At 44.2% G+C, this 456,378-nt stretch overlaps 24 protein-coding genes and 4 long non-coding RNA genes across 66 annotated transcripts; 14 read left to right on the top strand and 14 right to left on the bottom strand.

Annotated features, from left to right (window-relative positions):
* The first annotated feature begins 13,460 nt into the window (after positions 1–13,460).
* On the top strand, positions 13,461–66,262 carry mcu (mitochondrial calcium uniporter). The gene is made up of 9 exons (XM_049007886.1): positions 13,461–13,899; positions 40,869–40,973; positions 55,533–55,602; positions 58,391–58,561; positions 58,764–58,868; positions 59,033–59,193; positions 59,341–59,544; positions 59,665–59,781; positions 62,909–66,262. The coding sequence occupies exons 1-9, from the start codon at positions 13,783–13,785 to the stop codon at positions 62,987–62,989; spliced, it is 1,131 nt and encodes a 376-aa protein (XP_048863843.1). The 5' UTR covers positions 13,461–13,782; the 3' UTR covers positions 62,990–66,262.
* Positions 66,263–68,096: 1,834 nt separating this feature from the next.
* oit3 (oncoprotein induced transcript 3) lies at positions 68,097–76,811 on the top strand. The gene is given in 11 exon segments (XM_049007780.1): positions 68,097–68,118; positions 69,673–69,791; positions 69,793–70,048; positions 70,934–71,044; positions 71,914–72,036; positions 72,120–72,242; positions 73,108–73,121; positions 73,123–73,269; positions 73,389–73,801; positions 74,601–74,700; positions 76,081–76,811. Coding segments are annotated over 11 exon segments (1,593 nt in total). The 3' UTR covers positions 76,246–76,811.
* A 456-nt stretch (positions 76,812–77,267) lies between these two features.
* Positions 77,268–81,298, bottom strand: pla2g12b (phospholipase A2, group XIIB). Of its 2 annotated transcripts, none has more exons than XM_049009594.1 (4): positions 80,514–81,298; positions 78,851–78,927; positions 78,359–78,524; positions 77,268–78,220 (listed from the first exon to the last, which is right to left on the bottom strand). In XM_049009594.1, the coding sequence occupies exons 1-4, from the start codon at positions 80,761–80,763 to the stop codon at positions 78,102–78,104; spliced, it is 612 nt and encodes a 203-aa protein (XP_048865551.1). In that variant the 5' UTR covers positions 80,764–81,298; the 3' UTR covers positions 77,268–78,101. The 2 variants fall into 2 exon arrangements, with proteins under 2 accessions (XP_048865551.1, XP_048865550.1); XM_049009593.1 differs by having other exon boundaries at positions 78,839–78,927; positions 80,514–81,295.
* A 1,078-nt stretch (positions 81,299–82,376) lies between these two features.
* On the bottom strand, positions 82,377–91,512 carry LOC125738024 (uncharacterized protein C6orf118-like). The gene is made up of 10 exons (XM_049006477.1): positions 91,461–91,512; positions 89,011–89,439; positions 87,126–87,248; positions 86,780–86,839; positions 86,395–86,519; positions 86,023–86,072; positions 85,334–85,515; positions 84,738–84,791; positions 84,502–84,563; positions 82,377–84,403 (listed from the first exon to the last, which is right to left on the bottom strand). Exons 2-10 carry the CDS (start codon positions 89,431–89,433, stop codon positions 84,331–84,333), a joined length of 1,152 nt encoding a protein of 383 aa, XP_048862434.1. The 5' UTR covers positions 89,434–89,439; positions 91,461–91,512; the 3' UTR covers positions 82,377–84,330.
* A 9,459-nt stretch (positions 91,513–100,971) lies between these two features.
* On the bottom strand, positions 100,972–185,405 carry pde10a (phosphodiesterase 10A). 5 transcript variants are annotated; one of them, XM_049007757.1, is made up of 22 exons: positions 184,113–185,405; positions 137,076–137,207; positions 126,683–126,711; positions 123,721–123,844; positions 122,214–122,263; positions 121,420–121,560; positions 120,446–120,601; positions 119,440–119,490; positions 118,588–118,646; positions 118,158–118,209; positions 115,398–115,540; positions 113,501–113,593; positions 112,449–112,635; positions 110,601–110,743; positions 109,820–109,903; positions 108,722–108,872; positions 107,908–108,063; positions 106,818–106,990; positions 105,781–105,892; positions 105,040–105,120; positions 104,035–104,123; positions 100,972–102,750 (listed from the first exon to the last, which is right to left on the bottom strand). In XM_049007757.1, exons 1-22 carry the CDS (start codon positions 184,294–184,296, stop codon positions 102,618–102,620), a joined length of 2,523 nt encoding a protein of 840 aa, XP_048863714.1. In that variant the 5' UTR covers positions 184,297–185,405; the 3' UTR covers positions 100,972–102,617. The 5 variants fall into 5 exon arrangements, with proteins under 5 accessions (XP_048863714.1, XP_048863715.1, XP_048863718.1 ...); XM_049007758.1 differs by having other exon boundaries at positions 123,721–123,841; positions 184,113–185,404; XM_049007761.1 differs by having other exon boundaries at positions 185,118–185,404.
* On the top strand, positions 157,167–161,985 carry LOC125738603 (uncharacterized). The gene is made up of 2 exons (XR_007396869.1): positions 157,167–157,322; positions 158,583–161,985. It is a non-coding gene; the product is annotated as an uncharacterized LOC125738603 (long non-coding RNA).
* Positions 185,406–191,039: 5,634 nt separating the features above from the next.
* LOC125738497 (T-box transcription factor T-like) lies at positions 191,040–219,527 on the bottom strand. Of its 12 annotated transcripts, none has more exons than XM_049007482.1 (15): positions 218,384–218,739; positions 217,998–218,112; positions 213,588–213,719; positions 212,623–212,778; positions 209,831–209,926; positions 209,480–209,618; positions 209,051–209,163; positions 203,684–203,785; positions 201,525–201,590; positions 201,209–201,315; positions 200,498–200,561; positions 200,058–200,221; positions 199,873–199,975; positions 198,676–198,744; positions 194,331–194,460 (listed from the first exon to the last, which is right to left on the bottom strand). In XM_049007482.1, exons 2-14 carry the CDS (start codon positions 218,085–218,087, stop codon positions 198,703–198,705), a joined length of 1,374 nt encoding a protein of 457 aa, XP_048863439.1. In that variant the 5' UTR covers positions 218,088–218,112; positions 218,384–218,739; the 3' UTR covers positions 194,331–194,460; positions 198,676–198,702. The 12 variants fall into 12 exon arrangements, with proteins under 12 accessions (XP_048863440.1, XP_048863441.1, XP_048863442.1 ...); XM_049007481.1 differs by lacking the exon at positions 194,331–194,460 and adding an exon at positions 198,020–198,129; XM_049007479.1 differs by lacking the exon at positions 198,676–198,744 and having other exon boundaries at positions 194,243–194,460; positions 218,384–218,741.
* On the top strand, positions 207,279–208,123 carry LOC125738500 (uncharacterized). The gene is made up of 3 exons (XR_007396846.1): positions 207,279–207,385; positions 207,570–207,675; positions 207,814–208,123. It is a non-coding gene; the product is annotated as an uncharacterized LOC125738500 (long non-coding RNA).
* Positions 219,528–220,298: 771 nt separating the features above from the next.
* prr18 (proline rich 18) lies at positions 220,299–221,936 on the bottom strand. The gene has a single exon (XM_049007487.1). It carries the CDS (start codon positions 221,751–221,753, stop codon positions 220,959–220,961), a length of 795 nt encoding a protein of 264 aa, XP_048863444.1. The 5' UTR covers positions 221,754–221,936; the 3' UTR covers positions 220,299–220,958.
* A 2,449-nt stretch (positions 221,937–224,385) lies between these two features.
* sft2d1 (SFT2 domain containing 1) lies at positions 224,386–238,908 on the bottom strand. Its single transcript, XM_049007488.1, has 8 exons — positions 238,710–238,908; positions 237,295–237,381; positions 235,770–235,846; positions 232,748–232,829; positions 231,045–231,080; positions 230,896–230,954; positions 227,534–227,563; positions 224,386–224,947 (listed from the first exon to the last, which is right to left on the bottom strand). The coding sequence occupies exons 1-8, from the start codon at positions 238,773–238,775 to the stop codon at positions 224,908–224,910; spliced, it is 477 nt and encodes a 158-aa protein (XP_048863445.1). The 5' UTR covers positions 238,776–238,908; the 3' UTR covers positions 224,386–224,907.
* On the top strand, positions 238,181–256,353 carry lhcgr (luteinizing hormone/choriogonadotropin receptor). 2 transcript variants are annotated; one of them, XM_049007472.1, is made up of 11 exons: positions 238,181–238,364; positions 245,141–245,212; positions 250,738–250,812; positions 251,402–251,476; positions 252,021–252,095; positions 252,351–252,428; positions 252,520–252,588; positions 252,700–252,774; positions 253,067–253,252; positions 253,335–253,400; positions 254,293–256,353. In XM_049007472.1, exons 1-11 carry the CDS (start codon positions 238,336–238,338, stop codon positions 255,491–255,493), a joined length of 2,001 nt encoding a protein of 666 aa, XP_048863429.1. In that variant the 5' UTR covers positions 238,181–238,335; the 3' UTR covers positions 255,494–256,353. The 2 variants fall into 2 exon arrangements, with proteins under 2 accessions (XP_048863429.1, XP_048863428.1); XM_049007471.1 differs by lacking the exon at positions 238,181–238,364 and adding an exon at positions 240,575–240,763.
* A 1,512-nt stretch (positions 256,354–257,865) lies between these two features.
* mertka (c-mer proto-oncogene tyrosine kinase a) lies at positions 257,866–278,440 on the top strand. The gene is made up of 19 exons (XM_049007212.1): positions 257,866–258,188; positions 260,612–260,921; positions 261,188–261,288; positions 262,202–262,366; positions 266,449–266,535; positions 266,652–266,767; positions 267,059–267,242; positions 267,809–267,954; positions 271,112–271,247; positions 272,340–272,490; positions 273,587–273,675; positions 273,968–274,063; positions 274,202–274,282; positions 274,456–274,548; positions 274,686–274,804; positions 274,947–275,056; positions 275,871–276,030; positions 276,309–276,445; positions 276,805–278,440. Exons 1-19 carry the CDS (start codon positions 258,113–258,115, stop codon positions 277,235–277,237), a joined length of 2,790 nt encoding a protein of 929 aa, XP_048863169.1. The 5' UTR covers positions 257,866–258,112; the 3' UTR covers positions 277,238–278,440.
* Positions 278,441–282,767: 4,327 nt separating this feature from the next.
* Positions 282,768–295,978, top strand: tmem87b (transmembrane protein 87B). Of its 2 annotated transcripts, none has more exons than XM_049007215.1 (21): positions 282,768–282,967; positions 283,093–283,252; positions 285,431–285,491; positions 285,742–285,833; positions 286,172–286,306; positions 286,615–286,668; positions 287,481–287,522; positions 287,606–287,699; positions 288,136–288,197; positions 288,991–289,174; positions 289,370–289,469; positions 289,773–289,866; positions 290,659–290,734; positions 291,315–291,419; positions 292,883–292,941; positions 293,195–293,298; positions 293,491–293,564; positions 293,651–293,718; positions 294,007–294,059; positions 294,199–294,229; positions 294,321–295,978. In XM_049007215.1, the coding sequence occupies exons 2-21, from the start codon at positions 283,100–283,102 to the stop codon at positions 294,360–294,362; spliced, it is 1,683 nt and encodes a 560-aa protein (XP_048863172.1). In that variant the 5' UTR covers positions 282,768–282,967; positions 283,093–283,099; the 3' UTR covers positions 294,363–295,978. The 2 variants fall into 2 exon arrangements, with proteins under 2 accessions (XP_048863172.1, XP_048863170.1); XM_049007213.1 differs by lacking the exon at positions 290,659–290,734 and adding an exon at positions 290,359–290,434 and having other exon boundaries at positions 282,771–282,967.
* Positions 295,979–301,000: 5,022 nt separating this feature from the next.
* On the bottom strand, positions 301,001–316,083 carry LOC125739350 (fibulin-7). 3 transcript variants are annotated; one of them, XM_049009374.1, is made up of 8 exons: positions 315,574–316,083; positions 313,025–313,187; positions 309,476–309,652; positions 305,988–306,113; positions 305,393–305,530; positions 304,485–304,622; positions 303,819–303,957; positions 301,001–302,346 (listed from the first exon to the last, which is right to left on the bottom strand). In XM_049009374.1, exons 1-8 carry the CDS (start codon positions 315,649–315,651, stop codon positions 301,971–301,973), a joined length of 1,335 nt encoding a protein of 444 aa, XP_048865331.1. In that variant the 5' UTR covers positions 315,652–316,083; the 3' UTR covers positions 301,001–301,970. The 3 variants fall into 3 exon arrangements, with proteins under 3 accessions (XP_048865331.1, XP_048865332.1, XP_048865334.1); XM_049009375.1 differs by lacking the exon at positions 315,574–316,083 and adding an exon at positions 314,650–314,831; XM_049009377.1 differs by lacking the exon at positions 309,476–309,652 and having other exon boundaries at positions 315,574–316,082.
* A 2,169-nt stretch (positions 316,084–318,252) lies between these two features.
* LOC125739077 (zinc finger CCCH domain-containing protein 6) lies at positions 318,253–329,967 on the top strand. 4 transcript variants are annotated; one of them, XM_049008813.1, is made up of 12 exons: positions 318,253–318,426; positions 322,312–322,513; positions 322,928–323,041; positions 323,412–323,649; positions 324,177–324,316; positions 324,496–324,615; positions 325,124–325,240; positions 325,789–325,896; positions 326,082–326,308; positions 326,644–326,936; positions 327,583–327,786; positions 328,351–329,967. In XM_049008813.1, the coding sequence occupies exons 1-12, from the start codon at positions 318,341–318,343 to the stop codon at positions 329,799–329,801; spliced, it is 3,300 nt and encodes a 1,099-aa protein (XP_048864770.1). In that variant the 5' UTR covers positions 318,253–318,340; the 3' UTR covers positions 329,802–329,967. The 4 variants fall into 4 exon arrangements, with proteins under 4 accessions (XP_048864770.1, XP_048864771.1, XP_048864769.1 ...); XM_049008814.1 differs by having other exon boundaries at positions 318,288–318,717; positions 327,586–327,786; XM_049008812.1 differs by having other exon boundaries at positions 318,288–318,717.
* Positions 329,968–330,690: 723 nt separating this feature from the next.
* On the bottom strand, positions 330,691–340,106 carry LOC125739076 (uncharacterized). 5 transcript variants are annotated; one of them, XM_049008806.1, is made up of 8 exons: positions 339,985–340,106; positions 339,346–339,550; positions 338,135–338,318; positions 333,669–336,920; positions 333,124–333,303; positions 332,673–332,845; positions 331,514–331,631; positions 330,691–331,056 (listed from the first exon to the last, which is right to left on the bottom strand). In XM_049008806.1, exons 2-8 carry the CDS (start codon positions 339,546–339,548, stop codon positions 330,859–330,861), a joined length of 4,308 nt encoding a protein of 1,435 aa, XP_048864763.1. In that variant the 5' UTR covers positions 339,549–339,550; positions 339,985–340,106; the 3' UTR covers positions 330,691–330,858. The 5 variants fall into 5 exon arrangements, with proteins under 5 accessions (XP_048864763.1, XP_048864764.1, XP_048864767.1 ...); XM_049008807.1 differs by having other exon boundaries at positions 333,119–333,235; XM_049008810.1 differs by lacking the exon at positions 333,669–336,920.
* On the top strand, positions 336,820–339,449 carry LOC125739078 (uncharacterized). The gene is made up of 3 exons (XR_007397044.1): positions 336,820–336,928; positions 338,315–338,373; positions 339,339–339,449. It is a non-coding gene; the product is annotated as an uncharacterized LOC125739078 (long non-coding RNA).
* A 585-nt stretch (positions 340,107–340,691) lies between the features above and the next one.
* ttl (tubulin tyrosine ligase) lies at positions 340,692–349,333 on the top strand. Of its 2 annotated transcripts, none has more exons than XM_049008738.1 (8): positions 340,692–341,406; positions 342,031–342,109; positions 342,728–342,960; positions 343,077–343,212; positions 344,486–344,755; positions 345,311–345,454; positions 345,599–345,778; positions 349,038–349,333. In XM_049008738.1, the coding sequence occupies exons 1-8, from the start codon at positions 341,238–341,240 to the stop codon at positions 349,090–349,092; spliced, it is 1,266 nt and encodes a 421-aa protein (XP_048864695.1). In that variant the 5' UTR covers positions 340,692–341,237; the 3' UTR covers positions 349,093–349,333. The 2 variants fall into 2 exon arrangements, with proteins under 2 accessions (XP_048864695.1, XP_048864697.1); XM_049008740.1 differs by having other exon boundaries at positions 347,452–349,333.
* An 869-nt stretch (positions 349,334–350,202) lies between these two features.
* polr1b (RNA polymerase I subunit B) lies at positions 350,203–361,131 on the top strand. Its single transcript, XM_049006932.1, has 15 exons — positions 350,203–350,429; positions 350,697–350,864; positions 350,998–351,144; positions 351,389–351,521; positions 351,810–351,946; positions 352,168–352,391; positions 353,032–353,203; positions 353,839–354,010; positions 354,525–354,806; positions 355,862–355,995; positions 356,090–356,260; positions 356,748–356,904; positions 357,604–357,800; positions 358,671–358,921; positions 359,855–361,131. The coding sequence occupies exons 1-15, from the start codon at positions 350,253–350,255 to the stop codon at positions 360,735–360,737; spliced, it is 3,405 nt and encodes a 1,134-aa protein (XP_048862889.1). The 5' UTR covers positions 350,203–350,252; the 3' UTR covers positions 360,738–361,131.
* A 54-nt stretch (positions 361,132–361,185) lies between these two features.
* On the bottom strand, positions 361,186–363,655 carry LOC125738211 (N-acetylneuraminic acid phosphatase). Of its 2 annotated transcripts, XM_049006943.1 has the most exons (3): positions 363,503–363,655; positions 361,721–362,188; positions 361,186–361,460 (listed from the first exon to the last, which is right to left on the bottom strand). In XM_049006943.1, the coding sequence occupies exons 1-3, from the start codon at positions 363,590–363,592 to the stop codon at positions 361,440–361,442; spliced, it is 579 nt and encodes a 192-aa protein (XP_048862900.1). In that variant the 5' UTR covers positions 363,593–363,655; the 3' UTR covers positions 361,186–361,439. The 2 variants fall into 2 exon arrangements, with proteins under 2 accessions (XP_048862900.1, XP_048862899.1); XM_049006942.1 differs by having other exon boundaries at positions 361,186–362,188.
* Positions 363,656–366,264: 2,609 nt separating this feature from the next.
* Positions 366,265–369,119, bottom strand: npm3 (nucleophosmin/nucleoplasmin, 3). Its single transcript, XM_049006944.1, has 5 exons — positions 368,953–369,119; positions 368,620–368,705; positions 368,320–368,439; positions 368,138–368,231; positions 366,265–367,756 (listed from the first exon to the last, which is right to left on the bottom strand). Exons 1-5 carry the CDS (start codon positions 369,020–369,022, stop codon positions 367,665–367,667), a joined length of 462 nt encoding a protein of 153 aa, XP_048862901.1. The 5' UTR covers positions 369,023–369,119; the 3' UTR covers positions 366,265–367,664.
* A 1,574-nt stretch (positions 369,120–370,693) lies between these two features.
* Positions 370,694–379,593, bottom strand: LOC125738209 (protein O-GlcNAcase-like). 3 transcript variants are annotated; one of them, XM_049006933.1, is made up of 17 exons: positions 379,148–379,592; positions 377,969–378,020; positions 377,765–377,862; positions 377,425–377,555; positions 377,126–377,297; positions 376,670–376,768; positions 376,273–376,557; positions 376,006–376,164; positions 375,495–375,928; positions 375,054–375,228; positions 374,233–374,286; positions 373,818–373,903; positions 373,314–373,418; positions 373,145–373,236; positions 372,262–372,454; positions 371,984–372,143; positions 370,694–371,884 (listed from the first exon to the last, which is right to left on the bottom strand). In XM_049006933.1, the coding sequence occupies exons 1-17, from the start codon at positions 379,236–379,238 to the stop codon at positions 371,748–371,750; spliced, it is 2,523 nt and encodes an 840-aa protein (XP_048862890.1). In that variant the 5' UTR covers positions 379,239–379,592; the 3' UTR covers positions 370,694–371,747. The 3 variants fall into 3 exon arrangements, with proteins under 3 accessions (XP_048862890.1, XP_048862891.1, XP_048862892.1); XM_049006934.1 differs by having other exon boundaries at positions 376,006–376,161; XM_049006935.1 differs by lacking the exons at positions 370,694–371,884; positions 371,984–372,143 and having other exon boundaries at positions 372,312–372,454; positions 373,134–373,236; positions 379,148–379,593.
* Positions 379,594–381,916: 2,323 nt separating this feature from the next.
* LOC125738210 (LIM domain-binding protein 1-like) lies at positions 381,917–394,426 on the top strand. Of its 5 annotated transcripts, none has more exons than XM_049006938.1 (12): positions 381,917–382,070; positions 382,975–383,075; positions 386,584–386,686; positions 387,069–387,113; positions 387,241–387,316; positions 387,395–387,497; positions 387,582–387,754; positions 389,500–389,622; positions 389,709–389,792; positions 390,878–391,001; positions 391,105–391,247; positions 391,852–394,426. In XM_049006938.1, the coding sequence occupies exons 2-12, from the start codon at positions 383,048–383,050 to the stop codon at positions 392,080–392,082; spliced, it is 1,233 nt and encodes a 410-aa protein (XP_048862895.1). In that variant the 5' UTR covers positions 381,917–382,070; positions 382,975–383,047; the 3' UTR covers positions 392,083–394,426. The 5 variants fall into 5 exon arrangements, with proteins under 5 accessions (XP_048862895.1, XP_048862893.1, XP_048862898.1 ...); XM_049006936.1 differs by having other exon boundaries at positions 391,105–391,253; XM_049006941.1 differs by having other exon boundaries at positions 381,918–382,070; positions 392,718–394,426.
* A 1,122-nt stretch (positions 394,427–395,548) lies between these two features.
* prom2 (prominin 2) lies at positions 395,549–405,814 on the top strand. 4 transcript variants are annotated; one of them, XM_049008821.1, is made up of 25 exons: positions 395,549–395,922; positions 396,686–396,784; positions 397,048–397,289; positions 399,231–399,292; positions 399,431–399,636; positions 399,744–399,864; positions 399,958–400,021; positions 400,118–400,207; positions 400,694–400,878; positions 401,393–401,467; positions 401,548–401,611; positions 401,683–401,839; positions 401,921–402,073; positions 402,238–402,361; positions 402,490–402,578; positions 402,697–402,781; positions 402,852–402,995; positions 403,267–403,332; positions 403,420–403,512; positions 404,286–404,339; positions 404,509–404,589; positions 404,711–404,779; positions 404,949–405,038; positions 405,151–405,263; positions 405,356–405,814. In XM_049008821.1, exons 3-25 carry the CDS (start codon positions 397,067–397,069, stop codon positions 405,399–405,401), a joined length of 2,454 nt encoding a protein of 817 aa, XP_048864778.1. In that variant the 5' UTR covers positions 395,549–395,922; positions 396,686–396,784; positions 397,048–397,066; the 3' UTR covers positions 405,402–405,814. The 4 variants fall into 4 exon arrangements, with proteins under 4 accessions (XP_048864778.1, XP_048864775.1, XP_048864776.1 ...); XM_049008818.1 differs by lacking the exon at positions 396,686–396,784; XM_049008819.1 differs by having other exon boundaries at positions 396,686–397,289.
* On the bottom strand, positions 397,283–399,436 carry LOC125739081 (uncharacterized). Its single transcript, XR_007397045.1, has 3 exons — positions 399,126–399,436; positions 398,784–398,970; positions 397,283–397,544 (listed from the first exon to the last, which is right to left on the bottom strand). It is a non-coding gene; the product is annotated as an uncharacterized LOC125739081 (long non-coding RNA).
* A 273-nt stretch (positions 405,815–406,087) lies between the features above and the next one.
* On the bottom strand, positions 406,088–410,553 carry LOC125739079 (Hermansky-Pudlak syndrome 6 protein homolog). Its single transcript, XM_049008817.1, has 2 exons — positions 407,474–410,553; positions 406,088–406,738 (listed from the first exon to the last, which is right to left on the bottom strand). Exon 1 carries the CDS (start codon positions 410,057–410,059, stop codon positions 407,537–407,539), a length of 2,523 nt encoding a protein of 840 aa, XP_048864774.1. The 5' UTR covers positions 410,060–410,553; the 3' UTR covers positions 406,088–406,738; positions 407,474–407,536.
* A 24,426-nt stretch (positions 410,554–434,979) lies between these two features.
* Positions 434,980–444,259, top strand: LOC125739517 (Kv channel-interacting protein 2). Its single transcript, XM_049009709.1, has 8 exons — positions 434,980–435,567; positions 441,724–441,848; positions 441,931–442,000; positions 442,169–442,239; positions 442,365–442,472; positions 442,556–442,660; positions 442,896–442,958; positions 443,075–444,259. Exons 1-8 carry the CDS (start codon positions 435,462–435,464, stop codon positions 443,120–443,122), a joined length of 696 nt encoding a protein of 231 aa, XP_048865666.1. The 5' UTR covers positions 434,980–435,461; the 3' UTR covers positions 443,123–444,259.
* Positions 444,260–445,047: 788 nt separating this feature from the next.
* On the bottom strand, positions 445,048–448,141 carry LOC125739425 (cytochrome c oxidase assembly protein COX15 homolog). The gene is made up of 9 exons (XM_049009535.1): positions 447,980–448,141; positions 447,560–447,714; positions 447,289–447,411; positions 446,950–447,136; positions 446,544–446,711; positions 446,370–446,451; positions 445,940–446,094; positions 445,746–445,859; positions 445,048–445,660 (listed from the first exon to the last, which is right to left on the bottom strand). Exons 1-9 carry the CDS (start codon positions 448,052–448,054, stop codon positions 445,529–445,531), a joined length of 1,191 nt encoding a protein of 396 aa, XP_048865492.1. The 5' UTR covers positions 448,055–448,141; the 3' UTR covers positions 445,048–445,528.
* Positions 448,142–456,378: the final 8,237 nt, after the last annotated feature.

The following is a 456,378-nucleotide window of genomic DNA, read 5'->3' as shown; positions in this document are numbered from 1 at the left end:
AGCTAATTAATGTTTGTATGTCCTCTTTTAAGTTTGTGTGTGGTATAATTTGTTTGTGTGCACACTCTCTCGTTCTCTTCATCTATCCCTTTTCTATAACCGCTAGTCCTATTCACAGTCAGAGGAGGCCCAGAGCCTATCCCAGTGGCTACTGTTGCAAAGCAGGGATGGGGTGCCATGCCCATCTCAGGGCACACTCACACAACTATGGGCAATTTGGTAACTCCAATTAACCTCAGCATGTTTTTGGACTGTGGGGGCAAACCAGGGTACGCAGCGGAAATATGGGAAGAACATGCAAACTCCATTCTTGGAGCCATGGTGGGAACTGAAACGTTGATGCCAGAGGTGTGAAGCCACATTGCTAACCACTGTGCCACTGTGCCACCCCCAGTTTTGTCTTCACTACAGTATCTTTCAATGATCTTTTAAATGGCCATTTTTATACGCAGTATGGGTTACATTGGCCATATCACTTACAGATGACGTTTTTTACTGCGTGAAAATGAATAATTAAGTATATAAGGGAAAACATGGGGGAAAATGTCATTGCTTTTGTTTTAACTAGCTGAATTAAAAATCCTCATACATGTTTGTGTGTTGGCACAAATAATATTTACTCACAATTGAAGACTTAATTACATGGGATTTTTTTATAATACTGATCACAAATAAAAGTTTTTCAACTCACATAATTAACTGTCTTCAGCCAGAACTTGTTAAAGAGTAAGTAGAGGAGTAGTGGTTGTGTACAGAATATCGTTAGACCCCAAGGTAGAGACTTCAGGTCCAGAAAGTAAAAATCCAGGTCAAGTTTTTGTTTCAAACAACCAGGTGAGTCCTCCATGACTGTGACTCTTTATACTCAACTGGTTGGTTGAAATGAAATCTTGGCCTGGATTTTCACCTTCTGGACTTGAAAGGGATACCTCTGCTTATGCCGAGTGATGCATACTGTTCAGGTATCATGGGTTTTATATTGCCCTTTACAAATATCTATTTTGCTTTGGCTTCCATTTCAGACATGTTCTCCAGTTGTCATTTTCTCTATTTCCACGTTATAAACCTTGTCTGCTAATTTAGCATTTTTTTTCCAGTCCAGGGGTTTGTAAGCACTCCCACATTTCTGCATCTTCAAGAGAACATTATTCTGCTTTGTGGCTAAAGGCATGAATTTGTTGAAATAATAGATTCAGCCCACAGAGATACGCTGACTTAATGTTTCTTGCATTGAGAATCGTAATTTCATCATATCTTACCACTATTTTAGTTGTAAATTTACATTCAACATAACTGCATTTTAATACAATACAAACAAACAAACAAATAGACAGTAAAGACAAATACTAAATAAAAAACTTTATACCGTACTTACATTTGATACTATTGTTGGTGAATTTAGCAGTTTTCTCTGGCAAGAATTGTATCCAACTTTGTCAGCTGTCCTTTCCAAAAGCCGTAATATTTAGTCATAATCCCTCAAACTTCTGTCACGATTCGTAAATCACTAAGGATTATTATTGATTGTAGACTTCAGATGCAGTTACAGATATGTGTCAAATGCTTTTCATGTTATTGATGAAGAATTACTGTCCAGAGTGGCATGTTTTATTGACCAGGGTTAACTAGATTTTATTTTGTAGTAATGGGATCCGATTTGTGTAGATTGTTATACAACTCATTAGCCAGTTTCAATACCTGCAATAATACATTTCTGCCAATTACATTGATTTTTATTATATAACAACATTTGATTTCATTTTGGTGTAGTGTACAATCAGTGGTTGTACCTGTTTTAATAAGATACTCTGCAATATTAAAAAAATGTTTTTGTTTGTGTTTCTAGACCTTTCCATCAATGGAAGGCGGTCAGCTTCTTCACATTAGTGTTGGCACCCCCAAAAATAATCACCCAAACCACCCCCACCAGTCAATAACTTTTACCATTGCCACCGGTATTTAATCGTATGTTAACACTACTAACCATACACAACCGAGAATATGCAAAAATCCATGCGAATGCATTTTACAAGCCTTTGATCAACATGCCTGTCTCATATGTCGTTCATAAACGTATATTTTCCCCATTTATTCATTCACATGTATATTACACTATATTAGTGGTTCTCAAAGTCAGTCCTCGGGCCCCAGTGCCCTGCTTGTTTTCCTGCTATTCCTGCCCCACACACAAGTCCCAGCTGTCTTTCAGCTTCTGATTGACTGAACACATCTGATTCAGGTAATCAGCAATGTGTAGGGCAGGGATAGCTGGAAAACAAGCAAGGCAGTGGGTCCCGGGGACCGAGTTTGAGAACCACTGCACTATATGGACAAAAGTATTGGGATACCTGGCCATTATAAACTTTTATTAGGAATTATTATAACATCCCATTCTAATTCCATAGGCATCAATATGGAGTTGCCCCCTCCTTTTCAGCTATAACAGCTGCCACTCTTCTGGGAAGGATTTCCACAAGATTTTGGAGTGTGTCTGTGGGAATTTTTGCCCATTCATCCAGAAGAACATTTGTGAGGTCAGGCACTGGTGTTGGATGTGAACAAAGATGTTATTTCCATGGGGCTGTTTTCTGAGATAATGTGGGAGGAGATACAAACTATTGGTTAATTTGACATCCAAGCTATCCCTATTGGTTTATTTGACATCCAAGCTATCCCTATTGGTTTATTTGACATCCAAGCTATCCCTGTTGGTTCATTTGACATCCATGCTATCCCTATTGTTTCATTTGAAATCCTTTTTTCATGGCTCTTCATGTACGCCCATCATTTTTGTTTGCTTAGGTAGTACTGAGAGAAAAGGCTATGGCATTATCATAGTATATGCATGATATGAGTGCAAGATATATAGGAGTGTCACAAATTATCCATGTTATACATCTGCTAATATGAAAGCTAAAACAAGGTTTCTGTTTAATGCCAACAAAAGATTATCCAAAGCTCAGATTACACATCTAGAGAAACTACATAAGGTTCCTGTAAATCCCTGACTTTAGTGACGACTTATGTTATAGAATTAACTTCACCTTGTTCCTGACATTTTGGAGGAATGCAGAGGGAATTCGCTCTGAAGTAAAGTAGCATGCCTAGGAATTCCCTGTGAAATAAGGTAGCATGCCGAGGAATTCCCTTCCCCTACCAAGAACATGAACATTATACTGTTTACCGCTCTCACATCAAATGAAGCATTTTTTCCATCTCTTGAACTGCCAAGAATGTAGCCAGCGTGTCCCGTCTCAGCCAAAAGGAATGATGCAATCGACCCTTGCTTAAACCAGGAAGTTGCTCACAGTTCGCTTTGATTATTATGTGTTTATTGCCTGAATAATTTACATTTTTAATGGCTGTTCAACTGGTGTCATCGTGGTTTTTGACACTCTCACACGAGCCACGCTAAATAACTAGGTAGGAAGGTGTAATGCTGTAGAGATCTTTCTGCCATGACACCATTACACAGAGACACCCATAGACAAACGACAATGGTGTGCATGCACTTCTAAGAAAAGAAAAGCCTCAAAGTATCTCCCTTGTTTTCTCTCCCCCTTTCTCAGCTATTTGTCAAGGATCATTCTCTGTGGTACCATGTCTTTCAGACACTTCGCCTCTGTCATTGTCATAAATCATTTCTTTAATTCATACCCCAGAAAAATCAAGAATCTTTCCCTGGCTTTTTAAAAAGATTTCTTTGCCTTGTCATGTGACCGGGACAGACATTATTTTTGAGACAGAATGTGTGACAATCAGAGATGAAAAGTTTTGCTGTAAACCAGTATTACTAAACTGCTATCTGTAGTGTTGCTATGGCAACCCATTAATGCTGTCCCGTAAGTGCCAAACTGGTCTGGCGTGATTGTGTGTGTTTGCACAAAATTTATGAAGACTGTAGTATGCCATGTCATGATTTGTTTCATGTGGAATCAAAGTCTCTTAACAAGGCAATAAACAACTCAAGTGTCCTTCAGCTCCTAAGTGTTTGTTTTCAGGTTAATAGAGTGTGTATGTGCTAAGATTGGCTTCCTTAGTTGTTTTTCTATAAACTTTTATCTTTTTCACTTCAATGCATTTTCAGCGTATTACAATCAAAAGTTTTTGTGTAGCCATTGATGAAATGATTTCTTCAGTGAAACCTCAGGTTCTTTTAGTTGAATGATGAGGCAGGTTCCTTACACTTAAGCAGTTTATTAAGACAGAATGAAGATGTTACAGAAGATGTTTCACACGGCCAGTTCAGTGTCTGTCTGTGTCTGTCTCTGCCCCCACTGAGGGAAGCAGGCCATTCATCTATGGTCTTCGTACAGACTCCTGGAGCCAGGAGATCAGACGGCCTTGGTGAGAGTAAGTTGCATGAGATAGGTAAAGTACATGATGAGTGAGTAGCAAGGACATAAATAAATATAAAAATAAGCATGAAAGCTATAAATGAATGAACTAAATGAACATAATTAAATGGCTACAAATTAACTAGGGATATCCTTCAGTAATAACCGCAGATGTCATTAATGTCAGACATACTGAACGAGGCTGATGTGGCATACTATGTTAGCTGGTGTGCATGCATAACAGGATACTCTGGCATATTTTCAAGTATACACTCCCAAGGAACAATTGGGTCTCAGATTCACCTTTAGAATGTAGGAGAACCGGAGTGTGCGAATGCAAATTCCACAAAGACAATGCCAGGATCAGATCTGAATCTGCAGCCTTGGGAACCTGAGGCGATGGCACTTCTTATGAGCTGCTACTCCGTGGCTGCAATAATTATTTTTAAGAATGTACATTTCAATCAATTTACATGTAAATTAAAAAAAAAAAATGTACTTTTCAAATAATTTACATGTAAATTAAAAAAATGTACATTTCAATTAATTTACATGTAAATTTATGCTGTCTTAAGAAGAGTGGTTCCATGGGTAGCATCGTGTCCTCATCCCTTTGGGATTTTGGGTTCAAGTTCCTGTTGCATGCATGAAGATTTTTTTGTTGTTATATTTTTTCCCCCACAACCCACTTCACCTATATAAGTAACACATTGTTTTAGGTGAAATGATATCTCTAAATTGTCAGATGTGTGCCTTGAGATGGACTGACATCCCATCAGGTTTGTATCCTGCCTCATACTTCTTTGGATGAGCTTGTTGAGCTGTCTGGTCTGTTCCGAATATTACCTCATCGTCCTCCAGTTTGGTACTTAGTAGTGACACCCATTCCACATTGGTCGTGGTCCCAAAAAGCACGATTATAGATATCCCATGCATTGTTGAGATTCTATGCTTTTTCCGTTGTAAGCCTTTTCACCACAAGTCATGGTATGTGGCTTAAGAGAAGCATCATTCTTGCTAAATCCCAGCACTGCGGCATCAAATTTACTGTGGCACCTCTCGAAAATGCTGTCGCCGTGTCAGCATTTGGGTTATCTTGGTCTCTCTTCCCTCCTAAACTCCCACCCTCTGCAAAGCATGTACAGACTGAGACAGTCACTGGAGGGAACCCCAATGCATGGACACTCCTGTACTCTGGAGCAGTGTTTACTAGATGGTGATTTAAATGCCAAAATGCAAACATTCTGTGTTCTGAGGATCCAGGAGTCCGAATCGGTCAAAAGGACTTCTCAGTAGTGCTGTCAGTATTAGCTGACACAGTGTAAATGTCTTCCTGTAATGTGCGACAAGCCAGGGAGCCAAGTGCCTGAACACCAGACTGTTCCCTCTACTAATTTTAGACCTTTAGGGCTTGATCATTTGCCCAGCTGTGTTCAACTACTTGACTGTTAATATCTCCAAAACTGTTATACCCTTTAGCTTAAGGGTCTTTAGCATGAGAGATTTCAACTGTAAATAAATATAGCTAAACGGCCAAGTTGAGGTGAAAGCAGTTATATTTATATGGACTATTTTACTTACATGTTGTTGTGCGCTGGAAAATAAACCCCTCTATCTGTTAAACATAGTGACTTGCCTAGCAACCACCAAAGCTACTGGAGTTTGAGTGAAGTATATTACGAGCAGCGATCGTTCTATTGTGACAGTCTGAAAGACATGACGACAGACAAGTTGAGCCCTCAGATACCCCCACCCCCACCATGGTTTTGTGCTGTAACTTACATAAGCCCGGCTTGCCCTTGATACACCTTAAAAGGGAACTAGCAGCCTTCAAAGCTAGATAGAGTGTGTGTAGATAACAAGGAATCAGTCCTATAAGAATTTCTGGGCTTGCTGGAGCTTCTGTGTGTGTGTATGTGTCCAGGTATATCTTACTTTGTGGGGACCAAACGTCCCCACAACGTGATGAATACCCGTTTTTTTTTTTTACCTTATAGGGACCAGTTTCCAGGTCACCATATGGGTTATGGTTTGAGCTGGGTAGGGGTTAAGGCTGTCATAGTTAGCATTAGCATTTTTCCCATAGAAATGAATGAGCGGTGTGCGATACAGTATCATGTAACTTTTTGTGTGCACATGTGTCTATACTGGTGCAAACATTACATACCCTATTGAGTGTGTGTGCCTTTATTCAGATGCTACCAGGGCAGCAACACACATGGCCTGCGTCTCGTCCATTAGGTCCCAGTGAAGTGCATAGGATGAGGTGTTTTCATATACAGGTGTCAAGCCCCCACAGAATATATAATTTATGTTCATTCTCCTCCTCTCCCTCATACCCAGGTAGAGAATCCAACTCTGACAGCTGGTAGATGGGTGTGAAAGGACATGGCCCTGAGCTGTCAGGCATCTGAATGCCACAGTTGTTGGTGGCCCAGCTGCCTGCTCTTTCCATGATATGGACCTTGGAAAGATAGCGGTGAAGCTTCCTTCTCAATATCAGTCTCCATATGCATGCGTTGTATGTAATGTCACTGTGGGTCAATGGTATTTTTCACAGGTTGTACATGTTTGTGTGTGAAGGTTTATATTACATTGTGGGGATCCACCATTGCAGTGGTTAGCACTGTTGCTTCACACCTCTGGGACCCGGGTTCGAGTCTCCGCCTGGGTCACATGTGTGCAGAGTTTGCATGTTCTCCCCATGTCGTCGTAGGGTTTCCTCCGGGTACTCCGGTTTCCCCCCACGGTCCAAAAACATGCTGAGGCTAATTGGACTTGCTAAATTGCCCGTAGGAATGCATGTGAGAGTGAATGGTGTGTGAGTGTGCCCTGCGATGGGCTGGCCCCCCATCCTGGGTTGTTCCCAGCCTCGTGCCCATTGCTTCCGGGATAGGCTCCGGACCCCCCGCGACCCAGTAGGATAAGCGGTTTGGAAAATGGATGGATGGATGGATGGATGTGATCCACCATGATCTGTGAATGAAATCAAAAAATGCCAAAAGTCTCATATTTTGTTTGGTTCCTTATGGTTGAGGTTAGGGCTGGGGACGGGTTAAGGTCATCATGCTGTGATAAGAGTTTTCCCCATAGAAATGAATGGAGACAAAGATATATTTGCAAACCTGTGTGTGTGTGTGTGTGTGTGTGTGTGCATGCGCTTGCATACAAATGCTGCATGTTATCAGTCAGGGTGGTATTCTTACTGCTCACACAGATAAGTAAACTGCTCACAGCAGAGGACAGGATATCCGTTCATTGCCATGCAGAATGTTTCCATTTCATACAGTTTTTTTTTCTTGAATTCCTCTGGTCACCTAGTAACAACATAGCAGGTTCCAGTTTATGCACATTTTTCACAAAAGAAAAAACACATTTGGCTTTTTGATCTGTACCAACTGCGGCCTCCCCTTGTGTCTCGTCGGGGGCCTGTAACTAACAGACTGTTGTGCTCCTGCTGAGAGCCACATGTGGTCTCCACATCAGCCTGGCTTTCGGCTTAACGGGGACAGACAGGAGGAGCATCAATGAGTCAGCAACAGGTGCCTGTCAAACAGAGCACAGTAACTGGAGATGGTCTATTTCGAGAAGGCATGAGGCCCGGATGACCACACACACATGTGCATCACGTGCATGTTTTAGACTGAAGGTCAATTAAGCAGGGATTTAAAAACAAGCATTTTTCACAGTGGTATAATAGACCATGCACTAGGCTTTGCTATGGGGAGTAGAGTAATGATAGTTAATTTTTCTAGCGTGTGTGCACAAGTGTGCATTTCATTAGAGTCAGTTTATTTAACTATGGATGTTTATTCTGTTCTATTCTATTCTATGTGTATGGAGCATAGGATGTGAAATGTGAGATAATTATCCTATTCAGCTGCTGAAGGTAGGGTTTCCCTGAATTTAGTCAATTAATTAAAGTCACGGTTTAGCTAGAAAGTAACACAAATTGCCTTTTTGGATGTGAACATCTGTGTGATGTCACCTTCCAGTCAGAGGCTGATATTCACTGGCAAAAATAAGGTGATAAGACTTGCTCATGGGAGAAGCAGACAGAGGAGACCTTGGAATACCCCAGTCTGCTTATTAGCATTTATATTACATCACCCACACAGTGCAGTCAGCTACACCTGGGTTAGGATGGGGGTGGGTGAGGGAGGGGGGGCCTGGAGCAGTAAACAGTGAACTATAACATACCCCTAAAATCAAAATTAATTTAAGACCTATTTTGTGCTGTACTGATGATTAATAGCAATTTTAGTAACCCCTATTGAGAGTCCTGAGGCAGGAGTGCAGTGTACAGAGACACTGGGGCTTAACTGGAACTAGAACTGAGCTACGTCTGCAAAACGAGGCGTAGAGAAAGGTGGTGCGTACATCGCTTTCCTCATACGGCAGACGTTTGGCAGGGCTTGTCTAGGTGAAGAGCATTTCTATGGCCAGAGAAAGAATTATTTCACTGTTAATGACTTTTCCTGAGATTACAGTTGTTTGGTGTTGAATGCTTCACTTGACTCACCTCTCTGGCAAGAAAGAGCATTGGGTAAAGTGTATCTGTCTGAGAATGACCCACATTTCACTGCTGAGACATTCCAGAGCCCATTCGCTCATGTGGGCTCCCCACTGAGGAGCGCATGCTGAACATTCCATTAATATGATTATCCAGTTTCATGAAAACCACACATACTGTATGAAGGGCCATTGCATCAGGATTCGGTAACGTGGTAAATATTCAGCTTTGCTCATTTGTGTATTTTTCCCTAAGGCAGCTGGATAAGTTGATGGATGGATGGATGGATTTTTTTTCTATTCATATTAAATATGATTCCGCTATCAAAGTACTATAGTTTCTCTTGTTTGGCATGGTATTCAAATCATCTCAGATTAAGGTTATTATCTCACACCTTAAGAGGGGGGTGGCTTAATTCCTGTCCTGATATGTATATAGAATTTGTGTCAGCTTCTTATGGATACTCCCCACCCGGCCACCCCCATTCTTAAAATGTGTGGTTTACTTGATTTGGTGTCCATAAAAGACACTGCCTTGTGTATGTGGCCTGTGACAGACTGGAAACTTGTCACAAATGTTTCATGGGATAAGCTATCTGAAACCCCGCACTGTATGTCTGTTTCTGGACACTGGTGTTGTGAATTATGTAATTTTCAGGTCTTCTAAAGCTGGTATGGTAAACAGTCAAACCTGATTTTAGTCATTCACAACCAATACACAGCTCTGGAAGAAATTAAGCGACCAACTGTATATTATTGTTCAAAAATAATCAGCATTTTTAATTCCTGGTTTAATCCTGGTTCTGCTGGCAGAAGGCTACATGGGAGGTTGCTTCCGGGCTCAAAAATTCTAAGACGGCAGTAGACAAGAACAAGGTGATACAGGAGACACTGGGAACAAGAAAAACCAGCCAGGTAGAGGGCGGAAGATCACTGTTAATTTATCCAACAGTGCCTTGTGAACTGGAGAATGACTCCAAGTGATCTTCAAAAAGAAAAACTAAGCGGTGTGAAGTGCACTACTAGGACAAGTTTGTAAGAGGCTCCTAGAAGCAGCACTACAGTCCCATAAAGCAAGGAAGAAGCCCTTCACTAATGAGAAACAGAGAAGAATCAGGCTGCAGTTTGAAGCATACCCGTAAACTGAGAATGGAAAAAAAATGCTGAGGTCTCTTAATTTGTTCCTAAAGACCTCGGTGGGAAGAGAACCTGTTAATCAGTGTGGTGAAAGAAAAAAATGCTTCAAGAAAAGAGAGACACACTCTCCCCAAAAGGAAAAGGCTTAGATATCAGTGAATTTCACTGTCAGCAGTGACCTTGCCAACACCTCCACTGAAAACAAGGTATAAATTGTTCAGGAAGTCGCAGAGAACTGAACAACAGTGCATATAGTGCAAACACCTGCAGTTAGGTGAAGTGATGACTCGAAATGACCCATAGTGTGACCCAAGGCTGTCTGGGACCAGCTCCAAGCTCATCACAACCCTGTACTAGATAAGTGGTTATGGGAGGTGGATATATGAAATAAGAATATAGAATCTCTACAGGACCAGTGTATCTACATCCCACTGAGACCGTGAGACATTAGTCCATGCTTCTTTGTGGCACTGATCTACAGCTATAGGAAGTAGTTTCACTCACTGCTGCTAGCCAGTAATTGCAATGGAGCTAGTTACTAAGTCTTTGGGCTTAAACACTCTTTCACTTGGGTGTATTAGGTGTTGCATAACTCCATTCACTAAAGAAAGGACATGTAACAATTTTGCATTATTCATTTTTTCAAGTGCATTTTTAGCTCTTCGGTTTTGTCTGATAACGTAAAGTGTCAAGTATATATGCAAACATAAAAAATCAGACTTGGCAAATGCCTTTTTACATGGTACTTTATATACGTTAATTACTTCAGTACACTTAATAAACAATTGAATGTAATCTAAATTTGCACACACAAAGAGGTTTAAGATTCATCCATTCATCGATCCATCCATTTTCCAAACCGCTTATCCTACTGGGTTGTGGGGGGTCCGGAGCCTATCCCGGAAGCAATGGGTACGAGGCAGGGAACAACCCAGGATGGGGGGCCAGCCCATCGCAGGGCACACTCACACACCATTCACTCACACATGCACACTTACGGGCAATTTAGCAACTCCAAATAGCCTCAGCGTGTTTCTGGACTGTGGGGGGAAACCGGAGTACCCGGAGGAAACCCCACAACGACATGGGGAGAACATGCAAACTCCACACACATGTGACCCAGGTGGAGACTTGAACCCGAATCCCAGAGGTGTGAGGAAACAGTGCCAACCACTGCACCACCATGCCGCCCCCAAGTTTAAGATTCTGTGATCATAAATAGGGTTGTGCAAAACAGCTATTATGAACTGAAAAATATTAATTTCAGACATACTGAGAAAATTCCGCTTAAATATTTGTTCAACAATGAGTTACTGAAACAGAAAAAACATGTAAATTAATGGATAATGTTTGAATTATAATCAGCAATTTTCTTATTTTGTGCACTTGGTTGACATCCAGCGTTCTTCCACAGAGACACGACATGCATATCATGCAAGACCTGAGTGAAAAGGATGAACTCTGAATAGGAAGTGGGTGCATCTGGATGTAGTTCAACTGGCACAGCCAAGAGAAGGTAAGTGTGAAAGCAGTGGACTCTGGACTTTTAGAGATAGTGGTTTTGTTACCTGGGTGCAATGACACAATTGTAAAATCAGGACTCCACCCTGTACAAATGAACTGATTAGTTTTGCCATCCTACCCAGGAAAAGTCAATCAATTTGCATCACTGTCCTGATTTACAGAAATTGAGATATTCAGCATGTGTGTAACAAAGCATGCAAAACAGAACAATATCACACGGGTGTTTTGTTTATGCAAACAATGTGTGTTTTTTATCCATGAGTATGAAGTGAAATGTACATATTATTGCTAGGCAGATTATTTTGCTGGAGATTGAATCGCATAAGTTTTAATGACTGAGACCGTAGCATGAACTTATGACAGAAATGCATGTGTCATGTTTCTATAGAGCAGAGTTGTATCTTGGGTAATTCGGCTAAACTACCAATCACTTAGCTATAACTAAATATTGAATGATATTAGAGTCTTCCGTATGCATTGACACAGCAGTGTTTCAAAAATACACTGAATGCAGAACATGAAAAAGGGTGTGTAAAAGTGCACAGAATACATCTGTGTATACAGTTTTAGTCTAAATTTTCTAAGATAACATGCCACCCAGATTATACAGACATGACAAACACTCATGTACATTTGCTCATCCCTGTACCACTTACATATCACCGATGTGCACAAGGCTGTCTCCTTGGTGACAGCAAAACTCTCATACCTTAAGGTGCCATGGGACCCCACACAATCTTATCATTAACAACAAACACCGGCCACACCGGGGACCCAGCCATTCTTGGATCAAATGCTCAAGACAATTCAAACAAGGGTTAGAAGCAACTGAGTACCACTGATCATCAAGACCAAACACTTTCAAAGTTGGTCCCTGGAGTTAAAGGTATGCAAGCTTTTGTTTGAAATCCTTATGTTCATCAATTGCTTTTCATAAATAATAATAATAAAATGCTAGACTTATATGGTGTCTTTCAAAACCCAAAGACGCTTATCATGCAGCCTATTATCTAAAGATAACCGGTATTTGTGGCCAGGGTTCACGAAAAAATTTATTGTCCTGTGGAAATATACAAATAAAGACTGTGGACAAATAATACTTTGAGTCTGACCCCATCCAAAGCACAAATTTTGATATTTGAGAAGCGCAGGTATCACCTAAGTCAAGAAAATTACTTAAATCCATCTGCTGACCCAGTTTTCATATGAAATGAAGACAAATCCTTTTAATGTTCCTGTAATACGGGAAGCCTGGGGGAAAGAGCAAGGGTGTTGAATGAACAGGAACCTGAAGCAGGTTCCTCACACACATCTGATGTATTTCACTTCTGCATTTGACTTAACAATTCAGTTCATCATTTTAAATAGATATAATTAGAAACTGCAGGGACAGCAAAAACTACCAGAAAAACAGATGCTCTACACTTTCTGACATTATTCATAACCAGAAAATACTCTGCACCTGTGCTTGTGATGACCTCTTTACGATTTGTGGCCAAGCTGCCTCCCGGAGTCACAAATAAAACACAATTTCTCAGTTTGAATATCATCTGAACCTCGTGCTGGTGGACTGCGGAGGTAAACTCAGTATTCAAAGCTGGAGGACAGCACTACTAACTGAACAAACCCACTAGGATTTTCCGTGCATTTTCACTGTCACTCTGGCGTTTCACACTCGCCGTGAGGGTGCGGTCCGTGTGGTATGCCCCAAGGCGTGTCTCCTCTTCGAGCTTCCTGTATTTTTGAAAGGGCGTCCGACGCGCATAAGAGTTTATCTTGGCGGTTCTGATTGGCGTTCTTCTGAACAGTGTTTAATGAACGACTGAATATGTCACAGCTCTCCTGATTGGACGGTAAGTATAGAGAAACGCCTAGTATGTAACTGCACGTCCAATCAGAAAACCTCTTTCTAAGCTTCCTTGAATTTCTTCTATGGCTGTGTAAAGTACTACTATATGTGTTTTACTTTCAATAAGTAGCTAAGCGTGTTGTACGAATCCAGGCTGAATACTAAAACAGTATAGAGCGTTACCAGAAGTCGTCAAGTGGTTTTTACCGGAACATTTGATGAAGACGGGCTGGTGGTACAGAACTGGCACAAGCTCACCTCTGTCCCGAAACCATTGGCCGGGCTTCGCTTGTGGACGGAACAGGAGCCCAGCCCAGCAGCCCGCCTCCTCTCCTCCCCCTCCACCTCTCCCTCCCTCCCTCTCTCTCACTCACTCGGCTCGCCCGCAGCATTCGTCTTCTCGGGCAAGGTTTCACTCCAGAGATGGCCGCGAAAGTGTGCAGAACGGTCCTCGTGTTGTCCCGTAGCGGCGGAGCGGCGGCAGCCGGCTTCCCCGCACTGGGTGTCTCTTCACATCGACAGAGCTCCCACATAGCACCGGTGAGTCTCCGAACTGGAGCGCTAAGGAGGACAGGAAGGGAAGGAGGTGGTGTGCAGAAAAGGGAGGGGACGAAGGATACGAGGGGCGTTAGGTTAGTGGGTCCTGGCGGAGTATAATATGTTTGCCAACGGGTGACTTGTCGATATACAGCCGTTTCGCTTTTACCGGAGTTTCACAGGAGACTAGAAGTTGCCGTTGTAAATCTGGGCGCCCTGTCGCTTTACACAGCACTCCAGTACTTGCATTTAAGCAGTAAAGTCACGGCGTCCGCAGTCACACGCAGGCTCGCATTGCAGCGTTGGGGAATCCGCGTAAAACACAGCACGGCCCGGCAGCCGCTGTCCCGTCTCCGTAAAGAGCGGTTCTGGGCTTTCGGTCTGAAAGCTGCCCAGCACCGCCACGCAACGTTGCAGATGGCATTCACGGCATGTGTGTCAGGGATTTTATTTTTTTAAATCACAATCTTCACCTTGAATGCAACAGTGCCCTGGCAACTTTAACGTAGGGCGGTTAAATAGAAACCATTAAGCACTTCCTGTAGTTTATGGCAAATCGGACGTTAAAGGGCGGCCGGCGGAGGTTAATCGGCTGCATCTGTCCGATTAACGCAATATCCGATGCACAATGAGTGCTGTGGCTCGAATGTTTGTCCCCTTAGATTTTTTTATTTTGGGGAAGCTTATACGACCAAGTTGGCCGTAACGCCCCCCTCCCTCCCAGCTCGCCGGGCTCCCGAGTGGCGCTCTGCCTCTGCAATGTGTGTGCGCGTGTGTGTGTGACAGTGCGGCAGTAACTCCACTGTGCACGCGTGTGTGCAAACCTCATACAAGCAGACACGCGTTTCAGCGATTAACGACCCACGTTTGTGCGGTCCAGAAGACACATAGATGTCACCTAATTCCTACATTTTCGATGCAGTAGATTCAGCAGGTCTCCCCTTTATGGTGGGTCTGTTCGAGGTTTTCCTGCACAATTTCTGTAGCCTGAAAGGAACTCTGTGTTTACACTCTGCCTCAGGCATCCAGTCATGACTCCAGTTAACACAGTTTACAATTCATAATTTGCTGCTGTGTTGTGCCATTACACCAGAGCAGTAACTCCATCTCCTGTATGGTTTGGGACCTTCTGTAACTCTTAGATCCTTTAGTAAATTCCAGATATCTTATTTTTTGGTCAGAGAGGGTGTATTAAGGAATGAAAAATCAAAATGAATGGTGTTTATAGGCAGTAAGGGTTTTTTAGTACCTTGCCTGTAATTGAATGTGGTCCATACTGCGGGATGACAGCCTGTGGGAAGCAGATTGATTCTAAGTGATGGGTGAGATGGCAGGCTGGGGCTTGGTGCGAATTTCTAATAAGGTTCCAGATGGGAACGATGGAATATAATGTTTTGGCAATGAACCCCAGCACTGCCATAACTGAAGATGACATGTGGCGAGGCTTTGGTGTACATGCAGCTTGTGGTCCGTTATGGGGCTCAACCGGTTTCAGATCCCCCCCCCAATGCCAGCTGCTGTCGGGGTGCTGTGCTCAGGTGGAACCCCTGGAGCATCACATGGCCTGATCTGTGTGGTGCTTCATAAGGGCATTTGAGACCACCAGCCATATTTTGTCTCTCTTTGCAGCCCGTTGTGTGAATGGCGTAAAAAGAGTAAGAAAGCTGTAGATTAAACCCAAAACGCCAAGCAATCTGATGGATTCAAACTCATTTTAAATAGTTTAGTTTATTCTTGCCTTCAGTTGGGCTGTTTAATTTGGGGTGCTGTCACTTGAGACAAATGTGGACCTCAAACTGTAGAAATGTTATGGTAGTGTGCAGACCGTCTTCCATGTCTTGGCCAAATTAAGGCACTTAAGACAATATGCTTAAAGCACCAGTCCTACGCAGATGGAGATGAGTGCACCAAACGCTATAGCTGTGCCGACGTTTAAAATGTCCCTTAAATCTGCCCAAAGCTCTCCAGGAGCTGGTCCTTGCAGCTGTTTATAGACTTTCGAATAGTAGGCATCCACCTTGACTGATGTCCATGTTGGCCTGTCAGGAGCTCAGCAGTTGTATTCTGTCACTTGGGCAAGTGGAGTTTTCAAAGCACATGTCTACATTACATGACAGGTATGGGAGACTAGTTTGTCATTCACTGAAAGCCCATTCATGGTGCTGTAATGCCCCAGGACCTGTTTAACTCTCTTGTGAGATGATAGGGTTTTATGCTAATACATTAATAGGCCGAAGGAGGATATGTAGAGTAAATACCAGGGTTGTGCTTCTGGAAATGGGAATCTGTGACATCTGAGTGTAATTGATGTTTTTTTTTTACTTTCTGCTCATGGCTGTAAGTAAGCGTTGACTGGTACAGTTTAGGGGATTCATGCTTATAATTATGGCAGAAAAATGATGATATAATTCCCACTGGGTTCTGTTCACTGTGCCTCATACAGTTCTGAAGGTTCTTAGGTGCTGTTTCCTTGATTTTGCTGACTTTACGGCTGCCCTTGGCCTCTCCTTTGATTAATGTGTTAGCTTTCTATGTTACTACATGACCACCAGTAAAACACATTAGAGATTAATTAACCTCATTAGTCCCTGTCTATTAAGTCTATGTGGTGGATGAAGACCAGTGGAGTAATGTTGATTATTTGTCCGTGATAATGATGTCTTTGAGGCCAGAAACCCTCACATTTAACTTTACAGTGGAGGGCTTTATTAATGATAGATCTGACCTTTATTGACTTGTTGATTGCAAAACCGTATTTAGTATTTGGTTGAACTAACCTTTGATTTTTTTATTCTAATGAATAGCTGATGGGTGTGTTTGATAGCTTGCTGTTGTCTCTCAAGTGGATCTTTTAAGTGATTTGTGAATTTTGGTCCTGTGACAACCAGTTAAAGTTACAAAACTGAGTTAAAGTTCTCAGATTTTTCTTTCATGGTAAGTTAATGTTTTTGTAGAGGATGTAGAATCTGTATAATTTCCATATTCTCTGTTTCTGTCTATATTTCCAAACTTTAAAGCCGATTTTGTGACACCCCCCCCCCCTCCCCAAACACATTTTATTCTAGTAGATTCTTGCAAGCTCTAAATTTACAATTTTATGTAAGGACTGATCTTTGCATGATTAAATTTAACCTAACCCTGGATTTTTATTGCTGCATACGTTTTAGTTTGGTATGGTATTTATTTATTATTATTAATCCATCCATCGCTTTTCCTGATGACCAACATTTAACTGGCTTACTGATAAATGGAATATTTCAGGTACTTGGCACACCCATTTTAAGGTGTATCCCAAATTAATTTCTCCAGCTTTCAATGTTGGATAATCATATGGCTGGATGTTTCTCATGAAGCACATAGATGCTTTGGTTCATTGACTCAACAGCGAAACTTCTCTGATGCCTTGAGCATCCAGACATCAGTTCTGTCCATCCAGTCATCTTTCATGATTACTTATCCTGTACCGGGTCTGTAGCCTCCAGTTTCTGCCTTCTACACAGTGTGTGGAGCATTCTGTGTTTGATGGGATATTTGGACGCCCCAGTCCCCCAGTTTAGCGTCTCTGCCTCACTAGTGCAGTAGCTATATAGTTTTAGCTGCTTGTCATTCCTGTGTTAGCAGTGCTAACTTTTACTTCGGAAGAACCAGAAGGACCAGAAAACCTAAGTCCTGAACAAGACTGGTTAACCCCTTTCCCTACTAATAGTTTTATTACCAAAAGGGTGCTTTACTATTTTGATAAAATCCGAGTCTTTTATTGTTAATCTGACCTCTTTATTTTCCTTATCTCGAATGCAAACTCAAATGCTTGTCTATTTATAACTAGCTCAATATAAACATGACAAGCCATGCAAGCAGTTTTGTTTTTCCCTTTTTGCATTCAAATGCAAAGTCTCATCAAAGCCTTGTATATTGACATTTCTAACCATGCGTTGAAACAAATAATATAGTAGCTGTTTCCATTGCGCTCTTCCAATGAATGCATTTATTTATTTATTTAATTTTTAAGAATGGAGATGTTTCTGTGTTGTGTTTGTGTGCGTGCATGTGCCTTTGCATGCGCCTAAACTAGCATGGCATCCCAACCAGGGTGTACCTCACCTTGTGCCCTGGGATTTTTGCTCTTTTGGCCCCTGCTCTGGATAATCAGTTGGGGTACGTGGATGGAAATTCGACCAGACCACCAGGTGCACATTAAAAACAACCCTTTTCATAATTTTGTTTTGCATCATTTCATTTTATTCCCTTTATGTTCTCATATTTATGTACTGAAACAAGGCAATAATTTGTCACGACAGTTCCATTTAAGCACCCCAGCAGAGGTACATGCCTCCACGATGGATGGCTCTTCCCAGGTTTGGAGCGCAGCAAGTGTTTCTGCATCAACGGTAGCCTTTCACAGTAAACATACAGGGGTAAACGACTGTCTGCTCATTGTTTTCTCCTGTTGTTTTTAATATGAGCAGTGTATTATCACGTCACACACGCAGGAGTGAATCCAGGCCTTACTAGTAGGACAGCCGTAGATGTCGCTTCTCTGTGGCCACAAGCATGGTGACGGCGGTTTCTGTCTGGTTTCCAGAACTGAATTTCAAGTTGTGAATCATTCATTGAGGTGGTTGGAGAGGCTGGATGTAAAACCCGGAATTTCACTGTGTTTTTGTGTGAGATGAAGAGAGCAGGAAGCTCTGTATCTGCAAGATCTGCTTGCTCTTTGCCGAATTGAGGGGGGGGGTTATCCTTGGTTGCCTAGTGCTCTGCTCTCAGGCTTTGTGAAAAGCAGGTGTGACTGGAGGTGACTTGGTGGGTAGCACTGTTGTCACCAGGACCGTGTGTTGAGTTCTTAATGTTTTCCCATTTGTTGCAGCGGATTTCCTCCAACAGTCCAAAGACATTTGGGCAGTCAGCTTAATTGAAATTGCCCATGAAATATGATTGTGTGTGTGTGTAGGTTATGTATAATATTAATTATGGGGACCAAATGTCCCCATAATGTGATAAAAACCTATCATTTTGATGTTGTGGGGACCATCGCATATAAAATATCAATTTTATAAAAATCTGTGACTGCAATCAAAAAAACTCAAAATTCCTTAAAGTCTTTTGATTGGTTACGTAAGGCTGTCATTGTCAGGATTAGGGTGTGTGTATGTTTGTTTATATGTGCCCTAAAGTGAACTGGCATCACATCCAGGGTGATCCCAGTTTTGTGCCCTATGCTGCCCGGGCTACGTTCCAGGCCCCCAGTGACCCCGACCAGGATGAGCGGGTGGCGGATGACTGCAGGATATCTAGCACCTACAGTATGCAGCAAGCCAACATCCTCCCAGGGAACTATCCATCAGCCCTGGCTCCCACTGAGCCTCTCAACGGCCATTCAGGAGGTCCTTTTATCTCGGCGTCTCCGTAGGCACTAACGACCATCAGAGGAGCGAGGGTGATTAAGGCAGAGGAGGGCTGGTGAACAGCAGAGAGAAAGATTTAATTTACAGGCCGTGAAACACTCTTAAAGCACCCTAGTTTGCAAATAAAATATCCCATTCTCCCTTAGTATCAGGAGAAAGGTTGATTAATTGAGCTGCAGGTATTTGAATAATGTATTCGGAATGTTTGTGTTAATGATAAACCATTTTGTTGATGTTGTTTCAGAGTTTGATGCTGATGATCTCGGAGCCAAAAGGGCTTTGAATCTGGTTGACTTAGGTGAGCAATAACATGTCACTGCTGTCACACAGTTAAGCAGCGGTATGTGACAGTGTGATCCGACCATCGAGCTGCATGTTCTGCTCCTTCCTGCCTGCCAGCTCATTGGCCACAAGAAGCGTAATGCAGATTTTACCTGACATCCTCTCCTGATAATCCTGTGAGCAGGATACTTGGGAAAGGGGGGGGGGGAGACAATTAATGCCTTATTAATGCAGAGAGGCAGCTGATCTTGAGAGCCATCGATTCTAATATATTGTTTGCTTCTCAGCTGATGTAAATATTTTAACTTCAGGAAGAGATTTGTTGATATCCATTTGTAAAGTCATTCCTCTGTCATTCGCTGTGTCTTCTTGCAGTCCTCCCATGGGTCAAGGGTTAATGTCAATGGATTTTCAAAGTGCCATGTCTGCCATTTGCTGATCTACTTCTATTCCTCGGCAGTATCCTTTTCCGCACGATCCAAACCTGTACGCTCCAGCTGGAGTGTGTGGCTCAACTCTGTTCCATGGCAGGTCTTTGTCTTTTCCCAAGACGGACCTCTGCTGTTTGGCTTTCACTGGATGATCCCACCAGAGAAGTGAGATTGATTCTTAGAACCAATGCCCTGTTGGAGAGGAAGTGATGTCAGAGGAAGCACCCCGTGCAGGCAGTGTTGGCTTTAGGCTGTTTTTTCATTATTTGGACTTAAGGTCCCATGCAGAATCCAGAATTTCCTCCAGGGATCAATAAAGTAAATTTTATCTCCAGATGTCCACTGTAGGGTCTATAGGGTATATTTAGAAAGAGAATGTGCAGGCAGTAGGCAACAATGCCGGTGATCATTGAGTGGCCATGAATGCAGCAGATATTTTATAATCTATGTGAAAAACTGGCCTTGTATAATGGTTGCTGTTGTAGTAATTATTGTGATGCTGGAATGGCTAGAAATCTCATACTTCATTGAAAACTTGCAACATGGCTGTGGAAATGCAGTAACATTGTTGTTTGGTTACTAGCCGTTTCGGTCAGTTCATATGGACTAACAGGGTTTAGAAGTCTGCTAAAAATAAATGTCAGAGACACTTTGTGGCTCGATAGAAAGATCCAGGTATGATATCTATCTGCCTGATGACCGTTCCTCACCCACCATCCAGTGCTATGCCTCCTTCATACGGGTCCCTCCGGTCACATCGCTTCTCGGATATTTCTTAGGCCCTCTGCTTTTGTGGAATCGGATGCTGTTTGGTCATTAAGGTCTCCCTGCCTACCATTGTTGCCTTCCTCCCACACACACATTATATCATGATTTAGCTTAATAAACAAATTAATATTAAAAGTAATTTGGTGGGCATTTTCCCATAAACATCAGCCTAGCAGTCCTTCCATGAAAAGCTCAGTGCCTCATCTTCCTCTCTGTCCATAGGATTTGGAATTAAAATGCGTTCGTTCTTATAAGCTTCAGCAAACTTTCAGAAAACTTTCATGGATGACGGTTGGAGGGTGACTATAATAAAACCTCAGGGATATGAAGCATCTGGGGATGAAATCTCAAAGTTCTTCATAACTCAAAATGATGTCCTCTGGCACCTTTTAAACTCGGAGAATGTGAGTCCTGGATTTGCCCTACAGCATCGTTTCCCATTGCGGTTTTCTGGGACCCACAGACAGTTCACGTTTTTTGCATAATGCGGACTCTCTGGCAGGCAGCTGGGAGGGAGCAAACGCATGGACCAGCTGTGGGTCCCTGAGGCCCGCATTGGGAAACATCGCTCTACACCATTGCTCTACTGGTAATGCGATGCACTTGCAGAGTGTACAAGTCTCCTTCAGACGCAAGAAATCATGATGTCAGTTTTCTTCCGCACTTTCAGCGCTATGGAATTTTGTAAGAGGTGCGTGTGTGTGAGAAACTATTTGCACCGTGTCTCTCTCTTAGTATAATCCTACACTCTAAAGCAGTCCTGTATTTTTCAGCTTAACTGGCACCTCCGCTCATGGTTTCCGCAGGAAAAACGTTAAAAATAAAATGATCCTCATCTATGGGTTTTATTACTGTGTGCTTATCCGTGTGTGCAGTTCTAAAAATGCTGTGATGGTAAAAATATGCAGTTATTTATTGATTTCAGCCCCACCCTCGTTTTGCTTAAATAGGTTTTTATTCTGCTGTTATGCTCGGTCACTCCCTGTATTAGCAGCAGGTACCTTGAACATTGGGCAAACCATGTACATTTTAATTGTTAACTATATTCCAGGTGAGAGCCTAAACTGAGAGGGGAAAACGGTTTTAATTGAAAATATAGATTTTTATTGGCTTAATGCATGGCCATCAGCCTGGGACGTTGGGAGAAAATAATTTAAAATGGCAGCTTTAAAAATACCCAGGATTCCTACAAGTAACTAATGGAATAATACGCTTAAACATTCCCATAAATCAGCCGGAGAATATAATTAGCCAAATGCACACTGTTGGTAATAAATAGTTATTATGCGGGGATAGTGGACTTGATGTTAATGCACCTCCTAAAAGTAGAAGTCCTGCGCATGTTTGTCACCCGTTTATCAAATTAGAGGCTCACAGCTCCCGCCCCCAGTGTCATGCGGAGCAGCAGGTGAGACGTTGAGGTTACTCAGTCTCCCTTCATTAAAACAGTCCTTAGCTTCCCCTTGTTCCCTGCGCTTGGAGGATCAGTCGCCTCGAGCCTTGGGTGTGTCACTCACTTGGCAAAATGGCTTCTGGGGGGCTTTGAAGACATGCCTTTGGAGCTGCGTGCCAGCAGAGCTGTCTGCTTTTCATTAGCTCTGCCTGCTGACACGCATGCAGGCTGTGATTTTACCTTTCACCTCTCCATAAAGGGGGGGGGCGGTGTTGCCTTCTGTTGTTTTCTTGTTGGAAAAGAATGTCCACCTCTTTTTTCTCCCTCCTTCCCACCCTGCAGCAAAAAAGGACAAATTTTTAGCAGCCACCTCTCCCTCTGCCCCCCCCCCCCCCCCCCCCCCCCATATCATTTTCCTTTGGTAGTTTCCTGGCCCCGGCACTGAGAATCGCTCTGGTTTGGGGCCGCCACTGCATCCTGACGACCTGTCAGGGCCCTTTGTGCAGTGGTAATGGGATCAGATGTTGCCTCTCATGAAGACGTTTTTTTTTTTCTGAAGCAGGCATAGAAAGCAGTGTGTGCCTTGCCTGCCTTAATTAACCGCCGCTTTGAGAGCAGGAAATCGATTGGTTTACTCACGCATAGCTGTTGTATGTCTACATGAGAGCGGCAGGGAACCATGGGCTGCCCTGAAGGGTCGCCGTATTTTAGTACGCTTTGGTTTTAATCATTCTCTTCTGTGGGTATGGGTCCTTAGGCTTATGCTGTAAAGGGCTGTTCATTTAGGTGGGGCGTTAAGCCAAGTGCTGGTTCTAATGATGCTGCTCCTTTTTTGGCTGTTTGTAAACACACCTGGAAGGACAGCTTGTGTATTTATAGTTAATGGTGCATTTATAGTTATTTTTATGTATTTATAGTGCATTTATAGTTAATCAGCAGTGACAGGCATAGTTGGCTCATGAGAGTTTTACGCAAAAATATTCTGAGGGGAGAACAAAAAATGATTGGTTCAGAGAAAACCAATCGAATTGTGGAGGAGATGGGCCCAACCACTCATGTCTTGGTTCTACCTCCTCTACCTACTTGGACCCACCTCCTCTACAATCTGTGGTTTAGAGAGATAAAAGTAATTTGTCGTTCTGCCCTCCCTTGAAGCCATAGTTGTTGCATTCACATGGTGCTGTGATGTCAACTTTGAAAATGTTAGAAATTAATTTTCAAAATAAACTTGGGTCATCTGTTTTCTGTTAGTCGCATGTATTTATTATTGTTAGAATATTAATATTGGCATTTGCGCTCTACTAATTGAGCACCACATGAATATTTGATTATGCAAAGAAGACTCAACAGTAATTAGATTCATCAACCGCATGGGCCGTGTTTCGGAGCCATCCTATCAGAGGCCGGAGGCCAGTCTACTAGTTCCGGTCCCTTGGGCTTCAGATCATGCTGTCAGTGGTGTAGGAGGCCAGAGGAGGCCGCATCTCTCATGGCAAGAGCTTGACAGGTGTCTGCTCATTTGGTATTTGCTGATGTTCAGTAGTCATGTTTTGCTCAGTGGGTTTTATCGTAGGCCAGGCATGAATCACGGATATATATGCAAAACGTGTCTGTGTTTGTGTAGTTCCTGAAAGTGGGCGTGTGTGTCTGTCTGTGCTGCCTTCACCACTGGCTTCTGCTTACTTATTTTTTTAAATCTGTGTGTGGCTGTGTTTCAAGATCCGATGAGCTAACTACAGTGGGAAATTTGTCTCTCCCAATGAGGCGAGTACAGGGCTTAGTAAGACTGCGTTCTGTCCAACTACTAAGCAGTATTTTCTTTTGGGTCTCCAGACAGCTCAGAGAGACCTGGGTAATTAGCGTGGCTGCATAGCCACATGAAGGAGGTCAGACCTTTGCGTTCTGCCCTGCCAGCTGTGAAGCATGAGAAGGACTTAAGGAGCATAGTACTCAGAAATAAATAAATGCAACAAACCCCCCCCCCCGGCGTCAGTGCTGCGGGCGTGGACAAATTGCCCATCATCTCAGGATCTGACAAGTGGGGAAACCGTCCTTTAGGAACAGTCAATGGCAGTCCTAAATCCAAAACTCTGACTTGGCATTGAACAGGTATGTTTTTTTTTTTTTTGTTTTTTTTTTTACTTTTCTTTTAAACCGGTTAACGGTCTCCTGTTTCCTGTGGCCTGTGTGTGGAAAGGTTGCAGCTTATCTGGGGAAAATCCGGAACCCCCCCCCTTATCTGCCTGCTAACAAGGACTGGGTGGGGAATGAGGAATGCCGGAAATAAAAGTCAATAATCCTTTAAAGGGCACCTCTAGGTTAAACATTAACTAGTTTTCTTGCACCATCCATTTGCAGCAGAGAACCCTTTAATGTAGGAGCACAGAACATATATGACCGGAACTAGACCAATTGTGCGTTTTCATTATGGCTTCCACTGCCAGAAGCTAGAGAAACTGTTTCCTAGGTGTATGGGGCAGCAGCTTGCTGTGGGAACGATCTGCGGGCAAACAGGCAACCATCAGCAACACAGTGCCACACTACTGGGTCATGGAGCAGATGGCGGCGGGCATCCTGACCCCAAGACAACAGAGGGGGATTTGCCAAAAAAGTCATGGGATTTCAGTAAATGAGACAAATTACCGCCTGTGTATGTGTGTGAAGAAGGAAACTCCCTTATTTCCAGGGGCATCACTTGTAGCGATGCTGTTTGATTTCATTCAGAGTCACTACATTTTAATTAAAGAAAGGGCTTTTTTTTATTTATTAAACTTGGTGTGTGAATAACACTTATTAGTGTAATATTTTTAGTGTATTTTAAAAAAAATTGCTGACATATGCAGCATCTTCTCTACAAAAAATCTTTTCTAAAAACTTTTTTGGAAATTTTGAATTTGAGAGAGAGAGTACTTTTTCATGGTATGATGTGGTATGGTTTACCACACTAATTTGTTCAGATGGCTTGGCATTGCTGTATAAGTACTGGAGAAAACTTCATAAAGGTAAATGGAACTTTCTTCCCAATTAAGTGTGATTTTTTTTATATATTTTTTTTTTACCCCCACATGCCTTTTTTGAGGCTCAAAATTACTTTTTTGTTGCATTTTTTAAAAAACACTTTCGGGCTGCTTATCTCATGAAGGGGAGATAATGAAGCAACTGTTATACACGAGTAGCACACAAGCATATGTTTTCCACTATAACTTATTCCAAATCATTAAGTTTTATTTTTTTTTTTAATCATCAAACGTAGTCAGCTGAAGTTTACAAAAAATGCAGTTGTGAGATGAATTCTGCCTTGAAAAAAAGTTTAATTTCCAGTAAGCTGTAGCTGTAATACAGTTACAGCTCGTAAGAAAACACTCTGATTTTGCAGTGTAGCAAAGGCACTAAGTCGTGCAGAGAAAATAAAAAACATTCTGAGCTCTGAAAGGTATGTGTAAATCACCTGGCATATTTAATCAAACTCAAAAATGGTGATTTGGAAATCTGTTGAATTAGAAAAAATCTCCCGGAAAATTCAGACCGGACCTTCTGCCGTACTTACTGATGCAGACGGGCCACGATGCTTCATTTACCTGCTGTCCATGAGTTGTACCGTCACTGCAAATAAGTTTACTGTTCTGTTGATGCCCCTCCCCCTGCATGCATATTTTGATATGGCAGTAAATTCACCGGAAGTGACGACCTTGGCGTGCGCCACCTGGCATGGGCACTGAATGCACTGGAAGCAAAAGGCTTGCGTTGCACTTTATGGCATTTAGTGAGGCCAACAAAATTAAAAGTTGTAGATTACGAGTCGGTCCTGCTCTTTAAAAGAGACATTCGGTTAATTGCTGCAGAGGGGAGGTACGACATCCACTTGGTCAGCAGAACTTAAGCAAAGTGGGTGGGCAACCCTTAGCGAACCTATATTTGGAAATGTGGATTGCTGGTACAAAGGAAAGTGCCCAAGAATATATACATCTTCCAACCACTTTTTTAGGATAGGGTTGTTGCGGGGGGTGGTTTGGAGCCTACCACAAGTAGAACAGGGAACGATGCTAGGTGGGATGATGGCCAATTGCACATCACGCACTAAACTGGCATGTAGTGTATGTACTGATTAATCTTATTAATTCAGGGAATTTTATGGCGTCAATCCATAATAAATCTGCCCCTCTTGTGTTTGCGTTTCTAGGGACATGATTTTCCTTTTATATCTATTATTGCCTTTTTCAAATGGTGGTGACTGGTATGGTAGTGATTTAAGTGCATTTTTAGTTGGAAGCTGCTGTGCACATTCCATGAATCTAGTCTCTAATACAGAACCCTTGAAAAAAGTATCAAATAAATCCAATAAAACATCTAGCTCTATGTAAATGAGTAAAGTGTCAGTCTCTGTGTGTAATCCTGGCTGGTAAAGGTAAGGGTTTAACCTATTTAGTGCAAATATAAGCTATGGGAATCTCTTAACAATATTAAGAGTGTTTCCTGCAGGAGAGCACAGACAAATGTGTGTATTCAATATTTTATATTGACCATGGGAAATAGTGAGTTATTATATATAAAACGTATTTCCACAGTCTAAGAATCTTAGTCCCTCTATAGGGGTATTAGATTTTATGGGAAGCAAAAGACCTGTTCCTCTTTCAAGGCATCTAATACTAGTTTCAAAGGCTTATGTGAAGATGTTTTGGGGGGGTGAAGTCTCCTTTAAGGCATCAGCTGACTGGAGACTCTCCTCCACGGTAGTAATACCTGAGACCTAATGTGTGGTCCTGTTGCACAGGCCGTTTCTGCGGACCAAGTAAAGGCAAACTTGAATTTCATGCCGCTCACCGTGCACGAATGATAGTCCGTTATGTTGCGTTAACGTTTCATCAAGGCAGTTCTTTTATTTCAACCAGCTGGAGCTGAAGTGCTTTTCACGTTTGGTGTGTGTGGGAATGTCTTTGCAAAGACATGTTTCAGTTTGGGAAGTGAAAAGGAAAGTCTTTAAGTTACTGTTCACCTAGAATACAGGGCTCTAAAGACTTCCCAAAAAGCCCATTAGACAGCTGCCGAGCTTCCAGAATGGTGCCACTAGAATTCTACCAAGGACTAAGTGAAAACAGGCAATTCTCCAATTCTTAAACTCGTGCACCAGTTATTTAGAAATTGGATTTGAAAGTGCTGCTGTTGTGTATAAATCACATCCCAAAATACATTTCTGACATGTATGGAGAATACAAGCCCAGAGTCTCCCTTAAGTCTTTAAGAACAAGTCGACCAGTAGAATCATACATAGCAGTGGCACCACCATGCAGAAGGTCTTTGATGGGCCTTAACGTCACTCTCTGTTTTGATTAGTTTCTCAGTTCAAGCACTACACTGCACTTTTACATCTTAATTTTTCTAATACATGATCTTTCTTTCGTATGCCCTAATACATGTGTAGAGCACCTTGAATTATTGTGCTTGAAAGGTTCCATGCCTTCACTCATTGGGATTCTTCTTGGGGCTGAATCACAGCCCTAGATGACAGTGGGGAAACAATGCATTCTTTGGAAAAGTTGTGGCCATTTTCCTGCGTTCCTGCTGCTTAACTCACAGCTAAAAATAGAGAAGGTCCCATGTTTGAGAAGGAAGGGTTGTGTTGGCATAGTGATTTCCATGGCAATTGAGGTTACCCATGACATAGCGATTTCCATGGTGATGGCAGGACCGAAGGTACCTGGGTGTTCCGGTAGAGGTGGGCGTCTTTTTTTTTTTAATCTTCTTATTTGCTTCCTTGATTTGCTAGTGAAAATTTGCCAGCAGCGAAAGGCAGCATCCTGGGGTTTTCAGACCGAGTGGTTTGGTCTGGCAGGGCTGGTCGGCATCCACAGATCTGGGATCAGTGCATTTGTTGGCAGCTGCTGGCCTGGTGTGAGCACTCTCATCTCTCATGGGGAGCATGGCCAGGGTGTGTGCAGCTGCTGCCGCAAAACTGTGTGAGAGGCTGGATGCATGGCTGGGAGGGTAAAGGGATTCCCCAGGCCATGACACTTTATTGCCACGCTGCGTCAACCCGTGGAAGAGCTGACCTCACCATAAGGGCGGCGTTGGCCGGGGCTGTGGCCTGTGTGGTCTTGTTAGCGACTGCAGCAAAGCTGTTGGAACTTCTGCGGCCACCCTTTCGGACGTCTGGAAAGCACGCCTGTGTTCCATTAAATAGTAGCCCTCAGCTGAAACGCGCACACACACACACACACACACACACACACACACCTCCCCCATACCCACCCACGTCTGCATAAATAACCCTATTTTATGAATAGATTAAGCGCTCTCTCTTCTCTGTAATTTCTGCTGCGGTGAGCTTTCATGTGATAGAGGTTGGGGGGGGGCCTCCACAACGACCCAACATTTCAGCTGTCATTGGGGCGTCCCCAGGATTTCCCCACAGCGCTGCCGGAGATGCCGAAATGATGCGAACTGAGGAAAGACCTGTAATTTCGATCTGAACAGTGTTTGCGCTGAAAGCAGTGCCGCTCTCTGTCCGTCTGGGAGCTGGGAGCCCAGGAAGGCGTGCGCCCATCTGGGATCGCGTTCCCCGACCTTTCCATGGCAAAGAGGAGCAAATGTGTCGGTCGGGGTTGCTGTGGTAACACATCGGTACATAGAGAGCTTTTTCATCCACAGAATCTTTTCTCTCGTGCTCCCTCTCTCTCTCTCTCTCTCTTTCTCTCTCTCTCTCACTCCTCTCATCATCCTTTCACTCTTTCTAATAGGATTGGATGAAATAGACTTTATTTGCTAAATGAAAGTGCAGCAAAGAAAGCATCATTATTCCTGTTGGATGACAAAGGCAATGCCGGCCGTCCCGCCGAGTCATCGCTTTAGGCAACTTTCACACAGCTGCAGAAATCGACATCTGTAAGATAATCACCTGCCATGTTGTTAAACATCAGTGATAAGTAATACAGCATTTGCCTAAATATGCTTATGGGGCTACTTTTGTACAGTGATGCCTGGCTGTTCCTCGGGCTGAGGCAGCACCTCACACTGGTTGAAAGACAAAATACTAATTAGTTGCGAGCTGCCGTTTCTCCATAATGGTGGTTGTCATAATGGCTAAGTCGTTCAGCTGTAGGAGATCCACATTCTCTTTGCCGGGCCTTTGATTTGCTCACATGTCGTGAATCCCGCTACCCAAGTGCCCCGCCAGTGTTGTCGGCTTTGCAGTCTTTGGATGGTTATCAGGAAGCCATGTCTGTTCTGAGATGCTCGATGCTTTACTGTACACACACTTGTGGATATGTTTGCTTATGTGCGGGAGGCTTGCGTGGGCTCTGCTTGTGATGGTGTTTATTAGGAAAGAAGACTCTGCCAGAGAGAGAGAGTGTGTGTGTGTGTGTGTGTGTGTGTGTGTGTGTGTGTGTGTGTGTGTGTGTGTGTGTGTGTGTGTGTGTCTGTGTGTGTGTGTGTGTGTGTGTGTGTCTGTCGTGTCTGTCGTGTCTGTCGTGTCTGTGTGAGAGAGAGAGGGAGAGGAAGGGAGAGAAGAGGAAGATGGCTGATGGCTGCCACGCAGCGAAATCACACATTTTGCATGATGTGTGAAACCTCAGTGATGCTGTCCTTCTCGTAAGTGACTGTGACCCCGGTCGATGGGAAGCCACGTGCACTCACTGGGGGCCCGGTCACACCGGAGTGGAGGGATCGCTCTCCGTCTGTTGCCATGTTATTTTAGTGTCGACGCAGCACCATTGGCCTGCCTCCAGGTGGCGATCTTTCGGGCCCTCTTAAGCAGTGAGACCTCTAGCTCGCTGATGGCTTTATTTATTGTATTTTTTGCTTCTCTTCCAGCTGAATAGTATCTCCATTTTCCACTTGGTTTCCCCTATAGAGCCCCCCCCCCCCCCCCCCCACCCCACCCCGCCAGCACCTCTGTGTCCAGAATTGTAGTGATGCTCCATGACTGAGCCTCCGTTTCAGGCATTTAAAAATGGAAGCTCTCGGGTGGTGGTGGTGTATTCAGGGTATGATGGCACAGGCATGTGCCACCTAAGCAAGGTAATGTAACGAGTCCTTTCAGTAAAGCCGTAGGTCTGCAGCTTGAGGACGGAGACACTCTGTGATATATAGTGTCGTCCCTCAGGCGGCAGACTCTAGGGAGGGGCGGGTGGGGGACTCGTCGCTGAGCTTTGTCCTTCCGTCTGAGTCGTGGAGCGTGCAGAACAGCTGGGCTGCATGCTGCAGCTCTTGGGGAACAAGGCCTGCAACCTGGGTGTGGAGTGTCCCGTGTCCTGGCATGCAAGTGGCCGGCGGGCCAGGTTGTACTGTGACGCTTTCACACATGGGTGCTAGTGGAGCTAACACACTTTGCGTACGTGTGTGTGTGCAGCTCTTTGTTTACACTGTATCTTTTTTTTTTTTTTTTTTTTGAGTTGCTATTTATGCACAGAAGTACACACACACCTTAATATACAGTGTAAACGCCATCCGGCCTGAGCAGAATCACTGTGAGCCTGGAACAGCGGGCTCACACTAAAATCTCAGTCCATTGATTTGTGTGTTTATAAATATAATCCACTACAGTGTGATACACTGCATGTAGCATTATACAAATTGAAATATTCTAAATATAATTAAAGCATTCATAGTTGTGCAGAGTTCATATATACCCATTCACAGAGAGTATTCTGTAATGCACACACATACCGTTCTGTTAGCACTGTGTATGAATATATGCTAGACTAAGGTCTGCAGTGTGGGTGTAGAGGGGGGAGGGCGGGGGGAGGCACAGAAGAGGAATTGATGCCCAGATATGGCATGGGAGGCTGGGCTTCAGACAGGCCATTTCTCTGTGAGGAGAGACGATTTATATTTAGTGTTATTATACACACAGACTGGCACCCATGTGCAGTGGAGGGTGAAACGGAGAGGAGACTCACAGGCCTGGATTCTCCAGGAGCAGATGGTTAATGTCACGCACCCACCACCAGATTTTACATCTTCAAGGGTCCCTGTCAAGTACTGGGCCGCCCTAAGTCTGCCCGGGTATCCGTGCCCCTCCCACGTCCCCGCCCAGGAGACCTTGTCAGTGTTGACCGGCACTGTGGCTGTGAGTCACGCCATCTCTCCACTTCCCGTACGCCCCTTTATCTGTTTAAGGTGTAATAGTACATCGCGTCAGTGTTTGTGACGCAGACACTGTGCGCATCCTGTATATGATATGATATACAGCCGCTAGCCTCCTGCCGTCTATCGTGTCATTTCATAGCTCTCTGCCAGCCTTGCCAGACATTTGTGGGCACAGGCCCGTACTCTCGATCTCAGAGCTTCAGGATAACATATTCCCTCCTCCCATTACTGTCCCCCCCCCCCCCCCCCCAAAAAAAAAAAACACACACATTCCTTTTCAGTGAATGAAAGATTAGCAGAGCAAACAAAGTCTCTAGTTTGAAGCGTGATTAAATCCTTTGCTCCGTGATCCCACGCCCTCCGCAGCCGGTTTGCTGCTTGTGTGGATAACTCTGTGATCGATGGTGTGACATCATGCCTCCGTCTCTGTCTGTCTGTGAGTGTGGATATGTGTGGAATGGACTGAATATGCATTTTATGTATTGAATGTGTCCAAGCAACCCTGATCACAAGAAGCAGTTATGAGATGGATACCGAGTGTGTGCTTCTGGGGCTATAGACGTGTGCCGAGTTCTTTATTTTTTTTTTGTGAAATTCCTCCCTTTTTTCCCTCTTCTCTCATCTCCAAAGGCTTCTGACATCACATCAGTATGCTTGCCTTCACTTCACAGCACGCTGGCCGTCTTCCCCGAACTGTGCATCTGTGTAAGATTTGGCAACCCAGTGTCAGAGCCGCATGCGCACGCATGTCTGTCAGTGGGCAGTCTGTCTCTTTGTGGGCGTGTGTGCATAAAACGCACATCTCATTCCCTCTGTTTTTACATATCCTCGCTCCTTGCACTAATACCATGCCACCATGATGCCTGTCACAGTCAGCCGGCAGTTCTGCCTGGGTAAAAAAAAAAATGGTCATCAGCTTTACTCCCCAGCATTAACGGTAGCGTTCAGCGTGCACCCTCTGAGCTCTGAAGGGGGTGCTTCCTCAGATTTCATATGCTCGTCCTCTTCCTCTGTTCAGACTGCCAGCAGCCACAATATCCCCCCCCCCAAACCTTGTGTAACAGGACCCTGACTAATGTGGTGCGAGTGCCAATTTACACCACTCTCCCTGCGCACTGCGAGACGGGGCTATTCTCCTGCTGTCCTCTGGGGCACGATTCAGGGCACGGCGTGGGGGTGTGAGGGTTCTCAGCAGGTAAAGTCAGACTGGGGGGGTGGATTCCAGTGCCGCAGAGGTCCTCCCAGACAGTAATGATCTCTTCCTCCAAACAGCCTGAAGCCCCAGCGCTTCCAAGCCTGTTAGCGAGAGTCACGTTTATCCTATTTCCATCTTGAGCTGGGCTTCCCTTGTAAAGGATTGCCCTCCTCCCCACTCCCCCCCCCCAGGGATTTTTGTAGCCAGGGAAACCAGAAAAAAAATAGTGTAGAAGTGAATAACGGCAGGGAATGGCCTTGTGCTTGCGTACTGGCTCTGGAAAACCCCAAGAAATGGGGGGGGGGGGGGGGCTGTGATGCCCAAGTCCTCTCTGAGGCTTTAGCGCACTATGCTGAATGTTAGCATTGAGCCCCAAACGTTTAGCAAGAAGTAGGTAAAGGATGAGTGAGCAGTATGTAAAACATGTTAGCATGGAACCCGGAATATTTAGCAAGTGGTAATTAGCACTTCCTGAGGCACAGGTTTAAGGTACATATGCTGGCAGGAGGCACGTTAGGGCAAGGTTTAGTGATCAGAAATGTCAGGGACATTGGTGCGTGATCAGCAGCTCTCAGGAAATCCTAGTGCCCCTTGCAACGGCAAGAGTATTGCAGTGGGGACCCTTCCAAACCTTGCATGGTCAGCTGCATCAGCCCCTCTTCACAGCAGATGGTTGTCGGCCACCGCTCCCTCTGCCACCAGCCTTCAGTGGCCATTGTTCCATAGTAATAATTTATTCAAACGTGCGAGGCTTGACAGATGCTAATGGCCGCTAATCGATTTCCATTTTCCTTATGACCTCGGTTACCGCTGCAGGTTTAGATTGGGTTAGCAGCCTGGAGGGAGCCTCTGAATTCTTGCCAGTTTCCTGCTTATCTGTGGGAGATGTACTGCAAATGTACAGACCTCAGTTCTTACCCACAATACCTCTGGCCAGGCAGAACTCGGGGAACGTGCCACTCCTGGAAGATGTATTTGGCTCTAAAGCAAGCAGGCCATTTTTGGAAACGTTGTGCGTCACTCAGTTTGGCTGGCTGTCGTGAGGGGAGAAAAGCAGTGTCCTCCCTACTTCCATTTTGGCCTGATTTGCTCAGCTGCTCTTGGTTCAGCTGAGTCATGTCATGTAAAAGCTTAGAAGAAGGATGTGTGACCATGAAGGTTGATGGGCTCGGTCCTCTCTGGGTGCCATGCTGGTGAACTTTTAGGCCAGCTACTTGACCTGGATTCCTTCAGTAGAAGTATCCATTGCTAAAACGGTGTATTGTGTAAGCCGGTCAAATGTAGTAATAACAGAGGCAAGGCTCTTGAGTCCCATGATTGATATCCAACCCGACTGGCAGTTGGGGGTCAGCATTCTTGTTGTCTACTTGCCTTATGGATATATCAGACCTAGATTGTTGTGTCTGTTTCTCTTGCGGTTTGTGGATCCTACATGTTAGAAGGCAGGTGCTTACAGCAGCCCCACGGCTGCAAGGTGCCGCTCTATATTTAGAAAGGGAGAGTCCTCATTCAGTCCTCCGAGCGCCGCGTGGACCATCCTCCTGTGCACATGTCCAGCTGATGCAGTGGCTCACTGCCTGGCTCAGACACCGGCAACAGCTAAACCATAAACAGCCTTATAGGTTCTCCTGTCCCCCTCGAAGGCACTCTTTTTGTCTCTTTCGTTAGAGAAGACCAGAAATGAGTGGTGTTTTGAATTACTCCTTAAGCAGAAGGGGCATTTTCCCACCCTATAGGTCAGTCACTGGGTGAAAGATTTTAGGAACCACTGGTCTGTTGAGTCTTTTTCAGACTTGTGTCTTCCCAACCGATCAGGATAAGCTGCAGGGGGAGGGAAGCTGAGCCGGCCTGCAGTCACAGCACGCCTGGCCAGGGGAGGGCCGTGGGAGTGAAGAGATTTTGACAGTTGTGTGTTAATCTCAAATATTGTTTCACAGCATGCTAATGCAGTCTTTATATACGTTAATGAACTCTGACGAGCATCATGTTTGTGTGCATGTGCGCGTGAATGTGGGTTATTTCATTTGGTCCCCACAACGTGACTAAAAACCTGTTATTTTGGCATTATTACCATTGTTTTGGTCCCCACAAGGGGAATCTGTACCTTCTAAAAGTCAGTGATTGTAACCAAAACACTAAAAATCCCAAAAGTCTTTGGTCACTTATGGTTAAGCTTAGGGCTGGGTGGGGTTAATGTTCTCACTGCTGGGATTATTGTTATGCCCATAGAAATGAATGGAGTCCTCACAAAGATATAGATACTTTACTTGTGTGTGTGTGTGTGTGTGTGTGTGTGTGTGTGTGTGTGTGTGTGTGTGTGTGTGTGTGTGTGTGTGTGTGTGTGTGTGTGTGTGTGTACGTCTTATTGGGTAGAGGCTAGTGCAGCCACTAGTGTGATTCCCCTTGGTTCTCATGGGGACTCTGTCTGAGTGGTGCACAGATGACTGAAGCTGGCTATTGCTTCACCTCTGCCTGTACTGGGGTTAGGTTGGCTGCTGGATGGGTAGCCTGATTGGTCAATCACATAGCAAACGGTTATTTGGGTGCTGCTGTGTCATCTCTCTTATAGATCAGTCGAAGGTGGGGGTTGGGGGATTTCAGTGAAGGAGTTCCAAGGGGGACAACATATTGAAAAAAGTAAACAAAAAATAAATGATTCGGTGGTTCTGAACTCCGTTTTCATTCCCCTCACCAGTCAACTTTTTTCCTTTGTTCCGCCACCTGCTTACCTGAGCCAGGTAATGAGGGGTTAATAACTAGCTGTTTGGGTGTTGTAACAAAATGATGGACCGACTGAGGCTGGGCCTGAGAACGGTGTTGAGAACCACTGACACAGATAAAGTGTGAAATTAACCTGCGCAGGTTACTTTGAATGAAAGCTTCTAGTAAATACCTACACAGAGGAAGATGGTCAAGATGATGGTCGTAATCATTTTAGTTTTTTCTTGCTTTGTGTCGACATAGAATGATGAGAGATCATTACCCAGTTTCAGTTCAATGGGTGGAAAAAATTCCGCACAGAGGTGAGCGCGCTCCCACCGACGGACAGAGAGCGCACGTCGGAAAATGTGTCGCGTCAACCACCTGAAAAGCAGACAAAAATATCTGCGTTTTTTAAACACTCCCAAGGTGGTGACACTCGTTCTCCTACGAGTAGCAGAAATGTTCTGATGTTTAGTTCAGTTGTTATATTGACTGCTGTCATTAAAAGAAACACATGAACACCATGAAACCTGTCCGTGTCTGTCTGCCCCCCCACCCCCAAAGCTGTAAACCTAGGGGAAACACTGGTGTAGTTTTTTTTTTTTTTTTTTATGTTCTGTACATTTTTTAAATATTATTTTTGACCTTCTCTGCTTTTCAGAACAGTATTATGACCTGTGACCTGCACACAAATGCGGCTCTCGGTCTATGTAATCAGGCAGGTGAGGGCGGCTGGCCCACTGTCAGGGTCGCCGGGGAGGAGTCTGATCGCTGCCGTGACACCGCTTTGGTAGAGGCCACCTGTGGAGGCCAGCAGACTGGGAACCAGCATGCCCAGTCAGACTGCTGCTGTGAAACATCCTGCAAGACGAAGCACACATCTTGCTTACGTTGCTACTTTCCCAACCAGTAACCGCAAAAACATGTAATGCTTAGTAATTTGACGCCCAGGTAACACTGTCCACACCTTCCCTCCACCCGTGTTGTTCCTGTCCATCTGCTCTGTGTCGTGTTTGACAGGCTCAGCTATGCATGAATGAAGAAGCAGTGCGCTGCCCCCACCTTGAACAGTTGCGGTCTGTCTTATGCCAGAAGGGTGATCCATGGGCTTTTTGTTACTCTCTTGTTGCCTGTTACTCTGGCCTCCTGGGGCTGTAGGACGGACGGGCCCGGGTACCTTGACCCAGTGCCGCTGTAAACTCAGGTCTTTCCGGATTCTTCTGTGCAGGGCTTGTTGTATGGCAGGTTTTAATTGACCAGAAGGGAGATCCCATGAACTCCCGTTGATTGGAGGGTGCCGGGGAAGCCTTTCGGTTTTGTGATTTCCAGAGGGTAGGGGCTGGGTAGAGGAGGGGCAGAGCTGAAGAGCTTTCAGTGTAATGCGTAGTATTAAATGATTATTAGCTTTATAGTTCCCGGTGAGTTCCATTTCTTCTTGAATGTAATTGGCCATTAATCGTTATGTACAGTTTTAAGAGGAAACCCCAATGATAACATGGTTTACCAGCTCTTTGCGAATGGACTATCTCCCCACGCTGATTCTCCCAGCGTGGTACTGGTGGTGAATAGATTTTTTTTTCAGATGAGTACATGCAAAAGTGACGGGTTGAAAAGAGGCAATACATTGTTTAATTTTGATAATTAACAAACCCCTTTGCAAAACCCCCAACGTTCTGCGGAGCAGGGGTTAGGAAACTCTAGGTGAGGGGTTGGCAAACCAGTTAACAAGATTTTTTGATTTTTTTTTTAAATAACTGAAACCCATTGGAGCCACAACATTTTACTGAAAACAGAAATTTGTCACGAAACAGTTTAGCAACATTTTTAATATGACAGCAACAGCAAAGTGTAAACAAACAATTATTTTCAGCACTTCATGGACTTAAGAACGAATATGGCATGTCCCTACTTTTCTGAACTATATCGTTTTAATTTTTTAAATATATGCCACAAAATTGGCAGCAACTGTGCTCAACTCTGAAGTCATCTGAACAATGAAAGACTGCAATCTTGCTTTAAAATCAAATTGTCTTTGTATTGTCCAAACATCGGAACGTTATCTGAAGATATAGACAGAAAAATCACAGTGACCTGGTAATTTTACATGTTTTATGTTTGCAGCTGTGATCAAGCAGGCATATTGCATTTTATGTAACCATAATATTTCAGCATACGATATATCGCCATATTAGTATTATTATAATTTTCTTTTTTTTTTACTCCTGGAATATGCCTCTGTCCATTCATATCTAAATTCTCAATTGTCATTTTGTATTCTTTTTTTCTTACATTTTGAGAACTGCTTTTAGCTGCCTCGTGACACAATTTAGCTTTGTTTCGATACTTTTTCTGTTTTAGGCCATTATTTAAAACATATTTACTGGTTTAAAAATTAAAGTGGTCCAGACTGGATCAATATTATTCAATCAAGTTAATCTACCAAGATGAACGTCACAAGCCACCAATAATCAATATGTGATGTTCGCCAAAGCTTATTTAGATTTTTTGAGGTGTAGGGTCTGCAATGTTCTTATGGGTATTTTCGAAACCGCATACTATACCATACTTGCTGAATTTCATTAACATAACAGTACATATTGTGCATATGCATGGTAGTCCACTTTGGAGCCGCCAGTAGACGGCCAAGGAGCCTCAGGTTGCCGACCCTTGCCCAAGGTTAACGTACCGATCTTTATCAATATTCCAAATGAGCAGCATCACAGCTAATGACACTGCTGAAGTAATGGAGATAATCGCATTGGACCCTAGATCGATCTTTCGTTTTCCACAGAAAACCGTGTGATGTCATTCTGCTAATCTGCGCCACCGATTCCCCCCGCTTGGCAGGTGGCTCACTTAGCTGGTTATCTGTAGCAGCGACATTAGGCAGAAATATATTAGTTATCGGTGTCAGTCATAATTTCCTCATCAGTGTACCACTGACAATATGATCGTTACTGAAACGGGCTGTCATATCAACTTTGTAGAACAGAATGGGCATACTCCTGGGTTTGAATAAACCACTAATAGCGCTTTTACACCATACCACATAGCTTATTTTTGGTACAGTAATTTCAGTACTTTTCCTTTGACTTCTAGATGGGTACTAGTACCAAAACCCGCCTCGCGATGCGTTGTCATTCAGCGACAAATGCTAAACATAAACTTAAATCTCAACCTCACTTTATTATTGTTTTTCTGCCCCCTCTTCCTGATTTATTGCAGGTGTATCGTCATTTATGGATACAGCTTAGGGGGGAAAAGGGAGCACTTGGTTTGATGCAATGGATCTTCCTGCTAATGCAAACACAGCATAACCAGTGTCATGTAAGAATGAGGTCTCATGGGGGTATGGATCAATATTGCAATTTAAAACGAATAATTGTACTGCCCTAGAATGAGATCTCATAGAAGTATGAATCAAGATCGCGATTTAAAACGATTAATCATGCAGCCCTGCTATCTATTACATTAAAGGTGCCTCATGTCAGATGCTGCTGTCGCAGTGAGATATGATTAGTACCTTTCTCACGTGAAATTGTGGCTCCAGGAAACAACAGTAGTAATGGATTATATTTGTTTTTTTTCCTCACTGTTATGAGCCTAGCAGGTTGGTGTTTGTGATTAGGGTCAGTTTTACTGGAGATACTTCTGGAACACAAGTGTGACATTGAATGAATGTGACCCTTGCATAGTGCTGAATGTTACTGGGGAAAAAGATCATATCGCGATATTTTGCAATTATTTTTGCGATATTTCTAAAACAAAAAGAAGGAAATTTATCCGTAATAAACTATACCCTTATACAACTTATTTGACACACTCTGCAATAGCATTAGCTTATCTTCTAGTCGAGTTCATGCAAAATGAGGGGCAGTAAAGTCTAATCAGAATTTTTTTTTTTACATATAGTCTTATCTTGAAAATGATCCTTAAAATGCTGGCAAAATTTTGTTCCCTATGACCTGGATTTTATTTTTTAGTGTAACTTATTGTCTTAATCCAGCTGCCTCAGTCCTTGCGATGTGAAAATTGCAATTGTATATTAAATAGACCTGCACAATGTGCAGTACTAATATATCAAAGATTTTGATTGATGGTTCACTGCATGGAGTCCCTGCGCATCACTCACTAGTTACAAACTCTGTGTATCCAAAAACCCTTAAATTGAAATAAATAAATCTATATATATATATGTGTGTGTGTATAATATAATCAGACAGATTTGTCATGAAAAATGACAACCATGCAAGTTTTTCTTTTGTAGTAAGCTGCAAAAATGTTGTTACACGACATGTCAAGTAAGGCAAATTAAATCAGACATTGCACATCCTGCGATTTGATTATTACATGCTCAAACCGCGATGCTGATGCTGAAATGATATATCGTGCAGCTCTTCCCTTGCAGTTTCCTTTGATCCCTTTGCACGAACAGTGACCTTGAGGGAGTCCTGGGTGCCAGTGTGTCTTTGGGTGGTCGGGATGGGGGGACTCTGGAGTGTTCCGGCCCTTAAAATGAATTGGCCCTTAATTGCCTTTCAAGTGCAGCGTGGCCGTCACCCCAGGGACTGGACATGCCCTTTCAGTTTCGGCTTCTCAACCACTTTGATGGTCTTTGGCGAAATTTCTCCTTTGCTCCTCCGTTGACTAGCCAGACCTCTTATCTGATCTCCAGTCTCCTTCCCTTTCGACACCAGCATCTGCTGTCGTCTGTGCCGGCTCCCTGAAAATCAGTGCCTGCCTCTATTTCTTGTTTCTTTTGGCCAATTCATAACTAATGTCTCTGCGATTAAATGTGTTGAAACGTAATGAGCTTTTTTTTTCCGCTGTAACTTGGTCTCCAGGCATACAGAGATTAAGCGCTGATGTCACGCGAAGAAACTGTCAAGCAGCCTGATACTGTTCTACCACCTCATTGTTAAAGTTACAGGGCCGTTAGCAGCAGGTTAGCAGGTAATGAATCGTTAACGAGTACGAAGTGGGCAAGGATCAAATGACGCATGGGGCTAGAGTTTCCCTCATACAAATAGTGTTTCAAGTACATGGCAGACCCAATGACCTGGCAGTACCCCATGTAGTGCTATCTGGGACATCAGCACTGACAGAAGACACTGCTACCTAACGAGGTGCAAATCTTACTTGTCTTTTTCCTGTTTAGTATGGATCCAATTTACATTGATGTTTGGTGTCTTTTTTTTTTTTTTTTTTAATGAAACCTAGCAGTGGTGCAGTGCATTGTGGGAAAGGCCAGAAGGAAGAGGGAAACAGCACTACGGCGGAGTGGTGACGTGTTTCATCGTGGCATTTCAGATTTCCTCGTATGTTGTGAGCTTCAAACATGCAGCAGTGTAGGAACATCTCTGTGGAGTAAACGGCTGAAGCATTTGACAGGCTTGGTCACACCTGAAATGTTTTTCCGGCTGATTTTCGACAGACGTGCAAAAAAAAAATTGTTTTTGGTTTTTAGTTTCCTTATATTTCTGCTGTCAGGAATTCTCTTTAAACTCTGAGTTCAACTCAGTGACTTTTATTTCTCTGCTCTTGTTTAATCCAAGCTCATACCCCAGATTAGGTAGGAACTCTGTAATTATGCATTCATATGACCCCCCCACCAACAGTAAGGGGAGAAACCCCAGAGTTAACTAAAATTGTGTAGAGCTTTTAACATTATATACCAGAATCCTGTCTAACTGCCTCTCTCCCTGCAGGAGGCGCTGTCTCTCCCACTGGCCCATCAGTCTCCAAGGAGAACGCATGGCCTGCGACCCAGAGCTTCCCTTTTTCCCACTTCCCCCAGTCCCATGCCAGCCCAGGTGAGCACATGGCCACACTGTGTGTATGTCTTGTCGTTTTCTCATGCATGTGAGAGGAGCCGCTGATCTGTGGTCTGTACTCTCAGCCCTGACAGGAGCCCTTAGACTCCATGCCATGTCATGGAGACATTTTCCCCCACAGAATATCGATAACGGCCCTGACCTTCTCACTCAGTGACGGCGTTCTTGCCCTTCCCGAGGTTCCCGCCTGGCGTCGGGTGTGCCCGTCTGGGTGCTTGTCCTTTGCCCGCCTCCCTGCCCTCTCTACGTCTACAGCGCCCGTTAACAGTATCGATTGGGCTCAGTTAAATCTTTGAGCTGTCCGTGTCCTCCGTCCGTCTACGATTCCTGCCGATTTGTTACGACATTTCTGAGCCACTTTTACTTGCCTATAAATAGTTGCCACTGATTTCCTATTGGCCCTTTGCTTTCATATGGCAGCTTTCTGTCCCTCCCTGCATGTGCTGACATTTTGTCTGAACATCAGAGGAACAAGGGGAACATGTACCAGGGATGTTTCCCTGAAACAGGTTATCACTTTTAATCGGTAAAACAGGTTGTATGGATGGAGGTATGCAAGGAGGTGTTTGTCTGCCTTTGGGTGTAGCAGTCTGATGGGAAATGGTGTGCGGTTTGAATATTTGCATTACTGAGATATGACTCTCTGCGTTCAGTTGGAAAGGAGTCTTCTGAAGTGCCTTCTCTCCCCCTCTCATTTACGCACGCAGACACCCGCACCTTTGGGCGTGCCCGCACATTCACGCACAGAGGAAGGAGGGGCCGTTTGCAGGAACACACAACTCTGGTTGTGTGTCTTGGTGATGCGTGACATGCCCTGCGGGCGGGGGACGTGGAATGACCCGGGCAGCAAGTGAAAACGTGGGACAAACATTTTTGTTTGAGAGGAAGGGTGGGGAACGGGCAGGGCTGGAACAAAGACGGAGCAGTTTGAAGGAGCCCCAGCGTGTGTAAAACCACTTCATTCTGAATCCCTGCTGGAGGCGTGAAAAACTCTGTATTCAAAGGCACAAGGTGCTGGTGATCCTGGATCCAGCTTTCCAGCATTCTTGGAGTCTGCCATCACTGCTAGGCTCCTGAATTGCTGTAGGGCTGCATCTTCTTTCTTTCTTTCTTTCCTTCTTTCCTTCTTTCTTTTCTTCTTTCTTTCTTTCTTTCTTTCTCTATGATGTGCTCAAGCTGAATTTACCACCATCACAGATGCGTTTAGATTCAACGTTTCGTGTCTTTCCGTTTCATCTCTCTCTCCCTCCCTCCCTCCGCTGCGGTGCTGTTGTATTGTTCTGACCGGTATCCATGACGGCCCGCAGTTACTGTGGCCTGGGTCATCGATCGGCCGGAGCTGCGGCTGGCAGACGGTCTGAGAGGGAGAGTGAGTGGCTCGCAGGGACTCTGAGGCACGTTTACAGTGAGGCAACAGGGCGGGCTGGGGAGGCCGAGGAGGAAGAGAGAAGGGGGAAAGATGGGGGAAGGGAAGAGGATGAGTGAGGGTTGGGACATAGAGGGGACAGCCAGTCTCGAATGCACTCCTCTATTGATGGATGTCATCTGTTCACTTACTGGGCAGCAGCCCCTACTAACTGTCATGAATCATAGTAACCGTACATTTTTTCCCAGCTAATTAGATGCATCATCGTTTTGCCAATTAAAGTAATTAATAGGATGGTAACAAATGGTCATGATAGATGGAGGTAGTTGTCATCTCCTCAATTACTCAGCGTGATTTGTGATTATACTACTTTTGGTTGATTACTTAGGTATAGCTCTTCACAGTGTTCATTATCGTGTTCATGGGAGTTACACTTACACAAAAATTTAGAATGAAAAATGGATAACCAATCAGATTGTAGAGGAGGCAGGTCTAAGCAACTAGAGGAGGCAGGACCACTCAATCAGATGTCATGGTTCCTCTTCCTCTACTTTCTTGAATCCACAAATTTGTGCAAGAAAAACTCCCATGAACTTGTATCATCAAACGATGAAGCGTGATGCATATGATCCTTTCCCATCAGAGTGGTCATTATTAAGCAATATGTCCAAATGCAAATGCTTTATCTTTAGCGTTACTTGTTTTGGTGTTATATAGGAGTAACATTATAGGAGTGCTTTGCAAGACTTGATATATAAAGGAAGACACGTTTAAGAAAAACAATTTTCTGTGCTGGGAGAGTAATACACGCACGCTTCTCTCCAGACTGATTGAAAAACTGACACGATGACAGTTCGTGTGTCTCTTTACGTCCATAACGGAAAACAATGGAGTGGATCTTCTGCATAACTGTGTATATTAACTGTGTATATTAACTGTGTATATAGCTCGCCAGACATGCTGCCTTAACCCTACTTAAGGTCCCTGCCTCCTTGCCGTTTTACAAAGGAATCTGCGGCGGAGGGAACTCGTGCCACTTCCCTCCACAGTGGCTGCAGCTCTGTAGCTTTGCCAGGAAGCGATGGCGGTTAGATGGTGGCTTGTAAGGTGAACCTTTTCAAAAGGTTATGGAGGTTGTGTTGGTGTTGCATGCGGCGGCTGTGTCGCCCCCTCTTAAATGTGCTGTTGTAAAATGCCTGCCAGTGTTTATATTGTAATACAGGCTGATTCCAGTTTGATGTCGCCGTATGTGGATTTAGCCTGGTTAGTGCCCCGCCACCCAGACGGGGTTTCCTCGCCCTCAGGTTCCTTTGCTGGAGATGCTGTTCTCTGCTCTTCATCCCGTGATTAGATCGACTGCCCTCCTTGGAGCTGGCGCAGCCTTCTGGTGGTTTCCAGTGGGCGTCGCCAGGCTCCGCCGAGGACAGCAGTGCCAGTACTTAGCGGAGAATAGGAGCCCTGAAGGCGCGAGGTGTCTGCCAGCCTCCTGTATGAATGTTTAATTAACACACGTGTTGGTTTTTAGCTCTCCGAGCCCTGCAGCCCAAGCCCATGCGGTGTGCGGTGTGCGTGAAAGATGCTCAGTGGCAGTGACAGGAGGAGGAGCCTCACTGATCTGCTGAAGGCTTTGAAGATATCACTGGATCTGCTGAGGTTCCGCTGCAGTGTCCTATCTGGCATTCGCAGTCACCACACAGCTGTTGTCATGATAGTATTGAAAAATGTATGGAAGATGATGATTGGTCCGTTCTGTATGTTGTGGTCTGTGCAGTAAAGGCATTTGCTCAATGATCAGATGGGGGCTGGTGGATACTGGCGATCGCCACCCTGTGTCAGTTACTCTTCCTGCAGACCCTCCATAGCAGTGCCTGCAATTCTGGCTCACTGTGTGTCGTTATTTTACTACTGGTGCCTGGCTGGCTTCCTCCATTCCCACTCCTAGCTGTCTGCACTAACAGGGAAGGACACCCACTCCCTGTCTGCTGAAGTGCCTGATTTCTCAGTTTGAGTGCTAGTGGGGCTGTGTGTGTGTGTGTGTGTGGGGGGGGGGGTTAATGTTTCAACAAACCTTTTCTGTTGTTAAAAAATAAGGTTTATTTTATGTTTCAGGATTCATCATGGCATTTATTTAATGTAGGAGACCATGTGCCTGAACTGCCCTTGTCTTTTGACTGTCTGGAAAAGACCAGGAAACGGTGCTTTTGGGACCCAGTCACTGAGGTTTCCTCCAGCCTCAGATGCCCTTCAGTAAAATCTTCCTCGTCATTAATGCTCGGGCGCGAACGGCAGGAGCCGGTGGCAGCTTTCTGCTCCCGCGAGGCTGACACGTCTGGAGGGAGAGTGCGGCACTCCTAACGCGGCTCCCCCACTGTATATCGCAAACGTCACATGCTGTTATTTTTTCGCACGCTCGTGCCGTGCTGCCCTGGGTGTTCCCTGGTTTCTCTCTGGTGTGTTCTCTCTCTTTCTCTCTCTCTCTCTCTCTCTCTCACTCACTCACTCACACACACAGACCAGCTTGGTGAGGGCTGTCCTTGGCTTGTGCAAGGTGAGGGAAAGGGGCAAGACTCCAGTACCTAACCCTTATGATGGAGAAACTTTCTTGTACACCAGCTGTACAAGAGACCTGAAGCACAGATTTGTGCTACAATACTCCACTGGGAGGACTTTCTGTATCACATCGCTTCTGAGAGTTGAGCCTGGCTTGGCGCTTTCCAGCAGTTCCTCTTATACAGATATATTTAGATTATGCTTCAAGATGTATTTATCTGATCACATAAGAAACTATTCACATTAATGAGGCATCCCCGCATCAGTATTGTGAAGTAAGCATCTTATAATGCAATCAGGGTATGCAGCTTGTGCGCCCTGGGAATATTTAAACGGGGGCCTGCTCAGCAGAGACGGTTGCCCCACCCAGATTACTCTCCCTCCATCCGTACCAATGTCTTCACCTCTCTTGGCTTTCCCACAGTCAGCTCATTTTGCCTTCGCACTGATTATGCCCCCCGGTGCTCTCAGTGCACGTTCACCTTCACGGCTGCCCTCCTTCCAATCAGCGCAGGATAATGTGATCTCGCCATCAGCGGCATCTTTCCTCAGGATAGAATGTGCCTTTTTTGACACCTTTTCTGAATGTATGATGTATGATGATGAGAGACGGAAGATGGCTTTACTCTCTGATTGGCTGCGGCAGAACAGGAGGACCTGTGTCTGGACATTGAAGCTCTCGCTGAAAAGCAGGGAGTGAAGTGTTGCATGATTTACCTCCGATCCAGCATGTTTGAAAGCTGCTGTTAGCTCTGGGTGAGGCGCAGGCAGGTTTGCTGCTGCCCAGCATCTGATCCATTGTGTTTCACATCGTGTTTCGGGTCGGTAGACAAACGTGCCTCCTGTGAGGACAGGGATGTCGATGCAGACACACCACTGGTTTTGGGAATACTCTGCTACTCGCGTGCAACAGCAGCCTTGCCCATGCAGACGGGCGTCTCCCGGGTAACGGGAGGCAACTGGAAGGTGTCTGTCAGACTGAGGTTGGCTGCAAGTGGGAACAACTCGCAGGAGGAATCCTGGATAGTGGCCAGAATGAAAGCCACATCTGGAGAATGGCATTTGGTGACCAGTTTACCTTGGCACCAAGGTGCGTATGTGTGCTATCCGCTACCCACTAAATACGATCACACTACATCCCACACCGAGACACAGATAGTCTGTCACACCTACCTATGCATGCTTACACCCCAGTATGCGCGCAGTCTCTCTCCGGGTGGCTCTTCCCGGTAGTGTGCCCTTCATGGTTATCCTGCAGGAATCAACCCTTCATCTTAGCGTGTGGAGACAATCGGAGCCTAATCACTCACAGCAGCACCTTCAATTAGTCAGGAAGTGTCCATTACCAGCTCGGTTACTCAGCCTGCGGGCTCCCCTGACAGCTTTCAGTCTGACTGCAGAGCGTGGGCGGTCTCTACTTACCGTTAGCAGCCAGAATGCTAGCAAACTGCCCCCCATGTCGTGTCCTTGGAGGTGAACCAGTTTGTGCGTAAAGTAGCTGTGATCTACGCACAGCGTCATCTGCAGTGGGAGAGAACGAGGGGTGGCTGTCAAGCCAAGTTATCTTCGAGAAGCGTGTCAATTCTGAGGCTTATTTCAGCTGTTAGATGTGTTTTCTCTGAACGAAGCAAATGCCTCGTGCCCACCTTGGTTCTGTCGGGAGAGCTGCTCGTCTGAAAGGGCTCTCTGCTCCGCACGCAAAAACACCTGCGCTGTCAGTGGAGCCGCTGATGAAATGAGCAACATATACTGCGCAAAATCAAGATCACAGTATGCCAAGATTTCACTTCGGTTGATGAGAGCAGGAAGTGTGTTTGTACTAGACTGGTCCTTGTGGTCCTTGGGCTGTGTTTATGCTCTGTATGTGTGACCGTTATCCATCATGTGTCATGTGTCTGACACGCTGGTTGGGCATGGGGGTGTTCCAGAGTCACAGGGGCTGCGGACTGATTTAGCATAGAACCTTTCTTTTTTCAGTAAAATCCCATGCTGGGGGGAGCTTCAGATAGTGTGTCAGGGTGTGGTTATAGTAAGACGACCCTTCTTTCCTGATGTAGCCACATTCAGACCAGCTCTGATGTTCTTGTGTCCTTGGAGGTGAACCTAAAGAACGGAATCTGTTCTCCACGTTCTCCTGAGATCTGCCTCTCCTATTTCCGCTTGTAGTCCAGTTTGTGAAGCTCTTCCCATCCGCAGGGTGTGGGGTCAGAGGGTTGGGTGCGAAAGTCAAGAGATCGGGGGGGGGGCTCTATAGCGGCACGGTGAACGTGGCCACCACCCGCCCGTGCCATCTGTCTATGTGCGCAATTTAGCAACCTCACGCTGTGCAGGCAGGCTGTCCTGCACGATTACGAGCTCACCGCTTTCCACGGCACCAACCTCGCCACCATAACCCTCCATGAATGCCGCTCCTGTCTGCTCACATCTGGGTGCATGTGCTTCGATAGCCGTTGCATTCCTGGAGGTTCTCAAGGCATGCATGGAGAGCTGGTTGAACCCCACGCATTGTTAACATAGGCTCCTTTAAGGGTTATCCTCAGTTTGTTGATGAGGATGTTAAAATGAATCCCCTCCCCAACAGCTTTAGAGCCTCATTAAGGAGATATCTTGGGTAAACTACTTACCAGGAACACTTGACCTCACAGTCTAAAACCTATGGAAATTGAGCTATAGTCTCATTAACAGGGGCTTAGATATGCAATGAATGAGCACTCTGGTGTTGCAGGCAGAGATGTGCAGTAGAAAGTAGTTTGTTGTACGTGGCCTGGCATTTCCGGGGGGAAAAAAGGCATCGTGTAGGGGCTGTAAATGCATGAGGTGTTCGTACTTGACACACTGCTTTTGTTTCAGGAACACATGCAGTGCAGTTTGATTTCCTCATGCACACTGCAGCGGGTGCCTCATAATGCCTTATTGTGCATTATATAAGCAGTGTGATGTTTCATGACTTTGAAGTGTCCAGACCTTGTCTGCTGTGGTTATCAGAACCATTAGAAATGGCTTTAGCCTGAGAAGTGCTTCTCATAAGCAGCTTTTATAATGTATTTTATCTGGTTTTCAGCTGTAATAAATTAACATTATCAAGTGCTGTTAAAAATTCATTTGAAATATGAGTCCATTTTTAGTCTAAGAATGGAGAAGTTTGAAACGTGCTGCCAGTATTAATCGACCCGCCTCTTGTCATTTTATAACTTTGCTAGCTTCGTAAGTTTAAGGAAAAAAGCATACCGTTTCCTAGCGATTACGGTTAGCATGAATTATTTTAACCCTAGTGCAGGTCTGACATGTTGACAGGACAAATACAAAACTGCTGTTCTGATGTTAGTTTATCCGGAAGCTCCATTTGGTTTGAAATCAGATGGGGGGTCTATAGTTACACTAGCTGAGCCGAAACATAAGTTTGTTTGTGCAACCGTCTGATTGGTTGTAATCAGTAATTGTTTCTTTAAATAGTGCATGGCATTGTGCTCCATCAGAGTACATGGGTGACGACTAATGAAGCTGAATAAAGCCGCCTGGTTTTGCTTCACATCTTTCAGCTAAATTTGTCGTCGTCTTTTGCATATTTGCCTTCTGCTCTCTCTGCTCCACTTGCTCCTCTCCTTCCTCCCCATGCACTCATCTGGTACTCATCTTCCTCCCCTCTTTTCTAACGCTCTCCCACCTCCTCATTTTTCTCCCTTTCTCACCCGTTCCCTTTCTGTTTTTCCACATCTCCGCTCCTCTGCTCTCTTCCTTCCCTTCCAGGTTGCCCCCCCCCCACCCCCCCCAGACTCTCAGGGGTCTGTCTGCAGCCCATGCACCACTCCCCCCCTCCCCCCAACGCCCCCGTTGCAGCTCTTCATTCACAGAACAGCTCTTATAGGTGTGTCAGTCATGCTGCATTGGCCTGCTGCCCCCCCCCAGCCAGTTCTGCATCCCTTTGGCTCACAGGGACTGAAGCTGTACAGTGTGGGAGGCGGCTGGAGAGCCTGCTGTCTGGGCGACAAGGTGGCTCTGCTCCCACGCTGCCTTGGTGTGCATGGCTGTTTTGGTTCATTCACACCGACCAGTGATCCGTTTGGGCGTGCTGTTCTCCCCGCCATCAGCCAGTTCCGTGTTTATTGCTTCAGAATATTCGCCCTCCAGTTCTTTTCCAACCCTCTGAGACTCTCCATCGTTCCTGCTTGGCCCCCACGCCGCAGTCCGCAAGGGCGGCATGCACCAGGACACCGATCGAGTAAGCATTAGGGCCCCCTCCTCAACTGCAGTGTCATTGTGTGTGGATGGTGACTTTTTGGGGGCGGATGTTGGAACCTAGGGAGGATCCGCTAGAGGGCGCTGTTCAAAAGCAGGTGAATGTACAGGGCGATTTTAATAAGGGCGTCATTCTGAACGTGTATCTTAAAGCATAAATATCAGCTTGCCAGGCTGTCAGATCATGTCCTGTTTTTTTGTGTGTCTGAAATGTATGCAAGCGACAGCTACGATCAGTACACACTCAGACACGCTGGCAGCTCTGGGGTGGTTTCTCCGCATCGCAGAATCAGTGCAAGGGGGAAATACAGAGAAAATGAATTAGGGAGAGACTCTCAGAGAGAGAGAGAGAGAGTGAGGGAGCGAGAGTGTGACGAATGAGACAGTGGGGCAACCCCCCTCTCTAGACTAGGGATTCCTCTGCTGCAGCGATCAGCAGTTTCTCTCTCTATTCCCCCCCAGCACAGAACTGGGTGGGATCCAGAGCCCTCATGTACCCAACTGCTCACGATGTGATATTTCCTTCACACACACACATACACACATGTACACACACCCCTTTTGAAAGCTGATAATAGTGTTAGTGGCTAAAGTGTGGAATCTCCGACTGGTTTGCATCCCTTCTCCCTGGCCCTCATTCTGCTCTCCATCCCTCCACCCGCCCATTTGGTTGACATTGAGTCCAAGGTTGCCATGCATTCTGCTGGTTCCCTGTTTAATATTTCAGGGGGCGATTCAGTGACTACCCGCAACCCTGACCAGGATAAGCACTTACATAGAATATTATTGGATGCATTAAGTGACTGTACGCTTTGGGGGCGCCGTATCTTGGATACACAGACGCACACCGCGTCGCCCTCCGTTGCATAGACGCATTATGCAGACAAACACACGAGTGTGTCCCATGTGGACGCGTGTTTGAAATTTTGGTCTCACACGAGTTCATTCATCATGCTGTTGCATGTGCAGACACAGAGGCTGTGTTGAGAGTGTAATTTATGCAAAAGCCGGTTAGCCGGCTGCGTAACTGCAGGGGGAGAGAGACGTGCACATGCGCACACGCGCCGGAACGCAGCTGTGTGGACAGAGTGGCGCTGAGCCGGCCGCTTTGGGCTCGCCAAGCCCGTACGTATAATTTCCATCAAGGCAGTAATTTTTCTCTTCCAATATGGCTGCCCCACCCGCCGCTAACTCACCGAGGATGAACGGCCAGCCGGCATCCGAAGCTTTAGCACACACCTGTTTACCGTTAACAAGCTTTGCCTCCCTTTCTGACATGCTCTGGTAAACGACGTGTGAGGTTCTTACCAGGTTTCGTGAATTTTTATATTTTATTTCTTAAAAGTGTTCCCTTCTCTCCTTCAGTCTGCCCCTGGGGGGCCCCTCACCCGCAGGGTTGTGTGTTCAAATCCCACCCCTTGCTCTGCTCTGTGTGGTTCGCATGGTCTCCACATGTAGCTTTTCTCTGGGTTCTAAGCATCTCTGAGCAAACCATGGTGTCTGACTGTGTGCACGTGTTTCTCCTGCGATGGACTGGACTCGCAACATGTTCCTGCCTGGTACCCCCATTGCAGGTACGCGCGTATAGAAAATGGCTATTCCAGCGCCCAGGGACTTTTCCGGTTCCGTGGATCATCGGTTCAGTCGGCCGCATTATGGAACGTTCTGAAAACCTGCCTGCGATATGCCCTGATGCACCACAGTTCTGCCCACCGTGTCCTGCAGGCTTAGCTCCCTCGCTCACACGTCGGGATCGCCTGACAGGCACTGTGGAAGCTGCTGTGAGGACATACAGAGGGCTGCATTAAATACTGCACAGCTATATGATTCTATGCATCCCTAGAAACTCTTCTTTTGTCTAGAAGATGATAAATGCGCTTGATTAGCCTTTCCAGTCGTAATTACAGCAATGGCGAAATGCCGTCCCAAGCAGAAATTGATCTTCGCCCGTAATCGACCCTTTGTTATCGTTAAACACCGTAACAATGATAGATAATCCTGAGCAGTTCATTGGGTGACCCCCTTGTGTTCTTGTGGGGGAGTGGAGCATTGCTCAGCATGTTTGTTCACTGGGAGGGTGGGGCACACAGACACACACATACACGCACGCAACCTGCATTTCTCTGAAATGTTCCTTGGGGGAGCCGGTTGCATGGTGGACCAGGCGCATTCTTGTAACCTGAAGGTTGCCTATTCACTGTGCTCATATTGCAGGAGACGGTAGATTAACTGTAAGTGTGTCTGTGTGTGTCCATCGTCAGCATTGCGGTCCTGATTATTCAGTCAGGCCGTACCTGGTGCTTATGGTGTTGGGCTTCTGTGTCTGAGTGTTTTATGGATGAGTTGCATAGAGTCTTGCTAGGGGTGCATTCCTTTGTGTAAGCCAGCGTTTCCCAATCTGATCCTCAGGGACCCACAGACAGTCCATGTTTTTGCTCCGTCCCAGAGCATGGTAAATGTGGACTGTCTGGCAGGGAGCCGGGAGGGAGCAAAAACGTGGACTGCTGTGGGCCCCCGAGGATCGGATCGGGAAACACTGGTGTAAGCTTTTGAAGCATGACGTCAGTCCTGTAGTGTCCAGTTCCTCCCTTTCCGTGTCGGGCACAGAGCTCACAGGCACCTTATCTACATACTAATTTACTGCCCTGTATTATCCCAACCCCTTCTTCTAGTGAAATTCATGCAGGTTTATCTGATTAAGTGTGACCCACACAAGTTCAGCACGCCGATTACTCTGCGCTACTTCATTATAGCTGTTCAGATTTATTTGTCAATGCAAGAGTGGGTTGTTCCCCAAAGGGCATGTGCAGCATCTAATGTAGAGCATTCATTTATGAAGATCTGGATAATGTAGTTTTGCTAATGTCCGCGGCCGCCTCACGATTAAATTCTCGTCCTTTATGTTGTTACGCTGCCTTTCCATTTTCAACACAAGGGCCAGTAGATGGCGAGTTTTAGCAGTTTGACCGTGGCAGAATTTTGTAGAAAGGCCAAATCAAGCAGCTTTAACAAATTCAGTTCTGGTGACCGCTGGCCTCGTTGGAAAGGGTCTGGAGGCTGCTTGGCGTTCACTGGCAGTTACGGGGAAGCCCAGTAATAGTGATCCTGTGTCCCAGTCATGGAGTCACATCACTTGGCTCTTTCCCAACAACGGCGACTGGAGGCTTTTTGCTCATCCTGATGCTGCAATTTAGAATCTAACGGCTTTTTTTGCCTTGTTTATTGAGGAAAAAAAAACATTTAGACTGATTGCAAATTGATTGCTACCTCTGAAAGGAGCATGTTGGACTATGAGGGGAAAAAATCAATCCCACAACTTAGCTGCCTGATTCACCAGTCACTGCAGGATTCAGAACCCCCCCCCCCCCCCCCCCAAACCGGCTTTTACTCCACTGGAGAATGCCCGGTTTGCAGTTGTCCATGTTCCCCCTGTGCCGTGTTTGTTTCCTGGTTTCCTCCATAAAAATGGCTCCTTGGGTGCACTGACTTCCCTGAGTCACCCATAGAGAGCGTGTGTGGGACCTCTGATGGTCTGGTATGTCACCCATAGAGAGCGTGTGTGGGACCTCTGATGGTCTGGTATGTCACCTGCAGTGTCCCCTGTCCCGGGCTTTTTCGGACAGGCTCTTATAACCTTATACGGGATGAGTAGTTGGAAGATGGATGGAGGGCTGGAATTTATTTGACATTTTAAATGCAATTCTGTAGTTTTATTTTGTTTGAGAGGTACAGGATATCGCTCAGATGCTGGATCAGTCTGCTGCTCTCATTCTTCAATCGCGTTGGTTGCTTCTTGCATTTGCACCGGTGCCAGTGACGTCCAAGTTCAGCTGACGGTGGCTTTCAAGCTGCCAGAAGTGCGGCTGAAAGTGACACCATTTATCTCTGTGGGCGTCTGCAGCCAAAACATGAAGCTTTTAGCTGAAGCCGCCGGGACGCACTGGAGCTGGGAATCGGCCAGGCAAGCGAGGGCCCTCTTCACATCGTGAAGTGTGTGCAGAAACCTCAGCAGGAAAAATGGGAAGTTTTTATTATTTTTTTTTATTTCTTATTCAACCTCCATGTTTCAGAATTATTACAGTTGTCAGGTGTATTTTTACAGTCATGGAATTGCATAATTTAATCGTCGTTCATTTAAAACCCTCCAGTACCCAAAAAGAACAAAATTATCATCAGAATTTATCTGAAAAATTCTAATAATTACTGGAGTGTAAAGATGGAAGTAAAGTTTCAATAATTCATGTGTTCATTAGGGTCAGTTAAATTTTTCGCAAAGGGAACTGAATCATAATTTAAAGTGAGTCTGCTATTTTGTGGACGTTATGGTGTGCTGGTCAAGGAGTGTCATCGCATATATGTATGGGGGGGGGGTTGTGTTGGGGAGCTTGGGCTGATGAGGGAAGTTAGGGGCTTTGAAAACACAGAGTGTGGTTTTGCAATGTATGGACACAAAATACTCAGCAGGTTGTTTTATATTCACTGAATTTGAATTAGCAGCAGATTTGTTTCTTCTCTGTGCCTGCAGAGATGTGAGAGAGAGAGTGAGCGTTGCATGATGTAATATGCAGGTAAATCCTCTAGCCAGTGTGGAACCTTCATTTCAGTGTTAAGAAAGGGTTCAGTTACTTTTACCACTGCTAAAGAAGAAAAGAGCTATACACTCTCAATGACCTTTTTTCGATGAGGCAACCATCTGAGCTTGACTGGACTGAATGAAATCGCTGATGGTGTGGGAAGCCTTATGCTGGCGAGTGATAGGCCAGTGTCTGACTGACAGTTAAGAAATGGAACCTGATTCGCCAGTCCCAGGCACTGCTAGGCTGGGGCTCATCCCTGATTGGCTAGCGGCCATATTGATTCCATTTACTTGGCTAGCAGTTTGCTTTCCTCAGGACCATTCTACCACAAAAGACGAAGGTTTTCTTTATTGCTGAAAAATGAGCCGTCAGGTTAAAAACATCTTGGTAAACTAGTTAAGCCAGTACACACAGCAGTCCTTTGGGGATAAGATTGTCCGCCCCTGAGCAAAGCATTTCTGGTAAAAGTAGAACGATAATCTGTGGACTGTTGTACTATATGAATCGGGTGCCTTGGATGGCAGAGGTTTGCTTTATAGCACCTTGGTCTGGGATCTGGTGCTCTGGGGGATCAGCTTGCTCGGGGACATGGACCAGCTGGGGGGTAAACGTGGTCCATCGGAGGCCCTTAGGCCAGCATAGGTGTTCTGGTTTGTCAGAAGGATTGGGTCTTATTGCTGTCAACTTTGGTACTTTATCTGTCAGACCTCCTTACCTTCAGCTTCTGTATTTGAGTTGATTGGCGCAGGATGTGTGAGAGATTTCACTTTGCTCAAGTGGTCTAGGTGACCTCGCTGTGTGGCAGGTGTGAGGGGGTACGATCAGCGCCGTCTGGGTCAGGGCACAGTGAGGTTTATAAAGAGGCCTGTATGAAAGGGCGGAAGGAGTAAATGCATCTGCTGGTTGTGGCGGGCAGCAAACCCAGACAACTGAGCGTCTGCCATAAATGTATCTGTGTTGACCCACATGCTTTTCATGCTATTTCTTTCGGTCACATTTAACACCTCAGCAGACTGCAGGGATACTTGAAGTCTTACAGCTTCCTGTTTGTTGACAGGAAGTACTAGACCCTTCCCCAGTGAACACACTTCCTGTTGGCGTACTGTAACACCGCACCCCCAAATAGCCGCCATCCCAGCATCCTGTGGGGCAGTTTGAGGGCGGAGCTCTCTGGCTGCTTCAAGGGCACGAGCCGAGCGAGCTAAAAACTTGACTGGTACCTCTCCTGGCTGTCCATGAGCAGCTTCCACCCCGCTGCTTATGCGGAGAGCAGTGCTGGCCAGAGGAAAGAGGAGCTGTGTAGGGGCGGTTTTTAATATTTTGTCTTTTTATGGCGGACGGGAATGGCAGAGGCTGTGCTGAGCCCTGGTGCGGCGAGCCAGTCGTTAATCCTGCTGCCGGGAAGCCTGGCATGTCGACATTCCAGACGGTTAACCTTTGGTCATTCATATTTCATTGCGTGATGTGGTTATGAGTGGGTGTCCCACAGCTGTGTGTGTGTGTGTCACATTTTTCCTTAAAAGGCCAGGCAAGCAACGCGTGTATAGGGTGTGGCCATGGGTATGTGAACAAGACAATACACGCCACCCTGCTATTGGAGTTTCTGTGATAGAGAGACTCTGTGTGTGTGTGTGTGTGTGTGTGTGTGTGTGTGTGTGTGTGTGTGTGTGTGTGTGTGTGTGTGTGTGTGTGTGTGTGTGTGTGTGTGTGTGTGTGTCTGGTTGTCAAGGAGTGTTTTTGTTTTCTTCCCTTCCAAACATTGCTGATGTAATTCTCTCTCTCTCTTTCCTTCCTTCCTTCCCACTTCAGGCTTGGAAAAGTATCCCTACATGGCAGGCCCAGAGACTGCTGTGCTCTTCTGTTGCAACGCCACCTGAAGGTGAGTCATTGTACTGCACCACCCCGAGAACATAAAGGAAAAAGTGCGTTCAGATGAACACAAACTTGATGCCCCAAATACCAATCTTTTTAAGCTTTCTTTATGTTCTGATTATTTTAGGATTTATTGTGAATTCCATGAAAGCCATATGACCTCCCATATCTTGGCAGTTCTGCTCAGCCATTGTTGCTTCGTACAGCTGATTTGCCTGTGATGTCATGCCGATAACTAACTGGTCATGTGCACACTGGTCATGCGAAGCAGCCGTCGGCTCCAAAGTAATGCCATTTTTCCAATGTCCTCCAAAGGGAGGGGAAGCCTAAACAAAGAGCTGACACTCTTGCTGTGTGGCCTGATTTTGTTAGTGTGCACTGCTTATGGTGGCTTTGTCAAGCCAGAGTGAGCTCTTACGTGGGGGGGCCTGAACTCTGTCCCACCCTCCCCTCCCCTCGCCTGCAGGAGGGAGGGAGATCTCCTCTCTGACTGGATGCTGGATTCTGTTTCAGTTTAATGGGTTGGATCGTTTCACGGGAGTTCCCCGACAGCCATTCATTCATGGGTGTTTGAAGGCAGGGCCCCCGCACTGGGGGGCCGGGAGGAGTGTATGGCCGAGAGCCTGTTCACTATGGGGGGGTACCTCTTCCTGTAGCGTGAAGTGCAATCAGAGCTCAACGGTGATTCATTAATTGGGAGCGACAGTTCACTGCTCCGAAAATAAGCATCTGTCACTCCTCGTGTTGTGCAGTGCTTTTGCGCTTAGAATGAATCGCTGAGCCTTTTTGGATGTTATCCAGCAGAAGAATCTCAGCGTGCCGCCTGTCAACACTCATGTGTCGCACAAAAACCGTTACAAGTAGCCCCTTGGTTAAGAACATCCAACTTGCGGACAAATCATACTTGCGAGCAGAGTAGCATAATGCCTGTTATATTAAGCGTTCAGGATAAATACAATATTCCATAATGATGAATGCACACGCCACTTTGGGACACTCGTGACAACATTGCACAGCTTCAGAGGTTCATTGGCTCGAGGTTCAGTGCAGCATCATACGTAGTTACTTCTATTATTACGGTATAGAAATGCACCGGATTGGTATTGATATCGACCGATACAGCAATAATCGGGCATCGGTCGACGATTGAAAATGAGCCGATATTTACTGGCGATAATCCCCTTTAAAATGGTGTCCCATATTGCTTTGCACATCTGTGTACTAAACGGTCAGAAAAATTTCTGCGATGCAGAATTATTTAAACGTTTTTAAAAAACAATTTGGAAACTCTTACTCTGCTAAAGGCAAGGACCTACTAATAAACGTTTCAGCACAACAAATTTGATCGCACACCTTAAGGCAGGACAGTGAAGAGTCTGAAAAGTTTCTGAAAAACAAAGACTGCAGTACTGCCGAATAACACTAGTCTGTCCGTAACACAAGCGAATTTGGGCAGACGGTGTGAAATCAAAAGCCATTATTACTCAGGAAAGTTATGGAGTTTATTTCACTTGATGATCAACCTTCTCTGTTATAAATGCTATAGATATATACAGTAAAATGTATACAGTTGAATACAGTGCTCTGAGACTTGCAAGCCAGAGTTATTTTATTTTTATTTAACAAACAATATTTTTTTTATTATTTTGTTGGAGTGTTCCTTTCAATTTATTAAAGCAAAATCTCCCAAACAGTCGGAATCTCAGTTTTTGAAATAATCACCTATTGGTATCAGCCAGGAATTTCCTTATTTCCTTATCGGCGCATCACTACTGTATAATAATAATAATTATTATTATTATTATGTACTTTATTATTTTTTCTGACTTGATTGCAAATTCATCTTAGACGGTGAGAGTAAAATAGATCTCGTTCATAACCTGTCTGTATTTTTTTAGACTTGGTGCTGAAATGCAGTTTGCTATTTCAGAGGCTTTTTAGTTGGGAGTTGAGCCCCTGCGATTGTGTGTGTTTGGTTTATGGACAGACTGTGTGGTTCAGGTGAATAGAGAGAGCAGGCTGAGCTCTCTGCAGCATTGAGGCTTTCGGCCCTGTGATTGGTCAGCCGGTCCTGCCGCCCAGGAGGTTGGAGAGGCTGCCACTGCGATGCTGGCAGCATACAACCCTTTAAGGTGGCCCTGCCATTGCAGCTAATTACGCCTGATAAATGATCCTGTTACAGACAACTGCTTATTTTTACTGTTTCATACTTCATACCACCCACCACTCATAGCTGTTTGGCAGATGGAGGGAAGTGAGCGTGAGCCAGAATCACTTGCCAGTGTTACTGTTCGGTCCGAGCAGTTCGTATCTAGGGAGACGTCAGCTGATCTGGCAACCCTTGACGAATGGTATTTTTATTCTGACGGGATGATGATTCTGCTGGACCAGGTGATAAGGTGTACTCGGTGTTCTGCTTTTTTTTCTGCATCGTGTCCTCTTCCAAGTGCCGAATGGGCTGCGTCGCTCTAATCACGCAGGGAAGGGATGGTGGACTCCACAGATTTTATCATTTGATGACCCAGGTTGATTTAAAGGATTGAGGTACAGCTACAGGTGGAGTGGATTAAGATGTAGGTTTGTTGGGTGTTGGGATGGTTAGGGGATGACAGAGACCTATGGGGCATGGGGTAGTCTTTGATCACGCGTACAAAGCCTGTCCTCCTCAAGGGTCCTGGTGTACAACTGTTGCAGCACCATCTGCTGGTCATATTTGTTATTGCTGTGTGACGCTCTGGTCCATTTAAATTTGTCGTTAACTTCCTTTTTCTCTGTCCCTCCTCCTCCTTTGTCAGAGGTGACTGTAATGTATCAGAACGGGCTCCCTGTGATGTCGGTCTGCCTGCCTTCACGGCGGGAACGTTGCCAGTTCACCCTGAAGCCGCTCAGCGACTCCGTGGGCGTATTCCTGCAGCAGCTGCAAGCAGAGGACCGGGGCATCGACCGCGTCGCCATCTACTCCATGGGTAACCCCGTCTGTCCGAATGCTTGCTGAAGTACATTCACTGTAGCGCAGCTGGCAAAATGCCGCCAGTTTGCCGCTCCTTATGAAAGGGCCTTTTCAGTATTTATTATGTCTATTAGCAGCTGTTCTCTGCAAATTTAGCTACTCTCTAGCATAGCTGTGAACCTCCAGCCAACCGCCTGTCCTGCCGCCCCCTTTTTTAGACGGTGTGAGAGTAGCCTCCTCCACGGGGATCGACATCCTGCTGCTGGACGACTTCAAGCTGCTCATCAACGACACCACACACGTGGTGCGGCCCCCCCGGAGAGGTGAGCTGTGCTGATGCCTTAGCGGCCTTCCAGACATTTTCTTGCACAAATTTACTAATACTTTAGAAAGACGCTGTATGTCGGAGCACTATTTACTTTGCAGTCTCAAATATCTCCCTCTGTTCTGTGTCCGTGCATGTGTGAACTTCATGCGTGTGTCTCAGAGCTCCTAGCGCACGAAGAGGCGGAGAGGTTGAACGACGTGAAGTTCTTAGTCCAGCAACTCTACACTACCCTACGCATTGAGGAACATCAGCTGACTAAAGAGCGCGAGCTGATTGGACGACTGGAAGACTTGAATTCACAACTCCGCCCCCTGGAAAAGGTGCCACTGCCTGGTTCTTTTAGACTCCTTAGAATAATTTGTATTATTATAGGGACGTAGACCTGATTTTGCAATTGGTGGAGGGCGACTTGATTTAGATTTCAGTGTCAGTCAGCGTGAATGTGAGTCGTTGTGATTGGACGACAGATAAAGGAGGAGCTGAGCCGGAAGGCGGAGCGCAGGACCACCTGGGTGCTGTGGGGGGGTATGGCGTACATGGCCACCCAGTTTGGCATCCTGGCACGCCTCACCTGGTGGGAGTATTCCTGGGACATCATGGAGCCGGTCACCTACTTCATCACTTATGGCACCGCTATGGCCATGTACGCCTACTTTGTGCTCACGCGTCAGGTGAGCGGCTGTAGCTGGCCGGCCGGCCGTCTTTACACGCGCCTCTGCATGTCCGTAGTGACCTTCCTCTGTCCTACGCTACAACATGCCAGCACCCTGACCTCTCTTCTGCTCTACCAGGAATACATCTATCCTGACGCCAGAGACCGGCAGTACCTACTCTTCTTCCACAAGGGAGTAAAGAGGACCCGCTTTGATGTTGAGAAGTACAACAAGTTAAAGGACGCCATCGCCGAGGTATTCCGAGGACAGCACCCCCACCCCCTCTCCCCATAACCGTAGCTGTAGCATGGTGGCTAACAGAGCAGAATCATCGCTCAGTCTCGGAGTTGGAGAGACCCAGGTCAGGCTATGAGTGCGAGGTTTATACATTCTGCCCGCATTCTCCCTGGGTCTCCCCCCACGGTCTAAAGTACTGCCCTTCAGATCAAGTGTGGAATATGACTCTTAAAATCTAGATTCATCCGTTTTATACCGCATGTCCTGGGGAGGGTCATAACACAATTCTGGGTAAATCACAGCCTGTTAAGATGCACTGTACCAGTAATTCTGGTTGGCTAAAACGATAAGTAAGGGGACCAATGGGTTAGTCTACAAACACATGAAATTCTGCCTTTATGATGCGTATCAGCAGAATTGGCTGCAGGGGCTGCTTTTCCGGCACGCTGTCATACAAGGAGAGCCGCTCTTAGGAAATCCTGTGATGCAGACAGAAAAGCTTCTTATTGAGGTTTTTTCCCCTGTATGCATGTATGTGTGTTTTTGGGCATTAAGTGGTAGATGTTATGAAGAGTTAATACCCTGGAAATGAAGCAGTGGTGTGTCCGTAGCTGCCCACCACCCCCCAGGCTGGGGCTTCCACAGGCAGCGATGAGAAGGCGCTGGACCCAGCTGCAGGGCTTCTCTTTCTCCTGTTTGATTGCCTCTCAGCTGTTTACTTTTTCTAACTTTTTGGACAGGAGGGACTGTTCTCACGCCTCTTTTCACATTCAGAGCTGCACACACAGCCCAGTTTTATTTTCATAAATTTTATGGACCCCTGGATATTCTCCAAATCCTAAAAAGAGACGAGAATATTTTTTCAGTCCTAGGTTGGCCTATCAGCTGTTCATGGATTTTTCCACCCTCCATATCTAAAGGTTCCCCTCTCTCTCAGTGAAATGATGTCATTTATAAGGGGGAACTTTAGCTCTGCATAAAAGTGCGGAGTTAGTCTCCCCGAGCTTTGGCCTTTGCTGTTATCTGTCAGGTTCCCGTTACTTTATTTCCTTCCATTGCTCTTCCTGGCTTTTTCCTGGGATGAATCCGTAGTGGATTTTATTTTCTTTGAAATCCATCGGCTCGATTGGACCTGTTATTCTAAGGGTACGTCTAAGGATTTGTCCAGGCAGCATTTTGTACAGCTGATCCAGGGATTAGGTACCGCTGACAGGCATCCATCTCCGTCATTTTGACACACGTGAACTTTCTGCGCTGCCCATTCTTCTCCATCACCTGAACTCTGTGTGGTCCATTCTCTGGCTACGCGGCAAATATTTCAAATGGGCAATTTGTTCTGTATTAAAGCAGTTTGCATTTCATGGTAAAAGTAAATCTGAGATTTTCTGCTTTGAGTGAGTGAGTGTGTATGCCGGCCCACGTTTGCGCCTCCTCTTAGTCTTTGCAATTAGCCCCTCTCAGCTGTGTCTGATGCTTTCATTTAGATGAATTAGGACATGGCCAGCCAATTACAGGCTGTCGGTTCATGCTGCTTATTCGCTCCTCTAGCAGCCGCCTGCTCTGCTCTCATGCTCTGCATTCTGGAAACGCAGACTGAGCACCCGAAACAGGGAATGCTGTCCTGTCAGTGGACCAAGCCTGCCACATTCATTAATACACTTACATCAGGGCTGTCAAACTGCAGTCCTGGGGGGTCGCGGCACATTTTTGAGTTTCCCCACGTTTAACACACCTGATTCAACTCCTTGCGCTAATTGCCACACAGCTCATTTGTGGTGGAACAGGGAAAGAGCTAAGCTACTGGGCTCCGGCCCCCCAGGACTGCAGCTTCACACCCCTGACTTGCATCCTTAAAGTCATTCTGTGGCACCTGAGTGGTTTTGATCCCTTGCCAGTGACCCACATTTTACCCTGTGCAACTGTGACATGTATATTGCAACCCCATTGGTTATATCCACATTTTAAAATGTAGTTTATAAACCATGTATTAATCAGTCACACTCACTTTTCAGTGTTAAATTCAACTGAATATGTGAAGAAAGTGACCATTTTTTGGAAATGTTGTCCTAATGTAAGTTATATACCAAGTTAATTGGACAAATGTTCAGATGGTTTTACATTTTGAAGGTTTTTTTTTTATGGCCATCTGACTTGAAATCCCATATACTACCTCATTTGGCTCCTTGATTATACTCACTTATAAAATGTGTAATCTGTTCTCTCTAGCTTGTTAAAGGGAAGCTGATTGTGAGCTCTTTGCCCCTGTAATGGAGACAACTCTGTACCAATTTAGGCCAGAGTAAGAGGCAGGATGTCATTTTCAGTTGTGTTGTTCAGCATTAACTTGTCAGCCCTTCATTCTCCTGTGCTGTGGTCATTGTAAGGTTTTTCACAGGGTTCAGTTTCACAGAGATCTTCCCAGATCTCACTGTCACTCTTGTCCTGCCATAGATTGATAACGCTTAGTACGTCCCTCTTGGTACAGCTTTGCTGCCTCAATTGCTCCTTCCTTTTCTTTGCTGACATCTGTGGCGGGTAAAGAGCCAGTGAATAGCCAGCGCAGTCTTTTACCATGTTGCTGAAGATGAAACGGTGTCATCGTGAGAGAAAGGAAGGAGCTGTGATTTCCAGAGTCTGAGTGGTATGGCCTGTAGTATAGTATGGCTCATAGTATAGTGGTATAGTATGGCCTGTCGTATAGTGGGATAGTATGGCCTGTAGTGTACTGAGCAGTTACTCTTCACTTACTGTTGAGAAAGGCTGTCAATAAATATGGAGTGAGTCACTCTACTACTTCTAATCTTTCTGTATTATTCTACTTTTCTTCCTCCCTTCTCTTCTTTCTGTCATTCCCCTCTTATCGTTCTGCTGCTTGACACTCTCCTCCGTCTTCTCGCACCTCTGCCTCTTTCCATCTTTCCCACATCCATCTCCCTTATCTTTTCTTTTCCATCATCCCTCTCTCATCTCCTCCTCTGTTGTCTCCTCCCTCCTATCTTGCCTGTCTTCCTTCGCCCCCCTCTCACTTCACCACTCCTTCACCTCATCCCCTCTCTCTCTCTTCTCCCCTCCCTCCTGTCTGTCTGTCCTCACTCCATCCCTCTCTTTCCCTTCTCCTCTCTCCTCCCTCGCTTTCCTCGTACAGGCGGAGTTGGACCTGAAACGCTTGCGCGACCCCCTCCAGCTACAGCTTCCCATTCAGCAGATTGTGGCCAGCAAGGATTGATGGGAAGGGATCCCTCCCTCCTCTCCCGTATCATTTTTTTTTTCTTTCCCTCTTTTATTCTTTCTCACTCTCCCACTTCCCACCTCTGACATTATTTCAGAATCTAGGGAATTTTTTTCTTTCTTTTTTTTTTGAATTCTACTTTTTAATCTTTTGACTGGAAACAGAATAAAATAAACAACACAGGAAGAGGGGAGGTACCAAAAACATAAACTGGTCATTTTCTCAAAAGAGGAACACGATACTGATTTACCAAGGAGCTGAAGAGGTGGCGTCACTGTTCACGATGTGGCAGAAGAAGACGGGAGCAGCGCAGCGGCGAGCAGGAAGCATGGATCACCATGGGATGTGATCCGTTTGGGCGTAGGAGAATGTCACAGAGGCGGGTGCCTATCACCCCTTCTTCCTCTTCAAGGAACGGATGGGTGTTTGTTGAAGAGGTGCCCCATGTTTTGGAACGCCTCCCCTGCCCCTCTCTCCCCCCTCCCCGCCCCCCCCCACAGCTGCACATGTGATCATATTGTGGATGTTAAAGGTCTACAATGGCTTCATACTTGGGGGCTGAAAGCGTGGAATGAAGTAGGTGGCTAAACTAACAACTGTCACCCTTGCCACCCTATGTGCACATACGCCCCTGGGTGGGGTTGAGGATGGATAGTGTCATGCCCCTGTCTCCACCACTGGGGCGGCGCTCATAACCGCTGCAACACTGACTTCCTGTCTCTGACTTCCTGTACGGACCCTCTCTCAAGTGCGCCCTGAGAGTACTGCCGGTAAAACATCACTGTGTGTTTGATTATTCCAAAAAAGAATTTTTGGCACTTTTTATTTTAAAAGCCATAATAACTTTGTTAAGAGAATATATATATCAGAGTAATGAAACACAACATTTTATCCTGGTCGTCTTTTGTTTCTCATTCAGACACGCACAGCGTATCAAAGGCTCACCATGCATCACCGTCAGCATGGCCTCATTCATAAGGAACCGCCCTGCAATGCAGATTTTTTCACCACACATTTTATTATATTAAAAGTTACATTTTCCTGCACTGTCTGCTTCAGTGTGGGCAGTGTTAAGCTTTTTTGTGTTCAGGGATACTGTTAAAATTTCCACCACTCCAAGTTTCATCCAATACCAACAAGTGCTGCTGTCACAGGCTGTTTTGACAATTGCTACTTTAGCTATGTTTCCCATAGTGCCTCGCTGCCACCAAATCCGAGGGCGCAGTGTGACATGCATGTGAAGATGTCACACGCACGCATCAGTGCCATTAGGAATAATAATTTGAGCTGTCAGATTACTGGCAGGGGGGAGGGGAGGAACAGGGTGTTTACTTTTTACCCTTAATTTTACGAGTAAAGGGGCAGCGACCCCTCTGGTCTCTGCCAGCCTCACCTGTAAGCTCAACCAGCGCGTTTGATTGGAATAGAGGAACTGGAGAGTGGTGGTCGGCAGTGTTTTCTGTGTGTGTGTGGCTAACCGGGATGTGATATCGAGAGCGCAGTGTTCCAGATAACAGGGGTCTCTGATGAAATGGAAACCCCCCCCCCCACTTCATCCCACTGTTGTAAAAGTAAAGTTAAATCAACATCAAATTAAAATGCATTAGATTAATCAGAAGGCTTTCGCAAACATTGAAGCCGTGACTTTTCCGATATCCAGATGAATTTCGCTAAAAGGAGATGAAGTTATGCATTCGTATGCTAAATAGATTTATGAATTTTTAGATTAAATAGGTTTGGGGGGGGGTAGGTTTATTTAAAATGCACAGAGGAATTTCTGTAGTGGCATAATGAGGAATCTGTGATGAGAATTCTGAGTGGCCTTGCCGTTGGTCTTCTAGAAGGGAAGCCGTTCAGCTAAATGCACATCTTTTAGTGCCGGAGTGGGATCTGCGCTGGCAGGTGTCTGCAATGTTGCAAGTTTGGTCCTTGTCTTCATTGTCCCAGCGACATGCTCGCTGGACACCCCCGGCAGCTAGAGGGCGCTCCATATTCATTCTGCCTGTTCATATTTCTGTGCATGTCACCAAAGCTCTGTTTGTGCTCTGAGGAAGGCTGTCAGATCAGCTTGGCACCGCTTCCGGAATATGGAAACTCCGTCCTCTCTCCCATGTCCCAGTTCATGCAGATGTGGCCTTTAAACGCACAGCAACAAACTCAGCTGGTTTGTCAGAGCCTTTCGTTTCCGTTTGGAAGGAGGTATAAACATGAAGCAGTTTGGGAAATACGAGATTGGTGACTCTGCATTTATGCATGTTGGGAGGGAGTACAGGTGCATGTTGAGGGTGTGAGAAAGTGTGTGGCCCTTTGTCTTCTTGCTCCTAATGCATTCTGAAATGAACCCCTTTTTAGCCCAAACAGCTGTCAGTTGGCCCCAGCCTGCTGGGGAGGGACGTTCACCAGTTCCAATTGGTCAGAGGGAGAACGTTCTCCTGCCTCACTGACATTTCCATCACTCAGTCACGTTTTCATTCATTTTTCCTTTTTTCTTCCTTTTTCTAAATGAGAATATATCAAAATATAGGGATTTATTCTAAAGCGGGTGTTGCATGAATGTATGTTTACATGGGGAAAAAAATTATTTAGAAAAACCTAATAGAGTTACCAAATTGATTTAGGAGCATTTCTCTGCAGAAAGATGGACTCGTGTGTGTGGGGCATCGACTGGGGCTGCTTCACAATACACCAGCACAGCGTCCCAGGCAAAGCTGGCTGCCTCTTAGCAGACTCCCTCCACTCTGCATAAGGGTTGTTGGGGTAAAGTGGGGCCAGCCTGTCCAGTTCTGTCCTCCCTTCTTCGTCCATCTGTCCGTCTGTCTGTGGGCATGGACGCCTCTGAGTCCTGGGATTCAGATGCTAAGCTCCTTCAGAGAGCATGCAGTACAAACCAAGGTGTGCACGTCCGTCCGTCCCCCCCCCCCCCCCCCCCCCCCAGTTTCTTTTACCATCCTATTATCATCCTTTTAAAGCCCCTTTTTAGTTGAGGTTTCTTGTTTTAAGCTTTGGTGTGTGCATCATTTTAAAGTCGAATCCTGTTTACGTGCACAAAGATGATAAAACGAAAAAGCGAACGAAGCAGGATGTAAGGTTTCATCGTTTGCTTTTCGTTGGGATCCCCGTTCCATTTCTTCTGTTGGCATTGGATGCTGTAATGTTTATTGAGATGAAAAACAGAATTTAAACAATGTAAAATCCTGTATCATTTATGAAATATGTATAAAAGAGAAATGTAATTCAGTTATCAATAAAATACTTATCCAGTTTTTGGAATACTTTGTTGTGTGGTATTTTGTTCTTGGCACTATCCCTTGAAATCTCACCCACCTGATGATTTGAGATGCCTAACCCAGTATCCCGGTCACACAAAGTGGGCTCTTAGAGCCTGTACCAGGTGATACAGGGCATGGGGCGGGAGTATACCCTGGGGAAGATGCCAGTGCATCACCACAGAGCCTCTCCATGCCTTGTGCTCTGGCACTCTTTAGTATGACTGACGTTTACCTTAATGGTGTTCCAGGCTCCTGTGTTTACAGGACAGAGCTCCCGGTTTGGACACTGCCGCCTTGACCTGCTTCTCCAGTCATCCTTGGCCTCCGCTGTTTCCTGTATCTGACCAACATCCTCCTGAGATAGGACCTGTCTGTCGTTCCAGAAAGCCAACTGCCACAGTCCATCTTTAGCCCTTCGTCGCTCGTGTGTTTGTCTTCAGGCAGCCTCACTCTCCTTAGCTCCCCCTTCTCTGGCTCTGGTCCCTCGCACTGTTAGTTATTGTACTACGGTCCGCTTATCGACATGGGCGGCGCTGACATCTATATTTTAATGGCTCGTAGGAGCTTGACAGACGCATGTGGTTTGGGGACGTGCTGCTGCACCCCCTGCACTGCCTTGACAGGTAATCTGTCCTGAAATGCCAGGAAAGGTTGTATCCTTTCAGTACGTTATGTGCCTATTTAAAGCAGGGAAGCTTTTGATAAGCAGCCTCGCTTCCTAGCCGAACCCATGACCTTTCTCTGTAATGCTTTGTCTTGCTAATTGTCCTTCATCCACCTTGGTGGATGATCTGCCAGTTCATTCCAGTGCCCAGGCCCCAGGTTGGTGTGGAACCCGTCCTTTCCTCTGCACCCATTGTAAGGAGATGCTGCTAAGCAGTCGAGCGAAAAGTTAGGCCCGTTCCAGATTGTTTCATTTAATGTCCTTTATTGGCTAAGGTAATTAATTTAAATTAAAGTGAAGCTAAATCGGCTGCCACTTTGTTGTGGGCCATCTAAATTGAAGCTGCAGGGCTTATTAAAATTTATTCTTTATAATAATGAACAAACTTGTTTAAGGAACGTTCATGCTTGACTTGTCCCCCACCGCAGTGTTGAGTTCTCCCTGAGGCATCCATAATAGGGCTGTCGTGCTCTGGTTGACCTCTGCCGCGGACAGGCGGTGCTCAGCTTAGATCTGCTCTCCATTAGGCGCCCATGTCCTAGGTGTGCTGCAGCTGGAGAGTGGGAAGTCAGGAAAGGGGGTATTGTGGGGTTCTGGAGCAAACGGAGGTCTTGAGATGGAGGGAGCAGCATCTTAGAGCTGAGAATTGGCCGTTTTGGTTGAGGCTTGGGGGACACTGATTGGTTTAATATACTTTTCAATCCTCTCTAGTCATCACTCTTTGCCATAGAGAGAAAGTCTGGCTGCAGTATCTGGGAATGGTGGCGGAAGTGTCCTACATGGGCTTATTCCGGGATATGTCACCACCAAACAATGGAAGGATGGTCCTGTCAATGGGTGATGGAGACGTCCGCATAAATTGGTGCAGGGTGGGGGTTGAAAGTCAAGGCGAGAAATGCCTGTAGCCAGACGCCGAACCAAATTAAACACAGTTCCTTCCCCATTCTCATTTTTCCTCACTATCCAGTTGTGCTTTCCTGTCGAGAGATAAGTCTCCCATTAAAATCCACCCCTCTTCCCTGAAGTGACCCAGAGTCTTCACAGTAAGTTAAGACATTCCAGCAGGTTCTCCCTCATCTTACACGCAAAAGCTCGCTGAAGGTCGACGCTGCCCACGGTCCGTCTCCCTCAAAACATGCTGCTTCTATTCCTCTCTCTGCCTCTATGGGACATGCCTCGGGCAGAGGCCGCAGGTGAGTGACTGCATTCCACCTCAGAATGCTGGTGAGGAAATGTGGATTACTCAGAAAGAGGGATTAGATCGTTTCAAGAATTTCCCAGTGTTCACCACAGATTAGTAAGATTTAGTAAGGAGTTACGCATTTGTTGTACGTTTTGAAAATGTATTGGCTATATTTCAGCAGCAGAATTAGCTTTTGTAACATAAGTAATTACAGATTAATGTAAGGGAAGGAACAGGTTCGCCATATAATTACTAACTTATATTAGTAATTAAAGTATACTAACATAATTGCTGAAGGTTCAGTAATTCTAGCGGAGCAGTTGAGTTTGGGAGCCGTGCGAACGCGATGACACTCGGGCTCAGCCTGTAAGCAGTCAGCAGCCCTGAGCTCACCGAAAGGGCCGCGGCACTGCAGAGCACAGCGTCACACCTGTGTCTCCGTATCAAGGCGGCGTAAAAGATGGCCGTTCGGGATTCCGTATGAACCACAGAAGGCTCCAGTCATGAACGTTGGGGCCTTGACCTGAACCTCCGGTTGTCCTTCGCCTCCAGTTCTTCCTGCGTGTCCCTGGAATCCTTCTGAGATAGGATGTCTTCAGACAAGCGCTATATAAACTTTGTGTCATGAATTTTGTTTGTTAGATAAAATGTTTCCTGAGTTTTCTGCGGCCCACAACTGTCTGCTTAAGGAAAGCATGAACACTAGAGTGCTAATCAGTCACTCTCTCTCTCTCTCTCTCTCTCTCCTCTCTCTCTCTCTCTCTCTCTCTCTCTCTCTCTCTCTCTCTCTCTCACTTGCTAAGCCAGATGGATTGATGGCTCTTTGGTTCTGCTGCCTGTCACAGACATCCTGGCATTGTCACCTCTTTTCAGCCGACGGGCTCATGTCTCTCCTGGTCATGCCACTGACAGTTTGTGATGAACTCTTCCATCCATCTTCTAACTGCTTATCTTGGATGGGGTCGTTGGGGGGGGGGGGCCGCAAGCCTGTGGCCGGCAGCACAGAGCGCACAGCTGGGGTTCACCCTGGGTGGAATGGTAGTTCATCACAGGGCTGATTAACTTTTGCTCGTTCCCATTTTCAGATTGTCCCTCATGCCTTCTAATGCGCCTCTGTGTACTAATAGTGGCCTAATTCTGCCACTTAGACTGAAGAGTGAGGAGGGGTTGGTTGTTGGGGGGCTGTAGCTTGTTGTCTGCTGTCTGATGCAGTTTGTTTAATCCTCTGGTGATACCCGGGCTGCCTTTTGCTCTCCCTCTTACTGAATGAGTCCCCATGTTCAGAAATGAGGTTTGTACGCCAACTCAGACCCTTTGGCCATAGGAGACAATTTCATCATATTTAACATCCAGCTTCACAGGATGAAAAACCAAATTTTGGAAAGTAATGAAAGAAAGAAACATTAGACTCAAGAAACCGGCATTCACTCATTCCGGTTGACCATCACAGGACTTTAATATCCATTTAAGGATGTAATCATTATTTAAGCTGGCAGGTGGATCCCGCATCCCTCTAATGAAGCACCATGAGCAGAATGACATATGACCTTCGGTTCTTTGCCAGCTGTGGACCCGTGTTCCGCTTACATCAGCCTGAATGAGCCATGGAGGAACACGGACCACCACGTGAACAGCTCCTTGGGCGTGCCCCTGTGCGACAACTACATGAACGGGGAGTGGTACCCGCTTCACGGGCATGGCGGGAGACGCCATGCCCACCTTCTGCATCGCAGAGAACCACTGTGGCACCCATGCGCCCATCTGGCTCAACGGCAGCCACCCGCTGCCCGGCAGCGGCATCGTCACACTGCCCACCTGCGCCAGCTTCAACGACAACTGCTGCCAATGGAATGCCAGCGTGGACGTCAAGGCCTGTCCCAACGGTTACTATGTGTACCGCCTGCCACGCCCCACTGTCTGTTTCCATGTCTACTGTGGCCGTGAGTCCCCACCTACCCGCCTTTCTACCCACCTCTCTGGATCCATCCATCCACCTCCTAAGCCAGTATCCCATACAGGGTCGCTTAAATGAAAAAATGGGATCTTTTGCTTTAGCTTTGGTTTTACTGTAGATTTTTTAAACTGCTGCAGTGTAGATGCATAGATGAACTAAGATATTTTGTCAGGTGATAACAGAAGCTGAAAGACAATGTTGTTGGTTATGCATCAGTTTTGATGAAATATGTAGTTTTGGTGTTTTTGCCTCTTACCTTAGTATGGCAGCATAGACAATGAATGGCAGATTTATAAAGGTGGGCCATCAAACATCAAGCACACAATTCTTCTGGGGATTCTTCCCCTGCTTCTCTATCATATAGCTCAGTGTTTCCAGTCCTCGGTGACTCCCAACTCGCAGGGAATTGGGAGAGTGCAAAAATGTGGACTGTCTGGGGGCCCCCGAGGACCGGTTTCAGAAACACTGCACTAGGCAGACCTCTTTTTCTATAAAAGCCATTTCATATTACGTTTTCCACTTTGGATGCATTGAAATAGCTAATGATTATTTACATTGTCTCAGTATATTAATATCAACCTTATTTTTTCTCTCATTGTCAGCAAAAAAAACTGATGCAATCACATCTTATTGTAATTTATGACGTTCCCTGAAATGAATGTTTTTCTATGCCCGATTCTTCCTCTGCTGCTATATTATTAGATTATAGGCTCCTCCTGCTGATAGAAACCGTTAAAAAGCAGAGCGGTACGGTTTGTGTGTATATGTCTTCCTGTTTACTGCTCCGTCTTTCTCTGTCACATGCTGTTCAGCAGTCTGGTCTCAGAGGTCCAGTAATGATCCGTCATCTGTCTGTCGGCCTTTCCGCTAGATTTCTACGATATCTGTGACGAGGTTGATTGCCAGGGTCCAAACTGTCCGTCGGCTGAGTGTCAGTGTCCCAGCGGTACCACCCTGGGGCTTGATGGTCAGACCTGCCTGGGTGAGCGAGGGCAACGGAGAGTCTGGGTAACAATGGAGGGGGGGGCAAAATAACTGAAAATTGGAAGGGATTTGAAGATTTATCCAAGTATAAGATCGAGTTAAGATCCAATTAAATGTAGTTGCTAAATTTAATTGATGTAGTAAAAGTAGAGTACATTTATTTGCATGCGTAAAGCTTATACAGAGTAATACAGCTGTGGAAAAAATTAAAAGCCCACTCTATATTTTTTAAAAATCTGCATTTTTAAACCCTGGTTAAATCTTGGTTCTACTAGCAGAACACTACAGTCTGAGGCAGGCTGCTTCCAGGCTCAATGTTTCTAAGACAGCAGGACACAAGAACAAGGTGAAGCAAGAGATACTGGCAACAACCAAAAACCTGCCAGGTGGAAGGCAGAAGAAACTTACTAATGCCAGAGATGACAGTCAACTTATCCAACAGTGACTGATAAATCAGAGGATGACCTCAAGTGAGAAAGAAAGAATGGGAAGCATTAAATGTGTGTAAAGACCCATAAAGCAAGGAAGAAGCCCTTCATGAATGAGAAGCAGGGAAGAGCCAGGCTGGAGTTTGCAAAAAAAAAAATAATAATAATAAAGAGTGTATTTTACACAGACGCACACCCATAAATTGAGAAATAGAGAAACTGAAAATTTTGCTGTGGTCTCTTATTTTTTCCAGAGCTGTATATTAGCTGGAAATGCACAAGACCATTCTTGAGATTTGGACTCACATCCTGCCTATTATGAGACTGTGCTAAATTAACTACACTGCAGGCCGCCCTGTGAGTGGAGCGTTGATTTCTTGAGAATGAATTGCATGATGGGAGACGGTCCTGATTCAGGACATTTCGCCCTCCTGGCCAGACATGAACGAGTGTGAGAGGAACAATGGCGGCTGTGCAGAGGTGTGTGTGAACACCAAGGGGTCCCACCGCTGCGAATGCGGCCCGGGGAAGGTGCTGGGGGGCGACGGCTGGAGCTGCAGAGGTGAGGTCCCCCCGCCCGGCCCCGCCACCCTTCGTCCCACGGTGGAAATGCGGGATCATTTATCCCCCTCCCCCCTCCCTCAGAGATCGAGGGCTGCCACAACAGCAATGGCGGGTGTAGCCATGGCTGCGCGGTGCTGCAGGACTCCTACGTCTGTCAGTGCCCTCGCGGCCTGACGCTTGGGGAAGACCAGCGCACCTGCCAGGGTAAGGCAGAAGGGAGAGGGGGTTTGGGGTGTGTGTGTGTGTGTGTGTGTGTGTGTGTGTGTGTGTGTGTGTGTGTGTGTGTGTGTGTGTGTGTGTGTGTGTGTGTGTGTGTGTGTGTGTGTGTGTGTGTGTGTGTGTGCGTGTGCGCCTCTGTGTTGGTTTCTATTTGTATAAAACCTGTTGGGACATGTTTCAGGTCTTCACAATATAAATTTCAGTTTTATAAAAAACAAAAAAAAAAATCTGTGAATGCACTCAAAAAAAACTAAAACAGCTAAATATTGGGTGTGTTTGTGTAGTTATTGTTAAGCTTAGGGCTGGGTACGGGGTTAGGGTTATCATAGTTAGGGTAGGGGTTATGCCCATAGAAATGAATGGAGAGTCCCCACAATGATGTGTCTTTCACTATGTGCTGTTATGGTTGTGTGTGTACATGTGTGTGTGCATTTGTATGTGTCTGTATGCCTGTATGTCTGTAGGTATGTGCTATTATGTGTGTGTCTGTGCCAGTTCGTGACTCTGTGTGTTTGTTTATACATGTGTGTTTGTATGTGTCTGTCTGTATGTCTGTAGGTATGAGTTTGTCTGTATGCCTGTATGTCTGTAGGTATGATTCTGTATGCCTGTATGTCTGTAGGTATGAGTCTGTCTGCATGCCTGTATGTCTGTAGGTATGAGTCTGTATGTCTGTGTGTAGGTATGCCTGTGTGTATGTGTCTGTCTGTATGCCTGTATGTCTGTAGGTATGAGTCTGTCTGCATGCCTGTATGTCTGTAGGTATGAGTCTGTATGTCTGTCTGTATGTATGCCTGTGTGTATGTGTCTGTGTGCCCGCACTCATACCCTCAACACTGTGCTATTTCAGTGCCAGTACAGTGCCACCCCCAGCTCCATACAGGTGTCCGTGCCCAAGAGCCTGGTGGGGGGCCTGGACCTCTTCCTGTCCAACTCGTCCTGTCGCGGCGTCTCTAACGGGACCCACGTCACCCTGAGCTTCAGCCTAAAGACCTGTGGGACTGTGGTGGAGGTCAGGACCCGGCCGGCCACAGCGCTCCCATCGTTACTATACCACCCCCCTACCCCCAACCCATAGCTATGATAATGTAACAATGATGATTGACAGTAGTGATAACACCTGTGCCACAGGTGATAAATGACAAGATCGTGGGCAGCAACCTGGTGACGGGCCTTCCGCGGTCCAGCCCTGGCAGCAGCAGCGATGTCATCGTCCGCACCAGCAAGCTGCTGCTGCCCGTCACCTGTGAGTTCCCGCGCCACTATGAAGTGTCGGACGGCTACCAAGCGAGTCTGCACAGCGCCGCCTTGGAGCTGGCCGGCCACAGCCACGGCATCTTCCCCTTCAGCCTGGAGCTCTTCAAGAGCGCCGACTTCTCCGAGCCGTACAGCTCTCCGCCGCGCCTGCACCTGCAAGATGCGCTCTTCTTTGGCGTGGAGCCGCAGGAGCGTGTCGCCGGCCTGGCTGCGCTTGTGGAGAGCTGCTTCGCCACGCCGGGCCCTACGGCCGACCAGGCGCTCAAGTACTACCTCATCAAAGACGGGTGAGTCGTGCTGGACCACGACCATACTGCAGGCCTTCTGACAGATGGGAGTTGTAGTCCAGCGTGTTCAGTTAATAAGCTTTTTAAACAGGTTTTTTTACATGTTAGAAAACAGCATCTCTAAATTTCCTGTAGTCTGCAAAATTTTGCCTAAGCCAGAACACCCAGGGATTTGCAGAAAATGTCTATAACCAAAGCATGCAAAATAACACATGTTAACCATGACTGCAACCAGTCAATTGCACTTGGTCTACGGAGGGCCCCCCCAGTCGGCAGAATATACAGTGAGGACTCGGTAGCTCACACCGTAATAAAGGTTGGAGAGTATTAATATAGCCTTCATTTTGTATGGAATGAACACAGAGAGCAGCTGAGTGTGAGGGCGTCTGTATGGCGTCGTCATGTAAAACGATTCACTCCCACCGGGCAGTTCACCGTCAATGACAGCATATACCGCATATTGTCCCGGACGTTATTAATAAATGGGGGCTGGCAGGGCAGCTTTCCCCAAGCTGACAGCAAAGATCAGTGCTATGTGGTGCATACTTACAAAGTGCTGCTAATTCACACCTCAGACACTCAAATCCAATCTGATCTGAGAAAGTCTCGTACTCAAATGTGACCTGAGGACGGAGTCATCCAGTAATGCCATGGCGAACTACGCACCTCGCATCGCTCTGGAGTCCGCTGAGTGCCAGTCACATGACAAAATGTTGGTTCGAAGGCCAGAGGGCTCAGATCAAGGTGACCCCTGTTCTCCTTTTCACTTTCTCACCTACTCTCTCTTGCTTTCTTGCAGCTGTATTTCAGATGAGTCAGTGAAGCAGTACTCATCTAAAGACCAGCTTTCCAAACACTTTCAGGTGCCAGTCTTCAAGTTCGTGGGCAAGGACAATGAGGTGAGTGAGAGAGTTTCTTTCGAACATGCATGATTTTTGTCTGCCTGTATGGCTGTTCTCTCTGTCTGTATGTCTGTCGGACTGTCTGTCCATCTGTCTGTCAGCTTGCCTGTCTGTATGTCAGACTATCTGTCTGTGTGTTTGTCTGTATGTCTATCCATTCATCTGTCTCTGTCTGCCTGTCTGCATGTTTATCTTCCTGTCTGTTTGATGATCTGTATGACAGTTAGCACGGTTCCTTTATAACCCACATTCTATGTATTTTATATTTACTGTTTGTATATACATCTTTATTATTTAATTCCTTTCTTTTAACTTACATTATCCCCCTTTATTTTTAGTGCTGTGCTCTAAGCCTTTATGTTGATGTGTTGAATGAGTGTGTTGATGTGTAGATATGACATTAAACCATTGAATCTTCCATGTATGTCTGACTGCCTATCTGTCTGTCTGTGTGTATGCATGCCTGTATAACTGCCTGCCTATCTGCCTGTCTGTGTGTATGTATGCCTGTGTATCTGCCCACCTGTCTGTGTGTATGTATGCCTGTATATCTGCCTGCCTGTCTGTGTGTATGTATGCCTGTATATCTGCCTGCCTGTCTGTGTGTATGCATGCCTGTATATCTACCTGCCTATCTGCCTGTCTGTGTGTATGCATGCCTGTATATCTGCCTGCCTGTCTGTGTGTATGTATGCCTGTATATCTACCTGCCTGTCTGCCTGTCTGTGTGTATGCATGCCTGTGTATCTGCCTGCCTGTCTGTGTGTATGTATGCCTGTGTATCTGCCTGCCTGTCTGTGTGTATGTATGCCTGTGAATCTGCCTGCCTGTCTGTGTGTATGTATGCCTGTGTATCTGCCTGCCTGTCTGTGTGTGTGTATGCCTGTATATCTGCCTGCCTGTCTGTGTGTATGTATGCTTGTATATCTGCCTGCCTGTCTGCCTGTCTGTGTGTATGCATGCCTGTATATCTGCCTGCCTGTCTGCCTGTCCGTGTGTATGTATGCCTGTATAATTGCCTGCCTGTCCGTTTGTATGTATGCCTGTATATCTACCTGCCTATCTGCCTGTCTGTGTGTATGCATGCCTGTATATCTGCCTGCCTGTCTGCCTGTCTGTGTGTATGCATGCCTGTATATCTGCCTGCCTGTCTGTGTGTGTGCATGCCTGTATATCTGCCTGCCTGTCTGTGTGTATGTATGTCTGTATATCTGCCTGCCTGTCTGCCTGTCTGTGTGTGTGCATGCCTGTATATCTGCCTGCCTGTCTGTGTGTATGTATGCCTGTATATCTGCCTGCCTGTCTGCCTGTCCGTGTGTATGTATGCCTGTATATCTGCCTGCCTATCTGCCTGTCTGTGTGCGCCTATTTTGACAGGAGGTTTTCCTGCACTGCCGAGTGCTGGTCTGCGGCCAAAGGGAAGATGGCTCCCGCTGCTCCCAAGGCTGTCGGAGACGGATGCGGCGGCAGCTCTGGACTGAGGAGCACCTGGACCAGCGCATCCTGACGGGCGGCCCGATCCGGATCCTGCCGGACCCGTGATAGAGCCTGATCTCTCTGTCCTGGCTAAGCTAAGCACTGAGATCTGTCAGAGTCTGGCTCTTACGCATGTTCAAGCTTTGACCTTTCACACCTCAATACTAAGACGTGCACAGAGAACGTCACACATACGTGCGTGTTACACAGAGATACATTTGAAGGGTTTCCCACAGTCTCCAAACAAAAAAAAACACAGAAATCAAAGAAAATTTCAGCAAGCATCTTTTGCCTTTTTAAAGACATTTATCTGGAGTGGTGTGTCCCCACAAGGTTTGTGTTTTCAGGTTTGCCATGATGTCCTCTAAGAATACGCACACGCACACAAATACACGCACTGACCCTGCAGGAGTCTCTAAAACCCCACAGTTACTCGCAGTCATTCCTCTCCTTCTGTTTTACGTTTTAAGTCTCAAGCGGTCTGTACATCGGCACATTCTACTCACAGCAGCCATTTGGAGAAAGTTTGCTTTTTTCTGAGTAGTTTTAATGTAGTTTGTAACAAAACTATATCAGTACTTCATTATTAAATAAATAATATGCATTAAAAAAGATATGTGCATAAAATTTCACAGTGGGAGAAAAAGAGCAATTTAATCTTTTGGTAAGATTTCACTAGCATTTCTGGACACGTAAATCCCTGATTTTCTGGGGGGTTTTATGAATAGCTGATCAATAAAGGAATAATGAAAAGGTCTAGTGGGTTTGGTGAAGCCTGTATAAGGTGCTGAAAAATCATTCACTCCTTTGGTTAACCAAGCAATCCGACAGATGTGATACTTTTATTTCATACAGAACATTTTGGGGGGGGGGGTGGGGGACTCTGGGTGTTTCTTAAGATGGAAAATCATTATAAAAACTGGAAAATGTCGTTTTAAAAATTCACTTTTTAAAAATTCACTGGGTAGCGGATTGCAGCCTGATCGCAATGTGCTCTGACAAGTTATGTTTTTGCAGGGGGTGCAAAAAAGGTATTTTCACCACAAGATATCATTATAATTTTGCCTGAAAAAACATCAGTGGTGCTGTTTTCAGTTTCAGACTTTTTAATATTGTCAAATGTTGAACTCCTATAACTTAACCATAATCATAATTGTACTCACACAGGGAGAGAAGCACACAATAATTAGATAAAAAATAATACTGCATTCTAAAACTGTTGAGTAGAGAAATACAGTCTTATACATTTTAATAAGCTATAGAAATATCTCTGTGTATTATACAGAATAAACTGCTATGGACGTTCTTAATATACACTAATCCACTTAAGGACTTTATATGCGACATTTAAAACTTACAATAGCAAAAAAATATCATTTGCATTATTCAGTCTGTAAATGCTGTCAAATTAAATAAACTAATTTAAGACCCCCCCCCCCCCACACACACACACACACACTCACTGACTCACTCACTCACTCTGTAATTTTACATTATACGTTTTTCTGTTTCAGCACATTCAATGTGCCCAAAATATGGCCGGTCCTTACAGTAAATCTCTTTGAATTAGGCTGGTTTTAAACGCTTCTTCTGGGAGAAGCCTAGCGAGACCATTTTGTCAGTGACCAACAGTTTAGTCTATACTGTAACCATCTGTTCCCTTGGCGATGAAGCACCTTTATTGATTGGTCCCCAAATGAACCAAAGCCATTTCTTCAGCCGTCTGATCGATGTTCTTCAAAGAAAAAAAAAATTGAGGTTTGATGTGATTCTCATTCTCTGCAGTGTCGTACACTGCCTGCGGGCCATGTTGGTCTGGGCTGTGAACTGTGTTGTCTTACAGCATGTCATTGGCACCTGTGTCGTCCATGGGTGGGTTCTTCTGAGCTTCTCCGAGCACTGAGGTCCCGTTGGGAATCGATCTACAGCTCATCCTTCTCCTCCCCTTCGCAGTAGCACGCTGCCCTCTGGCTGTTCATGTAGGGTCTGCAGCCAAGCGTCCACACCGTGTTATACAGTGTGTCAGCCAGCGTCTCGCAGGCTGCATGCAGATAAGTCACACGAGAGAACGTTGGTTAAATGCCCCAGTGTGACACGTATGCTTCATCTCCACCACATGTTCTCCAGTGCATGTACATCTACAACAATAAGGTACTGTGTCACCGGGACGACGGCTGACCTTCGACCTTGGAGACGAAGCCCAGGCTTCTTTTGAGGTCGGAGCAGATTCCATGAAGGCACCACCGGAACTTGGAGTCGCAGCGGTACTTATTGGAACCGCAGGTGTCGTAGCACAGGTCCAGCTGGTTGCAGCACTTTGTCATGGCTGGGATTCCTACATCAAGCTGGGTAATCAGGGGGAAAGGCTGGGTTACATACACCAGGAGGTCAGCACTGCCTCCATGGTTGCTGAATTAGTGGATTAGCGTTTCTGGTAGCTACAGGAGGCCAAAGGGTGTAGGTTTGATTTCAACACTAGGAAGAACCAAATCAACCCGATCCCCCCCATCCCCTTAAACACACACAGTACTCCCACAGTCCCCAAAGCTACACCCTTGAGCCGGTCTGTCGTTCGCTTGTATCACAGATGCATCGTGTTTGAAAGTGGAGATGTTCTTGTGTTAGTGTCAGGACTTGCTTGGGTTAGCTGGTTACATACACTTTCTGGTACCTGGAAACCAAGCAGTGATGAGCTGCACCCATTGGGCTCGGGGGTCTTGTAATCCAGCCGTGGTAGAGGAGCTTTACCTGAAGGACAAAACACTTCTTAGTAACTCAGCACATTAGTGGAAGATTCTGTCATCGGCTTGTCCGACACAGTAGGGCTAAGGCCAGATTCCTGGAAGGACTGATGGTAGGAACATTAGCCATTTGGGTACAGTAGCTTTACTAGAGTTACTCTAAAACAGGGAAAAGAAGGGAATGTTCAGACCAAAGTGCCATTCTTTTTCTGATAATGTTCGGAATTTTGTAGAACCAGCGTTATTGGTTGTGTATTTTTGAACATTCTGAAACATTTGAATTCTGAAACGGTATTTTCGTCCCACAATTGCTAATGACAACTATGTCAGACTGTACACTTTCTAGATGTATCCACTAGAAAAATTCGGCGTCACTACCGATCACTCGCTCCCGTCATTGACCATGCCCTCCGCTGTGTATATACATAGCAGGTCTATGGGTACCAACAGGCCGACCAATAAGGTGTCTTAGTGGGAACAGTCATAATAAATACACAGTCACAGCGTTTTGGTTTAGTTAAGCCAAGTACAGAATGTCATCAAAAGAAAACCCTATTCTAACCAACAGATACAATGTAATGTCTTCATTTGCAGTTTAAATTGGTGGTTGATTATAATAACTTTATGTACTGATTACAGTTTAATAGCTACTGCTATTGTTCTTGCAGCCGTTATTTTATTGAATTTGCAGTCAGCACCTTCTTTGCCGAAGTGCTGGTGGAACCTTAAACTCACACTGGCAGGAAACTCCTATTTTGAGGAGAGATGACAGAAAACTTATGTACACAGTTGCAGTTGCTCTGTGGATCAGAGCGTGAATTCCTGCCCTGCCTGGTCCTGTTTGTTTTTGCTCGGCCGCCCATGTGGCGTGATCCTCGGTGCAGCGTCTCCAGCTACACCCTCTGCAGCTATTGGCTCCCCTAACACCTCTGACCTCCCGCTGATGGAGCCCCGTCCATTGCAACGTTTCCTCGAGGGCGAATTCATACTGTGAGCTCAAACGTTTTATGTATGGTTAAAAGGAGAGCTCACTGTCATGTGGAACTGTGCAAATAACTCTGACGGACGCTAGAGAAATATCTCTTTCTTTAGTTCTTACACCCTTCCCAGCATTGGAACTGAAAGGAATTCAAACAACGACATTGTGTTGTGAACTGCGTTGCAATGTGCATCGTGTTAATTGGTTAACGATACACATCATTGATTATGCAAGCAAACCCTTGTTTGAGTGAAAATGTCTATTTTTTTTAATGGACCCTCTAGGTGTGTGTATTATAACTATATGAACAGAGCTTTGGCAAACACACTGCACATAACATTCTGTCCTAGTGAAATTCTACAATAATATTATTAGCTGGAATCATATACTAATTTTGACTTCACTAGTACTGATGCTCCCCGCGACCCAGTAGGATAAGCGGTTTGGAAAATGGATGGATGGATGGATAGTACTGATGCTTCCATGTATGCCTAGCCTAAAAGAGCTAGCTGCTATTGCCTCACAGTAGCATTCTGAAGACCAGCCTGATTTCCTTTCATTGCTAGTTTTTATATGTCTAAATATGTTAGTTGGCGACACCCCCGCTTTCCTACCGTATCGACAGCGGTACTGGCACACGCCATTATGACCTCCCATCAGCTCCACCATCGAATCGAAGTAGCTGTTGACAGCCTGGAAGCTCTGGCGGATGGCGTTCAGCCCCCAGCTGGAGTCGTCGGGCTCCTGCTGAGGGGTGACGGGTATCTGGTTGGACGCCTGGTGGGCATCAGCCTCCTGGCTAAGGATCACCACCGGCCCAAAGGAGAGGCAAAATAGAATGGAGACACAGGTTCTAGACGGCATGGCCCAAACGAAGGGTGAGGTGCTGGATTTGCTGGTGTCGGAGTGACACTGGCAGGAGAGGCCCAGCAGCAGGAAGACGAGGAAGCAGCCTTGTCAGCGGAGGACAGAGGTGAGGAGTCACTCAGACACATGCAGAAATGATATAGACTCCCAGCACTGTTGCTCAGACTTTGACCAGTGACTGGAGCACGCAAACAAGAGGGCTTGGTGCAGTGGAGGAGCAAAGGTCACATCCTATCTCTAGCTGACTAGGGATCACCATCAACCACTGCCTTTCAGTCCTTTTTGGCATACTTTCTCCCTATTTTCTATCCTCTATCCTTCACCACTATCTCTTGACCTCCTCTTCTGTCTTTGCTAAAATCTGAACTCCAGCCATCGTGGATTCTGCTATCTGTCTCATAAAACAGCAGTTTGGAGACCGATGCTACTCAGGTCTAGTCTCCGATCAGCTTAACTTGTCACTGCCACTGGCAAAACATCCTGTGACCTGCCCTGTTATGTGCTACGAGTCTTACAACTGGGATTAATCAGTGGTGGACCCCGCCCCCTGTGAGTGTACCCCTCACACAATCTTATCAGCTGCTGCCATTGATAATCATCCTCCCTGTAAGCTACTCATACAGTTGGACTTGCATTCCTAAGTGCCAACCCCATCCCCCCCCCCCCCCCGCAGCCAGTCACTCAGCCCCTAAACACTCTATCTGCTGTCAGCAATAACTGACCACAGTAGGGCAGCCCCCACCCACCCCCCAAAGAAAACTGAGAGAAACTTTGTTCCTTTTCATTGATAAGGATGTTTGATTTCTAGTCTTATGATGAGAATGACCTATGTTCACCTGCCCATGTAATCATCCCTCTTTCTTAATAACAGTTCGGGAAAAAACTAAATAAGACAGTATAGTTTCTCTTGTCTGTGTTATGCCAATACACTTGACAAGGTTTTATTGAACCTCAATAATCAAAAGTGTGTTCTTTAGTTACGGAAGTCGTCAATGTTCATCTAAATTCAAAGCAAATTCACAATTTGACAAATTAAGGGTCAGAATTTAAAAATGCCTTGGCTGTGATTAATATGAAAGTAATTAGTACAAATTTTACCCAGCGATTGGAGAGAAAACAGATTGGAATCCATTTTAATAACTAGAAAGGGGAGCTGTTAGAATCACTCAACTAATGGAAACGCCTCCCGCATTCGCCAACCTGCGCAATTACTAGATGGATCACCTGGAAACATGAAAGTTAATGCTAAAGTTAATTATTGTCTTTTTGCCTAAATGTTCTGAGCCTTTGTTGTCTGAAACTACTGAAACTCCACACAATTTTTCAGAATCTTTCCCCAGCAATTAGGTGGGTACTTGTATTTCTTTATTTATTTTGATAGATTTTATTGACATTGATCCCAAAGGAATCCCAGCAGAAGGAAGGACCACGACTTATGTGTGCTTTGTGGGACTGGAACCAACAAGCACTGCATTGTTAGAACAATGCTCGATCTACTGAACTACTGGAGCACTGTTGACACTCTGCTGAATTTGGCTTTAGTTTAATGTGCCCATGAAATACTAACTTGCACTCACAATCACGCAAACAAAACAAACCTTGTTCCATATCGGTTTATTTTACAATATGGGGTGATTGCACAACATACAGACTCTAATCGTCATATTTCCCAAAAGACTTAATTTCATGACTTACACAATAAAAAATTTACAAAAAATCAGCAGTATATATGAAGGAGTAGCTACAATTAACAAGATCAGTAGTTACAAAATGCCCAAGTACAAATTAGCTTGCTTGATGGCTGAACTCACGTCTCGGAATGGTTACGTGTGGTTAAGCTCTCATTTTCACACATAAACACATACAGCGCTGCTGTCTCATTGTCTGAAAATGGCACCAGGTGTGGATTTTCATCCATAAAGTGTTTTTGCAAAGCAGTAAAAAGATCCATCGAATACTTTTTGACTTATCACATTCACAAGGTCAAACGGCATCTGCTTTCACCCATCCCTTTGCTGCCACTAAGCAGCGTTGCTTCAATTTTACGGCAATTTATCTTGAAATGTAATCAGCTCCAGTTTGGCACTGTGGATGCTGAAATAACCGAGATGAGGGAAAAAAGCAACCTAGTGCAGTTTCACTTTTTAATTTTATTTTAATTGTTTTGATTGCTTGAAGGTAAAGTTCACCCAATGCCGACCCATTACGTCCTTGATTACAGCATAGCAGCATTCCGGTAATTTAAAATTGTCTGCCTCAGTCAAGTAAAGACGAAAGAAATTTGAAGAGTAGAGTAGCCCTAGTAGGTGTACACCAACCAGAAATCATCTAAGCTTTATGCTGTCACCCCTTGAGCCAACTCTGCTGAATGTGTTATCTGAATGATGCTCTGGGGAAAGATCAGAAAATATTAATTTTTTTTATATATGCAGGTCGGGTTCTTTGTTCTTCTTGAGAAAAAACATGCATGGAGATGGTCCAGAAAAGGGAGCCAAGAGGTTCAACCTGAAGGCTACATCTTATGACATGTGCTCCTGAAATGTAGACACTGTACTGTCTTCAATATGATCTGAAGGAGACTGGGATTCCCATGCAAGCTTTGTAGTGACCATTCCTCCATATTACATCTGGGACGACTTTATTTGATTGTGGTGTGGAGACTAGACCACAGCACTGGAGCTGCACAGAGACAGATCAGCAGCTCATTTCAGGCCAACTCTTTTTGTAACTATTATGATTGCTATTCGTTTGGTTTTTATTTATTATTTTATAAAGTGGGTAGTGGTCGTAAAGGGGCTTAGATAAAAGACAACTAGTCTAATATATAAGCATAAATATCCTGCTTATGCTCTCTGTGTTTGTCCAGTCTAGCATGAAATCATTAATTTTGTTTTACATTCTGTCTTACTGTAGAACACAACCACCTAGTGAACAGAAGAATTAACCAATGAAATCAGCTGAATTATTAACTATAGCCTGGTAGTCAAGGTTGGATTGGCCGTCGGCATTTTTTTCAATGGGCCAATGGGTTTTTGGGCCAGCAAAAAATAATATATGTATTGTGGGGAACCCCCATCATCACCATGGGGACTGATTTTTAATCCCAGTCCAGCCCTGCCTACAGCTCTGTCTATACCGGATAGCAGTCGCAAGAAGGATGGATATACACTATGGAATTTATATCTCCTGTGATTCTTAATATAGACTATCAAGAATACATACAGGGTATATCTATTAGGAAATTGAAATTCATGGAGCTGAAACTCCAATAATCATATAATTGTGGGGAGTAAAAGATTATCCTAATTATTATGGGATAGGGGTCATTGCCTGTGTTAGGAAGGTTATGGATTCAAATCCCATGTTCCGACAGAGTGATTAATGGCAAGACCATTAACCCCAGCTGCTGAGTAGAAATATGTATGAGTATCTTGCATGGTGTGAAAGATGGGGTGTGTGACAAGCAAAGAGCTCCTGTATATGACAGTAAAAATATTATAAATATTCATATTTTATGCCATGTTGTTTTATAATGATAAACTCATAGCACTCTTTTTCGGTAGTTCACCGGTTGACAGTTTCATTGGCTGCGTCGCCATCATGCCTCAGGGCGGTCCATATCTTGTCCCACAGCTGTCTGAAATGAGATGGGGCCTCAGTTAATCCCCATCAGTGACGTGCTCCACACCACAAATGAATTTCATGAGCAGTGATCATCACGGCTGCACCACCTACTGCTTCATGTTATCGGTGACTTTGGCCCTTTGGAAAACCACACTGATGTTGCCTTCGAAATCCTTTAATAAGGAAGGCAAACATCTTCTTAATTACTTTGTCTGCACTTTTTCAGGTTACCCGTCATCACACTATGCTGACAGTATTTATTTTGGGTGTAATCCCACTTAAAATAAGCAATGTTCTAAATATGACATCATCTTATGTATGTAACTGTACAGCTTTGCATGGCTTACCTTGTTGCTATTTCGGAGATGCTCATTTGACGCCAGAAGTCTTATTATTTCGGGCTGTAGGCAATTAATAAAGAGGGTCACTAATTTGATGAGCGCTGCCACTTTAAGAGGCCTCAGAGCTGGTAACGGACACTGACACATTTCTGCGTATCTGTTGCGCTCCTTAATGGAAAGAGAGAGGCCGAGAGCCGCACGCTTCCCAAGCACAGCCTCTCTGATGCACACATTAAATGCTAAAGGGCAGGATGCCCCTGTTTCAGTGCTGGGGGGGGCACAGTTCACTAACTGCCCCGCTAACGTTCTCAGACAAAGACCCAGTGAATGAGAAGGACAAGCAGAAAACTTCTTACACTTTAAAAAAATTAAATGGTTCTGCTGCTGCAGTGGCGCCAACGTCACACTTTCTAAGTTATAGCACTGAGCTTGCTGCCTTAATACTGCCCCCTGTGACAGTTCCCCAGATTAAAACAATAAATTCCTAGAAGTAACTGCTACCTTCCTTGATGTTTACTTCTAGTGTTCCCTGATGAGTCTGTTTGATTCCAAATAGGAACACAGTAGAACTTGCATTACAAGTGAAACATCATTCATCATACCTTTGCATCTCCCATGCTTTGCTTTGCCGTGTCAGTGGAAACTCCACTTTCTCTGCTCTCCCTCTCCAGGGTCTGGACCTCTTCTTTTGCATTACACACTTGTTGGCTCTTGAGCTGAAGTTGGTCTGCAGAGGAGCTTGAACCCTCCCCCAGCTTCTGTCCATCCACCTGCTGTGTCATATCTGTCATTGAAGAACAGGTCAGCGACGAGTGGGCAGTGGCGGCTTAATGGTTAGGGAAGCGCACTTGTAATTGGAAGATTGCAGGTTCGGATCCCTGACTTACAAGGCACCACTGAGGTACCCTGAGTAAGCTACTGCTCCTTGGGTGTTGATTTAGCCGCCCCCTGCTATGTCACGAAAGTCACATATGGGTTAAATGCGCAGGACACATTTTGTTGTTGCGCACTGTGTGCTGTGGTGTGTTAACAATGACCACTGAGCACTAAATTCTAATTCTAACAAGGTGTAGAGAAGAAGTCGTGGCCTTCTGTGAATTAAAGTTCACCCTCTGTTCTGTACATCTATTGCAGTCCCTGTTTTTGTTCTATGCAAAACATTCAGCCGGAACCATCAGTAACCAACAGACAAAGCTTTAAAGCAGGCAAGACAGATTCTGATACATAGGAAATGTCAAATACAGGACTACTGCAAAAAGCACTTATGGTTCTTCCACTGTAGTAAACTTACCTTCATCTTTGCAGGGTTGATCCAGCACCGACTGCAGCTCACACCGGACTCTGGGTCACAGATTTACAGGCCAATGACAGATCACATTACTGGGGGACACCAGAATTCACTAGTGTGCCCGGGCCAATGACAGATCACATTACTGGGGGACACCAGAATTCACTAGTGTGCCCGGGCCAATGACAGATCACATTACTGGGGGACACCAGAATTCACTAGTGTGCCCGGGCCAATGACAGATCACATTACTGGGGGACACCAGAATTCACTAGTGTGCCCGGGCCAATGACAGATCACATTACTGGGGGACACCAGAATTCATTCATTTCTGCTACTGGGATTCATGTGCACATCCATTCAGCGGTCGCTCACCTTTCGTTCTCCTCCAGAGCCTCCCAGGCCTCCTTCTCCAGCCTTGACACCTCCACCCTGGCCTCCTCCAGGTCTTGTGCTCCCATGATGCTGCCGCCACCCCCATCTTGGGAGCACTCCATCGGCTGCACGCAGGCACAGTGTCAGCAACTTTAAACCACATTCCTTTGCAACAAAAGAACCAAAAAATGAAACATTTTTCATCCATAATATATATCTTCCGGAAGGATTTTAAAGAATGTCAACATAACCATGCCTAGAAGCTTATTGCACAGACATTTGTCTGAGATTTTGTAAAATTACTCTTCATCCTTTCTCCAGTTGCAACATAGCGTGGAAACGTGGTCTTCCTTTGATCACAAATGCAAAAAAGTAGGTTTATTACCACGCCATGATAGTCTGCCTGGGATTCGAGGAGAGAGTTCAAATAAAGGTCATACTCCGTCTGTCAAAGAAACCATGAGAGGAGGTGAAACTGCAGCTTGTTCTCTTGTTCTCCATCAGCACTTTCTCTGTTGTATATAACAATGACCTTCCAATAATTGTTTCTTCCAAATGTATATTTCAGATTTCAATGTTAACAATGCATTTCAGTGTAAACTGTAAGATTCTTCCACAAACAAGAACACTGACCTTTAAGCCTCGTTATATCTAGTTAACTGTTGCATGGACTCCTACCTTTCAGCTAGACATTCTGCTGTTTCATAAAGAGTTAACATTTTCTTACACACCTTGATTTCTTTTAGAATCCCCCCCAGGACCCGAGACCCCTGGCAGAGGTTGTCGAAAACATGGCTGATTATGCAGAGGCGCCCTCTGCTGGGCACATTGTCAAAAGACAGCTTCCTTAGCTCCTGGGAAAGATACGAACATAGGCAATGATAGCAATCTAAAGCTGAGCTTTAATCATAAATTCCTAAAGGTATTGGCCTTGCGCTGCCTGGAATAGGCTCCAGGGCCCCTTAAAACCCAGAACAGGATAAGCCGTTGGAAGATGGATAGATAGTATGCTACCCTCTAGTGGATTGTAATGTAATTGCATAGACCAAAGGCACGTGTCACTGCTCTCTTGGGCTGTACATCTGCATGATTAATTAAGGAGTTAGCTGTCATTTAACACTTGATTTACACCTAAGATAGCAGATGGCTCACTGTGTGTGTAATGAGTTCAGTTAAACAGTTTAGAGTGAAAAACCAACAATACCTGCAGCCCTTAAAGACTAATTTCCCACCCCTGCAAGGAATGTTTTATCCATCTGTCTTCCAACCACTTATCCTAGTCAGGGTGACTGGTGGCATGGAGGCAGCACGAGCAGCACTATCTCAGGCAGCACAGAACACAAATCAGGGGTACAGCCTGGATGGGATGAGAAAATCTCATCACATCTTCCAATTGCAAAGATAAGGATTAGCGTCCTGTTAAAATATTTATGTGATTCTATTGTGCTGTAACCTATTTATGATATTTATTGTACAGTCGATTCACCACTCATATTAAATATGACCCTTTTACAATATGTGTGATGAATATACATATTCTATGCATCTTTAAGGCTGTCTTAATAGGATTTAAGGATTCAAGAGGTTTATTTGTCACATGCAAGGTATCCAGTCCGACTGTAACCTGCAGTGAAATGCAAGGTGGTCACCTCCACCACGAGAATAAGAAAACGTAGAAGAAATTTAAGAAATTTAGTTAAAAAAATGATGGACCAGTAAATTTATACAGGTGACAAGAGAAAAGAAAAAACAGATGTATGCAACAAATATCTCCAAAGCTGCATGGTGCATGAGCAGGGAGCCTGGGGGTAGAAGCCCCTTCTGAGCCTCTCAGTTCTCACTGGAAGACTGCAGAAGTGCTTTCCAGACCTCAGCCCGGTAAAGAGGTAGCTGTTTGGGTGAGTTGTGTCCCTGCTGGTTTTGGCTGCTCTGCTCTGCTCCTGCAGTGTCTGACGTAAATGTCCTGCAGGGAGGGCAGGTCAGCCTTCCTGATGCATTCAGCTGAATGTACCACCTTCTGCAGGGCTTTATGGTCCAGGGCAGAGCAGTTACCAAATTGGACTGTGATTCCCACAGTGAGGATGCTCTCTCTAGAAAGCTTTAAGATTGGTGGAGGACCTATTGGAGCGACAGGCAAACTAAAGCGGATCAGTGGTCATCGAGAACACAGAATAGATATAATCTTTAACCAGCCTCACAAAACACCTCCCTAATTAACTGTCACATCCTTTTGCACTGCCCTAACTGCATATTCTTATGCACTGCCCTACCTGCACATTATTATGCACTGTCCCACCTGCACATCCTTATGCACTGCCCTACCTGCACATCCTTATGCACTGTCCCACCTGCACATTATTATGCACTGTCCCACCTGCACATCCTTATGCACTGCCCTACCTGCACATTATTATGCACTGTCCCACCTGCACATCCTTATGCACTGTCCCACCTGCACATCCTTATGCACTACCCTACCTGCACATCCTTATGCACTGTCCCACTTGCACATTCTTATGCACTGCCCTACCTGCACATCCTTATGCACTGTCCCACCTGCAACCCACTGTCATGGAATTATGGGTAAGCACTCATGTCTGTGGCGTCTCTCTGCACCTGATCCAGCTTCCTCTCATGCCTTCCTGCTGCCTTGTTCCTCTCCCTCAGATCCTGTTTCCTCAGGACAAGCCGCTCGAATTCCCTCATCATCTTCAGCTGCTCTCTCCGGGTCAGGCCCGTCTGGTGGGACCACCCCAACCAGCGGCGGTCCTGGTGCTCCCCGGGTTTGACAGGTGGCTGCTCCTTCTCTGGGTGGCCCATGGACAGGGAGTCTGCCAGGTCGTCCCACTGTCTGGGCCCCACTGCACTCCTGCTTCTCCAGGCAGATTCCATGCTGAAGTTAAAAAGGGCACCTCCACCCCTCACCTTCTCCACGACAGCCTCGCCCTCTGGCACAGTGGATAATGCCTCAGAGGTACTGATCTGCACACTGTAATGTCGGCTTTTCCTGCTTCCTCCTGGCTCATGGGCTGCACACATTACTAGCTAGGAAATAAAAAGTGTTTATTGAAATGTTTTGCAACCCAGTTTATCTACTGGTCCTTAAAATTCACATGCATCTTCTAACCGCTTATCTTTACACATGGGCTGCAGGGCAAGCCCTGGGTGTTTTGTTGCCCTGGGCAAGATTCTACTGAGCGACACCCACTCCCACCAGAGCAGCAGAATAATTTTGTCAGTTCATTTATATTAAAAAACATTTCAGACCCACAGGTTTTCTGGCTGTTAAGTGACTAACTCATGTCTCTTTCACAAAAAAGTAGAGAGATATTAAAACTATTATATATAACTAATGTTATGTAACGCAAGAATAGGCATTTTGTCTGGTTTTTTTCGTTCGCTTTTTTACGTTCTCTAATCAGACAGTGTTCTTGGCGATCGCTCTGATGGGCTGTACACATTGCTGGCTATGAGTAGGGTCGCGAAGGTGCGTAACATTTCCAGAAAGTCTATCCATCCATTTTCCAAACCCGCTTATTGTACTGGTCCAGAGCCTATCCCGGAAGCAATGGGCACGAGGCAGGGAACAACCCAGGATCGGGGGCCAGCCCATCACAGGGCACACTCACACACCATTCACTCACACATGCACTCCTACGGGCAATTTAGCAAGTTTCCAGAAAGTTTCCTTAGAAATTTTAACAAGGGAATCTTGGGAATTTATAATAAAATACCAACTAGTGGTCATCTTGCAGAAGGCAGTACTGTAACTATATTCAGTTTCTAATTCTGTTTGCATGCGCATATGTTTGAGTAAAACCAAATGAGGAGAAAAGCCGAACTGTAGGAAGTTCATATTTTTGTTATTGTTTAGAATAAAAAAAATATACTGTAAAAGTGGTTATATTATATTCAGAAAACTAATCAGCTTCCCCTCAAGTAATCCATGATTCAAACAGGGTAATGTATGTGCTAAAATAATTAAGTTAGTTACCTAGCCAGCCAAGGCAGAAACGGAAATTTCAGGTCCAGAAAGTTAAAATCCAGACCAGGATTTTGTTTCAAACAACCATTTAAATACTATATGACTGTGACTCTTAATGCTTAACTAGTTGGTTGGAACAAAATCCTAATCTGGATTTTCACAAATGCACCAGTGGAAAAACTGACAGCAATTCAGGCAAACGTGAGACTCTCTGAGACTGACCCCCACCCATCCAACACCTCTGCAGTGGACCGTGACTCCGAGGGTGTGGATTATGATTGTGTGACCGCGTGTGGCCCCCCAGGGGAAATGCAACATCAACATCAAGTCTTGTGCTTCACTAATGTCACCTCATGCTTTTGCGTTCAAGAATGCAAACATCATTCAACAACAGAAATATGTTTGTCTTCAAAAAAGTGTTATATCAGCTACTGGGATTCATGTGCACGTCCATTCAGATCTAGATATCTAGATGCCTTCCAAATCTCCAAGTTTGACAACTGTACACGCACAGATAAATATAAATTCGCCAATAATTCCCATAAATTCCCAAACACTGGCATGCAAAATTTTCCTCCACTGGAGATGTTTAGAATTTGCATCCCTAAAAACTAAAAATGCCAGAAGTCTTCTGTTTTGTTTGGTTATTTCTGGTTAAGGTTGGGGCTGGGAAGGGGTTGTCATTTTTGGGATTAGGGTTTTGCCCCTTAGGAATGAACGTACGGTCCCCACAAAGATATGAATACAAACATTTGTGTGCACGCGCATGCATGTGTGTTTATTCATGGTAAAACGTTTCTAATCAAATCGCGAAGGAACGCAAACGTACAAGAATGCGTGTAAAAACTGAATGAACACCTGTTTCATTACTGAAAAGGTTTAACAATAGCTATTTTATAGGCCTACAAGCAATCACGTCACACTTGAAATGGATTCAACTAAAACGAATTACTAACAGGTTGACTGAAAACATTTGTAGAAGTGAGTTATTTCTAAAAAATGTACTTCTCGTACACGACGTGAAACAGCATTTGAAATCTGCATTTTGCCAATTAATTTAATAACGTCGTTCACTCCTCACCGAAATCCGAAAGACAGATCCAGCACCGAATCGCCCTCGGTCGTCGTCAAGAGTTACTGCGTCAACAAAGCGTTCCCCCTCCCCAATCTCTGTCGTACTGTGTTTGTTCATTATTTAAATCGACTTTTGCTAAACCAAAATCTGTCCTCTTCTTTGTCTCGGAGATTTACAAACGTTTAAATTAGCTGTATTGCTCAATAAATAACAAACCAGACAGATAAACTGATAGTGTAGAAATAATATCTTTAATTCCATAAACAAAAACCTTTAGAAAACATACTCTAAAATAAAATTCATAAGGTATACAAACCAAAAAATTCTTAAGAAACTGAGCGGTCAAAAACTGTGTATCCTCCACACCTTTAATTCCCATCACTAATTTCTTTCTTCTGTACTCCTGCCTCTTTATAGTGACGTGTGTTACGTTCCTTCACATCTATAAATAATAACATAGGCCTATAATAATAGAACTTATACGAAACATAAACGATTAAAGTTAAATAGCATTTCCATAATAACAAAATCTATATTATGCCTACAACAGCAGCATATGTTAAAAGTCTTCCTTTTCTTGTTATTCGCCGCAAAAAATCGCAGTGGTAACTACTGAAAACCACTGCCTGTAACCACTAAGTATTTTGAAACTCTGATGTACAACGAGGCGACATGTTTAATTATATGGCCCACTGGCTCATGTCGTAAGTTGTGTTTTTAATACTACCTGAGGTCGTTTACTAGATGTCTAGCTACATATTGCCAATAAATGTTTTCAAATAATAAAGACATCGCATTAAGTTCTATTTGCTCCTTCAAATGCAGGTTGTGAAATTAAAGGACAGCGCCTCTGCGTTGGCACTTTTGTATTTTGCTGGACGGAGAAGAATTAGTTGTAGGCTAATTTGTAACAATACTTTGAGAGATTGTGTTTTATGCATTTAAAATATGTCAAAAACTAAATAAAAAGTAATTCGTCACCAGGCTTACAGTCTTAAATATAGCGTACCGACGTCTTTGACAAGACGCAAGTAATCACGTGACACATCGTGTGCGTGGCTTGTCATATACCAAAGACTTCATTAAGACTTCATTCGCGGTAAATCAGACTAGATAGGCCTACTTTGTTCCTAAGCAGAACCGACTAGTGCATGATTTTTTTTTTTTTGTGCATATATCTAACAAAAAAAATCTTTAGTTGTGTTCGGCACCCTACTGTAAGACAAAGTGGGAAATTCACACTTATGATAGTGAATTTAAGACAGCTTTTGGTGTGCACGCACGCACACCGGCACTCCTGTTTGCCACGGCCACTAATTCAGTGGGAAACACTGGGTATAAATTAATGGTGTAACGATTCTGAAACTGTCACTGGAACCGCAATGTACCCCCAACCTCAATTCACTGCTGCAGGGGCAGCCTGTTGAGCTGTCATTATCTTATTCATGTTACAAAAATCATTTTTCATTTCACAATTACCACTATAACACCTGTAAGTCACAAAATTATTTTTCTATTTAAAATTTGGGAAAGCTGTATATTTTGTAAATATTACAGTACTAGGGCTGTGGTGCTTGTATTCGTCACGTTACTCTTTTACATGTATTTTTGTATTTTCAAATTACAAATTGCTGTATTTTAATTAAATGCCTTTTATCAAACCAGTATTTAGTATATTATTTTGTTACATTTCATGATCAAGCATTTGTCATTTGTAACATTTCATAGTCATTTTTGTCATTTTTCCTTGATCCTTGTAGAAAAATAGCTTTTTGTCAGCATACCTCTAGCGCTGGGGCTTTGATGCCAGACGTGATGATTCTGGTAGAACTATTTCAGGGTTTTACCACATCTCCATGCAAACAGAGGCTCCTGCATGTAGAAGGTGGGTGAGTGAAGTGCAGTGATTGGTTCTGCACGTCATCTGTCGTAAAACGAGGCGACAGCATTTCCCCTGGGGGGGCATCGCCGCGTGCGGATAAACTAGGATGAGAGGCCTGACACACACTAGTAGGTTTTGACATCCATTCCATCACACTGTTCCTTTGTCTGATTTGTAAGTATAAGAGATGTGTCTGGGTGCGCTTGTCTCAGAGGAGAGCGTTGTTGTCTGTCTGCATTAGCAGGCTTATGTCTTTTTGCGTGTCACATCACAACAGGTCACTGGCAGGGCTGAAGGCATTAGGGCAGCTGGAAAAGCTCATCGCGGATGGCAATGTCCTCGAAAATGAACTGGGGTTGCCTTGGTTACCCACCCCCATCACTGCAGCCTGATTGGCATTCAATAGATACTAAAAATCCTTTCTTAAGACGTTTTTTTTACCCCTAGGAAACTAAGTAATGCTTCTGAGACCAACTTTTCTGTAAATGGTTCGTTTCTGTCCTGGGTGCATCAGGAGTGGCCTCTAGTGGTTGCTTCATACAAATAAAAATGTGCCTGTTTGAAGTGAAATTATTAATTGTCATTGTTGACACACCACAATGAAATAGGTCCCCTGTATTTATTCCATATGTGACAGCTAATTCAGCACCTGGGGAGCAGTGCCTTGCACCTCCATGGAGTGCAGCCTTCATGATGTATGATAAATCCTTTATTTGCCATTTGCAGATGTATAGGAACATTGGAACTCTTCCCTTCACCTGCCCCATCTCTCTCTCTCTATAGGTTGGGGGTCACAGCACATGATTAAGCCAACATGCAGCGGCCCTGGAACTGGGGGTTGAGGGCCTTGCTCAAGGGCCCAAGGACATGTGACCCTTCTACCAAAGCCAGGACTCAGACCGGGAATCTTCCAATCATGGGCACAGAAACTTCGCTCACTGAGCCACACCCCCAACCCCCCTTCACTGGAGTACCTGAGTGACCTGAGCAACGAAGCACTTCCCATCCTGCTGGTGAGCCTGGAGAAGAATGAGGAGGATAAGCAGCGCTATAGGCAAGTCTATGCGGCGCTATAGGGGAGTCTATATGGCGCTCTAGGGGAGTCAATGAGGCGCTATAGGCGAGTCTATGCGGCGCTATAGGGGAGTCTATGCGGCGCTATAGGCGAGTCTATGCGGCGCTATAGGTGAGTCAATGCGGCGCTATGGGTGAGTCTATGCGGCGCTATAGGCGAGTCTATATGGCGTTATAGGTGAGTCAATGAGGTGCTATAGGTGAGTCAATGCGGCGCTATAGGTGAGTCAATGCGGCACTATAAGTGACTCTATGGGCGTGTGGGAGTGGCATCTGTGCCGCTGGTTGGTATTTCATGCTGCACAAAGTGAACAAGCTGAATTTCCTTCATGGCAGATGGGTCACTGAGTGTGAGTGGGCAGAGACTGTACTCTCACTATACCCCATGTGTCTTGGCCAGGACTGTGCTTCTTTGCCTAGAGGCTTACAGGACAGCAAAAGCCACAGAGGGTGTCTGCAGCGGGAAGACCTGCCTCTGAGCCGACCGCTCGGGAAGAGCGGTCTGTCACTACACACAACTGATGATGGGTCTTCTGCGGTTCTGTTGTGGAGTCTTGGTCCATTGCAGCTACGTTTATTATTGCAGATCCATGCAATCAGCCAGTGCTTATATACACAGTTACATGTTTTTAATTTAGATAAATATATGTATTAATTACAAATTGTGGATGGTTTTGGGGGCGGCATGGTGGTGCAGTGGTTAGCCCTATTTAGCAACTCCAATTAGCCTCAGCATGTTTTTTGACTGTGGGGGGAAACCGGAGCACCCGGAGGAAACCCCACGACGACATGGGGAGAACATACACACTCCACACACATGTGACCCAGGCGGAGACTCGAACCCGGGTCCCAGAGGTGTGAGGCAACAGTGCTAACCACTGCGCCACCATGCCGCCCCTAGATTGTTTCACCATCTGAATATTTAAAGGTTTGCTCTGAACGACACTCCAGGCCACTGGGAAATATCCCATTGCTCACGCTGGCCAGTCTGGGCTTGAATGCCTTTGTTAGAGAAAGTCTCACTGATGATAGGAACTTGATTTTTTTCCAGGTTTCCAGCTGGGCGCTTTCTCCAGATCCCTTTTTCGCTGTCAGAGTCTGGGGGGAAGCTGGCACATGTGGACTAGGCTTTTGTGTGGATCGGCCTTGCTTAAGGACTGGTGAAATCTGCCAACAACACAGAAGGACCCTGATTTCTGGGCTGCAGGTTCGTACCTGACTGTCCTAAGGCGAGATATGAAACACACCACGTTTCAAATTATTATGCAGACGCTGTTTTTGGTTTATTGTCAAAGCAGTCAACTCTCTTTACAAACTTTTCTTATTGTCAACAATGCCTTTTGATGTAAACAATAGCATTAATATCTGAAACACAAAACCCAGTGTTCCAAATGATGATGCCATTTTAGACATACATATCTATTATTTCATTGACAAGATGACACATATGATTGTCTCGCTCAGACATACCGGGTTTCTTGAAGGTATCATTTCATGCTCAGATGACCACACTCAACTAGTTAGCAAGCTGAACCTCACCCCTCATCACTCTGCTAGACAGTGGAGCCTCAGTTATGGTTCAAATGGCGCGTTTCCACTGGCATACAGGATCCGGGTCGTACCACGAAAACAGACTAGCTACAGTACGGTTCCAGCTTCTTTTGGTTTTCCTCTGCAGTCGGGTTGGCTCGTTACGTTACTGAGCTTGCTGACGCCCCCTGGTGGCGGTTCCCAAGATTACAACAGTCAAAAAACATAGAGGGCTGGAAGACCAGCTTCCAACTGTAGTCTTCTGTGAATAGTTCTGCACTGCCCTTTGTTTTTGTTTTATGCAAACCTTTCAGCAGAAACCATCCATACCCAACAAAACCAACAAACAAGGACTTACAGCAGGCAAGACAGATTCTGATACATAGGAAATGTCAAATACAGGACTACTGCAAAAAGCATTTATGGTTCTTCCACTGTAGTAAACTTACCTTCATCTTTGCAGGGTTGATCCAGCACCTTCTGCAGCTCACACCGGACTCTGGGTCACAGATTTACAGGCCAATGACAGATCACATTACTGGGGGACACCAGAATTCATTCATTTCTGCTACTGGGAATCATGTGACTATTTCACTGATTTTTCATTTAATATAGCATGTCCTAAGATGTAACAATGATGTTTACAATTCGTACAAAAAGCATACAATGTAATATGTATTCTTGTTTACAGTAGACCAACAGTGAACCAGCTCTATACTCTCAGCAGGGTTCTGGAGGGTTCATGGGAGTTTGCCCTACCAGTCTACATGTGTTTTGTGGACTTGGAGAAGGCATTCGACCGTGTCCCTCGGGGGGTCCTGTGGGGAGTGCTCCGGGAGTATGGGGTACCGGGCTCCCTTTTAAGGGCGGTTCGGTCCCTGTATGACCGGTGCCAGAGTTTGGTGCGCATGGGCGGCAATAAGTCGGACTCGTTTCCTGTGAGGGTTGGACTCCGTCAGGGCTGCCCTTTGTCACCGATTCTGTTCATAGTTTTTATGGACAGAATTTCTAGGCGCAGCTGGGGCGTTGAGGGTGTCCGGTTCGGTGACCTCAGGATTAGGTCTCTGCTTTTTGCGGATGATGTGGTTCTGTTGGCCTCATCGAGCCGTGACCTTCAGCTCTCACTGGAGCAGTTCGCAGCCGAGTGTGAAGCGACTGGGATGAGAATCAGCACCTCCAAATCCAAAACCATGGTTCTCAGCCGGAAAAGGGTAGAATGCTCTCTTCGGGTTGGGGATGGGGTCCTCCCCCAAGTGGAGGAGTTTAAGTATCTCGGGATCTTGTTCACGAGTGGGGGAACGATGGAGCGGGAGATCGACAGGCGGATCGGTGCGGCGTCAGCAGTCATGCGGGCGCTGCATCGGTCTGTCATGGTGAAGAGAGAGCTGAGCCAAAAGGCGAAGCTCTCGATTTACCAGTCGATCTACGTTCCTACCCTCACCTATGGTCATGAGCTATGGGTAGTGACCGAAAGAACGAGATCGCGGGTACAAGTGGCCGAAATGAGTTTCCTCTGCAGGGTGGCTGGGCTCTCTCCCTTAGAGATAGGGTGAGGAGCTCGGTCATTCGGGAGGGACTCAGAGTAGAGCCGCTGCTCCTCCGCATCGAGAGGAGCCAGATGAGGTGGCTCGGGCATCTGATCAGGATGCCTCCGGGACGCCTCCCTGGGGAGGTATTCCGGGCATGTCCCACTGGGAGGAGACCCCGGGGAAGACCCAGGACACGCTGGAGAGACTATGTCTCTCGGCTGGCCTGGGAACGCCTCGGGATCCCCCCAGAGGAGCTGGACGAAGTGGCCGGGGAGAGGGAAGTCTGGATCTCCCTGCTGAGGCTGCTGCCCCCGCGACCCGAACCCGGATTAAGCGGGAGATGATGGATGGATGGATGGGTTTACAATAGAATGTAACGTCATGATGTAATGTCCCTTTCATGCAGTCATGAAGTTTGGTGTTTTCTGTCATGCCTCCCAGGTATTTTTCTCCAGCCTTGACACCTCCACCAGGTGTTCCCTTTATGTACCATTGCCTTGCCCTGCCTGGGATAGGCTCCAAGCCCCCCTAAAATCCTGAACAGGATAAGTTGATGGAAGAAATATATATATGTCTCCCTCTAGTGGATGATTTTGTAATTGCACAGACCAAACGGCACGCGATCCCTGTGCTCCCGGACTGTGCACCTGCAGGTTTTAGGAGTTAGCTGTCATTTAGCACCTGATTTACACCAAAGATGCCAGATGGCTCCGTGTGCGCATAATGAGTTCAGTAAAGCAGATAAGAGCCGAGATAAAAAAAAAAAAAAACTAACACTCCCCACAGCCCTTAAATACTAATTTTCCACCCTTGCAGGAAATCCATCAATCTACAAATCACAGGTAAGTGTCGCAGGGAGGCGTGTCCCAGACAGCGCAGAGCAGAGACCAGGGCACACCCTGGAGAAGATTCTGAAAACGTCACCACAGCGCACAAATGGAAAAATGAATAATTAGTGTTTTGTTGAAACATTTCTTTCTGTTGTACAGTTGATTCACCACTCATACTAAATATGATCCTTCTACAACATTTGTGATGAAATTTATTTTTAAACGATTTATGCTATTATTTGACAATTTCTATATTCTGATGGCTGCTTGGAAAACAATGAATTCCTGCACTACTCTGTCATCTTTACGTTTTTTTTTTTAATTTAATTGCATACATTAAGTTAGAATGATTAAAATCCAGATATTGTAATTTATCAAATAAAGAAATATATTACTACAAATAATTAAACAAACAAATGTATCACAGTGACACATTGGGTTTTTACTGATGTGATACTGGTTAGTATCTTTCTCTTATTGCAGTACCTTCCTAATCATTGACTGTCACAAATCCTTTTGCACTCTCCTACCTCCACATTCTTATGGGCTGCCCTACCTGCACATCCTTTTGCACTGTCCTACCTACACATCCTTTTGCACTGCCCTATCTGCACTGTCCTACCTGCAGCCCACTGTCACGGAATTATGAGTATTCCCTCATCATCTTCAGCTGCTCTCTCCGGGTCAGGACTGTCCAGTGGGACCACTTAAGCCAGCGGTGGTTCTGGTCCTCCCCAGGTTCTACCGGAGGCTGCTCCATCTCTGGGCGGCCCATGGCCAGGGAGGCTGCCTGGTCACCCCACTGTCTGGGCCCCACCCCACTCCTTCACGATGTGTGTGGGTGCCCTCACGTACCCATTGGTTCCAACATCGGGCAACGGAGACATGTGCATGCCCCACATGCAGGGCAATTGCACGATACGACCACCCGGCCTCATGCAAACCCACAATGCAACACCTGTCAAACTCCGTCAAATGCCGTTATTCCTGTCTAATGCGTCTACGAGGCGTCCTCGGTGTCTGGTGACTAGACGTGCCAGCTCCTTGCAAATCGAATCATTCACATACCCATCGCTGCTCTGCATGTGTACCAAATTACATCCGAATCAGACCATTATTTCTGGGTGCTTAACGTTTTTTTTGTCAATGAGTGTAGAACTTGAAAGGGTGCAATGTTATCTGACGACCATTTTTAGTTGCTCCACTAGGGGGAAGCATTTGTCTTAATGAGAAAAATTCAGCGGAATGAGAAACACAAGGTAAGATTGTAAATAAGGTGCTCAGAGAAAGTGTCGCTAGAAATGCCACTTAAGTTACTCACAGGCCCTGCAGCCTAGTAATCAAACTGTACTTTCCCGCCATGCTGTACAATGAAACAAACAGGAAACAGTTTTCTGAAATATTTAATAAAAGTACTTGATGTTCTTACATTTACAGCGGAGACTCCATGTCGGAATGGGCTATGCAGTAAGTCTCTGACTATTCTGTTTCTTGTATCGTACACTTTGTACAGACAAAAAAAGGCCAACATTTCTCTTTGTATAAAAAATATAAGTTAATTTAAATTTAAATCCTAATTAAGAAAATAACATTAATAATTATAATAATCATTATATTAATAATAGTAATAATAAGCTAAATGTAGTGCAGATGGTTGAAGAAAATGGGTCCCAAGTGGGACGATTTCACCAAGAAAAGGGGGGGGGGGGGTGCCTGTGATGATGAGAGAATCTCAGTTATAGGGCAGCGTACGATTGGGGAGGGGGGAGGGGGGAGGGGGTTATAACTTAACCATGGGAAAAACACTGTCAGTAAGTGCAAGACTGTCATCCTAATTTAGCACCAGTGCACTGTACAGGCTGCTTTCTCTATACTGAACCACAGCAAAAGAGAACAGAAAGTGACTGTATATACGTGCATGTGTGTGTGTATACACACACATACAGGTGTGTGAGGAATGACTTTCCCAGTCAAGACAACAGAATACAGATTTCAGTTGCTGGAAGCTGTACTTCAAAGAAATGAAGGACGAGTGAGGAACTGTGAAACCGCTTTGTTACCTCATGACCCATAATGCATCTGCAGCCATTTTGTAAAAACAACATTCATTACAGTGTACATTCGCACCTCAGGCACTGGCAAGGTTAACATACTTGGGGGGGTGGGGCGCAAACATTTCTCTGCTGTGGCCTCGACTTCGGCTGGTTGAACAGGAAACCAGTACCACTTTTCTAGCTAAAGCACAATATTATGATAATGTTGCAATGACACAGGGGAAACCGCACTGATGTAATTCTATAGCATACTGTGAAACAGTATATGGTATCTATGATCAACTTTACGCACTGCAATGAAGTTCAGAATTACAAATGTCAGCATCGATTCCCTACACCAAGTTCTCACCAAAATGAGTGGTGAGGTCATACTGAATGCACTTGAGTAAAGACCAATCCACTGGAGGATTTGACCTCGTCTAACTGACATTTCCATGGCATAAGTTCTGTCACCTACACACCTCCTGAAGCCACTTTGGGAGGAAAAATGTTTCTTTTGGACTCTAACCTGACAATTACGACATGTTAGAAAATATTGACTTTTTAAAAGCCCTTTTTTAAACTAACAAATGTCAGAAGTTGAAATTTCTCTGCAAAGGAAGTTCGCCCCCCCCCCCCACCCCCACCAGACCCCAACGCCGGTGAGACATGTGGTCGGTTCCTGCCCTGCTGCTGACAGACTGGTAAATGCCTCAGGTCACGTGAGCGACAGCCCCCAGATCTGTGCCACCGAACCAGCGTCTGTGCCTGAGCGCTGACGAAAGCCACCTTTGCTCTCCTCTGTTTTGGTATCCTGCCAACAGGCACATCCGCTACCCACTGATCGAGTTCCGCAGAAACGGGCTGGAATAGATTTGCTGTCGATGTTTGTTCGCTGTGAACTCCTGCAGGAATCTTGCGTTTGCATATACTCCACAAGGATGGAGGCTGGGGGGTGAGAGTACGACTGGGGCAAAAGGACTTGGGCAATCCTCACGACGACAATACTATAATGCTTGGAGTTTGACTGGGCAGGAAAGCCTAGGTGGTGAGGGCTTCCTCAGCCTCAGTGCAATCTCTGCACTTAAATATCAGCTTTTGGTACATATGAAATGATTCGTTAGCTTAAGTCACTTGAACGTTTCGGAAGGACCTACTTAAAATGGAGTACATCTCTTGCACTTATTTATTCAGTACTTTTCAGTACTTTTTTTTTTTTTTTTTAAATCGGAAAACCCATTTTTGAATCAAAACACAAACAGTGATGAGAGTATAGCCTCGATACTCCTCCAGAGTATAGCCTCGATACTCGCCCGGAGTATAACCTCTATACTCGCCCGGAGAAGAGGCTGCATCTCCTTGCCCACTTCTGGCTTTTAATTTGCCTCTACTTCACTCATCATGCCAGAACACCCCCAGTAACACCCCCTTTTTTCGGATTGAGATCCATCTTAAAAGGAAGACGTCGCCCAAGGTTTCTGTCGCTCAGACGATCAGAAGCCAACTTGTACAGAAGGGTCCTTGAGGGCTAGGCGGCTTGGTCAGGAGTAATGTGACTTTCGTGTGACTCCAAAGGAACAGGGTTATCTGGCTCCATCTTAGTCAGGGGCAGTGTGAAGTTTCTTTTTTGCCATCTGTGTTAAAATAGGCTGTTTCATTCAAGTACTCTTAAAGGACCTTTTCCCATAGTAACAAAGGACAATAAGCAAGACCCCCCCAGAGCAGCAACTCAGGGGTCATATCATGCATCTTATCTCATTAAAAAAATCCATACGTCTCATTACCTTTGCGTGCAACAAGGCTACCATAAGTTGGAAAAGGAGAATTATGTACCATTTCAAAAACTAAACTGTTCAAACTTACAATGTCGAACTCCTGCCTCGCAAAGGGTTCAGAATTAAGGCCACAGAAAATAGAACAGCAAAAAAAAAAAGCTGAAATTGATCTGAAAAGAAAAGAAAAAGGACACTAAAGAAAGTGAAACAGTCCAGTTCACCAAGTGATCCTCAAGCAGTTTTCGGGTGACGGGGTAACAGGCCCAGCTTGACACCCTGAAATCTACCGTGTCGACTACAGGGTGTGAAAGGACAGTCCGGGCATCTGCGTCCCACCAGCGAGGTCACGTTACGCTGTGCTGTCCTCTAGCAAACGTCACCTGCTGGTGCTCCGCCTCACTTCCTTTCACGGCAGGAAGTGGGCGCTTCACACTGGAGCTGCAGAGTCTCTGGACAGGCCCTGGTTTGCACGCTGCTTGGGGGGGGAGGGGGGCAGTCGGAGGGAGCCGGTCAATTGTCCACCTTCACCGGGCCGGCACTGGCTGACTCGCACTCTGGGCTGGACTCTGCTGACTCCCACGCAGGATCCCACGACGAGGCCTCCTCTCCTCTTACGATCTTCTCCCACTGGCCAAGGTTTTCCCTGCATGGACAATAAATAAACAAACTAACCAATTCTCCTTCCACCTTCTCTAAGCCGTTTGCTTACTGACACGGTCGTGACCAAAAAGTCTAACATTTGGGGGCTGCACCATTTGGGGGCTGCACCATTTGGGGGCTGCACCATTTGGGGGCTGCACATCCGAGCAGATGCATTGTTTTCAAATGCAGTTCTGTTGCCACGGCATTACATCTTCCCCGAATTGCTAACTGCTAGGGCCATTCCTAAACCTCCTCAAATCCCATGTTTCGCGCCATCAGCTTATCGCATAGTTTCCCGTCGTGTTTATTTTTCAGGTCCTTCATCCATGAATAATGTGGAAAGAGGATCAGGCATATAGATATCGTGTGTTCGCCCGTGTGAAAGTGCTCGGTTCGTCGTGACTGCCCTGTCGTTTCTGGATGGTGCTGGTGGAATCCATCTGCTTGGCAAATAAGATACTGGCAGGAGTTAAAGCCCCCCCCCCCCCATCTTCCATTTTTCCTAAAGGGGTGAGTAAGATTGACTAAACCCCACAGTACGGACTGATGACGCTTTTTCCCACCTTGTTTTAATGTGATGTTATGCACAAGACCGGGGTGTGAGCTGCCATTCCTTTCAATTAGCGCGCTGACGAGATCCCCACTCAGCTGCATCTGATCCCACAGCTAGTGGGGGCTCCAAACTGTCTGGGCCGCTGGGCCGGCTGCCCGCGGATTCCAGCCCGGGAACCTTGGTGCTGACGCAGTGTCAAGCCGTTCATATCGCCCTCAGCTCTTGTTTGCATTCCCGGCAGATCAAGGTCGTAAAGGCTTTGGTGTTGGGGCTGGCTGGGATGGGGGGCACACACTGACATGCGAACCCGCTGGAACAGACCTTCCTGTTCACTGTGGTGGCGTTGGGGGGGGGGGGGGGGGTGTTCTGGTAGAGGTGATGTGCACTTCACATTGATGACTTACTTGCTGACCCCTTATGTGCGCAGAACATGTCGTCCCACGACCGATGGAAACCCGCATTTTAAGCTGCCAGAAGCCCACAACCTCTAAAGGCTGCTAAAGATTAAAGACCATCAGGGCCTCATGGGTCTGAAACTTAAAGAAAGTCCACTGGGAAGTGAATATAAGCCAAGTTTGGTCTGCAGTATGCCACCAAGCGTTTCCCATCATTAAGTAAAAAAAAAAAATAATAATTACTGTGGCTGTAAAACCAAAATAGAAAAACATAAATAAACAAAATTAATGAGTTCTGGGTTCAGTGGTGGTTCCGACGGCTGCTCCCGAAACGAACCTGCATGCCCTCAGGAGAGGAGTAGCTGGAGGAAAGAGCTGAGTTAGGGTGGTGTAGCATGGGATGGCCACAGCGTTGTAGAAGCCCACCTGGGGAGGGGAGAGAGAAGGGGGCGCTGATGAAAAGCTGGGTTTTAATTTTATTCGGCTTTCTAGCCTGCAGGCCAGAGAAAGAGAACAAAACACAAAATGACGACATCCTTTATGTTTTGTTTTTACAAATTATCGCCTTTTTGATAAAGATTCTGTGGCCATCCTTGGAATGAAATCCAGCCTGACTGAACTTTGCAAAACCCTTCTGTGGAGTTCAGCTGCTTCTCATGGGACGTTGGGACACTTCCTGGGAGAGTTACTGCAGCCTCTCTGGATTCCCAACCACATATGCTGTATTGGTTGTGGTCTGGGAATCCTGGCGTCGAGGCCAGAATGTCGCTTCTATGTTCACTTAACCACATCCGTGTAGAAATGCTCAAGTCTGGACATAAATGGTCATTGCAGTGCAACAAAGTCAAAAACGTTCATCTGCTCTATTGAAGGATTTAGGTTTTTAATTCAAAGACGTCTAACAGGTCTGAGTTTATTTTCCCCTTGATATTACCGGAACAAGCACTTTGCAGAACACTAGCATTCACACAGCATGTCACAAGGGGAAGGACATTCTCTTCAACAATGATCTTAGCTTTTTGGTGCCAAACATTTAACTGGTGAAAATGCAAGATGAGCTCTAGTGCTGAGGGACGACAGAATTTGCCCTCCAGTATCGCCTGAAGAGTCTGCTAAGTTTACCCTGCTCCTCTTCTCTGCCATGTTTTTGGAAGAAGCATCATGCCAGGTTTGTGCAAACTTTTTTCAAATACTGAATAGTACTTGCATTTGTTCCAGCTGGGCCTTAACATTTTTCTCCTAATTCATTTTGTCAGGGGAGTACTGGCTGCATGAGTCAATTTGTACCTCTCAGTGCCAGAATGAGGCTGCCCCACTGGTCACATGACTGACGTCCCCCTACCTGTCCCTGAGGCACCTCGTCCTTTTTGTCCCTGTCCATCATGGGTATGGGCTGCATTCCAATCTTCTTCATTTCATCACCCTGCAGACACAGTCAGATACAGTAATACAGTACATTGTTGATCAACAAACATAAAGGAAATGTTTTTAAAAGATACTGCAAAAACAACCTCGAATACACTGCCTTACATTTATCCATTTAGGTTTACACTATGACTTGCTCTCAATCTTTAAACATGCCTGAAAACAATTTTTGAAAACCATGAAAACAGGCACTGTTTCCAAAGAACTGGAGGCTTGTGTTGCCTCTTCAGGACAAATACATCGCCATTGAAAGTAACTTGGAATATTCCTGGAGAATGTCCTGTTATGCATCTCAAGAGCATTGTGGATTTTTCTAGGGTACATACAATGTTTCCCTTCCAAGCTAGAAAAAAACAATAAGTTACATTCGGTGTAAAATGCATTTTGCATACTGGAAAAACAAAGAAATATACGGAAAATTTATTCTCAGAAGGAAAACAGGAGCAACATAATGCAGGTTGCTGGAGGATATAAAAGAAGAAAAATGCAAATGTGCGTCAGAAGGCGATTCATTTTCTAAATTTTTATTGACACTGAAGTATAGATGCGCTGAAGTTTCCTTTTGCACTACAGGGATTATTACACCATCTCTTAATCGGAATTAAGATCAATCCCCATGTGTCGACTCAACCAGAACTGAACCGGAAACGTTTCATACCTCAGCCCAGAACTCTGCATAAATATCATTGGCCGTGAGTCGTGTGACGGGCCACAGCTTGGTAACAGAACAGAGGTCACACGCTGTCATCATCAACCCAATCACGCGATCTCTGAAGAGCAACACAGACAGAGCTGGTCAAGTAATACACAGTCATCATTAAAGAACATCTGACATTTCTCCTCTCATAGGCTACAACAAGGGGTAGGCAACCCTGATCCTGCAGAGTTGCTATCCGCCTGAGATCAGTTGTGGTTCATCAGAGACCAGGTAGGATGGAAAACATGCTGGATACCGGCACTCCAGGATCAGGGCTGCCGACCCCTGGGCTACAATGTTAAGTGTGAGCATCTCTAACTTCTTTGTAGGTAATCTATTTGGACTTTGAGAAGCTCTGTAGAAGCCTCCTCACTTATTAGTCTTTCTTATGGTTCTTTTCCACAACAATCAAGCCATACCCATGCGGTCATGATCCTGCTTACTAGCAGGGTAAAAAGTGTGACCTAACCGAACTGGTTACATCACAATCATCTGATTGGCCGAAACGCAAGGACAGTGTTCTGTGTCTATATGCATGGATTATCGTAAGAAAAAAAATGGCATATTCTATATATTGGTAGTATCACACATCACGATGTATTGATGCATTCCTGAAAACTCAGAATCTGAAAATGTCCAACCACCTACTTAAAAAAGTACTATAGAACATTCGTAATGCAAATTCACACAAGCGAATGCTAGTTCTGCTAGCGTTGGTGCTAACATAACATGGTGATTCTCACAGACCTGCTAGTGGAAATTATCACATAGTGAATCATAATATAAATAAGTGTCTCTTCCGTTTTACATTAAGGTCGCTCTCCAAACCCAACAACGCCTTTACCAAGCCGACCCTTCTGCAATGGAAAACCAACGCAAGCTGGAACCGTGCTGTAGCTAGTGACCTCTCTGCAGTACAGCTCAGTATGGCTCGGTTCCTGTACGCCATGGGAAAAGCGCCATTAGAGAGGTGTGACCTACATCCGGCGGCTCCTCACCTGTGAGCATGGTTGTTGAGGTCCAATGCGCCTGTGGTCAGCAGCTCTTCCAACTGCTTCCGGTTACCAAAGTACAGGGCTAAGTCAGTCGCTATGATGGCCTTACGGATGATCTCCAGCACCTGCTCATACTCACTGGAAGTCAGGTTGGAGAAAATATTGTGCCCTTCCAGCTATGGAAAAGAAAGAGATCAATAAAAAAGCAAAAGCTCCACTTATGAGACGTTCTGCTCGGCTGGACTGAAGCTGAAATACTGCTACTTTTCAACACCCAAGAAGCAGTTCTTGAGGAAGACTCTAGAACATCACTGTGTGTATTCTGATCACCCACGTAACCAGTCGTAATGGGCAACTGACCATGACATCACTCCTTATAACTCCACTGAAATTTTGCTTGTGGGAATTTTACTTACGCAAAAATGTTCTGAGGGCAGAAGGATAACCAAATCAGATTACTGATGAGGGGAGTCCAAGTAACTAGAGGAGATGTGACCAAGACATCTGATTGGTCGGACCCACCTCATCTACAATCTGATAGGTTATTTCTCTGAACCAATAATTTTTCCTTCTGCCCTCAAAACATTTTTGTGTAAAACTCCCATGAGCTAAAAGCTCTCCACATCTTAATAGCTAGACTATTAAGCTTCATTGTGGGACAGCAGTGAGCAAAACGGAAGGCATGTCAATCTGTAAAATTGCATCAGCTAAAATGAGTGTTCAGGAAAAACGTCATTAGCAGGCATGACTCAATGGCAGTGGCCAGGGGTCTTACATATATTGCTGTGTGACTGTGTGTCAGCCACTAACTGCTAAAAAACCTGGGATTTTTACAAAGGAGACCTATACACTGACACTGAGGCCTTAGAGAAGAGTCTTGTGACAGGGGGAACAAAATATGTGAATCCAAACTGAAACTGGAGAAATCTGAATTAGATAGCAAGTAATGGAGCACTAAAGTCAAGTAAATGGAAAAGGCGTGACTGCGAAACCCTAAGGAATGTGGAGGAATAAACAATGGGGTTACTGGAATAGAGACTGTGTGGGATCCGAGAAGGTTTGCTGGGATTGTCAGGTATGGTGAGATCTCTACCTGCAGGATGGACACCGTCTGGGAGAAGTGATGCTGCTCCATGGTGGAGGTGGAGTACAGGGCTGCCAGGGGGTGGTCGAACTTCTGCAGGTAGCTGTTGCTGTATCCACGGTGATCGAGGTCGTGACACAAGCAGGCAACTAGGAGACCCTTCCGCTACGAGGGAGAGATCACAGCGACTGCAATGAGCTGGTCTGCTGGATAAAAATATCTTCATATATTTTGTGTCATTGCTTCCTGGCTGCAAGGTTAGCTGAAGACTCGGCAAATAAATTACGGCTCCTCCTAAGCAGACAATGCATGTAACTAATACCAGAGACTTGATTACTGCGCAGGGTGGCTTTGGCAAGGGTCTGATTTCCTCGCTGCATAAATGAAACCGAGTCCCTCAACAAAAAAATTCAGAGAAAACATAATCCCAAATTTAACTTTAGCTAAAATAAATCACTAGATGGGGATAAACATTTGATCCTACAATGTAGTGACTGCTTTGCTGTTAACATTAATGTATTATTAAGAATCAGTGCAGTTATTTAACTATCCATTCATTTATTCACTTTCAATCCATCTCGCACTTCCTAAGACTCTTCCTTTCAGCAGTAACTGCCCACCATCCCATGGGCCCCCGCTCTAGCAGATTAAACTGATTACGAACAGATCCCCTTTCAATGAGTTCTCACTGAACGTTGACCCGTGGTGTTATTGTTTCGGCCACTGCCCAAAAAAAAAGTACACATGCCCCCCCCATCCCCTGCATCTGACACAGGAATGCACAAAGACAGATGGCTAGCTTGGCCCTTCCCCAAACCCTGACCTCCAGCTCAGTGAAGATTCCGGAGTTCTTCTGCAGTATGGCGTACATGCAGTGTGCCACCGTCACTGCATGCTTCCAGTTGTGGTAGGGGACACGCCGGTAATTCTTTCGCACAGACATGGTGAAGCGGCAGAGTTTCTCCAGCTCAAAACTAAAGTCGGAGAGACGGATATCCTTTGTCAAACAACCATGCAGGGTATATTCTCAGCCAGCGATTACGGATTGAACATAAAGAAAAAAAGGATTTCACTCTCTCAGCGATTGCTTTATCTAATTCCAGGGATAAAAACGGAAAACGCAGTTCATCCTGGAAACAGACTACAAGGGCGGGGGGGGGGTGTAGTGTCGATTGCTCCAAAAATCAATTTCTCTCAGTGTCCCATATTTTTCATACATTTACACGCAGACGTACTCTCAGTGGCCTGTTTATTAGGCGCACATGCAAGCAGCCTGTTCCACCAAACAGCAAATCATGGGGCTGCAACTGAATACACACGGCATGCAGACAGGATCAAGAGGTTCCTGTTCTGTTTGGCTAAGCATTAGAACGGCTAGGATGGGTGATCAAAGTGATCATGAACGCGATATTATCATTGGTGCCATACGTGGCGATTCCAGCGTCTCAGAAAGAGGCACCTACCAGGGATTTTCCACACACTACGGCTCACAGAGAACGCTCTGCTGAGCGAAAGACATCCGGTGATCGGCATATCTGTGGCCAAAACCCCCTAATAATGAGAGAGGTCAGAGGCGAATGGCCTAACTTGTTAAAGCTGAGAGGAAGTGCAAGAACAGCTTGGTATAACAAAAATGTGCAGAAAAGCCTTCTTCAAACACACCTGCCTAATTTGGAGCCGTTCTGGAGGCAAAAAAAATAAAAAAATCGAACCTAGTAAACTGGCCACTGAGTTTGTGTGTGTTTGTTCCAATACATACTGTAGTTCTGATTGATTTCTTAATTGTACACTTCTTGTATTGTATTTTTTCATTTGTTCATAAATTTCTCTTTTCATTTCCAAAATCCATCGTTCGGCGGATGGACCGAGTTTGTAAAAAACGGATGGGTTTCCATGCCAACCTCTGTGGATTGCGTTGTACCTGTTCTTCCCACAGGAGCTGTGCACCATGTACACGAAGACAGCTGGCCAGAGCTCTTCAAAGGGACTGATGTCGAAGTGGAAGCTAAGTTGGACAGGAGATACAACAGAACAAACGGTCAGTTTATCGCTGCTCAAGTGCATCAGGCTATGGAGGAATAGGGCTAAATGATCTGATGCAGTGTTTACCAATCCAGTTCTCATGAACCCACAGTCAGTCCATGTTTTTGCTCCCTCCGAGCTCCCTGCCAAACAGTTCACATTTACCGGGAGCTGGGAGGAAGCAAAAACACAGACAAGACTGTGATTTAATTAAATAAGTGATTTCTCTGTGGTCAGTATCAGACTCTCATGAACCCCCCCCCCAACTACTTATGACTATTAGAGAGAGTGTGACATTCAATGCTGGCATCTTAAAATAAGTTACTCTAGCTCAGTGTTTCTCAAGCCGGTCTGTGGGAATCCCCCAGTGGTCCTCATTTTTGTTCGGTGTTCTAGATTGATTGGTTGGTTGGTTAGTTCAGGTGTGCTGTAAGCTGGGAGGGAGCAAAACTGTGGACCGTCTGGGGGTTCCTGAAGACCGGGTTGGGCTAGCCTGTAAACATGGGCTAAACAGATATGCAATGAGATTTAACTGAATGTTGAAGTCATATAGCTGCCATGCTGTGTGCAGGGCCTAGTCAGGTTAGTATGGCCCTATAGGAGACTGAGCTAGGATCAGTACTGGCACTCAGCTGCGTGTTGGAGAAGGTAAGCACACTGGTCACAAATCAGCTACTCACAGCTCGATCTCTTTGTACATGGGTGTGGGCATCGACAGCTGTGTGAGGGTCTTCCACTCCTCCGAGGTGCAAATGCTATGGTAGGACAGCTTCTCCATGGTCACTCTGTAGATGCACTCGGAATGCCTGATCCGGTGGTACATCTGCAGACGGACAGACAGGCAGGCTGAAGAGACCAAGGAGGATCCGAGGCAGAAGGTCAACCGCAAGATTACAGATGATACAAACTGTCTTTATACTTCTGTGAAAACGCTGTGAGCCGCAGGGCCTGGATGATGGATCTGAATGACTAAATTCTGCGTGGGATAATGTGCCTAACAATGAAGCCTAATTCATCAATTTAACCTGACACGTCCAGCTGTACACACTGGCTAAATAGTGGAAATAGCTCATTTCGCTAGTAATGACTCAAACCAAAAAAGTGATCGTGGAGGAAAAAAGAAAAAAAAGACTTTCCAATCGTTTAAGTTCCCTAAACCAAGAGAAATTATAGACTTAATAATAGGACCAAGTGCGTTTATCTAGATCAACTGGAAAAAAAATCTATTAATTCATCCAGTGGAGACACCTCAAGGAGCACGACACTCCAGGCGTGACCCAGTGCTCATCGGCCTGGGGGCAGAACTAGTTGAGATGTGGACCAACAGTTTTGTCCCTGTTGGTGCCTCGGGGGTGGGTGGGGGGGGGGTCATTTGGACTGAGAGAAGCTGGTAACAGATACATCAGTGCCAAACATTATACAGATTAAACACTATTCTGTTACACATTCAAATAAGTACGAGAGAAAGAGCATTTCAAACACCCTAATGGAAGGAACAGGAACAAGTTCGGTGTGAGCTAAAATTAAGTTTAATAGACAAATACACAATCAAATATTTATCAGGATTGCATCATCAGAATTTCTGCTTTTGATAGGGTGAACCACATCACATGCCTAACTGTAATGGCTGAGTTGTGTCTAAATATAATTTCTATACCTGCAAAGCTGTAGTTCATGGTCTTAAAATAACATGCCAGGTGCCTTTAGAAAGTGATGAATGGGACTGACATAGTTGGACCACACAAACGTGTCACAACACAGTCGGATAACGCTTCTGTAGTTCAATAAGTTTGTATTTTATTTTATTGTATTGTATTGTTAAATACCAAAGTTATGGGTTCCCTGGGAGGTAAAAGCATCACGTAAACAAGTAAATGTAACCTCAGGCTCAAAGCAGGACGGCCCAACTGGCTTGTGAGAGTTTCACTGTTCTGAGGGCAGAATGAAAAGTGATTGCTTCAGAGAGATAATCAAGGCTGGACCAATACATCTGATTGATTGGTCCTGCTTCTTCTAGTTGCTGGGACCCGCCTCCTCTACAATATGATTCGTTATCTTTGAGCCAATCATTTTTCATACTGCCTCAGAATATTTTTGCGCAAGCAAAACTCCCATGAGCCCCCAACTGTGGCGATTCTCAAGTCGGCTTATGGCTGACACTATGTCCACCAAGTTGTTCTACAAAAGGCAGCAGAAGGGACTGTCTCCATGCCTTTGAGTTTCCCTATACTACAACTCATGGCTGGTGTCACAGTCAAAGCTCTCAGTTACATCACACACCAAAGCAGACTAGCTGGAAGCACCTTGCATTTACTCCGTCTTAGCTGTCAATATACAACCTGACTGTCACAGATACGGGGCTTAGTCAGTGTGATGGGCTGTTTCCAAAATAAAGCTACTCTAGGTTGTTGTGTTAGAGGGTTTCATAATCAGGTTCAGGGCTCAATGACTCCCAAATACACACATATTAACTGGAGTTTTGGGGGGGGGGGGGGGGGGGACTATTCATGCAGTGAAGCCACACTCACATTTGCACAGTGTAAGGCCAGGGCGCAAAAGACGGCGAACATCTTGAAGTTGTTCTCGTCGGTCTTCGTGAAGGCACTTCCGCTCAGCTTGTTCACCATCTGCACGACGCCTATCACCATCCCCCGACTGACGATAGGCATGCATAAGATGTTCCGTGTGGTGTAGCCAGTGTACAGGTCAACTTCTCTGTATGGGTCAGAACGAACAGGCACAACGTCACATAATAAACAAACTTCGGAGGCGAGCCAAAATGGCCACTTCGTCTGCTTCCGGCGGCCAGTGAAAACGTGATCCCTACTCAGAGGCACAACAGTAGTTTGAGCTCTGAACCCTAAGGTGTGCGTGTACCACCTGCAACTCTAGATGGGGTGCCGGCTTTCGTCTCACACCGCCACGTCCCAGGAACGTCGCCTCACGTGCGGGAGACAAAACAAACCCCAGAGTCCTTATCTGAATGACGCAAGCATCCTGGCTGCACGGTGTGTCACACCGTCAGACCGCGACTCCCATGAGCGCATCTGTTCAAGCGTCCCATTTTCGTGCTGCTGTACCCCTGAGACGAGACCTTCAGCTGCCCCAGAAGAACAGCTTTATAATAGTTAAACTGCATATTTTAATGGCTACATGCTGCTTGTCTTTAAATGAACAGCCTTGCTTTTATTCATTATTTTGCAATCTAGATGAAGTCAGGTGGTTTTTCACCGGCGTGTATTAAGTCACCTGCTGTGTGGTGAGGTCACAAATTCATTTAAAAAAAAAAAAAAAAAAAAAAAAAAAAAATTCAGGCAGCATCATGTTGCATGACATCATCCCGAAAACTGTATGTTTTCGCAAGCGATGCAGGACTCAAAACGTAAACAGGAAAATGGCTGGATCTCACACTGCTGCCACGGCTGGAACATACCATGTTTTCTGCTCAGACGCTTGTGTGAAATGGCATTGGGACAAACCCATTACGCTAAGGCGAGTCCAGAAACTATAAAAGCTGTGAGCAATTACTTATAATTGTCTGTTATTCGTATGTAACAGGACGAGGGGGCAGAGTGTTTACCTGTTGAAACGTGGGTCTGCATAGGCGTCAGGGATGTTCAGGACCTCTCCTGTTCTTGCTACCTGACCCGCTATTCCTTTCTCTATTGAAAACCTGCCAAGGGACGAGCAGAGTTTATGACCATCAGTACGTCTTAACACTCGTGTCCAGACCTTTGAAAAAAAACAGAGTGCACTTTGTCTCTGCTTAGTACAAAGCATGGCTGGCAATTCCAAAAGAATAAACTAAAACTCAAGATGGAATGGATGGGCGAAGCTTATGCTCGTAGACGGTTGAAGGCTAATAATAGGGTCAGCTACTTTTATTCAAGATTTCGAGGAACAGGCTACGCAAAAAGGACCTTCCGTATCCATAACGACTCCAGCATCCAAATGCTCTCTTAGCCATGAACGGATCTTCTGGATATTCCGGATGAGCCTAAACGTGCTAATCCCCTAGACAGGACACTGAAATACAAGGCTGTGAAGCTGAGCCAGACAGAACGCTAATGAAGGTCAGCCCGTGGATATTTGCCACCCCCCACCCAACATGGAATGAAAGAGTAATGGTCCAGCTTTTGCTAAAAAGGGCCAAACCCCATCTGCAGCAGGTCTAAAGGGCCCCGTGCAGGTCTTCATCACTGCGGGAGGTGGTCTGTCACGTTCAGCATGCATGTGGCCTTGGCGTCATAACACCCGGCGACCTGGCTGCAGCCGTAGCTGACAGTTTGCGCTACCAGGACATGGAAATGCCACCGCAGCAAGACGAACGGGCTCCCGCGCTGCCGCCTGCGAGAAGACGAAGAGTCCCAACTCCACAGCTAATAACATAAAGACCCAGTACTATCTATGGCTGCTGGCTCTGTACACAAATACTCAGAAATAACACAGGAAAATTGCATCTAATTCTGCTATTTATGGTTCAGTGGGCGGCACTGCAGGCTTTTTCCTGTAGGCAGTGGATAGTTCAGGTCCAGAAAGTAAAAATCCAGACCAAGATTTTGCTGCAACCAACCAGTTGAATTACTCTGTGACAAACACTTTATACTCAACTGAAATAAAGTAGCTGATTATGAGAAAGACCTCAGTGTGTATGTTGATGCTTCCATGTCCCACTCTCACCAGTGTGGGGAAGCAATAAAAAAGCTAATAGGATGTTGGGTTACATATCTAGGTGTGTGGAGTTTAAGTCAAGGGAGGTGATGCTAAGATGCTATTTCTTGGTAAGACCCCACCTAGAATATTGTGTGCAGGTTTGGTCACCATACCTTACAAAGGACATTGCTGCCTTGGAAAAGGTGCAGCGTAGGGCTACGAGAATGATTGCTGGTCTTAGAGGAATGTCTTATGAGGAGAGGTTAGCTGAGCTGAATCTGTTCAGCCTCGAGCGAAGGAGAGTAAGGGGGGACATGTTCCAGGTATATAAGGTTCTAACAGGTCTGGATGCTGTTCAGCCAATTGGCTACTTCAATATTAGCTTAAATACTACAACTCGTGGCCATAGGCGGAAATTAGCGGGAAAACATTTTAAAATGGATTTAAGAAAGCACTTCTTGATACAGCGTGTAGTATGGAATAGCCTCCCTGTTAGTGTAGTGCAAGCTAAAACCTTTAGTTTCTGTAAATCAGACCAAGATAAGATTAACAACTATGAGCTATTGAAGTTCTCCCCAAATGAGCTTGACGGGCTGAATAACCTCTCATTTGTACATTTCTTATGTTCTTATGTTAACTGGTCAGTTGATACAAAATCTTGGCCTGGATTCTCTAGGGTTAAGGGATCAACTCCCCTAGTTCCACATTTGAAGGTTTGCCTGTTTTCCCTCCAGTTCCCCCCCCCCCCGACTACATGTATTTGTGTCCCAACCCCCCAGGACTCAGACCAGCGTAGACCAGGCAGGAGCCGCTCGCACACTCACCTGATTTCTTTGGTCTTCCTAAACACAGGCTTCCCTTCGTTCTCCTCGCCGATGTCAAACAGGTCCGAATACAGCTCTTTATTATTGTGGTCCACCTGGAAGAGGGCGCAGCGGTCTGCGTTCACCAGGTTCTTTGCATATATCTGCAACGCAGACCCAGGAGATGTGTCAAACAAGCATCAAACATGCAGTCATGGTGCACTTGTGGTGACCAACCAAGAGTCATGGAGCAACAAAAGCTTCTCCTTCCCAGCACCTTCATCATGTCAGATACTGCGGTGATATTGCTGGAGTCCTTCAGAGCAGCAAGATTCACTGTCCATCAAGATAAGTTGCCAAGAAGGACCCTGAGGACCCATTTCTAAAACAAACCAAGTGCAGGATTTGTACTCCTACAACTTTGTAGGAAGAAATTCCAGTTGGCAGCAACACTCAAGAGAGAGAGACATAGCTCATCCTGCTGGATTTGGGTAGAGTATTTCTTTAAATAAACTGGTTTAAAACAGGACTAGAAGTAACAGAATTACAGCCAGCCCTCCATATCCGTTGGTTCTATATCCAGAGATTCAACCAACCTCAGATGTAAAATATATATAAAAAAAAAAAAAACATCCATTCAGTTCCAAAAAACAAAACTTGAATTTTCCACATGCCAAGCACTACGCTGAACCCACGTCAATGACTACAGGTAATGAATATTTTTGCTATTTATAGTGCAGACTTTTTTTGTCTTTATTCCCTGAATAATACCATATAACATTATATTAGGCACTATAAGTAAGCTAGAGAAGATATAAAATATACGAGAGGATGTGTGTAGGTTATACATAAAATACAATTCACGGGGGCCGGCATGGTGGTGCAGTGGCTAGCACTGTTGCCTCAGACCTCTAGGGCCCGGGTTCGAATCTCCGCCTGGGTCACATGTATGTAGAGTTTGCATGTTCTCCCCGTGTCGTCGTGGGGTTTCCTCCGGTTCCCCCCCACAGTCCAAAAACATGCTGAGGCTAATTGGAGTTACTAAATTGCCTGTAGGAGTGCATGTGTGAGTGAATGGTGTGTGAGTGTGCCCTGCGATGGGCTGGCCCCCCATCCTGGGTTGTTCCATGGCTTCCAGGATAGGCTCTGGACCCCCAGCGACCCAGAAGCGCAAGCAGTTTGGAAGATAGATGGATGGATGGAGGGGTCCTGGAACTGATCCCCTATGTTTGAGGTGTTAGAGAAATATGTACTTTTTTTATTGTCATTTTGCTAGATGCCATTTCTTAGAAATAACATCCTGCAGCAGCTTGATCTTAATTTAGCAATAACACTTCTTAAGAACTGTCGCTTGAATATTTCCACCCCATACATGGTGATAAACAATGTTGAATGTTATTTGCATATCCTGTTTGTGTACCTCAATAAAAGATACTGCGAGGGGAGTTCCTCGTTCGAAGTTGGCTGAGTTCCACTGAGAGGCTGACACCTCGTAGTCAGGACCGGACTTCCCTTGCAGCAAGTAAAAAGTCATCACAGCTGTCTGTGTTGTTCTGTGTTCAGAGACTGGTTGGTTTCCAGCGTATCTTAAGAAGATAACCCTACCATGAGGTACTTGAAATTTTTGATAAGATGTGAATTGCACTTGCAAGTCAGACATGGTAATCCTGTTGTAAGTTTAAACATTGTATGAAATTAATATCTTCAGATGCAAGTTTATATGCAGCCTATGGAGACGGTCTTTAGAAACGGCGTGGTCCACGACTCCAGCAGGAGCCCCCACGGTCCCGCAGTGACTCATTACCCAGCCCTCATTACCGCATGCTAACACAGGTGTTGCACCTGTGTAGCAGCTCAGACGCTAATGATCTGCCATAAACCGTCACAGTGTCAAGCTTACGAAGGTGGCAGTTTCCCCCAGGACAAGCTAACGTGGAAATAACTCACAAAAGACAAGCGAGGACATCCATATGCGGACATCTGCTCTTCCTTCTTAATGGAGACTCCCTCATCTGTTCTACCCCCTCCCCCCCAGAAACAGGACAACACAACAGAATATAGGAGTGGGGGCCAATGTAATGGTTGAGGTTCCCGGGAGGCCAGATTATTTGAACATGAGCCACATTAATGTACAACACATGTCTGACACATACAGACAGTCTTGGCACTGAAAAGGAAACGTAAATACTTCTGCCGTCTGTCGTCAGGTCCCGCCGTAAATTTCCTAACCCTAACCTTAACCCTAACCCTGATCAAGGTATTCAGTCTGGACTTCTTGCCCAAATGTCTCTCAGCACATTGTTACATATCCATGTAGGATGGGAATTCTGTCAGCTGGGATCGCAATGTAAAGAGCCTTGACGTACTATCAAATACAGTTAACATTCGATCCAGGATTCACCTTGATAATCATCTAAAATCACAACGAACCTTAAGAGTTTCATTTCTGCTCCCATTTATGGTATTAAAATCACAGAAGATTTTGACAGCCCACTGTTATCCCCTTGGATTCAAAAACATTAAAAATCCTCCAAGATTCCTTTAATAATATGCACCACTAATTAGTCAGAAATAAAGGCAGATTTCTCACTCACGTCCGCTGTCATTATCACACACACCTGGCAATACAAATTCTGTTTTCACCAAACACCATTATAGAGCCAAGCAGAGACGAAAGCCTAAGTGGGCATCATACTCAATTAGGCCATCAGCGCAAATCAATCACAGCGCAAACCAATCACAGCGCCCCCAGTGAATCTGCAGCCATTATCAGAGGCTTACCATAATATGTTCAAGTAGAGAGTCTATTGCCACAATGTTGTCAAAGTATGTCCTGTCGATTGAAAAAGAAAAGCATGGCTGTATCAGGTAGAGAACACAATTTATTACACAAACGGAATTTAGGTTTTTCACATTCCTCAAATGCAATTATGGATATCATAACAGTATTCTATTATTAACATTCAAAAGCATACATACTTCTTAATTAATGGGACTCAGATGGCCAATTAAAAAAGGAGAACGTAACACTTCTATCTTGATCCACTTACGTTAATGTGCTAAAACTTTATCGCCATTCGCAGTTCCCCATTCCCCAATTATTACTTCATTTTATTTTAACAGTTTAACAGATCTGAAGCAATGTGTAGCACCAGTGTACAACACCCATTTATGTGCCATGTGACAGGAAGTGGCAAAGCCTGCCCCTTACTTTGATACATCCAGCAGGAAGTCATTCAATTCTGTCTGTTTGGCCAGACCTCTGCAGACCTGCGAAAAACAAAATTACACGTGGATGGGTGCAGGATGTGCGAAGACTCTGGGATCCGAACCAATGCCAAACCCACACGCTTTTCCACTGGTAATTCAGTTCTAAACCAGTTATGATACCAGTCGGCAGACTCTTAAGTTATTTAGTTTCATGGAAATAACGAGCAATAGACAATCAGTAGTATACTGAATGAGTGTCATATCAACTAATGATGCAGTTTTATCTTCTTGCCACAAAGAATACTATTTTTCTGAAGAGCACATCATGCCCGGTAAACCAAGGTCACACGCGTCTGAATGACGGTTCTCTAAATAAAAATTATGGAACCTGGGTTGCTTTTTCCTGGGGGAACCGAACTTAGACAGGCACAGTCTCTGATATAACCCCCCCAAGGGAGAGAGGTGCACTGAGACCAGAACAGCGCCAAGGTAGCAAGGTGTTGTGCCATCACAGCTGACGAACTTCATTCATAAACAAGACAGAGACTCAATGATTGCAACCTCTAGAGGCAAAGCCTCTTTAGCATATAGGATTTAAGGACAGGCCGACTGACGGATAAAGCCCAATCCAGCAATGATTCAGGCTCAGACATTTACATCATGCCCCTTGCCTCCTTCAAGAAACACTACACACTCCCAATGAGTCACAAAACACTGCAACCTATAATAAAAGCTCAGCCCAAATCAGCGTCGTAAAACATACAGTGACAATATACTGATACTGCTTTGCTGGGAAACATGATCTGGAAGTCATGAGAAAGACAATCAACTGCGCCTTGAAAATTAAAATTACCTGCACTTGGTGAATGGCCACAGAAGCCCATGCTAAATTTGCTGTGGCAACCTGGAGGGTAGAAAATAAAAGCAGCAGTTACCATTACTAAGGTCAAACTAGTCTTCCCCACGTTTACCAACTGATGGTCTAATTCCAAGGCTGTTTACTGTAACCCTATGACAAGCTGTATTTCCTCACTGCGATTTTCCTGCTTGACACATCCTGACTATTTTACCCACATTTCCATGACTCATTTTCCCTGTGGTTTCATCTGCACCTCCAAGAGCATATGGCTATCCCAACTAGTGTACCTGCACCTCCAAGAGCTTATGGCTATCCCAACTAGTGTACCTGCACCTCCAAGAGCACATGTCTATCCCAACTAGTGTACCTGCACCTCCATGAGCATATGTCTATCCCAGCTAGTGTATCTGCACCTCCATGAGCATATGGCTATCCCAACTAGTGTATCTGCACCTCCAAGAGCATATGTCTATCCCAGCTAGTGTACCTGCACCTCCAAGAGCATATGTCTATCCCAGCTAGTGTACCTGCACCTCCAAGAGCATATGTCTATCCCAGCTAGTGTACCTGCACCTCCATGACTCTAGACCAAAAGTTTCTCAACTAATGGGTCATGACCCAAAAACAGGTCACAGAATTGTGGTTTAAAAAAATTCTAATCATGGACTGTTTAAGTGCCTGAAGTTACTATTGGGCCCATTTTACAATCTTTCTCTGAAATAATTTTTGGTTCAGATATTCTTTTTAATTTGGGACATGATTTAATAACCAAAGAAAACCGTGGTGCTGAGGCTAAACCAGTTGGAAAGCACCGGTCCAGACAAGTTCTGATTCTTGACAGCAGCACCAACTGGTACCTCTACATCCACTACATACCCATTTCCCCCACCGCATCTGCTCCAGCTTCTCACTTAGGGGGCCATGTTCCGAGACACCCGTTCCCCCTACCAACTCCATGACTTGTAGAGCTTCACTTCTCCATCCGCCCTGGACGGCTCACCTCCTGATGGCTGAGGTTGAACGGCTCCTTCCCCCAGTGACGGTGCAGCTCCAAGATGGCGATCAGGTCCCCGATGGCAGTGAGGATGGGTAAACAAAGGACAGAGTGCACGCGGATCCCTGAGCCCTGCCCGGTGCCGTGGGGGAACCGCTCGTCCTGCCAGGGGCGCCAACGGAATCACCAGAGAGAGAGTGGTCATGACCCATGTGAGAATCACGCTATACTCACCACCACGACTGTGCACTGTTATAGACTTGCAAAACCGAGAAATAATTCATTACTCAAATCCGCTTAAAGAATTGAAAAAGAAATGTATTTAACTGTGTTTAACGAGAAACAAAAGAATGCAGGAGCAGGTAACCTCTAAACACGGTGACTTGTACTTGGTTTGCTCCTCTAAGTCTTTTTGGGTGACAGCATTTGTTAGGTAAGGTGAATGTGAACCATCGTGGCGAGTAAGCAAGTCCCCTTCGTTTGGCGGGAAGTGACATTTCCACCATTGTAAGCAAAACACATCAACCCATGCAAGCTAATTACAGACCGGAAGGCCATCAGCCAATGAAATATCAAGGATATTTGAGGGAACGCAAGGTACATCTGTAGCCTGGGCTACTGGAAAAGACGGCACCTGACTGAAGAGTCAGGATGAAGCCGAGTCTCCTTTTCAGAAAGCCCATCTTCTCACTTTTATCATTACTGCGGTGATGAACCAGACCTGAGGTGTTTGTTGGTAAATGTTCGTCATATTTTAAGCCCCCCCCCCCCCCAGTCTCCTCTCCACAATGGTCACTGTCAATTACCCCGACTCGTGATACATCCTACATGCCTCCACCAGTTCCCGCCATTGCTCTGCAGATGGCAGACATTACAGTGAAATCTTCTGATGACACTTGGCCGTTTCAACTAAACCTATCCCCCCCCCCCCCCCCCCCCACTTTGAGCAGTGTAACCCCCCTCCCTCCTTCCAGTCTCACCCCCAGGATATCCTCCACCAGCAGCGTTTTGCGTGTTTTGGCAACGTGAGCGGCGATGGTGGTCCCAAAGGCGATTGGGCCCGAGGGGATGAGTCCCGGAAGACCCTCCTTCGCCCCCGTAGGGGTGAACAGACACAAACTCTGGGGGGGAGAGAGAGAGAGAGAGAGAGATCACACTCATATGCATGTTACGCTGTAGCTCACACACATATACTCCTCATATTACTTCAGATGTTTTCCTTTACTACAGTGGGAAAGAAAATTGAAAATAAGCTTATTTGTGCTTAACAAAAATAAGGAAAAATAAATACCACCACCATCCCCCCCAAGCATAACTTCCACTATTTGTTTAACAATCAAACTCCTGGCAGTAATATTTACTTTAAAATACAGTTTTACTGGACAGTAGTTACAAGTGAGGATTATGATTTCCTTCCAGACTTTGTGGTACCAGCCTTCCATGAACAAAACTTCAAGAAAACAAACAAGACATGCGAGTGTAATCCGGAAGGACCATGGAGGAGAGTGACCTGGGTCTGCTTATTTAACACGGCTTCGGTTTTAATCAACGTTGTCACGAAATCAGAGGCTCCTATATGTGCGAGACTGACTACTCCAAGTCAGTCTGATACTGTCTGAAGTTCAACGGAAACATTTGCGTTACAGATGGTGGCATTTTAGTCACGAGCCACAGAGCAGAACTTCCGCTGCAATCTCTGGGAGGTTTACGAATCACTCTGGTCACTCACAGATGGGGGGAGGGGGGGGGGGGGTCAGCGGCTGGTAACACTCACATTGTTGCATTCTCCCAGAAAGTAAAGTGCAAAACTATCAGCTTTTGTGGCTGTGAAAAGAAGACAGAACAAGTTAGCTATATGGAAAACCACTGGAGGATTGAGATTTTGCATTGAGATGTTACAGGTGGACAAATCATTACAATATGTGCTTTACATCTGGCTGATCAAATCAGTACCAGCATGGTACAAATCAGTCGTCGAAGACGACGACTATGCCAACTCAGATGGCTGGCATCAAGCTAAACTGACGCATTTCTCTTCGTAGTTTGACAAGTCACTCCACATACTTCCCCACTATTTGACATCATCAATTACAGAAATGTACCCATGCTCAAGGCAGAGTCTTAAATTTCCCGTCTCTGTATAAAGACGATCGATTGTCAGATAAATCAACATCCCCAGGGTAGCAAAACAGTGTTACGGAACAGGGCTAAGAAATATGATTTAATTGCAGCGACAAAACACTAAGCACTCATCTTTTCAGGAAGGGCAGACGACGACGGCACACCAATGTAACATTTGCACAAATACAGGTCACATTTGGCATCACGTGACAAAGGTTCACAGCCAAGGCGTTTTTCCATACTTTGCAAAGCTGGATAATCGTAGAGAAGCATTTTGCCTCAGGAAACAAAGCGGAGTCAAGTTTCACCTGCTCTGATAAATTACACGTCCCAAGTAGTATTCCACACTAGAAATGTTCCAGGGGAAATTCTGTTCAATACTTTCCCTGACATTCTTCGCACTGTAACTGTTTATGGTTGTCTACTATTTATTGTTATGGTCTATTAATGTCTGTTTATTGTCTAAATGTGCGTATTCAGCTACTGTAAACTTGCAATTTCCTTTGGATGTACCAGCACATTCGATGCGGGCACATCCATGTGAAGACACTCATGGAATACCATGGAAAACACAGCTTCATTTCCTGTAGTCTTCAGTTTGTTTACTCTCTAAAACCACCACAGGAGGTGTGTAAATGTTTTAGTATTTTACCTGAGCGTGGTGAGAAAGTTTGCCAGTAAGTTATGCAGCAGACACAAATATATTAATCCAAATCGGAAACAGACAGAACATTCTGAAAATGGAATTATGGCTGAAAAAGTTAGCATGGCACAGCTAGGATGGGTGTAGCGGATTCATTCCGGCGTTAATTAGGAACCATTTTTAATTACGTGTTACTGATTCAATGCCTGCCTGAAATGATGAGGTGGCCTTAAATTAAGACCACTTCCTATAAATGTTTTTTCTTTATGTAGTAATTAGTGGAAAAACACCACCCCCCCCACCCGAAAAAACCCCCAGAAACACTTGCAGCACGGAGCTAAGGGATTCTAACGGCTATGTAAACACGCCGCTGCTCCTACTCTTATTAAACCAAGACACTCCTTTCGTACAGGTGAGGAACATGTCCACACTGTAATCTATTTCCAGTTATAATCTATAGTCCAGTTTTCCAGCTTTTCCTGCTGGGTAGATATGGCTGCATCGGGGGGGGGCCTACCAGTCTTGATGATGTTGCACAGCTCATAGAGAAGCAGCTTGTTGTCTCCCCCCGTGTCTAGACGCTGCTCCATATAGCTGTTGAGCTCGTACACCACGCCCTGCATGTTCGTGTCCTGGTACTGCTGGACGCACGAGACAGGAGGAGAGAGAGAGAGAGACAGCATGCAACTCGCCAGCCTGGGCAGACACAGACACACAGACACACAGACACACAGACACACAGACACACAGACACACAGACACACACACACACACACACACACACACACAAACGCCGCACCCCAGGGCCACTCAGACAGGTCAGTCTGCATACAGATGCCTTACACCTGATGACAGGCAGGGTTAATGCTTATTCTCCTTTAGGGCCGATGGTGAAACGCTGCTTTGCTGAAAGCCCGTCACAGACTGACCATTTCCCAAAAAAGTTTTTTGTGGTGAGCTAGGAGTTGCCCATCATATGCCCGCCACATCTATCCCTCCCCCCCTACCCACTGTCAGCACTCTGACTCTCATCAGATCTGTTTTAATACGGCTGCTCATGTCTTCACCCCCCTGAGGGGTCAGCATGGGACAGCGTCAAAGAGACACTTTGGGAAGCTACCGCCGGCCCAGGGGACCTGCTCCCCCCACATCCTGTTTTTCAGACGCATCGATGACGCACTGAGGTAATAACGCACCCCCGCATTTATCCCTAGGCCCCTCTCTTCCTCCCTCATGTAAACCCGGCTCTCTCATGGAAACACGCCGCCACTTCCACTAACTTTCCTCAAGAGGGGGTGTCCATGGCCTACCCACCGCCCTAAGCGGGGCACCGGACCCCGGATTCTCTTTGGCTGCAGGATTTATATGGGCACCAGAACGTGTCCGAAACCCCCAACGGGTCACAAGCGCCACCCAGCTGCAGCCGACTTCCTGTGCCATAGATGTGGTTTAATAAGCTGGGCGACTACAAGCTGCCTGCTTCTGAAGGACAGGAAGACACTGACTCTAAAGAAACACGCGAGAAACACCCTTCAGAAGGTCGGACTGCACTGTAAATGGTATAGACCCCAAAAGCCCTGCTGATCAGCACCAAGACCAGCAGTGGTGCGACCAATATCACATAACCTCCAACAAAAATAAACTTCAAAGAAAAGAACTAAAGATTTTACCCAAACAACATGAAAAACGGGACCTTAGTGTCAGATTTCTTAAATAAATAAATAAACCAAAACCAAACTGCCATGGAGGCTAAATGGGGAGATTGCTGACATCTCCGGCACCTACAGAAGAGCTTGGCCAAAACGCAGAGACCTTCCACTCGCCTGCGTAAATGTTGCCACACACACGTATAAAACACTCCATCCTGCCTGATGAGATGGATAAAACCTGTGAGCAAACAGGTATCCGCAATCGAAAGACATGGCAGCGGAAATTATTCCTTGGGGGAAAAAAAAAATTTAAGTAACAGATGGATCCAAAACATTGGGGGGGGCTTCTTTTGCCAAGGGCTACTGTCAGCGCTAGTAGGGGTTTCCGCTGTCGTCGTGCCGGCCGTTGGAAGCCGACTGTTTCCCTTGAACATCACCTGGCCTACGGTGGACAATTCCTGACTGTTTCCACAAGCAGGAAGCAGGCCATCTCACAGGGTCCTGACCTGACGGCGGAATTCGGGGCCTAACACGACCGTGTAGCATGTAGCTAAAGATTCCCACTACTAATGGGGACTTTGTTATACAACCCTGGACAGTTTTCAACAAAGCAGGATCTCATGCTTAGCTGGATAACTTGTCATATTTAAGGAATTCTAGGCTATATGGAAGTGAATGGACTTAAAGTCCATTTAGCCCAAGCTACCTTAAATCCCACAAGTTGTCCAGCTAAGCAAGAAATCCTGCTTCATGGAAACGGATGTCCGCAATTGCCAAAAATCTCCAAGTGTCTAGGTAACATCAAGTGGAAAAGGCTGGGCAATATGACAAAAATAAATAAATATATGAACAAACAAATAAATATTTTACAGATTTTAATTTAGAAATGAATTAGGATAAACCATAAGTCATAAATCCATATGCCACCTACTCACAACCACAGAAGCATACATATACAGTACCAACCGAGATACACACATTTATCTCTAACCGAAAGACAAACGTTACAGCACGAAATAAAAAACAGTAATCCGGTAACCTGGTCATGTTAAAAACCACGGGATGGCGTCTGGTCTTTGTCTACTAGTCTATGTTAAAAATGATGAAACTGGCCAGATTTAATTATGATAATTATGATTTAAAAACAGGTTGCAGGATGTCTAAAATCACGTAAAGCAGTGTTTCACTAACATTTCTTTTTTTCTTTTACCAGTAGCGAAGTTGTTGGGGCAGGAGGGACGCTAATCCTTAGCCTCGCACAACCATAATGACCAACGTACAGTGACACCCTTGTGTACCGAAATTGAAGTTAAAACAATAGCTATGCTTTTCTTTTTAATTGCCATCTGAAATGCAGGCTAGAAGACTGAACTGGAAGCCAAATCATAAATCTTTGTCATCTTGCTTGTTATCACCGCTTAGTCACAATCGGATATCAACACAGGGTCACTCGAATGACTGACTAACTTGACAATTTATCTGCAAACTCAAGATGAAAACATACAAGTCTTGGAAAAGAATATATGCCTTTTATATAGTGAACAGGGATGCACAAACTTTTTAAAGTATCAAGGAAACCCCAGATAAATCCTTTGGAAAGATTTCAGTTCAGCAGTTCTTACTGCTATCCTATTGGCTACTTCCGTCACAGCAGCCTGAGACATTTTCAACAGGCCGATTTCTCCTTATTCTATAATTATCTCCATAACAGAAATCAAATAGGGAGTGAAGCAGCGCAGATTAATCCACTCAGTGGTGGAGCTGCTGATCACCAGCCTACGCAGCCTCTCTTCTCAGACACACGGCACACAGGCGGGATGCCACACTTACCCTGCTGACTTCTTTAGTGCCCGGGTCATCTGTGGGGAAACAGAAATAAAGGTTACACTCTTAAGTAATGGAGAGAAAGAGTGCCTCCTGCTGGTGGGGGACGTCTCATACACAAAATGCAACAAGGGTTTCACAGGAAGGGAGGAAAAGGAAAAACACAGAAAAATGATGCCATCCGAGCACTAGGAAGTCTCAGATTTCAAAGCAGCAAAAACATAAGATGACATTTCTACAGATTATTAAACAAGGCAAAATCGACTATCGTACTGACATTTAAAAGAAAAACCTTGGAAAAAATATGGACATATATGGAGGTAAATAGACTAATATAAAGAGTAAAATACCTGTTTATCCATAAAATTTAAAATCCATATTGCATACTTTAAATTCTTACTCCATATATTTACAGCGAAGCCTATGAAATTAACGGATTTTAAATAATGGTAGGTCCAGTACAATAACAGCCTGTGGTAACCTTTTAAGATTAGGTTTGACCAAGGATCAGCCTCTTGACATGAAGTTCCGTCTGTGAAATACAGACCGTGATTTTACCACATGAAATCGGCTTCAGCCCCTGGATGCAAGTGCTGCCTTTGAAGGTGAATATGCAAAATAGTCGAGAACCAGACCCGCCCAGCGCCGGTCAGGGAACCGACGGGACAGGGTTTGTGCGATGGCTTTAGCATGTTTGTGGCTGGAATGTCTGAATGATCATCTGGTTTCGTCATTAAAAGAACACAGAGGCTGTGACAGACAGTAAAAAGAATGACAGTTTTACACTATATTAGTCAGCTGGACGTTGCTTTAAGTGTGGACACAATTCAGTCCGCTGTCTAAAGTCGGTGAGCGTGGTTTACATTAACAGAAATGATTCACTTAACTTTAGTGAGTTCTATACTTGTGGAAGAGACAGGCATAGATCTATCTATCAGACAGATCAACTGATCAGACAGACAGACAGAGGTCATCTACCTCTATCTGCTGCCTGCTGTACATCACAACCACCATCAAGTGGATGACAGTGACCAACAGTCATTCTGCAGCAGACAGGCCGCATCCATGCCCCAAAACCAATGACAATATTGCACCATTCAGAAACACACTGAAACATACAATTTGCCGAGCAGAACAGCTAAAGTACTAACATGTTTTCTTTCTTAAAGCCTTCAAAAGGAAAAGAAGAGGGTGCCTGTTCCATTTGTTTGTTGCTTAATACATCTTTTCAGGGAGCGTGGTTCTGTTCTAAACTTGTCCTCGGAGCTATTTTAGCACGAAGGCCAAGCGTCCGGCACACGGGATGACGTCAATGAAGAGGCAACACGGAATCTGCTGGAGTCCAGATGTACGACTTTGTGGAGCATGATGGCCAGGCACGTGGGCTCACATGCGCACACACACGCACAAACCGCACGTGTGTGTGTGTGTGTGTGTGTGTGTGAGATCAGACAGATTGTACAAGGTCTACCTACAGGACACCTTTTCAGTGTTTCGGCAAGCAAATAAGAGAAGGAAAAAGGAAGAAAGAAAAGCGACATCGCAAGTTTTGCGAGTGGTTTATGCAGAACTTGGAGGTTCCCACCCCAGGGGGAGGAGCAGAAGGACGCGGCCGCAGAGAGCCGACTTGCACAAGGTGCCGAGCTGCCTTCTGGAGAGACGCCAAACGGTGGTGTCACCACTATTACAGGAACTGCGCATTACAACATGTAGAGCTGGGGTTCCATCGCTAAGCGGGAAGGGGGGGGGGGGGGGGGGGGGGGGGGGGTCACTCGGATCACATTTAAGCTGCATTTCAGCACCAGGCTTCAGGGTTGGGGGAGGGGCTACAGTTCACAATGGAGAAATGCAAAGTATCCGTCATAATAAATAATAATAATAATAATCATCTCATCCTCTTGCAGGAGTCCCAAAACAAGGAACAACTTTGAAATACTGAATAAATCCACAATTCTCCAGTCTCAAACTCACACTCCAAGTGCTGTTCATATTGTCACTGCATACCTGAATGAACGGCTTCATTTGCAGTGTCACAGACAAAAATCTGTGCATAAAGGAAAAGCAGCACTGTTCAATTAGTGGCCAGTGTCTGCAATAAAAAATAAAAAAAAACACAGATTTATAAAAATAAAAAAAAAAAAGTGTCAGCCTGCTTGTGTGCGACAGCTGCGTTTTATAGCTGTGAACGGGCACAGCAATGTCAGGTCTGAAGTGTTTTTGTCATTTTGACTGAAACTGCTCCCCTCATTTTGTGTCCTGAAATGTCCTGATAACACTGTTTTACTGTATGACTATTGAGATATATAAGCAGCCTCACGTAGACCACGCATGTTTATATATATTTACTACCATGAAAAAGGAACATGTATATGAAGACTGGGTTGGGAGGGGGGGGTCACTAGATGTCGTCCCCCCCCCGGGGATTACAACTTCAGCATACTAAGAAAATGTAGAGCCCACACTGCTTTGATGATCTACAGGGTCGAAACTCATCTCCCTGTAGGGCTTCTGAGGAAAAGCCAGACAAACCACATGGGAAAAAAGACCCCCCACAAAAGCAGAACAACATGCTCGGAACTGGGTGGTGTACACTGGCTGCGTAGAGTCTAACTGTATGCTCGCCACCCATGATGCGATTGGGCAGCGTAGCCTACTGGAGCTAAACCTTATAGAGCAGAGCTATCCAACCATCTCCACCTGGTGGTGAGTTGGATCCAGCACATGGGTAGGAGGGCTGATGACCCAGCATGACCCACATGGGCAGCAGCGGTTTAATGGAAACGTCTGGCTGAAGGAACCCCACTAAAATCCTCAAAGAGCTGCAGCCCAAAGGCAGTCTATGGCGGCCATGGAGGCCCCAGGACCTGCTGGTGGACACCAGCGCTGAGGAAAGCCAGGCTGCACTTTGCATCCACTTGTTTGCAATATTCACCCATAAACTACCAACCTATTAAGCTACGAATTATTAACACAGCAGGTACTGTGTGACAGGACAGGCACTCAGAGGTCATGTGATCCCTTTATGACCCTCCCCCTTCCTACAAGTGATAGGAGCCCCCTGACATTCCCAAGCGTCCGGACCATGTGATGGGGCATCCTGCTCACCACAGGCCCCCCAGGTACTCCCGTACTTCACGGGCTGCGGGATCCTGCTGAACAGGCACACCATTGTCCCCCAGTGGCAGCTGTTGTGGCCGCACCCGCTAAACAGAGTCAGATGACTCCCGTTGCCCCTAACATCAGAGCCACAGAGCCGCTCCGAAAGCTCCCCCCCCCCCCCAACCCTCCTCTTTACTCCAAAACAGACCTGAGCCTAAATCCCTCAAGCCCCCCCACCATCACCCAGGGGTACCCCACTAACCCCTCAGCCTCCGTATCTCCTTAAGTCCTTAACACGTGAAATCAGGCCAGCGTGAAATGTCAACGAAGAACAGGAGCGAACCAAGATGGCCGCCACGGACAATCCCAGCGAGGCCGAGTCTGCAGCAGTTAGACAGCGCAGCACCAATGCGACTGTTCTAAACTTACCACTGCTGTTTTATTGTGCATTTCTTTACATTAGTGTGCAGATCATCCTTTGGGATTCATGGACACGTAGTTAACCAGAGTTTTACTAAAAATTAACCACCACTGGAATGCAGTCTTCATCTGTATGGCTTCTCATTGTCTTAGTGATAGCTGGTGATGAGGCACTTATTCCATATGTAGCGCTGAATGACCTTCAGGAGACTTGGGGGGTTGTGTTTGGCCCGGCCAGGTCTACATGACCATCCCGGCTATTCGCCCCCCGCCAACCACGCTTCCACACCTGGTCCCCCCCCTGTGAAGCACAGGCAGCCTTTGTGCAATGACCCCCCCCCCCCCCCCTTCGATTGACTCAGCCTGAACCGGCGCATGACCGACAACAACAGGGCTTTCGGTATGTCAATGAAAAGCAGAGTGGGCCTTCAGTGAGAAAGGAGCCCCCCCTACCCATAAGACATACGCACACGCGGGGGTCTTTCTGCAGCGGCCAACCCCATAACTGGACCAAACGACTGATTGGACAGTTACTGTAACTCATCTTGAAGGCACCGAATTCTCCACGGACAGTTCTGGCAAAGGTACCCCTGCCTGGCTAAAAGGAGACGTTTGTTCTGAGATCTGTTTACATGTTACCCTTGAATTAATAATGGTCTTAATTAACCAAACAGCATACTTGATGAATTCATCACTTAATTGTGCAGGCCTCCAGGATGATTAACTAATCTCTGTTAGCTAGAATACCACTTTTGTGCAGGTTTGATCTGAGGTGGACGAATGAACGTTACATTTTTTTTGCCGCACAAACACAAATGTCTGTCTTAAATGACCTATAACCGGTGCCATTAATCAATTAGAAACCAAGACTAGTCAGCCAGCCGTGTGGAATAGAGGCTCACTGAAAGATCAGTCCCAGAAAGTCATGGTTTAGTATGTCCACATTGGGACCCATCCCAAGTTCTCTCCCCGGAAAGGCAAGGAAACGCGGAACTAGAAGCATTTCTTGTTTAAAAAAGAAAAAAAAGCTTGAGTTGCCATAAAATTGATTGAACGTTGCTTACAGATCTCAGAGTGTATTTTGTACTTTTGCGATATTCCTCATGTCAGCTATTTAGTGTCGAGTTCATCATTCCAGTTGCAGGAGGGGGGAGCAAAAATCCAAGGCAGGGTGGCCCAGCATTTCTGCACCTTAGAGAGTGATGGTCTCATTCAGCTGCTCCTTTATGACCACGGTGAGTGTCGTTGGGTGGGGGTGGGGTGGAAATGCAGGATAAAGGTATGTGTAAGAGGTGGGGGTGCTGTTCACTGGCCTGTTTGCGCTTGAGGCCTGGTAGACAGTACGGGGCTGGGGGGGGGAGAGAACAACAGGAGCTGAGGATCTTCTTTAGTCACAAATCGGGGACAGGGAGGAAAGGGAGTGTGTCTGGGGTGGGGAGATGGGGGACAGAGTGAGCAGTTCACACTGTTTGGTAGATGTTGCCTCATCACGAAGCATCCAGGGTGACGCAGGAAGTGACACAGGCAGCTGGGTGAGGGTCCTCAAACCAGGGATACATCCACACTCATGCCCGTCCAAATTTCACAAGAACGCCAGTCATTAACTTCCTTATTTCTTGCACACGGTCTCGCATTTAATCTTATTGAAAATGTTTCCGTTCACATTTAAAAAAAAAAAAAAAAACCTGAGGATGTAAAATCTACCAGGGGGCTGAAAGCAGCGATGCAGCGAGCGGCGGCCCTGGTTTCCGTCAAACCAGCCCCGGCATAAGCTCCAAAAACTTTATTTCCGAGAGGAATGAAGTGAATAAAAACAGGGTCCCTTTAACATACAAGTAAATCCTGATAAAGCACATGTCCCCAAAAACAGCCCAAGTGCCAATAAGTTCCTCTTTTCTGGCTTTTGAAAAGCTGAGCTCGGCATTTTTCAAATACATGGAGCTCCAGGCCGAGACACTGAGATCCCATTTTAAACTGTCAAAGACACACCAGGTCACGAGCAAGATAAAGCACTCTCTGTTCCTTCCTGGGCTTCAAAAGTTCCGGTATCTTCTAAAGAGCATTGCCGAGGTGGGGGCTCTCCATCTCTGTGTTTATTATTCATGATCAGTCAAGATGAGGATGACCACTCGGCCCAAAATCCGGCAGTTAAATAAAGTCTGGCCTCTTCGCCAATTTGGACCTCGGCCCGTAGACCTGCTAACTTATCATCACAAGAAGGTCTTTCTGCTAGTAATGTTAAGTGGATGAAACCAGAGATTGTTCATTTCAGTCTAAGGAACATTCGACACTTGCAGAAGGGACTCAGAAGACACAGCTGTAGAAATTAAACGGCTCTAGACAGAAGAGTCGACGGCACAGACAGACGTAAACATAATGATTATCAGTGACACGTGTCTAATTTATCGAGCTCCCAAAGGCCATAAGCTCAATCAAGGAGATGAAGGCAGCTGAACCAAGGATAAGGTGCGGCCTTCGCAACAGAACACTGGCAGATTCAAAAGACAGAACAAAACAAGTCAAATAAATTAAACCCACGAAAAAAACTTTACTGGAAAAACTTTCAGGGCTACAGCAGTTAAACGGGCATATTGTTTACAGTACGAACAACATGAATTATTTACACATGAATTTACGTCCACTAATTCATGCATTTTTCTGTCCTACTTAATCCACCGTGTGTCCCGGTAACATTCATACCCATTTTACACATCAGATGTTCAAAGAAAACTTTTCATAAATAAATCCAGATCACATCAGTGCAATATAATGCCCAGAAATATCAACATATATAAACACACCCACTGAGTATGGGGTACCGGTAGGGGGGGGGGTTGCAAGGCAGTGCGTACTTGCGGCTCAGAAGTCACAGCGATGACAGATCAGATTCAAACGGGGGTGATGCAAGAATGAAAGAGTCCGAATTCACAGGAACGGCTGCATTACAGCGTGTCCTGGTCTGTGTGCATGTGACCGCCGAAGGCAACCACAAACCTCACAGACGTCACAGCATTTAGGGTCATGACCCCCCCACCCTCCCCCTTCTGTTTGGTTATTGTCAGCATTTCTTAGGGGTAAATGCAAACCAGCCCCAAGACTCAATAAGACATTCTGCGAAATTATTACAAAACTGCCGTCGACAGCTTATAACTTATGACTATTTACCCTCGTTCTTTCTGTCCTGCATTGAAATTACACAGCTCAAGACGTAATGGCTGTTCCCAAAGTGTTCAACGATGCACCTTTTCAGGCAAGGGGAATACAGTGTGTATAATCCACCTCTTTTATAAATTTTAAATTGACAGAAATAGATACAAGTGATGAGAGTTTTGATGGTTTGGACGCCGTCCCGGGTGCAAGGCTGCTTCTTAAGCACAGTAAATGCTCAGCATTAAATAGAAACAAACACCAGAGATACCCCCACCCCCCCCCACAGAGCCGGGCCGAACCTGAGCAACCTGAGCGGAGATCAGGGAGGAATGGAAAGTGGAAAGAGACCAAGAGGGACCCCCCCCCTGCGCTGAAAGGCCACAGGAAAAATGGATTTAAGAGATATAGCACATTATGACGCAGAACAAACCCCTGTGGGAGGTCTCTGGAATAATGAGGGGCCTGTCATCCTGATTACGCCTGGCACCCCCCCCCCAATCCCCCTGCCTCCCTCCCCCTCAGCGCTCCTACAAAGTCGCAGTGAAGCCTCGGGTGCAGTGCATGCTATAAAAGGCAGACGTCCATTCATAAAGCCCCCCCCCCCCCCCCCAAATTCTTACTACATTTTACTTAGCATAGCAAACACATAAACTTGACAATTAAAAACACAAAAAACACTGCTTAAAAAAACAATTGAGAAGTGCAGCGACATTACTATAGATTCCAGCCTAGTTAGCATGTCTGTGCTTTAAGAGGCTGTATTTCCCCCAGGGATCAATAAAATATCTTATTTAGAGATGACACAGGACTCCAACAATACTCTCAAGATTGACATATTTGTTTTTTTTTTTGTTGTTTAAATATAGCTCCCTTCCCAGCAGTTGCCCTCAAAGTGCTTAGAGACTTGCAAAGAATTAACTGGCGTATCCTAAATGTCAAACTGCATCTTATTTTGTCCATTATTACTGTGTGTGTTTCACTGCTGTATGACATCAGCGAACCCACAAGACCCTCCTGGCCTGCTTGGCTGAAACTGGACGTCCTCTTAAATGTGAAGTGAATCTCACTGCAAACGGGACCACAGGTCGTGGTGGAGAAGCACAGGAGGTGGTCAAGCAAAAACGCCAAAGTCCCACCAGGGAGGGCAGCACCCAGGGAAAGGTGGCACGATGCCCGGGCATCTCTCATGCATTCTCCCTCACCTCCGACGACACCAATGTCAGCGAAAGGCCCCTCCTCGCACACTGTCTACAAGTCCGCCAAAGGCAGCCAATCATGTGCTCTCATTTCCAACGTGCTTACCCCCCCCCACCCCACCCCCACCTGTTCCGGTAGTGCAGGACATGATGACTCCCCCTTTTGCAATAATCACGCTGTCGAGTCAATCTCCCGAAAGCAGCTGGCAGGCTGTTAAACCATATGAATTTCGAACAGTCCCAACAGTCCCAGTCCCCGCGAGCGCCAAAACAGTCCCAGTCCCCGCGAGCGCCAAAACAGTCCCAGTCCCCGCGAGCGCCAAAACAGTCCCAGTCCCGTCCCCTATCCTAATTATTAAATTACTCAGTTGGAACGATTACCCAAACATATTTCATTTTTATTTATTCAATAAATACAGCATATAAACACATCCCTAATGACTAGCTCAGGTGCAGAGTGTTTCGAAATGCAATTATCAGAAGCATGTCGAGGTTTCCCGGCCACAGACGACTGCAAAATCTGGGCTGTGTTTACGAGCATAAAGGAAAGACTGACCCTATAGCCAAAAAGCCGGCTCAACACATACAGCTTCTACGCAGACGACCTCCCTGAGATTCCGCTTCATTTTTTTTGTGTCCTCTCTGTGTGTTTGGATGGTTATAATACCAGCATGGCTGTAGAACTTCTCTCTGTAATCAAAGCCCCCCCCCCCCCAAAAAATACCTATCCACATTTATTTCCTCCAGATATCGATGTACTGGAATTCCACCACTGCATCCTGTGCTGACAATAAGATCAGACACCCAGTTATGACTTTCACTGCCTAGATTTTACTCTCCGAGGAACAGTAACACAAATCAGAAAATACATGTCTCACCTTCCCTTTGAACATACTGAACACTGCTAAGAAATGCAAGAAAAATCGTGTCCGAAAAAGGGCTGCTTTTAAATCCCACTGCATCAGTGATCACTACAGTGCCAGTGAAAGATTAACCAATAACTAACATCATGTTATTCATTTTTAAATGGTTAATATTACAATTTAGTCATTTTTAAATGTACAGAGTGCTGCATTTCAGATAGTCTTTTAACAAAATAATTCCTATTGGCAGGAATGCATGTTAGCTGTCATTTGTCTGCTTATTCTCTCCAGCCTTCACGTTAGCAAAGGTGAAGCCTCATTCGTCATGCAGGGACAGGTGGGTCTCCACAGCAGGTACCTTTGCTAATGCCCCGCTAACAGAACCGGGAAGCCCAGGTTCTCAAAGACATGAGTACAAAGAAGATGGTGGCAGAACCAGACTGAGAATGAGCATTTCCATCTGCATCACATCAACTAAATCGCCTGCCCGTCAAACCGAGACGTGGGTCAATGAAATAGTGATCAGCAGTGTTTCAAAAACACAGGTCACAAAAAAAACAATAAAATACAAAAGCGTTACTCAAATTCCTCCATCCATCCATCCATCTTCACACACCATGGGCAATAGGAGATGTTTATTAGGCTAAATTAATTTCTTTGGACTTGGTGATGAAACCGATATACCCAGCAGACACCCACAAATAAGGGATGAACATGCAGGTCACGAACGCAGAGAAGGTGCCGGATTATAACCAGCAAACCCTGCAGGTCTGACTAGACAGTTTTTGCCCACGGACCAGGCCTGCACATGCTACCCCAGGCACAAGACCATTCAGATAAACTGAGTTTCTCAGTGTAAAGCAGGGAAATGGCGCAGGAATGAGTAAAATGAGTGATTCAGGATCCACACCAGCGAGAAACGAGCATCTGAAAGAAGCTGAGTGGTGGGAGGAAGACAGTAGCTGTGTGGAGGAGCCTGAGCTGACGCCAGACCCTGTGGCCACGCCTTCCAGGGACGCCAGGCCCAATGGCCACGCCCGCCAGCACCTCACGGCGACCCACACTTCCTGCGCTGCCCGAGCTGCTCCCTAGAGGGTACTGCTGACGTCAGCTGCCTTAGCTCAGCTGCGTTCTCTTAATGGAAGGCTTGGGGGGGGGCTGCTTCCTGGGGGATCCGTCTACCGGGCCGCAGCACTGTGTTGCCGCACAGAACAGTAAGGCCAACTCGACTAAGTTTAACGACACAAACGCCCAGCATGCCCCACTGCCCGCCCATTTCGTCACATTGTGATACGTGAAGACGACGCATGGGAGTATGCGTGGAGTAAGAAGAGAGGGGGGGGGAAGAGAACTCCTTATAATTACTCTTAGGGTATTAAAACCATGCCCTATAATTAATAACCATTACTGCCTGTTGGTGAATCCAAGCCCTGGCAGTTGAATGTTTTATGAGGTATTAGAGGATGTAAGATCGGCTGTCACAGCGAGAGAGGGCTGTTCCCTCACACAGGCGCACGTCACAGTTAGCTAAATCCAGAGCTAGCAAGCAGAAAACTTACAGGTCAAGTGCAGGACTTCCTGTGACTGAGACCGTGAAAGCGAACTTACAGCACGAGGCAGCGAAACAAAGGGCTGCAGTCCACAACGCACCAAGGGGGTAACGGGCCATACCTCCTGGGCGGCTGCTGTTCTTCCTCTTCAGCCATCTGTCCACGGTGTCCGTGCTTACGCTCTCCGACACAAACTCATCCAGCATCTGGGGGTGGAGGGAAAGGTAGGCCTTGACTTTCTCGTCCGTCAGACCTGGAATGGGAAAAGAGGCCGACAGGAGCACAGCTGGTTACAAGAAAACCCCCGTTTGCCGTCCGCTGAAAACACAACTCGTTCACAGCACTCGGCGCCGGATCCTGTCAGCGTTACCGTGAGCGGCATTCCGACATCGGCTGCGCAGACGGTGTTTGCGGCATTCCGACACCGGCTGCGCAGACGATGTTTACCCTTACAGGAAATTGGATCTGTAACAGCCAGATTGTACCTCACTGAGTCTAATTTGTTTTCAAACTGTAATTTAAAATGAACAAATCTGAAATGCTCCTTTCATCCTTGTCGCGTGATCTCATACGGACTTTAATCAAATTGATGGGGGCATAGAGCGACGCATTCAAGCAGCGAGGGTGATCTAGACGCCTGCGTATACATGTATGACTATCCTCTGTTAAAAACATCTCGCATTTTCTTTAAGTAAAACCCAACTCGTACCCAGCAAAAACACTCCAAGCAGTGAAGGACATAGAGTGTAACCTGAACTTTGTTGGTTTAAGTCCCAGACTACACAGTCTAATTAAAGCTACTTGATCCAAACTTGTCCTGCAAAACATTTACATAATGGATTTGACACCATGGCTGGGGGGGTGTGCAAAGCTCACTTTTTCATGAGGGGAAAAGTGCTAGGGACACAGGAATCAGTTTATGTGCCAAAAAGTGTGTGATTCTCACATCATTATCAAAGGTAAAGAACGAGACTTAGTTCAAAGTTCAACACGCACCATCTCACAGCATCTTAGAGGAAGACTTGAAGGAATGATTCTCATGGATCAATTGGTTTGGTCTAATGTTTTTTTTTGTAGAGTCAGTTGCAGGGGCTTATGGACATAGCAGGGGTGGGGAGTGGACAGGGGACACCCCCCCATGCCTGGTAGTGCACCTGAACTTTTATTGCATCTGTTCATCTCCAAGGAGCAATGACCAACCAAGCCCCAGTAAGGGGAAGAGGGCTTCGATTGCGCTTAATAGGCAATTAGGTCCCAGAGAGCTTGCTAAATGCGGCTGTTTATTGTCTTTGTTGTCGAGCAAATAGCCATTTGCAAAGCCATCGTCGGGGTAAAGTATGTTTTTAATGCGCTGGCTGGCGTCGGTGAGGCTATGCTATGTCACGATCTCACCAGGGAGTTCCGACACACCCCTCCCAACCTGGAGAGGCTTGCTTAGGGGAGGCCTCTCTGGGACACGCCATGCCTAAAATTAAACTTTTACAACATCAAAGGTCAATGAAAAAACACCAGTGATAGCCTGAATTACTCATCGGACATGAGTACACCCCCATACTAACGCAGAAGCCCATTGGCTACCCTCCACTGTTTCAGGCCTCAACCCACAGACCCTGAGCCACTAACTGCAAATAAAACCAACGCTACACTGCAGTATCACACCAATACTCACGCTCAATACTCTTAGATGATGTTGGCATTTATTCATGCAAAACAGCATTTCTGCTTTTCGAAATCCACCTTTGTGCCCTTACATAAGAGAGGCTGCATCTGAACCATAAGCTAGGAAAAGTGTGGAATCTGGAAGCTTATCCTGCACAGCTGAACAAGAAAGCTGCACTCAGCTGTAAAATACAAGCGGACCTGCCGGGGCAGAACCCGATTCCGGGTACCCCTGCTGAGAAGGGACCCCGAAAAACATGGGGAGCCCAATCTGAAACAGGGCTGTCCCAGGCCAGTGGGTGGTTAAAAAGCAGTGAGGGAGCAGCTGCGAAGCATCTGTGGAGGCCTCCCGTAATGAGAGCCAGGCCACAGGATGGGAACTTCAACCCATCCAAGGCTGGGCCACTTCCAGCAGAGGTAGCGAGGAGTCAGGCTGTTTGGTGAACAATGGCTATAAGGATGAAGGAGGGGGTGTTTTTGCATGCTAAAACAAAACAGATGGCAGTTTCCAGTGTCAATACTAGATGGGGGTTTTATGAATACCCAAGATACCCAGGGCATAAGGGCGAGAGGTGGCTCACAGATTATACTGCTTGAGGAATACACCAGCCTACAGTACCAATGTTGCACCGAAACACTACCGTATGAGTACAAGCACAAGTGCTCATTTTATCATGACTCCGGTGTATCCGGCATGCAAATGCATCTCAACAGGTGATTTAAAGGTGGAGGATGAGAAGAAAAGAGGGATGAGAGTGAGAGCTGGGCAGCGGTGGAGTGAGGATGGAGAGAAAAGGGGGGAGAGAGGGATGATGGGGCCGATACATAAATGAGAGAGCCTAACAGACGCCAAGAGTAATTCAGCAGATTTGTAACAGGAGGCTGTCTACACGTGGGGGCGACATACCCCACCACACTCTTATACCCTGTGACAAGTTAATGAGATCCATGACATTTATTACTTGGCAAAAGCAGAGCCAATAGGAAGAGTGGCACCAGGAGAGAGATGTATACGGGAGGGGCCACAGGGGGCACTGACACTAGCTGGAAGCTGATAGGCCCCTGGAATCCCCGCTCCCCTCTCACTCACCGATTCAAAACATATCATTGGCTAATAATAGGGTTAGCCCCACTAATGCCTCCCACCATCCCAGAATCTCCCATCAGTAGGGTGTAACCATCGAGTCAAACAGCCCAACAACCACCGTCTTGGATACGACCGAATCGGTTGAAGCACCTTCCAACTCACCAGATTTTGGATTCGTCCCATTGCAGCTTCACCGTGGTGACTGATCACCCGCTCATGCCTACGGACGCCTCTGTTAATACAGCCCAGCTGGCCCTGATTGTACCTTATTAGAGATAAACAGGGTCAGCTGGGGGGGATTAGCGAGAGGATAAGGGAGTTCGAGTCATCGGCCCAGGGAAGCAGTTGATATTTTCTTGCATGGGAATAGACTGGCTAGTTTGCTGCATAGTGTTGAGTCTTGGGTTCATACATTGTACACAAGACACCTTATTATATAGAAACAACACACTGCAGTGGTTCATCAAAACACATTGATCAGAAGATGCCTTAATCCACCACCCCCCAGCCCACAGCAATTTATATATTTGGCTTCATTTACTTCTCCCCTCTTTTTATAAGAAAAGAAAAAAAAAATCAGAGCAGTAAAATCACATGCAGCATCAAAGTCCTCAACGGCACCGCATGACGTAAGCAGACGCACTCCAGCCGCAAGCTCTCACTCGCTCAGTCATTCGCTCAGAAATAACCATCGACAAATAATCGCTTTCTGTCGATCTGCAACATTTAACTGGACAGCAGTAGCTTAGCATCCTCCGTTAGCACCGAGCTGAAAGTTCTCCACACACTATGGCCCCCCAGGATCAGGACTGAATAACTAAAACTGGAAACGAAGTAAAACAATTCTGCCAGATCCAACCACAGGCCGACACAACGCTCCTAGTTCCCCAAGCTTTCTAAAAAAACCTTTAAGACTAGGAAAGGCACACCAGACACACAAGGCACACAAATGATCATTTGGCTTGCAATGAAGCCAGTGGCCAGCTATTAAAACTGAAGAAAACCTTGGAAATTTACTGTGCACAGCGTCAATTTCTGTGCCTTTATCCAGTTATGATCCACAACAGAAAATCCAGAGTCGGTAGATTGCGATATTCACTTAAATTTTGATATATTCAGGACAAACAAACACAGATTTTGAACGTCTAAGTGACACTGTAACTTGAAATTTTCTTTAAAACAATTCATGAATGCACACATACATTCTGTGATGTTTGACAATGTTTATGTCTGGGTCCTTCATGCATAGCTGCTGTAGTTACACAGCCGGACAATTTCAGCCGGCAGAACTGCCTGTGACTGGAGATTTGTTTACAGCCCAAAATTTGAGGTCAGTTAATTGACGGATTGATTGTATTATCATGCATATTTATGCAATCCTGTCAGGGATTGACACTGAGCAAAGAATGCCTGGCCTTTTGCTACACGTTTCCAAAGACTACAGAAATTCTATAGGGATGAACAAGTATGAAAATGAAAAGATTAAAAACAACCAGAATTAAACCTCGTAAACCCAAATTATCAATACATACGACAACTAAAAAGCACTGCACACAGAGTACAGGTTTCGTTACACTACTTAATTCATTATGCTAAATCCACACGCGTGTATTAGCCAGCATATGCATAAATTCCATGGTATGTGTGTCCTCGAGTGTAAATACATTCATTTCACAAAAGGAACGGATTATGATTCGACGTGATTACTGGGTGAAAGGACATCCTGTGCACATGTGATCGATGACTGATGTCATTATTATTCACGTAAAAGTATTCCTGAAAACTAGCAAGAATTATAAATTATTACTGTAAATGACCAGATGTTTAAAAGCCAAACTGCTTTAACAATTTAATCCATGTACAAAAATTTTTTAAATTTATCTCCTGAATAGATCTCTAGTATCAAAATTATACACATAAATTTCCAAATGACAAGTTGGGCAAAAATCTACCTGCACATTCCAGTACAGTATTAAGAACATTTGGAAATAGCAGACATGTGCATTGGAATGTTTTAAAAAAGATGAGCGAGTCGGGGAAAAAAAAAATGTATTGGAAAGTCCTAAAACATGATGAAAAGGCAAATTTAATAGAATTGAGCCAATTTTTCCTCAAACTACCAACCATAACCCCCCCCCCCAAACTAACTGTCCTTGGCACAGCCCCTCACACTCTACAGATCAAAGTGCACGGAAGAAGTCGTAAGTAAATATACTGTACTTAGCATGTGCGCATGTGTATAATATATACTTTTTGTATTTTAGTTTTCACCTTTATTTCTCCTAACAAAACACGGGGATCTGAAGGTCACCTCCGGGCACCATTCCGGGGCCGGTGATCCACTCTGTGTGAAGCAGCCTCCTTCCATGTCGAGATCCACGTGAGAGCGCAGATGACGCGTGTGATCAGCACCCCCCCACCACCATCCCTCACAGATTAACACCACCGTCCTGCAGAACGTCCACTTACGCACAGCACCACCATGATCAAGTTCAAGGATGGAGCATGAAACCGATAAATTCCAGGGTCTTTAAGGTTCAGCTAATTGCAGTTTTTTGGGAAGCGTTTATCAAACAGCCCAGTAATGACTTTTAACGTCTGCCAAGTCCATCAGCTATTTCTGATCAATTTTCACGTTTTGTGAGTTACAGGGTGCTTCAGATATTTATGATTGATGTAGCAAATTAAATATTTAAAAGACATTTTTGGGGGAAACCCCAGGTGCATTTGGAAGATCATTTATTTATGAAACATTATATGTCACTGCATCAAAAGCATAAGCTGCTAATTGTCTGAAAATAGCCAGAATTAATACCAATGTCAGCAAAATTACAGCCTTATCAATAGCTACCCTGGGACTGCCTGTCAAAATGATATGCTCCTCAAAACAAGAAAAAACACATGTGTAACAGAACATCAGAGATGGAGATTTCAGGTCCAGAGAGTACAGATCCAGACCAAGACTTTGTTTCAACCAACCAGTTGAGCATAAAGAGTCACAGTCAACTGCATTCAAGCCTGCAGTGCTCAACTGGTTGGTTGAAACAAAATCCTTGTCTGGATTTGTACTCTCTGGACCTGAAATCTCCACCTCTGCAACACATACCAGATAACATTAAAAACTGTGAAAATATGGGATCAAAACCGCAGAAACTTGACAGATGGAACCTAGTTGGTTGTTGCAACACTGCAAGATTCAAACAGTCCCACAGCAGTGTACATTTGGGTGTCTTAACCTGAGCTACAGAAGGCTAGATCGGAAAAATCACGGCGCATCACTCTCATGGTGAATTTTAAAAGTTGCAGCAATAATTCCAAGTTGATAAAAGTGTCTTCTAGGACTTTAACACCTGCATAACATTCTATCAAAAGGAGTCCTTTTCTTGCTGGGTAATTGAGGAGAACAGGGATGAAGTCACTCATCTCAAATAGGTCTAGTTAATTCTTCCTGGCCCGGCCATCACCTGACCTGACGTCCGTGGGGAATCCGTGGGATCGTCTGCTGTGCTGCTTATGCCGCCATCAATCTGCAGCTTATTGGAGGAATTCCTAGTGGGAAAATGCTGCCAGATTGCTGCAGAACAGCTCCAGAAATGCCACAACACAACCGAGTCTAATGCGCTTCTCACTCATAGCAACTATCACTTGTTGTTGTAGTTGACCATTTGGGCGGCAGAACACACTGTTCCTCCTGCTACTTGTGCAGACAAAATTACATGCCAAATGTGTTACCTTTCTAGCTTTAGATGCCCCTCACAGCCAGGACTTCACAGACATGGTACGGATCATACTGCGAAGCAGCAGAGATCTTTCACAGGATCGGCGATTTATACCAATTTGCATTTAATCTAGAAAGTGCTCATTAGCATCCAATGCTAAAGAATACCTTTACCAAATATCCACTGACTGATTCATCTGCGGCATCTCCTCTGGCATGACCTGAAATGTTTTTGGCTGATGCGTCTCCCATCATAGCAGACCTGTCATAAGCATCATCTGACCATCTAGTTTCTACTTCCAAATTGTTCTTCTAATAATGTCCCATGATATGACGCTTGTGTCATGCAAGCAAGAAGTGTTCCAGACTGGCAGGGCTGACATACATGGTGAGACCTTTGATGTGTAGATGAGGAGAGGTCATACAGTTGGGATTTGGGGATGATCATAAGGTCACCCTGGAAACTTTCATTAAAATATGCATGAAGGACTTTCTGACACCCATCCGTGGTGATTGAATGTATCAAGAAACCATAAGTAAAGCTTAAAATGATGCTTTTCAGAAGTTATCAAAGGAAAGTGTAGCAGTAACAAAAATGGGCCCGACTTGTATCGCGAGCACTGATACACTGAGCACGTGAGCAGAGAGCGCGTCGGGCTCCCACCCGGACTGCTCACAGGCAGAGAGCGCGTCGGGCTCCCACCCGGACTGCTCACAGGCAGAGAGCGCGTCGGGCTCCCACCCGGACAGCTCACAGGCAGAGAGCGCGTCGGGCTCCCACCTGGACTGCTCACAGGCAGAGAGCGAGTCGGGCTCCCACCCGGACAGCTCACAGGCAGAGAGCGCGTCGGGCTCCCACCCGGACTGCTCACAGGCAGAGAGCGAGTCGGGCTCCCACCCGGACAGCTCACAGGCAGAGAGCGCGTCGGGCTCCCACCCGGACAGCTCACAGGCAGAGAGCGAGTCGGGCTCCCACCCGGACTGCTCACAGGCAGAGAGCGCGTCGGGCTCCCACCTGGACTGCTCACAGGCAGAGAGCGAGTCGGGCTCCCACCCGGACTGCTCACAGGCAGAGAGCGCGTCGGGCTCCCACCCAGACAGCTCACAGGCAGAGAGCGAGTCGGGCTCCCACCCGAACAGCTCACAGGCAGAGAGCGCGTCGAGCTGTCCGGGTGGGAGCCTGCAGCCACTCGAGGTCCTTGGGAGCAGGACCGCCTGACAATCTGATGACCGTACATCACACTGCGTGCTGCATATGCAGGAGCTACACTGCATCGATGTGTATCAACAAGGTCTCTGTAGTGTGTGACCATACTGCAAAGGGGGCCACGCAAAGTTGTTTTTGTTTAGCTTAACTGAACACAAGAGCATGTTTGCATGGTCCCTAAAAAAGAAGAAAAAAAAGAATGTTTTTGGTTGGTATTAATGGTTTGTTTGTTTTTTTAAGTTGCTCTGCCCCAGTGAAGATGCTTGAAGCTTATAATAATCAGTAACAGAATTTTATGAACCTTTATCTGCATAAATGTGATTGAAAATGTGTAAATAAATACAATGAACCCGTTTCCAACAGGCTTGTGGAGATGAACATTCACGCCGATTTATAACAATAACAAATCAAAGAAACACACAACTGTTCAAGTTCAAAATCTCTGAACTGGCCGTCGGCGTCGTGCTCCATTGGGGGCTGTAGGGCAGAGGCTGGCAAGCTGGCCAACGAGCTCCTACAACCGGACTGTCATCATGAAACGCACATTGAAGGCCCAGGCTGGAGGAACTGGGACACCCCCAGTAACCCAACCCTCATAATGGGGGGGGGGGGGAGGTTGACTGGATCCTAGGCAGCAGAGGGAGATTATGAGAGAGGTGGTGAACTTCTCACTGGGGGGCTAAAAGGTCAAATTCTTGGTAGGCAACATATAAGCAGGAAAAAGGCTCTTTGTATACATAACAGCAAGAACATCCATATGCAACTGCCAGTCATATTTAAATACACACACACACACACACACACACACACGTGACATAAATATACTGTGTGTGTGTCTATATATAATACACAGACATACAGTGTAGCCATTAAACAAACTACAAAATTCACTCAGCTATAAGAAAATGTCATTAGGTATTAACAAGATCTTGCAGAAATTGTGACATGGTTTCAAACGCAAAACAATTGGCGTGCATCAAATATGAGACAAAATTTTACCAGCCCGCGGTGAGTCCATGTTTTTGCTCCCTCCGAGCTCTCAGTAGGTAGGAGCAAAAGCATGGACCAGACTGGGAAGCACTGGCCTACAGCATGGGCAATTCTACATTATTTAGGGGAGCTTCAGCCTACCAATTTTTCATCCAAGTTGGCCTGAAAAATTATTGCTCAAAATCCATTTAGTGATTTCATCCTGTATTTCTTTGGGGCTAATCCCCACCTAAGGGTCAGATTCTAGAATCGCCCCCATCCTGTGGTTACTGGATTCTGGAACACTGATCTACATTCTGTGTCCCACTTTTAAAGCTACACAGGTAACAAAACATACCAAAAATTGGCTCATTCATCCACATCCTTAAAACTTGATGCCATGTGAAATGGTAACCGTCAGTAATTACATTCAGACATTCCTCTCGCACTAAAACCGTGATTATTCACATGCATAACATGAATGCCATACCACCAATTGTGCAAAAAAAGAATAAAATATAGATAAATATAGTTACAAGTAGTCAACCTGCAAGATTTACCTCCCATTTACCAATATTGGCATTTCCAGAACAGCACATTCCCCAGCACGTAGGCTTACACAAATTTAGAAAAGCATTTGCTAAAAAAATTAAAACGTCCTATTAATTTTCCATATTAAACCCACCAATCAATGTTTGTATTCTTTTTGAATAAAAATAAAGGTCTCCAATTTAAGACCCCTCTGCCACACAACAGCCATACAGGAAACCCCAAAACTTTCTTTTCCACCTTAATAGATTAACCGAGATTAATGTAAACCAACACTCAGGGACTCATGTCACACGCTTCCACACTTTGAAAATGCAGATTTATGTATCTGACATGAGTGGTGCCCCACAACATCACGGGTGAGTGCATTTTATTTCACAACTGCAGGTCTGAATGCAACTGCAGGTCTGGTGCTTCTCCACCGTGCCAAGTACCGTCCTTTTGGTACTTTCCCTTTTCCTTTGACTCCTGGTTGACTTCCAGTACCAAAAGGGCCAAACCAACCAGGCTGCAAGAACAGTTGCAACAAAACGGATGGCATGACATGAATCTAAAAAGTATTTTTGCATACAGCATGCCTATAGCATGTAGCATGCCGTCTTAATGATGTCATTTTGTCAAATATAGTAATATAAATATTACAACAAATTGTATTTATTAAACAAAAAAAAAGGAGTTCATAAATTTCTCATAAACCCATCTTCGAGTGATGTAAACAGCAAAGATGAAAATGATGACGGCGACTGTCTCGCAAATCGCAGGCAGTGCTCATGCAAAAGCAGCGGTAAACCTAAAACTGATTTTTAAAGACAGACAGACAGACAGACAGACAGACAGACAGACAGACAATCTATAAAAGGAATAATTAAAACTGCAAAAAATATATATATGTTTGTTGTTAACTATACAAACGAGAGGAGGCCATTCGGCCCATCAAGCTCGCTTGGGGAGAACTAAACTAATAGCTCAGAGTCGTTAAAATCTTATCTAGCTCTGATTTAAAGGAACCCAAGGATATGACAGAGCAAGAGAGTAAAAATAATTTAGCAAAACTTGAACCCTCTGCACTATAATGTCCATATACCGAATTAAATAAAATAATAAGAATAAAAGTAAGAAAAAAACAGATCTTAGTCTAGTTCACTAACGATGCTAAATTTGCATATGCACAACATGCGATGCTGGTATTAATATCGCACATTGTCCAGCCCTATAATGTACTACAGCCATTTTTAATTACAAAATCCCCCACCTCTTATTCATTCTATGTCATTTGTCGTTTTTACGTCAGTGGAAAACCAACACCTTGAAGTACTTTAGGTACTTTCACAAAGTACCAAAAGTACGGTACCTGGTGCAAAAGCGCCCATGAAGCCGCATCATGATGCAATGGAGCAGCCACCTTCCAAAATGCACCCGCAACAAAAAACTTCTATTGGGCTCGTTGATGCTCCTGAGATTAGCGAGTTATACAAGTCAGGCACCAGTAACAGTGTGATGTTGCAGTAGCTTAAGACCAAAGGCTCCTTTTATGAAAAGTGAAATGAAAATACGAGCAGAACGTTCGTTGGGGGAGAACAACATGTAGATTCAGCCCAACATTCTAGCTTATTCCAAAGCGAGCATATTCTGACGAATTCCCCATTAGTTACCGACTCACAGTCAATTAGTCATGTTGCAGAAAACGTGGAGCACTTACCAGACAGGCCGGCCACACCGACTTTCTGAATGGTAACTTCACTTTATAAATCTACTTAGGAACTTAGACATAACAGATCGTACATAACCACAGTCAAGAAGCACAACAGCTGTGTGATGCAAGCAGGCAAGATCTAGAATATCTATAAAGAACCTTAAAAATGTAAGAAAAGAAGTTCCGGGTATACAAGAAGGGAATGAGGTTGTTCTTGCCCAAATGCTGTTAATCGTCATGTAGACAGCCTTTATAACAATCTAAAAATAACTCATCGTGATCAGCAGAGATCCAAGCCCATTTCAAAGACTGTGACCACCGGCAGCACCGATGAGCAAACACCTTTGACGCAACCCAACTTTCAGAATTTTTTAATAATCTGCATTTCAACATCTTTATGCGAGAAACATTCGGTATAACAGACATGTGACAGCCCTGGAGAGAAATCTATATTTTCTTCTTGGATGGACAGAGTGACACAGCCTCTTCAGAGAACCTTAATGTACCACTTGTTTGAAGGAGATGATAATGTTCAGATTTTCCTTCGGAAAAGAAAGGGGAAAGGAAAAGGCAGAGACAGTGGTCTCCGCTCTGCTTCCTTTGACTAAGAGCCAGCAGAAGCTCGCCAAGGTCCTACTCTTCATTTTCCTGACACGGATGGGGGGGGGGGGTGGGAGGGCAGTCGGCATGCGTGCGTCAGCAGGTTCGTCCGGGACTCCCAGCACAGCCACTCTGGAGAGCATGTGTTTCTTATCTGCAGGACAGCCGACATGCTGTTTGGACAGGGACATGTGACGGTGAGGAGGAGGCGGGCGAGACACCGGGGCCATGACGCGGAGCCATACCCCCCCCCCACCCCCACTCCAACACACTCCTCACAGGAGCTGAAAACCCTGAATAAGCTATAGCACGCAAAAATGAAAACGCATTCAACAAAAACTAATAAATAAATAAAAATCGCCACATGCATGATCCACAGCTCTTACAGAGGGGATGCATGCTCCTTAACTCGCTTCACACCAGTTGCCAGCCGGCCCAGTGAAGGGATGCCCCAGTCAGCCAGTCGCTCGCCAGAGCAACCACAGCAACAAGCCCTGCAGCACAAAGCAGAGCTTGGTTTCATTTCTCCAGTCCCAGACGCCACACTGCGTCTTGCGTAACAGACACAGTACCCTTCTGGGAGTGTCACTTTTACAAAGACACTAATATTGTCGGACTACTTCGGCAACCTCTCCCTCTCAAACACACACACACACACACACACACACACACACACAATATATATATTTATGCCAGGAGAAATATCTGAACGGCCATCGCCAACAACCAGATCATCACACGTTTGAAGGTGAGGTATACAAATGGGTACATCGGCGGCACCTGCAAATCTGGAAACGGCGCCCCCTGCAGGAGGTAATCTGTAAGAGCGGCTGCTAAACAGAAGAGAAGCAGCTATAAGCCTGTTAGCATGCCAGGTACCCTCTACCAGGAACTGTCACTCGAGTTTTGCTCAAAGATACGTCATGCAAACCGCAGAATTTAAATACAGATGCAGAGCGGAGGATGGGGGGGGCAGGGGTCTCCTGTGAGTTTTACTGCCTTTTTAACCCAGACTTCAGGTTCACCAGTGTGGTCCCGATTCATCAGAAGTGCAGCTGACTAACAGTCTGGATGCCATGAAACTGGCTCTTCCCAGGCACAACGCCCACCCTGCTACCCCAGCGAATACGATTCCCTCCGACATCTGGAAAAATCCAAAGCTCAACAGCTGGTCACGGTGACAAGAGAAGGTCCTTTGATGAGAACCACAGACATTCATCGCATCACATCAGAGCCTAATCGCACAGTGCCCCGTTACCATGATCTATAAGCTTTGTGTCAGACCCACAACTCTGCACTGCAAGTATAATGAAACTAAATTCTGAGTGGATTGCACCTCTTCAGTGTGTAGAGCAAGGTTATTCAAATCCTAGTCCTCAAGGTCCGAGCTCTGCTGATTTTCCAGCCTTCCTTTACCTGTGAGCCTGGTGTGAAGCCTCTGTGGCCAGTCAGAATCAGTAATTATTAAACTAACTACCTGGGAGAACTGAATTTGCAATCGAGGGCCAGATTTGAAGAGCCCTGCTGCATACTGTACTTGCAGCAGCCAAAACAGAACAAGGAAAGACTTCACATTAACCATTAGGCCTAACATCTAGGATTTAGGAGCTAAACCCCAAGGAAGAAGAGGACATCTGCTAGACTAAATAAGTAACGCAATATGGTGCTGATTTTAAAGACTTCCAGACGACAGCAAGACAAAAGATCCCACGCAGTGTTATGGTTTTATGGCTGTACAATGAATCCTGTTATGCAGATACACTGTGTAAAGAGACCCGGGTAATTACAGCACAAATCTTGGCTGTTCTGTGGAAACCAGTCAGCAAATGTTTGTTAGGGGTGGTGGGGGCAGATGACCAAAACGTCAAGCAAACTAGATCATTCAAAGACGGATCAATAAAAGGGATAAAACAGATGTCAGAATACAGCATGAAGCCACACACAAAAATCAACAGAGAAACACACACCTCACTACGCACAAACCATAAACAGTCAAAGCCGATGTTTGCAGTTATCCAGGAAGTGAATTTTTTCTCCAAAAAAGCACAATAAGAAATGTTTGCAAATTAGCAGTAATGCAATAAAGACAGACAAAAAAAATCATCTGTTCCCCAAAAAAAGTCACTGATATCTTAGATGGCTTAAAGACTATCCAAAACTCTCCTCGGATGTACTCATTAAAATTTCACCACCAGCTCAATGAATTAAATTTGTTAAAATAACTCCATGAGGTACTGATTAGCCAAACATGGTATGCTAGTGGTCAATATTAAAAAAAATGTATGGCTTGGTAGAGATGGATGAAGTTCTGCTACATGCATTTCAACATGGATTCATGGAAATTACAAGTTAAAAAGCCTACAACTAATGTTTTCTATGATGTCTGTGTGACATTCACGAGGGCCACAGATACAGGAAGTGCTGAGCGCGATGTTGACCAACTTCCTGCCTGTCGATGCCTCATTCTCAGCTTCATCGAGCTGAGCATTTCCTAGGCTCCCGATTGGGTTTGTAAAGACTGTCACACTGTACTAACATTGACCTGGAGTAGCCTCGAAAAACGCCCACATGCACACATGAATAACAGCATTTATAACCAGAATGACAGCCTGCAAAGTTCCATTTATCATCATAACACACTTATTCCACTGTTTTCAATAATATTTATAAAGATCGGCTTGAAATTGTGTCCAGAAGAATTACGATAAGCGAGAAGATACGTGCAAAAACACAGTCTGAAACGGAAAACAGCAGGCCTAAAACATTTCTCAACGTGGACCTTTCGGCTCGCTCGACCATAACAAAAGTGTGTATTCAAAATGAAGCTTCAAAATGCTCTCCCAAGGCACAGGACCTGCTAAGCGGCACCAGCACACAATCTCCCAGAGGTCATTTAAACTGAGAAACGCAAGACAGAAAAGCCGTTTCAAGAGACGAGCTCCAAGGCCAGAGAGAAGCACACTTGCAAAAAAACAGCCACACTTCCAGGCAGATTAAGTACATATATTTCATATCGCTTCTGGTCCAGCTTTGTGGAAATTCAGGCTTCTAAATGTGCATGCAATTACTTTCACACACAAATCCAACAACTTTTTTTAAAATCAGAATATTAGTGTAAGAAGCATACATAATCCATGGGATAGACAGACTTAAATCTTATTATTTGGAATTAGAAAAATCGTGACCTACAGAGAGATTTTATTAAAGTGATATTGACTTGTTTGAATTTGTGTGCCGTAGTGGTTTAATAGGCCTACTGTATACTATAAATGGACAGAAATTGTCATCTTTGAAAAAGACCATTTTGGTGGCAAAACCACCCATATGGTTTAAAACTGAGGAAATGCAAGTTACCCATATTCATTTGCACAGCTGGGGAAAAGACCACTGTGTTGTCTGAAAATAATCAACCAAGATGACAAACCAAGCAGCTGTAAATCCAAAAAAGGTGTTTTCTGAACAAGAGAAGCATGTTCAAGGAAAAGCTAAAATTGTGTTGTAATTGGTTTTGATTCTCAAGCCACATTTTGAGTTGCATACAGGTGTAGTGATACAGGTGAACAGGTGACTGATCAAGTGATACAGCAAGTCTGACATTTACTACTTGGCGGCATTCAGACTATAAAACAAAACTGCTTCGTGAAGAACCCGAGGGTACAGTATTTAAACCAACATTCAGTCACAACCCAAAGAAAAGCATCGTGCTAATTTTCCAATTAACTACAGTCGGGAAAAAAAAGAAAGAAAAAAAAAAACTCACCAGGTCCCGGAAAAATAAACCAACAAGAAAAATCAAGATTCAGAGAGACAGGATCATAGCCCCGTTCCCTCCTCCATATTCAGATAAATCATGTAGCAAAAAACTACAGCGACTCTCAAGTTCATCTCCCTGCGGACAGCGCAATGAAAGGGGCTCCGCTAATACTGGAAATCCGCGGAAAGCATGCCGCCATACGCCGTCACAGCAAAGTCCATTACGCTAATTCAATTCGGCCTCGCTAAATTGATTCCCATACACCAGCTGATCTTTTGATAAGAGCATTATACGTATGTGAGGAAACAAGTTTTCGCTACTAAGAACTGCAAAAAGAAACAGTTTGTCTTATTTTCTGCTTCATACTGAGCCCGAAATTGCTTGTTCTGATAGCCCTATACATTTGCAGCATCACACTGCCTGCAGTCGAAGGCCGAATAGACAAGTGGTTCTACATTTATCTCTCTCTTAAGCCTCATAGTGCACTGCATATACTTTAAGAAAAACTTCCTAAAATTTGGTTTGTTTTAAAAACTTTACACTTCGGTTTAGTTTTGGAACATTCCTATTTGTCTACATGCACACGTGTCCACATTCCGTGATCCTGTACTATATTATCCAAATACCACTGCAAAAGAAAATACATCCAACGTGGCAGGGGTTTAAAATTAGTGTTGAAGATCTGAAACAAATGCTCTCCACAAAGATTGACCAACCGTGCCCGTCTTGATCCTGATTTACAACCACCCCACTAACTTCATACATTAGCATTTAATACGCAACACTACAACCGTTACGGGTATCTAACAGAAAATGTTACATGAAATTACTACAAACTCTTTATCAGGATTTATCAGGGAAAAGCGATTGCAATTCATTCACGGAGAAGCTGTCAATTACAAATCATCCTACCTGTAAATTTCCACTGACTCATCGGCAGGCAGTGCAGTAAAATATTAACGTACAAACGAAAACCATACGAGACAACATGACATACACTTACACAGGTCGTCTTCCCATTATTTGTTTATGTAAAAAGAAAAATGTTTTACTATAGTACTTTGTTCCACCGCAACTACTTTACGTATAGACGCAATGGTACAACATAGACTGGGGAGTTCTGATCCAAAAAGCCAAAGTTGTACTTCTGAATTTCAGAAAATGATAGATTTACTAAAATAGTACTGTGTCTCACATTCTAATACATGCATGCATTTAACAAGTGCATGCACATTTTAAACACTTCACAGAATAAAGTAACCTTCATCTCTAGCTCCCAGTGCGGACATATATACCGCTATGACCCCGGGCACGGAGGTACCCCCCAGATGTGCCATCACAAATTTATGTAGTTTTCCTCATCCTGGCATGCGTTTCAGATTCACTTCTTAAAACGTACGTTTTCACTCCAAAAATTAGTCAAATAGGTAAAAGTCGCTCGATAATAAACGTTTCATCTTCACGTGCTCTCGCGCTCGTCCCAGCAAAGACAATTTCCCTTTTTAGATCCATGAACTTACGATGATCTCGTATTAAAACTAAACAATAACAAGGCTATACAGTAAGAATACATTAAAAACATTTATCTGAAAGATCTCCGGCGTTTCGCTTAAGTCAACATAGCTTTGCCAATTACACGCTGTGTATTAAATTGCGAGAGGGTCAATAACCACCTGTGCACTCCGTGAGACGCTGAACTGACTGCAAAAATTAGATGGGGCTTTATATGAAACAGAAATGCACCTCTTCTTGATATTTATTTTTTTTTGCACACCCACTACCCCTTTAAAATAAGAGATCGGGGCGATAGAGAGCAAATCATGCAGTGCAGATTTATCGGGCCGGCCAAGCGCATTGCAGTATTTGGGTCTCAAATATTTGCGTTTTGATGCCGCTGCCTTCTTCATATTGTTTCTCGGGGGGCAAGGGGAAATTCTCTGAGCCCCGCGTTACTCTCCCCAGCCTAACGCTGAAGGCTGTCACTGCTGTCCGATCCGGCTCATTAAACGCCGATCCTGCTTCGGAAGTTCACAATATTCCCACCTCGATAGCAGTGAGGAGGAACAAAGACCCCCCCCCCCCCCCCCCGCCCCTCCATCCCAAAAAAATCCCCACCCTCCTGTTACTTGCATGCGCATATGTTCATTTATACACCACCAGGAATTCACTAATAAACGCCGATATGTATAAAAATTTATCAATAAGGACCTGTAAAATCACCAGCACGGGAAAAAGCTCAATATTACTATGCTGTCAATATGCGATCTCATATAAGTTGGGCGACAGCTATAAGAACTGCAGTCCCAAAACATCACGTGTGTGCGATTTAAATTAGTCAAAACAAAAACAAAAAACAGAAAAGTTCGTCAACATAAAATGTGCAATTGCGCCTACGTGACAAATGAAAAGTGACAATTACTTTAAAGTGAATCGCTCGGTGCATTTCTCCAAAATAATGAATTAAAAAGTACCTACTTGTGCCCAGGAAACAGTCCGTAAACCTTCTAAAACAGCTTGTTGAAGGCGGACCATCTTCCATGTCTGACTGCAAGCGCAGGGAGGGGAAGCCACGGCGGGAAACGTGCCTCGGGTGTAATTCCGACTATAGGCCGTCCCGCTGCTAATGAACCGATCTGGAGAAGCAGGCAGGAGGCGTGCGGACAGGCGCTATGCGGTCCGCGGTGCTCCGGCTGAGGAAGCCGCGATCGGGGCGTGATGAGGGCGTAAGGGACCAGAGCGCTCTGCTCCGCTCGCAGCACCGGAGTTAAGCGTCTGTCCGCCTTGTCAGCCCGGTTAAGTCTGTTTGCTGAGAAAGGCGAGGACGCCGCCGCCTGAACTGGAAAACGACGAGTAAGCAAGCGGATAAGGGATGGGGAAACTGCGGAGTTTGCGCCGACGCTCCGGCTTGTCTTTTCCCCGGGTTGCAGTTCCTGGGTATCGTGGAGAATGTGGGAGAGCTACATGCCCGTCCGCTTTCCGGAGACACACTGCCGTGAACGTGAAGGCTGTCTCCGGAGCCAAGCGTTTTCCCAGTAGTCAAGGGGGCTTGGGGGCGTGATGTGAGTAAATTCTCAGGGTTGGACATCCTCCGTTTTTATTGCATCGAGGCAGGACGTTTGAGACTCAGCGAGAGGAATAATGAGACGAATATAAAAGAGGGAGGATCTAACGCAAAATTATAACTCCACCAGTTCACGACATACATGAAAACCAACTTAAGCACACTGGTATGATGTTAAGCGCAGTTATTAGTTTGATTCATTGCTTAATTTAAATCAATTAATCGCTGTTTTTATTTATAATTTAACAAACAACCCAAAAGCCTGCACAGGGTTGGCCAGCTCTCAGACACAAACACTACAGAGCAACCGCCCTCTGCTGCGCTAAACTGTTGCCAAGCAATCCTTTAAAATGCATACAGAAGAGAAAGACCTTTCACATAATGAGGCAACGCTTTAGGCTCGTATATGCACACATTCTCGGTTTAAACTCGCCAGTCTCTCCAAAAACGCCCTTCACGTTTAAAGAGGAATCATGTAACAAAGATATGAAGTGCTGGAGCTGGAGACAGCTTGATGCATTCTTGACGTCAGCATGGGCCGGTGGATGTGTGTGTAGCGGGGAAAAGGTGGACGCTTAAAGGTACAGCGCAGGCTTGGTCTGCAGCCAAAGCGGCACCGCACAGGACGTCGGCTTACAGCTCTCACGCTAACCGCAGCACAACTACACATCTAACGTGCAAAACAAGCAGTTCTGAAGCTACGGCGTCTACAACGTTTATGCATGTTTGTCACGGCTGGTGGTTCCGCACTTATCTGTTATTTTTATATATTGCAATGAATTAGTTATTGTACATTTAAGCCGATTCTTCTTTAAACTTGAATAAAATCAGTGTGTGTATGCATATATATGTGTGTGTATATATTATATATATATAATATACATACACATGAATTTTTTTTTTATTTTTTCAAAGTCAATGTTCTGTTGTAGTTATGTATATCCTAGTTGCCATGATCTGTTATCTAAATGTACATACTTGAGTAAATAGTGAACAAAACGTTTTTGGAAAACAGCCAGTGTTGGTCGTGAGCACTATCCAATGGTCAAAGACTACGCATTCCTAATTTTCTGTAGTTTTCAGCATAAATACATATATTAAAGGCTTGTCTTCTAGTTACTAGCCGTACCAGGCATTACTAAAGACTCAAAACGCGGTTTTATCAAAATACATTGTGCAGAAATACTGACGTGATTTGAAATTGGGCCTAGACTTAATCTCTCTCCTTTTTTCTCTACATAATTTATATTTCAACGAGCTACGTTTCATTTTATTGCTGTGGATCACTGACATCTACAATATTATTGTCTCTGTAACAAACAACGGATTATGGAGACCACGGGTATACAAAATCATCTTTATTGTCTGGAAAATGTTATATAGTTCGAAGTGCGGAAACTTTTCTTCTTAAAGGGACACTTCAACACATATGCCAAACAACATTGCTTAATTAGATCAATCCTTACGTTTGTGAAATTAAGTTTATTAAACTCAGCGTTTCTAACAGATGATAGTCGGTCAACATGGTATTGAAACTTAATGGTTAATGAAACAAGTGATCGCTACTTATAAAAACTTTATTCGGTTTGCATTGCTGAGCTCTCAAATAATGTTTTGTGTTTCGATACAAATAAGTACAAGAAATTGTACAGACACTACATAGTAAACACAAGCCGTGTGTGATATACTTACACCTAAATTAGCGCGTCTGCTATAGTAATACAGCCTATAGTTATGTGTGCTTGGAGTGTTTAAGCAATGCATATATTACTTAATACATTTTTATCTCAGAAGGATTGAAGCGTGCAGCCCTTTGCAGTTTCTAATTACCGACAGGAGTTGGGTTTCTGTTCCTTTTTTACGACGAGATTTATTCAAAGGATTTCCTGTATCATTTTGACGTTTCATTGACGTCTTTCGGACCCCACACAGTTTCCAAACCTTTGAAAATATTTCAGACTTGATTTGTTAACTGCGATCAGCCTCGCTGCACTCGCAAGCCCCCAGCTAGTGGACCAGTTTGGGGAACAGCGGCACCGCAAGCGCAGCTACATATGACTTAACTTTCGTCGTATGTTAAGTCTTTTTACGCGTATTCTTATTGTTCATTGTCATTTTATTTTGTTTAAAAACAAAGCGTAAAATACATCTAAAGTGTTCGTGATATATGAACTTGGTAGTAAAGACAGGCGATCGCTAGTTTTACTCTCACGCAATTAATGTTCATTTTTTAGCTTCTTTTAAAGAAAACAATCCGACTATGAAGCATTATTGTATACGGATTTGCCTAATTCGTAAGGTGTAGCGTGTATTGTGCGTTTTTTTCGAATATAATAAAAACGCGGAAGAGTGGTTAAGTGTCCAAAATTCAGAATAGTTCCAGATTTAACTGAACTGCCATAATGCAACAATGCGTGTTTATGGCGATAGTATATTTTTTGATAGTAGTACATTTCTCAGCATCGTCAAAGAACGTTTTATTCTTTTACCCCTGTGAGGTTTGTTTGTTGTTTTATCTGCCACCAACACTTAATTTCTACAATCTCGACGGAGGCTTATTTTTAAGTGCTCGGTTTGGCGTATAAAATTATAGGCTACAATAACAAATCTTGTACTGAATCCATCACTTGATCAATTCAAAGTAACTATAATTATCCGATTTTCATATAATCACGAACTAATAAAGATTTGTTATATTTATTTGTGTCATCACACAACCATACGGTTAGCAGCACAGACAGCCTATAACTATATTTGGTCGGCTAACAGCTATTAGGTCTGTATTATTAACTTGAATTAACTTTTATATTTTGAAATGTCAACAAACCGAGGACACAGCAAGATATTTTAAAACTTCAAATTATAATGAAATAAGTAGTAAATCAAATTTTCAGAATATTTCCGCTTTGTTGTCTTATTGTCATGCTTTAAACGGCAAGTATTGTGACCTGTATCGTGACGTGCAATTGTACGGAACAAAATCAGGACATTTCGGTTACTAAAACAAACCACTTTACTATAATTCTCTTACGGTCCTTGCTATTGAAACGTTGGTTTTATACAATCTAATTAATCTTTATAGTCGTAGGGAAAATAAACTGGGGATCTTATTTTTCTAGTTGCGTTATTAATTGACAGATTACCCAGCCCTGTAAGGTTAAAGGTACGTCATCTATAACATAACATAATAGACAGTTGTATTTTATGAATGGATCTTTACTCTGTTTAGGCTACTAATATTCCATTTCATTAGTGATATTGCATTTCATGAAGCATGCTTATTAATTAGGCACTACATAACAGATTGCACTGCCTACGCTTTTCACTGCAGTCAAACGACGTCTAAAAGTCCAGCGCTAGACTGAACATGACCCACGACGTGTAGCTTCTGATCTGCCTTCCGCTTACTGAAGACTCAACATACCTCCGTGCAGGTGGTGTAGCACTATTGTGTCTATTAAAATTATTTACGTTAAGCCCCCCCCCCCATTTTCTAGTGTCACAACCCGATATACTGTTGCATTTGAAAATGTTTTTCCCCTTCACACAATCGATTTTATAGGAATATCAAGTGGTGAAACAATTGTTAATGAACAAGTGAAAGGTAAGTATTCCAGAAAAGGTGAGATATGCATCCACTGCATCTCAGTGCCTCAGTATCTTTAGCATATTTATTCTTTATCCTTAATCCATAAAAGTGAATGGAGAACAGCAGTGGACTGAGGTCTTTGAGTCTTGCTGCAGATTCAAGCCAAGATTCAAACTGGGGCTTTCTAGAATGCTCCTTTTCTTCCTTGAAAGTTGAAAGTAGGGTAAGACCCCCTGCAGACAGACAAATCCGGGTCCCGGTCAGAGTTATTCTGCATGCTGGAGGAGGCCGGAATGCATCTCGGCTGCGGCTGGTGAGAAGCACGCCGCTGCCATCTTGTTGACACCATCTTGGTTCATGGGATAGGTTCCATCTTCTGGTTGATGAGTCATGCTGGGTTTCTGCCATGTGAAATGTCTGCATCTCACTGAACTGCATCGTTGGGGTGTTTAACCTTCTCATATATATTTACAAGCTTTTTTGCTGAAAAAGAGATGCTTCCTTTCCAACCTCTTATGAAGTCCAAGACTTTGGAGTATCTTTGTAGTATCTGTTGGAGTATCTTTGGAGTATCTGTTGGAGTATTTTTGGAGTGACTGTTGACCCGTTTCTCATTTTCTCCACGAAACTGCATTTGCTTCTCAAAGTTTGTTTGTTGTCTATGCAGCAAATCTGTGTTTATCCTACTTACCTGGGAGCTCGATGACTCACTTTAAGTAAATGTTTTTTGCAGTGTCACAAATTTTCATTAACATTTTTGAGGTGGAACAGTGGCTCAGTGACCTGTTAGATCACATCTTACTGGTTTGGGGTTTGGATCCTAATTTTGATCTACGTTTGTGGAGTTTTCTTATTGGGCCTCGTCCGATTATTCCAGCCTTCTCCCGCAGTCCAAAGTCATCTCATTAGCATAATCGGTGTCTATGAGTTGTCCATAGTGTATGAGGGTGTGTATGTGCCCTGTCTCGAGGGACTGGCATTCCATCCAGCGACCACCCCAGCCTGTGCCCTGGGGTATGCTGTTTGGGATAGGCTCCATGCAGTAAGAAGACGCATGGAGTTTTTTTTCTTTTTATCTCGACTGCCACACTAATGCTGCGTTTCATTTACCTCGGTGGTTGGACCTCGTAACTGGGAATGACGTCACCCATGAGTTAACAGCGTTCCAGTGCAGCAAGTCGGAAAGCCATTTAGCAGTACTAGGGACCCACTGCAAACAGCAAGACTTCTTGCTTAGCTGGATACCTAATCGGATTAATTTACCCCAGTTTAAATGGCCTTTATCTTCCTTCACTTACATTTAGCCCAGACTTCCTTAAATCCGACAGGTTATCCAACTAAGCAAGAAATCCTGCTTAATGAAACAGGCCCCAGTTCTAGGCTGGTTAATTGTTAGCCATATCAGTTGATAGCAACACATCTCATGCTATTTTACACATAAAAACACTGTAGGAACACATCCACAGATAGCGTTTGGACAGTACTGTGTGTACAACATATTTAATCAACCACAAAGATGTAAGTGCTAATTAAACAGTATAAAACTACAGCTTTAACTTCTGCTGATAAAGGGTGCAGCCATGTTGAAGTCTGAGCTTGGGGTTGTGTCGATGACTCCGAGTTCACGAGTTGGAATTCTGACTTCAGGGGGCGTTGCAGTTGAAGTTTCCGATTAGGAACACGGAATTTCCGAGTTACGAGTTCGAATGGAACGCAGCATCAATATATTACCCAACATGACATCACACCAAGACAGCATGTAGACTGTAGACACAGGAGCACATTGTCTCCATCCACCTTCAATTCAGAAATATTAAAAGAAGATGAGCAGATTACTTCAACATACTATTTGAATTGTTTCACAATAAAAAAGATCCCTCTTCATGAGAGTTTTATTTATGTGCCTATATAGCAGGGGTTGGTAATCTAATCCAGAAAGGGCTGTTGGGTGTGAGGATTTTTGCTGCAGCTCCATAATTAGATTACTAATTAGAGGACTGATTGGCTGAAGAGTCCTCACACATGGGCTGTAACTGATGTAGCTGACCTGAAGGTTACCTGCATGCACACCGGCCCTTTGTGGACAAGATTACCCACCCCCACTATATAGAGTCTGTTCTGCAGGGTATGTAAATGAATCAATGTCTGCATGTGATTGAAATACGTCTCCTTCGCAAAAGCACCAGGTCATGGTTACTGATGCAACTTCTATGAAATATTTAAATGAATTTAGCAAAAATCAAACAGAATTCATCAAGATAAGAGTATCGGTTCAGGAAATAAAGTTTACACATGAATATAAAAATACATAGGCTATGCTCTTTCCTTATTTGAGCAATACATATAAATCCCCAATTGGCATTAGTTTAGCCTCTTAGGAATGAGAATGCAGCATTTCACATAAGCTTCCCTCTTCTACATGTTTGTGTATATTTGCTTGTTTCATTCCTCTTCCTTGCAGTGCTGTCTCCAGTGGACACACTTCCTGCTGGGTGTGTCACCTCCCTAGCTCACAGTGCTGATGCAACAGCCGCGTAATGTAACAGCGTCTCAGGGCCTCCTGTCTTTAATCCAGGGCCAGGCGCCGGGCCGCATCCCGATCGTATCTGTGCCGCGTCGTCCCCATCGCGCCAGAGGCTGACCCATCACCCACCCTGGTAGCCCTAAAGAGGCCACGGGGACAGTGGACTGCCGGACTGGAACACGTGTTCTGCGTGTTTCTTCTTGGGCTTCCTTCTGCAACTCCAGTGAATCTCATCACGATAATGACATTTAAAAAAAAAAAAAAGTTTGTTCCGCAGTGAGGTTGATCGGCACCGAAAAACAGAGCCAGGCCCCATAACTGCTTTTGGTAAAACAAGGCACTGATACTCACTGCTGTCACGCAACCTCACATGCAGCCAAGTTGTGTAATTGCGGTATCGCGTGCAGCTGAGATCGTCCTTCACACCATCAAATCTCAGTAACCAAAGGCACGGGACGATCTGGCTTAGCTCTTAAGCGTTACTGGTTTTCACTTTTGAGAGAATAATGCCTTAATAACGAGTTGCAATATATATAAAACAGGTTTTCTGTGCACTTTTGCGTGTTTAATATGTATAGAGAGATTAACATCACAGCTATATAAATATGATTTAAAACCAGATTTCAACCTGTTAATAGTTTCAATTGGTGTTGATAAGTGTTTGTAATCATTTCTCCATCACAGTAAATATTCAACAGAAGACAAACACTAAATGGAGCCACTGATGTGACACAGACTTCCATTATAGTATAATTACTGGAAAAAAATGTAATTATCAACTGCAAAAAAAGCAGCTACAATGAAGGTATTTTTTCTCACTAATATCTGTTATTTTGTGTTAAAAAAAATTGCCTAAAAACAAATCTCTCTGAAATCACCTGTTGAAAATTCCAGGGTTGCTGACAGAGGCCCACAATGCGAGTCATGCTGTATTTCTCAAACAAATCACAAGTTTGCCCCCCGCGATTCAGGAATTATCACTGACGCAAAATGGTAACTGTCACGCACAATAGCTCCCAGCTCCTTTGCCGGCTCACGCCCTTTTCACGTTGAAGGGACCCAGGCAGCTCAGATTGGGTAGAGTCACTTCTATAATACAGTGTAACCTCTATCCAAGAACTTTAAGGGTTGCAGATTTAGTTTAGATTTGTAGATTTGATTACATATTTAAATACTGATTTAACTAGTTTATCAGCAGTTTGGCTCACGTCAGCACCTAAAGACAGCTACAATTGTGATCATCATACGTTAAATACAAAAAAATACATATCATTTTGCTCAATTTTATAATTGTATATTGAATGTAAAAGCATATATTACCCATATAATCAATTCGAACAGGAGCCCCCTATCATATGTATGACTCCACAAACACTAAAATACTATTGGTTGATCAGATGAGGGACCATCTGAAACGAGAGATATCCTTTTAGTGAGTATGAATCTATGAGTCATACCTTTAAGTGTTTAGAGGAATATAACGTACACTACTTTTAAATGTCCTTCCAATGTGATGTATTTCTTTGTAAATCAAATGGACATTTTTAGACTATTAATAAGTCCTTGTTGATGAAGTCACTATTTCAGCTCCATGGAAATGAGGTGTCATCTTTCCTGAGGCATCAAGAAACATGAAACACACTAAAAGCTGATACAGTGTCCTTATGCTGGTAACGAGCGTAAATAAGTAGCAGGACTATATATTCATTGTATTGTTATGTAATCTTCTTGACTTGATCTAGTCTAGTACATACATTTTGTTGCCATGAATATGTGTCCGTAGACACATCACCACTTTCGCTTTCATTTTGCCAAAAGAACCTTTTTTGTTTCTTTCAGAAAAATCTTTTAATAAAAAAGTGTATCCTAAATGTTGCTGTCAGATATCCGTATGCATTTTCAGGACAGGATTTCACAATCTGCCGACCGTCATGGAGCTGAACTGGGCCACAAGTGGTCACTTTAAAAAAATAGAAATATGAAGGAGAGCGGCGAGGAGATGATGGCTGACAAGAGGCGGCCATGTTGAGAAAGCAACAGCGTGTCAGCACGGTGCTCAGGAAAGAAAAGGACCCTGGCTTTTATTTTCCACATTGAACGATTTTCCCCCTTTTTTATTTTCTCATGTGAGCCCAAGGAAGGTCTTCAAAGTCAGCTGCGGTCGTGACATCACACAGATTTGGGGTTTCCCTGCCCTATAAAGCAGGGACTAATTCCACCCACGTCACACACACACGTTATTTTCCCCTGTAAAGTGAACACGAGGAACTGATAAAGTTCACTCCAGAACAGTTAAACACAATAGCACAAAATAATCTGTTTGTCTTTCAAGTTCAGATGCTCTTCCTTGAGCAATTAAGCTGCGTAAACAAAGCTACAGTCTAGAATGCACTGTCCTTTCCCTCACAAAGCGCCTCGCACCAGCTGAAACAGCTAACACTGCAACATATGTCTCACGTATGTCCTGCATCAAGGGCACCGAGCCTGTTCCTCTCTATGCCTGCACAATGCTGATTTGTAGGACTTTTGAACATTAATGACCTTAACATCCATCCATCCATCTGTTCATTCCTCTTGCAAACTCTTACATCCTGGTCAGATCCTGGAGTCTATCCCAGAAAGGACTGGAAAAGAGGCTGAAGTACGCCCTGTACGGGATGCCAGTAATAACGTGTTAAATGTTAAAAATGTTAAAAATATACTTTATTGGAAACGATTAAATTGTTACTTAGAATTATAAGCAATAAAGCAAGAAAAAAAAACTGTGTAACAGTGTCAATTCTCTGCCCACATGTGGCGTGCAGGATAAGACTCTGTAGCGTCCTTGTTGAGCTGAGAGTCAAGGTAAGTAAGCCATGACGTTTCAGCGATTCCAACTTAATTATTGTAACAAGTAAAGAATGTAAAGTAAAGAATGACATAAAGACATGTTCCATGTTTAGCATTTGCATTAAATAACACCCTGATAAAAACAGACCTTCAAAGGTCCGGCCTTTGCATTTGAAAAGATTTATCTTTTACGTAATGTGGCAAAATCCAAAACATTTATATTGTGTAATTTAAAATGCATTATACAGCATTAAGATGATATGCAGAATCAGCATATAGTTTTGCTGGCTGTCTTGAACATTCCAGATTGATGTAGTTATCGGGTTACTTTAGCAAAAATGTACACACGTCAGACCTGACTACAGACATAATTAAAATAAAAATATTATTATCAAACCTGGCTGTGTCAACGGCATGTCTTTCCTTCCTATGAGCGAAGTGATCCTATAAGTGGAAATTTAATACAATATGTGTAAATTATTGACACTCTTTAAAATATATGTCCTAACAGAAGATGCTATTGTAGCACAGTGTTTATTTCACGTGGTCACGTGATTCCTTTCCAAAGGATAATGAAATAAAGTGTCAGTTTGCTAACAGCTAGCTAAAATATTCAGTGCATGGGGTATTGATTCAGTTCTGGAGGGAATTATTTGCAAATATCCCGAGTGAGTATTTTGAGTATGAGAATAGCATGAAGCTGCTGTGCTACAGGAAGGTACGAATACAGAGCAGAACCAGACAACCCGGAGTCTCACTGCTTCCCCGTGTGCTGCAGGAAACCCTCCTCAAGCCCGGCTCTGTACTCAGCCACCTTTCCTATCCCAGCTCTATCCCTCCTGTCAGTGGTCCTGATCGCTTGGAGTCCGAGAGACACACACCACAGAGAAGAACGGCGAGATTCTGGTGAATAATTGAAAATGCGATTTGCTCACATCACACTCTTGGAAGTACGAAGAACAATAACATCTAGAATATTTCTGACATCACATGACCGCCCATAATGAATCTGCAGTCTGGAAAAGATTAGATACTACACTTGGCTGTTTTATTTTTTAGCTCTGCTGCATGTGGACACGTGGGTGTAGCATTCGCCCTAGACACATATATCCCACTATCTGTCAGTGATGTCTTTGTTTGTAACGTAATGCTGAGCATAACATTTCAATTATAAAATCATCATCTTAAAAAAATTACTTTTGAAGCTCGTCTACTTTTGCATAAGTGCATTGTTTTATTTATTGGACCTGATTGAAATGACACCATGTTGCAGATTTATCTCAAACGATTTCAACAGCTATTTTGGAAAATATTAATCTGTTGCTCTGAGAGTCCCAAGGTCAGATCTCGTGCCCAAATCCAGGCATGTATGTAGAAAGATATGAATAACATCTGGTATCCAAAGAGAGTCCAAGACTGTTTCACAAATGTTTTACAATTTAGGTTTTGAAGCTACAGACTGGTGTAAAACCAAAAAGTGTAATTTCAGCAACAGCTTAAAATGAATCATTAAGGAAATATCAGCATTTCATGCCGAGTTAGAAGCCTCTGAATGCATCTGTGCCAAAAATATGTCTGAACTCTTGTCTACAATTATAATCTTCACAGGCTGTAAATCTGAGGAGAACACCACAAGCCCATAGTTAGTCTGTGTGCAGCTTCCATGACGGTGGTTCACTTTTGCCCTCTCTCCCAGAATTTGGTCTTTCTGTGCTGTATTATTACCGGGCTAGTGTGATGTTTATGCGATAGGGATTAAAACTAGCCCCTCCAGAGCCCTGCCATTGGACAGGAAATTTACATAAAGGAAGATGGAAAGCTTGCCCCTCTCCTGATGTATAATTCACATGCCGATTCATCAAGAGTCTCAAGCCACCAGCTAATCGCTAATTACAAACATTGCGTCTAAAAACCAAACGCTGAAACACCAATGGAAAAAAAAAGCCTGTTAGCTCACTGTAAATAATGGATTATATCCTGTAACAACCTGGCAGACCTACAACATGTCACATGAGAGCAGACTGGAGCTAGATTTGTTAGTTGGGGGGCCAGGAACAGCAAACAAATTTGTAAGCGCATCATCAACGTGCGCAGCCGCGTGACGCCCGGGGCCACATGAGGAGTAGCGGATCGTTTGTTTTTGCTGTGACGAAACGGCTGAAGAGATCATTAAAATCCTGGGGGGTGGCGCAGGATGCAGGTCACCGGCCCCCTTTCTTAGTCTCCCGGTCCGGATACATGAACGTTTGCGGTCAGAGCCAAGGCCGCATGCTCTTCCCTAACCTTCAGCCCACCTCGGCCCCCTTAGTGCTGCATCTGAGCATCCACAAGCTGTCACCCTGAGACTCCCCAGCGACGGCAGGGGGCGGGGGGGGAGGGGAGGGGGGAGCACAGACAACCACGGTGTCTCATAAACACAAACCCATGAAGCGGCGCCCCCCCCTACTCCTATGTCCCTCTCTCGAACCATATAATAAGCCCCCCCCCCCCCCCAAAAAAACAAAAGATCAAATAAAGAAAAGGCTTGGAGATAGGCACCCCCTGCCAACACGTCTCCATGCGCATGTGCACTTAATGCGCTCGCTAAAGCAGCCCGGCAAACGGCATCTACTGCTGCAGCATCTCCACTGACGGTCCCAGGGCAGCAGGCGCATTGACGTCAGAGCCTGAGCCGGGAGAACAAAAAAAAAAAACACACACACTGGCACGAACACTCACTCACTCACACTCACACACACACACACACAGACACGCACCCCACCGTTCCTGACAGCTTGAGGGTACGTCTCACTGCTGCTGAGGCACCATTTACTTAATAAAAACGCATTTCCACGGCCCTGAGGGATGCATGCAAAATTCGGGGAGTTAAAACCAAGGTATATGAAACCCCAAATGTAAAATACCATCCTGCCGCCTCACTTTGTAGGTTATCCCACAGTTTAGTTCTCCTCCACATATCAGTATTATTTATGCACATATTTTCTTTGTGTGCTTTAATTGTTAGAGAGGTTAAAATTCTTACAATGTTACCACAACGTACATCAGGACAGCAAACAGCTAAGTCTGCTATGTCAGAACATACAGAAAATAAGGTTGAATGAAATATTTTGCTTGTTACACTTTACATTAAAATGGCTAATGATTCATTTCTGTCCCGCCTCATTTAAAAACATGCTTTCTTAACGATGCTTTTGACATTATATGCATGTTGGGTCAAATAAAAATGCTGATGGAAGTTTCCTCTTATATCTTTTAACAACATAAAATAAGAAAAGCAGGAAGCGCATGTGTTTCATGGGACCAGGTATCTCCATGTCATTGCAGGATTAACAGCAGAACACAACAAGTTGAGTCTAAAAAGGAACACTTTGTTTCATGACATAAACTAGTCGATCTCGAACCGTTAGTGGCCCAGCACTTGGGAAATTAGTCTCCAGTTAATTTAAACCGCTTCAATCCTCAAAGCAGTTTTAACAACAGCCTACAAAAAGGTGGAGATCAGCTTGCTAACAGGGGAGGATGACAAACAATGAGAAACAGGACAGGAGTAAATGAGGTGCCCAGCCTATCGCAGCCAACTCCGCAAAGACTAACGGGGGGGCACAGTCAGCTGCTGAAATAATTTTTTTTGTATGTCAGTTTTAAAGATCTGTACTTTTCACCTGACCATCTGCTGCTGCGACTGCAATATTTCAACATGTTGGCACCAAATTCTTAGCAATCAGTGTTAATTTGTCATTTTCACTAGCCGCCACAAGAAACGTTTCACCCTGTGTGCAGACGATCACCCGGTAACTTTGTCAAAATGTACAGAAATCACCGGCTGGGTTTACAAAGCAACTCAAACACAGACGGGGGGGGGGGAGGGGAGAAAAGGAGCGAGAGAAAGAAAAAGCACGACAGACAGGAAGATTAAGAAAAATAGAGGGCATGACTGACTGAGACAGAGATATAGCGAGAGATAGAGAGAATGAGGAAGAAGAGAGAAAGAGAGAGAGAGTGTTGGTGCTGGACCACAGTTGATGTCGGGCTGAGCCGAACACTGCAGACGGAGAGCTGCAGAAGGCCCATGAATCAAAAACCCATCTAAGATGAAAAAGGAGAGGGGGGGGTTCATCTGCGTCAGAGCTGCAGCCAATACAGCGCGAGATGGGAGATGGGGCAGGCTTGTGCAGCAGACACATTCCCTGGCACTCCCAGTGCCTGCCAGACTCTTATGTCGGCTGCGTCAGAGGGCTGGCATGAATTACCGGCCCCCCCCCTTTCATGCCTCGCTCTCACACACACACACATTCCCAGCTCGCTCGCTGCCCCGACACAAACACAGCTCCCGCACCCCCTCCTCCCCTAGTTCCCAAAAAACGTATCGATTGGCCCCCACCAACTGCCCTGCATAAGACTGACTAAATTAATAGATGGCTTCACAGCAGGCCGATTTCATCACGGCGACTCGGCTCAGAAACGCACCTACAGGTTGTTGTCAACTTACGACCACCAGAGGCGGTATACATTCACGCTGGACAGCACTCGCACTGGCAGAGGCGGTATACACTCGCGCCGGGCAGCACTCGCACTGGCAGAGGCGGTATACACTCGCGCCGGACAGCACTCGCACTGGCAGAGGCGGTATACATTCGCGCCGGACAGCACTCGCACTGGCAGAGGCGGTATACACTCGCGCCGGACAGCACTCGCACTGGCAGAGGCGGTACACACTCGCGCCGGACAGCACTCGCACTGGCAGAGGCGGTACACACTCGCGCTGGACAGCACTCGCACTGGCAGAGGCGGTACACACTCGCGCTGGACAGCACTCGCACTGGCAGAGGCGGTACACACTCGCGCTGGACAGCACTCGCACTGGCAGAGGCGGTACACACTCGCGCTGGACAGCACTCGCACTGGCAGAGGCGGTATACACTCGCGCCGGACAGCACTCGCACTGGCAGAGGCGGTATACATTCACGCTGGACAGCACTCGCACTGGCAGAGGCGGTACACACTCACGCTGGACAGCACTCGCACTGGCAGAGGCGGTATACACTCACGCTGGACAGCACTCGCACTGGCAGAGGCGGTATACACTCGCGCTGGACAGCACTCGCACTGGCAGAGGCGGTACACACTCACGCTGGACAGCACTCGCACTGGCAGAGGCGGTACACACTCACGCTGGACAGCACTCGCACTGGCAGAGGCGGTATACACTCACACTGGACAGCACTCGCACTGGCAGAGGCGGTATACACTCACGCTGGACAGCACTCGCACTGGCAGAGGCATGCATGTCCACTTATCCATAAAGCTGTACTATACACCATCTTGTCCTGCACACGCCTTGCGCATCACCGGGGCAGCGAAGCTGTATACTGGATTTCAAGCCAATTAAACCAGGGCCCCATTGCAACAAAACAACTGGGAAAAGGTTCTGCTGTTGGCAGACAGATGGGGGGCGGCAACCAGGCGATAGATTATAACACAAATAAAAGGTGTTTATTGGGCCTCCCGTCTTATTTATCCTCTTCATAAACAGCATGATTTATTATTAATACGATGATTTACAGATTTTCAGTTTATACGCCAGGTTTACAAAGCATTATGAAAACCTCCACAACACGGAACTTCAAGCTCCTGGTTCAGGCAGCATGTGACCGCAGCCCCTGACGAGCCTTAAATGCATGCATGTATTATCCCGAAGACTCCAAAACGACAAGCTACGTACTTAGTCATTCGGGCGGCATAGCGTTTGAAAATTTCCATTTAATAAGTCAGATGTCACCGTAATGAGTTAGAGATTTAATGTGTCTGATGTTCTCTAAATATAAAGACCGGCTTTATTATGTAGATATATATATACATACAGATTGGTCAATTCTTCTTGGAACAGATTCCAAGTTTGTCACAGCCTTGTATCAGACAGATGGATGAATCAATGTATTAAAAATTTATACATGCATCTTCAAACCACTTACTCTGATCAGGGTCACAAGGTGGCCTGGAGCCTGACCCAGGCAGCATAGGACATGAGGCTGGGGTACACCCTAGATGGGATGCCAGTCTGTCGCAGGGCAGACACGCAATCACACTCCGGGCTAGACTATTGACACCAATTAGGCAAACGGGAATAAATGTGAGCAACACCAGGAGAGCAGGCAGACTCTACACACACACACACACATACACAGCGGAGGTGGGATTTGAACCCACAACCGTGCAGATGTGTGGAAACAGTGCTGCCCACTGTGCTAACCAAAATTTTAATATATATTAAGATATATGCTCATGTAACTTTCAGCTGCTCTGAAAACATTCTCGATACAGTACAGATAGAACTAGTAGGTTCAATTTCCTTTATAGAATAGAGAAGAACCTTTCAGGGTGATGGTTCTGGAACTGGAATGTTTGTCATGAGCTCTGTGGCCTGCCTGAGACAGAGCTGTCCATCTGCCCAACCGGACGCGCCTGGAACATGCCACTCTGAGTCCCCAAATCAGCCCTGCCATACACAGGGTGCGGACCAACCGCCTTCACCCTGATCTCAATTATGCGACAAGCTTGACGGCTGCATTTCCAACATCCAAGAAGACAAAAATCAATGCAATACATTTTCATCACCATTTCTCATAATCAACATATTTGCATTGTGGATGGGATGAATAAATTCTTGAAATAAACTGTAATTCCCGAGATTTTCCTGCAAAACGGTGATGTCACCACATGCTTTTATGGGCTGCATGATGTCATCCTGGGGTCGTGTGTGATTTATGACATCATGTCCCTTCTGTACTCTCTGTCTTATGTGGCAGGCATGCTGTCACTCTATAATATCCTTGACACAGCAGGCGTCTGCATTTGGCTGGCTGCTTCCCCCCCCCCCCGCATGACGTATACACTTTTTTCTCCAAAATTCCATTGCAGGTTCTCTGCTGGAAAAAGTCACTCTGGGTCATGGAACACCAGCACTGCCTCCCCTCCCGCCACCACCACCATCTTATGCTGATAATACAGTGAGTGAGAGCTCAACATGCCACATCACACCTAAAGTTAAACATTAAACCTCCGCATGTTCGTCTGCACTGAGCCAAATGCTCCACACGGCAGCATGTAGAAGCCTGAACTCTCTCATCCATTCTGCATCGACGCGCTATGAGGCCAGCCAGGCTGTTTGATGGTGGAACAGCACCGATCTTGCAGAAGCTGGTGTCCTGCTCATTTTCCTCTGTGTACAAAGACTGCAGGTAGAGCCATGCAGGTTAACAGACGTGTTTAACACATCATTCTCTGATAACATTCCTCATGCCTCATTTTGCTTTGAGGTTCGCTTTCGACACTAGTGACCTGAAAGGTGCTTCATAGATCATGACAGGACAGAATACTGGTAATAGTAATGTTCTGGGCCTAAAATTCTGTAATCAGTCAGATTTTCCTGAACTATTACTTACGTAAGTTCTTTTATTAAAATTCATATTTGTACAATAAAAGACTGAATGCTATAGGCACTAGGTATACATCCCTCAGTTGTTGAACTAATGATATAATTATTCAGCATTTTTATCTCTGTGTTTTAATGAATAAATGAGCCACGTGGCCACAAGCTTCTGACGTGCCTCTTTTCTACAAAAACGTGCTTTTACTCTACACAGCTAGAAGAAAAGACAAGAAAAAAGGAGGTAAAGAAAAGGAAAAAAGAAAAAAAGACCTCTGAAATAAAAGAGATATAAATAAGGTAAATGTTATACCGTGTTTTCGAGTCTCAGAAAGCAGCAGTACAGATATGCAGACATACCATCAGTAAAGGCGTCGTCATTCCTGAACGGAGCGTGATTCTCATAGTCTGTTGTCTCTATAACACCACAGTCTTGAAATCGGCTTCTCCATAATGTTCAGTAGATCACAGGATTGTCAATTTTAATCAGCTGGCTGGTGTTAAATTTTCAATTCGAGACAAGTCTGCACATGTATGTAACAGTTTTATTACTTTGTAAATAGTCCATTGATGTAACAAATTTCAGATTTACAATGGAATAATTTAGATTTGCAGTAAGATGTTTTGCGTCAGCGTGAGAGTCTGAAAGCGTGAGTGTCACGACAGGGGCGTGAGAGCTGGCAACCCTGAGATCATGACCTTAGCCCAGCCATTGGTGCCAACCTCCAGAGATGGGCACTTGAGTCACTGACTCGTGACTTAACTTAGAGTCAAGTCACAAAATTGTTGACTTGGCAAAACTGATGGAAAGACTTGGACTCAACTTGGACTTGAGGGCAATGACTCTAGACTTTTAAAATATCTGTGCATATTAATTCTCTACTGTCTGCATTTTCAATTGGCAAAATGCAAGGTCACCTTAGATAGTTTCACGGAAAGATGCATCACTCCTTACAGATGTAAAAACTGAGGACAACCGTGACAGAATGGAGATTCTTTTCAGCCTGTCTCTGCCTATATACGATGTACTATGGTGGGTTTTTACTGCAGTAAGTTTTAATCACCAAGACACTGACATAGGTAGGGACTCAAGTTATATGACTCACAACTTGACCTGGATTTGATGGAAAGACTTGAACTTTACTTAGACTTGGGGGCAAATGACTCGAAACTTGACCTGCACCGCAATGTTTGGACTCGAGATTTGCCGAAAATGACTAACTAACGGGCTAACTCGTGACCATCTCTCACGCCACATCCACAACCCCTCCACTACACTGACGCACACATTGCTTCTTCACCACATGTTATAATCACATGTCTTGCCTCTTCTGCTCTCCCACCACTGGCTACTAGCTGGGGCCTATTCAAGGCCTTGGTACTAGGTAAGGCTCCAAAACTCCATATAATTTTATCTTTTATTTTATATCAATCTTAATCTTTTATCCTATATTCTTTCCATCATTTTTATTCTGTCATAGGAAACAGATGATTTGCTATTTTAATTATTTTTCCTTGATTGCCTGCTATACGTTTTTTCCCTGCCTTTGCATGAGCTCTGCATGCACTTTCCAAGCCGGTCAGAAAAAGCTGAACAGACAGTGTGTTGCGTCTGTGAGGAATTTAACAAAATAAGTGAGGATGACAAGAGTGAGCAAGAACTGCTCACCAAAACACACTCGTCTTCCACCGTATGGAAATATTTTAGATCCCATAGCGATGATATTGAGGAAAAGTGAGTGATTTCTCAGCAAATCTTGCAGCAACGCCTCAAACTTACTTGATGGACCCTGTAGGTAGATAAATTCCGATAGGCTGTATATATAGCCTGCTATAGTACCGCGATAGTTTATTTTAGGTACATTTTCAACTCCTTTGTTGCTTTTTAAATATCCCAATATGCGTATCAAAAAATTCACATCCCAATATTTCAAATTTCCAGTATCTTATGGAGTCTTTACCATTAAGGTATTTGACTCTCCCCAGTCTGAAGAGCTAGACGTGAAAGTCCTTTTTTTTAAGCTTTGGCCACCGTTGTGATGGAACAGCCCCCGCCCCCATTCGTAGGACAGCCCTGAAGTCAAGTATACATCCGCTTTGACCTCTGTTTCTTAACCAGGTGGTTCTAATTTAACCCCCCCCCCCTTACTGTTTTCCATAGTCTGCAAACTGGATCCAGTGGCAGCAAATATATGGACCTACTGACAGATGCTTTCTGCTTGTATTCATAAAGCACTTCAGATAAAATATCCGACACACTCCTTCAGTTTACAAAACAATTCTGAATGCATTCAGCTGTGATTCTGCGACAGATACTGCACATGACATCCATGCCATTCCGCATGGGCTGTTTCTTAGACTGGCATGAGGTTGCTGCTGAGCTAGTCAAACAGACAGTATGGTGCGTTCGTGAGAAATGGGACTAAATGAGCGAGAACTGCTCACCAAAAGACATTCCTCTTCCAACTTTATGGAAATATGTTAGATTCCATAGAGAGGATATGGAGCAAACGCAGGTGATTTCTCCTACAAATCTGAACTTGACAAGATCCTGTCAACTTTAAAATTATTAATTTAATTCCCTCCAAGTGAGCTCGATGGGCCGAATGGCCTCCTCTCATTTGTAACTTTCTTATGTTCTGATGTTTATGTTCCTACATACTTGTCTTATCCTGCCATTGTCACGCCCGGCTCGTCCGATCCTCTGTGTGCCACGCCCCCCTCATCATCCACTTGTGCTTCTCCGATCGTGCCCAGCTGTTGCCTGTTATTTTCGGCTTGTCTTTTGTACATCAGTCCATGTCTTGCCCTGTCTGATGTGGGTCGTTGTTGTAACGCACGTCTTTCTACCCTCCGTTAGTCCTAATAAACTCTCGTCTGCCCTTATACCGCCTATTGGCCTCATCCTTCGCCACCTCCAGCCAGCCCGTCCTCCTTGGAACCTGACAACTGTGATGCTACTGGGGAATATTTTTAGCAATAAAGAAAGAAAATTTTCCGCACTTACAGACTTTTTTACAAGCACCTTATTCTGTGCTCGGATAACCAGTCTTTCATTTGAATAAACTAATCGGAAAAAAGCACCTCCACTGTGAGCAAATACAAAGCTAAACATTGTTTTATTCATTCTAATTCACTTCGGCATATCTGATGACACAAGCAAGAGAAATGAGGATGGTTGAAATGAAAGTTACTGAAATAAGTGAGGGATTCGCTGTACATTATACCACGTGAGAATCAGATTAATTCAATTGTTATTTTCAGGTATTTAAGTCATTCCATTTGTAATCAGTGTTGGGCATTTCAGGTCCAAATCCAGACCAGGATTTTGTTTCTACCAACCAGTTGAGGACTCTGTGACTGTGACTCTTTATGCTCAACTGATTGGTTGAAACTAAATCCTGGTCTGGATTTGTAGCATCTGGGCCTGAGATAATAATAATAATAATAATAATAATAATAATAAAATTAGCTAAATTAGATAAAATGTAAGTCCACATTCAGTACTGCGACTAGCTGGGTTCTGAATGAAAAATGCTGACCTTTAATCGGGTCAGTAGTATTGGCATTTTAGCGCCATCTAGTGCCACGTCGATAAGACATCCTCACACCGGGGTCACGAGAGAACAGTGAAGAATCCATAAACATAAGTAAGTATTGATGCTACTCCGTCTAAAGAACGTACAATTATAAAAAGACATAACTTAAAAAACACACATCCATACTATCGGTTAAAATATTCCCCATTTCACCTGAACTCAAGTCGTTGACTATTGCTCTTCTGAAGACTCGTTAATGTTCATTATACACCATTTATTCTTTTAATTTATTCAAGTTCTTAGTTAAAAATGAACAGTACAGGAAGAAGTGGTGCATTGAAATATGAATATATGGATCGTTTTGCAGACTTCTGCCATTTGATGACTACATAGATTTGCTGAAATCGCCATCCTGTCCTTGCCATACGTTCACTTAAAATACACCTCTCGACTACTTGCATTCATGTAAATTCATTTCATCTTTGACAAAACATAAAATTTTTAGTTTCACCGATAGACGACAGCATTGCACAAAATCAAGACAACAAACTTCTACCGTACAAATTTTCAAAGTGATAGTTTTATTTAATTGGATTCAGTAATAAAAATGCGATTTAAACGGATACAATGTACAAAATTCAACCAGACTCTTTCATTCTCACCGTAATTATAAAAGGTTCTTATATATGACAAGTTGCATTCTCATACGTATAATTTTACTACGAACACACTGACCTTATGCGTTATCTACAGCAGCTTTCCTCACTTAATTATCTGCCACCGCAGATTCTTTAGGCCTAATATTTTGCCATGACGTTTCTATCATTCTTAACGCAGTTTTTTTAATCCATACATCCCAACGAATAACGGAGCGCATATGCAAAGTAACAATGTCCTCTTTTATTTACTCCAGTGGGTGCGGAATAGATGTGATCGTTACTGTACTGCGGGGCCGACGCGCGGGGCGGCCTTCTGACGTCAGCCGGGGCCGCTACAGCCGCAATCTGTCTCTGCACCGCAGGTGCTCCCCTACATAAACAGGAAGGCTCGGCGCAGTGCGGTCGCTCAACTGCGTAAGACCTCATCCGACGTGTTTTTTATTGTCCAAATTAAGGATTACAAACCTTTCACTAAAAAAAAAACTGCTGTAGTCATTATACGCACATATAGGGAAAACACGCATGCATTTAACATAAAAAAGGACTAGAGGTTTGATAGTTTTGCACGTTACATATAAAACATTCAGATTTTTATGAAATACATTAATAAGTATGTACAGGGTTGCATGAAGCTTTTCCTATGCAGCACGTGGTTGAAAGCAGGGGTACATCCTGGGCAGATTGCCAGTCCATTGCAGGGCACATACAACAGGCAACTTTGAGATGCCAGTTATCTTAAGTGCACGGTTTTTGAGGTGCCGAAGGAAACTGGAGGATGCCACGTGAAATGGGGAGCGCAAACGCAAACAAAAGGGATTCGAACCCAAATTCTGCAGGTAAGCCTCAAAAAAGCAAAGTCATTAATCGAACTTATTAAGTTATTTTTGTCAATTGTTAAATGCAAGTATATTAGTACAGCAAATGCTCATTGTAGCGAAGTTTTTGTATGCACTTTTAATATACATACGTTTGAATTACAGAAAAGCTTTTTGGCTACTGATTGCGCGTGCGCAGTGTTATTCTGCATGTGTCCTGAAACGGATTACAGTATTCTGCTGAAAACGATCTGCCTACTGTTTGAACTCGGGTATCCTACAGTTTCACCCAGGGGGTTAAATCCTGCTGGGGGAGCGGGAAGGGGTACAGTGAACTTCACTGCATAAGAAGAATGACAAGTTTTACAACCGTCAAGTTTTGACACCGGCATTTTTCTCCAAACATATTGAAATGTACTAATTTAAAAACACAATATTTCCTGTGCTTAAGGCAGATTTTGTTTTGTGCAAAATGGAATATCTTCATCACCTGGAATGAATACATCCATCCATCCATCCATCCATTTTCCAAACCGCTTATCCTATTGGGTCGCGGGGGGTCCGGAGCCTATCCCGGAATCAATGGGCACGAGGCAGGGAACAACCCAGGATGGGGGGCCAGCCCATCGCAGGGCACACTCACACACCATTCACTCACACATGCACACCTACGGGCAATTCAGCAACTCCAATTAGCCTCAGCATGTTTTTGGACTGTGGGGGGAAACCGGAGTACCCGGAGGAAACCCCACGACGACACGGGGAGAACATGCAAACTCCGCACACATGTGACCCAGGCGGAGACTCGAACCCGGGTCCCAGAGGTGTGAGGCGACAGTGCTAACCACTGCACCACCATGCCGCCCCTGGAATGAATACAATCAGGGAAAAAGGTAAGATATGTATACCAACATCTATATCCAAAGGAGTATCCCTGATTATAAGGACAGCATGTTTCCTTTGAAGGCTGATAGCCTTGGCTTACGTACGTCAGGACTGTAAGTGATGCTAACATACATGTCTATGTCCCACAACACGGCGGTCACCCTGGAACAGAGCTCATGGTGACCAGCACATCTACAGAACTCTCTGTGCCACTCTGAACCGCACAGGCTTTCTGCATTACCTGCATTACCTGCTTGGCCGTATCCAAAATTGACAGGTTCTAAAACAGGTATTATGAAATAATGAAAACAAAGGGGAAAACTAGCAAAAAATACTAATAGGAGCATATTATTCTCTGTGTTTTCTCATGACAAGATCCTGCAGTACAGGAAAAAAAACATGCTTGACTCCTATGAATATTACAAAGTGTCAGAGTACTGAGCACAATGAGGAGTCAATATGAGAACAAAAAGCAGGTTTCACTTTCCTTAATGTTGTTCAATTAAAGATCCTGCATTTGTAATCGGGGCCAGATCCAGACACAGGACAACTAGGCAACAGCCTTGGGCCGGATCAGGACAAGGGGGCCCTGACAAGGTCAGGAGAAAAAGCATATATATTATATATTCATATATACAATTTATAAATAAGAATAATTACCCAAAATAAAAAAAAATGAAAAACCATATACATCAAATTAAAATGTTTCCGTATAGGCAGAAATATAGCCGTCTCTAGCTATAGGCAGAATAGCCAGCAACCAAGGGCCCCAACTGTGTTGCAGAGGAAGTAAAGTAGGGGGGGGCAGCTCCCAAGTAAAGCTTTGCCCAGGGGCCCTGAAAAGGTAGATCCAGCCCTGTTTGTGCTTAACAGACCCTGCATATCACAAAATGTATGGTAGGCGTGGTTATTTAATAAAAAGTAATCTAACCACTGTCTAATCAATACATCTTTGTCATGAGTGCTTAGGGGACTTGATGGTGTCTGGGGCCATTGCAGGGATTTCATTACGTCTTTTCTATGCTGTTGTTAAAATGTCGTGTGTTCTGTTGCTGTTTATTCGTTTGTTTGGTCCTCCAAGCAGACAAATAATATAACATCGACTCGTTGGAGTTTGCGTTCAAAGCTAAAAACTGAGACAATCGAGGCGAAAGGATGCAAATTCAGATAGGCGTCAATTGCGAGGGACAGCTGACACGTCTGAAAACAGAGATTTTGATTCTGATTTCCCCAGATGTGGTTTTATTGTTTTTTTTCCCAGTTTTACAAGCTTATATGTGTTATAATTAAAACTGCCATGTAACCTGTTGCTTCATGTTGTGACGTTAATAAATATCGCTATTACAATTCACTTGAAGTATTCAATTGCTTCATTCGCGTTCTGACAGTCTTTAGCAGCATAGCACGGTTAGGAAATGCAGTATTGTTTAAAAGGTGAACAATGTCCTCAGTCCTTTTTCCACAGCAAAAATAATTTCTGTATTGTTGACGACCATAAATATATTTGTAGAAAATAATCTTAATGTCGTTTTAGAACATATAACGTAATACTGGGGGTTTTCTTAAGTTAGATTGTTTTTTGATCCTAACTAAATTGTTGTATCTTCTAATACAGAGTGTTTTAGCATATCAATAAAACAATAATATAAAAAACAAAATAAATAAAACCACATAAGTAAACCAGAAGTTAACCCTGAGTCACTGGTCTTGAAAATATCCATCCATCCATTTTCCAAACTGCTTATCCTACTGGGTCGGGGGGGGTCCGGAGCCTATCCTGGAAGCAATGGGCACGAGGCAGGGAACAACCCAGGATGGGGGGCCAGCCCATCGCAGGGCACACTCACACACCATTCACTCACACATGCACACCTACAGGCAATTTAGCAAGTCCAATTAGCCTCAGCATGTTTTTGGACCGTGGGGGGAAACCAGAGTACCCGGAGGAAACCCCACGATGACATGGGGAGAACATGCAAACTCCACACACATGTGACCCAGGCGGAGACTCGAACCTGAGTCCCAGATGTGTGAGGCAACAGTGCTAACCACTGCACCACCATGCCGCCCCGGTCTTGAAAATATTTAATATTTAAATTAAAATGTTACCTGGGTAAAAAGGTTTTTTTGATTGCTAAAGATTTAAATGTTTCTGAAATTTACATAATGACAATGATGAAGACAAAATAATTATTAAGAACAAATGTGTGTATTCATGTGTTATGTACATTAGGGTATCAAGTAAATATGAACGTACACCATAGTTAAGCAGGACCAAGGTGCAACATGGTGACATATAAACTGGTTGTGATGATTATCAGGGTCCAAATCTGCATACCAGCTTCTCAGCAAATGCACTGAAATGCCAGGAGCAGAAAAATGAAATGCTTTCTACATAAATACAGTAAATGGAAAATCTAAAGTATGCAAATCTGTTATAAGCTGAGTGGCTATTAAAAAAAAAAAACTGTCAGAACATGAACGTCGTCCTCCTTGGTCCAAGGACCTTAGGACCATGGCTGAAGGATTAATTCTACAACATCTCAGTGAACCTCATTTTGGCCAAACTTCTAACTCTACCCATCATGCTTCTGTATTTGAAGAAAGTCTAAATTGGTCAAGGGATGGTTTTTGTCACAAGAGCCTGTCTGATCCTGCCTAGAGAATCGTGCACAAACTGGCAGCTTTCTGATTTCACTGGTGAAACCTAACCGCGCATCGCCGACACTCTCGGTCCGACACGACTGCCAAGTCCTTGCATGACGCTAACCAGGCCGTTTAGTAAGCAGATCCATTATGAGGCTCAGAGGTAATTTCCATGTTCGTTAGCACAGCGGCCCGTCCGCATACTGTAACACGTCAATGCCAGAATGATGCAGCACTCATCTGAAGCCCAGCGGGGAGATCTTCAGCAAAACAAGAGCGGCGTTCCCCTGATCAGCAGGTCCAGCTTCTACTCAACGAGCCAAACAATAAGCCCTTTGTAGGCCTGATATGAATCTCAATGCCTCTATTTCCATTCCTCTTCTCCATCCCATCTGACCATGGAAATCTGAGAGAATAGAGAAAGCGCAGCTAGAACGCAGAGGCCAGCTCACTCTGGCAATAACAACGTCATGACAGTTTTTCACACTATCAGCCTAAACAGCGCCGCCTGCCCTCCCAACACACCCCAGAAAATGGTAACTGTTAGGAGCCGAGCAATGACTTGCAAAAATCCGTAAGCCCCTCCACCCATCCGAGCTCGCCCCCTCTCTCCAAAATGGCCATTAACCATCATCCCCATGAGCTTATCTCTGGTTTTATCACCACAGTTAAACCGAAACACATCTTAGTCAACCACACAACTGTGATGTCTCGAATGGCCATGAATATGTATGCACAGCAGAATGTTTCATATTTTGTGTGATTACACATATACTATGTTTACAGTAATCCCGTCGAATCTGCTGCTGTTGCCGGGCAGAGGTCTGCGCTGTTTGTTGTCTGTGACATCTTTGCCATTCAGAATAAACACAGATTCAATTAATAGTGTTTTCCTTCAACTTGCAAGCCTTAACATTAATAGTCTTTTTACGGTAAGTAATGTCATGAAATTACAAATATTTGCCTGGAACCTAAGATGATATTAGAGCACTAATAATAATAAAATATATGGTGCATAAAAAAAAACTTAATCTCAACTGTATCATGTATTTTATTTCATAATAAATGCTAATATATTTTATATTTAATTTATAATAAATACAAAAATAGCATATGGCTTTTTATTTATTAGTTTGTTTGTCTATAAGAACCATTAAGTAAATAAATACTATCCATCTTCTACCTGCCTATCTCGGTCAGGCTCACAGAGGGCCTGTGATACATGTTTCAGTTTCATAACGTAAACTGCAGTAATTAAATAGGCATTTAGTAGTTTTTACCAAAGATGTTCTGATACGTGACCCACACTATGTGAGGAAACACAAGCGGCCTAACTTGTACCCAATGCCACTAGTCACTAATCCCAGATCAGATTGCGCAACCTAGATCCTGATATTTAGCACAGAAAGCTATGACCGATCAACACTCGAATGTACTTCTTAAAGCCAACCAGTCATAATCCAGAGGCTACAAAACACTTCATCTCCAATTCTTATTGGCTTATTCTTATTAAGAATATTAGCCTAATCACATTACTGAGTTACGAGTGCATAAAACATGATGGTGGTACATGATTTGGCAGACTAATACTTCTGACGACACTCAGCAAAGGGCGAGTGTGAATAACTACGGCGTTTTTTATACATGATCGGTTCTAGTCGGTGTGATACCTAACAAATCACTAAATCCGAGGAAAGTCAGAATCATTCGTACGCTGGCTAATTCATTTCACCGAAAGAAAAAGCTCCTCTTGTAATGCTGACAGCACATTTAACACCAGAAATGTTGCGTTACTGCCAATGCTCGCAAGTCCAGCAAAACTGCTTACGTCAAGATACAGCACTAGCAATACAATCACCATGGTAACGTTAAATCTTGAGTTTCGGATGAGCTTCAGTGTGCAGCATTGTCAATCACACTACTGGAGTTACAGTGATGTATTTCTCTAGATTGAGTGTCCGGTGCTAAATGGCCCTTAATGTCGTCGACTTCAATGACCCACACACCTGTGTTTTCTGGACAATGAGGCTTGCGTCTGCTAGCTAGCCAGACTATTCCCGTATATAGCTCCAACCCAACAACTACATACAACAAGTTTCCAAAACAGCCTTTATTTCCAGTCAAGTTACTTTTTTTCATTTTTTTTATACATAAATCCAAATAAACAGTGGAGGTTTCCAAAGACTATAGCCAGGCACTAAGAACAGTGTAGCACTTTCAGACCATCGTGCTGGCAACCACTGCACGTCGAACAACAGCTTGGGCAGCATTAGAATTAGTGGTGAGATAATCACTGGAAACCTAATAAACAAATATTTTCTGAAACAGAAATGATAAATCTATCTGCATCCCTGAATACTAATCTGATGAAGATAAAAAAAAAAAAAACAATGAAATACCTTTGCATAGATTTACATAGAGAGCAGTTGCATTGCAGGTCCCATCAATAAAAGATGGAGGGAGTGACGAGAGGCTGGACCAGTGGGGGTGCCATGTTGAGCAGCCCCTAAGGCTGCACATGCCCCTCTCCGCTGGACAGGAAGGGCCTGGCTTTCCTCTAATAAAGGCCAAAGGAAGCTCGCACCCAGGCTGCAGCCAAACACCCAGAGCTGGACATCTGCTGCAGAGTAATGCAAGCAAGTAAACAACAGCACAGGGGTCCCATCTCCAGCGTAGCTCCCCTCACGAGCATCACGCAGTCCTCCCTGACATCATATCACGCCGAGCACTCGCACAAAGGGCACTAGTAGCATGACGGCACTCGAGACGATATATAAACACACACAGAGATACACAGATATTCATATAGCAGAGACTGGCAAAAGGGCAATGAGAGAGAGAATCTGTAATCCATTTAATATTTTAGCTAATTATCAAAACACAAAGATTGTATTATCTAACCCACTAACCACAAATCATTAGAAAATACGCCAGATGTTATTAAACCATTAAGAAACAGCTCTAGATATTCAGAATTACTAGAAGGAACCATGATTTAAATGTGTATTTCTAATTCTATGTGGATTTTTTAATCATTTTATGTTAACGTCTTAAGACAGTATAAGACAAGCAAAAAATGCTAATAACAACATGAAACGCGTTTTAGGGTCCTGTGCATACCTCTTGTAACAGTATTCGAGCATGTCAGAAAGGCCTTGAAATTTTATTCATGGTGGAAAATTCATAATTACGTTGTAAACAATGAGTTATGCTTTCGAAACGTCATAGCTAAGACTCACCCTTGCACTATAGCTGAAATTCTTTTTTGATTGTTTATGTTTTGGTGTGAGGTTAAATGAGCATCCGCACGGTCTTATTTCGGTTTCATTACAGACGCAAACACACTGTCTGGTTTTTGCATTTCTTTGCACACGTAATATGTACTCTGAATGGGTGTATATATTTGTACGCGTCCGTGTGAAATAACCCATGGTTGTATTTCAGTGTATGTGTAAGTCCACACCTGTCAACATCTGTGAATGTGTAACAGGCTTCACAAGAGTCTGTGTGGAATGAAAACACACAGAAACAGACGGTGGTCCGGACAATGGACACAGCAAAGGGCTTCTCAAGTGTCAAAAATTTCAGCGGGAATGACGCAATTAATGACGTCTGTGAATTCTATTATGAAAGTGAAATGAGCTATAGCTTAAACTTAGTGAAATTAAATTCAAGGCATTATTTACTTCCCCTCCAGTGCCTCTTCATATCATCATACTAAAGTATCTCTTCAAATATACAAATCATAACTTTTCTGCGTTTTTCTTACACATTTCTTCATATTCTTTACTCAAAATCTACTGAACAACACGCGTTATGCATTTGATGTATATGCTACTTTTATTAAAATGTGTACATATATTAGCCCATGACCTTAACATGAACCGAATCGATCTGATACCTACAGTATCTCTAACATCCATGTTTGCAGTAGGCAGCGAGTTCTTACCTTGGTCGCTACCTTCCGCGTGCGATGAGCCTTCTGCGTTAGCGATGCCTCCTTCATCATCAGGAGTTTTTCGTTTCTTCGACATTTGATGCTCCTTTTCAATATTATACCTATTGCTGCAGTATGTTCTAAGGCGGTCGTGAGGAGGCGGTTGAAAACGAGACACTTTCAACTCGCTGAGCATGCAATAGGCAGAGGATAGTGGAGAAATCCCATCAATCCAGACCTCTCCGCTCTATCGCCTGTGCTTTATTGTATAGTATTTCCCCAAACCAATACGAGAAGAGAAAGTTAGCAGGTGTGCGTGCGCTCTGCAGATGCTTAAATGAATGGAGATAGTTGCAAAACGCACTAACGTAACTGTTTTTGAAATAGCTATCTTGCAAAAGACACGACTATTCCTGCTTCCCCCCCCCTTCCCCCCAGAATAAATGTGAAATATTGTTACAGTGGTGATTTGGTGATCACGTGTGCCCGGGATTATACTGAACAGTGTTTTGCTGGAAAGTGTTCATCACTGGCGACGCGTTTCTAAACTGTGGCATTATCCGCGAGAGCGCAGGCGACGCGGGGGTCACGCGTTTAATTTCAGTTGCCGACTGTAGCATTTTCATTAAAGTTATTTGCATGACTGGCGGTGAACCAACTGGAATCCGAAGCTCTAGCGCTTACAGTGAGCAAATCTTCACGCAGACTCAAGATTGCACCGTGGTCAACAGGGAGTGGAATACCGATGCCTGAGACAGGGGGTGAAGCTACGCCCTAACAATGCTGCCCTCACGCGATGCACTGCAACCCCTTTCACTTTAGGCAACAGTCTTCGAGGCTGACATCCGAAAATGTTTAGATCACAGGTGCCTTGACACACCAGCTTGAGAGAAGCAGTGAGTGGCAGATGTTGTTAACATCTGTGAAGCGACAACGGATCTCCCCTGATCCTTCTCTTCCCTGATTATAAACAGAGGAGGACCAACATTTGCGCGCTATAGAGTCAAACAACTGTACCTTAATGTTCATACAGAAACCTTCAACCCGCCGACGTGATGAAGGTCCTCCACTTGTCTTTGACTGCTTCTTCATAGAACTTCTTGATCCAGTTGCTAGGGAAACACCGATCGACCAAACGGGCATGGTTCAGCATCGGGCTGAAGCACTTTGAATATCACGGTGGTATTCAATAGTTTTAAGGCAGTGGACGCGGAGATGCCTTTCTGTTGTGACACCGTCTTGTAACTTAGGAGTTTGCTGTAAATAGGGGGTCCACAGCAGCACTTGTGTAGCTCTCGCGTCCAGGAGGAGGCAATGACGTCAGTAGCTCTCTTTGCAAGCGGTGCCAAGGCTGCAATTCAGATTGATTCAAAAGATAACCTCACACATCCTACGCAAGCAACCTGAACCTTTAAATCCTGCACGACTCTTGCACACACACACACACACATACACACAACCCTCTCACAGAATCACGAACAAAAATATCTCACACGTTTGATGGAATGAAACACCCATCCAATAAAAATTATCTGTCTTTTTTGTGAAAAAGAAAAATATATGAGTTTTGTATATGTTTGTTTAGAAACATAATCTACCATATCCTAGTAAGGGTCAACAATAGAAAACTAATGGTATTCATCAGATTACGTCATTTTGGACCTCGGACCATATAGTCTATGGATTTTATGTAGGATAAGTCATGTCATATTTCTGCTTTAAAATATGAAGTCATTTAATTTGTCGTCTGTTCCTGTACTAATAACATGTTTCTTCCTCACGATGGAGCTCTATTTAATCTTAAGGTTAAAATAAATTGTCAGAATAAAATCACCTCAGAGACAAACACCTGTTGAGCCACGAAGAGCAACCGTAAGTCAGGTGTAGAACAGTAATCGTCTGCGCGGGTGTAAGCAAAGCTTTAATCGAGTAATTTGAATCGAACAGGTCGATCAACCTAAGCATCTACAATAGGAAAACTCATCATCATCAGGTTCTTCGTCGAATTTGTAGCTGTGCTTTTACGGGAGTAACCCGTGCCATACAAAGTTTCGTGATCTGGACGTGAACGGGTTAATAAACATTTGCCTTCAAGTTTCAGCCCATTACAGTGGTGTACGTGAATCTGGAATGTATTCTTTTGCGAATGATGGTATCAAATTAATGTTTAAAACCTTGCAAATTATTTCGAAATTTTTGCGATGGTTAAGAGTACTATACATACTACTAATCATAACAAAAATGCCGTTTTTCAAACGCCATTTGGGAAAACAGATTACTATTCCTACACGTGCAACGCTGTCATTTTTTAAAATTTCAAGTTTAATATGCCGAATTCTCCACTATAAGAACTCGGTGAGATTTTATGCAGACATTTTTTTTTCTCCCAGTAGCAGGTTAATTTATCCCAGTGACGCCTTCGGTGTTTTCTGAAGGCAAACACGCTCCTCTCGCTCCGCTTTCCCCCCCATTCACTGCAGCTACTGACGTCAGAGCTGCTTGCGTCAATGCTCTCGCTTTTGACAGAAGGAGCATTTTTTTCAATAGGATCCTAATGGGATTATTAAGGGGGGAAAAAAATCAAGCCTTCGGGGCATTTTTGTGCTAGCAGAAAACAGCATTTTTGCGCATTTGACACTGTCCATTGCATGCACAGTAGACGACAGGTCGATTCACGCACGCATGCATATATCTGTGCATGTATAAATTTAAATATGTAATCAATAGTTACTTCATACATTTTAAAATGCTAATACGCGTGTGTGTATTATTTATACCTTACATAAACCAAACAATAAAGAAATCCTTGAGACAATTACTTTATATGAATTCTAATTTTTTTTTACATTATGTATGTTGCTGAATCCTACAGGACTTTTATAAACTAGAGCGCCATTTTGTGCTGAAATTTCGGTTGGCGATGACTTAAATCCTGCACAATAAACGCATTTGTTTGTTCTTTCGTTCTTGTAAAGAAAGGCTTAGAGAACGCAGCTTAACTCTTAGGATTTAACGTAAGTGAACAAATGCTAAAAGCAACGCAGGACTGTTCTGTTTCTCCCTTGGTAGGCAAACCGCTCTACAAATAACGTGAAATTAATAAGGCTTCGGTGTTGCCAAGGCATCTGCTCCTATGACGTCCGTAGCGGTGCCGGTTGACTGCCTAGCGCAGTACATCATCACTGAAGCTTTACTTGTGAGCCAGGACTCGCGTGCCGTCCACTTCATGCGTCCCTCAAACCTCCATAGAAATACAATCATATTAAGAACAATTATTTTAGCGAAGGAGTTATAATTTTCGAAATCAAATCTTTTTGAAATGTTCAAAGTACAGCGATGCATTTGTATTGGAATTGTAACGGGTACAACCTTGAAACTGAAAATATCGAACATTGAGGACAATATTAATATGAATGCGACAATGCGCAATGTTACAATTTTACAATTAATAAACAGTATTTTTTTTACTTTACTAAGCATACATTTGATATCGTCAGGCTACTCTATTTTGCATACCTCACCACAAGCCACAGAAGTAAAATATAGCTTTACACATACTTTCCATGTAATAAGCAAATTTGTTTTGTGATAAATATGAATTCTAAATTCCAAACTAGTCAACAAACCAGCCATAATCCACTGACTGACAAGATTAAACCAGCTATAGGCCTGTTCAATAGTGATACAACTTACCATTTTATGAAATGTAGCTATTTAAACATTCTATCATCACTGTAATATCTATTTAAGGAAACAAACGCTTTCACATATTAATTTTCTATCACAGTACTTTTATGGAATGAAAGGGCTATTGTAATTTGGTAGTATACGCGATAAGTAGCCTACTTGCGTCGGTAATGTTGCCGATTACAAATGCGACAAAGTAACAGAAAAATCAAATATGAGACATATTTCTCAATGTGTTCGTGTGCATGAATAATAGTCTTGTACGCACAGGCACTCCATGCTAGACAATGCACTCCATTTCTAAGATGCATAGGTTTCTGTGTTATTCTGCCACCTCTTGGAGAGAATATGCACATACACCGTATCACTCCACACCTACTCGATTTTTAATCACAAAGCTATCAGAAAAGACTGAGAATCCTTCATTTTCTCCACGGATCCCCCCCCCCCAAAAAAAAAAATTAATTAATTATTACAGTTTATGAAGTTGACGTCATCCAAACAAATGTGAATGCAAACTGCAGTTCACCAAAACTGCCGAAGGATAGCAATAGAGGTTAAAGTTTGATGGCACATCAGGAAAATATACCAGCAAGATATCGTCCATCTCTTAAAAGGGTTAAAAAAGAATTAATTTAGAGTGTTTTAATCCTTGCTACATGCCTGAGTATTTTGCCCGTTCGGAGTTTTTTTGAATTGTACTATACATACCACTGTTTTATATATTCATCTTACAAATCCGGCAAATCTGCGAACAAAGTAGTTGAAGCATATTTAGAAAAGAAATTTATTTCTAACTATATTTACAAATAAGATCCTTTATAAGAAAAACATGCAGCCTTCAACATGCGTTCAGTGATTGCACACATTTTCTCCTTAAGTAAATCGCGGAAACTATTCTCTACAGCATCTTTCTCACAAAAGCTCTTATTCGGCCGCTGATCGCTCCACAATTAGGTGACAGGCCAAGCAGCCGATGGTGCACAATGCATTATAACGATTCGAGCTTTGCTACTACCCAGAAATCCACAATCCGTAAGCACTGGCTCTTTCACTCCGAGTCTAAGGTCATTGCGAAGGTGTGTGCACATAAAACAGATGAAAATAGGACACGGTTTTCCGTATTGGTAGTTTGAATCATCCGAATTAAATACACAGACGAAGTCACGCACGGATGTGCCCACTTGGCGCGAAATGCTGTTATATGGGGTATATTATAATATAGCGGTTTAATTTTAGAGTGACTTGTCCGGTCTCACAGGCATGTGAATTAAAAGCCGTGACAGGCCAATACTCGAAGGTTAATCACCGTGGTTTCACGCCTTGGTGGACTGCGCAGGCTTTTGGCAGCCATTTAGGCAGCGTTCCCCTCGTCCTGGCGTTTTCGTCTGTGGGAAAGGAGCCGCTGAAGATAGATGCAATTCCTCACCCATGTGAGCGGAATTTACTCATAAGAGTTAAGTACACACTGTCTTGAAGCGGCTCAGCCAAACACCCCATAATAAAGTGCAGAGGATCCAAAGATTCACCACCAATCGAAAACGATTAATTCCTGTCTGATGGAGACGTCATTTATGTTCAAACACAGGCAGAATCGATACGTTTCGTGGATAACATTGATAATAAGCAATAATAAGTAACTGCTGTGTATCTCCTTCTGTTTACGTTGACTAAACAGGTACTGATTGTCAGTAATCCTGAAAAAAAGTGGTTTAGGTTACAAATGTGGCGAATTTTCCTTCAAAATGAATAATTTGAAGGATGTGGCAGGGGATGTTGACACTGGAAGGGTAAACACAATTAACCTGTAACTTGCGTATTCATGCCACGATTTAAGAACTCAAACATGTCTGCATAGTCATGCAAAATGTGTCAGAGGGACCTACATCTGGAACAGGCATAGCTGAGAGTGCCTGGTGCTTTATCCACAGCATGGAGCCTGTAAATCTGGAAAGAATATATTTGTTGACTGGTATTAGCTGCTGAATTGGGAATCATAATGAACATGCCAGATTTTTTTTAATACTGAGTATTTAGCTGATATTTAATTTTTGAAGCAAGGTGGGAAGATGGTGCCACTTGAGTGTTGTGCTGTTAAGGCTGGGTGATGTATGACCAGACTGTTATTGCAGGATGGTGGAGGTGACAGTATTTCCCCCTCTCTGCCTTCTTCCAGATGACTCAAACATGCCCAGTGTGCTCTCCGTGCTCGCTAACCTCTGGTGCTGAGCGATGAACCCTTGGCGACCCCCACCAGCCAGCACTCCAAACACTCACACACACCTACACACACAAATACAGCCAGCCAATCCCAGAAGGAGTCTGAGTCACATGATCAGTGGTTAGCTTCCTGACCATAAAGTAGTGGATCTAAAAAAAACATCTCAGAGCTGCATTGTCCTACTCTCAGTCCAGCAGTTTTGCCTTAAATTCTTTATTTTAGATATATGTCGCGTTTAAGTATTAAAAGCCTACCTAATACTTGGAATGGAAGTATATTTTATACATATATTTATATCTTACACATATATAGATTTATGAATGGTTTGGGAGAAATGTGGACAGATTAAAAGCAAATGGCCAAAATATTTAGTTATTAAGTATAATATTGAAACATATACTAAATGCAACAGAAAAATATGCCAAAATATATTAAAATATATGGCCCATATGTTGTCTTTTCAGTATAGGCACATATGCAGAATAAAGAGATAATGCTGACATTTACATTGTGGTCAAGTACATCCATCACTCCATCATCTGCAGCTGCTAACCCTTTGTGGTATCATGGTGGACCAGGAGGCAGGGGGGGACACCCCCTCTGTGGGGTGCGAGTCCATCACAGGGCACAGGCTCACCCACCAAAGGCAATTTAGGGACACCAGTTCACAATACCAGCTTGTTTTTGGACTGTGGGTGGCGACTGGAGAACCTGGTGGAGGGGCCACACAGGGGAAGCTGTAGAGATGGGGTTTGTATGAGGCTGCCCAGTGAGCCATGCTATGCCCTGACATGTTATATACACAAATGCACCCTGGACATAAATCCACACTTTCACCTGTTTTATGAAACGACTGAAAATACTTTGTCTAAAGTGTTCGCAGGATGCAGCCCAGCCTTATGCCCCTACTCTCTGGGTCGGGCTTCCGGTGAGACCCAGCACTGGATAAACGTTTAAAAGCTACCAAGAAGCGCCTGTCCCTCGTGCACCATCATCTGTATGAACCATGAAGGAGCTGTAAAAGATGGGGCTGTTACAAAACCATTTAATGTTTGCCTCAATATCACGGTGGGCAGACCGACAGCAATCTTCTCCAATGTGCACGAATTCGAAGACCATCGATTTACAATGAAAGTCAAAGAAGGTACAAATAAAATTAACAAAATGATATTTATATTTACAATATGGACAAGGCAAAGAGAAATATTTACAATTAGCACTAGGAGGTGTTGTGCTATGAAACACAAAGTATAAATAGTCTGACATATTATTCCCAAGACTTGATTATTTCACTTTATAAGTGTGATTGTAAAATAAAATGACAACAAAATTAATAAGAGGCAACAGAATTAAATTTAACTTGCTGGACATCATTCCATAAAAATATAAAATAGAATTACTCTTCTTTAATATTCTCTTACACAGAACATAAATTTTGCTGGTTCAACGATACTCCACAGAGTAAGCATGTAATATAAACATGGATTTTTTATACCTGTGAATATGATTTGTCTTGCTTTTGTCACTGAATGCAACAAATAATGCTGTATTTATCTGTCAAAAGTCCAGCACCAGGAAAAGCAACAGAGCGACAATAGAAACTGCAATAATAATGGAAGTGCGCCGCCCTACAGGGAAGGAGGAGTGATGGGAGTCCAGGTGGTGGCTAAGCGCGCGTGGGGAGAGGCGTCGTACTGTGAGGCTTCGTGAACTTCCGATGGGGCAGTGCTGTCATACAGCGGGGAGCCTGAGAGGGGCACTGTGGCCGGGTGCGAGAGCCCTGGGTAATGAGTTGTGGAGCTGCGCAGGAACTGAGAGCCCAAGCTGTTGGACATTCCACTGGACTGGGAGACTGGGGTGAGCGAGGAGGAGCTCATTGACCACAAACTGGGATACTGGCTGTGTGTAAGCAATGGGGTGGAGATTAAAGAAAGACGTTAAATTAGCATGCAGTGTTGCCTGGAAACAACCACAACAACAAAAATACTACAGTGTCACTGTATTAAAACAACATCAAAATAATGCCTATTTTTTATTCATTTTACTTGTAGAGTGCAAAGTACAAAGGAAAACAAAGAGTAACTATGGCAAAATAAATCAAAGCATGTCCCAGAATGCAGTGATGGGCCTGAATGGATCAGGACAGAAGAAGGTGAAAGTCCTGTTAACGAGGTGAGACAATGCAGACACAGGCCAGGATGTGGGTATAGGCGAGAACAAGAGGGAAGACGGGGGCCCGAGACTCAGCATGGGGGCAGGTGGGGGAGGGGAGGCACAGGCTCACCTGGAGCTGCTCCCGGAGGTGCCGCTATGACTCATGGGTAACATGCCGGAATGGGACGGCACCTGTAGGCTGGACCAGTTGTCATGGGACGGCAACATGGACAGACAGGTAGACGAGCTGTCTGAATAAGCAGCTGCAAGTATAAAACGATAAATCAATCAGGTATGCGGTGGGCAGTGTTACAGCGTCCTTAATATGGTCAATACAGAAAAGGCATGTTATGTTATGTATATATTGCCTCCAGTTACTTAATGCCTAACTTTAATACATTGATTGATTTATTCACTGCTGTAGCCTGTGTCAACTTTCCTTTCAAACAGATGAAAAGTCCTTTCTGTTTTTGTTCTGTCGAGTTTTTTTTTTTTGAACAGCATATGGCTGAATTCTGTTAAACCTCAGAGTGAAGAAAATTGTGTTAATTGAAAAGCAAATATCAGAAACTCATTCCACGGGAATTTTCTTGAGAAGAAATTTCACGAAATTCCATCCCTCGATTACATACACACTGAGTGAGATTTCATTCCCATTACTGCAACGTATGAAGAGGATTATGAGTTATTACTTTAGGTTATCGAACTGAGTGAGTTTTGGAAATTTGTTCCTCAATCGATCACTGAAGCAGTGCTGTGAATGCAGAGGTTATATACGTCGCATATCAACAGAACTGTATGTTTATGTCTTGTCTTAATTATTTTGATTAAATGTCTGACAATTCCACTATGTGTGAACATACTTGGCCAAATAAGGCTGATTCTGATTCAGTCAGAGGGTAATCGTCGGTGTGCTGTACTATCGTAGTGACCCACACAGAGAGCTTAGGACCATGATTTCAGTGTGCACTTGTGTGAGGGGACAGGCAGGGCGGCTGCTCACTGGGTGATGCACTCCTGTGGGTATAGGGGCTGGGATAGGGTGCGGAGCGGTTACTCCTCAAGGAGGAGTAACGGTCACAGCCGTGGGGGGAGGAGAGGGAGAGGGTGCTCCCAAACTGGGGGTGTGGGTTTGATGAAGAGCAGAGAGACCCTGAGCCTGGGATGAACCAGCTGCCTACTGAAACGAAAGCGGATAAAGACAGAAACTATAACCTCATACTAAACAACACAAACGACAACAATCTCAAGTTATATTCAATCATTGGACAGTTATATATTTAATCTAAACAATAGTAATATGTATCGATCCGATTCAAAATATCATTTACAGGTCAATCTCATGACTTACATTGGGAATAACCTCCCTGCTGATTATCCCCAACATCGTCGATGATTTCCTTATGATCACTTCTGTGAAAGGAAAGCAATGCTAAGAACGGGCAACGGAGTTTGCTAACGTGGCAGCAAGTTTTAAAAGTAAATGGCTGACACAATGCAACATACCTTTCTTTGGCATCCAGAAAAGCCTTCGCGAACGGGTTGTACTTAATTTTGAGCGCTGTGATCTGTAGAGAAGTAGCAATGATGTAACGAATTTAAAAGGGACTGTGACACTGAAAGTCAAACTACAAAAACTACAAAAACGAATGCGTAATATGTAAAATGTTGTGATTTCATGTGGCACCTCTTCATTCTGATACGCTGTGACTGCAATAAACTGCGTTTCAGGAAACGAATGACTGGTGATCATTCTCTGCGGTCCACCGACGCGCACGATGTGGATCCGGGGCTCGTACTTGTGCAAGGAGTTTAACATAATCTGCAGAGACACGCATACAACGTTTTAAACAACGAAAACTCAACGCTTTAAAACACCCCCTTTTAAATATTCCATTTAGAGATATTTAATTGTATCCAACTTTAAATAGACAAAATGAAACAATTTACTTTTTTTCTGTAGATGATCATGACTAAATATGAACACACCAAATAAACATTAACACTGAGCAATATGATGTGTTTCCGTTTACCTGTCCGCCTCCGTTGAGTTTATTGGTTAGTTTGACTTTACTGAAGGAGACGGGAGCTTTCATCCAATGCGCACCGAAGTTTGGAGAGTCTGGATGGATATACACGCAGCTGGGCGCCTGAGGCTCGGGTTTGCCGCCGGGAACCCACTCTCCGTTCACGTACTTCCACCTGTGATTGTCAGCAGCCACGAAGTCCAGCAGAAATGAGTACATGGCGTTCGGGTCCAGGCCGGATACGTTTACCTTCAGCACTGGGAACATTCGCCTGTGATTCAGAAATAAAGATCGATTAAATTCACATTTTTAAGTTCGCATCAAAGCGAGAACGTGCTTTTCTGAAAATATATTTCAAATGATTTTATTATTCACAAAGGATACGGAACTGCAGCCACAAAGCATATATTAGACTATTTGTTAGGTAAATTCATGTTTGAGATTAACAGTTAACGTGACTGTTAATTACAGATAGTGTTAATTATAGATTATAAATTAAATACATGATTAACTTCATATAAGCAACACTTACATATTATTAAGCACACTATACTTGTTTTACAATGAATTTGCTTAATTAACCAACTATCTATAAAATACATGCCGTGAGTGTAGACACAAATATACTCATTAAAACAAGTGAGAAACACAACGGTGACCTGTGCTACCATAGAAAGGCCTACTTTTCGTATAAAACACCGTCAAATCAGCTGCATGATTTTTTTTTCTTTAGAATAGTGTATATCTTTACTATTGCATCCAATACGACAATGTCATCCATTGTCCTTTATACAATACCTCCCATTCTTGGTTACTATCATCTCATTGATGAGTTCCTTAAATTTCTGCCACAACTCGTTTTCATCCAAGCTGACTTTGAGTTCTCTTTCTGTGGGGTCCCCCTTTTCGCTTCCCGCCTGTAACTCGTTTTCCACGGCGCTCAGTAGATGGTCGACTCTGTACTGAACAGCTTTTCCCGAGCAATCACTTGATGCCATTCTGTCCAAAATCTCCAGGACTTTGGAAGAAGTTATATATACTTGGTTTAAATAGACCTACAATAGTCCTTAGTCCTACAATATATCCTTTTAAGAGTGTCAGTGTATTCCAACACAGAAGAGGAGGCAACAACGATATGAAGATTTCCACTTTAACCCATCACCCAGATTAGTTCCAATTTAATAGTCTCCAGTTTTGCTTATGACACCGTTTAACACTTAGGGGGAAATCTGATTGGCTGGACTTCCCTTTGATGTGGACTTTCCTGTCCCCGATTGGCTGGATGCGGCCATATCAGTCGAGATGGCAAGTAGCGTTCGAAGTCAATTGCCAACTGCAAATTTGAATAGAGCTACTTTACTTAAATCCGTAAATATTTACACCTATATCAAAGCGACACCTGCAACAAGATCTCCCAAATGTGGACATATTTATTTCGTATGGCCTCAAAATGTCCTTATGTATTGTTTCATAAACAGATCAAATTAGATAACAAATAGGCCTAAATCCGTTTCTATTCATATTGCAAACGAAAATTGTTCTCTCAATGATTCATAATGATTTTCTTACATTTATAATCTATTCATTAGGCCATCAAATCTGAGCTTAAAATGTATAGACCAATAATTGTTCAAAACAAAAGCTAAAAACATTCTCGTCAAATCATTTGACCAGACTATAAGATTTGCTTTGAAACACTGTTTTGTTTTTTAATTAAAATCCTTCTAAGTGGTGAGCATCCAACAAAATGAAAGGTTATTAGTCTCAGGAAAGTGTGAAAAAGCAGTCGAAGCCGACTCCGCCGTTCACTCATACAGCCCGTGAAGGTTATTCGGGACGTTTATTAGTTTCAGAGTCCGTGGGAATCGCCGTACCAAAGGTGACAAAGCGAAGGAAACGCAATACGACCCTTAGTGCTTGAAAACAATGCCTGTTAAAAGGAAACAACGGTCTAAACTCTTAGGGAAAACAGTTCAAATAAAGTCACATGACTCTAGCGAGACGCCGCCGACACTCTTGCGGATGCTGTCAATATTTTGCATGAGATAGCTTACAGATTTTATAGGGTAGTGTATTATGAAGGCGCAGAGTAAAGTATCAGCAAACAAGTAAAAACCACATTTTAGATGACATTAAAATATTAATTTTTGTTACTGTAAATAACGTAACTTTTCACTTTTTAATTCTTAGATTAAGGGCTGCTTTGCCTTGAATGATCAGTCCTTCACTGTTTAATTTGTGTTTCCCAGTTTCTTATTGGAGACGGAAAAAATACATCGTCATGAGTTATAGGTCTATAATTCACTATTAAGTGTAGAATAAAAATTCAATTTCACCTATAACAGTCAATTGGAGATTATCCAATAACTTTTCAATTCACACCAAGAAAGCTGCAGAATCAGTTTTACTATGTACCGGATATAAAGTAAGTTAGCAAAAGCGACAATTACACAAACACCAGCCAATAAATTAGCATTAAAAAGTGAAAAAGATTTTTTCCAGATATTTACAGTGAACCTACACATATAGTGAAATGAAGATATTTTGTTATTTCTATGCAAGTCACCTTGCATAAATTACAAAACATTATTATTAACAGATCAATTTGTTATGAGGTTTCAAGCATGAAGGTTATGGCGTCGGTGAGAAGACCATTTTTGCAGAACAATCTTGATATTACAGCATTTGTAGCAAATAAATCGCAATGATAAAACGCAATATAAAAACACAGCGGCATTTGAAAAAAAAAGAATATTTGTTGTAATCACGCTCTTTAATCGATCGATTCTGTGCTCGATTATTGCGGCCTTCGCGGTCAAAGGCGCGTATTTTCAATGCAGCTGCGCGTTTCTGCGAACTTCTAAAATAAAGACACAGCCGTAATTAGCCATGTCAGCAGACAGTAAATGTAAGCCTGTCACTGCCACGGAAGCCGAAAATGAACTTAAACAGCTCCAGGTACACCTTAACTAGTTTCCTGCAAGACTTCGACATTGCCAGCATTGCAGTTGAATCATGAAGTGAATTAACTGGCGTATTCTGTAGCGCGGCCCACTTTCACAATTTATTTGCGTTAGAGGTTCTGCAGAAACGGCTGGCATACCCGCTAATTCTATATGGACCTTTTAAGGTGTAACGTTTAATTAAGATCAATTGTTCTACGTTTCTATTACAGCTGGAATTACGGACTTTGAAAAGGATACGATCATCTCTTTACGCTGTAGAACGCATGGTGGGATGTTTGAACCAGGTACTATTTATAATACCTCAGCATATCCGAAATAAGCTCTTTTTATTTAAAAAAAATGTTTCTTGACTTGGTTGATAAGGCAGCCCTTCACTGTTTCTTCGTAGAGGTTTCCCATTTGCTGAAAGTCGGCGATTGATTGCGCATGACCATTCCTTGCCTTTAGTAATTCGTGCTGAGCACCCAGCTTGCATACGCATTATGCAACTCATTTAATATATATATATATATCTCAACCCTTTACCGTCCTACAGAACATTCAGATGGCCATTAAGAATGGAGATACACTTGCAGGTTGGTTTTTTTTTTTTTTTTTTTTTTTAGTTTTCAAAATATGCATCATGCATTTTGAGAGCAGTAGGGCCTCTAGTCGACTTACGACTCAACACTTTTCTCGCTAACAGTGCTATGAGAGTACTAACATCAACTGAAGCATGCATTACACTCAAGCCTGAAAATCATTTACATTTTAATAAACATTAAAAGCTATGCATAATCTTTCATTGGACAGTAAATCAATAAAACACACCAGTTATCTGAAACATGAATGCATTATATAAATAAAAACAAATGAAAAGTGAGCCCATTTTTTAAATCTTTCTTTTCATTTTTAGATCTGAACCAAGGCTGGAAGATTTTTTTCACTGGAAAAAAATGATGGCAAATTTGTCTTGATTTCCTTCTGTTCGTAACCTGTAAATAAAGGAACCTTAAGTGTTTGTTGCAGTGCTCTTATTAATGCAGTGCTGTCCAGAAATACTGCAGTGGATAAAAATTTAAGCTCCCTGATTGCCGTTGAATACAGTTGCGCTTCAGTATATTTAGCTATAAAGTCAGGTCAAAATTTCAAGTGTAAGAACAGTATATGTAACAACTAATGTACTTTGAGCTGTTTACAAAATCCACAAGTCAAACTGGAATTCACATAAATGTGTATTTTTACTTGGTGGTATGATGATATTTCTATTTTCCTTGGTGTATTATTGTGTGTGTGTGTGTGTGTGTGTGTGTGTACCCTGCTATAGATTCACATCTCCTCTGGGGAATCCCTGTGAAGTCAGGGACAGGCACCCCTGTCATCCTAACCAAGATAAGCAGTTGGCAATGGACGGATGTTTGGATTTTTAATGAAAACTTAAAAAAAGATTCTTTTTTTAATCCCAATTGGTTATACATGGTCAGTCTACATGTCTGCTTCTATACACCATAATAGACATAACGACACTGTAACAGACATACATTCCAAGAGAAAAGTTGCCTGATGTATTAAATGTAGTTGGTCCAGGACTTGGAGGGCAACATTTTTACCTTGGTAAAAAAGAGAAACGTTCATTATTTAACAGCAGAGATTTAGAGGCCATATTATCTTCAGTTCTTTCTAATTTCCACAGAGGAAGTGATACTAATATTCTACACTATTTATGTTTGTGGGGGCAATGTGGTGGTTAGCACTGTTGCCGCCCACCTCTGGGACCTGGGTTCGAATCTCTGATGGGGTTCTGTGCGTGTGGAGTTTGCATGTTCTCCCTGTGTCATGATATTGTCCAGGTGCTCCGGTTTCCCCCCCCCCTCCCCAATAGTGTGAGGTTACCAAATTTCCTATAGGTGTACGTGTGTGAGTGAGTGGTGTGTGAGTGTACCCTGTGATGGGCTGGTTGGTGCCCCATCCTGGGTTGTTCCCTGCTCTGGACCCCATGACCCTGAATAGGACAAGCGGTTTCAGAAGATGGATGGATTTATGTCTGTTAGTTTCCCTGGATGCTGAAGGGAGGATATGCTATTTCTTGAGTACTATGCAGAGACACTTGGTATTTAGCTTTGCTTAAACATTTAAAGGGATTATAAAAATGGGACAGAATGGCACTACTATGAGTAGCCCTACTGCTCTGTGTGTGTGTGTGTGTGTGTGTGTGTGTGTAGATTTGGTTTATGTTACACTGTGGGGACCATTTTTCAGGTCCCCATAAAGATCTGTGAATGCAGTCAAAAAAGTAAAAATGCCAAAAGTCTTGTATTTTGTTTGGTTACTTATGGCTAAAATTAGGGCTGGGTGGGTGGGGGGGTTAAGGTCCATATGAGGAGATTAGGGTTTCCCCCGTATAAATGAATGGAGAGTCCCCACAAAGATATAATTACAAACCCCTTTGTGTGCGCATGTGTGATCTGTCTGTTTGTGTGGCGTTACCCCCTGCTACTCCATTTCCTCCCACAGCCCCAAAACATGTGGTTAAGTGACCTGGTGTCTCTTGCCCTTAGTGTATGAATCTTCTCTCCTGTGCTGTACTGGCATCCCATCTAGGGCACATCCTGCACTGCCTGGCAGTTCCAGGGCTCCCTGTTAATCCATGATGGCTAAGCAGTTGAAAGATATATGGGTGAGTTCTGATTTGCAAATTGATGATGTTGACCGGAGTGGACTGTACAGGAAGTTCTTACCGCAGAGGGGTGTTTCTGACACGCTTGTTCCAATGATAGGGGATCAGGGGACTTAGTGGAGTTTGCCTCTCTGTGCTCAGACTGTGTTTCAGTCAGCAGGATGCTGCAACAGCACATTATAGTGAGCCTCTGTCACCGAGGAAGCAGGGAAGCCTGTTCGCCTGAGTGGACGAAGTGAACTTTACCCCTTAGGATGCTCTGTATCCGGCACAGCGTCTGTGTCAGGTTCCAGTGTAGATGTGGTCTCAGGCTGGCCACTTGGGGCTTGTGGAGAGCGGCGAGGACAAGGGGGCTTTCTGATCTTCCCATGATTCACTCTAAGAACCTCAGTAGGAAATAAGTACTCGTGCTAGGTAAGGAAACGCATCGAGTCACCATTTAGATGTCAGTCAGCAGGAAGATAACTGCAACTTTGTGGAGCCATTTCACATTTTTAAGTGCAAAAAGTGAGCTGCGATTATATTATCAGTGGTAAGATTAGACAGATCTGAAAAGCATTATTGTGAATTTTTTTTTACTATATAAACATTGCAATATGAGATTTCAATATACAGCATGCAATATGTTTAATTTAACAGAGTTCTGTGACTCCTCTATCTGTCTGAGGTTCTTAAAATGAAGTTACCAGATTCCAGTCTCTGCCCTCATCGTCCCAGAGCGGACAGTGTGTGCCTCTGTTCAGCAGTAATCTCACACCAAGCAAGAAAAAACAAACAAATGAGAGTTTACCAAAAGTTCAGAGCTATGCGCTGTACTCTCAGCCCTCTGGCCTGCATTACGGTAATCGCAGTTTTCCCTTTTCTGTTGTGAAACAAATTCCCCTACAGATTTTATGAAATTTAACGTGCTGACAGGGACAGTATTCTCATTCTGTGTTCCATGTCCTTAAAATGGAAAAGCTACTTTCATTTACCTGACAGTAAATGAAGGACTACCTGACAAATTAACAAAGTTTGTGGCTGATATTGTAAATACAATGTATTGTATTTTATTGTAATACAATATACTGTATATTGTATATACTTTATTACATTGTATTGTAATGTAATACCTCATATAGTCATTTGTGCAAACAGAAATCTCTGAGATGGCAGCCTTTTATTTGTTAACAAAATGCTACATGTTAAGTTATTTTACCTCTGTAAGAAAATTAGATTGAATAACATCTATTAGTTTCTTTATCTTACGGCATTCCGTCTGCTGTCTTCTGTGTATTTCACAGTACAAGGAATTATGGACAGTAACATATACAGAACTGAATGAATGTATAAATAGAATTTATTTTGAGCCACATGCGTCGTTAAATTAACTTTAAGCATTTGCCGTGTTACTGTACCTCTGGGAAGCGGCCATATTGGTGAGGGTGAGGCTGTGCATGTGATGCAGTTTCCTCAGGCTGGCGTCTGTGCACGTCGTCTTCTGTGATGTGTCAGAAATCCTCAGCTACGGGTCAGGCATGAGAACGGGTTACAGCCCGCCCTGTATAAGTACCTCAACCTTAATACTCACATTTATTTAGACAGGTCATCGACCCAAATATGACACCAAATGCATCATTTACCTCAAAAAGTAATGACAATTAGATGCAAAGAGTATATAGTATGTCTTGCGAATGGACAATAATGTTTATTCTTAAAGGACGGGTGACATACTTCGGGAAATGACTTCAGCAGATCCAGAAAAGCAGGCTGGAGGGTGACAAACTTGGGCACCTGTAGCTGTCAGAAGGAACAACAAAATGAGTAAAGGCAGCTAACTCTCAATGTAAGAACAAGGCCTGATTCTGATTTTAATGAGCAATGGGGGGGAAAGCTGAGAATGGAAATATTACTGCGGGTAGATCGAGGAGCGTGGTTCCTGCTTTACTTTGCTTCAGTACAGAGAATCGTGTCTCCCCCCACAAATGCTCAGACACCATTCAGCCCTCACACTGTGCAGGTAACAGGGTGTCAAAGCATAGATTTCCAGAACCAATTAACCAGGGGGGTTCAGCAAATCAGCCAGAGAGGTCGTTAGTCGGGGAGACTGCAGGCCACACGGCCGGCGATGATGGGAAGTTTCACCTTGGAGGGAAAGTGTCCGACCCCCCTGGGTGGTCTCGGCTTAACGCCACAGGATCGTCCCTAGAGGACATGCTGAAGCCATCTGAATTACCTGTTAACCCCGATGAGGTAACGGGGGGGGGTTGACACACGCCATTTTTATGCTGGCTCCATATCAACATGCGTCTTTTGATACCACTGAAATGTTAAGAGTGTCTTTGCTATTATCTCTCATCTCATCACGTCTTCCATCTTTTGACTGCTTATCACAGTCAGAGTCATGGGGGGACCTGGACCCTAACCCTGGCGGCACAGGGTACAGCGGTGCGGTACGACATGGCTGTGAGGCCCAACCCAGATAGGTCTCTCACATAAATATAATATAATACTGCAGCAGCATTAGAGTGGTTATTTTGTCGTGTTATGGGCATGTTATGGTAACAAGCAGACAACTCCAGGCTCATGGAAGCAACACAACCCGTTTCCAGGATGGAAAACCCCTCTGTCAGCGATTCACACAGACGTCTCCGGAGCCCCGAACAGCGTCTCCCCATTGATGGATGTTCAATGAGCACAAGATAAAGCGACATGGATGTGCCCCCGCGCCGCCCCAGCCCCCCCCGCACCCCGGAGATGAGTAATGCCCCCACTGCCCGGCCCGTCTGCCTGCTGTTTGCCTTCCCCTCGGCTCTCTCCAGCTTCGCCCCAGTCCTGTTTGCTTAGGGTGATTCTGACACCAAGGTGTGAGAAAGTGATTCGCCCTCACCGGCATGCCACTCCACATACACCCATCTCGCTGCCCTCTTACCTCCACCTTTGCTACGCCTCATCTTTACTTTTTCTGCTCCCCCACTTCTTGTTTCTTTCCTCTCCTACTTCCTCAATGCTTGCATTGCCTTCATTCTTGTTCCCTTATTCCCATCTCAGTGCTATGGTCTTGCATCCATCCATCCATCCATCTTCTAACCAGTTATCCTTGTCAAGATCACATGGGCATTTTCACTAATTTCATCTCCCCCCCAACCCCCACACCTGTAAGGCAGTCGGGTGCCGTTAGAGATTTTATGCCCCCAACGCAAACTAATCCGAGTATGATCCAAATTTTTAGGAATCGTCCCCTTTCCCCTGCAGGCAGGACCACACTAAACATAACTATTCCATCTGTCATCTTCAGTAAAGGAATAATGCTTCGCAAGTATTTGAAATAGAAAATAATTAATGTAGCTCATTGTGCTTTGCGTGCATTCTTATAAACAGAAATGATCTGAGATTTAACTTGCACATACATTACATATGTACTGTAAAATATTTCTGTGTGTGTGTGTGTGTGTTTTACACAGAGATAAATCATATAGTAATGCAATAAACTCTGACATCTGACACATCAAGTAGCTTCCATAAGGACCCTTAAAAAATAGCAGCATGCAGCTGTAATGTTTGCTGTCTGCTCCTCTCTATATTAATACATTTGCTGAGTTTACTATGAATCACAGCTGTTTATCATTAGAGCCTAAAATACTACAGGAACTATTCTGGACACACAAAGTACGGCGATGGTTTTTGCACAGGAGTTAAAAATCCTCCGTGTTGCCTGAATGGTCTCTGTTCCTTCTCCTCCTCTTGTGAGGACACAGCAGTGTCTGTATTCTGGTGTAATAAGGACTGGGCAGCCACTCTGACAGAAACATCAGAATGCCTGGGGGCTTAACCCTTAGGTGCCCCCCCGCCCCCGTTAAGTGGGGTCACTGGTCCTGCGGGTGGATGCTCACCTTGGGAAACATCTGTCCAATAGCGTCCATTTCCTGCTGCAGCCGGCCGCGGAGGTGGTGGGCGGGGCCCCAGCCATTGGCATCCCTTTCCGAAAGAGCAGCCTGTGTGCAGCATCCAGACATAAATTCACAATAAATTCACACGTGCAAAATTCCTACAGATCTAGCATGAGCATTTGAGAGTTTAAAAGCGAGGCCTCTTATAGTGACAGGCTGCTTTTCCTGACACTAGATTCCACAAATGTTTAGTGATAGTGATCTCAAAGGACATTAATGAAACGTGCTACTTTTCCATTGGCTTAACATTAAAATGGAAGTCATTAATTACTAAATAACATCGTATAATATCTCACACTTATGGATGGATGGATGTTGCTCAAGGCTTGCTTACCATATATAGCAGTGGTCTCCAACCTTTCTTACTGTGAGACCTAATTTTACCACGAAAATAATGCGGTGAGCTACCAAATCGCAACACACATATTTCACCGTTCAAACGGGGAGGGGGGGTGGATCCCTGTTGACTGCGAATGTGATCTATTGATTGTAATCGACCAGTTGGTGACTACTGATCTGCAGTTTTGTCTGCAGCTCTGTAAATGTTAGAGAAATATGTACTTTTTTTATTGTCATTTTGCTAGATGCCATTTCTTAGAAATAACATCCTGCAGTAGCTTGATCTTAATTTAGCAATAACACGTCTTAAGAACTGTCGCTTGAATAACTCCACCCCATACATGGTGATAAACAATGTTGAATGTTATTTGCATATCCTGTTTGTGTACCCCAATAAAAGATACTGCGAGGGGAGTTCCTCTTTCGAAGTTGGCTGAGTTCGACTGAGAGGCTGACACCTCGAGGTCAGGACCGGACTTCCCTTGCAGCAAGTAAAAAGTCATCACAGCTGTCTGTGTTGTTCTGTGTTCAGAGACTGGTTGGTTTCCAGCGTATCTTAAGAAGATAACCCTAACATCTATCGACCCTGATTTTATGAATAAGTCTTTCTACACCCCACTGCACCCACTACATTCAGAAGCGGTACATGGTATTGAAATTGAATGTTGTTGAATTTGAAGGCATACGAGAAGGCCTTTGGCTTGTACTAACCCACAGACAAGCAATATCTGGAAGAAAGTTGAACTGCTTTTGAAAGTAATTTGTGGCCCAATGCAGGAGTAAATCCCAACCCCGCAGCCACTCTGTTCTCTGCTTTTGACTGGTTCTCCACTGTGTTAAGTGAAGCAGGTAACAGCATGTCACCCTAGATACTTATGATCTTAGCTCGTCTCCGGAAAGTAGCTCTCAGATCTCAGCTCTCAGCTTTATGCTTAACTGAGTTTCCTCAGAGATTCTTTCTGGTCCAACTTATTGACCTTGCTCTCAGTGGCCACACTGGCACCAGTAGGTTTTAGATTTATTGCCCAGCTAAGATGTACCGAAGTATTCTGCCTCTATACCTGGAGGTCAAGTTGGGTCCAAAAGGACTCGGGGCTGAATTATGGATCTACTGGCCATATTATGGGTTGGCATCATCTCCTCTGTCCCTCACGACGGGTCCCGCGTAGGCCGCGACCTGGGGAACACCTCTTAGGTTGTTAATATATTCCTAATGATGTGCTACTTCTCAAGGGTAGCTTGGGCGTGTCGTGGCCCACGCCCCATAACACTGCGCACCCGGGTGATGGCACACTTTGTCTGCTGGGTGCAAACTGGCCTCAGGGCGGCCCGCTGAGCAGCGCGTAGTTTACTCACAGCACGGTGCAGCAGGTAACAGACCCATACAAACCAGGTGTCCGACACAGCACGGAGAAACATCCCAACACAGCACGGCGTAACCCCTCGAGGTACTGAGATCTCGGCCCGACACATACACACAAACGCATGCAGTGATTTTCTTATGTGTGACGCTGTGCTGGCGTCTGTGAGTGACACTAATCTGACCGCGTTCTCACATGGATGATGAGCCAATACAAATCAGTATATTATATATTAAAAATTAATATACTTTAAACGGGAATGTCCTTTGTAAAACAGAACTGAAAGATTAATTTTTACTTTATTCTTAAGGTGCTGACTGACGCAGCTAAATCCATTCATAGTAACTTTCCCCAAAACACAGTAACTCTCATTGTATGTGTTATAAAGATAACAACATTAGGGTCGATTCTTTCAGGTTCAAATGGGCCCATGAGGTAAAATTACTAGCAAAATTGGCTAACAGTGAACGCTTGAAAAATTAGACTGTCCTTATTATACATTTACTAAGACGGACAGGTGAGAATGTCAGAAATATTAGTGTGAAACTGTTGAGAGTCAGTGACAGCTGGATTTTAAGGAAAGCTAATTACAAAGGTTAACTGCTTTAGTTAAGGCTATAACTGTGCATCTCATGGGGGGTAAAACCTCCAAATTCCTGGACAGCCTCACATTAACCCTGTACATCAGAGTACAGAACAGACAAATCTCCTCCTGGCATCTTTAGGAACTGGGTTTAAAACAGCATTCAGGTCTAATTGCTTTCGCGTCTCAGGAAGTATTTCCCCAATAAGTGGGGAATGCATCTTGGCACTTAGGGGGACCAGAGTGAGGGGAGGGAGGGACAAGGTGGCCATGTTTGTCCGAAAAGGCTGTGAGGCATCACGCTTAGCGATGGGTCCGTCTGCACAAGCCTTCGCCACTATTCTAACTGTCCCCCGAACCTCAGGCAGCGGCGCGGCTGGCAGCCCCCGAAATACCATCATACAAACTCTTACTGAACAGGTCTAGGTGCTGGTGAACCTGAAAGCTGCACCACAGTGGGCCGAGGCTGAATTCCCACTGAATGGGAGGAAATGGACAAGAAAATACTGTCCTCCACCAAAAATAATTTCAGCAGCAAAGTTAATATTGCTTACTGACATATTAATTAGGAAGATGCACTGCAGCCCGGTACAGGTCATGAAAACAGATTCAGTTCTGTTTAGATCGACTGCTGTTATATTAGGTAAATACACGGCACATAAAATACTCTTTTCCCAATGGAAAAATACCAAGAAGACTAAGGTAATACTCAGCAACTAGAAACAAAGGTAAAAAAAAAAAAGTAACTCAAAGCCTCGAAACCTCACGCTTAGATCAACCACCAATAAATCTGTCCAGTCGAGGAAGAATTTCAAACAGTCGGTCAGCGTCTGCTAACAGCCAAGAGATGAGGTGGCACCCCCAGCTCAATTGGTCCGGCCCCTTTGTATGCGCTATGATTTAGACATTTTCCCCTGGGTGATGTTTGTTTGTGTAGGTCTGTTGTGAGCTGGTGTCCAGTTTGTTTGGTTATCTCACAGGACTGTGAGTAACTACAGCACGCCTGGTGCTACGGACATCCAAACAGAGTCAGTGTTACACAACACAACGGGGTATGGGGGCTCATTTGGACCCACCCCCAACCACCCGCCGCCCCAGTCTTATCACGGTGTGGTGACAGGCCTACTAATTCCCCCAGAACTGAGGAGAACTGGATCAGGACCCACATGCCAGGCCCTATAAAGGGCTCAGCGGGACAAAGGAGCCCCAGAGAGAGGAATGGGGGCTTCAAAGCTTTTTTTTTTTGGGGGGGGGGGGGGTGGGGGTGATTGTGTCCACCTGGAGCCGGCCGCAGAGGAAATGCGCTCACCGCTTTCTGCCTCCCGTCCCCCATGGGGCTCTATCTTTCCAGAAAGCTGGACGGTAAGCAGCAACAAACGCCACAGTGATGGTACAAGGACGATGGGGGAGGATGGGGGGGGGGGGGGAGATTTTACTACCACTCAGTGTGGTTTACAGCAGTTTGGCAACAATCATGTCGATAATTTTGCCACTCACTGCATCCCTACTTCATAAAGCATAAACAAAATTGTCTGTTTTTTTCCAGGGTGTACAAAAAGCATCACATCCAGTGGGCTCTCCTGCCGCAAGCCCCGTGTTCTGGGTCAGTACTGTCTGCCCTCTGTTGGATGCTTGGAAGTACATGCTGGCAGGTGAGCGCGTTGACTGGAGCTAAGTGTCAAACCCGGCCCAAAACACTTCAGATACAACTTATCGTTTCACTGTCTAGCAATGTCACACTTGCATTCATTTTTCTGCAAAAATAAAAGAAATTTCTTCCTCTTTTTCAGCCAACCGATGCCTTGTCATCAGCATCCCACATATAAAAATCAAAAGAAAACAAATGAAAAAGTCAAGATTTCAGTGGTTTGACCAAATATATTGGTCAATTTTACCTTCAATTTCTTACAGAACCTACAACTACACTAAACCAGGAACTCAAATAAAGTTGATTTGGAGCAAAATGCCAGTCAAAGGTGGAAAGATGGAGATGAAATTGATACCAATACACACCCCAAAAACCCTCAAAGATAATGGCTTGAAAACTGCTGATGTCTTTATTTTCTATCAAAATAAAATATTCTGATTTATTAAATCTAACCTGGGCCAATTTTCACCTGCTGGTACTTGGAAGACAGATGGATTATGTTTGCATTTATTTAAAAGTAAAACTAAAAATTGTTATGTAAATGAAATTGCTCTTAATTATTGACAGGTTTATGCATTTTTTAGGTTTTTTTTTTTAAAGAAAATATTTTTAAAGCTGAGTCATACCGAACCGTGGGCATTTAAAGGGTAACATCCAATGCATTTTTTCCTTTCAAATACAGCTGGCTAGTAAATAGTTTTCACTATTGATCGCATAAGAGTTTTAAGAGTTTGTGCTGCTGTCAAACTGTAATGTAACTGAAGAGGTTCCTGTCTGTCACATGGGGGGCTGAGTGTGACAAAGGGAAATGGCTGTTTGTTCTCATGTGACAGAACCTCTGTCCTGTTACTGGCCATCAGGGTTGGGGGCATTCCGGAATGCAATCATCAATTCCAATCCAAGTCAGGAAATGGAGCTGGAGTTGGGATTGGAAAAAAAACTATGGGGAGCAGAATTGGAATTAAATTCCAATTTCAGGGAGACTTAATTCCATTTCATGATTTGGATTGGAACTGATGAATGCATTTAGGAATGACCCCAGTCCAGCTGCCCATTCATACTACGATGACCAGTGATGTCTGCTCTCAGTGATGATGGTAAATACAGTCTGATTGGGCAAAATCAGGACCAATGAGAGGCAATGAGAGCTACAAAATAGGCCTATTCTTCACAGTGGTCATGGCTACAGTAGGAGGTATATGTTCCACGGGTTTGTGTGTATGTTCTGGCCTGTGATGAAAAACAAGAGGCAGACTGAGCAGGGATAAACCACCCACTCTGAACACACAGGCACACACACACACGCACACCTAAAAAACATACGCACGATCGCTGATGCTAAGGAACGAAAGATACACTCAGACAGACAGGACACTCACTTGTTCACGAAGACCTGTGATAGAAGCAATGAGTTTCATCTGTTCAGGGTCTGAGGTCTCTTGCTTTATCCGCTCCAAAGACTTGAGATCTGGAGCGGACCTACTGCTAATCACTGCCAACACATCAATCAATGAAGTTCAAACCAGACTGGCAACAATCCCACCATATATGGTAAATATGTGCAAGGGTATACTAACTCATGAGGTTTTACACACTTGTAATTTTCAACTTACCAATTAATCTATCTAGATTTTAAGGAAAGGCATTTACTTACAGAAAACTAATGGTACAGGGCACAAAAAAATTAAACAAAATGTTTCTCAAAGCCTCTAATGGATATGACACCAATGTTTTTCAAAGTCTCAAATAACACCTAACAACACAGGCCATTCTCCAAATATAAAGTGGACTAATGATCATCACTCAACTCTTCTCTCTGACATCTTGCAGCCTCTTCTCCAGTTCGCTCCCCCTCTGGTTCTGCCTAGCCAGTGCCCAGAACTCTTCTTGATCACAGTGGGTCTTCAGCCAACCATTGCGCATCATCTGGTTCTGGAGGTCAATGATCTTCAAGAACAGACAACAGTAAAGAGCTAAGAATCACAATGACAACGACGCAGGGACAGTATCAGTCAATCATATTCCAACTGCAGGACCAAGCTGTGATATGGATTTATCCAGTTCTTTAAATAAATGTGAGAAAACGGGGAACACAATCAGGCAATTAATGGGAAGGCCATCACAGTCCAACAACATATGATAAAATATGTGACACCTACCAGATAGTAATTAGTTTTATGAAGAGATTTCAGATGTGTTTCATCATGGGTGAGGGTGCAGAAGGGCAACTTTTGACGTCTGATATTTTTCTCTTTCTATGAGAAACAAAAATATCAGGCTAGAGCAACATGAAATGAGAATTAAGATGACAAAGAGATTGTAGGACTGCCCTTCAGTAGCTGAGAAAGAGAACACACAGAACAAATGAGAAGTAAACACACAGCCACAGGAAGCCATTAACTGCTGCGGGGACCAATTAGGACCCAGCAGGTGTCCTTGGCTTTGCCTGCTTTGGTCCTGCTCTACCATGGTGACTTTGACTAGGCCTCTCAGACTGGACTGAGGAAACAACAGGCAGTTTCATTTGCTCAGCAATTTGTACCAAAGGATTCCTGCCAGGGGGACCATAAAGTCCTTTATAGTCCAACCTTTGTCTTCCTCTTCAGTGTAGGTCATTAGAGAGAATAATTACAGCCTCCTGAAGAAGTCCAGCCTTTATAAGAACAGAGAGATAAGACAGGATCTCTAGACAGGACCCCCCACTACCCCATCAATACCTGAACCCACTTATTCCTTCACACACTCGTTCGTTTTCTCACTCACTTGGCTGCTCACTCACTCCCCAAACTCCAGCTCCTCCTAGGCCACATCACTCTACACCAACTTCACCATGAACCTGAAAACGCAACTCTCAACTCAGCCATCAGAAACCGCCACCATCAGTGATACATATCATAAACGTTATTATTATTAATAATCACTTCCATTGTGTGCTATAACATTATAATGGTGACTGTTGACTGTCATCCTTTAAGGATTACATTGTGAAATGCTTTGGTTATATCAACGGTGCTACATTGTTTGTTTTGTAATGAGTTCTCTGCATGCCATACTAATAATCCAATTAACATATTTGTAAATTACCATGGAAATAAAGAATATTTATATGCATTTTAATATTGGTGTGTTTGTTATATTATCATCTATCTATCCATTCATCTTTAATAACGGGTAACTTAAGCCTCGAACATTTACGCTACACATGCTACCCCATTTGCATAAACTCAATACTGCTACAAAGTTCCACGATGTCAACCCAAAGATGTGACCTTACTCTTCTTCACAGCAACCCACAGACCATTCAGATCATGCTGACAGCTTTTAAAACCGAATGGTGTTAGTTTTTGTTAAGTAGCTTGGATATTGTGATCATGCCAGTAGTGTCCACTACGTTTACATGTCCATGTGATTCGACCATAACGCATGGCCCAAAACGTGCCTGGTGACGGACCGGTGACGGAATACACACAAGGGACAGGAGGGACACCCTGTCATCTGGCCCCCGCAAGATCATGGCCATAACAGCTCAGGGGAAATGGGGAACTCAAAGGGTTTAGATGTTAATTGCAGTTCTAATGATCTGGTTAATATGCAAGTTGCTTTGGGAAACAGGCTCTTCTCTAGCAGCTGTTAATGCAAAGTCAGGGTGAGGGGGGCTTGGGGATGGGTGATCAAGGTAAAGGGGGGTAATCGGAAGGTGCCGACGGGTAGAGCGGCTTTGATTTGTTGGGTTGTGTATTTGAGGTCAGACGTAGTCGGGGGGAGGGGGGTTGATTGTGGGGGCAGGCAGCTCTCATTACCATAGGCTGTATAAGCTGAGCCCTAAAAGTCTGGTTCCTAGACCAGCTTAAAACTGGGACCTTCAAACATTAAACAGGCTCTAACAGTTTGGATCCTAATGTGAGACCCTGGGACAGCAGTTTGCTCACTGAACACGCGCCCCCTGCATGCTCACACTTATCCTCTCTTTGGTATACAACGGCCCTAAATTCCCGATCATTAATAGGCCTGCAAGGCCAGACAGACCAAGACAACAGCCCCCCCCCAACTCACAAACACTTCCTGCAGCCCTCAGACAGACTCCACACTGCTTCAGTCTCTCCTCGCTCCCACTGCGTCCATGATCCCAAAACACAGTGAAAAATTCAACATCCCAGATAAGCAGACATGCTTAACCAATGTTCCACTAAAAGCTACACAACATATCCAGTATTATATGTACTGTCACTGCACAATTTACATATGTAAATACTGACTTATCGATTCATTCGACACTCTACCTCCTGTCACTTTACTGTTTATTACAAACAATAAGTTATAATGATCCTTTAATGCTTTGTCCCTTTGTATTACATGCGTCTCCTGACCAAGTCTTTCACTACACATTGTATTCAGTATAAATGTGTATATGTCAACTTTTATATGACTTGCATGCTGACAAATTGCTTAAGTATTATTGTAGCTGCTGAATACAACATGTGCACAGCTCCTGTATTTTAAAATGTCCCGAGTACTAAACTGTGCATATTTCTTAAATTCTTGGTGAGAGTCTTTAATACAATTGTTTTCATTTCTTTCTATTGTATATCCCTTTATTATTGTTAACTGTATAAACTGGAGCCACAGCGTCGTCTCGTCTCACTGTACACATGTATATAGCTGAGATGACAATAAAGTTCACTTTGACTTCAACGCTTTTTTGGTTCCAAGTCATTTTTGCATTAAGTCAGCATTTTATTTTCCACAGGCAATAAATTTCTACAATTGCCGTTAGTATCAGACAGCTATGCAAAAAGCACCCTCTTCTGGCGAGCTGTTTGAATGGTCACGTAACTGGCTGGCCTACAGTGAAGTTGAATTTTGAATCGGATTCACGTGAAATTTACAACCGTGTATTACTTGTTTTGGAGGTAGGGGTTCATGTGTACGGGTGTGTGTACGGATTTCTTACTTGTATTCCGAGATGTTTCAGATATTTCGGTGTCGTGAAACAACGTTGTTTGATGTCAAGTCTCTGTTTTTGAATCTTCTCCCTCAAGAGGTCTGAGTAGCGCCGGTGCAAAACATCCCGCAAACGGTTAATGTTTCTGTACGCCTGCAGATGGCGCTAATACATAAAAAAAAAAAAAAAAAAACACACACACACACAAAGAAGACGGATTTTCGATTTTTTATTTTGAGGACTAGTCAGCTTTAGATGGATGTTTTTGTGTTGATCGAAAATGTTAGCGTGATTATATTGTTTAGTTTTGCATTTTATTGACATTTTTTAAGTTATTTATAGAAAGTGAAAAAAACGCAGGAGATTAACAGTACTCGGTAACATAAAGTAGAGTGGTACTGAACAAATGGCATTGTGTAGAGTAGGAATAATTGTCCTGGAGAACATACAGGTGTTGGGGTTTAGGCTTGGATTTCAGTGTAATATCTTCATGTAGAGAAAAATCTGTTATAATGGATCAAGGGAATAGACATATACATTTTAGATGCAGATTGGGCAGTGAAGGAAATAAATGATCAGATTAAGGGATTTAATCAAATAGACTGTCTATGTGTGTCCAAGTCAAATTTAGCAGGTCTTCACACACTCTTATAGTCCTAAGACTACATTTACAACAAAGTACCAGCAAACTGATTTAAGGGCCTTCTGTTGTATTATCAATTTTATCAAAGGAAGTGTTGGAAATGTTTTATAAAAACAGGCAGATGACTGTTTAAGGGGTGGCTTTTTTCAGTAGACAGCTTGCGGCTAAATCGAACCACTTGAGTTTTTGGTTTTCATTCCCTCTCTTGGGAAAGCCAAACAAAAGCCCCAGTGCAGCGCTTTCCGGTCCACTGGGAACGCTGTTTAAACTGGTTAAAATGTAGGCAGCAGAATCAGGAGGTAAAATGTTCAGGCGTGCTCCACTGGGATACCTGCTCCATAGCAGCCTGCGCTCGCCTGCTAGCCTCGCTGTCAGGGCTGTGTTCAGGGCTTTCTGTGAGCCTCTCCTCATCCTCACCGCGCAAGCACTTCCTCACCTTCAGCGGCTGTTTTTTTTCACCATTCTATAGAGAAGGATCAAATACAGAGAAACACTGTAGAAAACGGTTCACACTTTGCACGTCAGCAAAAGCCCTGACGCAATACATGAATGCAACAAGCCAACGCAACGTGCCCTTCTCAGAATTTCTCATTTCATTCTGTCATGTTCTTACTTTGTCCAGCCATAATTGTACATGTGCATTATCTGGCACCTCTGACCACATCGTCGCTGACTTTTATCCCCAGAACAATGACACACCTTTATGTAACGCCAAACACTGACAGCACAGAAAGTCCAATTTTGTTACGCAAGTGGGCAATAACAAAATAAAATACCTTTTTTTTGTTGTGGGCACATGACTGGCTGTCGTGGTATGGGTGGAGCTGGAACACAGTGTTTAAACCATAATTTTTAACGCAATGAATGTTGTAGTACACTGCACTTCCAAATTATCACCAATGTGCATGGTAACTGTCCATAAACTAGCTGGATCAATTAAGAGACACATAGAAAAACTAGCCTTTAATCAACAAAAAAAAAACAATGTTTATTTAAGTGGGAGATGTGGAGAGGAAAACAGGGCAGGTATTTAAAAAGAGAACACCTTTACCTCAGACGCCGTTAGTTTCATATGTAGGAATTGGTTTGGTTGAAGTGTTCAACCAAATCCAATGCATACTGATAAACAGATAATAACCTGAACACAAGTGTAAATACATGTAAGTATGACCATCCCATTGACTGCTGGAAACCACAGGCCTGGTCCCTGTCATAACAGGGAGTCAAATCAAAAAATACATGTTGTGTATTTTCAATTCAAACATGAGTTGAAAACAGATAAGCCCAAAATTGGGCCTTCCATCTACAATGCTAGATCTAGCCCTTGAGACCTTTGGACAACACACTGCAGGAAACAGGCAACCAACAGCATTTGGGGCTGCTGTATGAATGGGCGACTTCAGGATGAGGCGCACAGGAAGGCGGAGTCAAGTGCAGAGGGCTGGAAAGCTATTAAGAGGAAAAGGGACCCAGGAAATGGGGTCAAACGAAGACAAACCATAAACTTAAGCTGCACAATTCAGGCAAGTCATGATCACGAGCCCAGGTGCAAAATGCTAAACAGGTGCAAGGAACCTGAGAAGATGTCAGCCACCCAGAAACACAATGCTGGTGATGATGCAGGCAACCCTGACCGAAACCCAGGCGCAAAACATCAACAAGCTGAACCAAACAGAAAAATGATGACTGAGCAGTGTGCAATGCCGGCTACCACCGGCTCAAGACCACAGGCCAGGACGCATGACCTCATTTTAAATGCAGGAGAGGTGCGGCCTTCCCTTCAGATGGGCGGAGTTTCTCCTTACACTCAGGGGTCCTTACACTTATGGGTATTGAGAGTTTCATGAGCTCCCATATTCATCTGATTTTGAAGACACCCATGTAAAATAATCTTAATTCTGCCTGAACTCCACAGAAAATAAATGGATGCTTAATTTAAAAAAATATCACACACAAGCAACAGTTGAATGGTTTTAACTGGAATTGATTATTAATTATGTCTCTGTTCAGCTGATTTTGCAGAATACCGTTCCCCTGTTTTGTGCCCCAATGCTTCCTGCAATAAGCTCCCCATTATCCACCGACTCTGCAATGGAAAATCACGATGGATGGATGATTGGATGGATGGATGGATGGATGGAAGGACAGAGCATGCAAAAGTTTACCTGTTAATGTAATGAGCAATTTTTCCTGGCTTTCAAAGATTTCTAATATGAATGTGCCTGATGTCATGGGAAATTGCTTTTTGGACGAATTTGGAAATTTTCAATGTCCGAGTTATCGGGAGTGCACCGGTACATTGTGATGTGCGATACTGCTAATAAGGAATAATATACAAAAGTTATCTTTTTTCCTTCAGATAATCCATGTGCAGAACACCAGTCTCTCTATGCATTTCGATCAATCACATGGTGGTAACGCACCCAGCTTGGTTTGGTCATGCTCTTGGTCCTGTCAGCCAGGGTATGGCTTGGGTACAGCTTGGTTCTCGGTGGCACTGAGAAAGCACCAATAGGCGACAGGACATCCCCCCCATCCCCCACTGACTCACTTTAGGCAAATGTAGAAAAGAGAGTGTAAAACTTTGGCAGGCTGGGCCCTGGATCAGGTGTTCAAACCCACTTGGTCTCATCAGCACAGAAAGGGTTTGTACCACTTTGTAGGGAAGCACTCTTTTGTAGTTGACAGCATTTTTCACATTCAGGGGCTGCCCCATGAGTACTCATTACCAGGCCCCAAATACCGATAGGCCCCCTTTCTGGCCCACATACCCAACGGAACAAATCACACCTCCAGCGGTGCATTCCTCACAGACCTGCTTTTGCAGATAATGCTGGATGCTGATTTGTCGTTAAAATTCTAATTTAAAAATAAAGCTACGCATTGTTTGTTGCAGGGATCTGCCCATTTAACCTAATGTTTTCTCAGTCAGGTATCAGGAAGTGAACATTTGAAACTGGAAACTAATCATGAAGGTTCTTTTTGCTAAAAACATGAATGTTCAGGTCAAAGTAACATAAAAATTCAAAGGTGCATCAGACCAAGGGCAGCATGTGGAGGTGAGTGTGAGTAGGAATAGAGCAGCTTTACTCATAAGATAGCTTCTAAACTGCACATACTGTGAGATGGCATGAGATATTATTGCTTTACTAACAAGTTACTCAATATATAGGTGGTGATGTTCAGGCTTATGATTGGTTTGCATTTGGCTAAATATTTAGGAAAAATAACTAAATAGTGTAATTTGAATCATTTGTGTCATACAGAGGCTCAGTTGGCACTGCTGCCGCACACTGCCAGGGTTAAGGGTTCGAATCCTGCTCCCACCCAGTCTGGAGCATTTATATGTTCTCTCTATGAAATGGGGATTTCCACCCACAGTTAAAATGCATACATTGGCTGTATCAGAGTTGGCTGCAGTGTAGGAGTAAATGTGCCCTACAATGGACTGGCATGTCTGTCGCAACACTGTCAGTCACCTTTTACAGCTTGGGTCCTTTAAGGGAGCAGTGCCTTTGTCTTCCTGTGCAATGGGCATTGGGGTGAGGAACTTTTAAGACCTGTTGCCCCAGCGATAGTGGAAGAGTGAATCTTGAATCTTGTCTGGGCTCTGGTTAACAGCTATTAAATGTGAATAACACCAGTTTACAAAGCATCACACTGCTTTACACATCAATGCTAATGGCAGCCCCTGCATCAGATGGCTACCCAAAGGTAGATATGGGACTGGATGATTTTGCTGGATGGAAAAATCCCTTTCTTTCCTGGGGGTAACTGACCACCCCGCGGTCGCTCGAGCCCTCATGCTTCGGGAAAAAAAGTGCAGAGATAGAAGCGAGGAGACAGAAGGAAGAGTGGAGGGAGGGGGAGTGGAAATGGGGGAACGATGGAAGGGTGTGAGGTCGGGGGCCTGAAAAGATAGCAGGGAGGATAGAGAGAAGAGATAATTCAGCAGGAAGAACAGAGCGAGGAAAAGAAAAAAGAGGACAGAGGAGAGACAGCAGAGCCAAAAAAAAGAGAAAAGAACAAGAGGTCACACTGGAGACAGTGCTGCTGGTTGTAACCACGACAACTGCCTCAGGAGCCTTTTAAAGCCATTCTTTCTCTATTTCTTTTGACAGACAGACCTGATACACAAGGGTTTGATTTTATAAACCCCTGCGATGATGTAAGCCGATTACAGTGGGAGCTCTGGGACCGATGCGTGAAAGGACCCACTGTATGGGGGCCGTGGGTCGGCACAGCTGCAGCGGGCCCACACCAGGGAGGAGAGCCGACCCGGCGAACAAAGTGGCCAGTGAAGCCTACGAAAAGCACACCGTGTTCCACAGCCATCCATCGGCGGGGCGCCACGGAGGGACGGCCACCCGGGACTGGATGTTCTGACCCAAGGTGGGTACACAGCCTTGGGGGGTGTTGTTCTGTCCAGCTTCATATCCAGACAAAAGCCCCTTTACAAGCATCTGAGATGGGAGGCTGTACCTCTCTAAGAACTGCACCATACCTTACATTTCACAGCTGGGAAGACTGGGAAAAACGATCTACAAAATGTGTGAATCCCTTTCTGGAAGATGACTCATTAACTTTTGAGCCACAATTCATTGCCCTTGATCGTCACGTTATCTGGTGCACTTAATCATAAACAGAATATTTATTTTGTAGTTATTTTAATTGAACTTTAAAACTGCTGTACTTCGACGAATTATGAATGGAAAGGTTTTTAAATATAATTTCAGTTTACCTCTACAATACTTCTGGGAGACACATATGCGTCCAGAATGGAGGGAAGTGCGCTCTGGCGATCTTTCTCAGCACTTTTACTTGACATCATGGCGCCTCTACTGTCACCTTTAGTTCTGTGATAAAATAGAAATATCATTAAATCGTTTTTGGCGGCAATAATGGCAAACAAGCAGACTTCATTAAAAAAAAAAGAAGATAATATTTGGGTTTACATCGTTACCTTTTTAATGAAGAATAGAAGAATAAACAATATCATAGGCCTATATACAGTTGTGATTCATAGGGGGCTGTAATAGGTTAAATGCTAACGATAAATGCACGTAACTGAACTACGTGTAATCATAGCCTGAAATAAACCGTTCCATCAGAAATAAATTAACTTACCAAAACTGACCAGTCAAAGCTAAAAACTCAGCCAACCGAGAATTCAATGTCCGGCGACAAAGACGCGCACCACGGTACCGGTAGTCAAAACATACAGCCAATCGCCCAGAATGCATTTTCATTCAAATTAAGTTTCTGTAACCAGGTTACCAAATACACGTACTTTAAAAACTCTTTTAAACTCTTAATAATGGAAGATAAATTAAACACACGCATTAATAAAATATACACAGTTCCTTTTTCTTTTTGCATTTTCTTTGACCCCGTGTTTATTCAAAACATTGCCCCGATGTGCAAAACACCAGACTCAGCTGGAAAACTGCTCCACAAGCATGTTTACATGTAAACTGACAAACTAATTTCCTGCCCAGATAACCCAGAGATCTTCCAACCAAGCACCACGTCCCGACAGCATTTACCGATTGCGTGCATTAATCATTGTCATCAAAGCAACAAATTCAATTAAACTCACAAGAATTCCAATCGTGCCGCCTGTCGTTTAGCTGACTAACCAGAGTAAGAGATTAACTAAATGATTTTTTTACTGCGTGGGGATAAGGGTCATTTTTTTGGAAGCCACTGGGTAAATTCCATGAATGGTTCTCTCTGTAGCGCAAAGTTAGGGCACTTGAAACGGACTGAAAGACTTTGATGTTGCATCATTACAAGTAAAAAAACAAGATTGCCTGCTTGGGATCAATACAGTATATCTACCTATGTATTATAAACTCGCAATCAGTTACACTGAGGCTCTGCTAAGTATTTTTACTATAGCTCACTGGAAATGAGAGATATACACTGAACAAATAAGCAACGATTTTGGATGATGAATCAAAGCAGAAACATCAGTCTGAGATCTGCATGCACCATAAACCGTCCCCTCAAATCATTCATGAATACGTTGAAGTATAATGCAGACAAAATTCTTATGTAGCGCCTAAAACACAACATAAAACCCGGATCCCTTTGGTTTGAATGTGTCGCGCTGACCATCGTGTTTACGGAGCGGTTACCATGGCGTGGACGGCTCGAAATCCCATTGGCTCCCCTCCTCAAACTCCGCGGATTAGCCTTGCCCCCCACGTAGTGAAATTGGTCTAAAGGACTCTCTGTCCGTACGATGGGAGGATCACCTCCTTAAATGGGACGAATGGAGTGGGAGGGACGGACAGGCTGGGACACAACGTGCTTCCACAGGTTTTCAATTGAAGATTTTATGAAAAATATACTGCCCAGTCTGGTAGTGATTATTATAATACATACACACTGTTTCCTATTTAGCAAAACAAAATTGCCCGTAATAAAATGTAGAAAACATCACCATAAAATATTTCTCTAAACTGATAAATATAATTGATAATACAATTCTTTAACATGGTGAATTCTTTATTCATTCCTTGACAACTTCCACAGAATGGCTTATAAGACTAGATATATTTTACAAGATCGGTATGTTTTATTTTTCTATTTTATTTCTAAGCATAGAATCAACCCTAACATCTCAGTTAATTTCACGGGTTCATTTGAAACTGTCATAACGAAGATTTATGAGGTAAACGATGCCAACAGCCCTTAAAAAAACCTTGCCAGCACAGACTTAAGAGGCTTATCTAACAAGAACATTTACTCCTAAAGCTAGCTTCTTCCACAAAATGGCTTAAAGGGACCAAACAAAAACATGTCCGAATTTATTTAAAACAGATATTCGTGAGTTTTGTCAATATTCTAGATAGACGGAAGTTATTTTTCAGTCTGTTAGGAAGAGCAAATAGGCTCTATAGACTATTGTAACTGAATACAAAGAGGATGTGTCATCCATTGTTGACACCTTAAAGCACCGTTACGGTAAAACCAAGAATCAGTGAAACGCATTTACAAACATTTCTAACATCGTTAATGATCAGGAGTCCATCAATATATTTTACACGTTTATTGCATATAAACAGTTTAAAAATTCAACGAAAACACGTGTGCAAACAAATAACATTTTCTAAATTGCATAATAAATACTGTACAAGGCTTGTTTCACGATAAATACACGTTTCGTTTTGTAACACCATTTTATTTGTGTATCTAAAACAACATACAATTCGGTGATTAACAGTCATTTTTTCGTCTGACCAAAGTCGCTCAAATGCGGTCTGTGTCTTTCTGATCTTTTGTTCAGCGGATACAAAGGGATGGTCCCTTTACGGGAAGTAATGGAACCAGTGGAATTCTCCTGTTGATGTCGACATTTCCCAGAGAGACAATCTTGTATTAAAATACCCATATCATGAAAATAACCACAGGTCTTACAATGAGAGGGTGGCTCTCACTAAACAAAAATGCTATGTGCAAATAACAAGCGTTCATTAGTAGCCAGGGTGATGAAAATTACCTGCTTTGTTCTGAATGACAACCACAGGTAGCAATCTCAGTTCACAATTGCTTTACAGAAAACATTCCGCTGGTTTCGTGACAAAGTGGTTGCAAAATAAACCTGACTATTTGCTCGTGAGCAGTGTCTGAACAAACCAGTGATCTTTTTTCCAGTTCGGGTGTTATGAGGTGCAAATCTACAGTCGTTAACTTATTAGCAGCTTTTCAGGTGCGGTAAAGTCGCTAGTTTGTCCACTTTCCCAAAGGCAGCAGCACTTTCAACTCCCTTGAGCCACTCCTTGCATTTTCTGACCACCGTCTCATCCACGTCGCCGTCCTCTTCTTCATACTCCACGTCGTCATATTTGTACTGGTCGTTTAGTAAGGAGATTTTTACAATCGTGCGGATATCTTCTGGGTTCTCCAGTTTGGCAACAGGCACGTTGGACTTGGAGACTCCTTGCGCGCGTTTGGAGGGGAACGCTCGCCGGTGTCTGTACTCGGCGGAGCCGCAGCACTTTTGCTGCTTGGCCATCATCTGTTTCTCCAAGTTGCGCTTCTGGATCACCAGAATCGCCTCGGGAGTGAGGCTCAGGGTAAAGTGTATTTCCTCCTCGGTCTCCTCCTTGGCCAGGGAGCTCCGTGACGAATGCTTGCTGCTCTTCTGAGTGGCCGACTCACCCGAGCTGGACCGAGGCACGCTGTCGTACGAGCTGGTCAGAGGAGGAGGCAATGCCAACCATGAGTGTTTTCCCTCTGCCCCCAGGTCGATAGCCGGTCTTTGAATAGGAAGTTTGCTCTTCTGTTGCTGTGGCATTCTCCCCAACTGCCTAAGGTTAGCCGTTGGCCAAGAGGTAGACAACTTATCCTTTTCAGAGTCTTTCTCTTCCTTATTCTTTCCACCACTGAGCACAGACTGTGGAGGTACAATGTTGGTTTTCTTTTTCCTGAACAGTTCCTTCCCTGGGGAAGAGATCCGCGGATGCAGGGTAATCGGTGGAAAAGGCATTTTTAATGTCGATTAAAGTCTAAGACAAATTGGACCCGGTCTTTCACCCGAATTTTCGGAAGAAAAGTAAAATATGTAAAATATCGCTGGGGATATTTCCAATAACATCATCCGCTGGTGCTCTGGCAGTCGTGAACACACTTGTTCACACGCCACTTGCCTTGTGCCCCGTCCGAAGTGGTTCCCAGTCACTCTTCTCTTTATGTCGCTCAGCGGAAGGCGTGGCCAGCGTGAGCTGCGCCGGAGCCGCGGAGCCGGAGTCGGAGCGGGAGCTGGAGCCGAAACCGGAGTCGGAGTCGGAGCTGGAGCCCGCTGTGAGAGACAACAAAGACGCGCCACCCAAACAGCGCTCTCCGCCTGCTTCATTAATAAACCGCTCACACGCGTACATCACATCCTTTTCCAGTGCTATACTATAAAACCACATTCATATGTCAGAAAGCTCATGAAGACAAACTACTATATTCCGCTATAACAGCATAGCGTTAGATCAATACGAATAATTTATAAATTATTCAATTCTGATATAAGTTGGATGCAAACGTTATTCTCTAATATGTCGTGAAGTATATTAGCAGGATTAATTTAACCCTTTTATTTGAGGTTCTCATAATTATGAATGAAATTAGCATTCCACGTTCAAAAGGTTAAACACTCAAAACATCTGTCCTCCAGTATTGACAATTCTCCTAATGGTAGGCTACTGGTTCATTTTAAAGACACCATGTTATACAGGTCTAGCCTATACGGTGGCTATTTAGCTACATTTTTAAATAAAATTTCAAGCAGCGCAAAAAGAAAGGATAAATGTAATTGTTGATATATAACAGAGTTGCTTGAGAATATGGCAGTTAAAATTTGAATTTTGCGAAAATAATCTCATTGCTAAAAGAAGAAAATGGAAATTGCTCCCTCTTCAAATAGTCCGCGACTAATCTGACACACAGCACATCCCATCATAAATTAAAACGAGATTTTCCATAAACTGGAGAATATTACCACAGTTTACGCACCCTCGTAACGTTTCCGGAACCACAAAGGCTAAATGTGCGCATTTAAACGTTCATATTGACACCACGACGACTTGAAGGGTTAGTTGCGTTATGGTTCAAATGAAGTGTTTAATTAATCGGAGTGTTAGGGAATCATGATGGAGTTTACACTTCTCCATCAGGACTGCAGGTGTTCCTATTCTGGGTTATGACATGTCTAACCGGCACGTTGAGGAAGTGACGAGAGGCGAATCACCCATGTCTAGATTAGTTTGTATTAAAATAATGTACATCGTTACACTGGAGATCTGTTGGCAGGTAAAGTTTTTAAAAGAGTTTTGTACGATTCAGTACTATTCCATCAATAAAATGTCTGCATGAAAATGAAATTACATCACCTTATATGCAGGATTACACAGTCTATTTTAAGATCAAGAAGCAAAAACAATGTTTAATATATAATGCGATCACAATACACATTGCAATCTTGGCAGATAAAACATGTATTAACAGGTGGAAAATATGCATATATGCTTCTTTATTAGACCATTGTTGTATGCATTACTGGTGCAGTTATTTTTAGGCACAATTTTGTTTCTCGATTAAAAGAAAAAAAAGTCGTTGTACAAAAACAGAAGCCCCACAACTTTACATCTTCAACAAGAAACAATGAACAGTGCAGTTCACTCAATTTAAAATACACAGTTGAAGCTTAATAGGCTAAAAAGCTTATGGGACAAACGTACACAATTTCCAGTGTTGAGAGTTATGTACACTTATTTGGATTACCATAAAAAAAAAAGAGTAATATTTCCGCACTTAAACATATTACTGTCTAGAAAGCAACTATACAATCATTTTTAATAGTGAATGATATATATTATAATTATATGTTTATCAAGCCCAAACACACACACACACACACACACACACATATATATATATATTGGTAACTATAGCAAACCCTTCAAAGAAGGTGGCTTCAAAGTGTGAATTAAAACCAGCAGATCCAACTGGTCACACAGCGACACGTTACGGTCATTTGCTATCATTTGCTGACTGGGAGTGTTTGTGTCGGGCGGCCAGTAAATACCAGGCTTATTAACATCATGAATAAAGTGTGTTCTCCTAAGCACTGCGATGGATTATATTACAGCACCCAGGCAACTGAATCTTTAGCATATTAGGAACTGCCAGCCATCGCTTGAACACCTTTAGATGAAGCTTGCCATTGTCTGTGTGAACCATTTCGTGTTATGTGGCCCTATCAAGTTCACATGAAAAGAGTGGCTAGAGTCCAGCTCATTAGGGTGTCTGGAAGGGAATCAAATCATGTGCACATTGGGTCAAGTTATGCTGAAAAGGCAGCTTTCCCTGCACAGGTCCTGGCATTCCTCGTTTCAGCTGAACAAACACACAGGCAGATAACAGCAGGAACCCTGCATAAAGATGTGAGGCTGTCCTTTGGTCACCTGAGGCTATGCTGTCAGGCACTGTGGCGTGGCTAATAGGACAACGTGTAACATATTGTCACCATTATGAAAAAACACACCACTGAGCCCTGAGCACACAAAGTAATAAGATAAGGCCATATCAGCACAATGCTTACAAATGCACATAACAGCAAAGGATACCAGGACTGAGGATGGAAAAATACTTTTCATTTATTGTCTGGGCCAGAGCTTTCACAGAAAAGCCGAAAATCATTTGAGAAAATTAACTCCAAGCTGCCGGTACACAGTAAGATTAAAATGTTCATTTACGGAGAGCACAACACTCAGCAAAAAGGGACTTTTCTCCTGCACTGCAGACGCCACATGAATTAATTCTAAGTTTTTCAAGGCCCAAAGTGAGTTATGGTCAACCAAAATAAAGCTGCTATTATAGTTTAGTACAGAATATAAAGATTTTTAAATATTTCTCTCCAAACATCATTCATCAAAAACATTCACATTGTAAAAAAAAAAAAAAAAAAAAAAAAAAAAATCATTCAGCCTGTGAATAAAATAAACAGGAAATGGACTTAACAACTGTTACTGTCATTAAGTGCTCTTTGGGGGGTAAAAGAACAGCATTTAAGACAGTTAAGAGAATCATTAATGTACATTTTACACTGCAATATGTGCACTAGTCTTCACGTGAATTGGGAGGCGGGAACCAAATTAACTCAGGCAAGTTGTGAAGCACTTCAGCACAGCGTCCCTAGAAAAGCAACAAACATTTTTCAATTACACAACTGTGTTTGGTAAACAAACATTACAATAGCAAAACAGGGCAATGATATCAAGCGACAACAGCAACGGAAGTCATTTCAGGAAGAAGGCAAAAAACAAACAGCCAAAGGAAACTTTGCTTGGCACATCCAATATGCTTCAGCACAAGAAATGCATTCCTGCAGAAATAAAATTATGGGTATGACCACTCAGCAGTATACACCATTCTTTGTGGTGCATGATCTCCTTTGTTGTTGCTGTATGGGAGGTGCTCATGAATATTTAACCCTGTTTTGGCGGTAAAGTGACACAAATTCAGCATGAAAAGACCACCCCGCCATCCCCACCCCTAGGTATGTAATGTTGAGATGATGCAATATTAGCCATCACCACGGCAACAGGAGAACAAGGTCACGCTGCTGCTTTCCCCGCTGCACTCCGCGTGTGTTGCTATGCAGAAACCACATCCCTCACTTGAAACTGACTGGAGGAGGGCTGGAGGAGGAGGAGCAAGGGAAGGAGGTGTGAAGCCAGTCAAGGTTAAAGAAAGATGGGCTGGGAGGGTGTGGGTAGTCACCGTTCGTGGTTGCCACCCCCCAACGTAGACACAGATTCACGCCCATTCTCGGAAGTCTCCCATGTGCTTTATTGGTAAATATGAGAGCGAAATCAGATTCTCTTTCATTTGGAAAGAGAAGACATGGGAAAAGATCATCACTAAATTCACAAGGCTTCCCCTTTTCTGACGAAACCTGAAAGCAATGGGTCCCCAACAGTCATGTGCGCGAGCGGGGAAAAAAACCGCTGACACAGCAGGTTTCTAAACTGAGGGTGGTTATATGCACTGCAAACAAGGCAAAACACGGAAGGCAGACATCACACTGTTGTGCAGAAATAGTAGGAAATGCAAATAAGCTACTCAAATCAGAGCAATCCAACTGAAGGAAAGTCAGCCGCAGATAAGGAGATAAACGCAGAATCACTGCCGTGTCGTACTAATGTAACCAAAGTAAATGCCTTTAAACTGTGATTAATGTAAGCTATTCTGACAGGAACAAAGAGTAGCAGCACCAATCAGATAACATGCTCCTGGGATGAAGGCTTATCAAAGCTGCTGGACTCCCAGCCCGATAAACTGGTTTCTATAGGGTCTTTGTTACACATTTTTCCATCCCCTGCTCTGGCCTGACCTTTCCTCTCCTCAGAAGGCTATGGGACAGGAGATTTCTCAAATGCTACGCTTGATTATGGGAGCATCTGCCAGCTAGTGGATTTGCAGCGAGCAAGATTCCTCAGGCTTGTGGGGGGGGGGGGGGAGCGATGGCACGTGGCATACAGACAGGACACCAGATGGGGTCCTGATCACAAAGGAGCCCCTACACCCCATGTCACCTCAGGTCCTGACATCAACGTCAACACCAGGCAGCATGTGGATCTCGCCCTCGCTGGCAGGCGTAGGCATGTGTCCTGCTTAATCACCGTCCCTCCGACAGCCGATTCATTAGTGCACCTTCCTGGCTAATGGAAACCTACAGCCTGATTTTCACAGATTAGTAGTGCTGCTTATATACAACACAAAAATAAATATCATATGGTATTTCCAAGCAGCTCCTCATTAACAGTTCAGCAACCCTAACCCTAACCCTAACCCTAACCCTAACCCTAACCCTAACCCTTTATACATGCAAAAAGTATAAGTATAATTTATTAAATTGATGTGCTTTTCAGTTTCTAACACACCCTTACTAATTATAATGGCAGACAACCTTGATGGCCACCCAGACCACAGCAAAATGAATGACAGCATCTAAAAATAAACCCCGGGATTGGGGGAGGGGGGGGGACCACACAGAACCACACAAGCACCATCTGTATGGGGAGGCTTTCCAGTGTATTCTGTGTGTTGTGCAAACAGTCTGGAAGACAAACTGGGGGGCGGGGGGGGGTCAGAAAAACAATCGAGCATGTGCGATGCTTGGAGTCCAGGGTGGATGTAGCCGGAATTTAACGCCATATGGCGGGAGAAACACCCATTGGTGGGTGTAGATCTAAATAACAACATGTTTTCATTTAGGGAATCGCTCGGCGACACCCCCCACCACGACCACCCGCCACCTCCGAACACCACAGACAATCCCCATGCCCACCCCACCCCCGCCATCTCAGTGTGATACATTTGACCAATGCCATATGGCCATTTGGGGACTTGGGGGGGGGGGGGAGACAAACAACACAAAAACAAAACAGTTGGCTGTGGTTGTGTCCAGTTACCGCTCGGGGAATTTTAATTACTCCCTGGGGGGACACCTGGGCCACAGCCGCCGACTGTAAGCGGCGGATATAACAAAGGACCGGAAGCAGGGAGCTTAGGGAACATAGTGCTTAAACGGTGAAGAACACACAGGAACGCACAGGAACGGCCTTTTTACGCGCTTTGATCTGAATGAGGCAAAAACTGACAACCATGGGAATAAACCTTTAGCTGTGGGTAAAACGGAACACCTACTACAGAGAAAGCCTCATTTAAGCAAACACGTAATTGATCCAGGTGAACGTACAGAGGAAAGATGCTTACCTGGCGAAGGGAATGTAGGAAATGCTGTACCTGAAATAAGCAGAAACACAGGGCGGCATCAGACACGGGTCTCGTGGGGCAACGTGATTGAGATGGCAGCGGGAGACAAAACGCTGGTAATTTGCTTTGTCTCATAACTAGATAACTTGTGTTTAATCAGTTACTGGCAGGAAAAGTGCACTGGCACCCTAACCCTGGCTCAGAGGCTGGCAGCCGCTGAGCAGGACGTTAGGTCGCCGACGGCCTTGGTTTGCAAAGGATCATAGTCTAACATGACATTACAGCTCAACCAATCACATTTAACACAACACCTCTTTACATAAAAGTATACTGGCCAATGCAAAATGCACTTCACACAACTTCCTGATTGTAACTAGCCATTTTGGTCAGTACTCCTGCCTTACTACTCACTGCTGGGGAAAAAAAAATCTAAATAAAACAAAAATACTTGTAAAATGACCAACTAACTGGCAAAATAACATTTTAAATACTGGTCACGACAGCTAGCACACCCATTCATTTCATGCTGATAAGGCCTGCGATCCCCTACATAAATTAATAGACAATACAAAATACTGAAGCAAATTATGCCCAGATTTTTACTTCTTGTTGCCCAGGTATAACAGATAACCTTCAAAAATGAAAAGTAAAACACTGTAAACTCTACTTCTTTCAAAAATAGCATTTGAGTGAGTGAAAAACGGGAGCATCAGTGCACGTGGGTGTATGGTGACTGAGTACGGCACTCAGGCATGCGGCAGGTTTCTACGACAACGCTCGTCAGAGGCGGCATGGCCAGTGGTCTGACTCACGCAGGCAGAATACGGCTGTAAAATCAGAGCGATTATGTCGGTGATGGGGCCAGGCCTGATGACGCATTCAGAACGGGGCAAACGTAGGATGCTGCCTCCGAAGATGCACAGCAACGCCACACATGCACCAAAGTGCAGGAAAAACAGGACATGCTCATGCTGACACTCTAGCAAGCTACAAACCAACCAAACAAACTTAAAATTACACTGCTACATATAAATATCTGTGCATAGATTCCACCGCTGCGGGCATCTTCACTGAAAAGGTGATAATTCTGTAAAATAGATCTTATATCCATATGCTGAGGCGTGTTTGTTGGAGCCTGACTAACAAACAAGGCTGGAGGGGGGGGTTAGTTGACCCATGTGACATATAAGAAACAAAGAAGAAACAAAAGACTAAAGGGGAGGTTCTAACGAGCTTTTTGTCATGTTAACACTAGTTTAATGTGCAGAAATATATTCATACTGTTATAGTTAAGTCCAGTTTCTTGTTACAAGCTCCCTTTGAAATGCCAATGAAAATAATCACACACACACATGCACGCACACACACACACACATATCTTTTGTCAGGACCGTCCATTCATTCATTCATTTCTAAGGTAAAAACCAAAATCTGAAAATGACAACCTTAACCCCTAACCAGCCCTAACCAAGCAAAATACAAGTATTATGACATTTTTAGTTTTTTCTTTGCAGTCACCAAATTTGTATTATTTTTTTTTAATAACTGAGGTTTATCCTTGTGGGGACTGGAAAAATGGCCCCCATGATGTCAAAATGACAGGTATTTTAGCACGTTGTGGGGGCACCTTAAGGTATACCCGGACCACACACACATTATTTTATGCCCTGAATCAGCATCACTGACCCGCTCCCTGATTTAAGTGACACAGAAGTTTTTGGTGTCTGGATGCTGACGCTCTCGTATCATATGGCACTAACCACAGAGGTCATGACTTCTGCAATCAGTAACTCCCCCTGGCCCCCCTCCCTCAGCTCCCAAGAAAGCTTCAGTTTAGAAAGAGCTGAAAAAGAGGTAAAACTTGTTTCTCCTTTGCAGCACCATGCTTACAGAAGCCTAGTCACCTCTTGGCAAACAGACTGGCTTTATTTTTAGGCAGAGGGAAGATGCCCCATGCCCCATGAATTACTGTGAAGGAACACTTACGGAAATCAGCCCCCATTTAACTCAAGTGTAATTAATACTGGAAGCAAACAAAGTATAAAAAGACTAACAACCATGTGTTATCCTTGTTTTTTTTTTATATAGCGCCTAACAAGCTAACGGTAAGCATAAATAGATCATTGTGAGGATGTGAATTTACGGTGTTCATTTGTAGATCAGGCTTTATTGAATACTTCCTTTGAGAAACAGGGCAGTGAGGCAGCCTCGCTGATGCCTCACATGGCGAGCTTAACGACGGGGGCTGAATTCCAGTCACGCTCCCTATATGGAGTTCGCATACTCGGCCCTCTATCTCATGGGTTTCTAAAGTCATGCAACCAGGCTAACTGGCTTCTCTGAAATTTTGTCCTGCATATGTACCAGAGAGTCACTTGGATGTACTGAACTATTTTATACAACCAATACACTGGAGGTTGACATGCAAACAAATGTTGTATGGAGTCGCCAACAGGGTAACACAGGACACCCCCACACGCCACGTAATTCTCCTTCTGACAAGCAAGTCCCACAGCCGCCAAATCGTGCTCTGCTGCACAATCAGGGAGGGACACGTCATTTTCTTCTCTCTCAAGACAAAGGGGGGTAGAAATAAACACTGGAATATTTACAGTACGAACATGCAGAGGGACCGAGGAGGACCATTAGGAAAGTGGATTATCCCATAAGGCTAAAACTATTTCAAAATGTGACATTTCCATCAAAGTTCCTGTATCTGTGCAAGCATCCAAGACAAAAATAAAATTTTTTACTAGTATTTCATTTGTTGACATGTCAAGATTTCAGGCATGTAAAAACCTATTAATATTCTTTCCCTGTTCCACCACAAATGATTAAGCTCCAGAACTGCGTGGTAATTGGCATAAGGAGTTGAATCAGGTGTGTTAAATGAGGGGAAACCCAAAAGTGTGCAGGGATCTGGCCCACAAGGACTGGAGTTTGACACCCCTGCTCTAAGTAGCTTCGGGAATTTTAAAATGGATAGAAAGATAAATCTCAATGGCCCAAAATACACGAGTAGCCAGTGTAATGACAGGCAGAGAATTTAATCTGCTTGGTCAGTCGAAGCAGCAAGGTGGATGTGCATGTTTGGCAGGTTAAGTGTGCGCCATCAGCCCAGGTACCTGGGAAGGTATTCGTCATGTACCTGAGCAAAGCTACGCTAAAGCAGCTCACTGTGCGGCAGTTACGGCTTCAGGGTGACTGACTGATGGCGATGTGCTGATAGGACTCATCATTCACATCAGAAAACTTGAGTTTCCTGAACTTTCCTGCACTGAACTTCATATCGCAATGCAAAACACAACACTGGGAAATATCTCTACTGATCCGAGAAGTGAAATAAGTAAGAAATTACTTACCATGTCATGGCCAGAAACTGCAGTATGCAAAAGAAGATGGCAAGCACCTTCTTATCCCACTGCGAAGCATGACAGGGAACACTGGTCAATCTGTTAACTTATTTTGCGGCACTTTAAAATGTTCATGACATGAGGATTATAAAACTCACCAAAAGGGCTGCACAGAGGGTCAAAGCTAAGCAGAGCTAGGAGAGGACAGAAACATACAGTACTCTGTAAATTTGTCATATATATTTACAGGAGCAAGCTGAACTGTAATAGTTAAAAGATTCACATCCAGACAGCTTAACAACATAGGAATTCATTTTTTTTAACATTTGCCAAAAGCAAGTATCCAAGGATAATGCCTCGTGATGCTAAATTATTTAACACTCCCTGTCAAAGTAATGGAGCATTAAACTAGTGTGTTGTAACCACAAGCCAGTCTAAACAGTGGATTCAATGTGATGGAATTGCATCAAGTGTAAATTAGAAGTGTCTAAGTAGTGTAAACACAGAGAGCCCAAACAGAACCCAGGACAGGCTATGCGGGACGCCTCCTCATTGACAAGGTCAGAACAAGTCATAAAATCTGGTGTATCATGTTGTGAAAAATAAGGCAGGTACTTGATCTTTGTAGGTGGGACCCATTAAGATAATGCATGAGCTTATAGTCTGTACATGCAACACAACCTTAAACAGATCTTATTTAACATGGATGAGCACTAGTGAATGTAATTTTCCTACACACAAAAACGTGTTACCACCTGTCATGCAAATTCACCCACTTATCAACGAAACTGATCCGAAACAAAATCCCAAGGCCAAGATGAAAAAGATGTGTAATTACGCTTGATCTACATATTTGTGTTTTAACAGGCAGGAATGTTTAGCACCTCAAAAAGATACAGGGGATCCATTCCGACATGATCACAACGGTTAGCATTAGCATCAACAAAGCAGGCCACCCGAATGTCATAGTCACGAGCTACAGGCATAAGTATCCGTACAGCACAGCAAGTGGACAGCAGCCAAAGCATTTATCAGTGAGACACAGCTGCCCAGTACTCATATGGACAAGTAGGTAAAACATTTCAGTTCCATAATCAAGAACATTCGCTTTTAGAAAAGTCTCCATTTCCTTTCATGGCGACTGGGTAAGATAAGATTACATTTAACTCTTCAACTGCCTCCACTGTGTTGCAGTGGTATTTGCCCAATAAAGCAAACCCCAATGTCTTTTAATTTGGTTATGTCCTTCATTGAAATGTAAATTAAAAGAGGCTGTTCCTTCAGGTGAATGATTGGAGCCTCTATGTTAAATACCTGGAATACCCATACATGCCAGAACCATTTTTCCCACAAGTTCCTGGTCATCCACCAAACGGAAAAGCCCCATCCTTTCAGGCTGCATGACATCACATTGTGATTATTTGAAATATTTGCGCTTAATATTGCTCTATCTATTTATGATCTATAAAACAATAAAAGAGATCAAATTTACCCGAAATAAACTATACCCAGACAGAACCTATCTACCGATAAAGTGTGCCAAATAAGCTAGTGTTGCCGGTGCAGGTTGTGTCAACAAACACTAATCATTGCCAACAAATGCAATGTGAGTACAGGGCTTAAGATAACAGGCGCAAAAATGTACCCAGATGCCAATTTTTCGCTAGTATACGGATGTTTACTTAAACCCACAACTTGATAAGCAGATTAGTAGTATGTTTCAAATATTAATGAGAGGAATACTGACACCCAAAGGTTAGTAGTTGTACCATGTCTTGCAGTACGATCCAGTCTGGCCCCCCCAGGCAGCAGACAGCTCCCATAAACATAGCAGAAGGTAAACGAGGTAAAAGCATTTTACCAGCATAACTATGGTGGCAATCAACCTGGTGGGTTCAAACATGCGCTTCAGCTGTTTCAGGGGTCCCATCAGGAAACACGTGCTGCGGAAAGGGAAGCAGAGAGAGACAGCGGGTCCATCAGCTCCAAACCGCGCAAATACATCGGCAAAACCTCCTCAGCGATTACAAACAGTAGCCTTGGTAGCAGAATCATGTTCCGCACCGCCGACTAATCCAAATCTTAGGGAGAGAGCATGCTGCCGGAATTTAACAGGTGTGTTTAACACTGACTCTGACAGTCACATCTGGAAGCACATAAAAATGTCAGGATAATTACACAAGACGCTGTCTGCTGCCTTATGACGCAGGTGGCCTTGGCAGAACCATGCAAGTGACAGGAGCCGACTCCAGAAAGACACGGCGAGAGAATCGCACGGCGGCTCTCCTATGATCCAGCCAAAACGTGCACATGTACATCTGTAAGCACCGGTGCCACTGCTCCCAGTTACACACAAAGAACAAATTATCTATATGAAATGACTGATTATTTACCTCAGAAATAATGAGCTGAACACAGTACAGCAGGAAGAAATATGAAACACTATGAAAAGCACACAAAACATGTTTATGACGATAACAGCGATGATTAATTCTTGACAGAAGTAACTGGCCTTAAAAAAAAAAGAATACTTCACAAAACTCAAAAATGCTCTCATGAATACCAACAGAAACACGAAATGAGACCAGTGTCCCTTTAAGACAGACACCCTCTCATTAGTAAGCAGGTGTGAAGACTGCGATGCTTACTCATTCAGCTGCGTGTCAATTCCAAATGCCAGTTATGGCTGCCAAAGCCACTGCAACTTTGTTAGATACTGCTGAAGTGTCCTTACCCTTTCACTGGAGACTGCCTTCCTATTTGCATGTCCATACTAGGCTCAGATCATTCACATAATCTGTATCAATGCCAAAAATGAGGTGCTAATTTACCTACGAGTGTATTTATGCAGTCACTATAAAATTAAACATTTATCAGTGGAACAGGCTAGGATAGGCTCAATGAAACCCTGCACTGAAAAGTCAGTGGAGACATTTCAGAATGCCCATATTCAAAATCACATTTATTAGTATAGTAATCACCCAGTAACCATTCTACCTCAGATGTACAATAAAGAGAATGACACTTCATCACAGGTTATGTATAATCTATTGTTTAGAGATATAAAATGAGGAAAATCGGTCATAAAACTTACTGACTAACAGGCAAAATTCAAAGCCCAAATCACGGCCTATTGAATAAAAAGATAATATGCACCTCACACTCACACTATGTAATATGTACATTCTGACTTGCTTTAAAGTGAAAGTAAAAACTGACTAAATAATACACCAGGAGCCCCCAAAACTGACATGTACAACAGGACACTATGTAAGGACACATTTCATTCAGAGCTCTGTTCACACAGGCCTGTGATTAGGAGAACCTAAGCTCTACCTCAACACCACCACCTGTCTTGTCCTGCCTTCTACCTTCACAGAAACGGCACGGGGCAACCTGCTAGCCTGGCGGGCAATGTGAGGTCACGCTCCTCTCCCCCGACTCCAGCTAAACATTCTTTCCACATTCCGCTACGCCTGACCAGACAGGAAACGAGGTGGGGGGGAAAAAACGACCATTCCAGAGCAGCTATGAATGTGCACCTTGGGGTTTACCCTGTCACCTCGATATGACAGTGACGGTTCAGTGACAACGTCAGTGGAACGTTGCAAAAAAAAAAGTTTAGAACGCTGTGCGTCATCTTACTGAAAAAGAACAGCAGGAATGAGCAACTGGGGACCTGGTACATGAGCAGCTGCGTGGGCTGTGAATTGGACCTCAGCGTGAAACAGTGTTTGTTTACATATTGGTCTGATTAGAGGTTCTGTGGTACAAACAAGGGTGTTAGTATGTGATGTAAAAATAAGCTGCAGAGATCACTGCGGGCAGTCCAGTGACCTTCATTCTCTCACAGCTTTGGAAGTCAAAGGAATGAATACCTGTTGGAGGTGGTGGAATGCTAATGAGCTCCTAAAATCATTAACAGGTAGGACAAATATGTTCACAATATGGCCAATTTATGATTAACAAATCGAAATAAACTCCAAAACAGTAGACTGTCAATAGAGAATTAATGATGTCGTAAAGAAATATCCCAAGATACTTGGTTCATTGATGGCAGAGTCAACCTAACATTCCACCGGACAATGCAAAGACCAACCTTCTTAACAATTCTTAAGTTCTGTACCAAAAATAATCATACATGTTTAGGAACAAATGGACACTGCGTTTGCAGCAAGAACCCTGCCTTTGATGGATGAAGGCTACAATGAAAAGGAAATGAGGACAAAAAACTTGCACAGCGTTTAGCTGCTGCCCTTGACAGTTTAGGGTCTCGAGGCCTTGCTGGTGCACAGAGCCTTGGTGAGCCTGCAAGCCGACCGTAGATGATGGTCGGCGGCTTGGAGAGACAGAAAGAGGCAGAGCAAACTGTGCGCCAACAGGTCAGTGGTTCAATAAACACCTGGATGTGCTATTTTCTGTAAAAGTCCCACACAAATGGTTACAATTCGGTGAATTTCCAGCTCAACCCAGCCAAATGTGACACAGACTAGGAAGAGCTTAACAGGAGCAAAACTTCTAGAATTTTGTGAAGTTTCTGAAGCTAATCAGAAACAAATCCCAATAACCAACTGTAGCGTGACATCGACGACGAGATCCAAGTTCCGAAACGGTTTCCCTGAAGTTATACACACTTACATATTAACGGTTTAAATGTTAACTGGACAACAGACCGAGTGATCCTTTTCTGGTAGAGACCAGTTACCGTCCATGCAAGACCACCCATCAGGAAGTAGTTATCAACATATCACAGCCTCATCTCCACTTATCAGTTTTACCATTAAACACTATTTCCCACTGGGCAACTGAACTGCTCCACCTGTGTTTCTCCTTCAGATTGTTTTGCAGTGGAAACTGAAGACAACATATTAATGTTCTCTTACCTTGCCAATGCTGCAAAGTTCCCTAAAGTGTAGAAGATGGCAAAGAGCTTAACATTCACGAAGAGAAGTGCTGTTCCCTGTTCGAAACAGAAGAGGACACAGTAAGACATTATCAAGCCTGTTAACCACCTCAGGGCATATAGAATAAGTAAACTAAACCATTTGTTGCTCTTATAACAAGCACAACTGTTATTGTATTATACTACTGAGTAACTGAATACATGAGATTTAACATTACAGATTTATGTATCAGTGCTATAGCACAAACAAGCATCGCCATCTAGTGGACATCTTAAAATCAGTAATACACATGTGATTAAGAGCATTTCCTACTTTATATAGGCGGTATGGCTGTTAAGTCATGTTTTTGGAAAAATATATATATTTTTTATACAGTCACTGTTCTCTAACTGCAAAGTTTAAACTTCTCCTTTAAATACTGCAGAAGGGGCACAAAACACAAGATGATTAGTATACAGTGACCCCCACCGCCCCCCCCCCCCCGCGCGCGGAAGATGCGTTCCTGACCCATCAGCGATAGGTGAAAAACACCTATATAAATAAACCATATAAACATTCTTTTAAAGTCTAAGGCTTAAAATACCCCTCCCACACGCTTTAAACACATGTAAACTTATTAAAGCAACACATATAATATGTGGATGTTGGGCTAATTATATGAGTAACATATTATTATTATTATTATTAACACATTTGTATGTGATTCCATTTTAATGATGGCTTTATTTCGAGGAGTTGCAACCCTCTTTCCTGTTTGACTAAAGGGATGCGGTGGGTCATATTCTTTTCATCCTTCTTGATGTATCATACCGTCGATTCATTTAAGCCATAATGGCGAGCGACGTCCGCGTATCGCTTTCCTTCCCAAAGCATATCCAGGAGTTTTACCTTCTCCTGAATGGTCAAGGTGTTCCTCTGGCGCTTAGGCTCACTACTACCAGAAGGCTTAGAAGATGCAGGACGCTTGGGAGCCATCGTAGGGCTTAGAACAAAACGAAAACAATCGAACCGCAAGCAAGGTACGCGATACGCAGAGAACTGTGACGCGTCGGGGAAAAATCCGCGATATAGCGGAGGCGTGACAGCTGAACCGCGATATAGCGGGGGATCACTGTATTTCAGTAATAGGACCAATTATAAAGACTTGTAAAATGCATGTTTCTTTGAATACTTATATTAACCCAACAATAACAGATTCAAACCCCAAAAAAGCCATCAAACCAAACTGATGCACAAAGTTTTGCAGTTTCACATCAGTGAAAATAACCTCAGTTGGCAACTTCACAAGGTATGAAAAACTTGCTCTATCAAAAAAAGAAAAGAGGACAGAACGCCTGCCGATGAATAAAACCCCAGCACACCCACAAAACTGTGTGTTAAAAACATTTAAACTATTCTTTATGTTGACACTGAAAAGTGAACCATGTCAAGCCACAAAGACTCATCAACGGGTGCATGACCATGCTGTGTACTTTTTAATATGAAAGGAGGAAAGCCAGCTTACGAGGATTGAACACAGGATCCCGCTGGCAAAACAGATGACGAACCACTTCACCCGTGTGCTGTAGCTGAGCGTAGAGGCATCCAGGACCTTGGGGAACAACATCAGCAATAAATCACAAGGTACACAACTTCCTGATGCCCACGACACGAGTATGGCAGTTTCTCCTGCCCTAGGCATGTGCATATCAGCATAGTACGAAGTGAATCTGAATGCGGTGATCTGGATGAAATGTTCTTCATGAATCCAAAAGTAGCATCAACTTCCATCACTACCTGTCATAGTCTGAAGTTATGCCTTATTACATACACAATTACATAACAATATTTCTGTATGTGTAATACGTACATCTGGTTCCATAATTTTAGCTCAGCGGCTCAATTTTTTTTTTGAGGAATATTTCTGATTAAGCATTTTAAATGTATGATAACTGGTGTTTGAAATGTCTGAGAAAAAAACATGTTTCTGAGGTCACAAGATACATGAAAAGGACTGTAGTTATAAGCAAAAAGGCAAATGAATAAAGAGGTTTATAAAAAAAAAAAATCACACTAAAATGCAACATTACCAGGTTCAGAAATAAATGAGTCTACCTCATTCCATGCAAAATACTATTATATCTATAAATTCTTTTCCATCCTAGTCATAACTACATAATCCCTGCCATCAAATACCTTACCTTCTTTGATCGATCGCTTCCTATGAAGGCATGAAAAAAATCAGCAATGAGAAAAAAGTCAAGTTAACGCACAGAGGAAATGGTCATCCCCAGCCTTGGTGGCACCACCCACCATAATTGTGGACCATTTTTTTTTCTAAAGCAGGATAAAGATTGCTTTTAGGAAATGGCTCAATTTCGTGTCAATCCAGGAAATGTGGGCAGAGTGAAAGTAAACTCTATGACAACCTCTACTATCTTAAATTTCTTTAACTACAGGAACGGTTGTTCTGTTGTTGAGCATCTATAAAAAATGGCACATCTGGGAAACAGTTTAAGCTTACAGCATGGATTGAGTCTGGAAGATAAGGTTCACTGAAGGTCACATGCACGGCAGTGACGCCTGCAAAGTCTGGTAGGCTGGTTATTCGTACCAAACCCATATACTTGTGAATGCTTCAACGCTTAAGCCCAAGAAAAATTACATGGACTGATGTAATAACTAATCCTCCATCGATTTGCAAAAACTTTCTTAAGCAAATACCGACACTGTAGCCAATTATCGTTATGCAATAACATGCAGGATAACTACAACGATTTATAATAATGCAGCTACAAAAAAACAATATAAAACGCAGCATCATAGTAGTTTTAAAAAATTATATCGAATAAAAACACATTTAGAATCAGAATATTATGAGGCCACGGTACATACAATCATCGCACACCCGTATTTTGCAAATTAATGGCAAATTTTTACCTGAGCAGTTAGGCCTAATTCTTCGTTCTCTTCTTGGCCACTTAACACACGACGAAGTTTATCCATCGTTCTTTTTTTCGTATAAAACTTAAAACTGCTAGTGCTCCTTCACAACTTTTTCAAGCGAAAGAACTTACGTTAGCTTCCTGTTTAGGTGTGTCAATCTCAAATACAGTCAGCTTTCGCGAGCCACGGGGTCCGCTCAGGCTGACGTCATCATGTAGTGCCAACTGTTGATGTTGGGAATTGTAGTCCTTCGGTTGTTACGCTTGCGAAAGTTCAGCATCCCTTTCAGTAAAATTTAAAATGAAAGGAAGTCGTTTTATACGGCAGAATTCGTTATAATAATCTGGGCCTATAACTAATATACAGCTATAAGATACAGTGTAAAAATCACCGTTTCTTCTTTGACAACACTTAAAACACGAAGGAATCGAAAATCAAAAGCTTGACTAATGAACACGGTGTTCTGGTTGTAAAAATATTGTGACCGGTAGATGACGCTCGATTTTCATTTTTTTATGTTTTTGTATCAGCCCCTTACAGGTATAGTAACTATTTTTCTTTCCCAGTCCTGGTGATGGGAAGAGCAGATAATATTCAGTATCCAGATAAGATATTAAAATCGTACAATTTTAGCTGGTAAGCTCCCACTACACCATTACAAAAAGTGATTAAAAATGTAACAGGGAAAATCTATCTTTAGAAGAAATGATTTATGCAACATATTGGGCAAGCAGTGAAAATATCAAACAAACTACAGTGTTTTGGAGTTAGTTGTCTTTAGTGTAATGCTGGCTTATGACATCACCATAAATTATACCCGTAAGTATGTTTTTAAACGTGTTCACCTATGAAATACTTCTTTAGTTCAATAACAATTTCAAAACATTTTCTTTGGAAAGGAATATTTTCCTAAGTGGTTATATGACAGTGTGATTATCCCCTGGATAACAGAAATTCTGGAATCCTTCAGCAGGGCTGTTATGAGCCAAGGTCAGGCAGCCTTGCTGAGCTTATCAAGGGCATGACCTGGCGCCAGAAGAGATAGGGCACTCTCTTGGAAACTGCTAAGACTCGGGTCATGATGTTCCTGTTGGAGGTCAAGGGCCGTCTACCAGCCTCTCTCTCTTCATGTCTGCCTAGACTTAAATCTAATCACAAATTGCTCATGGTCAGCAACTGTTGTATACTTGTGTCTGTACTGTAAAGCTTATACATATAATGAGGAAAAACATAGTAAGGCACAGTAATGTACAGGATATATATGAAGACATTTAACAGTTACCATTTCTATTTCAAATTATATATATTCTATAAACATGGCTGTAGTGTACAAAGTAGTGAAAGTTTCAAATTAGCATTGTATTCGAATGGATGTGTTCAGAATACCGCGAAGACACATAGGAATTAATTATTATTGATCATTATTAGTTACTCGTAATGGAAGAATTAATGCACACTTAGAAATATTGGGCGAGGTTATTATACCGTGAGCATTCGTGAGCAGCAGGTACGATTTAAAAGACAGTAGTGGGCCCGTACGCGAACCATAGCCGATCTGTGATGTGACGTATGAATAATTATTTTTCATACCTGCTGTTCCTAGCGAGCATCTGCCTTCTACAGTAGAGAAGGTCGATAGCTGCCACTGTATTGTCTAGGATGGTTTCACCAACGCATAAAAGTTTACATAAAATTAGACCAAATCTGAGGACGTGCATTTATTGATTGTGGCATATTAATAATGGCAGAGAGGTAGAGATGAAAACTCTAATTCGTTTTCGACTTTGAACCGCCTCCCCCAACGTTGTCTTCTGACAATTAATATCTGAGTAGAGTAAACGGCGATTTTGCGCGGAAGAGTCGCAGAACACAGCGATGCGGATATTGCCTTTTCTTCTCATTTTCTTTGCATTTTTGAAATATGTTTTCTGCTACTCAGCTTCAAACTTCGCGTGTCCGGGGATCTGTCATTGCTCCACTGAAGCGATCAAATGCAACAATACCATAGAACAGTCCCTTCCAGCCCAAAAAGATGCGCAAGTGAGACTGTAAGTGACAATCTTTCTTACTCTTGGCCACGGGCATTGGACCGTACGTAGGATTCACGTTTACAAACATGTCTGTTAATACATTTTGAAACCATCTCGACTAAATGTTAAACGAAAACTAGAATTAAGTTTCAGACAAGCAGTTACGCACGTGGCGATGTACGTACGATCCTAATGAGATCCGATAGCGTCCAGTAACCGTGTTCTGCTTATGCCAGTATACTTGCTCTTAACCAGTATTCGTAAATAATCATATATATTGTATTTATTTCTGCTATTTCAGCACAGAGAGTCAAGAAGAGCAATAGTTGCACATTAGTTATATTCATCTTATGTACAATCCCAAAGTTTCTAATGAAATGATGAAGTAACTGACAATTAGATTAAATTTGATTTTAAGTATGAAATCTTGTAACTTGTAATTGTTTAATAAGAAGAAATATATAACAATGTACTGGCTTAAGGATATTGACATTTTAAGAGTTTTCCTCTTAAATGATTCAGGTCAAGCAGCTAAGTGGTGAAATGTGAATCATTAACATCAGTCGTTTATGTATTTTACCTAACACGAAGTACCATAATCATCCGCTTTCAATCCAGAGAAAGATGTAGTGTATTAAATTTTGTATTGCTAAGCAGACAGTCTGTTTTCTGGTGATGTGACTATTTCTTGCCAATATGAAAGCCAGAGGACTAATCTAACTGAATTACGTCACTGCACTTTATCGCTAAACCTGCAGGACGTTAATTATACAATTATCAGAGTTATAGTTGAGCCACATAACAAATTGTTATGCCTTCGCCAAGTACAGGGTAACACTGGCAGCACGAATTCAATACCCTGGGTATGTATGTGCAGAAGAATCCAAATAAAGGGTCAATTTTTAAGCAATAGTTTAAGCAAAAGTTTCGCTGTGCTCTGTGCATGTTTTAAAGGTATATTGCATAAAATCAATAGGATTTAAGAGAGGCTTATTAAAATTATGCAGCAGAGAATTATGTTTAGATCAGAATCAGATGATTTGGCGTAAGACATTAAAAGTTTGACCTTCGATCTTCAAAAGAATAATGGTGACTTCTGGCAGAGGGTGGATGTTCCTTTGGAAATGGTTAATGACTGGAGAAGCAGTTAGCCAATCCGCAGCAGGGCCGGCAGAGTGCGTGGAGACAGATTTACACAGTTTAGTGTAGTGTACCATAACAACAAAGGGTAATAAGAAACAAGCAGATTGTGTCCATTTAGTTTCTCTAATGCAGACAGATCCAGCCTGTGACTCAGATTTTATACTGACTGCTAAGTGGTGATCTAGCCCGGTTTGGGTCTTCATTGAGATATTAATAGTAACACCACTGTATAGCATACACATATTATTTACGAGGTATATTTGCTAATAACAGTGGACGTCATCACTTGTTCCCTGGACTTAAGTAAACAGAAACCATAAGTAACATGCAATAGAGGTAGCTGCTATAGAACTGTAAGCTATTGGTGGCCTTAAACTGCAAAGTTAAAGCTTTATTCGTTTTAGATGATCAAATACTCTTTACTTATACAATATTAACAGAAGGCATGTTATTCAGGGGGAATTTTATAAACTGTAGAGTGAAAAATGCCACTGCATGCAAATCATTCACTGACATCATGTTTAACCATTCAGTGAATGTAACATCAGAACAGCATTGTTAAATATGGTCTATGGCTATAAAGTTATATGGCTATAAAGGGATGTTTTTGGTATGGCTAGGTAAGACTCAATCCATCTATACATTTTCTGCACCCGCTTGTCATATTCTGGGTTGCGGGGGGTCCGGAACCTATCCTGGAGTCCACGGGCATAAGGCAGGGAACAACTCAGGGTTACCTATAGATAATTTCTTAAGTCCGATTTACACTGGAGGGAACACTGGAGTACTCGGAGGAAACCACACGACAACATGTAATCTCCACTCATGGAGCCAGGGCAGACAGGCATGAGGCAACAGTGCAAAACACTGCGTTACTGTGCCACACTTGGTAAGTCTCAGCAATGGAAGAACAACATCTAAATCTGAGCCGTGTGGAACCCCCACTGACAGACGATGAAGAATGGTCTCACCAAAACCTAGATGGCCAGAAGAAGAGACCCAAAGTCAAAGCAGTGTCTGAAACAGGTCTCACCAGACCGTACCCGATGAAAAGGAGGCAACCATTGTGGAGAGGGCCACACTGGTTACTTAGACAACGGCCTGGCTAGTGGAGGCTCAGAGTTGGAAGAAGGGCTGGGTACAGGGCTGATTTAATGGACGTCATTGTGAAAAAGAAAATTATTCAATTATGTGTCGACAGTACCCTCCGGAGTTTTGAAAATGAAAAGCAGCAGTGACTGCAGAAAGTATTTCTGAATTACTCAGTGGTCAACTGTTATTTTCTGGGGAGGGATCTTCTGGGGGAAGATGGTGGCACGGGAGGTAGTGCTCTCGTTCGGCAACTGGAGGGTTGCCGGTTCGAGCCCTGGTTCCTCCTGACCCCATCAAAGTGTCCTTGAGCAAGACTCTGAACCCCAAATTGCTCCCGGTGAGCAGGTTGGCACCTTGCATGGCAGCCTCTGCCACCAGTGTGTGGATGGGTGAATGTGAGGCATGAAATGTAAAGTGCTTTGAGTACTCGTAGGCGTAGAAAAGCGCTATATAAATGCAGTCCATTTATAACAGTATTTTGAAGTGTTTAGGGAAGCATCAAGAATTGAAAACTAAGGATATGAAGAGGGGGGGCGGCATGGTGGTGCAGTGGTTAGCACTGTCGCCTCACACCTCTGGGACCCGGGTCCGCCTGGGTCACATGTGTGTGGAGTTTGCATGTTCTCCCCATGTCGTCGTGGGGTTTCCTCCGGGTACTCCGGTTTCCCCCCACAGTCCAAAAACATGCTGAGCCTAATTGGAGTTGCTAAATTGCCCGTGGGTGTGCATGTGTGAGTGAATGATGTGTGAGTGTGCCCTGCGATGGGCTGGGCTGGCTGATGTTCCCTGCCTCGTGCCCATTGCTTCCGGGATAGGCTCCGGACCCCCCGCGACCCAGTAGGATAAGCGGTTTGGATGGATGGATGGATGGATGGATGGATGGATATGAAGGGAAGAAATCAGATGTTATGATTAAGATAGGCTGGAAAGAGCCATAGCTCTCATACCTATTATTGGTTTAATGGTTATTCCCAGCCTTACGCCTCTTCTTTCCAGGATAGGCTCCAGGATAGGTAATGTAAGAAAGTCTTAGCGATGTGCCGTCATTCATGTTTTTCACTGAAGAAATCCACGAAATCTCTTTAGATATAAATAATGCATCTATATGTATGGGGACATGCTGGCTAAAGTGATGTGCAAAGATAAACGATTGTTACCAAGGCTTCTTAGAGTGTGGGATGATTAAAAGAGACAAGTAGAGTTGCTTTCTTTTCAAGGTTGACTGTGTTCAGGGCCCTTCTGTGTGAGAACCTCATGCAACGACTGGTCATCTCTGTGCAGAAGGGGGAGCTGGGGAGGTCTGTGGAGAAATGGTACCTGAAAAACTGAATGAAAATCGATGGGGATCTCATATTACCATTTAAATATCATTAATGGTGTTGTTTTGTTTAATAGCAACAAATCAAGATACTAAAATGTCATCTAGGCTTGTTTTTTCATACAGGGCTAGAATTTGTTGACAGTTAGCTAGATTTCATCTTCCTCTCATGACAGGGTAAGATGAAGATGAAAGTCATTTCTGTTCAGGAACACCATTGACAGGAACACACTGATCATTTCTGTCGTGTCCCTGATATGTTTCTGTTCCACTAAAAGGTCCGTGTGACCATTTTGCCTACAGGGAGGCCTTCATTAGTGGTAAATGTTAAAATTAGGACCGTATTCTTAGTTGACATTTGATACATTGTCAGATTAAAATAACAGTCAAGAGCTTATTGGGCAAGGAACACACGAGGTATGACACAGTTTCTATTTGATGACAAAAAGCACACAATAATTGAAATGCGAAAAGTAAATGTCAAATGGAAAATAACCCTTTCACATAATTGCATTTCATATAAAAACAAACAGAATAGAACATATTCTAGCTGTAGTCTGTAAGTCTACGGTGACCCTGAAGTGCCAAACACAACCAATTAAGAAAATGAAAAAAATGCAAAAAAAACAAGCTTCGGCTGTGATGCCTAATGATGAGTTCAAACTGACCTTATGATACCTTAACGTGATAGATAACGCAGCTTGATTGTGACAAATTCTGATAATCAATGTGACTCCAAATGCATGTATGTTTGTAATTAGGCTTCTCCAGATGAGACAGATGACCTGAATGAATGTGCTTCCACAGGAAGTATCTTACCTGCTCTGCCGATGCTTTCACAGGACTCTCACTCACCTGCCTCTGAGCAGCCTCCCTAGTTACACCTTTGATGGGCTAAGCAGAGTCCTTGGAATGTGAGTCCCTCCCTATCACTATTCATTTTATACTTTTCTTTTAAGGTCTTGAGGAAATTCAAGATTTAAGTAAATATCTATCTACGCAAAAGTGATGTACAAATGCAGATTCAACTAAATGCATTAGTTATAGCAACAAAGGGTGGATTTGTGGATTATATGCACTAGGGTCCTCAAATAGGTCTTAGAGGGAATGTTGGCCTTAATGGACTAGTATCCCAGCCATGTTGTGCTCTGCCCTTTTCCTTGTAGTTCCTTAGAGCGGTTCCTAGCTCCTCATGACCCTGCTCCGGATTAGCCAATAGCGGAGCCAGAAATCATCGCGTGGGTGTTCTGGCAGAAAGTCAGATGGACCAGACCCATAACAATTCACTAGGTGACAAAATCACATTTCAGACTCAACTTCATATTTTTTATCAGTTTTTAAATGACCTGTAGCATTATGAAGACCAAATGAAAAAGGATAATAATGAATAAAAATGAAAAAAAAATCTATTTACCTCTCACCACTACATTTCCTCTGATTGCTCTAACCATGCACACACATACCCGTCAGACCCAATAATTTTATCGTACTGTATTGCTCGCTGTGAATGCTGAATGGGTGGGCCTGAGTCACATCTGGGTGGGCCAAAGACCACCCCGGCCTGCCCCGGCCATCGCGGTAGAGATAAGCTATGGAAAATGGCTGGAAATGCTGCCATTTTTATATATTAAGATTTTTTTTTTTTGGATTTTCATAAAATATCCTAGGAATATTGGGCTGCTATGCCGTTTAATTTCTAATTCAAACTACACCTTTGGTATCATTTTTTGCATTCCACGATCATTTTACTGTAACACTGTCTATAGATTAAAATCAATACATTCATGTTAGTGAAATATCAACATTACACTGACAGATTCTGGAGAGGGACTGTTGGTAAAACTGGGCTGTCCTAAGCAGAGAAGCCCGCACTAGTCCATCTGCCCATGGGTGTTCTGCCATCTGGTCCCTGAGGTCCTGGGACAACACATTGCATGAAATGCAGGATAGATTTAAGTGCTTGGAAAGCTAGAAACAGGAACCATCCATCCATTTTCAATTCCTACTTGTTAGTTTTATGGGGACACGGAGCACAAAGGCACAGTGCACGGAATAACCAAGGATAAAGACCCAATCCATTACAGAGCACATGCCCACACATTATTGGACAATTTGGCAACTCCAGTTCACCTTAGCATGTTTTTGATTGTGGGAGGGAAATCAGAACACCCAGAAGAATTCCCATGATGACACAAGAAGGACATGCAAACTCAACACCATCAAGCTGTGGCAGAGACTCAAACTCAGGTCCCAGAGATATGAGGCAACAGCGCTAATCACTGCACCACCATGCCACCCCAGAAACAGGAACCAGGACCCAGGAAATTGTGTCAAAACACGATAACCACACAACGGAAAAACAGGATGCTAATTGCCTGGCACATCAGCTGCAAAGCTTTGGCTAGTGATGACCATGAACCCAGGTACATGATGATACTAAACAGGACTAAGAAACTTGACAAGATGCCAGCCATCCAGAATCACAGCTGGTGACGATGCTGGCAGCCCTGACCGAAACCCAGAGGCAGAAGCGGAACCAAGCCCCGTGTGCTGAAACAGTTCTGAGCCCTACACTGAAAGAGCAATGACTGGAAGCAAGCAATCGACTGCACAGCCAACACAGGCTCAGAGCAAGATCCCGGACCAGGGACCAGGAGAGGTGTGAGAGATCCCCCCTCCACACAGCTCTCACAGTCCAAACAAAAAACGTAAGATCCAGCCGGAGAACAGAATCTTTCAGTTCTGAGACTAAATTAAAGCCGCCAGACCTACCAAGGGGCTACGGCAAAGAGTGGCTGACCATGATGCATGAAGTTATACAATGTGACATAAACAAGTTTTATCTGACAATTCAAATTACACACCCACGTATTTATGCCTGTAGACAACACAGATGCAAACATTAAATGACCTTCATTAGCAAAATAAGAGTTTTAATCATTATAAGCAGTACAAATTATTATAAACAAGGCCACTATGCAACAAAATGTTTATTACACATAGAGATATGTAGGCCCCAGCATGAATCGCCACCTTACCATGGTGCCGATGTTTGTGTGCCCCTTGTGATCCAAGAGACACTGGGGAAGTTTTTCCCAGTAGAGTCTTCCCAGGTCTAGGTGAGAAACCAGACTAAAGGCAATCAAAATACTCCTCATGGAGCCCAACAGCAAGGAACCAGAAACCTCACTCAGAAAAGGGACACTGGGGCCCCGCCCTGGAGCCAGGCCTGAGGGGGAGCTCGTAGGTGAGCACCTGGAAGATGGGCCTGGCCAGGCACAGCCTGCATGAGCTATGTGACATTCTCTTGTGGGCCCACCACCTGCAGGGGGAGCCGTGAGGGTCTGGTGCATTGTGAACTGGGTAGCATTTGAAGGCAAAGACCTTGCCTGACAGATCCTCAGTTACCGAAACTGGCCTTATAGACATGGAATGTAGCTTTTCTGATAGGAAAGGAGCCTGAGCTAGTGTGGGAGATAGAGAGATACCATGTAGATACAGTTCAGCTCACCTCAGCACACAGCACGGGTTCTGGAACCAACCTCCTGCAGAGTGGCAGAGTGGCAGTCGGGGAACGAGCTTCAACTACTGTCTGTGCTTATGCACCAAACACCAGTTTAGAGTATACAGGCTTCTTGGAGACCTTTGATGGCCCCCCTCTGGAGGACTTTAATGCTCATGTGGGTAACGACAGCAAAATCTGGAAGGTTGTGATTAGGAGGAACAGCGTGCTTCATGTGAACCAGAGTAGTGCTCTGATGTTGGACTTCTGTGCTAACCACAGTTTGTCCATAAGGAACTCCACGTTTGAGCATAAGAGCTTTCATACGAGCACCATAGGGCGTAGATCAATGATCGATTTTATAATAACATCATCAGATCTGCGACCGTATGTCTTGGACACTTGGGTGAAAAGAGGACCTGAGGACTTGCCCATTACTAGAGCACTGAATTAGTCAAAAATGAGTGAAACAACTCTTCAGTGGTAAGAACCCAGGGGTGGATGGGATTTGCCCTGTGTTCCTGAAGGCTCATGCAGCTGTCTTTGCTGTAACCCTCTTCAACATTACGAGGAGGTTGGGAGCAGTGCCTCTGGATTAGCAGACTGGGGTGGTGATCCCAATCTTTAGGAAAGTGGACCGGACCGTGTGTTCCAACTTCAAAGCGATCACACTCCACAGCTTCCCTGGGAAGATCTACGCCGACGTACTGCAGAGGAGGGGGGTCTGTCTGTTAATCGCATCTCAGATCCAAGAGGAATTATGTGGATTCCATCCTGACCGCGGAAACACTGGACCAGCTCTTCACCCTTACAAGAACACTGGGAGGTTGATAGGAGTTTACCCAACCAATTTATTTTGTGGATTTGGAAAAAGCCAATGACCGTGTCCCTCAGGAGATGCTGTGGGGGGTGCTTCAGGAGCAAGGGGTGCCGGGCCTGCTGCTACGGGCATTAGGTCCCTGTATAACTGAGGCGAGAATTTGGTTTGCAATGATGGCAGTATGACAGAATTATTCTCGGTGGGTGCTCGACTCCGCCAGGGCTGCCCTCTGTCATCAATTCTTTTCATAATCTTATTGAACTTCGAGGCACAGTGAAGAGCCGGAGCGGGTCCGATTCAGTGACCTTAGGATTGCATGTTTTTTGTGGCCCGTTGGCTTCATGGAGCTGGGACCTCCAGCACACACTGGAGCAGTTTGCAGCCGAGTTTGAAGGGGCTGGAATGAGGATCAGCACGTCCAAATCTGAGGCCATGGTCCTGAATTCTAAAAGGGTAGATTGCTCCCTCCAGGTTGCGGAGGAGTTACTGCCTCAAGCAGAGTTCAAGTATCTCAGAGTCTTGTTCACGAGTGAGGGAGGAATGGGACAGGAGATTGACAAGCTGATCGATGTGGACATTGTACCTAGTCTGTTGCAATGAAGAATGAGCTGAGCTGAAAGGCCACAAGCTCTGGGTAGTGGCCAAAAGAATTAAATTGTGGATACAAATGGCAGAAATGAGGGTGTCTGGGCTCAGCCTTTGAGATAGGGTGAGGAGCCTGGACAAATGAGAAGGACTTAATGTAGAGTCATTGCTCCTCTGCATCGAATGGAGCCAGCTATGGTGGTTTGGACATCTGTCTAGGAGGAGACCCCAGAGCAGACCCAGGACACGCTGGAGAGGTTATATCTCTCAGCTAGCCTGGGAGGGCTTTGGTCCTCCCCTGGAGGAGCTGGAGGAGGTGCCTGGGGAGAGGGAGGTCTGGGCATCTCTACTCAGACTGCTGCCCCTGCAACCCGGACCCAGATAAGAGGTGGAAAATGGATGGATGGAGATATGTATGGATTTTTCTTATTTTGCCGGTAATTATAAAACAATGCTTTTGTTCCATTTATCCATATGATTTCACAACAAAGAACATAAGATTTCATCAAGCCCCTTTTATGGTTTCATTTTTGACTGGACATTGATGAGACATTGTTAGGTACAGTATATCTGTTTCTCTGACAGATTATACAAATGATGTAATTCTGTTGTAACAGTATACAAAATTCACAATTCAGTACAAACCTTGGGTTGATGGTTCTGCACAATGTCATCACAGCAGGGAAAACAGAATTTGTCTCGAAATTATTTATCATTAAAACTGCAAACACAAACACAGTTAGGACCAGTGTAAACCAAAGGCAACAAGTGTGTCAACAAGTTTGAAGAACAAAACCCGAGAGAAGCATCTTTGCATATTGTAAAAATAAATAAAAACTTAAAATAAGACTACATCATAACAATAATAATCTAAATCTCATTTAAAATTCCTGTTTTCTATTATCAGTTATGATTGCATGGCAACAAACAATAGCTGTATTTATTTTTCTTGACTGGTCTGAATATCCTGCCAAAGAGCCTTAAATGTCATGTGGCTGTTTCTGCCTTTCTCTGGTCATACACACACTCAGATGACGTCATCTCCAATGACATAGCATGTTAGATGTGTTTCAGGCAAAATACCAGTATAAGAGAATCAACAGATAGTTCTGATCTTATCAGCTACTCTCTCTCCAGTGCTTGGGTACTTAACTGGGAAACCAAAATGTTCCCAAACTGCTGATTATGAGTTACTGTAACCAGCATTAGCCATAACCAAATGAAAGCCATAATTAGCATAATGTTATTCATGTTGAACATCTACTATTCTACAAATTAGCATTGTATGAGGAATATATAAAATAATATATAATATAAACAAATTTGTGCATTATGTGGCAACCATAAAGCAATATGTAAATAAATATGTTCTATTCTATTTGAGCAATAGTGTATGATAAACAGTTCATTCATTGTCCCATTCTGTCTAAAGAGTAATCTAGATCTGCTTCAAGGCAGGCCAGGGTTGTAATTTGTAGGTGTGAGTTTGGCCTCCTTATTGTCAACTGCCTTCTTGTCTCCTGTGACCCCAGTGAAATCACCCAGAGTGACTCCCTGAGGACCATAGAGCCCATGGCGTTCCACAATCTTTTTAACCTCTCAGAAATGTGAGTGTCATTCGGGCACAAATGCTGTTTGCTGAAATGCTCTGTCCTCTGGGCCTTCAGAAGGTAAAACTGCATATTTGTTTCTTAACCCTGGTTATCAGGAGATGGAGTAGTGGAAGGGTAAGGGAAGATTAACAAAGACGCCAAGTATTTAGAAGAGCCAGTCCAGATTCCACATGCTTCAGAAACAGAGATAATACGGTTATATGTGCCATTAATGTTTAACATCAGCTAATTTATATGAGAAAGTCGGCTGTAATCCTTCTTTCCTTTCCGTATGTTACGAACATGACAGAATATCGAAAGAGCCCCTTGCTGTTTAGACTTAAAAACAAACTCCTTCAGAGGACCTAAGTCTTATATACAGAGGTGGATAGTTCAGGTCCAGTAAAAATAGTAAGTAGAAAGTAAAAGTCCAGACCAAGATTTTGTTCCAACCAACAAGTTGAGTATAAACAGTCACACTCACAGAGTCCTCAGCTGCCTGGTTGAAACAAAAAACTTGCTCTGGATTTTTACTTACTTTCTAGAACGGAGCTATCCATCTCTGCCTATATTTAGTTCATTTGATTTATTTTTTTTCTCTCAGATTGATTCAGAACACGAAGAGCTTGAAACGCATCAGCCAAAGTGCGTTCAACAACCTCCCCAAGTTACGATATCTGTGAGTCTCAACATCTTGCAATTCATGTTTACGTATCTGTGTCCAACATGGTAAATCAAAAGTTTAAGTGCAAGTTCTTAAACAGATTAACTGTCTTGTTTGCTACATCTAAAGAGTCGTGTCGAGGACTGTTTGCACACAGATGTGCAGTATGTGGTACCACTTTACAATAAGGCTTCCCTTTGCCTGTTATAACTTGTTTAAAAGTGTCTATTGATAATTTACAAAGTGTTACAACCTAATGAATTACCAGATTATAAACCATTCATAAACCCTTTATATGGGTAGCCTTATTGTAAAGTGGCACCCAGAATGTTAATATATACTGACTGTATTATATGCATTATAGAGTTTTTAATGTCAATATCAGTCAATTAATTTAATAAAAGGACTTTCTGTCAGCAAAACTGTTTTAATCATATGTTATAGTTGCTGCCATTTACTCTTATAGATTTAGCTTGTTTGCTCTGGTTTTTTGAATCAGAAACTAATGCTCAGTGAGATAAGTCTCTTATTTTGTAGTAATCGGTTTGATTTTCAACAGAAGCATTTCCAACACTGGAATATCTCTGTTCCCCGACATGTCATCCATCTCTTCTCTCGAATCCAGTTTCATCCTGTAAGTCGGTCTGTTTGCGGAGCTGTTCCCCTTCAGTGCATCACCCTGAATTTGACAGCTGCTGTAATATTGTGCGCCGCTCTGAGGTATCCTCCCAGAGGAAAATAACCCCCCCCCACTTCTGAACTAAACTTAAAATATTAATCCAAGGTGACACAGAGGTTTTTAATCTTTTGTGTGCTACTAGATAAGTTTCTATTGAGAAAAAAACTGCCAGATTTTTAACATGATGCAAAATATGTTATATCTCCTTAGCGAAATCTGTGACAACCTCCATCTCGAGTCCATACCACCAAATGCTTTTCTTGGATTAGCAGCTGAACACACCACTATGTAAGTTAGCCAATCTTATCGGCGAGTCCTTGGTAAAGCCCTTTTAAATAAGTGTTTCATTCAAGGTTGTAACTTTTCACTTTTATTTCAGGAACCTATACAGAAATGGCTTCACAGAGATAATGGACTACGCCTTCAATGGAACCAGGATCAATAGGCTGTATTTACATGTTTCTTTTTATAATACACATGATAATACTTTAAAGGCACATGCGGCTAGAAGAGACTTTCCTTCAGGATTTCTGGTGGTAACGTAGTTTGTTATTCACAGGGTCCTGAGAAACAACAAGAATCTGAGAATAATTCACAAAAATGCCTTCAAAGGAGCAGTCGGCCTGGGTGTATTGTAAGTACGGTCAGCAGGTCAGCAGGATTGAATTTAACCCGAAGTTTAAACTAGATTAGAGGTTGTGCAGTAAAATGCGCCAGTGAAAATATCGAGTTATATAAATGAGAGGAACTTATATATTAAACCCTGGCTTGATTTGCGGTTTCACGGGGGCTTTTAAGTTGTTGTGGGATATGCAGGCGGGTTTAAGTCAGTCTTTGGTCTGCAGACGTGCAGCACGTGCTGCGATGCAACAGGACTCCCTGCTTCATCAAAGCACCAACGGCAGTTCTTTCGCGTCATTTTGCAGAGATGTATCTATGACAGCGTTGGAGAGGCTCCCATCGCACGGCCTGGAGGCCCTTCAGGTGCTGATGGCCCGGGGAGCCTTTGCCCTGAAGAGCCTCCCCCCATTGGGGGCTCTGCAGAGTCTACAGGAGGCATATCTCACCTACCCCAGCCACTGCTGCGCTCTGATTGGCTGGAATGTGCAAAAGTACGACAGGTTCCATACTCTGCGCAGTGCGGCTCACAACCAACTGGGATTTAGATGCATGTTGATTATGGTTCTCTCACAGGAAGTCTTCCTTCTTTGACATATGGGAAAATGGATCGGCTTATTGTGAAGATCGCATTTCTTCAAAGTAAGCAAAGTGTTTTTTTTCCCATGGATAACTGGCAAATGACATCATAACAGGTCCAGAACTTCTGTATATATATATATATATATTTCGTTAAGATGGAACAAGACCAAGAGTACCATGCAGGGCTGGACTGGCATACCAGGCATTTTCCGGTGGGCCGATGCAGGGGTGTGTGGGGGACCCCCAAACCACGCCCCCTCCCTCACCCTGGTCAGCCAAATTTATTGCTTGGTAAAAGTGATGAGAGACCCCATAGTCCAGGTCTGATATTTAATCCCAGTCCAGCCCTGGTACCATAGTGGCTTATTGGGGATCCCTGGGGTCTCACACCTTCTTGGCCTAATTCTCTTTGTGTGTACATGTGGTTTAGGGGTCTTATCCAGCCTAGAATGTTCCCCTTCCATGACTTACTGGCAATGTTCTGATCCCACCCACTGTCAATGATTGGCTGCCATAATTTGACTCCATGGGATTGATCAGAACTAATTATGAATTTACCAGTATGTGTTGCATCCTGCGTATCTTTAAATACTGTAAACCAATATGTGTATTTGTGTATTTATGTTAATTACGAATGTCTAAATCGCGTGATGTTTACCATGGAATGCATGTGATTTGTTAGTGTATAATCCGTATCTACTGCTGCTAGTATAAAAGCAATAGAGGCTGTTAATATTGAGACCAACTTTCATTTTAGAAGATCTGTTACCTCCTTTATTAAAATAATTCAAGCACTCACCACAATATATCATTTCGTGCTGTATATGTGGGTAGCATCTGACACCCAGTAGCATCACCGCATCGAGAATATTCCTGCAGGGTTGTGGAGTTTGTAATGCAACTATGTTGTGAAAGGTACTATATAAAACGATTGTTGTATTTGTGGGTTTAGGATTCCAACCACTGTGGCAGACGCTTCCATCACACTGCCACTGAAGGCCCCCATTGTGTCTGATGTCCTGTCCTCAGAGGAAGATTCTCAGGCCTTTGACGACATGGACTTCCAGTACCCCGACTTTGACTTCTGCCAGACCACGAAGGTCCTCCTGTGCACCCCAGAGGCAGATGCTTTCAACCCCTGTGAGGACATCGCTGGATTCAAGTTCCTACGGGTGGCCATCTGGTTCATCAATGTGCTGGCCATCACAGGCAACCTGACAGTGCTGCTGGTCCTCCTCACCAGCCGTAGCAAGCTGACCGTGCCGCGCTTCCTCATGTGCCACCTGGCCTTCGCTGACTTCTGCATCGGCGTCTACCTGCTGATGATCGCCGTCGTGGACGCTCGCACCCGTGGCAGCTACAGCCAGCATGCCATCGAGTGGCAGACAGGTCCTGGCTGTGCCGCCGCCGGCTTCCTGTCCATGTTCGGCGGCGAGCTGTCTGTGTATACGCTGATGGTGATCACACTGGAGCGCTGGCACACCATCTCCCATGCCATGCAGCTAGAGCAGCGGCTGGGTTTGGGCAGTGCGGTGCTCATCATGGCAGCTGGCTGGCTCCTTAGCCTAGCAGTGGCACTGTTGCCCCTACTGGGTGTCAGCAGCTACCAGAAGGTAAGCGTGTGTCTACCGATGGATATCGAGGCCCCACTGTCCCAGGGCTTTGTCATCATGCTCCTCCTTCTCAACGTGGTTGCCTTCCTGGTCATCTGTGCCTGCTACATCCACATCTACCAGGCGGTACGCAACCCTGAGTTCGCCAGTAGGAGGGCGGATGCCAAGATCGCCAAGCGCATGGCGGTACTCATCTTCACGGACTTCACCTGCATGGCTCCCATCTCTTTCTTCGCCATCTCCGCCGCCTTCAAGGTGCCCCTAATCACGGTTACGTACTCCAAGATCCTACTGGTGCTCTTTTACCCCATCAACTCCTGTGCCAATCCCTTCCTGTACGCCATCTTCACCAAAGCCTTCCGGAGGGACATTTTCTTGCTCATGAGCTCACTAGGATGCTGCGAGGGTAAGGCCAGCCTGTATCGCACCAAGGCGTATTGCTTGGACAACAGTGCCGGCAAGCAGAACAGCAGCACAGCTGCGCTGAAACAGAACTCACACAAGAGGTCCAATGCCAACGCACCCATTCCTGAACAATAAAAATCAAGAAAACACTACATCACTTTCAAACACTTGGGTTAAAATGACCTTTGGGAAAATGACATACTGATGTAGAATAGATCAAGTCTTTTCTCATGCCTCATTTGAAATTTACTTGAGAAACTTACTTTAGAATTATATCTAAATGTCAATTTTATTGTGCAGTGTTTCATTTGAAGGATCTTCATTATGGCATTTTACATTGTCCTGTATTGATCTACACACATTTTACATGACTATTCAGGTGTACAGATATTGTACTTCTTTGTAATATACTGTAACATTGTGTCTGGTTATTCTTTACTAAAATGTTATAAAGTCATTCAGAATTTCTAATTTTGTTTGTCATGCAAAAGATTTTTTTTCTTCTGTGACACGGCAAAGCACTTTTTCAAATACAAACAGGTATGAGGCTTTACTCCATCATTAGTCTATGCTGCATGTATTCACAGGCTACAGGAGTAATTGTGTAAAAGCCATGCATGTGGCCACTGTCTACTGAATAGGCTATTAAGTATAAAAAAGACTTGGAGTGTTATATGTGAGGATTTGTCTGAGGTCACCCATTCACTCAGGCTGGTAAGAGAAGGATGGGACCCAGACATGTGACTTGAAGTACCCAGAAAGAGTCTCAAGAAGACCTAATGTACTGTCTAGGTTGCATGTATTGGAAAACTGCGGTGGGGGTTGAAGTTGCTTCTCTGCTCTCTCATACTGAAACTGTTCACATATAAATTACTCTAGAATATTGATATGTCAGTTTGACTGCAGTGTTCTTTTCAGTTATTTAAATATACTTGTGTAAACATTATAAAGTGTTGCGTACAGTTGGAAAAAAATAAAGGGAATTTTAGAAAATTTATTTATAATGTGCAATTTCAAGTTTTAATTGTGTCTGAACAGAAAACAAGAACAATTACAAAAAAAAAATCATCTGACTGCTACGTCTGCTTCGCAATGGACTCGCGCCTTGTATACGGTGCCCGTAATTCTGGAGGAGTGGTCGGTTTGAAGATGCACGATTCTTCATAAAATGACGAAGAGCTCCCTCTGCTGGATGAATAAGATATTTAGCCGTTGGCTGGATTAGAATAGAATAGCCGTACTTTACTCATTTCCGTTAGATAGCTGGGTAGTTTTTACATTTCTCATTATCATTCTCCATGAAAGGTACAGAAACGCAACTTGTGGCAGTGCTCAGCATAGCTTGGGCTCTAGGACTTCGCTCAAGGACCTAACAGTTATATAATTACAACATCAGCCGAAGAATTAGAAATTACCACCTTCCAGGCACGTGATCACCATGATTATTATTATTGATATACTTTTGGAAGTAAACTTAGAACAACATTTTCTTTGTAATCCACAAAGCCCACAGCCAGTTAAGGGGCCTTCAAGCGGCCTCCCTGTAGACTGCCAAAGTTTAACAGAGGTCTGCCCGAAGTGGTGCTGACCAAAGAGGCCGAACATATGATGTTTCCAGGGAAGGAAACTCAATTTATCGTGATCAGTATGTAGAGAAAATGTTTCCTGTCATTGCTGGGAAGCGATAGGCCAAGAATCCGTGGCGTCCTTACATACCAGGGTAGCAAAATCTTTCCCTCGGTCCATTACTGGTGCCAATGCTAATGTTAAATTAATTACTGTACTAGAATACTTTCTGTATATATCAGCAATAGCCCTTTTGCCATTAGCAATTATGCCTTTGTGGTCAAGAAAGTACTGGACAATGCACTTTGTCCTGGCTTTGCTCAGCACGAAATTTTGCAAGAGAAGTGTGAGAGAACAATGCATTCTTTGTAAAGCGCAGGGTTCACAGTCAGTGATGGTCAGAAGGTGGCGTCCCTCAATCCAGACGCAGGGACTGCAAAGCACGGCACGCCGCCTATCCAAAACTGCTACAAGCGACGTTGCTTAAGGACGCGAAGTGATAAAACTGACGGGGTTTCCAACTCGTTCTATGTCCTTCGTAGTGATCAGCTTAAGCCAGTCACCACTAACCACACGGTGGCAGAGTAACTGAGCTCCGCCCACTCCGCGATCCGTCCCCGGGGATCAGAATGCTGGAGTCAGTGTGAATGCACGTCCCTGGTTTCCATTCTTGTTCCATTCCACACACTATACGCAAACTCACTTTAGTCTGGTTAATCTAGTGCATGCAGACCTTCGAATATTTTAAGGAACATTTTACCAGGCACGTCCAAACGCTCTTTTCTATCATTTGCAATGGTCGTGCCTGGGAAAAGGTCCCCACATCTCAACAGGTCCCGACCCTGATAGAAAAACACACTCATTCACTCACTTATTCACACTCTCAGACAATAAGTCCCGCCTCCCAAAATGGCACTCTCAGCGTGACGTAATTTTCGAAAGTTTTATTTTGGTGAGAGGGGTTCAAATTCATTCATGAGGAGCTTTATAGTACAGAAAGAAAACAACTGATGCATCGGATCGTATAAAAGTACCAGTGTTTTTATTGTATCAGACACAGCCTTTGCGTTTTTTTTTTGTGAGAACAATAGTTCACATTCCGATGTTTTAAAGCCTCAAAAGGCATTTCGCGTGGTGCAGAAGAATTTGTTCTTTAAGGTGTAGTTTCATCGATTCACAAGTGATAACATGCGTCATTATATTTTCGGACGGATTATTTTCCATTTGACTTTTGGTTTACACGTTTATGGATATGGGAGTTTTGGTAAGTTTGCCAATTTTTTGTTTTTTATGTTTCAGCTCAAACTGGGTGTCCCTCGTAATAATGAACAGTTGTGTAATTAGTATCAAGCTCATATTACGGACGTCTATTGGAAGTTATTTCGAAGTTTAATTTTTAGGAGGCTTATGTTTTTATTTATTTGAAGTATTGCACGTTAGGGCAGTGTTTTGCTGTGATTTATACATCATATGATGTCAATAATTTTCACCATATATGTGCTTTTAAAGTTAATTTGTTAAACTTTCTATTCTCTCCTTACCTCGAATTTTATGTTAAACCATACAAAAACTCGTAATTAAATACACATACAATTGGTAACCAAGTAGTGTTTATTACCGTTGTTTCCAAATCTCTCTAAGCTTAAGTTAATTTTACTTACATTTTTTGAAGGATTCCTACTTTTTTTCACTGAGCTATAATGTTTATGCAAAATACATGACAATATATATAGTATATGCCTACACAGTAAATACAAACATGTCAGTGAGAAGCATTGATGGTTGGTGTATACTTTTGTATGACTTGCGTGACAATGAAATTTTATTCTACCAAATTAACTGAAATCATGAAATTGCACATTACTCTGTTTCGCAGTTCAGACGTAGCAGTCAGGAGTAGCAGGCACTATGAACATCAAAATGGGAACGTGCCGATTAAACGTTGAAATATCGATGATAATTTTTTTTTACTTAAATGTAGAAAAATCTGTGGTATCGCCATCCCTGTTTTTTTTTTTTTAGAGCAGGACAAACTGATGTGAATGTCATGCAGGCATATAGTATATATGTTCATATGTCGTAGCATTTATATATCGTAGTATCTATGTTAGTTACTATTCATTTGCACTACGACTAACGAGTGCATCACTTGATATATCTGAAGCTTACAAAAGATATTTTGACAGGCGCCTTTACCATGGAAACAAGTAACCTGCTTAAAAAACATCGGATGGCTGAATAGAACAATATATGGTATGAATGAAAATAAGATGAACAAATACTTGCGCTCATTTAATATCGATGGTTTTTCCTTGCGCAAAGATAATAGCAGTCATCAAAATAAATATGTTAGACTATCGGTATCTGAAAAGCTGTTGAGATGTGAACCGCCCACTGACTGGCCCGTCCAGGACAATATGAGTCCTCTGGTAACAAATGTCTGTGATGCAAATGGTGTGAACTTCACCTTTAGGTTGGTGAAGCCAGAATTAGTTTTTCTGTGGCTTAGAACCCTTAAACTTTTCCTAAACATGTGTATAACCCCCCCCCCCCCAATTACGTATTGTTGCAAACACTTTCAGAGGCAAAGAGCTCCATTTATCAACACAAATGCATTTCCAAATAGGCAGCTGAGGGCTGGCGCTGGCATTACATAAAATCTCTTTATCTCTTTATTCCTGAGCTTCCTGGCATTTATTTTAAAGCCAAAGATTTTTGCTGAAGTGCTGTTACCAAAGTTATTGTTATTTAGAGCAGTATAAGCACAAACATCGTCATTGGGGCTTAGCTGGAATGCAGAAAGCAAAACCTATATTTATTTTTTTAGGCCCACTAACCCTCCTCACACCACAGTCACCAGCTACAGCTAAAGTCAGTTTCAGTGAGATGAAATTTGTACACTTTACTCTCTAGATCAGCCCTTGTCTGGCACCCTTGATTGCATTTAGTGCATTTCATCACTCTTGATTACATTTAGTGCCCTTCATCACTCTTGATTACATTTAGTGCCCTTCCCACATAACAAAAATTTCACATTTTATGTGAAACCAGCACTTGTTCTGTGTGTGACCTTGTTTCGTGTGGATCATTTTCTCTGCATGTCCTTACAAGCCCATTGCCGATTTATAGAACTTCAAAGAAAAGTGAACGGTGACCATTGTGACCGGTGTCTTGCTCACTGTTATATATTGTTTCTAATTTGTTTCTTAAACTTTGTATCCTTTTACAACATGGCGCCCTATAAAGCACCGGATACATACTGGCTGTTACCAGGGTTCGAATCACGTACATACATGCAAGTGGGCACCAATGTGGTCAGTAACAGGGATACTGTGAAAAACATTCTACTATTACTGCACTATTACTATACTGCAGACCGTTAATACCATCAGTAACACTTCATACAGGCACGATAGCAGCAACGTAAACATCATGCACGTTTAATACAATAAACACACGACATTGACATATTTATACAATGTTTTTATTTCTGGAACCTTAATGTATATAAAATAAAATATAATCTATAACACAACAGTGGGTAATTTCAGGGGAGCTCAAGCCCCGTACGGGTGAGCCGAGCTCTGTTTAGCTCCCATGTAATTCCAACCACAGTTGTTACCTGCTAAGAGTAGATCTGAATTTTGGCTGTAATGCAAATTGTAACCGAAGTCATTTTTACTATAGCTCACTCTAGAGAAGTGGCTCAGTCACCCCCTGCCAATGACTCCCTGGGTAATCCCCAGAGGTTACCGAACATCTCGCTGAGCCAGGAGGACATCCAGCAGTTGAAGTTCAAGCCCACAGTGGGCCGCCTCCAGCTGTCAGAGGGAACGGAGATAAAGCTGAACTGCTCTATTAACATCCCTCAAGTTTCCATGGATCCGAGCATCGTGTGGTGGAAGGATGATATGGACCTGACTGCCAGTGTGCAACCTGTGGTCAATGACCTTCACACTTTTGGCCAAAACGACATCACACTACTGTCTACTCTCAGGTACGCTGGGGTGTCTCGCACACAATATAGCCCCCATATAGCCCTAGAAGGCATGTTTTCTGTAGTCAATGAATATGGTTTGCATTACTATAGGAATTGTATAGCTGCCATACAGAAATTAGAACTTCAAAATGGCGTAGAAGTTTAAATTTGACAGAATTTATGGGATCAGTGTGGCAGATGGGCTGGAAATGTGTTGCAATTCTGTTCAACTGACTGCATTGTCTTCCATGCCCAACTCACCCTCCCTCCCCCGTCCCTTACAGCTTTAAAAGTGTCTTGCGGACTGATGCTGGCAAATACATCTGCAAGCTGAACATCAGCGGCATGTTAATCGAGTCCCAGCCCATCATTATCCAGGTTGAAGGTTTGTGGCTGTTAACTTGTGTATTGAAGGCAGCTCGCAGGATTTCTCCCAGAAATCATAATATCACTGAATATCTGTGTTACAAATTATGTGCTAAGAGGAAATAAAGCAGGTGGGGTATAAAATGTGTGTTTTTTTTTTAATCTGTGGAAGTTGGAAGGTTTAACCATTGCTTCTTAGTTGAGAATCTTGACGTGAGTGTGAATTTTAAACCTGGCGTTAGTAAAACTGCGGATAATTCTAGAAAAAACTGGGAACAGATCTAAATATATCAAAACTGAAGATGGCTGGCCTTTCAAAGAAAATATACGTTTCAGAGGTAATATTCAGAGGTGGAAATTCCAGGTCCAGAGAGCAGACCAGGCTTCTGTTTTCAACCAATTAATTGAGTATAACTGGTTGGTTAGAACAAAATCTTGGTCTGGATTTGTATTTCGTGGACATGAATTTTCCACCTCTGGTAATATTACACCTGTGCCGAAAACTACTATATACTGTGCCCTGAGCAACAATGCTTGTCCATCCCAGTATTGTCAAATTGTTATTTGAGAAGCTGCAACTTGTCTGTATTCTTTTTTTTTTTTGAAAGTGATACACAACTTGCTACAGACTACGCTTCTAAGCAGTAAAAGTTATAGTTGGTTTAATGGTATTATTTTAAATCTGAATCAGTTCATCAGAATGCAAGTTGGGAATTTTTTGTTCAGTTAAATCCTAGCTTCAAGAAGCTCAGAATAACAAGGTAACATGCCCATGATCTTAGCAGTGGTAGTCAGCAATGTCTATTTTTATATGCAAGAATTCAGAAAGAGTTCAGTCCTGTAGAATTTAGGATATAAATGTTTGAATATATTCTTTGTCTTATGAGGATATTTAGTTACTGGTTTCCCCGTGCCTGTGTGTGTGTTTGTAGGCCTGCCAATGTTTACTCGGCAACCGGAGGATATGAATGTGACGCGGGGAAGCCCCTTCACCCTGTACTGTGAGGCAGTGGGCCCCCCGGACCCGGTTACCATTGTATGGCTAAAAAACTCGGTGAAAGGCGCTGACAGCACCAAGAACTCCATTACTGTGCCAGGTGAGAACCATCCTTTCATACTCTGCCTCACACTGCAAGCTCATGGAAACAGTATGTCAGCCGACATATGTTCTTGCTTGAGTGTAATTCATTTGCAAGAAGCCCCACTGGAAATGCACCAAAACTGTCAATCACACCATCCTGGTTACTGTGAAAGGATGCAGTATTATTTGTAGATTGATGGAGTCCTGATGAGCTGAAGAGATAATTTGACAACCAGTGTTTACCGGGTCACTCATTTCACAAGAATTCTTTAAGCTGGCAATGGTTTCACAGATGCTAATGCTGCTTATTTGAAAAGCTACTTGCTATTTCCAAAGCGAGTAACCAGACACCAAGTGAGCATCGCAGTTTCCTCACACCCTCTGAGATTTTGTTTATCAGGCCGGCTTCCGCTTGGCCTGCTGTTAGTGTGTTATTGTAAAGGGGAGATTTCCCAGGCTGAACGACTAGTCGTTTTTTATTCGTGGCCTGACCTGCAGCCCCACGCAAGACCCCGAGCCATGGAGGTAAGATTGTGTTGAATGGTCCTGAAGGTGTGTAAGTTTCTATAAGGTGTCAATTTCTGTAAGTTTCATAAGCATGTATCCTCAGTCTATGAAGGATTTATGTTGCTTGTTCAGCTTGGCCTTCACCGTAATTTGCAGTAAATCATTGTTGTCCTCGTTTATAAAACCCCCACATGGGACCATTGATCGGAAGCTGCACTGCAGCTCGTTGCTGAAATCCGATCTTTGGCAAAGGTCTGACAGTGGATTCGGAAGCACCGTGAACGTGGTGGGTAGGATTGTGAGTCGAGGGGCTTGTAGGACAAAGTGTCTATTCATGTGCTGGCTCACTTGGCTTGGCCTCTAGCAGCGTGACAGACATGGGAATAAGCTGTTGGGCAGCTGATTAGGGCCTGAGGCGTACAGTGGGCACTGGCAGGTAACTAAAAATTGGCCCAGGTTAGATTTCATAAGTCAGAATTTTTTATTTTCATTCCAAATGAAGACAAAAGCAACTTCAAGCCATTATCTTCAATGGTCTTTCAGATATGGCTATTAGGTTACCCCCTGACCTGATGAGTGGGGTCCTTACTTTAATTCCCATGCCATTGAATCTCTTTACAATTCTCCAGAGCTACTTTTTTTCAAGCCGATTGAAATCATTGCATTTTAATGGATAATTTCAGTGCAGATTTTGAAAGAAACACTGACAAAGGCATAGGTTGGCAAAAAGAATAAGAATTATCCTTTATTTAAAAAAATACTTAAAGGTGAAATAAGTTGAATCTGAAGTGTTTTGGAGCAGATTTTGCACTTTCTGCAGGTCCGTGCACTTAACCTAACTAACACTGCAATGAAATATCTTGCATTTCCTACCTGCACAGGCCATTTCAGCTATTTCACTATTAAACATCATGGTGGCATTGAAATCAAGACGGATCCTTTTTCTGTAAGAATTTCCCTGGAGTTAGGGAGGCCCAGTGTCTGACCTCATTTCCTCTTGCTACTTTCTATGTCATGGTTACCTAGATGAACTTTTGCCAGTTCCACTTACAAACCTGTGTCACTCTTTAATTTAATAAGGAAAAAATGTGTAAAAGAAAACTACAGCAAAGGACATTTATATATATATTTTTTTTTTTTCATTTTGGGATCTTAGACGAAATAGAGGCAAAATTTGAATTTAAGATAATAGAATATTGACAGCATTATCATGGATTCCCTTCGAATGTGTTGGTTTTTATAACAAGTTATGCTAGGAATTTTGTGAGTGGTATGATAGTACTTTGATCTAAGCCACACATATTCCTGTTCGTTATATATATTCTGCAAAAAGCACCCTGATGTACTTGTGTGAAGATGCTATGTTAGTGTTGGGTCCATGCCTGCTTCTGCTAAGTAATACACAGCAGCACAGTAGCGGATGAGATGAAAAGCACTGTAAGTATTTTAAATGTAAATGTGCTGCCATTTAACGTTTTACAAGGGTTCCCAACAAAATCCGTCCAGTATTCAGTGGATTTGTTTACTAGTGGAATTTGCTGGCGCTGGAATGTTATCAAACCCAATAATTTCAAGCCACCAGAACCAATGCTCACATTTTTTTCCCCAGCCAAGTAACTGAATATTTAAACCTCAGCCTAAGTAATTGAACATTTTCTGTGTTCCCCTCTTTGCTGTGACCCATTTTTACAATTCAGACATTTAAATTCTCCATTTTTATGTTTTATATACTATTTATGCTACACTTCCCTACCGCAGTAAAACAGGAAGTGAGAAAATCCAGGAGTATAAGATCGTATTTTTGAGGTTCCACCTAAAACTAATGAAAAATAATTTGTCAGAGAATCAGGTCCTGCCTGTTTATTTTATAGTGTGACTGCTGTGCGGTCAAGCAGTTCAGCCTTTTGTGGGGAGGAAGTATTTGCTCTCCACTAAAATGTGCTGTGCTTTGTGACCACATTGCGACAGAGTGACGGTTTGCAGTCTTGGGACGGAAAGTTCCTTTTCCCCAATGTGTTTAAAAAACATCACATGAATAGTTTGCAAACGGAGCTAGACTTACTTTTTGCTGATTATTCAGATGTCACACTGTGGCGACTAGCAGGGACACCGTGGGGGGGGGGGGGGGGGGGGGGGGGGGGGTGTGACAGGCCCTAAATAATAAATAACATGGAGTGTAATTGGATTTGTCTGGGTTGGGAGCCCAATATGACAGACTTTCATGGGGCCCAACATCTCTAGCGCCTCCCCTGGCCAGTACTTATATTTTAGTTTTAGTTTAGTGTTTCTCAATCTAGTGCTTGGGGAGCAGAGGACAGTCTACATTTTTGCTCCCTCTCATCACACCTGAACCAAACAGTCAAGAACAGAAAACACTTGTGTTGGGAGCGAGGAGGGAGCAAAAATGGGGGCTGTTGGGGCCCCCAGCAACTTGGCTGACAAACACTGGTTTAACATAATACAAAAAATGATTATTTTTTTCCCAACAAATCTTTGAGGAATGTTAATACCTCAAACGGGACGGTAGATTTCTGATTACTTTTGTTGGTGTTTTGTTGTGGTCTGAAAGTGGAAAAACACCCATGATGAACTTTGTATGTGTTTCACTCGATAATTTGACATTTTTGTTCCTCACTAGACCCCAGCTCTCTGCCCTAGAGCCTCAATAAACCCATTGATTAACACAGAAAATCACATTGTTTAATTTCATTGGCTCAGTAAGGATTCGTGGGACCAGTGGTGGGTAGGGATGCAACTGAGTTGGTGGAGTGATTGATGATAACCCAAAATCAAGCAGAACAAGCACCAGCTTTTAGTCAACTCCAGAGAAATGTAAATGTGATGCCTTTTTCCCTGGACCTGGCATGGAAAAAAGACTGGCATATTAAACAAAAGAGACACTGTTTTGTGACAGTTTTGTGACATTATCTTGCTTTCTGTGGAGAGGCAATATGGAGGCACTTGATCATTCTTTGGAATCTTTGGCCTAAGTGTATTTGTGACATTGGCTAGAACACGTGCTGCATTCTTCCTGAACTGAAGTGAACTTTTAAACTGTTTGTCAGACAGCTGTAAGTGGCGCCGCATTACTAAGCATGCTGCGGTCACGTCTGTCGCAAAAGCGGAGCTGCTACTTTCAAGAAGATAATATCCTGTATCAGCAGTGTTGCTCTTTCCTTGTGCTCAGTGTTACTTCTTTGTCTCAGCATCTTGCCGATGAAGAGGATGGTGGGACCAGCTGGTTAGTCCAGTTGATCCTCATTAGGTCATCAAGTTGTTTGCTATTTTAAAGATCACTGTGGGGGAGGGGGGACCTGTGAAACAGGGTTCGGAACCTGTCGTATACTGTCGGGGCATGAACGTTGTCCTGTAACATTGCTGTGCCTCATGGTAAAAGTTCTAGGCTGACAATGTGAAAGTCGAAACCCTTTGGGAAACAAGAGTATTCCCAATGAATAGTTACAGAATATGTTTTAAGGGATCATTATTAAATGCATGGTTATTTTAATGACACTGAATGTGAGGTTATTTTCAGGTATTTGCATTTTGGTTTGAGTGTATCAAATACACGGTGTTATGTTTCTCCTCCAGGTGTGAACAAACACACCCGGTTCAGCTGTGAGGCCCGCAACCCGAAGGGAGTCACGACCTCCAGAGAAGCACAGGTCAACGTCAAAGGTAGAGTGAAGAGTAGAAGGGAGAGTTTGTGAAATGTGCAGCCTTGCCCTCTGTGGCAGCTCACTCTGAAGGTGCGTGCTGACGTTCATCGGTCATGTGTGTGGCTGACTTCGTAGAGCTCCCAGCTCCAGTTTCTGAAGTGACCGCAGTGTCTCGGGCTTCCAACAACATCTTGCTAAGATGGACACCAGGGCATGATGGCTATTCCCCACTCCGCAAGTGCCACATTACGGTAAGTTTTTTAAAATTCTAAAATCAAAGTAAAAACACATAAAGACATTAGATATAGAGACACTGACTGACTTATTGATAACTGACATACTGACTTATTTCCTGACTTACTGACTTATTTACTTACTTATTGACTTGCTTACTGACTGGCTGACTGACTTTTGTGCTTCATTCCTCCCCTCAGGGAAATTCAGGTGTCGACTTACACTTTGTCCCAGAACTTTGTGAATTTAACTTCATTGTCATGCAATAGTACTAAATGCTACACATTTGTATATGAATTCTGCTCCAGGTGAGACGGATCACGCCTGGAAGCGGGGAAGCCGTACAGAATATTACCGTCTCAGTGCCACCGTTCCAAGGGGATATTCCTGGCCTGCGGGCCCTAACCTCGTACGACATGAGCATATCCTGCAGCAACGAAATCGGCCAGTCGCCAAACAGCCCCTGGGTTGCATATAACACTACAGAGGGAGGTAGGCACACCAGAGACACAGAGCAATTTGGGGTACTGTGTTGTATATTGACCTCTAATGTTAGAACCCTCAAAAAATAAAGTCCACTAAAATTACCAAGGCAACTGAACATACTCTTTATATGAAGACTGTATATCTGTTTTGATCTTACATTTGTATGATGCGTAGTTGGGGGGAGTCCTGCAATGTTGTCACATTTCCTGTTCTTCTAAGCAGGAAACCAGCCTCATGCTGGAATTATGCATTGCAAATAGGTGGGGCTCACTTAGGCTTCCTCTCTCTATTCCTGGAAGCACCAGCTCGCTATATCAGACACCGATATGATTTCCAGTCATGCCAGGCTGTTACAGTTCTGTTGTAAGGTTGAAAATTTACCCCCTGTGATGTGTGAAAGTGAAATAGAGAATCTGTATTTCTGTAAAATGTATTTTGTACATCCTGAGAGGAGGAACACGTGTCAAAGTTCAGTGTGGGGCCAAAAGTGAACTGAAAATGAAATTGTCGTAAATATTTTGTTTTCCCCACTTTGAGAAACTTATAAGAAATACCCACCCATCTTTTTCCAGTGCCAACAGCACCTCCCACCAAACTTTCAGTTCAGCTGAATGAGACCTTGCTGGTTGTCCAATGGGAAGCCCCCTCCCCACATAGAGTGAACGGGATCCTGCGAGGTTACGATATCGTCATCACCCAGGGAGAGCAGGTCAATAAGGTAAGGCCAGGTTCAGTATCAAGTGTGGTGCATCTAAGTCATCAAACGTGGCCAAGAGGTACAGCCATTTCTATCCAATATCCTAATTGCACTGCACTGCAGGCACTTTTCTGTGTGTTTGCGGGGTTTTGACCTTCGCTCATCCTGCAGGTGATTTCCTGGCCCGGAAAAAAATCCCACAATGCCCTTTAACAGGTGTAATCTTTGTCAAGATACATTTACTCAAGCCTGTACCTGCATGTTTTTCTCATTCCTCAAAGGTGTATGCAAATGCACACATACACATTTTCCCTCCATTTGATTTTGAGAGATTCCTTTCCAAAAACATTGCGATTTACAATCTGCAGCCTAAGCTTATTGAGTTTGCATTTGACACTGTTTCGACAGCAAAAGCTTCTCTATTGAATAACAGCTATCAGTCTTTCCAGCACCAAGGTCATAGGGCTTCTAGATGCAGATTAAAGAATTATTGAGGATATTTTCTGCTCAGATTTTTCCTGATTTGAGCCGCTTTCACTAAGGTTTTACTCAAGGACCGTCATCAAAACTGACCTTCTGAATTGTTTCCAGCTCTGAGAGTCTCCTATAGAGTAATTCAATGTGTTGATTTTTTTTCTTCAGTCAGTTAAGTACTGAGTGTTTAGGGTGACATATTTTCCTATTTTGAGTCAAAGCTACTAGTGTTTGCTTCAGAATAGAAAACACACCAATATGTTTTGTTTCACTGTGCTGTTTGTTCAAGAAACTAAATGTTGTTGCAGCAGTGCCGTCTGCTTCATGTATTCATCCAAAGACACTTTTTAGGGGAAGTGACTGCACATATTTGATTTCCATCGTCCTTTTCCTCTTTTTCTGAGTCATGTATGAAATGACTGTAAAACAATACAATGGATATTATGAATGTGCACACATTAACTCGGTGCCATAACAATGATTCACACATTTTAATAGGTATGAAATACGTGTTTCGCAGTTTTTTTGTATTGCTCAGTTATATTTTTAAACACTATTATACCTTTATGCGTCACAGTAAAAGACACAAAACTTTACATCTGGGCTCTAGATCACTATTAAACAAAAATTTAATTTTTTTCTATCATTGGGAATCTACTCTATTACAAATATTACACTACACTTTAGGTGATAGATCTGATACTATTTTGTCGAGTGGAAACAGCACTTATGAAACTGGTTTCATTTACAAATGTGCTGATGGACACTGGAGAAATAAGGACGTCCTCTGTAAGAAGCATGTGAAAGCTTGTGGGAACATTTAGTGAATATTCGATCATGGGAGAATGTACAGTCAACTTCAGACAGTGAATAGACACATGCATACATATGTATACAATCGCATGTTTTCATTTGCTGCCTTTGTGGGGATGTCCCATTTACAGACACTCCTCACTTAACAAATGAGACCCGTTCCTATGACTAGGTCGTTAAGCGAATTGGTCAATAAGCAAGGACCCAACCCATACCAATATTTCAAACATACTGTAAAGTCGAAATATTGTAACACAGACCATCATAACCCAGCGAGCGTCTGTATTTGATAAATGATACGAGCTGAGATGCTTGACGCTGAGACGCTGCACTGCCATTTCCACAATCAAAGTTCTTGTACAGCGTTCTGACTGTTCGGAGAGCTGCTCGTTAAAGAGGTCGGTTGTTAACTAAACAGTGTCTTTATTCTTATTTTATTGCTAATGATTGCAAAGCCCCTTGCAAAATTGTCTTTGATGCTTCTAGTCTCCATGTATCTAACCAAGTTCTGTCCAGCTCAGTTTTTTTCAATCCGTTCCTCGTGAACCCCACAGACAGTCCACGTTTTTGCTCCCTTCCAGATCCCAATAGGGAGTTGGGAGGGAGCAAAAACATGGACCGCTGGAGGTACTTAAGAGCCAGGTTCAGAAACACTGGTTTAACTCATCACTGTATTGTTCCACCCACACTAAATTACACACCTGTCATGTTTACAATCACATTCGCACCTCACTTGTACCACACACACTGTATTATAGATTTTCTTGGTATTTCTTTCAAGGGCTGTTATGTTATTTTTAATCCTGCTGAACAACAAAAATCCTCCCTTGGATCAATAAATTTCTTTATTTTATAATTCAGTGTTTTAATATTGGGACGGGAGAGAGATACATCGCTGAAAGCTGTTTCTTGCGCGCGCACACACACTCACTGTATCGAGAAATTGGGACGAGCCCTGCTGTGAAAGTTTGGATATAGCCTATAGAACACTGTTTACTGGAAGGTGCTTTGGTTCCTATAAGTTGGTGTGTTTGTCACAGGCCACGTCTGCATGGAGAGAAAGCCTCAATGAACAGACATGTTGTGCAACAGGGGCCCGTCCAAACACACATGTAACCGCTCCCTAACCATCTCAACGTGCCACCCCCTTCCTGTTTTTCTGTGTCGTCAATCAGTGTTTAGAAATCTCTTCCTTTCATCTAGCCTTTTTAGAGTTTTTGCAGTGTGCCTAAGAATCCATTATTAACATGAATCTAATTGCACTGTACATCATTGAGTAGAGGGCAGTCTGTCAGCTTCTGCAGGTCGAACTGTGAATGCAGACCTCCAGTGCCGAGTCCAAATATGAACTGTTTGTGTTGAATAGCTTTTCTGCACTCGCAGAAGTGTTGCCTCCCCAAGTCTTGTTTTGTTGCCTCGATCCCCAGAGAATTGTAAATTCGTAACAATGTGGTTAAACTGCTCTGAGATTTATTACTCGTGTCCTGCCTCTAGGTTTTAAATCTTTAAACCCTGGAGATCAGGAAACCTTTTTAAAACCTTATTAAAATAATCATTCTCAATTTTTCCTAATCAATAAAGTATTATTAAATAATCGCAACGGTGGCCTTAAGTAAATTTGTATTTTGTTTAAAAAATGACCATGTAAAATGTTGTAGGAGTTTAAAGTCAAATATAGTGGGGCTCTGTAAACATCCTGTTAATTTGTAAAACGTTTACTATGTACTGCCCAGTCATTTCCATTTTGCGATGAGCGTATGCTCGAGTCACGTCAATTTTAGATGTTCTTTTAGACCATGAATTTTTAAATGTTCACTGCAAGTTGTAGAAATCGAGATGGAGGATTTGTATTTAACTATTTATTTCGTTTATTTATCTTCATTTGTTCTAGATCCACAGTACCATAAATATGATCTACGTCCCAGTTAAGGTGTTCAACACCACATATCGTGTCCAGGTGGCAGCCTCCACAAATGCAGGGACTGGAGTATTCAGTGAACCTGTGTTCCACTTTGTACCAGAACCAGGTATGTGTGGCCCACAGTTGTACAATTCATTGTATGTTTACTGAAAAGGGTCAGATGTATTTTTGACTTGGAGTGTAATTGGTTAAAATGATTCCATCAATGCCTCCAACTAAGTTTTTTGTGTAAATTGCTTATGGAAATCCTGCCATTATCTGATAACTTGCCTCTTACCCACCCGATTTCATGCATTCTACCCAAAATGAGCCAAAAGATATCATCTTAGCTCTAATATGGGGTATTCCACCCGTTTGCCTGGCATTTCCTTTGGTCTTTATTGAAGTTGTTTACTTGACTGTTGACTGAATTTCAATTCACTTCTGTTCGTTATTCTGTCATTCAGCATCTGCAGTGTCATATTCAAGTACGTCAAATAGGTTGTGGCACATTTTAAATAAATTCCTAGAAACTTCAGTTCTTGGACACCACATTCCACAGCCGTTTGGTATTTAGACTATTTCTACCATGATTTGAGAGACATATTGTTGTGGAATTGGCAGCAGTGCAGGCACTGTACTGTTCTGTTGTGGTAAAGAGAGAGCTGAGCTGGAAGGCAAAGTTTTCGATTTACCAGTCGATCTATGTTCCGACCCTCACCTATGGTCACGAGCTTTGGGTAGGGACTGAAGGAATGAGATTGAGGATGCAGGTGGCAAAAATGTTTCCTCTGCAAGGTGTTTGGGCTCAGCTTTAGAGAGAGGGTGAGGAGCTCAGACGTTCAGGAAGGGCTCAAAATAGAGCCGCTGCCTCTCCACATTGAATGCCTCCTGGACACTTCCCTGGGGGGATAGGTGTGTCAGGCATGTCCAACTGGGAGGAGACCCTGGGGCAGACCCAGGACCCAACCCCAGATAAGCGGAAGATGATTGACTGACTGACAGACAGACAATTTACACTGCAGCGCTCCAGCATTTAGGTTTATCCTTTTACCCATGATGCATCTCTGTGATGCTAAAGCAAGAAAACCTGAGGATGCCACTTTATGCCTGTTCCCTCAGTCCCCTGCATGCTGGTTAAAAACAACACAAAATGCCCTGCCTCAAAACATGTATGGTGTTGTGTGAATGTGGTGTATCTCCCATGCTTCTGTTCCAGACAGACCCCTATCTCCATCCTCGAGTCCTAAGACGCGGGACTCTGACTCTGTGTACGTCGTGCTGGGAGTTGTGTGTGGCGTCTGTCTGCTGTTGCTGCTCCTGTGGGCCACCGTGTGTGTGCGCAGTAGAGTGCTGGAGACCCGCTTTCAGTGAGTGTTACCTTTCCAATTATGTGCTTAATCCCTGTGATATTTTCTGCCCTTTTTCCTTAGTCATACCCTTGTTAGCTTGTAGCCAACACATGGTGGGATGTAGGTTATTTGCAGCTGACTAAGCTAAAGCAAATAGATCAGGAATTAAGAATTTTACTAGTGATATCCACTATATGGGGCAGTATGGTGATGCAGTGGTTAGCACTGTTGCCTCACACCTCTGGGACCGCCTGGGTAATATGTGTGTGGAGTTTGCATGTTCTCCCCATGTCATAGTGGGGTTTCCTCCGGGTACTCCGGTTTTCCCCCACAGTCCAAAAACATGCTGAGGCTAATTGGAGTTGCTAAATTGCCCGTAGGTGTGCATGTGAGAGTGAATGGTGTGTGAGTGTGCCCTGCGATGGGCTGCCCCCCCATCCTGGGTTGTTCCCTGCCTTGCTCCCAGGATAGGCTCCGGACCCCCCCCCCCCCCCCCCCCCCGCGACCCAGTAGGATAAGTGGTTTGGAAAATGTCCAGTATCTTAATGTTCACTATATATCTATTAGAATAAAACATATGCTCCCCAAAAATTGCAAAACATTACGTTATCTTTGTTGCATGCATCCTGTCACATGTCTTTAGGAGTCTAAATTCCACATTTGTGTCAAAAACTTTGAACACTTCCTCAATATGACCTCTTGCTGCCCGTCACTGTGGCCAGAATGACTCTGGATGTGTGTGTGCTTTTGTAATCAGGGTATTTGCAGCACATCACTTTTGGTCTCACCTGCAGTTGTGTCGTATTCCAGTGGGAGTTAAGAAAAGCACGTAGTCACCTGCTGTCCCCCTCTCTTATTTTCTGAGAGTCATTCGGGAAACACGACACAGGCCTGTAGTTCAGGAAGTTGATAGTTTTGCTTGGCCTGCTGTTCTAAAACTCCAACCATTTCCTGCTCACAGTGGGAATAAAAATGAACAATATTTCCTGCTTTCTTTTTAGTATGATTTTAAATGTTTAACAGAATACCCAGTAAAGTGATGCTTTACTGGATGCGAATCTTCATTATCATGATTTTTCTCCCTGTCATATTGTTTCACTGGCTCCCTCTGCAGGCAAGTATTTGGAAGTAGAGAGGAAAGTCAACCTGTCATCTATTACAAAGCTCAGCGGACATACAACCGATCTGCTGTTGAAAATACCCGTACGTATAAAATGTTATTTTATACCTCAGGACTACATGTATGTATATGTTTACGGTAAAACATTTATAGAAAAATAGCCTTATGTGTCATTTGTAAATATTTTACTTTGACCTGAAACTCATCTATCTAGAGCTGGGGGTTTAATTTCTGTTCATTCTGTTCTCGTGGGTTTTCAGCAGCAGTACAACGAAATCTGACCCGGTGAAGTGTTATACATAGCTATCACGTAAAAAATTAAATTGAACTTTGATGCAGCATCTTAATTCTTCAACCATTATTTTGGTTTTATAGTTGCAAGACTGGGAATCAGTGAAGAACTTCAGGCCAAACTACAGGATATGATAATTATGAGATCGTTGCTTTCCATTGGAAAGGTCTTGGGAGAAGGTAAGACCCTACCTGCTTGGGGCAGCTCACAGTGACTTAATGTGTATCTTTGAAAGTTCAGCTGGAAGTTGGGCAGTTGTAATTGTCCCCGTCTTCTCGCTGGCCATCCCAAATTCGTTCCTTTGTTTTGGTTTGCAGGGGAGTTCGGCTCAGTGATGGAGGGTCAACTGAAGCTACAAGATGGAACATCTGAGAAGGTTGCAGTGAAGACCATGAAAAGTTAGCAGTTTTCTTCTTTTCAGCAAATGTTTCAACAATATTGCAGTCCTTAAATGATCCTTGAAGTTTCTGCACAGCGAAAAGCAACCTGGCTAGTTTGGTTATTAATTATTCAAACCTGTACCGTATTACCTTATTCATTTAAAGATTACATCCTGTGTTACTTTTTTCAGTGGATAACTTCTCTCAGAGGGAGATAGAGGAGTTTCTGAATGAAGCTGCTTGCATGAAGGATTTTCACCATCCAAACGTCATCAAACTTGTCGGTAGGTGCTTCAGTCAGAATAAGATAAGTGTATAAAACCTGTTTTACTGTAGCATGTGAATAGTGACAGTAATGTGCTTATTTCCCGGTTGGTCTGACATCCTTCATCGTGGGCCGCAATTGCTCTGTGCTGTACAGGTGTGTGTTTAGAGGTGGGGTCTGCCTGCTTCCCCAAGCCCCTGGTCATCCTTCCATTCATGAAGTATGGTGACTTGCACAGCTACCTGCTGTGCTCCCGACTGGAGGACAGTCCACAGGTACCCTGTCATTGCCCGTCAGTCGTGGCTGCCATAGTTTGCCAGGTGATATCCTGGGTTATAATATGCGGCAAACTGGATTTTAGTGTGCATGTCACCAGACTGTTTAAAGAAAATGATGCAAAAATGTTTGTCCCTCCAGTATCTGCCAACACAGATGCTTCTTAAATTCATGATTGACGTTGCTATGGGCATGGAATACCTCAGCAGCAAGAACTTCCTGCACAGGGATCTGGCTGCTCGCAATTGCATGTGGGTTCACCGTAATGCTTCACGTCTTTGTTTTGAGTCTGTTTTGCCAAGTCGACACGAACCGTGGGTTATGTTAACCTTCGGTCTAACAAGAGGCATTTCCTAAAATTTAAGGAGCACTACTTTAAGCCAAACCATAACGCTCTGCTTCCTGAACCACATTAGTAGCCAGCATTCCTACCGATTCCCCTGCTGCCTCTTCTCATTTATGGTTCTGCATTTGTTCTTTAGTTCCAGAAGTTTTGTCCTGTAAAAGAGAGGGTTCCTAACCTCCAGTACACAGCTAATTTCTAAAAATAAACTCTTCAATTTTTCATGACACCCCCCCCAGCTGTTTGACAAGTCTGTGAAAGTCTCATACAACATAAACCAGTCCATGGAAATCAAAAGTTTGGGAGTCCCTACTCTAAAACATTTGTCTTATGTATACTAATTTTTAAGGATCACAGAATAACAATGATTTACAGTAATTAAAAAAAAAAACCCATAAAGATCTGGAAAAATTTGAGACCGCAGCAAAGTTTTCAGTTCCACACATTTGAGCCTGGAAGCACTCCGCCTTGCAGTGCAGTCTTCTACCAGCAGACCCAGGATTAAACCAGGACCTAAATATGCAGATTTACATAGATGTTACTAAATTTAAGTTTAAATTTAATCATCATGAATTCCTGTTTGCAATAAATCTGGAACAATCAACAAAACTATATATGGTAAAGCTCACCTTATCTGGCAGATTGAGGTTTTTTCGTTTAGTAATCCCTTCAACCTCTGAACGATTCACTGCAGTTGACTGAAAGGGTTTCTGTTGTTTCAGGCTACGTGATGATATGACCGTGAGTGTAGCGGATTTTGGCTTATCTAAGAAGATCTACAGTGGGGATTATTACAGACAAGGCAGGATTGCCAAGATGCCTGTGAAATGGATTGCAGTGGAGAGCCTTGCAGACAGAGTCTTCACTGTCAAGAGTGATGTGGTAGGACCATACTATAAGCTTTGTATATACTGTATCTAATAAGCAAACTTAAATATCCCTAATTGTATTTTTTTTTTGCTTAAATTTAATTAACATGGATACCAAAAACTGAAATGTAATGACTAGCAGCCTGCATTCAAAGATCTCTGAAATATAACTGGATAAAGGCTGACGCCTACAAAGTGAAACTGTTACTCAATATCCTCATCAGTGTATTTTATTTTGTGACTACATGTAAAGAAGTAACAACAATAGTGTCATGTCCTTCTGCTTCTCAGTGGGCTTTTGGGGTGACCATGTGGGAAATTGCAACACGAGGCATGACTCCATACCCTGGGGTTCAGAACCATGAGATTTATGATTATCTGCTGGAAGGCCACCGGCTAAAGCAGCCTGCAGACTGCCTGGATGACCTGTGAGTGTTTGTTCCTAAGTCAAGGTTAAGTCAGGGCTGCAGGAGGTACTTTTTAAGTGATGCTGAACTTGTTCTCCCCCGAACCATAACAGATTGATTCCTTGTCCAACCCCCAGTGTCCCAGTTTGAGCCAAAGTGATTCTCACAGGAATGTTTCTCTTGCTCTCCCCCTGTTTTCCCACCTTTCTCTTGCTCTACTGTTGGGCACTGCCTGCAAAATCCTTTTCTGAGAGCTACGTATTACAGAAAGCAAATCTGTTGTTTAGGACTATTGTGCCATTGCTGTCATTTGTTTGAGTTAGGGTTGGACTGAAATACAAAGCACGCCTAATGACATCATCTTTGTGTTGTTTTTCTAGGTATGACATCATGTTCAGTTGCTGGAGGACTGACCCATCGGACCGGCCGGACTTCACCAAAGTGCGGGCTCGTCTGGAGGAGCTGGCAGAGAAGCTTCCTGGAGCAGCTAACAAGGAGGACATCATCTACATGAATACCAGCCATCCTGAGGAGGATCCACATGACGAGGGAGATGTTCACCTATGCCAGCACCTGTTCAGCTCCTCCCCCTCCTGCAGCAACCCTACCTCTGACTCTACGCTTGTTTCTGTAGATGTGCATAATTGCGTAGAGGATGATGACGACCGCTATGTCGTCGTCATGCGTTCATCAGGTGACCGTGTGCCGGCAAATGGCAGCAGTATGGATACGCCCCTTCTCCCCAGTCATAGTGTCACTTCTGTAAATGGCGGTCTGGCTCGGCAGACACCAGGGACTGATAACATCCTCTAAAAGTCCATTCCTGCTCTGTGAGGATGGAGGGGGATGATAAAATAGTCACCTTCACACCTTGGTCTTCTGGGTTGTGTGAGGTTGCTAAAGCTCATAAGTGATCACTGCCTCCAAAAATTGGTTCAGGTGGAAGAATATAAACAATGCGGTCATGATGATACATATTCCCTTTCTGGGGAGAGAGTGTTGAGCAATTATTACCGTATACGCATGAGCCATCACTGCAACAATCATTTGCTGCATTAAGCTGTGAATAAGATGTGACACATTTGAAAAAGAACTGAAGAATGAATGCCAGTATTTGTAGCTTTTACAAAAGTTAAAGGCAAAATGGAAACCTTGAAGATTAAAGAACTGAAGACTTTGAATTAATATGAAAATGGATGCATATCTATAATAATCAGTATAGATTTTTGTTATATTAGCCAATGAATCAATCTAACTGTGGTCATACAGTTTAAATATTTGGTATTTTTCCAGTCAGCATAATAGGCAATTGTCTAAGATTTGCTCTGGGCAGGACAGCAAATAGGAGGAATAGGAGGAACAATTCTTTAATTGGGTAGGTGAGCAGTGCCAGTGTGTAAAGGGAGCTGGGCCAATTGGGGGGGGGGGGGGGGGGTTACTGTTCTCTTATGCCCCGATTCTTACCTCACAATTTATAGAAAGGTGCCAAGTGCAATGATATGTAATGCTTAAGCTAAACCTGGTGAACATTGGGCAAGAATGTATTATAAATAATAATCCTGGGCTTTTGTGCAATGTTTAAATATTCAACATGTATACAATTTTTTTGGAAGGCATCTGAAGTGACATAGAAATGTAATTTATAGTTTTACCTGTAGAGTTATAAACTACATCCCTTTTGGAAACTATTTTATAGTGTTTATTAGCTGAACACCATTGAGCTTTCTGCTTATGTTTAGAATGCTATTGTAAAAAAAAAAAATACCATAACTATTCCCATGTTTGAATATCTATAAGCTATCAATCCAATTGCAATTCAGAGGAATATAACATTTATCTGTCTGTTACCTGATAATCACAAAATGTCAAAGAATCATATATAATATATATATATTTTTTTAATTTTCTTCAAAATTTGACTTTGTGCCATAATTGGGCAGCTATCATCAACAGTATTGTTCTGTAATAGCGCTTTTAGCAAAAGTATTTCACTTAATTTTAAAATTCTAAAAATAATCCTTGTGTCTCCACATGTGCTTATTGATTGGATTCCATTTTCTTAGATTAAGGTCACCTAGCAATTTATTTTGTCTGGGTTCATTACAAAACATGTTTATTAGATCTGTTGAGGGTGACAGTATAGACTGTTCCATTACTCTAGAACCAGTTAGGTTGGTACAATCTCCAAACTGCACTGTCAGAGCATCTGTCAGGAGCAGCACACAAAGGCATTCATTATAACACGGGTGCCACCCATTATTATGCCTCATCACAGCTGTCTTCAAACAGTACAAAAACACATTGGTTTAACTCACACACAAGTCCCAGCTGTCTTTCAGCTTCTGATTGACTGAACACACCTGATCCAGGTAATCAGCAGTGTGTAGGGCAGGGATAGCTGGAAAACAAGCAGGGCAGTGGGTCCCGGGGACCGAGTTTGAGAACTACTGGTTTAACCTTTGCATTACCAATAGGTACATTTAAAATACTAGTGACAGGTTTATATATCTTCGACAGGAACATGAAATAAGATGGAAACAGAATTATTAATTTATTACAAGACGTAATAGCATTAAAAAAGTGTGTGTGTGTGTGTATATTCATAATATTCATTATATATATATATATATATGTAGATAGATAGGTAACTAAGTTCACTGTATTTTAGGCCACTGGCCACTTTTGACCACTTTCTCAGTGATCTAGAAACGTGGCAGCGCTGTAACATTTAACACCACACAATTCAGAAATGTTAATGTTACACATTATTTTAACCCAAGTCCAAAGACACCACTGTTAAAATATATACAGTATAACGCCCTACACAAAATATAATCATCCGTAATGCCATACAGTTACAGTATCGGATAAGGCCAATTCATACTTTTTGGTGCAACTTCACAGTCCGCGCACAAGGTGAGTGATGTAAACTTCGGCATCAGGGGTGTCTGCATGGACAGTCCCCATGTAGCCCAGATTTTTAGTCTGGTGGACTTCTCGATTATCAACTGCACATGTGCAAAGAAACTAAGCGTTTCTAGTAGATTGGAGGTAGATAAACGGATAAATATTAGTTGTTGTAGTTATGGATGCATTTGATAAGCAGTTGTGCAAGGAGGCGCGGCAGTACCCACATACAGCCGTGGAAAAAATTGAGACCACAGCACAAATTTTTGTTGTACTCATTTCTCAATTTATGAGTGTGTCTGTGAGTAATATGTATTTTTTTTTTTGCAAACTCCAGCCTGGCTCTTCCTTGCTTCTCATTAATGAAGGGCTTCTTCCATGCTTTATAGGATTGCAGTCCTGCTTCCAGGAGCCTGATACGAACTGTCCTAGCAGTGCACTTCACACCTGCACTTAATGTTTCCCATTCCTTTTGAAGGTCACTTGATGTCATCCTACGATTCATGAAAAACTGTCGGATAAGTAAACAACCATCTCTGGCATAAGAAAATCACTTATGGCTTTTAGCTGGCTGGTTTCTGATTGTTCCCAGCTGTCCTGCTTCACCTTACTCTTGAGTACTGAGAATTTTTTAACCTGGAAGCAATCTGCTGCTCAGCATAGCCTTCTGCAAGCAAAACCACAATTAAACCAAGATTAAGAATGCAGATTTGTTTAAATATATAGAGTGGTCTCAATTTTTTCTGCAGCTGTATATATTTATCTAGGAAAAATTAAGAGACAACAGCAAAATTTTCAGTTTCCCTTGTGGTAGCAAAATTATATCGACCACAGAGAAATTGGAAAAAGTGCATGAGTTTAAATATCTGGGTGTAACTGTATGGAGCCAAGCAACTCAATCTGCTTTAAAACCTGTGATGTGTCTGTACAAACAAGCCCTAAAAGTTTTGGACCAAAAACCGATGAAGTGGCACCACTGTAAAATACAGGAGAAGTACAATCTCCTAAGTTTTGACAATTTTATAAACTACTTTTTTGTAAAACTGACATTTAAATGCCTCAGTGGCAGCTAATGGAGACTGTAAACCAGCAAAATACAAAACATCATTTGGTCAAACCTCATTGTCGTTTGGAGAACCTCGGATTTGGAATAAGTTACCATCAGCAATAAAACTGTTACCAAAGCTCCCAGGTGAAAAAACGGCTGAAACAAAAACAAACCTGTGAACACTGATGTTTTATATTCATTATATTAATTTACATTCATTTCTTGAGTGTGTGTGTGTATGTGCAAGTGTGTGTGTGAGCATCGATATTTGCTGTTATTGTTTGTTTTTAAAAGTCCAACCAAGGCCTAGATTTGCAAATTAGCCTCTGGCTAGAAAACCTCTGTACAAAACAACGATTGCATTGTTTTTTTTTACATGTAACATTGTCTTTTGTGCTGTCCTTGTTCAATAAATGAAATAAATAAGTAAATAAGAAATAAAGCTCCGGACCTCTCAGTAGGTGAGCAAAGTGATCTCTTTTATTCCATCAATCCAGCAAAGCGCTCCGTCACACTCTGGCACCAGGTAGCCCAAGCACCCAGTTCATAAACCATAATTCTCAGTTCCAAATAAGGACTTCTAAGTCCTGATTGGTCACAAAACACTAACAAACAGATCAAACGTATAACAAACACAATTCTCTCGCTCTATTGGATTCTCATTTCTCAATTTATGGGTATGCGCCTGTATAAAATACACTTTTTTTTTGCAAACTACAGCCTGGCTCTCCTCAGCTTCTCGTTGATAAAGGTCTTCTTGCTTGTTTTATGGGTCTTCAGTCCTGCTTCTAAGAGTTTTATGAATTGGCCTAGCAGTGCACTTCACTCTACTTAACGTTTCTCATTTCTTTTGAAGGTCACTTGAGGTCACCCTCTGATTAATGAGGCACTATCGGATAAGTTGACGGTCATCTCTGGCATTAGAAAGTTGCTTCTGTCCTCTGCCTAGCCGGTTTTTGGTTATAGCCAGTGTCTCTTGCATCGCTGCATATACATTGCACTTTATTGTCTCTGTCCATTGGTATGCAACATTCAACGTTTGTTATTGTTAATATGTCATAGTACCGTCGAGACGTTATACCTCTATATATGGTATTTTGGATGTATTTTGAAAATCAGCGCTATTCCAGCATTTTTTTAATTTTGGTAATGAAATTTGCCATGTGTGGGCGAGGTGGCTAATTTTGTCACCAAAATTTCAAAATACTGCAGTATGCTGTACTGCCGTAATGTCTTTCAAGCCCAGTAACAACTTTTAAACTGTTCACAGACGTTTACCCATTTCACTACGCTGCTTATATTTTGTGTTTGTTGTAACACGACTGCCCTCTGCTGGTGTGGGGAGAATATCATTGCTATACACAAGCGCTGTCCACGACCATCCATGTGCCCAAAAAACAGCGCAGCCGCAGAGATGAACTTTCATAGTACTCAACAGTGCTATCCAATACAAAACGCCTACATTTGTGTAAGTCATAAACTTTGTAATTATTTCCATTTGAAAGACAACGAGTACGTCTTGATTGGATGTATTATCAATAATTGTAGAAAGTGTGAATTATATATAAATAGTAATTACAAGAATACGATACATGAGAAAGGTGTTCTTGTTGCTACTATTGGATCGCACAAACAATTAAAGGGATCACCAGGATTATTGCTGCCTATGACGATGACTGGCTCATAAGCCGATTTAGACATCCACGAGTCATACTATTGCAATTATTGTCTTAAGTGGGACCATGAGTCGAGAAAACAAGCACTCAGAACCAGGCATTATCTGTTCAGATACAGATTCTGACCACAGTTGGGTACCTGGCGATAGGCATCTACCAGAGGGAACAAGCCACCAAAACAGGGATATCCTGGCCACCTTTCAGATCCTGTATGAATCCCCTACTGGATAACATTACTCATTTGGCTGGGCACTACCTCAGGTTACCCTATGATATAATCCATTTGCATTGACTGGGGCACATGCATCGTTTGCAAGATCTTTCTGATTTATCGAAGGAATTTCCTACATACGTGCGTAGGCCATGTTTGATAGATAATAAGTTTTTGTGCATAGGCATTTTTTGTCATGTTGAAATTTACGCGAAATTTGATAAACGAGAGCCCTAGTCTGGCAGCACGTAGCTCCATTCATCGCCGATAGGCTCCCTGTAGTAGGGTGTTCAGTGGCCTTTCTATATCTCCAGTTCAATTTGTTTACTAAGAACATGTACAGTGTGCGTCTTTTTAGATAGCACATAAAAAGTGAAAGCATGAAGCACAAACGTTACCCGATTTCCCTCGCGCACGCATGCTCGCTTCCGTCCGTCACTTTCGTTTCCGGTCTTCCCCTTTCTTTAAGTCCGAGTCAACAACGTGCACATTGAAATGAGTTCCTCCCAAATTCTCAGTACATAACAAATGAATTTGTTCCAAATCAGCAAAAACAACACTCCAGTACAACGAGACATCACATATTCAGAAAATGTATTTTTGATGTTAACATCGTCATTTTGACAAAACTATCTGCAATTGTCACGGATGTTTCTTGGTTGATTCCCTGACGGGTTTACAGCGCTTGGACCGGAACCCAGGTGAGCTGCTTCACCTTTGCTGAATGATGCGGTGCCGGGTGTACAGCGCCCGAGCCGGAACCCAGGTGAGGCGCTCCACGTTTCCCGCGGGCAGGTGCACTAACACGTAGGGCTGCGTCTTGCAGCGAGAACATGGCGCCCGGCGTTCGGTGGAGGACGTGGAGCTGGCGCTCGAGGAAATCCAAAGTTTGGCTGCCGTTGCTGATTGGCGCTGTGCTGATCAGCTTTAATGATGGTGCCGAAGAAGCACCGGAGAGAGGAGAGTGGGACATCATCGTCGTCAACGTAGGTGCAGTTTTATAGGACTTTCGGGGAAATGGAATGTAAACATGGGCTCCGTGTCGGCGAATGAGGAAATGGGCGCAGGCATCCAAACCGCAGCTAGCTATTTAAGACTTAAATCCCACCTTGGTGGTTAGCATAAACAGATTTTGAGTATACTGATCAGTGATTGAAATATTACATATTGAGGCTTAGAAGCCTGTGTAAAAATCATTGCGATTTTCCCTGGCCCAGGGCTCCCGAATAGTGAAACTGTCGAACACTAGCCAGCTAATTATTTTGCGCCTCGTTTCACCATGACAGAAGTAACTATAGAACTAGGAGTAGCCAGTTTTATATAATTTAATTAAAATAAGAAACCGATTGGCTATCGTTTTTGATAATGCAGTATCTGTTTCCGTGGATAGGTGGCTAGCTTATTGTCTATCTTATTGCTTTAATAGTTGACTTTATAGGCAGTCTATTAAAAATATTACTGTGTTCTTTAGTTTATTGGGCTAGATTTACACATGTAGACTCGCCCCTGTCGGCACTCGCCTTTCCCATTTGAGTTTTAGAACGTATTGATGCATATTAAAAGTTCAAACTACAAGACAAATATATAAAATAACTATTAACTGAACATTTCGAGATGCCAAAAGTAGTGTTAGAAGCACAGATAAGATGGCAAAGGTTAAAAATTCATAAAGCTACTGTGGCACTATACCGTATGTTTTATTCATTTAGAATATACTTAATTATTTATTGTCCCTTAAAAGAGCTGTTAAGTCGCCATGATCAGTTTTAAATAGGGCTGACGATTATTTTTCTATGGATTGATATAATTTACTGATTGGTCGATTAATCTAATCGACTAATTTTCCTCCCGAAAATCATATTTACAGTTTTATTTCTTTTAGTTAAATTTTATTTTGACAACAAAAACTATGTCATTGCAGGGCTTTTTATGCGCTCCGGCTTTTCGGGACATTACTTTCACCCACAATTCGATAAGATGGTTATAGTACGTCTGCAATATTAATGAGATGCGTATTGTGATGCCCAAAAGTAAGTAATCTGTAAATTCGGCGTTTCCTTATGTTTATTAAATTCGGCTAGCAGTGCGCCACATGCTACTCTTTTGGTAAATCGTGGAAGCAATTAAGCACTATAGTGGCGGCGAAGAAAGTGACTTATTAGCAACGACATCTTTCAAAAGAAGATATTATGGATAAACAAGGTAAAAGACATTGGTGGTGCGTCGGTACTTTCTCCAGATTAAAGTTCGACATTTTTTTGTAAATATAGTATTCATTTATGTGTCAGTTCACGAATTATTTTCTTTTATGTAGTGTCCGTTTTCGTTTACAATAATAACACTAGTCCCGACAACATTATCGTAGAATAAGCCCAGATTTCATCTTAAACATTTTCACAAAACACTTTTTCAATGGAGATTCTTTAGTAGGTGGACAACTTTGTGGCTTTAATAATGAGTATATTTAGCAGCTACAACGACATAAGATATTAAATAGCTCTCCGTACCAATGGTAATTTAATAAACATGAATAGACAGTATGGTGGTTTTGCTTACCCGTAATAGCCTGTGTGCGTTTTCTCTTCTGCTGTTTGTGCATTGCGATATGCCATCGAAACTTTGCACAGTGTACAAACCACCCTTTTTTTAGTGATAATATGAACTACTCCCATAATCGTGCAGTGATGTTAAAGGAAAACAATTGTTATAATCCACTTAAGTGTTTTAGAACACATGAGTGTAATTTAGTTTAAATAATAATATAAAGATGCGGCTATTTAAAATATTGACGTCAACGCTTTTTCAGCTTCGACGTCATCGGATACTTCGACTAATTGCGGCAGCCTTAGTTTTAGGTGTTATGTTATTTGTGACATTTTTTTCTTTTAGTAAATATTCAGCTGCCCGTACAATTTCTAAAAACGTCCTTAGAAGACTGTTTAAATTAGACTTGACATACGTGGAGCAGTATTAATTATTGAACGTCGTTGTTTTTTTTCCCCTCCGAACTCGTGTTAATTCACCTTAATTCATATATCCAGTTTCAGTCTTGGTAAGGAGAGTTTTTATGTGATCATGTCTGTGAAACTCTCGTGCCTGATTCACAGTATAAGAATTTTGCGTTAAGTCTAGGAATTCCATCTAACAAGTTTTGTTCTTTCCAGGGGTCAGGACCGATACTGCTGAGAAAATCTATGTACACCGGCACTGACATAAGACTGAAAAGTGAGTTGTAATCTGCTGGAAATGAATCCTTGCAGTTATCTCGTAATTTGGAGCATGGCCTGAACTATTTTGCTAAGTAATAACTGGTAGATGTTTGCATTTCGGCAACAATAATCTCAGGAGTCAGAGTTGATAATGAATATTTTGTCTTTGTTATTCCAGTGAAGTAGATATTTTTTTCTGCGCATATGTGGACAATATTTGTTTTTGCTGTGTCTGTTCCTCAATGTGAATTGCTTCTGTATTTCAGTTAAATCCTTTGGATGTCCAGGAGAAACGAAGTTTACCATTGACTGGTTCTTGAAATACTATCCATGTCACAATCGGTACAAGAACATTGCTGTAAGTGCCTTTACTGTAATGTTTTGTGTCGCATCAGTTGAATGATTTAATAATATATAAGTGAATGTCTTTGTTGTCATGAGTTACTTATGATGAGGTTCTAATGACCGTGGTGATTCAGAGCTACAGATCAGAAGCTGTGAATGGCGTGTTTTCACTGCCCCATTTCCTGTCTGCTGCCCTTTGTGTACTATTAACTTTTCTTGCGAAAGCTATGGCTGAATGAGCAAGCATTCCAATACACTCACTGGACATGTTCTGGAACAATTAAAACGTTTTTTTTTTTTTTTAGTTTTTATTTATGATAGTGGCAGATTTCAGCATTTCCCATTTTACAGGAAATGTATGAGAAAATGGAGCCGAACAGGGGAAAAGGCCAGAGCCTCATGAATTTAGGCGACGGGGAATGCATTCAGTCAGAAAAATTGCAGGTTATGTGCAATAAGGAGCTGCGAGTCTTCCCCCCTTTTAACGTAAGTACATTTCACGTTTAGCTACTTAGCCGATCTAAGTTTTCTACCGTTTGATACAGGGAGATTTTCCATCTTGAGAAACATACTTTTATGTACCTTGTACTAAGGTATCATTTCTAAGAAACGGCTCTTCAGTAATTTCCTTATTCCATGTGTATCGTCCTGTGCTTAAAATGACCTCGTGGTTGGCTTCTGTGTTGACTCTTCTTGTTGGTTATATGGTCAGTTTCCAAAAGGGCTTTTCACTTTTTTTGTAAATGTTTGTCTCAAAGTGTTTTTTTTTATATATATCTATGATTTTGTTTTAGAAAACAAACCGGGTGCCTGCTCCTGTGTGTGTTTCTCCACATGATATGAAACTGGTAAGAAGAATATGTAGTGTCATCAAATATTACCATCATTTTCAGAAGGTTTAATGGTGAAATTTAGAATCCTTTGTATGAAACTTGTGGTTGATCCCATATTTTCTTCCATTTGATTTGTATATTATGGGTGGCCTGTTAATGATATTAGTTTAATTGCTTGCTGTGGATTTTTGCTTTTCTTTTCACAAATGTTCTGTAAAATTATGGATCTTATCCTAGAATGCCGTACAAGCAAGTATTTCTACCGAATTTTTTAAAAATTGCTTTTAACAGAGTGATCAGCTATTACAATTCAGTTTCATTACATTACGCTAACTCGTAAGAGCTATAAACAGGGAGAAAAATGGCACATTACGAATGTATAGCTGTTAAAGTAAACTTGGCATCAGTGCAGCTAGGTTAAGCTTCCAGTGAATGTACAGTTACAAGAGTAAACAGTATTGAAGTGAGAGATATACACCTTTTTTCAAACAAAGCAGGAACCTAATGTCCAGGGTAATTTCCAAAGCACAATAGATCAGAAATCAAAATAAGTCCTGCAGAGTTGTCAGAATAACCTTTAAATAATTTTCTGTTCAGAACATATAACTTGCTCTTGTTGGGGGAACCCTGTATAATGTACTTTCGCATTTGGTTAATCCTTATCAACATCTCAATAAGCCCCCAATGTCATATTAGACATTCAACTACAGTATTGATATTTTATTTAGGAAAAAAATCTGGGTTTCACATTTTTGTTTCTTTCAGTTTGCGTTTACTTTGAGGTTTTCACTTCCCACTTTTGTTGTTTTATCAAATTTTTGTTGCAGAATACCAGTTACATGAGAGATGGATTAAAACATCCTCACGAGGTAAGATTTCTCACTATCTTTTTAAATGAAGTGCCTCCTGGTTGAATGTCTGCCATTGACGTGTTTGTTTCTTGGTTCCCTAGGAGAATGTTATCACCACTACATGGAGAGACGGCCCCTACCTGCTCGCAGTGTTCATTAACTCCAAAAGTAAGGTGGCCAACTGGAATTTAACAGGTAAGATGATCTACAATGAATTCCCACAAATAAATTTGCGCAAACAGGAAGATTTTTGTAGATCACTGTTTCCTAGTCCAGTCCTTGGGGGCTTCCACACGGTCCGTGTTCTTGCTCCCCCCCCAGCTCCCAGTAGCAAAAATGTGGACTGAGGACAGGGTTAGGAAACACTGGTGTGTTTCTATAGCCTTGTCAGGTGTTTCTGCTTGGACAGTACCTTACAATATGCTATACTTTACAATGAGCCAAATTCAACAAATCTAAAGTAGGTTCCTCACTAGTAAACTGAGGAAAATATAAAAATGTCTTTATACAGTCTTGGCAGATGTGTGTTCTTTTTGACGGAGGTGGTCTTGGTAGCATTGCAGCATGTTCAGTGTGATAAGCATTAGGCCTAAGAATTTGCATAAATCAAAGAATTGTTTTCCCTTCTTAGTGAACATTGTAATGAAAGGCTCCCATGGATTTATCTCCATTACGGAATGGCCACTTATGATTGTGAGTATTAATGATTTAATACCTTAAACAAATGTGACTAAAAATCAGTTCTTTAAGAAGCCTGTGTGAGAATCCTTGTGTGACGGTAAAAAGGAGAAACCCTATGAAAAGCAAGCATGAAGAAATGGGATTGAAAAATGATGTAAACAAGCTGCCTGGCAAAAAAAAGGTCACAGTTTAACTTTAAATTAGCAAGTACTTAAGAGCCAATGATTGGATCATTATTGCAGCTCAGCAATGTTATGCAGCAGTGAAGTGAAGTCAGCTGAGTACATGGATCTGCTGAATGGTCAGGTTATCCCATCAATGGATTCTTCCTTTCCTAATGTCATGAGCAAATTCCAGGAAGATAATGCCAAGATCTATCAGCCTTGAATTGTCAGAGTGGTTCAGGGAGCACGAGGAATCATTTTCACACATGAATTGGCCACCATAGAGCCTTGACCTTAACCCCATTGGAAGTCTTTTAGATGTGCTGAAGACTTTACAGAGTGGTCCAGCTCACCTATCGTCAGTGCAAGATCTCGACAAGAAATGAATGCAAATCTGGATGAAAAAAAAAAATGTTGATGTTGCATAAGCACGTAGATACAATGCAGCACCAATGTGCCTCATAATCAAAGCTAAAGGTCGTCCAACAAAACATTATAGTGTGCGATTTTTTTTTTTTTTATTATTTTTTTTTGGCCAGGTAGTGTATCTGATACCATGAGTGAAGAGTGTGCTTGAATCTGGTAGCTGTACCTGTTTTTGGTGATCATCTCCCTTTCCCCCACCCACTTCTCTCTGTCAGTTCTACATGGTGATGTGCATGGTGTACATTCTCTATGCACTGTTCTGGTTCTTGTGGTCCGCCTGCTACTGGAAAGATCTCCTGAGGATCCAGTTCTGGATCGCCGGTGTCATCTTCCTGGGCATGGTGGAGATGGCCGTCTTCTGCGCCGAATACGAGAACACCAACACGGTGGGCTCAGCCTGTAAGTGCCCGTATCCCAGCGCTCACTAGCGCCCATCTTCACCAGGATATTACCAAAGACTGCATGTCTTTAGTTGTTTTTCTTCCCTGATTATTCTAGCTTTTCTTAAAGAATGTCCGCGATACAGAGTTATATAAATATTTACTTAATCTCAGATGCTTGGGTTCACTGGTTATTTTTCTTCTAACGTCGCAGCTCAAGGTTTGCTGATATTCGCTGAGCTCCTCTCGGCCCTGAAGAGGACCCTGGCCCGGCTGCTGGTCATCATCGTCAGCCTGGGATACGGGATCATCAAGTGAGCGCCGAGCCGCTGCGTTGCTCTTCCTCTTAGGCTTTCCCTGGTCTGCACGCTTTATGCTCCTCAGCACGGCACATCCCAAGTGGCAGTGTAATTCAAAGGACCACCTCTGAATTAATGATGTACGAATGTTTATTTCTTGCTTAGAGATTTGTAGTGGTGGCCTTTATTATGATTTATTCAGATTTAGCCACAGACATTCAATAGTTTTAAATTAGCTAGGTGCTACAGTATTGTTGTTCTCAGCTGGTAGGCGCTTGTGTTATTGTGCACTTGATTTCAACTATTTCCCGTATTTAGGCCTCGCCTGGGGACCGTCATGCACCGAGTGGTGGGGCTCGGAGTGCTATACTTCGCCTTTGCTGCTATTGAAGGTGTTCTGAGAATTACTGTGGTAAAATACCATTCATACCTTTTTGTTCAGTTTCCGAAAATATGCTTATTTGACAGGGTGTGATATTCTATGCAGAAAGCTAGCGTATAAAACCATAGAATCTATTGAGATCTGCCCTTCTAGTCCTCAATCTTTTCATCATTTAATCACCGATTTTTGAATGTTAAGGCACTCATTTCATTTTCTTAAAAACAAGAATTTAATTAGTCTTGTTTAGAAAGTAGTTTCTCCTGTGAACATGAGGAAGCTCCTTCACCGGCTGTAACATGAACTACAAGTTTGCCGTTATCTGTTGTCGGAACCATGGCATGTCAGTGTGAGCGCGTGTGGCACTGCACGTCTAACCTGAGTCGTGTGTGTGTGTGTGTGTGTGTGTGTGTGTGTGTGTGTGTGTGTGTGTGTGTGTGTGTGTGTGTGTGTGTGTGTGTGTGTGTGTGTGTGTGTGTGTGTGTGTGTGTGTGTGTGTGTGTGTGTGTGTCTCTCTCTCGAAAGGGCCGAGAGAATAGCAAAACCCTAATCACCAACGTTGTCTTAGCGGTGATTGACTGCTGCTGCATCTGGTTCATATCCTTTGCTGTTGTAGTTTGGTTTAATGGCATTTTACAAAGCCCTTTTTTGTAAGGAAATGATTTATTCTCCAACATGAAAAATGGGATTTTAAGAGTGCAGGAAAGGGTCATATTTAGTGAGTTGCTTCCCCGAATCGTGTACTAATCATTGTCTTTGTATGGAGATGCAGCTCCTGATTCGCGCTCCTGCTGTGCCTCCTCCTTGCTTCCTCCTCTCTTGTAGGCGAAGGACTCAGATCTGGCCCTGCTTGCCAACATTCCGCTGGCTCTACTCGACTCCTCTCTGTGCTGGTGGATATCCTTTATGGCTTGCTTGTCTGGCTGCCCTGTCTCCCTGCCTTCTCTCTTCTTCTTTTTACCTTCTGAGGCTTTTATTGCATTGATTCCACCTTTATTCTCAGTCCAGTTATCCTGTTATCCAGCTTTGTGGGGTAGGATGCTGTGCTGGTGATTGGCAGGTTGCTGGTTCAGATCCCACAGTCAGCAAAATGGTTTGGCCCTCAAGCACATCTCTTAACCTCATTTCCTCAAGGGCTAGTTTGCCTAATTCTTTGTCACTTTGGATAAAATTGTCTGCTAATTAAATTAATATAGAATTTAAAATGTGAATGTGTAGTAGTAACATGGACGGGGAGGTTGCTGGTTCACAACCCAGTCGGGCTGTTGCTGCCGTGCCATTCCAGAAGCGATGTAATTGGTATGCGTTCAACAAAATGGAAGTGACTGAATGCATGTTGCCTGTTCCTTTATTTGATTTTTTTCAGTTACTGATGATTTTGTTAGCATGTGCCTACGTTTGTGTGCAGTGCTGATGCCTTTTCAGTACAGAGCTACAGCACTGATTAGATCACCCTCTTTCCTTAACTGGCATCCACATATTTGTGAGTCTGGCCCAGACTATAAAGACTCTTAAGCTCAGAAGAAACCCAGTGAAGTTGTCGCTCTACAGACACTTCACCAACACACTCATCTTTGCCATCATTGGTGAGTCAGCCTCTCCTGGGCATCGGTCTCATTCATACTGCACTAAAACTGTGCATGCAATGTGCATCTGCATATATCTGTATGGCTCTAACGTCATTAGTGCGTATGTATCTTTATGCAGTGTGCAAGTGCGTGCAGTATATATGTGTATAGCGCTAAAATCCTTAGTGTGTGCATATTCATGCAACGTGTGTGTGGGTGCCTGCATGTGTGTGCACGTGCAGTATGTATAGTTTAGACACTCCAAGCCGCCTAAAAGGAGAGTGATAGTACCACTGCACATGATGTGGCCGCCTAACCTAAACACAGCAGAAATGGGTTTGGGGGAGTTTGACCAGATAGTGACGGAGAAGCAGCCAGCGAGTGCTCAGCATATATGTGACCCGTGCTGGCAAAATGAGTCGGAATGCGCTCAGGCTAATTATGAGCTAGAGTAAAAAATGTCAGAGTTAATTTTCGTCAAAATTGAGATTTTCCCAAAAATGAGTCCCTTAAGTCATCATCTATCGATCCCAATAATCAAAATAGCAAATAAATACCTTGAACCATCATAAGTTGAATGTTTTGTACGGGCTTTGTCTTCAGAAATTAGTCCTTTATCTTAAATTTTCTTAGAAAATCCGTGTTTTTCTCCACTCACTCACAGCATGACTGAGAAATCCCCCCACCGATTGTTTGGTATCACCGTGAAGCAAGGCTCGCCTACTTTCTAAAAATTTACATAGAATTTCCAATGACATCACTCTGAACCAATACAGCTCTATTTTATAAAGCCCTGTTTATGTAAACAACTTCTAATGGATGTCATTTTTTGTCTGATTCCAACAAACCATACATCATTTTGAATGTTTTAAAAAGGAGAATCTAAAAATAATAACTCTATTTTGAAAATTTCCTCATTCCAACTCATTTTGCCAGCACGGGTCACATGTATGACAGCTGGGAAAACATCCCAGGAGGCCACCTCATGAAACTGGCATGGGGGAGAGAGCGGGGTCAGCCAGTCACTGGAGCAGCTGGGGTTAAGGGCGTCGCTCAAGTGATGGCATCACTCTGATGACCCCGGGATTTGAACCAGCAACCTTGTGGGTCCCAACTCACAGATATGCCACCCCTCCCCACAAATAAATTTTTTTCTTCAGTACAAATTTCCATATATGTTATATTATACTTTTAGTACCTTTGAAATTATTGTAAAACCTAGAGGGCAGTGCAGGTATACCTTTCATTGGGTTGGTGTGTCCAAACTTTTGATGGATAGTTTCTCTGTATAGTGCTATCATCATTGTGTATGCGCACTTATGCAATGTGTGAGTGTATATGCAGTATATAACTGTAGTGCTCACGTCATTAGTGTGTTTGTATATCCAATGTGCAAGTGTGTGTGCGCAGTATATATTTGCATAGTGCAAACATCTTTAGTGTGTTTGCATATTTATGGAGAAATGCTGTTTCTTTTTTAGCCTCCATAATTTTCATGGTGTGGACAACCAAAAAGTTTCGGTTAGCCGAATGTCAGTCTGTGAGTACGGCTTTGACATTATTTCTTAAGTTATTTTTCCTTTTAAATATTCACTTGGTGAGCTACTCTGAATGGAGAAGTCATTCTTATGGTAATATCACTGTGAGCTTAAATATGCTCGTGTCATTTCTGGGTTAAGCTATCTGTTTGAGGTGTGTTGCTGAGTTTTTTTTGCACTGTTAGGAAGGATCGTGGTGGTTTTGTAAAGCACAGCCAGCATTGTTCTCTTGTCTCTTGTATGTTCACTCAGCAGGACTGGCAGGAGATCTGGGTGGATGATGCTTTCTGGAGATTCCTGTTTTCGGTTATTTTACTGGTTATCATGTTTCTCTGGAGGCCGTCCGCAAACAACCAGAGGTGAGCTGACGACAGGCTGTAGATCTGTCTGTGTGTCTGTTTTAAAGCACATAGTAGCTGTCCATTGGGATGCCAGTCTAAAAGCACTGAAGATCATTTCACTGTGCTTTACTAATTATGGTGATTTGAAGTATTGCGCTTCTCTGTAATGGTTTTTATTATTTGTCATCTGTTTGTTGTTAACCCTTCTAGGTATGCCTTCACTCCACTGATTGATGACTCAGATGACGAAGAGGTTGAGGAGTTTCTTGTATCCTCTAACTTGGGTAAGGTCCTTTGGAAGTTACCTTTAAATCTTCCGCATTGTGCTGAGAGTCACGGGATGGGCTAACATTAATGTTGACTTTCACAGGCGAGGGCATCAAGCTGAGGGGAACGAAGACCGAGTCAAACGGGACTGCGAAACCTGTAGCACCTGCTGTGAGTGTCGCTTTGGGAAGTTCTCTGCAACGCGGTGGTTGATGGCCACAGTTATGGCTCACCTTGAAGGCAGGAGGGCGTTGGCATTTGGTTTTGGTGTGTCTCAATCTGGACTCTCTTCTTGTGGGATCAGTAGGTCGTGCGCATGAAGACAACCTGCTTGTGGTGGTCTCTCTAACAACCACACAGGGGAATATTCAGAAGAGCTGACGTGTATATTGAGATTAACCCCACTAGGTGGCAGTATTGATTAAGAATAACTTCCATAATCTCTTATCCCCTCTCTAGGATGAAGACCTGAAGTGGGTAGAGGAGAACATTCCTACTACTTTGACAGATGTGTAAGTGTCATTATGTGTGTGTGCACAGGTGCCGGTGACTGTACAGCCGGCACATATTGGACCTACGGATACACTGCAGTTGTTTTTGTAGGACTTTTTAATATAATGTATTTTTTCCCAATTCCGCTTCTCCATGCAGTGCCCTCCCCGTTCTTCTTGATTCGGATGAGGTAAACATCTTCATGTTTGGCTGTTTTTTTTAAAAGCTTTTGTTGTAGTACGCTGCCATTTACTTAAGTGTGATTATTTTCTGTCCCTCAGGAAATCATGACGACGAAGTTTGAGATGTCAAAAATGGAATGAAGCACCACTTTGAGCACAGTTCGAGTGTCAGCCGCTTGTGACCTTGCTGGGGAGCAGTGGGGCGATGTACTCGGCACGTCATTAACAACCATTGTCTGTCTGTGACCTTTTATTTCACCGTATTTGCTTACAAAACTTTTTCATCCTGTTTCATCCTGCTCAAGTAAGGAAAAATGAATTTTCATTTTTGCTCATGAACAAAAATATGCTAATCTTGTTCCTGGAATTTTTCAGTTATTTTTCTTTTAAAATTCCATTTATTTAAAAAAATATATGCGACTGGGATGACCAAAGTCTAAGCCTGTTTTTGTTCCACGTCTATCTGTTAACGTAGATCTGAGGTCAGTTTTGTGCTATCTAATGCCACTTTTTGGTTTGCACATTTGGTTCATCTTACTTTTACTAAGGAAGCCCTATTGTTGTTTATGTGAGCAGTTAATGCATTTATAACAGTGTCTTCACAGCCCTTTTATTGTCATAATGTTCATAATGCTGGTATTTTATGGTGATTGTTGTTACCTTGAAACAATACTTTTTGTTTGGGACTTTCTTCCTAGTGAGATGCAAAGCAATACCCCTTCTTTGGTAATGCAAATATTACTCTTCCCTGCTGGACCCAATATATATCTTAAATATTTAGGTAATACTTAAGGCATTCGACCTGTTTTGATATTACCTTCTTTGATATTGCAAATGCTTTGGATTGACAAATGTGCACCTTTATTACATAGGGAATGATGCTGATCATTATCCTGGTGACGATTTTTAAGCGCTTTTGTGCAAAGCAGAACTTGATGAGACATGAGCGCGAGCTGCAGTGTTGATGAGATGTCTGTTGCGGTATCCTCAATATGTGACAACCCCCAACTCCCTCCCCCCTAGTCTAACTTCGTTGGTTCAGCCTCGTTTCTCAGAGGGCACTACTGGTTTTCTCAATACTCCCTATCCTTTGTATGTATACATGACTTGTTTCCTGTAAGCGCCGGTCCAGCCCTCTATGTAAAACCCTGGTGTGTCCTGTATGGTAAACCTCACACCTTACGGCCTAAGTATTTAACTATTAGCACATGGTGTAAATGGTACATGGTTTTTAAAAAATATTTGTATGTAGAACACGTACAGCAGTATATAGTTTGCTGCAAGAAGGACAGCCTGCAATGTGAATGAAATCGAAAGCAAATTGAAAGAATTCTGGTTTTCAGTTACGATTGGCGAAGTCTGTAATTGTTTTATGACACAATGTGTTTTTTCTTTCTGTTTCTAGTATATATTTCTTTACCTACTTTGAAATGGTGAGCTTTGGTGCTTCTGCAAGTTTGGATCATTCCCTTTAGGTTATTTTTGTTTTCTAATTCCACCGGTGGCAGGGTGTCCGAACACTATTCCTGTCATTTTTATGTTTGGTTTGCAAAGGCAGGTTGGAGCATATTCGATACACTCCACCTTTGTCTGTTTTGTTTGAAATCTCCCCCCACCCCCCGTCCTCTCTTCTTTTGCAATTTATGGGATCTTGTAAATCTATATAAAGTTTGGTTGGCTCGGAGAACAGGTGTATACTTTCTGGTTTTTCAATATTGATTAATTTAATTGTAAATAAAAATTCTTTATTTTATCGATGTTTGTCTTCTGTGCTTTGACTTATTCCTCTTCATTTGCATTCTATTTTTCTTTTGTCTTCCGTGTTGTCTGGGAACTCTCTGTTTCCTTTTTTTTTTAAGTAGTTTATAACTGGGGTTACTAGTGCACTCCCTGCAGCTTAGATTGTATGGCTTACTACAAAAATAATTACTCCACCGTATGCCTGTGAGTTTGGAAACAGGCAAAATGCAGGACACCCAGTGGCAATGAAGGACCCAAGCTGCCCTAAGGCACTTTCAGATTTTATTAGGGTCAAGAGGTTGTTTGGTTAGGTTTTTTTTTTTTTATGTTGAACGAAAATGTGGGAAACGCATCCTTCGAGAATGTCTGTGTGCTTCTGTGGCCTGTGAGGGTGTCTCCCAGCCGAAAGGCGGGCAGTATAGGCATAGAGAGACATCCATCGGGATTCCAACTTCCTGTTTGGTCATTTCCTGTGTGGGAGGTGTAGTCTGCACTACTTTGTAGAGCAGTGTTGGTCTCGGTCTCGCATCCTCCCCACCTAACTGACCTTTTCTGTTGAGATCAGAGGCAGCTTTTTTATTGTTGGGGGAGGGGGTTGGACGTTGGTCACTTATGAGCCCACTGCTGATTCACTGGTGTCTCGTACATGTGAAGAACAAGGATGAATAGAGTGCTGACGTTTTAACTCGCCATTGAAAAGCCTCATGTTTTTGAACTTATGCACAGCTTGATGTAATTTATCGAATTAGGCCATTAGGCTGTTTGCTGCCTCCTAGTCAAACACTATCAAACTTTATTTTTAACAAGCTTTAAAAGGCTTCTTTGCTGTGATTGATCAGAGGCAGCAGAGGCTACTTGTGTAGAATGTCCCCACAATCTGGTGAAAAGAACTGTGTACTCTTGCAAATGAATTTTTCATGCAACATTTCCACCATTGTACATCTGTAATGTGGTTAAGTCCCAACAGAGCAACTATATTTTAAGAGATTCAGATTTTAAGACTGCAGAATTCCTTCATAAACTGGGAGGCATTCAAATTCCAAAATGACCTCAGATGTATGTGGGAAATGGTCTGTGAGTTTTATGATTTTTAAAAAAATATATATTTTACTTCACCCCCTGACCCTAACCATGATAAGCTTTTGCAGGATGGATGGATAGATGGATGGGTGATTTTAAATACAAGTGTACATTTATGGAAAGACAAGACTGCATGGAGTATCTGTTTCAAGTATATTGAGCTTCTTATGTGAATACAAAAAGAAGCCATTTGCAATAAAAAGAACTGCAGAAAAGGAGGACTCAATGAGGTGAAAAGTAACAAGGATCAAGGGGCTCTCAACGGTGAATTCTAGCACCTCTGGGATAGATCAGTTGCTGACCTCTATCACTAATGAATATTGACAGGGGTGGAAGATATTTGCTGCCTCTTTAAACTCTGACCTTCGAGCTGCTGACTTGTTAAAACGCTTTCTTAAGCTGGCTGCAGAGGAGTAATTTGTTTGAACGATTGGAATCCACACCACCTGCGAAAGGATACAGAGGATCAACGAACCAGTGGTTCAGAAATGTGCATTTAAAGAGAAATATTTTTCTGGATGTCACTTGCGTTTGAACAATTTTTAAGGATCCAGTTGGTGTCACATCAAGTCATGGCATTCAGGCTCCTGCAGGTTACAGAGGCTTAATGTGAGTGTTACATGGCCAAGCGTGATTCTTCAACTGCATCGTATCTGTGGACAGTTTCCCAGAGGACGATGTCCTATTTCTTTTAGTTTACAAAATCAGATGACTGTAATGCAAAGGTGAGATCAGGTGAAGGTCACATGAGAAATGTCACTGAATGCTTGAATGGATCTAAATAATAGATCTCTGCAGATACTGGAGAAATTTCACTTTTATTTCTGTCCTCCACTTACTATTCAAATTTCAGTAAGGCTTACATGACTTAACTAATCTTTTCTCCAAATTTTGCATAAATAATTTAGACTGGCGTTTTAAACATTTTGAGAAGTTAATTTGTTTGGATGGTAATGGCTTCCATTTCAGAAATTCACTTGCCGTATGCATTGTGTCAGATAACTGAAAAAAAAAAAATTATTTCCATTTGCTTTGTCTAAGCTGTACATGAAATATCATTAATTAGCTGATGACTGTGAAGGGTTCTTACTTCTTAAAAAAAATAAATAAATAAGAGCAAAACCCTAGCAGTTGTTGGCTTTAATGGTTTACATGTGTTTGCTGTTTCCGTTTGGTGGTTTAGACTTTGATACACATTGTTAGCAACATATTCTCAGTTATAACAAACGCAGGAAATGTACGATTTCATTTAAATCTGAAACAGGAGAGGAAATGATTAATTTTACTGATATGACAGAATTGCATCTTTCTGTTCAGACGTACAGTGACACTTTGTTTCATAATTGGTCGCCCTCTGTCAGCCTCTCTAGGAACAAAATGGGAAAATGTTCTTGGCTCACTGAACATGCATCGTGAGTTGAACTAATTAGCAAAGAATTAGACCAATTTATTGTCTGGAATACAGCTGACTACCGTTGAAAATATAACTGTGTCTCCTGCTTCACCTTATTTTTATGTACTGCTGTCTTACAAATTTTTTACCTAAAAGCATCCGGCTGCTCAGTGTAATCTTCTGCCAGCAGAACCACAATTAACGCATGATTTAAAAATGCAGATTTGTTTAAAAATATAGAGTGGCCCCTTAATTTTTTCCATGGCTGTATACTAGTGTTTCCCAATCCGGCCCTCGGGGACCCACAAACAGTCCATGTTTTTGCTCCGGCTGGGAGCTGGAAGGAAGCAAAAACATGGACTGTCTAGCAAGGAACTAGGCGGGAGCAAAAATGTGGACCGTCTGTGGATCCCCAATGGACTTTATTAAGAAACCCTGACATATACAATGTACATGTGTTTAATGTATGTGGGGGCACATTAGCTTATCTGATATCAGCATGGACTCTCTCAGGTGTTGTTGATTTAACTAACAGTTACATTTTTCCTGAGGTGGGGAGGAGCACTGAGGTTTGCCTTGGCCATAGGCTGGACCTGGGGTAGCCCAAACATTAATTCCCCAAAAATATATGCATTATATGTGAGGTGACAGAAAACAATGAGAATTAGCTGCATCAACTGAATTATTGTGGAGCAGGGGGAGTACGTTTGTTGACATCTGTCTTTTTTGCTAAACAATTGTTCACGGCCATTGTTGTTTGCACAAGCTTTACATGAATGTAATAAATGTATTTTGAAAGATTATTAAAATTGCTAGGATGGCAACAGATATGAATGTGTAGATATGCATTTTTTTTGTAATGGATATGCTGAAAAACACGCTTCTTAGGCATGACAGGCAGAACCTCTGAAATATAAGAATTACAGGATTTAGTAAGTGCAGCACAATAAACCTTATTTTATAATCTGTAATGTATTTAATAATATATTTTCATTATTATACTTTTTTTTATCATTTTTCTTTTTTTTGCTTTGCCCTTTTTGTGACCGGGTACTGCCTTAAATAAAAACACCTTTGCACTTAAGTGTTGCTGAGTAGCCATCTTCTCTGGAATGTTCCGACAGCTTTTCAGGGTGCTGAGGAGTGCAGCTTGAAATCACAAATCAGGCTGGAATTTGTGCCATCTTGTCTATGGTCCTCGTAGCAAGACTGACATACCGTGCGGGGGTGCGGGGGTGCATGTTTCCTTTTGCCCCTATCCTCCACGTGCAGACCTCCACCCAGAGGGCCAGACACGCACAGATACTCTCATTCTTCCATTCATCTGCTACTGGGATTCCTTCCAAAAAAATATCTCCATATGGAGAGCGACCTCCAACCCTCAGCCACCTCTGTTTCCTAAGTACATTCATAACAGAAATGTCTAGGTTCCATTCCCATTCTCACACTTTCTGAATTCATCAATAACCGCCACTTTTTGTGGATGACATGGGACAAGATTTCCTCTGTAGTTCCATTAAGAAGCTTAAAATGGAAAAAATAGCTAAAAATGGCAGGTGAAATTCCAAATACATGGAATGTCAAATATTCTCAGCACTGAAAACTCTGTGGATACCATGTGACACGGGATGCGTTCCTCAATAGCTCTGTGGTGTGATCACGAGGTTAAAGGTCACCGTCAAGTGCCATGACTTTGCAGGGCATGACTTCCTGGACATTTTTCTAGTGATGCTGGTGGCAACAGCTCTCTTTTGCCATTATAACATGGGGGGGGGACTTCTGATCACTTCTTATGAGTGGCTCCTTATAACTTCCAGCAGAATAATCCATGTAATAGATTTTGTGCATTGGAAGTCATTACTACTGGTGGAGAGCTGTTGCACAGATCAAAACAAAATCGTAAATACCACTTGGAACAGAGAGCAGGCATGGTACTATTAATTACTGGCTATAGCCTGGAGTTTGCCGTTAAACCACTTTGTCAGTTTGGAAACAAACGTAAAATCCAAACACGTGTAGCACCCCCGCCCCTCCCGCTGACCCCGAGCCCATCCTGGAAGCCTGTGGTTCTTTTGATCCTCTTATTGCGATTTAAAGCCCAAAGAGGGATGTGGAGGCAGAGAGGAAGACAGAGGACACATGTGGTGAACATTACCCTCCTCCCTGACAAACATGTCACTGAAAAACACATTGAGGTGTATTTTTAATTTCCTGGTGCTTATTGTTCCAGTCAGTATGAAATCGTCCTGGAAAGAGCTATTGTTTGAAGCACATGAGCCATTTGGCTTATGAATCCTACTGGTCATTTTGCAAATCCTCTTTAAATCCTATTCGGAGACATTTTTGAGTCATTTGTGAGCAATGTGTGCTTTATCCCTTTAATCAATAGATTAATTAGACTTGTCAGAGTTCACAGACGCGGAGTTATGAAGTCTTAATAGGATTGTTTGTGAGGGTGGGGTTGGGGGAACCAGAGTCATCAGTCAGTCAACGCAACTCAGCAGCTGTCAGTCCGCTGGGTGAACCGTAGACAATTAAAACTGGAAAGAGGACATATGAACAGACATAACAACAAGCTGTTTATTAAAAGCAGGCAGACATGGACAGAAAGGCAGGATGCCCAAGACAAGAAAAACACTGATCTTTGTGTAGAAAAGGAGACGACTACAGTGCTGACTTTACTTCATGTACATAGAAACATTTATGTGCAAAAAAGATAAATACTCAGTAATAAGGCAGAAAGAGACTGAGGTTATATACCTGATATATACCGCGCTAGGCTGAATGCTGTGATTATACTAGAGTATACTCATCACATACTCATCATACTGGAGTAACATACTCATCACATACTCGTCATACTGGAGTAACATACTCATCACTCAGAAAGGGGCTGAAGAACAGCCACACATCTGACCTCCAAAAACTTAAATTAAGAAGCATGTATGATCTGGGTAGCATGACAGAAAAATAAAGGAATATGTGACAAAATACAAGAGCAATAAACATTACGCTGAAGTTAAAAAAAAAAGGAGAAACAAAATATTCAGATAAATATAAGGAAAGGGGCCGGGGAGGTTTGGTTTTAATCTTAGGCTGCTGCCGATCCCCATGTCACATGTCTGATCTGAGCAGTGTGCATTTGGAGGGAGAGCTTTGGGTTGCTATGGAAACCCCAGGGGCCACTCCCGAACTAATCAAAGACTGATTCCGAGGGGGGAAAACAAAGGTCTTTCTCCCCTCGTTTTTACATTCATTAGTTTCTTTGTGTTCCTCCTCTGAGTTTTTTTTCCCTCTTGCCGCTTCGTATCGATGTCTGCTTTACCTTGCTGCTGCCACCAGAATTCCTGCCTGTGGTCTTTGGTTTATGTCCAGTTTCAGTCCGGCTCTCAAGAATGGCCCTTAACCTGCCTTGTGCTTGGCCTAACGGTTCTTCAGTGTCGTTGAATTGTCTGGCCGGGGGGAGGGGGGAGGATTGGATAGGAGGGGGAGAGTGTGGAACTCTGTATGTTTTCTTCCTGTCCCGCGACAGAGGCTCAGAACTCATATGGGGAGACCATGATGTGCACCCTGGCCACATGCTTGGCCTGGAAGACACGCTCCGCGTATTCAGACATGTCCACCTCCACGGCGATGTCCTGCGGCCCGCGGAGCGACTGCACCAGGATCAGCTCGCCGGTCTGGCGGTCGGAGCGCTGCATGATGAACAGGCCCTTGGCACTGGCGGCCCCCCCGATCCCAAAGCGGAGGCTGTCTGGGCCGGACCGGCCCGGCAGTGCCGCTGTGGCCATGCGGAAGAGCGTGGCTGGTGTCTGCAGCTGGGAGGGCAGCGACAGGTAGTGGAAGGAGACCGTCTTGGGAGCTAGGTGACAGGAGCGGCTTTCCATGGGACAGGGGTTCCTCTCGCATTGGCTGTGGGGGGGTGGGGGAGGGCAAGGAATGTGAATGCCAAGTAATCGTCACCACCTGTTCTTGTCCTTTTTAAGAATTCAAGTATTTCCTCCCTCCCTGCCACTCCTAGACTGCTATAATTTCTGCTTGGAAAAATAAACCTAAATGTTACAAGCTCCTGAAATAATACCATGTACTCCTTTGATATTAATTTAGACAAAGCCGTAAGCCCTCTGTAGCTGACATTTTGGCTTTGGGTTGTGTGGCTGCAATCTGTCTTCAGTACTTTAAAGGTAGACGGGTGGATGCCAGACCATCATTGGCCCATATCTGTAAAGCGTAAATCACTGCTATCCACAAAGGACTACGTATGTCCACTTTTTTGACAATCGTGACGTTCCCTCCCGGCAAGAACTGGTTGGAATATCAGTCCTCATAAATCCATTTAAAATATTTTTGTGGTACGAAGGGTGTCTCATAACATTGTCTTAGGTTTATTTTATAAAATTTTTTATTACTATGTAATTACTGACAAAACGCATTTTTACACCTTCCTCGCATAATGGATTTTTAGACATGCTTTTTCATCAGACAATGAGAAAATACTAAACCGAATAATTTTACAGAGTAAATAAAATGTTTGTATAGTCTTTTGACAATTTTACGAGCCACAGCACGGTTTCATACTTGATGCCCCCTGGCAGAAATTTGCCAGCCGTAATTTATATCTTTATTATCCTTAAATGAGGCAATTTGTGTAAACCTGGCAGACAGGCCAGGCGGGCAGCCAAGCCAAGCTTTCCAGTCTAAGGCTTTCACAACATTTTCTTAAACTTTGGTAACATTCTACTTATTACCATGTTTTCAGTAATTTATAAACATTCATAAAGCATTATAAACATGGCTATAAATATTTACAAAAGGCATAATACACTATAGCCATGTTTATTATGCATTATGAATGGCTTCTGAAGTTCTCATCTATAATGCACTATATAATATATTTCTAATGCAGTACCAAGCATCCTTAATGCTTATACCGACCACTATAATGCATTATAAAGGTAACTATAGTGCATCATAGATGAGAACTTCATAAAGCATTCATAATCCAATATACACATGCCTATAATGTGTTATGCCTTTTGATAAATAGTTATAGAATGTTTATAATGCTTTACGAATGTATTATTATTTGTTATGAATGTGTTTATAAATTACTAAAGGCATGGCCTTAAGCAAAGCGTTACCTAAACTTCTCCTAGATTTAGGCACCTTCATACCAGCCGTGTACAGACCTTTGCCCTGGAGTCACTGTTTTATCAAATTCTCCGGAAACTTGGCTATGCACTTACACTGTAAATTGACATCAAAATTAACAGCAGATTGAAAACCCGGCTTAATCCGCACAATAAAATTATTATAATAGCATGGAGGAGCACTTCTGACAAATAAAGCTACATTCAATTTTTGCTTCCCGTAAGTCCACTCACAAGGGCGATGTCCTGACATAGCTGACGTTGCCATGGGAATGGGGGCACTCTGGGCTGACACACTGGAAGCCCCCCCCGGTGTTGATGCAGGTGGTGCCGCGTGTACAGTTGTGCTGCTGGCTCAGGCACTCGTCCACATCTGGCCAGGATGGAGGTGACGGTGAAGATGCCCAAAGTGTGAGAGAGAGGGACAGACACAGAAGGTGAGAGAAACAGAGACAAGCGCAGACACCAGCTTCCTTCCTGGCAACGGCCGGCTGGTCTAGGGGGCTCAGTTTATTTATTCGGTTCCTCTGAAGGCCTGGACATTCCTCCGGGTTGAGAGACATTGAGGTCATTCGTTCCATTCTCCTCTATGCTGCGTGTGATGGGATACAACTCACGGACTTTGAAAAGGACTGTGAAATAAAATCCCCGAGGCATCCTCGCCAAAAGCCCCCTACCCAAAGAGCCCCGGTATACCTCTGCTGCACCACTGCTCAAAAACAGTCCCACGCCTGGCTGACGGCATAAGCGTCCACCCTGTGTTCTGCTGCCACATTTCCCTAATTTGATCCTGTGAGGTCTCTTTCCCATGACCTCATCACACCTAATGGCCATGTTGTTTATTGCAATCCCAAGGCCCGGGAGTCGCGAGCTCGTGCATCGCAGCGGCCCCTGGCATACCCTCGCAGCTCCGTCCATCCGGCAGCAACCTGTATCCGGCGGGGCAAGAGCAGCGGTACGAGCCAGGGATGTTGACGCAGGCGTGCGCGCACAGTTTGCCGCCCCTCTCCACCTTGTACACCTCGCACTCGTTCACATCTGCGGGGGAAGAGCGAGCACAAAGGCACGAGGGTGTCATGCGATCTCACGCATAGCTCAGGATGCTGGGCTCAGGGTGGGAGGATCAGGGAGAGACACAGAACCAGACTGTTGCCTGGGAAAATGAGAACAGAGAGACAGAGAGACAGAGGCTCCTCTGTACAGCCAGCTTCCAGACCATCCAGCCCAATATTAATAGGCCTACTGAGACTCAAAGGTCTTCACATGTCCTACAAAACACAAAGGCTGTGGATAAGAAAAAAAAGATGAGATGAGTCAGCCAGGAGTGACCATGACGACTGACTGCGCCGTGCTTTGTCTAGCTAAACACCCCCCCCTTCGTCTTCGGGTTTGTTGACCTTGTTGCAGCTTTCACTAAACTTTAAAGGTGGCTGCCTTGGAGTTAACTATCCGCAAACAGTTCACATTCATTTATAGCCATGCGAACATTATGTTTTACTGCTCTTTTCAGGTTTGCCGTGTTTGCCAGTCTATAGACTGATTTTAGACTGTACACAGATTAGCTAATTCAACAGTAGCACAAAACTCACCATGAGGTTACAATTTTTATTGTCTTCCATATACCTCTGTTTCACGTCTTCCCTGGCTTGTAACAGATGAGGTCAGACCCCATTTCTTAGTGACACTGCTTGATAAAATAATAAACCCAGTCCCCTTCCTGGCAGTACCAGGCTCAGAGCTCCAGGCTCCCTCTGGCAGGACTGAGGCCTACTTAAGCAGCACTCGATGGGGCCAGGTCGAGAACGTACCCTGGCAAATGCTGCTGTCGGAGGTGCCGCTCATGTGAAAGCCGGCATCACAGCTGCAGTGCTGGGCCCGGTCCACCTTGGCACATCGTGGCTTCCTGCTGAAAGCCGGGTCGTTCATCACGCTCCACTCGGGGGGCGCTGGAAGCGAGAGTGGAGGCAGTGGTGCTGATTTAACCCTGAGGTCTGGGGAGGGCCTGTGCTCAATTGGACAGCTAACAAACCTTCATGTCCTGCACTCATCATTTTGACAACAAACTAGTGTTTCCCAGTCTGGTCCTTAGGGACCAACAGTCAGTCCATGTTTTTGCTCCCTCTGAACACCCTGCCAGACAGTCCTGTAGGGAGCTGGGAGGGAGCAAAAACATGGACTGTCTGTGGCTCCCCGAGAAGCAGAGTGGGACACACAGAACTAGACCATGGTGTCCATAGAGGGACACGGGTTGCTTGGCAACGGATCATCCTTGTTCTGGTACAAACCAGCTTGGCTCTGCTAATACAGGAAGTCACTGGCAAGTGAAGTGGTCAGGGGCAGGAGTACAGGATGGTGTACATGACAGTTTGGGCTGAAAGCTCATAAGGCTAGTGAGCGACAGACCTGTCTGGGTTTGGTGTTGACAGTGGGATCCACTCCAGTTCTGAGGACAGGTACACTTGTACTGGTTGATTCCCTCCACACAGGTTCCTCCATTCTGACAAGGGTTACTGGCACACCTGTTGGCATCTGTACGATTGAAATGATTTCATTACGACTCAATACACAACATCCAACATCAAAGAGCTTTACCTCAAGGCTCGTGCTATGCTGCAGTCTTCCAACATGCATAAAAGATCAAGAGCTAGAATGTTTTCATGTATTTTTTGGCAAGAAAACAAAAAGAAAAACTCAATAAACAGCAAGTGACATAAGTGTCTACCTTGAAGCCAAGGTAATGTAAGAGGGTACACACTTTTAAATCTCTGTGTCACTTTCCCGACAAGCTTAATGAGATCCATGGAGCCTGACACAAAATTAGGTCAGTGTTGTGACCTAGAGGCAGCAAGGCTGATTTCTTTCAAGTGCTGCTGGGCATCTGCCCACTGGCATTAGAAATCCACACCAGGGAGAAGTAAACCTGCCGAAAGAGATGATCCAATGCTGAGAAAGTCATAAGCATCACTTCATTAAACAAACTGCAGGACATGACTTTTAGGGGACAATATCCATCCGTGGCAGCTAGCAGTCCCCACGTACAGAGAGAGCCCAGAAATGGATGCGTTTGGGCCACCTAATTTCCGTGTGTAATGAGCATGATACAGGCTTCAAACATTTCGAGTTGCAGCCCGGTGTAGTTACACCTATGCTATGTTCCTTGATTTGGCTCTCAAACAGAGGAATTCATGACACATGTGCAAAAATTCAAGAATAACCTTAGCCTCTGGGGCGGAGTAAGGAGCTGGCTATCCTAGGCTACAGCCAAAGGCCACGGCAAAAGAGGGAACATTAATCTTCTTAAATTTACCCGATCAATCCACCGGTGTGATCCCCCCTCCCCCCAATCGAGGACAACAGTCCCACCACCACCCTGATTGGTAAGTTTTACCGCTGGCATCCCACACTTTGATTAGCATATTATTGATGTTCCATCATTTTAAATTCCCTCTAGTTTCTCTTTCATCTCTAAAACATAGTTCACTTAACCCCCCCCCCCCCCACTCATGTCACCCTTGGGCCCCCAGAGAAGTTAGTCTGCCTCTGGCTACTATAAATACTTTTAGTCAGTCTGGGAGGCTCACAAGGGGCTTGGGGGACTGATTGAAATGTTTACTACATGATGCTGTGTTGTGAGAAGTAGGCCGTGTTTGTGCAGTACAATGCCATGCTCTTCGTGTTTCATTTCGCAGCTTTCATCGACATTAATGAAAACTGTCTCTGGTTGTGCCACACAATGTGCCTTACCATTGATAGTGAAGATAAATACGTAAATCTGAATGGTGAAAGATGTTTTTCAAATGCTTTGGCGCATAAGCTACTACTGATTTCCGGAAAACAAGACCAGCTTGCTACAGTTCTGACTGTAAAACCATTCAAATTGCATTAATATGCAAACACCGAGTGTTTGTGAGAAAACCCTCAGATCCGAGGTCCTATCTTTCCATCCTGAAATGGTTTATTTACAAAAAATCAGGCTTTCAGAGGTCTGTGAGTCTGAGTAACACTGCAGACGCTCTAATCTCCTGCCCCTCTCCTGTTTATTTGTCTGCTTTGCTTTCCAGGATATTTTTAAATCTCCTACAACTATTTAAGCTTTTTTCTCCATCATCAATGCAGCCTTTAAGGTATGGACCCCTAAATTTGGAACCGCTCTCGTGTTTCTCGGCCCCTGGGAACTGCCACAGGAATAACATTGTATCAGGCCTTGAGTGATCCTTCTTCTCACTTTTTGGTCAGCCACACTAGAGCACAGAGTAGCTCCAGCATTTAGATTATCTTAGCCAGTTCCAAGAGACCAGCCAAGGAGACCATCGACAGCATGCTTGGCGTACTTGTCTGCTGTTAAGACCATGGGTCCATTTAATGAGGTGTATGTGACCGTGACCTCAGCCTACTGCAACCGAACGCCAGCTTTCAAGAGTCCAGTGGGGGAATTGTCTTACAGTGAATCTAGTCGGTGCTGGACCTGGGAATGAGGAAAAGAATGGGCAAGCGGGGGCTGAGGGGGATGAGGGGCCGAAATGCAGGGCTGTGAGGAATGCAGCACAGGTGCTTTTCTGTGTCCTGAGACATTTAATGCCACTTTGACGAGAGCGCCGTTCAGTGAGGCGAGGAGTCCCCAAGAGCATGAAGAATGACCTCTTTATTCCCCCTTATCTGCAGTGTGTGGAGCCCCTTTCACTGACTCCTGCCCCCCCAGCCCTCCCCTCCATGTTCCCATCCAGCTCTCTCTTTTCAGCCTGGCATTCAGAGGGTTTCACCAAGGTCACCCCGACATCTTCTCGGGGCAGTCAAATAATATGGCCGCCATGCAGCTCGGACTGAGGAATTCCACCAATTCAGATAGGATGGAGGGAGGGTATGGGTTTGGGAGCTGTGGGGTAGGGGGTGTTTGTGTTGGGGAGGGGGGGCAGTCTTTTCTAATCCTCTCCAACACACCCCACCCAGTAACAGAGAATATTTTATTTTCCAAATCCCATAGTGGGATTCTGTCATGCTTCTCCATTAACATATTTGACGTTTTGTCACACCACTCTCATCACATGACCTGTCTACACCCAGAGGACCACAAGACATCCAGAGCTAAATAGGTATATAGGCAGAGCAGGATGCATATCATTTCGGTACCGTGTGCAACAATCCAGGCAGCCCCCTTCTTTTCCATAATTCTCATTTAATTTTATGTGTTTGCATGCTGGATGCCGGCACCCCAAGATCAGGAATGCTTACCATTGATGTAAAGGATGAGCCTGTCTGTCTGCCTGTCCAAATAATGCATCTGGTCTCCCCTACTTCCATTTTTCAGAACCTGACCAAAGTGTCAATGATCCTGCAGATCCAGTTTAGGTCTGCAGTTTGGGAGATTATGGTTTTGGCTGAAGCATGTACTGTTTGTAGATGGCTGGCTTTGCACTGGGTTTAATGTTCTGCGTATCATGGTAGGATTAATGTGTGGTTGTAGGGGAACCTCTTTCTCCTGAGTTTGTTTTATTTGTTTTTCATTTCTCCTTTCACTTTGGTCTCAATAAATTGAGGAACCACGTGTGGTTAAGTATTTGCTGGGGGCAGGAAAACCAACTTTTTGCAGATGCTGGATGTATTTTTCACCACTATGGAAGCTCTCTTTCTATGTGGCAATTGAATCAGTAACAACAGCATCCTCTTGGTCATTTATTATAGAGATGGCATCCAGCATCCTTTACGCAAAGCCAGAAGTCTGCTCAGAAGGTAGTGTGTTGTGGACCTTGGCTATGAAGCTAAATTTAAAGCCTTAAATAATTTCAGAGGGAACACTGATGAAAAATATTCATTGGTCAAGCAGTTTAGTGGCTAATCACATGTATGGGCTTCTCCCAGAAAGCCTCATGGAGTTCTTTGGGTTTGGGATTTACCTCTGCAGAGAGCAGTCAGCCCGCTCCAGCTGCCGTTTTCCTGGCAGACCCGAGTGGCTGACCCAACCAGGTGGTAGCCGGGGTCGCATGTGAAATGAACCTCGTGCCCTACCAGGTATCGGGTGCCGAACTTCCTTCCGTGGGCTGGTGCCTCAAGAGACGGGCAACTCGAGGGTGCTGCAGAATCGAGGGGAGCCAGAGGATGAGAGGGAGAGATGGAGGTGGAGTGAAGGAAGTGAGGGAAGGAGAGGAGGAGAGGGAATCGAGGAAAGTAGGGAAGGGGGATGAGAGGAACACAGAGTTGTAGAAAAGAAAGCAAGTAAGAAAGAAAAGAGATGACAACATAAATTAAGCAGATTTGCGATGCATACTGTGCCATGCGTGAATCACTGGGAGAACAGGAAAGACCTTCATGGGAAAAGAAGCTCAGAAATTTCCCGAATAATCCCAGCAGATTAGCGGGAAAGAAAGCCCAACTGAACCAGGCGGAAGGATCAGGTGCACGAGGAGCCCAGATTCCTCAGCGTATTTACTCTGGAACGGCTTGGAACATATGGCTAAAACTCACATGTGCAGCGTATTTGTGACAGAAAGACATTACAAATGCACGGTGATGCAGTGGCAAAAAAAATAATAGATGATCTCAGCTCACCAAATATATGAAGAATGACTGGTGCTGGTCCTTCACCTGTCTCTCATTACTGTTTTATGCATGAATTTGGCCAGTTCTTCTGAGTTGATAAGTGTTTTAAATTGCAATAGACATTACATAAAGAACTGGAAGAGAATCTTTTTATACTCACAACATAAACACGCATTACGAGAAATAGGAGATGAAAGGTATGTTGCATAATTGCAAGCACATGCTACACAGAGTCTAGCCTTCTAATGACTCTTTGTTGTACCGAAGAGAAGATCTCATGCTATTTTATGTCCCACATAAATAGTCGGTGGAGGCCCTGGACCCAGTCAGGACACTTTTCAAAACTGCCTGCTTCAGCTACTCAGCAGCACAATCTATCTCTCTTCTCTTTACCATCCGGGCTCTGCGTCCTGCATGGCTACATCTGGCACTATCACACTGCCTACATGAACCTTTTTTTGGTAGCTGTCGGCATCTAAGATACCTCACTGCCTCGGTATGCTTTGGGTTACACCGGCGATCGAGTTCAGGCTTGAACTGAGGGCACGACAGATGGGAAATTCACAGGTTTTCTCCAGGATGATGTCAAAGTTAAAAAACACAACTCTGGAAGCATCCTCCTGTAAAGATGACAGTGCGCCTGAACAATCTTCTGATTATATAATACACTGCAGAGGCTATTCAACTGATTTAATGTTATTCTTTTCAACAATGACAAACTCCATAATCTCCCGACCTGTTTCTTACAATAGTGATCAGAGGTGTCAAAGGGGCAAACACAGATTTAGGCGGGCCAGCGTTGTCTGTGGACCCCAGAATATTTTGTAGGAAGCCCTCCACATACCATCATTTTCCAAATTAGTTTTCCCCCCGCAAAATTTACCGACAGAGTGACAATTTCCAGCTATGCCCTGATATTAATAGTAAAAGTAGTTTCGATTATAAATCATATCTTTCAAATACTTAATATTTAACTTTTACATGTACTAGGAAAAACTTGGTATCTAGCGATAAATAAAATTAGATAAGAATTTGAAGATGCTTAGAGCTGACTGGATGAGGTGATGAACGCTGGGATTTTGCTGTCAGGTAGCCCTCACTTGTAGCTCCATCTCTGGATCTGGAAGCAGCTGTAGCAGCTGCCATGTTGACGAACTCCCCGTCCCTACTGGGGGAGAGCACGCGGTTCGGGTCACGTCTCCCATTCGCCGCTGATTTATTGTGACCCCGGGAAGGAATGCAGATCACATCAAAGTACACTTAATGAAGCGGGAAACGACGGCAAGGTTAAACGCGTCACTGGGCCAATCGCACGGCTGGTAGTGTTTTTAATAATGGCGTTGTATCACGACAGACGCTCTGACTTGGGGCACGGAGATGCATGGGTGCAGCACCACTGATTTGTTTAAAATTATGTGCAATGGTGCCTTACTTTAAGTGGTAGAGTTTGGAAGTGACCAGTCCAGGCTGGTTCATCTCTAATGCTAATTTTCTGAATACCAAACACAGCACTTACTTCTCTTCTCCGGATCTATGAAATGTTCTACAAGCTATTTGCTTTATCCAGCGGTAAACCAGGCATACTTTGGGATATATTCCATGCAAATACCCCAGCCTTGTGCCTTGCCTTGCATTGCCTAAGAATGGACTCCAGGTCCCAGTGCTACCATGGGCAAAACCAGCAGATGGAAGATGGATATGGACGGATGTTGGTAGCCTGTACAAGGCTGCAGCCAGAATAAGACTGCAGATAGAATTTGGTTGTATTTTCAGAAAACAGCTGCTTTCTGGAACAGTACAGTTTATTTATTGTGCAATTAACAACTGCATAAAGACATGGTTTGGAACGGAAACTGTCTTTGCTGCAGATGGGCGGCTGGCATTCGCTTACAGTTTACAGCTTTGTTTTGTTGTTCGGAGATTTTTATATTAGACAACATTTTGACTTATTGTGCACGCCACTAATTAGATACAAATCTAATTATTTGTAATATCTTAGAATGAAATAAAGTGATATTTAAAAAAATATCTTAAAGTGATTTTTTTTAGGAATTGTAATTATGTTCATTTTGATTTCAATCAAGTCACTTTAAATAATGATAACAGTTTCTGATTTGCAATTTAAAATAACAAATTGGGGGGGGGGGGTACCCATAGGATAGGATATGCTTTCAACTTCACAGCATGTTTTTCCCACCGTTTCACACTTCTTAAAAATTTTGCAGGTGCTCCCATGTGAATCCCCGACTTCCCCCTAAAGGCCCCCATCTACAAGCAATCCCTGTAATATCAATGGACACCTGTCTTCCAATAAAACTGGATATGGCACCTTTGATAGAAAAACCATACACTCAAGCTGAATGAACACTCAAAGCTATTTTATAAGTGTGGTTGGGAGAACGCTTCACCTACACGATTTCTCCTTCTCACTTCCTTTATGTATTTAAACGAAGACAGTCATGACAACGATAAAGAATACAATTTAGATGCTTTGAGGTTCTTATAAAGAACCTGTAAACAAAATCATTTATCTTGTGGAAATGTATTAAGGATATTGCATTTTGAAGAGTTGCTGACCTGATGGGGCTGAAAATTTTCCATCAAGATGACAGAAAAAAAAATCTGTAGACAGAAATACCCAGCCAGAGGTAAGACTTGGGAAAATGACACATTCGAGCGAGCGTGCCTTTTGAAACGTGCCAGACACTGTTGTCACAGCATGTAGAGACATCCAATAGCGTGGTATGTTAGCGATGGAGCCAGCTCAGGTGAGCTAACCGCCCAGGTGAGCTGCCAAAGCATCTCGGGACATGCCTCAGCTCCTAGTTCACTTCATTAAGACCCCGCAGGAGAAGGTGTGGACAAACAGGCACCGCATGTCCGCATGCTTCCCCGCCTGCGCATACCTGCGTGCTGGTCTGCCTGGGGAAACCTGGAGACGGAGTTCTGCAAGGCAGCCAACTTGGACTTCATAGCGCGGAGCCCTTCAGTGAATCGCATCTCCTGTCCCTTCAGAAACTTCTCCATCTGGCGCAGCACGCCCACAACCTGGTGTCTCTCTATGCAACTCTGTCCAAAAGAAAAATTACACTTCAGATCCTGACACAGCAAGTCATGCACATTTATTACATTTTATTCTACTTAGAACATTCATCTGTTTGTCTTCCAATTGCTTATAGAGGTCATTGTCACAGAAGAACCTGACGCCTATTCCAAGCAGCAGAGAACCAGAGAACCCTATGCAGGGGACACCCCCCCCCCTCACCAGTCCATTGTAGGCTTTTATTATAAAGATTTTATTTAATATTAAGTAATAACATAAATAATATTAAACAAAGAGAGGAGATACAGCTGTGGTACATGACATGATTCTGCACTGCACGAAATTTTTGCTACATAACTGTGGTCAGCCTCACATCATTATTAATACAGATCCTTCCCCAGCTCTGGGCAACATGTCCTTCTGCTTCAGTGAAGTAGCTTTCTGGATCCCCTGGATGAGCTCAGGGTCACATGTGTGCTGTGCACGCTTGCCCTGCCCCTTGCTCTCTCGCCACATCTGGGACTGCAGGCATGTCAGGCTGCGTGAAAGCTGCTGCCCAGATGCTGACCGGATCTAAGACCAAGTACCCTGTGAGTGTTTTGGATGTAGCTGAGGGAGAAAGATCTGAGTGACATGTGTCCTTCGTATTCAGAACAATGGAAGAACTTTTGGTCAAAAAAATGTACTAAAACCCCATTGTTCTGAAACATAGGGTACAAGGCTGGGATACCCTGAATGAGATATGAGTCACACCCCATGTGTAATCTACACTAGTGGTCAAAATTGTGGAAACAATTAGAATAGGTCAAGTTAACAAACAATCAAAGAATGTTACAGATATCCTACATTGGATGATCAAATAAGCATTTGGAGCCAACAGTTGAATGTTTGCAATCTCTAAAAATTGGAAGTTTTTCCACAATTTTGCCTGCTAGTATAGTCACAAATGCACTTAACTGCCTGTCGTTACACTGTAACAGGAATCCTGCTCAGATATGATGGCAAACTCACAATCGTGGTGGCGTGAGGTTTCGGTGCTATCCAGCAAACATTTGTGCCACCCAAACACGAAAAATCCAGCTTATGTATGGTGATTCATGCATGTATATTACTTTCAAAAGCAATGAAGAATCTACAGCAAACCCAGACCTTTATACTTTTCCATAAGATGCATAAATAACCTCCTCTCCTCTCTTGAATAAACCTTCTCTGGCTGCAGTTACAGAAACCTGTAACAAAGTTAAACAAAAACCCGAACATTGTCAGAAAGTGACAATACAGTATATCAGTCATATACAAAGACTGCAGAGCTGTCATGTTAGATGATGACAGTAGACTCCTGTGAGGCGGGCGTGTTGAAATCAGCACTCTATAAAGCGTTACACTCTTAGGTAGGCCTGTTGTCTTTCACTGTTTCACTCTTAATCCGGAACGGCCAACTAATTCCACTGTAAGTATCTGCCAGCACATGGCTCTAGTAGCACAAACCTCTTCCAATGCGAGTGCTGAAAGCCACTCACTCCTTGCTCAACGTGCTGCAGGAGTGATGCAACAAGCTTGGAGGAGAACTCTGCTCGCCTGACTACTTGTACAGTGAAGAGAGGGACAATGACCCAGCCATGTAATCCATCTAAACGGAGAAAGGACAATTTTTCAGCAACCATCCAGGCAGGGACTGAACACAGACCCTCTTCTGTAGGACATGTTTTGATCAGTGCACAACAGCGCCACCCACTGGCCTGGATGTCTGCATTTAGCGGTATTCTATCATTAGAGACCCATCTGGACCACAGAGGACTGCACAGAACACGGTCATGCTGCAAAGAGATATTACACTAAAATTCACAGTATGTAATTAGCCCTGGATTTAAGTACTTTCTATTCAAGCAGAACAAGAGTGTGATTTTAAACAGATTATTGAGGTAAAGTTTTGGATTAATAGCTGTATTGTATCAGTACCTGTTTCACAGATTTACTGGTGATGTCCTGGCTAATAATTCTGGCCAGTTCATACCAGCTGAGACCAGTTGATCAGGTCAAATAGCTTTAACTGGAATTTCCACTTGGATGCGTTTTAAGAAGTTTTCAAAACATGCACAATATTGTATTAAATGGCTAAAGATTTGGTGTATTTCTAATCAGAATTGCCAAATTCCAAATCACAATTAAATCATTAAACAATTAAAGACTATTAAACTATTTTAACAATCACATGCAAATTAATAGACATTTGAATGTAAAATACAATAAACACAACAATACAAATATGCGACCATTATGCATTGAGATAATCTCGCTCCAGTTTGTTATAGCACGTATTATATTTTTTGATATTAGTAAATTATAGAGTTACTATCAGAGAAGCGCTTTTATATGTATGTAACATGCGATTGCGATAAAGTTCATACTAACCTGCGTGACGCCGTGACAGTGATCGATCGCTGTCAAACACAGCAGCAGCAGACAGCTGCACTGAACTTTGCGCATCATGTCTTCAGCTATATTTGCGTTTAATTGTATATATCTATATTAAAACAGCGCGGCGAAAAACTCCAGGTAAAGTAAAAGAAAGCCTGTTGTATTCCAAATCTGAAACTTCAATCTACAGTAGAGCGCAGCAGGAAACAGGTTTCAAGTCTGAAGTAGTGATGCTCGTCTGCGGTATGCACACCAGCAGTTTGGGGATACTCGTATATCCATGCGCTTCAGGAGCCCGAAAGAAAAGTCAAAGCAGCTACCAAACACAGCGTGGACTCTTACTGGGGATGCATGTAGTAATCCCTCCCACCAACACCTCAACACAGCGCGAAATTCCCAGGTTTTTTGCCCCCCTTCTTTCGCTCGGAAAATCGCCATCGTCGGAACGCAAGCTGCCATCTGGAAGTTCATGAAGCAGAACAGCGCAGGTTCGCCATATGCGCGAGCGCACTGCTCCGTCCTGCAGGTCAGAGCAAGTCAGATTATATCGCTGCTATTGAACCTACTTGTTAAAATGATCAAAAGCTGCACATACGCGGCCCAAACCCAACGCAGTTTCCCCCAAAAAACAGTGATGTACAGCGCTTCTTAAAGAAGGAAAAGTATGGCTATATTAAAAAGACAGCATGAAACATTCCGCCTAACACTATGTATGCATAGCATGGATGATATTCGCACTGGGCTGCTACGTGATTTTCGTGCATACTGCTATGTATGCTTTTCTTTTTGCAGCATCTCGGATATAATTGGGGTTAAGAATATATCATAAAACAGCAAGGAGAATTGATTACTGATTGGGTTTCTTAAATTATTTAATTAATCGCACTCTGTCTTTTTTTTTAGGAAATTGTACTACTGAACTCTTTTTGCATATATGTCTATCCATCCAGTGTCTGCCACTTATTCGGTGACATTTAAAGTATGATACACTGACAAAAAAAGAACATATTGAAGAATTGGTTGGCAGAGTGATTTCCCTGTTGGGCCAAAACCACCAATTATTCCTGGGCCTGTCTGACCTTGCTTTCTCAGATATGTACATCACTTTGGATGAAAACAAATAAACAAAATGTCAAAATTTAAATACAACGATTACTTTCAATGTAAGTCATCTGTCTTTGCTTTGTTTAAATCTCTGAATAACAAGGCATTGCTATGAGCAATACAAAATCTGACAGGTTTTGGTAAATAAATAGATTTTTTATGATTCGCTGAGACCTATTTTAGCGGCTGCTGCAGAAAAAATGAAATTTTAGATGCATTTCAGTGTGTAAACAGCAGTTCACAGGCGTGAACATGTTCCTAAACAGTGCAAAAGGTAATAAGGAATGGAGTAATGAATTATTGATTCTGGCAACTTTACTGCACTTCCAAGGTTGGAGGTTAACACATTTTTTTGTTGCGTGTGTCTGTATGTTTCCTGTGATGGACTGGCATTCTGTCCAGTGTGCACTGCAGCCTTCTGTGATGCCAGGATGGGCCTCTCATCTCATATTTGGAAGATGAAATGATGGATGGATATATTTGTAATATATTACAGATTTTGTATTTCTGCAAAAAAAAAATTATCATATGAGAACCATTGTATACAAATTCAATAAAAAGAAATCTATGGACAGAAATAAAGTTTTACTTTCAGAGACTAAAACTGTGTCCATAATATTTTAGCTCTCTTAAATCAACTAAAATATATTTCATATTTCATACAGTGCAGCTGGTATAACAATGGTACATCAATCCATCCATCCATCCATCCATCAATTTTCACAGATACCCTGCCATTCAATAGTATAATTAAAGTTAAAATGTCCCATCAACTCTGACCAGGATGTGTTCAAATGGTGGGCTGATAGATGGAAATAAAATGTTGAGAAATATGTATGTCTGAGAAATATGCATGTTCCAGCAATTATAGGGTACCCATATAGTATATACTGAGGCGAAATAATACATTCATTCATTCATTCATTCATGTGCTAAACGCTTGTTTAGTTTATGATCGTGGGAGGAACAGGCTTACATTAGTGACACAGGACCCAAGGCAAAAGACATATCGTTGACAGGAGGCCAGAACAAAGCAAGGCACAACCATATAATCACATGAAAAGTTTTTATGTAAGTTTATTTCAGAATCGAAGATGAGCAGCTAAATGTATTTTTGGGGTTAGAATGACACCTACTGGCAGCAAGGGATAATTTTATCTAACCCAACAAAGAGGTAAATATATTTAAAACAGCTCTGGTAAAATGTATTTTTTAACAAAAAAAAATCAAATAAACGGTTAATGCTACATCCTTTAAAAGTCTAGCAAACATGTGTTAAACTAATAAAATTTAGCTTATTGTTTCAAGAAAAACGCGTAGTTCTCTTTTCACAAATCATTCCGCTAGAATGACGTTACATCATTTTTCATTGGATAGAGTTCTTTACGGTCTGCCAACCTTTACTGTTTGACCACGACTTCATTTCTTGGGCGCTATGTACTCCAATCGAATCAGAGGGGTATTATATATTCGCATAAATTAAAGCTTATTGGCCAATGGTTAGCCGTATAGCTATGCAGCGGCCGCAGGCTAGACTGATCTCATAGGTCTAACCTTGCAAGTGGAAGAATACAACTAGCGTTCTTTGGTTCATCGCAGCCATTTTGAGAATGCGTTGCGGGCGCCATGTTTTGTGAAGGAATAGAAACCATCGAAAATGATTCAATTTCTGTTTGTTTCACCCTCCGTCTCCAATATTTCACCAAGAAAACAGTCAACCGACGGGACATTAGCAAAGCGGGGGTATCAAAACTGTGTTTACAGTTTAAAACATTGATAAGAGACTGGATAAAGTCTGTGTTTACTGTTTCACTGTAAAGACTTGTAACCGTGAGTTTTTTAAACTAATGCAATCCTTCATCATCTCTCACAATCCAACGTCTCCTTTGAGTGACTGAATGCAACTCACTCTTGTTTCGGGAGAAGGGCAATTTCGTTTCCAATCATCATGGCTTTCGCGAGCCTTTTCTCCAATCCCCCAAACCCCGTTCTTGACAAAAACATGACAGACTCTGAACTTGCAGGGGACGAAAGGTCGAGTAACATTCTTATCTAAAAAATTATTTTGTAAAAGTTCATTTGTGCGGCTAGAGTAAATGCTTGTATTCGTTCTATTTTTGGGGAGCTCGGTGTAAATTTATTTTGTTGCGGTGGATTTCCTGGATTAAGTCAGGCCTTAGCAAGCTAGGTAGCTAGATCCCTTTTGCATGCTTCCTTATTTTTAATATTACGGAGCTAGCTTGTAGCTCTCAAACATTTTCGTGCCATAAACGCACTTGTCATAGAAACTGAGTTGTGCAATCCAATAAACAGGTCGGGTAGTCGTTGTGTAGTTAGCGCAAGCGAATAGCTAGCCAGCTAACCAGTTTGGAAGATTTTTTTTTTCCTTTGGGGGGGCACGACAGGAAGGGATGTCTCGACCATTTTGAAAGTGTGGCTCGTGACTTTCATGTTGCCAGTTTTTTTTAATATGTAAATGAAGGTGACGTACGACAGCCTCGCGCGTTCGCGCGCTCTGTCTGACATTCCCATGTGAGCGTTACTTAGCTGCCAGTAGTGGGGAAACTAAATTCACTGAAACTGGTCAACGCAGCTTACGTAGTTTGTAGCGGTACAGTGCTGGTAATAATTCCACGTGTTTCACTTCCATCGGTTTTCTGGGGAATTAATAGTTGTCCATCTTTCCCAGTTTAATGGTTATATCCTTTGCATAGAGTGGAGAGAAATATTTGCATGTGGAGGACAAATTATGTGGATTATTAACTATAAAACTATTGCTTGCTGGTATTGACAGCGAGATAGACTTAACTGGTAATATGCCTGCCTATATTTCAGCCTGAAAATGTTTTGACTTGTTCTAGTTACATGAAGTTTGATATGTAGCAGCAGTTCAGTGTTTTACTCTATTACTTAGCTGACACTTTTACCCAAAGAAATGTACATGTTTTGACCCATTTAAAAAGTAAGAATTTTGAGTTCATTTAGGATTAATATCTCTCAACAGTAGAACACCTCCTAGGATTTTACCAGTTATTAGCAGACTAGAAGTCTAAGCCCTATTCCACTCTGATTCCTACTGCCTTACTTAGGTTTGCAGGCTGTTAATACTATTACAATCATTTTAGTGAATGTTAATAAAGTAGGTTCATTAAAAATCTTAGTTTTCAGGTTTGTTGTGGTTCTTCAAAAACTTTAGGTTGACCTGGATTTTTTGAGAAATACAAGTATTTAAATAATGTTAAAACTGACATAGATATTAGTTTTGTATACATATATATATATATTTATGATATTTATGTTTATAGTTTACATATACCATAATTATACTATATCTAACCCGTATAATAAACCTGGTAAATTTTAGTTTTTATATTGATATTGACAGAGAAATGTGACTCAACTAATTGATTTAGAAATAGTAGCTGTAATATTAATGTGCATTTAAAAATAATTACCTTGATCTGTGATTGAAGTCTTGCAAATTGGCATTTAAAACACCATTTAAGTATCAGCTGTGGAAATTAGATAAAATGTTGAAAATACTTTCCTAAATGAGTATAAAAGCAATAATGAGGTTTTGAATCAAAGTGCATTTCCATGGGTTGGAGTATCATTTGTTCTGAAGTTAATTTTAGATTTTTCTGTTAATTAGCTGTGTTGTCAATTTTACTACCACTTTTCATGGACAGTTACATATTAGGATTTGGCCCAGCAATCCTCAGGTTATAATTCCATGTTTGGTTATCAGCTGGTTATGCTCTTTGCTTAGGGAGTGGGTATGTAAATGATTTCACACAATGAGGTTTTCTGTCTCTCGTTTATAAGAAGGTCATGCGGCTCTAGGGTTTCTTTTTTCTGTTTAATTAGCTAACAGGCTGTCTGTTCATAAATGGAACGTAGAGGTGACTGCAAACCGAGGTGTTGACTCAGTTTTAAGTGAACAGGAATTTTCAGGCTTTCTGGAGCAGTTAACGCTGGTCTACTTCTTAGCGCTCCGTTTTTTTTTAACATTTACATTGTAACTATAGATTGTAGGAAACACCTCACCTCTTGACTTGGATGGTCTTACAAGCTTTCAGGCATAGTTGAGTTCACTTTAATTAAATGGTCACTTCATGCAGTACTGGGGAAATATGACTGGTATAGACATGCAGACTTAAGTGGGTTCTAATTTTTTTTAATTAGCTTTTTGTTTAAAACTCTATCGCTGTTACTTATGCAGATGATATTACAGATAATCAGTTTATGTATGTGTCTATATCTGCTAATATTCACAACATTCATTCTACTTTATTCAAATGCTTTCAGTACATGCATGCCATCATCAATAATACAGCATATCGCCATAGACTCGCCAGTACAATTAGATTGTATGTCTGTAATCCCGTTCTGATAGCCTTGGCATTTTGCCAGGTACGCTGTTCATTGTAGCAGTTAATTGTTCATTGCAGTTAAATCTTCACTCCATTGAGATCCGTTCCTTTAGCAAGTAATAAGTGACCGACAGCAAAACTGTTTTTCGTTAAAATTTTTGGTGAACCATAATGTTTGAAGCAGCTTTGAACTTGATAACTAAAGCATTGATAAACATTGTCAGCAATGACCAAATCCAAAGTGAAGTTATGTTGTTGCCCCATTTGTTTGAGAAAACAATCAAGACCTGAGGTCGTTTCATTTTCCAGTCAAGCAATTTTTAAGGCCAAGGCTTTACCCAGGGACAGTTATACCCCAGCGTTTCTTTTAATTTCAACTAAAGACAGCATGCAGTTTCATTCCCTTGCGAAGAAGCTCTGGAATTGGTCATGCAGTAATTTGGTATCAGCTGTGGGTTCAAACCTTTGTAGACTGAAATGTTCGCTATGTGGACAAAATGACTTTAGGTTTTTCTCAGCTGAGTCATACCCAGTATTCACAGTGCCCTATCTGTCTACAGTTTGCTTTGCCCGTAACAGTACAAGGGCATGGTGGTCCAGGCCTGTATTCCTAAGTCTCAGAGGGCTCCTCTTTTAACCACAGGGCTCCCATTGACGAGATCTCCCCCTTTCAGGCCCCCTGCACACATGCTGGCACTGTAATTTCCTGCTAGTTTATCATTATAAATGTACACTCTACTTATCAGTAGAAGGTTAAAGGTATTTACAATAAGCAGTTGCTGATGTTTGTTTAGTGTGACATTGACTTATTTGCCTTGGTCGGAGTGAAGATGTTAAGAAAAACTGTGGTGGTTGTTGGTATATGAGCAGCCCAATTGTGATATGAATCACTTGTATAGCTTAAATTGATATTTGCATTTAGCTAGGAATGCTAAGCATGTTTTGGTTGCAGTTACTTGATTTGTGTTTAAAATAGCTTGAGTTTTTTCTGTTTTTTTTTTTTTACTATACTTTATAAGCCAGATTTTGGTATGGATACTGCCATTGTGTTTTTACATTTATAATCACTGTTGTTGAAGTTTTACAACGTACTAGATGCATGATGTGAAAGGACCTTCATGTTGACTAGTGCTGCAGTGAGCAAGGAAGGGATTTTTAAAATGTAATATAAGTATTTAAAAAAAAATATTTTTTTTTTATTCTTCCAACTTAACGGTATTTGATCTTTAATGTGTTTTGCTAATGTTTCATGAAGAGAGGATGGCGAGCTGGAGGATGGAGAGATCGACGATGAAGGGGTCAGCCTTGAAGATGAGGCAAAAGAAGTGAAAGAAGCCAACGAAGAAAAAGAGAGAGAGAAGGAGAGAGATGACAGGGGCCACAGACACTCCAGGAAGAGGTACAAGAAAGTGAAGGAGAAGAGGCGATCCAAGAAGAGAAGGCGGGACAGGCAGAAGGTGAGCTTGGTGGGTCAGTGTCATGGTCGCCATCAGCCTCCACCTCAGGGTTAGGAGTTCACAATACCACAGACAGTACAGGCGGCAGGCTGATATCATGGCATATGGAGTCTTAGAAAACGTCTAGAAAATCAAGCTTTCCTGTTTTTATGTGTAATATGATGAACTCAGACAAGTAAGTTGTCGTCACTGGGTTATCTCTATTTTGTCTCAGCGTGTGTCATCAGAGTTTGATTCACTGTTAAACCTCTTTAACCAGTCATATTTTTTAACTGCTACTTGTTCATCATTCTGGTACATCTCCAGAATTGTTAATAGTTTGTTTTCCCTCGTAATCTTTGGGGTGGGGAGCCTTGGCACGGTACTCCTCCATGTAATGTTTTCCCCACCTTTCCCCCACTCTTTTGGCCTCAGCATCACTCCCCCTCCAGTTCAGACACTTCCGACAGCTATGACTCGGAGAACGAGCGCCCGGAAAGATCCAAGAGCAAAAAGTCCTCAAGCTCTTACCGTGACTATGATGGCCAGGTCAGTGCTTTAGTTTGCATCCATTCATTCATTTGTCAGTAAAGCTGAAAATTGATACCTGAGTGAGAAAACAGACACTTCAAGAACAGTAAGTAACAGTAGCCAACAATAAATTCAGTATTATTCTGCGTCCGTCACTTCACACCCAGGCAGGGCAGGAATGAAACCCTGAGCCTTGGAGCTCTCTCTTCAGAGCTGTCCTGCATCAACAGCATTAACCTATTAACGGAGAAAAAGATTTTACACCTTAATATGAGGGCCATGATGGAACAGCCTCAGAGTCTAGCATGAATTTAGGGCCCCTGGGCTTGTAATAGACTGTTACCTGCTTTCATGCGTCTTTGATGTCTGGATATTGATGACTTTTTAGCATGGGCAGTCCAGTGGAAGCCACTCTAAGATGCAGAGGCATAAAAACAGCGACTATGACAAGTTCAGCGACTACAGTGAGGAGAAGTACGAGTACGACGGGGAGGACGACGGCTATTCCAACGAGCTGTGCCACTACCGGCCAGGCAAGGAGGCCATGGCGGCCGGTCAGGGTAAAGGCTGCCCTCTGAAGGAGCAGATGAAGAGGAGCAGCATGAAGGGAGTGCTGAAACAGCAATGTGAGCGAATCTCCACAGGTTATGCTGTCATCTCTCTTTCTCTTTTGTCATTGGGCCCTGTGTAATATATGCTAGGGATGACGTCCAATCCAGTTCTCTGAAAGACTTACCTGCTAAAACTGAAGCATCTCACAGACCTATAGAGCAGGGGTGGAGAACCTGATCCATGGAGAGCCGAGGTGGCTGGGGGTTTTTGGGATGACCTCTGTGGGTCCCCAGGACTGGAGTTGAGAACCACTGTTTTATTATTGGCTGATTGAGAGGTCATCCCAAAAACCTGGACCAACAGCGGCTCTCCATGGATCAGGTTCCCCACCCCTGCTATAGTGAAATGGAGCAAAAGTTTGTTCTTCCCTGTTTCTCCAACATGGGTCATTTTTCTTGCAGAATATATAAACAAACTCAGGCTCTCACACTTACGTTGTATTAACAACGCATTTGCTGTGTCCGTCTTCAAGCAGCGTTCTGCCAGCTTCTCTCGAGCCGTAATTGAGCCGGATTTCTCTGCATTTAATGCGTGGCTGCAGATCCTGGACCGAAAGGGAGGGGTCGGGGTGGAATCGGCCGGGGACGGGGAATTCCCAACAAGAACAAGAAGCTGAAGGGCAAGAACTGGGGGCGTGGCCGGGGCCGGGGGGGCGACCAGGGGGGAGACTGCATGAAGGAGGTGAGCATCCGTGGCAGTTACAGGCAAGCTTATGGCTAACTAGTATGATAACAAATGTAGAATAGCACCCCAAGTGAATTACGCACTTATGAGTGAGCACATGGCCAGCTAGAGGTGACCTGACATAGTTGTTTTCCTACTCATTGTCGGCCATTTTGTTTCTCTGTTCTCTCGCAAAGGGGCCCCCAAGCTTTCAGAAGAAGCGTCCAATTATGACGCAGGAGTTCATTAATCAGCACACGGTCGAACACAATGGTAGATACATCTGCAAGTACTTTCTGGAAGGAAGATGCATAAAGGTAAGGAGGCCAGGAGAGCAGTGGGCGGGCGGTACTTGGTCCAGCACAGCCGTCTGAAGGATTCAACTGTTTATGTGGAAGAGGGCCCTGTTCAAGTCATTTTTAGTGTCATAACTTCACTGCAGTGAAGTCAGTCTATTATTGGAACATAATTATTTAAAAATATCTTGTATATTTAAATAGTTTTTGTCGTGAATCAAATTGTGAAAACCAGAACCTTTCTGAGAAAAACTGCATGGTTCAGTACTGGCAGAAATTGTAGAACTGGGACCGGCACCATTGAATACTTTTAGAAAATCACTATCATAAATCTTTAAATGCAGTTTTCTTTCATGGAATTCATTCATTACTGATAAATTTCAAATTCATATTGGGATCTGAACCTATAGCCAGATACCCTTTTGAAGTTATTTGGTTGTTTCTGAGCGCTAGGGAGGTGGAGAGACCACTCACTGTGACACTGCCACGAGCAGATAGTCACCTATCATTGTCTCTTGGGTCTTCACAGGGTGATCAGTGCAAGTTCGAGCATGAACTCGTAATTCCGGACAAGAAGAAGGAGCTGTGCAAGTTCTACCTCCAAGGCTACTGCAGCAAGGGGGAAAAGTGCAGTTACATGCACAATATCCTGCATGCAGCTTCTCCTGCAACGTGATGACTGGCTTCTTGCACCATGCTAGAAATGTCATTCCTTTTTTGAGGTTTCTGAGGATTTAACAATTAAATAATAAAGCTGGTTCTTTGTTAGGGGGACCTTGATGTTACTGATTTGTTGAGTTGGATGTTTTGGAATTAAGGAATTACGTTGCTTTACTTAAGAATACAAGGGCAGCCCTCCTCCTGGGGGGGGGTTGAATGGCTGTCCTTCTCATTGTATTTTGCAAATGCCTGTCGTTTGAGAGGGAGACAAACCAGATGTTTGACATCTTGTCCATCTTGTTCCTTAGCTCTTGCTCAGTGCTTCCTGGGTTGGCTTCACTGCCACACAGTACTGTAGAAATAGTTGGGGAAAATAAATAAGTGGTTGTTCTCTATTATTTGAAGGAATCTTGTATTATAGCAAGCATGCATCATATAGCAATGTCATAACTTCATTTACTGTTTTTAATATCAGATGTACTTTTATTGTATTCAAACTAATACGTGTTTTCTCCTTGACCCATAAATTCACATGAATATCCATGCAAGTTCTTCCACACAGGGGCAAAGTGCTACCAGGGAGATAAATGCAAGTTCTCCCACGAGCCACTTACTGATCTAACCAGTGAACTGCTGGAAAAGGTCAGAAGTACCACCTTCAAAATGCAGAAACTACAGAACACGTGTATGGTTTTCATCAGGATGGGAAACCAGCCTCGCTAAACAGTGGAATGGCTGAAATGTGATAGTAGTTTATAAGGCATTCGTAGCTATTGCTCTACTCGATACAGAAAGAACAGCTTTAATTCTGCTTCCCATCTGTGCAGGTCCTGAAGACTGAGGAGGAGGCTATGGCTGAGGATGAGCAGGAGCTGGAGGAGCTGAGGAAACAAGGCATCGCCCCCCTGCCCAAGCCCCCGCCGGGGGTGGGGCTGCTGCCTACGCCTGGCCCCAGCAGCCCTCAAGATATGGGGCCCTGTGGGAAGAAGATTCCCTCCCTGTTTGAGATTGTGGTTCAGCCAACTGTGGACCTGGCTCAGAAGATCGGGCTCCGGTACTACGCCTGCCCTCGCTCTGTTTTTGCCAGTGTTTATATCCCTTCTATGACATGAGAGCATAAAAAATGAGGGGCAAACTGTCCTGAAGAGCAGGATCTTATTTGTTTGATATTTCTTCAGTAATATCTCAGTTTTTGGACCAGTTTTTGTCTTGGCATCCTTATTATAACAATTTATTCAGAAAGATTGGCTGATTTAAGAGTTGAGGTTGAAAACAGCCTGGAAGTACAGCGTGTGGAATGAAAGTTAAGTGATGCCCAGAGCTGTCTGATCTTGTGAAGCGCAGTTTTAAGTGCAGCTTTTGTGAAAGCACATGTCCTTTGTCTTGCAGATCCAATTTCTCCTCCCCACCTGGCCCTCAGTTCCCTGGGAATGGACCCCCACCCCAGTTTGCAGGAGGTGCGGACGACATGCAGGGTGCTAATATGCTTCCCCCGGGCACCAGCTGCCCCTCCGTCCCAGCTCCAGGCTCCCCCAGCGCCATGGCATGTCCGCCCCACCCCCATGTCGGACCGCCCATGAGCCCACCCGGAGCGTCTCTGCAGCATGGCTTCCACCCAGGACCTGCTATGCACCCTCCAGCAGCCCCTGGCCAGGCGGCCGCTTTTCACACAAGCCCTCACGGTAACCGTCCCAATGCCAACCCCCAACAAAAGCAGCTGGGGCTTTTTGCCCCAGGCGCAGACCTGCCGATGCAGCAGAACGTGCTGAACCCGGCAGTGGGTCAGAACCGTTCAGTGTTTTATGACGGCTACTACGGCAGTCAGAGCGTGGGTCAGGGAGGTAAGAGCAATGTGGTAATTCATTTGTTTTTACCTCTCTGCTCTCAAATGACGTGAAGTCTTACCAGGATATTAATCACAGGACGCACCCCATTGCTTTCTGCAAACACTAATTATCTTTTTTTTTGGGGAGTCTGGACTTTTGCTGTGTTTATGAAAATACAAACCCTGGCCACAGATACTTGGGTGGATTTTTGCCTTAGATGTGATCATGGTGCACCACTCTGGCAAGAGTCTGACAGTTAGTGTCAGAACAAATATCATATTGGTAGAATTTAAGGAAACGGGAATCTGGTTTATGTGGTTTCTTAATTAATAGTATACTTATCCTTATAAAAATGTCCAGATTCCCCATAAAGAGACTGGGAAAACTGTCCTGTCTTTTATTAATTTTTGTTACACGTTCAAAAGATGCATATATAAATATTTTCAAAGCGTGACGCTTGTAAACAGTGGAGCAGTGATGTAATCGAGTTCATCTCTTTCAGAAGAAGGCCCCTCACTGGAACAGCTGGCCTTTGACTGCACCCAGGCGTCCCAGAGCAGCGCCGAGTCCAACGGCTCCGTCCCAGTTCCAGACTTCCTGCCGGCCGTGCAGAAGGCCCTGTTCATGCGGCTGAGCCAAAAGCACCAGGAGGATGGCACTGCGGGCGAGGAGGTGAAGGGGCTCAAGGCCACGGGCAGAGACAAGGGTGAGGACGTCCGCCTTGCAGCGGGGGCATGGTCACGCCGCATGGCCCACATGTAGCGGCAATAAATAATGACACCACCACATCTATCCCTGGGAGCGAAAGCAGTTTTGGGTGTTTCGTGCAAAATCCATCATGAATGTATGAGATTAATCAAACATTTGTCATATGAACACATGCAGTTAAGATTATGATTTAAATGTATTGGATAGGATGTCCTGATCTATAAAGGGTAGTTAGAAGAAAGATGGAGCTTATCCTGTAAATTATTTCATGAAATGCAGTTGTAATTTCTAACATTCGTGAAAAGTTGTTGGTCAGTCATGAGATTGGTTCAACAGGTACATCATGATGTTATGAAACCTGTTTACATATTTATTGATAAAGAAGAAATGTTTATGCAAAATATTACTGAAATTTCACTTGGACCCTGTAATGGATCAGGGATGGATGGATTGCTGAAATGTCTGTAGGGTCAATTCCTCTGTCCTTCAGTAAGTCAGTACTTTAGATTGGTTTAGCAGTGGCTTCCTAAGCTTCGGGGATTAACCTGAAATATTGTTTCAGATGAAGCTACCGGCTGGTACTCCAGCGATGATGAGGATGGCAACAGCATGACAGCTATCCTCAAATCCCTCAAGAAGCAGAATGAGATGATGAAGAACCTGCAGCAGCCTAAAGTGCATCAGGCCGGCATCCCATCAGTGGGGCTCTGTGACCCCCGGCTGCAGAAGCCCAGTGACCCTCGCACCAAAGTGGACCCCCGACAGCGAGCGGCGGAAGCGCGGAAGGCCGAGGATGCCTCTGCTGACCCACGGGTGACACGGGACCCCCGCAAAATGAAGCTCCTGGAGACTGGAGGTCCTAAGCAGGACATACACCGCCACCCCCAGCTGTACCCCCCTGCCCCCTACAAGCCCCTGGCTGGAGATGAGGATGACGACAGCGAGCGGGAGCTGAGGGAGAAAGCGGCCATCATCCCCCTGGAGCCCCGTCCGGGTGCAGCCCTGCGTGATCCCCGCTGTCAGCTCAAGCAGTTCAGCCACATCCGTGTGGACATCCTGCTGTCCCGGCCAGCCTTCGCTCAGACGGTGGTCTGGGCTCCCGAGGACCTGATTCCGCTCCTCGTGCCCCGGCAGGAGCCCTCCATCAACCTGCCCCTGCCCCCGCTTATCGCTGACGCCCGGCTAAATCGCAGCCTCGGCCCCCCTGTGGAGCCTGCCTCCTCTCCCCCACCCCTGGACCCTCGCTTGGCTGCTGCCCGCCTAAAAGACGGAATTGGTAGGTCAGCAGGCCTCGCCAGCAGGGCCCCCGAGCTCAAGCCGACCCCAGAAAAATCCTTGGACCCGCGGGCTCATAAACCCCTGGACCCCAGGATTAGCCGATCGGGAAGTCAAGATTCTAGGTTCCCAGTGCCCAAGGATTCCAGTGGCACTGGGGGGGGCATTGATCCGAGGTTACAGCGGGTCGTCACTGGATCTGCCCTAAAACCAGAGCCGGAGAAGCTCCCCCCATATGCCCCCAAGCTCTCCTCCAGCAGTGGGGGGCTGGGCAGCCCTACCTCGCTGCTGGGTGGGATCAGCCTGTATGACCCCAGAGTGCAGTCAGCTCAACCCTCGAGGGACGAGGGTGAAGAGCTGCAGAAGAAGCATGGCGTCCTAAAGCAGCCCATGAAGCAGGGAAGCCCCCAGCCATCGTCCACGCCTGCCCCCGACGACAAGCTCCAGGATGATCTGTCGGACACGGGCGGATTTGGGGGACTGGGCAAACCGTCTCGCTCCCCGCCCTCCTCTCCCCTCTCTGGGGCTCATGCCGCCCCTGCTGTACACAACCTTCCCATCCAAGCACTGGCGGGGCTGATACGGCCCCCTTACAGTGACCCACGGCAGGCCAGAGCATCAGGGCAGGCAGCAGGAGCACCACAGGAGGATGCCGAGAGCAGCGAGGAGCCGGACGACAGGCCCCTCAAGGATGTGTTTAAGACGTTTGACCCCACAGCATCTCCTTTCTGTCAATAAACAGACAGCAGCTCGCAGAAATGAATCAAGATGGCTCATATCTGTAAATATGTACTCTAGCGTTCTCGCTCCTCCATGAAACACTATTGAGCTTTATATATTTATTTATTTTAAATGTATATAATTCCTATGTCACAGGCACTAATAAAACCGAGCTCTTACTGTTTTTATGGTTTCAGTTATTTGTGTATTGATAGAGATGTACAGGCAGAAACACTGAGTCAGCGCAGGATGGTCTTTAAAATGTTTCAGTGACGTTCAGCTACTAGAGCATTTCTGCAAGGTTCAGAGAGCAGTTTATCGGGGTCCAGAGATGGTTAGCGAACCACAGGTATATATAGTGAATGTGATGGGTAAAATAAAGATTATTTTGTCAGTAATTGTGCATCAAAGATATGTAAACTCTTACAAGTGCAGTATTATGGTTTTAACCTTTTTTTATTGTGTGCTGGGAAAAAAAAATTTAGTATAGAAACTGCCACTTTTATATAACTGAAGAATATTTAACTCGTTAGTAGAAAAAAAATATATCCCACCAACAACTTTTCCATCCCATATTTTGCCGCTGGTACTGAAACTTTTCTATTTGGATTTATTGCACACATGACAATAACGAATGTTAAAACCATAAAACAATTGAGTTTCATAAAAAAAATGTACTTTTTGGCTTTATGGTGCTATTTCTGTTCTGAAATTAGTGGCATTTTTGTTTTTATCATCTAATATGGCTTTACTGTAAATGGCTTCTTTTGTAATATAAATGCAATGCTTGTCATCGGCGGTTCTTTTTGTTGTTAAATTGGATGTCAACTGTATTTGACTAGAAAGAAAAACTCGGTCTAGCTAGACATGGTATGTTGATTTTTTTTTTATCCGTCTTAAATAAAAGAAAAGACGTCTGCAGATGAGATAGTGTGCAAGAATACTTTGATCAGCATGATCCTTGTGGAAGGTAAATTTCAACTGGAAGTGATAGTCACTTCCCTATGCTGTTATCAACACACGTTTAAATACAGTGACTGACAGGGTCATAGTGGTAAGCATCAGGCTTCGTCATTTAAAGGCTTCCTTCATGTAAAGGGTGGGCGGCTAGGCTGGGGCCTGGCAGGTACTGTGACGTTTTACGGAGGCCCAGCTCATCCGTCTCCAGGCAGGAGTTCTGCTGGGCCCGGTGAGTCAGTAGGTTCCGCCTCCACTGGAGACACAGTACAGCGGCTTCAGCACCATCTGAGTCCGGATCTGGTTGCTTTAAGCCCTGGTTTGCAAAGAGATCTACATTACATAAAGTGCAAAGGTACAACATACTACAATAATCTTCAGGCTAGCAGTATAATTTGTATTAGTGACAATGGCAGTGGTTCAAGATTTTTCTGATTATTAGGAAGCTAATTTTGGCAGGCGTAGGATGGCACAGTTGGCTACTTGTGCTGAACATTTGAATCAAATGATCATTTTTGAAGCTGTATTATAAGATCTATCTCTGTAGAGGTCACTTCAGAACACAACTGATAATATGACCCTTTTCTCCCCATAAAGTTTTTTAAAAGGTACTGAAAATGGCATTAGAGAAAGTAAAAAAACCTACAGTATTTTAAATGTTGTTGACAGTTTGGAACCATGTGCTTTCGTCTTGTCCCTGCCCGCGCTGGACAGCACTGTATTTACCGATACCTGAGTGGTAGGTAAGGTGGGCTGGTAGGTGTTAGAGGTACCTTTATGCAAGCGGTCTCAGCGGCCCGGATGCCCCTGAGAATGACGTGGAGCAGGCTCTGTGCATTCTTCACCAGGATCTCATTGGATGACTTGCAACTAGCTGTTGCTGCGTTGACACTGGAAAGAAGCATAAAGCAGGAATGTTCAGCTTGCTGTTTAATCCAGGCAGGAAATGCCTCGTTCTCCCTCGTCATGCATTACGTGTAAATTTAAAAAATTTACTGACCCTTTATTCTGCCAGTGTTTTCTAAGGGCAAATCTTTAGTAGATGCAGTATATTAGGTTAAATAGGCCTCTGTGTACATCCAAGGTAGAAAATCCAGTGCTTGAACATTACCATTTATCAAGCTATACAGTGTAATTTCACACTGCAAATTGAGTGTTGTGGAAACATTTCTTTGTTTTGGTGTTAACGGTGACTGGTGCTTGGTGTGGCCATCAGTTTTTAGAAGAATGGGACTTTGGGTAAACAGTGTAAAGGACCATAGGCTGGTCTGGGGTGGACCTGATTGTGGAAAGCTGCTGACATTTCAATCTTTAGTATGTAATGTGAGCTCTGGGATCAGGCTAAATGGCTGCAGCCATTTAGAACTATTGAGATCTGGAGCTGCACATCCAGTGTGAATTTTTAGACTGACTTCAGTCTTTCTCACTTCCTTGAAGTGAAAATCAACTGTTGATTTCCAAACAAATCCAAAAATGAATTAAATGAATATCATCTGTACAGTGATCCTAATATGTGACTGTGTCTGTATATTCCCTGCGAAAGACTGATACTTGATCGAGGGTGTACCCCAGCCTTGTGACCTGTGCTGTATGGCAGTGTCTCCCAATCCAGTTCTTGGGGAACCCCCGGACAGTCCACGTTTTTGCTTCCTCTCAGCTCCCAGCACCTGTACCAGGTATTCAGTGTTCTTGATTGGCTGGAAGCTGGGAGAGAGCAAAACCGTGGACCGTCCAGGGTTCCCCTAGGACTGGGTTGGGAGACACTGCTGTATGGGATAGGCTCCAGAACCCCTGTGACCCTGACCAGGATTATATGCACACAGTTCCCATTCTAAATTTCAGTACTTATCACCTTCAGGTGGACTGGTGGGCTTGGACTTAAGTGGAACTGAAAAACTTACAGAGAGCACCTCTTTTGCTTCAAGGTCTCACCTGGAGATTATGGTAAGCTGGTTAGTGATAGTTAGAATCTGCTCTGTAATATAGAGAAGGTCATCCTTGCAGCGTTTGTCCAGGCAGTGCTCTGCGATGACCCTCACAAACTGAGTGATGGACTGACAACCTGAAATCATCTCTCTGGCAGTGTAAATAAATGCCTCTTTGCTCTGTCAGAAAATAAATTATTTGTGGTTAGGTTCCTAATACTGTTTTATATTTGGTTTTATCCCAATCCACATTTTCGTGTCATTTTACCCCCTAAATCATAAAGCCAAAATTGAAACACAAAATTAAGGTACAATCTTTACACATCCATGTCCTTAAGAACTATCACTAAATCCCTTTCCTTTGGTTTGCCAGTACTAGTCTGTAATCTGTTCAGAGACCTCATTACATGATGGCATTATGATGTGGTGAGTCCCTGTTCTTTTATGTCATACTTGACCTGGATGGGACCTCTTCTCTTCAGGAACTGGACCATGTGATATATCTTTTCCGCCATGTCTTTTGTCACTTGAACAATGTGGTTGTTCTGTCCATCCCACTTGTCTGTCTCCCTTTTCAGGAAGAGGGAGGTGTAGGTGAGGGAGGGCGCCACACTGAGGTCTGCAAGCTTCCTGATGCCCTGGAGGGATTGATATCCACACACTAGTGATGGCCAAATGAAGCTTCATGAACCATTTGCTGTATTTTCTGACACCACTAGATGGTGCTCTCTATTTAAAAAAGGGCTCAATTTATGCTCCAAAGCAAACCAAGAGCACCATCTAGTGGGGTCGAAAAATACAGAAAATGGTTCATGAAACTTTATTTGGTCGTCACTACCACATTCATATACATGAAAAGCAACAGCTGTATTTCCATTCATTTTGTACAGTTCTGCTTATAATTGTACATAAAGATCTAATCCGTATTTGATTATAATGATTTTAACAGATTCATTGACAATTAGTTACATTTTTTGATCATAATTAATTTATGCTTTCATACCATTTTGGGAAGCACCTCAGATGCAGCAAGGTTGTTCTCTTCTTCCATGTTTACACTCAATGCAGAGCTTATTTGCCTGGGACACTTCACAGGTCTGGTTTCCTCTGTTTGGACCTCAGATAATGTAACTGGCATTTCCCAGAGCTGTTTACCCTGCAGAAGTTGTTTCATTTGGTCTTTTGTTGCCTGGTGAATGCCCTCCACTTTGTTAATTTCTTCCACGAGGAAGCGAGCTTTTGCTGACCAGCATTGCTTCTGAACTTCCAGACTCAGTACCTCAGAAGGGTCCTGGGTTTCAGCCATTTTCCTGGCTCTGCTCACAATTTCTGACGTTTGAGAGGAAAGATGGTCTTTAGTAAATCTCAGGCTGCTACGCACCCTGGGGTCTCTGATATAAAGCAGACTGTCTTGAATCTTCTGTGCTGCAGCTTTCACATTTTCCAACAGTGATTCAGCACATCTCTCAAAATCCACATGTGCTGTTTGTGTCTTTTCACCTTTTCCTTTATCTGCAGCGGCCAAATGAGCTAGGTGGACAATGCTCTTAACTGCATCTGTGTATTCCTTATTTGTAGTGCTGACCAGACTTAATAGAGCATTCATTTTAACTTGAAGCTGTCTTTGCAAGCACTCAGTCCTGGCAAGCTGGTGGATGTCAGTGCAGGACACACTGCCAAGGTTATCAGCTGCTTGAAGGTAGGCCTCAGTCAAACTTTTCACCTCCTGCTGAAGGCCTCTCATGTTTTTAATTGTGTTCTTATTTTTACAATTCAATGAGGACAATTCCGAAGCCTCTTGTATTCGCAGAGAGTTTTCTGACCACATTGCCAAGCGTTTCTGCAGAGTTAAATGACCTTTCCCTCCCTCCTCTGCGGACCCTAACATCTTATCAATTGCGTTAAGCAAGGCTTGGATGGAAAGAGCCCACAGGATACCTAGAGTCTCTAATTTATAAGGCTCAGGCATCAAAGTGGCCAGATCAGTGAGGTGTTTAGCATTGGCCTGGGTGGTCTTTAGTTTCTTGTGCACCGCGACACATTCCTGATGTTTGCCGTGCACAGAAAGGTCAGAAGACGTAACAAGTTCAACAACATCTGCACATGCACGCATCACCTCATTGACCTCCTGTGTCTTATCAGCAACTGTTTTGTTTGGTTGTCCTTGAAATATCAGGCAGATTGCATGGTACCAGGTGCCTGTGGCAGGAAGCAGAATCTGCCGCATGCTGTAGATCCTATCAGAAAAAACTATGGCTTCTCGGGCGATGCTATCTGCACTCACAGAAGAGCCCATGGCTGCCTCCTGAGCTAGTCGCACTACCTTATGAGTCGTGGCCACAATTTCTTCTCTGAGGTTTTCTAGTTTTAGCCTATCTCCAGTGTCAATCAGAACCCCGGCTATTTGCGCAGCCTTAGCGTAACAGTTGGAGAGCTCCAGGACATCAGTGTTGGCCATGTTAACAGCTGTTAAATCTTTCTTTTTGGCTGCATTTAGAATTTCCTGCAGCGGTGGCATGAGATGAATGTCTTGAACAACTTGTACTGGATTCATGTCACTGGTGGCTGGACTCTGACTGTCATTGTCTATATCAAACACCATAGACATTTCATCAGAATCCTTTCTAAAAGGTTGAAATGGTGGATTTTTATTTTCCACACCAGTGGTTATTGGCATCAGAACTTTCAAACATGGGTTGTTAAAATCTGGAGTAGGGAAACCGGACAGAACTGGTGGTTGACGAACTTCTTCCCGTAAGGGACTAAGGAGGTGTGGGTGCTGAAGACCATTCAGCCCTTGGCTTAAATGTTGAAATTGCTTGCCTGCTATTATGGTCTTCTCAGAAAATATTTCAAATGATTCCACATCTAAACCATATTCTAAGATGTGCTCTATGGATGTCGTGACTTCACTTATAGACAATTCCCCTCGCTTAACCAAGACCAGGAGCCCATTCCGATAGATTGGGTTGTCATTCTTGTTGATGTGTCTTTTCATAGATTGAATCACCAGATTCATGTATCCAACAAGGTTGGCGGCCTGCTCTTTGAATTGACTGTGGCATTTGACTGCAAATGCTTTCTGGCAATCATAATGTCTGCTTTCCATCTCTTGGATAATAATGCTTGTAAGTTCCTTCACATCAAAAACATCGCTGAGAACATCGAACAGCAAGTGGGTTTCTTCTACCCATCGATGGTGTAGATCTTGGAGTGCATCTACAAATTCAGCATGGTCAGAGGTCTCTTCCACCTTCTCTAGGAAAGTTATGATGGTGCCTTTCAGCCTTTTCACACAATCTGTAGAGTTTACAACATTCTCCACAACCTTCATATCCACTGAGAGACCAGAGACAAAGCCAGAGATCAGGAACATCCTATCAGCATGACAATCAAAGGCAGTAATCAGAGGCTTAAGGGTGTCCATCCTGCTACTGTGGCAGTTCAATGGCCGGTTTAATGCATTTACCCACATATTGAAGGGGAACTTTTCTGCAACAAACACATCCAAAACCTGATACACAACAGCTGTCATCATGGTATGATCAAGTCTCTGTAACTGCCCTTTGAGAGTTTTATAATTATCGTCCATGATATTCTGCATTTTTTCTTTATTTCTAAAATTAGTTTCAAAGAGCTGTACTGTCTGGGAAATCTCAAGCCAGATCCGAAGCACATCTTGGCAGAGGTTAACCACCACATGCTTAAGCTTGTTACGTGAGCCCTTAGCCACTTCCATATAGAGGGCTACCAGATCACACAACAGACTGTCACAGTTTCTGTCCCTAAACAGAGTGAATGGGGAAATATCCAGTATCCTGAACAGTTCTTGTAGCTTTGCAGTATAGGCTTCATTTGGGACAGAGCTATTTCCATGGCAGTTGCTTTCCAACGTTGACATAAGATTTGTGATAGTAGAAGCAAACTGATCAAGAATGTAGGCCTTGGCAGCTTGCGCTTCCTCACTGTTTGGGTGCTTGATATTGGTATGCAGGGCAGTGTGTAACATAGGGACACATTTCTTTAAGGTTTCCAGAGAGCCTATTGCGTGATGTCGCTGTCTGGTGTCCCACAGATCGTCTGCTCTCTTCATAGCCAATGTGTTCAACAGGAGCAAGGCGTCTGAAAAACCTTGAAAAGCTTTCAGCAGAGCTGGAATGTTTGTGGCCGCTTCCAGATGGGACAGGCAGCTCAGGAGCGAATTGGCTGCTGCGGCTACTTTTCTCATGACGGCATCATCCGCCACTAGAAGGACCTTGGAAGGTACAAGTAGTTTGATGTGCATCTGTTCAAGTGCCAGCCTCCATCTTTTTTTACTATTAAACTAATACATATCACAAAATGTATATATTAATATTATTATAGTATATACACTTTTATATTCATTTGGGTCATTCTATATCAGGGATTGCCAATCTTATCCACAAAGGGCCGGTGTGTATGTGGGTTTTTGGGATAACCTGTAGGTCAGCTGTTCAAACCCAGGTGTGAGGACTCTTCAGCCAATCAGTCCTCTAATTAGTAATCTAATTAGGGAGACGCAGCGAAAACCTGCACACACAGCAGCCCTTTCTAGGTAAGACTGGCCCTCCCTGTTCTATATCAAATCACCCAGTGGGTCTCAGGTCACCCTCTCAGATTCCTTTAAAAAAAATTCTTAGGTGCTCCTATACCAAACGTACGGATAAATCCCAAATAGTAGGTCTATATCTTTAATAGTTGTGAAAATATAACCTCCTGAAATTTTTATTTGATGCATGTTGCTGACTCAGCATTTCAGTCCAGCCTCCTACATTCAATGCTCATTTGATATGACACGTACAGCTTAGAGATTTTGTGACAGAAAGTTCAAAACGATGCCCTCTTTGAGAGCATCTCACTCAAACCTCACACGGTGTACTACATAAAGCAGTCATTTGACATGCTAGTCTATGTGTATACAGTAACCGTAAGTATTACAGTACTGTTATTGGAGTGTCAGAATAATTTTTTGAAATGTGCTTGATTTTTAGAATTACCTTTATTCATGTCCTCATCTTACCATGCGGAAAGTTCACCATCATTTTCAGAATTTTACTATGTATTTCTATATATCTGAAGATGATCTGACAAAAAAAATTTGTGTGGTTGCTGAGCTTCCTTCTGGAGTTACTGTATGACTTTCTAAAGGATGAGCAGTCATGATCTAGTTGACGTACAAATTTAACCAAAATACAAACATTACATAGTTCACAGTTTCAGATTATCACATCAACTTAATTCAAGTGGAACATACTACCCCTTCATAAATTAATGAAAAATTATGAAAATAAATATATTTTTACAACACTCGTATATACTCAACACTCATATATAATGCATTATAGATACCTTCATAAGGTTGGTATAGGAGCAGCAGTGAATCTTTTCAGGGAAATCTGAGAGGGTGACCTGAGAATTTTTTCTCAAACTCTCAACTCGTTTCATTACCTTGACCACTCCCAGGAAGACATTCTGGGTGGACATGACAAACTCCTCCTTGTGCTCAGCTTGACTGGGCTGAATGCTGAGTTTCTGAGCAGCTAGCAGCACATGTTTCCCTGATGCTAATAAAGCTGACATTGCTGGTTCCATCTCGCTCCTCATGGTATCATCATCTAACCCCTCCAGGAACCTGGGAACACACAAGAGCCAGCTGCCAAGTCAGAATTTCATATCGGTGCCGTGTGGTAAGTTGGCATCTCCGAGTTGTGTGTGTGCACACTGCAATGTAATGGAATAACATTCAGGGTGTACCACTGTCTTGTACCCTGTGTTGACTGAGATAGACTGAGATAAACTCCAGTCCCCCTGAACTGGATAAATGGTTAATGAATGGATGTTTATGACAAAGGGTTCTTCATATACTTGATGTCTTGGTCTCATGCTTCATTCAGATTTTTATAGAGCGATGATCCTATTCTAGCCATAAAGAATATATAAGAAGCAAAACCTGATTAAGTATTATTAATACAATATAAATTCATTACCAGAAGTGCGTAATTCAGATCCAGAGTAAAAATTCAGGCCGGGATTTTTTTCAACCAACCAGTTGAATACCCTGTAACTGTGACTCTTTATGCTCAACTGGTTGGTTGAAATAAAATCTTGGTCTGGACTTTTACTCTCTGGACCTGAATTACCCAACTCTGTTAATTACATTTCAGTCATATATCTGACGTTTTTATCCAAAGTAACTTACAGCAGAAGAGAGGGTAACAAACAAAAAAATTAAACAAAAAATAAAATAAAACTAGTCACAGTTAAATTTTTAGGAGAAAATTCAATAATGTTCCAAAGTGCTCTTTAAGATTTAGTCCCTATAGTGATAGAACATGTGGTCGGGCTGCTCACTGGAAGTAGCAAGTCTGTTAAGTCAGCTTGAAACTGTCAAAAAGACAGTTAAAAAACATTGGGAAATTATGCTGATAAGAATGACTGCTAATTTATGAGTAAAAAGTCACACAGGCTTTTATATTTACGTGTTTAATAAAACATTAAAACACATTAATATTGAACTGTTAATAGGCTGCCGGAACTACCTGTGCAGTTGCATGAAAATAACCGACACCCATGTGAGATCTCTGGACCAGCAAGAAAGTAGTATTTACCCAAGCTGTGGTATAATGTGTTATCTTTCTGTCACTGAATTCAGTGTTCACCTGGAGGCCACTGCAGCCATGGTCTCGGTAGCATCCACCACTTCCTTTGCTGCCCCCTCCAGTCCAGTGAAGCTCTCTGAACTTTCTCCACTCTCACATATCAGGATCAGGTAGTAAAGGTGTGTTGCAATGGGTGATACCACTCTCTCAACAGACTTCATTTTGATCAGACCGGGTGTGTTGTATTTCAAAATGAATGCCATGCCTGTTAGAATGACGTTAGAGGTTATTAATCAGCAGCAACCAGAGGTGTACATTCCTTTGAGAATTACTAAATTATTGTTATAATAGGAATTTTTAGACTAGTCATAAAAAGCCCAAATGACGTTCACCCCCCCCCCCCCTTTTGCCCATTTTTAACCCTGCCTAAAGTATTTTTCATAAGTTTATTTTGCATCTGCCTGGGTTTGGTAAGCTTTCTATGATAATGTCATAGTGGCTATTTAAATTAAACTTAGAACAGTATAGTCAAAACTGAATAACAGACGAAAAATGTATTAAGAATAGTAATCCTTAATACTATTTCCTGCTTGAATAATGCATTACACAAAGCTGAGCCCTTATGTTACAGTTTGCATGGACTAGTTACATTTGCAATGTAAAAATTTCCAAAATAAAATCATTACTTATTTTCATTACCTGGCAGGTCTATGGGCTTGTAGATGAGGCTTATTAGTTGCTGTAACTTCCCTCAGAGTGCTAAGTAATTTCATCTGGTTACAGAGCAAAGAACTGCTCTGACGTTAACATCCCATAGCAACGAGTATCAGCTGACTCAAACAATGACATCATAGGTGCAAAAACAGGAGACAAAAAGTATCCTTTTGCATGCAAACCCACATCAAATGAATAACATCATTTACCAATCAATTCATTTTACTGGACGGAAGATGAGAAATACTTTGATATACTGATGCACGTTATTCCGTTTCCACCAATATAATAAACATCATTTTAATTAATTTGACAGTAGAAAGCAGTACATAATGCTAATGTTGTTAATTCGATCTTATTATTTAACAGAAGAATCTAACAGTGCAACCAAGTCCAAATAAAGTAACGTTAAATCCCAAAATCTATTCCTTAACTTCGTTTCATTAAATGGAAAGCAATGCCCTCTGGAAGTTGTAGTATAGTACATTTGACGCTCTTAAAATAGCGACAAATGTAGTTTACATTCAACAATTTTTCTCTAACTTCAGCAATCGAATATGATTTTAAAAATTATGCAAAGTACTCACTTATTATTTCTTCTAAATCAGTTATTTGTACATATACATAAAAAGTAATTGAACTATAAGTACCAGAATTCACTGCGTCACTGACTTGCGCAAAGCTGACCCATGTGACTCCGGAGCATGACAGCTGTAATATCCTAGCTGGATGTGAATAAAAGAGGGCTGTGGTTTAATAAGGACCTTGTAGCGTAGCATGCTCTGGCATATATATGTCCTGCAAGATACAACTTGGAATTTTTTTTCGCATTCCTTAAGAACAATTGTTAAAATTCGGCTTGTAATTATCGGTTTCTTCGTGACTTTACAATGTATGGTATCCAGCACGAAAGCTAACCTAGCTGTGTAGAAACGGAGCCTCTCGCTATCATGGAATTAGGACAGTCACACCCATATCTTGTCGGGACATCTATATGGATATTAAATATTGCTCTTTAGTTTTAAAAATAGTTCTTTGGTATAACGCGATTGTAGAGAATGTTTTTTCTAATTCAGCTTGCTAGATAAATAATAATGTTCTGTGCATAGCAAACTATATTTATTCTATTATGAATGAGTCATGCCAGAGGCACTTGGGTAAGAGACCGAGAGCTAGGTGTTAAGATTTAGATTTTGGTTAAGGTTAACGGTGGAATTTGCCCGTTATTCTCAGGCAGGATGAGTATGCCATTGTATACATTTGTCACCAGAGATGAGAACAGCAGTGTCTATGCTGAAGTTTCCAAAATTCTCATTTCTACTGGACAATGGAAGAGGCTCAAGAAAGACAATCCTCGTTTTAACTTGATGCTGGGGGAAAGGAACAGACTACCATTTGGAAGATTGGGTGACATGTTTAATACCTTTTTAACACATACGTGTATATATTATCTGCTTAGGAAATAATGTATCCGTGTGCCGATTTTTGAGCATAGACGGCTGCATAAACAGTTATTTAAAATAAGAAGAATACAGCTTAGTGTTTCAAGTATATTTGCTTCCTAACGAAGCGGTCTTTAATTCTTGTTGAATTATGGTAATGATGTCGCAGGGTGTTTAATCCATTTGATTTGCCGGCATCCAAGGAGCCCGTTGCATGGCCTACCGTATTTTGTCTTCTTACTTGTTGATAAAGTGATGCACAATCTTTTCGCTGGTTGTCTGGCTGATTGTGGTGTAAGAAACTATACAGTACTAATATGCCGTATCTTTCATTCACGTGTGGTATTGAATTCATTTTGCATCGCTGTTACCGAATTACGTTTGCATGTTTAACGCATCCTTTGCATTCTTGACCCCATATGACCTCACGTTCTTATCCAGTAATTTTAAGACGAGTGAAAACAATCATATTCGTTTACTGTTCTATGGAGAGAACATGTTGGAGCTGTTATTGCCATAAATCCTTTTTTTCCCCGGGTTGCACATTTACTGTTATAACGTATTAATATATCTAACTTGTCCTCTGCAGGGCACGAGCCAGGACTGGTGCAGCTAGTGAATTATTACCGGGGTGCTGACAAGCTGTGCCGTAAAGCATCTTTAGTCAAGTATGTACTGTAGGTTTAGGAAGGCATCCATTTTTTTGTCACCTTATGTGTGCTAGCTTTAAATAAGTAAATAAGGAATCTGTTTTGTGTCAGAACTTCCTGCCAGTTGCAATACTGGAGTACTGTTGACATGATGATCTGGGGTGGGACCACCAAGGCTCAATGCAGGTTAATTCATTTAGCACTGCAGTCTGCAAAGAACAGCATGTCTTATCACTTTAGTCCAGTGTTAGATGTAATACTTAGATTTTTATGCTGCCGCTTACCATAATGTCCCAAAAATCTTTTAAAGAAAATGTACTGTACATTTAGGAAAATTTCAGAATTATGGATTTAAAGATATATGATTTAATGACTTCATTCTGACTTCTGACACAGTGCAATGACAAGAATTTGGACTTTTTAATGTATATTCCATTTATGTGGCATCAGAGGTAATTCATGTATTTGTGGATTAAATCCATCTTTGCACTGGACCTTAATTTTGTCCGTAATGCAGCAAAGTTATTTTTAAAATAAACTTTTATCCATCGCTCCTCTTATGTCATACTTGCATGGAAATGTAGTTAATAAATTGTTGCTTGTCTAGTTACATATTACAAAATCTTCCTTACACAGGTTAATCAAGACCAGTCCTGAGCTCTCTGACAACTGCAACTGGTTCCCTGAGTCTTACATTATTTATCCCACTAACCTCAACACCCCCGTGGCCCCAGCCAAAAATGGAATGAGCCACTTGAAGAACAACCCTAAGACTGATGAACGCGAGGTCTTCCTGGCCTCCTACCACCTGAAGAAGATGAATGGAGAAGGGACAGTGTGGATTGCTAAATCATCAGCTGGAGCCAAGGGTGAGAGCAGCACCGGATGCCGCAGTTTGAAGTCCGCATAGCCTAATTTAGTTGTGCAGCACTGTTGTAAATAATGCATTGGCATTAAGTCTGAGTTATTTTGTTTCCTGTTTCAGGTGCTGGAATTTTAATATCATCGGATGCCAGTCAGTTGCTGGAATTCATAGATAACCAAGGCCAGGTTCATGTCATTCAGAAGTATCTGGAGAATCCTCTTTTGTTGCAGCCTGGCAACCGCAAATTTGATATCAGGTGAGAGAAATCACCCCCAAGTCGTGGGTACTGTACTTTTGGTACTTAAGAATAGTCGCAAAGATACAGTACTTTTTTGTGTTGCGTTTCCACTGGCGTAAAAACTGGTTCCGCCACTGAATGACATCACAAAGGTGTGGCTGGGTATTTTATATCAAATTTGGAAAATGGCTGTAGTGTGGGATGATGTGCGGGTGGGATGATGTGCGATATTAATACCAACGTCGCACGTTATGCACATGCAATTCTTTACATGGTTAGGATGAGATCAGTCACTTTCACACCTTCACACTGCACGCACCATAAGTACCAATACTATTTAACCATGATGTCTTTCACGTCTAGGGGACTGGAAGGGATAGAATGGACTGTTGAACTGAAGCCTGACTAGGACACTGAGTTACGTCTCCGTACTGTTTCACTGCTGACTCCCTTTTTAGATCATGTAATGTATTGGCGTCCCTAATGGTGTCACATAATAACAGAAGGAAAATGCTGATTCACCCTGTGTGTGTGGCCTGTAAGAGTACGAGAGGTGACGTTTTAACCAAAGTCCCACACGTGGTGTTCTTCATCCTTTAGCTGTTCTTTCTGAAGGTCAAACTCAGGGATTCACATTGATTTATTATAATTTTGTGTGAAACTGGTTATGTCCAAGTGAAGTATTGTCATTACTGACGCATCACAGTGCACAACAATGAAATGTATTTTGCATTTAACCCATATGTGACATAGTAAGGGGGCTGTTAATTCAGCAGCGCTTGGGGGCAGGACCTTGCTCAGGGTATCTCAGTGGTACCTTGCTGGTTAGAGATTCAAACCAGCAACCTTTCGAGCGCAAGTGTGCTTCCCTAACCATTGGGCCACCACTGCCCCTAGACAACAGATTCCTTGTAAGACTTGTGTCTAAGCTCCTTCCACTGGGTCTTTAGGCCTCTCTTTTCTGGTTGCGACCGGATGTGTAACGTAGAAAACTGAGCTCTAAACCAGTAATGTTTTGGATCTGCGTTATTGAAGACCATTGCAGCCATCTGAGTAACCGTGTGGGAATGGATGCTCAGAAATAGGAAAGACTGAGGAATCGATGGAGGTGGAGGACAACTGATAGAAACTTTGGAGTCTACAGAGAAATGTACGCATGTGCACCTAACCTCCAGTGAGAGCACAAGCCTAGTTTTGAGCTCCCAGAAATGTGGTATTTATTTTGTCTCCACAGAAATCTTAGAGAGTGAAGGGAATAACTCCTCTTAATCAGCTGTGTTGTTCTTTGCAGGAGCTGGGTTTTAGTGGATCACCAGTACAACATCTACCTGTACAGGGAGGGTGTACTACGTACTTCTTCAGAGCCTTACAACAGCTCGGACTTTGAGGACAAGACGAGTCACCTGACGAACCACTGCATCCAGAAGGAACACTCCCAGAATTACGGCCGATACGAGGAGGGGAATGAAATGTTCTTTGATGAGTTTCGTCAGTATCTGCTGAACACACACAATGTCTCCCTGGAGACGACCATCTTACCTCAGATCAAACAGATCATAAGGTACCTCATTTCATTTGTTTGGTGCTTGAGTGGTGCGGGCAGAGTTTCCATAAATATTGGGAATTCAGAAAAACAGACATCAAGGAATCCTTAAAGGAAAATGAGAAAAAAACAGAATTTATGCAAAGAAAGTGTGTGCATGTTTGAAGTGGCAAGTTGCAACCACTCTGTGCTTACATTATTCAGATGACCCCCATAGAGTGGCTGATTCTTGGGTTTGGCTGCATCTAAGAGAACTTCCTTGTCATCCATTTTATGTACAATTTGATTTTGTTAACTGTGTCTTGAATATGATTTGGAGTGAGCGGGAAGTGATGCATTATCGGTTTCATACTGGTAAAAGTTCAGATTTCGCACAAATAGCTTTACTGAATGGGAAGGAAATGAAATATAAGACTTGCAGGACAAGAGGGAGTTAATGGGTAAATTATTTTTGATGGAAATGTAAGCAAAATTAAGCATTTGTCTCACAATTCTGACATAGATGGAAACTGATGTCTATTTTTATGTTGGAAACGGACATTTTCCTAATTAAACAATGTATTATTCATACAGAAGCTGCCTAGTTTCCATTGAGCCAGCTATCAGCACCAAGCATCTCTCTTACCAGAGTTTCCAGCTCTTTGGGTTTGACTTCATGGTAGATGAAAATCTGAAGGTCTGGCTTATTGAAATTAATGGAGCTCCTGCCTGTGCACAGTAAGTTGTTGTTCTCATTAATACTTTATGAATGACCGGTGAACATACCTCTCCATCAGGCCATGTGGTACATTTTTCTGTACATGCAGATCTTTGTTGACTATAAATTAGGTGATTGTGTAAATGGTTTCTCTTATCTTCCAGGAAACTGTATTCGGAACTGTGTCATGGCATCGTGGACATGGCCATTTCTAGTGTCTTCACCTTGAACAGTAGCGATTCCTCAGCCTCCTCTTCCACCTCCTCTTCCTTATCTTCCTCATCCTCATCATGCTCCTCCCCAAAATCCAGACCACCCAGTCACCACGGCCCATTCATCAAACTGTAAGCATGGCAACTCCCTTGTGTTTTGGAACTTTTGTTTCCTTTAACCCCCCCCCCCCCCCCCCCCCCACCACCATCAGTTTTTACAGATGCTGGCCAGATCAGTCCCCTTATCACGTTGTTTTGTGCAGGCAATGGGAGCAGTTAACTTACCGGCCCATAAACTGAAAAGTGTGCTCGTAAATTCTGCACCTCTGTGGCAAGCCAAGTACTTATCTTGAACCTTTCTGTATGTCCCCAAATGTTTGTTGTTTTGGGTGTACTGAGGGAATCCATCTTTAGCCTAATGAGTGTACGGGGGCTGTGAGCAAACAGCCTTGGCCTGTGGGTTTTGTGGCCTCTTTGCACTCGGTGGAGTAATTCTGGCGCATATCTAGAAAGCAAGGAGCCTCGTCTGCTTTTGCAGATACAGATGTTTTATTACTGGGCTATTTAACAGTTAGTGGCTTATATACCCGCAGAGTCCATCTGATGTAAGTTTCTGTCGAAGTAATGACTTCTGTTGACAAATCTGAAAATCCATCGGCCCTTTGGTCGTCTTAGAGCTTGACTGGCCACCAGTCGTTTGGAGAGTTAAACAATTCAGAGCAGAGTGTTGAGAAGCACTCTGGAGCCATTTTTCACCGGAGGATGGCAGCTTGCTGCCGTTAGTACTGCCAAGGACAGTACAGGAAGTGCAGAGTTTGGTAAATGAAGAGGATGCATATCCATATCATTCAGTTACTATGACTTTAGTGCCTTACATGTCCTTGCCCAGCCATGAAGACGACCACTGTTGATTTCCCTAAAGTTTGTCACTATATTCAGCATCAACGTGTTTCAGAACTGATGAGCTTTTATGTCTCATATCTGCACTACACTATTGATTCAGAAGTCCTGACTTCTGAGAAATATCATAGTATCCTCTTCATCCTTAAAGTTAACTGTCCTTTATCCGAATAGTTTGAATAGTCGTTGACTTGGTTGAGCTGGTTCAGCCAGGACAAAGCCATCATCACACCATTTCCTTTGCTGTTATGACAGTTTGTAGTATTTTATATATGTTATTTTTAAGTTAGTTACGGTCTGCATACTGTAGAGTCTTCATGGGTTTGCGGATAGATCCCATAAGTTTTCGGACAGTATATTCCTCATGTCCGTATCTAAATCAGTTCAACATGTTTCAAAACGATGCATTCACATCCAGAACTAGGAATTAAAAAAAAAAAAAAAATCCAAATTGCATGACATCTTCAGCATCTGCTATATTTTTTGTTGGAATGGAACAAACCCACAAACTCGGTTCATGAATGAGATTTCTTCCTAAATAGCTGTCTGAGACCTATGTTCTTATCAATTTTCAGAAAAAAAAATCTTGCTTATCGAAGAGGCATTTCTTGCAGATTTAGCTTCATCCTTACACCATAGATACCTTGTTGTGACGTACATTAAACAGGATAGTAGTTACGCAGGTCATCAGAATAAGATCATAAGTCAGGAGATTATAAAACTGAGTTTTTTTTTTTTTTGCAAAGAAAAACACGCAAGTTTTTGTCATGAACGCATTGATCAGAAAACATTGTCAGGTTTAAAATGGCAGAAAGTTTCAGTTGTGAGATCCATGGTTCCATGCTGTTTCTACCTAATGTTGATGGTTCACATCATTCACTACCCAGAATGCTTTGCTTGTGCAGACAATGTGCTATGAAGACTCTAAGAGGATGAACACTTCTCAACAAAGGGTCTTATGAGTTCAGCCTGTATCATCCATACAAAAAGCCCTCAGAATGAGAAACTTCAGCATGACATCTGAGTATCTTTTGGAAGAATCTTACATTTATCACATGCACTGCATGATTGCTGCAAAGCATGAAAAAATCTTACATTAGTCATCATCTTTATGGGGTTATTTAACAACAGAAACTTTGCTATCCTTCACCGAGCAGTGGCATGATGTTATCCTTTTAATCTCATTCCCATATTAATATTTTTAAGTTTAATTGCCAAAACATTAACTTTCTAATGATGTGAAAACTCTCCACAACAAAAGTGTTCCTTGTAGTCCTAAATGAATTTTGGTAATCTCATTAAAACAAATAAAAATGTTCTTTTTGACCCACCTTAGCAAAAAATCAACAGCCTGAGTTAACTCTCGTCTGTCACTGTAAGATTCAGATGTCTATTTCTGCATTATCTTATCGTTTTCTTAACCTAATAGTAAACAAACTGATAAATAACAATAGATATGACGTTGATCTGACACAATTCCATTCAACTCCGCTTGTAGTAAATGGGAAATGGCATCGGGTCTTGAGAAATCTGAAGTAATAATTGGTCTTTTTTTTTGTCATATGACACTTTTTTTTTTTTTTTTTTTTAAACCTTATATGCATTTTAATATGAAGGCTTATGTTGAGGAATGTTTGCTTTTTTTTTTACTTATTGTCAAATGTAAATTGTCAATGTTGCAAAGAACACGTTTCCGTGTTTCTTTAGTGCTCAAAATGAAGGGATAATTTGTGCCTAGGGTGATTGCAGTTACGTAAAAGACGAATGTGTTGAGGAAAAAGTTGACTCTTTTGCAAGTTTAAAAAGCGATTCCTAACGTCAAATGCATGAACGGTGTGGGGAGAGTGTGATCTGAATGTATAGCAGTGGATAGAAACCAGCCGGAAGGGATGTTTATTCATTTTTTTTGTACATACACTTTATTGGATGCATATTTATTTATACTGGTCTCCTCCAAATGACTATGTTCTCCTGTTTATTGAGGGGAAATTGTTATCCCATGAAGAGGTGCCTTAAAAGAATGTACAACCTCTTGTGAGTTTGGAGATTAATATTATAAACACACATTTTTAAAAGTCATGGCATGGCATTTTAAGTCAAGCATTTATGGTTATCCTTTTTGTATTTTTGTAACTGTCAACCTGATGTTTTACTTAAAATAAGGTGGTCTTATTACTGTTTTGTATCATTTACCTTGCCAACTTGTTTCACTGCTGTTTCGGTATTTTGCCTTCTGTAACTGTTTAACCCAAACCCCTACCTCAACGTTTTAGTGCATTTCTAAAAGCAATCCTGTTCCTGACCAAAGGCTACTCTGTATCTGGTCTGTGTAGCATCATATATAATGATGGATCTGTCGGTGTAGAACCTGCTGCAACAGAACATGGGGGGGTTTGTAGAACAGATGTATTTCACAAGTGTCACGTATAGCACTGTTCAGTAGTTACAGAAGTAATTAGCAGAACAGAAGACGAATCTTTTTGTTTTTCAGCTGCCTCTCTTTGACATTGCCCACCGCACAAACATGGATCTACATGGCTGTCTGAAAGAACTTTCCCCTGTAGCTATTTACCAAGGAATGTGGCAAAAAAGGAGTAAATGCCTTTGCAATTAATTCTGGAAGTTGGTTTTTCCTAACACTATTCCTTGTTCCCTGTCCAACATGTGGTGTGTTTGTCACCTGAACATTGGCTCTCAGTTATTCTCGTTTGGGTTATTCTTGCATGTAAAACTGACTGTGTCTGTACTGAGGAAATTATATTGAAAAATAAACTGTCACATGATTTATGTCATTATTTAATCTCATCTATTTTTATGCGAGTTTTTGGTCACCACTGATTTCAATGGTTGGCTGAAAATTATTCATTTAAAAAAATGATTTAATCCTTGTACATGATGTACAAGCAGCAATTTAAAGGTAAATGCTCATATTTCAATAAATACAATATCAGTAAGTGTGGTCAGTGTAATAGTATAAACTTATAGGATTGGTTATTCTTTAGTCACTTGATAAGTGTTATGCTTTAACCGGGTTTAACTACAAGTGGTGAAAGTTAGTTGTGCGAGAGGACAAAAATCCTAAAATCTACAAAGTGGAATTTATTATAAAGTATTATTTTTTTGTTCTGTGTCTGGGAAAGCAATTAAAGGGGGTAAACTGATAATGTTGCAGGCCTAGATAGCGGTTAGAAACGGGATCCAACTTAAGTGGGATACAGTTGGTTGGAAAGAGACATGCATTCAGACATGCATTGTTTTTTCAAGAAATAAAGAAACGGACATTTGGCGATTTTACCGGGGTGCAATTGCACCCCCTGCTGGTCAGATGAAATGCTATTTGAACACACACTGTAAATTCAATAGAATGAAATCATGTTATATTTCAAAATTTTGGTATAAGTTAGTCATATGTGTGAAATAATTTTAAGTGTATTTACTTTTTTTTTTTTAAACAAATGTATCTCTCTGGAGGAATGATTGGTTGGGCTCTTTCATCTTGCACCCCATGGAAGAAAAGCCTTGAGTCGCCTATGGGAATGAAATAGCATGAAATTGTATCTAGGTTTGAGGTATTTAACCTAAGGAACCGTTAATCGGCTCGTCACACAACTCCGATTCCCAGCATTCCTTGCACCGGGTTTACTTCCTAGGTCACCCCATATCTTCTTCCGGTCGGTGATTGCATGCATGTGGTTTCTAAACAAGCATGGATTCCACGCTGAAGTGGAGTAATTTACCCTCTGGACCGACTCTAAAGCATCTGGCCGAAGTCGGCTTCGGCATTCCCAAAAGCAAACAACATGCCGCTGTTCAGGACCTTGTTAAAGCTCACGTTGAATCGTTTGATAACGCGGTCACCGATGGACTTTGCAGGGCAGTACAGGTAGGCAATTTTCCAACTAAATTGTCATCAGTCATGTACAACTTAAAACAACGCAAACATCTATAACTCTTCGCACTAGTATGCACGTATTTTGCCTGTAGTCTTTTTGAACACATTCTTTTTCGGTTTTGTATACACTAGTTCTAAAATTAGCACTTTATCCAGTTGGAGCGTGTACAGTATAACTCATGTGTAAGTGTAATTCCATTTTGCTGATTGCCTTGTTTTATGTGGAGGAAAAACTATCGTAATTGTCTATCATTCCAGGCAATCCCTCCATTGGAGTTCATGGTCAGAAACGAGCGGATCAGTCTGGCGTTCGTTGAAGCAGTCATCCACAAGCCAGTCGTTGCCAAAGGAACTATTAGTCAGGACCTGAGCATATTTCCTGCAGAGTGTAGGGGCAGGCGCTGCACCTACAGAGGGAAACTTGTGGTAGGCACCTTGGAAATTTGATGTTGTTAAAGCGAAATGGTTTAGCAGCTATTTCCTAAATTAGGGATTACACTAGATATTGCATACTTGTTATTAAAGTCTTCCTTATGTGTGGTATTGGGTCTGCACTCAGGCTGATGTGAGCTGGTCGGTTAATGGCATCCCCAAAGGCATCATCAAGCAATCTATGGGCCAGGTGCCCATCATGGTGAAGTCTAAACTGTGCAATCTTCACGGACTCTCCCCCAAAGAGCTCATTGAGCACCACGAGGAGGCAGAGGTATGGTGCTGGTCATCTCCTTGGACATGCAGGCATCAATTTAATCAGCCTGGCAGCCAAGCTGTAATTGTAGCATAATTTTGAAAATTGTGAATAATAATTGTGAATGATATAAATAGCAGGCTGTTCTTTGAATATGTGTTTTTCGTATTATAAATGACTTAAAGGTTTGGGTCTTTTCCCTTGTGGTGTTAGCATAGTTGCTTTTGTCCCACCACCCCTTAACATACACACCACCCCCCAGGAAATGGGAGGCTATTTCATTGTGAATGGAATTGAGAAAGTTATCCGGCTGCTCGTCATGCCCAGAAGAAATTATCCCATCGCAATGGCTCGGCCAAAATGGAAAAGCAGAGGCCAGGGTTACACTGAATATGGTAATTTACGTATTTTTTTATTTTAAATACATTGTGCTTTCCAGATTGTGTGAATTGGGTACGTTTTTTTTGTAAATGTCAGCTTAACTTTATTAGATACGACATAACTGCTGTTTGCATAACCCAGTGTGAAGCCTCTGTGGCCAGTCAGAATCATTCATTATTAACCTACCTACTGGGTAAAACTGAAAATACGACCTGGATTTGGAATGAAGGTCCAGCATTGAGGAGCCCTCCACTAGTCTGTATCAAGTTTGATTAGTGAAGATAGTCACCCTCTGTCACCAGGCATTTCAATACGCTGTGTGAGGGATGAACACACAGCCATCAACATGAACCTCCATTACTTGGACAACGGGGCAGTAATGGTCAACTTCATCCACCAGAAGGAGCTCTTCTTTATCCCACTGGGATTTGCTTTAAAGGTGACTAACTGGAGCATGTACAAGGATGACAATAATCCAGCAAAGCAGCTCATTAGATCATAGAGAGGTGTTTTCTATGTGACCTGAAGTGGAATCTTCTCTCTACTTTGAGAGTTGCTTATGTTAAATGGTCTTATCTGGAAATGACTCTGTAAAAGCGGAGCACTGCCTGGTGAATGTCACACGAGTCTCCAGTAATCCTGCGTTCTCCTTTCAAACAGGCCCTCGTTGACTTCACAGACTTCCAGATCTATAAGGAGCTAATCAAGGGGCGTGAGGAGAATACCTTCTACAGGAGCTGCGTTTCAGACATGCTGCGCCTTGTCATGGAAGAGGGCTGCACCAGCCGGCAGAAGGTTCTCGGCTACCTGGGAGAGCGCTTCCGTGTCAAGCTGAACCTGCCTGAGTGGTACACTGACGAGCAGTGTGGCAGCCTCCTGCTCGAGTGAGTCGTCAGTCTTGTGAGCGGACGTTTTTGCCATTTGTTTTAATGTGGGTTGTCAAATTTTGCAAAAGCTGTATTAAGCATTAAAGTCCCAGTATTTGTTTGGTTTACAGATATTCTCTAGTGCAGTGTTTCTCAGCTGATTTAGGCCTAGCAGCCTCATTTTTCCTTGCTGGTAAAATTTACCCATCAGATGGTGAGGGTTGCTGGTGGTTAAAAAACAAAAAAAGAAAGGTCTCACCTAAGGAAGAATTTTCAAAAAAAAAAATTTTATCACGTACTCTGGATGGTATTCTTTGGTATCTGTCACTCATCAGTTTAAAAGCTACATTTACTGTTTTGCTACTTTATATTGAGGAAGATGGAGTGGTTTGGCTCTGTTCTGGTTTAGTGTAGCAAATAATATCTGATTACAGTCAAGCTAAATCCAAGTATTGCTTTGTAACGTGACTCTTACCTGTAGCTCATTGATTTTTCGGTTTTTAATTTCATGGCCTGCAGTCTATAGTTCACCTTTACAGTAAAACTTTAGAAGTGGATATGATGGTTACCTTGGTCTCCGCTGTTAACTTGTGGCAAGGCTAAAGACCACATCCTGTACTTGTTGCTTCAGGCAGACCCTCTCTCTCTCTCCCCACAGCCAATGCCTCTGTATCCACCTGAAGTCGGACATGGAGAAGTTCTACCTGCTGTGCCTGATGACACGCAAGCTCTTCACCTTCGCCAAGCAGGGCTGCATGGAGGAAAACCCAGACAGCTTGATGTGTCAGGAGGTGCTAACCCCCGGCGAGCTATTCCTGATGTTTCTGAAGGTACGTCCATTTCCACTTGGGACATCTTGCTGGATTTGCATGATTCTTCCTTCTCTTCTGGCTGTGCTCCGCTGTACAGGTGCTCCTTGCTTTAGGACGGTTCCACATATAGTATTTGATCTTTATGACGGGTTTAGCGATGCGCTTTCAGTAGTCAGCTTTGAATTTTGATACCTGGTCAGGCTCGCAATCTGCTATATGATATATACTTTGTATGGATACCAGGCGATGACAGCATCCACACTTCCAGTCTCTGTAGCGATTGCGAGCATGAACATCTCATGGTGTAAAATTCTGTACAATACATTATTTTCGGTTTAACCAAGTAAACTTCTATTCATCTTTTTACTTTTCAATTGCTGTTATATAGTTAGAGCAATTATTTACTTATTCAGTGACAGTAGTTATTAATTTACTTGTACTCATATTTGCTATCATCAAATATAATATTTCCCACTTACTACGGGATCATCAAAATGTAACTCCATCATAAGTTGAGGAGCACCTGCATAATGATACTCTTCAAGGTGACTCTGCCTTGTTCTGTCTGTTCCCCAAGGTCACTCACTGGTACCTTATGCTTCTTATGTCAGTTCCTTTCTATGCAAGAACTATGTTGTTCTGTCTCCCTGCAGGAAAAAATGCAGGCATGGCTGGTTTCTGTGAAATTCACCTTTGACAAGAGGGGCCACCGGCTCACCAGCGCCATTAATTCAGACAGCCTTCTCAAAATGTTGAACATGGCGACGGACCTCACCAAAGCGTTTGAGTACCTCATGGCTACGGGGAACCTCGTCTCGAAGTCCGGTGAGAACGGCCGCAGTAAATTGGCTCTGCAGAAAGCCTGAAGTCTGCTTATGTTTTTGATAGAAGCTTTTTCACTTTGTCATCGTAAAACAATAGTTTTAATTGTGCTGTGATGTTATTCAGACGCGTCACAAGAGCGGGGTGTTCCGAACTCGAGCCGCGAAAGAATCTGACTGAGCCCCGAATGATTTATTTGGCTCAGAAATTTTGATGACTCTGCTCTCAGCTGGAGAACCCTTGGACAGATTAGGTCTCCCGGTGCTGTTCATATTTAGTATTTTTTTCCTTGTGAAGTTTTTAAAAATGTTTTGTACTATTTGCTGTTTAAAGAAGCCGAATTGTTTCCTCCTTAGTGTTTTTTTTTTTTTATTATTACTGTATGACTTCTAATCTCGGCGAATTTCGGCCATCTCCACCCACTGGCCATGCAAGCCCCTGTTTCGGGGCTGTCTGATTTGGTTGTTTCCACCTGTCCTTGCTGACCTCCTCCTCTGCGTCTCTGTGCACTGTCTAGGTTTGGGCTTAATGCAGAGCTCCGGCCTGACCGTCGTGGCCGACAAGCTCAACTTTGTCCGCTACCTGTCCCACTTCCGCTGCGTGCACAGGGGTGCGGCCTTTGCCAAAATGCGGACCACGTCAGTCCGCCGGCTCCTGCCCGAGTCCTGGGGCTTCCTGTGCCCCGTGCACACCCCGGACGGGGAGCCCTGTGGCCTCATGAACCACATGACGGCCCACTGTGAGATCGTGAACACCGTCCACCCGACAGCGAGCCTGCCGGCTCTGCTCTGCTCCCTCGGTGAGTGGGGGGGGGCTCCACGCCACTGTGGCTGGAGTGACTATTTTAGCAGGTGCTGTAATGCTTTCAGCAGCCTCAACACATGAACGTGTTTGTGCCCAGTACTTTGGGCTGTATTACAGATCCTATACGGACTGTTTGGTAACCATGGTGACTACGGTTAGGACCTGATTTGGGAAAAAGGCATTACAGATGTTCTCATCTTAAATTAAGATGGAAAAAGTGTATTAGCTAAACTTGCACAATTTAAATGAGGTAGCAACAGTATTTAGTAATTTAGCTGCTCATTACTTACAGGTTCGAAAAGAAGAACTCGCTATAATCAAGCAAGCTTTCTACCTCGACTGTCACATATCTGGTGCAACTGGGCTTTTATCTCCCAAGCATTGCTGTAAATTTTTTGTATTTCTCGGTTCAAACTCGTCTGTCTTGAGGTTTAGCGCCCGTCATCGTTTTTGTTCCTTTTTTTTAATATATGAGAAAATCTTAATGTCAGTGGGTTACAGAATAGCTCCGTGAGAAATGCAGCGTTGGCTGCCATGTAGCAGACAAGAAAGTTGATAACTGATGTTAAACTCTGAATTTAGGATTTTCTTATAACCTGACATAAGATGAAGATACGACAGGATTTTTCCTGTTTGGTATTCCAGAACCAAATTGCTTTGATACTCTTCCTGTCTTACGACTTAAGAAAGGAAGTTTCTGTAACACGCCCCCTGAACTGCAAGCCCACTATTCCTGGAAAGTCACTTAATAGGAAAATGACTCCAGAGGTAGTGGTGAATCCCAGTCACACTCTGTGTGTGAAATTTACATGTTCCCCCCAAGCTGGTCAGGTTTCCTCCCACATTCCTCATATATGCTGTTAATCAAATTGGCATTTATTAATTAGCTATTGTATGTGTATGTGTGCCCCTTGCAGTCAGCTAGTGTTCTGTCATAATATTCCCTGTTACCAGATTGACTCTAGGCTGGGTACACAGTACTGGAAACTGGATTGTTTAGTACCCTGTGGCCTCATGTATGATCTGATGTTTCCACAACGCTGTGCTTAGGTATGACGCCTGTAGATGGCACCCCCAGCCAGCCTTACTCAGACTGCTACCCGGTGGTTATCGACGGGGCAATGGTGGGCTGGGTGGAGAAAGACCTCGCACCTTCCCTGGCCAACACTCTTCGGAGTTTCAAGGTGAGCCAAGGTCCCTTGTCCTGGCAGAAGAATGTCTCATCTGAAGTGTCATTTAGAAACTTAGCTCTCGATTCCCCCCCCCCTCCCCCCGCAGGTGCTGAAGCAAAGGAAGGTCCCTCCTTGGATGGAGATCGTTCTGGTGCCGCACACAGGCAAAGCCAGCATTTACCCCAGTTTGCTGCTTTTCACCAGCCCCAGCCGGATGGTACGACCCGTCCATAACTTGGCCCTGGGCAAGCAAGAGCTCATTGGCACCTTTGAGCAGGTATGATAGTAGTAATGTAGTTGCTTATTGACACAGTTGTTAACTAGACAAAAGTGTTTTGTGTGTGAATTTTATCTATAAAATTTCTTGTAAAGTTGATGGTATACAGGGCAGGTGTTTGAACACAGTTGCTGACCAGTGTTGCTTGGGCATTTTCCCATTGATAGTGGGCAACTAATTTCAGTTTGAAAAACGAATTGGCAGTGGGCAACATTTTGTAATCATCCAGAATCCAGATGAGTTGTCCTTTTGTCTCACCTGGTTGGCAATTGCCTGGTAACATTTCTCAAAAGGTTACCCTATCATCTTTGCATCTTCTGCTAATTAACTATGCAGTTATTCTTCCTGCAGACTGTATAAAATAAAGCGTAGGCCATCTTGGAGTTCGTATTGGAAAGGCATGGTTTTGGTCCACTGCAAAGATGTTGACCTGGAATTTAGAGACCGGTCTGGGTAGTAATGTCAAAGCTAATGACTCTCCCCTCAGCTCTTCATCAACGTGGCTATATTTGAGAGTGAGATTGAGCTGGGAGTGACTACGCATCAGGAACTGTTCCCCCACAGTATGCTGAGTGTGGTTGCCAACTTCATCCCCTTTTCTGACCACAACCAGAGTCCCAGGAACATGTACCAGTGTCAGATGGGTAAGTCTGCCACCATGTGGATCTGCTGCTTTCACTGTGTAATTTCGGTAAAAATGTATGCTAGGTTGTTGTTGAATACCTTTGCCCTTGTTGTGCTTTGGCTAATAACATAATTGATATAGGAACTTAGTTTTTTTCTTTCTTTCTTTTTCAACAAATAACCATTTTAAATGGTGAAATGGGATTTATTATATACTCAATTTTAACAATTGTACATTTGCTGATATCAAATTTTGGTGGATAGCACTCTCCAAGGTTGTGTTTCAGCTGATTACTGCAACTACAACGGGGAGCTTTGAGTTTGTCTTTGAGCTCCTGTCTTGCTAGCCTCATGTCGGGTATAAAACTCGACATCTTCCTTGTTGCTTGGGCAGCAGCACCTGCCCCTGATTGGGATGCCATGCCCTGATGTCTCTGGCTCCGTCAGCTGAAAGCTTGATGCCTCTTTACCTTCCTCGAATGTTTGCTCTCATGTTGTCCTTCTGATCCTTGAATAGTCTTTTTCGCTTCTTGCTTTGTTAGGCTGATGTTGTGAAGCTCTTGCTCCAGTACTGCTTACACTTGTACCTCACCATTCATTGGAAGCTTAGCCTAGTTGCACAATCCTAGTTTTCTAAAGTAGATGTCCTGGTTGCTGAGCTTCTTGGGAATTTGGCCATAATACTTTTTTACACTTCTTTTGGACTCTACCCCCCCCAGGCAAACAGACAATGGGCTTTCCACTGCATTCCTACCTGGACCGTACCGACAACAAATTGTACCGTCTGCAGACACCCCAGAGTCCCATAGTCCGGCCCTACATGTACGATCATTACAACATGGACAACTATCCCATCGGTACCAACGCCATTGTGGCAGTCATCTCGTACACAGGCTACGATATGGAAGACGCCATGGTGAGGACTCGTTTTTTGGACTGTTTGATTTATCCTTGTTTGATCCAAAGGCACTTTCACACCAAACCTGGTCCCGGTTTACAAGTCACTTAAAATCTTTGATAAATAAGCACAGAAGACGCAAAAAGTTAGAAGGTTAAACTTCACACTCAGTTTCATACGAAACTACACCACTACCCCAAGACACTGCTGTTTTGTTAGTTATTTGTTAGTCTCGGGGGGGGGGGGGGGTCGATCACAATTAAAATGGAACACAGTCTTTTATTTGCATTTTACTTGTATGACCTGCGACATACATGATTCTCATTGAATCTGGCTAGCAGATCCATTTTTTGTTTTCCGCAAAATAATAAACGAGTGACGTTGTCCTGATACGTGCTGGCAAGTTTCGCAAGCAGTATTAGACAAAGTTTGTTGGTTGGCGATTTAAACTTTCCGATGAAGAAATATGGAGAAGTAAAAAATGTATTAAGTGATGTATTATTTTTGTATCCCAAATACATTTAATTCCCTCTGCTACGTAATTTTCAAGTTAGCAGCGGTGCTTGTGGTCAACCAGTCAGCACCCTGTAAGCACCTCTACAGTAGTTTGTTCCAAAGAGAAGTGCATAGTCTAGAGTTTCTGATACTGCCTCCAAGGAACTATAATCAGGCTTCCTGTGGTGTGAACACGATAAAAGTCCCTGGTTCTGGAAAAAGGGTCCATTTCCAGAAAAAAGTTCTGGCAGTGTGAAAGCGTCTTAGGACTGACATAGTGACAAATCTGCTCAACATTGCTGCAGAGTTTCTGACGATGTTTGTAGTGATAATATAAAATATGATGAGTATAAATGCAGGCGCGTTCAAACAAAATTGCTCAATTTCCTCCAGATTGTGAACAAGGCATCATGGGAGAGGGGTTTTGCCCATGGCTGCGTGTACAAGACAGAGCTGCTGGACCTGAAGACCAAGATGAAGGATGTTGATGGCCTGGTGTTTGGGGTGAAACACGGTGACCCTAAGGTGATGGACAAGCTGGACCCTGACGGCCTTCCGCCTGTGGGGTCTGTGCTGCAGTATGGAGACCCCTACTACAGCTACATCAACCTCAACACCGGCCAGAGCTTCATCACCTACTACAAGTCAGTTTTCATGCTCTTCACGGGATTTTTATCACTTGCGTCTTTACTGGCACGTTTGGGTGGCCCAAAATGTGACATGACATGTATACTAGGGATGTGCATCTCCATTACTTAGGCCAATGCCATACACATGTCCATGCAATGATCCAATATATTAGAGATGCCTATGAAACAAGTGCTAATGCGATGCAGTATGATTCGCCCCTATTGTGATACAGTGCAATCTGTCACAGTGCTATTCAGTGCAATGATGCAATGCGAAAAATATGATGCTGTGCAGTTTAATATGGTACAGATAGTTTGATATTTATTCTTTGGTTCTTCTAAAAAAAAGTACCATTTTTCACTCCAGATATTTACACCTCTAGTAATGCAGCATGTTTTAAAATCTGGGCAGTCACATCAAGGACTTAAGCCAATATACTGATGCGAACTGGTGAATCTCACCATCCCTAATCTATACACATTTTCCATTGATGATGAATGGTTGATTTGTATTTGCATATTGTCATTTTAACCTCAATACATATCGCCAGTATAATCTACTGCGTGAAGGCATACCAGCCGTCCGATGCGCTACAATCTTGCTTTGACATTTAAGGGAGTTACGCATTGTACAAGGCAACAAATATCATTCTTGATGGTTGTATATATTTAGGTTTATCATTCGCCTTCTAGCTGCATATCCCAGGCATCATGCAGCACCCTAATTGTGGCCAGGATGCTGGGACATCACAACAGTTACACACTACATGCACATGTGACACACTTCACTACATGTGTAAGGATACATGAATGGACATGACATTTTATCATAAATCAAAGCACTAATGGTTCTGTTTATGAATTTTCACCCTCTGAGCAAAGCATTCATATGTCAAGGGTCAAGATTATCTAAATATTTCTAACTCGCCCCCCTCCCCAAACTGGCAGGAGTAAGGAGAGCTGTGTCGTGGACAACATCAAGGTGTGCAGCAATGACACGGGAACAGGCCGCTTCAGCCGCGTGTGCATGACCATGCGTGTGCCGCGTAACCCCACCATCGGCGACAAGTTCGCCAGTCGCCATGGCCAGAAGGGCATTCTGAGCCGGCTGTGGCCCGCCGAGGACATGCCCTTCACTGAGAGCGGCATGACGCCGGACATCCTGTTCAATCCACACGGCTTCCCGTCACGCATGACCATCGGCATGCTCATCGAGAGCATGGCAGGCAAGTCGGGCGCTTTGCACGGTCTGTGCCATGACGCCACGCCCTTCACCTTCTCTGAGGAGTGCCCTGCCCTCGAGCACTTCGGTGCCATGCTCCAAGCTGCGGGCTACAATTACTATGGCACGGAACGGCTCTACAGCGGCCTCAGCGGGCTGGAGCTGGAGGCCGACATCTTCATCGGCGTGGTGTATTACCAACGCCTTCGTCACATGGTTTCCGACAAGTTCCAGGTGAGGACCACAGGCACTCGGGACAAAGTGACCAACCAGCCACTAGGAGGCCGCAACGTCCAGGGGGGCATTCGCTTCGGGGAGATGGAGAGGGACGCTCTTCTGGCCCACGGCTCCTCCTTCCTGCTGCATGACCGCCTCTTCAACTGCTCTGACCGCTCCGTAGCCCAAGTGTGCCTGGACTGTGGTAGCCTGCTGTCGCCCCTCTTGGAGAAACCTCCGCCCTCCTGGTCGGCCACACGCCACCGGAAAACCATCTGTACCCTGTGTGGGAAGGGCAGTGCCATAGACTCTGTGGCCTTGCCCTACGTGTTCCGGTACTTTGTCGCTGAGCTCGCCGCCATGAACATCAAGGTCAAACTGAATGTCGAGTGATTTGCTGCCGTTCTAACCTGGAGTACAATCATAGGTCCCATTCATGGATTTTTGTGGATTATGGAAACTTGACTGGACCTCGTTTGATGTAAAAGTAATAAGGCAATATTTTCTATTTTTATGCCACCATTGCTTACAAGACAGGCTATATAATATCACTCCTCTGAGGAGAGTGAGATCCCACTATTTGTAATATAATGTGTATCTGCTGTGTTGATATTACTGAGGTTTTTCAAGCTTCCTTTGAAAGCACCGAGACAATAGGTGGTTTATTGTAAATGCAGACGATAACCCAGACTTAAAATCCCTGCAGAAAATTGGTAATAGCAAATAGTTATGTCAGCTAAAGACATGCGTCCAGTTTTTCCTAATAAACCCAACTGATGGAATGGTACTTGCAGTTTCGTGCATCCTGAGGTTTATCGTGAACAATTCAGTTGACAGAATGGGTGTTACATGAACTTTTATTTTAATCAAAATTCTATTTCACAGCAGCAATCTTAATATATTTACATTCATATTGGTGGAGAGAAACTACAATTTTTCTCTTTATGCATCTTTTACTACCAAATTACAGATTTGAGTCTCTGCTTGTGATTGGAAGGTCACTGGTTCAAGCCCGGCTTCAGCACATCTGTGGGGTCCTTGAGCCAAGGCCCTTAACTCCTATCTCCCTGGGCACTGCAAATGGATGGCTGCCCTTCACGGCCAGCTTACTCCAATCTATAGAGAGCAAGTTGGGGGAGGGCATAAGGAGAATTTCCCCATGGGGATCAATAAAGTTTATCATTTCACAGCATGTCTGATTGAATCTCTCGCTACAAAGTGGACAGGACTGAGGGCAGCTCAAGCACAGTTGCTAAAACATAGTCTGGCTTTATAGATGCCTCCGGCTGTATGGTGCCCTTGTCGGTGATCCACACGGTGGCACGGACACCTACGTTGATGCCACCAAGGATATCTGTGTCAAGCGAGTCCCCTACCATTATGCAGTCCTGGGGCCCCACCCCCAGCTGGTGGAAGCAGTGCTGGAAAATGGAAGGGGCTGGCTTCTCCTCTGCATGCTCCCCACCTACCACCACGGCATCAAAGAGACCCCTGCAACACGCAGCCTGGATCTTTTCCCTCTGTGTCTGGGATTCCCCATTGGTCAAAAGCAGCAGCTTGTGGGTTGTCCTCAGCTCTTGCAGTAGCCTTTGGACTGGCCCAGGGATACGGAGGTGAGCCAGTCTTGTGTTTTTCCAAAGCCAGTAACACTGAGCAGCCAGGGAGGGGTCATGATCCAAGCCCTCACCTTCTTCAATGGCCATGTCCCAGTAATTTATCCTCACCTGGTCAATGGTCAAGTCTGCAGAGGGTTGGTATGATTCCTCAAGCAGCTTTTCTTTAAATTTCTTACAAATAGTATCGACGTCTCCATGATGCAGTTTTGTCCTGAGCAATTCAGCAACCTGTATTAAAAGGGGTAATTTATTTATTTTCTATGTAGGAATTTATTTAAAACATAGTTTGTAGAACCAGCTTTCCATTCTCTTTGAAGAAACAATCGTTAAGCAAATAATCTTCAAAATATTTGTAGTCATAGTATGTATATATTTTCAGTAAGCTTTTACTGAATTCTGAAAAAAATACCATCAACATTTATGAAAGTGTGTACAATCCAGTAATGAAAATGTATGCACAGGCATGTGTTTCACACGAATACATGCAAGCTTGTCTTTTTACCGCAAGGTGCACATCAATTCACCGTCCTCTGCAGTTTCATCCACAAGTGTAGATATCGGAAAAAACTGACTGCGTCTGCTTCCAAATCGTTTGAATTTGTAGTTCAACATATTCAAGTCCTACGAGAGACTTTCATCTTATCTGGGGTGTCCACGACGTTCAGCCTTATGCTGCCTGGGACAGATTCGTTATCTTACTGACCATGACCAAGTTAAGAGGTGGTAAGTCTAATTAAATTTAAATCTAAATTACAATCACTATAAGTAGCTTTTTATTTTTTATTTAATGTATTATGTCAAGACTTAATTTGATGACTAAATTAGCAGGGTTGCCAACTCTAACATCTGGCCGGACAATCTTACGACAAATCTATATTATTCCATTATAAACTTAAAATCAGCTACACCAAATACGTTGGGTAGTTTGCAAACCCTTGAGACTATTTACAAGGTAATAAATATCTTGCATACATGTAAATGCGTGTGCATACTTGTCTCGGATTAAAAACCTCACACCAGCCCGCTGGCCAAAGCTGGCAACCCTGAATTATTCGACAGTTTTTTTTTACTAGCTCCATAGATTGCGACCAGCCACGTCACCAACTAGCTAGTGCTTTAAAGACATAGGAAACAATTTCAAAATTTGTAATCGCTTAATAGCAGGAACAGTTGGCTACCTCTAATATTCTCAAACAACTGCAATAGCATCAGGAGGCACAACCTGAAAATATTTGATTACACTGAAATGATCTGGCTTGGTTTAACGCAGTGGTTCTCAAACTCGGTCCTCGGGACCCACTGCCCTGCTTGTTTTCCTGCTATCCCTACCCCACACACAAGTCCCAGCTGTCTTTCAGCTTCTGATTGACTGAACACACCTGATCCAGGTAATCAGCAGTGTGTAGGGCAGGGATAGCTGGAAAACAAGCAGGGCAGTGGGTCCCGGGGATCGAGTTTGAGAACCACTGGTTTAACGCCTTACACAATCAAAATTTCTGCGGCTAAAGTCAGTAAACGCATGGGTTACTTTCATATTCTTACTTTTTTAATGGCGCTTTCGCCGGCACCACGTGTGTCTATAAGAGTATTATCCAAATCGAACAAAATCGCCTTTACACCGTTACCGTACATAATTTCCCACCGCTATTAAATCCACAGATACGGTTGCCGGGAAGTTTCGATCGCGTGAGAACACGGAACCAAACTGGAAGTAGTTTTAAGCGGTGCATTCTGGGATATGAAGTTATATATCCAACGTTCGATTCTCTCCGAGTCGGAACTCGGATGAAAACGGCACTTCCCGGATGTTGTCCGAGTTTCCACTGTAGCATCATTATTGCTTTGTACAATAATTATCTTATTGCTTCACTTTAATATTTATAGGAATAGTTCCTCACTCTAATCAATACTTCGCTATGGGTTTTCAGTGAGGGTCACCTAGGTAGTCTTTCATTTTTTTCATTTTCGCCCTCCACCCCTTCCGGGGTATGGGCCGCCAAAGGTAGATCTCCAGAGGTTTCTGTCCTGGGCCATTCTTTCTAGTTGACTCCAGGTGTAGCCCATCCTTGTCATTTCTGCCTCGAGGTCTCGTCTCCAGGTGTTTCTTGGACGGCCTCTCTTCCGCTTGCCTTGGGGGTTCCATCTGAGAGCCTGTCTGGTGATGTTGGTTTGTGGTTTGTGGAGGATATGCCCTATCCATCCCCATCTTCTCTTCCAGATTTCTGCTTCTACTGAAGGTTGGTAGGTCTTTTCCCATAGGTTGGTGTTACTGATGGTGTCTGGCCAGCGGATGTGGAGAATCTTTCTGAGACAGGTGTTGATGAACGTCTGGATTCTTCGGATGTTGGTTTTGGTTGTCCTCCAGGTTTCGGCCCCATACAACAATACTGACTTCACGTTGGAATTGAACAGACGGATCTTGGTGGTCAAGGTCAGTTCTCTGGAAGCCCAGATGTTCTTGAGCTGGATGAAGGCGGCTTTGCTGATCCTTGCCTTGACGTCTGTATCTGTTCCACCGTGCTGGTCGATGATGCTGCCCAGGTAGGTGAAGGACTGTACCTCCTCCAGGGAACTTCCATTCACGGTGACTGGGTTGTTGCTGTTAGAGTTGGTCTTCAGAATCTTGGTCTTCTCCGTGTGGATGTTGAGTCCAACCTGTGATGATGTGGTTGCCAGCACATTGATCTTCTCTTGCATCTGCTGCTGACTGTGGGAGAGAAGAGCGAGATCGTGTGCAAAGTCTAGGTCTTCCAATTGGCTCCACAAGGTCCACTGGATTCCATTTCTGCATTCACTGGTGGATGTCTTCATGATCCAGTCGATGGCGATGAGGAAGAGGAACGGGGATAACAAGCTCCCCTGTCGGACTCCTGTCTTCACTTGGAAGCTGTTGGTGAGCTGCCCTCCGTGGATCACTCTGCAGGTTGTCCCCTCGTATGAGCTCTTGATCAGGTTGACCACCATGGCTGGGATGCAATAGTGCCGGAGGAGCTTCCAGAGAATCTCTCAATCCACACTGTCGAACGCCTTCTCATAGTCGACAAAGTTGATGTACAATGGTAGTAGGTAGGTAGTCTTTACTTGACCAAAAGTACCAAATCAGGGAATGTGTGCATCAATAAACCAGGTCCTTCATAGCTATAAAACATGATGGCATTACAGGAAAGAGGCGATGGATTTGGAAGTGAATTTTGAGGCAAGAAACCAAAATGCTTCACACAACAGTGTGGTATCAAAACTTGGTAACAAAAATTAATACTGAAACTAGTAATGTTAATAAAAATAAAAATGGTACTCTTAAAAACATTTATCTGAAAACCAAAATATAACACTAAATAAAAATGGAAACTAATGTAAACTTGAAAACTATAACAACTCTGGTATTAATGTGGGTATATCAGTGTGATTCATACCAATTAGAAAAAATATATTGTTCAGTTCTTTCAGTTTTTCAATTAATTTGCACACGGATGTCTATGTGCAGCGTTCCTCTGCACATTCTGTTTCTGAATTTTCTTGGTGTGTGTGTGTTTGTGTGTCCTGTGCTTTATGGGATAAGCTCTAGGTTTATGTTGCTGTGGTTATGAGAAACTGAGGCATTGCTATAATATCTTACTAAATACAATGGTCTTGTGAGGTTATAGCAGTGTTTTAGGATTTTATGTATTTGTTATGGAAGATAACAGATCCATTACCTCAGTAACAATGCCTGGCTTTGCTCACTAGACCAAGAATAAAACGCAAGTCTTCCTTGTTCAATATTGTTGAGAAAACTTTCCAGTTCTTTAATCTGTGCTTTTGCTTCATCTCTCCCATGGGAAGAAACAGTCAGACTCCATGCATACAACAGGGACTTGTTTCGTTTTTCCACTGTGCTGGAGGGCAGCTATATTAAAAGACTTAAGAATTTATGACTCCATGAACATGTATTTTATAGTGTTGGAGGCTATGCCTTTGCCTGTCCAGATTATGCTGTTGCATGATTATGCTCGGTAATAGATTTTTGGATTTGATTTTTAATATTTTTGGAGGATTTTAATCCTAATGAAATCCTCCTTGAGCCTCATGAAATCCTCCTTGACAGTTCATGATAGAAGTGAGGCCTTCAAAAGGCAACAGATTTGTCCCTGTTGCTCTCCGTTTCATCTCCTCCACTGACTCTCCTGAACACGCAGGTCACAAGTTCGCCGGTATGACCCGAGAGTGTCCCTGAACCTCCCAGCCCAGGAAAGACTGACCACAGGAATAGGGATGTGATTGCATTTTACAAAAGCAACGGCTTCAACAAAAGATAAAAGATGAGATTAAGAATAAAACAATGTTTATTTATAGACAATACAAATAAAAAAAACATTCGTAGCAGCTGTCCATCTGTTCAGACCTGCCATGTGCCCTACCCAATATAGCCCCAGTAATACAGCTCCCTGAAAGCTTCCAGTAAAAGAATACTGGGACTACCTAGTTCTCCTTCAAATATTTCAAAGAAAATAGGTTAATCTACTACGAATACATGTATAAAATGACAATGTAAGATCCATGAATTAAAACGGCATTCAAAATTTGATTTCATTTTGAAGAGATTCCCGACTGTTGCATTCTTAAACTTTTAGATATGTTATAAAATGCAAACTTGAAAGACTAACTACATAAATAATGCATTCAGCTCAGTGGATTAGGACACTGTACAGTGGTATCTTGGAACACAAACTTAATTCATTCCAGGAGGCTGGTCAAGTTGCATTTTTGGTCGAGGTCCAAGTTGAATTTCCCCATAAGAAATAATGTAAATGAATTTAATCCGTCCAGACCCCCAAATGATAGGTTTAATTAAGCAATCTACCTACCTACCTAATGATAAAAAGCATTAACAATCAAAATAAAACACACACATGAAAAAGTACACATATGTACAAAAGCAGTAAACATGAAATAATTGACAATTTATGAGCACTTTACCTGTATTAAGATGAGGTGATGGCACTCGAAGTGGGAGGTGGAGAAGAGGAGGAATGGGGGGGGTTACTGTTTGACAGGGGAGACGCATCTTGATCTGCACAAGTTTTTTAGCAGGTCTGTTTTGTTTTGTTGTGTCTCCAGTATTTCGGTCGAGCTGTGGCCACATTTTTCTCAACCGACCTGTTCGAGGTCCGAATTCGTGGAGCTGAATGCGTCTGAGCCCATACAAGTTTTAGCAGGAACGGCTGAGTTCCAAGATTTTGGTTGAGGTACAAGTCAAAAGAAATTTGAAGAGCCAGTTTGTCGTTCAGGTTGAGTGAGTTAAGAGGTGTTTGATTTCCAAAGTTCTACTGTACTTATAATTGGTAGGTAAGCAGGTTGAAACCTATGGTTGGCAAAGTGATTTCACTGTTGGGCCCTGGAGCAAGGACCGTAACCCAAATTGCATCAGGGACGGTTGACCCTGCTTTCTGAATTTTGTCATTTTTTGATAAAAGTGTTTGCTAAATAAGTAAATGAAAAATAAACTTAACCACAGGGACAACACACAGCTCAGTGGTTTAGGGATCTGAGTCCATGACCAGATAGTTGTGGGCTCAAAACTCATGGCTGGCACAGTAATCATATTACTGTTTGCCTTTGAGCAAGACCCTTAACCCCATTTTCTCCAGGGATACTGACATCTGGTAAATAAATAAATGTAATAAATGGAAATACACCCAAAGTAGAGATGGTGTTTAGACACCAACTAGACTTTTGGCTTCTTCTTGGCACACTTGACAGGCATCATCTTTTCCTCCTGCTCCTCTGACTTCTCTGGTTCTGATTTTTGCTCATCCTCTGAGGGGAATGAGAGATGGGGCTTGATGTCACTGTCCTGCATGAGCGCTCTCTACTGACTCTTTCTGATTCAGTGGAGGCACAATACTTGGCTCTGCAGACTATCATCAGTTATGTAGATTGTGCAACGTCTCCAATCCCCATGTGACAACATCCTCCTTCACCCTCTCTCCCTCCCTCCCTCTGATGACTAAGGCAGCAATACAGTGAAGCTATATAAGCAACCCTGGGAAGATGTACAGCTGCAACCACAAGCCAAACCCAAAAAGGAAGGAGACAGCCACTCAGCACAACCCTGATGCTGCTGTTAATAGAATGGTGAGGTGTGAGATTAAGTGGCAGTGCAGTGTGTGAGTGGCCCAGCCGGGCTGCCTTTCTCACCAACAAGGTGAAGACCGCTCACAGTGACAGGTCCCGATCCAGACCTCAGAAGAATCGTCACAGGGGCCTTCAGCTCAAACCCTCCTAAACTCACCTGGGATAGATCAGGGAACCTCTTACATTGCACCAAAAACTAGGAAGCATTTGTCTTTATTCGCACACACATAAAGCATGTACTGTACCATAGGCAGACATGACGGGTGAAGGGTAGCCACAGGGACAGACGCTTTCTTCCCCAGGTGATTCAATGCCATCACAGCTACTTCGTGGCTCTCTTCCTGGGCACCGTCTCCCAAGCAGATCTGTATGTAAATAGCAGACATCTTAATTTTTTTCCCCCAGTTAAATAAGGCTGAACACACTCGACACATTTTGCTGATTATACCAACAATCAAATGGCCTTTTATAAAGACTGTGTAGTGGCACTTTGCACTGAATATGTTTTACATTTGTGGGGTACAAGCAAGGAAAACATCACCTACTGTTTGGAGTTCAAGAAAGTGATCACCATCCTCCTCCTGGTCCCCGTGGAACGTGTAGTACGGGAGTCGGGAAGTTAAAACACAACCTGAGGAAAAAGCCAACCATCTCAAATAGTTAGCTTCTTCGTTAATAAATTAGCGAAATTAAAGGCAAACCATAAACCAATGAAGCTAGCCAACTATACTTATATATTACGTAATATAAAAATAATAAAGCAGTTTATTAGTATCTTTATGACTACCGAAAATCCATAAACTGGAGGTGTCTCCCACGTGTACTGAAAATATACTTATTACAATACTGTAAAAAAAAAAAAAACCAAAACAGCTTACTGAAAGGGTAGCTTTCCAATTCCGTATGGCTCAAACTACTGCTCTCTAGCGATTTTTTGTCCAAAGACATTTTTATACGTAACTAGGACAGCAGGTCTCAGGCAAGAGAAACGTTTCTGTCGAGAAACAGAAAACGCGATCCGCTGCAAGTGCTGTCGCATGTGACGTCATAAGTGTGCGACGACAGGTGTCTTTTTTAACACTTTATTAGTAGTTCAACTGTACAACATACAGTACAGTGAACCAGCACAAAAAACCGCTGTAATACAGAAAGTTCAAATATGAAAAGAAAAACAGAATAAGAAGAACAATGCAGGAGGTTAAGTTACAAAACGAAATTAAATTTCTTACAAATGTTGATAGCGTTTTTGGCTTTAGAGATGTTAGAGAAACATATGGTTTGTATGTATTGTTGAAGTTCGTTTTCAAAAGTAAAACACATTACTAATGAATTGTTATAAATGAGTTGTATTAAATGCGATTTACTCTTTCTGAACTGGTTTCCTAATTTCAGACCAATACCAAAAGGATTTTGTTTTAAAAAATTACAGTTTGCTAAACAAAATAAAAGACTAATACAAGACATTTTATCCATAAAATGAAGACTACTGTATTAGGGATCACCACTTACAACTACATAATGCAATCATCTTACCATGAATTCCTGAAGTCAAAAACGAATTAGAGCCCATTGCATGGGTGATTAATTTTGATAAGCAGAGGGGGTCTGGTCGGGAACCGCAAATGCCTCAGGCCGCTTTATGAAGCAGTCCATGGCCATAAGTGTGTAGTGATTCCCAGCCTCAGTACAGGGAAACAGGCCCATGATGACCACCTACACGAGCTCCATGGGGACCCCACCAGGTTTGGCTGCAGGGCAGCCTGGGTTCCGCTGACTAGGACCCTTCAGATTAGTGCCAGCATCATAGCAGTGCGACAGTGTCTTTTTTTGCCCCACAGTGCCGAGCTGCAACCCTCCGTGCTCCACCCTCAGTATAACGGGGTGCAGGATTCAGGACACCAGCAGCCGCAGCAGGTCCCCTGTGCCATCTACCAATCATCAGTGCTGAACAGCAGACTCTCATGCTCCTCCAGGGTGGCCCAATGGGAGTTGTATGCCTTGGTCTTCGAGTCAGAAGTTAAGAATACCCGCCAGTCTGGTTATAACATCAAGTTAATTGCACATTTTTTTTTTTTTATAATTAAACAAAAAAAAAAAAAAACATTTGTGAACATATGTTATTGATGTGAACGCCTGCTGCAGCAGTGTGGGTGAACTTGAGCTTTAAGGGGTACCTTAAAAATGCATCATCACGATTGCATCATCAACCAAACACCTCCGGTATGTCACGGGGAAGAGCTTTGGCATGACGGCTGTCTGTGAGATGAGCCTTGGGGTGATGGCCAGGGGCTGATCTGTAATTTGAGCCCACTTGACTTACCCGGTTTCACTTGTTGCCTAGCAACAGAGACTGGACTACGTCACTAAAGGTGGTGCTTTTTAGAACCAGAACCTTGGTGTTTCTCGAATGTGTTTTCGATTGATAACACCTTACACAGATCTTTTAGGCACCTGTGCATTCCGTTCCGGCACACATTGCTAAAACCCGCTTCTGGATCCGGGCCCAGCTCTGCTCCAGAACCAAACTCTGCCCCTAGGCTGTGCTCTGCCCCTGGACCCAGTTGTGCCTTTCACCCCAGCCCTGGCCCATGGCCATGCCTTGGTTACAGACCGTCACAGTTGGCTTTACCATTTATTACATAATTTACCATTTAATTACACAACCCACAAGGCAAGATGTACTGGGGATTTCTGACAATACAGTGGATTCTTCTTCTTTCTTTATCTTAAAATCAATGCTATGTTTAAGGTAATGCTAAATAAATGAATGTATTCAATTTCTGTGTGGCTCCAGCATAAGAATATCATTGTACTATACAGACATGGAGACAGTGAAAGTCAAGCACTACAGCACAAGTGTGAAAAAATATGAATGTTTTACAATACAAAGACTGGGTTCTGCACACTTACTTAAATTTTTAATTACATCAAAATGTTCACAAAAACCTCATCTTCATACTGTGTAACATTTGTTTTCCAAAACCGAGCTCTATTTTAAATTTAAGGCTATTTTTTGGGGGAAAAAAATCTTTCCAAAGAGGGGAAAAAGTCTTCAGGGCAGAGATGTCCCGCTTTACATTGTCTGTTCAGAGGAATACTTGAATCGAGCACTTAAATCAGAACCTTGAAGGCGTTTTCATCCCAATTATTTATGTGAGGCGATGAATCAAGCACTAAATTCAGAAATTAGACCGTTTTAACACAAAGATCTACCTCAGGACTGAATTCTGGATTGATTTTGCCCCTTTGCCATAAATGAGAATAGCTGGCGAGCTGCAGGATGGATGCTGCAATTTCTCCCTGGCAGCTATATCCTTTAGCGTGTGCATCCAGGGCAGGCCAGGCCTTTCCGAGTCTGGACACATGGCTGTAGGCACCATGAGGGGCAAGGACAGAGGCAGCTGCCCATTTGGCCCTGTCCCAGTGGAGGGCAGCAGTGTGCATTTCTCATTACCCCAGGCCACAGGACCAGTGACCCGAAGCCATACCCCCAACTGTTGAAGCAGGGAAGGTATACAGGGGTTTGAAACGACTCTCCAGCTATTCTAAAAGGCTACAGCAGCGAACCCAAAGCCAGTGAAGATGGATACATGTTCTCCTGGCTCTTATAAAGGTAATAAACACGTTCTGCTGGCATCTACAAGCACATCACTCCTCCCGAGTTCCACCATGTTCACAGTGTCCGACCCATGATGATCACATCTTTGGGGAATCCCTCCATGCTGGCCACTTCAAATAAGCCCAGTTTGTTGTAGAAGCTCACCATTTTTGTTTCCGTCTCTCTCACCTCACAATAGGCGCCATGGGAGCCTGGGGACGGGAGGAATATCATTATGAATTTTTCATTGCCAGGTCTGCGAGGCTGCGACCCCCCTCCCCATCCCCAGTGAGTAATAGGGTGCTCCCTACCATTAGCTTTTAGAGAGGAGAGCAGACATCCCATCATGCACTTGGCCACGCTGGGGTCAGTAACTTTGGAGTGGACATCCAGCTTGATGAGAGAGGGGAAACTACTGAGGAAGGACTCTGGCATGCTCTCCTGTTCCTCATGGAAGCTCAGCTTCATTTTCTATAGAGCAGAAAGGAGAGCCTTATTTACTGAGATGTCCAGTCACTAGCAGAAACCACACAAACCGACAATCTAGGTCACAGGCTTCCAGCATTGGGCCCTGCCTGCTGCCACTCGCCTGTGCCTCAGACAGCTGCTCCTCACACTTGGGTTTGCTGTACTTCTCCTGCATACTGGGAATCCAGCACATCTTGCACTTCTTAAAGAAGGGTTCGACGTGCACGGTGCCCAGGGCATAGCCCCAGATGCCCTCCTCATCCTCCAGCACAAAGCTGTATTCTGGGCTCAGGGTCAAGAAGCCTCCTACCAGCCTTGGGGATTGGCAAGCATGTTTCCCGGAAAAACATTCAATCAAAACACGAGAAGATAACCCACTTACTAACAGCATATTACACTGGAGCAGGACTATGGATCAAACTGTCACCATCCCTGCGTGGAGGTCTGTGTTATGGCTCCCCCTGCAGGCCGGTGACAGCTGTAGATGGGGTGTTTCTGAATGTGTGCCCTTGTGATCAGTTGGCATCCTGTCCCTAGTGTCTGCTGCCTCAAGGTTTAGACACATCTGCCTAATGCTGAACAGTGATTGAGCCACTGCCTGCCACACACGTATAATGCTTTCATTTCTATTTGATCATACAGAACTTCCTGTATTTATCCTGTCAGTTTTGCAGTCCACCAGTGGAGCTCATGGGAGTTTTACTTACACAAAATTGTTTTGAGGGCAGAACAAAAAAATGTTTGGTTCAGAGAGATAACCAATAAGATTGTACAGCAGGTGGATCTAAGCAACTAGAGGAGGCAGGACCAAGACATCTGACTGGTTGGTCCCACCCACTCTACAATCTGATTGGTTATCTCTCTGAACCAATAATTTTCTTCATTCTGCCCTCAGAAAATTTTTTTGTAAGTAAAACTCCCATGAGCACCCGTGGACCAGGCCTCATAGTGTATGCGCAGGGTGATCATACCTGCGTGGTAAGTGTGTCATACCTGTGTCATACCTGTCACCGATGAGATCCGGCTCGTGCTCTGAGAAAGCCTGGTCCCCCGCCGCTTCTCTGAACACCTCACTGCAGATCCGATACACCGCAGGCTGAAAGAGAGCCCAGGGAGACAACATAAGGGTACCACCCGCTGCATCAGCAGAACGGCCAGCAGAGCACAGCTCACCTCGTCCCGAGGAGCATAGGGCCTGATGCTGTACGTCTTGGAGGTGGGTACAGGGGGTGGAGGCTGATAAAACAGGTCAACTGCCCCATCGATCGGCAACAGCCTCTGCAAAGGAAAAGCCTTCACTCCCTCACACTGCTTGATGTAATAACACTGTATTGGGTATAGGGGGCGCTCTGCTGTTAGTTACTGGCATAGGGAGCAACACGTGACCAGGTGGGGAGCTTTGGACTGAGCATGAGCACCCAAATAGCAAGCAGGGTCTGTGTAACAGGATGAGCCCATCTCTCCTGAACAGGGTCGGGGGACACTAGCTTAAAGGGCAGACAACTGATGACAGGAGGCTGGGAGTCATCTCCAAGCATGCCTTAGCTTCCTTTAGAGAGCGACTGCTTTGATTAGCATATTGACACAGGGGGATACTCAGGGGTATAACCAGCTTCTGACTGTAACCAACACCAGGCAGCTTCTTAATGAGATCGCACATGTGCCTGGACGTGATACCTGGAACTCCCCTGCCAGGCCACCCCTGAAGGCCCAGGTCTCCTGGTCTCCCCCTAAAAGAACCTCAGGTGGCTGATTGTGACACCCTGCAGGAAACAGAAGTTAGCAGAGATTCACTCAATATCTACCGATATAACCAGCAGGCAAAGCACCCTGATATACTGCCCATCCAGCTCGCTGCGGGGATGTCCTGAATTAGCTCGGCCAGTTTATTCATGGGACAGCAGGACAGTGCTCTGGTTACAACCCGGGAGCATGAAGTATGACGGTGAACGAGCAGTGATGCAGCAGGGGTCTGTCTCACTGAGCCTGATGAAGGATATTTATGGTAGACAAGCTGCCAGAGACAAGCGAGTGTTACCATGGTACCCATGTAAGCAAAAACAAGAGCAAAAAAGGCCTGGATGGGGCTTACATCGACCGTTGTCGATCCAGTAGCAGTAGAAACTTGTGCTGAGAATTCTCCCATCTGTACACAGTGCAGAAAGAAGACAGGAAGTCATCAGCAGACCATTCTCGGTGTTCAGAGTCGCCCATCAGAAGCTGGTAGCTTCCTGTGGGCCCATGTACAGTCCAGCTGTCCGGCCTTCAACCCAGACGAGCCAGCAGTCAGCAGACACCAGGGCAACGGTCATCAGGGCCCAAGCTGATGGATGGCAAGTTCTTTGGGCAGCAGAGGCTTATGTCGGATTTGAATCTGGTGCTAATGGCTAACAGACAGCACACAGGTGACTAAGTAAGGGATAAAGCACGCAGGGTGTGCGGGTATACAAAAATAATCAACGACACCTTGGTGTAATTCCATCCAATGCAAAAGCAAGTTGGAGTTTATTTTCCTATAACCGCACACCTCAAAGTGTTTAACCAAAACCATACCACTGTTAACCAAAAATAACCATGATTAGTTTATTCTATTATTGTTAAATTTTTCAGAAGAAAATTATTCCAAGTGGCATATAATAATGTTCCAATATGCTGTTAAAAATATAGTCCCTATAGGGACAGAACATCTGGTCGGACTGCTCACTGTAAGAATCAAGTTCGTTAAGTTACCATAGAAACCATCAACAGACAGGCGCTTGTGTTTTTAAAACCAAGGAAAATTATGCCGATAAGAATGACTTATTTATGACTAAAAAGTCACACAGGTTTTTATATTAACACGTTTAATAAAACATTAAAATGCGTTAAACACAGAACAGAGCAGCTTTGGGGGAAAGAAGAACCTTCACGTACCTAACCAAAGAACAAATGCTTTCACCACAGACATGATGTTCTTCATGTCCCAGATGTAGGGATACAGATCACAGAGGATTGTCCTGCTGGCGCAGCTGGACAGCCTGGTAAACATCTGGATGACAGAGCTGCACATCCCCCCGAACATCTTCGCTCGAGTCCTCCACTCTGCCACCTGCCCAGATCACACCTATAAAATGACCTTGCAATCTTCATAGCAGCTGCCTTAGTAGCACAGTGGTGAGACTACAACAGTATCTACCATTTACCATTCAGCACTAATGTGTTTCAGTTTATGGTGCCACCTAGCGGCTATAAGAGGAAGCACATATAGTGACAGGCAGAATGACATGAAGTGTATGAGGTAATCAGCATTGTGTGTGATGCGTACTTTAGAGGCTGCACGCCCTGTGCTGAGCACGCACCGCTGCTGTGGCTGACCTTGTGGGGCTCCTTGCACTTTGAGCTGACGCTGACCACACTACAGTTGGCTCTCAGCCAGTTGAACTCCCTGAGCATTTGCATGGCCTGGGGTCCATGCTCATAAGGCAGGTAGAAGAGATCCACAAGAAGCTGCAGGTCTTCCAGGGTGGGCGGGTCGGCCAGGGACACCGCCTGCTCCGTGAGACCCAGCTGCATGTCCACCAGGCGACCCCCCATCTCTCGGGGCACAGGGCCAACCTCCACCGCCGTCAAGAATCGGTCCATCTCCTCCTGCTTCTCCTCTGCCATCTCCATGGGCTCCTCGTCAGACTCCTTCTTCTGGCTGGGCAGCAGCCCCAGGCTCATGATGGGTTGCTGGAAGATGGTAGTGATAATGGTGGAGGCAGTGTGAGCCCCGGAGGGCTTTGTGTCGCTTTGGGGTCCATGGCACCCTGAAACATGGGGAATGGAGTTTCAGACAAAGCAGATCTGCCAGCTGCCACCACTGCTGAAAGTACAGCCCGCTTACCGTAGTATTTGTGAGGCTGTGCAAACTCGGTAAGCCACACAGTGAGGGCCAGCTGAAGGGCCAGCTCTGGGCTGTAGGGAATGTCTTTCTCTAGGCTCTCATCTCTAGCCTGCTTCTCCAGTTCAATCGGCACCAATACAGCACTGTCCTCACCCTCTGCTGGAGCCCAAGGGGAGAGAGAGGGAGAGACACCTGTAACTGTCCTGATATTCTCAGGACAGGTGAGTCAAACTCAATTAAAAACACACATTACATATTAAGACTTACCCATGACGACATCTCCGTGACCATCATCTGTCCTTGATTTATACCACATGGCCAGTGTATGGATGGCTATAAAATTGCACTCGAACTCACAGTTGGGGTTGGTGAGCACACCCTGCAGATGGGGTATGAGCTCCGTAGGGCGGCCCTTAAAAGGGCCCAGGAAGAGACGCTTTGGGTCATAGTCGTTAGCATGGATGTTGTCCCAGAGCACTGGGGGTCTCTTCAGGACCTGAAAAACCTCCTCAATGGAGTGCAACGAGATTTCTTTCGAGACGACCTCGGGCCCTTCCAGAGAGACAACACCAAGCATTGAAGATGGTGAGCAGAAACTGAAAACCCACATTCTACGCTGGTATCAGAAAAACCCATATGTGTCTCCCCCACAAGACAAGCGTACCTGTCCAGAGTACCTGGATGCCTGGGTCCAGTTTCTCTCCGATGGTGTGCAGGTACGGTGACTGAGAGACGCTGGGGTAGCACAGAGTTCCACAGTACTCTGGGACAGGCACGCAACAACAAGATCAAATCATAATGTTAACACATTTTAACATTCTTAACAGATCCTTGTTAAGAAGGAGATACGATTACATGTAATCCTAATACTGTCACAATAACGTTGCTGAGTAAGTATCAGCTTTACTAATGAAGTCATTCAACGTCTGAATAGTTTCACTTTAAAAACATGCGGTAGCATGATATGTCCAGATGCTCTTTAGTGAGTTTGGGATCTGAGTGGAGGAGGTCCTTCACCAGTTGCTGGGTTATGGAAGCACTGGTACTGAACGCTAGACATGAGCAAGGCACAAAGAGCGTCCTATTATGGTAAAACGTGGCGCCTATCACAGCAGCCCACCTGTAGGGCAGAAGAGAAAGGGGTGTGGCTTGCCCAGGAAGTGGAAGACCTTATTGGTGATGGACACGTGAGCGTGTGCAATGGAGCTGAATGCGCCCTTGTCTGCTGGACACATGTTGTGGTCGATATCATCGAAGAGGAGGGCGAAGGATGTGCAGCCAAAGTGAGACACCTGGAGCAGAGACGCAGATGGACACCTCTAAGAAAAGCTTGATAACCATACTCTATCCTTCACGACTGGGACTGAGCAAATCCTGCAGCTTCTGCACATTACAGACCACAACACAGACTTTATTTACCTGATCTAGCTTTCGCTTCAAACTGGACACATCCTTCTGGCTAGAAAAGGTGATGTCCAGTCCAGGAGAGATGGCGTAGATGAACTGGATGCCATGCTCTTTTGCAGACGAGATCAGAGTCACGAGTCGTTCTGGGAAGAGATGAATAAGGAGGGCGACCACAGTACACATTAAATGAAATTGATATTCCCATCTGTGTCCTGCAGAGACATCCTTAGGGACAGATACTGTTCCTTGTGATGCGTCCAGAAAGTGAGAGAAGGAGCTAAATGACACAGCTAACATGATTCCGCCACTTAAGTGACGAAAGCCTCAGAGAAAGGGATCCATTTACACTCACCAGCTTCTTCTACAGAATACAGCTCCCTCCAGAAGACCCTGTGTTTGTAGTCATCCTTTGGTGCATAGAGGTATGTTTTTAATCCCCATTTCCTTTGTCTAAGAAGTAAACATATTTGACAGCCATGTAGTAAAGCCCTGCGGCTGTGATCCACATTCATAGCACACTTATGTCAACTTGAAGGAAGGGGGAGCAACCCGTTACCTCCTGAAAAGCTCCTCCCGTTGTGCCATCGTCCACGGTCGCCCATAGAAGCCTGAGCAAAACAATGGCACAGTTCACACAGTGTGCAAGGAGGACAACCACATCCCAGATCATAGATGGTGATATTGGACAAGGTCCACTTTTAGGACCTCTCAAAGAAGTCTCAAAGCCCATGATATTCCTTTTTTTTAATCCAGGTTTAATCTATCTGGTGACAGGTTGCAAAAAACTTGCACCACAGGGACTTGCATTCATACAAATCTGCATACCCTATTCTGCCTGCTTATGTAGTACTTTAATGACTAGTTAATGTACTGTCTTGCACTAAAAGTACCAGAATCAGCCGCCGTGATCAGTACAGGCAGTTCTCCACTGACGTGAGTAATCTGCTCCACGAACCTTACGTAAGTCGGATTTAATTTCCAATACCAATCAAGAGACATTATAGCCAAAAACACAAACCAAAAATAAAGTAGTAACACGTAACAAAGAACATACATTAAATAAATGAAAAAGTATATTTACATTCATCCATCCATTTTTCAAACCGCTTATACTACTGGTTCGCGGGGGGTATTTACATACAGGCGTATTTTACTGGTTTACGTAAATCGAGAGCTACCTGTAATGCCTAATACACAACTGCTTGTAATGTATGCTAATTCATATAACATTTTATTCAGCAGACGCTACTGACATGAAATGAGGATCACGCCTCAGGGTCAGTCCTGAAGCAATTGGGGTTAAGGGCCCTGCTCAAGGACTCAAAGATAATACAGAGAGCTAACTCACAGAGCCACACAAAGCCTCTTTTCGCAAATGTTATATATTTACGACATTTTGCATGGCAAATAATAAATGAATCAGTTGATGTAGGCTGAAAATACGGATTTCTGTAGCATTATGGAACCCAAGTGACAGCGTAGTTTAGCGCGTTAATACCTATATAAACCACAGCTATAAGCTCTGATCTTCCTACACATTAATTCTATATCTTAGAATAGAATTTCTGTATTTTCATTGTACATGTACATCTTAGGTTAAGAGATAACCTGTGTATGAAGATAGAATGTGTATTAAAATAATCCGATGACATCCTAGGTAGCGAACAACGGCCGTGGATCAATGATGCTGGTCCCACTACCTGCTCATGCACCAGTAAAGCCGCCGCTCCGTTACCTTCCACAACGCCGATGATGAAGCCGCCGCCTGCGCCAGGTTCTGGGGATACGACGGGCTCGCCCGGGGGCTGCGCGTTGTTCTCAACCATTGCACTGAAAGGCCAAGACAATCCGAGAGACCTGTTCAGACCCAGTCACACTGGTCCCCTCTCCAGGTTTGCCGAGGCGCCGAGATTAAGCAGCGCAAATAAGTTAAACGTTTTAATAAACCCAAATACAAAGTGACTTAACTTCGCGTAGCCGAGCCAGAAAAGGAGCATAACAAGACGAACAACTTTCTTTTTTGGCTCAGTGCAATTTTCAGGCAGCAAAAATCAACAGCAATACGTGGAGTTGATGATGCATATTTATTGTATTTCTGATTTTAAACGGTGCTTGTTTACACCGGTAGCCCTGCCCACATGCAGCACCTTCTTCTTGTTAATTCGCACGGCGCAGACTCCGCAGACCAGCTGGAACCGGTCACTACCGGCGTCACTCGTACACGGCGGCTGCGAGCGCCATTTCCGGGGTATGTTGTGCACGCGAAGTCAATTGAATCACGTTACGTGGGGATAGTGCTGGTTGGTTTCCTGTAGCTTTTATAAATCACAGGCTGATCTCAAGAGTCACTGAAACAACTACAAACATTTTAGCATTAATAGCATCTACTGACTAAATATATCAGTCACGCTATTTACTATTTACCTTGAGACTATGTCAGTTTATGCATTTTGGCGGTGTGTCTTACTTAAGAGTACAAAGGTTATTATTAATTATCTCTTGCATAATATTCATACTTGACTGTGATACAAAGCACCTATAACGTTAGGGTTGTGAGCCATTCTGAATGCAGGATAACAAACTGCACTTCACATAACTTCTGCACATATATTTTAGGCAGGGCTGATTATCACCAGCCACTGTACGCTGCACATTCCCTGTGAACATCATTTCATGTGTGTTTATCATATACCTGTATACTGCTCTGGGAAAAAAATGAGACCACAGTGCCATATTTTGTTTCACTCATTTCTAAATTTATGAGTGTGCATCGGTGATTTAAAAAAAAAAATATATATATATATATATATATATATATGTGTGTGTGTGTGTGTGTGTGTGTGTGTGTGTGAGTGTGAGAGAGAGTGTGTGTGTGTTTGCAAACTGCAGCCTGGTTCTTTTCTGTTTCTTGCTAGTGGGGGGGCTTCTTTTTTGCTTTTTTGCTCCTGTTTCTAGGAGCCTGTTACGGACTGTCCCAGCAGTGCACTTCACACCTGTACTTAATGTTTCCCATTCCTTTTGAAGGTCACTTGATGTCATCCTATGATTCATGCGGCACACTGTCGGAGAAATGAACGGTCATCTCTGGCATTAGAAAGTTGCTACCGCCTTACCCGGCTCATTTCTGGTTGTTTCTAGTGTGTCCTGCTCTACCTTGTTCTTGTGTGCTGCTGTCTTTAAAATTTTATACCTAGAAGCAACCTGCCTAGCACCTTCTGCTAGCAGAACCAGGATTAAACCATGATTTACAAATGCAGATTGTTTCAAAAATATCAGGGAGTGGTTTTTCCAGGACTGTGTATATGTATGTATGTATGTATGTGTGTATGTGGTATGTGTGAATATGTATGTATGTATGTATGTGGTATGTGTGTATATGTATGTATGTATGTGTGTATGTGGTATGTGTGTATATGTATGTATGTGGTATGTGTGTATATGTATGTATGTGGTATGTGTGTATATGTATGTATGTATGTGTGTATGTGGTATGTGTGTATATGTATGTATGTATGTATGTGGTATGTGTGTATATGTATGTATGTATGTGTGTATGTGGTATGTGTGTATATGTTTTTTTTTCATCCACTGTCCACCAACGTGCAACCCAATTAATTAGCTGGGACATATTATTCTGTTACTACCCCAGTCCTCCCCCCATTCCTGGATTCCCAAAAGCATTGGGGGGGCAACAAGCGATATATATATAAAGCATTGTTACCTACATCCATCCATCCATTTTCCAAACCGCTTATCCTACTGGGTTGCGGGGGGTCCGGAGCCTATCCCGGAAGCAATGGGCACGAGGCAGGGAACAACCCAGGACGGGGGTCCAGCCCATCGCAGTACCCAGAAACCTACATTATATTAGCCTAGTTTTGCTTGTGGCAGTTAGCTGTCATCTAGAGCAGAATCTGGTCGACTCATCAGTTTGTGTATTTAAAAAAAAAAACAAATAGAATAAAAGAAAAGGAGAAGATTTGATATCCAGAATTTTTGAGTATACCTGCATACACATGATTGCCAAACAGCAGCAGCAGCCTTGTGTTACAGTTGCCATCTTCGTTAGACATGGGTCACTTTTAGAATATGGGTCAGTTTTCCTCAGGAAGCTGCAGATTTTTGCTCCCCTATGAGGTATCAGAGATGATGCGTTCATCTACCCCAGAATCTTCAGGTTCACCGGCAGACCCGATCTCACACAGGAGGCTAGTCCACTACGCAGGGAAGCTTTCATTCCTTCAGTGCTGTAGCCTCTTCTCTGGGAGCAGTAACCACAACAGGGGCATTTATGGTTACCCAGACCCCTGGGGCCGCCCATCCCCCCCCCCCTCCGGGCCTGGTCTAGGCGACTCTGGGGACCTGCGGAGCGAAACCCTCTTCTACCGCTAGCCCAGACAGCATAATGCCCTGCCTTGTGTGCCCCGCGCCCTGGCTGCTCTGCCGTTACCATGGCGACAGTGCCCTCTCTGGGTACGTTGGCTGAGAAGTTGCTCTATTGCTGCGTCATATCTGTTCCAGTGGGTCTGGGAGCCATCTCCCTCTCATCCTCTATTTCTTGCCTTGTGAAGGGTTTCATCACTCTGCTCGACGGGAGCAACAGGACCACTGACGAGCCTGAAGCATCGAGGACAGAGGGGTCCTGACATCACTCCGAGGTTTGTAGCTATCACGCATTTAAATGACACTTATTTTGTGTGCTTTGTATATAGTGAACTGCTTTGTCTGATGCATGGAGGTGTGTGCGTAAGAGAGAGAGAGAAAGAGAGAGAGACAGATCTCTCGTACCTCAGACCCCGCTGTTGATCGGTGTAGGTACAAGGCAGAGGGTGTGTGGCTGTGTTTATGTACGTGTGTGTGAGCCTGGGATAGCGAGCGGGAACGCTATTCAGCCTGACGGTGAGCGAGAGTAGGGCCATCTTTGTTGTCAGACGTGCACTTACATGCTTGAGCGTGTGAGAGAATCTGCGAGGCATCTTACTGGAGTCTCAGTGATGACACGCTCCCTTCCTCCACGCACAATTCTCTTCCTCTTGCTTTTAGCAGGCAGGCAGAGGCTCTCAGAGAGCCCACGGCACCAAAGATAGTAACAGATAGTCGCTGGGTATAAGGGTTTCCCTAGACACTACAGAGAGGACATTCCCCCTTTCCTGGAGAGCCTTTTGTCTTCCTTTCTTGCTGATGAGCAGCAGGCAGAGGCGCTAATGAGAGGCTAGAGTCTGGCCTTGCAGAGAGAAGCCGGTGACAGAAGATCCCAGGTGTGACTGGAGTAGAGACGTGAGCCGCACTGGGACTTTAAGTTCAACGCGAAAACACTGCTGGGATTTCACAAGCTGTACATATATTTGTGTGTAATCTCCTGTCCATGCTCTGTCTTTCCCTGTTTACCTCTATCAGCTCTCCCTCTCTCCTTCTTTCATCCTTCTACCATTGTCGCATTTTCCATATTAATGGGTCAGAAAACAGAAATCCTTCGGCCAAATTCTCCGATGGTTTCCGTTTCCTAACCCTGTCTTCATGTTTTAGTGACTGCCCTGCCTCCTGTCTGATTCTGTCCCCCAGAGCAAGTTCATGCTAACGGGTCGAGGGGGAGGTGCCGCTGTTCCATTCTGACCAGGGCCCATCATGTGAGAAGATGTCAGGAGGTAGCTGCTCATGCCCCGGTGAGTATCTCTCCCCTATGCTATGCATCAGTGCTCCAGCTGCCTACTGCCCTCTGGAAGTGCCCGGGTCTCGGGGGGGCTGTCGGGTAGTGCGCCTGCCCAGCAGAACATCGAAAGCATCTCTTGCATCAGCTTTTATGGCTCTTGCAGACAGTGCTCCATTCAGAAAGCAAACAGAAAGCTGAAGTCCAGAACAAAGAGAGAGGAATGTGACCTTATGTGAGAACTGGTGCAGCGTCAGAGGGGGAGGGGATCCCAGCCTACGGGGAGTGCTAAAGCCACCTTTTGACAGTATTGGGTTGACCTTGTGGGTTTGATCCTCTACATACAGCCTTTGTGAACAGGCTGGTATGTTTTTGTATGTTTTCATGCTTTTATTTAACTTAGTTTAGTTGTGGGGTTTACCTTTTTTTTTTTACCTTTTACCTTGTTTTTTGCCTTATATGCCATAGTCGTGGGTGTATGACGTGTGTACACAGGTAACTTGTGTGTTGAAGACGAGGCTCCTTCTGTGTCCGACAAAGACTGTCTTTAGGAGGGATGCCTCAAATGCTGCCTTTGCAAAGCAGTTAGGGTTGGGGTCAGACCAGGGAGCTGGGTAAGGGGACGAAGGCTATCCCAAGACTGTGCTTGATTTACCAACTCTGATCTGCCTGATGTCTGTGTACCAAGTGCAGTCAGCATGAAAACAGGACATATCTATTCTCCCATAACAATAACAGCACCACTGATTCGGTAGTGTCTTTATTTCCCCATTTGTCTGTAACTAGTAACAGGTCTTCCCAGTTATCAGCTACATGTCCTCACTATGATACTGAGAACTGCTGAAGAAGACGCTTGTTTTAACAAAACTAGCGGGGCAGGTTTACTGACCGTGACTTGATATTACAAGCAGCCAGCAGGTGGAACTCCTGCTGCAAACACTCCTCATTCCTGCAGTTTGGAGGGGAGACGACAGGTCTGATCAGCTGCCTCTGTGACCTTCATTTGGCCTAGAGTTAGCTCTGCGGCCCTGGACTCCACTGGGGGCCTTGTTGCCACCCCAATGCTTTTGGGAATCCAGGAATGGGGGGAGGACTGGGGTAGTAACAGAATAATATGTGATTAATTGGGTTGCACGTTGGTGGACAGTGGTGCATGGGTGGCCCCATAGGCACATTATACAGAACGGCACCAGGTTATCTGTACATGTCCGGCCTCTAGAAAGGCTTAAAGATGATGCACTTTTGAACACTTTAGCAGCAGAGCCTTAGCAGCTGTTTGATTTTCTGATTTCTGTACATACTGTAGTGTTTGTTTGAGGAGACATGATATTATCTGTCTCTAGGAATGAATTGCTTCAGTACCAGGGATACCAGAGACCTGAGGACCAGATCAGAAACAGAATTTGCATGAAGACTTTGAGGGAAACTTGACTGTACTTTATAAACCTAGTTTTTTATGTGCCAGGTGTGGAGATGCAGCGATGATTGAATTTTCAATTTAAAACAAGTCTGCACACTCATGCACTCCTATTTACGTTTATGCAACAGTTTTATTGCCTTGCAATAGTCTGTAGGGTTTGCAATTGATCTACTCATCACTTTGATGTTGCTAATTTTAGTATATTATTAGTAATAATATAGATTTGTACTAAGATTTCTTGCCGGAGCTTGAGAATCTGAAAGCATGAGTGGCACGCCAGAAGCCAGTGCGTTGGAAACCCAGGCATCACACACACAAAGGTGTGCGTTTGACACAAATAATGGATGTGAGCGGCAGCCGGCTGCTCTAAATACCAGTAAATAATTTCCATGTTTTTCACAAAACACTTTTCATTTGTGAAACGCTGACTGCGAGTGGTTTGACTGCGAGTAGGCGGCATGCCACCGGCATCTCTGCGCCTTTGGCTGTAATGTAAGCCGCCCGTCCCGCTGGGTTAGTGTGGAAGGGCTGGCGGCCGTCTCCTGTCTCCGGAACACGGGGGAGGGTAGGGGCTCCGAGCGACTGGTGAGAGAGAGGGGAGCAGGGAGCTGGAGCGGCTTTCAGAGTGAGGGGAGCCACTGAGAGCAGCAGGGACAGGAGGAGGGCCTACCGCCATTGTTCATGTCTGTCCGGGAACAAAGAGCTGGCCGAGCTGCGCACCGCTGTACGCCGTGGCTTCGGGCTGGGAGGACGGACCGCGGACGGCGAGCACGCGTCGGCGTCCCTGCACCTTCATAAATAAATACATACACAGAAAGTAAAACAGAAGGGAGGTTTCGGGTGGACGCTGCTGGATCAGGCTAGGCACCGAGCGCCGTAATCCCGCTTCTCCGCAGGTACCGCGTCCGGTTCGCCGCCCCCGCCGTCCCGTCTGTCGGCCTCACGCTTTTCCTGCGTTTATGAATGGCTTTTTATGAATTAACGCGATGAAAAGTGACGATTTTAGTTAGCACGATAGCTAAACGACATATTTATCGATGAAGCCTTGAACTGTATCAGGCCTAAGTCGGGTTTGGGCTTGATTACTGTCGCTTCCCTCCGCGATCTGAGCCACAGTCCGGTGTTATTGGTACTTTGGTCCTTCTGCTATCCGTACTACGGTCCCTTGTTATCGGTACTTTGGTCCCTCTGCTATCTGTACTATATCTGTGTTACCTGCATTTCGGTCCCCGCTATCGATGCTATAGTCCCCGTTCATCGGTCCCTCGGTACCCCGCTATCTGTGCCAAAACTCCAGTTTTACTTCTGGCCAGCTATCGGTACATACCCTCCGAATTAACTGTACCTCGGTAATCGGTGCGTACACCCCATGTTGCATGTACCTCGTTCCCCGCTATCGGTGTATACACTCCATGTTACCTGTATCTCAGGCGGCGCCCCGTGTTACCTGTATCTCAGTCCCCAGCTGTCGATGCATATACCCCATGTTACCTGTATCTCAGTCCCCAGCTGTCGATGCATATACCCCATGTTACCTGTATCTCAGTCCCCAGCTGTCGATGCATATACCCCATGTTACCTGTATCTCAGTCCCCAGCTGTTGATGCATATACCCCATGTTACCTGTATCTCAGTCCCCAGCTGTCAGTGCATACACCCCATATTACCTGTACCTCGGTCCCTCACTTTCAGTGCATGCATCCTATGTTACCTATGTCTCAGCCCCCCAGCTATTGGTGCATACACCCCACGTTACACTCTCACGCCAAAAATCCCATTTTACTTGTACCCTGCAATCAGTGCATACAGGGAGCGACAGTCCCTTTGTTGTTAACAGGTACCTTCCTGTATTGTTCCTGATGTAGCTTCAGAATGATTATTGTTGCTACTGTATTGTTATCAGTATGATTATTGTTTTTACTGTACTATATTATAATCAGAATGCCTTCATTATTCACTAATTGTGCTTGAGACTGCCTATGATACCCTGTGCTGTGGTGGTGTGGACAGCTGAAGGCCCTGTGGTGAATGTGGCACACAGTCCTCATCAGTCAAGCATCCTCCTAACTCAATGTCCTGTTTCTCTGTCACACTTTCACTACAGGCTGTTCCTCAAAGTCATTCAAGCTGTACTCCCCAAAGGAGCCCCCGAACGGCACTGCCTTTCCACCCTTTCACCCAGGCAGCATGCTGGACCGGGATGTGGGGTATGTCTCCTCTTCCACTGGGGTACTGGAAAGCAGCAGAGCCAGAGCACAGGCTTGACTGCAGTGTAACCATGTGCAGCAGGTGGCCTAGAGCAGTGTTTCCCAACCTGGTCCTTGGGGACCCACAGAGAGTCCCGGGAGTTGAGAGGGAGCAAAAATGTAGACTGTCTGGGGGTCCCCGAGAACCAGGTTGGGAAACGCAGGGATCGAGATTCAGGTGGTTCTAAAGATGTTAATTAAATGCATGGCATGCAGTGCTGGATGGTTAATTTATGAAAAGAGACACATATCCCAGCAGACATGGACATGAGACAGTAATCCTGTGCTGGAGATACGATGTGTGTTCATGCCTGCTAATGACTGTGGTTGCTTCTCTTTGCAGTCCCACCCCAATGTACCCTCCCGCATATCTGGAGCCGGGCTTGGGGTGAGTTTGCTGTCCATGAAATGACCGGCATGAACTGCTGGCTGCTCATATTGTTACTGTGCTTGTAGTTATTGACACGGTGCAGCCAGAGGTCCTGAGTGATGACCAAGACCTATTCTCCCCATAGGAGGCACACGCCTTATGGCAACCAGACAGACTGCAGGATGTTTGAGCTCAACAAGAGGCTCCAGAACTGGACAGAGGTGAGGATTCAGGCCCTGCTAGGGTCTCCATGAGCTGTACTGCTGGGGGACTTCATGGCTGTCTGCTTCTTACTGCAGGAATGTGATAACCTGTGGTGGGACGCCTTCACGACAGAGTTCTTTGAGGACGATGCCATGCTGACCATCACCTTCTGTTTGGAGGATGGCCTAAAACGATACAGTAAGATCCCTCGCCTCATCTCCCCATCCTTGGATCTGGTCCCTGCAGCTCATGATTCACAGTTCTCCTCTCTTTCCCTCTCAGCCATTGGCAGGACGCTGATCCCGCGTTATTTCCGCAGCATTTTTGAAGGCGGAGCCACTGAGCTCTACTATGTCCTGAAACACCCCAAGGAGTCATTTCACAACAGCTTTGTGTCTCTGGACTGTGACCAGTGCACCATGGTGACACAGAATGGCAAGCCTATGTTCACGCAGGTGAGGCACTGCTGGACGCAGCCAGTTCATTGGCTCCCTGTGTGCAGGGCGAGTTTGTTGTGTCTGAAACCCTACTTAAAAAGTTACCCTCCACCCAAGTTTAGTGGCTGTTTGTGGCCAACAGGAGGGCCCCAAACCCCGGGGACTCCCATGTACAATTTCATTGGTGGTAAACATTGCTGCGTGTATGATTGGCCAGTAATCGATCATCCTCCGGCTCAGCACAGGCCTCCCTAACGTGTACCTACATCTTTTACATTTTAAGCACAAATATGTTATGTCACTATAAGCACAGTAGGCAGGATTGCATATGGAAGAATGTAGAGGAATCACAATTACTCGATTATTGAAAAGCCATGACTAAAATCTTCCTTCTCGATTACTTGCCAATACAAGGGAAGAAAGACAGAGCATATAGGATGAGGGACCAAATAAAGAGCAAAAGCATCATTTGTGCGCAAGCACCTTATATTAAAAGTGAATGAAAATGCAGTCGTTTGTCAGTATTGCAAAGCAGAACTTAAATATAGCCACAGCAGAACTGCAATGCAAATACATCTTAAAAGAAATTCAGGTTTGATGGACTCACCCAATAATGCAAGGTTAGCCTCTAGAAGTAGCCTAGCCTATTTTGTCATCACTTTGACTTAAATTATTTTGCTTATTGTGATTCCTGTATGTAAAAATAATCGCTGCTAAATGACTTAGCCATGTCGCTTAGCCACATCATTTTGCATAATCCATAATAATCAATTAATTATTTTTGTTAACATTTTGTTTTGAATAGCGCTGAACGATACTAGAAAAAATTCCATTGCGATATTTAGCAGTTGAAAATTAACTATATAGCCAAATAGGACTTGTTATCTACCAATGGTTTGTCAAATAGGTTAGTGGCGTTGCCGTGAGTTGTGCCAACAGACACAAAGCAGAGCCGACACATTTGCTTTTGCTCAGTATTGTCTCTATGGAATTCAAAATATTTAAGAATAATGTATAAGAAGAATTGTCTTTTTGTGTCCAGTTCTTGTTTGCTTTTTTCCTCTTTACTCATTTTTGTTTAATTTGTCACAAATGCACTGCAACAGTCAAGCAGCAAGGACGAGAACGGTTATGATTGTCTCGGAGATCGCGCGCAGTGCTTGTGCGCAAGCAGCGGCGATTAACTTTAGGCTGATTTTTTTTTTAAACTTATGCTAGATAATGCTGAAAAAGGAACCATCATTAAAATCGCAAAGCTTGCCAAGTTTGGTTTCCTCAGACCGAGTAAAAATGTTTTAGTGGAGCTTATTGATGGCTTGAACCCACAGACTATCGCGGTCCTTGCAGTGTGTTGACTGCATGTGCATGAAACGGCATGTTGATGTTAACATCGCACATCATACAAGCCTAGTGGTACGGCGGCGCTCTGGGTAGCACTGTCACCGCACCCCACCGCTTTGTGTGTGTGGAGTTTGCATGTTCACCCTGTGTATGGCTGCCTTTTCGGCAGATCCACTGATTTCCTTATACTGCCTAAAAGCATTACACTTAAATGTACTAGAGCGTGTGACTGAGTGTGCACCCTGCAATGTGTGGTTGGTTCCTGCTTTGTCCCAATTGCAATGTATATCATGTTTAAATGATTATTCAATGAATTGTCGGATTCATCTGTAGATTACCTGATTTATTGATGTAATCGATAGTGACAGCCCAAGATGAATGTTCATCATCTTCTGTGCCGGGGTGTGTGGCGTCCCCTGCAGGTGTGTGTGGAGGGCCGCCTGTACCTGGAGTTCATGTTTGACGACATGATGAGGATCAAGACGTGGCATTTCAGCATCCGCCAGCACAGAGAGATAGTGCCCCGCAGTGTCCTGGCCATGCACGTGAGAGGCCGTCGCTGCCACCGCACGCTCGTACACTCTGTGAGCCCCGGCACACCCCCATAACCCGGCTGTAATCTTTGCCACAGGCCCAGGATCCTCAGATGCTGGACCAGCTGTCTAAAAACATCACGCGCTGTGGCTTGTCCAACTCCACGCTCAATTACCTCCGGGTGAGTTTAAACCTACAGGAGAAGACCCACCTGTATGTCTCGCATGCAGAAATCGTTCATCTGTTAGGCATTTTATTCAATTATCATTCTTTAAACTCTCTTATGCAAAGATGCCATTTGACTAATTCTTTAGAAGAAGTTTTTAATAAAGCTAGGTCAGCAGCTTTCGACTTTTTATCATAAGCTACTCTTAAGAATCTTAAGAGTGTAATATTTTGTAGTCAGTACTTTTTGGGTTATTTTAATCTGTTGTAATATTCCTATACACTCGCCATGAATATAGCCCTAGTTGTTGGCACGGTGTTAAAAGTCAACATAACTAAGTAATCTGTAGGGGAGTGGGCTCTGCTTCTGCCCACACTGAGAGCTGTGGATGGTCCTTACATTGCCCATTTGAGGAATGTCACATATTCATTACATCTGAGCCTGAGCGCGCTGGGTATCTACTGCGGTGTTGCTCTAGTTAAGGTGACATATTTAGTTCTCAGTGCTGCTGTTATCCTTCCACACTGTGGTAATACTGTGAAACTCTCTATCTGTGTGTGTCTGCGTACGTCTGCATACATTTCTGTGTTTGTTTTTGGATGTCACATCTTGTGTCTGCATTTGTCTGCATGCATTTGCGTCCGATTGCCTTTCTCTCTGCTTGTCTTCATTTGCATTCATCTGCATACGTTTATGTTTGTCTGCTATTGGATGTCTGTATGTGCATCATGCATCTTCATTCCCATGTGTATGTGTCTGCACATGTCTGCATCTGCACTTATGCATCTGCATTTGTATGTGTGTTTGTGTGCATCCGCATTTGATTTCATGCATCTACTTTTATGCGTCTGCTCACGTCTTGTGTCTGTATTTATCTCTGTGCATTTGTGTCCAATTGTCTTTCTGGCTATGTGTCTCTCTGCGTATCTTCATTTTCATTCGTCTACATTCATCTGCGTGTGCATATGTCTTTGTATCTGCATTTGTCTGCATCTTCATTCGCTTGGCTGTGTATGCATCCATTTGCGTCCGTGTGCTTTCTGTGTCTGTGTTTTCCTTTGTGCGTGTGTGTGTCTGCGCATGCATGCGTTTCCCCGCAGCTCTGTGTGATCCTGGAGCCCATGCAGGAGCTGATGTCTCGACACAAGACGTACAGCCTGAGCCCCCGGGATTGTTTGAAGACCTGCCTGTTCCAGAAATGGCAGAGAATGGTGGCCCCCCCAGGTGAGAGAGGCAGGTGGGCGAGCAGGAAGAAGGGAGGAGAAACGCCTAGCATAGAGCTCCGTGAGAATGAGCTAGGGTCCTGACGGCTGTGTTGTGCCCGCAGCGGAGCCGGCCAGGCAGCCCCCCAGCAAGCGCAGGAAGCGTAAGATGTCCGGGGGCAGCACTGTCAGTGGAGGAGGGGCGGCCAACAGCAACAGCGGCGGCAAGAAGAAGAGCCCAGGAGCCGGCTTCCCGCTCTCCAGCCAGGTACCTGTAAGCATCGCCTTCCCCCTTCTTGGCCGGCAGGGCCACACACAGCACGGCCTGGGGGGGGGGCGGGAGGGGGGCGGCCCGGCCCGAGCTCTGAGCATCATGGCGACCTGATGGCTTCTTGCCTCGACTCAGTGACGCATCCTTAGGGATGATGTCAAGATATCAGCCGTTAATGGGTGACCGCTGGTCACATGACTATCGTGGGGGGGGCTGCTGCTTCCACCCGGTGAGGGTGAGCCTGCTCCCGTGGCAGCTCAGGGGGGCTCAGAGGCACAAGGGTGACCCAGTGGGAGTCACCCTGCAGAGGCACCCGACCAGGCTGTGAAATGCGCGTTTAGATGTGAGCGTGTTAGACGGACTGGCCAAGAACTGTGGCAATGCGTTGAGGGGGGGGATGCCCCCTAGTGGAAGTAGGGCCTTACTTCTCCTTAAAGGGTCTCTGATGGGCAGTAGCTCCGTCCTGGGAACAGCCAGGCCGTCATTTCCTAACACGGAGACTCGCGTGCGGGTAGCTATAGCTAGCAGCCGCGCCTGGCCCCAGCTCCCCCCCCCCCCCCGGAGGGGTAATGTGTGCGGCCCTTCCTGTGCCCTCCTGCAGGACGTGATGGTGGTGGGGGAGCCCACTCTGATGGGGGGGGAGTTCGGGGACGAGGACGAGCGTCTGATCACTCGGCTGGAGAACACGCAGTTTGACGCGGCCAACGGCATCGACGACGAGGACAGTTTCAACAGCTCCCCCGCGCTGGGTGTCGGCAGCCCCTGGAACAGCAAGAACCCCTCCAGCCAGGAAAGCAAGAGTGACAAGCCCACGTCACAGGCGTCCCAGTAACTGGGAGCGCAGGGCCATGTAGGGACAGCTCGGCATATTCTATGACCTTCAGAATCCTACTCGAGAAGTGGTGCTCAACTCCGCCTCCCCCCGCGTTCTGTCCAGTGGTCTCTCCCCAGTCGGCATCGGGAAGTGTGATGGGGACACGGGTGGCTTCCCCGCGAAATGGTCTCGCCTCCAGTGGGTTTCGGATGTTGATTCTGGTCATTAATATCTTCTGGCTGCGTGTGATGAATTCTTACTGCAGGTTCCTACTGACTCTGGGCACATAGTAGTTTCGTATAGAGCGGCCCCCTTCAGGCTGATCTCAGACCTGTGATTGGGCCTCTTTTATGGAGCTGGCTCCCATCAGGCTGATCTCAGACCTGAGATAGGGGCCTCTTGTATGGAGCTGGCTCCCATTAGGCTGATCTCAGACCTGTGATCGGGTCTCTCATACGGAGCTGGCTCCCATCAGCCTGATCTCAGAGCTGTGGCAGGTTCTTGTTCCAACCCTGAGTGTTTGCTTCCTGTTGTCACCATGGGGCTGATGCCTGCCCTCCCCCCCACCTGTTTTCTTATGCATTTGAAAGAATTGTGTGCAACTTTAGGGTACGGACGTTCAGTTTTTAAAAATCCAATTATTTGTTTTGTAGGACCTGGTTGGAACAAAAACCTGTACAGGGGCGGAGCTTGAGGACCGGAGTTGAGCAGCACTGCCTTAAATGTTAGAAATTGGCGTGAGCAGTAGCGTGTTCAGGTGCCGGTTCGCTACCTGCCTCCACTCCATTCCGGACTCGTTACACACGGCGTGCAGGGAAGTGGGTTCATTCCTTATGTCTTATTGCTTTCTTATTTTTGTAACTCTTTTTAAAAGAATCCAACAAGCGGACAAAAAAATACCCCTCTTAATATTCTTTGCACTGTTTTGCTGTATCATTAATCTATTTTCCTATGAATTTTTTTTTTTTTCCTTTTTAGTCCCGATTGTTAAATCGTGGAACATTAGCGACTTCTAACTGGAAAATAAAACTATATAAATATGTAACTCTTAATGCGAGGATTTTGTATCATGATTATGTTGTTGTTCCTGTTGTTATTGTTGTTATCATTTTGCAGTAGCTTGTCAATACTCAGATGTAAATGTGCCCCCTCCCCCCCCGCCTCCTAGTTGGGATTTCCTGCTGCTTCAGTTCGGCTCTGGTTTGGACCGGCTGACGTTGCCATAGCTACGGACAGCCCGGTGTCGGGGTGGGCTGTCTCTCTGGTCTGTGTAGCAGAATGATGGCCAGGTATCGCTACCGTGTTCATTGGAATTTTAGTGTGCTGCTCACGGGAGTTTTTCTTACACAGAAAGGTTCTGAGGGCTGAAGGAACAATGATTGGTTCAAAGAGATATCCAAATTTAGTTGTAGAAGAGGTGGGTCCAAGCAACTAGAGGAGGCGGGACCAGGACATCTGATTGGTTGGTTCCACCTCCTCTAGTAGCTTCTACCCACCTCCTTTACAATTTAATTGGTTATCTCTCTGAACCAGTCATTGTTCCTTCTGCCCTCAGAACATTTGTGTGTTAGTAAAACTCCCATGAGCTGCCTGTAAGTGCACCCTACACACAGCAGCATAAATGGCTGCCTAGTTGCCTCCTTCATGACACTTTCCTGTTATCCTGTTTGTTTCTTCAGTCTCCTGAGAGCCCCTTACATTACTTAGGACATCCTGATGCTGTGTGTGTATATTTATTGTTTTTTTTAGTACTGTAACTCACTGTGTTTCTGCATAGAGTGCCGCGGCCCCTCTGTACCACCAGGAAGGCGGCGCAAGGGTGCAGCCCCTGTTCATGTTGTATGTTTAACATCTGTTTAATCAGCCCTTTACATGTATCGTTCTGTATGTATCTGGGTTTTCTGTGTCACTGGTTTAGCAATTTTTCCTTATTAGGGACCTTGTCTGCTACTTGGCCCAGAGTATTTTGAATATCATGTCCATGTAAGCATCGATGTACATTAGCATTTTTATTTTTGAGTTTTTGCAATAATTAACTCAAGTCTTTGTTCACTTCTTTGTAAGTTAATTGTATGCGGGCGGTGCACTGTTCCATCTGGTGAGTACTGCAGCAGAACACCAGAGGGCACATAAAACCCAGCCTGCGGATGCAAATATTTATGGGTCGCTGAATTCAGAGGAATAATCTCACCTGTGTTTGAGACTCTTTTACAGAGTGCTGAGTTTCCCTTTTCCAAATGTGTAGGTATTATTGTACCACATTTTAAGCTGAAACTGCCCTTTGCTATAGTCTATTATTTTGCTTAGGTTCTGCCATTGGTAATTTATGTATGGTACCAATAAATATTTCCCTTTTACTACACATATCCCATGCAGTTTGATTATTTTTGTGTTGATTCTTTTGTCTAAGGTGTGCATGTGTCTGTCTCTCTCTGTCTGGTGGGACATGAAGCAGGTGAGTTACCTGGTGTCTGGATGTGTGTAGAACAGCGTTTCCCAATCTGGTCCTGAGGGAACCACAGCCGGTCCACATTTTTGCTCCCTCCAAGCTCCTGGTAGGTGGAATGTCTGTGGATCCCCGAGGTTTAGGAAACACTGGTGTAGAAGACAGACAGCCACCCATTGTATAGTTCACGGTTTACTTCAGTATTGGATGGAGTCGGAACTGACACTGATACAGTGCTGAGATGGCGGATTATTCCACACGTTTTACTGCTTTGCTTTTAGGCCTGTTCTTTTAGGTAAATCTCACATTGGAAACTGAAGCCCTACGTCATTGTGGGGAGGAAGCTGTTCTTTATAAGATGCAGCAAAATAGAGGAAATTTCAGCATGGCCCAGTCTCTGCTAAAGTGACTGACCTTCGTCATGGTGTGGAGACTCTACCAGGAACTCCAACTGGGATCAGGACCTTGTGACCCTGAATCATTCATTAACTTCTTATACAAGAACCACTGCTGCTCATCAGGAAATGCGCTTCAAATAATGCATGCCTAACATACCCAAACACTGATCGTCTGGGTGTGCTGTGGGGGTGGATCATTGATGTTTGGGGAAATACTCGGGGGCTGATTAGATAATGACCCTGAGCTTGCCTGGCCCTGATCCAGTGCTACAAAACAATTGTGATATGGAGCGATGTGTGTCTGTGCCAGCTTGGACCTTGTGCGAGACCGTGATGAGAAGGTGGATCAGAAGGCCCTTGAGTTTAACCCTCAGCCCCAGTTGCTCCTAGGCCTGGGTGACCTTGCTCTATGAATTGAACTGAACTGAAAAAAATCTCAGCGTACACATAGAAAGGCCGAACCTTCCCACACCTGTGGCAGTGAGGCCTTCCACATCCACATATCTGTGCCACGTCAGTACATGCTTACTAAGTCCCTGCATCCAGGTAAAATGGTAAAATAACACAAATGTTGACTCAACAAGCAGGATCTGGGGCACATACATCAGTTTTACAGCTTGTGCTTTGGGCCGAGCGATACGTCTCCATGCTTGGTTTGGGAGGGTACTGTGGGCGCTGTGGGAGGTGCCTGCCGCTCCTCCAGATCCCTGCCTTGGGACGAGGTGACTCTGCGAGGTGACTCTGCCACTATTTAGCTCTGTCACTGACTCCGCTGCCTGCATCCACGTCTCTCCTTCTCCAGCCCCTGCCCAACCCTCACCCCCCTGCTTTTCTCTTTCATACAGCTGTGACCCTCCCTCTATCCCTCCCTTTAGTTAATCCACGCTGGTCTAAAAAGAGGCGAGTTACACTTCTCTTAATAGTGTCTCAGATTTCTGGTCAGCAGAGCACGTCACACCTGTGAGATCCCGGACTCCCTTCTCCTCCAACTGGTCTCCTCGCAAGGGGAAGCAGGTACGACGGCGCGCGGAGCCGGGAGTGCTTAGTGAGTTAGCGGTCGCTCTCTTAAGCTGTCCTGCGGTTGTGTGTGGGTCTGTTGTGGGCCAGGGCTGTTGCCGTCTGGCCGGCAATAATGGTATAAATTTCCCAGGCTTCAGGGAAAATTTTTCCAAAAAACAGCACGCGTCGTTCCAGGTTATGAAGTAAATACTTTAACTGAACAGCCACTTTTTATGGCCCTTCGTATAATTTTGTGTTAGATGGTGTGATTATTTGTGATTCTAAAGTAGTAAAAATGTAATCTGTAATGCAGACATGCAGGTTTACAGTATTACAACCATCCCGGTTTGTGTGGTGAGTAGCGCACATTTTTACGGTTCTTATGCTCCGGTAATTCATGGGAATGAAGGAACTACCGGGACAAAACTGATAGTAGAAAAAAAAAATCAGATTAAATGATTTCTGAACAACTAAACCAAGCACATTCATTCATTGTATTTAGTGAAATTTTTTTTCACTAAAAAACATTTAGTGAAAATGTTATATTTAAACATTCCAGCTAATCCTGTTTGATTAGCCAACAGTGTTAGAAAAAGTACCCTTGAAGGTCCTTTCTGTCCAGAAACAAACACAGCCTGCTTCGGTCGGTGTCCCGACATCTCCCGTGTGGCCTTCAGGGGGCGATGTTTGCACAGCTGCTTGCGTGTGTAGACGATGTTCATTGGCACCCGTTGATGTGCCCATCCATCCACCTCTGACCTGAACCTCGTCCACACAGGGGCTCATTAAGGGTCGCCTTGGAGATCTAGCCCGCCCCCCTGACTCTTGGGGCGACTCGTGTGACTGATGAGAGTAACCAGACAGTCATCTCGTCCCGGTACCTTTTCTGACTACTTTCGAGGGCTCTTGTAAGCTTAGATGAAATAGCAGCATATGTTTGCATTGTTAAGTCAACATAAGGCCAAATCAATTAAGATAAATAAAGTAAAAACAGACGTGGGTGTCCCTGAAGCTTGGGAACGTTTCGTTAACGGGAGCAGAGTGTAACTGATTAGCTGAGAATCAGGGCTGCATGCTGCAGCTCCCTCACAGAGTGTGCTGCTGACTGTGTTTGTGTGTGTGTGTGTGTGTGTGACAAAGGCACAGATCAGTGTCCCTGATGGCACCAACACCAAGTGTGCTGTGGTGTCTGCTGGGAGTTCTCATCCCACAGCAATGCCTGGCACAGTGGCTCTCTGCCAGTTGCCCCACCGTGCCCAGGCACAGGACGCTGGATGGTGTCCAATACCTGCCGGAGGTCAGACCAGACCCCCGCATCAGCTTCATGGATGGATTCGTCCACAGCTTCCTTGGCACGGTCCAGCCAAACCGCTTCCCCATAGGTGAGCTGTGGCTTGCGTCGCTTCATAGTGCTCAGTCTCCAAAGCGAAATGGAAGGGTCTCCCTCCTGTCTCCAGACCCTGTGTAGGGGGCTTGGACAGGCACGACGCATGTGTCAGCTCTGAGGACAGCGTGACCTCGCAGTTGGTCTGCCAGCATAATCCAGAAAGGCAGTACGTGCAGGTGCATCCTGACATGCAGCCTTCTGTGACACGTCATGGCTGGATGGTTTTCACACTGCTTTCGGTGGTTATGTTCTGCTGCCAACGAAACACAAGCACCTGAACCTGCGTTTGAAGTAGTAGTGGGCAGACTGAGCACATCACTGCAGGGAGCCCAGCGTCCGGCTCTCTGACGAAAATCAGGCCATTGCTTTGTCTCCCTCCCTGACGTTCAGAGAACCTGCTTCCTGCATCACAGAGACCGCTGGTTTGCTAAAGCTTCCAAACTCTCCTTGAATATCACAGCTGACGGATTTAGGACTCTTCAGTCATTTGTGAAATTGATTTTAGCTTTTCATTGTGCTGTTTACAGTCCAAAAACATGCTGAGGTTGATTGGAGTTACCAAATTACGCTTAGGTGGGATTGTGTGAATGCACGGTGTGTGAATATGCCCTGTGATGGGCTGGGGCCCCATCCTGAGTCGTCTCCTCCCTTGCGCCCATAGCCTGTGGAACAGGCTCCGGACCACCGGCAACCCGTAATAGGACATATGGTCTCAGAAAATGGATGGATGGATAGAGGGATGTGCTGCTTACAGTTATTTACTGTCTATCGAAAGCTTCAACCTGTTTTAAGTTTAATGCCCATAGGCCACTTTGCAAGCAGATTGAAATGCTTTACCATCCATCCATCCATCCATCCATCCATCTTCCAGCTGTTCATCTTAGTTCCTCATAGGCCACATGCTATCATTTGTGTTGTGGGTTTTTTGATTGTATTTGTATTTTTAAATACAATGCAAAATAAAATAGGGGAGGGTGGGGGGGGGTGCTGCCAGTGATGTGTGTGAGCCAGCCGCGATTCTGCATGCAGGCCTCAGATAAGACTCCAAGGAAGCCCAGCACTGCCAACAACAGCTGTGTACAGGTAGCTGGGATCATAGAACTTCCTCATGTAAATGGACACCCAGGAATGTCGAGCTTGCACACAATAGGGCATTGTGCGTACTGTGGTAACACCCAGACCCATGCACCGAGCCCTCTTTGCCCTCTGGGTCAGATGCTGGCCCGGTTTGTCTCAGATCCATTAGACAGGGTGGAATGAACAGTGATCAGTATACACCAGGAAGCTAGGTGTGGGTTGGGGCTGATGGCCGTATGTGTTGGCGATGTCATGTGATGTGATGTGACGTCATATAATGTCATGTGATGTCATGTGATGTGATGTGATGCCTGAAGACTGAAATGTATCTGGACAATGGGGAAAAGATCCAGTTTGAAGCTGGGCTTGCACTGCATGTGAAGTGTCTATAGCTGACAAAAGGGTTACTCACCATCAGCTGTGGAGTGAAATTGAGTCTGTGCAGGTTTATAGCTGGGGCAGCTCAGTGGGAATCCACCATGCTTTCATGGACAGAGGAGAATCCTGGGGCCACCAAGTGTACTGACATGTATAAAGAGATGTTGGGTGGGATCTCCAGCGTAGAGATGCTCCATGCAGGATGGCTCATGGAAATCTTACTTAAATGAAAAGAAAAGCAAAAAAAAAAAACTATTGGTTCAAAGAAATAACCAATCACATTTTAGAGGAGGAGGGTCCAACCAATCAGATAAATTTTTCTTTCTATCCTCACAACATTTTGGTGTAAGTAAAACTCCCATGAGCTACATGATACCTTCACAGTCATCTTGCTGAAGCAGATGAGTCTCCATTTCCATAGTGATGTCATGGAAGGAGAGTTAGACGGCAGGACACTGACACTGTATCTTCGTGTTCTCAGAACTACTCCGGATCGCGCTGAACGATCACAGCAAGTTGCAGAATCAGGAGACCATCAGACAGGTGCGTCTTGCTGGACCCATCATGGGGGCACCCGTTATCAGACACACACGAGACTCTCAGGGTCTCCCTCATTCCGGCATCGCGGGATTGGCGGAGGCCAGGGTACGGTTGCTCACTGTCGCTGGTCTCAACCCCCAGGTTCTGCGCTACGAGGCAGGTTTCCTTGTCTGCGTCGCCATTGGTCTCCTCTATGTCTTCCTGATGCCTCTGGCCGGCTTGTGCTTGGCCTGCTGCCGTTGCTATGGTAACTGTGGAGGTCACATGTATCAAGAGCAGAGTCCGGACATCCACAGATGGAGGAGGGGCCTGTACAGGGCTACACTGTTCACTACTGCCATCATCCTGTGAGCATTACATTAATGAGTATGTGTGTGTGTGTGTGTGTGTATGAGAGAGAGAGAGAGAGAGATACTGCCCCCTGCTGGCTATCTGATGACCTGTTTCTGCTCAGGGCAGGAAACGTCTGCATGTTCTACAGTAACCATTCTGTGTCCGTCGCCGTGAGCCGAGCTCCATCAGGCATCAGGGGTGCCATGAGCAACGTCCAGACCTACCTGTCTGCCCTCCTGCAGGTTCTTCCGCTGTCTCGCCGAAACAGCAGGGGGCGGTAAGCAGCATGCAGCTAAGTGATACTTTACTCACCCGTCTCTGTCTTTGTGAACCAGCAAATTAACACCGTGGTGAATGAGAGCCTCACAACCCTGGACGAGATGGGGGCCAACCTGACCGGTATGTGAGCTGGACTGCTGAAGGACCCTTGACTGCCTTGGGGGGGGGGCTGTGTCACCCCTCATCACCTCTCTGCATTTGATCCCCAAAACACAGACCTTGGCCCATCACTGGGGACAGATATCCAGCAGAGTCTCAGGGAGCATCTGTCCGGCGCTCTGCTCTTTGTGCACCAGATGTCTCAAGGTACCAAGATGAGAAACGCTGCCTTATTGGGCACTATCTATATAATATGTATATCCATCCATCCATCCATTTTCAAAACCACTTATCCTACTGGGTCGCGGGGGGTCTGGAGCCTATCCTGGAAGCAATGGGCACGAGGCAGGGAACAACCATGGATGGGGGGCCAGCCCATCGCAGGGCACACTCACACACCAGTCACTCTCACATGCACACCTAAGCAGCTCCAATTAGCCTCAGCACGTTTTTGGACTGTGGGGGGAAACTGGAGTACCCGGAGGAAACCCCAGCGAGAGAGAGAGAGAGAGGTATGTTTGTGAATTTCTGTTTCTAAAAACACTGAACATCCGTTATGTACTACGAGCAGCATCCAAAACAAACTGGAACTGTCTACCATCACGTTCAGAGGACTGTGACCTCGGTGACACACACGTCCCGGTGTCACCGCCAGCCTTTGTCTGTCCCCTCTCCCTGGCCCTGCTGTCACAGCAGTGAACGTGACCAGCCACAGCCTGGCCCGACTCAGCGGCACACTGCAGGAGCTCCAGCCCAAACTGCGCCACCTGCAGGCCAGCCTGCAGGCTGTGGGGAGCAGCATCAACTTGACACTGCACAACGCCAACTTCACCGGCCTGCTGCCCCTCATCAGCGTGCCAATCCCCGTCAGCTTCGCGGTGAGCCCTGCTGCTGCCCCCGCTTCAGGAAGCCCCCTCCCCTGAACACGCAAAACAGGAAGCACCTACGGTGGTGATCTGTCCCGGTTTGATGGGCCCTGCTGGGCTATTCTTTGTGGCACAGTGGGGGGGGTCCGTGTCCTCTGGGCCACAAAGCCTCTGAGGCAGTAATTAAAGGCCCAGAGACCCCCGGGGACCTGGGTGGACACCTGAGCACAACGCTGACAGCAGAAAGCACCACAACAAGGGCGGCCATGGGGGTGGGGCACAGTGCCATGCGCACTCGTGTGTTTGCTTTCGAAAAACTCAGATATAACCTTTTGTTTAAAATCATCTTGCCTTTTAAAAGTTTTAGTGGTTTGCATTAAGGTTATTTGTTTAGTGACTGTTCATCACTTCATTCTTAATAATGCTCCAAATCCTGGCTGACTGGACTGGATCACTGGGGGGGGTAGCAGAGCACTTAGATGCTCAATGCTCTGCTTCTCTGAACCCCAGTCTGCATCTTCTCCAGACGCCGAACCTGACAAAGCTCCAGTCCGTCGTGGACAACTTGCTCAGCATGAACATGGACGCCGGGTTTAACGCTGTAAGTGCTTTCTGCCATCGTGCGCCCTCAGTAATGGCCGCCGTGTTACACCCTAAACGGTATGCTGCTCCATGTCTCAGGGAGAGGACTTCCTGCGAAGGATTCCCCAGCGGGTGTCCAATGTGACCGGACCCTCAGTTCAGAGTGAGTCGAGCCTCCTCCCCCACCCCCACCAGGTCTAGTTACTTGACACGGGGCTCCATCACTTTCAATAGGTGTGAAGCAGCAGTTGGAGAACATCAAAGATCAGATCTCCCACATGTCCGAGAGGCTCCCCACGCAGGACCTGTGGGACGTGTCCATGCTGCTACAGGCCACCAGCCACTCCATTGAGACGGCCACCCCTGTCGTGCAGACGGCAGAGAGATACAGGTCCCAGCTCGGTCTCAATGTGCCCCAAGTCTCCCCGCCGCTGGCTTCAGCTGCTGACCCCTGCTGTGGCCCTATCTGCAGGTGGATCATATGCCTGGTTCTCTGCTGTGTGATTCTGCTGGTGGTGGTGTGTAACGCACTCGGGCTGCTGCTGGGTCCGCTAGGACTGCAGCCTAAAGTGGACCCGACTGAACGCTCCAGCATGGCCAACTGTGCGGGGCTCTTCTTCATGGCGTGAGTTGCTGGCATCTCCATAAATCCACAATGCTCTCTACCTCAAACATACCCACTGGGACTGGGGGGCCCACAGAGTGCAGGATGATAGGTGGGTGATGGATGAGTGATGGATGGGTGTTGAGTGGGTGACAGGACTGACAGGTGGCCAATTGCTGTTGCAGAGGTGCGGGCCTCTGCTTCCTGTTTGGCTGGATCCTTATGCTGGTGGTCACCATCCCCTTCCTGATAGGGGGGAATGTGTACGCATTTCTGTGTGTTCCCATCCACAACCAGGAACTGTTGCAGGTAACACCCCGTCTGTGTGTGTAACCCTCTGTCTGTGCCTATAACCCTCCTGTGTATGTCACCCTCCTCAAACTGTTTGTGTGACTCCCCCAGTCTTTGTGTAGATAATTCCCCATTTTTGTACACAGATCATTGAAACTCCAGGGCTGATTCCAAGGGTCCACCTATCTCAGCTGCAAGACCTAAAAATCAGCGTCTCCCTCAGTGACATCTACAGGTGAGAAAGGGCATCTGAGCAGGTTGTACATCTCAGTGAGGCCCTTCGCGGATTTAAAAGATCCCTTCGGATTGCCGGGTGGAGCTGTGTAGCTGATCCCTCATCTTCCTGCTTCCAGCGACTGCCATCAGAACAGATCTCTGTGGAATGCCTTGCGCCTACAGGACGTGTTCGATCTCGATGATATCTTCAACGTGACCGAGGTGAGAGCCTGAGTCTTGACCCATGCCTGGGGAGCCCATGTCACATGGCTGTTTCCCCCTTCCCTGACAGTACGCCGAGCAAATCGAGAGGCAGTTTTTCGAAAGGAATATCACCTTGAACAACGTCAGCTTCCTGAAGCCGGATCTGCGGAAGCAGCTGTTTGGCTTGTCCACTGTGTCAGAGGCTGTGGACCCGGGAGCTGTCTCCCAGCAGGTGCGCCGTGCTGATGGGGACCCCCTCCCCCAAATGGACTGACACTGTATCCCACCCTCCAAATGGTTCTTGGGAGCTTTACTTAAACAAAAAGCAACTGGAGGAGATAGGACCAACCAATCAGATGTCTTGGTCCCACCTTCTCTACAATCTGATTGGTGATCTCTCTCTGAACCAATCATTTTGCGGTCTGCCCTCAGAACACTTTTGTATAAGTAAAACTTCCATTAGCCTCCTAGCGACCAACTTCCTCATCATGTTTCCTTTGCAGATTGATTACCTTTCCACCATATCCCTGAACAAGATCGCAGACATGCTGGATCAGTTACGTGACATTGTGAGTGATACGCATCTTGCCTGCTTTATACTAGGAGCAGGGGGGCCAGCCCTGATCCTAACATCCCCTCCTTCTCTCTCCCTGCAGTCAGACAGCACTGTGAGCATGGAGCTGCTGGATGAGGCCTCCAGGCTGAGAGAGATCCAGTACAGCATCAGTGAGGACATCATGCCAGACGTGGTGTGTTGATGAGTCCAGAAATGCAGCACATTGTTGCCTGTCCTCTGACAATGCCTGGGGACTGTTTGGTGATGTGACCACACCCATTAGGACATGACTGCCCCCTTATGGATGTGACCACGCCCATATGGGCGTGATCGCTCCTACATGGATGTGACACACTCATACAGACATGACTGTCCCCACATGGATGTAACCGCCCCCAAATGGACGTGCCCACATCCATATGCGCATGACCGACCCTACATGGATATGACCACATCCATACAGACATGACCGACCCCACATGGATGTGACCGCCTCCACATGGACGTGACCACATCCATATGCACAAGACTGACCCTACATGGATATGAACACACCCATACAGACAGGACCGACCCCACATGGATGTGACCGCCCCCACATGGACGTGAACACACCCATACAGACAGGACCGACCCCACATGGATGTGACCGCCCCCACATGGACGTGAACACACCCATATGGACATGACCGCCCCCAAATGGACGTGACCACACCCATGCACGCCTCCGGATGGCCTCTTTTTCTATTACTGTTTATCACTTAATACTTTGGGAAACTAAAACAGGATGTATCTTAATACGGCTCTGGGTCTAAAGCTGCCTGTCAGGACACAGCAATCAGAAAGCCTGGCACCAGACTGGGCCTTTATATCAGGAGCAGTCTGGGGGTTATTAGGATGTAGATTCCCCAGAGTCACTGCTTCTGTGTTAAAAGTCTGAAGACCTAGACCTTTTCTACCTTCCAGTGGGATCTCAACTCCACCCTCCATGGCCTCCTGGCCACCTGTGCACAAGTTAATGTGAGTGTGACCCTCTTTTATTTGTTCCACTTCTGCAGGCTATATGAACAGTGTGACAGGTCTGAGATGCTCTTTGCTTAGCTGTACCTACAGGGGGTGGCCATCAGGGGGGAAGACTGCTTTTTCCCAGAGGGTTCACGCCTGCCCCTTTCTCACCCATTTCCCTAAGAGCACCATGGAAACTGGTCTGGTTGAACTAGAAAATGCTCAGAAATTCCTGGACGTCAATGCCTCAGTGATAGCAAACGCTGTGAGTGTGCTAAGATGCTAACCATAAACTCCTACAAGAGTTGATCAGATACTAGATAAGCTTTATTTATGATGGTCAACAGGCTGCATTTTGACTTTGATTTTACATTTTTTTTTTGAAGAACTGCAGAAGATTCCTGGATTGTCAGATGCAATATTTTACAGCGTTTGCTGACTGGGCAAAAAGAACAGTAGGTCACCCTCCTCTCTAACCAGGTTCTGTCATGTTAGGGCCTTTCTCTGCTCCAGAACCACCCACCGGGCTTATTTGGATCGTAGGTAATTCAGCTTGTACCAGGAGCACTTCATGGTGCAGTCTGGAGGTGGCATTACTGTGTCTCTGGGTCGTTTTGCCCACAGGTCACCCAGGAAGTGGGCTGCTGTGGGCCAGTGGCGGGGGCAGTGGACTCCTTGGAGGTGGTGGCTTGTTCCTACCTGGTGGATTCTCTGGTAAGAGCACATGGTGTGACCTCTGGAGAACCGGGATTTGCTATTAGCTGTGTGCTGCTCAGACGACCGTTTACCTGACCCCCCCCCCCCCCCCCCCCCGCCCCCACCCCAGAACGCCTTCTGGTTCAGCCTGGGATGGTGCCTGATCTTCCTCATTCCCAGCATCATCTTCTCTATTAAGCTGGCCAAGTTCTACAGGAGGATGAAATACACCGACACATTTGAGTGAGTATCAGGGTCTGCATTTTCAGGTCAGTAGGCTGGTGTCTGCACCTCAGTTCTCACAGCCCCCCACCCCATATTCCCTGTGCCTCCAGGGATGACATGCAGCTGACACAAATCCCCCAGGCCCCCTACAGCTGATGGGCCCAGGAGATGCTGCAGAGGTCCTGTCATGGTCTGGGACCACAGGCAGCACTGAGCACCACTTGGTGCATAGTGCCAAACACCAGGAGACTCACAAGCACTGACAGGTCACCTCCAGAGCTCTGTGCACGTTCCTTATGGCTGCCTGCAAGGCCAGCAGAAAGATCTCATTATGGGTTAATATTTGCCTGGCAGACTGAAAATTCTAGCATTGAGGTTGGCCCAGTTCCCAATTTTACCTTGTTTTTTTGTGTAATACCTTGCTAGGGTTTGCATTCTCTACAAGAAGATTTGTATCAAACAGGAGTAGAATATTAGAAAATGATTAAAGCATTTCTACGGTTTTTCCATGGTGTATGCAACATTTTTTATAAATACCTGCAATAAAAGTGCAACCCTCCCCTTTCTTACCTTTCAGTAAATAAAATTTGTTTTAAAGTGACCATGTTTGCACAGCCAGCTAAAAATCACCTTCATTGTTTTGCAGAGCATTAAAATGCTGCGCTATTAAAGTGAGATGTGAAAGGTGTGCCCCTAGTGGAGATCTGAGATATTTACCACACTGATCTGATTGGTCCATCACCAGTGATGTAAGGAACCTGTCTGGTGTCACTTCCCGAGCCCTTCCTATTATACACAATCATGTGCACCGTGCAATTTTCACAAGCACTGACCAGCAGGGAGACCACAAACAGCACTTTAATTAGCAGTTATGTGTTATATTTGTACAAAAAACATGCTGGAGTCTTATTTGCCCAATACTCTAATTGCACACCTACGTGCAGCTTTCATTGACCTGCTGGGCCGAGCGAATTGGTGCTTCTGAAAGACTAAAAACTTAGAACAGTAAAGTATAATCTCCCTGGATTCAGCCACAGTTTAGTGTTTACACAGCTTGATGTCATTCTCCATTTCAGGATGCCTTGTGCTTTCAGTAAAATTCAAACTTCCATTAAGAGACTTTTATATTAAAATGTTTGTAAAAAATATCATGGACTAAAGAGAAGTTAGTCAAAGAAACTAGGAGTGTTACATTACAGAAAATCAGTTACTTTTAGGCACTGAAATTACACAGGGAAACTCTCAAATGAGGTTTCTCCAAAAAGCTCACACTATCACTTATACATTTTACTTTTGTGCGGGATGGAGTGATATTGCCATATGCTAACTGCATTTTTTTCACCGTCACACTGGGAGAAGCAGCTGGACGTTTGTCCTCTAAGGATGGGCGGCGGAGGCGGAGCCTACACCCTTCGGGGAGGCCTCTCCATCCGGGAAGCACAAGCAGGGTGTACGGTGAGAGCCAGGTACGCAGGGTCCGGAGTGCCCTACAACTGCACAGTTCCTCCAGTGAGACACAGGAAGCTGAGGGCAGGCTCACGTAGGCCAGAAAAACAGAACTGAAATCTCCTTTGCATATATCTCTGGCGAACAACATTTACTACACAGCAACATCTGTCATATTGCCTGATTTCTTCCTTATCCTACTATCACAGCTCATTAATGCCGACTGGCTGCGGGGATAAGGGTTAGGCTTGCAGAGTCAGGGCAGCAATTGATGGTACAGAGGGTCTGACCTCTTTTTCATGTCTGCTGCACCATCCCATGCGAACATGTGGAACCTGTACACCTCAGTGCCCCGTCTATATAACTATAAATACAAGCATTCCAATTATAGCTGCAATGATGCTAATATATATGTGAGGTAAGGAAATGTATTTTCAGCAGGACACGTATATTAGTTAATGATTAGGCAGCAGTCCTGCTAATTGCTAGCAAATGTATCTCTGCATCTTCAGTCTCGGGAAAATGCAGAATGGCTTTGTTGATAAAATGACTAACATGATTGTATCAACATGCACAGCATACTGCATTGTGACCTAATATACAGGCAGGACTTACATGGGGCAATGTAGACCCCCATTACAGAAGCGCCCCCTCCCCTCTCCTTTACAAGGGTTATGCAGCCTCATATAGCGTTTCACACCCTTGACTGTATGTTAAAATGAAGTGTCCCTGCTTTGCAGTCCCTCCTGCCTTCTCCACAAAGCATGTTTTGGATCCCTAACCTTTGGTTGTTATGGGGAGGTGCTGACCGCTCCGACGTTCCTCCTCGGCAGCACATGGGGAGGTTACATGTGATGGGGCGGTGATGTCATCCTGACCACACAGGCAGCCATCTGGCCGGGGTCTAGGGGGCTGACGCCGCTGTCTGTGTTGGACCTGGGGAGCCCCCTGGCCTGCCGGGGAGGTGTTGGGGGAGGGAAGGAAGGGGACTGTAGGATGTCTGCGTACCGGTGGCTGGGCTTGGTGTCCCTCTGTAGCACGCGGCTGAGCAGAGGGCGAAGGAGCCCGATGGTGAGCTGGGCACCGTGAGTCTGGAAGGGGTCAGTTCCGGGGTCTGTAGGGGGGAGGCTCTTCAGCACTGTGTTCAGTATGCTGGTCGCTGACATATCCTCGGGACAGAGGGCCCACAGCAACTCCAGGTAGGGATCCAGCTCACGGTGCTGGGATACTTCGCACAGCAGACTGATGAAGATCTCCTTGTTGAGCAGCGGACTCTGCTGGCTAAAGCGCTGAGCCACCTGGGTGACACGCTGCCAGTCGCGGCGGCCTATCAGGATGCGCAGGGCCTGCAGGACGGCGTGTGGCCTCTGGCTGCACAGCAGCAGCTCCAGTTCCAGGTCGTGCTGATCGCCGGCCCTGGGCAGCACATCCAGGGCCCGCCGGTACAGCGGCTGGCTCTCCGCGTTTTCCGGCATGCCGTGGCTCCGGCCGGCCTGCTGCTGCGCCAGCTCCAGGAAACGGGGCAGCCAGCTGGGCTGGAAGCGGTACACGGTCCTGCAAAGCAGCTCGAACACGGGCACGGCCACGTTGGCCGGGGCCACAGGGGAGCGAGCGGCTGCTTGGATGGGACTCAAGACGGTCTTCCACACCTCTGGAGGTGCTGAGCTGGAGAGGGATCCTTCACCATCATACTGCAGCTGCAGGACCTTCTGCAATGTCTGCCATGACTCGAAGGGAAAGGTGCCGACGATGGCGTTGAGGTAGAGGAGACTCTCCCTATCCATCTCAGAGCACAGGAGTCTGCGGATCTCGTCGTGAACCAAGGTCTCGCAGCATTTGGCCAGGTCTGCCTTTGAGGCTGTCAGCATGGACAGCTTGGCTTCCTCCAGAACCAGCAAGCTTCTGAGCTCAGCTTCCAGGGCACCGAGCAACTTGCCATGGCAGCTGTCACTTGGGGCCATATCTCTGCTCTTCTGGCCGTTCAGGTAATCCTTGAGGATGGAGGACAAGGTGATGGGTGCCTGGAACATGCCTCCGCTCCTGAGCCTCTCCACGGTCAGCTGGGCACTGCTCAGACTCCTCTGTTGGTAGTACTTACAGGCCTCCTCAAAGACCGCCTCCACTAGTACAGAGCCCACCTCAAGGCTTTCTGGATGATCCAGCTGCTCATGCCCAGGTTCACACTCCTTACGCTGGACCATGAACAGCCCCCCTTCAGACAGCAGGTGTGGGGTTTCCTGCTCCTGGCTGTTTACAAAAAGTACCGCCTCTCTGTCCAGTGGTATCTTCTCCAACTCCAGACCACATGCGGCGTCAATCAAATACAGCATCCTTGCCACAGTCAAAGCCAGCAGGCCATTGTACATGTTTAAGCTACTTTGCACCTCATAACCGATTAAACAATTATCCGGCAGTTTGTAAATACGGCGTAGAATGCCATCTGTGGATAACTTGCAGATCCATCCCGAGCTAAGGAGCAATATCACCCCCCCACATACAGTTGGGGAAAAGGCACGTATTTCTGGCGGGTTCATAGTGGACAGCATACCAGCACCATCACAAATTAACTTACTGAAATCGGTTTCCTTACTAGACGAAGAGTCCTGCCACATGAGCCGCCCACTGCAAGTAGTACCAATGGTCACAGCATCGCACTGCAGAGACCAGATAAAAAAGAATCTGGAGACGTTCGCTGGAGAAGTGTCGTTTCCATCGGGAAGCAGGTAAACATTGTCACCCGCCACCGTGACAATGTAAGGAGGGCTGTTGTGCAGAGCGATTTTCACCCCCCCTAAAGAGACACCACCACCTATCACCTCGTAAGTTCGTCTGCACACGCAGTACCTGAATTTACTGCGGGCTGCACCGGGAGAGCTCTCCGAAGGCGGTCGCTCCTCGCACCATATTATGCATTTGGCACTTACGCAGACAGAAATTACTTTGGCGCTGGGGCTGTTGCACAGGTCCGATATCTGCTGTAAGATCCAGCCGGATTTGCGGTCGCAGTATTTCCAAACTTCGGCTTTGCCATTCTCCAGTACCGCAGCCAGTACAGCCGAAGAGCCGTCTTTGTCGTTCTGTTCCAGGTACACCACATCCACCACGGGCACGGGCTGCGTCGAGGCCAAATCCAGGCGATTTTGGCTTGGAATCAGCTGAGGTCTTTGGCTTTTATCAAAAGTCATAAGACCGGTATTTGGCTTGCGGAGAATGGCATGTATGTGCTGTCCGTCAGGGCTAATGCGTACATCCTTCAAATAGCTGTTAAAATCACAAGTCGAATGGTTCTGTGCTAAGAACTCACGCAAATCTTTACCTCCGTTAAAATCACAAAAATCCGAAAGTTGTTCTAAAGAATGCCGCTTCATGTTAGTATAAGGTGAAGGACGGCTGGCGGGTACTAAATTCAACCAGGATCTTTTGCTAAACTCCCGAAAGTAGGGAAAAATAAAACTATGACCATGTCATTCTGCTATATATTCAGATAATTAAGCTTGCCATTTACTTGTTATCCTACCCATAGATCTACACTTCTTACCCATTAAAAGAAATCTTTAGCTGGAAAGCTGCACAAATCCCCATGCACCTCCTGACATCACGAGTTTGCAAATTTCCGGAAACCCTGGCCGGTTTACCCGAGGGGGGCGGGGGGTGAAAGAGGGCGTGTGTCCTCGCAGCTATTCTATCAATATCGGGATATATAACTCTGGCCGACGTCGTCTTTATGTGCGCGCACAGAACACTGTAGTGCGGTTTGGTGTTTACACTAGCTTTTAAACCAATACAGCGTTTCAGTTTACACGAATATATGTATTGGTTTATACGAACAATTTTACGTTCCGAGTAGAAGTAGGAAGGCAGTACTCACATTGCTGAAGACGAAAATGTGTATTTAGTAATGTATCTCCATCCTTGTGCGCATCGATTTGTCACTTCCGTCCATTACCTATGACGTGTCCAAGGGCTAGATGCTGGCTAGCAGGCTAATGCTGATGGACTGAGTTGGAGTTTGCCTACCGCTGTTCTCTTGATGTACAATATATTTTATCTATTCATATAATAACAATAACGATAATATTCCACCACTTTGTTAGGCACATTGAGACAGCCAACAGCGTTTCAAGGAGCAGCGGGTTATAGACTAGGGGCCGATGATAGCAGCGCTCAGAAAGTAGCCACACTAGCTGCGTACTACGAGTTCTCAAAAAGTCAAAGAAAGTGAATGCGATTAAATTGGAACATTTAAAGGGAAAGTAGGCATTGTTGCTCCAGGAAGGCATGCAGGGTTGGGGGTTTAATTACTTACCTACATTTCAGTAAAAGGTATGGTTTGGTATTGCAGAAAGTAGTGTTATAATTTTGACCTGTTACACCACATGATTAGATAATTACCAGTAAAGTTAAACTGATTTCGAATGTGTGTAATTCTCCGATGACTAGTAGTGTTTTAAGTGCTGCTTTTAGTTGATAATTTTTACTGCCAACGTTTTAAATATAATGGAAATTTCTTGAACTGGTTCATAGCCAGAAATAAATTTCGAGGGTGGTTTCGAGCTCGTTATTTTACTACCTGGCTAGGTACTTGTGCTTCCCATTATTTGTGCAGTGGCCCAGCTCCAAATTACTTTTTAATCCCCTTTGTCTTAAAGACTCCACGTATCTCTTAGTATTTCACTTCCCGTTGCATGGTGTATGTGTAAAAAGCTCGTTTGTTCAGCTTCCGTAACCCAATGCCCACCATGAGCAGAACAGAACAGCGCCCACAGACCAAATAGAAAACCACACGTGATGTGTAATTTTAAACTTCCTTTAAAAACAAATAACGACTCAGAGAGAATGACTTGGAAGCAATGTTTCAGAATAATATTGAAATACAAAGATAGCAGTGCATGGCTCTTTGTAAATTAAAAAATAATTAATATGCTTCGTTTTATATTAAACCAAATTCTCAAGCACTACATGCAAACTCTGGAGAAAGACTGTCACATTTAACGAGGTGTGCACCGTGGCACATTCTAGACAAGTCAGGGCAAATTCCATCCAAAGTGTTACTGATGACAGCAGACTGTGGTTTTACCTCTAAAACACCCTGTCTGATCCTAGCATCTCTTTATGTGGTGCTGAGTAGATATTTTCTATTTTAAAATATTTACCCATTTATAAATATCTTTTTACTAAAACATTTCACAATAATAATGATGATGTCATGAATCCCAATATATTTGCCTGGGTCCCAGGGGTTGTATTGGCTTGGGGGGGGGTTACAACCCTCCCCCCATAGTTTAGGGGGAGCGTGTGGCTCTGTGGGCTAAGCCTGTGTGCTTGTAATCAGAAGGTTGCAGGTTTAAACCTCAGACTGCGGGTGCTTGAGCAAGGCCCTTAACCCCCAGCTCCCTGGGCGCTGCTACGGGTGGCAGCCCTTCGCAGACAACTTACTCTATGAAAAAAGAGCAAGTTGTAGGAGGTGTAAAGACAATTTCCCTACGGGGATCAATAAAGTATTGATTATTACTCCCATGGGTGAGGTGCTGAATGAGTGCAGTTGTACTGAATGTCTAGAACAGGAGGGAGCAGTTAAACTAGTTCTCAGTGCAAGGTGGACACTTGACAGGGGGGTGGTGACCATTGGCTGGGCTGCTCATGGGCACTTTTCCTATCATTTGCTACGCTCACTTTTCATTTTGCGTGGTTCTTAACAGCTGTCCCGTTTGGAAACGTGTGGCCTTTGCTCATTGCAGTTAATGTTTTTCGCCACTGGGCGGCAGTGCACTCATTTGTGATGCACAAGAGAAGGTAACCGGCGTGAGTAAGAAGCTGAAATAAAGAGACGTATAGCTTCCTGTTGGAGCCTCGGCATGTGTGCTGCTGCTTCTGCTGGCTCCCTCACAGTCCTGACTCAGATGAGTTTGGAGGTTGCTGCCAGATACCCACAGGTATCTTTTTGTCCTTCAGCAAAGCATTATGGTCTGGATTCTCTGTTTTCGGCAATAAACACACGACGCCCTGCTAAAGTGGAGCTTTACTCTCTATGCTTGTTGCAGCTCTATGACGTGAATGTTACTTCGTTCGGTTGGACTTGCTTGCTGAACTTGCTGACCATTCGGTGTCATCTCCAGGCAGTTCCTGCTCCTTCCAAACCCAGCGTCCCTCTGAGCATCATTCTGTCCTCCCTGCACAGCGTGTACCACCCTTTGATCTTTAGTCATGTAGCTGGGCAGCTGAAAAGCTACTTTGCTTCAGTCAGCCCAGCCCTCATCTAAGGTGATTATTGCCCTGCGCTGAGGGCTGGTCACATGGCCAGGGAGTGTAAAGAGGCCGGTGCCTATTGTTCAGAAAACTCCTCACGTTCCTGTGAGCTCATGCCTACAAGCCAGAGCCGCACTACAATCATCCCAAGTGTTTTCTCAGTCATCTATACACAATAATGGCTGCACCTTGAGCAAGTAGTCTATAAAGGGAAGTGATCAGTCAGGCAGACAGGGTAACTGTCCCCCCCCTCCCCCGCAGTATCACTGGGTCTCTCCAGGGTGGATGTTTTGTCGAGTTGAGCTACCTATCGAGACGTGCTATTGAGCCTTTTTGCACATGTGCAGTTCCACCATCTTCGGATTAGGGTTAGATTTTAGGGTTTTTTGGGGGGTAAGGGTTAGGGTTAGGGCTATCGATTAGCACTTCGGTAGCCTAACTCAACAAAGTAGCTCAACTCGTCAGAACACCGCCTCTCATCTCTGTGTCTCCCATCATAACTACAGTGTCCTCTCCTACAGTGCTCTCAGATGATGGCAGGCTCCAATTTACTAAACTTCTTGTCACCATTTTCTCTTGAATTGCAAAGGTATATATATGCAACTCCTAATTACTCTGTTGTATCTACACTGCAGGGGGAGCAGCGGTTACACCGGGATGAATTTAGATTCATTCTTTGAGTGTGATTAGCTTGAATTGTTTAGCTGAGTATTTAGGCCTTAGAAATGAGCACAATGAGTTCAAATGACAGCAATGCTGCAGATGAGTGACTCAACATGCCCCAGTCCAACTAGCGTGATCTTGATAGATGTCACCATGGAGCTGCGTGACGAACTGGCTTGTGCGGGTGACAGCGCATGCCCTTAAGGGACCTCGCAGTGACCTTGGGATCTAATTTCAATGCGCTCATGGGCCACAAGGCATTTGTGGGGCAGGAACTGCTGGAAATATTTCAGAAATCCCATTATTTGGATATTTTTTTATCCGGCTTTGCTCTGGTGGGGTGGCTCCTGTTTATAGTGCTTGGTACCAGACTTGTAGATAGGTAGGAAGATCATGGGTTAGAACCCCCCACAATGTGTTTGGACCTGTCCCTCTCCGCAGGGCTGGTGCGCATAACTCCTGGGCCCAAGACAATTATTACAACGAGCCACCCTACATGAGGGTCACATGAGGGTTACCTACTTCCTTGGGTCCCTCATCAGGGCTGACCCCAGGACACCTTCCCCGGTTGTCCAGTCCAGATGCCAGGCATTTCCCTTGGCACACCCCATGAAGATTATTTCTGGCTACGGGCCTGCTTGGTACTGTAAGATTTCCAGCTTGTACTCATCATGGCAAATATTTAGTAGGCCAGTCATCAGCAGTATGATTTCTGTCACATAATCTCTTCAGTCTGTTTTATGCCATGTGACAACGTTCTGTGGGGGTGTGTCCATTTCTCCAGTGCGCTTTCAGGTAGAAATGCATTCTTTTTTGTTGTAAATACCCTTCAATTGTCACTGTGAGTGAAAAGCCCTGTATAAGTGTGTGCAGCTACGGATGTGTCTCGGACAGGTTCAAATGGTCCACAGAGCTGCAATCAATGTGTAAGATAGGCATGTTCCTCAGCCAGCGACCATGATGGGAGGAAGGATGGATGGCTGATGGGCGAGGATGGAGCATGAGCCCCTGTTTGGTATGTCCCATTTACTCAGTTTGGCACCACTTGTGTGACTGGGGGGTTATTTGTAATGTGGATTGATAATGCAGTAATGCCTTGTCATAGGTCGGTTTACAAATCATCTTAAGTTGGTTAACGTAACCTTACGTTGGTCAGGCAATGTTAAAATATGTAAAATATATTGTATTGTGTGAAATCAAATAAAAGCTTATAAATAACATATTGTCTTATTTAACTGGTATTTGGTGCCGATAACTCCAAGTTCCACTGCGTTTATACTTTTAAGGGAAATGCTTCTTAGGTACTGATGTGGGGTCTAGATCGCTTTTTAGGGGGTTTTCATGTTAAGTTATATTTCCACTTAAGTCGTGCCTTTTGGAACCAATTTCTGACTTAAGGTGAGGTATTACTGTGCACCTACGCTGATTTTTAGATGTCTGATAGCATATGACACATGCATGATAGGGCACCACCATTATCTGGCAGACTGTAAGGCCGTACATATGACCCTTGTAGTAGCTGATCCCTTCAGCTCAGCATAATCTCATCTATGAGCAATGAACCTCTTTCAAACGTGTTGTGTTTCATACCCACGTGTACAAACACTTCTTAGGGCATGAAGCATTGAGACTGAGAGTGCAGTACATTAAGGGGCCCAGGGCTGAGTGTGTCACATAGCTGATGAGCTTCTCTAATTCATATTTCAGATGGTTGCATCACATAACTACACAAACACTGCTTAAATCCTGATATTTCTAATAATTTATGTATAAAATCCAAGCACAAACCCAAAATGAATGCCATGTCCATCCATCTGTGGGGGTTTGGAACCTGTCCCAGAAGCTACAAGCACAAGGCAGGGAACAACCCAGGATGGGGCACCTACTCATTAGAATCGGCTTATTCACCAAATGTACACAGCAATTTGTTATGCATCATCATAAGCTATACACACCACACACACACACACACAGTCATACCCCTATGGACAATAAGGCAACTCAAGTTGTCAGGGTTACCCCAGCAGGGAAGCACGGACCCAGGAGTGCAAGACGGAACAATCTTTATTATATCAATCAGGCAGAGGACTTTCACAGGGCGAGACGGGTAGAATGATCGAGGTCGGAAAGGATGGTCAGAAGCCGGGGTGGTCAGTCCTACGGGCAGGCAGGGGACATGGAGACGCGGAAGGGGAGACAAGAGGTCCTGGGACCGGCAGGGAAGGCAGGGCAGGAGGTTCAGGGTCGAGGGCTGGTCTGGGGAAGGAAGGTAGGCAGGGTAAGGAGCAGACGAAAGGCAGACGGAAGCGAGTAGGAATGAGGGAAAGACAATGGACAAAAAAACGCTCGGTATTGCAATGAGACATTGGAAAATACTTCGCTACCTTAGTTGCGTGTGCCTTCCCTTTGTAGAATCCCGTATTAGCGTCTTATTTAGTCGCTTCCGCTGGTTCACGCCCGGGGGGCGTGACACTAGTTCACCTTAGCAAGGAGGAAACCCCAATGACATCATGGAGAGAACAACTTATACACAGGTAGACCCAGGGCAGGGACTTGAACTGTGGTCCTCGAGATCGGTGGCGAAGGCGCTAGCCACTGCAAAATCCGTGTAGAAGTTGTTATTTCATGTTTTTTACTTCCATTGCACATGGGAAGCGGAACTGCATGGGCAGATGTTCGTGTTCCTTGTGGTTCCTACGCAGAAGACAGAAGCTTTGTGAAACAGATGAAGTTCAGTTTTGAATTAATGATGCCCCCATCAATTAGTTCTGGGAAATATTAGCTAACTGCAGTGACCTCGCACAGACTTCTCAACGGAATTTTGTGGGAGGGAGGGGTGAGGGGGGGTTTCCCCTCGGATCGATTTTCGCGATTGGGGGGAGGGGAAAATGAAATGGGGGACACTTTCAAGCCTTTACAGAAAGAGGAGGTGCTAAAGCATCTCATCTCATTATGATCTCGAATCATTATGCAATGACTGGCCGGTGTGTGGTGCTGTCAGCCGCGTACCCGTCTTAAAGAGGCCACGGTGGTAATACTTCTGGATGGTTGGAACTCTGATTCCCACAGCTGCATGTTATACCTGCTATTTTGGTCCAATGAATGACTCATACAGCGTGAAGCATTTCTTCTGACAGAATAGAGTGATATTCGATGAGAAAGCCACGGTTGCAATTAAGAAATGGTGAAAAATTGCATAATAATAAGATGACGAGATAGTAGGCTCCTAAATTGCACCTGCTAGAGTCCTGCTTACGGTATTATGACTTGCCTTCCTTGTCATAACAGATTACGTTCACTGCTCAGTCTGCATACTTCACTATGTTGTTCAAAAGGCAAACTGTTTATATAAGCTATAATATATGCCATTGCAGACCTCCGTGTTTGTCCTCTGGCCGGTTAATGTTGCATATTCTACAATTTTCAGTAGGTGAGATAAATGTGTCCAAATATGTCTATTGGCAATGAGCTATGAAGTATTTTGGCTTACCACACAGAAGAAATTTACTTGATTTTGGTTTTCAAGTCCGTTCTTTCATAGGCTTACCGGAATCTCAGTCATATAACACTCATGCACATTTTCTTCGTTTTCAACAATTATGAAATGATACCATTAAAGAAAAGGCACCAGGCACACCCAGCACACCCAGCACCCAGTCCACGAATTATGAGACAGCAGTACGTGTTATTTACTCGAATGCTGAGCCACCGCGCTGTCCCATCGTAAAACTCCTCATAAATTTTCCAAGATTAACTGGTTTGGGAAACCCGTGATCTTTTCATTATGAAGGATGTACCCTCAGAGTTTCATTGTTTTGTAATTTGAGCTGTTTTCATTTAGTTGGATTCAGTTTAAAATACATTACAATACATTTAAGTCAACTAAAACCTTTTGTTGAAAATTAATCTGATCAAACGACAGAACTAAAAATTGTACTGAATATTTGGGGTAATTTATGTACTTGGTCACGTCGCAATACACTTATTAAAATGAATATGGCCATCGTTAATTAGACCTGCCGACTGGAATAGGGGGTTACCTTCTGAAGACGGAAACATTGACGAGACCGTAAAGCGAACAGCGGGCTGTACGGGGAGGTCGCTAGCTAGGAGAACCTGAAGGCGATCGCTGCAATCGGTGATTCGGAAGTATACATATTTTAATTCTGTTCTGACGACATTTTTACGCCTGCTGTTTAGACTGAATGGAATGACACTTTGATGATATTGTTCCCGGTGTTGTGCCGAATTCTGCACCCCTGCCGATGCGCACCTGAGAGCAGAGGTGAGTTAAACCATGCGCAACCTCGTACAAGCGGATAGTTCTTTAACCGCTACACATCGTTATAAACCGTTTGAGCTGAATTGTATGCTAGTGTCCTTGCAAGGTTAATAAGCGTGATAACGCAACAGTAATATTTCATCATATTTTGACGTCTCTACATCTGTCGGGGCACGTATGAGCATTTGATACGGCAGCACTAACACTGCGAGGAGTTGCGTTTGGTTCTTGGATAGAGATCTCCAGTACAGACCTATAATCAGCTAGAACAAATTAGTTTAGTCCGCAATGAAGGAAAAAAGTTTGGATCAAAGCTTCTCGGACTCAAGGGAACTGGATGGCTCATTTGACCCTCTCACAGGTATGTAAATGGATGTTAAATTTACCGTAAAACCTTAGTTACACAATGAAAGGTGCAATGTGTTTGTTACGTGTGGAAGAGTACCGGATATGGAAATTTATGGTGTCTGCATTGTAAATCTCTAGCATATTTTCTTGCAAAGTAACCTTGAACATCATAACTACTTGAATTTAGGAAAAAAAATTGGGCACCTAAAAGACATCAAAGTAAGCCGCATGTATATATTCTCCCACATTGATCGTGTGCTTGCTGGAACATTGCATCTTTAATTGGATTTAGTTGGCATGCATGTCTGAGTGTCGTCCGTGCAGCTTGCTTGCATGGCTTATTTTGGACATCATGCTTATCGTGGCAAAACAAATATCAATTTTAATGTTGTTATTCTATCAGATATGTTCGCTGTCTTAGCAGTTATTGAAATTAATTAAATGCCAGATGGTAGCAGGAAGTTTGATATCATCATTGTTTGTTTGTTTATTACAATAGACTTTGGTAAAGGGAGATATATTAATACCAAGCGTTAATGTCACAGAATGAAAAGTATTTATCTGAACCATTTCATTAGACCATTACGTTTTATAGTTGGACGGTAACTGAAATATAACAACAACAAAAAAAAATCTGCTTTTTAAGTATCCTAGATGTCAAGCCTTCTCCTTGCTGTTATTGGCCTATTCGAGTAGCACTTGCCTTCTGCCTGGCTGGAGATGCTGAGACCACATGTTTGGTGACTTCTCTTATTCTTAAATGCGGACATATTCAGGGAAACTCAAGCATGACTTTCTACTAGCGCTAACCGCAGCATGGGGTGTAAGACGACCAGTCTCTGTCGGAGATTCTACCCACTGGCCGTCAGACTGAACTGCATCTATCAGCATGCAACATACTGAGTTATTGGGACTTTTGGGACTGTTGAATTCCTGAACACACACAGATAGTTTGAACACATAAATCAGGAACTCAGATCTCTTAAAATGCTGCTTTTTTGTGCATTACTTTGTTTCCTGTCACTGAGCACTTAACCACCATTTTTTTGTCACACTGTGCAATAATGCAACAATGTGAAATATAACATGCAATATTTCGTATGATGTGGAATAAACTGTCTGCTGTCCACTGTGTTTATCTGCTGTTGTATAGCGTGCACACGTCTTATGTTTATGTCCATACAGTCTGGGGAAAGGCAGTTTCATTCAGTTGTGCACTCTTTGCTGTATAGTCTGAATAATAAAGTTCAGTTCAGTTCAGTACTATGTCAGCAAGCACTGTGATGTTCAGATTTTGCTGACTGCTACCGGCTTACTAAGATGACCCGAGCTTCTCATCTAATGGGTGAAGTGTGGTGCATGATGGGTAGCGTAATCTCCAGTCACTCTGGGTTATCACAGGCCAGCAGGCGGTGAGTGGCAGTGCAGACTTGGCAGCTTCAGCTCAGCATGCTGGGGCAGAGAAGTCGCAAGGCTGAGGTCACAGATAATACAAGAGGCCCTGACTTCCAACCTGAGCTGTTTGCACAGTGCTGAAGGTCAGCATCCCCCCTACTTGAGCTGAATCCTTAGACTGATTCTTGCACTGACTCACTCGCAGTCTCACCTCGTCTTTGGGATATACCTGAGCTTCCATATGGACAGACAAGGGTTTGTTCTATTCAGGAAGCTGCATAGCAAAAATTAACTCATCGTAGATTCTCATCCCATGTGGAGCTGATGCCAAACACCAGGGGCGGCACTGACAGTACCAAAGATGCCTCCTTATTCATAAGCATTTTTCCAGCTTGGTCCAAATCTGCTCAGACAGATGCTGGTCGTCAGTACACAATGTTGTGATGTCTCTCGCCTAATATTTATGCTAAAGATGTAGCATTACGAATAGGCTGCCTGTGACTAGAGAGGATTCAGGGTAAGGTGGTGGCGTAGAGCCTAGCTTGCTGGCCGTATTTGCACCTGATCTTTGTCGGTTTGTGGATGGAGTGGCCTTCACTCACTGTCCTATATAGCTCTGTGTCTCCCAGTCGCCCACCACAAGGAGCTTCTCTGTGCACCACAGAAGGCTGGACCTGGCCGGTGGCTGTTACTGTTCAGGCCTGTTTCTGCCCTGCATTCATCCTATTGTGGATCCCCAGCATGTGGGAGACAGTTTGTACTATTTTGGGAGACTCCCTGCCATGGGCATTTGTGTTCCCAATCAATGCTGGATCTGCCGGAGCTCCCTGCACATCGCTTTTCAGAAAAGTTTTGTCGAATTACATAATCTTTGTCTTATAGAATAACTCATCATTTTAGAGATGAGTGGGACTTTGGTCTTGACGTGCATTGTAGGTCTTCCTGTTTCGAAGGCTGTGAATTGTGTGAGGGGCTTGGGCTCTTTGGGTGGTTGCATGCTGCTTAACCAAGCTTTTATTACACCCTGGGACTTTGCTTGGAAATAAGATGGATAAACAGATGCATGCTTGCATTTAGCCCAGCACACACTTCTGTCCTCCATTTATATATGGTAAGAATGCTTTTCCCAGACCAATCATGTCCCTAGTGGGCGGGGCTTTCTTCGGTTCAACCCACCGGCCACAGCCATCCAGATCCCAGGATTGCCAACTTCGGTTAGCTGGTTGGTGTGGGGTTTTCAGTTTGAGACAAGTTTGCACACAGTCTGTAGGGTATGCAAACTGCCCCAACACTTTTGATGTAGCTAAATTTAGGTTTATAATGGAATAACATAAGATTTCTTGCATGAGTGTGAGAGTCTAAAAGCATGAGTGTCACGCCAGATGTGCAAGAGCCGGCAACCCTGAGATCCACAGCAGCCTTTGGTGCTGACAGGGGCCTGTCTGCTGTGCTCCCACACCTCCGCAAGCTGGTAGTGCCACCCTTAGTGTGAAGGCGAGGCCACTGCCTGCCTCAGGTTCGCCCCCCAGTGGCCGGTGCTTATACATGTGTGAATAGCTTAAGTGGGTGCTGATTCCTTAGTGCTTTTCTGCCCTCCTGTCCTCCATGCTGGCAACCCACAGTACACCTGACCTGGGAAGTGCTCTGTTAGCGTGGGGGTGCTCAGCATTAGCATTAGCGTGGGCGCTAACAGGCCTGTAAAAAGAGCTGCTCTCTCATCAGAGTTCATTCCAGTTCCCCGGAAATAGCCTTCTGGCTGTTCCCACACCTTGATTGCGATATGGGGGGGTCTGAATCTGACAGATCAAAGGATAATTACAGAAGCTGTCTTTTCTTGATTGGTGAGGTACTAAAACTTTTCTGGCTATAACCCTCCACTTCTGAATACTTGATTCATTCTCGATGTGGCTCCACCGCTGTAAAATTGATTTTGACTGAGCTGTCACGAAGGAGTCACTGTTTATTCTGCTTAGGGAAAAGGCGAGAGCGAGCTGATGTACCAGCACAGAATTCCTCAGAGAATCATCTCGAACTTCTCCTAAAGTGCCCATCTTGCATATTCCTCCATGCAGTACAGTGTTACACCATTTAATTTCTTCAGGTTATGCTCTGAAAGACAGTGATATGTGTTTGCAGAGAATAGAATGAGCATCTCAGAATGCCAAAGGCCAAAGGACAAATTGTAGCAAATAGGAAAATAAAAAAAGCACCCCCCTTTTGGCCCCATGAAAGCGCATCATATTGGGCCCCCCAGTCCAAACCAATCCAGTTATTTTACAAATTTTTTAGGGCCTCCAAGCCCCCCCCCCCCCGCTTACAGTGCCCCTGTCTATACTGAATGGTACACAGTCCATAGAGTATTTGTCATAAAAGTGAAAGCTAAGTTTTTATCTGAAATAAATTGTCTCTTTTAGTTTTTCCTGAGCTGGAAGTGTGGTGGTTCAGCACATCCTGCTGCTCGAAGCTGGGTCAGACAGAGGCTCCATGGAGAGAGACCATTTTTACCATCTGCCTTGGATGGGATATCAAAGACCATCCTCAGCTGTAATATATATTTGGGAATCAGACTCTGGAACACGGCAGAAAAGGAACCTAAGTATCAGTCATTCGGTGAATGCTTTTCCCCTGCCCTGTGTGTGGAAATGTGGGCAGCTTACTTCATGTTGGCAGCCCCGGCTATATCCTAAGTGGATTTTACTGAGCTTTCCAATGCACACTTCAGGCCCCGGGTGGCGCTGTAATATCATGCTTCTCACTGTTGAAATTTCATGAGGTTTAAATGAGGCCCTGAGACTCACAGCGGAGCGGCGTCGGGGCTTATTGTGATCGACGGCCGAAACGGCTGACATGACAGCGACGCAGTCATTACCGAGCAGCCGTGGGGATCAGCCGAAGGCTGGCAGGGCGGGGGTGGAGAGGCCGAGACGGCCAGGTTCGACAGTGACTCACTCAGCCGTGTGCCCTGGGAGATGAGGCGGAAGGCAGGGCCCGAGAGGGCTCCTCCTGTAAAACACTGTGTGTGTTCTGCCTCTTGGAGGCGTAGCTGGACTCCTCTGCCCACTAGGGGGCACTGTGCATCAGACACATCCAGGGTCAGTGATTCTCTTCCTCGCTCCCCATACATGGTAAGCTAACATTCTGAGTCTGTATTGACTACAGTGTGCATATTTCACCTTAAACTGTAATGAATATATAATTAAGGGGTTGAATTATGAACCCTTCTAGGTGACTTCACCCATTCTGTGAGATAGTGATGATTCTTCCTCTTATTGTTTTGGTTGATGGGAACTACCAACAATAGAAAGCTTCACAATCACAGTCGAAGCACCTCTGGCAAGCGGCCCAAGGTCATTCTCATTAATTAGCTGTCGATTCTTTATGGAATTACAGAAGAGCCTTATAAAAGAATAAATCTGTAAAAGACTATGGTAATAAATGTTGAGTAAGAAAGTAAATACGAATAAAAAATAAAAGATAAGAAGATAAATGCTTTATTGCTTTTCCCCCATTGCTTTTGCTTTTTCTCAACGGGCCAGGCTCTCAATCAACCTGCTCCTTCACACATGGCCGATTTTAGTCACAGACATTGTGAAACATGATCTTTTGCTTAAATCAAAGGCCGTGGGATTTGACAGGGATCCATCCAACTTCCCGAAGGACCAGTGGATCATGGACATTTATACATCGCCAGTAATCAGGCTTCCTGGCAATATATTTTGTAGAACCGTTTTAAGTTACCTGGCTATCTGTATAAACTTCTTTTGTGGAGTTTTAAATGGAAATCTTGGGTTTATCGTGGCTAGTTAACACTGACTAAACATCCCCTGCTTGTTTTTAGATCACAAGGCTGAACATCATGGAAGTTTTTTTAAAATAAAATTTTACAGTTGCACATAATATAAATGAATGATGCTGAATGAGGGGGTGGCATGGTGGTGCAGTGGTTAGCACTGTTGCCTCACACCTCTGGGTCCCAGGTTCGAGTCTTCGCCTGGGTTACATGTGTGTGGAGTTTGCATGTTCTCCCCATGTCGTCGTGGGGTTTCCTCCGGTTTCCCCCCACAGTCCAAAAACATGCTGAGGCTAATTGGAGTTACTAAATTGCCCGTAGGTATGCATGTGTGAGTAAATGGTGTGTGAATGTGACCTGCGATGGGCTGGCCCCCCATCCTGGGTTGTTTCTTGCCTTGTGCCCATTGCTTCCAGGATAGGCTCTGGACCCCCAGCGACCCAGTAGGATAAGCGGTTTGGATGGATGGAAGATGCTAAATGAAATATTTAATTGAGTAGTCAATACAATATATAATTTGAGTTATGATTTTACTCAAATCTAACATAATTGATACAAGATGATACTGCAAATCGTTTTGGAGCCTGGATTCCAGGTGTTTCTGCGGATTTTAGCGATCCATTATCTTCTTTTCTTTAATTCCTAGAGGTCTGTAAAAAGATTATTTTTTTTGTTAAATCGTTTCGTACAATCAACAGTTCCTTGCCATTTTAGACTTGTTTTCGTGACTCTCAAGCAGAGCGCTAATGCTGCCGCAGTGCTTTGGCCAGTCAGTGGATGTAACCAGAGTATATCCCACCTACCGTGACATCACATGCATACCCCCTATTGACCACTCAGCCTGTGCAGGAAGACCCGCCCAAAGCCAATCGATTGACAGCTTGGTCCTTCGAGAAAAAGCAAAGACAGTATGGAACAGCAATTCCAAAAAAGCATTTATTTAGTTATTTATTCATTTCTATATATATGATTCCGTAATTCATTGACTTTGCAGGATAAGATTTAATTAAAGAGCAAAGAACATAAATACGTTCTGATTTTAGTCCTTAGAGGTGTTTTTTATGGGATGTTTTTGAAAGCTCACCTCTGCCCTGTGCCTCCTTACTGCCCTCTTCTGGTGGCCTTGCTGGCCCTGTGTCTGTTTTTACTTTTAAATGTTTCTAAAGTTTTTCTACTGTGCCAGGGAGAGATGGGCATTAATGTGACTAATTCAGTCTTCTGTTTTGTGGTGACCTATAAGTGCACTGCAAGGTTAGTTTGATGGAAGCTGAAAGCCAGTGTGATGAATCACATACAGCAGTGTAGGGTAGGATCCAGAGATAATCTAGTCAGATGAAGGCATCTTCCAGCATCGCGACGTGGAGCCCAGTGCTGTCTATATCCAGGCTTGTTTCTGGGGGCGGGGGGCAGCTTCTCTTTCTTAATTGCCTCCGAACACAGCATGAACCGAGGGCCTTGTCTGTTCATGGTCTGTGACTGCGCAGAAATTGCTTTAAGCTTCCGTGTGTCTCGCAGAAAGCCTGTGGTCTCCGCACTTCCCCTCCGACTTGAGCAGCAGATGAGCACGTTGACTGGAAAGCGAAAGGTTGTGGGTCCACAGCAGACGTCCTTTGTTGGGTTTTGGTCGCTGTCGTGTCTTTATAGCAGATGCTTAGTTGTACTGACATTAATTAATATTTGTGGTCTCTCATTATTATGTTGGCCTGTGTCATTAATCACCGGCCTGCCCCCCATCCGGGCCACCTGTTGGCTGAATCTGCAGTGCTGACTCTGGGTATCTCTGTCATGCAGTTCTAAGCTCGTCCCTTTACCCTCACCGAGTTGCCTTATGCGTCAAACTGTAGATACCCTCAGCTTCACCGGCCAGATTTGGACCATTGTCAGATGTTTTCCTGGCTGCCTTGGTGCAATCTAGCTAATGCATCAGGCAGAGGTGCACGATGACCCAGGTCTGCAAGGACAGCTGGGGATTCTGTAAACATCTCGTGTTTGTGCTGAGTTGTGCTGGATTGCATGGCTGGGCAGCCTGAGGAACACTGCCCATGCCAGTCTGGGATCCTTGTTGAAGGCAAATAGATGTTCCAGTGCGTGTTTCTGCAAGCCTATTGCCAGCCGTGGTGGTTTGGGGTTCTTTGCAGGCCAGATGTTCGTAGTGGGACTGAATTGGGTTATGCTATCATAATCAGGAGACATGGCTGGTGTCCTGCTGCGAATCATAATCAGATCATGGGCACTAGTGCTGTAATGGATCCGTGACTTGTACACATGCGCCCCCTCGCATTTCTAGCAGAATCCACACCCTTTCTCTTAACAAACACTTTTAGAGTGACTGTTTACAATTTTTGTTTTCCTGAGAAGTTTTGTGATCTCAGGAAAACTTTGGCTATGTCAGCATCATAAGAAAAATCAGTCATGACCTCGACATGAGATGGATAATGATCGATGGCCTCTATGGACGTCTGTACAATGCAGAGCTGCAGTGAAAAGATGCAGACAGAGCAGTGTGTTTTAAATAGATTTTTATTTTTAAAGCAGTTTGATGTTATTTGATTTATTTATTTTTTAGATAAGGTCTATTTGGGTGTATTATATTTATCTACCAATGCAGTCTGTCACAATGATGAAAATGATTGTGATTACCTCAGAACGCATGCAGAGCTCCTGCAAAAGCTGTGATTTTAAATTTTACACTGATTCTTTTTTTTAACATATACTAGATAATCTTGGAAAGGAATGATCAGTACAATTGCGACTGTGACGGTAAAAATGTTCTAGTGCAACCTATTGATGGTTTCCATCCAGCTGACTATCACGGTCATGATCAATTGCATGTGCATAACATGCGGTGTTAATAATAACATCACACTTTCTGATGTTTGTTTACCCCATGTGACCCATTTGTATTTATAAAATAATTAGGAGTCATTGGGTATCTTGCCCATGGTTTCACATATTGTGTGGGGGGTGTCTTCTTTATAGACAAACACCCACCAGCCTGTTCTTGTCAGAGGATCTCCTGCTGTGGATGTATGTCTGTGTGTGTGTGTATCCCAGCTTGAGTCCCTGTGCCAGCCGAAGAGTGCAGTGAAGGATTAAGGCGTTAATGTAGCAATAACGCAAGAAGCAGCCGTGTGGCGTCGCAGCTGGTGGCCGGCGAGACCCGTCTGTGTCAGCTGGCTGCGAGGGAGCTGCTCGCTCTACCTTAGTGCTGTCAGGTAGATTAAATTACCTATCGAGTCTGACTGTATGAGTGTGTGTACATGTGTGTCTTTTGTAATACCCCTGCCTTGTGCCCTGTGATCAAATGGCATCTCATCCAGGGTGTACCCCATCCTAATGCCCGGCCAAAATATTTAAAGCTTTTTATCTGGGTAGTAAGTGTATAATTGCAAAAAAAAAAAAAAAAAACACAAAAATTTATGAAAATGAACAGTATCACATTTAAAAAGGCAAGAATTTTTCCTGTTCTGTGAAAAGTACTGATGACTAGGGGTGTTACGATATACTCAGCCCACGAGACGAGACACGATACTGGGCTCATGAGAGCGAGACGAGATGATATTTTAACAATATTTTAAGGAAAACTTCAAAGAGGAAACATGTTACAGGAAAGCAGCCTTTTATTTGATTAATTTGAAAGACAAAAAATGCTACATAATGCAGATGTTTGGTGAAATATTTTAAATAATCACCATCATCATATCCAGTAAAGAAAAGAACAAATATCTCGCACCATAAAATATTTCACCACAAACTCAGACAGGCTTCTCTCCTATCTGACTTCAGAATTGAGCAAAAAATATTATATAAATAAAACAATATAAATAACAAACATAACATTTTCTTGGTATTATTACCTTATGTGTAAACAATAATCAAAGTGCAAACAGATGGCGACAACTACAATAGCCAGCCTAAGACATGGTCATGTTGTTTTTCAAAAATAAAAGTATGTCCACGTTTTCTGGCAGCAGTTGAGACCTTGGGGCAGTAACTATTTCTCCTGCAGCTGAAAAGACGCGTTCGCTTGGGACAGAGGTAGCAGGGATGGAGAGGTATTGCTTTGGCAAGTGGAGACAGCAAAGGATACTGAGTGCAGTTTTTTCTCCACCACCTTAGCGGGCAGTTACTGAGTGGGATGGGGGCCACTATTCTGTAGCATTCAGTTTCCCTCTCAATCCGATCTGATCTGCCGGAGTGTTCTGGCCCAGGGGTGAAAGAGTCCCCTAGCAGATCCTCAAAGTGCAGTCTCCTTGGAAGCCGGCTCTGTCACTCCCAGATCAATGCCCAGAGCCCCTTCTCTTCCATGTGCAGAACAGTGAGCTCCACCAGCTGCCCCATCTCTCCTCCCATCACTCTCCTCCGCCATGGTCTTTAAACAGCAGAAACAATGGCATTAATCTTAATAAATAGCAAAACACGCTTCTCTAGCTCTTGACATTCTGATGATGATTTTTAACACACACACACACAACCATACACTGCATGGCAATGGAAACACGAAATAGGTAGACAGAAAACATTGTTAAACACACAAGAAAATAAAGCAATTAAAGTGACATATACCTGATTTTGCAGACGCCGACATGCTTCTAGCAGCTGATTTGCAGCGCCTTCGCTAGACCGCTTTATGTTGTAATATCGCGAGATCTCGTGACACGAGATCTCGTTGCACCCCTACTGACAACTTGTTGAATGGATAGAAGAATGCAGCTTAGCCTCCCAAACCTCAGGAGCCGCCAAACAGACAGGTTTGTTAGATGGTTGCTGCAAAGACTGTTGGAAAGATTTTGAAATGGCTAAGCTGACACAGTATGACCGACATAATAGTTTTACACCAACATGAAGATTATTTAAACATAATTTTCTTTGACTGCCTAAGACTTTTGTGCAGTACTGTATATTTGTGATTTATCAAAACTATTTCATGCCAGAGGTGCTTCCATCGTTTTTCTTCTATGTTAGATTTCTGCATGTTGAATTATTTGTACTGTGACTACAATTAAAAAATTTGATCTCTCTTATTCATAGTGCATGCAGTGGTGTTTGTGTGCCCTCTGCTGTTAGTAACAAGCTTAACTCCGAGCTAGAGCACAAAGGCCAGCGTAGGTACATGTAGTATGGCTTTTTATGATGTGCACATTTGCTGTTAAATGTCTATATGGGTGGTTTTCATGTAGAAAGTAGAGTAGAAGAGAAAAAATTATGTGTCAGTGCACAGATACACAGCTCAGATTAATTTATTTCAGCTCTATTTATTGCACCAACCATGTCTTTAGGGACCTTGCTTTGTGCACTGGGACACAGTCATGCTGGAACAGAAAAGGACCTTCCTTCCTCAAACTGTTCCCACAAAATTAAAAGTATAGAATTGTCAAAAATGTCTTGCTATGCAGAAGCATTAAAACTTCCCTTCTCTGGAACTAAGGGGCCTAGCCCAACCCCTGAAAAACAACCCCCATATCACTATCCCTCCTCAACTAAACTTTACATTTGGCACAATGCAGTCAGGCAGGTAATGTTCTCCTGGCATCTGGCAAACCCAGATTCGTCCATTAGAAGTGTGATTCATCGCTCCGCAGAACACATTTCCACTGCTCCAGAGTCCAGTGGTGGCGTGCTTTGCACCACTCCATCAGACGCTCAGCCTCGTGTTCAGTGATGTGAGGCTTGCATGCAGCTCCTGGGCTATAGAAGCCCATTCCATGAAGCTTCCAGCACACAGTTTGTCTGCTGGGGTTAATGCAAGACGAAGTTTGGAATTCTGCAGTTATTGAGCCAACAGAACTTTGGCAACTTCTAAACACTTTGCACCTCAACAATCCCACACTGTTACTTTACGTGGTCTGCCAATTTGTAGCTGAGTTTCTGTTGACCCTAAACACCTCCTCTCTGAGAATACCTCTTACAGTTGACCGTGAAATATCTAGCAGGGAAGAAATATCACGAACAGCCTTATTGCAAAGGTGGCATTCAATGACAGTACCATGCTTGAAGTCATTGAGCTCTTCAGAAAAATCTGTTATGGGTGTCAATTATTTTGCCCATTGTACTGTATGTCTGATGTCTGTATTTTGAATATTGTGCAGTATCTGTTTGTACCCACTAGGTGGAAGTAAATACTTCATTATATTTTATGTTAAAGATCCAATCTCCTTGAATTCTTGTTGGTGGTGAATACTTAATGTCTGCCATTGAAACACAACCTTATTAATCTAACGCAAATGTAAAAATGCTTAGGTGATCCTTGACTTACGATGCAATTACATTCTGATGTATCCCTTGTAAGTAGAAAATGATCGTAAGTCGAATATGATATGATGCATAATTTAAAAAAAATCTATTGTCACTGAAAAAGTAAATAAATAATTACAGTGACTTATTAAATACCAGTAATTGAAAAGTAAATAACGGAAAGCAAATTCATTTTGTTAAACACTATATGAGATGTTTCTGCTCGCGATCACTAGACTTTAAGCGTGGCTGTGTGGATGCTGCCATCTCCCGGCATCAGTAGAAAATATCGTACAGCATATCGGCAGCCCAGGAACAGACCAAGATTCAAAGCTGATTACTGTACGTACATCGGTGTCGCACCATTGCAAGTCGAAACGTTGCAATGAGTGGAGCATCTGTAATAAACTCCTTTCCTTAAAGTTTTTTCTTTTTTGGTAAAACTGAAAAGACCCGGACATCCAAAATGGGTTTTATCGGGGGCTGATGGATCAGTGGAATCTCTTTGGTGTCCTGATGTTTCAGCTCCCTGTGGGGAGAAGATGTGACGGACTTGTCAAATTCCGAGCTGAGCATAATCACCTGTAATTCACATCATCCAGGAAAAATACAGGAGCCAACCAAGAGGGGATGATTGAGAGAGAGCCAGAGGGAGGAAAGGAAGGGAAGAGAGAGAAGGAAGCAGAGAGATGGGGGGCGGAGACAGACTGCGTCATCTCACATGAGGGGCCTCCGTCCTCAAACTTCACAAAGACGAAGGGAAGTTAGGAGCGACTTTGGTGTTTAGTTGCCCCCTTAATTATGACTTGTCTGCCCGGGAAGCCGGGACCTCCTGGGCAGCTGTGGAGCAGCAGAGTGGCAGGCAGTGGGCTCATGCTGGTGCCTCTCAACACGTTATTTACTCTGCTGCAGAAAAAGCTCAAAGCAGGCTGTCTGTGGTGATGCTGTGCTGCTGTCTGTATTGATATCTCTGCTGCTGTCTGTTGGGGGGTTAGCATGGCCAAGTAGAGGATTTGTTAAGGGAGGTGCAGAGAGAAGGACGAGAGGAGCTGAGCAGAGACGTTAACGTCAACATGGGATGATTCCTTTGCTACCCCTGTTCTATTGCCCTGACGCTTGGCACAGCAGATTGGGTCCCATGACTCCCTTTCTTTTATGAATGTCTGTCGTTGTGAGCATGAGTGCTGTCATCAGCAGCACAGCGGTGACCTTTAACGTACACCCATGCTTCAACAGGCCTTTTTTTAAAGCATTACATACTAAACCCTAAATAAGGTTGAGTACTGCTGTCAAGTAATTGGAGTAACTTTTGCAAAACATGTTGAACTGATAAAACTTAGGCAACAAATCACTTTGCCTATACAAAAATTATATGACTTTTAAACAAATGTGCTGCCCCCAAGTGGCTCTCAGGTGAATGTACTGAATTTCTCCTTCCATTAGCATGGGCTTTGATGAGACCGTAGCACCAACCAGTTATTTCAACAGAGAGTAATAATGTGGACTGTCTGTGGGTCCCCCAGGACTGGACAGGGAAACACTATTGTTGATCCCCGAATCAGCCATGAGTGGTTTTAACTCCTTAGTTATCCTGCCTGTCTTAGCCATCATTCTTTATGTCCTCAGTATGCCGGAATCCTTCTTAGTTTGACCTTTAAGTCAGCAATAGCTGATGGACTGGCCCGTTCACGGAAAGGACTGGGGGTGTCCTGTCATCGCTGTGTTTGACTTGATACTTGATAAGTAGACATCCTGGTGTCAGGGGTGAGTTCCTCTGTTATGCTGCGTGGGCCGTACCTGCGTTTGGAAAATGGCTGCAGCCAGGCGCCGGACGGGAGGTACTGTCAGAGGTGTGACGACGATAATGTGACTGCTGTTCGGCCGCGGCGATAGGCATCAACAGCACAATGGTGTGTTTAGTAGATGGCGCTCGGCCTATTCTGGGGCCAACAAAGAGGGTAAGAAAATGAAAACAAGCAGCAAACAGCTGGGGCTTGGGGGTGGGGGCAGACCAATGAGGGCTTCCCCGCGTGGCAGGCATGCTGTACCCGAGGCAGGGTGGGGACAGACGCCAAGGCGAGCTCCCGCACACGTGCACGTCCATCATGGATTTGGCCAAGATGCCGGAACTACTTCACGACCCGCAGATGCTCCTCATGCTCGCTCTTATGATCTTCCTGCCCTTCTCCTTCAGACTCCTCAGGTGTGGTGAGTGTGAGACCTGGTGCGCAGGCAGATGCGGCTCTTCGGGCAGAACAAGGTGCAAGATGTGCGTAGTTTTGCAGACTTCAGACTTTCTTCAGTTCTGGGCATCAGTAGCAAACGACTAAGACAGTGAGTGGGTGTTACTTGGGGATTTACATGAAGCTGTATCTGTGAGGATCCTCTGGGTGCTCTGGTTTGCTCCCACGGTCCAAAACCATACTGGGTTTAACTGGATGGATGAATGGATCAATGTGGATTGGATATTTCATTAGCTCTGCTGACAAAGTAACTTAACAAACATGACCGAGAAACAAACAATGATCATTAAAGCAATCTTCGGTAGGAGTCTTCAGTAAGATGGTAATTTTGAGAGATGTTACAATGCCTTTTTTTTTTTTTTAATTTCCATTGTCGGACTTTTCTGGTTGTGAAATTTCTCAGAAATTATTATTTTCGTCTCCCCCCCCCCTGTATCTTGATGAAATAAACCTCAACAACCAAGCAAACAAATATAAACTAAATACTTAGGGTCGTATCGTGACTGAGGAATTATCTGGGTCCTCAGGCTAAACCAGCTGAGGACCACTGGTGTGGAGAAGAAGATGAATATGAGATGGTTCCAGAAGCTGCATGGGGTGGCCGTGTAGGTAGTGCTCTTGTCACAATGCCAAAATGTCAAACTTTGATATGATTCAAAGAAATATATTGCGATTCAAACATATTTTGAAACTCAACGCGGTATATATGCAAATATGTAACTCAATTAAAAAATTAATTCAATTGCAATTTTGTTTGCAGTACAAACTTCTCAGCTTTTTGTAAACTTATGACACTATATCTGAAAAACCTTTGCATTGTATCGTCAGTCAAAGCATATTAATCAAAGTAAAGTACTAGCCATTGTAATCGCATTGTAATGCCGTTCATATTTACGAGCTGTAAATAAGCACTATTCAAAAATTTGATGTTACTCTATATATATTATTACGATGCATAATAAAACAGATTACTTTTACATGCATTGTTTATCTTGTGCCTCAAAGCACAAACACTGCTAAACACTGCACGACTCAATGTTTGCATCCAAATGATCCACGTCAATCAACAGGACAAAATCGTATGGCGCCAAACGCAACCCACAGGTAAAAATAACCGCAGACCGTTGTCTTATTGCGGAAATGTTTAACCGACTACAAAAAATGTTTAACCTGTTTGAAAAATGCACATCACTGCTCTACTGACAACCGTAACAGGCTTATACAGATTAATATTTCATTAATTCAGTATTTCTCCTTATGTCAGTCCTTTCGGTATTTAGCTAAATGTGTGGCGTTCGCTCCCTTTGTCAGTATCCTGCGACGGCACAGCTTACGTACAAGCTTGCCTGGCATATGTCCTGTGGTTTAGCGCCTTCATTTATCTCAAAGTATTTCCAGGCGCCACTCCGGCTGCATTGTTTATCGATTTTAAGTGCAACGGTGAAAGCTGTGATGCTTCTGAATTAGTAATCTAAGTTTAATGCTCCACGTGTGATAGTGGACTCAGGTGTACGAATGTGCATTGGTAGCCTATGAACCTCAGTGGTCGGAGCGAACTAAAAATGCAGGCTGTAGAATCGTTACCATGAAAAATTTTAATGAAACCATTTAATACACAATATAATCCATACTTTATGTACTTTTGATACTTTTGACAACTTTATTGGCTAGTGGGATGGCCTGGGCTGTGTCTGCCTCCTCAACTTTAGTTTGATGCCCCCCCCCCCACATACAGAATTCTGTGCTACTCTTGGTGGTGAGGGATGAGGATCAGCTGCACAGCATCGTGAAGGTGCTTCAGACCGTTGGACAGGCCTATCCGTAACCTCACTCCAACCCTAGGCTTTGTAAGGGCCCTGACTGCCGAGGGAACCTTCATAGGGTTTTCCCCAAGTTCTGAGCACTTGCCGCACCCTCATTGGCCAGAGAGCCTCGCATTATTAGAGCTGTGTAAACGGTCCGCTAACTCCCTGCCAGTGATGCTGAAATGGCTGGCAGTTTGGAAAAATCAATAATGAGGGCTGTGGGGGTCCCTGGAGTGCTGTTCGGGAAAACCGAGAAGGTGAAGCTAACTCTATGGTGGCCTTCTAGGGCACTAAGTATATGTGGCTATATTAGTGCATATATGGCCAACATATATACAGGCACACTCCTCCTCCCCTCTGTATGTGACTTTAATATTCAGTAGAGTGATTTCTCTATGTGTTGTTCACAAAGAACTTCACAGTCCAGATTGCCGAAATGCATCCATCTTCCAACCAGTACAGAGTCACACAGGGGTGGAGACTTTCCCAGGCAGCACGGGGCACGGGACTGGGGTGCAGCCTGGACGCTCATTGAGTCCTGCAGCTATAATCTGTGCAGCAGAATGTCTACTGTGCATGTGTACTGTGCTCCGAGGACTATAACATGCAGCATGCTCCTGTTTCACCTTGTTCATTTCCAACGTGTGACTGAAGGAACTGGAGAAACTGAAGGTGAGAACGGCATGGAAATGCGAAGGTCAAGAGGAATGACGAGTGATGGTGCCCCACTGGGCAGCAGTGGATCTGGAATTCAGATTATTCCTCTTAGTGGCAAACCACACCTGCGGGTTACAGTGGCGCAGTGATGTTGGGCAATTTTGTCAGTTGAGGACGGAAGAATGTTTCACAGAGGAGAGGAAAGATGACGGCCAGAGGAGAATCAGGGGACTTGGCGCTCAACGCTTCACTGCCTCAGGCGGGCAGTTATTTTGTCTCCTGCTGCACTGGTGACTTCCAGCACAGAAAAAGACATGCAGTAGTTGGGCATCTGGGGAAAAAAACTGAAACTCAGTTTTGCTCACTCATTCTTCAGTTTGTAGCCTTCTGATCATATTGGAACCATCCCAGGGGAGAGAGACACTGCATTCTGTGGCAAGAGAGGTACTGTATTTGTTGCGGAGGTTAAGCACAGTGTCCACGTAGTAGCTGTGGAAATCATGCCAGCGTGAGACCCCCCCCCCAGGGCATTAGCAGTGAGAATAAGAGTGCATCCTCTGCTGAGAGTGCTGTGTGGCACCCCTAACAAGAGCTTGGTGCAGGAAACTCCCGAAGAAGAGAAAGTGCCTCTCTGCTTTGCACATGAGAAGCCTTTTCGCAAGTTTGCTGCAGCAGCCATGTTAGACGTGTCAAATCTACACCCCGTGACCAGGGAGTCGGAACTGACCACCTAAACAGAGGTGGCGTCCACGGGCCGGTAGGACACTCCGCCCCCCCCTCTCTTTCCCTCTCTCCCATTCTGCCTCCTGCTCCCTCTATCGCTGACTCCCCCTCCCTCCATCCCGTTCATGCTGGATTGCCTCAGTCCAGAGTTGTTGGCTTTTAGCCCCGGCGAGCAGCTGTGGCTCTCGGCTTGGCTGCCCTCGGGGCCACACCCACATGCAGGGACTCCCCAGCACCTTCTCCAGCTGCACCCCTGCTGGCCCGTGGGGGACTCGAGCTTAGGGGGGGCCCAGGTGAGGCAAGAGCCGGTGGTGATTTGGTTCGATCCGTCCGTGAGCCCCGGGTGAAGAGCCGTGTTGTCGCCCGCGATGTGACCGCCCTAACATGATGACCCTGGATGGCCTGGAGATCATCGCGGTGCTGGTGGTCGCCGCGCTCTTCGTCAAGGTGCTGGAGCAGTTCGGACTCTTCGAACCCGTAGGAGGGGAAGGTAACATCATTTCGTAGCCCGTTTTCAGCCCTGTGAGAGCCACTCGTGCCTATAGGCGAGGAGACAGCTGCATGTCTCTCAGGTTCTGGGCATCTTCTCATCTGCAGTGGTGATAGATGTGTTGCGGTCTGGAAGGAAGTCTGCGTTGAGGAGAGCTGGGTGGGAGGACACTGCAGACTCCTAACTGCTGATTACCGTTGGTGATGTATGGGGTTTTCGAATTTGATAGACGGTCTTCAATTGAACCAGCGAGAGGTTTCGGGTTTCTGGTCTTGCAGCCGGCAGTGCACTGATGGCACGATAACGACATGTGCAAGGCTCCATTACAGGTGTTGCCCCGGTGTCTGTCGCGGTGCGCAGGACAGCCACGGCTGGGAGAGCCGTGTGCCCCTGCAGTGGGCTCCTGTGGTCCGAGGCCAGCCTGCATGGGGGGGTATCAGGGTACAGAGGGATCGTATTGTGAATAATTTATTACTGCGTGTGAGTGTAAGTTACAGGGCTGAGCAGCAAGGCGCCTGCTAGCAGAACGGTCTAAGGGGTGTTGATGCTTTTATAGCTGGAGGGAGCCAGCATGTGGCCTCCACCCCCGCTGTGTTTGCGAGACGCCGGTTACCTGGCTATAGAGCTCAGTACTGGGACCATCAGCCGCTGCCACGCCTGTGGCTGCTTCCTGGGCCACCAGTGCTTCCGTCCAGTGGCCGCCAGTGTCCCGTCATTCCCTGCTGTCTTGAGGCACGTATTTGTAATTGTTGTAAAGTGGCATTCGCATGGTGGGGGTGACACATTCGTACCCAGGCTGAGCGGAAAGCTTGTGGCGTGTCTGTCATTCCCCCACATGACCTGTCCTTAGCTTAGCCTCGCACTGAGAATGCTGCCAGTGAAGGGCAGTCACTGTGGGGGAGCCGCTTTGTGCCCCCCAATGGACCAGCAAGGATGTCCCCCAGCTCTAAGCTTGGTGCTCCACATGTGACTCAGGTCCATAGGTCATGTGACCAGCAGGACACGTCCTCCATACACGCTTAGACTGAATCATCAATCAGAAACGACTCTAATAATCTTATTTTTACATATGGGATAACAGTGATTTAGGCAAATTAGGTTGATCTACACTGAATTAAACTATAACGGTGGAGTAAAAGTTAATGACCAGTAAATCCTGAGGGGGCGTATAGAAGAATGTAAACCTGCTGGAAGCTTGTGAGTTGTGGTGCAGGGTGGTGCCCCGGTTGCATGTCGCCTTTAGAGGGTGGTGCCCCGGTTGCATGTCGCCTTTAGAGGGTGGTGCCCCGGTTGCATGTCGCCTTTAGAGGGTGGTGCCCCGGTTGCATGTCGCCTTTAGAGGGTGGTGCCCCGGTTGCATGTCGCCTTTAGAGGGTGGTGCCCCGGTTGCATGTCGCCTTTAGAGGGTGGTGCCCCGTCTCGCTGCCCCTGGGTGCTGAGTGTCTGGGTTTATTGAGCCCTTCAAAAAGCCAGAGCACACAGAGGCTGCTTCTGTTCCAAGTTTCGATGGGGCTCTTAGTGTTACAACTTGGTGGACATTCACTTCTCGACACCCCCTGCTGTTTGGGTCCCTGCAGTGCATTTTGTCTTATTTCTTTAATGATCCAGCGATGTGATTATATGGGTGAGATCTGCACCGTCAAAAATGCTTGCATAATAATGTTAGTGTAATGTATTAAACCCGCAGGAGTACGGAAGGTTTTCAAAGCTGCTACATAAGGCCCATGCTGAACACTGCAGCAGCACTTCTGTAACACACTCCATGTTTCTGCGTTTTCGGTAGTTCTTCCTCTTTGTGTGTGTGTGTGTGTCGCCTTTAGATGGGTGTCCCTGGACTCTCGCAGGACTTTGTGGGAGATTCACTCTTTCATGGGGGGGTTTTAATGCTCTGAATCTGAGTTTGTGTTTAACCGTTCCGTGTGGTTTGGGGGAGGTTTCTGCCTCGTCTCAGTGGGCAGCCGGCCGGGTCGTCCAGTAGGGAAACAGATGTTCGGTGTAACATGTTCAAGTGAAGGCAAATGACAGCCTGAGGGCTGAGGGTGTGTATTTGTGTGTGTGTGTGTGAGAGAGAGAAAGAGAGAGTGAGACCATGTATATACAGTAATAGATTGTGTAGACCAAATGACCAACAATGTAATAAAAACCTATTATTTTGACCATGTGTGGACAGTCCCCACAAGGGGAAACTCAATTTTATAAAAACCTGTGATTGCAATTTTATTTGATTAATTATGGTTAAGGTTAGGGCTGGGTAGGGATTAAGGTTTTCATAGCTGGGATTAGGGATATGCCCACAGAAATGAATGGAGAGTCCCCACAATATAGATACCTAATGTGTGTGAGGCCTGAGGGTGATGCAGTGTGATCCAGGGGTCAGGAGGCACTCAAAGCGGCTTTCTGTCCTCCACCCCAGGGGCTGCCTAGTCCAGCCTGATCAACGTCAACACCGTGGTTTTGCTCCTCCGCTCACCAGCTCTCGCCCGGCTGGAGAAGTTCATACGACTCCACAGTCTGACTGTATCTCACTATCTTCCTTTCAGCTTTCTAAGCCAGCCTTGAACCCATATTGTGACTTTTAAAATGTTGTTCCATCCATCTTACTGCCAAGACAACATTGGGTCTCTGGTTTGCTGATAGCAGCAGGCAGTGGAGACACAGAACTTCAGAAAAATCTGCCCAGAGGAAGTGCTCACTGCTCCGAGGAGAGTTGTGAGGCAGTGGGGAGGTGGGGACATGGATTCGGGGTCAGCGAGCGGCCGGTGGCCGGCTAGGCAGACAGGCACATGCGGGCCAACGCCTGTGCGTGTGAAGCCGGGCAATGGATGATTGCACATGGGGGGCCAAGCCCCCCCCAGCCAGGTACAGCCAGAAAGCGCCGTAATCAGTGAATGCGACTAGACTGTGACTTGATCCAGCCTATTTTTGGCATGCCCGTTCTGTTGCTCTTATTGTGCGGAATCCAATCTTAACTAGATTACACCTAGATAACGGGATTTTCCCAGGAAAAAAGACACGGCAATTGATTTTGTCTGTTTTTGTGTCCGAGGTCTATTTCCAATCATATGTTTTAGGTGTAACGGGATATGCAGTGATGCACCCCCCCCCCCTACATACACGCACACAATCCAGTGTGAGAAGACATGCTGCATGGCGGGACCTCCCGTCGAGTCCCAGTGGAATCAGAACCCTGTTGGGCTTAATAATATTCACAGATTAAAGAGGCAGCATGACCACCCTGCTGGGCACGTCGTGTGTCTTTCAGTCCCTCAGGGATGCTGACTTTGAGGCTGGGCTGTAGCACCCCTCTCAGTGGGATTCCCAGGACTTGTCTGTGAGTCGCGCTTTTGCTTCTTGTAATTGGAGGAGAGCCACAGAGTGTCATGCGGCTTTGGTGCTTCTGTGACATCATCACACAGCTAGAGTGCAATTCCTCAGGTTTCCCATGACTGTGTTCATGGTCTTAAAAAAAATGTATTGGTGCTGCTTGGTTTGTCCTTGTTTGTCCTCATTAGAAAAATGACACTATGACACTATGACAGGGGGATCCCCCCCTCAGCATCTTCTGCAGTTTGCCATGTTTCTCAGAGTAGATATACTGAACTTGGTCGCTCTCCACCGAGAGAGAAGGAGTGAGGACACTGGACACCTATGCAGGGGCATCCAGGGGTGTGTCCTCCTGGTCATCCGTCTCCAGGAGTCGTAGGTGGGGGGGACAGGCTGAGTGGGGCTGCTCTGTCCTTAAACACGGTGTTTTTTTAGTGGCCAGCTCGATGACAGACAGTACTACACGCTGTCTGTGACCCTGTAACTGTCCCACAGAGTAGGCATGTACTGGCAGAGATTTTTTTGTTGTCGTTCACATGGTGCTGTACTTCCGGAGCAGCCTTTGGTTCCGTTCTCGAGCCGGTGGCCTCCAATGCTGATTATTACATGTTGTAAGCCAGGATAGCAAACATCTCTTTCCGTTGCATGCCCTGCTTTCCCCTCCGCTGCCCTTGTGCCTTCTCTGATGCATATGTGTGGCTGGTCTCCATGATGGAGCGCACTGAAGAGGGCGCTGTTTTGCCTCTGTGATTACCGTGCATATGCAAGTGAGAGTGGCTGCATCCTCCTGCGTGGTGGCTGTGGTTCCCTGACACACACAGGTAAATTATCACCTTACACTTTATTATTTTGATGAAGAAGTTTCCGCAGCAGAATAGTCGCACCAAAAAGACATTAAATGGAGCTGGAACATCAGGTGAGGAGCGTATCTTTTATGGGAAGAGGGATCCATGAGAACCGCATGGTGTCCTTCTCCATGTGGGTCCAGAGCAGATGTACCTAAACTGGCTGGAGCACCCATGTGACACGCAGAAGGACACACACAGGATCATTAGGGACACAGTACTCTGTGTGCCTGGGAACCAAGGCACTGCCAGACCCCCTGCATGCTAAAAACACAATGGCAGTGGGGCTGATGCCTCAAAGGGGGCCTGTGTAAAGGCTGGGCTGCATGTGTCTGTGCTGTGTGGGTCTGTGCTGCATGGCTATGAGCACAAGCTGCCTCACTCCCCGCACTGCGCTGTCGTTCTGTCTCCCAGCGTCCAAGCATGTGTGAGTGCTGCTTGCTCCTGCTGCTCCTACGTGCTCCTACATGCTCCTACTTGCTCCTGCTGCCCCTACGTGCTGCTGCTCCTACTTGCTCCTGCTGCTCCTACATGCTCCTGCTGCTCCTACTTGTTCCTGCTGCTCCTACTTGCTCCTGCTGCTCCTACTTGTTCCTGCTGCTCCTACATGCTGCTGCTCCTACTTGCTCCTGCTGCTCCTACGTGCTCCTGCTGCTCCTACTCCCGATCTTTTCTAACTTCTCTGCTGTGGTTGGTGACTTGCAGGTCATCCACCCTCCAGCCAAAGCAAAAAACCCATAAAGCAGAGGTTCCTCAAACTGCTGCCATGCTGCAGGCCCAGTTCCAGCCCCGCAGTCAGTCAATGCAAGTGTTTCTCTGCTTCCTTTCCCTCGTCTGTCTCTGGCAAGAGGGGCCCACCCCCGCACACTTCCTCCCTCCCCAGTCTATAGAGCGCACCATAAGGGTGCCCACTTGGGTTAGATTGAGTGTGCGGGGGCCAATGAGCATCGCTGGTGAAAGGTGTGATGGGAAGTAAAGGTACTTTGAATGACCACATCTGGGTGGGTGTTTTAAAGGTGGCTGGGGGCAGCGGCCCAGGGGAGGCCTGTCAGTGTTAACTGAGTAGTTGGATACAAGTTGTTGGGGATGTTGGTTATGATGGCAGCATTAATGTTACCGCAGCCCAGATAAGAAGCTCAAACTGGTGCACTCTGCCCCATCCCAAACACTTCTTCATTTTGGCACTTCATTTACTCCCGCGTGATCTCCAAGTTCATGCCTCACCCCAGTGTATCCCAACCCAGTCTTAGGGGAACCCCGGACAGTCCACGTTTTTGCTTCCTCTCAGCTCCCAGTGCGCTTGTACCAGGTATTTGGTGTTCCTGATTGGCTGGGAGCTGGGAGGGAGCAAAAACATGGACTGTCTGGGGTTCCCCGAGGATTGGGTTGGGTAACAATGCCTTACCCTTTTAGTAAAAAAAAGTGATCAAATGTGATGTATTGGGCAAGTGCCATTTTGAAGTAGAAATGTGTTTCTGTGTTCATGCGCAGGTTCTTGTAGTCGTTTGCTTACAGTACATGTGGCTGAAGAGCAGACCCCTAAAAAGGGAGCAGGCTGGCTCAGAAAACCATCTGGACAAGTCTGCCTCTCGTCTGTGTAGTAGTTTTACAGAAGGTTATGTCCCAAAGGCCAGTGTGTACTTCTTGTGATCTGTCATACTTCAACAAATGTTTGACTGCCCCAATGGCCAAAGTGTAGTTTTTAGTAATGTAATTCTCTTGTTGTTCAGACCACAGCATTGTATTTCACATCTAAAGGATGACAAATTAGAAAAAACAAGCTCACTTATGCTGGACATTCACACTTGTGGCTATGATTACGGGCGGAATAGGGGAGGAAGTGTCAACAGGGTTTACTAATGTCCTGATGAATATACCGGATGTCATGATGCCTCCTGATTGTTCCTCTGTAAACGTTACTTAGTGTCTTAGACAACATGGTGAGACTCTTTGAAGGTGTGTTAAGGTGCTCTCCTGCCCCCCACAGACAGCCTTGAGGACGACTTTGAGCTCTCCACTGTGTGCTACCGACCTGAGGACCTAGACAAGCTGCAGGAGCTGACGAGGTTCACCAAGAAGGAGCTTCAAGTCCTTTACCGGGGCTTCAAGAATGTGAGCGTCTCCTCCACACTTTCTCCGCCTCCCATAGCCGCGTAATTCCAGGGAGTGTGACCTTGTGCCTTGTGCCCCGCAGGAGTGTCCCAGTGGAGTGGTCAACGAGGACACCTTCAAGCTCATCTACTCCCAGTTCTTCCCCCAGGGTGGTGAGTGTCCCCTGAACCAGCTGTGGCTTCTGTAGCCCAGCTTGTGAACTCCAGCCTCCAGACGGGAATGAGCAAGATGCCACAATGCTGTGCAGCGCCATCTTCTGATGGGCGGAAAATAACACAATTGACTTGTGAATATATGGGCAATATGCTCCTTTCCTCCAGATTCCAGTACATATGCCCACTTCCTGTTTGAAGCCTTTGACACTAACAAGAATGGGTGCGTCAGTTTTGAGGTGAGACCTTTTCAGAAGGTGTTGTTGTTTTATTGGCATGGTCCATCATGCTCGTGTGATTGTATTTTTGGCCCCTTATGTTCTCCTAAGCAGACATCCCTGCTGTTCTGTCTAATCTCGCCCAGGACTTTGTCACAGGCCTGTCCATTATTCTCAGAGGATCTATCAACGACCGTCTCAGCTGGGCCTTCAACCTGTATGATCTCGATAAAGATGGCTGCATCACCAAAGAGGTACCTTTCTTCGTAAGCAGACACACACACGCGGCAGCCCGGGGGGGCAGTCTGGGTTCAGCTGGTGTGTTGCCACTTCACAGGAGATGATGTACGTCATGAGGTCCATCTACGACATGATGGGGAAGTATACCTGTCCCTGTTTGCATGCGGACACCCCCAGGGAGCACATGGAGAGTTTCTTTAAGGTGAGAGCCTGCTGCCCACACAGACATTGAAAACATACGATTGCACTGTAGACACATTGCTCTGGCATCTCTGGTAGGGCCTGTGTGGTTGTTCCTCGTGGCCATACTGTGCCATAATCCTTCTGTTGCTTCTCCCTTTGGTTTTTATAGATATTCAAACCCCTGCTGATGCTTAGAGCTCTTTGCTGGTTTCACCAAGAATAACCTGTGGCGCTTTGGTATGTCTCCCTCTCAGAAAATGGACCGGAATAATGACGGAGTAGTAACCATCGAGGAGTTCATCGAGTCGTGCCAGAAGGTAGACGCTGGAAGCTTGAGGCCCTGCTGATTTTAGACTGATCGTGCGGCCCTTTCGGACCTGCCTCGAGGGGGCCTCTCTCACTTTTCCCTGTCTCTCTGCCCCCCCCTCTTTAGGATGACAACATCATGCAGTCTATGCAGCTTTTCGACAGCATCATCTAGATCCTGTCACCATGGCGATGGCTGAAGGATGTGGGCAGGCAAGCCCCTAGCGTACGGACTGACCCACAGCACCCCATACAGCCATAGCTAGAATCCCCCCCCCTTTCCATGGGACAAGGGCATTTTTCCATTCAGTTCATCTCTTTGCTAGAGACAGGCGAATCAGAGCCAGCAGTTGGGAAACGCTCTTGTGTGTGGGATTCTTTCTTTTTTTTCTGATACCTGCCCACGTTAGGAATGCTGGCCTGGCAGCAGGACCCCTTGCCAGCAAATCAGCAGCAAACAAAGCTATAAATTATCCCCGATAGGGAATTCCCAGCTTCCCCTGAACTGCATGCTGTTTGTGCTCACTCACCATGGTGCAGCGCTTTCACCTATTCACCCCAGAATCTTATGTAAGAGGCCCAGGGGACGATGAAGAATTCACCTCTGTGTGTTGCTCTTTGGTCTGGTCCAGATGACGTGCTGTGTCAAAACTGCATGTTATTCGTAACTCTGACCCATTCAGGACCGCCACAATGAGCAAGATACGAGTCGTCCTCTTTTGGCCATGGGATAGGTGTCTATGTACGGCCCGTGCATTCAGACAGCAAGACTCTCGTAGTGAGTGAAGGACCGCTTGTGTGGAAGTGGCAACTTATCCAGCAGCCCGCCCTGAGACGGGTGGTGTTCTGGGGTTAGGGGGCTGGCTGTGAGCTCCAGTCAGGCACACTCTGGATCACAAACGGCTTTTTATTTAGGGAGCAGGTCCAAGCCAGAGGGCACTGTTCGTCATGCTGTTTTTGAGATTTTGGAAAACCCATTTAACCAAGTAAGGCAGGTAAACAGTCACCCTGTTTTTCTCCGTAGGAGCATAGGGGAAGGTGCGCCAAACGCTTGCTAGCTAACTGACCGTAAGTGGCCCCTGTATATATCTGCATGTAAGCTAGACAAAGGCCAACTGCATTTACTGTGTGTCCAATAAGCCTAACAGGATGCTTGGTGTTTCTTGGCCATATTTTGTACAGACATGAAAATAAAACCACAGCTGCTGTGCTTCTGCGTGACTCTGTCCCTTACAGGCAGGCTGCTCTCTGGTAAGGGGTTGTGCCAGGGCTGAACGATTCATCAATTTTAAATCAACATAATTAGTAAATTGCAAGGGCTGCGATTTAGGGTATGCATCATATAGCAAGTCTGACCCAGGGTTTAAAACTGTCATGAGAGTTTTACAAATTTATGCCGTCCTCCTTGTGAGTCATTTTCACCAATCATAAGTGGTCCAAGGTGACTGTGTATATGGGCAACAAACAGCAAATATGTGAAACTTACATTCATGGTGTGAAAAATATTGATTCCTCTGCTGAGCTATAAGTGAATCACCTGCCTGTTTCAGGGTCAGAGATTGTTTACAGAAAGTTCCTATTATTAGGAGTCCAAGCAGCACTAGCAGCAGATCCCTATTTTTTCATACTGGAACTGTTTTTTCAATTTTTATTAGTTTATTTAATATAACACAGATTTTGTGATAATTTTTAATGTTCAGGGATGTACATAACTGGTCCGCAAGTAATGAATTTCCTGGAGGAACCTTCCTGAGGGATTAATAAAGTTCTTTCCTATCTATCTATCTATCTATCTATATCTATCTATCTATCTATTCACATTTAAAAGCGATATTTTCAGCAATTGATTTTTTTACCGGTGCAAATAGATCGCAAATCAAATTGCAATATCTGGTCAGAAAGATCGTGATTAGATATCACGGCCAAATCGTTCAGCCCTTGGTCATGCCCAAAAGCCCAGAAGTACAGCCACCTCTGCTGCAGTGCTTTGCCAACCAAAATGCAATTTACCACAAGAACGATGTCACCTGCATCACGCGGACGCAGACGTTTCAGCTGATATGGACAAACAGACAGCAGGAAAAGTAACATGCCCAGAAATTCAAAAAGCAAAAATTTTATTTCTCACATTCACAGAATAAGTAATAATTTAGCTCTTCGGCAGTGTTTATACACATTTCTGACTGCAGTCTATGAACACCTTTACTAGGCCTGAGAAGGAGGTGCAGTCAGATCGATGGGCTAAATGTTAGATCTGAGGGCCCAAGATGACGGGGAGATCCCCCCCCCCCGACTGAAATCATCACTACCCGTCATAAAAGCACAACGCCTGTGGCCCTTATTTCAGGATAAGTCCTGTAAGGATAGAGGTGTAACACTCCCAGCTGCAGTTAGAAGAAGGATCTGAGACGGCAATTTAAATACCAGAGGTGGAGTGATTCATTACGTGAGGAAAAAGGCCGGAAACAGTAAGTAGACTGGGCTGTCAAACAGCAGGAGGTCTTCAGATAAATAGGGGGGGGGGGGTCCATCCCGGTCACAGCAGTCGGCGGCAGCCCAGCACCAAGGCCGAGTCAGGCATTCACTTGGCCACCTTACGCAGCTCGGCAAGGACCCAGATGGCCAGCGTCAGCAATGCCAGCGAGCCGGACTGGTGAGTCACTGCCAGAGGTGTGGGCACATACAGGAGCAGGGTGCTGATGCCCAAACCAACCTGGGAACACGTAGGGGAGAGTGCACACATGAGCCCCCTTTAACAGTTACATGGCACAGCCAATGGGGCATTTCTGCAAACGCACCTGGGCGTAGGCCACGGCTAGCAGGCAGCTGAGGGCCATCTTAGCCCTTCGGGGCAGAAGCAGCTTCCTGGAGAATAAGTAGAGACCCGTGATGGCTGCCACCGTGGCGATGCCCTACGACCAAACACAAAGACACCTTCTGGTCAACAGCCTCCCCTCCCGGCGTTGGAGGGCTGGAGAAGCCAGGCACTCACCAAGACACGGTGGTCAAACTGCACTGTGGTGGGGTTCTCAAAGAAGTTCCTGAGCATGGGGGAGAAGGCCAGCAGGTCGTCGGGGATCCAGCGATCAGCCATCTTGGGGAAGGAGTTGTAGACCAGGCCAGCATCCAGGCCAGCCACAAATGCCCCTGGAAACGGTGGCACCGTCAGTCACTAACCGGTGCAAGAAGGCCACTGCCTTTGGTTCATAGGCATTCGGTTCAGCAGCGACAGGTTAACTATAGCAGTGCACAGAGTACCAGGCTGTCCAAGTGTCACGTCTTACAATTAAATATCAAATATTTAAAACTGACAGGAGAATCATGGCTGGTTAATCTAGACACAGGAGTGAAAGACCAGCAAGAAGGATGCAGGCCCATGCACCACCACTGGGGATTCCCATGTGTTTCCAGAACCTCCTCACCTGAGAGGGCTGTGAGGAAGACCAGCCCTCCTGTCCCACGGGCGAACCGACGGAGCATGGAAAGATGGCGTGAGTCTGGCAGCTTCCAGGAGGGGGAGAGACATCAGTGTTAGGTTTGAGATTTACAGGTGTGGATGACCAGGCCTCAGAATGAATGGGGCAGAGGGAAGGTACCTTCTGTGCGGGCAACAGCAGGGACAGCCCCGTCCAGAGGCTGGCACAGTACAGCAGGAGCGCTGAGCCCAGATGAGCAGCTAGTCGGTACTGGCTTACACGTGGCACGTCGTAGGACTCCGGTTTATCCTCCAAGCCACTCTTTACCATGTACCAGCCGAGCAGGCCCTGGATGTCGGCGAACACCACGGTCAGTGGGACCCTCCTGTCTGACAGGAGCAGGTGTGTCACACCCTGTCAGGCCACTTTATTGCTAATTAAGTGGAATAACCTCTCACCGTGTCCAGTGTTAAAACCCAGTCAGCAGCTTTTTAAACTAACTCGCACCCTTTGCGGACAAACCACAAGCACAGAGCAGCTGCACAGCCGTCGCCCCCTACTGTGCTAATGGGATGCCCAGCCATACCTGGAATGTGACCAGACCGGAGAGACCCAGTACGCATCCCTTCATGGAGCGTGTGAAGTAGCCCCTCCTCCAGAAATACACCATGGGCAGAATGTAGGCCAGCCCCACCAGCCGGCCCCACATGCGATGTCCCCACTCCATGTAGAAGATGGCCTTGAACTCTGATAGGGTCATGTTATGGTTCAGTCTGCACAAAAACAAGGACCAGCTGACCACCCTCTGTGTGTACTTACTCCATGTATACCATAGCTTTGCTGTTATCCATACTGTACATTGCACAAGTGTAATGAGTACAGACTTGGGAGCTACGGGAGGATAATTTTCACATTCTCCACTCACATTTTAAACTCTGGGTACTGCTGGTACTTCTGGAACTCTGCTTCCCACTCAGCATCTGTCTGTGGGGGTTTCATCTCTTTGACCAGGTGCCAGTCCACCATGGACAGACCTGATTCGGTCAGCCTGGTGACAGGAGCAAGCACAGTAGATAAGCAGATTTTTGTTCAATGATACCACCCTACATCAGTCAAGCAGCATGATAAAACGCGAGTTAATAAACAAACAGTAGTACTAAAGACGGGGAATGTAGATCGGAAAATTCAAAACTAACCTGGTGACTCCACCAAGGACCACGGCTCCAACCACCAAGCCGCTGCAACCCACCAGCCATCTCCCGACAATGCGATTAGTGGCTGCGTTGGGCACCGAAGCAGCCGCTGGCAGAACCTGGGCTGTCACGGAGGAGCGTCCGCTTTGAAGAAGACGCTGCCAAAACAGAGCCAGCATCAACCTAACGCAGCGGGCTGATCTGCTACCTACTCCAAGTTCGATAGTATAACATGGCCTGACACCAGAGACTATGTCAAGTCAACGAAACGGTAGGTTTTGGAATTAAATTAATGCGCCTTAACGAGAAAAAAAGAATGGGATCTGTTGACTGCTAGTGCAATATAATCTAGTAAAAGTAGCATCCTCACAAACGGCACGATAGACGGAAATTTCAAATAAAGCAAACATATATAGTAGTTACCTGCAGCGACAGACCCTTCAAGGTAGGTCGGCAACATTGACGTGACACAACCGCTCGCAAAAATGGAAGAGACATGCTGAGAAACTGCTAATAGTAACGTGCTATAGGACGGACATGTTTCAGATCAAAGTCAGAGCAGCATGGACTGGCTTCCGCTGCACGTCGCCGCGTAACCCCGCCCCCGACAGCCACGCTTCCGCTGCACGTCGCCGCGTAACCCCGCCCCCAACAGCTACGGTTCTGCTGCGCGTCGCCGTGTAACCATGCCCGCAAGACTTAAATACACTTTGAGACATAGCTTGGAACAGGGCCGTAGGTTTCTTATTTACATTGGGGGGAACGGGTATTAAGTGGGTAGTCGGCATGGCCCAATAGAGCCATATTGTCCAGTTTTCAATCTAATGTATTATCCTCATAGAAAATGAAATGACATCACCATGTAAGCAAATATATTTCAGAAAATAAAGCAACACAAATGACAGTTAATGGCACAAATGCAGCACAAACAATTGCGATGGGTTTAGTTGAAATCAGACACAAATGGAGGGTGCAGTGCGGTCCCAGTCCAAACTGGGAATCACGAGGGCAGCAAAGAGGAGGTCTTCTGAGGCTTTCCCTGAGAACAATTCGGGGTCTATGAACAAGCAGGGGTACACTGCCCAGGGGTCAGCAGGGGCTAGTTGCAGCCCCGGTCCAGCTCTGCTATTGGGCCCAGCTCCGGCTCCTAGGCAAACTTTGCCCCTAGATGCAGATCTACCCTTGGACTGAGGTCAGCTTTTGGACCCAGCACTGACCCCTGGCGGAGCCATGCTTCTTGAACCAACTCTGACTATTGGCCAAGCTGAACCCCTGGATTCAGCTCTGTCGCCTGGCCAAGCTCCGCCCATAGAACTGAGTTGACCAAGGGTGGATTTCCCAAAAGCAATTGATCTTAGCAAATAACTAACAAGATAATGAATAAAGGAAGTAATGACATAAAGACATAAGGTCCAGGAGTGTTTGTCAAAACTCTTTGTTATTTCAGAATTAATGAACAAACTAAGTAGTACTTTGCTGACTCCTCTCCAGCCTCTGTGTCAATAACAGAAAAACTGATTCCACATATGAGTCAAATTATTGCCTTAAACACCTTTAAGAAACGAATAATATGACATTTAATCCAAAACCTACCGAAACACAGCAGCACACAGACTGGATACCAAATTAAATTATTAGCTGCAAATGTACCCCAGAAGAGAAAATATTTGAAAAATTCTGCAGCAATGTCTCTTACCAGAAATCACGCTTTGTAGTAAGCAGTACCCTAACACACTGTTTGGGGCCATTTTATACCCTAGAGGGGTTTAAAATTCCATTTAACTGTACTAAAAATCATGGTGAAATCAACAAAACTAAAAGCTATTCAGATTACAGTAATTGTAATTGTATAACTGTTGTCCGTTTAACCTGATATTATAATTATTGCAATACAGTCACATGACCTTTCACCACACGTAGATTCATTTAATTTCCACCACTCTGTATGGGTAAGTAACTTTTTGCTATGTTTTTTAAACTGTGTTGTATAAAAATTTGGATGGCATCTGGGTACTCACGTAGTCATTGGGGGCACCATGTTGGTACAAACCTGTGCTGTGTCTCAGTGTCAAAGACAAAAGGATGGACCTTAGATAATGGTGAATCCAACCGTTCATGCTGAATCCAATGAAACATTCAAATATAGTTTAGGATTATTTAGAACACTTTAGTGGCAAGTAAGGAGGCACAGAACACAGAGGTGTAAGTTTTATTATTTATATGTTTATTTATATTTAAATATAAGTAGAAAACAAAACAAAAAATATTTAAGGACCCAGGAGAGAGGCCGTTAGGTTCTCTTCCACTATGCCTCTAACGCCTGCCATGACTTCTGCTTTAGTTTCCACTCAAAGTCCCCCTCTAGCACCTCCTGCTCTCTTACCTGTCCATAGCTTACACTTCTCTCTTTGCAGTATTTTTGAGAACTCTGTCTCTGTCTTGAGCCGACTGTAGGCTCTCCCTTTGTTATTCCAGTGCTGAATTATTGTCAGCGGCCACACTAAAATGTCAGTCCTTCTCTTCTCTGACTTTCGCAGCTTTACTGACAGGTACCTCTTCAGTAACCGCATCTTTTTCAATATGCTGAACTCGTTCCTCCTCCATTTTCCTCCTCTAGTTTAGCTAGTAGTGGGATTTTCATTGAGTAGAGCTCGTCACTCTCCATCTCTATCTGTTCTTCTAGTTTACACCACTTCTCCTCCTCTCTCCTTTGCCTGGGCTTGATGTTCCTCATCCACCCATATTCTTATTTTTGTTAACACTTTCTTCCTCTGCCTTGTCTTTCTTCTCTTTCTCTCTCATAGCAACAATCTCTTCTTTTGTACACTTAATCAAAAACTCCTTTATTTCCATTTCCAGCTTAGAAACAGAATTTTCCATATCGTCTAATTCATCCAATATGAAATCCACCATCTCATTCAATTTTTTCTCTCGTCTTTCTTCCAAGAAATCACTCCACATTTTCACATCCATTATGAATCTGAAGGTACGAGACAAGCAGCCATTTACGACCTGTCCTAAACCGGAGACTCTCCTAATTAGGCACCTCCCCCCCCCCCCCCCCCCCCCCCCCCCCGAAATGAGTGTGCAAACTGCAAACATGCAGGGCCACAACAGGACACCAGCACCTTGGAGGTGTGAAGCTATCCAGTGAGCCAATACACCTTTCATATGCCATTCATATTTTGCATATTAATTACGCACAATATATTGTTATTGAAACACAGTATATTTAAGTAATATTTAAAACATTATTGACCATATAAATCTGCTTCTCTAAAAGAATTTCTTCTCAGTTAAACAGTATTACCATATATTAGACTGTACTCACCGGTGTCTTATGATCAGACTGATCAGTATCTGATCACCGGTGTCTTATGATCAGAATTCTTCACAGTTGTGCTCTAAGTAGACCTGAGTATCTACTGAAGGCGTATTAGAGATAACGCAGCTGTCCAGCAGGAGTTCTAGGGCGATTATGACTTGGCCCAATTGCCACGTGCCATCTGAAGCCGAGTTATTTTTCAAATGTCTAATACGCTTCAATAGTTCCGAACAACCCCGCCCTGTCCTGTTCGCTATGAATAGAGAGGAGCGAATAAAAAAATATTAAACCAAGTATGTATTTTCAACTGCCTTTGCATTTTCACGGGTTTTTAAACGCGTAATTTGTATGCTGGTGTTTTGACGAGTTGAGCTACTTCGTCGAGTTAGGTTACCGAAGTGCTAATCGATAGCCCTAACCCTTACCGCCCAAAAAACCCCTAAAACCTAAACCTAATCCGAAGACGGTGGAATTGCACATGTGCAAAAAGGCTCGATAGCATTTTCACTTTGTTTAGCGGGTATAAACGCGACGTGGAATTAAGAACTTTTCGCTAATGACGCGAAATTTAACTCAAGGTTTAGTATTAATCCATAGATCCTGTTATGTGTGAAAGCTTTGCCAGTCATACTGTAATTTAATAAAATATTCTTATAAAATTAGCTGTAATAGGTATGTAAAACAGAATAGAATTCATGTGTTTGACTAAAATAACAGATACAGAAAAGTAATGCTCAGTGCAGTGAGCTGTTTTATTAGCTTCACTGCTAACATTAACCTGCGAAGTTTCAGCCGATGTGTGCTGGAAAGCCGCCATTTTTTAAATTATTATTGTTTTTTTTTTTTACAATATAGAACAATGATAAATAAAATTAACAATAATAAATATTCTACAGTAATATGGTAAACATACTTGGGGGTGCTATATACAAATCTATACAAATACTTTGAATAAATCACATATTACAGTTTTTCAGTTCAGAGGGTCTAATGGAATTTATATGATGCTTCAATTCTAACTGAAAAGAAATAAAAGAGGGTTTCCAATGAAGACATTTACTTTTACGAATGTGAAACTTGGCTAATAAAAGAATGAGATTTGTCAAGTATTCATGTGGACCGTGAAGATTCTTAATGATCCCAAATAATACATGTCTCCACAAAACGGCAAAATCAACCATAATAGACACACAACGACATTTCCAAAATAAATGAACAAGTCTCTGGACAATCATTGCAAAATGTACAATATATGTAATTTGGTATATCATTTTTTTTTAATATAGAATTTTTTTTTAACTGGGTAAATTTTATGGATAAGCCTAAATGACACTGCTTTTACTTTATTTGTAATTAAATAACGACCAGGAATACACCACACTTTTTCCATTCAATTTTATCTACTAATCTGTTCCAGTCTGATATTACATGTGCCATTGTGACCACATCTTTTTGAAATAAAGATCAAACAGATTTATTAGTTTTAGATGGATAGGAGGAGAAACAAATTTTACCAACAGGAGAGTGTATTGGAGTAAGGGATGGAAGTGTGTTATTTAATTGTGGCTGCTGTTTTATATATATATATATATATATCTCCATCCATTTTCCAAACCGCTTATCTTACTGGGTCGCGGGGGTCCGGAGCCTATCCTGGAAGCAATGGGCACGAGGCAGGGAACAACCCAGGATGGGGGGCCAGCCCATGGCAGGGCACACTCATACACCATTCATTCTCACATGCACACCTACGGACAATTTAGCAACTCCAATTAGTTGCAATTTGTGTGACAAAAGCACAGACTGTCAATAACAGAAAAACTGATTCCACTTATGTCAATGGCGAAATATGAGTCAAATTATTGCCTTAAACACCTTTAAGAAACAAATAATATGACATTTAATCCAAAACCTACACAGCAGCACACAGACTGGATACCAAATTAAATTATTAGCTGCAAATGTACCCCAGAAGAGAAAATATTTGAAAAATTCTGCAGCAATGTCTCTTACCAGAAATCACGCTTTGTAGTAAGCAGTAGCCTAACACACTGTTTGGGGCCATTTTATACCCTAGAGGGGTTTAAAATTCCATTTAACTGTACTAAACATCATGGTGAAATCAACAAAACTAAAAGCTATTCAGATTACAGTAATTATAATCGTATAACTGTTGTCCATTTAACCTGATATTATAATTATTGCAATACAGTCAAATGACCTTTCACCACACGTAAATTCATTTAATTTCCACCACTCTATATGGGTAACTTTTTGTTATGTTTTTTAAACTGTGTTGTATAAAAATTTGGATGGCATCTGGGTACTCACGTAGTCATTGGGGGCACCATGTTGGTGACTAAGTACAAACCTGTGCTGGGTCTCAGTGTGGAAGACAAAAGGATGGACCTTAGATAATGGTGAATCCAACTGTTCATGCTGAATCCAATGAAACATTCAAATATAGTTTAGGATTATTTAGAACACTTTAGTGGCAAGTAAGGAGGCACAGAACACAGAGGTGTAAGTTTTATTATTTATATGTTTATTTATATTTAAATATAAGTAGAAAACAAAACAAAAAATATTTAAGGACCCAGGAGAGAGGCCGTTAGGTTCTCTTCCACTATGCCTCTAATTCCTGCCATGACTTCTGCTTTAGTTTCCACTCAAAGTCCCCCTCTAGCACCTCCTGCTCTCTTACCTGTCCGTAGCTTACACTTCTCTCTTTGCAGTATTTTTGAGAACTCTGTCTCTGTCTTGAGCCGACTGTAGGCTCTCCCTTTGTTATTCCAGTGCTGAATTATTGTCAGCGGCCACACTAAAATGTCAGTCCTTCTCTTCTCTGACTTTCGCAGCTTTACTGACAGGTACCTCTTCAGTAACCTCATCTTTTTCAATATGCTGAACTCGGTCCTCCTCCATTTTTCCTCCTCTAGTTTAGCTATTAGTGGGATTTTCATTGAGTAGACCTCCTCACTCTCCATCTGTAATATATTGTGATAGAAGATTACTTACAGAAGAGAGACAACAGACACGGACTCTGCGAGTTCACTTGTTTCTTTTTACTACTACTTCCACACATCTGGTCACACACAATACGTAGAAACAAGGAGGCGTGGTTTAAACGTAAATGTCACTCAGAAATCTATTACACTCCTCCCCTTTTAAATTTGAACATCTTCATTATAATATAAACATCTTAGGAACAACTTTTTTTTTCTTTCTTTCTACAACGACACCTTAACAAAAACCACCAAAGATACTGTAACTTATAAATCCAATCTTTTCGGAGCAGTACGAATCCACTGAGGGTATCTGCGAGCAGTTCCCACCGCAGGTATTGCACAACCTGGATCTTGTGCTGTCAAGTCCTCTGTGTTTTCAGGGCTCCTATGCTCAAGGATTTGCGTGGAACCGTCCCCAACAATAGGAAAGTTCAACGAGTCACTGTTGTCATCAGTTCGGAGTCTCTAACACACCATGCATGGGGGATCCTACTGCCGCATTTCTTGAAAACATATGGTCCACGTGCACAGTGCGCCTTCTGTGACACTCCTGCACAAGATAACTTACAGGACCCTTCCGCTCGATCACCGTTGCACTCAACCACTTCTCCTGCCCTCCTCTGAAATTTCAGACTCGTACTGGTTCTTTCTCTACAAAGGATCTCAAGACTTGTTTTCCTCGGTCATGTTGCCTCTTTTGTTCCTGCTGTTTTTGGTGAACTGACTTGGCTAGATCAGGCTTCAACAATGAAAAACGCGTACGAATTTGACGCTTTAAAAACGGCTCTGCTGGTGGTTTCCCTGTCATGGTATGAGGTGTACTACAATACATTATCAAGAAATTTGCCAATTTGTGCTTAAGTGACAACATCTGCTTGCTCTGTTTTTCGCAAACAATTTTTAAGGAGTGACTGTTTAAGTATCTGAACAGATCTTTCTGCAGCACCGTTTGAGGCTGGATGGTAGGCAGGAACTCGTGTATGTCTTATTCTATTTCCTTTTAAGAAATCGGTGACCTCCGCGGACACTAGTTGTGGCCCATTATCGGAGACCACCTCTTCTGGTATCCCATAAGCTGCAAACAAGCCTCGGAGAGCATCAATTGTGAGTGAGGAGGTTATTGATGACATTGGTACGACCTCTAACCATTTTGAATGGCTGTCGATCACTACTAGGAAAAACTGTTTGTCCTTTTCTGCGAAATCAATGTGGATTCTCTGCCATGGCTTTTCAGGCCATCTCCACGGATGAAGAGGCGCCCCGACAGGTGACTTTTGAACTGCCAGACAGCTGCGCACTCTCTCTTCAATGCAGCCATCTAATCCTGACCACCACAAAATTCCACGAGCGAGGGCCTTCATACGGCGGATTCCAGGGTGCTCATGGTGTAGCTCATCCAGTAGTCTTGATCGATATTTGGGAGGAATAACAACACGCCTTCCCCACAAAACACAACCTTGATCCTCCGACAGTTCATGTCTATGTGTGAAGTATGGCTTCAGATTCTCCTCCGACATGTACTTTAGCCAGCTGTTTACAATATAATTCCACACTTTGCATAATGTGGGATCGTTCTGTGTTGCTTGGGCTACTGTATGTCTCTTGCTGACACCGGAAGATCATCTACCTGGGAAAAGTAGAACACACTTCCTTCTTCCCCCGTACAGTCTTTAACCACTGTTGGCAGTCTAGACATTGAGTCAGCATTCATGTGGTCAGCTGATTTCCGATACTCAATGTCATAATTATAAGCCATCAGCACTAATGCCCATCGCTGCATTCGAAGAGCTGCCAAAGTTGGTATTGCTGCCTTTGGTCCGAGAATCGCCAATAATGGCTTATGGTCAGTTATTAGTGTAAATTTCCTTCCATAGATAAATTTATGGAACTTCCTTACCCCGTAGATGATTGACAAGGCTTCTCGCTCTATTTGAGCATATTTTTTCTCGGTTTCCGTCAACGTGCAAGACGCAAACGCTATTGGGCGCTCTTCTCCATTGTCCATAATGTGCGAGATCATTGCGTCCACCCCATAAGGTAAGGCATCACACGCTAATTTCAAAGGTCAGCTGCCATCATAATGCACTAACACTGCTACCTAGCAACAGCTGTTTCGCCTCCTCAAAATCCATATCACAAGCAGTCCAGCTCCAAGGTTGCTTCTCTTTAAGCAGGTTATGTAAAGGCTGAAGTCTACTGGAGAGATTTTTCAAGAAACGACCATAATAATTAAGAAGGCCCAAAAAGGATCGTAACTCAGTGACATTGTTTGGTTTCGGGGCATTTACAATTGCTGCTACCTTTTCGTCCGTAGGGTATAGTCCCTCTTTGTCTACACGGTGCCCCAAGTACTCAATGCTGCTTTGCATGAACTGACACTTGGAAAGTTTTGCTCTGAGGCCATACCTCTCCAGCCTCGTCAGCACTTCGTCCAGTTTCCTGATACGCTCCTCTTTTGTGCTGGCAGTGACAAGGATGTCATCCAGGAA

This window comes from Brienomyrus brachyistius, chromosome 3, assembly GCF_023856365.1.
Source record: "Brienomyrus brachyistius isolate T26 chromosome 3, BBRACH_0.4, whole genome shotgun sequence".
NCBI classification, from domain to species: domain Eukaryota; kingdom Metazoa; phylum Chordata; class Actinopteri; order Osteoglossiformes; family Mormyridae; genus Brienomyrus; species Brienomyrus brachyistius.
The sequence above is the reverse complement of the archived record's forward strand: the minus strand, read 5'-3'. Positions and strand labels throughout refer to the sequence as shown.

Coding starts and splice junctions, on each gene's coding strand:
- mcu (XM_049007886.1), top strand. CDS start 13,783: ATGGCCGCGAAAGTGTGCAGAACGGTCCTCGTGTTGTCCCGTAGCGGC. Junction 40,974..55,532: donor CCAGTCCCATGCCAGCCCAG/GTGAGCACATGG, acceptor TTCCCACTTCAG/GCTTGGAAAAGTATCCCTAC. Junction 55,603..58,390: donor TGTTGCAACGCCACCTGAAG/GTGAGTCATTGT, acceptor CTCCTTTGTCAG/AGGTGACTGTAATGTATCAG.
- pla2g12b (XM_049009593.1), bottom strand. CDS start 80,763: ATGCCGTCTAGAACCTGTGTCTCCATTCTATTTTGCCTCTCCTTTGGG. Junction 78,928..80,513: donor CCAGTACCGCTGTCGATACG/GTAGGAAAGCGG, acceptor TTTGTCCTTCAG/GTAAAGCTCCTCTACCACGG. Junction 78,525..78,838: donor GTTTCCAGGTACCAGAAAGT/GTATGTAACCAG, acceptor CTGATTACCCAG/CTTGATGTAGGAATCCCAGC.
- LOC125738024 (XM_049006477.1), bottom strand. CDS start 89,433: ATGTGTGCAGCCCATGAGCCAGGAGGAAGCAGGAAAAGCCGACATTAC. Junction 86,520..86,779: donor AGGCAGACTATCATGGCGTG/GTAATAAACCTA, acceptor GCCTGCGTGCAG/CCGATGGAGTGCTCCCAAGA. Junction 84,792..85,333: donor AAAGCATGGGAGATGCAAAG/GTATGATGAATG, acceptor AATTGCCTACAG/CCCGAAATAATAAGACTTCT.
- pde10a (XM_049007757.1), bottom strand. CDS start 184,296: ATGCTCAGCGAGTTGAAAGTGTCTCGTTTTCAACCGCCTCCTCACGAC. Junction 119,491..120,445: donor TCAACCTCAGCCATCAGGAG/GTGAGCCGTCCA, acceptor TCTACCCTCCAG/GTTGCCACAGCAAATTTAGC. Junction 109,904..110,600: donor ATGTACAAAGAGATCGAGCT/GTGAGTAGCTGA, acceptor TGTCCAACTTAG/CTTCCACTTCGACATCAGTC.
- LOC125738497 (XM_049007474.1), bottom strand. CDS start 218,087: ATGATGTCAAGTAAAAGTGCTGAGAAAGATCGCCAGAGCGCACTTCCC. Junction 213,720..217,997: donor CTCCCAGAAGTATTGTAGAG/GTAAACTGAAAT, acceptor CCTTCTCTATAG/AATGGTGAAAAAAAACAGCC. Junction 203,786..209,050: donor TCACAGGTCTTCGTGAACAA/GTGAGTGTCCTG, acceptor TGCTGCACACAG/GCTGCTCTTTCGGAAAGGGA.
- prr18 (XM_049007487.1), bottom strand. CDS start 221,753: ATGCCTTTTCCACCGATTACCCTGCATCCGCGGATCTCTTCCCCAGGG.
- sft2d1 (XM_049007488.1), bottom strand. CDS start 238,775: ATGGATAAACTTCGTCGTGTGTTAAGTGGCCAAGAAGAGAACGAAGAA. Junction 235,847..237,294: donor GGATCCTGTGTTCAATCCTC/GTAAGCTGGCTT, acceptor TGTTTCGAACAG/GGAACAGCACTTCTCTTCGT. Junction 230,955..231,044: donor CCCTCTGTGCAGCCCTTTTG/GTGAGTTTTATA, acceptor CATGCTTCGCAG/TGGGATAAGAAGGTGCTTGC.
- lhcgr (XM_049007471.1), top strand. CDS start 240,591: ATGCGGATATTGCCTTTTCTTCTCATTTTCTTTGCATTTTTGAAATAT. Junction 252,096..252,350: donor CTCGAATCCAGTTTCATCCT/GTAAGTCGGTCT, acceptor ATATCTCCTTAG/CGAAATCTGTGACAACCTCC. Junction 252,429..252,519: donor GCAGCTGAACACACCACTAT/GTAAGTTAGCCA, acceptor CTTTTATTTCAG/GAACCTATACAGAAATGGCT.
- mertka (XM_049007212.1), top strand. CDS start 258,113: ATGCGTCATTATATTTTCGGACGGATTATTTTCCATTTGACTTTTGGT. Junction 274,064..274,201: donor TGGAAAGGTCTTGGGAGAAG/GTAAGACCCTAC, acceptor TTTGGTTTGCAG/GGGAGTTCGGCTCAGTGATG. Junction 276,446..276,804: donor GCAGACTGCCTGGATGACCT/GTGAGTGTTTGT, acceptor TTGTTTTTCTAG/GTATGACATCATGTTCAGTT.
- tmem87b (XM_049007215.1), top strand. CDS start 283,100: ATGGCGCCCGGCGTTCGGTGGAGGACGTGGAGCTGGCGCTCGAGGAAA. Junction 292,942..293,194: donor GGTTAGCCGAATGTCAGTCT/GTGAGTACGGCT, acceptor TTCACTCAGCAG/GACTGGCAGGAGATCTGGGT. Junction 293,299..293,490: donor CCGTCCGCAAACAACCAGAG/GTGAGCTGACGA, acceptor TAACCCTTCTAG/GTATGCCTTCACTCCACTGA.
- LOC125739350 (XM_049009374.1), bottom strand. CDS start 315,651: ATGATGCGCAAAGTTCAGTGCAGCTGTCTGCTGCTGCTGTGTTTGACA. Junction 306,114..309,475: donor GCTGACTGCTCTCTGCAGAG/GTAAATCCCAAA, acceptor TCAATCGTACAG/ATGCCAACAGGTGTGCCAGT. Junction 305,531..305,987: donor TCAACACCAAACCCAGACAG/GTCTGTCGCTCA, acceptor TCTCGCTTCCAG/CGCCCCCCGAGTGGAGCGTG.
- LOC125739077 (XM_049008813.1), top strand. CDS start 318,341: ATGATTCAATTTCTGTTTGTTTCACCCTCCGTCTCCAATATTTCACCA. Junction 323,650..324,176: donor GGGAGTGCTGAAACAGCAAT/GTGAGCGAATCT, acceptor GCGTGGCTGCAG/ATCCTGGACCGAAAGGGAGG. Junction 324,317..324,495: donor GGGGAGACTGCATGAAGGAG/GTGAGCATCCGT, acceptor TCTCTCGCAAAG/GGGCCCCCAAGCTTTCAGAA.
- LOC125739076 (XM_049008806.1), bottom strand. CDS start 339,548: ATGGCATTCATTTTGAAATACAACACACCCGGTCTGATCAAAATGAAG. Junction 333,304..333,668: donor CTGAGGTGCTTCCCAAAATG/GTATGAAAGCAT, acceptor CAATCCCTCCAG/GGCATCAGGAAGCTTGCAGA. Junction 331,057..331,513: donor CTGAGACCGCTTGCATAAAG/GTACCTCTAACA, acceptor TTTGCAAACCAG/GGCTTAAAGCAACCAGATCC.
- ttl (XM_049008738.1), top strand. CDS start 341,238: ATGAGTATGCCATTGTATACATTTGTCACCAGAGATGAGAACAGCAGT. Junction 341,407..342,030: donor ACTACCATTTGGAAGATTGG/GTGACATGTTTA, acceptor TGTCCTCTGCAG/GGCACGAGCCAGGACTGGTG. Junction 345,455..345,598: donor GGAGCTCCTGCCTGTGCACA/GTAAGTTGTTGT, acceptor CTTATCTTCCAG/GAAACTGTATTCGGAACTGT.
- polr1b (XM_049006932.1), top strand. CDS start 350,253: ATGGATTCCACGCTGAAGTGGAGTAATTTACCCTCTGGACCGACTCTA. Junction 355,996..356,089: donor ACACTCTTCGGAGTTTCAAG/GTGAGCCAAGGT, acceptor CTCCCCCCGCAG/GTGCTGAAGCAAAGGAAGGT. Junction 357,801..358,670: donor ACGATATGGAAGACGCCATG/GTGAGGACTCGT, acceptor AATTTCCTCCAG/ATTGTGAACAAGGCATCATG.
- LOC125738211 (XM_049006942.1), bottom strand. CDS start 363,592: ATGTACGGTAACGGTGTAAAGGCGATTTTGTTCGATTTGGATAATACT. Junction 362,189..363,502: donor GCGAAAGCGCCATTAAAAAA/GTAAGAATATGA, acceptor CTTTTAATACAG/GTTGCTGAATTGCTCAGGAC.
- npm3 (XM_049006944.1), bottom strand. CDS start 369,022: ATGTCTTTGGACAAAAAATCGCTAGAGAGCAGTAGTTTGAGCCATACG. Junction 368,706..368,952: donor ATTGGAAAGCTACCCTTTCA/GTAAGCTGTTTT, acceptor CTTTTTCCTCAG/GTTGTGTTTTAACTTCCCGA. Junction 368,440..368,619: donor ACTTTCTTGAACTCCAAACA/GTAGGTGATGTT, acceptor ATTTACATACAG/ATCTGCTTGGGAGACGGTGC.
- LOC125738209 (XM_049006933.1), bottom strand. CDS start 379,238: ATGGTTGAGAACAACGCGCAGCCCCCGGGCGAGCCCGTCGTATCCCCA. Junction 378,021..379,147: donor CATCATCGGCGTTGTGGAAG/GTAACGGAGCGG, acceptor TGTTTTGCTCAG/GCTTCTATGGGCGACCGTGG. Junction 374,287..375,053: donor AGCATTTGTTCTTTGGTTAG/GTACGTGAAGGT, acceptor CACTGTGTACAG/ATGGGAGAATTCTCAGCACA.
- LOC125738210 (XM_049006936.1), top strand. CDS start 383,048: ATGTCAGGAGGTAGCTGCTCATGCCCCG. Junction 386,687..387,068: donor ATGCTGGACCGGGATGTGGG/GTATGTCTCCTC, acceptor TTCTCTTTGCAG/TCCCACCCCAATGTACCCTC. Junction 387,755..389,499: donor GCAAGCCTATGTTCACGCAG/GTGAGGCACTGC, acceptor CGTCCCCTGCAG/GTGTGTGTGGAGGGCCGCCT.
- prom2 (XM_049008818.1), top strand. CDS start 397,067: ATGGCACCAACACCAAGTGTGCTGTGGTGTCTGCTGGGAGTTCTCATC. Junction 399,637..399,743: donor TTCACTACTGCCATCATCCT/GTGAGCATTACA, acceptor GTTTCTGCTCAG/GGCAGGAAACGTCTGCATGT. Junction 402,996..403,266: donor CGGGAGCTGTCTCCCAGCAG/GTGCGCCGTGCT, acceptor TTTCCTTTGCAG/ATTGATTACCTTTCCACCAT.
- LOC125739079 (XM_049008817.1), bottom strand. CDS start 410,059: ATGAAGCGGCATTCTTTAGAACAACTTTCGGATTTTTGTGATTTTAAC.
- LOC125739517 (XM_049009709.1), top strand. CDS start 435,462: ATGATGACCCTGGATGGCCTGGAGATCATCGCGGTGCTGGTGGTCGCC. Junction 442,240..442,364: donor ATGGGTGCGTCAGTTTTGAG/GTGAGACCTTTT, acceptor AATCTCGCCCAG/GACTTTGTCACAGGCCTGTC. Junction 442,473..442,555: donor ATGGCTGCATCACCAAAGAG/GTACCTTTCTTC, acceptor GCCACTTCACAG/GAGATGATGTACGTCATGAG.
- LOC125739425 (XM_049009535.1), bottom strand. CDS start 448,054: ATGTCTCTTCCATTTTTGCGAGCGGTTGTGTCACGTCAATGTTGCCGA. Junction 447,715..447,979: donor TGAAGGGTCTGTCGCTGCAG/GTAACTACTATA, acceptor CTGTTTTGGCAG/CGTCTTCTTCAAAGCGGACG. Junction 447,137..447,288: donor CAGTACCCAGAGTTTAAAAT/GTGAGTGGAGAA, acceptor GTTTTTGTGCAG/ACTGAACCATAACATGACCC.